At 34.8% G+C, this 496494-nt stretch overlaps 10 protein-coding genes and 1 long non-coding RNA gene across 21 annotated transcripts; 5 read left to right on the top strand and 6 right to left on the bottom strand.

The window, feature by feature from the left end:
• Positions 1-6792: 6792 nt before the first annotated feature.
• On the bottom strand, positions 6793-18340 carry LOC105195005 (relaxin receptor 1). Its single transcript, XM_011160198.3, is given in 22 exon segments — positions 6793-8195; positions 8273-8431; positions 8782-8972; positions 9578-9707; positions 9991-10141; positions 10510-10655; positions 11121-11199; positions 11202-11305; positions 11462-11532; positions 11820-11891; positions 12100-12171; positions 12456-12527; positions 12977-13048; positions 13132-13203; positions 13285-13353; positions 14051-14194; positions 14272-14343; positions 14423-14494; positions 14685-14787; positions 14865-14930; positions 15515-15634; positions 16852-18340. Coding segments are annotated over 22 exon segments (2280 nt in total). The 5' UTR covers positions 16940-18340; the 3' UTR covers positions 6793-8040.
• A 1958-nt stretch (positions 18341-20298) lies between these two features.
• LOC105195011 (poly(A) polymerase type 3) lies at positions 20299-128981 on the bottom strand. Of its 2 annotated transcripts, XM_039454592.1 has the most exons (13): positions 128362-128981; positions 127586-127629; positions 32342-32580; positions 31995-32238; positions 31235-31339; positions 31016-31166; positions 30717-30928; positions 30280-30577; positions 29375-29578; positions 29164-29285; positions 28794-28952; positions 26407-26505; positions 25836-25889 (listed from the first exon to the last, which is right to left on the bottom strand). In XM_039454592.1, exons 3-13 carry the CDS (start codon positions 32551-32553, stop codon positions 25836-25838), a joined length of 1860 nt encoding a protein of 619 aa, XP_039310526.1. In that variant the 5' UTR covers positions 32554-32580; positions 127586-127629; positions 128362-128981. The 2 variants fall into 2 exon arrangements, with proteins under 2 accessions (XP_011158513.2, XP_039310526.1); XM_011160211.3 differs by lacking the exons at positions 127586-127629; positions 128362-128981 and adding an exon at positions 32954-33515 and having other exon boundaries at positions 20299-25889.
• A 248-nt stretch (positions 128982-129229) lies between these two features.
• LOC105195019 (protein eva-1 homolog C) lies at positions 129230-340760 on the top strand. 4 transcript variants are annotated; one of them, XM_039454594.1, is made up of 11 exons: positions 129230-130407; positions 131121-131164; positions 154180-155305; positions 263967-264172; positions 271274-271412; positions 281347-281496; positions 284914-285063; positions 313526-313747; positions 329310-329555; positions 330376-330607; positions 330929-340760. In XM_039454594.1, the coding sequence occupies exons 3-11, from the start codon at positions 155206-155208 to the stop codon at positions 331155-331157; spliced, it is 1674 nt and encodes a 557-aa protein (XP_039310528.1). In that variant the 5' UTR covers positions 129230-130407; positions 131121-131164; positions 154180-155205; the 3' UTR covers positions 331158-340760. The 4 variants fall into 4 exon arrangements, with proteins under 4 accessions (XP_039310528.1, XP_025993440.1, XP_039310527.1 ...); XM_026137655.2 differs by having other exon boundaries at positions 263955-264172; positions 271289-271412; XM_039454593.1 differs by having other exon boundaries at positions 129231-130407; positions 263955-264172.
• A 10587-nt stretch (positions 340761-351347) lies between these two features.
• LOC120358815 lies at positions 351348-359869 on the bottom strand. The gene is made up of 2 exons (XR_005575694.1): positions 352383-359869; positions 351348-351722 (listed from the first exon to the last, which is right to left on the bottom strand). It is a non-coding gene; the product is annotated as an uncharacterized LOC120358815 (long non-coding RNA).
• An 8984-nt stretch (positions 359870-368853) lies between these two features.
• Positions 368854-403446, bottom strand: LOC105195029. Of its 4 annotated transcripts, none has more exons than XR_850682.3 (5): positions 402071-403446; positions 401200-401533; positions 400607-400811; positions 399700-399892; positions 368871-370500 (listed from the first exon to the last, which is right to left on the bottom strand). XR_850682.3 is itself a non-coding variant. In XM_011160233.3 (3 exons), the coding sequence occupies exons 1-3, from the start codon at positions 402600-402602 to the stop codon at positions 370419-370421; spliced, it is 948 nt and encodes a 315-aa protein (XP_011158535.1). In that variant the 5' UTR covers positions 402603-403446; the 3' UTR covers positions 368854-370418. The 4 variants fall into 4 exon arrangements, 1 of the variants encoding a protein (XP_011158535.1); XR_005575626.1 differs by having other exon boundaries at positions 399734-399892; XR_005575627.1 differs by lacking the exon at positions 399700-399892.
• A 7726-nt stretch (positions 403447-411172) lies between these two features.
• LOC105195044 (protein no-on-transient A) lies at positions 411173-425268 on the top strand. Of its 3 annotated transcripts, none has more exons than XR_005575755.1 (13): positions 411173-411421; positions 412585-412788; positions 412864-413082; positions 413292-413593; positions 413839-414134; positions 414211-414401; positions 414530-414608; positions 415462-415481; positions 422566-422608; positions 423089-423159; positions 423416-423480; positions 423764-423834; positions 424179-425268. XR_005575755.1 is itself a non-coding variant. In XM_011160252.3 (9 exons), exons 1-9 carry the CDS (start codon positions 411173-411175, stop codon positions 418730-418732), a joined length of 1773 nt encoding a protein of 590 aa, XP_011158554.1. In that variant the 3' UTR covers positions 418733-420046. The 3 variants fall into 3 exon arrangements, 1 of the variants encoding a protein (XP_011158554.1); XR_005575754.1 differs by having other exon boundaries at positions 423411-423480; XM_011160252.3 differs by lacking the exons at positions 422566-422608; positions 423089-423159; positions 423416-423480; positions 423764-423834; positions 424179-425268 and adding an exon at positions 418520-420046.
• LOC105195078 (protein tipE) lies at positions 424449-443543 on the bottom strand. Its single transcript, XM_011160305.3, has 6 exons — positions 443066-443543; positions 439046-439515; positions 436792-437061; positions 435521-435714; positions 432751-433073; positions 424449-427877 (listed from the first exon to the last, which is right to left on the bottom strand). Exons 2-6 carry the CDS (start codon positions 439248-439250, stop codon positions 427814-427816), a joined length of 1056 nt encoding a protein of 351 aa, XP_011158607.1. The 5' UTR covers positions 439251-439515; positions 443066-443543; the 3' UTR covers positions 424449-427813.
• Positions 443544-449923: 6380 nt separating this feature from the next.
• On the top strand, positions 449924-456771 carry LOC105195070. The gene is made up of 2 exons (XM_026137661.2): positions 449924-454662; positions 456027-456771. The coding sequence occupies exon 1, from the start codon at positions 453312-453314 to the stop codon at positions 454650-454652; it is 1341 nt and encodes a 446-aa protein (XP_025993446.1). The 5' UTR covers positions 449924-453311; the 3' UTR covers positions 454653-454662; positions 456027-456771.
• Positions 456772-457072: 301 nt separating this feature from the next.
• Positions 457073-462441, top strand: LOC105195061 (protein tipE). Of its 2 annotated transcripts, none has more exons than XM_011160282.3 (4): positions 457073-457392; positions 457476-457734; positions 457921-458088; positions 458443-462441. In XM_011160282.3, the coding sequence occupies exons 1-4, from the start codon at positions 457134-457136 to the stop codon at positions 458486-458488; spliced, it is 732 nt and encodes a 243-aa protein (XP_011158584.1). In that variant the 5' UTR covers positions 457073-457133; the 3' UTR covers positions 458489-462441. The 2 variants fall into 2 exon arrangements, with proteins under 2 accessions (XP_011158584.1, XP_025993450.1); XM_026137665.2 differs by having other exon boundaries at positions 457921-458094.
• A 1131-nt stretch (positions 462442-463572) lies between these two features.
• LOC105195053 lies at positions 463573-480254 on the top strand. Its single transcript, XM_011160269.3, has 5 exons — positions 463573-466492; positions 467483-467693; positions 471926-472380; positions 476204-476501; positions 477970-480254. The coding sequence occupies exons 1-5, from the start codon at positions 466350-466352 to the stop codon at positions 478246-478248; spliced, it is 1386 nt and encodes a 461-aa protein (XP_011158571.2). The 5' UTR covers positions 463573-466349; the 3' UTR covers positions 478249-480254.
• A 4930-nt stretch (positions 480255-485184) lies between these two features.
• On the bottom strand, positions 485185-490243 carry LOC120356775 (cilia- and flagella-associated protein 298). The gene is made up of 5 exons (XM_026137662.2): positions 489141-490243; positions 487687-487836; positions 486626-486711; positions 486380-486550; positions 485185-485734 (listed from the first exon to the last, which is right to left on the bottom strand). The coding sequence occupies exons 1-5, from the start codon at positions 489277-489279 to the stop codon at positions 485465-485467; spliced, it is 816 nt and encodes a 271-aa protein (XP_025993447.2). The 5' UTR covers positions 489280-490243; the 3' UTR covers positions 485185-485464.
• Between the last annotated feature and the right edge of the window lie 6251 nt (positions 490244-496494).

Raw genomic sequence — 496494 nt, 5'->3', positions numbered from 1 at the left:
TACGCCACGTCGTTTTACAGTTACTTCGCAATCGAGATAAAAATGTAGATATGGAATAATTCATTTGGATATTTAAAGCGGAATTATACCACGCAAAGTATAAAATTTTTCGCAATTATTTTAACCCTTACTTTACCGAAGATCTAAAGAACTTATATTTGCCGAAAAGATATTTGGATGCCCCTATATTTTGCACGGAATTTTTAATATGCAATTATACATCTTGTACAAACGTGTACATTTTTTTTAGATATCTTTTTCTACCAAAGGGGTTACTCGGATACCCATATGTATTTTGTATAGGAATTTAAAGATTCATTAAATTCCTACATAATTTTTTGTATACTTATTTTTATTGAAAGGGTGCCCGATAAATACAGTGCATGAATATTGCACAATGGCATCACAGATTGAGAAAAATTTTACAATATTGAATTAAGATTATATACATCATAACGCAAGAATTTTATCGAAATTTCTGAATAATATTTGTCAAAAATTAGACTAAAATCTAAGTTTGAGATATAAACATTGTATAATTATTTTAAACCGTTTGATTTTTTATTTAAAACGTTACTATACTAAATGTGTAATATTTCATGCTGCGACCATTAAAGTAAAAAAATAATTGAAATGAATATTAGGCCAAATTAACGAGCAAATTTTACTTTAATGATTCTAAGAATTTGTTTACTTCAATGAAGTTTACATATATATATATATAAATATTTATTAACGTGGCGACATGTTTCGATCTTACTTGATCCTCTTCAAAGCCGTTAAACAACTAAAAATTCACATAATATTATTTCAATTTTATACGCAGGCCTTAAAATGCGTTTTTATAATAACCAAGTTACTATTATCGTCATTGAAATTTAAATTATATCATGTGACTTTTTAGTTAATGAATAATATTTATATATGTATGTAAACTTCATTGAAGTAAACAAATTCTTAGAACCATTAAAATAAAATTTCTTGTTAATTCGACTTAATATTCATTTCAATTTGTTATTTAAACAAGCTGGTCTATTTGTTAAAAAAAATTGTTTCACAAATGAAATGGGTATCCGGTGTACCTTCGATAAAGTAAAGATTAAAATGAAATTGCGTTAAACAATAAATTTGCCGATTAAAACGCGTTTCACTGTTATTTCACTTCTTACTTTACATTTGATGCATGACAAATATTTAGGTAGTACGCGCGCGCGTTTCCGTATACCGCTGTTTGACCACGGATGTGCGTGCACACGAAGTTTTTGTAGCACGCGAGTCGATGACCGTGTCGCGACATGTTGCTCATTGCCGACCGCAGAAACGGTTTTGTAATTGACAGGTATGGCAATGTGACACCGTGACGCGATGCCACATGATACATTCGACTCGGATGCATCCCTCATGCAGAATATTCCGGTGGCTCGCGTCATCTCTTTTCGATCTCTTCACGAGAGTGCTGGACTACTCATCTTGGATTCGAACTCGACGTGGCTTAACATCATTTTGCATTTTGTTGCGGCGCGCGAAACGCAATGAGCTCTTATGATTGTTACGATAAAGATCTGTCAGAAGATCTTAATCAAAATTCAAGCTTGTATTTTGCCATATATTTATCAACGTTCGACAAACGCTATCAATTTTATTTTAATTAAGATATCTAAGCCGGATAAGACCCAGCTTAAATAAAGCCCACTTTTGAATTTATTATGTTTAAAGAGACATTTTACTCATAGAGTATATACTTAAAAGAGATGTAATAAGAAATAGGAAAAGAGGTACCCAAGAATTAGAACCCCGGCAGCAACATGTTTATTTAGCGCAACAAAAATTTTGTGACGCAGTGGGTGTATGTGGGCTGTATTTATAAAAAACTACATATATTATTTTATAATTTATTATAATATACTTTTTCTCAATTTTCTAAATATAAAAAATAATAACGTATTAATTTTTTTGAAGGAATAAATACAATTTGTTTTAAAACAACGCGTCCATTTACACGGCCATTGTTGTTTATTTGTTACAACGAGGGTTTACATTAAAGAATAAGGATTTTAAGTTACTAGCTTTTGAGAAGTTAAAATTTTATCCAAATAGCTAGAAATTATTTTGAAGGATTAAAAGATTAACTAAAAACGATATTAAAAAGATAATTGTTATATTAAACGAGTTTTTTTTTGGCTTAAATATTATATCTTATACGGAGCATTTCCATTGATATATTCAGTGTGCTGCAGTTACGCTTTCAATGCTGCAGTACTATTACGGAATTCAAAGAGAGCAAATTAAGATTTCGAAAAATACTGAAATTTCACGAACAGAAGAAGAAACACGCAGCGATCCATTGAATCTCTCGAGGAGGCTGCACGTTAATAATTTGCGTGCAATAATATGAAAGAAGTGCTAGGCGGAGCAAGGTATCGATGCCGCGTATTCCGCAGCTGTCGCGTTATTTAATATGTCGGCGAGCGTGTCAAGCAGTGCTTTTTCACTCCCCCTTTCCCTTCCTCTTCTCTTTTGTCTTCCCACTTCAAACACCTTATGCTGTTCACTCACATGCGTGCATTTCGCACGCGACGCCAAAGTAAATTTTAAACCGTCCTAGCGGACATCATTTCGCAAACACGATGTCGAGTGTCTGGAATTTCCAGCTTTCATATATTTTGCAATATATTGTATTTGTTTTGCCGCGCTAATTGCCCTTTCACCTTTTATTTGCACGATTAACAATAGCTAAAACATTAGCTCTCCAGCACGAGAGAACTGGTGCGCGTATGGAATGCAATAAGTATTAATACCGATCGATGTAAAATCATTACACTGCTGGTAAGTGATTTATGATCGTGCTCTCCCAGGGGCATTATCGCGACCTAATTATTCGAAACTTATTATTACACGTTTACTATGCAATAGTATGCATATGATTATTACATACTGGTAATAGTATCATCATCTATTTCCCGTCAATCTCGCGTACCGTCGTTCGACTATCCCTGAACGTAATGAACGTAATTCATGTAATAGAATGTAATAGATGAACGCGTTGGTCTCATCACTGCTGCTGTGATCTTGAAATTCTTTGTACGGTACCCAAGGATATGACCGTCGACAGGAGCATATCGTCGATCGACGATCACCCAGGGTTCGCTTTAGAGTGCGCTTCCGGCACGTATTTATAAATCGACAGAATATTCTTTGAGAAATCAATGAATATTGCGTATGCATATGGAGGAATGGGCTCGCAATCTATTATCTCAACGTTAATTTCTTCCTATGCAGCGTAAAATAAATCTCGCCGATAATGAATTTCGAGGTTTTTAAAATTTGTCCGTATATAATTGGAATCACCACGCGAGGGTGAAAGCTAATAATGATACACGCGGCGATTGAATTGCCGATCGAGTTATTGATAGCTCGTATCGACTTATATATTTTCCTACAATGTATTGTAATGTACGTATTGTGAAGTATTTACGATCGCGCGATATTGGGCGTGCATGTAACGTATTACGCAATGTGTAATCATGAACTGCGACGAGAGAAAAAAAGACTCTACATTCGGCTTTCACTATTGCACGGCGATAGTGCACCGATGATCGCGTTCGAACGTAAATATTACCTACCGCATTAATCGAGTATTCTCTGATATCTTACACGGAGCGCTATCTCGCATTCTCTTATCGCGGGAAACTGTATCCGAAGATCCTCCACGCTGTAAAAATTCGAACCGGCGCCAATTACCGCCTCGCACGTAAATCTTCTTCCCGTGGACCGAATGCAGCCTTTGCTCGCGTGACTGAAATCCGAAAGAATTTTTATACCCTATAATTGTGGGAAGGAAGATCCGTAGCGCGGGCGGCTCTTTCGCATCGATTTCGCGCCGGAGATCGTCTGATGGCCGTCTTTAACTCTTTGCGAATCGCGCCGGCCAATTTCGTAGATTGGCGAGCGATCTGTTCGAGAGTTTATTAACGTTTTCAAGATCTTTCCATTGTTGGAGCCCACGAACAGGCATATATGCCTTCGATCAACTTTATTTCGGTCATCCGTCGATTCGATTTAGAAATCAATGGGATTGAATAATTACTTAAAAAATATATTTAACTGATGTATCTTAAATCATAATGTTTTCAGGATTTGGAAGACCTTGTGAGGAAATAGAAAGAATAAAAAAAGTTTGTGTCTTATTACATTCGAATTTCTTAGTTTTTTTAGGTAAAAAAGATTATTAGATTGATATTTATATTGCTTATATTTGCTACAACGACATGGCATAAATCCAAATTGACATTTTTAAATTGTGTGCAAGAAAAACCATCTTTGGAGTTTTTATTATTAGTAGAATGATACACTGAGAGAAAAATTTTAATAAACATTAAATAATTTTAATGAAATATTTACTTACGGTACATTTATTGAATAAAAAAAAGGATAAATTAAATTAATGGTTCTTGTACTAAATAAATATTTATTTACATTTAGTAAATATTTCATTGCAGCTATTTAAATAAATATTTATTAAAATTTAATAATTTTTTCTCTCAGTGCATCAGAAATAGTGATGAAAGTGATCAATTAAGGAAAAGGCTGCACTGGTTGAAAACAGATCTTAGTGTTCAATAATAATTTCTTAGATGTTTATATACATAAATAAAGAGTTAATAATATTTTTATTTTTCTACAATTACCAAACTTGTATTTAAAAATATTTTCATGACTTTACGGTTCAAAGTTTTAAATAATTCAAAACATTCTCAAACTCCTTTTTTAAAAAGAGTCTTGTTTTTTGAGTTATGTCGTTTGGAAATGATATGTTGAACACATTGAGTTTATCATTTAAAAAAATAGCTGCACGATATTTTATTCTTTTTCTGCATTCTGCACTACTGACAGGTATTCACTCGGAGCGATTCGCGAGAAGGCCTTCGGAAGGTTACGATCTCGTTCGCTTTCGCTTTGTGTATAGTATGCGTGCGTGCGTGAGTGCAAAATATTCTTCTCTATAGCCAAGAGCTATAACAATCTTTACTATGCGACACTATATGTGTACATTGTACGTTCATTGGAAATTCCTTCACGTTCCCTACCTTCCGGTTGGTGCCCTGGCTCTATTATCGTATCTTAGAAAATTCTTCGTGTCTTATATATCAATTGGAGTCACACTTGTTGTAATTAAAATACGTGCAAGAACTAATTGAAAAGAATGTTAGGAATATTAATATATTGGACATTTGTTAATTATTTCTGAGAAATGTCTGGCACTTCCAATATTTATGTTATCAATAAAAATCAGGATTATTGTAAATTAAATAATTAATCATTACATATATTTAATATAAACTTTTTGATTGAAGCAAAATGTTTTACAGTCACGATATCAATTGTTCGGATACAAGATATTAGGAATAATTTATTCACAAATTCACCAAATATTATAATTTTTTAGGAAAAACCTGACTGGAAGTAAAAATACCTTACTAGTAATGCGTTTTCATTAAAAGTATGCTTTTGATTTAAAATAAACTCTCAATATCCTGTCCAAGCAATTAATTTTGTAACTGCATATAAGATTATTTTGTTTATTTAATATTATTCCGCCACCATTTTTTACAAACATTTTCAGGCTTAAGTAAGAAGATTAAGATTAAATTATAGAATTAACACTTTGTTGTAATTTTATTTATATACATTTTTTGATCTTATATTTTTAACAATAGACTAATAATTCTTTTTAATTTAAATACAAGTATGAAGCATTTTAATGGAAATATGACATTGTACAAGGGTTTTTTTGATTTGCAGTCGAATTTACAATATTTAATAAATTTGTAGCATAAAATAAATTTCCAATATTTTATGTGTCCGAATATTAGTTTCATAATTTTTAATTCACTTCGTATATTTGATGATTTTTGTAATAAACTTTTATAATAATAAAAAATTTGAAATAATTCGCAAAAAAATAACAAAATAGAACTGAGAAGAAACCTTTTTCACCTTTTTTTTTCGGATAAAAAATAAGACTCTTGAATATCACCGATAAAACGCAGCTCTTGTTTAGTCCGTGACTCAGTAATTCAACAATATTTGCACCAATGCGTCATACGGTTTACCTACCAACCTACCTACATCATGTTTGTTTTCTTTTTATTCGGAGACGATTTCGTGGACGATCGCATAACGCATATCCGCCCACGTCGTGGCGTAATTGTATTGTAGCCGAAGAAATCTTAGCGGCTTAAGGCGGAAGAAAAGTCAGTCCTAAAAGGCGGTCTGTCTCGGGCGAAGTATCGAGGCCCCTTAACGGGACCTTACCATTGGCCATCCGCCATAAATTACACATTATATCGCGTAAGAGCCAACCCACGTGCCGGTAGATCGTAGAGTGCTCGCGAGATGCATTTTTCTTGGCCGTTCGCATGATTTACGGCCGACTGTAACCCTCCGAAAGTTGGAAGTCGGATATCGTTGCATCTCTCGCTGTTTATATCTCCGCGCGTTTTAATGGATTATTGAGGAGTTCATTCGTAAGCGGATGTATGAATAAGCATGTTAATTAGTCTACTTTATTTCTTTTCACCTTTCAACCTTTTCCTCTTTACTAAAACGTTTTTTTTAAGTTATAAATATCAGGATGCTTTTTTTTTTATTTTAACGTAATGTTTCGAACTTTTGAACATATTTTTCTACATGTACTATCGTTACGTCATGTATCATATCATCGTAGGCTTTCTTTTATAAATATATAAAAAGGAAGGAAGTTGCAACTATGTCGTATATAAACATGATAAGTACATCATATTATGTATTATTCGTTTGTAAGGTAATTTTCTACAAGTACTGTTTTGCTTGTTATAAATTATTATTTGATTACAAGAGTGTTAAACACGCCAATCTGACATTCCGCACGGATCTTCTCATATGATAATTTAATACGCGATAGCAAAGGCGAAGTGAACAACATCGCGTGTCCCATCACAAAGTTGGGAATTAATTGTCAGTAATTCCTTATCCTTTCTTCGTCTTTATCATTTATTATCGCTTCATAAGTCATCTCAGGGGGATGGCCGTGCCGACCGATGATTTTACACCGACTAATCGAGTATATTTGAGTGATGTAGTGCTCGTTTTAGAGCGTACATCGGTGGAGCCGTTAAAAAGTCACGCCCGTGTGTTCCAAGATAAATTTCTCATCTCGCAATAATAATACGGAACAAGTGGCGCTGACCCGGCATAACGGTGCCACATCGGCGGAACATGATTTGCCGGTACATCAGAATCGATGTCGTAAATTTTTCAGGGCGCGTTTCGCGTTTCCGACTTCGTCGGAAAATAATTTATGTACGTTTTCGAGCACGATCTTTCTCTCTCTCTCTCTCTCTCTCTTTCTGTGCTCCATCGTGGGTGGATACCTCCGTCGGGGGCCATCGGAGTTCGTACAATTGAAATATCCGCATGCCGGGATCACCCATGCGCGAAACAATACATTCAGAAACGGAGCGTATTCTGGGTACCTTACTTACGGCTAATCTCTCGGGAGACGAGAATAAGAGCACCGTGCCTAAGCTAAGCTTCTTGCCGAGTTGCTTGTAATAAAACGGTATTAGCAGAGCCGAAGATATACGAGAGCAGAGTGCATATATTCTTAAACAACTGCAGCCTACATCTGATAAGACGGATTTTTTAAAAAAGGCAAAAATACGTGCAAACAGCAGATAATCATTCTCTGTAGCATGTTATAGAAAGTTTCTTTGGCGTGACGTAATCTAAATTAATTGAGTTCGATTCGAATTACATTAATTATAATTTTTCGATTTGTAAAGGTTTCCTTCTTCAACGGTTATTAGATAATAGAATTTCACTATTGCAAGTTCTACACTCGTCCATTCTTTAAAATGGACTATGTGTGCTACGAAGATTTATAGTTTATAACTACAATCTATCGTCTTTGTAACGTGTAATATGAATATCAGCGTCAGCAATTTACATATCATTCAATAAAAAAAGGCGATATGATTAATAGACGAAAATTACTAAATTTTAGTCCTGCCTCTCGGGTCGAGCGTTTCCATCCGAGTTGAAACCGAGCAAAGGTGTGCTCCTTCTGTCTCCTTCGTCAAATTCGTTCCACATTGGCTGCATCATGTTCCTATCGGTAATCGTAGTTTTATTGGTGGCAGCTGATGCCTGTGAATCTGTGATAAAAGAAATAAAAGAAATAGACGTTTTATGAGCGGAGAGTTCAAGTAGTTACTCGTATGGGAACACAAACCTTGTCTGGAATGATTTCTCAACATGTAGCTGCGTACTTTTCCGAGCCAACTTTCGTTGAATCTTTCCCGAAATTTTGGCGTGGTAAAAGTGTACAACAGCGGATTGATCGCGCTATTGACCGGCAGAATAAAAATCACTATCCAAGCGTGCAAGTCGGCTATACATAAATTTCATCCACTCGTTATTAACATTTAAATTTAACTGCGTTACTAAATATCTCAATGCAAAGTAATAATTAATTTTTTTCGTGGATCTTGTACATGCATTACTTTTATAACATATGAGTTCTATGTTTTAATACGAAACTTCAATTCTTCAGGTTGATTTTTTTCGCGAAATAAAACAACAGAGTAAACATTTTGTCCATAACGATAAAAGTAATATGCTAAAAGAAATAAAGTTCAAGTTGCATGTATATTTATTTTACAAAGACCGTAACAGAGACGATGCTGCAGTGGAAACGAGTCAGTGGGAACGCGAAAACTCGCATCAAGCGTTTCTGCTTACGTGGCACGGGATATTTCATCAAGGCGAGAATTTTCAACGCTATAATCGGCGCCCAGCATGCCGCGTCTGTCAACACGATTAGGAAGAATCTGAGGGCGAACTCGGAATCGCCGACCGACAACGGTGTGGCGCGGCGCGTTCTCCAGATGCTGGCGAACATGGCCACGTAAACGTAACCGATAATCATCAATCTGCAAATGAATGAAATGATAGCCTTGAAAGGCTCTCTTCCTCCGATGTGATGTTATAGCAATCACGAAATGAGGAATCGATCAAGCTTGTGAGATTGAATAAATTTTTTAACAAACATTGGCACACAACTGAACTCACTCGAAAATTCTGATACTAATGGCTAGTTGTAATCAAGCAATGCAGAACCAACTTAAAAAACTGTTACAATCTTTCTAAATAAATTTTAGAAATTTCATTACAGTACACAAAAAAGTTAAAGAAATATATTTGTTTACAATACATTTTTTTAAATGACGGTTAATTATATTCTCTAAATCGGAATCAGTGTGTTATTCACTGAAAGCCAATGAACAGTCTGGTATACTTATAACTATGTCAATTAGTGATGCATTGTCTTTCAGTGATAATATCTTGATTCCAATCAGTGAGAGTAAAGCCTCTCTCTTAAGCGGAATCACTGAAAGACAGTGAATAATCACTAATGATACAGTTACAAGTATAGTACTGCAAATTAGTAAGATTTCACTGATTCAGATTTAGCGAGTATATCGCATAATTCAATCTGTGATTCAATATACATTTCTCGTAATAATGTGCAGTTTACCCGATAAGATTAAGTCCCAGAAAGATAAAAGCCGAGTATTCCCAGCCTATCAGATACGGATCGTCTATATGTAGAGGAAAGCACATCCCATTGACACCGTAGAACCTTGTGCTGCTCCTCCAATGAATAACTTTCGAATCCAGAGAAAATAATCAATAACGATTAAACGATTATGAAAAATTTCTATTTTTACTAAAAAAATTTTTCAAGTTTGTTAAAATGATGTAATTAGTTATTTTCAAGAATATTATATATAATTAAAATATAAATTCGAAAATGTTTATATTTTATCATGTCGTATCACAAATATAATTAATATAATTATATAATAAATAATACTGAAATTAAATCAAAGAGGAATTATAACAAGAAATTAAGAAAATAAAATATGAAAAGATCCGCGTAAAACAAACCTGGCACAAAAGCGACGATGAGTCCGGTAATCCAGATGACGATCATCGATGAGGCTGCAGCTCGAGATGTCATAGCGTGGTGACACTTCAAAGGTGCTGCGATCAGAATAAATCGCTCCACGGACATAAATGACAGGATGAGCACGGAAACCTTGTCGAACAATATTTACGATCATCTATTTTAATTTCCGACATTTTTTTAAGTGTCCTCTAATCTCAATTTGTACCTAACTGTAATACTGCTATATTCAAAGAAATTAGAAGCGAAGAAGTGTGAAGCTGGGAAGCTACATTTAAATCTTTTGAACTCGTTTTAAGAATTGCGTGATTAATGCCACCGATATTTATTATAAATACATTATTACATAATATCGCTAACACATGTCGACTTTGTCACGACGGGCGCCTAGATTTCGCTGAATAGTAGCGTAAGCGGTCATTATAAATAGTACCGTTAAACAGCAATTGTACGTTGCGAATTGAAAATTGTGGGATTTAGCGAGGTGTTAATGTGCATACCTCGGATGATGTCATTGCTAACACTCCTAGAAGTGTGCAGGGCCATGAGGACATCCACGTACTTGCTTCCTCCTTGTAGTTATCGCGGAACCGAGCGTCTACTATGGCGATTATGAAGAGGTATATTCCCATCAACATGTCGGACACTATAAAAGGATTACGTGACTTTACCGCCTTGTGATTTATAGTGAGCCTAACATTAATATGCTCGATCGATCATCGCGTTGCGCTTTGTTGTGAACCGTGAACTGTGATAACTCGCGTGCACTTCGTGATTCGGTACGTACCACGATTCATTTGAATAGGGATTATTTACGCCGTCGTTATATTGTGTCTAAATACGCGATACTAAAGCACCGACGAGCAGGCTATTGAAATTTTTGAACTTTCTAAAAATTTCAAACAACTTCAAAGTCATTTGTTTATTGTCAAAAGGACGATTAAAATTTAGAATTATAAAATAAAAAAATTATCTTACTTCTATATTTTTATGTAATTATTCATGCTTAAAGTTTAAAAACTATTTCGTTGCTTTGAATTTTCCAGCCATCTAGTTTTCACTTTTGAAAAATTTTGAATATTTCTTTAAGGACACATTCGCGCGATATTACCTGCGAGATTTTTGATAATGATACTCAAAACTTGATTCTCATCTTTGGCGGTGAATCTTTCTCATCTTTGGCGGTGAATCTCCCCCACAGAACGAGGCTATTACCAAGACAAGTGACACAAGATATGCTCCAAACGGCAGCCCTTAACAAAGGTTTACCCAGCAAATGTGACATCGACGACACACCTTCAGAAAAAGAAAAAAAAAATTAGAGAAAGAGAGAAGAGAAAGAGAAAAGGGATATCTTCCTTGGCATACATCTTGTTCGATTCAATATCGAATCAATCAGTCGTTTCTGCAATTTAAGTAGTAATTTTATCTAATCACGACATATGGTCTTACCATCGCTGATAGGTCTACATTTTTGTACCTTCGGCGCGTAAGTCATGCAGTAATGAAATTTCTTGAAATATCTGAAAATGTTAGTAGTAGTTATCTTGTACTCGTATTACCAGATTGGTTTAAATTAAATTATGAAGCTGAAAACTTAAAGCGAGAGAATTAACAAGTATAAAAAATTACAAATTACGTATCTTTAATTTTATTCTCTATTTTGCAAATCTATAGCTAATTAGTAAAAATAATGTTATGTTTGAAGATATAAAGGTTATTTGATTTTTATCGATTTTTAAAAAAATTATCAATTTTTGCGTTTATTAAAGAAGCTACTGCATTAAAAATAATCACAACATCAGCGTACACAAAATCGAGTCTTGGAAACACGTCGAATGCGTTTTTATCCATATCGTCCATGTTCATGTCCTCGACATTTCTGAAATTCCATATATCATAATGAAAATTGATGTAAAATTAACTCAGTCGATTATATTAACTTCTATTGATATTAATAAAGAAGAGGATGATGTTCATAAAATTAATATGAAAATTTTATGCTACAGCCTCATGTTCATGTATTATTAAGTGGAAAAACCACTCGCGTGGTTAAACTCGCCGTTGAAACAAAAAACGATTCAACTTACAGAGAGCGAAGATTATGCAATGGGTTAAAAAGCATCATTGATAACTCGACGACAGGGTTGTAACCGATTAATCTGGAAGAACGAGATTATATCACACGAGCATTGCCAGAGTAATGGATCTTATTTTCAAATAGATTCTAGTTTACACGCGCACGAGCTTAAATTATAATTAAAACCGGTTGCGCTCGCGGATACGTGACGTTTCCGCAGTTCACTTTCGCGAACAGATCTTTAGCGCTAAGTATCAGCGAATAGACCTCAAGCACGTACGTAGCTCAAACATCTATATATGTATATATAGAAGCGAGGCTGATTATCACGCGGATTGATATTACGACACGGATATTTGTACTTACAGCTTCGACAGATTATTCACGGGCTGGAACACGTTTGACGGTATCGTGACTATCCTGTTGTATGCCAAGTTACTGAAACAAGGCTGCACTTTAATTGTCTTCGATTGTTGATATTTGATTTATAACCAATCCATTAGATGCAGTAGAGTTTACCATTAATAACGTTCAAGATAAAATGCAATTTCCAACTTGTAACTGTATCTGCGTCATCGTCTGTTGTACGGTAATAAATCTTCGCGTACTCTAACATTAAACAGATGCGGGTTATAATTGTATAGAGAAATGGACATGGCAATAAAAAGTTAAACACCGCGTTTAATTATACCTGCCTCGCGACTAGAATGAAAACCCAAAGTATCTATTTTACTTTAAGAAGGCAACCGATCGCGCGGCTTGACATAGTAATATTGAATCGATAATCGGAATGGCGTGATGTGTTTTATCCTGTGGTTTACAATAACCGAGCGCCGCGCCGGTACCGTTAACTTGAAACCGAGTCACATTAACATTTGTGCACTTACAGCTCAACAAGTTGTTGCAAATTCCGAAACGCATTCCCGTCGATGCTGCTTACGCTATTGTCCTCCATACTCCTGAATCATCGTCGAGCCGTTAGCTCACATGAATCTTATTAACAATGACAGTAATCGCTTCCGTAATCTACTTACGTACGTACAGTGATTTCAAAGCGGGGCATCCGGCGAATAGATCTTCCGTTATCGACTCGAAGTGATTTCCGTCCAATATTCTGAAACGCGACTTCAGGAAAATCGGACGTACGTGTGCGCATTTTCAATTTTCATTTAAGTACGTATTCGTATAGGCTTACATTTCCGTTAACGCCGGCAATCGTGGTAGCTTCAGAGCGGACGTCGTTAACATGTTCTTACTCAGATTTCTATTTTTTAATAAAAAAGAAGAAATATTAACATACGTCCCTTATCAATCAACAACAATAATTATGGACGAGGCAATCCTACTGATATCGCTGCCTCGATAATTGTTAACAGCGATTCTTATACATCAAATGACTGTTATAATATGTGAAAAATTAATTTTTTTATGAAGAGAAAAGACACTGATAAATTTCTACAATTAACTGTACTTTTTTTTGTTGCAATTTGTTTCAATCTGATTGCATGGGATTTGCATGTTTGCCTTCTATTCGAGCTATAGCAAAATTACCACGCGCATCAAGGAAGCAATCTGCTGCAAACGGATCTACATTTTCGATGCGCTCTAGACTGATTACACACACAGTAAATAATAAACGTGCTTATCACACGCGGATTAGATTACTCGGAAATTAGTGATTTTGAACTTTATAAATCATAACGTGTATGAATCATACATCTCTGAAATTCATGAACAATACTGGCGATATAAGTAGAGCAGGAGATTTCAAATAATAATGTTAAATAAATATATATAACATACTGAGTAAAAAGGGTGATAAATATGTAACGCGGTGATTAGAAAGCAAGTGTTTATTTCACAATAAATGATGGATAGAGATTGAGATCGTCCATAATTTGTCGCAACCTAACGTAGTAGTAGAGTAAAATAAAATAATTGTATACTGAGACATATATTACATCAGATACGCAGCAGTGCTGTCTTCCAGGTCAGAAAAATCTGCCGTCACAATTTTATTTTGATCCAGTAGCAGAGTTTCTAATTTAGTCAGTCCCGTTAGGTGTCCCGGTAGTATTTCGCTGATGCTATTGTTTGTGAGAATTCTGAAAATGAGTTTCATTACATGCAGATTACCTCTTTCGAACTGTCATTAATTTTAATTTAAGAGGCATGTACTCACAACCAAAATAACTCGGATTGATAAAGGAAGACTCCTTTTTCTAATTGGACTATATTGTTATTGTCAAGATATCTGAAAATTGTTGTTAGATTTTACGTAAGGCTTTATAAGTCTTGTGTATCTCGAAGCAAGGGCAGCAAGAACAACTTACAATAAGCGTATCTCCGGATATCTTGATAACGCATCGCGAGGCAAGTGCGTGAGCGAGTTGTCGGTTAGGAAACTGCAGAAGTCATACATCCGTGTTATTAGTAATTAACAGTGTCACTCAGAGAACACATTTAATTGATTTAAATCCATCCGCAACTCTATCAAGTAAATCAGTCGTGTCGAATCGTTAATATTAGTTACCAAACGCGATTTGCTGCATATAAAAATGATATCACGAAAGCGCATTTTTCTGCAAAGCGTACATTGCTGTGACGTTCGGTGATAAATTCTTGGGCACGTCGGTGTAATTAGTACAAGTCGCGCGACACGCATCGTAGGTGCATTTAACTGGAGCGTCGTATGTATCTGCAAGCGAAAGATATGAAAATTTTGAAATCCTCGCAACTGTTACGTATCTGTCGCGTACTTTATTATGATATTACCGCAATTTTTCGAGTTTCCCCAGTTTCTTTCTTTCATAAACCAATCCCAGTTTCCGTGCATGTCAACTGTGTAACAAATTTATTGATTAGGGAAGCTTCAGAAATTTAAAAATCAGGATCTAAAAATCTTGCTTCTTTAAATGTGATGAGTTACAATAAATAAAAATTTATGAATATTGCTAAAGTGCTAAGACATAATACACGTTTCGTTATTAAGGAAGAGTGTCTCAGAAGCTACGAAATCATTTTTTGATGATAATTTCTTTCAAATGTTTTGTGTGTGTAGTGTAAAGTTCTTCGATCAATTCGAGGAACTTACCAAACATAAATTTTATTAGCAGTTTCCAATATTGAGAAATTTGCATTTTATTACACAATTTGTCTGAATAATAATAGGGGCCTCCGAGGTTCGAAATATTGCTTGATTATGTAATTTATTTAATTAACTTCCCAGATAGCACGAAACATTGCAGCAATATTGATTAAAGCACTTTAAAATGCTTACAATGTAACGAGTGGACAAGTCTTTGTAAAATAATTGAATTTATACGACTAACTATTAGAGAATCATAAGCAAATTTGAATAGAAATGAAAATGGATCTTGCGGAAATTGTGGTAAATATTAATGTAAATGAAATTTGAAACACACAACAATTTTCTGTGGATTCATCGTCGCTATACGGACAATCCGATACACCATTGCACCAGCTACGTTGCGGCATGCACGTGGTGCTGTTAAGACACTGGAAGGTACCAATAGGACACTCATCTGAAATATGTAAAAATATGTTAGAGTTTCTCGACATTTTTATTACACTTTCTTAGTGAATTATATTATGAAGTTGAAGGAATTATTTTTTCATGAAAATGTTTAACACGTGGCAATTTATCATGTACAGACAATAGTTATTTAACATATTATCGTTTCTATTTATGGAGACAATATAATAATGGAACCGTCTACCAGTCTCGTAGCTTGAAGGACGCATTTTTATCTTGTAAAAACATAAGCACGTACGTGCTAACGAATAGAAAATAGTTTCTAGAATAGAAAATTAAGTCTCTGCATTTTCAATGATTGCCACTCATGTACTTTAGATCATTTATGATGTGCTATACTAAGAAAGATTATGTATGTAAATAATAACGTAAATAATAAGTGTCCGTAATAATAAATATATATTTTAAATGATAGAAGATATACAGCTCTTTTTTCTTTTACAATATTTATCATGCATACATTTTTTCTTCTAAATATAGGTTAAAACAAATATTATAATAATTAAAAACAAAAATTATAATAATTAAAATCTTATAATAATTACAATTACATAAATCTTGTTGGCAATTTTGATTAGAGTAGCTGAGACTGCACCAAAAACTTCTTATGTCGTAAAAATCTCGGCATTCTACTCGGAAGAAGAAGAAAAAGTTATATTGTAGTCTTGTCTTTTAAACAAGGATAAAATGATTTTTTATAATATCTGTAATATTTCTAAACGCAGGACAATTTTAAATCATGAAAATTTTAAATGATGAAAAATTAAAAATACATGACTGTGTAATAAAACATTGTTTTTTAAACTAAATCAATTTTTAAAATTTATTTTTGAGTTAGCCGTATTTCCATCACGTTTCCTCTTCTTTCGATTATGCAATGTGTCACATTTTTATAAATCATGTCTTAAGTAGTAAATATTTTTTCAATTATTTTAAGTCTAGAATCTGTTAAACAGCATTTGGACGAATATAATCATTCAAGTTTCAATAATACTGATTATTGACAAAATTACTTAATAAAAAAAATAAAAGCCATATTACTTCATCCTCAAAGTTACTGGTTTTTATTAAAATATTTTATAGAAGTAAATCGCAATCTTAGAAAATTCTACAAAAAAACAAAAATTAATAAAGATTCTTACATTTAAAGTAAACATATGTGTGTGTGTACTTATACATATAAAGTAATATAATTAATCTACTTACCTTGATTGAAATAATACATCAATCCAGAGAGTAAGCAGAGTGCCGTAATCAGTGATGCACCGACGAGAACGATATACTTGTATCTCATAACTTTTAAATATATTTGTTACCTCTATTTACGAAATTTAATTATGTTTATTACAATATTTATATTTATTTTTCTCTTATAAATATACAATTTTATATTTTTAATTATAATTATAATTTTAAAATTTAGACGATGGATAAACAATTTTTGTATTCTAGTCATTACACTAAAGTTTTTACATACATTACGTCGTATAACTGGCTAGCACTCAAGACACTAACTGCATAACACTAGTTGCATCCGTTTGCTCGTGATGTAAGCTCCAACGTATTGCACACGCGCTCTTAGTCGACCCTGAGGGAGCTTTCCTTTGCGTATACATTTCTTCCAATCCTCCAACCAGCTATCTCCCTTGCCCATAAGCATAGTAACGTGCGCAAATAAAACTTACCACAGAGGCTGCAGAATTTGTAATTTTTTTGCAGTCTTATATCGAATGCCGCATCCCATCGTATAACGATATATGTATAACATGTAAAGTTTTGCAAAGGATTATTTCTTAATATAGTGATAAGTAAATATACATTTATGTATTACTACCATAAAAAGAGAAAACATTTTTAATTATTTTAAATCAAATGGTTCTAAATAACCAAGCTTTGGAGATAAATCTAGAATTTAAATATTCCTCCTATAATTTGAGAAACAAGTTGAACGAAATGGAAAAAGATTTTAATTAATGTTAAATTACATTAGTCTAGGCAAAATCTAGTATTTAAAGTTTAAAGGAATTTAGCATTTAAATTGTTGACTAAAAGGATCGGACAGGATTGCTGTTTAAACAAATAAGGTAGTTCGCACAATTTGCTCGTTAATCCCTATTAATATCTTGATCTCGTGCATTAAAATCTTCACAGTGGAGATTACGGCTCGACATTATCCTGCGAATAACGGAAATTCTATGGCGCTTTCGACAAGTTCCGGCAACTATATTCTTCTGTACGAGCTGCCGGTTCGCATTAATCTCTTCTGACACATCGAAGACACGTTCTTATGCTCTAGTTTGCGCGATTTTAATACCATCCTACGCGTTCTTGTGCATCGGTGCGACTGTCACAGATCAGTGCCTTAGTTTGACGTGCAGTCAGCTGTCGGTTCCATATCATTGGATAAGCAACATTAAATGAAACACGAGAAAATAATTAAAACTCGCTCAAGTTAGAAAAAAAATCCATAATTATAATTTATTTTTAACGTTTGCATCGATGATTATATAAATTACTAGTAATTAGTAGTCGCAATTTTTTAATGAATTTATAATGTTTTAGATATTATCAGGGTAGTAACTAGTTTGAAAGTTAAATAAGAAAATTTAAAAAATTAATAAAATTAATAATTTTTAACTAGTTATGAGTTAATTTTGAATGATTTAATTTTTAATTCCACTAAATTATTTTTAAAACAAATAAACTTTAATTTATTACTTTGTTTCTTACATTAAATTAAAAATTTATAAAAACATTTATTTTTAAAAGAAAATGTATTTTCACATATTCCTTTGTTATTTCATATAAGCTTAATTTACAAATAAAATATTAAATTTATTTGACGATTTACATTATAATTGTTTAGAGCAATCAAATTTAAAAATTATGACTTTCTGATTTAATATATTTAATATCTTTAAAGACTTTTATTTAATATTAATGTAACTTTTAACCGAGGTTTTGCAATTTTAAGTGTAACTAAATTAATTTTACAAGCCATTAATTTTAATTTAATTAAAAAAATATATTAACTTATTCAACCCTGGATATTATAAACTTTAATTTTTTAAATGTAATTTTGATGTATTAAAAAAATAATATTTTAATTTGATTTAATACAATCTCTTCAAATTTGGTCAATTCTTAAAATGAATAATGACAAAGAAAGAAATCTAAACAACTAATAAGTATAATTTAGGAAAAAAATATTAATTTAATGTCATACTTCAGAGCGTGGCTTACGATTAAGTATATTATTTTTCAAACTGGAACGAAACACCATTTGAGCCAGTACGTCTTCTAATGCATTGCTCGATCGCAAAAGCCGTTATACTTAACGGCCGGAAAGTTTTACATCTTCTCTGGAAACGTTCGGCACGGTAATTCTGATGATCTTTGCGAATGTTTCCAATAGGACAATTATGGATATCTGAAGCGCGACCGCTTTGTGTTTCTGGTTCATTTAATTTACCTATAAATAAACTGCAAGGAGAATTAAGAAGCATGATGCAGCTGTTCCGTTGCAGATCGTAAAGGTGTCCATGACGTACCTCTTGGCCTCAAAAACCATCACGTAGTTCATCAATCTCAAATTGGGAATGGCTTATTAGTGATTCAAGATGCATAAAATTCTTGATGATTTACTTATGAACAATAAAGATGCTTATTTTTTATATTATCAACATATAGTTTTATTATACGTGTCAACTTTACATGGAAAAAATAATGTTACTGAAATATCTAAATTTAGCTAAATGTAGACTTGAAAATAATTTTATTGTATTAAAATAATTGATTAAAATCCGACATATGCTGAAGATGACTCGAAAGATAAGCTGGAACGTACAATATACTTTTATGTAATTATTCAATAAACTATATTATTTTTTTGCACATTATTTACCGTGCCTGACTCGTATTCATCGTTCTATATTCTTTAATGATATATATATATATATATATATATAATTATTTTATTAAAACAATATATAATTATTTTATTAAAACAATATAATTATTTTATATATATATATATATAAAATATATATATAAAAAATATATATATAAAAAATATATATATAAAATATATATATAAATATATATATAAATAAAATAATTATATCGTTTTATGACTAATTCAATATTAAAATAGAACTAATACAAAAACATTTTTAACAGACGTTTGTAAATTGAAAAATAAAAAAACAATGGGGTTCTGCATTTAGATGTTATTATTATTTTATATTTTTTTCGTGTACCGTTTATTTTTATTGTTAGTTTTAGTTTTATTCTTATCATATTCATTTGTTTTTTTTGCACACGGTTTTTTAATAAAAATCTTGAAAATAGCTACACGTAAATTTTACAGCACTTTTATGACAATTCGATTAACAACAATCATTAACAACTGATAAGTAAGACTGCAAGTTTATTATTTAAATGGATAATATCAATAAAACGTCAAAGTTTAACCTGTACCATAATTCGCTGTAATTCGCAACAATGTTAAGTATAGTTATAAAATCTGGGATGATGGATAGGGCATATTAATAAGATTTATCATTCGTGGTAAGATAGAATGACCAAGCGTAATTTAAAACAATTCACTGATATCGCTCAAATCGTTTCTACCTTAACACGATCGATGTTCCGTTTTTTTTTTTTTTTGGCTGAAGGAGTTGAAAGAAAAATTTATTTCCGTTTATTCAGGAGAGATACAGAGTATACAATGTGTGTTCATAGGATACAAATATGCATGTCCTTACTCGTTCTCTCATTTTTGTTTGTGCTATTGCCGATTGTGAGTGCGCAATGAATCGATGATCGTCGCACGCGTTCACGATCTATGCGCGGCTGGTAAGCGCCAACGTATTTCGCTTCGAATTTTCGTTTTGAGAGAGCGCGGAAAACAAAATAGTAAAGGGTGAGAGATGGAAAGAAAGCGTACTCTCCCTCCTCGCGGAGACGTATCGTGGAATAGGTATACGATTATTCGCGGAAGTGCATTACATCTGAGCACGTACAATTATAATTTAAGTTTATAATTACAGTAACTCATCGGACAAGATTTCTCGAGAACTGCGAGTGTTCGCAGTATGAACTCATGGTGATGTCTGCGTACAATGATTTCGCGTGATCTCGGTGATCGAACGCATCATATCCTGTATTGCATTAGACTTTTGATCGCTGTGAAATCCTAAGCGCGATTCGTGCAGCATTCGCGCGAGAAAATCATGTGCGTCAGTCCCGCATTTCCCGCGACATAAATCCTCGCGCCTGACAACGTTCTTTTTTTTTCTCCTTCAGCGTATTTCTCGTTTCTGTCTCGCGTTTCCCCTCCCTTTTTTTCTATATATAATAAAAGATAAGATTGCGGATAAGAGATGTAGCGTTTCCCTTCCTGTTACTTCCCTTTTGGCCGCATGATCGAAATTGCAAGACACTCACGTCGACCAACGATGGCGGTTTTCAGGAAAGGAAGAGGCTAATGCGAGGATTGAGAATGTGCTACAGACATGTCTAGCTATTTTCGAGAAAGAGAGAGAGAGAGAGGGAAAAGAGAGAGGAGAGAAAGAGGTACGAATCGGGCGGGTGACAGCCTCGAATCAATAAAGAAGATAAGATTTGGCATACAAGGATAACATTGATGTTCACCGTTCGCGATCCTCGGCCTCCATTCGCCGACAGGTACCTCATCTATCTTCTAGCGATCGTGATAACAACAGCCCAACTTATTACACACCTACATTCTTGTTTAAGGGAATCCTAAACTGACGGAATTACACACGACATTTACGCACGAAAAGCAGAGTGCTAAAGTATCTAAACCTTTAGCTGGATATAGATCCGATAATAATTTTAAACCATCAAAATAATTATGTAGGACGCTCAGCTAGTTGCTAAAACGCCAAACTTTTTGCAGCATTGCTCATTATGCTTGAACATCCATCATAATCATTTTAATGATCCAACAAAATTATTTTTAAATCCGTATCTAGCTAAATTTTTAGATACCTTAGCAAAAATCGTTCTTTCCGCATAGGGTACAAAATTCTCCGAATTGGCTTCTTAAAATTAAAAAAATTTTTTTACAGTATACACAGTTTAGAGTACAAACAAGATTCTATGAGGGATATGCGGCTACTCAACTTGAGCTTTTTTGTGTGTACTTTAAACACGCAAAAATGTAAAAAAAGTTTCAAATTTTTTTTTGTAAAATCAACTTGGAGAATTTTGTAATTCCGTTATTTTAACATCCTCTTAAGTTGTGTAAAGTATAATACAATCTTTGAATCTTAGAACTTAGGAGACAGCGATTATTAACATCAGAAATATACGGACGATTAGTCAGCGAGTTTAATGTATCGAGACAATGAGTGTTGTGTAATGGATGATCGAGAATTAGTGCAATAAGAGTCGATAGAACGGTACGTACTTTTAAATATGATGAAAGCGATTTTTGCGATGGGTTTCCGAATGTCATGACATTTATTATCGAGAGTCGTCTGATGATGGCGCGCGCGCGCGTGCATTTAATTGCGAAAAGTTGAAATATTGTTCTGTAATAAAAAATCTAAAAGAGATGATATGCGAGAGAATGACAGAAGCTTCAACGTTATCGCGGACGATATTAGTATTAATAGCAATAATGATCACAGTAACTCGAGTGCGACACATGGCGGCATAGAAGAAATATGAATAAATGAAGAAATTTGTTCCAAACTGTTTCCGAAATTGAGAAATTGCGTTGTCTGAGTGGAGAATTGTCGAAACTTGAACGGAGAATTTGTATAAATTTTCGTACGTTTACATGAATCATCAAGAGATTCTTAACTTTCTTCACAATTACGTGCGTAATTATGTTCAACATGAATAATAAATGTGAGCGAAAAAACAGAAAAATTTTGAGAATTATTCGGCGAAGTAGATATGACATCCGTGTGCATTATTAATGAGAGTGTTAGCATCTTTGATATAGCGTATGATGCTATTTGAGAAGTAAATTCGCGAAATTCTCGATTAATCGATATCATTTTCTAACTAAAAAAAAAGAAAGAAATGGCTCTGCATAAGAAAAGAAAGTATTGCACCGTGATTAATACGCTTTATAGGATTTAATTGTTCCATGCTAAAAATACACATTATATGTCCTCGTAAATTGAACTTTTGTTAGTTTGTAATATGCGCTTTCGCGGAAATACATCCACACACATTTACATATCGTTAAATATTAACGATTTACATGGCAAAATGAACAAATGTCCAATTTCGGAGACAATGCGACGTGTTCCTTTTGTCGCCAAATAGAGATCCTAATTGTATTAGCTGCATAAACCTAAAGAACGTGATATTTGTACAAGAAGAAAGACGTTGATAACAAAAAAAGATACGTATGCACGAACAAAACGGTTCTTTCAATAGCCAGTAAAAATTCTGTTTATTAAAATAATTGAGCTTCGCATAAAGCACATCCTGGATCTAGCAAAAAAAGATATATAGGCGAATAATTTAAAAAATACAAGAACTACAAATGTTTTTGTTTACAGAACAAAAGATGCTTGATGATATGTCGTATGGTTTCATAATATACTAAAATTTTCTTGTATAATATAAAATCACAATCAAGAATTTTTACACATATATTTATAGACAGACATAAAATAGATGAAGTATTTAATTGTTACTATGTATGAGTATCAGTAATACGTTATGCGTATACGTTAAACGTTTACGTATTCTATTTAAAAAATATTGAGTAAACTTAAGTAATTACAAGAACAGACTTGATAAGTAAAAAAGTTTGAAAATTTAGGCGATGTTTCAAAAATAAATAAAAATAAACAAAATAATCTCATTTCAACATAAATTTGCCTGATCTCATATGTGCGTTGCGAATCAAATAATTTCTAAATAATGAATGATTACTAAAAATACCTTATTTATAGGGAAATATCCTCCCCTGTTCACGTGGAATCTATACAGAAAATTATGAACGATATTGATCATTATGAAATAAACCCATGCTGGGCTATTCCACGCTATTATGTAATGATAATAATAACGAATTTGATTAGATATATTTGGATACACAAGTATATCTAAACGAATTCGCTGTAAATTGTATGCTTTACTCTTTAAAAACATAATTGCGATTTTAATCATGTCAATATGTCAATATATGTGGAAAATGAAAACGTTTATGATCAATTAAATCAACTGGCCTAGTATTCCTTGTACAATACCTTAATGTACTTCGATCTCAGATTCAAGCATGAAATTAGCGTGAATCCATGAAAGAACCAAAAGAGAAATAAGGTAGCACTATTAGTGTTCTTTTTACCACAAAATAAAAACGAGTATCCCAATCAATAAATAAAATGATTTGACAAGATAAGACAAGCTTTGAAAGAATGAAACCTATCACCTTAGGTGCATCTACGAATATGTACAAGTAACGGAATGATTCCTAATCACTGAACATTAAATCATGACACTTGCAAAGCATTATAATTAATATTTCCATGTTATACTTAAAATTTAATTAGCCAATATCATTAAATTGTGTATATTACATTAAGAAAAATTCCAACGTAAACAGTTAAGGTGTTAGTGGTGTCGATTATGAAAGAGAAGTGATCTTTTTTTCAATGCTAACATGAATTGCGTCTGAAATCTTTAACTTGCCAAATATTACTCTGCAAGTACCTGATTTCTGCGTACACTGTGGTATTTGCAAGTTTCGTTTACAAGTATCAAAGAATGAACATCAAATACCTTGTAGCATACGATTAGTGGACATGCCTTTAACACATGAATTGAGGACTGTAATAGAGGCAAGAAAGTAATACGGAATTAGGATTAAGGAGCCGTAGATTGGGAGCGAAGATAGTTGAACACTTGAAAAAACTCACTGATTAGTGGTGACAAGTGGGAACAGCTTAATCATCCAAGTGTCAACTCGTCTCTAATTCGTTAAAGCCATAACTTTGTCTCTGAGCAAAAAAACTAAAAGGCGGCTCCGTACGAAACTATTTCACGCAACATAATAGTTAATAAGATAGTCAATGGCCTATTTAGGATGTGTCATTTGCAAATCTCCATCTTCTTAAAGTGACTATGATCTATGTAGTCTGCAAATGAAACATCCTCAGATTTATGCCAGTGTCGGTGACTCTCATAATGCAGTTATTAATTGCATTATTAATTGCATTATGATTGTATAGCGAAAGCTAATGAAGCAAACCATTAGTGTTTCTTTCTTTATGTGCACAACAGTAAGCTTCAGGAGTAAATAATATTCTATTTTGCAACTTGCATGGAACACCTAATCCTTATAAATAATAACAACATTAAGTATCGCGTAAATAATAATTCATACTTAGTACAAACAGTAAAGCGTATTAAAACGCTAATGGTACAGTACTATTTGCAAGTCCATAAACAGATCACGTCAAGTGACTTGCACCTATCATGAGTAATAAAATATATCAGAGCTACTTACAACTAAATCGTATTTTTAAAGCATATTCCACAGTGCATTACAAAAATGCACTTCATATAAGAATATATTTTATATTTTGTATTTTTTTTCTAACATGTGGAAACATTCGCAAATATGGAAATTTCCATACATGTAATTTTCTCGATCAAACTATTCTTGCTCGTCATGTAAATTATGTAAAATTATGTTACATCAAGTATTATCAAATCTTAAGTTCCTTGTTCAAGTGTTTATCGATAAAAAAAGAGTAATGTAAATGATATATATATATATATATACAAAAAGGAAATATAAAAAGTATAATTGCTATTCTGTTTCCAAGCGAATTAGATTTTACCTTCATGGGTGACAAATTCCTTAATGTGTCTCAAAACTATTATTCCCCAGTGATATAAATCATCACAGACACTGGCACAATCGCCTAAGCTTCCAGCGTAATTGTTCCCATTGACTGTCGATGTTTTTTTTTTAAATAATACTATTATAGTGTCTTACATATAACACATAAATCCTTTCATTACTTAATTGATTCCACCTGGACAGAGCTTCCTCCATTGCGTGACGCTTTGTTTTTACGAAACGAAGGACTTACAGTGGGCAGTGGATGGTTGCATGAGAAATGTTACAGTCTAGATGACCCAGAGGAGCATCCGTGGATTGATGTAAGATAGTAATCCCATGATGCTCATCAAGTGCATACGAATCCCTCCTGTGCTACTGTAGTTGCACCAGTAGGTCCTTCCTAGACAACATATATACATCAAGGAAGAACAAATTATATTATTAATTGTCATCAATCATCACATCAAAGTCAAGTTTGCATAATGCATTTTTATTCGTTGAAATATGTATTCGCAATTGCAATTGAGTACCTTCATAAAATGAAGAAGCTATTTAATAATTATTTGCTGCTATGGCGCATTAAATTCTTATTTCTTAAAATCAAGATTTTCAGTATCACGAAAGTAAATTGTTATTGATAATGTTTATATCACATCTAAAATTTTGTATCAATTTTGTATAAAAAAACGTATCAGCAGATAAATTTGATTAAAAAAAACAAAAAAAAAACAAAAAAATTATGTATTAGCATATATCCGCCTTTTTTACTTCTATCTGGTAAAATAAAAAAATTAAAAAAATTTTATAATAAATTAACATTTTTTACTTATTATGTTTCGTTTTTATGTTTAATTATTTTATCTGGTTATAAAAATTACTAATCGTTACAAGTACAATGTAAGAGATTACTATCTTACGTCCTTATTAGTTGATAGATTCTGTTTGTATTCATCCATACTGAAGCCAGAATTGCTATCTTCTCCACAAGATTGAACGACTAACGTTGTATTCTCCGTCTATAAAAAGATTAAATTGATCCAACTGATGTATATAAATCTAATGTTATGTTTAATTCTATATCAATAGATGAATTTAAGGCTCCTGGTATCTTAGTCGAGAATTTTGCATTGACGCACAGTGGTTTGGTGCGTTAATACGGAATAAATTAATATGATCTGTTTTTATATTACCCGATCAACTTTAATTTTGACCCTCGAGATCTTTACATGTAATTCCGAAGATCATCGCTGCTCTCGACTTAAACCCAGAGTCATGAATCGAGGACGTGGCGCTTGTTGACTCCATTTTTTTTTTTTTGGAGTAATCGTGGGGCAGCAGTGAGAGTGCTAGCCATCGGAGCAAAGAACCTCCGAGTTCGAATCCAATTATGTCGTCGATTTTTCCATCGTTTAATTTCAGAGGTAGGATTGTTTAAACCCAGAGGACGTTGCGTTCACTTCACTCGTGGCTTCGACGGGAGTACAGAATACAATTCGGATAGCGCAAACGGTGGAATACGACTGCTCAGGCGATGGAAGCTGCTCGTTCAAGAAATTCAAGTCATTCAAAGTTGGTGTTATGCTGCGGACACCTTCAAGTTGGCGGGTGAACTTTGGGAGTAGATTCGACAATACCCACAATCATGAGTTAATTCTTCATTGGTTTTGATTTCAAGAGGACTTCATTTTTTTGTATTTTTTTTACTTTTTTATTTTTTTCACTTTTAATTTTTTTACTTTTTTATTTTTTTTACTTTAAAAAACTTGTTTACTGTTTTTTATTTTTACTTTTTTAATTTTTTCTATTTTTTTAATAAATTTTTTTACATTCTTATTTTTTATTTTTTTTGTATTTATTTTTTCTTATGTGATGTCCTCTAGAAGTTTTGTTATCTTTACTTTGACATTTCTGTGCTTCTTCCGATAATTCTCCCATTGGGGGAAATGCATGTTTAATAACTTCTGATCCATGGAGTAATATTTTGTGAATACAATTGTAGACAAGTAATATCACGGATATCTTCCTATGACGCTGTCTCCTTTCGAAGGTTGGTGATCCAATTGACTAAAGGCGTAACCACCACACTACAAGTTGCGAACTCGACTGCGGCTAAGGTTATTGTTGAATGTTGAAAATCAACCAATCAATGAGAAGCAGTTTGCAGGTTAGATTACAGGTTACAGATTATAATAGACTTGAGTCTATTTTAACCATAACCGCAATCGTAACCGAGCTCACAACCAGTATATGATAACACCTTAACAGACGACAGTGAAATTGTTAGCATTCTCTCATCATTTAAGAGGTGCCTCGGACTGAGGGTTGAATTATTGTTGTTCTCGTCAGCTATTAAGATATTTGGAAAAAGGGATAATACAGTAAGGTTTCCATTCCTTTTCTGCATCGCAGTGCGGAAGCCGTTTCACTATTATTACAGTTCCGTCTTCCGTTGCTCAGTGCTCTGCCGCTTTCGCGTCATAGCCTGATTCTGATGAAACTGCTGCCTTTCACCAGTGCTGGTTTTGGTCCGCCCTGGGAATTTTATTTCCCTGGCACCACTCATATCTGAGAGGCGTTCCCCAATGCGCCACCAGGGAAAGCGCCCGATGGAGGATCCAGCAACCCCACACGGATAGCGATAAATAATTTTGCTGTCTCAACATCATAAGCTTTAATGCATCTGTATTAATTTATTTCATGTCCACTTGCTAGTACGAATAAAATATTACCAAACTGTTGAATTAAGTCTCAACTGATTTCAGTAATTTTTGTAGATTTTATCGCATTGCTAAAAAATTTTCAGGCAGTATTTCCATTGTTCGTTGTACTATGATCAACAGCAAACAATAAGAAATGTACAATAAGCACTCGAAAAATTTTATCCAAGCATGGAGTGTAGATAAACCGAACTTTAAAATGCTCTGGATTCGTAGTCATTTTCAAAACTTTATCAATATAATTACTATTTTTGTCAAGGATAGTCAAGGTCCATTTTTACAAGTGTTTTAGGTTCAAATTCATAGACGTTTCTCTGATTTTAGATCTGTCTTTATTTTATTACGTTATTATACGTGAGATAAAGACAGATTTGAGAAACATTTATAAATTTGGACCTTATAGTAATTTCGTTATTCTGTTTTATTCCAAATTCTCGTTATTTACAAATGCCACGGTGAAAACTTTTACGTGTGATTCATCGTTTATGACATCGCGATTTCAATGGCCGCGGCGAATGAACAGGAGCCTTATAGCACATTTTTATTTTATCAATTGCACTTTTAAATATTTTAAATACATTACTCACTTGCTCCTCCGTCTCATTAATTCGTCGCTTTTTTCCACATGCGTCAAGCGTCTGATCCGATAATCTCTTCTTACTCGTATCACCTTGGTTCCGTGGAGACACACTACCACTGTTTCCATTTCCAGCAATATTGCCGTTTCGATGTACACCGCTAGAAACCTGCAAAAATTATGTACAATAAGATATCTTAAATTGTAATCACTCGATATGATTCGATTACTGTGAATATTCGTTAAATTTTGTAAATATAAAAATATTATAAAATGTTTGTTAAATTTGAGTTTGTTGTGTTTTCTTTTTTATAATATTATGCAATACAACAAAATTTAAAATTAACATATTTAAATATTTCAAAATATGTTTCCTATACCTTTCTCTCCCTTTTTAGTAAACTGGGCGATACATAAGTATTTAAGTCCTTCCTTTTTACATGTTTAGCTTCAATCCACATTCCTTCTTTAAACATATTTATTTGTTCTGCTTGCCTCTCAACTGTAACAAGTAGATATATTATAGATTTATTCTATCTAAATTTTAAATAAATTTTAATTATTAATTTGAATAATTTATATTAAATTTACCTGTATCCACAAAGGATTTGATATCGTATGTGAGGTCAACGTTGATATTTTCACCCTTTTCACTTTTTTCGCTCTTCTCGCACTTAGAAAAAGACAGGCCGATGAACCACATAGAACAGTGTTTACCAGATTCGGGGTTCAATGGTGGGAATGCCTCCGGATTAACGTGTGCCAAAGTAATATGAGGATTCCTTTCCAACATACCTGTGAGAATGGTTATGATTTTGCCAATTTGGCATCCGAGGATTATTAGTATTGTATTATATATATAAAAATAATTAATATATAAAAACAATTTCATCATTACAAGACACAAAACAATTTCATCATTAAAACAAAAACTAATGTATGTTTATTTTCCTCTCTCTCTAAAATATTAGAATTTATACTAGCTTTTAACTTTTGTTAATTTGTATTCATAACATTTTTGCAACATATTCCAATCTACAATCTTGTACATGATAAATAACAAAATAAAATGAAAAAAGGAATAAGTGTAGAATGTTAAAAAGTTACAAACTAATGATTTTTTAAGAAATTAACTCAAAAAAGTTTTAAACAACAATACGATATTAATTTATAGATAATGTACTAAATTGTATATATCTAAATTCATTTTAGTTTCTACAATATTTATTAATATGTTTATTTGTATCTGCACATTCCACGGATGTTAAGTAAAAATCATTGTACGATAAGAAATAAAGTATTTCTATGGAAAGAGGAATCAAAGATGCATACATGCACGCACGCACGCACGCATGTACGCACGCACGCACGTACGCACGCACGCACGTACGCACGCACACATATACATAAAAATTTCTTTTTCCACAAAATATTTCCAAAGAACGCATATACACATATATGCATTTTTTATAAATGTATCATATTCAATCTGTTACCTATTAAGTGTCGTATTTTTGATTCGACAAGGCCGCACCACTCAAGTTGATCTTCTGCGGTTAAACTTTTGGCTAACAATACAATGTAATGCTTGTATTTGCCAAAAAAGTTTGGCGGCTCGAACAACTTGTCCCACGTTGCTTTACCCATGATAATTTCTTCGGTTATAGCTAGCCCATTCTCAAATGCTTCTTGCATAATAGTTCTAGTTGATATAGACACATTGAAAGTAGAATTTTGTTGAGGATACGCTGGTGTAATTATTGGCATTAGATGATATCTGTCCGACACATTTACCTTAAAAAAGAAGAAAAATAGTGTTTGAGTGGACAAAATTAATTATATATTTTATATTTCTCAATTTTATTACGCATATAATATTATTTTCCTGATATCGCGCATTTGAAACATTTATAAAAATAAAGCCAGTTTTTACTCTTGGATCCCAAACTGGATAACCCAAATTGACATTGTCAGGTTGTTTTAAAAGTACTGGTTGTGGCCACTTCCATTGGGAGAATACAAGGAAAAATTTTTCTATCAGAGTTGCAGCTACGGCGTTGGGATATAGTTGACATGTTCGAGCGACTAACATTGCCCAAGATACGCCACCAAGATAACCTAAGACATTGCTATATATGCCATGCCCTAAAAATACAAAACACATCAAAATAAAGTTTTACACATAATAAGTTAATTATTGTGATAACTTATTATAGTATTACACAAACTTACGTTTTGCCCATAATTTTATAGCTCTAAGAGCCAATCTGAAATTTTCTATATTAGGTACTAAACGCAATATTTCGTCCGTCACTCTGCAACCATTCAGACTTCTAACACACTTCTGATCAAGATTTTTCAGTAGCATGTCATCCCTGAGATCCTACAAGCATTCATGAAAATTCATTATAGCAAGATTCATAGAATATTATAAATATAAAATATATTTACCATTGAATCTGGAATTTCCTTAAGAGTTAACTTCGCAAATAGCATGTCAATTTCTATACCATCAAAGTTCATTTTTATAACTGGTACAAAGGCTTCTTCTACTGCCTGTGATAAATATTGCAAATATTATTAAATATCAAAATTAAATATATATTAGAAACTACTGTATATAAACTGTGTATATACTTCTAATTTCATTTTTTTATTATATGATCATAAATAAGATCATTGCACTAATTAGTGAACAAATAAGAAATTGAACTAGTTGATGAACAAATAAAAATATAATTACATTTTCAAGTAAAAATTTTTTAATCAAACCTATATAAAAATTAAATCAACGACATCAATTAATTTGCAATTTGTTATTGTAAAGTCTCATTATTTTAATATTTTTCTTAGTTATTTATTGATGATTATTCAGCTCTTGGGTTGTAACTTTATTTTTTTCTACTAAACACATTTTGGATATGTATAAATTAAATAATACTCTACATATATATTCACATATATACATGTGCACATATGTATATACATATACACACAAAAACTTCTAAAGAGACAAATATGTTTAACAAGGCATGCAGTGATGTTACATATATGTTCTTGAATGGAGTGTTCTATTTGATCACATTGCGATTGACCACAGCAACTTGCAGTGGCCAGTGTCTGGAGTTTTCCCACAATTAAAGCACTGTGAGTGACCGATGGTCAATTGCAATTTGGCCAAAAAACTCCTATCCATTCTTAAATTACATACCCTTAAATCTGTAACTTCTTCCTGCATTCTCAATAAATCGAAAAAGGACGTAAAATAATCTGCTCTATATATATGACGAGGTACAACACACAATGCATCAATATCGGCGCCTTTGTGATGTACACCTAACCTATATGAACCGAACGTGTATATTTTACCACCCACTTGTTCGGCCACATTAGGTGGCATGTTTCTAGCTATACTCGTATCTCTTATCCATTGTTTAACCAATGCATTCAGTTTACTGCAAAGAACAAGCAAGTTTCAATAATTGATATAATAATATTTTTGTTATCAACAAAACATTAACAATATATAAACAATTATAGATAACTTCTGAGATATACCTTAAAATTTCCATCCTATGATTTAACTCTTCTTCAGATTCAAAAACGTTGTAGGGTTTCAGGGCCTCCTTCAATTCGTTGGTTCTGGCAATGTCCATAGGTTTAGGTTCAGCTACACTGATAGCTGACGTCATCCCCAGAGTGCGTAAATTGTTCTTTTCGCTTGATGCGGAGTTCGCATTAGAATTGTTACTACTTTGCGTTGGCCACATTTTGATATCTTTCAATTAAGTATGCACCTGCAAGCAGACATCACGTTGTAGATATTAGTAATAATAATAATAATAATATGATTTTTCATCATTCTCACATGCTTTTGGAACAATCAGATGCTATGTATATATAGACTAAGAAAACGGGCAAGATATAGTCGAGAATCGTTCGTAGAACGCACCAATCGATACGATCTTCAGACAAGAGCGATCTTTGTTTCAGCGTGTATAAAGCCATGTGCTTTGTTCTGAGGCAGTTGGCACCAATATAAGTTCCTCGTGGACGAAGATTCTAAACAATGGTCGGCGGCGACACAGCGCTGGACCGAAAGCGAGAAAAAAACAAGGAACCGAAACAAAGATCGTTGTCAGACAGGACGCGAGACCCAGGACTACTCACCGCTTGATAATGTTTCGTCAAAAATGCAATGGCATGATAAATAGGAGATGTACAGGACGAAGTAATTCGCTCGTGTTGTCAGGTTATATAAAACACAGCACAAGTGCACGCGCTAACGCGGCATAGCGTGGCGTGTAGAATCACGCTACGATCTCTGACGAGGAAACGACGTCGCGCTTCCCGGGGATCCGCGCGTTACGCGGACGTACGGTCTACGACGGCGCGGGCCTGTGCGTAAACAACCTCCGCGAAAACGGAGGTCGCATCTAGCCGTGCGAGTCGAGATGCGTCCGAGTCTCGCGGTCGTCCCGGTTGGCGTGCGTGGCTCTCACTCGGTAGAATTTCGCGCGGACGGTTTCGCGGCTTCGCTGCGCTACTCGTCGCGCCGATCGACGGCACGCGACTCGCCTTCTGCACTGCGTCGCGATACTACGTAAATAAACGGCCGAGCAATCCGAGCATTACTGCACGCGAAAAAAATAAGCGGAGACAACACGAATACCCGCGCACCCCGCACCACGCTACACCACCTACAACGTTGACTACTACACAAACATGGCGTACTCTGACCGCTCGTTGGCTTGTGATAGTCGGGGGTCAAACGAATTATAGAAAGTGCATCCTGCAACTGCCAAACTCGTCGACAGCGACATCTGGCCTGAACATGTTTAACTACGCGATCGCGAGTGATATAGGTCGGTATTTAGTTGATTCTTATATTTAAAATCTTAAGCATTATCTTGAGATGTCATTAGCCAATCAGAAAACCGTATTAACATCTTAGGACATTATTTAAGACTGTTTTGAAATAAAAATCAAATGAATACTGGTCATAGGTAATGCAGAATCTCTAAAATGAGAAAATATCTTATTTTTAATAATTTGTTATTGTTATTTTTCAAATGTATATTAAAGTTCTTGTACATACAATGCGAGAAAATAGTAATAAGAATAGCGATAAAAATGTTCACCCAATTGGAAGCTTCGAAAAATGTTTAAAAACTAATCAGAAGCTATGAAATCAATCAATCATTCTCTATCGCTATCACTATTTTCCCGCATTGTATAAGAAGCTTTAAAGTCTTATTGTTAAATCCTTTATACATGTGGAATATTTAAAACGTTAAGTACATTATTAATGACATGCGGTAGTGCTTAAAATGAAAACGCAAATGCGGTGCGGCATGCTGGAGCTTACCAAGGGCCCTATTCTTAAAATCATGCGATTAAATTTCGTATATGAAAATAGTAAAATAATTAATGGGAGAATATCATTAAATAATTTTATTGGCTATTCTGCCACTTTCGTATACAAAAATTATTCGCATGTTTTTAAGAACAGAGCCCCAAAAACTGACTTGCACTTGATTCTTGATTGGTTAGTATATACATATGCCGGAATTCACCGCATACATGGAATCTTAGTTTTACCGTATCAGTAGAGTAGAGTCTCATTAACTCTGACTTTTTATTTATTTAAAAAATTTATATTTTATTTATTGAATTTTTTATTTGGTAAATTTCTATAAGTGTGATATTTATTTTATAAAGATTTTTGGTAAGATTTATGTTGCACAATACACTATGCATTGCTGTTGACGCTAGAAGTTAAAGAAATTCAACTTCTTTCTTTAGACGCTAGAGTTAAAATGGCGTCCAGTGACGTCACGTGAAGACGCCTAATGCTGCTTTTCAGCGTCTCATGAATTGGCACCTTTAGGAATAGAGGGACGGTGCATGCGGAGAGGGGGGGGGGCGCCATGTTGGTTTTAAATGTCGCACACATTAAACATGTACAGTGTATGTATAAAATAAACGTACAGTACAGAATAATAAAGTTTAAAACTTTGTTAATCTTTTACATTAAAATTTTCTTTAATTATTTAATAACATGCACTATATTTAGTAATGTAATAAGCTAGAATAAGAAACATACTAAATAATATTTTACATATAAAAACAAATTAAAAAATAAACTCTAAAAAAAGAAAAAAATAATAATTTAAAATAATCTTTTTTTTGCTTTAAATAAATACAGCATTAACAAACATATACATCAATAGTATCAACAAAGAAAATATTTTTTTATACTAATAAAAATAAAATATTACGTACGTATTAATAAGATTAATATATTTTTTAATCTGTGGAAACTAATTTTTATATTTTGTTCGAATACTTTCTGAAATTTTATATATTTATATTAATTTGTTCAAAAAATTTGTAAAACATCTTGGTACTATACATTTTACCATTCTTATTTTTAAAGAGTAAAATAACGTTGATGAATAAGACGAATGAATTCAAGTATCTAAATATAACTGTTTGTCACACTAACACAGTGCAAACGGGATATCACTGACACATATCTATGTATAAGTTTTTTGAAACCAATATAGCGGAGAACGGTTCCCCCTGCATGCCTGAGAACACACCCCCTCTTATCTAAAGTAATACTTCATGCTTCGTCCCTCTATTCCTAAATCTGTGGTCGAGAATGGAGTTGCACAAAAGGTTATTGCGCAGCTTTTTGACGCTGGAATCTGGACTTGCAGATTCCAACTTTTTGACTGTACAAGGCTGCATAAGGGAAGTTATGTATAACGTATAAAAATTTTTTGACATATAATAATTGAATATTTATAAGATATATTTCAATATTCTATATATGCAACATTAACTATAAATTTTCAGTATTGGAAATGAATATCGAAAGATTGCTTTAATAAAATCGACCTTGACGCTCGACGCGTCCATGTAAAGCCACGTGGCTTTAGCGTTAAGAAGCTGCAAGAAACTATAATAATTAAATATTTATACGATATATTCCAATATTCTATATATGCAACATTAACTATAAATTTTTAGTATTGGAAATGAATATCGAAAGATTGCTTCAATAAAATCGATCTTAACGCTCGACGCGCCCATGTAAAGCCACGTGGCTTTAGCGTTAAGAAGCTGCAAGAAACTACGTCTGTTGCTCAACTCGACGCTGGACGCTCAACGCTTGCACGTAACTGCACGTGTACTGTGACCGAGCATCCAATTGAGATTATCGGATCTCAGTAACGGATCTCAATTGATATTATCATATTTAATGTTTTCAACTTTTACGGCTACGTCCATTATTTTTTCCAGAAAATGCAATAAAATCACAATTTTAGAATAGGAATGAAAAAGGCACATAACCTCAAATTTGTATTCAATCGTGACAATTATTAAACAGATAAAAAAAGATATTAAATATGTGTACAATTAAAGAGTAATAATTTAGCTCATTTACTGTGTCATGATATATAGTTTATGATAAGAAAAGGAGAATTACCTCTGATAAAAATGTAATGTACGAACATACAATACATCAGCCGGCGAGCACTTCTTGAAACCAACTTTGGCTATATTACTATGGCTGCCATTTCATGCTGTCGCCAACATCACGCGCATCTCCAATGGTTAAATGGCAGAGAATTAAAACACGAAGTCGTATTTTGTCGGTAAAACAGGAAGAAATAGAGAGATGGAATATGATGACGCATGAACTTAGCAAAGTGCAAAGTTCCAAACCACTTGTAAAACATTATGTAGATACTTAATAATTTTGAATTTTGCTAAGTTCATGCGTTATATAATACTCTATCTCTCTTTTTCTTCCTGTTTTACCGGAGAAATACGACTTCGTGTTTCAATTTTCTGTCATTTAGGAGATGTGCCTGATGTTGGAAACACAGCAAAGCACTGTGAGAATAGAAAAAAACATGGGGTAACGGTGTAGTTACCCCATGCAAGTGTCCAGCGTCGATCGTCGGGTTGCGCAAAAGATATTGCGCACCTTCTTGCAACTTCGTAATGCTAAAACTACAAGCGCCTTTACATGGGTGCGTCGAGCATCAAGCAAGGCCAATTTTAATAAGGCAATGTTCCGATATTTATTAATACTAATACTAAAAACCTATAGTTAGTGTTGCAGATAATATAGAATATTGCTAATATTGAAAATCTATAGTTAATGTTGCAGTTAATACAGAATATTAGAATATATCTTTTATAAATTTTCAATTACTATATGTTAAAACATTTTTATACATCAAATATAACCCTCCCTTATTGCCACGACGGCATTGCCATGACGACATGAGAAATGCTTAAAAAATTTTGAGAATATTTTATAATATTTTATAATTTTGTATGAAATAAATTTTTCATGAAATGATATTATGTTTGTTTCGCGTTTGCGAAACCTAGCATTAAATAGATCTGACAAAATAAGAAAATAAAGCATCATGCGTACATTTCGACAATCCATAACAATTTTGCAAAATATTCATTCTTTGAGAAACAATTTTTTGAGAAAAATAAAATTGTGCAATGTGACAAATAAAATTCTTGTATTTATTATTTCATTCTTTTTCTGAGCTATCGCGTGCAACGCATTTGGTGACGAACGCGCGTCGCGAATTGTGGCGGAAATGGCATAATTCAGCCCAAAATTTTATTATGTCGGCATGGCCAACATTTTTTTGCGCCTTCGAGGCGAGAAGGATGCTGACAGAAGGAGAGGAAGAAAACGAGGTAACTACGTCGAGCGTGAGTTTCATTTGTGGCTCTAGGCGCAGCTTACCCAGGAGGACATTTCAGCTGAAGCATTTGCTACCTACTGTTAAATTAGCGTTGAAATTAATCTCCATCCACTCTCACGCTTCGCGTGGTCTCCGGCCGACCGCACAACTTCGACGAATATCGTATCATTTTGTACGTGCTATGGCGTAGCAATAATGTATTCGGCATATCGATCATGATGGTTTCGTCGTAATAATATAATACAAATAGAAAAATTTGGTATAATTCAATAACAGTCATTCGTGAGCGTTTTTTGATTTGTAAAAGTATTTTTTATTATAAAAGTTTAAAAAAGAGAAATTATTATTCATTGAAAAACGACTATAATTATCGTTTTTTGAGTAATTAAAAATTTTTTCTATGCTATTGAGTTTTTATTCCGTATCCATAACAACCATTTCCTTTATCACAATCAATATTGTGTTACATGAAAAGAACAATTTTACTGCAGCTCTAAAAATTTATGTTGGAATATTAAAATAATTATGTACAACACTCAAGCATGATCCAGTCGACACAGTTATGTGTTCATTATATAATAGCTATAAGTATCACATTTTATATAACGTAAAAGTTACACCAATGTTGTAGTAATATTATAATTTTTCCTTTTTTTTAAAGTAATGATGATGCTACATTTATGTCGTCGTAATAATTAATTACTTTTGTGCATAACGTTTATATAGGTGCAACGTTTAAATTTTATGCTATAATGAAGCATCACATACTTGTTATATAAATAATACGTAGCATTTGCACATTTATATAATAATAATATTTATATAATATTATTTATATTATAATAAAGGAAAGCAACAAATACAGTGATTAGAGAATATTCGTTATATAAAGTATTAATTATTTCCAAATTATATAGCAGTTATAAATTGTGTCGATTAATGTTGCTGCAAACAGTTTTGACAATCTAGCAACTAATTATAAGTTAAATATTCGATACAATTTTTTAAACGGTTTAACATAATTATTTTTAGATCTGTATTTCAGCAAAATTGTTTTCGCCGTGCATGTAATTCATGATACAGTTTGAAAATTTTCCAAATAATCTTAGATACTTTGGTGATTCCTCGCGTAACTTAGCGGCCGTCACATAACTATTGAATTTAGACAAGCATTTCTCGGATGACATCATCGGCATTTTGTTATTCTATCAAAGATTCAACAAGGAACTTAAGCCTTTGATGTTGCAAGACATGGCCCGCGGCATTATTTGCTCTCCGAATCTAAATTTTATGACACAGACGTTATTTATGTTTCCTCATATCTGGTCGACTGTCACTGCTTTTCTGCGCGATTTTTCCTTTGTCTGCATCACACATGGGAAATCACGGGTATAACGAGAACCAGCAAAATTAAATGTCTTTGAGCTATACGCTTCGGGACCGTGAATCGTGATTGAACTTCGTCGTAACTGTTCATATTAAACGATTTAACGATTTTTCTACATTCTAAATTAAACACATTCTATGTTGAAATCAAATTGAAACATGTGCTGACATAATAAACGAATCGAACCTTGAATGAGAGATATTTACAGAAAATGCTTCTTAGGAATTCAAACTATTAATCGTGTGGATACGGAAAGAAAAATTTTTATCGGTGCTAATTATAATTAAAACTGTATGTACTATTGCAGCAAAAGAACTACTTTACTACTATTGTTACTACATTGATTTCTTAGCAAAATATACTTGTCTGTTACAATCATATCAAATACAAACTGAAATTTGCCATTTTACCTATCAGACGCAGCTGAGACGGTTGTCAAAATACTCATTTGTGATTAAATTACAGCATTCCCAACAGATGTAGTATTTCTCGTAAATAAAAATTGTAGATAATACAATAAAAAGTGCAGCATTATAAGCTTTTTTATTTTTATTTTCAATAAGAAAGAATGTGCTGAGGTATGAAAGAATTCCATTCTATGAAAAGAATTCTTTGAAGTCAAAACCCTAAAATTAAACCCAAGATAAAAGTAAAATAAAATGAATGTGGACAATACAATTTTGATTATTTTTATTAAAAATTAATTCAAAAATTTTGATATTCGGAATGATCTGCAATAGCACCTGCAGTATTATCAGAAGTTCTAAAATTTGTGTCCCCCATAGTAATATTACAGTTAATGGTTGCAACACGTGCTGCCATAGCCATTCATTAAAGTATTTGCCGTAGCTAAATTTTTGTAAGCCTTATCTATTATATTAACAGCTAATTAAATTTAATTATCCTACTAAAATTTTAGCTGTCCATGTGTTATAACTAAAATTTAGCTGTCACAGATTTCTGCTGCTGCAACTAATCTTTTTTTTCTATGTCCACGTCGCTTAACCATGCTGTTCGAATTTTCTCTACTATTATATCATTTGGGTTAATATGAACATAAAGCTTTAAAGGATCAAAATTTTCACAGACAACAGATCTTAACAAACAAGATTTAAAAAATGCAAAAGAAAGGTTTTCAAATAAAATAATAATAAAGAAATAAAATACATTTAGATCCGAATAGAACAGCAGAGTTAAGAAAGTTCTAATAGTCTCGCAATTCAATTTATTACAGATTAGTATTGTTCTCACGATAACAATCGCTGAATAAATTTTTTCACAGTAAAAGCAGATCAATTTACCTAGATTTAATGAAATAAAAATCGAAGTTTACACATTTAAAATTGTGGTTAAAAAATCGTTTCAACAAACATGCGGCTAACCATAAAATCATAAAAGTTATAAGTACAAAATTATATAATTATATTATATCGCAAATTATAAAATATTGCTATATTCTTGTTTTAACAAATCAAAAATTAAATTTGCTTGTATTTATGTTTTGATACATGATATAAAATGCATCATAAAAACCTGCTTGATCTCGGCGTGCGCAAAATCATGGATTTAATATTCACGACGTGATGCAGATGATTGCTTCTTGCGTCAACAAGGAATTATTGGTAAAGGCACTACGTTGGACTTTTTTCGATCTCTTTCCATGCTCGTGTGTATACAGTGCGCTTTGCGTGCTTCGTAAATAACCGGAATTTGATTGTGCGCTACTGCGTGATTCAATAGCATATCGAGCTGTGAATAAATATGCTTTTCGTGACTGCAAAAAGCGCCAATAAAATGCGACAAGATCCAATAATTTCAAAATGAGATATTACTGCAGCAAATGAGATAGACTGCATCTTGCATTTCGCTCCTGTTGCATTTTATTCGAAAAAATATCATATCCTCTCTAGATAAAAGGCCTAATTTTGAAATCAAAATTAGTTTGGTTGTTAAGTGCATCTTTCAGGCAAAAAAATATATTAGAGAAAAAGGTGGTATTGTGATCACCCATTTATATTTTATACAATAACTTTATTAATAATCAATATTTTATATTAAATCAACGATTATATTCATCAAAGTGTTGTTTAATAGACTCTAGACTTAAACATGTTTATTACCTTACAAAATATTTGTTACGCGTTAAATATTTATAAAAATGTAGCGACATTGCATAATATAGATCGAAGAGGAAGAGGGGTGATAATACAGGCAACCAAAAAAATAAATTTAACAAATTTTGTTTTGTTTAAAAAAAAACAGTATTTTGTTACAAAATTATGTATTTTTAATCGATTTTCCATTACCAATAGATAATCTACCAAGTGAGTTTTCATTTCTGGAGGCATTATATTGGTTTTTGTCCTTACCTCATATTTACTCACATTCTTCTGATGGCGAGTCTTACGCAACCAATCTCCGAAGAGTACTTCTGGGAACTTCAAACAAATTTCCTGCTCTTCTAGCTTAATTTTTTTGTTTTTGCACAGTCGCAAAAATCACGCAACGTTGCTTGCGTCCCATGTTTTCCCTTGCCATTCTTTTAAAGTATATTGCTGTCTTGGCATTTATCACACAAAATAATATATTGCAATATACAATATTACTACGTAATATATCTTGAAAAAATTTCAAAATGTTCAAAATTAAAAGTCTTATAAAAATGTCTGCTGTGTATATCAGCGTACTTACATAACTGCAAGTTAAAATAATTTTATAAATAATGATTAGAATTCATTACTTAATAATGAAGATAATATATGTATATAACCATACCTACACGGCTCATAATCCTTCTCCTGTACTGTTACACTTATTCTTACTCATTCATTTGTTTAATTTATATTAAAGAGAATGCCCTTAATTCATCGCATTATTTTTACATATTTATTTCCTAGCGATTTAAATATAAATAGACATAAGAGAAAACCTCTAAAAACGAAAACAAGGAAAACGGAGTACATAGAAGTAGAATAAAAACAGAAGTCTTATTCTTTTCTAAATTTCATCATTTTCAAACAATTTTTTTTACCTTATTTATTAACTTACATAAAAATACGATGAAATTGAGTAACATTTCTTGAGTGATATATGTCGAAACCCTTGAAACTTTCAAAGATAAGTTTCGTGCATCAAAAAGTCTTAAACGCCGCCGTTTCGACATCGTTGTAGGGGTTATTGTACTAGTAGCAACCAGCACGAGAAAAGATGGAACAGAGGTGAAATCGAATCGGAGTTTTCAACCATTCTTGTCTTCACTCTTCTCCCTCACCCCGTTCTGACCTCGCCACACAGATGGGGGTAGTCAACTTTTTTCTTAACACGGTGTATTGGGATGGGTAACAGATAGTTGGATTCACAGTTAAGACTCTATTTTTCAATTTCCTTCCTCAGCGTTTTCTGTTACTGTTCACTATCGGGATGAATCCTTCGATTACCGCAGGATTGTTGAACGATAGCGTAAACTGCCGTCTTTTATAAATGTTTTCGCGCGTATATCGCACGACAGAATGCTACGTGTGATTTTTCAAACTCGAAGACGATTTTTCACTGTGCCGATCGCCATAAGCTTCTTATCGTGGCCGCAAGGATTATCCCTTCCGGTCAACTTTCTGATAAAATATTTCTTAAATAAAATTCTGTGTAACTTTAATTGCAATTCAATCCCGTTTTAATATTGCAATTCAATATCAGAAATTATCCTATTATAATATTGAATTACAATTTGTTCTTCCCTGCCTACAGGACGAAATTTCAAGATAAACATATTGTATAATATTTATGCAATTGCAGTTATTTATAGTACGTTGTAATTATGATAATTTGTTTAAATGTTACGTATTTTATTATATGAACTTTGCTTTTTTAAATTATAATCATTTAAAGGGATAGTCTTGTTTGTGAGATTAAAAAAATTAATTATTAATCTTTTGATAATTTGACATTTTTTAATAGTTTAAATCTTGAGAAAAAAGGCAGATTAAAGGTAAGATATACAAAAGGTTTTATTAACGTATGATGGGTACAATATATGATTAACGCGTTTCTTTGAAATAATATTTTTCAAAACTGTAGTAGCATAATAATTCATCTAGTGTTAATTAGATTGATTTTAAAATTTTAAGGAGATATGCAGATGTTTCTGTCTCTATTCGATCTTTACTAAAATAAAAATTCTTACTTTCCATTTTTGCAATAAGAAAAAAGAAGAAAGAAATTGAATTTTCAAAAAATAAATTTTTTAATTTGATCGCAAGTCACATGAGAACTATATCTATACATACAGATTAAGAATTTTTTTAAAATTTTTGTTTTAGATCATTTATATATTTTGAATCATGGTAACAGTCAATCACAGAATTTTTTTAACACGCTCATACAGATTTGCAAATAATTACTAAGAATATCTTTTTTAATATTTAAAAAAATTTGTGTAAACATTCAATTAAAAAATAAATGTACAATTATTAAAAAAAAATTAAGTTTGTGAAGTTTTTAGTTTTATACTTTTATACTTTTTCCAAAAAGAATTTCTAGAAAGTGGTATCAAAAACGAGAATACTTCCTTAATTCTTAAATACGGATTTTGGCAAACGTTTCCTATCTTTTATTTTATAGAGTTGTAATGATTTTTGTAAAATTGTAATGAGTTCTTACTTTTACAAGAATATGTCTACCATTTCAAAATACTTAATTAGGGAAATTGTTTATTAAAGCTAGCAAACCAAGTGTTAAAAATATAGAGACAAAATAGAGAAATAAAGCGAGATTCGTCGCTAATGAAACAAACTGAAATGTAAAAACGATACTAACAAACTACACGATTCTGCTAGGGGATTAAAATTAAATTTGCTCACAGTTGCTCGAAATATTTTCATGATTATGTTATAAAACATTTCAACAAACTGATAACGCTCATGTTTCGAGCAAAATATTCGAAACAAATAATTGCGTCCCACGATCTGGACGCGACGCCAGCCATTTGCACCCATACAAATCTCGGTGTCGCGCGATATTTCTCGGGCTTTTATTGCGGAAAACACGTAGCAGGTCGCGTACTGCCGTGCACACTCAAATCACGTTACATCCCGTCATTTACCTCCACCGGGCTCGCAGATAAGTACGCGCAAGCGGACGCGAGTTGGAAGCACGCGCTTGCTCATCCGTTAATCATATTTCGCACTTGGAACTTTTCCGCGCCCCCGCAATTTACCCGGCGGCGAAATGAGTTTTCCTATTTTTCAGCGACCACGCAACCCGGTCAACGCACGTATCGTTTTCTCTATACCGGTCATCATTCGTCTTCATTCGTTAGCCTCTAGCAACGGTGTATTTGTCGTTTCTCTCTCGTTGGGATACCTGGGACGCCAAGAGACAATTTGCGAAAAACATTTTGAGTTGGTCGACAGTTCTTTGAAAGAATAAGAAAACACAACGTCGATCAGTGGTCTAACTTAATTCCATAAAGTGAAAAAAAATCCAAAATTCACAGTTCTTTTATTTGAATATTTTGAACATTTTTACATCGTAAATATGCTAAAATATTGCTAAATATTGAAAAATATATTATTCTATATGTCCGAGGGATCTCTGAGAGTTTTTTTGCTATCAAAAATTTGGACTCTCAGTTATTATTTTCAATTTAGAATATTCTTGAGCGTTAGAAGGCAGTACTAAGGCCCAGCCAGAAATGATAATGGAATCGACGCCGATTTAACGTCAATTTGATGATTTCGATGTTGAATCAAAGTCGGTTTCATTAACATTTCTGCCTGAGGATCATGTAAGCACCCATATTATCTCTGTTATTAGCGAATTGCTAGTAATTACTTATGAACTGTTTACTAGTCTGTTGCTAGATAGAAGCGTTAATACACATTAGATAACCATTGTTATAAGGCTTTTGAGCATTTCGAGACTTTTTCCAGGTACATTTTCCAGGAATATTTAATTACACGTACCTACATTACCATTGTTTTAAACTTGAATATATTATTAAGCAAATTTATAGGCGTTACATGTATGCACTCAAGCGTTTTTTTGTTATTTAACTTTTTATTTTGGCTGTACACGTTTCGAGTTATTATTCAAAAGCACAGTATGTTAACGTAGGTAGAAGCGTACTGGTAATACGGGCACTATCGAGATTTTCATATCAAAATAATTCTTCAATGAATCGATTGTTACAGGAGTGCGTTTAGAAACATTAGAGATATCGTCGATCCTTGTTATTTAATGTTAAACAAGGATAAAATACCTCTAATGTTCCTAATGAGAGAAAATTCTAAATCATAAAAAAATTAAAAATATATAATTATATAAAAAATACTGCATCTTTTGTTAATCAAATCAATTTTTAAATTTATTTTTGTTGTGGTCCAAACTATCACTCTTTGTTTCTCTTCGATCTATTATACAGTGTCGTCATATTTTTATAAATCACGTCCTAAATAATAAATATTTCACTTTCAGTTTAAAATCTATTAAACATTTTAATAAATATAATTATTAAAAGATTGATTATTAAGAAAGTTGTTGAATAAAATGTAAATGGCTACTACCTTCTCCTGTACATAGAAACAGAGAAAGACAACTTGGACGCCATGTTTCGACGCGATACTGTATATAAAATTACTTATTGCAATTGCAATTAATTCGTAATTATATCGTACTACAAAATGCGATCAGATTACTGTGCAAAGGAAAGAAACGGTAACGTGATCTGGTTTGTTAAGTTTTCCGCAGTGTTCCGCATAATAGAAATCGTTTTACATCTGTGGAATTACGTGGAAAAGTCGTGGAACATCCAAGAAAATAAATAATTACGAATGCACAGATGAATCTTCGATACCGCAACTCGGTGCTACTTAAGAGTGTACTTTTTAAAGTGGATTTTAGTTAAATTTGTTCAAGTTAAATTTGTCCGTGGTTAAATCAACATTGAAAAGAAAGATTGGAAGAGACTCCAATCTGTATTTAAAAGGAACACAGTTGCGATATTTTTGCATACAATTTTATTATAAAAGAATTTAATAACATACTACTTCGTTTGACCTGCAACTTTTTTCATTTTAGTAAGAAAGATTGGCAGCGTGATTGAAAATTTCAGATAAAATATTGTATATTTTGTACTTGATGGCTAAGAACGCAAGTACAATCGACAAAAAAAAAACTTTTGTTGCCAAAAAAATTCTTACTCTTACAATAAATAAATAAATTTGCGACACTAATCAAGAGTTGTGCGTTCAATCTTCGCTAGTTAAAATACTCGTGACTACGTAGCAAATTACGATAGCAACAAAACATTTCTTCAGCAGTTTTGTACGTCTCTTCTATAGAACGCGTTCACACTTTGCCCTTCCATTCTTTGCGCAATGTCTGCTCTGTACTAGCTTATCCATAACTGTATGGGGTGAATACGTTTTCGCAGTGAATGCGAAAGCTCAAGACTCGGATTTGCACTTAGGTCCTCGGCGCGTGTCGCTCGCCGACGTTATTTGCAAGTGCGATATTACGGGATTTGCGAAATCTAACTTAATACCGAGCGCAACAGATGTCGTGGTGTTATTGTGCAATATCTGCAAGGCGTTAATCACAAGATGCCTTGCATGCTCCGAGCGGATGTCCGTTTCCTAGTTTCTCAATTCGGACCAGCAGCTGGCTACACATGTACGCCAGGAGAGTCTCTCGCGGAATTACTAAATCTCTGCCGTCAACTACAAGTTTCGCATTGACGTTCGTCGAATAAATAATTAATTTTCAACGTTACCATGCGATTGCGTTATCAAACGTTTTTCGCGTTGATCGAATAAAAAAAAAAAAGAATAAAGAGCTCGAGAGGAGAATATTACTTATGGCTATGGCGGTGGCGTCGCGTGCGCATACACCTTTGTGATCTTTGTGAGATGACCAGAGCACATTAAAATTCTCTCGACAATATCCTCGTCGTGAATACTATATTCACAATCATCCTCCGACAACTCTGCAAAATTCATGCCACGCCGTTTAATTATCTCTCACGGGCGGAGCGTCAATGAATATCGCAATCTGAATTTCCTCGAGCGCTCGATCGAGTGTCACTATCGATATTCAGAAAGGCCGAGTTTACCTTCAAAGGATCATTATTGCGGGGCTCGCGAGCTTTTGGGATAAAAGGCGCTGGAATACGGAGCGGCGGATGGCCACGGTGAAGGTGCCATTCGGAAAAATTGAATATCGCCGAGCGCCATAACTTAGGAAATGACGACGAGCCGGGCAGTTCCGCGGCGTAGGATTTAAAAGTAAAATGCAATCTCAGCTATGTAAATCCCGCATAAATCGGTTGGAATATGCGAGTGGGCTGCCCACTCGTGTGCCAAGGATCAAGAAATTTCCTCGAGTTACGAGGGCTCAAAAATAAATTCGATAAATGGCATCAAGGCTCTGTGTCTCTTCGCAAATAGTAATAATACAGTCTGATTAGTTTCAAGTGCATGACATGGAATGTCTGCGAGGTTTGGCTTTGACGTCGAGCGCTTTGGAATCTTGCGAGCGAAGAAGTAAAAAGGTATCAGCATCTTTGGCTCCGAATCAAACAGAAATTTTTATAAGGCCGAGCTTAATATTTTGCAGAGCTTAATATAAATTTTTTAAAGAAGAACGCAGAGCTTCAAAGCCCCCTATAACATAATATTATTAGAAAGATAACGTTTCACGTTCTACCATCCCGGATGTGAGTTTTTCTTCGGTAATAATAATAGGCTAATAAGAGCTTAAGCGCAGTTAGTGGTGCGCAATTAATTACATTCAAAAATCAATCGGGAAGTTCTGGTTTAGTCCCTCGCACTCCGATTTTTCTCGTTTAATTGCCAATCAAAAATCTCCCCTTAGTAGGTTTGCTTAAAGAATAATTACACAGGATCTCAAAAATTTCCTCTTGGATACTTGCTTAATAGATAATTAGATAGAATCTCGCAAGTATTATGATATATATATAATTATTTTTCAATGCTTACAAAAAAGATCAGAGATCGATGATAAGTTAATATTATTAAATCAATTTCTAACAAGAAAAAAAGTATATAATTAATCATGGATCACGCAAATTTTACTTTGGTTTCTTATGATTATCAGATAATTAGATCAAAAGATATTCGTCTATTTTTTTTTCTCATAAATTTTATTATCACAGCAAAATACATTAACACAATATTGCAATTTATTTTTAGTTGAAAAATGTATCAATGATACATTTAATAATTTTTAATATTTGTTTCTTCTTCCTCTCTTCCTGATATAAAGAAATCTTTATTTCCTTCCACCTTGAAACAATGGATGACTACTACACCCCGCACAGGGAGTCAGGACTGGAGAGAGAGAAAGAAAGAAAGAGAGAGAGAGAGAGAGAGAGAGAGAGAGAAGAATGTCAATGTAAATTCGATTGGTTACATAGGATCATCCGCGCTCGATGAAACGCCTATTCCGCTCTAATTATACGGAGAGTCAATAAAAACATTTTGGACCTTCGCCAGACCGTCGCGACTGCGAGTGGCATTCGAGTGGCGGTGTGAAGGGACGGACGGGACATGTGGAGAAAAAGCGCTGACACAAAGCGTTCTACCCCTGGGATACCTGATGTATACCGGATACTCACTCCGACGCAGCGCACCGAAACGCGCGGCGTGTGCATGTTACTTCCCCATGTACGATTAAATCCATTGTCGCGGCAATCGGGGTGAAATGTTTCCGATGCATTAATAACGCATAAATGTCAATCGGCGTGGTTTCTGGAGCCTGGCCAGCGTGCCCACTCGCTCCCTCCCTCGCGCTTCAAGCTCTTCCTCTATTTAGGAAATCCATCATTCTCTCGGGTCAGCCGTCGTTCGAGGCTTCGGTTGCTGGCCGTTAAAGTACGCGCCGCAGAGATGCGCGTTAACTTCGACCACGGCTGTTCCGGCGAACGCGAGAAATCCGATTACGGGTTCGTGGACGCGAAACGAGATTGCTTTCGTCGCAGCTCGGATCACGCGCGCGCGCACGCCTCTCGTTTTCTCGGCACAATGAATCGAATTTCTTCAGTCTTCCGACGTAATAGCAACCCCGCCGTTATGACTCCGACGTTAATGGGTTGTGTGATATCCCGTTATCGGATAAATTTTTCCAACGAAAATTTTCACTGCTTTGTCATATATCGTTTTGAAAAGGATATTACAACGTCGTATGGGTAATCAATAATTTGAAAGATAATATATAAAGATATTTAGAGATAAATGATATAATATTTCGAGTTTGATCAGAAAGCTTACTTGAAGCTTATCCATGAATATGTTTTAAAACTATTAAAATAACATTAATAAAAAACTCGAGATCGTATTAGTAATATATTTTAGGTACAACGTGAATATAATAAATGAAACAGGCCGAATAACGAGCGTAATGTCCCGAATTCGAAATAAGTTCATTAAAAATTACAATAAAAACTTTGAAACAACAAACTCGAAATTAAATTACAAAAAAAGCTTTAATTTAAATTACAATAAAAACTTTGGGCGTTTCGGCTCACAGAGCTTTTCTCAACGATAGCGAAATTTAGCATAATAAATTGTTTAAATTGTTAGATAAAAACTGTTAGGTAACTAATTGGGAGCGGTCATAATTCAATCAAAAATTGAAACCCCACATCCATGTTAAGTGTCTCGTAAAAATGTGTAAACGATGAATTGAATAAATTAAATAAATAAGTTATAAAATATTTAAAAAAATTTTTATTCAACACGAAAAATTATTTAGTGGATGGATCCTAATAGAGTATTTGCATTTAAGTTAAAAATATCTTAATTAAAATATCTTAATTAAAATATTTATGTAAATAAAATGAAGAAATAATTTTTAATCAGTAATTTTTTCTTGCAGTTCTAGAAAATATTGGTTAGACTATTTTTATATTCAAGAGAATCAAATTTTTTTAATTTAATAAAACAATTTAATTAAATTTAATTAATATTTGCTTATTTATAAATTTATTATTTAAATGTAAAAATGTAAAAATACAAAATTCTGTGCTTAATATGTCTATTTCAAAATAAATATTTTTATATAAATAAAACAAACAAATACTTGCATCAAAATATATGGTTTTAAGAAAATGTACTTTTTTCATTAAACATTTTTTTTCTCTCAGTGTATATTATTAATCATTATATACATTACGTAATTATCATTTACATATAGCAAGAGTAAAACTTTGTTTCGCGCATTATTAAATAGGCCTGTGAGATTACGATTATGCGTTCCGAGATTTCCCGAGATTACGTTCCCAGCTTTTCTTGAGCGGATTTTGCTGAAATGCAAGCTTGTCTCTATATAGAGCAGTTCAAGTAAGGTACTGCACAAGCCGTTCTCTCGGAAACTATTAGGACTAATGACAACATTTTTAGGAATTTGAAGATTTATTGAAGCACTCCATTAAAAGTATTCTTACGCGAAAGATATTTTCCATCACATTTTTCTAACTGCGCCTCTCTACAGATGCGATAAAATATTTCAGATAAGAATTATCTACTTTTAAAAAGCCGTAAAAAAATGGAAAAGTTCATATATCATTCCACAAAAAAAAAAAAATGAAAGAGTTTACTGTCTTAGCTTCCTAAAGAGCCTGGCAATGATAACTTATTTGCCTTACAAAGAGCCTTATAACGGAGTTTAGTATTAAAAAAGAAAAAGAAGTTGTTAATAGTTTCTGAGAAAGTAACATTTTTTTTACACGGATCAATTTTACATTTCTCGATAGAAACTACGTTGCAAATTGTTTAATTCTTGCAAATTAATTGCTCTTCGTAACGAGTTCCGATGCCAGACCGTCGATATCATTGATGTCGTCTAAAGTACGAACTCCTGCTGCCTCCCCCTTCCCGTTCCCTCCATGGACTCCTTTGATGAATTAACGATTTCGAATTTCGATACGCCAGACAGTGCATTTGACGTCGTACTAATCGCCAATCGATCGACGGTCGATTATTATTCTCACCGTTACTGGGAAAAGTTCCACAAGCTACAATTAATGCTCCAACATTTTCAATTTCGAATCTGACATTACTCGATATTTTTATCTTCGGATTCGACACAATGAATTACGTCATCAAAGGTGAAAAATCGTAGAAAATTTTTTTCAGAGATATGTACGTTGAAATAAATGAATTTTTTCGCACGCCGCTACTCATAGTTGTGAAATGTGCTCCGAATAAAATGTAATTTTTTGTTTACGGTTACGTCTTTATTAATAAATAACATCATCAGACACGAAATAATCGCACACGTAGAAAAAACTGTCGCAGTCACGAGGAAATATATCCCTGAAGTTCAACGCGACGCACCTTGTACACCCAAGGACTTTGATTCTGTCTATGGGGAAATTTTTCAAACTGAAAAGTCGCTATCTTTCTACATACTTACAGTTCATGATTAACGTAACAACCAATAAGCTTTAGTCGTTTCATTAATCATGAACTGTGAGTATGTAGAAAGTGGTGACTTCTCAGTTTGGAAAATTTCCCCATGGACAGAATCAAAGTCCTTAGGTGTACGTACGCTTTGAAGATTTCGGAATTTTCTCTCTCAGTTATTCAGATGCCAAATACTACAGACACATACGTGCGGTTTGATGCAAGCTAAGACCTTTATCCGCCCCCAAATCTAATCGCATGCTTTGTGTTTGGTATTATACCGTAATAAGCGCGCAATTCGACGCTGCCGAGCGTCTGATTGCAACATCAACAGCCACTGCACAATTAACTATGCTCTAGCGGTTGCGCACAAAAAATTTTAATTAGACTCACCCGGGTGCGCAACACTGACACGTATACTCATGTTACAGGCGACTTCGCATCGTTTCAGTGTAGGTAACATGGCTTAACACGTAAATACGCCGCAGTAAAAGTTTTCATTATTGAATTATTAAATACGCAGCACGCACCATACTGTTTAATTATTTTTGACGGCCCGGCAGATTATTTCATTTGCAAAATCCATTTAATACTTTCATAGCAAGAACAGATTTAATAACAATTATATTAACAAAGTTTTTAATTACATAATCGTATATGTAACAGTATATGTACGAAATAATGAAAAATTGTAATAAAAGTATAATAGAATAAATTAGAATAAAAGTTCGTGATATTGAATGTAAATAGTAAAGATAAGATGATTTGTGTTACGTGAGAAATTGCCAAAATTGTGATATTGCTGTCGAGGGCATTCACGAACTGTACATACGCCGGACATCGTCTGCGCGTATTTGGATTATACGTACGCGATCATTTACGTGCGCTCTCCCTCGGGTGTAGCGATAAATAAATCTGTTTCATTCCTGGAAACTATTCTGGATAATGAAATGTCAATGCGGGGAGGCATATGCCTCCGCAACTAATTAACGACAATGTGCACAAGTGCATAATTACGAGAATTCGCATCCCTCATTGCATGACCTATTTTGATGTAACTACTAATTTATGATCAAATAATCAGCGAATTCCTCGAAACATCCGGAAATCTGGCAAAAGTGAAAGTAGAGGACAACTTTTCGAATGGAGTACAGTCCTTCGAGGAAATTGATTAATACAAAGCAAAAGATAAGCCAATGCCTCGCATTAACGTGTGACTAATAACTCGTCGTTAAACAATTTTTCTTTCATCCTTCATCGTATAAAATGTGCACGAGTCGAAAAAGTTTAATGCGTAAATATTTATCTCAAGACTTCAGAGATCGTATAATGCAAATTTAATGACAATTTAGTGTCTCCATAAAAAACACCATATAATTCGCGTGCATTTCTTTAACGGGGAGTGAACGTATATAGCAATCGGCTACTACTCTCACGCAAATCCATTCCGCTCACGTCCATCCCCTTGGCTTTGCGTGCCGTTTTATCAGAATGTCTTCAAAGCGCCGTTTTTTTTTTTTACGTCTTGTTACCGCTTAAAGAGCTACGAGGGATCTCGACGTAAAGAGTCGATCGTAAAGTTTCTTAGAAGCGAAGCACATCAGCCGCAAATGTAGAAGAACGAAATACATGGTGAGTACTTAGTTCAGTAATCCCGGCTGATAGGAGGCTTTCAAGCCAAAACGGCAACAAACGCCACACCGGATAGGTAGATAAAGGTAGATGTGTTGATGAGCAACGGCGAAGAAGCTAGAACTATTAAGAGAAGGCCTTCGTGCCGAGCGCTAAAGCCGCCATTCCAATTTACTAAAACGCGTAAAACACTATTATGAAGTTGAACATGCTCTTTTACTGAGATACATTTAATATATGTCACGCTCGAGAGAAATAATAGCTTATTTTTCACGTATAAATCCGTATGTAAGAAAAATGATGGTTTTACTTTTATATATCAATTTCAGTATTTAATTATTTTCGGTGGATAAAATTTTAAATCTTTCTCCCTAATGGAATTATATGATTATAACACTTGTAATAAAATAAATACTCCGTACTGCGTATTACTTATTTATACGCCAGCATATATGAAAATTTCTACATTTAAAAAATATATTGAGTTATAGTAATTTATATATTATAATGTAGGGGAGAAGGGGGTAATATGGTACTCATTTTCATTTGAATAACTTTGTTGATAATATTTTAAATTGCCACTTGAACGATTATATTCGTCAAAGTGTTATTTAATAGATTGTATACTCAAAGTAATAAAATATTTATTACTTAGGACGTGATTCATAAAAAATGTGACCCACTGCATAATGAGTCGAAGAAAAATTTTTCAATTGATTTTATCATTATCGATAAATATTTAGAGATTGTTACATACTCGTGTAAAATTATACGACGAAGCAACGTAACTGAAAAGTAACCGTACATTAAAAAAAAAAAAAAACGGTTTTTTTATTGATAATAATGAAGCCTCGGCAAAATAATTATAATTAAATATTAATATAATACGATAAAATATTTAATAGAATTCAGTAATTGTATTAACAGTAACCAAATAGATATATAATATTAATAATAATCAACCAACTAAGCGGTTACCACATGGTTAATAAATATTATTAAATATTTGGTTAGATTAACTGAATATATAATTGAATCAATTTCACCAAAACTTAGTGTATTAATTATCATCTAGGTGATTATTATTATCAAACTCTTCTTTCAGTGTAATCAGATGAGCGTACGCGGCGATTCAGATTAAAAAAGCATTTACAAATAGTTATTTCCCCTCGATCGATTTCAGTTACCGGCTAGGGCGGTTTCACATACCCCACTGTAAATTCATTGAAGTATAACTTTCCAGTTATTCCCCGGCTGGTAACTTTCGGAACATCTGCATTACGAGCGTATCAACTATAATAAAGCCGGCGAAACGTATAGCTTATGCAAAATTATTGGCCGATTCTAACTTTCCCCAAATACATTTATCCTCGCGCTACCGTTAATACCTATCCACTCGCGGTTGCAACCATGTTAATGGCTTTGTCGTTCCGTAATGACGACGAGCCGAACTTCTGATTAATGTTGCATTGTTAGACCGTGCAGCAGTGCAATTATAGGATAATCACTGAAACAAATGTAGACATTGAGTTGTCTGTGACTGATTGTCTTCAGTAATAAAATTTTTTATCGTAAGTCACATCACGATAAATCTCGTCATTTCAACAAAAATACATAATTTAACAAAAAAAATTCGTTTTTCTGAATAGAACAAAACTAGTTAGTTTCTATAGTTTTTTTCACGTGCTGTATATGAATCTGATTTTCATCTTATTCTATCGTGTTACAATTTTGAAAAATTTTTAATTAAATTCACAAAAAAGATTATTCACACGTGCTTTATCGTAATTATGATATATGAAATGTAGAAAAAGTTTTATCGCAATCAAAATTAAATATGTTCCTTTCAGCTCTTAAAAGGAATTTTTTACGTCAACTACGATCAATAAGCTATTCATTAAGGTTTATAAAATGATTAAATGTGAAGTAGATTTGTGAAAAATCCCTGTACGCGATTTTTTGCTAAAATATAATATTTCATTTTCATTGCCTGTACTATTCCACCACTTTAAGTTTGTCAATTTTAGCATTAAATTGATATTCAGTAGTATCATGAAAGATTTCTTACATAAGCTTTACTTATATAAATGTTTGCAGTATTCAGACATATTTTAAATTTTGACATCTGCTAAGTGTATTAAATTTATTTTGATATCGTATTCAACAGACCTAAAAAAATCCTTAAGTTTAAAGAAATATAATTTGATAAAGTCTCAATGATCTAATTCATAGCTTGTCTACAATACTCCTTCTATTTAATCATGAATATTTTGTTAACTATATCCGAAATGAAAAATTCCTTTCAAAGATAAAAGTCTTAACAACATAATACTTTTTCCTAACAATAGAACTTCTCCAGCACGTATTATAATTATAATATGACAAAGTAACTAGTAAAACTAGCCTTTTTTTGCAATTTTAACTGCAAATTTTTCAAAATTGTGACACAATGGAGCAATTTAAAAATCGGATTTGCGCATTCAACGTCCAAAAAATTATGAAAAATGACTAGTCTCATTATTTTTTTGTTGAAGTTTGTTGTTATAATTAGACAAATGATACATTATTTTCATTTGACCGAAGCTGTGTATGCAGTTTAAGCCTACGTGAACACGTTTAACACGATATATGGCGTTTGTACTGTGCGGTACGAAGTTATTGGCTGAATAATGCATATTAGTCGATTCGCCTGGAACTAGCTCCAATTTCCCTCGAGATTCAATTCCTCACGGTACCGTTCCCGCCTTTTTTAGTGCGTGGCACTATTCATAAGCGACCACTGGACGCCGTTCGTCATCGTCAAACGTAGGTCTGAATATTTTTGCACTAATGAAGCATTATATTCTGACGAATTAATTAATTTTAATCTTGTAATTTCTCGAAATGAGTATTATTTGGAATTAATGCAATGAAAGATAATGATAATTATACTTATTTAAATAATACATCACATTTTTTTAAAGAACTATAAAACACACAGTCGTTTCTAAGATGTTCAGCTTAAAGTTTTTTCTATCTCGGAGCAAATTTCCAATTTGTTTAATGGAGTCTATCACGATCGAATAAAGTCTCGGTTTCAATTCTGGCATACATTTGTTCAAACTGCATACAATAATTTTGACTGAAAACTCCTGTCACGTAGAAAACATCTGTTCCACGTAGTTAGATGTTGTTTCGAAATGTTGCGATTACGAGATAACAGCATGGCATTTAAAGCAAAACTGTACACGTCCGCATATGTTTCATGATACGTTATGCAAGGAACCTTACAAGTATCTATTAAAATAAATAAAAATAGCTTCCAAGAGTTTTCGAAAATTTGCTATTGCCCATTGTATCATATACATTAAATTATATTGTGCCGAATAAATAACAATTATAATGCTCAGTTTCAGTCTTAAATTATCATCTTAATTCGTATTACTATTTCAGACTTTTAGACTGCGTTTCAAAACCGATAAGTAATTGGTCACGCAGTTTGCAGAGGTGAACATGTATATAAACTCATGCATACATTATTAAGTACAAAGACTCAGTTCTAATCGAATAAAGCTCATTTCTAATTATTTATATGGCCATTGATTTATTTTCTCATTTTTTGTTGTGAATAATAAATGTGTTTTATGTATAATATATTATATATAATATATTATACATAATGTGTGTGTTATATTATAATATAAACTATATATATATAGTATATTATAATACGAAACACTATAACGCTCAGTATATATTTTACTTTCATTCTACTAACCGATATGTACTAAGAATCTTGTTTCCAGAGTTGTATTCTCTTACTTAAACAAAACGACACAGAAGTTGTAAAAATAATTTATTTAAAGCCACGGAGAGAGAATGAAGTTTCAACTCCAGTAGCAACGCCTAGCTCAACCGCGGAAATGTATGCGACGAATAAAATTTCGCCTCGCAATTACCATCTTCACTGCGATCACTTGGTGTTGCGAAACATCTTCTTGTTTCAATTGCGATAAATTATGCATCAGCCTTGCGGTCCCTTTTTCTCTTTCTCTTTTCTGTCTCTTTCGTTCTCTTTGTCTTCTTCACGTGAACGCGTTTTATTCTTCCTAAGCTGGGTAAAAGTTTTCCGCCGCGAACACCGAACAAGTAGATTACAAATTGTTACGAGACTTTTATAAATATTTAAGTTATATACCTAATTGTGTATGTGTAGGTGTAGGTAAATAGTAAATTAGGGTATCTGTTGATAGAAAGTGCCTGGAACCTATATAGAGTTCATTACCTTTGTATACAAATGCATAAACTATACATGTGTCCCTGTAAAGACGTGTTCTTGGATAAATTCTGAGACGATTTTTCCTGTACGAAAATTTTGTCCGACGCTTACTTTTTGAATAATAAGAGGATAAAGTTAGCAAATCACGGGCCGTGTACACATGGTAGACAAAGGCGGCGCAACTCACCGTCCGACGCGGGCGCTTACCCGTATCGGACGGTGAGTTGCGCCGCCTTTGTCTACCATGTGTACACGGCCCGTGATTTGCTAACTTTATCCTCTCATTATTCAAAAAGTAAGCGTCGGACAAAATTTTAGTACAGGAAAAATCGTCTCAGAATTTATCCAAGAACACGTCTTTACAGGGAAATAGTAAATTAGGGTATCTGTTGATAGAAAGTGCCTGGAACCTATATAGAGTTCATTACCTTTGTATACAAATGCATAAATATAATTGTGAGATGTGATTCAGATATGTGCAAATTATTACAGGCTATGAATATGAGGTAAACAGAAATATTATAAAATTATTGTAATATATTATTTGACAGCGACATATTTTTTCTTATGTATATTTATTATATTGTTATTTATATTTGTAAAATGTACGTTGAAAAGAATTTTTAAATATTGCTTTCCTATAAAAGGATATCAAAAATGCAACTGCAAATTGTATTAAGAAATATTTCAGAGTAAAAAATTAAGTAATATAATTAAATTAACAATTTTTTCTTACTCTCATAAAAATTTAATTTTATTTCACATAAATAACTTAGGGGAGCAAATAATGATATAACGTCTGAATGGATGAATGTTTCGTGGATAATTTTCATAGTGTCCATAAGACAAAGAAGAAACATATAAATTAAAGTAATAATTTTATATTTTAAAAGAATATTTTAATATTCTATCAAAACTTTGTTTTACTTTCACTCTTTCTTTCTTATGTCAATTTTTTGCTAATATCAATAATAAATTCAAAAATTAAATTATAATTTACATGTAAAAATTTATAATAAAAAAATACAAATATTATTAATAAACACTATACCTTCGTAGTGTTTTCACTTGTGTCTCAATTGCTCTTGACAATTTGTAAGTAACATGTACAAGAAATTGATATTGCTATATCAATTCCAAAATGAAATATTTTTAGTAAAAAGGAGGCAAAGAAAGAGAGCTCTTCTAATTCTTTTCAAAATAGAAAATCTCTATAAAACATTGTATTTATTTATATTTTGACATTTTTAACTTTTAATCTAACAGTGATATACATATACACACATTATAACTATTTAGGATTTTGCAATCGGCGGTTACGCGATGCAATTTCATTGCGTTCCCACAATTATCGAAACACGTAAACTTCTCGATAATTGGAATAATAATCGTAACTCTCGATAGCGAAATAAATTTGGGCACTAGACTAGATAATCGTGCCATTCAAATAAGAGAGTACTAATAAATTAGACAAAATCAAAGTTACGGCTCATGACGATTCGGAAATCCGGTAAGCTTACGGAATGTTAGACGACTTGTTAGAGACAATGGATCGTTATGTGCAAAGTGAGATTAGAGAGAGAAAAAAAGCACATAAAAAAATCAAGCCAATCTTAATAACTAAATATCATTAAATACCGAAGGCTTCGATATTACATCGATAATTACGAATATCTTGTGGTACGCAATGGTAATGACATTTCTACCTACAGCCAGCATGTACTTTGCACGAGAATTATGAGCTTATACTTTATTACCTTTCAAGACAAATGTGACTGAAGCACAATCGACGGAAATACAATACGGCAGAGACGTGAAGACACTGGATATAACCAATAGCGCGATAGATGATACGATACCTGAACGCGAGAACGTAGGAGACGAAATAAACGAAACGAGAATACGATAAACGAAACGAGAATACAATGTGAGTATGCTATGGCGTCGACGACTGCGGGCTGGGAGAGAAAACCGCATTTTAAACTTCCTGAATAGGATGGGGTTGCACGGTCGCCGATCTCATTAAAATCTACAATTTCGGTGGTACGCGTTGTGCTACGTTAATTACCGATGTCGGAAGCGGAAGCGGCTTTACATGAAATCGTTCGTTTTACCAATTTGGCGGATCCGTAACAACTCTGGTTGTCCGTTTCTGTGTCAGCGATTTCAGCAATTTTCGAGTTCGACAGTCGCGCAGCAAGTGTCGTTAGAGTCTCCTGCAGAAGTGGATTGCTTATCTCTACCTAAGTATTGTTTCTACATTGACTGTAAGGTGACGATCCTAATTATGGGTCAAATTTACAAAATTTTGTAGACATACATTTTTGAATAAAATTACAGAAAATTTTGTTACATTTTTTAATTTTTTATAATTATTGCAATATGAAATCACTTTCTTAAAATTATTACTAATATTTAGAAAAAAAATGAAAAGTTACCTTTAATAATCTCTCTAATAAGTTCTCTAAATACTTCTTTAATAATTCCTTTATTATAATTCCTTTATTTTAATAGATTATATTTTTAGCACAATAAACACACACGACGTACTTTTAATTATGCCAATCCGAATTATTAAGACATCCGAATTATATAAGCATTTTTAAATATTTTTCCAAAATTCACATTGGTTTATTAAATATATTGTATAATTATATATTTTAAAGTTATGTTCACTGCTTATATTGACATTAACAATTTTGTTAAATATTTGATCGCTAAACTTACACAAATTAATGAAGATTACTTTAACTTTAAATGATCTATAAATAAGACCATCACTTTAATGTTTTTCTTTCGGATGAAACAAAGTGCGTGATTTACACAGTAGCCGATGATTTTTTCATTTTACATAGATCATTCAAATTTCCAGAAGCGTTCTGTGACAGCTTCTGAGTTTCTTCTTTTGGATTTTTTTTTATGCCTTCAATTGTCGATTCCCTTGGCTTTTCGTTGAAAGCGGGCGGCATCTGTGCTCGGATTCAATGCCGGCTCCCGACCGAGGGTTTTCCTCGGAATCTCCTATATTATTCCGCCGTCATCCGATGCTTTCGAAATTTCCTCCTTCTCTGATTCATTCGTTGCACTCACAATACATAATCGTGAAAATAAAACGCGGTTAAAAACGCGAAAACATGATTGCGCGTGCTTAACGCCAGACTAAAATAATCGGACGGCACTTTGCACAGCACCCTTGATATTAATCGCACGGGACGCGCACTTTATTATCATGTATTACGTTGGGATTTCATTGAAACGCGATCGTAAAAATAAAAAAAAAATGCGAAGGTTTATAATGTTATGAATCTCGCAAGTTAACATAATATAAATAAAATTTCGAACAGCAAAGGGTTTTAACAAATCACAACGTATAAATATTGTGTGGAATATTATATCAGCTAATAAATATTAAATAAAGTAACAGCCTGCAATAATAAAAGAAGTTACTATATTAATGAATCTTTTATTTAATGTACTAGTTGACACAAACGTCTACTTTTGTTATTCAATCAAGAAGAATAAAATAATGCTTGTATCGACTTTCCGAACAGCACATAATTTTTTTAAAAATGTTTTTTAAACATTTATTTTTCATTGTAACGTTTTTTAAATATTTAAAACATTTAAAAGCACTGCTGATTGAGTTTTGTCATTTAATGAAAAGCAGTAATAAAGTGAATGTGCTGTTTCAACTTTTAACACGGCATGTGCAAGAAGGCGCGATTAATAAATTTACAATACATCTCAAATATGTAAATTAAATAAAAGTTATATGTTACTAATAAATAGTCAATATATTATATTGGCTTTTATTATTTAAATAACTTGATTTATGTATTATCGCGTTTTCAATTTCAAAGTGATAATCAAATTACTTATGTACGTAAACAATCAGCGAAAAATTCGAAGCACGTTGCGAGATACATTTGAATGTAATTGTTAAAGAGAAATTATTATTAACTGTGTAATCATTGTGGTAAAAATGATTTATAATTCCCATTTTCTATCACTTTGATTCCGTGAGATAAGTATTGTGTGCGAAAAGTTTGCTTCAATAAGTAATAGCACTTATGAAACTTTATTGCAAAAATTAATTATTCACATACTCTATTAATTTTTATGCGTTCCCTTCCTAATGTAGGAAAATGATTCATGAGGCAACTTGACGATTTGAGGTTTGCCACATGTGTGACATTTCGCACACAATACCGTTGGTAATCTTGTGTACCAAAACAGAAACCAAGGTTGTACCATAAGCTACAAAAGTAGTTTTCACCAATATAAATTACTTCTACGAAATAACCGTACGTGGAATAACGAGTAATCCCGCTTGACACAAAATTTTGGACGGAAAATATCGTCACTTAAATATAAATTAAAATATTAAATTAAATAAATTAAAATATAAATTGAAATATTAAATCTATTGAACTGTAAGTTATATTTTCTCTTTCTAAATTATAAAGATAAAAGTTAAATTCAAAAAATCTTAACATCTATACATGAGCTTCTCTAAAAAGTTGATTACTAAAGAAGGAAAAAATTTTAATTGTATCTTAGGACATTTTATTTGCGTTCTTTAATTAAATAACGATTGCAAATATTTAACAAACATCGAATTGATTTTTAAGATCCATTTAGTAAATCTTATTACAATATATCGCAAAAGTGATTTCAATATAAAAACGATTTTTTCTTTTATTTTAATAATCAACAAAATAAGCGGGATTACAAATATGGAACTTTAAATCTCGCTTTATCGAAATATCATTTTAATGCTACGGTCCGTTTAATAATGAATGACGAGTGGTATATTATTGAAATGGACATTTTTTGGGTAGAGTTTACGCTGTTTCTGCGTTCACTAAATTTCACTAAATGTCATAAAAGTGGAGCATCATTGTTCTCAAATATGAGTCCGGACTCCTTTATAAGAATTTATTTTACGCTTTCTTCGACCCTTTTATTAGCCGCTTTTGTTTTCACCTTGAGGCAAAAGTACATAGCGCGACTGTAAAGTACAGTTCAGTACGCTACGCTAATTATAGCATTGAAGTTGTAATTGTTCTATCACAGTTTTATACCTTTTTTTATTGATATATACTTGCTATTGTCGTACGTATTTTCTTGCTATGGTCAATATATTTTTATATGTAAATTAATATAAACAACAATATTATAGACATCGCGTAGATTTGAATTATTCATAGATAACCAATATTATACCAATGTTTTTTTTAGTTGTAATAAATAACGTAATTATGAGTCATTCAAAGAGAGACAATGTTGTCTCTCTTCTTAATTTCGTGAGAAATATTATTTATTTATATAACTTTTTCAAAAGTAAAGTTAAAATATTAGTAATATATATTCATTTAATATTAAAAGTAACACGATCTATTTCTAATTACACTCATGTTTACAATCAAAATAGAAATGTTTAATTTTAAGATATTAAAATGTTTTATTTCTAACTCCGTTTACTTAAATATTAAAAAATATTTTAGTTTTAAATAGTATTTAAATTTAAAACATTAAAACGTTTAAAATTGAAATCTTTAATAGTTTTAAACGCTTTAATATTTTAAATCTTAATATACGTAGTTTAAAACTAAAACATTTTTAAATATATAATGTTTTCGTACTTGGTGGAACATATCTGTCTCTGTCCTTCAAAAATTCATGTCGTCCACAAAAATAAAGATAGCCACTTCTTTTTAAGCTTATTTTAAAAGTGAAGGATAGGATTTTTTATAAAAAAAAATAATACTCTTGTGAGTTTCACTCTTTGATCTGCATACTTTGTCAAATACTCATAAAATAGGGTAAAAATGAGAAATATCTATATCTTTTCTAAACTTTAGACAGCAAGTTTTTTCTGAGTTTATTTTAAAGATCAACGTAAGGGCTATATAAAAAAATCTGCACTTAATTTCAAAATGGTGAATTCAATGTGGCAAATAAAAATGCTAAATTTTATTATATTTATACTATATGCAAGTTGATACATATATATTTTAGGTTTTTGAAATCGCTGATGACAAAATTGTAAAAATTTCAACATTAAAATTGATGGTTCCTATACAGTAGATTAAAATGTCAAAAAAATTTTAGTCCAGCATATTTTGTTAACCATTTTAAATGTTAAAACTTTCACTACAAATTTATGATCAGAAATTCTGAAAGTCTTCAGTAAAACATAAATTAAAAGTTAATTATTTCTACAAAAAAGTCAAGAACGTAAAGATTAAAAATCAAAAAGACACAAACATTTTAATAAAACATTTTAAAAACATTTTATCATTTTGAAATTAAACACTTCTTATTTGAATGTAATTCACAAAAATTATACAATAAATAAGATCCAAAAATTTACAAAAGAAATTTAAGACATACTAATTGTAATATAAAACATATTTTTTATAATTGTATCCTTTTTTCGTTTCATTAAGATAATTAATATTTCTGTTTTGTAATTATTTTAATTACAGAATTGCTAAAACAAAATCTATCATATACGTAATATTTTTTAAGAAATAAAATGTCCAAAAATTCTGAAACTTTCCCATTATATGAGGATAATGCTTCGATCAACATACGCGTTATGCTGACTCGTAAAGTTCCAAAATATCATGTTGCATTGAAATGTGATAGTTTTGAGCAAAGTGAGAAGTAGAAAATAAACTAGAAGCGGTATAAAATTATCTACATGAAACAGTATGCGTAAAAATTTCTTTTGCACTCTCGCAATTCCTATATTTCGATAAAAACAGAAAAATAAAATCAATTTCAATTCCTAAACGTTTCAGGATTCCATAATCATTTTTTACAGATTTAAAGAGACATATATAATTGTATTTAAATTTAACAAAATTCGATTCAAATATTATGATAATATATTCACTAATATCAGTTATAGGTATATATATATATAAAATTGTATACACACACAAAAATAAATAATTCTTTAAAAGTTTCAATCAAACATTTTTAATACAATTTTTCATTTTTAATAACAACATTTTTAATAAAATTTAGTTCCTTGAATAATTCTTCTGTAAGACTAATTGTAGATCAGCTATCTACATCTTTAAAAAATTTTAATATTTTAATTTTACTTCAATATATATGATATTTTTGTGAAATAAGGAGACACGTCAGATTTCAGGTTTCTGTATTTGACGTTCTTTTTCCGCCAACGTTTTCTCCAAGCTGGCATATCTGCTTTGAGTAACTCCCATTTCCGCCCTAGTTAGAAATGTAAAATCGTAATACAACGATTACAAAAGGAAGTAAAAGCAGAATACCGGACAATCGTGAATAATTTCAGAACCTCCACTTAAGTACTATCCTTCAGAAGCAAGAGACATATCACAGATTATATGCAATATACATATGTATATACGCCGTATTATTATGGCAAACTACAAACTTTTTCATTTTAAGATTATATCAAGGATTAAAGAAAACATTTTTGTAAAATCGGAAAATCTTTTCTTTGAAAAAGATAATGGAATTTATATTCTTTTCAAAATAAGTAAGCGATATGAATATACAATATACATACATATATATATGCAATATGTTATATATATATATATATAAATTAAGTTGTCATTTTATAGAATTTTGCGTAACCCTTTCCATTCGATTACGTAAGGCTTTCGTCGCGCTTTCAGAGGATTCGTCGGACACTTTCCAAGTTTTCATTCTCCCAACGAGAACCGGGAGAAAGAAGGATCCCTCGGAGGACATTAAGAATTAGACGCGAAGATTTTCCATTAAATGGAACATTGATTGATTGCTGTGGATAAAGTTCTACGAAGCGGCCGTGTGATAAATGGATATTTCGGAGTACTCCGGTAATTGTTTCCTTGTCGGTGTTCTATCACATTGAACGATATTTTCCTCCTGCATGAGAAGGACTGTACGAAAGTAATAATTTGTACAATATCATGAAGGAACGAAAATGGCAAGTCAATAACCGTGCCGCTTTTAAATTTTAAAACTTTTTCTTATTGTGAAATCACATAATTACTTTCTTGCTTTACAAATTCTATTGGAATAAAATAATATAGTGCCTAAGTAAAGGAAGAAAGTGCATAATAATATACTACCACGAATACATTTCCGTAAAATTGATACTTTTAATGCAATCTTGCTGGTTGGTTCCAACATGAGATTTCTGAAAATTATTCTTTGAAAAATTTCGCTATTCACAATGCGCATGCTGTTTCAATTTTTATAAGTTTGCTTCGTACGGTTACATAGTATCTCTTGGAAGAGAAAACTTTTCTCGTCTCCAACTTACCGGACCGTGATATTATTTCCCCCTAATAATGGCCTATTACTCGGCGAGTTACAAAGAGAAATGAACTACTGGAAAGAAGATAGGAAAGCGGAAACCAGTGAATACGACTCTCGTCGCGCGGAGAAGCAACAATTTAAACTACAATTTTTGAAACTTTTTTCAATTTTTTAATTTTTATAGTCACAATTTATGGCAAAAATAATGTTAGTATTGATCAAACGACCAAGTTAATTACAATAATTTACGTATAAAAAACCATTTATGAATCGAACTATAAATTGTGAGTATTTCTAGTTTTAAAGAGATGAGACAGTGTAAATGCTCTTACAATTTATAAACTATAGTTTGAAAGTTACATGTTAAATTATAATTAAACAAAATACAAGGAATGAATTTTTAATATAAAAATTATATTAGAAAAGACACATAATATGTTAAACGATTATAAAAGTAAGCCGGAGTATAAAATTGTATTGAATATTTATTTTAAAAAATATTAATATTCAAAATAAATCTAAATAAATAAAATATCATCACTCTAAAACTGTACGTGGCAAAATTATTTCAATCTTGCATTTATAACATTTGATTCAGCAGAGATTAATAGATAATGCAGTCGAAATTTTAACTACTACTGTTTAATAGATCTCTTTCAGGGTGAAAAAACTGCTGTTTGCCCCTTTCTTCCCTCTTCTCACCCCCGAATCGCTTTGGAGGATGGACAGCTCGTAATGAGATCGTAGCGTTGAGAATGTATCTTTTTGCTGCTCTTCATTACATCTCACGTGCTTGAAATACATTTGCTACTTCTATGTATCATGTAATCCGGTCACGCCAAATTTTGCATTCGTAATAAAGCGTACGGCAGATATTAACGAAGCATTTTCATGCTTCTATACTTTTATGTGACTTTTTGCTCGAATGACAAAAGTGATGCTTAATAATATTAAATGTATCCGGACACGTAATCAATCATTAAGGCCATCAAAAATGCAAACTTCTTTCTTTTTTTTTTAGGAAAATTACGCTTCAGAAATCAATTCGTATAAAATGCATTTGAATATTTTATGAGCACGATTTTAGAATTCTAACAGTTAAGTCAATAATTAACAGGCATGCGTTAGAGATTTAGCACAATTTATATATTTACATACTTTTTATCTTTTATTGGAGTAGAGAGATGGACGGATCAATATTAAACGAAACGAACACATGGAAAACAGAGCACACAAATAGAAAACGGAAAGGTGGTTTGTCTATTTACAGAACGGTACTCGTTTAGAGATTAATAAACGTTTTATTTGATACGATTTTAACGTAATTGGAAGCGTTATGTTTTATAGTTTATGTTAGAAGTTACAACTATACCGCGAGCGGAGAAATATTACGTTGGAAAAGCGGCAGGAACTGGCCGTGCGTTATCTGCGCATGAAACGACGCTTCTTTCGGCATCCCTAATAAATCAGTGAGATAAAATTTATCGGGCTGACATTCCGCAGAAATCGAGAATCGGCACATTATCCCCTTCTCGCGCTGTCGCGCGCAATCTCTAGGCGCAGAGAATATCGTCGGGGCTGCCGCGCGTCGCGTCGCTTATTCAAGCATGAAATTGAGTCTTACAATACCCGATCTGCCGTGGCGGAGCAGTTTTTCCTTTTCAACGCTTCATCCCCCCACCCCTCCAACCTCTCCATCCGCCTATCCCGATCATTTCTCAATTGCGTACCGAGCCTTGCGGAATCCCCTTCCTTGCCCCGTATTCCGCCGAATACCTCCTTTTGAAGGGTCAAAGGGTGGACGCGGAAATTCTCCCGTTAGCGCTTCTCCCGTCGCCGCATTTGATCGATCGCAAACGCGTGCAAGGTGTACACACGGTTGAATGCATCGATCATGTTTATTGCTGCTGTCTTGTCACGATCGGATGAATATCCCGTTTTTATCGATATTCCTGTCTTTGCTCGTGATTGTTTTTATAACGTGATTATATTACATTTTACTTTAACGCATCATATTCGACATATGAAATAGCTTCTTAAAACAATGATAAATTAGAAAGTTTCGGAGTACATATATCTATTTACCTTTTAACAAAATAATCAACATGTAAAACTTAATTTCTCTTGAATATTAAAGTTTGTACATTATTTTTTCTCTCAGATGTCAGGCAGCTTCTAAGAACCTATTTTTATCATGCAAAGTTGAGGAAAATTAATTTTTCCTACAGGTGCATCCTCGCAGGTGCAAAGTAGCTCAATCTGACAGTAAAGATTCACTTTAAAAGTCGCAATATACGCTAATTTTGCAAGATTAAATTTCACTAATTTCCGTTTCCATTTACGAAAGACGGGAAAATTATTTTTTTAATTTCACTTTTAATAAAATATTCCCGAAAAGAATTACGTTATAAAGCAATTTCTTATTTGAAAATTTATGGACGTCGTATGTAAATCACAAAATTACTTGAATTTAATAAACAAACGTTTCGAGTCGAGCGAATTATGATTACTTCGTGTCTCCAATAATATTATTATAATTAAACTAATGTCCGTGCAGATCGATGAAACGTCCGAAGCCGCGCAATAAATCTGTAACGATGACGGCGCTCAAAGAAAGTCGCGATGATACAGGCCGTGCCAAGCTGCCGCACCATCGTAAATCGTACTCCGTCCGTGCGCTGACCGGATTTATCGGTTCCTCCATGCGGGCAGATAAGGAGAAATTAATTTTCCGTAGACACCAATTTTTCACACAAGTTCGTGTCGACGCGGCCCTAATAGCATTTCTAAACTTTTAACTCTCCTCAACAACGTGTGCGTTATCTCCGTCGATCGCTACCAATTTGGATGATGTGGATTTATTAAATAAACTGAAATTGAATCGATTTTACCGAAGGGGAGGGGGGGATTACTTAATTGTCGAGCGTAATAAATCAACACATATATCTTCGGTATCAATTTTAGATGCTTTTAACGCTCTGTAGACACAGAGAGCCTTTTAACTTGTAATATATCAGGAAGATTTTCACAACACCTTTGTAAAAAATCTTCCTGCAAATAAATCATCCCTATTATAGACGTCTTCTCGTAATCCATTTTATTATTAACTTTATATACTAATTTTATATATTAATTTTAAGACTTCCTTTATAATCCATTTTATTAGCAATATTTGAAATCCGGTACTTTCATTCGAATCAATTCTGCAGTTGGTGGTCACAACGATTTTACAAAAGCTCGTAAAATTCAGCGACTATAACGGGGGATCTCGCTATAAACGGTATAATACTTAAAGCATGAGCATTAATACGCACGGGAGGTACGCATGGCACTTTTGATTGAATGTTCACGATGAAAGCGAAACGGCTCCATCAATTTTCTTTTTATTTATTTATGCGCTATATATATATTTGACGAACGCTGCTCGCGGTACCGAAATGAAACATCGAATTTTAATTGTGTATTTCGTCAGGCGAAAATGTCTCGGACGTTTTTCGAATATCGAAACTAATCGTAATATTTCGCATCGCATATAAATAAATGCGAAATAAAATTCCGTGCTGAATGTGTTAAGTATTAAAAACTTTGATTTTTTTCAAGCGTTATAATATAAGCAGAACGTTACAATTAGAACGTTTCATAAACGAAACGCGATAAAGGACACGCGAACGTTTGTAGCAAAATTGAAATAAGTGTTTACATGTGGCGAGAGAAGTAGTTCAACTGGAAGAGCGATATATACTTGATGTGATGATAAAACATGGTATTAAAGCGAACGTGCCATATCTTGAGAAGTCTTGATGCTAATTAGCGATATACTAGCTCCAGACTTTTACAGTCTCGGTTTAATCTGCACTGGAGTTTCACAGACGGTACAACGATAGTCCAAGTTAATTCCTACAGGCGGAAAAAGTACTTTTACTGAAATAAATAAAAATTTCGGCCGATGCAAATCTGAAAATTATTTTTTCACGTTGAACTATAAAAACAATTGCATGGAATGCTCAAGCGATAATAACATGTTGGCACACATTTTCATATTCAAATAATTAATTAAAGCGTGTAATTTTTATTTCTTATGTAATTATGCTGACTTATAAAGTGATGCGACATAATTATTTTCAATAATGCTGTGTTTGGTTGCATTTTTATATACTTCATCAAAATTGTTCTTTCCATGCATTAATCTCGAAAGATTGTTAAAAGTTATTTTAGATTAAAATAAATAGCTTTCTTTCTCTCCGTTATAAAGCGAGGCAAAATGTTAATTAAAAATATGAAATGCGTTTTTTATTTAAAGAGAAATTGACTTGAATTCTAAATACCAACTCAATTTTTTTTATGTTCTCACTGCTATTTTTTCGCAATTCATTGACTAATATTAAACAATTTCTCTCATCTACTGATCGTATTATTGAGTTATCGTAACATACAATATTTCTGACCTAAAAATACATTCATTTAGTAAATTAAATAATACGTTACTGTTAACACACAAATGTTTTCAACAAATAACAAATTTTCAGAAATTTCTCGTTTTCTCTGTTATATATTTGTTAATAATAATACTACGTAAAATGTAATACATAGAAGAAGATATTGTAATGCTGTTATTTCTTTGTTGCAATTACATCAATCTTCTTTTTTTAAAATAATAAAAATTTATTACTTTATAATCATTATTTTAATAAATTATTTACAAAAAGTATTTAAAGAAAATTGTCTACAAAATATATTTAAAGAAATTATCAGTTTGCGTAAAAACAGATTTGTGGAGAATTTCATTTACGGAATGTAAAACTGTTCCCGATAGAGTTAATAGTGAATAGGCAATGAAATTAAAAATAATACAAACTAATAATAAAAATAACTGAAATGCCTTTCTTTCAGGACGATCTTGCACCGTTGTCTGTTTCCAGGTAAGTTTCCATCGCGTGACACGAAAACTCACGAGACAAACACGTTTCTCAAATCTTCTACGGATTTTCTACCGAAAGGACTTAACAGGGATTAGCTGTTGCATCTACGTGACAAGTATTTGACGTGAATCCAGCACTTGCCACGTGTTTCGACCAAGAAAGACTTCCTTCGCGATTTCGCGTCATGTGAATGTATGAGATAAAATAACATCCGCGAGTAACTAAGTTTTAATGTAACTGCTTGTCGTATAAAGTTCCGTCGTGAATAAAGCCGGAATTTCGCAGGGTATCGGACGGTAACTAACAAAATAAATTTAGTTGCAGCGCGAAGCTTCCGAGACGTCGCGGTTGCATTGTCAAGACGCATGCACTCTGATAATTCATTCGGCGGCCGCAAATAATAACCGTTGAAGCGAGTAGCAGATGTGGCATTATTCATACGTTTTTCTTCCTCCGGACACAATTCTACCTACGGAGCTTGTTAGTCTCCCTAGATCTTCCAGCATAGACGATGGCTCTTGTGGTCGAGTGCAGTGTTGTAATGATTCCAGAACACGGGTGACGAGTGACTCCAGGCTGAATTTTCTCGTACGTTATATTTTAATGAACACACCGTATCGATTTAGCGTACGATGAGATTATGTTACATCAGTGGAGATGAGTTTGCGTTAAAATGGGATATTTTAATTTGGGATCATCCGACGTTGAGAAAATTAATTAAGAAGAGATTTTACTAACATCGAAGTAGCAATTAATATTGTAAATTGACCTTGCAAATATTAATGTATCATGATATCTTATGAATATTTGTACTATATCACAAATATTCTAGAATATTCGGATGATATTGTGTGCATTAGGGTATTGTGAGAAGTGTAAAAGACTGGGTGATTATTTTATGATGCACAAGTATGAAGGGATAGTAAAAGATGAGGTACAGCAAAATAGAAGTGCTCAGCTCTTGTGTTCTTTGTTCAGTTTGATGTCTTGTACATCTCATGTGTTGTTTGGGATAAACGACGCTTTTGGCGCACGGGATTAATACCGCAATATAGACGCTCCGTGATTGGAAAGCAACATTTGCGCCTGTGCAGAGCACACGAAGTGCACGTAACTTCTTCAATATTACATTGATAGAGTTCAGCAGAAAAAGCAGCTTTGCGGCCGTTGTAAGATTCTTTAATACGATTAGTTTTTGCCCTTGGTTCTTATTGGATCTGAATGTATATAAACCAATCATATTAAAAAATCTTACAACAGTTGCAAAGCTGCTTTTTTGGCTGAACGCGCAGCCATTATTATTATTAGTTTGTATATATATTTATCGGTCTGGTTTTGTAATAAACTTTATAAATATATTTTACAAGTTGTTGTATCATTTTACCTCTTATTCATAAATATTACTTGTAAATTGTCTACATGCCTCATTATTGAAATACATGGTAAAAATGCAACAATTAAAAAATTTTTTTTTAATATAAGAAAATAAATATTCCGTATTTCTAATTTTTTATAATAGTAGTTTAAAACATTAGTATAGTTCATTTCCTTAAAAATAATAAATAATACTTGATAAATTTAAGTCTTAGATAGAGATAGCTTAGGGAAAAGTTGCTGAATTGGTCTTCTAAAGCGTACCTCTTCAATATTATATATTTTTACTTTATATAAATATTTAGTGACAAAAATAAAAAGTAAATAGAAAATAAGCAATATAAACAAAAATTTAACAAGCTTTATCTTGTGTTGTGCATGCTATTAGCATTTTAAAAAATCAAATACATTTGATGTAAATAATTTTTCATCAACCAGTATAGCTGATAATAACGTAATTATGCAATTTTTTGAGTTGTTATATTTTTACAAGAGAAGACTTCTTGTAGAATATTTTACATTCATTATATGTACATATTTTAAATTATTGTAAAAATAACATTTTTTTATCAATATTTTTAAAACTTTATCAAATTCCTTAATTTGTATCACTAGAAATTTTACTACAATACAAATGATACTAATGTAAGATAAGTGATAATAATAAAACCAATAATTGCAATAAATAAAAATATGTTAATTACTAAAATAAATTCAAGCCAGTTTGATTTCTGTATTCTTATTTTTGTTATTTGATAATTATTCAATATTTGATCACTTTTTTCGATAAATTATTAATAAAATAAGTAAATTTTAGTTAATAATTTCTTATATTTTTAATTACTTTAATCCGATATTTATGAAGATGATACAATTTAAAAAATTATAGGTTTTTAGACAACCAGTTTTCTAAATCGCAACTTTCACAATATATTACAGAAAAGTTTATAACAAATTAAATTAATATTGAAAGATTCAACATGTAATAAACAAGAAAAGTAAACAATATAAACTGTTTCAATAGTTTGATCAATGCATACGTAAATTAATAATGAAAAAGGTCAATAAACGAATGAAAATTAAACGTTGGAATTAAACAAAACATTAATATGTACAATTCAATATTCAAAATTACATTGATATAACAATTTAGATAATTAATCTCAAATTTACTTTCGTAACAAGATGTCCTACTGAATTTAATAGAATTGTAATCTCTTAATTAGAATAAATGAAAAAAGTATCTTTCTACTATTCCTTACACTTATACTTTTTTAATTATTATTGGATTAAGAAGAAATATTTGCTGATTTTTGACAACGGTCAATTGTTGGATCGCGAATGAAACAACGAGTGTTACATATAAAAAACATGATATAATAAGGCTCCCGACTAACAATAAGAACTGAGTTTTTCTTTCATTTTGTTTTGTGGATCTTAGTTACGGTATCATGTAAAAAATTCAATAAGACTCGAGAATTGACTTGCTCACCATCACGATATCACCGGATTATGCATAATCGTTTTGCATTACAATCATAATTGCTATATGGGTATTGGTTCTGATTTTTTTATACTTAATCTTAGATATTGTATGTGTATTCAATTTGCGACATGCTGAAGAAAGACAAGTTTGGAACGTACGTGTCTAAATTATTATGTAATTTTAAATATTGATTTATATAATTTTATTAATTTCCAATGTTGAATTTTCGCTCGTTTGTTGACGTTATTTCATAATCAAGCTATAATTTTGAACTTTGATTTACATCCAAAATAGCACCAAAGGTGAAATATAATTAAATAGTAGCTTAAGTGATGCGCATTTGGCAACTCTCTCTTCTATTAAAAGTTACCTTAATCACAATCGATTACTGCTGTATGCTTTAAGATAAATATTTAGACGTCTATTTTACATGTCTCATTTAATATTTACAGCATTAAAAAAGATATAACATTTGAAAACGGTGAGTAATGGCGAAGTGGTTGGTGAAGTCAGTGGTGGGATATAATATTCAAAGCTTATCGCCGAGTGGATCGGGAATATGCAAAATGTCGCGGAAAGTGCTTGCGGCGGTGTGCCAGCGGTAAGCAAATAGACGTATATCCAGCGGAAAAACGGAGATTTCCAGGCTGGAAAGCCTCTCGCATGAAGGTATACATATGCACGGCATACGAATCCTCGAAACATTCATGATTCTTCACTGAGAAAGTGGTACTTCACCTTCCCCCTTCGCGTGAGCAGCCATAAAATGACACGAGCGTCCCTGGATCCATATTTAAAAGCTAAACGTAAATCTTCAACTGATAAAATTTTTTTTATCGTCTCCGCGTCTCCACGAGAACGATTTGTATTCTAGCAATGCTTCTTTTTTCTCTCCACAAAAGACCATCCGCTTTGACGTCGTTTGACTATTCGCTCGTCATGTCGGGCCGACGATGGCGAATTGAAAATTATCAGAAAAATTATTAGAAAAGTACTAGGTAAATGCGCAAACCATGCGGCCACTTGAATAAAAACAGATATTTTTCACGTTGATTACTCTTTTTCGAAAGAGAAATTGCAATCTTAAATCTATTTCATCCTTGAAAAAGTTTTATCTATTCTTGCAGTTCTACATTACGTTAATGCTTCAGTATACCTTTTCGATAATAATAAAGGATAATCTTTAAGGAAATGTTTTTTATTTGTACACTTAATTATTTACGCATGTAAATGTTAAAATATTTTTATATTCCTGCAAAATCTCTTTCGATCGCCATGTTTAATAAGAAACGGATAAGAATAGAAAAGATAAATAATGAATGTAATAAAATATTAAAGCTTTATTTTGCTCATTGCGTTTCCAGTATTTTTTTTCTTCTATCAAATGTTTATTCTGTTTGTGTTGTCGATTCAGCTCGGCTTCTTTCATGGATCGCTCGTAAAATCTCGCTCATGTCATAGATTCGCGCAATTACTTGGAAATGAGAAGGAGACTCCGTCGAGGAAACTATTTCGAATTATTGCGGTATCCTGTATTCCTTTCGTCGTATGCGCAATGTTTACGCCATCTCTTTTTTTACGGACATCTATACCGTACTCTCGTGATCAGCTGCAGCGCTTTAGACGTTTATCCTCCCCGTTTTTTTTCTCGGTTAACTGACAGTGATCAATAGCGATACGCGTCAATATATACAAAATGTATCACTTTAATCTACACAGCAAGATATTACAAAAAAATAATTGAACATAGATCTTTCTCTCGGAGGATTTTTCACAAAAATCTTTCACATTAATAATAAATATTATAAAAATAAATAAGATGAACATGTAACTTTATACATCTGTAAAAATGCGAAAATATAATTCTGAATCCATCACAGCCGTATTTTCCGTCACGTGCTGCTTATCATAAATGCAATGTTACAACGCATTAAAACTGTGATGCATTATCTAACACTTTAATTTCATCTTTCAAGGAGTTCCGGTATAAGATTACACTGTCGCAAATGTCGAGGACCGACGGAAGAGTGGACGTTCTCTTTTTCTCAGCTTTCCAGGATACCATCCGGGAAAGAAGATCCTCTTTGCTATAATTGATGCGAATCACGTTGAAATTTCAAACCGAGCTGCGTATTTTCAAATTATACGACCTATCCCTATGTCGTTTCTCTCTTATTTTTAGTGATGAGAGAATATTGCATTACCTTTGAAACATTTCGCATAAAACATTACTGCGGTATGATGCAGGATGCATTTTTACATTATATTTGTATTGTGGAACGATAAAAACAGATTTTAGAAAAATATAAAATATTCTTATAATTTTGGAAACCTTTGTGAAGCAGAATTGTCGAATCGCATGATTAAATTTATGTTAACGAATGATTAAATTTATTAATGAAATATCCAATGATATGAAGTATTTCTAATTTCGCAGTGAGAGATCGTTGAACCCGCCTCGCGTTTTCGCCGTATTGATTTTGTGCAAAACCTAATTTGTCGAATTCGAAATAAATTTCGCCTGCTCGATACAGTATTTTTCTCGCGGCGCCAATTCACCGGTTGTTTGTTGCATTCCAGCGCAATTCAATTTTGGGCGCGAATTCGTTCCGAGTCTGTCGGCTATTTTATGCCTCTAGCTAGAAGACGTTCGACGCAATTTTGCTTCAAAGTTGGCACACACAACATGTGACACATCTCTCTTCACTCAAATATCATATAAGATGCGGCAGAGTGTGTTCAAAAAGTATCGCGAATTTTGTGTTTTTTCAAAAATTATTTATTTATTCATGAATATCTATTTTGTCCCCTTCAAAGTAATCCCCATGAGATATTATACACTTGTGCCAACGGTTTTTCCAATCTTCGAAGCACTTCGAAAAATCATTTTTTTTTATCTTGTTCAGCTCCTCCTTCGATGCCGTCTTTATCTCGTCAAGCGTAGCGTAACGTCGTCCTTTCATGGGCCTCTTCAGTTTAGGGAACAAGAAAAAGTCACAGGGGGCCAGATCTGGGGAATACGGTGGCTGCGGCATCATTAGTGTGTTGTTTTTGGCCAAAAAGTCGCGCACAAGCAACGATGTGTGAGCAGGGGCGTTATCGTGGTGCAAAAGCCAATTTTTGTTCTTCCACAAATCCGGGCGTTTCTGGCGGATTGCTTCGCGCAAATTGCGCATAACTTGCAGGTAATATTCCTTATTGACCGTTCTACCCTGTGGCAAGAACTCATGATGCACCACGCCCCTGCAATCGAAGAAAACTGTCAGCAAAACTTTCACATTCAACCGAACTTGGCGCGCTTTTTTCGGTCTTGGTTCGTGCGGCAGCTTCCATTGAGATGATTGAGCTTTGGTTTCCACGTCATAACCATAAACCCACGATTCGTCACCAGTTATGACCCTCTGGAGCAAATTTGGGTCGTCGCGGACAGAGTCCAACATCTCATTAGCAATGTTCATGCGATGCTGTTTTTGGTCGCAATTGAGCAATTTTGGTACGAATTTCGCGGCGACCCGTCTCATGCCCAAATCATTGATAAAAATCGAATGGCACGAGCCAATCGATATGTTTAGGTCCTCAGCAACTTCTCTAACGGTGATTCGACGATTGGCCAATACCATTTTCTCCACTTCATTAATTTTTTCGTCTGTTGTTGAAGTGCTCGGGCGTCCGGCACGCTCTTCGTCGTTCACATCTTCTCGGCCTTCTGAGAACATTTTGTACCACCGATAAACGTTGCTTCGGTCCAAGGTAGCTTCTCCGTATGCCACAGTCAACATTCGGAATGCATCCGCGCACTTAATTTCGTTTTTCACACAAAATTTGATACAGGTTCTTTGATCCATTTTTTTGAATAGGTAAAAATCGAAGACGATCCAAAACACGTGCAAGCAAAGCAGCTGTCAACAATTAAGTGAACATTCAAAATGGCCGAGCTTGTCGGCATAAGTGAGAGACATGAGTACCAACATAACGCCACAAAAAGATCGAAATTCGAATATACGTAACCCGCGAAAATTCAAAATTCGCGATACTTTTTGAACACACCTCGATATCATATAAGACTGCGGCAGATTTTTATGAAATTTGATGACAAACGTTATCGGTATTTTTTTATCTCTACGTTAATCTTTTCCTATCTAGTTGTTATAACCAAAATTGAGAAAGTTACTTTGTACAAGTAAGCTGTTACAGGTACTCTTAATTTAGTTTTTTTTTTATTTTCTTGTAATATTTTAAAGCTTTGCTAATTTAAACACTGGAGTTTTATATTTCCAACATTACTCAATTATTTTATTTATATTGGAATATGTTGTCAAATTTAGAAACTCTATTGTTTGAAATTCAGTTAGAGGAACAAAGATTAAACAATGTTAATATTAATAAATACTAGAACTCAATTTCCTGCTGTACGGTATATATATTCTGTACCTGATGGGAGAAATGATACGAAGTTGCCTTTGGGTAAATAAGATTGTTTCAAGAGAGACAATTTCATCACTAGGTAACTGATATTTCGAGAAGGTTAACGCTCGTATTACAAGATAACGAGCCTAGTTCTAATGCATATAGAAACTATTGAGGCATGGTGCAACCAGCTTTTCCCAGAATCGATCGCTTCTGTGGTATTATTTGAGCTACACTGCAGATCCAATCGATCGTTGCTGGCGATTCGAGTGAATGGGTACTGGTGGCTTAGAGGAGGAAATTTATTCTCAACCTGCTTTTCCATCAGATTTTATTAAGATATAAGAATTATGGGATATTTAGACAAAACACGGAAGCATCAGTAAAGGGCAGCTAATGTTTCTTCAAGACATAAATACTTTTGCTATTTGGAATTTTAAAATGTGTTACGTATCATAGATTAAAGGCTCTTGTTCACTATAATACCATGTATTATTAAATCCAAAAAAAAAATTTTTATTCTGAAGCCAAGAGGCAATTGTGATTCAGTGGCAGAGTGGTTGTCTGATGACGGAAAGGCTTAAGGTTCGAATTCCGACAGTTCCCATGAACGTTCAAATATTTTTCTCGTGTTATCGCCTACAGTGTAATGAAAGAATATTCTCGAAGATAAACTTCATAAAGAATAAGTTCAGATTTCGATTTACAGATATCCGTGTTTACAACTTAATAAAAAGTTGTACTAAGTTCACTCCAAATTTCCAGGTGGATCGTTCAAAGTAAAAAAAATTTCTCATAATTAACATAAACATGAGAATCAAATAATTAAAAAGGATAAAAGTTACATTCTTTAATTAGCGTAGATGGATTTAATCTTAAGTCATTGTTAATTAAAATTTGTCTGACCGCGGAAATCTAACGAGTTTTTAAAACGAACTTTAAAAAATAATTAGAGATCCCATCCTAAGCAAATTTTTATTTTTTACGTTCAGATTTGAGAATATTTCTATTTATATGCGTACATTTGCATAAAATCAATTTGTATTTGACAAAAAGTTGCTCTATTTATGTCAGACTCATGACAACAATTATACTGTTATCTTGAAAGAAAATACTTATAGTAACATAAATATCACGTTTGTAGAAATTAAATGATTATTTACAAATAATTATTACAAAGAAATGTTATTCACATTGTGTTCTTTCTCTAATAAACGATGAAACAGCGGGCAATCAGGATGCTGTAGACGAGATAGCGATTAGGTCAAGGATCTAAATCCTTGTCGGTAGAGGTGAGCGGTAGGTGAATTTAATCATGGCGTCCTACGACAATACGGCATAGTTGTATGGCATGCCGACACTGTATGAAGATAATTACGTCTCGCACACTAAGCACCCATTTGTGATGCTCTTGTTATTAATCTAACATTACAGGAGAAACAGAAAAGGACCTTTAAGTAAATCGTGGAAAAAACCACGCAGTTTTTAGAAGAACGTCAATTTTCCCCTTTGTTTTTTTTCCGATACAAGCTATTGCAAAAAAAAAATAATTATTTTAATATCCAATATACATCTAAAGTTAAAAACTGACTATCTAAAAGAAACTTTTTTGTTTGCTAACACAAAGATCGCGCGTTTGATATTGCCACCGTGCGAGTGGCGGATAAACACGTATACCGCTAAATGTAGGACAAGAATGTTGGTCATAGAGCCTTAGCCAAGTTCATTATTACCAAGTTTCAACGATGGAACGTGCCATTCTGCACGCTCGTGTATCGTATCAGCACACCAGACACGCGCGCCAGTTAAAATGCGGCGCAGAGTAAATCCAATGATTTGGAAAGTTTATGGAATGCAGAATCGCGATGATAGTAAACATCCATTACATTTTGTTGTAACAAAGCGATTTATAACGACCGTGCAATTTATAACGACACGTCATACTAATCATCGATCGGCGTTTCGAGTATTTTCGCAATCTGGCTCAACAGCTTCGTACGTTGCGTGAGTCGTTACACTAACGAGTCTAGAATAAATATAAGCACTCGCTCTGTATTGACCCTATTACGCAGCGAAATCTCTTGAACCGTACGATTAATTTTGTTATATCGTTTGTATTAGTCGCAAGCTCATTTTCGACTTGTTAACTATAAAATCGCTGACACGTTGACACGCGCCGCATATTCAGTCTGCGTTAAATTCGAAATATTCCTATGTAATATCTTCCTCGTCCAATTTTTTGAACAAAGACTATTTATAATTATTTTTTTTATGGTTTAACAAGCTCTAATGTTACTAATCATTATGTTGCATCGAACGATCAAAGCGTTAGCTAAAGGTGAAAATATAGTTTTTGCTTTCTGCTTACATCAACGAGACGCGATAAAAAATTAATAATAAAAAATACGAGTATGCGATGATTCGTTGTATCGTATCTACATGTTTATATTACATGGAAGCGTCTAATTTTTAAAATGTTTGGAATTACACGTTATTTATAATTCGCGATATTTTGGTTCTGTAAATATGCGATATGCGATAAATATAAAGGACAACGATAATGGTTGAGCGAGTTTCATAAATGAATGTTTTATATGGATTCAAAAGCCAATGAATGTACTTTTATGCCTTATTATATGCCTTAATACTGTTGCTCGATTATATAATTTTCATTTTATCCGCGTCCCGGTCATTTGCATGATAAAATTTAGTATGAAACGTAGAACAGTCGCTTTTATAGCAAATCGACCACTTTTTACTATCCTCATAAATCCAGCCAGCGTCATTTCGCCGAGGGGACTTCGTCGTGTCGAATCGTAAAAAAAAGGTGCGATTTTTGAAAAATAAAAAACTTCTGCGGCCGATTGAAAATCGATATAGGCGTCATCCTTCCTCTTCACGAACATAAATCGGTTTATAGCCATTCACGCTTCGTTCCTGATTTCTCTAATTCCGCTTCTCGTTTTGGGAATTCCCTTTTCAAACCTACTGACTGTATACCGCAAAAGGCAGTAATTTAGCAGTCACTGCTCCTGATTAATTAAATGATACCGTCGTTACAAAGGTGCTCATCAGCTTCCCACATACGACAAAGCGCGGCTTCGCTGCACTATCGTATATTATTCATTACATGACACGGGAATTCTGTCAACAATTTAATGAATTCACTCGGCTGAGAAAGCCTTTCTTGAGTGGAAATGCTTACGTAGTCTCGTGTCATGTAAAATGTATCTTAAGTACAATGCACTTTTCTATCAATTTTTAATTCTATCAAAAAAATTTAAAAGCAAGAAGCAATAAATTAAGAATTTATAGTATAACACATATAACCTCGAGAAAATAATGAACAGTCATGAAAATAAAATAAAATAAAGTAATTTTTATCGGTTAATTCTTTGTCACGTTTTTGTTTTAAATTTCATTTATGTTTCATTATATTATTATTAAACATTTTTATTTTTGTCTAAAAAATTGTCGTAATTATAATAGGTACATAATATTATCGCCTAATTTTCCGTTTTACTTTCTATTTTCTCTTGTAAAAAATCTATGTTTCAAACTTGACTCCATTACCGATAAAAAATCCAAATACAGAAAATAAGAAAAAGAGAGACGGGGAAAAAAAGACAGAAAAAAATATAAAAATAATAAAGGACATGAGTATAAAATTGGCAGCTGGAAGGCCATGGGTTAGCCTTTCGTCGCTACAAATGTCTGCACTGATAGAAAGAGATCAGCCCTGTCATCCGCGACAAAAGAACAGCTTTCTCTGGTCACTCTTTCGGCACAATAGTCAGCTTGCTAGCACGCACAAAGGCTTTCTAATCTCCGATCAGGTTTGTCATTGTCAAACGTACATCTTAAGCTTCTGATCGTCCCAAATCTATCGTTTGCCATCGATGAATTCATCGATCGATTTTACTGATTGATAAATGTTCGTTCCGAGCAGATGACTACTGGAAACTATATCAATCATTGGTCAGTTCCTGATATTGACAATTTAAAAAAAAAAAAAGATTTAAAAAATAGATTAGAGATAACAATATTCAAATAAAATTATTTAATAATTATGCTACTAAAAACCAAAGTATTTTTATAAGTACGTTATGCTATTGTGTCATTATTACATTGTATTATTTTCAAACTTAATTGATGATAATTTGATGATAGAATCTATTTTTTGATTTTGGAATTGCAAAATTATTGGGCCAATGCTTGGCATTGTGAAATAAATATGTTAACATTTTTAACAATGATATAAAACTTTTTGAGAATTTTAAGTAATTTTTTCGATTATTAATCTTTATTATTGTTTTTGCAGAATTAAAAGAACGGTTGCACACTAAATAATCATGACCAACAACGTCAAAAGTAACAATATACGCTGCAAAATAAGTTTCGCGAGTAATAGACATTTCGAACAAAAATGGACGTAGTCGTTGAACGATGTATGGAATAGTCACGAGATTCACTACGACCCCCGAATTAATTAAAGTACGCGATGGAAACGCTTCGGTGTTACGAGCGTGGCGCTCCATTCATGCGTCATGATTACAGATGATAGAATTTTGCTCACTAACCTGTACCAGTTCTTGGCATATAATAAATGCGACGTCGTAAAAGCGCCTACTGGGCTAGCCATTTGCGGCATGATACATTAATTTATTTGCGTTGATACACTGATTGCTAAGAGAGTTCGCAACTCGCTCGTGCGGGATCGAGGATGCAATGCAGATATACCGAATGTCCTCAGAGAAAACGTATGTTATTAACACTTTTTTTATGCGTCTTAATAAAATTTTATGTATTTTTTTCTCCTCTACCTCAATTCTTTAATACTTGTGCGCATAGCATTTTTGGAAGATCGCGATTATTCTTATTATTTTAATAAAACGTGAAAGCTATGTATGATATAATTCTAATCTAGTCAGTTAATTAGAATATTTACAATTAACACAAGAGCAAAAAGAAAATTTCATGATACGCTAATGCACGATTTTTATAATGTACAATATAATCGTAATCGAATATCTGATCAAGGCTATCGAGAATTATATATGCTAATTATGCGAAACCTAAACTATGCTAACGAATACTAATGCGTAGTTATCGCGTTATTGTGTACCTATTTGTAATGCATTGTGATATGCCAATGTGAAGCTGTTCGATGCAAATACAATGTAAACATTTTGTTATTATGACCGTTAGCAATCAGTAATATTGCAACTTCTAATTAATATGTGTATATTTATATAAATAAAATATTTACAGATTTACCTTTGCAATATCACTTTGGAAATCGCTTGAATATGGCACGTTGATTGGAAAAAAAAATGCAGGGAAGATTCGAGCTGTTCAGTGCAGTTATTAAAACTTTAATTAAAAAGCAAATGAGCTTGTAAAAGTAGATGAAAATATTTGATTTAAACTCACGAGGGAGTCCTGTTCTGAATTTAGAAAATTTCGAGAGATTTATCGGTCGTCAGCAATACGATATTACAGCAAAGTGTTCATAATTTAGAGAAATCTGGCTAACGCCACTTCATCCGTGGATATATTCTGAATAATGGTTTTTAATAATCCAAAGTGAAATCCATAATTCATGCCGTTCTAACGCTGATTCGGTTCGCATTTTTGGCTCCCTGATACGTTCGCTACGCATCGCTGCTTTTATGTTTCTTCTCTTCAAAATGCCGGCTATCCTGTCGTCGCCTAAGAAATTGGCTCGCAGTCTACGTGGGTAGGAAATAAAGCTGCGCGAAAGATTATGGTCACATCTGATTTATAGGTCGCGGCAATATTAGATTTCACGACTGTAGGAAGAACATGGTGCAAAATGCAGAGAATAAATGCGTGGATGCATGTGTGATAATAAGTGTATTTGAATAGGGCGATTATTCTTGAAGAACAATATTTCTTGCGAGAAGTGAGATTTATCTTTTCTTTAGCAAAATTTAGATGTCTTTTCCACGAATCTCTTTAAAATGTTAATATTAAAATTTTTTACGGTTAATTTAAAACTTTGAATGCTACTTTTTGAATCTACAGATTCAAAAAATAGGATTTTATCTTAATAGAATATCGAAATTAAAAGTATAGGATTCTTTTGTAGCGTATGTAAAGATTAAGTCGCAGAACAGATTTTATTTTATTAAAATAAAAGATGCTTTAATTCTATGATTAATGTATATTTTTAGAAGTTTTAAACGTAACGTAATGACAATAAATTTACTAAACTCAGGATTAGAAAATCACGTGATCGTCAAGGCATACCTATGTATCGTTATTATTGTAACTATGTGAAGTCATGTTGTATCACTATCGATATTGTAGCACGGCACTGTTCCGGGCAGCCTTTGTGGTTTCAAACAAAGCTGTTTAGGATTCTATGAATATTGTCATATTTTCTATTTCACGGAATTAATATATTATTGTGCAGCCCATTGAAAAAAATTAAATATTCTAATGTACATTGTTCATAATTAAATTTAATTAGACGTTTAATTTGAATCGTAATTTTAAAGAAATTTTTTTTTTTATATTATTAAGTCTTTCTATATATTAATGAAAGTCATAGAAGCAATCTATAATTAAGTTTCCAAGTATGACAACAAATTTAACAAATGTACCTTCGTATATTTTCAGAAAGCGGATTAAGTTGTGAAGTTATGTTTAATGAAAAACATTATATCGGGCGATTGTGCGTGCGTAAGATAACACCCTGCTCGGACATAGGCCGTGTATTTTTAATCTGTATTCCTCTATGAAAGCACACCATATTTCGCAATATCTCTCGCTAGGGCAGGCCGGTAGAAAGTAAAGCTAGATTCGCAATATAAATCGAATATCCCAAGACCAACGAGAACGAAACGAAGCAAATCGGTTTCGGGCAATCCTGAAGAATCGAAATTGAAGTCATATATTTTCTTGAAAATATGATCATCCGGTGTTGCTGAGAGAATACCAGAATACAAGAGAGATGCGTATAAACCTGACGTCAGAAAAATTTCACTAAAACAACTTTGAGGTTTATAATAGAAATTTGCACTGTGAATAGGCAGCTTTGACATTTCTCTGTATTTTTCCAGAATTTTTGCACAACAGTGCGTCTAACTATTTTTATTCCAGCTCTTTGTTTCGCACTTAGGTACAAATTTAATCCGGAATATAATTTAACGTTAAAAATTGAAGAGTCTTAATGTATTAAATTTAAAAAACCTAAATTGTATAATTTTTTATTACTAAGGATTAGTGTCTTGAGAAAAATTTGCGAGATATTAATAATCTCTGCTTATTTAAAAAAAAATTGTGCTATAAATTTATATCATAAATAATCAATATATACAAACAATTAGAAAGATTGTCACATTATAACGGTTAATAATAACTATAATACGCAATAAGTAGCTTTCTGTTTTTCATCCCGCTATAACTTAGGAAACGAGACATAGTTTCTTATGTCCCTTCCGCATTGATACGCGACTTTCACGGCAGAATGAAAAACGCGAAACGGAAGTGTATAGCGAGCTCGACTGTTCGATGCCGAACAATGAGAAGCGCTGTACAATAATGGTCGTAGGCATGTTGAATCATATCGCTGCCTGGAAGTCTCCTTTATGCACCTCTCCTTCCGTGGAGACAGTCCTCGTCGTTTCGTGTGTACATACCTGCGCGCCGCAATAATGCAGGGTTATCAGAATGTCCGAGCCGTTTGCTCCGCGCATTACGAGCGGGCAGGTGCGCGAAGTATAAGTACGCATTTGCACTTTTCATCCCCGAACGCGTACGCCACTATGGAGAGATATCGTGTGTGCAGTGATTCTTGCTCCACGGTTGGTTTCAATCACTGCTGCCGTGGCAGTGCCACTGGTTAAAAACCCATTTTTAACGTGGGCAAGGAAATTCTATTAATTGAGTGAGACGGATTTGTTTACAAAAGTAATCCTCTTGACATTCTATCTCTGAAATTTCATTAGTGTGTCATTTAATGCTATATTCAATATGTTATACCAAAATGAAGTTTGACGGGGTTTTTTCCTTGGCAAATTTAATTATCTCTATTCTCTGTATGATTTAATTTTAATTCTGCTGTTTAATCTATCACAAAATTATTTAATTTGGAATATGAAGTTGTAGCTTCCATTTCGTTTTCATGGATCCTTGATTTAATCAATTATTTGCATATGTTTCATACGATTATACCCAGTATATAAAAAATACTGGAGTTATCGTAATGCCTTTTCGAAGATATTTTAAATTGCAAAATAAACATGCGCGATAAGTCAATTAATTTTTTTAAAAGAGGTGACTTTCTGCTAGTGAGGTTGCTCGATTCAGTGCAATCACTTCTCGCAATATACAGTCCCAGCAATATATGCTTCCGCCAAGTGATATACTTCTTTCGACGATTCGTCTTACTTAACAATTTCCTTCGCCACGACGTGCGAGCTTTATTTGAGCCGTTGAACGGAATAGTGGTATAACTCAAGTAATATTAAGTCACATGTTTTAAGATTATTATATTTAATTACAGCTTAACATAAAACTCGGATTCCTCTTTCTCTTTATTTTCCCTCTTTATTTTCTAACAGATAATGAGAATAATTTTATTTTACACGAAGTACTTTTTACAAATTCTTTTATTAAAAAAAAAAGAAAATATGAAGAGACATGGTAGAGAATATCATTTTTCTCAGCGACTCGTTCATCCATTTAATTTATCTATATTTTGACTTTTCAATTCGAAATTATACATGATGGCCATACCTTAACGCGAGAGAATCTAAGGAGATTTAGCCGATGCGCTAACCAGGAAAAGACAAATTTCACTCGTGATTGTGAGATTCCATCTTCGTATTTTCTTCTCGCTCCTATGTGTTCCATGTAGCGGATCTTAATGATGAACATTAACCCACTTCTAAAGCTCTTTTTTTTTCACCGGGTAATTCAAACTCGTGAAAACTTTAAATCGTCAGCGGTTGCTCGCTGACGGATCTAATCGTGAATGGTGCAAGATTTCATTTGACTCTTTAACGATCAGGGTCAGCTAATTACTTACCCAACGCCATTTGTCATTGGCTGGGAACGTCGTTATTAGCCGAGCTTGCTAAAATGCTTTCGCTGTACGAAATTCGTCGCAGATACGCATGTTAAATTTATAATTTAATAGATTAATAATATATCAAATTAATAATAAATCGAATAAAAAAAAATTCTTATTTTCTCTTTGGTCAAGTATCAAAAATCAAGATCGAGAAAAGATCTTTTGAGAATCACCGCTACTGTTCGGAAAAATCGAGAGAAAATGACAGAAGTAAAGACAGATATTAAATAAATATACAGGAGATATATCGAAGTCCTTTAGTTGCTACAACTTCGTTCATGAATCTTTCATAATCAAGCTGTCAATCGAGCAAATGCCGCGTAAAAGTGTTTCCCGAATATCGTACATATTTATTATGCATTCCGCAAAGTGCTTACGATTATCAAGCCCTCATACAAGTCAAAGTTTTAGATAAGTTTAGCCCTCAACAAACTAAGAAAGCTACGAAGTGCTAGATCTTTCCCTGTCTCAAGTTCGTTCGCGAGTGCTTTATATCCCGGGGGCACGCGTCTACACGATTTCTCGATGAGTTACCAAAGCTCAATCTGCACAAGTTTTTGAACTTCACGCTCGTAAACCGCTTTTCCAACAACTTCTGCAAGAGACGTTTGCAGATTGACGTATAGGCGCAGCTTTTAAACACTAGTTTATTCATTCGGTGCTACATATCGCCAATATCGATACATATTTACACATTTTTTTTCGATAATAAATAATTCGTAAGAAAAAAAACCAATATATTTCTACATAAAAATGTAAATTCCCTTATTAAACAATGGAAATTTCATGGACTATAATTTCTTTAACATTTCCGAAAATGGTATCGAGAAAGGCACCCTCGGAGCACCGGATATTCGCGTCACGCGAAAAAAGACTGCCATCTTCCAGCGGAGAATGTGCTCGTCTGATACGGAAGCGATGGGATGATGGAAAGTTTCGGCGAAACTGGAAGGGTCTTACTACGTTTCATTCAACGAGCATCGCTAGCAATATCCTGCGTATCATCGTCGACGAGCGCAAACTCGTTTCTCGCGCGGTACCCTTCCCCGTCGCGCCGACGGACTGTCAAGACTCAATCCCTGTATTCCCTGCGAACTTTCGAAGTCGCGCTCGTAAACACGTTTCTTCACGCGGTCGAAAGGAGAAGTCCGACAACGCGCGGATGAAATTATCGTCAGGCAAGAGCGCGCTCACCGAAAAAAGCTCACCGATTCGAATACGCTTTTTTCTAGAAATCCAAACGAGACGCGATGACTCGATGAGCCCGAATCTGACATGTAAAATAATTTCTATATTTCTCTGTGAAAACAAGATGTGACAATTGATTGACCTGTGCCTGGCAATTGTCCATAGTGTCAAGTCGTTTTCCTCTTATTTTTGAATCTCGATAAGACATAATTTTCGATAATTTTCCGTTCAGCCAAATCTTCTGAAGAATTCTGTTGTACAAAACTGTTGGCGATGTAATTAACATTTTTACTAGGCATGAGTGACAAGATATTTGTCGACTTATCTCGCAATTGGACAGCTTCATCCTCTTGGGCACGACTCAACTTCCACTTAGGGAAGTAGTTTTAAATTGCTTTGCCACGCCGTGAAAGTTTGCGCTAATTTCGCGGATCCTCCAAACTTCTGCTGGCTATTTCGTGAAAATTCATGTTTGCCCATGACATAATGCCATCGATATTGTCTTGAAATAATATTATTTACAGGAATATCACATTTATTTGCAAATTACTATTGTTATTTTGTAAACAACAAATAAAATTTTATATAATTTCTACGATATTCTTCATTCTGTTATATCACATTGATAACAAAATTATTTGTGTCTGTAATAGGTAACATAAGTAAATACAATTCAAATTTTTAAAACTAAATTTCCGAATTTTTGTTTTTACAATAAATTCAAGACTCTAATCGTAAAATAGTTAAAGCAAAATTTTTTGGCGCAATACAATAGCATTGTAGTCCAACAAAAGTGGGCGGATTAAAAATACAAATATTCAAAGTATAGATTTAATATGACCATGTAAGATACGGTAGATGTGTAAGAAAAAACTCGATAGATCAATCGTTGAAACGAAACTAATCCTGCATGCGAGCTTCGATAAAATGTCCCTCTATTGGGAGTTGAGAGCATTAAAGCTAATGCTTCATCAATCGTTGTATTTGTCAGGAAACGAGTATTTCGAGAAATTTTATCGCAATCATTGATACATAATTATTAATGCACAAAATGCACAGCCGTAGCATATTCAACAACCATTTATGGATGGATATTTAATAAAATAACTCTTGCACAAAATAATAAATTTGTGTTATACATATATTCAAATACTTGTATCTATCAGAAATTATCATGTTATAAGTTATATTTTGAGTATAACGTAATTATTGGATATTTTGAATATTAACATTACTAATCTGAGTAGTTTCTTAATTAAAATTATATAAATTAAAAAATTTTCCTTCTGCATTTACGCATTTTTATTAAAGACTTTCTTGAAATATATAAGTAAATTATCATTTCGTAATATATAGTTTATTTCTTAATTTTAAGTATTGCGGATTTTAATTTTGTCGGAAAAATTGTGATTTTGATCAAGAAAATCTGTGCATTTTAAACACACATATCCTCCAAAAATATAAAATTTTAAAAATTTGAGAGAGAGAAAGAGAGAAAGAGAGAGAGAGAGAGAGGGAGATTCCATAAATCTTTTGTATAGCCATATAAATTAACTTTATAAATGATAACACGATATAAATACGTATTTCGTAAATGCGGTGTCGCCCTAAACAAACGTGGAAGCGTTTAAACTTATTTTCTGCTGGTAAAGGCGTATAAGCGACCATAATAGATGGAAATTAATGCGACGAATTAGCATTTTAATTCGCTATCACCGGTGCAACGAAGGGCATCGTTTTTTTTTTCTTCTTCAATGCAAGCAGTCCGACGTGAATAGAATCACTGCGAACATTGCCCCTATATTCTTTTAGCGACGTAAATATTTTAACGGACCGAGCCAAGTGGTGAAGTGCCTTTTCGCCTCTCCAGCACTTTACCGCGATATTTCAATCCTTAATACAAGTTTTCAGAAAAGATACACTTTTAAGCAAACGCAATCGAGTGTTTGCTCATTATCCCTTTATGCCTGAACTGTAATTAGACGTTCTACATGCAAATCTTCTTTCTGATATTTAGATCATTTTGTAAAGATAATATAATGTTAAGATACATTTTTATCTGTTCAGAACAACGCTAAAATTATCAATGTTTACACAATAAAAATCTTAAAATACATTAAACAACATATTAAAATAATTATACTTTTAATCATGAAAAATTGACAGTATTTAATTAGAAAATAGTTTATCAATGTAACATAATTAATTTAATGGTCTATCAAAGTTATTTTCAGATCTGTCTAGTTAAATTTTTAAATATTTTAACAAAATGGTTCTTTTCATGTAAGTTAAGTTAAAAGTTACTAACTTTTTAATTTTATTATTTAACTTTAAACTTTTTCATAAATTATTACCCAATTCTCGTTTCTATAAATATTATTGGTAATAAATTACATTAAATTTTAATATCTTGTTCGATCAACAGAGAAATAATCTTATTTCATTTTGCCATGGAATTAACAAGTTAGGATGATATTTCAAATTCGGTGAACAATACATAATTTAATTGCTGATATATTTTTACGATTATCTACTTTCTACTTTGCAAAATTATGAAATATCGCATCCAAGGATTCAGGAGTGACAAAATAAAACCTACGAGGTAAATCGCGTCACGTCGTGCACATACGATGCCGAAGCCAGGAAATTGCAATTCACGACAAGTACGGACGCACTGCATGCACACGCAAGTATAGCCAAACTCGGAAAGGGTGCGAATTTCGTATAGTCGAGTGCTGTGAGAAGGTAAGAGAAAGAAGAAACAATAAGAATTCGATCGTGGAGATGTCGAGACTGAAATAGAGCAGATGCAAGAAGCAAGGGGCCACAGTCGCATTAATATTTATTCTACGTACGTCGTCTTTCGTACTTTCAACCCCGCAGATCTTGGTAGTGTCCCGCACGCTTTCAGCGATGAAAACTTGTGTCAGGGGAGAAGACTGTACTTCTTTTCCGTTACATACCTTGAGGTCGCGCATTTCACGGCTTTTCCATTTCACCGTTTTTTTTACAAAAATCTTCAAACAACTGAAATCTTCAAACTTTGATCTATGTAAGTTTGATGTATGTATATTAATTTAAACATGATTTTTAATAGCAGATAAAATGCAACTACGGTTTACTTGTAATGAATAAAATTACGCATAATATAATTCATTACATGATTATCGATTTGCAAAAAGAAAGTTTATATGTAAGTATATTTGTCTGAAATATGTCGTAAAAAATGTTACCCTTCATTTAAAAAAAGGAGAGGAGAAAGAAATTTTAATTCGATACAACTTTGTTAATATATTTGTACATATATATTGTAAGTAACTATGAGGAACTTCCGAGAGTACGAGAAGTACTATAAATTAATTGAGAAGTAAATTCCACCACTTTTATCTCGCAGAGAGCTTAGAACGTTAAGTATCTTAATTAATGAAGTTCCAATTCAATTTTCGTTAAGAAAACACTCGTTGTTAATTACGCTAAGCGCTGCCTTACTTTCTACTTTTGCCTTGTGAACTTCGTTGAAGGGCGTGTAAATGTCCTCTGGAACTTTGTTTGAGAGATAAAATCTGTTTTGGATCTTTCTCGTGGCAAACAGAGGCAAAGGTTGAATGAATGTTCGATGAGCCCGAAAGTTATTGCTACGCACTTCCCGTTGCTTCGAAGGACGACATATCGTACCTCTAATGTGATTAAATCCTCGTTATGGCCGCGGCTTGTTTGCTGTCGAAATTCGCCTCTAATAGCGTCACGATATGGCGTGTTTCGCGAGAGTGTTTGCTGCGCATGCAACGAAGAGCCGCTTACCTCACGAACACGAAAGCACATCAAGGAACTTCCTGGAGGGCTGCAGAAACCCATCTGTCCTGGAAACTTCGCCTCGGAGCGTTTAAATCCGTAAACTATAGGCAGGAGGATAACACCCGCGAACATAACGAGCGAAATCGTGTATTGGCGTCGCTGGTGATGACAATATTGCGTGCACTATGAAAGGTTAAACATGTTTTACTTAAGAAACTTCTCAATTTATAAGAGACAGATCGCAAACTTCTATCTCAAGTAAATTTTAAATTTATAAATTTTAAAAATTCAAAAACTTTTAATACGCAATTGTAATATGTCTTCCATATTTTTCAAACTAAAAATAGTACATTTACTTTCCAATTAATTAATAATATTTTTCGTACCTTCAAAAATTTATAAAATAACAGTTACTTGAAATATGTATGTGTAAATATATATCGAATATATAATATATAATATGTTGGATTTTTTAAAAATAATCTTTAAGTTTTTCTTTTCGGTATTCGATACATCAGACGGATCAGGATCGAAGAGCTAAGTCGCAATTTTGCTTCGTTAGCGAAGCCTAAATCTAACTACTCGACATGTACGTTATTAAGGTAACGCCGTTAATTGATTTCTCGTTTGAGATCTGCACTTGTGCATCTAACCAGCACAGATCACGTACGTTAGCTTGCAGCTACTAATAACGTATTAACAGCATTGAAACAGCTGGCTTTGTCTCCGTCATAATTAGGGTAATCGCATAAAGGAATTGTCGAGGTTCGATTTTCGAACCAATGTCGATTCCGCATTGCTACAATCCTATGGAATTAAAGCTACTGTGCAGTAATTTATTTCATCGCGTTACATACTTGAGTTAGAAATATTAAAGTGGAATACAAAATATCTCATGAATTATGCAGCCTTCATCTTGGAATTTTACTCTCCAATATTGGCATTTCCTTGAACAATTTTTCACGATTCACTTTTGGATTTTATAATGCTATATAATATTTTAAAAAATATGTTTTTTTATTCCGTCTACTAATAAAGAAAATGTGCTAATTAATAAGTTTAACTGACTCTCTAATGTGATTTTATATTTGAATTTACTTTCTACTTATTCCTGTTCTATCTTTAATGCCAATTTATGTTTAATCTCTTATTATATAATATTTTTTTAATTCTTAACATAAATGATAGAAAATAAAACAATGTAATAATAATAAGCGAATATAGAATACAGAACATAAAATATAAAAGCATTCTATTTTTAATACTGCATATATTGTACGTATATCAATATTTCTCTTTCAGTTAATTAACGTTTTGCAAAATTATTTTCGTTATATTCTTTCGCGGTTTTATTATTTTTATGTAGCACTCAACGGGTTAGCTTTCGCGGGCACACAAATGAAGGAGATTTAATTTTATAAGTTCAACGATTCATAATAAAAAGAATAATATAAAGCATGCGTGTATGTGAACGTACATGTGCTAAAGTATATTCGCCTGACGCACAGCTTTCCACGTGAAATTATTTATCTGAGAGCGTGCGCGCTCTCAAGTCCCATGAGAAATCTCCAGATTTAGCTGGCTGGACGGTAATTTCTGGACGATAATAAAAACGTCTGCCCAGACCACGCCTTATCATGGCTTAACAATTCGTGCAATTACAATGAACGCATGAAGCGTGTTTTCTTGACCGCTTATAACCACAGAGAGAAACAAACGTGTATAATACGTGCATGTAATAATTTTTATCTAATGCAATATATTTTAAATGTACAAATTAATTTGTATGTCTTTTTCTCATAAATCTCAAACTTTATTCACAAAAAAATTGTATGGAGGTTTAACGTTTGAAATAAATTCCATCATTTTTTTATGATTTTAATACATCTGTCAAGTAGTTTGTGAAAATCTTCGCGGAATTAAACCTCGACGGTTTCGAATCGATAAAGTTTTCAAGACTTTTTTTTTCAGATCTCTTCCACCCTTTTAAAACGTGTATCAGCCAGGGTCGACTGGAACAGGTGGTAATCCGACGGAGCTAGGTCGGGGAAAAAATCCGCATGAGAGAGAATTTCAATTTGAATCCAAAGCATAGATGACATCTTTCGTCTTCTTTGCGGCATGTGGTCGAATGTTGTCACGTCGCGAAATAAAATCTCCACTTCAAAACCTCTAATACCGCTTCTTGCAAGATTTATGAGTTATCACCAACACATTTATTCAGAACAAATCATTTTCATGGTTTCAGCAGCATTATTTTTTAATAAAAACGAAAAAATGCAGCACCACAAATGCTGCTTTTCAAAAAGAGCGAAAAAATATTTAATTTTAAAATGGAGTTATGAGACACCGAATGTAAAGCACCAAATTAATTTCTACATCTTTTTCTTTTTCGCATGCCGTACGTTTATCAACGCGTAGACGATCTCTTCTGCATATATCCGTAGATATATGGGACCTACAGTTTTAACGCCAGTTTCAAACTTATTAGAAGAGACATTTCTGGGCAAAGTTACTCTCGGTGGTTTGCCTTTGCCTTCCGAGAGGGGCGATCGCTTCTAAATCGATTAAAAACCAATTTAGAGTTATACTGTTCTGGAAGGATTTAAACCCAGATCTTTGGCACGGAGAGCAAACTCGCAACTCCTTATGCCATATCGTCACAATTTGTACATAATATATTTAATATATTTAATAATATATTTAATCGTGACACGCATAAAAAACAAATAATATAAAATATGAAAACAGTCATAAAGCATATTCAAAGTTTTGTAATATGCGCAATAAATTATAGTGGCATACAAAGTATATGTATATGTCTACTGACAATGAGATATTTGTTTATCAAATATTATTTCTTAATAAACAAACGGTTTCGAAATAATTTATGTCTAAGGAAGTGCAAAACATTAGTTCCTGCTATTAATTACGTAACTAATGATGAAATAATAAACGTCTAATTTTTAGTATTTAAATATCCAATATTTAATATTTTTAATATTACTGGCGCATACATACTCAAGTATTTGACAAAATTATAAGCGTGAAATTATATTACCTCGTATCGATTACCAAAGTTTTCTTGGAGTTTAATTTGAAATCACGTTGCATCCGGGAACGTCGATTTTCTTGGGGACGACCATATGCCAGGCATGTGATGGTTGATCGAGCAGATGCAAATATAATGCGGACTGCATAATGCAATTCGAGCATGCGCCCAGAGAAACATGTCCTACGTAGCACGAAATCCAATCTCCAGTTTGGACACAGCCACCCCTTGAATCGAATATTTTGTCAGGGGCGCATTATCATAGACAGACAAATACGTGAAATGCGCCAGCATTTGGAAATCGTATTTTTATCTTGAGAAAGTATTTCTGTCTTACAGCCTATTTTAAAATAAACTGTAATAAAAAGAGAATAATGCTTTGCGTTTTAGTTTTCGTTTATTTATTATTTATTAACATTAACTCCTTTCATCCTGTATTAAAGAAATTATATATATTTGCATTATATTTTATCTTTTCATTTAATAAATTCAAAAATACTAAAATTATATCTAAAAAAATTTCGAAAGAAAAAATGTCAATGTCTCGAATTACGATATTTTACAATTTCGTGACGCAAGCATGATTTAATAAAGAGAATTAATTGTTAAAAAAGTAAACGTAAAGTGTTAACAATTAAACATATATTTCTTCTCATACTTTTGCTTCTTTCATTAATTTTTATTTGCATATTAAATAATGTGGAAATTTTGAGAAAATTTTTCAAATCGTTTAACTAAAATATTACTAAACTTTTATATCTATTTTAAAAGAGAGAAATGCACGATCTTCTTATTTCTAAAATATTTCCACCGGATCTTTCTCCCTGTGGCGCGCGAGGTAGCTCCAATCCATTAGTGCATATAATTAATGGCGAGAACCAATGTTTCGCAATTTCCCAGACGCAAATTACTTCGAAACCGCATGTCTCTTAGGATAAAGTATTCGTCTGTCTTGGCAAACATTGGTGTACAACGGGCATAGTGGTTAAGCGGGTTAAATACGGCCAGTTTAATTTCTTGAACTAAGTAACCAAATCCAAGTGATGCTTAATCATTCAAACGTCTTCTTGCTATATCACGATATACAGATTAACGATCCAGGTAGTACAACAACTCGTGTACTAGCGAATCTTGAGCATCACTAAAGGAATTTCCGTTTCTGTAAACAACGAAATGTCGGTGGAGAGGATACCTATTACAGTGCCATAATGTCTTTCGGTACATCATACACAGCTGTATAATTGTATAGTTCGTTCGTCTGTTCAGTAAATCTTCATTTATATTTTATTGTTAAATAGCAAGACGGTTTCGGTATCTTCGCGCCTGAACGAACTCGAGACTTAAAGATTAAATGCCAGCCTTCCATCTCCGTATATATTTTTTTATAGAAATTACTATACAGTCGACTAACTGCTGATAAAGATGAAAGATGCACAGCGGAACTAGCTGACGAGCAATATTGACGACCTAACTGATGTATCGACAAGCTATGTCATCGTTGTTCGGTTATCGGATTGTAACTTGCACAGCAGAACAGCCCATAATATAGAATATATTATTGCAGACAGATGGAGAAGCGCGCATAGTTAGAGGTATTCCATTATTATTTTCATATCTTCGGTTTCAAATGGAGTTCTGATAAAATATACTAGCACGCTTGCATCTAAATTGATAATTAACTTTTGCAATTGGCTATTGTGCCCGTCTCTTCTTTCATTTCCTCTCCCACCCACCGTTCACTTACTATCATGATGAAACGCGCCGCGATACGTCTCAATCGGCGAGAAAATATATTCCCCGATTTTGCCTGATAAATCCGCTTGCGACCTCACCTCGCTTCATCATTCGCGGATGGGTGCGCCATAGCGATCGATTTAATCTTTATTGTTGGAGGCGAATGATTAAGGTGGTCGCCTCGAACGTAACGAAAGTCGACTCGTCATCCATTTCTACAGCTGAATCAGCTCGTTGCGCACATCAATAATTTTGGCGGTACGTGAATCGGTACCGATATCACGTTCAACTGTACGTGCCGGTACAGGTGCAATTTCTGGAATATCGAGAAAAGTAGTATCTACTATGACATTTGGTAATTTGTGAGTTTTCCGAAAGGCTTCGGATATCGAATCTCTCTAATTTATCTCGCATAACGGGAATTTCTGAGAAGAAAGAGATCCTTTAATAGTAATTTTAATAGTAAATATGAGGTGATTCGTTTGTCTTTAAATTTTATCGGAGAAAAGTTGAAATAAATATAGTTATAGACGCGCGTATAGATGCTTAATGAATGATAAAGTTAGTTTTATAATTATTATAATATGATGCGTAAAAAAGGAAACAAAAGAGCAATGTGCTACTTTTACAAACGTCATTCGTATATTAAAAACAAAAAGGAGAATACCAGATTAAAAAATTTCTCTACTAATCCGTATAAAAGTGAATGCATTATATTTAAAGACACGTGAAGCGAAATATGTTATTTCAAGAACGCCATTGTGAGTAATGAATATTCAGCAAAGAAAGGAGTAAGAAAAAAATAGAAGATTCACAAGGCTATAAAGAGTTCGTTCCCATAATAGGCGAAAGGGAAGGCGAAAGCACAAAGGCAACGGGTTGTTATAACGTGCAGTTACAGCCGACATAATAAGCTCAAGTAATTCCACTCCATAGAGTCACGATCCTTACCAGCCGCTCGATAACCGGAGCTACTGGTCGCTGGACATAAGTAATGAAAGAAGGAAACCGAGTTTTCCGAATGCTCCTCTCGTCTGGTGGATATAGAAGGCCAACGAAGGCAATGACTCTTGTGTAAAAATGGCGTGGGAGTTGAAAAGAAAGGGAGCACAAAGTGCGCAGCCTGGAAGCGATCCAGCTTTGTTCCTCGTTTGACGATGTGTTTTACGTAAGTCATAATCAGTCCTTATATGAACGGATATTTGCTCAAACCAAAGAACGATATGAAACGTTTTTACCGCGCAATCGATGTCGTAATAATGCTTTGAAAAATGTACACGAGTTAAAATAAATATGAATGTTTTACAGCGAATTAAAAGTTTGCAAAATGAGAAACGTAATCATCGAAATAAAAGATTAACTTCAAAATTTTTTATCACTCTCTTTATCTATCTCTATTTTTAATACATTAAATATAATTGAATATTGAATCTGGAATAGCAAAGAATATAATTATATTTCAATTCTGAATAAAAAATTTATCTCATTTAAAATTTTTCTCACGAGTGTTCTTGCGCGAATAAAAATGAATATTTAGAAGTAAAAAAAAAATTATGTAGGAAAATTTTCAGCGATTGTGAAATCAATTCTTCGTAAATAAAAGTTTGAAAATATTTTTTATTAAAAAATACGTGACCCTTTATAAGAGCAAATAATTTTTTCAAACCTTTTTCAATTCGTGCATTTTTTTTAAATTTATTGTATTGCATTTATAATTAAATAAAAATATTTATAAAGAACGCGAGAACTATAAAAATAATATATAATTAAAATACAAAAAATTCTGAAAATATACACAAATTAAAAAAAATTGTAAAAAATGTTTTATATATATAAAACACAATAAAGGCTGGTAAGTGTCTCATAAATCCAGCCTGATACGGAACTTTAAGGCAAGTCTCTCATCATCTTTTTTTTAACGTGCTACAACGGATATGGCTTTTGTTTCAAATTTAAAACTTCCTAGTTATGCCCATAACAATCTCTGCACTTTTTTAATTCCCTTCTAAGAAGAGACAGTTTCGTGAGAGGAAATAAAGGGAAGATTACGCTATACGGAAGCTCTTGGATATGTTGCACATATTTTAAAAAAATATTAATATTAAACCTTCGTCAGTAAACAATTTATACTATACGAAAATGCGTATGCACAAGGATTACTATTATATATTTTATCTCTTGTTGCACCCTATACGTTTATGTAATTAGATTGCGTTGCAGTAATGTTTGCGAATATAAATATTAAGATACAAATATTGTTACATGCATAATCTCGGTAATCATAATTCTTACATTTAATTATACGCGTAGAACGTGCTGTTCTCACTATCGTCGTGGTGTTAATAACAAACGCACATTTGACTCGGGAAAATTGGGACATTCATTACGAGTAAGTTACGATGATTCGTGCTGATTTCGGGGCGTCATACATGCCGAAAACCGTATGAAATCGTTAGGATGGCGTTGTGAAACAGAGGCGTACGTTCAGCGTGAATGTTTTATTCATGCCACGTGGGGGCGGACCACAGCTACGACGGGTATGGAGCACCGTGCCCTCGAAAAGGATAAGATCCCGTGAAATTGCCGCGGATGATAAATTTCAGTTTAAACGCCAGCGCGCACGGTTTAAGGCGTCGCACTACGTTGTTCCTGAGAATGAAGGCGACGCTGTCTACTCGTAAGCGGCGAACATGAAATGGGATACGTAGAGGCTCATAGTACATGAAATAATAAGTTGCTCCATTTTTTTCTTTTTTTCATGCGAAAGAATAGGCAAAATCCGGAAGAATTAACCAGAAGAATGAATCATCCCCTTTTTAGAAACAGAAATTGATTTCGTTACTGGCTATCATACAAACTGGTAATATTTAATAGCATCTTTAATATTTTTATTCTTTATTTCTGATGTCCGGATGATTTTATTATTAATTTTCCGATGTGTCAAATATGAGCAAAATTAAGCGCTACAATCAATTGTTACATAAACTTTAGCAATTCGTACATTGTGCCGCGACTTAATTGGGAAATTTTGTCACGTACAGTAAGGATCTCTTACAATGATGTCAAAGAACGGAGACTAGGAGCTGTATTGAGTTTCAACTCCTGTAATCCGTCTTTCATCGTGCCGCGGTTTCACGCCGCAATATGTTCGTATAGAATATTGAAGCTTCGCGTAACGCCCAACGATTCTCGGATAACGTGAAATCGATTATCGTCTTGTCTATTGCTTAACATGAATCGAATGTGACTTTGAGATATGACGGTACCTCGGCACTGACAGACGACAGTTCGCGAAGCAAATATATATCTAATATCACGATTAACTAGGTTCTCCGGATAGGAACAATTGTCTCAGAATCTCTCCTTCTCTCTCTCCCTTCGTCTTTCTCAGCGTTGATTGCTAGTTAATTATTAGTACATTGCAGTAGTACTTCTTCCGGAAAAAGATTTATATCGGTACGATCGCAGTTTTAATCACTTAACAATGGATTTTCGTTTTTCAGAGAAACGATACGAAAAGAGAAAAAGATTCTCACTTCACGGAAGGTATAATTGTAACGTAGCCTTGCGCAATCTATTACAGCTTATTGCATTTGCTACTGATACGTTCTTTCTGCGATAATACTGTTAAGAAATATAAATATCTATAATAGTATAATTGAGATGGCGATTGCTGCATTATAGAAATATAATATAGTAATTAAAATTAATGACGCGAATATTGTATGGGAGCGGGATGTCTTTTGTTTCAGACGTTAAAAATCGATAGTGAATTTTCCAGGAAATTCTCGAAACTTTCCAGACGCGCATATGGTTGGAAACTCAAGAGACAATAAAGCTGAGATTAACTTAATCGATGAATATGGTTGGACGAAGTATCTTTTGAATGTAGTTTCAGAGTTACTATCACAAAGTACCGATGTATTTTAAACTTAAGTGAAGCATGTAAGAGTGTGATATACAGATACGACTTCAAATATTTAAATTGCTACATCATAATGTTATTCATCGATTAACTCAAGAAAAATAATTTTTTGTACATAATTATATATAGTTATCATATAACCTTCATATTTATATATAATTACATATAATTTTATAAAAAATATGTCCACATATATTAAAATATACATAATTTTATATATAATAATATATGAAAAATTTATTTTTCGAGGATATTCAAACTTGTTTTGAAAGAAATCAAAATTATCGCGTTTGCAACGTATTGTCTGAAAAGTGTAGCCAACGTTGAAAGATTTAATTTAAAGTTTCTCAATTTTACACTATTTAAATGCATGCAGATTACCCTATATCGATCGCTATAAGTGAGACATCTGACAGACCGTGATAAGCGGAGGAATACGCGCACCTTCAAAGTGAGATCTATCGTCGCCCGGTTTATCAATTTGTGCGAACGAAAACGGAGGCCCGCTCACTCTCTCGCTCGAGAAAGAGCACCTTCATCAATCACGTTACCGAGAATCTGGAAATTCCACCCTCGGAACGCGCTAAACGCTTTCACGTGTCCCAATTTCCGATGGCAGTCGGCCGTGCACGTACATACGTCGGCGTGCCGCGAGTGTAGTCAATTTGTTGGAATATTTTCGTCGGTTTGCCGCTCTACGCGCCACGGCTCGCTCCACGGATGCTCTAATTGTCGACTTGACCCAGGACATCTATTTTCTACGCCCTGCTTGCCGTCCCTGATCTTTTCCTCCAGAAATCACAGCTTGCCCAGAAGCAGTACCTCGCGAACACATTGCCGGCTATATATAGCCGATATATGTGAGCGCCACGGTCTCTTTTTCTTCTCTACCGCGATGCAACGAGATAAAATCGTGTATCGTAAATGAATAATCGGTTTTAAAGTTACAAAAGTAAATTAGAATTAAGGAAATTTAACTGTTATTTTTATCTCATAAAAAATATTATTCCACATGAATTATTCCAAATAAATATTCCGTTAAAAAATTTTTAGTAAAAAATTAAATTTAGTAAAAACTCATTATATTATTTTAATAATTTTATTCATTATAATGAATAAAATTCGGCTATATTTCTGTAATTTTAATTTATTTTAAGAACTTCAATAAATCGTTAATAATACATCAAGTACATTTAATATCAATTAATTAATAATTATAATTAAAAAGACTATATTATTACGTATAATTAAAAAGATGCAAAAATAAAAAGGTTATTTTTTCTTATTATCGTGTAAACTGTCTTTTCAAAAATAATGCATGTTGCGTGGAAAATATTTTGCAACTTTCACTCAATAGGAACCGCCAGTACTGATAAATTATAGCATTTTTGAATCGGGCAAGAAGGTGATTTGGCTTGAAAAATTTTATCATGTAATGCAAAATGTTATGCAAATCACACTTTTACAACGACAAACCACACGGCTCACTTTGCATTTCTTGCAGTGCACAATCTCGGCGGGCTGCAGAGATTATAACTGGATCTGCGTAGAGGAATAAATTTGGTCTCAACGCGAAAAAGTTTTCTACTTTCTGACAACGTTTTTTAATGCCGCGTTACCCTTCTATCTCAAAACGCTTCTGCTCTTCTCCATTTGTAGGCTCTCGTCTTCCTCTAAATGCTACACGAGAGTGCAAAAGAACGCTTAAGGCAGAAGGCTTCACGTAAGCGCTAATTGCGGAAATATGAGATTGATGTCCTTTCATAAGGTAGAATTAGTTCCGGGCCACATGTACTACCGACATAAAAACCGCAAGAAAAATAATGATAAAATAATAATAAAAATATATACAACTTTATAAAAATGCTGAGATTATTTATAATAATGCTATTTATGATTATAACGCTACAATTATAAGAATGTCAAGCTTATAAAAGGCACAAAGATACAAACTAAAAATTTCTCTTTATAAAACGTATACACGGAAAAAACGATTTCTTTGGACTTAATAAACTTTATTATATCCAAAAAAATTTATTTGGAATGGCCCAAACGAATCAATGTTTGAATCAACAAGTACGACTAGTAATAGTGTTATTTTCATCAAACAATTGGTGTTATTTAAATAAAACAACATTTTTATTTAAACAAATAGTTTTATATAAGCCTATGTTCAATAAAACAACTTTTTATCAAATAAATAGAAATACTAATTCCAATAAAACTTTTTCTCTGTGCATGTCACAAAAAATATTCTTGCTTCGTTATAATTAGTTCATTAATTAGAGAAGCATTGAGATTAAGCTTTTCTTATTCTAAGCGTGCTATTATTACGTTTCACAAAATGGATCAACAAATTTTGTTGCAAACCAAACTGTGAGCTAACCGTAGAGAAATGATTAGATACGCGCGAAATATGCGTTGAATTATTTACTGTGACAGTGATAAAACCAACGAGGGCAATAATTACGTTTGCGCAATTTAAATTGCATTCCATACTGTAATCCGCGTATCCGTGGTCCCGGCCGCGTTATTACCTTCTCTTATACATTTCTGCCATCCTTTTCACCTTTACCCGGTACATCTTGGCGCTTTGTTCACGAGGGCGTGCATGAGAAAAAGTACCGGTAGCAGAATCTCTCGGTTTTATCAAATAGCGCACGTGCGCCATTCTTGCTTTCCGTAGAATGAATCGAAGGAATCCGCGCGTTTGTATTCGAGATCCGCTTACAGTTACAAAAGGGATGTTTGGACTGTAGCGAGAGATATAGGAAGAAATTCAAACTGCAACGAATGATAAATGCTTCGAGTTCATTTATTTATTCGTTTCGAAACGCGGTAAATATGAATTGATTTTAGTGAAAAATAAAACGAGTAAAGAGACGTTTTTTATTTTTGTTATTTTATTAAGTTAGAAATTAAAAAATAATAGTGACTGGGATATGTTTTTATAAAAATGGATTAAATATACTCGATATTAGGTACACATATTAGATAATTTTAGAAAATTACTTTACGAACTTGTTGAAAAAAAGAAATGACGTTATATGTCCTTACTACTCCAAGCAAATTAAATTATAAATCACTTTTCCGGAAAAAGTAATTTCACGCGTATTAAATTTAGGTTGATGCATTTTCGCAAAAATAAAACGTTGCTTGAATTATGTGTAATTTTTCGAGAAACTTTGGTAGAATTAATTGGCTTCAATTTTTTAAAAATGAACAAATGAATGTAACAAATTTTTGTGCGGTATATTTTTAATATTCGCAAGAAATGTTAAAAAATTGATGGATTAAAAAAAAAATTCGCGATGTGTTGAATTAGCAATTAAAAATTGTGTAAAATCTCAATGAACAACATTTCGGAAACAAATGGGAATTATAGTCGAGTGGAAGTTATGATGCTTCATTGTGCGATACAGAATTATAGTTTGCAACGAACAGTTTCATTAGGTTACTAGTTGACCATGCTAAGACCTACCGCGTTGTGGGGAAGATATATCGTCTTTTGTAAGACTAGACGCCGACTCTTGGCCTAACTGTAATTAAGAAGAGCATTCTACCTAAGTGGATTTACCTAGTTGAGGTCGGCGTTTCGACCAACCGGCGAACAAAATAAAATCTTTTTTTCTCCACTCTAATTATAATCAGCTTATCTCCTATACATATGCAAAATGCAAATTAATTTTTTCTTCCGTTTCAGAAACAGGAAGATAATGCTGAAAATTTAAAATAGACGAACAGAGTTTTCTTTAGAATCAATGTAGGTCGTCAGAAATAATGTTGACAATTACATAATACGTACAACGTATACGTATGAATCACTGGCGGATCTTACCATGGTTAACCGATAAACTAACGTACCGTTTGACGATGCACATCCACTCTCCGTTCCTGGATAACAGCGCGGAACGCATCCGCGCACGTATACACACGCGATGCACGTAACACAATACCGGCTGTGCACATACGTACGCGTTCCCGTACGTGCTATGTACAATGTGGTATGCGTACATATCCGTCTACGAGTTGGTATAACGGAAGTGTTTCGAATTCGTGGAGATAGCGATACTAACCGTTGGGTTAAGAGCGTATCAATGACATTTCCGTTTGTAGATCGATACGGCAATCTCTCTGAGTACTTGCTTGTGATTCGCAACAAATTTTAACACGGGAAACATAACACGAAAGGTGTATAACACGAAAGGTGTATGGTAAAGCGTCTACCCTTTCGTAGAAACTCAAATACAATTGATAGTAGTCACGTACAATAATACGTGAACCTTCTTACGTTTAAATTTTGTCACGGATTCGTGTATCTCGAATGAGAGTTCTACTTCGTGGAACTCAGGAAATGGATTCGCGGGATGCTTTACGAACCGTGCATCATGCCGGGTGAATTCGCTTCGATTCTCGGGTTTCAGGGTAGGCGCGAGACACATTGACGAAATTCACAGTGACCCTGACCGGAAATGGAAACGTGAGACGTAAGGGGATAAGAGTCTCGGAAGATCGATGTCATAAACGGGTAAAATGGTACCTAAATCCTTAAAGAACAGAGCCAGTATACAGCTGTATCATGCTTTTAGAGTGCTTAATAAATTTCCTCGCAGCGACGTAATGGTGTTAGAAGCTATTATTCGAGTACGAGATAAATTTTATCTGCGGTTATACTATTCATGCAATCTTTAAAGCTTCATCCAGAATGATGGAAAACATATTAAAAATGATTTTTCATCAAAACGGCTCATAATGCGATTATATTATTAGTCAGTGAATAAAAGGATACTGTACAAGCATTAAAACATAATATTACGGTAAAATTTTACTTAAATTGTTTAACAAAGTAACAAAAAAATAAAAATAATTAATAACCCATATAATTCCTTGCATTAATCTTTGGAAATAATTAATAAATAAAATATGTAATTTTTACAAGTTAAAATATTACATATTAATTTATGTTTAATACTAGCACCAATTATTAAAATTTTGATCAAATCTTCTCTCGAAATTTAATAGTTTATTTATTGTGCGCTATGAGCGTTGTCATTACTGCAAATAATAATTTTTTTACAATATTTCGGGGTAATAATAATCCTGTTATAAATAATACATATAGCTACATTTAAACAGTTTTTAATCAATATTTAAATACCTGTATTTTTCAATTAATTATATTAAATTCTTTAATACTCGTACCAAATATAAAAGATCTTTATAAATTTTCATAGTTTTTCGTAGTTATTCCAGGGAAGATTGAAGTATAAATTACTATCTAAAGAAAAGTTACTTCAAATAACTAAATATTTCATGTGAAAACGAGTACTAAAGTTAGAAGATCGTGCTTTAAATTTTTAAAGCGACAAGTCAGACAGTTAGGCAGTTAGATTAGAAGATTACAAGAGACTATAAAGTCGTGATAAGACGAAGGGATGCATTGTTATATTATTCTGTATAGCGGCCTATTCACAGTACGCTGGTACTTGCAACAGTAATAACGTCGTTCCTGAAAGGATGTGGCGACTAATAAACTCGTATGTGACTTGCGCTAACGAGATTTTGAATTTTGCACGTACAATGTGTAGAGAGGAATACTTTACGATAAATTGGAATTGGTGAGATAGCTGCTACCGTTATTTACCGATAATAAATTCATTTAATCGATGATCGTATCTAAACAACAATTTCGTTACTTATTGTTAAATACTTCGGTCTTTAGTGTAATAAGATGAGTATTAATAATTCGATTTGTGTACTACTTGCAATAATTAAATGTAAAACTTTAATCACAGAAATCATTCTTTTTCTGATTTAGATCATAAGGATTGACTAATTAATATTAAGAATCTTTAAATTTTCAACAGAGATAAAGAATGCTGCTTTCTAGTGTAGACACATACAATAAATGATATTAATGTTAGTCCTTGACAAATGCTACAACTTATAAGAATATTTGTAGCAATATTAAATGTTTGAGAAATAAAGTTTAAAACTGAAATTTTTTTATTACACATACATATATTTACAATATTGGACAAAATAAACTCACATATCTTTCAACAAATTGAATTTGTTGGTTGCTATTTTTTCAACAAGCAAACAGATTTATTAAATACAGAACCAGCAAAGCATTTTAAAGTATTTAAATAAAGAAAATATGAAATAATAAAAATTGTACTCAATATTTTTGCAGAAAATTTATTACTTAATATTGTTACATTTTGCACGAAATAAATCATACACGTTTTGAGATAATAACAGCACTATAAAAGTTTGTTACAAGAGTGTAAAAAGTCATTTCTAATGTATTTTTGCACGTTGAATACAAATTATCGTTCGATGCTGGCTATCACGTTACAATTTTGAGAAAAATAAAATCAAAAAGAACAAAAATAATAATTTCTAAGTTTACCAGGGCGTAGCACTGGCATCACATTTCTTTTCCAAATTTCTTTTAATGTCATGCGAAAGTATCAGCTTTCATATTAAACATGCATTTTGTCTCATTTCGATTTGATTTTTTGTAACTATTCTTTTAACAGGCAAATAAATTATTAGATACAGAAAAATCAAAGCAGTTTAAAAATATTTAAATAAAAAAAATACAAAATAATAAAAATTTCAAGATAGAAAAAGGGACACGAATCACACTGCAATTAATATTATATCATGTCCACTAAAATTATGATTCTTTGGAATTTTAACTGTTTCTTATTTAAAACCTCTGACATGATAGAGTAATTTATAATATTTCTTCATATTCAACAAGCACAAATACATTAGGAACGGTTCACACTGTTATAACTTATAACAAACTTTCATCTCTCTCTAGTCCTTAGCTCTTGTCAGAGAACCCTCAACGTATTTCTGTGGTGTGCGCTTCTTACACAGCTATACGGGACCCACAATTTAAATACGGCGGTTCCGAATGGCCTAATTTGGGAGGGTTCTCTTCGCAAGATATTCTCGGTGGTTTGTCATTGCCTTCCGAGAGGTAGCGATCGAATAAAATCAGATGTTTCTGATCAGTGGGATTTAAACCCGGATTTTCGGCACTGAGAACAGACGCACGGACACTGTACGCCACGGTCACTACTAACAAATTTTTATAAACCTGTTATTACTTCTGAAAGTGTATAATTTATTTTGCCCAATGCAAAATGTAACAATATCAAATAATAAACTTTTTATAAAAACAACGAGCACAATTTTTACTATTTCGTATTTTCTTTATTCAAATATTTTAAAATGCTTTGATTTTCCTGTGTTTAATAATCTGTTTGCTTGTTAAAAAAATATTCACAAAATAGTAACAAATTAAATTTGCTGAAAGGTACATGATTTATTTTGTCCAGTACTGTATAAAATATTAGAATTCATATAAATAGACTTTCGCAATAAACTTTGGTGAATCTGTTTTATCCGAGTTTTCTGACACGTAATCTGTATTTATCTACGAATCTGTACATTTCCGAATGTCGAAAATTCAATCGACCGCACTCAATAATCTAGAAGTCTCCGGAGACTTTACATCCATTCCGTATATCCCAATGGTACTGTCCGACAGTTCGTACAAACATGCGACGTGTACACAGCTAAAACTACACAGCAGTCTTCACAATCTTTTATACAAGCGCGCCTTCGTACTTTGTCGTAGTACCATGGTCACTAGGAAAGGTAATTTACTTTACGTGCAATCACGATGTACCGAATAATTCAACAAGATCTCGTTTTAAAGTGGCTCTTTCGTAGCTTCACTCGTGTACTCATTGCGTGCGAGTCTAAACGAATTACGCCTAACATGATCAGGATTTTTCTAAAATTTCTATTTGCGAGCGAACGAGCCGCGCAAAGTATAACAAAATGAAATAATAATTGCGGAGCGCGTCGTGTGTATGCGTGTAGGAAAACGAATAACATAAGTTCCAGATTGTTAAATTTGATTATTTTATAACGAGTTTGTATACGAATTGTTTAAATAATAATTAATGTCTTTTTTAACGAATAATTAATATTTTTTTTCACGTTGTGTATGCTAGGATTTCAATTTAATGTGGAAACGTTTCAAGTCGAGAAGGTAAAAATTCATTTCGGAACGATAAAACTATTTTCAAATGTTTTTTAACTTTTCAATAGCACGTTGCGATTAATTTAATATTGCGCTAATAGATGCTACTTTGTACTAATATTATTTGAGAAGAAAAATATGAATTTATCGTACTATTTATATGAAATAAAGCAGACGTCCAATATATCATATAATGTCATATCGGGGTCATTCAGAGCAGAAGCGCGAATGTGTGTGATCTGAATAATTAGACGGGTCGCTTAATTTATGGCGCGCTTAATGTCGGACTTCGAACGTCGAAGTTATCTCCTATGAGTAGTGACAGGATGGTTAATTAAAGAGAGAGGAAATGGAGAGGAGGGTTCTTTCATGTCCTCTTCAAAAGAGACGGGAACGCTCTCTCACTCGCAAGAGAAAAAAAGAAAATTCGCGGTACGCGAGTGCACGAAAATGGAAGAAAATCTCTTTATTTTTTAATCATACACCCCACTTTTGCTTTTCCATGCTTTCTTCATCAAATCGTTCTTTTTACTCAATCACCTGTAATCCATTTGCAAATAAATTTGTAAAGTGCATAGTATAATATTCTTCTAATAAACGATAATGGATTCAAGATTTTACGAGTTTTTCAACAGCAATGTTTAACAGAGAGATAATCTTTTATGCTAGTAAATGTACTTCATCGCAAATAGAAATATTTCTAATGAATAGAGAGCAGCGTACTTTGTTATATTATTGTTATTTAATTTTCGGAACATAATATTAATTTATAAAACCATTATTAATATCATAAATTCAATATGATTAAATAATATGAAAAAAACATATCATTTATTTTCTTTATTTTAACAAATAATTTACTTGATAATATCAATAATATATTAAATTCAAATGTTATGCAAAGTTCATAACTATTAACAAACTAAAATATCCTTAAAAATTATTATTGCAGAGCGTTACGTTATCATATTTAAATTATTACAATTAATTGTTGCTTTGTATGAAAATGTTAATTTTATGACTTTTAAAGTTTTAATAATATATTCGCATTTTACATTTCGTTTATTTGACAAATATCTTTCTTGCGTGACAATTGCTGTATTAGAACACATACGAACAAACACTACGTATTATAATAAATACATAATATAATAAAGATAAAATAAAATAACAATTTTAATCATTACATCCCACGCTTTTTATTATTTATTCGTAAATATATTAAAATAATTTTAAATATGAATAGAATATTTTCAAAGAATTGGAGATCAATACATTTGGATAAAAAATTAAAGAGATGGCCTGTCCACATTGTGAGATTTTCATTAATTTTCCTTGCTTTCAATTTAAAAGCTTAATAGAATTAAATGATTTTATTCTTCAAAATACATATAAATTGCTATGCGAGTGAAAAGCAGACTAATGGCACACTAGTGTTGAACGTTGAAAACGTGATCAGGTCCGATTGCGTCAGAAAAGAAGTGTGAAGAAAAGATAGCGAAGAGAGCCGCTTTGCAACAGTAAAGTGTAATCAAATTACCATTTCTCGCCCCAGCATTGCATATATATTCATTCTGTTCTGCGTGGTCTCGGTCGTTGTCGTCGTCTTCGTTGTCGTTGTCGTTCGAACATTGCTTCAGCCATCCGCCCGCCGACATGCTGTTCGTCTTACTACGTTTTGTATTGGGCTACATCAGTGCCGCACCCGTGATGTACATGCGATGCGCATACAATTCCTCGCCTTCCAGGCACGAGATTGCGAAAAATCGTAGATTTATTTCTTAGACAAAGATCTTCGTCAGATTATAGTCTTTTTTTTTATTTCAGTCAAAGAGCATATCGAGTTTACCCGATTTCCGTACAAGCGATCATTTCCAAGGAACGATAATATGAAGAACAGCATAAAATGAATTTATTCAATTATCAATAAGTTAATTTTTTTCCTGAAAAATCAATAACGATCTATTTTTTAAATATTTTTAAATCGTTCAAAAAATTTTATTATTATAGAAAGCTATGGGTAATAATAATGGACAATTTAAAATTTCAATAATCCAAAAGGTAAAAATTATATTTTTATTGAATTAATAATGATGATATCATTAGTTATAAATATTTTAATAAAAGATAATTCCGTTATACGTAATCGTATAAAAAGCTTTTATCTTTTAAATGAATTTCACAATAGACTATGTATTCTTAATTTACTGTCATAATTTAAAGATGTATTGGCTATACAATTCTAGTTTACCGAAATTTAAACTTTACTGTAGGTTTTTTTTAGGTTTATTCTTTTTTTCTTAATCAGCAACAAAGAATTTTGGTTATAAATATCCGAATTTTAGACTTTAAACCAGCTGCAAAAAACAATATAATAATTTAGCTTGTAGCAATTTGTATAACGCAAATACCTATTCATATTTTGTTGCAATTTTAGATAAATAATTTTTAAATAATTAAGTGGGTCCAAAACAACTTTTGCAGAAATATTTATCAATGTTTTTTTGATGTATGTAAAAAGATTTCATTTAATTTGTTATGCTGTTTCCTTATTAAATTTGAATATAAGTATAACACTGTAAAACGTATTTTTACATAAAAATCAAGAGTAAACAAAAAGTTAAATAGCTTTTAAACCAAGAGAATTGTGTTTAAATTTTAGAAACTCAAATGTAATAATAGAATCTACGAGACAAAGGGAGAGAAAGAAAGTTTTTAAACTTTTGGTAACGCTTTGAAATGTGACACATACATTATAAAATAATTATGAATCACAGTTAATATAAATTGTTTCATGTAGTCGACAAATGTACATGTTGTGTGCATAACGTGCTATTTAAAAGATCTAAAAGATCCAACAATAATATTTTAGCTTTTCTAGTTCTCCTTTTCATAAAACATTGCTGTTACTTTCGTCGTATAAATAAAAAGTTTTACATGAAAAAGGTGTTTTTCATGGCTATAACCGATACAAACTTTTTCAAATAAAAATATAACGTCTTCTATTTCCTACTCCTTTTTTCCTCTTTTCTTGTTTTCCATATTTCTTTCTATTCGCTCTATGTCGTTTCGTCTAAGGGTCCACGCTTCGCTGTTACATCACTGCTTATTCTATTATTCCGCAGCTCCTGCATAATATAAAATCACGGCTGCAGGAGCCAGGAGTATCTCTGCGTATCGGTGCCCTTTTTTCTCGTGGTTTTCTACTCACGCCTATGCATTTTCCAGATGCATTGTCTCGTTACATCTCTCGGAAATACCTCACCGGTGGTTAGAGATTGTGACTGAATAACTCATCGCCTGCGTATTATAGCACGTTACGATACGTCGTATTATAAAACAGTTTGAAGAAATTTTGACTGGCATGAGACTGAGATTGTATCGAGAGCACTGTCCATCTTATTATGTTAATACGTTATTTTGTTGTAATGGAATGCAATAGATTCTTATTCAATACAACGATGCGATGCTTTAATTAACGAATTCACTTCCGTTTTCCGCTCCTTCGGAGGGAAGTGGTGTCTTTTCTAATTCAAACTGCACCAGCTGGCCTAGCCCCAAGGGAGGAAGCCGAGATTCGATCTGCCCTATTTTTATCCGGCGTCACTCGGATGATTTGAGGTCCCATAGATAACTTCTGTGCCATACCAAGCGATTCACCGTTAACGAAAACTGGAACGGCGTTATATGGTGAAAATGCCTTCTTGAAGATTGAAATTAGCGTTACCGGTGTAAAGCGTTGGTCATTACTTTGCTCAAAGAAAGTTGCGCTTTGTTCATTATTGAGAATAAACTATAACCTTCGGTATTAATTACTATTTTAAATTATAAACAAAATTCTATTAGAAGAAAATATTGACTTGAATCTTATTTTTTTTATATTAAAGCATTTCGTTGCTGTATTTTATATCTTAAAATTAATGGCTAATTTAATAATTGGTGTAATCTAAATAATATGACTCCCACAAACTGCAACTGCGCATATACGCATCTAGTATTCATATCGATTGCGATACGGGTAATGTGTCCACACTCAGAAAGAGCAAAAATTGAAAGAAATGTTGCTCTGTAGGGCGCGCGGCGGTTGCGAACGCGATCACGTCTATCGTTTGTTCCGCGTCGGACAGCGTTGCGCGTTTCCGTCGAATTCAACATAGTATTTTGATTTGTCTTCTGGCACCTGTTTCAAAGCGCTTCCGATTTCGTAAGCGTCGCATGCATCTTCGAAGGTTTCATCTGTCAATGCCGTCTAGACGGAACGTTGAGAGTAAACCTGAGATACATGTGGCATTTAAAGAAATACAATACAATACAATTTTCTGTGGTTAAAAGAAATAAATTTTCTGCTGAGAGAGACAGCTCTAGTGTTATACATTCTGTTTTAAAAATATCGTGAAATATACACAGAGCGTAAACGTAATATTGAAATGTACAGCCGATGTAATAAAAATATTTCTTAATAAAATAAAAGTTTATCAAGGCAAAAATTGAGACAAGTTGTGTATATATTATATATAAACTTTTTTACGACATGTTCCAAATATAAATTATTACATTTTTAAATATACACCAATTTTTAAATATAAAAAAATATGATATAGAGGAGGTAGTACGTTATGGGTACTGTAAGCATTATATGGTCCTATTAATAGATGATGAATTCTAACGATTGTTTACAAAATCATTTATTTAGTAGTCCGCCGTTATGTAGTGACGTAATATGCCAAAACACAATAGCCGACAATTATTATAAAATATTTTTACTTTACATCATTTTGGAACTTTTCTAAGATACATTTTAACATTTAATTATACGTACTTCCTCATACTCGTTTTTAAACTTGAGTGCATTATCATACGAATGTATGTACACTCAAGTGTGTTTTTGTTATTTAACTTTTTATTCGGTTATATACATTTTGAGTTACGCAAAATTATTCAATAGCATAACATTTTATGAATATGATTACTTAAGCAAGATTTTCATATCAAAATATTTCTTCGGTAAATCAATTATCGCTTTAAAAAAATAAATTTTAAAAATTTATTTTGTTAAAAAACATAGTATTTTATTACAAAATTATATTTCCTATAGAGAGACTGCGATCAGAAATATTAGAGATATCATATTTTATTCTTACTGTTTAATGTTAAACAAAGATAAGATAATTTCTGAACGCAAGAAAATTTTAAATAAAAGAAATTGTAAACGATAAAATATTAAAAATATTAAAAATAATTTTGTAACAAAATATTGTGTTTTTTAAATAAAATGAATCTTTTAAATTTACTTTTGGGGTGACCATGTTGCCACTCTGTTTTCTATTCTATGCATTATGCATTCGTCACATTTTTATAAATCATGTTTTAAGTAATAAATATTTCATAATGTTAAGTCTAGGATCTATTAACCAACAATTTAATGAATATAACCATTCAAGTTTCAATATAAAATATTGATTATTAACAAAGTTATTCAATAAAATGTAAATGGATGCCATAGTGTTACCCTTTCCTTTAAAACCGATATGATATAGATAATATAATATAGATGGAAAAGTTTGAATAAAATAATGTCCATTTCCACGAATCCATTTTCAATAACTTTTTGTCTTTTTTCAAAGAATTAGAAAAAGATAAAGAATACGTTAAACTGAAATCAAAATTAATCTGCATTGGTGTTAATCAACATAAATCAATGTATATGAGAAAAATATGAATCTTGCGCTACATTACTTTGTATTTTGTTTTTAATGGATTTTAAATGGAATTTTAATTTAACGTTTGGTTATCAAAAAATGCAATGTTAAAACTGCATCCGCGCGTTTTACCTAAAAAATCTTATTATAAAAAATTGATTACTGAAAAAATTATTTCCAAAGCGTTATATTTTTAACGATTTATACAACAGTAAATTAATATTTTCGTAATTTTTTTATAATAACGCTTTTAGATAACACTGTTATGTACTGCTGGGTTTTTATTTTCTTTGTTTATTTTATTGCAAAAACGTGATATTAGTAGAAGATTATTCCTGAAGTACATTTGCTTGTACTTTTATGTTGCGATGTACCATTTTTATGTCAAAATGTGGAAACATATTTTATTCATTTTTCTTAAGCTTTACGTTTCACAAATACATTATTTTTATTTGTTTATTCGCTCATAAATTGTGTTACGCTTTAACGCTAAAAAATGTTAAATATTAATTTAACAAAATGTTCAAATAACATAATTACATTATATTTAATTCACACTTGAATGTGTTAAAAATTTAACACAAATTTTAACAAAAACCGGTTTTAACAGAATTACATAAAGGTTTTCTGCTGTGTACCTTTAATTCTATACAATGTATTTTTTATGTATTTTTTAGAACGTTATTCTAGTAATAGTAACACAGGAAAATTCTTTGTTCTCTAGCTGTCAATCAGTGCTGATACACATGTAAATATACGTTTCACTTTCTTTCACGGGTGTAAAAAAACAATAAAAAATATTTCCACAACAATAAAAAAATGTAAAAACATATCTGACTTTCGAAGTCATGATCATTTTCATAAAAGTCGGGATACATCTGTACCAATGAAAGTTTAACATTACCTAACTAATCCTCAGAGACTATTAAAAATAAAATCATGCAAACCGATAATCCGTATTTTTTAGCGCGAAACATTCCTCCTCACAAAATGTTAATAATCATCGATTTCGCATCGCATACTTCGTGTATTCGCGGCAGTCAGGAGCACGCTTGCTTCGAATAAATCGTGCGATATTTTACGACTTAGAGCACCCTCCGCGTAGGAGAGGACGTAAAGGATGGAAGACGATTCCATTTGGAATCGTCGAACCCTTTAATCTACTAGCTCAATGGCACCGCGAGGATGCGGCATCCTCCTCGTTTCTCTGTGTATCGGCGAATACGTCAAGCTGCGTGACGGTATGATTTACAACTCGCGTTGGTAAATGTCACCAGGTTATCCAAAACCGATAAATCGAGCTTGCCGCACGGCCGGTTGGTTATTGCCAGGTGCGTTTTCGTGATTCCACGTTCTCCGCGTTCGTACCGTGCCACCCTCGACACTGGGATTAGATCGGGAAATGGTTGCCAACTGATTTGAATATTGGCTACCATCGACTTATCTCCGGACGGCGACGAAGAGCACTTTACTCGAAAGCGTGTTTAGATTTGAAAATAGGCTTTGGCAAGGGAGAAAATGCGAATGGAAGAGTGGCATATAACAGTAATGAGTTTTTTTTCAAATGTTTTAGAAAACTTCAGGAACATCTAATTATTTCGGTCTAAATTTTCTTTCTCTTTCTCTCTCTCTCTTTCTCTCTCTGTTTGCGCAACGTTTATTTGTAAGTACAGAAACACAGAGAAAAATAATGCAGTAACTGATTTTTGTGTTAAATACATCTGCAAACCTTTGTTTCTCAAAATGGAGAAATTATGATTTATACCTTTCTTCCATTCAAATAGAACAGCACGAAACAAAATAAATTCTGTTGATGCACAGGGATAATTCATGACTTCTGCGCATTTATATTTTAGTTACAAAGAGAAACTGTGGACGATAGTAGAAAAGAGGGTAGAAATATGAGAATACTCATTGTCTTCTTGACCCATAAACTTAAACTTGCAATTTTATGAATTCTATCCATTATGCTCATCTTTTGCATTTGATGCGCGCTCCAGTCAAATAAATGTAGCGTGTGTAGATCATTTGCGTACTTAAAATCTCTGTATATTTTCATAAAAGAACAAAAAAAAAGATAAAATTTACATGCCTCAGGGTTGGAAAGTTCTATTACATCTCGTAGTCCTATCATCTCCTCTAAACTTTAATTAAAGGCAGGATACAGTATTACCCGCTGTAACAATGTTAAATGTGACGTCATTTATTTCTACGACGCACCACTCCTTATACGGCATAAAATGTGAAATACTATGCGCAATTTGTCACACCGCGGTAACACTTGTCGGCCAGCGCGGTAAAACTTGTTGCACCCCACACTTCCTCTCGAGGCACATCCCGGATAATCGACGAAATCTGCTTTAGGGCAAAATTTACAGGGTGTCCGCACCCAGCTGAACCCGCCAATCCGGTCAGCCAGGCGTGTCCACGGAAACTTTGATGTTAGCGATAGAATATACTCTTCCTCCGTGTGCGTGTGACCTCCTATCCAAGAGTTTGTAATTAACGAAGCAACATCGTCACCGCGACGAAGCCCGAGGCGTAAAACGCGCATATCCCCTCCTCATACCGATAAACTCGCGTCTAATGTCGAACTTCAGTCCACGCTCGACCGCGCATTTTGAAGCAAACACCCGTTGGACAGCATGTGCCATACACGTAAAGACTCGAATACGCGCGACTTTCTAGACGAGAAGCCATAGCGCGCAGCGGGGGACCCTCATCAATCTCACGCGCGACTTTTGACACGTCACTGCACTCCGTCGCGTCGTACGCTCGTCGTACGCTCATCGTACGCTCGTCCTACGCGTTCGCACCTTGCCCAGGGTAAAGCCCCATTCATAAGGTCATACGTCCCCACCCATCTGTCGATACTTTGGACATACTTCGTATTCTCTCGATTTTTACTAACGCCCCAAGAACGCCACGCCGCGCCGTGGCGTTTAAATTTGTCGCACGATATATCTTGCCATAATCACGCTTGATTATTAAAATGTGATTCACTCCGAAGACGATTTTAAGCTATTCTATTATTAATAATGCAAATGACGTGATTTTTCTCTAGACTACTAGGCATTGCATCGTTTTTCTCAGTTCCTTTGTTACCTCTTCCTTTCCGCGATTTCTTTCAAGTTCTTCGAGACGGATGCATTCCAAATAGATGTAAAATGCACAATTCGTGCTCTTCTCGTTCTTATTGTTGCCTTTCGAGCTCCATCTCATCCTATCTTCTCGATTCGCGAAAGCAACACGAACATACATCAACGCACAATAGCGTAGCTTCCGTGAGATAATAATGTATTATCAGGTTACAAGCTGCTACACGAATGAACGAAAATTCGTATATAGTTCCTTGTTCATAGCTTTTGAATAGAATAATAATTTTGCCAAAAGTTTAACATCTTTTTTAATTCGGTAAATTCACAAAGTAATTAAAAGCAAATAAGCTAAATGTCATGATAGAAATCGGTGAAAAAGTTTAAACAAATACGAAATAGACTGATGCAATTTAAAGTTATAGGTTTCACACCAAATAATTAATAATTCCAAATTGAGTCGATAAACTAGCAAATGTTTATTGAAACTTCTTCACAACGTTTCGACCTAAAGTTCAGGTCCTGATCAAGCGAGTCGGTAAAATAATATTACATTGAATCATTTGTATTTAAATACCTGTATCAGGATCTATTAATTTATACATATTTTTTGACAATGGAAACATGCAGATCCTGTAAATTTTATTTCACTTTTTTTCTCTTGTGTTTGGTTACTTGTTATAATTCTTTCCTTCAGTACAATAGATGAATTTTCTGGGAAGAACTCACGACGTTCTGGTTAAACGATTCAATGTAATATTATTTAACCAACTTGTTGTGAAGAAGTTTCAACAAATATTTGCCGGTTTTGTCGACTTAATTATATATTATTTCCATCACTGGCGACTTGAAGTAATAGGTACTGCGAGTTAATACTAAATAATTGTAATAAAAAATAGTTTTTTTGATCATGTTTTCTAAAAAAAACTTTAAATTCTTTCATTTATACCACAAAATTGTACTTGATTAAAATAATTGTTTATTAAATAATTTTATTAGCTATTTTATTGACAAATTTGCGCAATCCATGATAGAGAATCCTTTTTTTAACTTGACAGTAGTGACGCGAAAGCATTAAAACGTATTTCCTCCGCGTCGCGGCAATAAATTCCTTCCGTTTACTGCGCCAAATGCGGAACGTTTCTCCTTGTATCTGCGCAAAGGGAAACTGGAGATTCTATTACTTTTGAGTGCTAGAACCACAGTGTGAGCTGCAACCAGGCCGAGCGGACGGGTTGATGCCGCAAAGTGAGTACTTACGGTTTACGGAAGACAGTTTGTTCGTCGAGACACGTTTGCTTCTTCAACGTAATCTTCTGGCGTATTCTGAAACGTTTTCACTCGTCTCTAATAACGGTTCAAAGATGATTTCAGTAATACCGGATAATTAAGCTGTAAATTCCGAATAATGCGTGTTACATTGATAGAATATTAAATATTAATATAATCTAGAAATTATCAGTTATATTACAATATTTATAATACAGATTTGTTTTATATCAATTTCTTTTATCTACAGAATTCAAAGAAACACAATTTTAACACATTTTTTGGAGTAGATAAAGAGAGAGAAACGAGGAATTAACTTTTAAACACACATTTTAGGTGTAAAATAAATTTAAAGTAACTAAATCTGGTTAATCCCGTTACTTTGTGTACGTGTATATATAGTTTTTCCTAGATTCCTCTCAAGTATGTGAATGTGTGTGTGTATGTATGAGTGTATTCAACCTTTTCCTCCAAACTTTCCAACATTGGCGTCGTCGCCTGACATGAATGACGTTCGACCGCCCCGAGTCCGTGCCTGCTTCGTTCAAGAATGCAAATTTATGCTAACCGAGTAAAGTAATGCAACCGAGGAAGGAAACCCATAAGCAGCCAACGATTTAGAGAGGCCGTCGACAAAAGTTCGGCGCTCGAAAAACTCTCTGATATGTGGGCTTTTTTAATAATACGTTAAAATTACAAAAGACTTTCGCGACATAACTTTTGAAATAAGCAACTTCGACGACTTCAAATTTTTATAATTTTTTTACTTTTATACAACTTAATAAACAATAATCTCAAAATCCCGTTATTAATAAAATAATATAAACACACTGTTGTGGTGAAATTGTAATATTATATTAAATATACTACAGTACACAAAATTACAATATTGTAATATTGTATATAGTGTATATTTATATAATATTCGATAATTACAAATCAGTCAATATAATTTGTGCGTTAAATCGTACAAAATGAATAAAATCATTATTAAACGACTTAAATAACTTTCCATACAGAATATTTCAGCAATATGACAAAAACGTTGAAAAGTTAGTGCAACATTGATGAAATGTTTTATATTGTTCGAGTTATACTATAAAACTGTAAGCCATTCTGGATATGCAAATAAGCTGAGTTGCAAAAAGAAATTAGATCGACGTTGAAAGGATTAAGGCGTGAAAAGATTAACGGTAGACGGAAACTTCAAATTATGTTGAGACATGTTTAGCACTAGACGCTTATCTGCGTGTCTATCAAAGTAGATGGTCCGCTTCACAAGTTGTTACGCTTTACGATGTATTTCTGATCTTCAATTATCAGGTGGAAAATCAGTGACATTATTGGCCATTTTCTGTAATGACAATGCGCAGTGGCAAGTGCCGACCTTAGAATGCCCATATCGCAGAAATGACCAGTCGCTACATGATTAATGTTTGCACGTAATTTCATCTACATAGAAACATCCCACACCCTGTGAGATTAAGATGATACACGATAAGAGCATATTATCCACCTAATCAATTCGCATATAATACGCGAGATAACTGACAATGAATAATGGTCACGGATCATGTGCTGAAAGATCGTTATCTGTAAATAAAATTATCGTTATATAAATGATGTTATTATCAGCCTCGGCATTAATTTATAAATTAAATTTGTTAATCAATTCGCTTATTAAGCGGTAACTGATCATGTCATAAAATACAAGGACAGAATATTGAAAATAATAAATCTCAAGTTAGAGATATTTGACTGTCAGAAAATTATGGAAAATATGCAGACAAAAATAAAGAGAAATTTTTAAAGATCGAAACTTGAAAACACAGTGACACAAATATAAGAGGAACAATTATATTTTGTTTCTAGTTTACGTGAATTGTACAGATACTATTCCTCCCTTATAGTGCACTGAAGTGTGTGCACACACGCGATAAGCACGAAAAGCGCCGATTTCTTTTCTGTGACAGCATGAGGAGTCTCTACGAAAAACTGGCACTCGTAAAAGCGATAGCGTAAACGCGGTTATGTTACTGGAAGATTATTGGAAAACAGATATTTTCTCGCGACCATCGCGGATTGCTTTCGCGGAACTCTGACGTACTATAAAGATAGCGATGTATTTGGATACATAGCTCATCGCTTTTATATTTCGACAATCAATATTCAAACATATTTCAATTGCAGCTTTTTAAAATGTAATCTTAAAAAATATCATAAAATAATTACTCCCTATTTGATTCTTATTCCATTTTGGCAACTGTATAATACTTTGTAAATTATTTTAATTGGTTAATATAATTCACATATAAACTAGAAAAGCGTATATTTTATAATATTTATGCTCCAATCAAAAATCTCGATAAAAATAAATTTTTTTATTTGAAGTTATATAATAATAGTTATATTGCTTTATTATCCATAAATTTTATAATAGAAATTCTATGTCTATAAGCTTAATATCTATTTTCGGATGTAAGGATAGTTACGAACATTATCTTATTTCAAGTAAATATTCTCATAAAAAAATACTGATTGAAATACATGAAAAGAATAAAACTTTGAAACTGACTTTACCATTCGTGTCCTCATATAGTCTTTTCAGCAACGCCAAGAAGATAAGGAATCGATTTCTTTAATCGAGCAGATAGGTTGAGCGTATCGGGTTCTCGAATATCCCCCAAGGGTTGCCAGAATTCGACGTATCGAGAAGTTAGACGAGTGTATCTGACATTATTGCAAGCAATTCACCGTGCGACTGTCTCTCTTTCGTTATATGAACATTGTTGTTGCAATCTGTTCTAACAATAGATAAAAGCATATTCGAAGCTTGACGTATCTGATAAACACCAATAAAAGCAAGAATCAGTTCGCTCGTTATTGAATTTAAACGGCGTTATATCTCTGATCGTATAGCAATTTATATTTGATTCTGGTAAAAAAATTCATAATTGTTAAATAATCTTCGATTTGCGAAACAATGGATCGCATATTTCTTTAATTAATAGACTTTTCAATAATAAAATATAATAATACAATATAATAAATAACACAATGTAAGATGAGAAAATAATATGTATGTGATATTTTTAATAAAAATAATAAATATATCAATTTAACATATTAATTTAACAGTTATATAATTATATACACAAATTATAAGAAATATTTTTTCTCTTTCTCTTGTAAAAAAATAAAATAATTACGATAATGTAATTCTTCAAATATACAAGGATAAATTTTTCAAATAAAATAATAATGTCAAATAAATATGCAAATACATTATAAATGTTTTTTGTAATTTTTTCATATTTATTAATATTTTTATTATTATTTATTAATTATATTTATTATTAATTATTAATTATATTTAATATTATTTATTAATTATTACTTTATCAATTATGATTCTTATTTTATATTAATTATTATTTATTTAAAATATTAATATTTTTATATTTATTATACGTTTTACAAACACATCTCTCCTTAATGAATCTAAAGTGCAATAATTATTTACATATTTTCTATTTAATTTACATTTAATGAATAAAGCTCAGTGTAATAAATTTAAAACTGATAAATTGATTGTAGATTTATTATATACATTCATATTCTGTTTTTTTTACCACGACAGTTACATGATGGGGAGGAAGATTCGTATAAAGAGGTACACAGATCGTAACGTCCATCTATTTTGAGTCGGTCATGTGTACGGTTAAAACGCTCTCGGGCGCTGAGGCGCGGTGCACGTGCACGATTGTTCAAAGTCACAAAGTAGGTTGGATACATCGTATGTAACGTTACGTGTCAAGAGAATATGTAATAATACGTACGTATACCGTAATAATATTTAACGCAATAAAATACGCAAAATAATTTTTTAATCAAAATAATATTGAACATTAAACGAGATATACGTGATTTCATTACCTTATTTCTTTACTGCATGTTATTATAACAACACTTATTACGACAAAACATGATTTTAACAATATGCTGCTAATATTTTGAAATAGTTATTTCGAATCAAATGTTATTAATTATAACAAATTTATAAAATTTATAATAAATAACTTATTACAATAATATATTGCAAAATACGTTTTAATTACAGATAACAATAATTGTGTACACGCAGCAAACACTGTTGTTTAAATGCTCGAAGTATTTCGACACAGATACATATTGTTCAAGAATTACGAAGCATTAGTGAAAAATCATGTAGGCATTTAAATATTTTTAACTTCACACTTTTTGCTTTTAAATTACTACGTAGTTGTCTGAATATTCGTCTGTTTAGATAATAAATATAAATTTTAATTAATACACTAGTGTAATTAATTTTTACTTTATTATTTGTTTACTACAATTTAAAAAAATGGACTAGTAAGACAAGTAGTCTCTAAAAATTCAAACATGAAAATTTGGCCAATTAATCCCGGTTTTCCCTACATCATGTAAGGATAAGTTCGGAAATCTCTATTCAACAATAAATACACTCAACAGCAAAATTAAGGGATAACCTATTCTGAGTCCGAAAAATAGGCGTAATTCAAGAGTGTAACTTTGCCAAAATTTACTGAAAAAAAATTTTTTAAATGCATTTTAAAGATTGAAATTTCTAGTTTTAAGATTGATATGTCATTAAACGATTTACAGATAGTTTACGAAGTTACGCGGATTTAAATGAAGATGCATCAAATCTCAAAATTTTTTACAAAATTTGCAAAGCTCCACGACGCAAAATAAAAATTGCAAGCAAATGCGATTTACAGCATGCAAAAGGATGGATCCTTAGCTTTAATTTGAGTTTTTCTTGAGCTTTGTACGTTTTTTTTTCACTGAGTTAGGCAACATTAAAGTAAAAATGGCCTCTTTTGCTTCAATGTTGAATAATTCAATGAATAAAGATCATACAAAGCTCAACAAAAACGCAAATCGACTTTTTTGGAAGTTATTAATTTTCTGTTGACTAATTAATACCGGAATCGACCGCAACTCTTTGGAAAGCGCTTCAATATGTTGATAACTGTAGGAAAAATATTTTTTCGTACACAGAACTCTTTGAAAAATATCAGCATCGCACCTATATATGCGTAAAATCGGCTTTTTCGGAAGATATTAATTTTTTGTTGATTAAATATTATTGGAATCGACCGCAACTCTTCAGAAAACACTTTAATATGTTGAGAACTGTAGGAAAAATATTTTTTCGTACACAGAACTCTTTGAAAAATATCAGCATCTCACCCATATACGCGTAAAATCGGCTTTTTCGGAAGTTATTAATTTTTTGTTGATTAAATATTATTGGAATCGATGGCAACTCTTACAATTAGAAAGGCGCTTTATTACGTTCGACAGCAAAGTTAAGGGATCACTTATCCTGACTCCTAAAAATAGGCGTAATTCCAGAGAGTGTAATTTTGTCAAAAATGATCGTAAAAAAATTTTTTTTAATGCATTTTAAATCTTGAAATGTCTAATTTTGATATTGATGAGTCATTAAACGATTTACAGATAGTTTACGAAGTTACGCAGATTTAAATAAAGATACGTCAAATCTCAAAATTTTTGCAAACTTTACAAACTCCATGACGCAAAATAAAAATTGCACGCAAATGCAGTTTACAGCGTTCAAAATGTTGGATCCTTAGCTTTAATTTGCGTTTTTGTTGAGCTGTGTACAATTTATTTTCATTGAGTTAGGCAACACTGAAGCAAAAATGGCCTTTTTTGCTTCAATGTTGAATAATTCAGTGAATAAAAATCGTACAATGCTGAACAAAAAGGCAAATCAAAGCCAAAGATCCACCCTTTCAAATGCTGTAAACCCCATTTGCGTGCAATTTTTATTTTGCGTCGTGGAGCTTTGCAAAATTTTTAAAAAATTTTGAGATTTGACGCATCCCCATTTAAATCCGCGTAACTTTGTATATTATCTGTAAATTGTTTAATGACTTATCAATCTCAAAACTAAAGATTTCAAGCTTTAAAATGCTTTTTTTTTACGATCATTTTTGACAAAGTTACACTCTCTTGAATTACGCCTATTTTTCGGAGTCAGAATAGGTGATCCCTTAATTTTGTTGTCGAGTGTATTTTGTAAATATTCTTACAGCACGAGTAATAATTATATCGTGCTACTGTGTTGTGCACTGACACAGTCTACCAATTTATAATTTGTGCTCCAGTATTTTATAATATAAAATCGCAATGTTACTCGTCCCGTGACTGCGTGTTAATTCATCGTTATATGTAACGGTGTTACATAACAAACCATCACAATGAATTATTTTCAATCACCTAACTTCTTGTTAACGAATCAATCCGTTGCATTGTACTGAACATTTATTCGCCGAAAGAGAGAGAGAGAGAGAGAGAGAGAGAGAGAGAGAAAGAGAGAGAGAGATATGTAATATAATAAAAACTTATAATATTACTGGATATTATTATATACACATTACTGTTTTAATTTAATTTTATAATAACTTTACATCCTACTTCATATTTTAGATCTTTAATAAAGATTTATACTTTCCTATACACTTTATAATACATTTTTTGCACATTATTATACTACTGCATTTAAACGAAACATTTGTGTATATGTACATGTTATTTGTATTGTTTTATCATACACATATGTGTACACGATATTGAAATTAATCTGACATGGTAAATGATATAAACTATTGGGTAACGATTGCATTTCGTTGTCGCATGCAGGACCGTTTCAGGAATAATCGTTGACTCTAAATATTCCGACCGAATCAACAGCGAAACTTGAGCAACTATCGGCTATACCAGCTATCGACTTTGTTAACTCTATCCCTAGTTACTTCCCGGATCGTGTCCGCTTTTCGAAATCGAACGATGGCAGCTTGGCCCGGAGTCGAAATCAATTGATGAAAGGCCCGTATCGTACGTCCGAAACGGATCAGCGATCGCGAAGCAAACACGACCTCACGTTTAAACGAGCACTTCGTAAATCTAGCCGCGCGATTGACTTAGTTGTTCGGTAAGATGATTGCCGAAGTCGCCCGCGCAAGAAAGGTCTTTCTCGGGAGGAAGCTTGCAATTCCGAAACGGCGAAAATAGCCAACTCGATGAATAACGAGTCTTGAAAATGATTGCGAGGCGAAGTTTGGAGAGCTCGTTTCGAAATAGATACGAGGCAGCAATTGCGACCAAAGTTTAATTTAGAATCGTAGCACGGAGTGTCTTGCGTGATCGCAGAAAAAGTATTCTATTTGTCAAATGTTTCTGTTCTAATAAGCACTACAAATTAACTAAATTTTTCCTGTGCGTATTAAAAACCACGGAATATTTATCTTCATTTTGTCCGAACTGTAATAAAAACTAATTTTAAACGTGATTTGATAAATCTCCTTCAAACGTTTCTAAAAATAATTCTTCTCTGCTGATATTTTTTCCAATATATAATTTCGCATGATTTAATACATCATACTTAATTAAATATTAATTAAGTTTAGCAATTAAATTATACGTATACTGCATGAGATAAGAGAAACGCAAAACACTATCTCTAAAATTAGTTTATTTATACAAGAGTCTCGTAAAATTTTCTTGCATTACATGAATTTAAAACCGCAATATCTAATTTCTCTTAGTTTAATTAACTTTTAATACAGGAAAGGTTTCCTTTTTATAACTCTTTTATAATATTCGCTTTATTGTCTTTTGTACAAAATGTTATATTTATTTCACGTTAAAATTCTCGACAGAAGGAAGCACAACTGACGATACAAGTATGTGCATGCACAAACCCTGAATGTAAAGCATTTCCGAAATGAACTTTTCGGTCCAGTTGGCGGTACGGTATTAAAAAGTTGATGACGACAGAAAACCACTGTTGCAACTACATATTACTATATGTGAGATTATTTCTCTGCAGTTGTGCATGGATCACTTGAGAGAAACAAGCGGCGAAATCGACACATATTAATGATTTCCCTGCAAAAGTATTAGGTCAATCAAAAAGTCCGTGCCGTTTTTTGTCCCAAATAAGGATCCAAATATATCTGTACGTACGAATCTTTATTGAAAGATGTATATATTACCTTTCTGTTCGATTACACTTTGGCTCAATGATTGCAGATATATTTGGATTTTCATTTAGGAGAAAAAACGGCACGGACTTTCTGACCGACGTAATACTTCCGGAAAATCTCATTTGTAACTTGCCACGCTAAACAAATTTGTTTTTTTAAACTCATTTATTTTGTAATTTTCCGCGAAGTTAAAAGACCCAGTCACAGTCGCAACAAAGTCTGAAGCGAAATCGCATAAAAACATACATATGCAGAATTTATCTCTTACACGGATATGATCGGTAAAGAGATGAGAAAATCGATTGCAATAAATTTAACAATATACTTTATCGTATTTTTATAAACCTGAACTGAACCAGTACTAGTTTTGTTAACCAAATTGGATGCAACTGACCTCGAGGGTAATGTTTTTGCATATAGATCAAGAATTCCGAGAGGAGGTCTAAGGATAGGAGGTCTAAGAAATGATGCATTTGTGTTCACTGGTGTCTTCATCACAAAAGAAAGGATTAGCTCGTTAACCTGTCATCTTTATATAACGTTTACTCTTAAAACGACCGCTTTGTCGACATAAGACACCATTTGTCGGCGCAGTACTGAAATGCAAAAAGAAAGTCGACCTCTAAAATACCTCGCACGCAAAGAACCTTTATATATTCAAATCGACACAATGTTATGTTTCGACATTAGTAGAAGATTATTCCTGAAGTATATTTGCTTGGACTTTTATGTTGCACATTTCGTTTCCAAACTTTGTCGAAGTGTTTTTGTTAGGCGGAGGCTAACTTGATGTTAAGCTAGCCCAATTTTTATTTTTTGCAATTTGAAATTAAAGAAATTTTATAACTCACCGGACCGATGCGCAGCAGCGGAGTTGTAACACAGCTACATTAATCTGTAAAGTGCACATAAATCCAAATTGTAATAGCGTTCAAAATAAAATCGTAATTTTTTACAGATAAATTATACAAAACAATTGTAATATGAATTATCAGAGATTTAATATTTTACTTGTAAATTAAATTTATGATACAATAAAGAAATATTTTTTATGAAAAAAAATATATATATACTTTTTAATTGTTTTCTTTTTTGCATAGATAAATATTTGAACTTAAAAAAAAGTTAATAAATTAACTTTTTTTCCCAGACAGCACACAATTATATCTAATAAATATTTATTATTATTTACATTTCATATATTATATAAATATTTTACATACACAAAGGAAAGAAATCATAAAATCTTTATGCAAAATGGTATTAAAATATAGACTACGTATTTTACGTTTGTAGTAAGTAAAAAGATTAATTTATAACATTTTGCACATACTTTATAAATATTTTTATACGAAATTTATGATAAATCTTTATGAGCTGTTAAAACCAAGATCACAAAAATCTTTATGAAATATTTTCATATAATAAATATTTATAAAATAATCAAATAATACAAATATTATATTTCGTAAATCTTTTATATTTTATATTGTGTGTTGTATCTGGATCACTCCAATTCTGTTACGATGACGTAGAGTTTAGATATACCGTGGTGGTAAACAAAAAGTGAATAACAAACTCAGATACGTAGGAAACATCAAATGAAATGTCACCGTAAATATCTCACCGAATGGTTGCTCCGCCGTCGCCTGATGCCATCCTGACCGCTCGCTCTTCTCCTCTCGTTCCTCTACCGTTGCACCGCCTTCACACAACCATGGCACTCACCAAAACACTGATCACTCCCGAGAATAAGGTTGACACTCGCGCGTACAATAATTACCGCAACGCGATGATCACCGAGCACTCCGCACGACGCCGATATCACTGGCACGCGAGGCGACGACAAACGATAACAGTGTGGAATGTGCGAATTGTGCGTCGCCACGACTCTTTCGGCAGCCGCGAAATTGATCTGAACGATGCGACGACCGACGGACGACGAAAGCTTCGGAGCGACGAAAGCTTTTCGGAGGTCGCGCAGATAATTTATTCACGCTCCAACTATCGCGACGACTCTTACGAGCTAAGACGAGAGACATCCACCCGTCGGGACGCGATGTCGTTCTGAGGTGGCGCCATAACCTTGTCGACTGCCCGCGAGTACATACACTATTTACCGGAACGCGACGATCATCCGGCACTTCGCACTTCGCACTGATATCACTGGCACGGGACGCGACGACAGACTAACGCTGAATGTGCGTAGCCACTACTCCTTTGGCAGCCGCAAAATGCCGCGAAATCAGCTTGAACGACACGACGGCCGACGAACGCTCAGCTCCAGAGAAACGAAAACTTTTCAAAGATCGCGTAATTTCATGCGCCACCTGTCGCGTGACACCATTACGATGGGTGATCGATTATCGATTACGATTATCGATCGTCCTAAGACGCGAGCGTATGCAGTTGCCTTTATGTAGGGTATTGCGATAGGTGTCGCGATAGGTGGCGCAGTAATTATCTACGCGACTTTCGAAATTTCCGTCGCTCTGGAGCCGATCGGCCGTCCCGTCGCGTCGTCCAGGCCGATTCGATTTCGCAGTGTTTCGTGGTTGTCGAAAGAGTTGTGGCTCCGCACAATCCGTACATTCCTCGCTGTTGTTTCGTTACTGTCGCGTGCCAGTGATATCACGGTGCTGGGCGATCGTCGTGTCGCTGTAATTAGTCTACGCGCGAGCGTAGTCGGCAAGGTTATGGCGCAACCAGGATATCACGTTCCGACGGGCGGACGCCTATAGACTGCGCCCGTTCCTCACCCCCTACTTTCGCGTGTACACAAGGTCGTGTTGTCGTTCGCGCGACCGCGGCCGGCCGGTGCGTCACTTGCGCGTGTATCGTCGCCGTCTCGCTGTCTCGCGAGCGCGCCAAGAGTGGGGTGTTACGCACACAAGTCGCACGCGTACGCATCCGCATCGTAGACGGCACTTACGTTACTCCACGATTGATCAACGTGAACACGAAGCATCGAACCGACCGTTATACGTTACGGGCAGGTATTTCTCTCGTTTCGAATCGAAGCGGCAAAAATTCGCGGATCTTCGTTAAGGGTCCTCGTCGTAGCGAGACATGCCGGCTGCGCAGTTCTCGAATAGCGCGTGGCGTCTGGGTTCGAGTGTGCCGCAAGGACTCGAATGTGAACCCCTCGCGCGGGGGGAGGGCGCGGAAAACGCGCAATTCGCCCGCCAGTAATTAATGTGACGAAACGACGAGACGTGCGTCGTTTATCGTTAGCGATGCGTACGGTTGACTTGTGTCGCGGGTATATCGTGCTTCGATCGTGTGTTTCTGAATCGATTGTTGCGTCTTAATCGGCATCGGCGTTGACTCGCGTAGTGTCGCGCGATCTCCGTGAAAGTGAAGTTGCCGCTTTCTGGCCAGGCACTCGACCACTCCAGACTTTGCGAAATTACGAGTGCTACGAGAGTTGTGGTTACGCACAATGCACACATTCCGCGTTATTGTTTCGTCGCGTCGAATGCCAGTGATATCGGTGTCGTGCGGAGTACCCGGTGATCGTCGCGTTGCGGGAATTAGTGCACGCGCGAGCGTTAACCTTATTCTCGCGAGTGATCGGTGTGTTGGTAAGTGCCATGGATGTGCAACGGCGGGGGGATGAGAGGAAAGGAGAGGAAAAGACGGCCAGGATGGTATCAGGTGGAACAACCCTTGGGTGAGATATTTTTATAACTTATTTCATTCGGTGTTTTCTATGTATCTGAGTTTGTTATTCACTCTTTCTTTATCACTACGGTAAATCCGAGGGTAAATCTAAACTCTACGCCATCGTAACAGGATTGGAGTAATCCAGCACACAATATAAAATATGAAAGATTTATAAAATATATTATTTGAATATTTTAGAAATATTTATTATACGAAAATATTTCATAATCATTTTTGTGATTTTAGATTGAACAGCTCATAAAGATTTATCACAAATATCGTATAAAAATCTTTATAATGTATGTATAAAATATTATAAATATTAATCTTTTCACGTACTACAAACGTAAAATATGTATTCCATTTTGAATAAACATTTTATGATTTCTTTCCTTTCTGTATATAAAATATTTATATAATATATAAAATGTAAATAATAATAAATATTTATCAGAAATATTTTGTACTGTATGGGAAAAAAAGTTAATTTATTAATTTTTTTAAGTTAAAAAAATTATCTATGCAAGAAAGAAAACAATTAAAAGAAAAAATATATTTTCAGAAGAAATATTTCTTTGTTGTATCATAAATTTAATTTACAAGTAAAATATTAAATCTCTTTGATAATCCATATTATAATTGTTTTGTATAATTTATCTGTAAAAAATTACAATTTTATTTTGGACGCTATTATAATTTGGATTTATATGTACTTCACAGATTAATGTAGCTGTGTTACAACTCCGCTGCTGCGCATCGGTCCGGTGAGTTAAAAATTTCTTTAATTTTAAAATTTTTAAAAATTAAGTAGGACTGGTTTAAGCTAGCCCCCGTCCAACAAAAAGAAAAAATATATATTATGTAAATGAGTAAACAAATACAGTAGAATTAAGTCCTAATTAGGTGCTTCAAGAAATAATAAAAATAAATTGAAAATATATATTACAAAACTTAGAAATTGATAAGTTCTGTAATATATATTTTCGATTTATTTTCATTATTTTTTGAAGCACCTAATTAACACCTACTTCTACTGTTTATTCGTTTGCATAATAAATATTTATTTTTTGTCGGGGAGGGGTATCTTAATGTTAAGCCAGCTCTATCTATTTTTTTTGCCAACCGGTTCGAGCACGTAATTTTGGACTTTAGCACTAAATTAGCATTTAATTTTAAAATATTTTAAAATTAATTTTGCGCTAGTGAGGGGGGGGGGAGAGGCTAGTTTGGTAAGAGTGAAAAGTATAATAATAATAATGACGTTGTTATTTGTTTGTAAAAAATCTTCATATATTTACTTGCTGTTACATGGATTACGCAACACAGGCGACCGCTCGGCTACTATTCAAATCATTTTCATCTGATAAAATCAAGAGTGGTTACACTTCTGTGTGCATTAGTAACTGAAACGTCCAAGCGGTAATCTATCTCCGTGTAATCGATGTAACAGTAAGTAAATAATGTATATGAAGATTTATTTGCGCACAAATAACAGTACCGTTGCTCTCATTGTCCTTCGTATCATTTACTCTTTTGTTTTAATGTTGAAAGACCGTTAACTTTTTATTATTATTGTAAATGTAGTGAACTCTTTATCGGTGTAATTATGGCAGGGATATCTAGCCATTGAAAGAAGCAGAACAATAAAAATAAGAAGCATTTATAGGACATCATGGTGTAATAATAATAACAATAAATGTGTATCCTCTCACGTGAATGGGAAGATAACGGAACATCTGACGGGTTTTCGAGCATATAACCTGATTTTATTCTGTCGACGAGATATAGTTCGAGATGAAATGCATGGGTGCCCTTAAATACATGCAAGAACCATTGGAATCTAACTGTGCAGTTACAGCAGTTTTGTTTCTTTGTAGCTAAAAGGACTGTATTATATCAGTCCTCTTGTGCCATTGTCGACGTTTTCCAATGGACTTTTCACGTTCATGTATGTGAAAGAGAGGCTGGTTTCAGTGGTTTTTTTTAATCGCAAAATTATTTTTTAAAATTTCTATGGTTGCTTTCGCAACCTCAATAACAGTTTGACTAGTTTCGAAGCGTTCAACTACACGTTCACGATCACATAAACTTAAATGATATCGTTACAGAAATGAAAAATCTGATATTTTTAAATTCGAAATAAGAAACCGATAAACTAGTTTTTTTCCAGTAAAAAAAATTGTATTTTTGACAAAATACTAAAAAAAGAGACATAGAATTTATTTATTTTTTAATATTTTTTGTTATTATTATTAATATGTTATTTCAATAATATTTTATATTTTTATGATTAAAGACTAAATAAACACATAAGAGAGGCATTTGTTCGAATAACATGAGCTTTGAAATAATTTCCTATTTTTTATCGACGATTGTCTAAATATCAAATATATTCATTTAGTTATTGTAACACATTTTGATTATTTGCACTTATTTTTATACAAAAATATTTTAGATAAACGCAAAAATTGAATTTGAAAAAATCTAGTGATAAGAAACTAACGTTGTTATTACATTATTGAAATAACTTTACAAATGATAATTTAAAAATGTGAGGTGCAAACTTTGCATGGCACCTCAAGTTTCGAAATAATTGATTTTGACTATGGAATTCTATAATTCTCAAAGAGTTCCAGAATTCTTAAAAAGTATAAACAATAGTTCTGGTCATTAAGAATTTAAAAACGTTTTTTTAATTTTTTTGTCCACATCTCAAGTTTCGAAAAAATTGTTTTTGACTATAGTGTTTTCAAAGAGTTCTGGAGTTCTCAATAGATGATTACAATAGACATTAACAATTCCGACATACATACATATATATATATATATATATATATATAAATTAAAACAATAGTTAGAGGCGAGAACTCTTGATGAAACTTATAAAAAGCTTTAGAACTATTACGGAACTGTTGAAAAATGCCAAGAACTCGTCCAGAACTCTCAACAAGATAGTACTTTACTTTTGTAATGCGGTGCTAGCGTGCAAACTTAAAAATTATAAAACAGTAATTAGAGGCGAGAACTCTTGACGAAACTTATAAAAAGCTTTAGAACTATTACGGAACTGTCGAAAAGTGCCAAGAACTCGTTCAGAGTTCACAATAAGATGGTACTTTACTCTTGTTTGTAGTGCGATGCCAGAGTGCGGGTATAAAAATTGTATATCTCGGAACTATTAATGTAACCAATTGGGAACTCTAGAACTCTTCGAGAACTATAGAATACCATAGTCAAAAACAATTTTTTCGAAACTTGAGGTGCGGACAAAAAAATTAAAAAAATTTTTTTAAATATTTAATTACCAGAACTATTATTTATACTTATTGAGAACTCTGGAACTCTTCGAGAACTATAGAATTCCATAGTCAAAATGAATTATTTTGAGGTGCCACGCGAAGTTGGCACGTCATATTTTTAAATTATCATTTTTAATGTTATTTCGGCGGAACTATTGCTATAAACTATTAGAAACTCTATTGAGGGTGCGAATAGAACTTGCATAAAAATTTGCGGTGCAGAAAAATGAAGTGCTAACTTCACAGAAATCAAGAATTGTACGTTTTTGTTTCTCAAATCAGACTCTCACTTCGATTGGTTTATTTAAATTTCTACTAAACATTCGGTCAATGAAAATTTTGTTTCCAATGTCGCAAAGATTGCACAATGACTTGAGTGAATATATGAATACAGTCCTGGCGCCATTAAATGCAAAAAATGCATTTTTTTTCTCATTTGCCAATCAATATGTATAGAAGAAGAAAAATTTGAAAAATTAATAATAATTTTCACAATTATCAAATATAACATCGAACGCATATCATAATATTTTGATTGAACTTACATTATGTACAATTATTAAAATGTTAATTAATTTTCTATGTTTACGTATCTTCTTCTTAATACAATTCCTTTTTAATATCGATCCACTTTCTTATGGTGCTTTTTGTATTCAAACACGTGCGCCTATTTGCAACCCATCTACAAAGTTGCGAATTCTAAACCTTCTACGCTGCGCGCGGAGTTCTCGAAATAGCTGAGCTCAAATGCTTATCGATTGGTCGACGCAGGCCGAAAATGAAAACCATAACAACGCGAGGAAGCTTCAGAACAAAAATAAAACCGCACGAAGTCCAGCATTTCTAATACCAGTACAAGTCAAAATTGCAACTTGTATTTCTGCATTAGGTTTTTATTTCGATTTAATTTCGGCGAGATAAAGTAAAAGATTGTCAAATGATTTTACTCATTAATTATTTTCATATATAAAATGAATGACATATAACTACAACAATATTCAAATAATATAAAATATGAATACGTATTATCATTCATGTGCATCAATTTTATGAAATGAAAAGTTTATCCTCTAAGAAAAAATGTCGACGATAAATGCATTCGCATTATTATTTTTGCTAGTTTTTATTTCATAATTTATTTTGGTAAACAGTTAAACATCTATTTTATTCGATCGCATATGATATAGGCGTAATGTAAAATGGAAACTGAACGATTCAAAGGCGACGAATAGAATGCACAATCTTTTCTTAGGAACGCACCGAGTTCTTTCTGCGTGACAAGCATTTATGTCAGTCACCGCGGGAAAGATTTATTTTCAGCTTTCCATACAAAGCCGCTCCGCTAACTTTACCGAACAGTGGCTACGATTTTTTGAATATATTGTAAAAGTTATTTTGGAACGTATGTACACACGGTATAATTCGTCATTGCAAGTCGATCATGCGTGTTTTTGCCGTTCGTTACTTATAAATATTGCATATCAAATATGACATAGACTGGACATTTATAATATTTTTATTTATACCCTCGCGAGATAATATTGGTACTTTATGTTAAACATTTTATATTGATATTTTTGTATATGCGTATTTTAATTATAAATGTTATAAAAAGCAATATATATAAATATAAATATTTAATATATAGGAGAAGGGGGTAATATGGTCTCTCATTTTCATTTTGTTGAATAACTTTGTTAATCAATATTTTATCGGTATCGAAACTGGAACAATTATATTTGTTAAAATATTGTTTAACGTATTCTAGGCTCAAAGTAATGAAATATTTATTACTGCATAATCAAAATACTTTAATTACTGCACTCAAAAATAAAAATGTTTCATAACCATTGTCAGCTATTATGTATATTAGCGTCGCTAAAAAATAATGGGTTATTAAACAAATAATTTCATAAATGCAATTATTAGAATTTGTCACATAATAGCGGAGATTGTAGCCGCAACATCCACAGTAACCATAATACCTCTTCTCCTCTAATATAATATTATTTCATTTGGATTATAAAATATAAACAATATACATAATAAAATATATAATATAAAATACAGAATATAAACAATACAGTAAAATGATAAATTTTGATGATATATTTATATCATAATCATAATATTTATATCATTTATATTTAATGATATATTTATATCATAATCATAATATTTATATCATTTATATTTAATGATATATTTATATCTTTCTTTTTTAAATATTTGCAGTTTTATATTATGAAAAGTTAATTAACATTTACTTATGAATAAAGCATGATAAAAGCATGCACTTGATCGATTTAATGGTTTCAGTGTATTATCGAGTATGGAGTATATGCTTTGTACGATAGTGATTTTGCTGAATTTTAGTTTAGCCAAGCTGACACTGTATCTCTGGACCATGTCAAAGGGTCTTGTAACATTTTTGAACGGCGCCGCCCACGCCGCGGCTGAAAAAGTTTCCCTTGTTCGTGCGCGGTTCTGGCAAGCGAGGTCACTAACGAGAGCCGTCGCTTTTACGGAAATCTTAAGGGTTACCGATCCCGTTATTCTAAAGTCTGATATCTCGCATGACGCAGGAGCCTGTTCTCATTTTTTTTACAGCGCAAGATGATCCGCTGTTTTATAGGTTGACAAGATAAATTGATACGTCAGCCTGAATGTTTCTCTTCGACTACATGTAACGTTCGCCAGCTGTTTTAACCGGGTTGTCAAACTTCAAAGCGAGAGACGAAGCGCCGAAGCGCCGAAGATCCTCTATACCATCATAAAGTGATACTAAAGTCGTCAGAATGGCCGACAGAACGAACAGCAGACATTTCATTCGCGAGCTCCTTAGTTAAGTACACTGGCCCTAGAAGCAGTGCGACGTGGAATTATTGATCGGGGGTATTTTGATCCTCGTTACCATGCAGGAATGCTCTCGCCCTCTTGCAGTCTCCCGTCTCTCCGCGTCAGAATACTTGTGAATAATTCGCATCGCCGGGAGAGAGAGAGAGAGAGAGAGAGAGAGAGAGAGAGAGAGAAAGAGAGAGAGACCTGTAGAGAGATAGAAAGAGGGAGAAGGAGAGAGAAGCAACGTCTCCTCTGCAGTTGGTAACCGAGATTAAACCGCATCCGCGGTAACCGCGAAACGAATCCTCGCGAGAATCGCGGCCTTTCAAATTGGAATGCACGCTGTCGCGTTCGATGCAAACGTAATACTCGCTCGCATTACGCTACCGCCGGTAACTGGAATACCCGATACATCGTCGCTATACTGCTGCCACCGCCGTCGACTATCGTTAAAGTGACCTCGTTAAATCCAAATTAAATTCATTAATTTTTTATTTTTTAACACCATGAATTTCTCACCCGTGGCTACACTGCGCACCGGTTTAATTTACCGGTTAACCGTATCACGTATTCCGCAGTCCGCTTTCGTGCCACGAACTTCGACTCGGCAACATCGATGCATTTTATCCAATGTGATTTGTATAATTAAATTGATGGCTATTTGAGATCATTATTTGGGATGTATTAGTTTCATGATAAGCAATTTGAATTGAATCATATTGTGGTTTACGTTTAATGGCATGCAGCCAACTCTTGCAATCATTTTAATGTTGGATTATTTCAACAATCGATCTTGCTATTACGTTTATATATATATGAAAATAATTTGTATTATGAATAAAGGTTGATTGTACATGTATATTTGCACATAAAATTATTTAAGCATATATAAAATATTATGTTTTATAATTATAAGTACAGTTTTTATTATATATAAAAAATTAGAGAGAGAAAAGAGATTTTTTTTTATCTAAAAATTCTTAAAATATATAAATACTTGTTTTTTATTTTTTTTAAATATTTTTATTTCACGCAAATAAGGTATCATGAAAAATAAATATAAACCATAAAAATAAATCCCATGTGAAAAAAATACGTGCCAAAACTGGAAAAAAATTTTAAATAAATATAAATGGCAATATAGTTGTTATTTACGGAGAAATATTTCTGTTCAACGGGACAAAGAAAACGTATATTCTTTTTCTGTTTTTTTTTCCAGAGATAAGTAAATATTTAAAAACGTAGCTCAGCCGTGCAAAGATTTTTATTTTTGATATTTACGAGGATTTTGTGCCAATTCTTTAAATGTTTCACAAGTCCTGGACAATACGAAGCTGTTACCGCGGAATAATCTTTGTACGTCGAAGCGGCAAGATATATACGAATTTGCTACATATGTCGTGAGTAGCGCGCTTCAGTAAATACGGCTTACACTTCCCTCGAGAGACGCGAGCGTTTCCCACCGTTTCTTTTACTTTCCTTCACCGTCCCGACTCGACGCAATCTGACAAACAAATATATTTCAAACCACCGTCCGCGCGAGGAAGCGGAATGGAGAATTCGATTATACGATGTAACGGGAGAATCGACCAAAAATCGTGTATCGCAGTACGAAATATATAGGAAACTTTCTCCACGGAAAGAAAACTTTATAGAGCCGCGATATTAATTTAGTGGAAGAGAGAAAGGGATTGTGGAATACGATTTTGTTTTTTGACAATAACTCAGTAAATATTAACGCGACAGAATTCTAACCAACGCCAGTTTATTAACCATAGAGTTCTACCCTATAGATAAAGAAGATTCATTGAATATAGAATAAATGTAATTTACATTTAACTGAAGAGGGGAAAAAGGGATGCGACTGTGGAACAACAGGGGAATACTAAAAACTAATAAAAGGTATTTTTATTTATAAAAAAAATATAAAATAATTATCTTTCATAGATTTTGCACACAAATAAGTGCCACGAAACAAGATTTTACGAACATTTCCTACAATATATTTTATGTAAAAGAAATTCTTATCAAATAACTTTTTGGCTTAAAACATTTTTTAAATAAAACTTAAAATTTTTTTAAAATAATTTCTTTCCTTCTAATAAACATTATACAATGTTTACAATGAGATTGTACAGCCATAAGAGAGATGGCACATGGTGGACGATCATATTCCACAATCACAGTTCACATATATAGTAGCATAACTTTATTTGACGAATTCATACACACACACATTAAATTAAATTAAATAATAATATTTGAAATTCACATTTAAGACTAAAGTTAAAAAATCAATATGCAACATAGTTTTCAAAATTACGTAGAGAGTATATTATTTCTGCTACCTGCGTAGCTGAAGCTTTTATAAAAGCACAATGGATACTAATAACCAGTAACTATCCTACAATGCCTAAATAGACTATAACGAACTAATTTTAACGGTTTTGCGTTTAGAATTCAACGCGAATTATATGAAATATCATGATATTTCATCACCTCAGATATATTCCACGACCGCCGTCCTTCCTCTGTTAAATTTATTTATGTACAAAAAAAACCACAATTCTGTAACCGCAGTTTTGTAACCGCAGCTAATCATTTTTTCTCTTTTCTTTTGTCGACACGTTTTATACAACGTTGAAAGTAGATATTTATTGATCTCTTAACTCTTAAGTAGTACATGCTCTTATTTTCCCGCTGAACTGACGGACTATAAATTATTACGAAATCTTTCTTTCTTTTGGTTATAGAAAAAAATAAAAATAAAAAAATTATGGTAATAATTCTTGTAAAATACTACAGTAAGGAGAAATTTAATAAGAAATGTAAAAGTTTTTATCTCTTCTTTTGTATGTATAAAATAAAGGGGATAAATAACTGGTAAAACAAAATGATTAGATCGACTGGCTGCGTGTAGTTAAGCGTTAATTTAGTTTCTCGCATTTTTGTGCGCGCTGTGCATTGTGCATTCGATATAAATCTGGATTGAGAGGGTTAACAGTTTCGAAAAGGATTGTTTTATAATTCCGTGGAGGCCGCAATGGGCACATGTGTTTCCTATGGGTGTCGAACGGTTCTTATTGGTACTCCCTTTCAGAAATCGATCCACACAAGCGCACACAAACCCAACAAACGTCCCCGCGCAGCAGTAATATATCACTCTTTAAGACCTCGCTTCGGGAGGAACCGTGAAATACGACGCACCAGCAACCGCGGCGAGTGTTGCAAGAGGCATTACACGTAGCGACGTCAGGAAAATCTTGACTGGGCTCCCGAGAGAAAATATTTTACTTAGAGCATCCAAGAGGTGCGGCGAGAGCACGCTGCGCGCATGGAATTTATCGTCCATATTATTACGCATCGGCGCGCAACGCGTCGGACATTCTATTCGCGAAAAAAATTTGCGCTTGAATTTCGAAACCCGTTTGCATCGATACGAGCGTAATAATATCTACTGTTTGTTAATTGTTTTCTTACTTGATCAGGGAAGAATCCTACGCGTCCAAATAACAGCGGTAATCTCAACGATTCTTTCGTGTCATCGTGGATGACCACGAAACATGCGTGGCGCACTGTTTGCATGCAGTTTACTAGAGCCGTAAACAACTCGGTGACTATCGAAAATGATTGCCACTCTCATGGGCGATTCTCGTATTCACGATTATCGATCGGATACTCTCGCGAAAGTATTCAAGTATCAGCCACGGCTCTCGAAATTCTCGCCAGCGGTTCACCGCACTGGTCGCAATTCGCACGAGCATTCTCGTTAAACGTGTCCTCTCGACACTTTATACACGGCCGATACGCCCCTCAAAATCACCCATTTTCCTTCCGCTCTACTTTTCGCGAGAGTGCGCACGTGGGTTCGCATCCCGCGGAAAACAGGCGTCGAGGCGCCCGATGCATCGTAACTAGCAGCCGTTGCTACAGCTAGACAAGAATAATTGGCACTTTGTGTGCGCAACTGCAACTTAATCGCGCGTCTCTTGTATCGCACGAATTTAGAATGACATTGTATGAGTGTTTATATTCAATTTCGAAAAGTTTAACGACATCTGGTATTGTATTTACAACATTTATTATATTTACTTAAAAGTTCTTTGAACAATTCAAAATTTCGATAAAACTTGACTATTTAAATCATCAATTTATTTTTAAAATGTACTGGCATACGAAAAGAACGTTTCGCTAAATTATCTAAAAGTTTAGCTAGACACAGATTTGAAAATAAATTTTATTAGACCATCAAAATAATTAAGAACGTTCAAACTAGATTGCTACACTGTCAAAACTTTTGCAGTATTGTGCATCACGCTTGAACGTCCATCATAATTATTTTAATGATTTCAATAAAATTATTTTCAGATCTTTGTAAGGTACGATGCTATAGTGACTTTGTACAACATGAAAACATCAAATAAAAAAAATATTTAAATTAAATTTCTGAAGTAATCAAATGTGCAATTACTTTTTCAATTATTGGAACAATTTGATTTTCAAGCTTTTCGACTGCTAATTAATCGAGTAATATTAGTAAGCTTAATATAACTAAAGTTTTTATAGCTCAAATTAACACAATGTAATCTCTATATGTACGCCTCAATAAAAAATTATGCACATTATTTAAATATAAGGATAGAAATAGAATAGGAGAAGAATCTATAATAGAACAGTTTGCGGATGAAATGCGATAATTATTCCATTCTAGCTTTCACGTTTTGTTTGAGAGAAAAACAGAAGACGTAAATATGATTTGAAGAGCGCAAATTTTTCTACCGGAGCATCCTGTGCTTTCCGCATCTCTCTTTTTCTTTCAATTCTGCAATTTTCCCCATCTTTTGACTTTGCAGTCTATTCTCTTCGATGTCGCGCCGTGTAAACTAACCGAGGCACTGAAAGAACAGACGACGTGGAAGCGAGCGTTTTCCTTATTTATGGGCTTCTTGGAATTTTCTCGCGGACTTTAACGCCACCGTCACCTGTCTAATTTATGAAAAATTCCCAGGGCCGAATTTACGGAGCGTGAAGACGTAGATCTCCGTACGCGCGGTAAAGAGAACGACAAAGATGGACGCTTGGTCTCCTTTATTATGATTTAATTCCACTGTCGGTTTGCCTATCGGCGGGAGTAAAATTTTATCTACGCCAATAAAATCACTAATATACTTGTAAGATCGATATTGCGCTATTCCAGACCATCCTAAATCGCGCGATTAAGAATTCAACAGGTCTGTGTGTATCAATGTAAGCAATAGTAATTTAAAATTTTACGCCATTAAAAAAAAACTTTTAAAAGATCTACAAGTCTGTTATAGTAATGGTAAATGTTTAGCGAATGCAATAATATCGCTTCGTAGCTTTTACGATATTTTGAAATATTAATACACCAAGTTGCTCTAAGGAAATTAAATGTTTGTAATAGGATATAGAATAGTAGATATTAATCACGAACTTCATGTAGTTTATAAACGCAATATTTTCCCGGATTGTATATATATTTATGCGTAAACATAATATAAGAAATTAAAAAAAAAAGATCGATGGATGTAAAACCATATTTATTTAATTTTGTAGTTTATAAAAATACTTGGAGCGTGCTCATAATCGGAGCACATAAATAATAAAAGCCAGAAAGCCACCGGAAAGTCACAAAGATGCAAGTTTCTCAAGAGAAATTTTTCGTCCAATTTTATTTTACTACATTTATTTTCAATGTTTTTTTTACAATGTTTACCATAGTTGTTTTTGTGTGCGAACCGTTGTAATTATTTCTATTCATCTGACTTTATAATTCGCGGTTTGAAAAGATACATACAAAGATATTTTATAGCAATATTTATGTATAATAAAGCAAATATGATTGCGTAGTAATTGAATAATGTTTTGAAAACATTTCCTGAGATATTTTTGCGATGTAACAATCAATGAATTTTACAAATATGCTTTTTCACATAAATTGAACGTAAAGTGTTTCATCTTCAAAGCTCATCGATCGTCAGTTCACGAAGTTTTGTACATGGTGCACCGCGCATCTTCTTGATGTGCAGCTTTGACATACCATGTCGTCTTTGATCGAACGACTTATTCAGAGAAAGACAAGAAAAAGAGAAAGAAAAAGGAGAAAAGCCTTTTCTTAGGTAATAAGAAAATAAAAAAAAAGATAACTTCTCTATACGAAGAGATGTTTTTTCCATTGATATTTTACTAACAATAAGTGAAACTGAATATGGTCATTAAATCTACACGAATATGTAATACGTAATTATGTAATACGCAATATGTAATACGAGTATTAAATAAAGAATGTACATGAAAATTTAATTATATGTAAGATGATTTATTATTTTAATATTTTAGATTAGAGATTAGATTAAAAAGAATAATGGTTATTTTAAGGTATCAATCATATTTCGATTTAAGAGATAAAAGATTCGATTAAAAATTAAATATTAAAAATTAAAAATCTGTCAAATCTTAATAAATAATTTGATATAGGTTGACAGTTTGCGTGAGACAATAAAGATTTTACAAAGAAATTGAATCAATTGATACGTAATTAAATAAAACAAAACATTTCTCTTAGATTTAACAAGTAAGAATAAATAATATTCCAGTAAATCGATAAAATATACGAAACAAGATAAAAGACAAAAGATTATTTACAATTATAAAATTTCCGGAGACAAAGAATAATAAAAAATGCAAAATTCAATATTCTGCTATGCAAGAAGAAAATTTTAGTGGCAGAAACGAGAACAATGAAATTGTTCGCGAGTTTTCGCCGCGAGTTATTTTGGGAAGAGAATCCATCAGCCTTACGTTTACTGCAATTCTACGGCTGCTGCATATTCTCGGGATCATAAAAAGCTTTCTTTCGAGCCTTTGGTGTATTTGAAAACGGTAGCCAATCATCGATGTGTGTCGGATTAAAGTGTAATGCCAAAACGAATGGAGAACATTTTTTTCTCGCGTTTTTTATTCGCGAATGCGGCAGCTCCCGGCATCGCGAGAGAGTTTAGTCGTAACGATGATTTACGTGTCTCGTTTGCTTTTTGTAATTGACATATCGAGTCAAATGGTTGCGCTGTCGACGGTTTTGCAAACGAGGAGATTTTACGAATAATCAACGCGAATTTTGTGAAATGCATTTTGCAAAAATAACGTGTTGGAATTATAACAAGCAAAACATGATGAGAGAAAAGACATTTATAACATTTTCTATCGATTTAACGCATTCGCATTGCATTTAAATATAAATTAATGTAATTGCACAAACGGTGTGGTCTAAAGATAATATTTAGTGAATAAGTTTTATGTCATGCATAAAAGACACTTTATTGTTTTTTTTAAATATTAAAACGTAAAAAAAATTAATTAAAAAAAATAATGCAATGCATTATTTTGTATATGAAGTAAATAAATAATAAATAAATTTAAAACCAGTAAAAGGCGTACAACGTGTATGCACTATATATGATTACAGCACATCAAATGGCTGTAAATAATTATTCATAACATCATTGATTTTAATTGAAAGAATGATAAAGTTTATATCCAACTTAATTATTTCTTGTTTATTTACATGTACGTTAAATTCAACCTTTTTACCTTAAAAAATATTTTTAAACGTGTTTTTAAATGTTAAGCTTGAGAAACTTAAATGTTAAGCTTCTCAAAGTTAATCTGTGCGCAATTAAGTTATATTATTCTTTCATACTGTATTTTCTATTTTGAGACACTGTTGGAGTACTTAACAATTTATTCATTTGCAAGAGTAAACTCGCAAAAATATTGGATCGTGATTCATGAGTTTCAATTCAAATTCATTGGTAGTCTGTAGTTCAACAGGAGAGCATGATACGTTAAACAAGTGGCTGAACATTGATTCTCATAAGCCTTTGAGAGAAGCAAACTCAATCAATGAACACGTTGTCTGCCAGAGAGATACGTTTGTCATCATTCTCTTGTCCTGGTAACAAGCTAAGACTAAGTGGAACGAGACTAAGAGGAATAATATCGTGCGTTTTGGTAGCGCGGCAAATATTTTACGAGTTTGCTTCCTTGTTATTTAGAAGAAAAAAACTTTGATATGCATGCTGAGATTGTACCCGTTATTCAACTCACAGTATTCTTCAAAGCTTCGATAAATGTTTGCAAACTCGTGCGATATCATTATTTAGAAAGCAAGGAAACACCGAGGAAAATTATGCGTCACGTCTTGTTTTAAAGCTTTAAATTTCAACCAGGAAAGCGAAATCGATAGAGAACGATGTTTACTTTCACGATGCGTGGATGTATGTTTGTGAATATTTTGAATATTGTATCATGTGTATATATTTTGATACTGTACGATTGTCAGAGAGAGAGAAAGAGAGAGGGAGAGAGAGAAAGTATATAATATAATGTATAATGTAATGTATATAATGTAATATAATAATTTGGTATAATCTTTCCAAACTGTTGAACGATTATCATATAATTTAAATAATGTCTATACATTAATCCTTGAATCACTGATCCAAATAAATATCTGTATTATTACAGTTACGCAAAAGTTATAACAGTTTCCATTCTCGAATTCAGTTTCAATTATTAAATAATATAATTAACTTTAGCAAATAAATAATTGAACACGTATAAAAATATAGACCTTTGCGTTGTATATTAATTATTATAGTAATTTAAAGAACGTTCTATTTTTGAAAGAATGAAGAAGTAATAAGCTAGAATGTCGAACCAAGCTTGGTAAAATAATATAGGAAGCGCTCAGAGCGTTCAGAATGCGCTTTATGAGGTTGCTGTAGTAACGTCTTTAGTGAAACTAACATAATAACATGAAGAACATCTTTAAGTTTTACGAATTAATAATGTTATCTTCGTCGTTTCGCTTTGTAAGGTATCGCTTTAAATGTAATCGCTGTGTATGCTATGTGTGTATTTCATCTTGTTGCGCTTTCTTTTCGTATTATTCTGAATCCGTACAATTCTAGAAACAACATTTAATTTTAGAAAGCTTACGTAGGGATTTTTCATTCTAGAGAATAACATATGTACTGTACGTACATACGCATACATATGTGCAAGATTTTTAAATTTTACCGCGAGTGCAAAGTTCATAATTGTTTAACCATATGTGTAAATAATCGTTATAATGATATGTTTGTCGTTCATTAGTATTCTGTTCTGTGCGCATTTATTAGTGTTTTGTTTCGCAATGTAGTTATATTGATTACGTAATAAAAGAAAGAAACGAAAAAAAACCTTTAAACTGGCGCTCGAAAGGTTAATAGGTAGCGCTACCTAAATTTTGTCAGCGAAAAGAGTTACAATCGAAGCGTGTTCGATAAAATTTCTTAAAAAAATTGGAACGATAAACTCATAAGACGCATCTTTTACGTTCAAAGCTCGCCCATGTTGTTCCATATTATCTACTTCGTTTCTGTACTTTATTACGTCTGCATCCTTCGAACATTGCCAAACAATTTTCTCAAGAATGCTTGCTTATCTCTCGACTTCTTATTCCCTGATTTTTAATACTGGCAATTTCTTTTCCATGTTATTTACGGAATTGCACGGCTAATATTATGACGGCGATATTAGTTACTAATATCGCTATAAGAAATAGTATTTGATTCATTGCGAGAGTAAAAAATATTGAATGGAATTTTTATTGCACTATCATTATTTCATAAATTGTAAATTGGCAATTTATACAAGATCTAACTAGTTACAAATATTATTTTGAAAAAGAAATACTATTATTTGGTGTTTATTACGTTTTCTGACTTCGACGTGCACGGATCGATTACTTGAAGTTTCTGGTAACAAGAACCGACCAGCAACATCGGTTGAAGTAATTCACGTAATTACCTAGGCATTCGTAGACAAGTTTATAACTAAAATTAAGGATTTATTAATAATATTTAGAAATATGTAAAACTTATATCCATGCAAAATCGCGTTCTTTATTCGGCCGCGGAGCTCGTGGATTTCTCTGCAATATCTGTTCTTTCGATGCTGCGTATTTAGATAGTCGGGCGAATAAAACTAGAATAAAACGTGCGCATCGACCAGACGTATTTTCTCGTGTATACTTAGGTTTTCTTGCGCGTTGTACTTCGATGCACATGGCCCCTACACTCGATGCTGCTAAAGTTGTTCGTTATCTTTATTACGCTGCGATGCATTCCGAATAAAGTCTGTTCTTACAGCTTTCATTGCGTGTAATTAATCTCTATGATGCAAACATATAATTCGTAAAAACATGATTCTAATTAAATCTGAAGTTTTAGAACTTTGTTTGATAAAATATGTTGAGAGATAGTTTTAATTATAATTAATAATAACGAATAATGTAATTAGTGATAATAGTGTAATACCGTGGTGAACAATTATGGTATTACTTTCCATTGTTACTTTATTACTAAAGCTCCAGTTATTTTTATGTTATTACACGAAAAGATTTTTTTTATCACTTCTTATATCAAGAAAGGTAATGAAATTATTCCAGAGCAGTGTTTTGCGCAGTTTTAATCTCAAACGCAAATGGTATCCATTTCGTTATTCATCTCGTGTATTACAACGTGAAAGTAATACAGAAGTTGATAAAGAGAATTATACGTTTAGATTAAAATCTACAACAGAGGAACACGTTAAATAAACTAAAGAAAAAAAAGGGGAGCTTTTAGAGAGCAGCGATGGAAAAAGCTAATTTGTGTAGCTTATCTCTCGGCAGAACGACTGTTTGCGCGTTTCCATCGCGCATCGTCCGGAAGAAAGAGTATTAATGAAAGGTAGATTGCGAATCTATCTGCACCCGCTATGCTATTTGGGAGTTACGTATCGATAAAATTCGCCACGCGATCATTTAGGTGTATGTATGCACATAGTAATGGAGCTGTGCGTCGGAGTGTCATTTATCTAGCGCACGATCGCGTCAGTTGCAAATCGCCTCTCGCTACTTAACGTGCCTGCATGTGACCGCAGCGCTGAGATTCAGAATGCGGAGTGCGAGTCACATCCCGTGGCACGCATGCCTAGTAACGGAAGTGAAGTTTAGGCAGGTAGGCTTTGGTCCATGACCTTTAGGTCATGGTTTCGGGGGAGTACGTCACGTATTCTCCCCTCGGCTCTTGCGTGTCGACACGGTATATATTAGTATAATACTCCAAACTCTGTCCTCGTATCGCATGCGTGTGCTTTAATTCTTAAAACTTATTAAGTTATTAAAATTTCACGAGCTAGAGAAAACCGGATGATGTTTTATTTAAAGATGCTTGGAACTTGTAAATCTACTTTCCTTTTGGAAATAAAAAATATTAATGAAATGGTTTTTAAATTGCAAACATTGAAAAACAAGGAAGCTTTCTCGTGATTATAAACTTTAGGGATCAATAGTACTTGTCGGTTAATTTATCTTATTGGTTATCCAAATAATCTTGTTGGTTAATTTTAAATGATCTTTACTTTAACAGAATCTCAATTTAGAGTTTGCGAAAGTATCAGATACGAAAAATTGAAAAGTAACGGCTAACAAAGTTTCCTTTTGCTAAGGAAAAACTCATTTCAAATTGATCAAAGAATTTTAAAGTATCGTTTAGTACTTTCGGGATAAACGATCTATTTCTTAATAAGCGCAATGTGTGTTATATTTGTCATAGTTTTGAAACTTCGTTTAATAATATCGTATTTAATTTTGGATTGTTATTTTGCGTATGTAAAATATTATAAATATTAATATGTGTAATATGAATAATAATTACTGTACATTATATTAATATCCAATTATTTATATTGCAATTATAAAATATATTAATTATGTAATTTCAAACTCTGTTTTAAAAATAGGTATGACTTTTAGTGAGTTGCATATCGGAAAAATGTATCAGATTTCTCTGTTATATGCGTGTTAAGCGACTCTGGTTTCTCTCTGTAGAACACATTCGTTTCAAATGTCGATCTTGCAATCGAAATCGTAAAAGTTTAATGTTATCGTTTAGATTAGTATATTTTCTTCTTACATCTGTGCGTCTACATTTTTAACTCTTATTAACTTTAGATACAAATTTAAGTCATAAAGGGAACATTTAAATAAATAACATCGAAAATTATGACTTGAAAATGCAATCATTCAGGATGGGATAATAACAAATTAAAAAGTTAAAAGTTAAATAATAAAGTTGGAAAGTTGATAACTCAGTTAATTTTAAATTAACTTTTAATTTTAACTAGTTATTTGTTAAACACATAAATTTCAATTTATTAACTTTTTTCTAAGTTTATCTACGTAAAAGAAAAAAAGTTATAAAAGAAAAAATACGTTCCGATAATATTTCTTTGTTACTTCATATAAACTAAATTTACAAATAAAATATTAAATTTATTTGATGATTCATTCATATTGTAATTATTTTGAATAATGTAATTTTAAAAACTTTTAATATGAATAATTCTTTGCAAAATTATCTTTTAATTTAACATAAGTTAAACTTAATTTAATGTTAATATAATTTTTATTTAGTTAATTTTTTGTCCTTAATGTAATTTTTAACGTAACTAAACTAATTTTATAATATTAATTTTAACTTTAATTTAATCTAATTAAAAAAATATTTTTAAATATATTTTAACTTACACAATCTTGGTAACAATTTATTAATATATATTTCTTTAATTTACGTGTAAAATAATATTTGAGAAACGATATTTTTTATGTCTCTTCTTGAAGGAAATATATGATTGTAATCATATTATTTTTAATATTTTTATTACTTTTCTGCTATATTTTTTCTTTTCTTTCTTTTTCGCTCTATTCGTACCACTAATAAGTGGAAATATTGAAATCTAATAAGTATCTCTGCACGACGCCATGCGTCAAATGTGATCACTATGGCGCAGCATCGAGTTATCGTTAACAAAATAAACGAATTAATACAGTAAATGGAATTACTTACCAAGCGATGTGATGTGCCGGCATTGCCTCGTTCCTAACCGTTTTAGACACTCACTCGCGCTGCTGCGGATCGATCGAACAGGCGGCTAATCGCAATTCCGCGGTTTTAATTAACGCGTCACGATAAGCGTTCGTCGCGCGCGTCGTACGACACACTCCCAACAATCGCGCGACGTACATGTTGAAACGGCGACGGTAAACAACGCGATCTTAGGGTGCACCCTCTTGTCTCATTAAGGCCGTTCTATATAAAACGCAAAACACAGGCCGTAAATGCGGACAGCCTATTAGAAGCGCCAGTGGTATTAATAACTTCTGTTCGGTTGTCGCATCTGCGTCTGCCATCTGCGATTCGCGTTCTGCGCGTTCTTAAGCTGGCCACACACGTTCAAGTAAACGTGTCGAGTATTGCGTGAGCAAGCATGCTTCTCAAATTTATCGGAACGTGTAGATGACAAAATCGCACAGTTATCTTGGTTTTAACAAATGACTTGAGGAAATATAAAAAAGCGTTCGATTGACTTGAACCAAAGCGATTTACGTGTTTAAGGAACGTATGTAGCAAGTTTAATTTACACCAATCGGAAGTTGATGCTACAAATAAAAGTAATTCAAACGTACACAAAAGAATTGCTCTTTAATTGCTCCTTTTATATCATATTGTTCAACTTAATTAATAATGCTACACAAAATAGTTACAAACTTTTATTTAACAGATAACTCTATCCACATTAACTTATTTTAATCTGTTCTTATGAAATGATTGCTTCCCAATCGTTTTTATTACCATTATTAAATTTTTAAGATAAATATTTAAAGAGCAATTCTTTGGTGTGTGTTTCGCATTATTACTTTCAAGCCGCATATACATGTTTACGCAGGAACGCTTATCAAATCTATCAGAATATAGGTAACAAAATCACACAGAGTTACTTTGCTTTGAGCAAGCGGCTTGAGAAAATATGAAAAAGCGTTTGATTTATTTGAGTCAAAGTGACTTGCTCAAGTAAATCAGAGCGTGTGTAGTAGCGTGACAAGCTTAATTCAGACCATTCGGAAGTTGACGCTGCAAATAAAAGTAATTATATTGGGTGCATTCAGATGCGCGGCTGCTCACTGAACGACTAACATAAGCAGCAATTGAAGATGATTGGCTAGATCCAAAAGTAAGAATCAATCGACTTTAATTGCTACTTAGCCACTTAGTGAGCAGTCGCGCATCTGAATGCACCTACTGAAACATATCCAGAATTGCTGCTCTTTTATTGTCGCTTTGTCATATCATAATCGCTTAAGTTAGTCAATTAATATTAATAGTGTCATTATACCGATAGTCACAAAATTTTATTTCTTTATTTTTTTTAAAATCTGTTTTTACACTGAAAAAGAAAAAAAATTTGTTAAAAAATTAAAATATTTAGCTCGATACGTTCAATTAAACATTGAGTTGATTCGACAATTATTTAGTTGCATAAAAAGGGTATAGTTCACTCATGTCAATTGAAATTTTTTAATCAAGAATTAATTAACTATACCAACTCGATATTTAGTTGAACGTATCGGATTAAATATTAGTTAGTTTTCCGACAAAATTTTTTTTTTTTTTTTTTTTTTAGTATATGAAACGATTGCTTCTTAATCATTTTTTTATTACTATTTTAATTGTTATTATTGGATTTTAAATTTCAGTATTAAAGAGCAATTTTTTGATGTGAGCTTTGCATGATTACTTTCAAGCTGCACATACAGTTTGTCTAGGAAACTGCACAATTATCGCAAATACGGTACACATGTTCCGATTGATTTGATAAGTATACTTGACTGATAAGTGTACTTGAACGTGTGTAGTCGGCTTTATGTAGAATGGCCTTTTCCCCTAAAGCCTATTCTACAAAGATTATACTACTTCAATAACATAACATAAGACCGTCAGATTGTAATGCGCTTTAAAGCTAAAAGCTAATTGAGAGAAATAGACGTACAAACGTGGCTTACAACCTTATGTCTATTCTATGTTATTGTAGAATAAGCTTAAGGGCTGCCACACATTTTGCAAAACCATAACTGTAACATACCGCAAGAATTTGCCAATCACAGTCGAGAATTGTCAAAGGTGTAAGATCATTCTCGACTGTGATTGGCAAGTTTTTACGGTACGTGTTACGATTACGGTTATGCAAAGGCCGTGTGCGGTCGGCCTAATTGTGTATTCTCAACGGAAAAAATCGAGATGCGCCGGTAACTTCATGCCGAGCAGCGCGACGCTACACGAGACCGCATCGGTCGCGAATCAAGGGATGTCTAATTGCCGTGGCGTATTCGAGTTTAATCCGAATGCGACGAGTCACCCGTTGCGCCGCGGCTCGCCACGGGTGGGATTCGCTGCCAACGAACGTAAAATGCAACGACGGCTAGAAGCCGTGGGCTGCGACCTGAACGCGTAGCGTATGGTGCAACGAGGCGCCGTGAAATTGGCGCAAGGTAACCGCCACTAGTCAAATCAAAACAAGCGAGTGCCCGCCGCCCGTCATACGACCGAAACCGATATCATAACAGACCGGTGCCGGTGGCGTTGTTGCGTATCGGGAATTACGAGAGCACGTACGTTCAGTACGAGGTAATTTGCTCCGTCGTTTCACATTCACGTGTCGTTGACTATTTTACGCATCAATCAGAATGCTACATATCCGAAATGTTCTTGATTTTGACCAAGATAAACAGCTTTTAAATCACGATTACAGACGATTGAAAAATCAGACGAGTAAAGGATCCGTAATTTTAGAAAAGTGATTGGTAAGATATTTATATGAACCGAAAGAAGAGGTAGTTGTTGGGTAGAGTGATTGTCCCTGAGACCGTATTCCAATATTTATTGTCAATGCTACATTGAGAGAAAAAATGTTTTTGAAAAAAAATCTTTCTATTAAAACTATAGTTTTAAAGGTTCGGAAAGAAATCATTTTTGAACCAGAACTGAAAAAATATTTGATTAAAAATTATTTCATTTATTTACGTAAATATTTCAATCAAGAAATTTTTAAGTTGGCCGCAGATGAATCAGCTATGAGGAGTAAATAATAATTTTACTCATAAAATAATCTTTTTATGAGTAAAATTTTTAAATATTTTTTTTTTTATGTAAAAATCTATAATATACCGTTAAATATAGCTTTGAGTATTGGCAGTGAGTATTGGAACACGGTCTGAGAAGGGAAAGACCTACGTCAATTTCAGTGGCAGTGCCCAGAAGCGTGAACGATACTTTTCACGTGTTGTGTTGCCTGCAAATTTAATTGCACTCGTGACCAATAAACCGAGTTCGTTCATCTTTGCTCGGCGACGATTTCGTACTACTGTAATTGCATTTTTTGGCAAGCACAGCCCCGCCGATTTGCTTTTGCGAATATTGAATAATGTACAATTGATTCCGGCTATATATCGTTCGGCTTGGCAACGCGATTTATGAGTTCGCATTTCATGTATTTTAGTCGTAAACAGTGATGCTTAAGATACTTTTAAATTGTTCTACAGATGCTTAAAAAAATGTATCTACATATCGAGACAAGTACATAAGCCTCCCTTCTCCTACTAGCGCTAAATTAATTTTAAAATATTTAAAAATTAAGTGGTAACTAGATGTTAATTTAGTGCTAAAGTCCGAAATTAAGTGCTTGAACCGCTTAGCAGAAAATTTAAAAAATGATGGCGGGGTAGAGTTGGCTTAATATTAAGCTAGCCCCCCAACAAAAAGAAATATATTATGTAAACGAATAAGCAAGTACAGTAGAATTAAGTGTTAATTAGATTCTTGAAGAAATAATGAAAATAAATCGAAAATATATATTACAGAACTTGATTCACCATTTTAAATTTTGAAATTTTGACTACAGATTCATAATTGACGACCTTAAAAACTTTAATAAGACATGAATTATTAGACGCTAATTATCTAATTAATTTCTAGAAAATAGTCAAGCATGAAAGGGTTAATAGGCGAAACAATTAATCGTAAGAATTTTAGGTAATATATTTAAATATTATCTGAATATTATCTAAATTTTAGATAATTATTACAAAAATAATGTGCTAAATAAAAATGTATAATAAATACTAAACAGTAAGGGTATTATACTGATAAATGAGCTTCAAATATATGTATGTATAAATTACATTGAGAGAACAAACTTTGTTACTTTAACAAATATCAGTATCTATAACAAATATTTGTTAAATTAACAAAACCTTTTGTCGATGCATTGTTACTGTCGATCAAAATGTGTGTGTGATAGTACTTTAGTGCACTTCATTAAAAAAATACAGTGAAACAATTTTTATAATAATTTTGTTTTGAATTCTATACAATTTTGATACAATCTATGAAATGCTGAAACCAATTTACAAAAACTATCGTGTACACAAATTTTTGAATAGTTTATAAGGTTTAGAAACGATAAAAAAAAAGTTTCGGAAATCAAACGAACAATCCGACGCGAGAATTGGTACGCGCTGGTGCAAGATTGATCGCGCAGGAGATATAAATGAAACAATCAAGGTAGGCGATTGATTCGAAATCGGATCATCGATGATTAAAAATTCTCGAACTATTCGAACCTTTCAGATTCGGAAACGAATCGAGTCGGAACTATTCGCTCGCCCTCACAATGTCTTGTGTTTTTTTTTTCAGGATACAACGACGTCGTACGCGCGATATGTTACACTCGTCCTCAGGCGTGTCGAAAATTTTGCCGGATACGACGCACGCGGACCGCGGGGGAAGAGGTGCGTGAACCGGAGCCTAGAGGGGGCGAGTTCATTACCGCGCAGGCGCACGGGTCGCCTGTGTCGCGCTACCCCACTTTCAAAAGTCCCCGCTCAGTCGCGCGCCGACCACCGAGTGTTGTGTATGCTGTCCGTCAAGCGTTCTCGCGCGTGACCGTGTCACACTCTCCGGTTCCGGTATTCCTTCGGGAGTGTCTCGACGATCCTTCTTCAGAGTGAAGTCTCCATTTCCGATTCGGGAGATTTGGTGGCGACTCGCCGCGAGCGCGGAACGATGTAGAACAGTGTGGAACAGTGTGGAAGTTCGCCGATAGTCTGCCCCCCCCTTCCCACCCCGTGAGACAAACGCGTCGCGAACGTCGACGAACGCCGGCGCGGAGGCGTTCGGCGTACCGGTTTCGTACCGAAATAATCGCATCGCGTCGCGTCCCGCGTGTATGTGTGTGTGTGTCGTGTCCTGCGGTTTCCGTAACCTCGCGGCATGGATGACATCTTCGCCCGGACTGCTCCGCCCCCCCGCGAGGCGGATCGACGCGTAACCGCGGAGTGTCGCGCGGTTTGACGATCTCGAGCGGCGGCCGATCATCCCACAGACGGGTTACACGGACACACACGGTGCGCGTGGTGCGGCAGTGAGCGCAATCGATCGACCAGATCAATTGAACGTCGGCGGACTTTTCGTGAGTCATGGCGCGTCGGTGCAGTCGCCAAGCTTGATCCGCGAAAGTCGCCGGGCCATCGGCCGGAAATGATCGATCCGAGTTGGATGACTTCGCGGCGGGTGACTCCTCGTCGTTGAAACGCTCGCGGAGATACATCGGCGATCGCGGTGTCGATGACCAACGTGCGGGTGATGTGACATGATCGCTGCTGGTGGCGTACGACGACGGTGTGGTGTAGATGTAAAGACTTGACTGATCGGTGTGCTACGATGATGTTGACCAGTGCTGCGACCGGGAGAGTCATGATTGCGCTGGCGGTGTGGCTGCTGCTGCTTCGGGCTCATCTGGTGGCGGGCTCCGATCACTTGGGTGAGTCACTTTTTTTTTTATATTTGACTCTGAGACGAGAACCATTACACCTTCGATAAATATTCAGCGTTTCGATGTGCGTGAAAACCAAGAGGGAAACATTGTTAGCGCTATTTGCATCGTCCTACCCTTGTTTACATCTAATGAATGATAAAAATAGAAAGAACAAACAGCGCTAATAGCGGTCTCTCCGAACGCACCCGAGATGCACGACTTGTGACCGCAACTTGCGAATATTTTGTCAACAATAATTTTAATTAATAATTGTGAATCACGATGTGTGAGACGATGACACACGCCGTAAAATTAGGATTTTATTTTCGCAAATGTGACCTATTTGGAGTTCTGATATTTTTTTAAATTTACAGTTTGATTCGTATTAAAAAGACACGAGTTTTGATTAATTACAAAAACCAAAGATTTTTGAAAATATAGAAAATGCCATATTCACGTTTTTGCGATACAAAAATTAGAAGAAGAAGATTCTTAATTTTCTCTATTTCAAACAAGAGCGAAATAAATTCTTGTATTAATTATGTTTATATTTTCAAAATTAATGGAATTCGGACTCTTATTCAAAGAGTTTTAGAATTCCTGACATTTATCAAAAAGAGTTTTGATGATTAAAATAAGGATTTTTAGAGATGTGGGATTCCAAATTCATGTTTTTATGATAGGAAAATTAGAAGAAACATCTTAATTTTTTTTTATTTTAACACATAAAAAGCAAAATAAGTTTTAATATTAATCATATCAAAATTTTTAAAATTAATGGAATTCTTCCTCAGAGTTCTCAGGTTTCTGACACATGTCAAAAATGAGTTCTGACAATTAAATGCAAAAATAAGGATTTGAAATACGTGAAGTGTCAATTTTACGTTTTTATGATACGAAAATTGGAATAAATGTCTAAAGCCAGTATTCATAGTTGTAAATAATTTCCAATCTTTGATTAAAAGCGTAATTAATTATAGGTTCATTAACACATTCATTTATCTTTTTTCCTTTTAATCAAAGATTGACAATGATTTATGATTATGAATACCGGCCTTTTAATTTCTTTTATTTCAAACAAGAGCGAAATAAGTTTTAATATTAATCATAGGTTTGTTCGCGTTGCTTGAAATCCCCAAAAATTTTTTCACTTGAAACGAGATAAATATACATTCAAGCCTGTGAAAGAGGGGGGAGGAAAGAGAGAGAAAGAGAACGAAGAAATTGAGTTTAAAAAGTGCAAGCAACTCAAACAGACTCTATTAACATTTTGAAAAAAATATGGAGTAAACTCCACAGTAGTGAAACATACACATTTTTGTAAATTTCTCGTCTTTGGAATTTTAATTAATTTGATTTAGATTATTATTTCGCATAAGTTATAAGCAAGCATATGAGCAAATATAATTTATTTGCATTTTTATATAATATTTATCTAAAAAAAAAAATATACATTTGTTGTTATACTTTATATGTTATAATCGTATATATTTGAAACTAACATATAATATTTAAAAATATTTTCAATATACAAAAATTTATGTCTCTATTTTTGTTTTACAAATTATTAAACTATTCATAATGTATTAAATTTTGTATTGAATTTTAAAAGATTTTATAACAGTATTAATGTGTGTAATTCTAAGTGCTGAAACATTTTCTAAGTGCAATTTGATTCTTTTAATTTCTATACATATTTTGAAATAAAATAATAAATTATTATAATTAATTTAAAGTTTTAAAATAACGAAATTTTTTCATGTTAATGAAGATTATTTTGGAGACTTATATTGAGTTCTTTACTTAACAGTTTGTTTTTCAACTCAGCAACGATAACACCCGTGGCGGAGAAGTGTTTAACGTTAAATTTTCTAATGATTAATATTATCTTCTCGTTGCATATTGAATGTGAAAAGTTAAAATTGGCCATATAGGATCATGTCGTTGTCTATTTTGGATGGAGGCAACTGCCACGCGGAGTCGCAACTCCATGTGCATGTAATTAAGAGATTACTGAGCAAATTGAGGGAATTGCCGCTCGGGAGATGTTGCATGTCGCTCGCGTTTAGCCTGCTCTTTCGCGATGCCTAAGGCGTTCCGCGTAGTCCTGCAATAATTAGTATAATCAAACTTAACCATGTTAAAGTCGATATCCCATCCCGTGGCAGCGGGCCGGTATTCGGTGTCTGCGATCGTTTTGATTCATGAGGCAAATTCCGCGACCCCGTTGCGCCATAAATCAAGGATCATTGTGACGCGTGAATTAGTTGCAACCCAGCCGCTCGTATAATTAATCTAGCACGTAAAATCGTTTACATATAGATAACAGTTGTCAAGCGCATTTTATGCCCGACGTGCGCGTGCGCCCCTGGTCCGCGATTGAACGAATATATCGTGGGATTTGTAAGAACCGTCCGGTTATATCCGGCTACCGTTGCGATAATTTACGATGGCACGTATATCGCGACTGCCGATTTGTTGGGGGATTAGCGCACTCGTTAATAATTAATGGGACGGCGAAAGAAGTGGATCTATTCCCGCAAACGTGTTACGTCTTCGAACATTTTTTTTTTTTTGAAAACGATTTTCCGGGGCGATGTGAAGTGGAACAGGACTCGATGAGGGATGTGAAGTGGAACAGGACTCGATGAGGCCGGTCGAATTTTTTGTTGGAATGGTAGCATTTAATCCTAAATCCACCGTGGAATTTTATTATACGAAGTCGAGAGATTACGGGTAGAGAATTACGTGTTAAAACTGTTAGCAGAAATTTTAGAACGCGGATGTGTTAATGGGCTGCAGCGTTACTTAGACCAACGTAATTCTGCAATGGATATTTTAATAATCAAAAGCCGATTAATCTAATTTTAATTTTCCGTGAGGAGAAAGTTATTTGTAACTAATTATACACGTGAATATGTTTCACACATGGAAAGAACGGTTTCGCTTAAGTATGTGAAGATTTAGTTAAATGCAGATGTGAAAATAATTTTATTAGAACATCAAAATAATTATGTGGTATCATCTTAACATTGTTAAAAAACAAGCAGTAGAATTTAATATAGTTTAACGGAATCAAATTTCAATCAGGTACATTAAAAACATTTGTGAATTTTTTTTAAACTGAACATTTGTGAATTGAAAGTTTTTGACATAATTCTTAATTTTTATTAACATTTTAAAATTTAGCTTTTTGTTTTATTACATATTCTATATTTTTATTGGATATTTCTGCAGTGTAGTTCAATTACAGAAAGTTTCTTTCATTTTCCATTTGCAATTGTAAATTTTAGTGTTTTTGTTTTTTATTGTTCTATATATTATTTTTAAATACACACACAATTATCGCTAAACATTAAGGTAATAAATAAAAATGCTGTAAACCTGTAAAATATAATGTGGAAAACATAAATTAAAAGACTGTACTGCACCTTCATACCATTTATTTTGAAAATTCTAATAAAAAATTTTTATTTGAAGTTTTACTAGTTATTATGGAATTAGTTTTTTAATTACATAGTAACGAATAAAAAATTTTAAAGTAATTAGTTTTCTAATTACTACATATATGTTAGAAGAGAAAATAGTATTATGATTATTTCTATTATTTCCGTTATGATGAATTTTAACGATTATTTATGGAATCGTTTGTTTAGTAGCCCGCCGTTATGTAATAGCGCTACTAAACAAATGATTCCGTCAACAATTGTATGTAATGGCGCTAATATGTCAAATACAGAGACGACAATTGTTACAAAAGGCAATTTTACTTGCAGCATTTTGAAACTTGTTTAAGGCACACTTTAACACTCAATTACACATACTCATTGCTTTTAAACTTGAACAACGTATCATCATACGAATGCATGTACATACACTCGAGTGGGTTTTTTTTATTTAACTTTTATTTAGTTGTACATATTTCGAGTTATGTAAAATATTCAATTACATAGAATTTTATTAATATAGTCTTTTATGCGAAATTTTCATATCGGAAAAGTATGATTTCGTTGATAAATTGATTGTCACTCTAGAAGGCTACGTTCAAATATTATAAATATCATTTCATCGTTATTGTTTAATATGTAAATCGGAAAAATTCTAAACGATAGAAAATCAAAAATATATAAATATATATAATTTAAAAAAATTAAAAGTATATAAAAATATATAATTTTGTAATAAAATAATGTTTTTTTTTTTTAAACAAAATCAATATTTTGAATTTACTTTTGGGTGATTAGTAGTACTTTGTTTTCTATTCAGTCTATTGCGCAGTGTCGTCACATTTTTATCACGTCTGAAGTAATAAATAACTAGTTCATAATTTTGAGTCTATATATAAAACAATATTTTGACGAATATAATCGTTCAAGTTTCAATATAAAATACTGATTATTAACGAAATTTGAATAAAATGTAAATGGGTGCCGCAGATCACTACTTTTTCCTCTACATGTAACGTATGAATGCACAGCATTAAAATGTTTTATGGAGAATATGAGTTAAATAAAATGTTTTACGCGTATTACAAACTAAATCGATGGTACATTTGCAAAACGTCATATGACTAAAATAACTTTACAGGAAGAACAAAAAAAACTGTTTCGAAATCGCATTACAATACATTACATTTATTACAATCGTCGCTGGAGCGTTCTACGATCGTTTTATAATCATTAACGAGTTCAGGGAGTCTATTGAATACAACAATATCAAAAACTCGATTTCGAAAATTTTAGATTTACGATGTTTTATAAAGTATATTATCGAAATAATTCTTGTTTTAATTCATATCAAAATGTTTTATTTTTAAAATTTAAAAATTTTTAACTTACCACTTGGCCAGCTTTTTGGAATTATCGGATAATTCATCGTAATTTACCGAATAAATTATCGGCAGATTGGGTTATTTTCATCTCTATGTGTAATTGTTTTGGTTCAACAAAATTATGATGATTTCCATATCTAAATTTTTAAATACTAAATTTTGAGCAAAACTGTTCTTTCCCTGCAGAGATAGCATGAAATTTTTAGAAGCATTACCGGTTATTTAACAATCTCTGTAATATGCTACCATGCATTATTATCCGATACTCGAATACTGTTAAAGTTAGTATACAAATTTTTAATCCGTGGTTCACCTCTCCGTTAGAACACTTCGTGCTCCGCTAATGCACTTGGGTCGCGTTTCGATCGAAACGCTGAAGCTCTCGGGAGTGCTCGGCGGGTTATGTATGTCCAAATACTAGATGATGCCGATAGATCAGTGGCGCGATCGTAAAAGTCGCTCAGACTTTCGTCATGTAGGTGCTAACGCGGGCGAAAAAGAAGGGGGAGGGAAAAGAACAAGACGGATAAGAATGGACGGTGGAAGAAGAATGGACAGTGCATTTGCGCGAAGTGTCGAATAGCCGCGGGCAGAAAGCGCGTAATTACCCTCGTAAATCTATCGGATGTTTTCGAGGGAAGGAGGGAGATCGGACGTCTCCGGCGATGGCACTTTGTCGATAGTCCGCGCGGTCGTTTAGTCTCGCCCTCGTAAATTCTTATTATAATTGGTGCGATTGCAGTAATGCGCGGAAATCGCGATCGGCGACGATCCGCCATTGCGGGGTAGCCTTGGTAGTTTGAAAAGTCGCCACCATCTCCATAAATCGTGTAAAACGATGGACGCCCGCGGGCTTACGTACGGTTGAAGTTTTACAGATTCACGTGAGACTACCGCACAGAAAAAAGCTAGTAGGAACCTGGTAGGAAGTAGAACTTTGCCATGTAACGCGAGAACATTTGGCTTAAAGGGTTCGACGTTACAGGCTGTTGAAAAAGTTGCCCGAGCAGATCAGTAGACAGACATTCGGAAATGGTAGGGAAAAGTTACTGAATGCGTCTTCTAAAGCCTATTTATTTAATACTTTACATTTTTACTTTATGTGAACAACATTTAGCGACAAAAAAGTAAAAAAAATGTAAATAAGGAATAAGTAATACAGACAAAAATTTATCAAATTTCATGATGTTTTGTGCATGCTATCTGCATTTTAAAAAATCAGGTACATCTGATGTAAAATTTTCATTAACTTATATAGCCGATAATAATGTAATTATGTAATTTTATTTTGAATTGTTATATTTTCTCAAAGAAGGCGTGTTGTAGAATATTTTACATTGATTCACTTATTTATTTTAAAAATTAAATCGATATTTTTATAAACCGGTTAAGTTTCCTAATCGTACCATCATAAATTTTACTATAAAAAAATAATATTAATGTAAGATTGTTAAGTAATAATTAATAAAATTAATAATTGTTATGAATAAAAATACATCAGTTACAAAAATAAATTCAAGCCGATTTTATCTCAGCAGTATTTTTACCTTTTCATTAATTGTTATTGAATATTTTATTATTGAATATTTTACTGTTTTTTGAAAAGTTATGAATAAAATAAATATTAATTAATGATTTGTTATATTTTTAAATATTTTTATTTATAAATTCGATGTTTTCGAAGATAAGATACTTAAATAGACACAGGTACGCTTTAGGCGATCGATTTTCTAAATTTACACCTTTCGCAGCATGTCACAAAAAAGCTTAGAACAAATTAATATGTTATTGTTTAAAGATTTAGTATTATAATAATAGACGACTGAAAAATCAAGCTACAATTTCGAACTTTTATTTACATCCAAAACTGTATCAAGCATAAAACGTAATAAAAAAAGCGCATTTGGCAACTCTTCCCTATATAGGTTTCTCTTTTTTTTTTGAGGATTATTCCGATTAACTGCGCATCGCGTCGAAAAGCGATGCCCGCGGATCGAGGATAGATTCGCAGGGAACGGATCGTCGTGTACGATTTGCGCACGGGAGAAATGTCTTATACAACTTAATCTTGATTATCTTACTTGGATATCTTTGCCGTCTTCCACTATAAATTGTACAAAATCTGTGCGAAATGAGGTCACGAACTGTAGAAGGAATGCACACCTATCTGCATTTTGCTCGGCACAATTCTTCCGTGGTCATAATTCAGTGCCGCCAGCGAAAAAAAGAACGGACAAGTCGTAATTTTTACTCTTTCGCGAAATAGATTCGAATATTCGAAAATTAATGCAAGATATTTTATACTAGCAACGGTCGCCGTCATGAAATACGCGGGTCGACCGGCTTGTGCGCTTCGTATCGAAAGCGGTGCGCATACACGAATTTGCAAAATTTTTGCACTCTTTTTTCCATCTCGTTTCGATATCGCTACGATGAGTTGCGTCGGTTGTATGTACATTGTGGTACAAATATTGCAGGGATTATGGATAATTGATATTATAAATAATATTCACGGGATGCAAATAAGTTTCTTGCTATTTAAACAGTGCAGCAGCAAATTGTTCTGAAATTGCATATACCGATTATATTAATTTACGTAGTATTGTAGTGCTTATATACGAAAACAATGGCTCTACCGCATGCATAATTAACCGTTTCGTAGAGCAACTTCGGAAATCGAATACGATTAAAGGCTTCTCTGTTTTGGCTTCTATTTTCGTCGTTATCGACAATCCGATTGTCTTCTGTCGTTCGTATTAACCCAACAATTATCGCCTTTTTAAAATAGTTTTGCTAAAACATTAACGTTTCGTTACATTATTTTATAAAATGCTTAAAATCATACCTGTATCGTTTGAGAAATTTGAGGTAATTTTTCTTTAGACGTATTTGTTAAATTACACCGTACAACATAAAATTTGCTGTGAGGTTTTATCTTGAGGTTAATTTATGTTATTTCTTGTATATTTTTGGCTGCTAAATACGAATCTGGGCGTGAATGTCTCTATCACATCAGAATTTTAAGAAATCTGCTATTAAAGTTGCTGAAAATTGAAATTTTGGTATTTTTTAGTGGTTAATAACTTTGAATTGGGCTGTAAACTTTCGCAAAGTTTGAAACAAAAAATCCAAACTACTATTATAGTATAAAAATAAATTAAACAAGGGTAGTTTTAAAATGGTATCTAATCTCAATGAAACTGATTTTATCTAATCTATGAATTCTCGTTTAATTATAAAATACAAATTTCCACAAAACATGATATTTTTATATTTCTGTGGTCGCTGAACACGAATCTAAAATATGAATGTGATCGTTTTATATTTTTGAGGATATTGAACACGAATCCAAAACTTAAATTCTAAAAATTTTAAATAGTGAATTTAATATGGCTGACAAAATTTGAAAAATTTTTTATATTGGAGAATGTTTCTTTTGAATGTTTACAATTTAGTTTTGGATTCGTGTTCAATAACCTCAAAAATATAAAGTGGTCATATTTTATGAAAGTATGTCTCTTGGACTATGTCCATGTACAGGTTCATAAATTAGATAAAATCAGTTTCAGTGAAATTAAGTACAACCCCTTAAAACTACTTTTGTTTGGTTTTTTATCTCTTTTATCTTACGGTAGTTTAGCTTTTTCGTTTCAAACTTTACGGAAGTTTGTAACACATCCAAAAGAGTTCTAGAGTTATTAATCATCGAAAAAGTCCAAAATTATGATTTTTAGCAACCTAAATAGCAGATTTCTCAAAATCTTGACATTTCATGCGCAGATTCGTGTTTAGCAATCAAAAGTATATAAAAAATTATTAAACTTTAAGGCAAAAAAATTTATTCTTTTGTTCAATGTTATTAGCCATATGTTACTTGAAATTTTTTTAGATTTGTTTATCTATGAAGCTTTACTTATCCATCAGGCTTTTTGTTTAACTTATGATAATAATATTTTGTCAGTATATATATCGCGGGATGGTTTCATGATTGATACGATAAGCTGGTTCTTGTGTTACGAACACCTATCGATATATTACCTACTACACATATATGTATCTTTCTCTCTCTCTTGCTCTTTCTCACCCTCTCACATTCAATCTTACACATTCTTTTCGGGATAAAAGTTTCGACGGAAGAGCACTTCGTTTTCAAGCTTTCCCATTTCCGTTTCCACCCTGGCAGTCTTACGGTCGCCGCAACAGAACGCCTATTTCTCGACTCCCGATTCAGCAAGTCGCGTAGAGTAGGTAGCAGCTCAGCTACGGTTTAGCAGCGGTCTACACTTCGCGAAAGTGCATTTATCTATTGTTCGACTGGCTCGTTTTTCTTTTTCCGAGTTGAAAGCGTGCCCAATCTACATATCTGGCCCGCGTGTAAATTTCCGGTTGCACGCACGCTGTCGCTTTTGCTCCGTGTGTTTAACGCCGGGGCGCTGCTTCCGTAATATCGACAGTCGCGATTCCGACGCGCGTGGAGTCGCCGACGACGAGATTGTATTCGTACTTTTTATTTAGAGACGAGTCTCTCGCGAGTAACAGCGCGCGTTACTTTTGAAACGAACTTCGCGCAGAGTACCGACATGTGTCGTTCAACCTGGTCGTTTTTCTTTTAGATGAGAGTGCACTCGATTTATACACGTGCATCTACATGAATATAACATTTTTGACGTTCTTCCTCACTGATTTATGCATGATCAGTTGCGTTGCACTGTAGTAGTTTTGCCTTTGTTAAGTCTTTCCTTCTTTCTACCAAAATCCTTGGGAACAAATAGGCAGAACATCGAAAGTTGGTTGCTTTGAAATTGTGATCTTGGCGAACGGGATAAGCCGTATGTTTTAAACATTAGAATGCGAAAGGTCAGAGTTTGGCCGATGCGACGAATGTATTACGACAAAGTCTCGGTAACTAGATTCGCGATTTCGCGACGATTGAAATCCGCCTTGTACAAAAACACGGCGCGCGAGAAGAGCAGCAGCGCATTCGCTCTCGTATTTCTCGCAAATTACCATTGGTTGGGAGGATTGCGAGCTTTTCGGTGCATTGCGGGATCTTGTCGGATCGACCTGTCACGCTTGTAAGTCACATAGGCAAATTAGCGCAATTTCGGCTCCAATCGGAATTTATGCCAAACTAACCATATATAAACGTTATTTGTTTACGTATTTAGCGGCATGCGTATCGCCCACAATAGATAGATATAATCCGCGGCGTATGTAATTAATGTGAAATTATTCGGGCCACGGCGATCCGATTTACGTGGCGTTTCTCGTCGCGTTTATCCCTTACGATTGATGAGGTGGCATTCGTAACATGCGGATAACTTTGTGAATGGAGTGTGTGTACCTGCGAGATAATTATTAGCCGCTAATTTGCAATCGTCGCCATCTGCTTAATGGATATCGCATGCGGCATACTTGATAATTTATTAACAATGCATGCATAAGCACGCGTGATACGTTTGTCAACAGGAATTCGACAAATAAATTCTGTAAATCTCGTCTCGCAATTACGTGATTATTGGAAAATCGTGATTTTTGCGAAATGTTCTCGGGATCCTTTCATTAATATTTGTTTCGTGTTACTTTACTTAATCGGCCATAGTTATGCAAGAAACGTTCAACCCACAAAATTATAATTTTTGAATTGTTGTAATTAATGTGCACATACATTTTTCTACATTAAACAAAAAAGATTCAAGTCTAATGTGTGCCTAAAATTAATAAAAAGAAACAGTTTTTATCTACATTTTTAAATTGCATCAAATATTGTTTACATTTTTCTCGAAACGGATTTCACGTTGGTTGGACGTTTCTTGCATATGGCTAAGGGTAATTATTTTTATACAATAATAGAAATTGCGATTTAACAGTTTTGGTGCGTTGTGGAAAGAAATGAGAAAAATTACAGAAGAGAATTACATTTTATTTTTGTTTTAAATTTTATTTGTATTTGAATTTCGTCTATAGTGCCTAGTAGTTAAACTTGTTAAATTAGACACAGTGTTGCAAATATAGATAATGTTACGATGAAGATTAATCTATGCATTTTAGCATAATCTCTAGCTTACAACTTAGATCGCTGTTAATTGAAGAAGTTGACACGGACATGCGGCTTTTAGGGATCCAAATTCCGTAACTTTTGTTAAATAGCTGAGCTCAGTGACGCTGCAGCGAATTCCTCAATTAGTACTTCCAACTTAGAGATAACTAAAAAGATTACGCGGTTTCCGGTGTTTTAGCTGAAACTGTTTAGCACTTACGGTTGAAGAATTTGGTATGATGCCGGACTGCTTTATTTTAACATGCTCTGGACGCTGTTACGTCTGTGCAATCATTTCAGCGAAAGCAAAAGTGTAATGGCGAATTTAGGTGTTTTTTTTTTAAAATGAAACAATTTTATTATTATAACACTATTTTATAGTGTTATAACATTTTCTGTTGTTTGCGTATATTTCACTGCATTATTTCGTAATTTCCAATAATGCGATTGTAACACCCTATGGAGCTTATTGTATTAAATCCACGTGATGCAGTTTTAAAAGCAGTATTATCGCGCTTAATGCACATTTGTTTCACGGTATTGGTAGGAATTGAAATCTGAAGCTGCTGGAGTATCCTTTTGCAGGACAAATTAACCAACCCCAACCGTTTTATAAATCGAAGCGCACTAGATAACCGCGTATCGCCATTTCGTGTCCATTCTACTGTAAGCTATATGCGAATTTATTGCCGCTATAGATCTCGACAAGCTTTTCACGTAGGCATACCGCAGGTTCACTCCACTGCTATTTATTGCCGTATCCGTTTAATCAGATTCATCCTAATAATTAAAAATATCCGATAACAGAAATTACGTTAAAAAAAGAAAAATGCAGCTTACAGAGCGAAAAAGTATCGCGCGTAACGTGGTTTTTTTTTATATGGATCATACAGATCAGCTTTTATCGGCTTTTTGTCAACTGTCAATATGTTATATTGTAAAAATTTTTACGCCACGATTTTATAAAAACACATGGTATTTTATACATTGCGTTTTAACCCAAAATTTTCAAACGTTTCTCATTGTAATAATTTGACGATGCACTGATTTTGCGACGGCATTTAAAATTTTCAAGAATAAGTTCTGTTTCTGCATGTACTGCAGAGCATCAATATAAATCAATGTGATACTCTGTTCAATTTTATTTAAAGGTTTGACAATCAGATTGTATATGAGCTAGTTAGACATTGTCATTTTCATGGAAACACGGGGAAGAGTTTGTACAAAGAATTAGGTGCACCATGCGGGCAGGAATCAGGGCAGCAACTTTCGGAAACCGGGAAGAGCAGGCTGGCGCGCAACGTTGCCGCCGGTGCAGCGCTGAATCACGGCGCTGAATCACGGCTGCATCTGTCGTATATTAGTTTCCATTTCAGTTTCCAGCTATACGAAACTCTCGAATTTTCCTCTTTCGTCTCTCGTGCACGCGCCCGACGCTTTACTTCATCGCGAAAGCGGCAATGAGAACGTTTCGTGGCGTCATTACGTAGGTACTTAAAAAAAAAGAAAAAGAAAGAAAAATCCGCAACTGCTTAATTAGAGATGCTAGTGGTCTAATTATGTTCAGGGAAGGTCTGTGGAGAGTAGGTATTTCGTACGCGTACGGAAAGAGAGAAAGGGAGTCCGTGCAAAATTTTATCCGGTAGTTTTCTCTACCGCGTACCAATAGTGACTAATTTTTGCGCGTTATGGTGAAACGTAAATTGTCACGAATGCGACAATTTTGCATATAGTGTACGAATAAAATCGACACGTGCGTTTAGCATGGACAGCAAAATTTCCAACTGCAAAAAATGCATGGCTACATGTAAATTTTAAATAGGGCAAAATTAATATATTTTTTGAATCGTTTTCAATTTTTCGTCTATTTGCAATAGTACATATAAAAGATAATTTACATTAGTACATACAAAGAAGGACATTGATATAAAATTATTTATCAGATCAACTGTCTGTTTTATACATTTTCGACGAATTGTTGCAAAATTAAAGCCGCGTTTCTTGATCGATTCAATTCCCAAAACTCTTACGGAAAGTTATTTTCCTTGTCTGAAATTTTCACGTTAACAGTTTCGTGATATTTCTTACACTTACACGCCTTATACATACACATAAGCAGCGATGTACCATCTGTCACCTATAGCAATCCCATGGAAACTTTAGATATCGTCGGGGATAAGTCCCTAAGGGCTAATATCGTTGTTTCTGAATGCCTTTAATAGTTAATGTTGCGACCACTTCGCCGCGAATGGTCCATATGATGACACCTCCCGTGAAAGTCAGAGTAAAAAGCATTATCAAGAATCGTCTTGCAAGATTGTAGCGCGTGAGAAGAAACAGAGATGAGTTTTTATTGCGTGGGGTAGATGTGAAATGCATTTAAGCCGAAAATATCTATGATAGTAATTTTTATAATTCAAGAGATTAAAAGCAAAATTATTTTACAAAAATCGCAAGATTTTAAGGAGTTTTTCGCGAATGACATAATAGCCGATATATATTTCGTTCTCGAAAGGTTTTATACAGTTTCACTATCGAGCACGTTTTAGATTTTCTATCGAAAGACTTTTGAAATAAAATTACGTGCTCCACCTTTGACTTCTCCACGTTCTTGGCAAAGAATAACGCGCGTATTTTATCTCGCAGCATCAGGTACATTCAATGACGTCATACATGTAAATTCAATGATAACGTGCATTGCATGAATCTGAATGAGAAAAAGGTAGCAGAGGCACGGAATTTCTTTGCAGAGTACTTGCAAGATGTCCGATGAAAATGGAATTAAGAAACTAGGAGATTGGACTATCATATTACATTTTCTCATGAGAAAATGTAGATTGTCCCGGTATCTCAGTTTGCGCCAGCGAAATATATTTTAATAACGAAAGAATGTTCCTATCGTTCGCGGATTTACATTAGTACATGTCGCGAGTATTCAAGGAATTTAAAAATTTTATTTTTTACACGATGGTCAGTAACTTTTATATTATTAATTTTTCTTTTTTTATCTCGTCGGTAACTCGTTTTTTTTTTTCAAACTCATCGATAACTCGGTTTTTTTCAAAAACTCAATAAGTTTCGAGAATTCGCACACAATTTTAAGTGCTGTTGTACAAATGGACAAACTGCAAGATAGTTTGCACAATACGTTTTGCCAAAAAAACGACAATTTATTCTCAATATTTTCGTATTGATTGGAAATCTATTTTGGTTTTTAGAATATACATTACAAATTATTTCTATTGAGTTGTATCACTTTTGTATACGCACGAGAATGTAAAAGAATACAGATAATAAAAATCAATAATTGTATGGAAATTGATACCGATTAAATTATGAATAAAATAGAAAAAGTTAGTGAAACCTCTGCAGATTCCGTGGTTAGTGTGATTAATTAGTTCATATTTTTCATGCTGCTGTTTTTATCGAATAAAATTTTTGGAGCAAAAATATGATATTGCTTTTCGATATATAGATGCCATCCAGCTCATTTGCCAATATTTCGATTTCACGCTTGACGAGAAAGAATATACAGCATTGTATATGCGACGGTGCTTATGACCTAATTTTTCTATTTTTATTTTTATTCATAAATAATATTTCACTCTTGTAACAAGCTGTAACACTATTTTCCAATGTGTTACTCTTAAGACAATAATAAGGCAATTCTGAATAGATCTTATATTTTAGTAATAAAGATGGAAATGATTATAAAGAAATAGAGTCTTGTTTTTTTTTTTTTTAATCATTTTTTATAGAACCTGCGTAAATGTGTTGTGATATTTTACATGTTTGCAATTAAAAAAAAAACAAGAGAAATGCTTTTTGATAATGTAACATTTGAGGAGTTGTTGAATAATTAATATTGAAGTAATTTAATAATATAGTGTAAAATATATATATATATATATATATATATATATATATATATATATATTATACTAATGTTTTTTTATTTGGTTTAATGATACATAATCACTGCTAATTATGCAAATGTTTGTAAACGCGACGCGAAGCATTCAGGAATTATAGTAATTATGAATAAATGATACATGTCGATATATTCTTCGTGAATACCACGCAAATTATTTTGATGAAAAGCATTAGTGGAAATGTGAATGTTTTTGCTCTCATTAGGCATCATTTAATATTGCTTTTATATAAATAATGCTTGTATGAGCATAGATGTTTCAAATTTTAGAAAATGTAAAAACATGAAACACATTCATCACATTAATACAATGTAAAATTTCACAACGACAAAGAGAACTAATTAATGCTGACATACATACATATTTTTGTGTCGAAAGAAAAGGTTTTATTTTATTTAAATAAATTTACAATTATTTTGAATCCAATTAGAAGTAAAATTAATCATAAAAAATAATAATAAAATTAATACATAAAAGTTTAAATTTTATTGATAGGTGTTAAAGTAATATAAATTTCAGTCCTAATATATATTTCTGCATAAATTAATATTTCATTGAATATAAGTCAGCGATTTGTCTGGATTTTTTGCACACAAAAGTTTGTCTTATATTTATTTTCCAAAGTTCCTTGAAATAGTATTTGGGATGATTGATTCCCGCTTTTTGGCTATATGCCATGCAAGGACAAACAGCATGGAAAAGTCACTGAACTGAAGGCAACCCCGGTTTTAAGTATTTCTATACCTCTAAATTCTGAATTAGTGGAAATTCTTGACTGTAGAGAACACATATTGAAACTCGCCTCTGAATCCACAGAATCATTTCATTCTTCTTGTTATCTCTCAATAGATTTTACTTCTATCTTTTTGCAGTTCTTTTACGTTGAGATTAAGTTGTTTTTCTTTTCTAAAGGTTTCTCTTATTCCTTAAACGTTTATCAGTTGTGTACAAATCGATTTTCAAATTGCAATGCTATTTTTAAAGATGTAATGGTAAAGATATAATTTGGTAAAAAAGTCTTATTTTATTGTAAAAAACGTCTTATTTTAGTGTAAAAAATATTTTAATGTTAATGATCATTACGAAATTTAAAAAATACAATATTATTTGAGCAGACTAACGAGAGCCAAGTGCGGCTATTAATGCACAGTTCCAATTATTTAACATTTATTGAATAAAATTAGTCAAATTAAAATTACAAAATTACAAAATTATTTGCCATTAAAATATCCGAATAACACGTTAATTATTTTATAATAATAAGTTAAATTATAAATATTATATTTTTTATATTTCTCTCGGCGATTGTAATTGGAAACTTTTCTGATCGATCCAATTGAGTCGTTATATTTTTTACGTGAAAATTCGGATGTGTGGGTTACTTCATGTGAGCGGAAATTGGTCTGAATTGCGGGTGGAAGAAGAGTGCTTGCCTTATAAATTAATCTTTTTTTTCAATGGAGGGTGTACTCAACTAAAATTTGCCATCTGGATGCCCTTTGCCCTTTCGATGCAAGATACTTTATTATTACTATCTCGCTTTCATTTATGGTGGGAAATGAGATCTGTGTTGCTCAGTCTCTCGAAAACAACGCCGTAAATATATAAAGCCTTTCCTAGGCATTTCACATTTCTTCTCCAGCAGAAATTATTTGCCATAAGTATAACGGAAAATTTATTAATTCTCTTTTTAAATGTAATTGTTATTGGAATAAATCATACGATAGAAAATAATTCTGATAATAAATAAGCTATCGAATTTGTTGAGAACTTTAGGCCAATAATTAATAAAAAACTGAAATGCAATTTACATGTGCAATAAAACTATGTATATAAAAATTGTTTGTTTTATATATTCGTTTATCATTTTTTTTTATTTTAATATAAATTCATTAAAATGAAAATTCGATCTTGGTCTCTTATGTTTGGAATATATAATATGATAAAATAAATTTAGTCAAAATTTAAACTTTTATTGATTATTTGTTGTTTGCAGTGGCTTTATTTTCATAGAAACTGCTACTGTACTTTTAGTATTCTTTATGATGTTTGATGTTTGTATAAATCGAAGAAGATTTGCAAAAATTCAGGGTATTTCAATTCCCTGAATTCATTCGTCTAAATTTCCTCTTTTCTTCGTCCTCCGCGTTTCCTCCTTGATAGTTTCCTGTCTTTCTTTAAACGCGAAATGAAGTACCTCTAGGACAATGAGGCCTGAGATCATGAAATAGCGTTCCAGCAGTTATCCACTGGATAAGGATTTCTACGAGAGTAAATCGCTAGTGGCTCTAGCTTATTCGTAATCCGTGAATAATGAGCTCCGCACTCGAGATTCTTAATCCCATATTGTGCGTCTCTGTGGATCGCGAAAGATCATCTCATTTGAGTACCATGCTGGATTACACTAGGTATACGTACACATGATGATCCGCGTAAAAATACGGAAATACAGATGGTTTACTCGATATGAACGTATACGACGCGAAAATGCTTGCATATTTATATTTCTGCAAATTACTTCGTATAAAGGTAAAAGCTTTTAGGAAATAAATAAACTCGATCTTTCATCTTTCTGCGATTTCTATACGGATATTCTTTTCCTGAATTTAAAATTGCTTTTGGGTAACTCTCTTTACATTTGATCTCAGATCGCATTACGCTGTAAATTATATCTGTGGATTTTGATGGTGTATCCGAAGAGGATATAAACTTTCGCCTTTGAAACACATCGGAAGAACGTTTTTGCTCGCAAATCGGATTCGAGAAGCGCTTTAATATCCCGTCCATACTTAATCCAGAAGTAGCAAACTCCATCTCGACGGCGACGCTTCTTAATCCTCGCATTATCCTGCGTGTCTACGGGTCAGGCAGGCACGTCCTTTCAAGCTCTTATCCCGGTACTCGCGAGGGGGAGGGGGCGGAGCATTTCATAAATCCTGGCGCGAAAGATAAGTGGGCCCTGAATGTCTCTCGTCCCGTTTTCTTGGCAGTGGTTCATGACCCACCAGAATCTTCCTGACATTTGGTGCGATAAACGGAGTGAGAGCTACGATCCCAAGTCGGCCCAGTTTAAAATTAAAATCTCGATTAGCATCGAAGTCTCGGTATGTGAAACCCTGCCGGGGTATCGATATTGTCGATCTTGTTTGCTGAAAAACCTCCATGGCATCAGTAACTTTGATAAAAGAGGCATGTTTTCTTGATAGCTGCATCTTCTGACATTTAGTTTATTTAAATTTTAAAACGTAACAGATGAATAGTTTTACTTGAATTCGATAAAAATGACATTAGTTTATATTTTTGTTCATAAATACTAAACATTAAATTTGTGTGTGTGTGTGTGTGTGTGTATGTGTGTATGTAATTCCGTTTTAAATAAAACAAATAATAATTGTTTTCTGTTACAATTTTATTTTACAATATGCAATTTTATTTTAATGTCGAGTGAATGGTGAAATCAATTTCTTTGAAATGGAATGAGTACTTAATCCAATAACTTTCGAAATAGAGCGTAAAAGCAGCGAAAAATTATAAAGAAAGCGTAAATAACATGGCTAAAAAGATTAGTTTACAGATTATCGTGATAAATATTAGACGGAGGATCTAGGATAAGGCAGAAATTACGCTCGGTTCTTCTGATTCTCTTAAAAAGAATCGAATTACGTAAAATCCACTGATCCGTAGAATGCTGGTTCGTAATTGCCTGCACGATATGAAGCCATAAACGCGATAAAGAGCTGGACTGCCCACCATACGTTTGTAGGTGAAACACGAAGCGTCGACGTAATCATAGGCATCGATCCGGTTTCTCGAGTACCGTAAAGTTACCGAGTATCTCTGGTGCCCTAACACTCGCCACCCTCGAGGCTCCGTAAACGTTCAGCCTGCAATTTGCGAGACATTCGTCGTTATCTCGTTGGACGCTTTACATACAAACGATCGTACCCGCATTGCCCGCCGGATTGACCGATCGACTATTTGTTTTGGAAATTTCAACACCGTCCTGGGAGATTTACGAGGCTCTCCTGAAACACGTAGCGTTCTGCTTCTGAACATATTATGACGGATCGGTCTTGTTCGGAAACTTAAATGTATCTAAGTTATTTGTCTTCCGCGCTGCTTTAAGAATCATTCTGGTGTAGACCGAGCAATTAATATGTCATCTTTTAAATAATTGGACAATATATGTTAAAAATTCGATATTTAGTATTTTTGATTAGTAATATTCTTGGTAATGCCTACGACGATATCTGAATAATTCTTTCGTGATGGCTGTTAATTCCGACTAATCTCTTGTGTAAACTTTAAACGGCTCTTATTAATCCTAATGTTTCAATCGCGAAATTTATCAAGAGCTTACTCTTTAATATGCTGTGGCTAAAGATCGCTAAAACTTCTTAAATAGGCGCGAGGATTAAATAAACGCTTTTAATTGGCGTAAAAAATTTATTTGCATTTCAAAAAGATGTTGACTTATGAAATTTTTAATTTTTCAATATTTTGTACTACCGGTTTTTTTTGTTTACTTTCGGTATAAGTATGTGTTTACCTTTTGTTTTGAATTACATAATTTCTATTACAAGTTTTAAAATTATATTTCTATTATTATATGAACAAATTAATAGAAAATTTAAAATGTTTTAAATGTTTTTTTCAAAACAAATATTTGTTTAAATTTATTAATTTATTATAGATATACATTAAGTAAAAATATATTGATTTATTGTTATATTAATGAATTGATTTATTTATATTTATTAGAGACTTTCATTATTGATAAAAGTGCATCAAATTATATTGATAGGTATAAAAATAAAATATGAAAAGTATTGTACATGGTGTCATTCTGTCTTAAGATAAAAAAAAAAGAACAGAACAGAGAAACGAAATCTTCTTGTATGTAGGTAATAAAATGTTACGGCTATATTTCTCCATTTCTAAAGTACGCAGTATCTACATGTTATTAAATGGGAACGAACCTGATGGAAGAAAACGCGAGGGATTTGCAAGTACTCAGGATAGGATGGCGTAGAAAACTTTGAGAATACCTAATACAGTTGATGCGAGCACAACACAAATGAGAAGGATAAAGTTAGTGCGAAAGTTACAATCACGCTAAGACTTCGTTCCAAAAGTAATAGTTATATCGTCTTGCTCGTTGTTAAACAAATTCCGAGGACCGACGGCGTTCCATACGCCGACAACGGTTACAATGACGCGCCGAGGCGCAACTTTAATTCCACTTACATAGCTTTGCCACGCAACGATAGACACGAAGTGCAGTCGGTGCAACGCGAGAATTATACGTAGCTTGGGCTCTAATTATGTTATACGTGGCGTGTAATAGCGAGGCCACGTGACACGAGTGCATTTTATCTTGCTGAAATTCTACAACGTCAATGCGCACAGCCGAATGTAGTGTGAAATTTTCACTACGTAACACGATCGTAAATCCGTTTGTTAATGTTTTTCGTGTACGTTATTTTTCCAACATTAAAACTCGCAAAATTATTTACCTCACTTTTTTTAGTTCACTTTTAAAAAAATGATTTTTCCACATGGCTTTACTCCATACAATACCTAGTTGCAGTACTGTCGCTTCTATAACTCCGCAGTTAATCCTCAACTTGTCCAGCACATACAAATACTATTTCTATCTAGTTTTTAATTAACTTTTTTTCCATGTTTTATATAGCAGTTGTTAATACTTGCATAATTTGTCGTGTTAAAAATGTTTATTTAAAAATACATTATTTATTCTTAACAATATCATGAAAGTTGCCAACGTAATTAAATTATTAGTTAACTTGACAAATGAAGAGGGGAAAAAAAATTGCATAAAGTCGCAAAACACAAATTACACGAGGGATATGAGCAATTAATAAAAATTGCTGTCCTTTGAAATTCATGTATGAATCTTGAGCCATTAACGCACATACGCGATTACTTTCTCACGCGTAGCTCTTGCTCCATCTACGTTATCAGATCTTTTGGACTAAGCGTACGTCGTGGTTTCGCCAATGAAATCAACCAAGTGCAAGTTCGCTAATCTCGTTGTAAGCCGGAAAATCGCCTCGAGGCCCACAAACCTCCAAGGATTAACACGCGTGGGGCAAGGAAATCCGGACAGCTTCAGCAAGAGCTTCGTGAGTTCACGTCAGCAAAAAATCGAGCGAACCCGGATCTAGAGTTGGATAGCAGAAAAAGGAGTTCTGCATAAGAAAATGTAGATAATTATACATATAGAATTAAGATGAAGTGTGTAAAATCCTTTAGTGATCGAACATCCAAAAAAATTTTTAATTTTCCAACATTGCAGCACGTACCGAGATGTTAATTTATTCATGAAATAGATTTTTCAAACTAACAAATTACTTTAACTATTTATGTGTACGAGGATGGTCGGTGGTGTCGCAAGCATCCCTGCGGCTTGGCCATCCTTGATGCGGTATGGGGTCGACGGCAATATCCGTTCAACGTTGTTAAGTTGGGTCGGAGACTGCCCCGATTGCAGGCATTAAAGTGCAGAGCGGCGAAGCGGTTTACGGCTTTACTAAATCAAATTTAAACTCATGATAAAGTATGAGACACGCGTTTAATATATAAATCCTGCGCTCAATTTTGCTTATTCCAATTTTCAATTCCTCCATTATTGGCAATTGATTTATAGTCAAGTAATAATTGACGGTACTTTAAGTTTTTTTTTATAAGATACAGAAAGATATTGAAGAAACGATTAAAAATCGCTCGTTTGTCTAAAAATAGAATAATCATGAAGAAAGGTCATAGACGTATTTTTTGAGGATGTAACGCATATTTTGATCAACGATGCTTAAATTGGGAATGTTTCGGTTTAACTTGGTCTTCATCAGCTTAATTACAAAAATACCTAATTATTAAGAATCGAAACACTATCGAAGCGATGAAATTTAAGAAGAAAAATTCATAGAACGCATTGCGAGACCAGCGTGCAATTCAAGAAACAATTAAAAAAAAAAACGCTTGTTTGTCTAAGAAAGATTGATTTCTTTGACGTAATCGTTTTTTCATGACACAGTTTCAACCGTTCATTTATTATCTCGACGTAAATTTAATTAAAGCTTTAGAAACGTTTATATTTGTTCAACTGGTAGCGCAACATCTCTCAATTTTTTGCCACTCCCATACATAAATGAAACTTTAAGTACACTGCGACAATGTTAAAATACTCACGAGTTCTAAAGTATAACAAATTAACGAACAGACAAAAACGGAAGGAACAAGCATTTATTGCAGGATTTAGGAGTGCGCTCCTCATTTGTAGTATACACGTTCACGCAATTAAACTACTTCTCCACTTCGCCGGGCTGCCGCGCTTTGGAACAATATCAATCGTACTGCAGTAAAAAAGATCCCGGTGGCCGCGAGGCGAATGGAAAAGTTTATCGGTCGGCTGGATAGAGCCATCCGAGGGCAGATGGTGTGGGAAAGAAGTCTACCATTAGTCTTCTCGACGTTTCCATCGCGAGCGACCAATCGTTTTCTCTTCCGAGAGACGCTTCGACTCGTTTAAAACGATCGATTCGTGTACGATGATTATTATCGCCTATGTCGTTATTATCGCGACCATTATCGTCATAATAATTTTTTTCCTCGCCTTTCTCAGCGGAGATAATGATTGCCGCCAGCGCAGCGCGACACACTCGCGCGAGCTGCTCGCTTCGTGAGACTTAGAGCGATGCTCAGCCTGAATCGAATGTTACTCGGACGTAAACTTGCCGAGGAAACTTTCGTAAGTGGGTAGTTTTCCTGAGAAATTACTTGCATCAGTCAGTCGTAATCACTATACTGTACGGCTCGCTAGAAATGTAAACGCATCTACTAACTCACCACCTGCAATATTTCCTGTAACACAATAGCTTGCTGTTGTCCGACAATGTTTTGCCGTTACGGAGTTTTATATTTCTGAGGATCCGCAACAATTTTGCGGGAAGAATTTATGGTTTTTGGCTTCAATATTCACGTTTAAAAGTTATAAAATAATATCGCGAAGGTAAAACCTGCAGTTTTGTTTATATTGCACCTCATATTTGTATTCGTTTTACATTTATATGTGCTAAAAACGTATTGACTGTATTGATGTTATTTCATATACAGAGTGTTTATAAAGTCTGTTATGTGTATATATTTCAGAAACGGTTAAAAATGATGAGAAAAACGCGAAATTCTCAAACATTTCAACAGACTACTCTTCTAAGAGGCATGGGGGAGACTGTCTCCCTTTCCTTCCCTCCAAGGAGCGTGCTCTAAGGAATCCAAACTCAAAAATTTTAAATAGATATATTGTAATTTATCGTTTGAAGGAACATTTAAAAAAGAAATTTTTTGGCTCAAAGTGGAAGTTGATACGTTGACTCATTCCGGAGTTAAAGTTATTTAGAGTCATAGTTCAAAAAAGGCTAGTTTTTTTTTTTTTTTTTTTTTTAATTGTTACCCTCATTAGAAAAATCAAAAAAAATTTGAGGTGTGAAAGTGTTCATCTTTTTAAATTTTTTTTGTAGGCGTAAAAAAATGCGCAGCAGTGCGCTGTATAATGCAAAAGGCGTGAAAAAATTTTTTGGAGCGTCGAACGTAATAAGATAAACAAGAAATAAGAATTTAAAATACATTGATAAAGATTAACGAGTTCAACGAGCAGGTGAAAAAAAACCGCAAATTGTAAGACAAACTGTCACACCGTTACATCACCAAAGTGTTACTTTTTTCACAAATAGGAGGCAGGAAAAGGTTGAGGAAAGGGCAATCTCTCCAATCCCCTTTAAAGAGTAGCCTTTTGAAATGATCGAACACGTATTTTGCAATTTTTCATAATTTAAAAATATAGAGGGTAGTAACAGGTTTTATAAACACCTTGTGCATTTTGATTACAGCTGTATTTCACAATTTTGCCTGTTCCATTTACTATGTAGATAGCAAGGGGATAAAAAAAAATTCGAGAGCGAATATAAGAATACAAGCTTGTGATAAAGAGACAAAAAGGATTAAAGCAGAGACGCGAGAAAAGACGGATAGGAGATAAAGCAAGAAGAGAATTAAAAAAATTGTGGGATGGAGGAAGGGAAATGAGGGACGATGACGAAAAAAGATATTATGCATAATACATGCGCGTGTATGCCGCTCACATAAGTAATACGTTATCTGGCATTAGCGAGGTCATAATCGTAAGCCGCGATTACATTGGCGGGCATAGCATAACTCATACCATGCCGCAGCGTGCCAAAGATTCGATCCTGTGCGATCATTCCTGATCGGTATTCCTATTACGTGAAGCAAATATCCGACGAGGAGCGCAATTTGCTTATGAAATATCCTATGCAAAGTACGACGCGATTGCCTCGGGGTAGATTATTATATTTTCAATATTAATAAACCACCACTTGTACGATGTTTTATTAACCGTAGTGACTTTTTTTGCTACGTGATATGCATTCATGATCGGAATATCTACATCTTGCATGCAACGTATATTAAATGGCGATACATTTAATATAAACTATTTAATTTTGATTATAAATTAAATTTCAAATTATATTAAAAATATAATGTGATTGGTTTAATCATATAGTTCCGCTTCTTGCTAAATATTTAGCTGAAAACATTAAATTGTATAAATAAAATAATTTTAGTATGTGATACATTTGTCTTTATAAAATAATTTAACAATTAATGCTAATTTATTTTCTGTGCTATATATATTAATGATTACAAGTATTTATATGTATAGAGGAAAGGAGAAGGTTGTGAAATACCATTTTTTTTTTTTTATCATAAATCAGTAAATATTAACATGACACAATTCTAATCAACGCTAGTTTATTCGCCATAGAGTTCTATCAATCATCCTATAGATAGAAGTTTATCGGGTATATAGAATTTAATTTACTGAAGATGCGTTTGTGAAATAGCAAGGGGATGATCGTGGATACTGACAACTATAATGCCATGCATAGCACTTTTATTTATATAAAAAAAAAACAAAAAATGATTTTTTGATCTTACACACAATAAGTGCTACAAAACAAGGTTTTACAAACATTTTATAAAATTATATTTTATTAAAAAAATTTTTTTTCTTAATAATTTTTTGGCTTAAAAATTTATTTCTTAATAATTTTTTGGCTTAAAAAATTTTTTTAAATAATTTTGTTGCTTCTAATAAACATTATACAACGTTTACAATGAGATTATAAAATCGCAAGAGAGATGCTGATAGCGAACAACCATATTCTACATCCACACATTATTTTATTTGCCGAATTTATACATACATTACGACACACATTAAAATCAATAATATTATTTGCAATTTACATTCAAGGCCTTCAAGTTAGGAGATATTATGATATTCCACCACCTCAGATATAGGTGATGGAATATCACAATATATCTTCCTTTCTGTATTAAGAAGCTTTAATATTTACTGATGATTCATCACGATAAAAATTAATTTTTAATCAAACAAGTGACCAATAAAAATGTCACTTGTATTTTTAACGGATTAATTATTCGAGTAGAAAGTGTAACTCTTCGATATTATTGAGAAGCCCTTTGTACTCTCGTGATACGAGGTGTTAAACTGTTTTCAGTTGTGGGCTCGCTGGTTGGAAGCTATGCACACGAGTCTCATTTAGTTGTTCATTCATTCGAGCAGCCAAGAGCGAAAGGTTACACTGCACGGAATGAGTTCAATGTAGCAGATCGGTGGTAGGATAAAGGGATTCGATCAGTTACCCCTGACACATCCGCCCATTTTCCATTTACCGTCGTGCGACGGGAAACGTCATTACTTTCGGCAAACAAGTGGCCGAACTCGCGGTGGGAAAGCCTCGCGTCACTCTGAAATATTTATGGCTCAGTCTTTTACGTCGAGCGCATAAAAGAGCCTCGCTACAAAAATTACTCTCGTCAATGTTGTCTGCCTTTATGGTTACTGTTACCGTTACTATCCTGCTCCGATTGGTTCTTAGGTCTTTTGCGAGCGTGGAATATATTCCAATGTCACAATTATCTTGATTGACTCTGGGTAAACGGCGCGAACTCGATCGCGTAAAATGATCTAGATATTAGTTTAGCGAGTGCTCACGTTTCTACGCAGTGGATAATGTATGGGATCAATATGACATATATTCGCGACGTCGACAATATATCGTCAACATATACATGTATCGACAATGTAAATTGGCGGCAATCGGGTATTTCTCTTGCTGTTATAATTATGCAATTATTACGCATGAAATTATTTTGACGTAGATGATTGATTGGTGATAATAGCGAAAATACGATTCGTCGATCTGCCAATGAGAAACGTATCGTAACACGTTCGGCGTAATAGGACCATAAATCGCACTGGATTAACCGGGATGCCAGAATTTAAATGTCGGTGCATGGTATCCCGGAGGGCTCAGGGAACATACGCGACAACTAACTGTGTATACACGTGGATGTTAGCCTTCTTTGATCGATGAGGCTGCGAGATAACACTGTTAGGATAATTCCGAATGCTTTTACTATATCATGGCTTTCATCACGTATTAAAAGTAGATCAGTTTATCTTCTACGTCGAAGTAATAGAAGATGAGCTTATTTGTAGATCGAGAATGATAGAGAGAGAAAAGGAGAATTAAAAAAAAGTATATATAATATATAATAAAAAAAATGTATGCAAAAATAAAGAAAAGTCTCTTTGAATCTCAGTGAAATCTTATTGATTTGCAGTGCTACGCTTATAACTGTGATTATCAGTAATTATTCACAATCTTTCACAGTAATTTAGATTAAGAGGGGAATCTCACTGCTAGAGATCAGTATATTATTATTGCAAGACGGTGCACAACACTGATCGATAGTTTTAAGTATAGCATTGAAATTAGGCTATTTACAAAGTATTAATTTTTGTTTGCTATATGTATAATTACTTGTTTGCACGCGCATTGCTATATAAATACACGTCTCTTGTGTAACATGACATTATGACTTGTATATAAATGTAGAATTGAATTGAACTCTTGATTGTAATTAACGTTATTATTAACTTTGTTACATTTATGAGTATTTTAAAAGTTGAAGATCTAATTATAGATCTCTTGAAACGTATTAAACTTTGGAAGAGAAAAAATTGATAACTCTCACGGAACAAATTGAAGTTAAAAACATTAAGATAGTTTGATTTCTGTAAAAAAAAAGAGCATTTATTTGCTAGAATTCGCAGACTAACGGAAATCGTAACTTTTTATGGTATATGGAAGCATCCGCACTAAAAATAGTGTATAAGAATCCCGCGGCTCTTCTCTCTTGTGGCGTGGAAAATGAGTTCGAAAATAAAAAGAAATTAAATTCCTTAATTACGTCTGGCTACATAAAAATAACATTCTTTCGTGTCAGATAATGCGAATTACAATATCCTTCACAACTGCAGACTATCTCACTTTTATGACCAATTCAGGCTAATAATATAAATTTTTTTATTCACGTACTTTGAGTCGTATGTGTCCTTGCGAAAATAATTTCCTGTAATCTTCTCTCGTTGAATTTTTTTTCCCTACCGGAGTAAATCGTTTAGAACGAACAGGTTTTTTTTTGAAGAAAGTAATGTTGTCATAATAAGCGACTGAACGTATTTTAATTACAAAAGTGTTATGATGTAAATCGACTCACAAACGATTGTTGTAAGACGGCAATGTAACGTTGGCTCATTTATGGGTGATAAAGGAGTCTTATAATTCATTATTTATCTGCGGCACAGTAAAAGAGAATAGTATTGTAAATTCTTTACGATATTCGAAGCATTTTAATGTTAATTAAAGTATGAAGTTAATGGGAATGGTTTCTCTTTCAATTGACTTAAAAATTTTTTATTACTATTATCTGTACTAATAAAGTACGTTACCCCTTAATGTTTTTTTTATCTAAATTTTAATTATACTTAGCTCCTCTCTTCGGAGAGAAAACGAAAGTTATCTTCATTACAAAAGGTCATGCGGCTTCTCTACCGTTATATAACTATGATTAATAGGCACTCCGATACACGTATACATGAGTATGCGTGAAATGGGGAAATCTCAGGGTCGACTCGAAATGCGTGTTTATAGGTCATACGAAAAATGATGCTTTTGCTTTCTCTGAAACATATTAGTACAATAATAGAATATTAAGAAGTTTCTATGAAGTTTTGATTTAGTTTAGATACACAGTAACATCATGTTCCAACTCAAATAACAGTAGCTTTAATTGTTCTTAAAAAAGTAATATCACAAAATTTGGTGCTATCTAAATTCAAGCGAAGTAATAAATATTAAAAGGAAATGTATGAAATCTTTAAATTGCGCCAATTATAAAGAGAAAACATATCTATGAAGTCTTGATTAGTTTAGATGCGGTGTATAAGTAATTATAGCGTTAATCAGATAAAAAGATTTTCAGACTTGTGGGATTATAGCGCAACATACAGCGCAAAGCAATATCATCTGCCAGTTATATACCTTAGATTTCCTTATACTTCCTTTCTCTCGCATGAGCGGTATTAAATCATATCGTCGGCGGGCAGCATTGTGCTCCGGCATACGCATGCCGGTACACGTGGCCTAATGCTCGCATACGGCACAATAGCGGTCTATACACTATTTAACGGATGACTTTGCCATAGGAAACGGAACGAACGTTACGAAAGTTCGGCGGATGGGTATTCAACGGACCCGGGGGCGGACTTTTGTTTTAAGACTTTTGTCACGCCGCGGACGAGGTCGACAGGGGGTGCCCCGACGGCGAACTTCTCGGCTTCCAGACGCTATTGTCTCTGTGAGAGCACGTATGGCGCGCATGCATGGTGCATTTTCACACTCCCCGCGAGTTCACATGTCCGCCGTGAGCCCTTGCGGAATTTACTTGCCGTGTTTCTGTCTAAAACTTTATGTCACAATACTTTCAGTTAAATTTATTTCATAACGGTAAACGTGTACTGAAAAGAAAGAACTGTAATATAAATTAAAAGTAGTTTGATTCAGTTATACATTGAATGACGGGCTGACATAAATGTAGTAGTTGATTTATCTAAATTTTATTCATTTATCTATATTTGTGTTTCTGTTTTTATTTTCAATTTTTTGTTTTATTAATATTATTATTGAATTGACAAGATATTTGCAATTAGACTGATGCTGTTGTCAACAGCATTTTTCTCTAGTGTGGATACAAGAGATAGAGAGGAAAAAGTTTTTGCAAAATAATTTTAGCTTTTTATAAAGATACAAAAATTTTGAAAATGTGATCTGTTATTGTATTTAAACTACATTTACATTATTGATAAATATACATAAATATTAACAATGTACGTAAATTATGAGTTACGTTAAAAAAAAAAAAACAAATTTTACGTGTTTATACACGTGGAAGTAAGTTGTTGCAAATATCACATATATATTTATTTCCCGTAAAATGATTTTTCGTATGTCGAAACAAAGCTTTTTTAAAACAACGTGATGAAAGCCTGAGGGTATAACTCATGATGCTCACGTTTGTGCTACATGCGACGCTCTATCCAAACAAGAATGTCTTTTATTTTGTACTCACGAAATACGCGTTATGAAATAGAACATCAACTAGAAAATAGAATGTGAAGAGGGTATGATTGGAAAGCAGTACTTTTTGTAAATCGATAATTTTTATATTCGTATAATAGTTTGGGTAACAAAATAATATCACTTTTCAGACTTTAATATCTTTTCCTAATTTGGTGCTGAATAGAAATCTTGTAATAAGTCTACTTTGAAAACTTTATTTATTTGGAATATGTTTTAGGCACTGAGAAAGAAAGGTTAATTGTTAACTCGACTAAATTTTTTAATTGATTAAATTTCTTCAGTTCAAATTTTTATGTATTTAAGTTAAATATATAAATACGTAAAATAACGCATTTTATGTATTTAAATTAAATTTCCTCTCAGTGTAACTTGATTATTTTTTGTTTGTCTTTTATTATCGTAAATATGGAAAATCGTGCACGTTCACAAGAGATGTGTCTAAGGAAAGCTTACACGTCTTATAAGCGATTTATGTATACGTGAGGAATAATATAAAATCACCATTAAGTAGGAGGAATTTCCAAACGAACGTCTTACCCGGAAAAATCCTTATGTCTACACTCCATTAGGTCGTTCTATCGATTCGGTGTTTGTCCCGAGGATATAAGCACGGTTACTAATCGTGAACGCGCACGTAATCGTCGTGTCATTGAGCACGTAAGGAATTACAAATTAATCGCTATAATTCCGTCATCATTATCTGCCAGGGATCTTTCTCAATCTCTTCAATCTTCTCGTCTCAAGCTTGAGTATTCTCGTAAAACCCATCTATAAGTATCTGCAGTGTTCAACGCCATTTAAATAATTTGCTGATTTGCAATTTGTTTTTACTTACAATTGTATCTATAATTTTTAAAAAATAACATTAATATTATTATACTAATTTTAATATTATTTCAGATAATTAATATAAAAATGTATAGTTATTATAAGATTTTTTTTTAACCCTTTTAGGGATGCTTTAAAATTATGTAGTAAAAGTTTTTTATTATAAAATTAAAGTATTATTTATATTATATTAGACTTATTATTTTATTTCTTTTTAATAATTATAAATTGATTAATAAGAGAATTTATTACTAATATTTATTTTATAAACTATTTCTAATTAATTATAATTTTAACAATTACGAAATATATTTTTGTTAATAATGTGATACTCTAATTTAATATATTCTTTAATTGAATGTATATATATTATTTCTCAAATACTTCTTACATGAAATTAGATCTTTTTTTTAAGATAGACTTTTATTAACTTGAATGTTAATTTACTTTTTTTTTATACTCTTTACTCGTTCTTACACTTACGGGATTTTAAGACCAGTAAGTTGATAGCCGTGAGCCTCTTCGGTCAAAAAACTGAAAGCAATGACTGTTTCGGCTACGATTTCCCGGAAGGGATTCAACGTAAGAAGGAACAGTCTGGTGTGCTAAGACAAACAACGCTGCAGTTGTAACACGTTAAAGGGATCCGGAATCTCATTGCTCCCTTCACAGTTTTTTTTTCCTTTCAGCTTCTTCTGCAAATAGTTTATCTTAATGCTTTTCTACTTAACGCTAAGAATGAAGGAAAATATCTTTTTAACTTTAATCCTACCACATTTGCACAGTAATTTCATTTTAATTCTAACAATAAAGTACGTAGAAAGAATCTTGAAGATAACCTATATTTTTTTTATATAATATGTTCGATACGCGTAACGTAAATATATTTTCAATCAAAATCTGTTCTTTTATCGTAATTTTAAACCGGACATTTTTAATTAATTTTTAATCTATCTTATGTGATTCATATTGTCTCCGCGAGATAAGTTTGAATTTCAGCAGAAATAGAATAGCAAAATTATAATAATGTTTAACAAAAATATCTCTTATTTTTACATATTTTGCATTCTACATTGCGTTGCACAATGCAAACTTAAGGTAAGTCTTAATCTTAATTATACAGCTAACGAAATTAACTTCTAGCTTTTTCATTATTTTTCTACAAAACGTTTGAATTAAATTTCTCAAAATCGTCTTTTCTACCGTAGCTTTTGTAAATTTGTTTCGTGAGATTGAATATATAATACATATATATATATTTTAAAGATTAGTAGAAGAATCGTTTAGTGAAATGAGAAGAATATGGAAGAGGAAAAAGGTTTAAAGTTGGATGATTTTTCGTATTCCGAAAACATGTCCGTGAAAAAAAAAACGCGCTTTTGTCGACTGTAAAGTATGCGTGTCCCGCATACATAAGTGTCTGGGGACCATATTCTTTGTCATCGTTGCCGGCGGTCTTCGCAGTTAACACGTCGTTATCTTTGCGACAGTCTGTCGGCTCGTTATCGTCAAAGATCCCGCGTAGACACAAATGGTAAATCGTTTACTCGCCCTCTTTGCAGCTGGAGAAGCTCTTTCATAATCCTGCCGATATTCTCATCGGGAACCGATTTATTCTTCCATGTTTCCGCCTTTTGACTTTATGTAAATGTCACACCACATGCTGCTATACGCATATGTACGATCTACTTTTAATCCTGTTGAGTATTAAATATCTACTGGAAATTAAAATTAAATGTGAAGGAAAAAAAAATTAAGAAGAGCAAATTGAGATTCTGTATCAAATATTTTAAATAATATATTCATAGCTCGAGCTTTTATTTTGAATTGTAAAGATAGTTAATTTACAAAAATAAATGATAAGAGTTAATGAGAGTATACGTGCGGCTCTCGTATTTTTCTTATGAAAATAATTTGCCAATTTCATTCAGTAATCAGTGGACGCTTTGGCTTCTTTTTTGGACTATCTTCAACATTCATTAAAATAAAATTCTTGTAATTTAATAACAGTTAAATAATAGTTACAGTTAATAATTTTACTTGTAATGATTAATTTATATAATTACATATTATTAATAATTTAATAATAATTAATTTAAATAGAGATAAAGGAATATTACGAGTATCACGCGTCGTGTATATTGAGAAAATAATTAATTGATGAAGATTAAAGTTGCGTATCGGTGACCTCGTGAATCGCGTTACGAAAACGATCGCGCAACCTAGTCTCTTCTAGTTTAATTTTTATCGTTCGCGGAATCACAGAATTCCGAGAATAAACTGTGTCTGTCCTGAAGAAAGCGACGGGGGGGCCCCGCAGTTCCGTGTGCGCTCTCACAATTCCGGGATACGCGCGCGGGATCGTGGGTCCGTTCTTCCCAGCGGTTAAGGCGAAGAGGTATAAACCTGTCTTCGCTTACCATCGCAGGGCATAACGGCCGAGCAAGATTCCTACTGCAGCAGTAGTTGCGTTCCCTGGGGTCTTCTTGCGCTTCACCACAGAACGAAGGGGGGTTGTGAAAGGCGAGAGAGGCCACGGCCGAAAGGGACCGACAAATATAGAGAGCTCCGTAGCTGACTGCATTCGCTTGCGGCTGCATAATTCAGAGCTATACCACACAGGCGAAGTTCACGATAATGCACTGGTGCAACCAGCATCTGTACATACGTTCGAGACCGCTGCCATCGATCGAATAGACCGAAATCGCGCACGAGGTTGCCTATTGGTTAGATTACTGGAAGTAAACCTGGAAGTAAACCTTCGATCTTCAGCTCTTCACCCTGTGATGTGTACAAGTCCATTTTCCATTATACGAGGATGTATAGGTCACATTTTAAAACATTATCAAAAATATACAAATTTTATACAATATTTTAATATTATGTTTGAATATCTGTGTAAAATTTGAGCACAATTTACTTATTGGTTTAAAAGTTATTTAATTTTTTGTTTACGCTTGATTTTTATGGAAAATCGCGTTTTGCAGTACTTATTTGCAAATTTGATGGGAACGTATCATTACCAATTAAAAACCAAATTTTCTACATATATTAATAAAACTAATAAATATTCATGCAAAAATTTATTTAGATTCACGTGTCCACTTAAAAGTCATTTATTTAAATCTGCAGCAGAACGTAATTTTTGCTGTAAAAAATCATTATAAATCAAATTTTTCATTGTTTTCTTTGCAGCTGATTTTAGGGCCAAAATTTGAGCATTTCCGATTAAAATTTTTTGTTGTTAATTGAGAAAAAATAAATAAATCTAGAGAAGCCTTCAGTTATTAAATTTTGATAACTTTTAGCCGTATTATATAGCCAAAATATTCTTAAATAGTATAACATAATTATTGGGTAAAATAACGCAAATTAAAATCTTTTTATTTGTATATGCGAAAAAAAGAACAATTTTATGAAACCGCGAGTTACATATTTTATATTTTAAAATTTATATTTTGAATTTTATATTTTAAATTTGATATTTTGAAATGCATGATATAGAGTTGATAAAATTGATGTTTGTGAAAAAGTGCACAGAGAATCACTGTTTAAAATTATTTTATAATAATAGATATATTCGATCACGTATCTCGAGTATTTGTGAACAGCAAGATCCGTCTAGGAAGATCAGCGTTTTCGACCTTCATTAAGAAACGAACCAGCTTGGGAGGAAAATTTATGCTGACCGCCTTTTCGGTACCGGGGATCCGGCTTGACCACGTAGAAACGACATTACCAAATATGCGCGGGCTGCTTCATATCGGACGACAGCAGCGCAGGCAAGAACGTAGAAAATTAAGAAATAAGTTTACGAGTTTCCGCGATCAGAAGTTGTGGTGTACTTTAATAAAATAGCTTGCAACTGGAAATCGAAAATCTATGCGGTCGGGCACTAACATCGTGATATATAAATCTTTTTAAACCCAGTACGGGAAAAAATTGTATAAATTTAAAAATGTCGGAATATGACGGAAGATCTGTTAGATACATTTATTAGAAATTCATCGATTTAAATACGTGAATCTTGCAGCTTGTGATATATAAATTGTTATCAAGCATAAAAAATTGAAATTACATCCATCTCTGATTTACGAACACTTTACTTTTATAACAGATATTATTTTTATGACTGAATTTTTCATGAAATAAAATATTCATCTATTTTATTATAAATTGCACAGAGAGAAAGGGGGAGGGGGGGGAGGAGAGGAGAAGCGCATTATGATTTTGTCTATTGCAAAGGAATTAATGGTTTAATTCTAATCACTTCGCTTCGTTCTGTCACTATTCATTCTACAGAGCTATTGAGAACACGTAATTACCACGTAGAGACCGCGGCAATTATTTCTCCGAGCGAAAGCAGCGCGTCGATGGTTTTCACCATCGGCTCCAAGAAAACCGATTGCGCGGCTAAGTCACGTGCCAAGGGAACAATTACGATGCGCCGGGCGCGCCTTTTATTCGCCTCGTGCTAGCTATACTACGCCTTAATCTCGTCGCGGCGTCGCTCGTCGACTCACTCTTTATCCCTCAATGTCCACGAAACGAGACTGAGCGTCGGACAAAAGGATGCGCCGACATTTTAAGTTTCCGTACGGGAAGGACCGCTTTTAATTATCCGTTGGAGAATGGCCGTCGTGCCAAAGGAGACGCATCTTTCATCTTAGTTTTCTCTTCTTCAGAATTTTGTCCCTAAATGAATTTGTCTCAGTGATTCTTACTTCAGTCAGTTGTAACGCCGCAATGTAGTTTTAATCATTAGCCATTCGAACTGGATTAATTTATGGGATTTTGTTAGCATAATAGGGGCAATGAAGACGGATCAAATTCCATTTAAAAGAGTACAGAATATTTTTCCATTGTGGATATAATTTTCCACACGAAAATTATATTATTAGTATTTGTATGAACCTTTGCCAACCGTTAGAATCATATCTAAATTAAATGCCTGAACGCATTTTTTGTACGTCTTGCGTATTTATATCAAGTGCGTAATATGATGTGACCCAAAAAGGTAGATCTACTTGTTTGGTTGTTCTGTGATGCGTCACGAAACGAATAGATTTATTTGTTGGAAAAATAATAAGTGATACACAAAATACATACGATAACATAATAACATAACATTTATTTATAATTTTTATACACAAAGAAGAACGTTTTTTTACATTCAGTATTTTTATTTGGCTTACATTCACTTCACACAAAACAATATATCTTTAGATAAAATATTATTTCATTTAATGCAAATTTTTTTATTTTGTTGCATTAAATCATATTGTTTGGCAAAAAGAATACGATTGTTTGAAATAATATTCTCGATGGGCTAACTTTTTTCGTTTATGTTATTCAATTTAAAAAAAACATGTTTTTTTTACGTAAAAATGATATTGAATTGAAATAAGAATATTACTTTTTACAATTAATTTCTTGCTTGGAATAATCATTGTAATCATATCTCGGTTTTTTTTAATTACAGTAAGCTTTATTCAGCTGTTAGCAAGTGTAGGTATGTACATCGAATTTAAATTATCTTTTATCTTTTCGCGTTAATATCGGAGAAGTAGTTTGATTTGTTTCCAAAAAAAGATTTCTCTAAAGTTGTTTTATTAAAAATGAGTGCTTCAGTCGAACGATATTGTTTCATTTTTAGCAGTATGTTATGGCTTGCTATATTTGATGTTAACGTTTGCCGGTAAATATTTTACATTGTATATAATATTTTTTCTATGTTCAACGGTTTTTTCGCAAGCAAGGTTAAGAGTAAAGTAAATTAACAGTTTTTTATAAGCAAGTTTAATAAAGCATTGAAAAGTAAATATATTTTATTCCAACAAATAAATGTAACTAAATTACTTAATGGAAACAATTAATTTCTTTATTTAAATAATACAATACGTTTATCGAAATTATTTGAATCTTATGATAAAGTTATTTAAGTGAAAAAGAAATTAAATTGTTTTCAAGTGTTTATTTTAAAATATAGATGTATATATTATTTGAAAAGTCAAGCAATTGCAGTTTTTAATTCGAATAATGGTTTGGTTGGACTATTCTACAGAATTATTTTGATGGTCAAGTAAAAAATTAATTTCTGCATCTATCTGAATTTTTAGATATTTCAACCGTTCTTTATGCATATATTGATAAATATGCAGGAGAATTGAAAATGTCACGTTCGCAGCAACCTGACTTCCATACATTAGGGAATATTCTCTTGATCACGTACTTGTTATTGTAACAAAAAACTTTTCATCGAACTCAGCAGAAGATGCAAGTATTGCATCGTTTTCTTCTTCGAAATAACGATGTCGCAAATTACGAAAAGTTCCGCGATAAAAGTTACACGGAGTCGTTACGCAACCCCAGTCCTTATTAGATGATTGTGATAATCAAATTATGGTGCAGTTTGATGTAATGATGCGAAGAAAGTATAGTCTTTTACTATTTGATGATCTAAATAATAATAGTATAATTTAATAATTAAATCCTATTTATATTGATTGCAAGTCTACTGAGTATTCTATAAATCATGTTTTTTTTTAATATTTATACTCCATGTGATATTACAATTTGGATAATGTTAATCCATAATCCATCGTAATTACATTTAAAATATCTTCGGTAATGATTAGTCGATTAGTAATCAATTTCGTTGATTATTCGATTCAGATGATATCGGATAAGGATGATTTAAAGCTGCCAAAAATAATTTTAAAATAATGAATATAGTAATTTTGTGTTATCCGCACGAAAGCAATAAAGTTGTCAAACGCCTCCAAAACCGTGAAAAACCGGATATTGCAAAGAAGTGTAAAAATTTCTGTTACCATTTACAGGTATAAATAAAACAAAGTTTAGTTTAATTAACATCATTTGTCATAATTAGCTTCAGCATTAACGATATTAATAAACTATTATTAATCGTTATATATTCGGAATAAAATGCGATAATAAATATTAAATATGACAAATAACATATAATACATAATAGATATATACGAATAATCTCATCAATCTTTACATCGATTTACGCATTTTCGTTATTTACTCAGTTTTCGCCGAGCTATTGTCCCCTTGATATTGATATATAGATATTGATTATACACGGAGTGACATTTATAATTTATAAAAGCATGCTATCAATACGCCGAAACGGAATATAATGCCGTGTGACATTAAACGCGAATCTCGGTTAATTATGTTTACCGGCGATATGTATATCGCTTATTGTTGTACATTGCTTATTTGTGAAAATTAATAACGTATGCTCCATTCACATTATGCAATATTGTGTAATTCTCGTGATACGATAGTTTACGAAAACGATTAAATTTTTATGTCGTTCAGAACGTAACGTGCGCGCGTGATCTTTATCTTATAAAACAACGCGCGTCACTTTTTCAGAAACGTATTTCTTACGAGACAGGGATCTAAACTCGCGGATTTATATTTCATTATTTGAGTGTCAACGATCGTAAATCCAAGCGCGTCGTATATAAATTGTCAGCCGCAGTTGTGCTGCTATCTTCATTCGACGTTACAGCAGAATGTCAAAGAGGATTTTATATGTCAATCGTTTTCTTTCGAGGGTTTTTCCTTCGATCCGCATGATTCTCTTTAACTATGTCAACGTTCCGATGAGAATAATAATCACCCATACAATTCGCAATTTTATTTTTAATTTGTCACTGTAAACAATTTTTATGTTTATATTATCGTATGCTCAAACCAAAAAATCGTAAGCGTTTTATTTCAGAGATAACTGCGAAATAAATTAATTTCTTTTCATTCGTAATAATATTTTATACATTAATAAGATCTCGTTTAATAATGTAAATGACATTACGATATATGTACATGAAATATTTATCAACAAGGACCAACGCGAGAGCATTAAAAGCTCATATCTTGTACTGCTTACAGACAGGAGAGTGATTATCCTTATTACCGCTGAAAGTTCGGGGAGTTAGTACTGTGGGGTACCGAAAGAAAGAAACAACTAAACTTCAATCGGAGGAAGGTGGAAGAATTTTACGAGCTGGCGAATAACGGCCGCAATAAAGCATGCAAAGGGGGCATGACCGCGGTCGGTGCACTCTTTCACACCGACGCAACACTAACGACCGCCGTAACGAGCCTCAAGGGAATGAAAATCACGATATATCGATGCGGCACGCGAACTTGCACGTTGCTGTGATACCTTCCGCCATTAAGCAAATGACGGCCGAGCCTTTTTATGGCGTTTTGTCATAGATCACATTGTGTATGTAAGAAGAGCGCGATGGCACCGTGGAATAAATTCGCATATTATATGATCGAAAATTTCATTCCCCCTTTCCGTGAACGTCGATAGAATTTTTCCTAGGTGAAATGTATAGGCATCGCGAGAAAAATTCTCTCAAGAACGTACTCGAATCCCGAGAGGAGAATTCGCTTGCTTCAAAACGATCTTTTTGTCTAAATTTTATTTGCGAAACGGCAAATTTAAACTTATTGTTAGCCTTCTAATTCAGTTTGCTGCTCTAGTCTCTCTTAAAGATCTCGAGGATGCAATTTGTTTCTCCCGTGACAACCGTAGTAACGTCTCGTTTCTGACAGATTCATGGTTTGCGTTGTGCAGTTTCCCGTCTCTTTGTTTATCTCGCGGCACGAGCTTTTAATTCGTTCTCGATCTTTTCTACCGCCGGAAAGTTCTGTTATTCCACGGGAGTAACACGCGTCTCATATATTTTGGTCAGAGCTAATATATTTCGGGTGTGCCTGTGCAGGTGCATATGTACACGAACCTTCGAATTTATGCACGCTTATGAATACGAGGGCAATGTATAACGGACGCAGATGGGGGCGGGGGAATGGGTGGATGTATAGCCACGGTGCCGTCAAGAATGAATCATCCGCCATCAACATTTTCTTTCAAGGATTTATGCAAAGTACCGTTCCTTACATATCTAAGAGCTGTAGGATTTTTTAAGTTAAATTATCTCGGGAAAATGTTTCACGGCACAATAGTTTTCGTTTTGCAAAAATCGCTCGTTTTTCTTTTTTCAATCGATAAATTGTTCAATTCGAAGATACAATATCACATCTTTTGTTGTAATGCTAGAGGTAATTACTTGTTTAGTAGCCTTTTTTTATATAGCGGCGCTATGTCGATACATAATAGCTGACAATTGTTATAAGGCATTTTTGTTTTTGAGCGCATTTCCAAACTTTTTCAAGGTACATTTTAATGTTTAATTACACACATTTGTTTATATAAACATGAGCCTATTATCACACGAATACATGTACACTCGGGTGTTTTTATTTTGTTATTTAAATTTTTATTTGCGGTTATACAGGTTTTTAGTTACACAAAGTTATTCAATAGCATAGCATTTTGTTAATACAGGCAAAGAAGTGCGCTGGTAGTATTTGCATTATCGAGATTTTCATATCGAGATAATTTTTCAATAAATCGCTTGTCTCTACAGTTCTGCGTTCAGAAACATTAGAAATATCATTTTATGTTAAACAAGGATAAAATGATATCTCTAGTGTTTCTGAACGTAAGAAAATTCCAATCCATGGGAAATTAAAAATATATTATTTTGTAAACAATAATACTATATAATAATAAATATACTAATAATAGGAATAATAATAATACGTCTTTTTTAAACAAAATTTATTTTTGTATTGGCCCATATTATCACCATTGATCCTGTTTGATCCATTATGCAGTGTTATATTTTAATGAAAACGTAAAAACTATTTCATAATTTTGAAATTAAAATCTATTAAACGGTATATTGATAAATATAATTATTTATTTCCAATATAAAATATTGATTATTTACAAAGTTATTGAATAATATGTACATGAATCCCCATAACGCAACCTTTTATTATATTTATTATTTGTTGTAGCTAAAAACATATTTGCAGAATGAATCTATAATTGCTAAAGTAAATATTAATATTTCTCTACCACACAACCATAATTATTCTAACGAACTGATGAGATTTGTCGTACACATTTATGTGCACAATACACGGTTAATTGCGGCCGACATAATTTGGTTTTTGAAGGGACAAACAGATTTGCGTAAGTCAGCATTGTACCGCGCAAATTACCGTAAATAGCATGATTACCCGTCAAACAAGCAGATGCACATCTTAACGTTTCTCGCATTGTATTAGAATTATCGTTGAATACTGGAACGCTCGCACTTGTTTCCGCGGAAATAATTCGTAAGCGAGAGATATCGACATTTCTCTCAGTCAGCGATATAGTTCTCTCTGTTCGTCTAGTGTTTAGCCGACTAGTCCTCTCGGAATCTGAAAGTGCTGCGCATGAATCGCGAAGCGTCATTCTCTGAAACAAAAGAGAAAATCATAGTTACTACGCATTTCTCGCCACATAGTGGTCGTTAAATTTCTACAAACGATTTCGCGTCAATAGACCAACGATCCGCACGGACACTGGATTCGAAAAAGGCGTGGAGATGCTCGAAACGGGGTGAATGATGGAATTATTCCGGTCAACGAATCTCATGTAGTGAGCAACGGCCAGCCTTTCGAAATTTTTTACTCCTCTATACGCGTAATTTAATGGCGAAAGAATGTGAGCGTGTGCTCAAGTGCTTTGTCGATCGTTTTTCTTTGTTCGCGAAAATGCTGAATGGGGGTTAAAATGCATCGCTTGCCGTTTTCTAGTAGCTCGTTAGTTCTATCGTTTATTCAGATTTCTATCGTCAAATTATGCAGCCAGTTTCGTGTAGACTTTGAGTCTAAAATCATGCCATTGAAGTTGTTATTACTTAAGTTTAGTCACGCCGAATGGACAGTTAATTACTTTAATTATCTGATGTAAAGAAAAAAATTGCATATTAAAAAAAAATTGGCATACGATTAATGGAAAGATAAAAAGAATTTTTTTGAATTTTATTATTTTAGAGATTAAATAAACTTTTCTTGTTTCAGGTATGTGCTACAACATTTTCCACATTATTTACATTTATTGGCGCTCTGTATCTTTTCCCCGGCTTCTTCATTATACAAAGATGTGAGGTACGTTAAAATAATTTTCAATATTTATGAGCCACATACACACCACAAATTATTGCTTAAAGTTTAAATTATGGAACAACTTTTGTTTCACGATTAATCTTGCATTGTATTTTTTACACATTTCTTGAAAACATTTATGGAGTGTCCGAATAGCGTTCACTTCTTCTATTTTACAAACTTCGTTCAAGGCTCAATACAAAGTGAATTTACCTTATGAAAAATAATTCAGTTATTGTCAATATAATTCTGTTATTGGCATCAAGCAAGCATACATTACAAAAACTGAAAGAACTGCCGTCCCATTTACGGTACTTTTTAAACGTGGCTGAGAATTAGATTATACATTTATCATTAACTAAAAGTAATATTTTTCACTGTTCTTGTAACTGTATCTCAGTGAAAATGAAACCCGCGAGCAATTCAAAGTTCTCCGGCTAAATTGTACACGAATAAAAACGCATGGTTAAACGACGAGATGAGGAAAGAGCGAAAAAGTTATATTACAAAGCGCGAATTGATATTCGCTCTCGAATTACTTGACTGCGGCTGCAATACGTTTGGAACGGATGTTTTCATTAATCATTCCTCGATGCCGTTCAAGTTTCATTCTGGATAGATTGATTTTTGACGCGAATGCAATTTACACGATAGTTAGCGATTTTAATCAACTATTTGCTCTTCTCTAAGAGCTTTATTAAAGTACGTGTTAAAAACTTATAGCATCCAATTTTCGAAGTTGCGAAAGAAAACTTACAATGATTAGCTAACATCTGGGCATGGATTAATCATAAAGTTATGCAGACAGCGCATTAGTTAGTAAATTAACTTCTTGATTACACTTTTCAGGAATCACTTTAAATGTTAAAGCTTATAAAACAACTGCTTCTTATCTATTCTATTGGTTTTGTTATTTAGGTATTAATTTATATATTATGCTTTGTGCTTTACGCGGAGAGAGTATCTTTATCGACGTTTTCTTGTTTCAAGAAATAGCTATCTAGTTAAAGTTCGGGCATTTGAGATGCTTACTTAAAATTAAAGCAGTCGTTACATTGTGAAAGTCCACCGTGCCACTGGAAAACGCAGATTGTCGCTATTTAATTTTCATTTATTTAACATTTTCATCTCGGATCTAACTTTAATTTGTCGAGGTAACCATTTCATATTCAGACTTCAGACGAGTCGAGTCGAGTCGTCATCGTGGCCGACAAATTGACTTTGCAGTTTCCTCACTGGATAGCAACAGAAAAATATAAAGTTGAAAAAAAAAGTTTATAAATGCCGCAAAGCTCACCTGCTCGATGTGCAGAAAATTTTATTTTCTGTCGTCGTATCACCTGAAGCAGCTGGGACTTTCCAATTTACGTTTCAAATGCTACCATTTCACGTGAGAAATTACTTTCCGGAGTAATTAATGTCACGGAGTGAAAATTATGTTATTTCTGGCCATGTGTCGTTGACGATTGGATCGATCATATTAAATAACAAGTAAGAAATGGAACGAGTTATTTGTTTTTTAGAAAAATATTTTATATTCGAGGCTAAATAATGTCAAAGAAATTCTCCCTTTTTCGGGAAATTTTTCCCTTTATCGCACTCTTTATGCATTTTATGCAATTTGACATGATGATCACGTTTAATTTCTTGGAACTGGTCGAATTATCGAAGCTCATCAAATCTCATTCAATGCAAGAGTAACTCTGAAAGCCGTGATAATCATCCGCGGTTTAGAATAGAAGCTCTACTGCTTTTCAAAACGTGGAAATGAGGCTGATGTTTTGCGCGGACGTGGTTGAAGCTGTCGGTCGTGTAATCGCATACTTATTTCTCTGAGAATGTGGCCGGCGCTTAATTATTCGCTACGCAGAATACACGTGGATACGTTTTCCGATTGCATGTGCGTTTAATTCTGAGTCAATTCCATGGCGTTTCGATTGCTGCGCATTACAGGCGGAGAAACGTGCAGAATCCGTTGATAACGTTCTTTCCTTTCCAGGAAAATATTGGAACTAGACAGCTTCGATTCTGTTTTTTTTTGTCAAACAGTTAGGAAATAAAAATTGACCGTTTCCAATTTGCTCGTTCTTCCTTTTGCAGAAAAGTGACGGTGCCCACAAATACCCACGGAAACCGATCACTCTGGTTTGTGCAAACAATGAAATTTGGCGGAGATATCGAATACGCTGTTTCGCTGTATAAATTTTTTCGCAACACATCGCAACAATCGTGATATAGTAAAAAAATGTACTTTAGCGCATAAGCACGCGCTTGATTTTGCTCGCGGTACTCGACTATTGCCAACGACTTTGGAATACCGTGTGACACTTTCTCGTTGTTATACGTGTACGTTAATATTAATATAACAAGGTCTGCATTAATTTCTTATAATAATTTAAATTTTTTAGTATTTTATTATAAATTTTTTATAAATTTTATTATAATTAGCAAATGCGGCAGATTGCGTGGTCATCTGATCCGGTAACGTAAAACAGCAGTAAATTCGTGGTGCAGAATTCATGTGGTCGTTTATTCATCGATATCAATTTATGACATCATTGTTGCGCTGATCGACATTGCGAAATTGACACTAGACATTTGATCTGCCAACCAATTTGGCTGTTTGCGTTGAAAATTGTCGAAAATTGTTTAATCCATTTTCAAACACAATATGAACACGTGATATCGCGCAATTGTCTTCCTGGAAAACGATTCATTAAGTACCTTTTGCAAATTTAATGATAATTGTAGGCGCCTTTTTCAACAGTAATTTTAAATTAATTAATACAGAGTTCCTCAAAACTTATGTGGATCACGATTCAGTTTTAAAAACGGCAAACATCTGCGACTCATCTGGTTATAGGGATTATAAAAGAACAGGAGAGGGAGGAAAAAAAAGAAAGTAAATTATAAATATTATTCATTTATACTCCATCACTGTTTCTACTTTTTAATGTTTATTGAATATAATTTTATAAATTTATTTCTTAAATATATAAGAGATACAAAGGTTTGAAGAATACATTTATTTTTTATTTCTTTTGATAACATTTTGGAAGCAAATTATTTTTATGTACAAGGAGATTAGTAATTGTAATTTATTTTTAAATTTTGTTTTGATTCCTATCAAAAATTTTGCGAAAAAGTTTTTAATTATTCCCTTAAAGGACAATTTTGCTAAAACACAGATCTGAAAATAATTATTGAACCATTAAAAAATTTATATTGGACGTTTAAGCTTCTTTTCCTAGAAGGTCAAAATTTTTTGCAACAACATCATCATGCTTGAATGTCTTACATAATTATTTTGATAATCCAACGTTAAATAATTTTCTGATTTGTGTTTAGCTAAATTTTTACATATATTGTAGTAAAAGTATTCTTTCTGTGTAGGAATTCCTATTTTAGGAATCTAATGGTATCTTTTAATTTATGCCATAAAAGATTTGATTTCAAGTCTCTCGAAACAATCGTAAATGAAAAGACCAACGATAGAGTTTTTGAGCAGCCTATATAAAGTTCTAATTAGCAAAGGATTAGCATCCTTACGGATTTCGAACGCTAACGGGGCAATTAACTTCGTCGAACGTTTACGAACTCAAGACAAGAGGGCACGTAGCGACACACGTGTGACTGAATCGATATCTTGAAACTCGGTCGAGTGCGCACTTCCGTCTCGAGAGAATGGGACAAAGTCGTCGGATATATATCGACTGCAGTTCGCTCATAAAGTATAGTGGGGAGTTGCAGGGGTTGAAGGTGTGTATATATGTAAACTTAATGTGTAAACTTTTGAAAATGTAAAATTATTTGGTCCGAAGTTATTTATTTTGTTAACACAAAGTTGGATGATTGATATTTTGTTTAACAAGACAACAGACCGCTCTGAGAAAGAATAAATCCATGGCAGCGTGATCATTCTCTTTTACTATTCCATTAATATTTTTTTATTGTTTTCTTTTTATGCGCGAGCATTATTATTTTTTTAAAGATTTGTGCACAAGAATATTGTTAATTATCGACGTTCAATCTCGCTGGTCTGATATATCGCGTATACTGTTGTGTACTCACATACGTGCTCAAGTGAGAGCCAAGCATCAGCAGCACGTTTGTGTACAGACCGAAACGAAGCCTGCACGCTCTAATCAAACTTTTGCCGCAGTCTCTCTTTCATGCGATAACGATTCAGTAAACAGTTACGATGCAGGTAGTCGCTATCTCAGCTCTTCCTTTTATTAGTTCTTTCTTCAATTTCTTACGAGATTGAACATTTAGTTGCGATAAAGAAGTTGCAACGCACTTTGACAATTTCTTATAATACGCAAAATGACATTTTATAATGTGTTTGATAATTAAAAGCGGTACATTTAAATTGCACAGAACTAACTTAACTAGCTAATAATTTAAACTATTTAAATTTGTACTCTTTTCTTCGAAATAAGAAAAATTTGGAATTAAAACATTTAGATATAAATTTTGGTAAATAAATGTGCCAATTTCGGTTTTGGTTACAGATGTAACGAATTGAAATCAAATGAAATCAAACCTAACAAAAAATTATTTTCTGTATCTAGCTAAACTTTTACATGCAGTAAAATTACGTTTTCTGTGTATGTATTCTAAAATTATCTCCAAGAATTTTACGATTAATTATTTGCTAAAAACTGTTTGATATACATGTTTTTTATGTTAGCTGATTCTTTTTCTTTATATCGATATTCGTTATTTCTGGTTTTGGATAAAAATCAGAATAAATGAAAATCGTGATAAAAGAAAGAAAGAAAATACATTCCAATTTTATCTTCTAAAGTTGACTTTAGTTATCCACTCTGTTTGAATTCCTATACGAATTTTTACGAGCTTCATTTCGAACTTTTTACGAGCTTTTACGACTTGCGCGCGAATTACTTGTAGGAGCTTTGATAGTGAAGTTTTTCTTGTTTGCTATCATGCGCGCATAATAAAATGAAAGTAATGAAAAAAAAAGAAACAAGACATTAAAAGACGTGGATAATAGACTATGAGATAAATCCTGCGTCGAGCGTTGTAGTTATACCATTATTTTTATAAACATTGTAGGTTTTATTATAAATTACAAAGTGTTATTTACCCTAAACAGATCAAGTCAATTTTAACCATTTATCATATAAATTTATGCACGCACAAAATAATAATAAATTATAACTAATTATCTTGTTGGCAGAGAACACCTATTAAGAGTCATGTTCTCTACGATATAATTATAAATTATCAAGATAAATTTTATCTTGATATTATAATAATATCTAATATTAATAATTCTCAATTTTCCCGTAAATAAAGTCTCTTATCTATATAGAAAATAGAGAACTATTTATATCAAACTGTTATAATAATTCAAGTGAAAATTATTATAATTTTTTTAAATATAATTAAATAGTTTTGTCTTACATAGAACTTTTTTTAATCTATGTAATAATATTATATTTTGTTACAAGTAAGCAATGATACTTTTGAATAACTACATGATTCTTGCATTACTCGATGCATTTTATATGTTTCTCACAAAGAGTTCTTTCATGTATTTTACTTATGAATATGCAAACAGCATATATGATATGTGACATATATGATACATATCAATCTTAATAAATATTATCAATATTCTGTTGACGATTTTAATATTTTATTATCACGTTGCAAACAAATATTACAAATGCCAAAATTATTTATTATCATGCTTGTATTTTTTTGTATATAAAACATATATATTTTTCCTCATATATGCGTTTTCGTTTCCTAATATTATTTATGAAACATTGTCTACCGCAGTGCGTTTTGTACTAATGTAACTTTTGTTAACTTTAATACATTTTAGTATTATTGATTGCGTGAGTGCATTATTCAATTTTACCACCGTCTGACGGGAATGCTGTTTTTCTGCGTAATAACGTTTTTGCAGTTGAATCGCATGTAGAACATGCGATTACAAGGTCTTGCAATTGTTTAATGAGATCGCCGTGAGTCATGGGGTAGGCGAGCAGCACGAATGAGGGAGTGCCGCGAATTTACGGCAATTAGTTGATGGATTGGGTGTGGTGAGGTAGATAGAATTTTTCGAATGAAAGTGTCGAACATGGCAGTAGCGCACTAATGGCTCGACAAGAAACGAAAAGAGATAGGGTAAGACAATGAAGTCCCGCTTTGTGTGCATTGTACAGTTAGTACACAGAGATAAGATTGCCACAAACAGATTTGGCGGATGTATACGCGATGATTACCAATCGTTTGCCGATTGACGTGACTTCCGCTGGATGTTGTAGGGAGAGCCATTTCTTTCTTTACCAACGCATTAGTATTTTACTCTGACAGTAATATTTAATGCAATGAATGAGAGGCAGTATCCATGTACACATATATCAATTCAGAGAAGTATATAATAAATCGATGAGATGAGATAATTTCGGAAACGTTATTAAAACAATTTTAGGATATACAGATATAATAAGTAGGACATATATATTTTCAATTTATAGTTTTATTGTAGAGAGAAAAATAAGAGTGTTAATTATAGGTATTATGTTGCAAGATTAATTTTTATATGTGTAGGATACACATTGCGTCGCTTCTTATTGATCGTGAATACTGGAGGTCAAACTAAAATTTGGAGAGATAAACATTTTTTATAATTATGTAATTAATATTTCATATAATATTATAATTAATCACAAGTGATGAATCTGAGTGAGTTATCCGCGAATTAAACTTTAGGGATGTAAATTATATGTATAAATTATACACATTAAGGCTTTAATCTTGATTTAACTTCTCTATTTAATCTCAGAGATTTCGTAATTTTAATATAATATATATTTCTGGATTAACTGTAAAAACATGTAAAGTTGTATGTAAAATATAATAAAATAGGAATTTAATTAAATCTTCGTTATAAATAATAATACAATAAACAAATGTATTTATACGTATATATCCAGATTTTTTTTTAAACATAAAAATATCGGGACTCTGTTAGAAGAATAATTTTTCAGAGAAGCGGGATTTGTAAATTGAGAGTGAGTGATTTTATATTCAGTACTGTCAGTATTATTAACGAGAGGCATCACCGGGACATATATTTGATAAGAAAGTTTATTTAATCGGTCGCATGTTCCTGACGTCAATTAGTTGCTTTTCCGGATCGGAAAGTCGCGTATTTGAGCGTCGGATAATTATTAGATGAATAATTAATCTCCAGCTGCAATGAATCCGTGAAACGTTCAAATATATTCTATATTTAAGACAAAAATTCGCTAAACTGATTCGCGTGTTAAGCTTCTATGACATTAATGAGATTTCCATTCCTATTTCAAGTGTGAAGATATCAAGATGACGAATACAATCGCATTCCAAGGTCTTTCACCTTTTAACCGAGGGGTGAATATTCTCTGAAAAATATTCTTTTCGGGATTAACGGAGTGAAATGCTTGTTCATGGTTTTATATTTAAAGTTATATTGCTACAAAACGTGTGGGACAGTAATATTCGAAATTTATAACTTTGGAAAAATAATACAAATGAATTATACAATTCTATATTAAATGTGTTTAAATTATAACGCGCAATAATTGCAAATATTATAAAATGATGTTCAATAAATTACGAATGCAATGCAAATGTCGGGGACCTAATAATTTAAATATACATTTTGGTTGAATGAACGAAATTTTGAGTATGTGGCTTGGAAATGTTTTTAAACGACCGCATGAATCGGAAATACGAAATTGATAGAAGGAAATCGATTTTCATACTCCCTTGCGTCGTCATTCAAATGCTGATATTTGCATGCTGAATTGAACGTGGCAGACTTGTTTTGGATATTCCTCATATGAAAATCTACTTCGCGTACACAATGTCGTCGCGTTCTTCCATTACATTTCTTCCCAGTTGTATATACATACGTGCTCGCGCGCATTTCCGTAATACACGATCATAAATGGCGTTCGTACGATTCGACAAGGGGAGAAAAATATTTCTAACGTCAGTTTTCCGAATCTCGCGGGAGTGGTCTATAAAGTAAGACAAAAAGATAAGAAAAATTGATAATTTTCCATACGGTCTTTTTTTTTTTTGAAGTAACGTTGGATTACGTAGTTGCAATAAATGTATTGCGTCAATTTGGCACTAGGCATTTATTCATACTTATAGTACGACACCCAAGTGTTTAATTAAGAAAAATTAAAAGAAAAACTATTATAAATGAGTCTATTTTCCAGAACATTAAGATATATTTTCGAGGATTGCATCTCATGTATAAATAACTCGATGTTTTCTTCTTTACAACTTTCTTTTTTTAATATTTCCTTTCTTCAAGATCGCATCCCTCGTTCGCAAGCTGCCTAACAAAAAATACGATGGTCTGATTGCCCTGGTGGGATTGAAAGCGAAATAACATGACAAATTTCTCACACATTCAATTTACGTGACCGCCTTTATGACCGGAACCCGTGGGAAATATACGTTTAGAATTTCTTTTAGGACGGGTAGATTTTTATGCTAGTTTTACGGCCGTTTATTCGTATCGTCTCGAATACGGCTGTTCATCGTTGTAATGATAAAAAGCGTCCGAGAAAAGAGCAATTGTACGATGGCACGTTTGGGAAACCGCGGTATGGAATTTGTCCCTCGCGTCACGTTTGGAGTCGTATTTTACCGTAAGATTGTTATCTTCGTAATTTTAATACATGTGAGATTACTTTTGCAATTGTGAGCATTAGTGATAAAGTAAGAATATGAAACAACGTTGAGATATCAGTTTTATTTAATATTTTGAGTCTCTCAAAATAATAAAGAATTTGGGATATAAAGGTGAAAACGTACTGGTCACCTAAAGCATACCTTTTCAATATTTTCATGTAAGTAATGATTAGTGACAAAAATAAAGAGTAAATAAGAAATAAGTAATATAAACGAAAATTTAACAAGTTTTTTTTTTGTTTTGTTCATACTATCAGCATTAGAAAAAATCAAGTATATTTGATGTAAATTTTTTATTAACTTATATAGCTTATAATAACATAATTATGTAATTTTATTTTAAATTGTTGTATTTTTGTAAAATAAGGTTTGTTGTATAAAATTTTACATTGTATGCATATAATTACAATTGTTATAAAAATTAAATCAGTATTTTTATAAATTCTATCGAGTTTCCTAATTTGCACTACTATTTTAATATAAAGAATTAATGTAAAATTAATATTAATGTAAGATGGATAAGTGATCATAGTAAAATTAGTAATTGCTATGAATAAAAGTTTTTCAATTACAAAGCAACTTTTAAAAATTTAAGCTAGTTATTCAAGCCATTTCTTATTTTTTTATTTGTTATTTATTATTAAATACTTTATCATTTTTTCGATAAGTTAATAATAAAATAAATATTAGTGAATGGTTTTTTATATTTTTAGTTACTTTAATTAATTAATTTGGTATTTTCGAAGATGATACAATTTATGAGATCGTAGGTGTATGTTTTAAGTGATTTTCTAAATCACTTTTCGTAACATGTTGCAGAAAAGCTTATAATAAACTTATTTAATTACTGAAAGGTTTAACATAATAATAGATGTAATATCGAGCTACAACTTCGAACTTTGATTTGCATCCAAAACACCAGCAAACGCGAAATATAACAAAAAATAGTTTAAGTGATACACATTTGGCAATTCTCTCTTATAATATCATCGGCCTGCGATAATTTTTGTTTATTTAAAAACGATAAATGAATTTTATCTTATTCAACGCGAAATTGCGAAATCTGTTATCAATATAAGGCATTTTCTTTTTTAAATCTTCATTGAGCTCGTACATAATTTGCAAAATTTACATTTATTGCGACTCCCATCGGAGCAACTTTTACCTGAAAAGCCGATGCAGTCTTTTTTTCTCCGAGAAACTAAACGAGCATCTCGACTTACAATGCACAGAAGTAATTGCGCTGAATTCGACGTCGGGACGATTCAGGAATTTCCATGAATTTTGCTTTCTCTCACCTCTGGGCGGGATGTACTTAAATTTTCCTAAATTCGAGCGAATTTTCGTCGCCTCCCTCTCTTCTTATTAAAGCGTGGATTTTGTGCCTTATTTTGCAATCGTGCAACAAGGGCGTTCCGCGGAGCATATTTCGCGGTAACGATGCCAAAGTTTTGCAGCTGCTCGCGATTATGTGGAGCAATTTGGAAAAATACATACTTGTTCGTATTGCGCGAATTAATTATTTTAGACTTGTGCTGTATTGCTCGGAACGTGCTTGTGTTGTATTGCTCGGAACGTGTCCGCGTTACAGAGAAGGTAACGCTCGGATCTAACGGGTGTGTCTAGGTGAGAAATGACTTTTCTAGAACGTTTGTTCGCCGACTGAAAGAGGATAAAGGGAAAAAATGGTTGTTCGAGTTTCATATAGTCCAATATCGCGCACGTTTCAAGCGCTTTTCTCCATGATGAAGATATCCATGCCCGGCAGTTCTTGGCAAATGGAACAGAAGTTGCCCGAATTTCGTTGCAGCTGCAAGTACCGAAATGTCGCATTAAACTCCCATTCCGCCATGAAGTTTCCGTCTTCTCGCGGTAGTTCGGCATCCCGTGAACGTCGATTTTCCTAGATTCGATTAAATTTCTCCAGCTTTCTCCGCAACTTATAAAGAACAAATTTTGCATCGAGTATTACTTCGACAACTCCGTGCATATTTTAAACCGTCCTTGGTAAATACATGTTTCGTCAGCCACCGGAGCCAAAATCATCCGTCGCTTCTTAATAATATTTAAGATATTGATGAATTTATGCAGTTATAACGAAAAAAAAATATCTCAAGTTTACGAGAGAAATGTCTCTATCTCGTCTTAATTGAAAATCGACATGAGAGTAGTTTAGAATTCAATACTTGCATGTAAGAGTGATAGCCAATTGGCCACAGACCATGTGCTCCATTTTGGCTCGCAATTAGTGAAATCGAGGGTTAAGATGGGTATCAAATTAAAGGTTTCAACGAGCAGGTTACAAATGTGTAGTTTTTATGCTGATCTGATTTCTAGTTTCAGAAAAAAAATGGATCAGAAAGATTCCAAATTTTAATTAATTTCAAAGCGGATTTTAATATATAAAAACCTGCTAACAATTGCTAAGCAGTGCAGCGGGAAAAAAGTGACCGTCGTCCTGCGACTCGACTGACGTAATCATGTATAAAAAATATTGGATAGCTCAGAAATGATTTTCTAGGCTTTTGTATTTAAAAATTTGTTTTGAGTTAAATTAAAATTGAAACGGTTTTGGACCATTTTCTCTGGAACCAGAACTAAAATCCCCTCAAAAGCATAACAATGGTTTCTAATATTCGCCTGGGTCTGCGTTAATTCGATGTCGATGCTGTATCAATTTCTAATATGGCGCAGTACGAGTTTCGTATCCCCAGTATTTGCGTACTGAATACTGTAGAACTTTAGCACTGCAATAATATAGCGAAACAGTTCGACGCTGTGTAACAAATTATTGTTATTATTTCAGTTAGCAATGATTAGTGCTGTATGTGTCGGTATTAGTGGAAATATTTGAATATTGACGCAATATTACGCTCATTTCGCCATATAATTACTGTGTTAATGGCTAATTTTCACACGAAAATATCATTTGTTATTTAAGAAAAAAGCAAATCACACTTTTATATTCTTAAAAAAAGATCCTATTATTAAAATGCAAAAGTTCAAAAGAATTTTTTTTTTTATATCCGGAGTTGCAAAGTAGTTTAATCCGAGCAGTTAAATTGGCGGAATATCAGCGAAATATAATAGCGTCGTTTCGCATTTTTCTTCGCGACAAAGTACATTTGGTTGCATCCCGGAGAAAAACTGTCCCTTCCTAGAAACTCACGAAGAAAACGGAATCTGCAACGTAGGGAAAATATTTAATTCTGTCGCAAGTTCTAGTGTAAAGTAATTTTAACGAGGTAAGAAGATAAAGAGCGATTTTTACGACAGACTTAAAAAACCAATCTAATACTTTCTTCTCCCTATGCTTGTTATACTTTAATCCGCCTTGAAAATGGGATATTAACTTTAACAGAGTCTGTACATTTTTTACTTTGAAAATAATTTTATTATCTTCCTCTCTTCTCTATCATATTTGGTAGAAAAGTAAAAAATAGCTAACGAATGATATGCGAAAGATATCCTATTGCTATCAGGTTCTCATCTATTATCTTGAATATCATCAATATCCGTCAGCTCTAAAGAAAGCGTCATATATAAAAAAATTCGAGAGCGATCGATAATAGCTGGTGAAGGAAGGTCTGATAATGCACGACAATTCGGTATGCATGCGTCGGGGGATAGTGGAAGATGACCGAATTACTATTCGACAGCCAGAAGTGCTGTTGACTCGAAAATCATTAAAATCACTCGAGTATCACGCTAAATTATCCCACTTGATCGTCGATGGGCTGTCATCATTTGCTGACGTGAAAATGAAGTGTCTTTTGATGATATATTTATCGTGATTTAAGTGCATATTATATATTTTTACGGAATTCGAGAGTACTTTATTTATTTATTTTTTATTTATTTTTATGTACTTTGAAGAACGTTTTTTATTTGTCTGTAATGGACATTTGTCTACTATTGTTGTAATATATAAGGTGATTTTTGGCGTAAATTAGGTGTAGCACTAAACGTATGTCAATATGTTTTTGCGTGTTTAGGCTTTGGTAGAGAGGCGTGGCTAGCCATTTAATAAAAGAAAAGATACAGAATAGAAGATACAGAAATATTCTTCTCTTCCACCAATAACAACCTTAGTATGTGTACCTAACGATCGTTAAAAATCGCTTACAAGCATATCAATTTATGCCAACATCTTATACAGTAAGCTGTTGTAAATCACAATTTTAATTAGTCTATAATTCCGCAAAACGTAATGTTTATTCGATTTGTCACGGACTGTTTTACGTGCAAAATACATATATTTAATAGGACCGCGCATAATTATTTTTTTATTATAATCTTTCGTATCCTTCTGCAATAATGAGAAATTACATGATATTTATTTGATGGTAAAATTAATTTCATGTGAATTTGAATGATGTAATAAAATTCTTATAATTTTTTACAGTTTGAAAAAATAAAAAAAAAAGAAGTTTTATCTTTTAACATTTAAACTTTCATAGTTATATTAAATTTATCAAAATTCGGATTCTAAAATAACAAGATTAGAATAATCGAATATCTTACATCCTTTTTATCTTCCTGGCTTTTTAATAAATGTAGATCTGCAACACACACTTTAAGGATCTTATAATTACTTGAAAAAACTTAATTAAGGGTGAAACTTTTTTAATGGCTTATTACGAAATCTTTCCAAGAATTAAAAATTCGTTTCTTAATCTATTAAAATCCACTTACATTGTAATGGCCATCACGCACATTTGTACTGCCTCACTTGAGTATTCTCATGTGGTTTCATTGGTCATATATTTCCTGTAGCAAAACTGTTTATTGGATTTTGTCCCATTGGGGTTGCTCCGAAATTTTATGCAGCGGCCATAAAATTTCGTGTACAATGTCGGTAATTTGCGATCGCGTATACGGGCGCGGAGAATCGTTCGATTTGTTGCATGGGAGAAGCCTCGTGCAGAGGGGAGAGAAACCTCCAGTTCCTTCCTGCTCGTTAAAGGAAGTTTCCGGCCAAGTCGAAGGAAAACTCGGCCTCGGAATGCAACTAACACATTTGCATGGCCGCTTCTGAAACTCCTAACCACTCTGCCCGCAACTTGGGCAAGATTCTGGCCGGGACATCGCAGGGGCTCCAACTTGGTCTTGGAAGGATTAAGTCACTACCAGATATCCTAGTGCGATATATATACCCGTGGATATTATCTAAATGCTAATTTCGTCGTATTCAATATATAACGCTGTTCATTGAAAGCTTTTGTATTTGGAAGCGCACCTGGTAACGATACAAACTTTAGAAATTCAAAAGTTTTACAGGCACGAAAATACTAATGAAAATACTCTATCTGCATTCATCATCATTACAACACGAAAAACTTCTACTTGACTTTCTCAAATAGCTTTTTACCACGTTTTGTTTTTATAGTTTAATTGCTGAGAACGCGAGCGAATTCTTTTATAAATTGGTTCTAATAAGTACAGCGTCATTACAGTTCTGACATGCAAAAGAAGTGATAAACGTACACGTTTCTTTTTAGAAATACTTTATTGGAAAACACACACACACAACGAAATACAGCTTTAATATTTATGTAAGCTAAAGATAAAACCGTGAGATTTAATCAATATCATAAATTTAAGACCACACGCTAATCTTTAATGTGCTGCTTAGAGTTAAAAAACTCAACCGTAATAATTTAATACGCAATAATCACTTTAATATGGCAGTAGGGCTTGGCACATTATAATCAATAACTTCGCAAATATCCGTAATTATAATAGTGCTTTCGTGATTACACTTGAGCTGATAAAAAATATAAAACTAACGGGTGCCCGCCCGCTTTCTATCATGCGATGCATTACGTGCCGAATAATGTATTCGCTCATGGTAGTCGCAGTAATGGCGCTAATGGTTAATGACATCGTTGATAAGTACCTCGTATACCCGTTTAAATATTCGCGTTAATTTGCAGGATGAAATTCTCCAAGTTGGTGAAATATTCGTCGCATGTAGGGATTTAAAATCGTATGTTTCAAAGGTGCATCATTTTTCCACATTTTCGCTCATTAACGACTATACGCGTTGTTCCGCGTACGTACGAATGGCTGCAGTTCTCAAATCAGAAGCATACGCGTGAAACACGAATGAAGCACAACGATGGCGCGGGACTCAGCCTCACATTAAAATAAAAAAAAAAATAAAAAAATGTTGCGAGGGAAACGCTGACAATTTCACCGAGTAAATAATCGTTCGATTTATATTCATTCTGCTGGTTACGTCGTACGCTCGGCTACTCATAATTACACGACGAGGGAGTATTCTTGTTACGGTTGGGATAACATTCGTTGGGAATTGGAACCTGCAATATCAGTCCGCCGATGAATGCGAATAATGAGATTTACAATTGAAAAGAGTCCGCTTGCACGAGACTGCAATTCAGCGTGCGCGTACGTGTGGAGCGTAAACGGGAGATACGTTGAATAGTTACATCCTGTTATATGTATCGCAATTTGGTATGACGAGCCTTCGTTGTAAGTTCCATTTGCACCGCAAACATTTGGCAAGCGTTGCATTTATTTCGGAATACCTGTCTGCGCGCTCTGTCTCTCTCTCTCTCTCTCTCTCTCTCTCCTTCTCTTCTTCTCTCTCTTTCTGTTCCGAGCCCCAAGCGAGATGCATTGACATGCACATCGACAAAGCCTTGACAATATAGATAGTCTTGTTGTGACATGCAAGAAAAATGAATGAAGATTTCGTTGATGTATTGCGCGATAAAGCCGCGCGTAAATCATCTCAACGATGTGGTGAATCTCACGTCGGTGTTTCCGCCTCGTCACTTCGGATTTATGTAAATTACATTGATTGACTCCCGTCGTCCACCACAAAATCCTTGCGATTCGTCGTCGTAGTCGTAGCTGCGACAGCTTAGCTTAAACTTTTCTAGGTGTTTGAACTGTTTTTCGATGAAGACAACGTCGCCGACATCAAGGGGGAGGATCTTTCTTATCGTTTCCGAAAAAGGGATTGTTTGATAGAGACTTTGAGAAAACGGCGGTCTGAGTAAAGACTAGGTGGATCCTGGAGTTTCACGTTCGGCTTTTCTTCTTGGAATACGTTACAACGATCACGTCGAGCAGCCTATAAATAAATTTTCGGGCGACTCCTTTTTTTTAGCTTCTTGCGAGAGCGAGCTGGAAAAAAATGTATAAATAAATCTGCTGCTTCTTTTTTCTCTTCTTAAAATAATTTGCTGATCGCACTTCTTATTTTTGTATCTGAAAATGTTATGAAATGCAAAAAATAGACGGCTATTTAATCTTTTTGTTGAAATTATACTACGAATGCTCGATTGTTTCTGAATAGATAGAATTTTTAGAATAATAGGAACACGTATATTTGAAAAGCAAAAGTTTTTAAATAGACGAGGCGAACTCTGTGCGCAAAAATTCTTTCTTTCACAAATTAAAAATAGCAGCAGCTTAGAAGAATCTCGATTTCTCGTTTACGTAACCTGACGTTTTTTGTTCCTTCATTGTAGTCGACTCACACTGTTAAAAATGTTGTGAAATTTAATGTATTTCTAAGTTACACAAGTACATTAAATTTAATATATCTACTACTGAAAAGTAATGAATGTAATAAAAGTAATAAGAGTACATGAAATTTAGTATATTTTTTTTTAGTATATTTTTGACAACACTAAATTGTTTTAATGTACCTGTTTGAAATTGGCTTCCATTACATTACATTAAATTTTACTGCATATTTTTAATAGTCCAGTTAAAGTTTAATTAAAATTCTTGGAAAAATATCCGTTTATGTTGTGTTATGATTTCTCATTATTGTTAAATCGGATATTTATAAAGCATACGGTTTGCATGATTCATGGTAATATGAGCTATTACATTTCGTTTCTCCGTGTCAATTGACTCGTTAATTGAATTTCGCTTAAGTACCTTTTAGCAAATGATATCGTTCGTTTCAGATGTGCTTCATTATTGTTCATCATTAATCAGCAGTAAAAAGGACTCCAACTGTGTGTCCATTAGCTATTATGAGGATCTTGTTCATTAATACAATTGACTAATACGCTGAAGTGAACGCCGAAATAATATATAGTATCTTATACAGCGTTGCTCCATAGTAGCGCGATCGATCATAGAACGTCGATGAATTGAGCCATTAATTAATAATTTGGACATAAGCATTAGCTTGAGCAGCTTGACGTGTTTGATTAAATAGTTTCTCTTATGGATGCTCTGATGAGTACTCCTACTATTAAATCGTGCTTTTTTAACTCTCAATTTAATTATTTGATTCAGCTAGAGAGATGTAATAATTATACTTAATTCGAATAAACAGCGTAAGAAAAGAGTTTCGAGAACAATCTGCTTAAAATTTTATCTTTCTGAATATTCTAGATAATTTTGTCACTGAATTCGATTTTTTATAAATTAAATTTTACAAAAATAATTTTTTCAATATATATTTTTACAAATTGAGTAGATTAATCTTTATGTTATACACTGTTAAAAATTGGCAGCAGAATTTAATGAAATGTAACGGAAGCAAATTTCAAACAGGTACGTTAAAAAAACATTTAATGTACATTTAATATAAATTTAATGTTGGCAAAAGTGCACTAAAAGTGCACTAATTTCATATACAAGATTTTCACTTATTGATACATTAAATTCAATGTACATTAAATTTAATATGGAACTTAAAAATAAATTAAATTTTATAACATTTTTAATAGTGTAGCCAACGTTAAAAACAAACTATAAATAAAATGAATGGTTTCTATTCGTGCAGAATAAACATTTTTTTGATACATTTATGTTCATTTATTAAATCGATGGCTAGATTTTGTACTATTCATCATAACTCGCGTGTATGATTCATCTCGACCTCTCATTCAGTTTCGCTTTTCACCCAGTCAGAGTACTAGAGATTTGATTACACGGTGGCATAGATCGAGCGTACTGGTTACAAGCTTGTCTCAGCGATCTGTAAGCTCATTCAATGCGATGACAAGTTCGACCGTTCTCTTAATGACAATTTCAATCGCTTAATGAATGGTTCGCTTGATCTTCCGAATCACAAAGACGCTGGCAAGTCGAATACACATGTCTACTCAAGGATGGAGAAGCTCGAGAAGCTTGCATTTGTCGTCCATGTCTGTTCCAAGTAGTTGTCAAGGAATAGCGGAGAGTGAAATGGGGAAAAGGAGATTCGGTGGAAGGATATATGCGGCCAGAAGGACGAGAGACTCCGAGAGAAGGGGAGGGAAGAAAGAGAGGAACTGAGACAGCGACAGGGCAGTTGTCGCCTCGTGATTAGAGCTTCAATAGTCCAACGTCGTAATTACAGCGGGATGTAGATGCGCATGGATGAATGTGGCAATCTGCATGAGAGTGAGTGAGAAAGACGGAGAGTAGGCGAAACTGGAGACGGGTAGAAGTTTGATGCAATTCTGGTGCAACCGCAGGGTCACTAGCGCGTGTTGGACGATAGAAGTGGCTTCGATACTTGAGACGGCCGAACAGCGCTTAACGTCGATCTTGGATAACTCCTTCTGACGAGGTCGACTATTATTCTCGAAGGAAACCTATCCATCTCGATACGGGGCTCGTTCCTTCTAGCTTCGATCTCGTTGTTCGCACTAGTAGACAACGACCGCGTGGAGAACATACAAAAACGAAGTGCTGGATGGAAGTAGGACACTTAAGTCACTCGAATTGAATAAATAGATCGTCTGAACGAAGTACCATTAAGTGAACATTTTAACGTAATATATTATTTTTTCTTGTTAGAATTTTAATTTAAAACTTAAAAAAAAGTATGTTAATATATATTTAAATATGTATATTTAAATTAAAAATATAAAAGAAAAATATAGATATTAACAATCATGTCAAAATAATCAAAATTTATCAAAGAACTGGGATTAATATTTTAATGGTGATAAAATGTTTTGCAAATGTTATATTTATTAATTATTAATTATGTTTTGTGAATAAATTATACTTGTTTTCATCTGTTTCAGTTTCTCTGTGATTTATATCAATTAAGCTTATTTTCATATTCTCTCAATTTACATTTGATTTCAATTTGTTTTGTTTTTATTGCAGTTGAAGCAAAATAAGTAGAAGATTATCTTAAGTTGATGGGTTTTTAAATTGACGGAAACACGAATAATTCATCGTAAAAAGTCCGTGCGAACTTCTTTCTATTTAAAAATTCTTTTCTGCTCCGGAAAAGATATTATTCCTTAAAAATCTTTTCGCGTTTATGAACATATTTAATTGAACAATTATAATCTGAAAATTAATTAAAACAATTAATAAAATATCTTATAAAATAATAATAGTTTAAATTATTTTTAACTCTTTTAAAATAGATATCAAAGTGATTTATTTCAATCCAACAGTTTTTTTATAATTTGTAATCGATAAATTATTATAGCAATAAATTATTTTATTATTTATTATAGAAGTTTTTTATTATAGAAGATATTGCTTGTTAATAATAAAACAATACATATAAATTTATTTATATTTACATATTAATTTCTTTACTTATGTACGTACACTTGATGTTACAAGCTTATTTACTATGTAACAGTAAAATATTATTTCTAGTAGTAGATATTAGAAAATGTTTCCATCTCAGTTTCTGTTTATATCCTTTATGGTTGCTTTAAGTATCCGTGTTTCTAAATTTTTGAGACACGATCTCTTTTTCTCTCTTTCTTTCTCCTTCCCTGGAGGGCTCTTAAATTCTTTGAACCACGAACGGAAGGGACTGGGTTTCTCGCACCCTTCAAAGTTCACTGTAACTTAACGCCCGAGTCACGAAACCATCTGTTACCGTTGGCCTTTCACTGAAAGATTGTATCTTATTTGTTGAAATAAGCAAATCTTTCAGGTTTTCACGAGATAGTTAAAAAGTTTACACTGTATTAGACACTTCCGTGATACTTCCGTTTTTTAATCATTTATATAACTTTTGATAAATAAACTCGCTCTTTTATCATTAGTATATTCAAAAAAATTATATTTTGCGTTGTGTTTCGTCTATAGATTTTATACTAAATTTTTATTTTTGTAGATTTTATACTAAAATATACTTTCTAGTTTTTTATTATTTAATTTTTATTATAATAATTTTATAAAACTAATTCTTAAATTGAAATGTTTAAAATAAAATTTTGTTTATAATAAAATAAAAATAAATTTTACTGTATATTTTTATATTCTATCAAAATTTATTTTGTGAAAATTTTTAAGTATTTATTACTTAAAGTTATATTAAGTTAATATTCCTAAATTTTTATTAAAGATTATTTTATTTCAAGTTGCTTTAGTAATGCATAAAAAAATAATGCATGAAATAAAGTGTAAAGAACTTGCTGGTGCATATACGAGTAGATAGTGAGTCGATTTGAATATTTCTTTATAAACGATGAAAGTTAATAATCTCGCGATACGGCAGTGAACGATATCTAACTGAACTATACCTTCTATGTGTACAATGCTAATGAAATATATGCATATTGCATGTAAAAATGCTATTACTTTATATAAGTCGTAAATGTTTGTAATCTCTGGCATTTGATCTCCACAGGTGACGCAGCATAAACTTTTCAGTAATAAAAAAGCGATGAAGCAGATACGTGACGTTTTGCAATTTAATTTTGCTTTTATGTTAATTTAATTTAAATTTACTTAACATAGACAAAATTGCAATTGTTTATGTTGTTATTTTATTATTTTTTTAATTTTGTGGCTGTATACACATCCACACACACACACACACACACACACACACACACACACACACACACACACACACACACACACACACACACACACACACACACACACACACACACACACACACACACACACACACACACACACACACACACACATATATATACTACGAGTGTGTATATATAAAAATTATATATAATATGCGCATTAACTAAAGAGTTTATATAACTCTTATACTTTAGATTTATACTTTATTTAATCTTTAAATATTTAATCTTTTCTATGTATAATATTGTACATAGTTATATGTTGTAACTTACACATTAGTCATACTCTTGCAAGACAAAGGAATGTAAAAGTAATGAACTTAAGACTTCAACAATCAGGAAAGATATAAATCAATGAATTCTGTTGTCAACCCAAGTGTCAACCTAAAAGTATGAAATATTTAAGAAAACTGCGCCTGGGGTGGCCACTTTACCTAATCCATTTAAAGATTAAAGTAAGATTAAATCTTTCGTGTTTTTGGGTTGTTAAATGTTTTGTTGCTAACTTTGATAATTTCATACCAATGTCGGGGTTGAATAAGAGTTAGCGTAAATCGAAGCTAATATAAATAAATAATTTATTAGATTAAATTGAGTGCGCAAAGAATCTCTTAAAGCGTTCTGACGAAAACGCCAATCTATTTCTACGGAATAGTAAGACGGTATCGCTTCGACCGAATATCTTTCGTAGCCGCAAAGGAACAATCGGACGTGATCCGTCCGATTCGCCGTCTTCGTCGAATGCTCACTCGTGCTCGCAATCGTACGTGGATGGACTATATTATAGTTACAGTGTCGAAAACTAACCATGCGTAAAACGGCGCGATTTGCAACTACAGATACGTTAACTCGTGCTTTTGATCATCAAAAAGTGTAAAAAGCAATTCTTTTTGCATATCGTTATATAATGTTGCACATAATTTTATTAAAAAAAGAATTTCATCATCACTTTACAATAAAAAAAAAAAAAGAGAACCATTCCATAGCTATCGAGCTTTTTGTGGGCTTAAAATTAAAAATCATACCGTCTCTTTTTTAGATATTAAATATTAATTTCAAAGCTTTTTTTTTTATCTACAGCACGATGATACTTTTGAATAGAAGTCCATGTCAACATGATTATACAATGGAGCTTCGAGAATGTTGCGCGTGTTATTGATTATATTATCCGATAGAGTTGCAAACTACTCTTTTGTCAGTTGAGCAGGGCGCGTACAAATATTCTCTGCATGCCTGGGGAGCAGAGAGTACACAAAAATTAACGTGGAAAGGGAGGCTCTTTAGATAGGCGATGGCTTCGAGACCTTCGACTCTGAAGCGCGGAATTCGATTAGAACTCGGGATTCGATTATACAGCGAGATCTTTGCCTCCACCTTCCGCCTCCTTCTCATATTCGCGCGCTGATCGATTCCACTTGCGTATCACAGAGGTGTTAGAAACCATTCCGTGTCCCGTCGCATTTCACATGTAAGATACGTAGTCTTGCGTAGAGATACGCGCGCACATGGCATGACACGCTAATGCGATTCCCGCTTGTTCCTGTCAGGTCACGTCACGTCACGGCTTTCGCGATCTTCGAATCGAGTGGTCCGCGAATGACGTATGTCCTATGAGCGACACACATCGCGCCGAGTGTAAAGGACGTGTCAGGCGCGCGTTCGTTTTCATCGATGGCGTGATTGTCCTTTTGACAAGATTCCAATTTTTTTTTTTTTTTTTTTGCGCGGCAGCTATCAACGATCCGAGTGAGTCGAACCGACATCCCGAGTAAAGAGAGAAAAAAAAAGAAACAATAGAAACAATCTTTTACCCCTCTGGTGAAATAAATTCAACTGAGGGATAAGCCCGAACGCTCGAACTCCCGAGTGGTTTATATCGGTGTAGCACTGTCGCACTTGATTGATAAAAATTTTATTTACATGTTTATCTCGCATTACCTCGATTTCTGTAGTTCGTATCGCATTTTCTTTATCTACCGTAAATTGTTTCGTTTTCGTAAATTCAACTGCGTAAGTGATTTGTACTCTGTGATTTAATTTTGTCGTGTGCTTGGTGAAACATATAATATGTTTCAATTTTTCAAAAATGTGCATCCTCCACAAAAATAAAGATAGCATCTTCTTTTTGAGCTTATTTTAAAGATAAAGGATAAAGCTCTTCACAAAAAATCAACACCCTTGCGAATTTCACTTTTCTCCATACCTCAAATATTTGTAAAATGAAGAGTGAAAAATGCATCTATCTATCTTCCATAAAAATTAAGATAGTGAGTGATTATTTCCGGGCTTATTTTGAAAATCAACGTAGGAGCTATATAAAAAAAATCACTACTTAATTTTAAAATGGCGCATTCAATGTTGTCCAAAATGCTAAATTTTGTTGTATTTAATATTATATAAGTTGGTATATAGAGATTTTCGAGATCGCTAGTGAGAGACGAATTTGCAGTAAAAACTCCAAAATAAAAAATTCAATAAAACTTTAATATGCCATGTTAAGTTTTTATAATTTATAAAACAACTAAAAACTTATAGTAAGACGTGAATTAGATACAAATTCGCAGAAAAAAGTAAAGTGCGAAAGGATTGAGATTAAAAGCACAATTACTTGGGTCAAATCCCGTGAAGTGACTGTGATTCGCACATAACCGAATCATCACTTGCATATTCAACAATGGACGTTAATCTTCTATTTAAATAAGGTTATCAAACCAATCAATAAGAGTTAAGCAACTTTGCTGTTATAGATCGCCACATGCAATTAACATAGCGCCATTTGCATTCAGAAAAAGGTGTCGAAACAAAATAAACTAACTGTTTCTACTTTATACTGTGACGAAAGCCCGGGGATCGGTCGTTTCTCTTTCCCTCGACGGAGCATAACCTATTTGTCGACCAGCGCAAATATTTATGCGATTAGTCGGGGGATATGCTCTGTTGGGAATCTTTATTATTTCAGAGGGTATCAAACTCTCTGGGTATCCACGCGGAATGGCCTCGCCACCGTATCCCTTTTCTCTACTTTCCTGTCTCATTTTCTCTGCCTTTGATATCCCATCTTTCGGATCCTATAACGGGGCCATGTCGACTAGCCAAACAGAGAATGCTGCTGGTAACTTAGGATCGATACTGATGGAGTTTCGATTGAACTTCCGGACGCGTAGGACGTTCACACGCCGCTAGAGCAAACTGAAGACGCGACTAGCGATTCTCGACAGGGCTGATTGACAGGGCTATCTAACATTATTGTTTTCTTTGATCGGATCTCTCGCGGGTCTTTCGCAATCTAGATACATCCTTACAAATTTATGACACGATAGAAGATTTGGTAGTGACCGGACCATATATGTCTGGATCCAACATTCATGTGACATTAATAATAAAATAAATTCTATTACAGATACGGAAGATTCGCACACAATTGTAAAAGTAGTATATATGAGAATGGGGAACTAGGGTGTACAATAACTCATGCGCGATATAAACATTTGAATCGATTGCAATTATTGGTCTCTCTCATATCTGACTTCTACCAATTGTTACCATCAAAATTTAAAAGCAGGAAATTTGATATTATATTATTAAAGACTTTTCACGTTTGATTGGAGATTGGGACGACGTTAAGTTTTATACTTTTATTATACATAATGTTAGACTAATTACACGGATGACCGTCTTCATTCCAATTTGCTGTATGAAATCTGCGCTGTACCAATTAACGAAAATTATTAATAAAACGGAATGAAATGAAATGGAGACAAAGGGGCGCAATAATTTCGTGACGAGATTTTGTCAGACGAGCAAAAACAAGTCACAACGCGATATCCGAAAATGATCTGTCGTCGACGTTGATTTGTCGAGGAGGGAGGGAGGGAGGGAGGGGAGACGATTCGCGTTATCGATTATGTTCCACGAATATCTGACACGTCCATCTTCATCGCGCAATGCGATGAATATCTAGGATTTCAAACGAAATAATAGGAACGTCGATACAAGGATCGCGTTTCATTTAATGTCAATTCGTAATGTTCCACTCGTATCGCGAATGGAACTTTCTGTTAATGCTTACGCTAGAATAACTTTTTATCTAGACGAAATATCAGTTCCTTGTAATGTTGCAAAGTCTCTATTAATGAACTTTGTGGATTTTTCTGAATATAGTTTTAATCTTTTTCTTGATATAACTCTATTACTAGAAAATGTATATAAAATCATCTGGGAAATTATTATTTGAGCACTAAGAGACGCTTTGACCGATCATTTCTTGATTTGAATGTGACATTTCGCGCTCATATGAATATATTGATTCTATTGTAAAATAATTTAATTACCCTAAATTGTAATACATTATGCCGTTTTAATGAGTATAAATATAGAGCATGTCATTTTTATTTATTGGATATTATTAACTATTTGTTTAATAATTGTATTAGTTCTATCATTTGTTAATTAACATTTTGAAAATATACGAAACAAATATTTTTAATATTTTGTTTTCGTAACATCAGAAGTCATAGTTGAAATTCAAGAGACAAAATACATTGGTCGTACTTGACTGCGTGAACGTCACAATCAAATCTCTCCGAAACGTAATTAAATTATGAAAGCGTTGTGGGACGTAGAAATTCGCAAGGTAGCAGCAACATGTGACATTTAATTAATCATTGTTACATACATTGGCAGTGCGTACGTTTATGCCGTAGTTGCGTAGCAAAGACGAACGAAGTTACGAACAAATATCGCGCGTGTTTCTCTAAATTGTAATTCGCGTGCGTAAGGCAGAAAAAAAGAGGATAAACGAAAACAAAAATAAAAGACAAAAAACAACCGAAATTGGTCAATCAATTGGTACACTCGTAGAAATGAAACTTTTGATCGGTGTTGCGAGAAAGAGGACCAGTTCTGCGCTCTCGCGCAGAAGAAAAGCGAGTTGTACGATAAATTGCTTTTTTCGTACGATGCACAGCGGAGCGTTGACCTCGTGCCGCTATTCCCCTTCGCATCACAATATTTTTTCAAGGTGCATCGACGAATTACTTATTCGTAATTGCGGATCGCGCTATACGCGAGACGCGCGCGCAGCCTGACGGTAAAAACATTCCCGGCATCTGCTTCGCATTAATGAGATGCTGCGCGCTTAAACTTTCCCTCTCGCGTCGCATCTCGATCCTCTTTTTGGCGGGACATTAATATCGCGCGGTTGATCGTCCGCGCGTCCGCGCCTCCCCGAGAGCTGAAGCTTTGTCAGTGTTCTGGACTGCAGCTATTCCTCGCCTTTCGGCATTTCAGCGCGCGTCGTCTATTTTCGCCCGATGCTATTCTCGCAACACGTATCCCTTTCTCCCGTCGCGCGCGTACACACCGCGCCGCTGCAGCGTGCGCATTTCTCGCTGTTACCATGCACCTGTACCCTCGGGCCGCATCAAAATTCTGTATGACTCACATCTCCCGTGAAAAAATAGCTTCTCTGATGTTTGGCCGTGTTTGTCGAAATGGGCAAGCACGCTCGCGATCAATAAACTATTTTCATGCGTATCGAATGCAGATAGTGCAGTCGGATTTTATTTATCGGTGTTGAGCGGGCTTGATGGATTCCTACTATTTATATGCACCGCAGAGCCGTCCGCGCGTTTGAATAATTCTTGTTAGAAATTTAATTGATTAATTATTCGTGTAGTTCCTCCCCATTAATTCTCTGTTATTGTTTGAAATTAATATTTCAGAGTTCACTATCATTTGTTCATCGGATCGTTAATTAGCAATTAACTTAAACATCAACATTGAAATTATACAGATATTGAATGATACATTTAACTACCGTATCATAACTATAGTTACGCTTATATTCATCTGCGCGCATTGTATCATTTTGAACGTCGCTGATCTCTAAATGTCGAAGCTGATAAGAGTTATTAGATTTCTTCAAGTAATTCCCTTTCGAGTCTTTCGAAAATCCCGGAAATAAAGTTTGGTTCGCGGTCGTTGCATTACAGTGACATCGTATACGCTCGGCGTAGTTGGGAGGTAACGTCAAGGTTGGAGTGAAGACAGGCAGGAAGAAAACCAAATCGAGAAATATGGTTGTGGAAAGATGCAGGCTGTGTGCCCTGGCTGTGGCAATCGCTTGAAATGAAAAGGAGTCCGGGCATCGTCGCGATTGGTCTCTGATGTTTTATCCTTGCCAGTTGTGAATTCGATATTCCGTAGCTTTCCGAATAACATTCTGTCTGGTTTATTGAAGCGAGCATGTATATTTCGAAGACAGAAAGAGGAATCATAAGGTGTGCAATTGTGTAAGTGATATTTGAAATTTTGCAGCATTCTTTTCGAGCACGGTGCCCCGGCAATCGCTAAATTTATTAATGACAGCGCCTCGCGAGCCAGTCCTCGATCCAAAGTCGAAGACGCGTGCAGCAGATCACTCGTCGAGTATTTCTCACGTGCGAGCTATCCCTTTGTTGCGCACGATTGCCTGTTTCCGATCGTTAATAATTCCGGCCGAGTCAACGAAATAACGCCATCGTGTACGTGTCATGTTGACGTACACGTTTGACGTACTGGTCGAATAAGTCCTTGAATGATAGATTGCTGTTCCCTGTCATGCGGTTATTATTTAATATAGTATCAGAATTAAATGTGGTCGCTGCGTGCTTTATTAACGAAGTATAATTAGATTATAAATAATCGAAATGTATAATAATCCGATTGTTAGGCATTTTGATTGTTTATATTGTGTTTTGCACATATCGGTCCAAGTTCTCTATTATCTATTTCATACAATAATTAAGTTAATTCGAGTAGGCAGCGCTTTTCGAAATTTCGTACAGGACGTCGTGAATTTATCGCATTTTATCTTTACTTCTGTTCTATGTTAATGAATTTTATGTTAATTTAAAAAATTTTATCAGGATCTTTTATTGTACGCATCCTGTATATTTTTTAATCTATAATATTTTTTAATCTATAATATTTTAATATCATAGGATATTAATAATATTAAACATTTTTTTAATAGCTTAAACTAAAATTCCGTTAAATTCCGCGTGAAGTTAAATGTGGAATAGATAATTTGGTTTATCGATTTAATAAATCGTTTTTTAATCACCTCTAGTTTAAAGAGCGCTTCGACAGAAAGTTCAATAACAGATTGGTAAAAGAATTTGTGCTTGAAAGAACGTAATATATAGGGTGCTCTATAAATTTTTTACACGTATTCGAATAACCAATAAATGAAAAGACATATTGGCTGAAATGTAGGTCGCGTGCAAATATGCAAAAATATTTAGCTAACTTGAAATATCTGTGTACCGTTGACACTTCGAAAAAAAAAAGGGAAAAAAGTATATAAATCGGGTATACAATAATATATCTTCACTTCTCAAATTACTCTTGCGGATGGTATAAATAATTTATCGCCGTCAGAATACCATTATGAAAGGTCGAAGCGTTAGAGAGTTAATAAATGGGACGGATCATCCATTTCTTCATATCCGCAGCGCTCGCAGCTTTATCCGGAAACAAGAAACATCCCCGCCATACCAAGTTCCCGGAAGAAGCATTGCAAAATCTTCCTAAAAGCTAGATCGCTTCATAAGTTTCAGGAGTGAGACAAATCGTCGCATTTACGCTCGCGTCTATCTCCCCGCCCGCCGTACACGTCGGAGACCGAAATGGCCCCCTTTGGCGTTCTCCTGCTGGCTGGAGAGCACAAAGAGAAAGGAGCGCGGAGCCGGCAGGAATCAAATGAGAACGCCAGATAATTAAGCGGATTTAGGCACTCAGACATGGCCACTCCTACCTACCTCGCACATCTCTCTTTCTACGTCAGTTAAACCGCAAGGCGCGAGAGCGCATGGCGATTAATTACGAAAGATTACATCTCGTGATGAGCCAGTCCGTTTTGCTTTTATCTCTACTCCGTCCCTAGCGTGTCTTCGTCCTTTTTTTTTTGGCGCGGAAGATATTGTCCTCGGCGAATAATCGATTTTCAAGTACGGTCTGTTGACCGAACAGGCGCTTTCGAATGCACAATGAGAAAATCCAGTTTTATTGTTTGAACTGTCCACTTTGAATAAAATGTATCGCACTTCCGTAACTTGGGATACATTTGTCTACGTCGCACGGATAAAGTGATATACGGAGTATTATGGACGAATAATATTTTAGAGCCGATCCAAATTTACGTTCGACAAGATATCGTTTGTTATAACTTTCTAAACTTCGATTTTATTATGTATCTTATGTTAAATCTCAAATGAAAATTATGCTAAAATTTAATTCGTTTAATTTTGTATTACATGACGAATTCTCTGTAACTCATCTGCACCTGTGAAACTGGATTCGCGAAAGTTTTTTTAGGTTTAAACGATAAAATGTTACCTAATAAATTTGAAAAAATTTATAAATTGAACGTGTTTAGGATTTTTTCTTTTTTTTTATGTAGGTATTGCATGTAATGAATCTGTTGACTCAAATCTGAATCGAAAGATGAAATTTTAAGGTATCATATGAGCTTATAAAAAATCTAGTATTCTTGTTACATACCTAATATCTCGCGAAAAGTTCAAGAAGCCCAAGCAGCCATTTTGGAATACGGTCGTTCGAAACTGATCCGCCGACTATGCGCGGAATTCGATGGAAATGAAATTTACGCGTCGATACGAGATTCGAATCGACGGGAGTTCCATCGCGACGGACTTATGGCAGCGTAAAATTTCATTTCCGCGTAAGATTTCGACAGAGCAGATCTCGTTGGTAGGCACCCTGGAGAATTATAGAATTAAGTAATGACCATAAGCGATGGAAATATTTTTAGGAGAAAATCGTTTATTATTTCTTCAACAACGCGGCAGAATTAATTCGCACATAAAGATATAATGTATAAAATTGATGAGATTTACTCAATTGATTGTTATCGTTTGAAACTACGTGTACCTTTATTTCCTTCCGTAAGGGAAAAAGAAGAGAGCACAATATGAAATCTTATTAGGCCCCGCGCACAATAGAGGTATATTAGATATTAGAAATAGGAATTAAAATTTTAGAATCAGTTTCTTAATGAATATTAAACTTAACGCACAAATGGATATGAATAAAATGGTAAGACGTAAATGTGCCGTATAAGATTCAACATATTGAGGAAATTGATTCTAAAATTTTAATTAAGGAATAGCTAATATTCCCCTATTACGTGCAGAACTGTGTATTTTTGAATCATAAAATGTTGTACTAAGTTTTGTACGTGTATGTTACGTAATGATATTTTTATACAAATTTCACTAATATATAATATGCAAATATAAATAGTCCGATTTTATTGGATATTAATACAATATGTAACATCTAATATTGTATTAATATCCAATAATAAATCGGACTATTTATATTTTTATGTTATATATTACTGAAAGATTCAAGGTGTATTTAAAGTATAATTAAACTTTTGTTTCCGCTCATCATGGTACAAGATCGCATAAATAATTAATGATGAGTTTCCGAAGTTCGATCGAACGAAATTCTTAGCAACGGTAGATCTTGTGACAATGAATAATGCGTAATATCCTGCTTCCTGAACAGCACGTGCGACATGTACACATTGTTGCATTGCACCGTTACTGTTCCATTAACATGTTCTTGGAGGGCGTTGATAAGGCGCGTGACAACGTATTGATTTGCTACGCATTAATTATCACTGGAAGGAGTCCACCGGATTGAATGTCGCACTAATATCCGTAGTCTTCGCTAAGGATCACTAATGTCGTGACATACAATACGTAGCTGGAATCGTGACCAGCGAATTATTTACAGTGTTGTCGAGCTGCTACGCGCAGCAGCCGTCTCTGATAAAGGCATTTGTCATCACATGGCTTTCATGTTCGATTATCGATACGTCCGGGCCCAGTCGATAGACGGCACGCTGCTGATGGTCAATGGGTATTTATGGTCGATCGTTTCCTACTTCCGGTGGAACGAATCGCGCGCACGCACGTCGTTATTTGGTACAATCCGGAATTTAAATACCGAGCTTTGAAAATTGAGCTTTGCGCGGGGATAAAACCAAAAAGATTATGGAATTACTTTGTGCGAGCACAATGGCAATAAATTTTTCGCGTTATCTATCATTGTTAACGAATCCATCATTTTATTAATTTATCCGCATGAAGATGCGAGAAAATTCAGCGAGAAATTTCAGAGAAAAATCCAATTTCTATCGAAGTAGAAAAGAATTATCTTACACGTAAATATTTAATCAATGTAGTTGTTTAATTTATAAGTTGAACAATATTTGACTTTAAAAAATGGGAATTTAATGTTATAGTATAAAATTTAAACGAACAGAGCAGATGTTGCATGATCAAGATGTTAAAGTATCAGGTCATTTACAAAATAAAGTAGCATGAGCAACTTACAGCCTTGAATAAAAATGGAATTCTTAATGATATTAGTGAATTATTAACAATCTGAAATTGCGTTACCGATAAAACGGAGACTACTAAATAATACTTTAAAGTATCACATTATCTTTTGTTATACTAGAAGTACCGAAAATAAAAAGTCCCATCTTATTTAGTAAACGAGACCTAATGTAACATTAAGATATTCCGAGTAGAGTTTCGCGAAAATATTGCGCGTCCAAAACGAGAAATGTTTCAACAAGCGTTCCAACAAGCGTTTCGAAAGGTTTGCAATGATGCCAGCAGCGTCTCCCCGGATTTGGCTTTTCCCATTATCCGTTGGTCAGGAGGGAAACATTCGTTTCTGGCCGCCATTGTTTCAACGCGTCGCATCATTTCTGCAAGCATCTTTTCCGTGTGTTACATACATACGTTTCTAGCTTTCCCCGATGTATCGTACCGCGTTTTTTTCCGCAAACCCGTGACTGGCTTTTTTCTTTGTGGCGCCAATTAAATTTGTATTGGTATCACGTGTCACGCGGATGACAATTCACAAATGAAACAAAAAAGGTAGAATTGTACGCCGTTTTTATTCACGTGTCTATTCGCGGGCGCAAGCACATGTGAGGGCAAATAAAAAAGTTTTGTCTCGGGATAATTTTTTTGTTCCGCGGGCAAACGCGATTAAAAATGCATCGTTAAATTTGCGAACAGGCAATTTTTTAACAATCACGAACACTGCGGAGAGATTAATGAGGTACCTTGTCGACAATCTATAATCTCGTTCTATATGTCCGCTTTCATTTTTTACATTTTATCTCATCGGTTTTAATTTCAATTTAACGATGTAACATATACATACGCTGAAAAGTTTTCAGGGTGAAAATTGAGAAAAATTTACACGTGCTCGCTCATGTTTCGACGCAGAATTTTTCCAAAGTTTTAGAAATATTTTAATATCCAAACTACAAACGCGCTCTACTTAGTTACAAAGATGCCAGTGTTCAGAATATTTATTACTCGAAGTATGAATAGGGCTGTTCCTCCTTTTTACATTCCTTCTTGTTATTCGCAAGTCACGAAGACCGGCAAGTTATCGTTGATGAATTCATTGTGTTGTAGCTCTCGGAAGTAACTCTCACGGATGTACTTCGTCCACGGTATACACGGGATTATGTTTTCCATTTATCAAATTTCGTTCTTACTGGCTTTGCTAAGTTACATGCTCACCGCGATGTTTTTATTCCGACCATTGGAATCCTACGTAATGCCGGCGTCGGCGAATGGAAAAATAATATTTGCTTACTGACGCGCGAGATTTCGGTCTGCGTGTCGCGAATATTAAATTAAATCGATTCTACTTGTCACGATACGACGCGTTTTAATATTGTAATACTTAAGAGTTCTGATCGCTGTATCGAAAGTATAATTTTCAAATAATATGTATAAAACAAAAAGTTAGAGGTTCTTTCCAAAGTAGAACTTTGAGCATCCTTTGCATCGTTAATATTGATTAAAAGTTTAAAACAGATTTTTTTATTGATTATGAAGTATTTAGAAGATTGCTTTTGTCGTTGTAGCGTTAAGTCTGTTCAACAAGGGGTTCAAAATATAATTAAAGCATTAGTAAAACTCACGTAAAGCAAAAACAAATTAATATGTATCAATAATTTAATACTGACAATGAGTGATGTGCTAATTAAAATATTTTATATCGTTACTGATCTACCCAGATTAGCACGTTTGATTATTTATTAGAGAATGTACAAGTTGTTGAATGCAAAATTTTTGTGATAAGCAATGGCGCTTGTGTGTAAATATAACTGTGATAAGATACATGTAACAATGATGTAACATCTTTACCGGCACGCCACAATTCATGTAAACGTCATCTCACGCGTTGACCAATATTATCACACTCGCGATACGCGTCTCTATATGTCATTAATGAATAATGGAACGTGAAAAATAAGTTTGCGGATGCAACGGTCGTTTAGAAAACTCCGCTTGACGTAGGCTAATAGATCGTGAAATTGTTGACAACCGAGATTAATGAAGCATGGATCGGTGCGGCGGCGCGCGGCATCCATAATTCGTAAATACGTGTCGCTACAGTTTATTTGTTTCCTACCGATATCATCCGCGAAGCGGCATTATTCGCTGTGTAACCTATTTCGGTTGCGCTGCCGAAAAACTACATTCTGCAGTTGGTATAAATCAACGGATATCACCGTTGATGCACATCGATGACTTTCGTGGTGCAATAACTTTTGCGCCAGTTCGATCACCGTACTTCCCATCCGCGAGCGACGATAAATTCTGCAATAAATATACGACTCGTTTTTCGCACTCAATATGTTGAACATCAGGCCGTAGATTTCCTTTGTGTTAGCTATATGCAAAATTTATTCTATATGCCATTAATTATACATTAACATGGCCAAAATGAATGAAGAGCCGATAATAGAACGTTTCATTGATTTTTGCATGCAAAATTTATGTAGACTGAAAATATTTTAATACAAAATATCCGAAAATTTGTTATGTTGTCTTTAGAATCTAAAAGCTAATTTGAATAACTTTAAGATATTTTTTAAAACTCGATAATTTTACTGAAGGTGATAATGATTTATTTAATTGATATGCAATTATTAAGAAATGACGGCTGTGTTGTAAATTGAACGATAATGTACCGTTGAATTCGTGCGGTCGCAATTATTTCGATTGTTCCCGCATTTCGCTTCAATTGTCCATAGAATTTCTGCGCAATGCATATTGAGAACCTTTACATTCGGTCATTGTTCGAAAACACTCATCCCCTCCGATCTCTCACTGGACCCGTCTGGCGATTTACTTTATCGAATTTGATCAAAAGAAACTTTCCTCGCGAAAGCCAAAGAAAAGGAAGCGAAAGATCTGGAGCGAATCGGGACGTTCAGAATATCCTGCGCCGTAAGTCGCTAGTCGAAAAACTTCCGGCGGGATCGTATTAATCTTATCCTGCGGCTTTCTGTCGCGACTGGTTCACGTGAGTTCATAGGTCATGCTACTGCCAATCGATCTTCTAATACAAGTTACGATATCAGAAGCATCTTTTTTAAGATTCTGTTTTTTTCAGAATAAATCTAAAATCGATTATACGAGACGGTATTAATATTGCCCATTGGCATCAGCCGTAGAATTTTATCCATTTCATTTTTCGATATTACTTATTTCAATTTTTTATGTATCGCGTCGCGTATCCCATTTATTCTTTACGTCTTTGAAATGTAGATTTTATTGAGTTTGACTTGAGCCAAGCACATCATTCCATACAAATCGTATTTGCTGCGAGTAAAGGCGAAACCAAATCCAATTAAATCAAATAAGGGGAGCCAAACAAGTCTAGTTAGTCGCAAAATCAGTTTTCTGATATCGACGAAAAATGATGGAAAATTAATAAACTGCTTGTGTAATGAGAAACGTTCGAAAAGAACTTCTGAAAAATAAAGTAATTAAATGTAAATTATTACTTGAAATGCTTATTGTGGAAGAAAATAATTTTATATATTAAAAATTAAGAGATTTATAATAATTGATACATTTTGTATTTTTCTTTGCATAATTTTAAGAATTATTGGAATAAGATAGTTGAATGTGGAACTTGTACAAAATTTTTTTCTTAGATTGAAAAGTCCGTAGCATTTCGCGTTTTTTAATTGACATAAAAAAATGTATAATACAAAAGACAATGTAAAAAAATTTGAAATCACTTAATTTTCATTATGTGTTTGCATGATCGTGTGAAAAGGCTCGCACTCTTAAGAAAAGTACTATCTCACGTATTATCATCTGGAAAGTTACATTACGGTGTCGCTGTAACTCTTTATTATTCTGAAAATTATTTGCCGCACGGCCGGCATCCCGAAAGCACTCCAGCAGTTTCATACAGTGTTCTCGCACGACCCGACATGATTAAGTTCCTTCTTTCAAGGAAGAAAAATACTTTCGCGCTGTGATCAGAAAACCCATATCATCGGACGGCGTCGGAAGTTATTATTAGAAGAAAGATTATTCGACGTACGCTCCTATGTTGAATACGAATTTATTTTTCAAAATTGTTCTCGCGAAAGTTTACTCAATAAATCTCTGAATTTCGTTCCAATATTTGTGATAGAGAGCAACTAGAATATTTCATCGGCGTTTTGGATATATCCGTAACTGGACGTATCAGACTTTCACAGAAAAGTTTTGTATGTTTTTATTAATTTTGAGGCACGCAAATTATATAAATACTTAAATATTACTATCTTGCATATATATATTTTTTTTTAAACTTTTGTCTTACGTATAATTTCAATAAATAAAGTAACGCATAAAGTTTTTGCGAAAAATTTGTCCGAAAAAACGTAAAACTTTTAAATTATGTAATGAATACATATTGCTATTTGGTATTTTCGCTAAATATGTAGGTTATAAAAATTATTGAAATATTGAAATATTGTGATGACATAAATAAAGACTGACTTTTAAATACGTCATTCGAAAAAAGGCAAAAAAAGTCTCTCTCTTTCATTCGTACTATATTCCATTTTATAATATTAAAAATGTTTTAAGCCTTTCTATATTGCAATGTTTTTTTTTTTTTTTTTGTTTTAACCGGTTTACACGCACGATAACATACGAACACGCTACATTGCCTTCCTCTAATCAGGTCGTACCCTACTTTTGACACATATACAGTATTTATGAACACAAGATTGACGCAAACTATATTAATAAAATATGTATCGTAAAAATGTGCTTATTGGAACCTTTAAATGATAATTCAATCACGCAAAATTTATGTTACACGTACATTTTGATATTATACAATACAATTGTTGTTGAAAGATAATAAAATTATGAATTTTTATTAAGTCGTATACGATCTTGTGAAAGCCATTGAAATTACTTGCACTGTAAAGAAAATTAAAATTTGTATTATTTACAACAATCATAATTGGATTACTAATGCTTTGATTGTTGTATTTTTGAAATACAGAGCTTTCTTGAAATTGTTATACTAATGAAATATCACGTGGATTTATAAAATGTAAAATGCACATTATGCTTCGTGAAACGTAAATACTTAACAAACAATCCACGCAACACTTTTGTAAAATTAAAATAGTACTTGCAGTGTAAGCTACAATACTCACATGACATTAAACGTACCGTAAAGTTGAAGTATTTTAATAAAGCTAAAATATTTACCAGCTAAATATATGTAATGTGTCGCGTGTGTTGTACTATGCAATGAGAGCAAAGTTCTTATTTGAAGCTCTCTTTTGTGCTTTTTACTGTTGAAATAATTTTTAATCAATTATTTTGCTTAACAGAAATAGGTCAGTTATTATTGTTCCGTAACACGAAAAATATTTTAATAAATTAAAGTCTTTAAATAAAATTTTATAATGGATAATTAAAGAAATCATACAAATATACTTTATAAAATGTAAATTGATTACAAATGATGAATTTTTAATACATGTACTATGCAGATTAACCTTAGCTCGCCATACTGGAATACCCAGTGCGATTTTGCTTTATCTTTGTTTATCTAGCCTTTATTTATCTGTCTTTGTCTTCTGAGGTATCTGTGTTTATCTGCTCCTTGTTTATCCGTCTTTGTCTTACTCTGAGATATTGATTTTGCACATGTTAAGCTAAAAAAAATATGCTTTTAGTTCAGAGACATGGCGTAATAAAATTACAGAGCTCGGTGTGACGGAGAAGTTAATTAAAAATAGTGATGAGCTAGGTTGATTTACATACATTATTACTTTGCAATCGTTTTCTCATGTAACTTAAAATTTACAATATTTATGTAAAAGCGTGGCGCAGAGTCCAAAGATTTGTCGGCAACGTTAACACGTGAATCGTTTTAATTCGATAAAATTTATTTAGTTTTTTAATTTCAATCGTGTTATCGTATCATCATGTGCTAAGCTGAGCTGTATTACGAGGAAAAGCTTAAAGAGTCAAAGGTGGAATTGAGCGTCGAGCACGGGAAAATCCTCCCTGCCTGCCTCTTTTCGTTTCACTCTAACTGGGAACGAGTAAAAATCAAAGAGCAGAAGGAAAAGGAGCAACGTACCACCTGGTACTTCGCATCTTCGACGTTCCAGCATGGCGTTTCACAGTGTTCTTCTCTGCATTCCCCCGTGCCATCTCTCCAGTCTGCTCTTTTACTACCTATCCTCTCTCTGTTACACTCTTCGAAGTCGTTTTTAGTCGCACAGAAATAATCTTCGGCGTACTGCACTCAGTATCGTATTATGGGGACAGTAAGCTGACTATCTAAAGTCTTTGTACTGTGAATTAAACTTGAAAGTAATTCCCGTCGTCTTTAATAATGTAAGTACATTTATCATACTATTTACGCGCGTATACTTGTATGTTGCTGATTTTCTCCGAAACATTTCTACAGCTTTTATTATATCTATTTAATTATTAACTTTGCTTGTGGGATAATGATAATAATTGTGTATATATTGAATTAAAATTATTTTATTATTAAATTATTCCCAATATTTTGGTTAAAGTATGATTTAATATTATATTTTATTTATTTTATATTGGACTAGTGTGTGCGATTATGAATATCTCATGGTTTTTTAATAATTTGATTAAAATATTTTTCGTTTTACTCTTATTACTTATTTCTCAAAACTGAAAAGAAACTCCATTTAATTAATTACAGTAATTACTACGTACTTGAGATTTAATGGAATTTTTTTTTTTTTTAAGTTTTGAGTTTGTATTTTTACTGAAATGGAATGAATGAAAATTTATTCAAATATTACTTGGAAATAATTTTTAAACTATTTTTATATAATTTTATTTTTATATGATTTGTTCTGATATTAATACTAAGGAAATAGAACCAGAAAGACAGAGCAGAACTTCAAGAATCTTAATCCACTACTGTCTGCACGTGGTCGTGCGAAAACATTCTCGCTTTTCTGCCTCATTCGATAGCCGTGCGCGTCTTATTGTTTTCATGCTATTTTGGAATAGCTTCGCATGCCTGCGAGATCAAAATTCTGTGTGTCTTGAATATTGTTGCCTTATCACGCACAATTATTGTGAAATAGTCTTTATAGCTTCAGGTCATTTCCTTTTTTATTTCTTCTCATCAGGTTTCCATTGTATAGAAATACGATGCGCATTGATGTATGAAAAATAATTACTTTACTGACAAGAATAAACTCTCTCTCGAGAGAGATTTTCTTGTGTCGTCCTTTTTTCCGAAATAATTTAATTTACATTCTAGTGTTACACCATTTTGATTCAGAGGTTATATTGAAATTTTTTTAAGCTCACTTAAAATTTTCAGTAAATTTCTTTGGGTTACCGATCGATACGGGCGAAAAGTGTATTTCGCTGAAAAACAATCTTTGACACAACATAATTTGTTTAACTTTGCTTGTATAATTTGTTTATTTTTTAATGGCTATTTTATAACACAGTTAATATTAATATTATTGCATTTTTATATTCGAATATGAGAACTCGTAATGCTTGAAATTGCAAAATAATTTTAAAATAAATAAATAAGTAATGACAATAATTGAAATAAGAAAATTGACGTTTTAAAAACAAAGTTCTATACGCCACTTGAAATGCAATAGTAATTTTTTTTTTTGCGGATTGGAAGTTAGGGCAAGTTTTTTAATTCATTGATTGATCAATCGCATTATGCGCAAATGCAACTTTGTTCTGTAGAAGTTGCATTTGCGCGTAACGCGATTGATTGATGAATAAGAAAGCTTGTTCTTATATAATTTACGTTGCGTAGCGTATATACTGTGCAATCATTTATAGCTAGAGATGAAAAAAACTAGAAACTGAAAAAATTGGAAACTGTAGAAAAACTCAATAAAAAAAACTATTTTTTTACTTTGACCATGAAAAGTGTTTTTGCTCGGATACATATATTCTCTGACATTTAACGTCCTATTGTTCTCGAATTCAATTTGTGCATTCATTCATAAGATTCTTATACAAAGATAAGTCTAAATAATCAAAATGCACAGTGCAATGACTAAATGACAGTAACTGTGGATACCTAGAGATTACTGGTAGGAAGCATCGATCGATAGCAGGAAATGAATTTAAAGCTCACGTTATTTGATTCGCATAACAGAAGGATATTTTCGTTTCGATTTAAGATTACAGAAGTATTATTAATTAATATTGAAATAACGTATTAAACGTATATCAAATGTTTTAACGATGAATATCAAGAAAAATAAATTCTATCTCTTTTAGGATTTTGGACAAAATTTTTTATCGTAAAAAAAACTAGTTTTTTTACTCCAAATAAAAATATACGTTTCTATCTCTATTCATGGTAGATAGCAATACTGTTTGTGAAAAAATAATAAAGTCGCAAGCAAGTGTTTACATGTTAACGTTATCACGATATTGCTCACTTCTTTATTATAAGAAATCCTGGGAAGCATGTTGCAACTTATAGCTCGTTTTGAAGCTGACGATAGTGCACGCTGTTTATTCTTTTTCCGGTATAGTGCGCGCGCAAAAAAGAAAGTCGAAAGAACCCGCCGTCTACTACATTTTTTAGCGAAGCGAACGAGCGTAATCCGCTGCAATTTCCATTACGCGATACGCTTTATAGAATTTTCCGATCATGAATGTAAATGTTATCTATAACGAGAGTTTTATGGGCACGCGCGAAGTCAGCCGGCTGCAATCGACGCAAATTTTTATCGAGCGTCGTTTCGATAACGGTACATCCATTGAGTAAACTGGCACGTGAAACTGTATTCCTGCACTATCTCGGACAGCATTCGGATTTCCGTTTCAATTTTTGGAACTCGCGCAATGAAGTGTCACTAACTTCTCAATTGTGTGTCAAATGGAAAAAGACGACGCTTCTGCTCGCAGTATTAACACCAGTCGCTGCCGCACCTGCGGGATGAAAAATTTTCATTCCGCGAGAATATAATACATCGTGATTAAAGCACTTCTTGTTAATTTTAACGAATTAATTTAGAGATGATGTACACGAGTAAAGAAGATGGAAGTTTTTTCGAAAAGAATTCATTCCGACCCGTAGAGGGTATTAAATTATTCAATCTTTTTGGAGACGTATCATATCCTTACTTTTGAAAGGAAGGCGAGAACAGGGGAAGATAAATTCAAACTCAAATAAATATTTTTCATAAAAAGGACAGATTTTGTTCTTGAGAATGCAAAAATAATTTTCGGGCACGATGATGTTTCGCGGAGTTATGCTTACCTAAAGTTACGAAATTTTCGTATAAATTTACCTTTGCGATAATTTCGTTGAATGTACATTACATAAAAGTCTTCAATTTATAAATTTTACAGAAATTTTTTTAAATCATACGTACATATGTATGAACATTTTTTGTTTGTTTTATTGGATTTTATAATAGCATATAAATACTTTCTTTGTATTCTTGACTTTAGTATTCTCTGATAACAAAGATCGTTAGTTTTGGACAGGTGAAACTGTGAGAAGTATCTTATACCTTGTTACAGCAACTATGAATTTCACATTTGCATTATGACGACACGACTGATCGATAATGAAATTTCTTTGAGCTTTAAACTGCATGTGAAATAAATTTGGCCACAAAAATGTAACACTTTACATAAAGGAATAAACCCAACGTTTTTTCGCGAGAAATATAGATTTTCTAACAATATTTTATTTCAAAGTCTCTGAAGGGTTTTTATAAAAGAAAGAATTACAAATGATTAATTACGTAGAAATGCGTTCGAGAATACAATGTCTATATCGCCTCGATAAAAATGACGTGATCGTGCCGAGCCTAAAATAAACCTTCATTCTATTAGCACGCGCATTCTCTACAAGCGGAAACTTTCACTGAACCGGTCGAACATCGCTTCGGATATTAATAAAATTGCTATCTCTTTCCACGTAGCTATTTATGTATACGAAAAATTTTACATAACACTTTCGTATGAGATGGTACACCATTTATAGATACGAATTGCAAGATAACGTTGCTTGCGCTAAAAAATATATCTACGACTATAAATTACAGTCATAAGAGATTTTAAAGTTCGTTAATAAATATACATTAATATAAGCAGCAACTTTATCCTAAGTTGTTCCCATCTCGAAGGAAATGGAAGCAACTTTTTGAGCATCTTCAGTGAGTATCTGTCTTGGGAGTGTACGTGAGTGCTACTTCCTTCTCTAAAGTAGGGACAAAATTGTGTTTTCGGGACAATGCTCTCTAGAGAATTTTCATCCCTCGCAGGAAAATTACTCTCATATGTTATGTCCTTACCATACATCAGTATTACGTCAGAAATTTATGCTATCACCTCTTGATGCCTTCGGCTTTAAGCTCAAAGATGGCGAACCCAATGCCATAAGTATCTCGAGTTTTTCGCCTCGCAAAGTAATTTAATACTGTTTAAAAATGTGTTAATGTTTCTACGGCGGATATACAGGTACGTGTCGCAATCCGTGGCATATTTTGCGAAGAAATAATCTCTTATACATGTGTGTGTGTGTATAAAATATATATCTATATATCCGTAGGTTCATTTGATAAAGCCGGCACGACAAATTTGCTAGCAATTCCTTGCCGACGGCGAGGCGGTAATTCGCGCCCGAGAGGGATCAAACGTGCGCCGTATGACACGGTGCCATGCATACAGCTGCATATTATACATAGTGCGGCATGATACGAGAAATGTCCTGGTGGAGCCAGTCTCGTGGCGTTATAGAGAGGATGGCGCGGCGGGTTAGGGTGAAACGACGCGGGGGACGAGTGCGCGTGACTAGCGCATGTCTTTGAGGGTAGGAGCAATGGCACACATAGATCTCGCATGAACTTACACGTCGCGTGTTCCCAGAGTTTCGGGATAAGCCATGTGTCCTGGAACTGATAATAATTAGACAAGCACAGTCTTGAACGAACAATATGACGACGTAGACCGCGATTATGGTTTCCTTTGAGAGTGATGAGCCTGGGCTGCCGAGGATCTCTCGATGTCAGTCAGCGGGGAACATTTAGCGTTAAGAAGTTCAATATTGTACCGGGTGTTCCGATCGATTTCACGAGATCACTTTCAACAAACGATATTATATTAAAGCGTAAAGTTCTCATCATCGTTTTAAAGTGGATATAAAAGACCTATTCGTACACATTCGCACGTTTGTTAGTGTATTTTTCTATCATCAGAGCATATCATATTTTTAGATAAAGTGAAAACGTGTGACAGAATGATAATTATTAACAATTGGTTTCGTAAAACAATTTTACTTAAATTTTCAATTACACTGTTGTTTTTTTTTAAATAAAACAAGATAGATAGATAAATAGAGAGAGAGAGGATTTACAATATTTATAAGCTCTTGATACTTTATACAAGTTTCACGTATCTCGAGGAGATATGTAGCTGTAGAAAAAATTTTTTTCTTTTATTTTTTTTGTCAGGGCAGCGATTTTCCCGGGTTTGCAAAATCGTGGAACGAAATTAATTCAGTTTTTCTCCAGATAAACTCCAAAGATAGGCGCTGATCTCGGCGCCAGATATATTGGCTTCCATTGTCGTAGACTAAGCATCCCGACGTTCTGTAATGGGAACGCTGAGCAAGGGGTGCACTGACTGACAGCGGCGTGGCGGCGCAACTACATCGGCGATCGCCAGCCATCGCGATCGCCGGGGCACATAAATTCCCCGAGACGTGTGACACCGAGACACCTAATCTATTTAATCTCACGATGAAAAATCGTCCCTCCGCGACGCTCGTTTCGCTTATCGTATTATTATTCTCCTTACCGCCGGGTGTATGTGTCTCCCCACCCACCTGGAAAAGATCCAAGGCCTCATCGGTACGATGACTTACGACCAAATTTTTTTTATCTTTTTGCTTTTATTCGTTCTTCCTTTTCCCGTGTTCGTTTGCGGATCGGCAGCGCGCGGAAAAGAGGGGGAGGAGAAAAATAGCGGAATTTTTAACTAGTAGAGTTATTTCTGTTCCATGAACTCTCGCTTCACGAAAGTAGCCGCGATTTGTTCCGGAGTAATGTCGCGCGGTAACATGGGAAAACGATTAAGGCTGGGGAGACTAGAATTTACTCTTTAGCATCCGATATAATGGATTGTTACACAAGAAATCTCTTATCTACAGGTAATTTAAACACTCAGTAAAATAACGTAAGGAATGTGCGAGCAATATCGTCAGATGCATTGGTCCATCAGTAAGTTTCTTTCATTTATTGTCTTCGAGCAATATAAACTCATTGTGTAATTTAACTAGCAAGTAATTTTTTATTATATTCCATGTACTGTATCATTGTTCCCTTTGACAAAAGGACAAACTACTATTTTAAAACAATATTATTTTAATAAATTATTTATCGATTAATATTAGCTAATAGAAGTAAATTATTTACGTAGCTATGAATATGATTATGTAGGAGGAGTATACGTGGTACGTGGAGTACCATAAAATTGTAAATGTATAAACGTCAAAGGAGCGAAATTTATCGAAGCGATTCACGACACGCGAAAATCTTGAGCCATATTGTACAAGACGCGTCTCTTGTGACTCTTGACCTAGGCACGCAGCATTCACGAGAATGAGATTATCTTGCAAGAGTCGTTTAATCTCGTAAATGCGATCGTAGGTAGGTTAAGCACGCTTCTACCACAGAAGACTTGGAAACACGCGTAAAACACGGAATTTCGCATTTTGAGATAGGGTGTAAAAATCACGGGTTAAATGAGTAATTCCAATTATTCCAGAATGTTTAATGGCGAGTTCTAACGCGCGCTTAATCAATCATATTACCATTACATTTTTTGACGAATAATTTGTATTAATTAATCGCTGTTATTTCACGTCAGCATTGTGCGGCGAAGTATATATAGAAGCGTTTGATGCTAAATGAACCTTGAATGAAATAATAATATAATAGCTGTATTCTTCCCTTTCAAAAATGGTTTATGGAAGCACTTAACGTAAAAACTATTTATTGTTATTTAAATTATTAATTATAAAACCATTATGATATATTTTACGTATGTAGAAATGAAGAAAAAATAAAAAAAGCTCATATAATGTAAAGATAATTAGTCAATTTTTAAGTTACGAGAATTTGTGATCGCTAATACATTTCGTCCAGTAAATATTAAATATTAAGTGATTTTTGAATACGACACGAGGATTTCAATTTATAGAGGGATCGTGGTAAGCAATATCTTATTAACGATTACTTATGTTAAGTGAAATTAAATTTTAATTGAAAGTTCGATGAAGAATTACACAATCTAGTTTAAATTGCATTTGGATTGGTAGCCACTTAGTAAGCGAGTCACGTAAAGTTCTCGGATGGGCACGTAATTAAGTGTCCCGGAAGGGTGCTGCGGCTTATCATTTACGATCGCATAAGAGCCAGCAGAGAGGATCATGAATCATTATATCCTTTCATGTTCTTAATAGCAGAGATCAGAGAACCGCGAGCTCCGTTGATCCTGGAGGTTAATTAATCAGTTCGAAAGATCGTACGAAAGGTACGCTTAAACACGCCACCTTTGAAACAATTTAATTAAATCTCCGTAACGAGTGCGCCTTTCGTTGGGTTTTCCTTTCTGCTACTTCTGCATGCTTTTTCAGGGGATTTTTTTTTTTTTGAGGTCCTTTCCGAGAACCGGAATCCTAAAACAGATGTAATTCATGTCCACCCTTCACTGTAGCGACGCGGACGACTGCCTCGAAATTTATTTAACGTCCACTAACGTCACCGAGATAAACGAGCGTCATCATTCTTCCTGTAAATATGTAACTTTCTTTACGCGCAAGTAGCTAAATAACTTTGCGTAATGTTTTACAAACAAAACGGGAAAATTAACTCTTCAAAACTTGTGAACTCCGCACATGTAATAAAGCTCATATCCTGAAACTTCCAACTTCGTTTTTGAACTTTAAAAATGAAAAATTAAAGCGATAATATTGCAGACGTTGCACCAAGTTTTCGAGTAATAAATTTTACTTCTCTAATGGCTCTATATGGTTTACAAATGCCATTACGGAAGTAATTATTATTATTATTATTATATATATATATTTATATATCGTAATGCAAAATGCAACTTTAGACAATGTCAAAGCGATTTGTTAAATATTATTTTGTTAAACTGACTTGTTAAAATAACTTTCTTTTTTCTCTCTCATTCTCTCATATCAAACACCTTGAACAGGTGCGGTAGAAATTAATTTCCTTCGTCTCGTGGCAGTAGCAGCGCGAGCGTTGGAATCTGTTTAATCAGTACCAGTAACCCTGCTTGATAAGGCATTAAGGGCTGTAGACCAAATTAAGCTATTATGTTTGTTAATTAAGGGTACCGCTGTCTTAGGAGACTTCGGAAAACGGCGAGACTCCCAGATACCATCGGCTTCCATTACAGTCGGGAATTACCTTTATTTCATCAAAATGTCAAACGGTCTCGATAAATTTTTATTTCATTTCTCTATGCTTTAAGCACGATTTTTGTAACGCTACCTTTGACCTATATAATCGATATAAATTCGTGTAATCAATGCCTATCCCGTTCAGATAAAAGAAAAGAATCGTTGATATGCAGGTACAATAGGTTTTATTAAAAAAAATATATATACAATATTTATCGATGGAATCTCAAATCAGTTCATGCAATGCGAAGCGACACCGAATTTGTTATTCATGTATTTTTTTTCTATTCGATAGACCATCGTTGAACCGTATGGATATATTAAAATCGAGCACTTTTCTGCCATCGAGATTAAATAACTTCGCATGAGATTTGTGCGTATGTACGTCACGTAACGCGGGATGTCTTTTGTATTATAACATGCCTTTCCTTCCGCCATTTATCCAAAAGAATCTTTGGAATGAAACACGATGCAAGGAATATTCCTCATATAAAAATTCATTGCCCTGTAGAAACGGCTAAGTAACGAGGTCGGATCCCGAACAACGGCCGTACAGGCGGTGATAGAAGTCGAAGGCTGTAATTTCTTACCTCCGAAATTACCGTCAAAAAAAAAGAGAAAAAGCAGAACATGAATTTATGTATATACTCGGCTCGCGGCATAAGAAGGAGTTTTCTCCATTCAGACACTACTTTTTGTTTGTTCTCGAACTTCTTCATTCACTTTATTATACTTAGTAAATACTTGTTAAATATACGAGTTCAATCTTTGCCCGCGTAGTAATTCCTTCTTGTGAAGCAGAGGAATAATAATTGCATTAATAACTTAGCATGATAACGTAATATCGTGTATCGGAAATATAAAATCGCCGGCGTACAGTTGAAAAAGATGTTTAAATTAGCGAATAAAGACGATTATTATCGAAATAAAATTTTGCGTCAATATTAACGTAGGAAATCACAATGTATACTTAACTCTACTGTTCTGTTCGGGTCTATTTGATCCACAAAACGTATTTTATTTTCTTACTAACATGTCGTTTAAAAATTTTTTTTTCTGACATTTTTTTGTTTAATTATACTCTCTTTTCTGTGAAGTTTTTATATTTTAGAGCTCTTTGATCACACACATACATATTGATGTCCAAACAATAGTACAGGGAATTCAAATAGAGGATTTAACAAAGAATTTATTTGAATCGTCATGATTTGATATTACACGTGCTATACGCGTTTGATGATAAAATAAAAAAAAATTGTATTTTAACTTTAAATACAACAAAATAAATTTATAATGTAAACACGCAAGGATTACATAATATTTTTTATATATGTGAAAAAAATTACGATAAAATGGACGAAGTCTATTAAAGAGAGTTTAAGTTCAAATTTTTTTATTCATAAATCAAATTTTTAATTTAATGTTTGAAGCGATCTCTTTTTCCGTTATTTTTCGACGATTCATAGTGATATAGACTTTTCATGTTCGCACGTTCATCATTCCGCATTTCTCTTTCAATCGTTCGACGTTTCAGCGTTTTCGAAAAATGCAACAGCCCTTTGTCGTTGCATTCACATCCAACTTAAATTTATCCGCAAAGACAAGCACCGAGACGTGCTATCGACTATTCCGTCGGCCGTGTACGTTAACGTCACCACGATGCAATCCCTCATATACCGCTTTGGTATAACCCCGTCTTAGTATAACCCCGCATGCTAGCACGCCTTACATCCGCTTTACCGTAAAATACAACGAGGTATAGACAATCTCGTTACTTAATGCCGCACGGAGAGTTATTCTTCGTTGACGACCGCATCAAACGTTTGGGGTATATGAACCCTATGCATATTTAATCGAATATATAATAATCGGCATAATTCGGTGGCATTAATTTATATTCGAGAGCTCTTGAGAAAGTTTGTATATTACGCCCGCATATTAAATATTAACGATTCTGGTCGCAACTACGCAAGGTGTTTAGTTTTATCGCATGCATGGTACTCTCTTCTCAGAGAATGTAAAAATGAACGACGCTCCTAAAACACTAACAAGGAAACATTCCCTGGTGTAAATTTCTCATTTTAATGAAACTTTATACAATATAAGTTACATAAATAGATGAATTTAGAAAATGTCAGTTGCTGATCAAAATCGGATTTTAAGGGGTAAAAGTATCCCTCTTATATAAAGCAATTTTCAGCCTTTTTTGTTATATTTATTATATCTCAAAAACTATTCAAGATATTAAAAAATGTTTTATGCAAAAGTTTTACAATAAAATTACCTTTATTTATTCCCGTCAATTATATATTTTTTTAATAATTTTTGAAAAAAATTTTTCAAAATAATTATTTGTAAAACATATTGACGGGAATGAATAGAGGTCACTTTATTGCAAAACTTATAAAAATTTTTTTATATCTTGAATAGTTTTTAAGATATAACAAAAAAGCTGAAAATTGTTTTACAAAAGAGGAGTATTTTTAGCCCTTTAAACCGTTTTTGGACAGCAATTGATATTTTCTAAATTCATCTATTTATGTAACCTACATGTATACAAAGTTACATTGAAATCAGAAATTTATACTTGAGAATGTTTTCCTGTAAGTGTAGAATTGTATACATTACGTCTCTTATTAAAACAAGACAATTACGTTTGTACAATGCGTTGCATTAATGCTTGGGGTACCGATTTTAAGGACCACGTTTCTTTCTTATTTATTTTTGCGCTCATGACCAAATGCTGCTGTCAACGATCACCGCAGCATTCAGTCATAAACATAAAAATAATCAAGAAAGAAACGTGGTCCCTAAAATCGGTACTCCAGGCATCAATGCAACGCACTGTACACGCAAATTTGATTGTTTATAGTTCGCGACTCGGAGTGAATCATGTACAGATAGTGCAGTGTTAACGTCAACACAACTTTACATGAAATGCAATAACTCTATAATTGTTGACGTTATCATGCCATTATTACGAAATGTGTTTAATTGTTTATATTATTTTGACCAATGGAGGTAATACGTCATAATACTAATCGCATTATTGATATTTACATTGTATGAAAAATCACCGGCGCATCTCGCTCACACATTCGAATCCGAGCGTTTCACAAGCTCGCGGTGAAACGCTCGGCATTGTCGGCCTCTTCGTTCACGAGTCGTTCCACGTTTCTATGCGCGATTACACGACGGGGGAGAATCGTAAATTGTTCGTGCGCAGTACAAAAAGATCGATTCTTCCGCGCGATCGATCCGGATTCAAGAGCGCGCGGATAATTCAGTTTCTACCAGCTGGAGATCGAGCACTTTGCCGATCTGTTTCTACGTGTAAAAATGGGGAAGGTAAAAAGATCCAGCCGAACGTAACCAGCCGGGACGACCGCGTCGAAAATTCCGTGGCGTAATAATCGAACGCCGATAGCGATCTGCGGATCGTTTCCGAGGTTCCGAGGAAAATTTTCCGCGCAACGTTCCGGATGCGAGCGCTTCTGGGTTGGTTTGCTGCCATTAAGTCGAGCGCATACCGCTCCAGGCCGGAAACCGAACCAGGCGACGCGACGCGCCAGAGAACAGACGACTAAGCAAATATTATATGTTGTTCGTTCACGATTCCTGTATCACATATTACCATCAAATCACGACGGCCCATGACATTTCTGACATATCGTTACTATTTGTAACAGTAACTTTTTCTTCCTTCCTTATCTGCCGATAAGACGCACAAGTAATGAGATACAAATATACTCTTTGTTTTATAATGTTAAGACTTTTATTTTGTAAATAATTTTTATTCTATGTCATTTATAGAATAACTGTCTCAATTACTGCCGGCCGCTTTTTTCAATTGTAGTATTAAAGTGAAAGGTATGAGAACGTTACGTATTAAAAATGTTTTAAATTAAGATTATCATATGTTATAAACATAAGCACAAGGAGATAAAATATTCGATAAGTTTTATATTTATAAAATATCAGTCTCTAAATAGAAGTAAAGCAGAACTGCATGTTTTCAAAGTACAAAAAAGAAACATGGTATTTTTATTTTGTTTACATCTACTCGAGCAATTGTATAACTATGTTTTAACGATAATACTTAAATAAAATAAGTGTAAATACGTGGTTGGTTAGTTTATAATTTAATTTATTGGAATGGCAGCAATCATTTATGGCTTGCCTGCATTACTGCCGGCAGTAAATGAATCCCATTATGTGCATGAATATACGTGCTTCGGGGGATTTTAGGGGAAATATTCAGGGCATTGACTAGTAATAGCTTCAATAAGATATATACTTTCATTTCTTTCGTTATATTTAAATAATCAATCAATTTTCAAGCTGGTTGCTTTCATTTTGCATACATTAAGATTGTCACTTGAATAACGATAAAAAAATAATGTTCATTACATACTCGAAATGTTACGAAATAAGCAACTGCCGCTATGTGCTTGAAGCGGTAGTAATTGGGACAGTTAGTCTGTATCTCTATGTTGCTCAATATCGTGTGTAAGTGAATGTGTGCCGAGAAGCATAATTATCGATTAAGATTTGTTATTTGAATTTGAAGCAAAACCTGCTTTCGGCGTTTTAGTAATTTTCGTAGCGCGTTTTAACAGTCTTTTGTGAACTCTTCTCAAAGATAAAGCTTCAAAAGGGATTTGCTAATTTCTAAAAGCTTTCTACGGTGCACGACGTAAGCCTGATCAAAGCTTTTACCATTTTGAGTTCTCTCGACATTTTAGTGTCGTGGTTGCTCGATGCGCCGTCGCATGAATATTTTAGGGCCCCCTTCGATCTACGGTAAACTAAAGTAAACTAAGTATAGTAAACGTTTCACGTTTCCGTGTTGGAAGTTTGATTAACGTGATCGTATAATATTGCTTAAGCCAGATTAATACTAAAATCACGGTTTGAGTGTACGAAACACTTATCGATTTATCTCAAAAATAAAAATGTTAATATATTAATTATCACGTATTATGTAGTGTTTGATTTTGATTTAAACTTAAATTAACATGCTCATTATCTTCTAAAATACGGAAATAATTTAATTATAATGAAAAATTAGTTGATTATGTAATGAAATAATTAGAAGTTATTGTACTAGTTATATTCTATGTAATAAACTTTATTACAATAAAAATTTATATAACTATATTAAATTCGTAATAAAGTAGTTAATTAACGAGACATGCACGTACAACATTCTATTTTTGTATAATAATGAAATAATTATTCTGTTAATTAATTAGTTTAGTACGTATTTACTTAAGTGGTGATCGTGTCGTAGAAAATTACGCGTTTGCTTTCCGTGCCGAAGATCCATAAGCTCAAATCCACCCAAAACATACCAGGGTTTTTAATTAATTGCCACTTCTCACCCCACGCCGGAAGGCAATGGCAAACCATCGAGAGTACTTTTGCCAAAGTATCTTTGCCAAAGTATCTACTCTATATCTATTTTCTGAAGATTTCACCAAGGAAACCTGAGGCTGTATGAGCCCCAAAGAACTAGGGTTGTATTAAGGTTTATGAAACTACGGTTGCCCAAGTCTAAAAATATTGAACTTAAAAGAAAGCTGAGGGCTGTGTTAAGCCTAAGGGACTAAGCTCTTCGTATTATACACCTAAAGGGAAAGAGATCTTAACGGGAATCAAAAAGAAATTCTTTAAGTCTAGGTGACATGTAGGGACTGATATATATCGAGAGAAAAAAATTGATTAAATATTGACACAGTTGACAACTACCGTAACCATTGCAATCACCGCAACCATTGCAATTGCAACTATCTCTACCACAACCACCACCATCACCACAGTAGAAAATAAAAAAAATTGGTTAAAATAAAAAAAAATTAATGAGAAGACTTTAGCGCTGCTAAAGCGAGTAAGAAATGCAACTTAATAATGAATTTAATCTATGTGTGTGTGAACATTATTGCTTTATTATACTTGGAGGTTTAGCAGCGCCAAGTTTTTCTATATTAAATTGTTTTATTTTAATTATATTTTTTTATTTATACCTCTTTAATTTTTTTATGAAATGTCTCTTCATTAAATTTTATATTCTATTAAAACTTTATTTGCACTCCTTGGTTTGGAATAGAAAGACTTTTTACTTGGAATACAAACGTACAAAGATACTTGGATTTTATTTTATTTTTTTTTAAGTGGATAGTAATATAAAATAATTATATTTCGAGAAAACAGACATATTCTATTTCTAGTTGGCGTAAATTAATGATTTTAAACGTTTCTTGAAAAATGTTACTTGAGTTGTATTAGATTACATAATTTCGCGACATCATTATTCATTTCTTTCATATCCTTAAAATTTAATATTAATGCGGAAAGAAGTAATAGATCAATGCGTGAAAATGCGATGGTCGTATTTTCACGAAAGTAATCGCGCGTGCTGGAGAAAAATAACCTTTTCCGTTTACCCTCCACGATCTGAGTTTGCAGTTTTTCAACATCCCCATTTCCGTTTTCCAGGCTTGGTTACGTTCTCTACCGACCATGCAAACTATTACAGTTAGTTGGTCTGACAAAGAACCTGATGGATCGTGCGTAATTAGAATTACTGCAACTGTTCAGAAAAGAGAGAATGGCGTGATTAGCTCTTTTTATTAAACTCTTACTATTACTTTGAAAAATTATGTGCTTAAAATTACATAGTGCGAAATTTCAAATTCTCACATTTTGCTCTGCCGATTTTATTCTCTCTTTTTACATTTTTTCCTCTTTCATTTTTTGTCAAATTTTGTTTTGAATTTCAACGTTTAATGGTTTGAGCAGATCAGGAAAAGGATATAAAAAAGAGGAAAAAATTATTTGGAAAGGGAATTTAATGTTTAATGTAAATAATAGAGTGCTTGTAAGACAAGTATTCATACATAGTATATACCGCGAATAAAAGTGTGAAAAACGTATGGGTATGATCGAGAATACAATTGGTTCTTGCATTTCTGCGTAACGCAAATTTTTCCACCCTATCCGTTATGTAAATTTCCGCGAGTTTGTTATCGCGAGACGTCCGACTTTGCGTCTATTCCCTCGTTGGTTTTTCCCTACTTCCCGTCACTTTGACTTCGCTTTTCTTTTCATTCCACAGAGTTTGAGCTTTTAATGTACCAAGCGACCCGAATAGACGGCATACGAAGCCACTTCGTCGTAAATACGGCGAGCGTTGTAGTTTCCATGAGAACGACTGGTAGTGCCTCTCGCTTTAACAATCGGGGTGGCACTTTGTCTCGAGTGCCGCAGGAAAACTAACTACGTACGCGCGCACGCGATTCGAAACAATTCGGCTTTGACCTCCGACGAACTGCAAGCTCATCCGAAAGCATGAACCATTGAAGATGTGTTGAAGAATAGTCGCGATTAACGCTGAAGCTGAATCAAAAGACTAAGTAGAAAAAGTTCCACCTTTTTAAGTGCTTTATTTTTTTGCGCTGACTTGGGAACAGTAAACTACTGAAAAATTTCAATGTACGAAGTCAATGTAATTAACAATGGAAATTAACGGGTGTTACTGGAACGGGATATAGTTTGTGTAGTAATTTTCGTTTAAATGATGTTTCTTAATCTTTTGCTTAATAGTCACCCATAAAACTTTACAAACGCTTAGATTTTGGGGGAAAATTCTTTGGAATAATTTATCCACGAATCATATAACGCGTTACTCAATGTAATTTATTATAATAAATATTAATAATTTAACGATGCATTAATTTGTATTATGCAAGGTTACGCGGAACACATACATATTACATCCGAGTAACAATAGTTCATTATAATAAATAAATGCATAATAAACGTAAGTACTATGTTATGTGTACGCGATGTGCGTTTGATAGATCGAGTATCCATTATCGAGTATATAAATATCACGGAATTGGTACGGAAACTTTTAATGAGTGATTTACATGCGTCTTTTGCATTTCTATCTAGTCCGGTTAAGAATTTATGACCTCTTAGAGTATTTATTGCAGAAAAAATTTCACTTTGCTCCCATGAATAATTTATCTTGGATCGAGCATCTTACACTTGTGATAATATTATCTCAGGTTCTCGTACCTTGGAATCATTATTAATGACTTTGCGGGCTTCGTTAGACGTTTTTTTTTTTTACATGCTACGAGGAGCGAAAATAGCGCAGCCGAGCAATATGGTGTTACTTGCGTGAGCCATGCCCGCGCACATTTTAATGAGCTTATATGATAAAAAAAAACGCTCAACTACATCGAGTCATTGACATGCTGAAGGTTCATTTTATATTTGACTCTCACACACACGCACATACTTTCTCTCTCTCTCAGCTTAAAAGCTTTTTTATTCCCGGCGAATAATTGATCGTGTATTGATCGCCGCTAAGAGGAGTATTAGAAAAACGTATGCAAAGTGAATGAAAGACGCGGAGCAGCTTACATGAGTCCATTCAGAGCGCGTCAAAAAGTACGAACCTTTTTACAGTCTTGTACCGACCAGTAAAGCGGCGCTCTTACGTCGAGGCGTATTTCTCTTTGTAAGTGGACGGGAAGTGCCTTCTGCAGCGGACTCTCTTCGCACGAATCGTTTCTTCTTGTCGCTGAGAAATACTGTGCATCGTAATACTCAGAAAACCGCGCTCCATCGTGAGAATGTTATTTCAAATCGAAAATGTCAACGCCACATCGGTCGCGCTGATTCCTTACGCTCCTTGTACTAGATAGAGTACGAAGATTTTTACTAAGGCTGCCAGAGTTCTCCCCTTAGTGTCTACGACTGTGCATTTTTCCGCGCAAAGAGATATACTTTTATCTACGGGAGGAAGAATATATGTAAATAAGTCCACGTGTCTTATTTTATTCTTTCTATTTTTCTCTCTTATATCTTTGAATCATAAAACAGGACATTTTAGCAGTAAATGCCCATCCTTACACATGATGAATTTATGTTACGTATATATTTCTTTGATATATGCAACGTAATATATCTCTATACTTTATGTTTAATTAAAAATAGAAATCTCAACTTTCTATTATGTATTTTTTTTTCTTTCTCTTGTACATTTGCAATAATTGTTGAACACGTGTCTTCAAGCCATATAATTTTTTCAAAATTTATATTGTTTGAACCAGTGATTTGAAAAGATCGAAATCTTTAGTTATAAAGCACATTTTTAAGCACGATTTAAAATATCGGGTGCGGTCACTCGCAATATTTCCCGTTTATCATTCCGTACAGATGTCCGTGTGTTATATGAAACTCAGTCCAAAAATTACTATATTTTTTTGTATCTTCTTCAATTCCCGTATCTTCTTAACATTCTAATGTGTTACAAGAGCTACAAGTGTTCTTTGATATTTCCTTCTCTAAAAAAAGCGAAAGGATTTTGACAGAACTGTAAGCATCTTTTCCGTGTACGTCTACATAAAACATGTTTACCTTTTCCGATATGCTTTCAGCGAAATGCGTCTAATGTCAGTCGCAGACGCGTATTACTTTAGTAATGTGTTGCTGAGTTGAATAAGACAGCGTACGATTTTCAAATAAACCAAATGAAAAGAAAATGAAATTAAATGAAAACTTACACCGTAGGATTTTGCATATTACAACAACTTATTTTTTTTATCGTTGATTTATGATGAAAAGTTAATTAAATATAAAATTAATTATTTTTATTACAGTACGATTTATACAATATTTATTATTTATTTATTTACAGCCATTCTATAAATTTTCAGACTTTATTATAAATAAGAATGAAATATTAATGAGATAATAGTTATTAAATATTATATTAATTATAATTATATGTTTCATGAATTTATTATTTTATTCGTTTAATGTACTAATGGTTGTTTTTGCATAATTTATGATATTACAACAAAATAGAATTTAAAAATTTAGCACCAACATAATAGAAATGGTTTCAATAAAGTTTTAGAACATTTATTTACTGCTGTATTGTCGAAAAGCCCCCGTGTAATGGATATTTAACTGTACTAAATATTAAACTAACTTTTACAACAGTTTCGCTGTGTGCATTTGTTTTCTTCTCTGTGGGGGCTCTTTTCTTCTTTAATCAATAAGTCTATCCCATTCACTTAGTACTTTGTACATTTTTTACAAGCATTTTCTTTTTCCTAAAAGTTTAATTGTATTTGTTATACTTGTAACACCGAAAATGCACGTAAAAAGAATTGATCGATAACTGGACAAACTCGAGTTGAGCTCGCTTTTTAAGTTAATCGATAAAAAAAAAGAAGAAAGTATTATTCGAAAGATTCGGCAAGGCATTTTCGTATACGATAGCGTTCCGCATTGTGTTGCGCATTGCGTTTTTTGACATGCTTCGCATTCTGGACTCGATGAAACGTGGTGCAATGCTCGTTCCTCTGTTTAATCCATCCGGACGGCATGCTTTCTCTCGCGCGCAGGAAAATTGAGCCACGCGCGAGGGGAAATCATTGACGCGAACGTCGAGAGAAATTACTTCCGTGCCGCCAACGCGTGAAATGACGAAGGAAACGAGTTTGCTGATCGACGCTTCGCGTCGCGGTTGCCAATAAAAATAGAATACTGCTTTTTGCTGCGTCCAGGTGCGATTAATAACGGTCACACACGCAGCCGACGTGGTGTAGACCTGATTAAACCCGTTGGGAAAAATATCGTTATCCAACAGATAATAAGCGATAACAATTTGCGCGCCGACAGGTCGAGTCTATCAATTTTAAATGCGGTCTGCTACTGACGAGAGAATGGCTGTGCCGGCAATTGCACAGCAATTAATTAATCCTCAGACAGATATGTGAATAATGGGTCATATCGAATGTATAATCCACGATTAGAATCTGGTAAAATATATCAATAACTGATTCTACAGCGGCTCAATTCAATAACTATAAATGCGCGATAGTTGAATTTACATATGTTAGTACGTATGATCACGTTTCTATTAACATTTGAGTACTAGATATTTGGGTATTGATAGGTATGTAATAATGTATAATTATGAGCGTTCAAAACAATTATTTTTAAACATACAAATAAGACGAAGAGAAAATTACTTGAGATATTTTTGTGCTTTTTGGATTTTATCTTGTTGCCATGACTTAATTATACTTAATGTCAGATTTCAAATTTTTTTTTATTTGTTTATAATATCAAAATTTTTTAAAAATTCTTTGATTATGTATGCCGTTTTCGTAGCATCGAGTTCTATTCAATTTGAGCTATTTTCATTTTTATAGGTTGTCATTGCTCCTACTTAATACGTCAATTTAAACTAAAACTAAAGTTAAACTTAATAAAAATGTTAATTAAATTTGATTCAAATTTAATTTATTAGGTGCAAGTAATTTAGTCACAGAATTGGGTTGAGGTTCTTTTAACTACATATTTTATAAAATAATAAATTTCGACACACGTAGAAGTTAAAAATAACAAAAGGTTATTTAACTAAAGTACTATATAGTAGCGACATAATTAGTTTAATTATGTATTATTTATTATATTATGAAATGGATAATATGATAAAATTAATAATTCAGAGATTTATTATTTCCTATAAATGAAATGAATGCTTGAATAATTAAATAAATGCATGATGTTTAAAAAGGTTTTCTAATATTGTAAAATTCTAATATTATAGCATATCTGGGAGATTACTTTCACGTACTTAATATTTTATAAATATGATAGATTTCTCGATGAAAAAAACATACGATTAATTTTTTATTCATACAATCAATTAATATTTAAAACTCTTGCATGCGAGTTTCCCGGAATAATATTATATATAATAAGGAAAATTAAATTAACGACACGATATCCGAGCGCAGCGCAACTCATATTCCTCGATGCGTTATTATGCTCGGCTGGAAAATATCCATTAACCCCGGCTATATAGATAATGATCAATAACAATTTATACGCGCGTTGTCCCGACGTATCAGCTTAAAACTCATGCTGTCGATAAAGTGCTTTTATATATAGCTGTCTATTTTCAATTAGTGCGTAAATTTGCGCGTGCGCGCGCTTGCGCGCAGTCAGTTTACTATTTTTCTGTTAGCAACGCGGCCGTAACAACGTATCGCGTTGCGGATATGCGTTGCGCAACGCGTAAACGCAGCTGTTCTGTTGAAAACAGAAGTACAGATTGATTGGAATACATGAGCACGCATCGCGAATTCCGTAAGCGCAAGATCGATTGTCCATTACGTTTTCATCGAGAATATTCATTAATTCCTGACAATGTGCAAGCGATGATCAGTAATCATATGCGCGCGTATTCTCTTTAGCATTTCAAATCTGCCAATGCGTCTTGTATTTTAAACACCTTCCAGATGTGTGTGAAATGCGTCGGCAAAATTCGTATTAAGAATTTTTTTTTTTTTGCTTTGCTGCTACATGAGCAAAACGAAACGTTGGTTGCTGAAAAATTTCAGTTATTTATTCCTAATAATCTCAGACGCTTATGCAAAATTTCGTAGAGCTTATTATTAATTAAATTATTAATTAAAAAAAATTTACGATACGAAAGCATCTTAAAATGCACTTGAATATATTATATGAAATTGCATATTCAAGCGTGTTATAGCACATATTCAGTATTTTTATTCTGGACGCGTAGAAAAAATTACATTTTTTGCGAAGTCAAAGGATTATATTACATTTATTTTAAAATTTACTACGGTTACACAGAGAGAAAAGTTTAGGTTTATTCGGTTGTGCATTGTATGGGTTTTGATCCAACGCTCACGGAGTTCAAGACGATTTTCACTGTTTAAATATTTTACTTCTTAAATAATTCATTGGGTAGAACGATAGAAAAAAATCAATCAAATAAGTCACATGTAATTTTAAACGGATTCAGCGTAATGCATAATTTATCATGATATACAATCAATAGTCTTTTTCTCTTTGGAGAACTATGCAATAAATCACCACGAACTGAATTTTGAGTTAAGTAAAATTCTTAAAATTATTTTCTTTGTATTTTTTGTTTTCTCGGATATAGTTGAAATTACTTAATTACTTACGCATGAAAAAATGTTACAATCGCGCATGTGTGAAATCTAACAGCGAATTCAATCGGACTGCACTAATTCGCACTGGTGGACATAAAAGCCATTATACTGATTTTCAAAAAATGATATGTAAATGTGTCGAATGATAAAATACATATTTTACGAAACAGCTCAATAAAATATATTGCAGATTTTGTGATTTAATCCGTTGATGCAATATTAATTTTAAACATATACTTTTATCTTGATTTGTAAGTCTTCTAGTGCTTCTAATCGAATTCGCTATAAGCGTTAATAGTAGTTTGACCTCTTCAGATTTGATCACTTTTGATTCCAAAATTTCAAATTCGATTCGTTTACCGCTCTCGTCGGAGTTTTTCGTAAAGTCACTTGTGACCATCGTTTAATGTGAAAAGCACAAAAAGTTAAGTCTGAGTGGCCGCACTCGTACAATGACAAGAAAAGAGGGAAAGAAAAAAAGGGGGTGAGGGAAATGGCTACAATGCTCTAGCTGGTTGAGTTCTGAAAAGTTGGCATCGTTTCCAGATTTTAGTTGTTCCACAGAACGAACAGTACGGGGTGAGTTTTGTACAAGCTGCCTCGTAAGCAATTCGGACGGCACGTCTTCCGACGGTTTTCGTAACGAGAGATGGAACCATCGGGACGGACATTGATAGAATCTGGCTGCAAATCTCAACTCGCAATTGGCCCTCTTATATTCTTTACTTATCGATACGGTTATGGCTAATAGTTCAAATTTATTTATACGCAAATAATTCTGTTAAATGAATGAGGTTCTTTACGATTGTATACGTTAAGATTAATTTTACATTAAACATCGAAATATTTGAACAATTTTATTTTATTTATTTATTTTTTTGGTAATTTGTGTGAAGAATGAATAAATATGATGGAAATTATATTCTTTGAATTATTAAATGTTAAAAATCCATTATTTCGTGTTAATATTAAAAGTAGAATATTTAATACTAATTCTTTTTGAGGAAACTATTGATTTTATTTCAATCATAAATTTGAATCGCATTTTACTTATTTATGCAAATGATTATTTCACAATTAATATACAGGTTGTACACATTGAATGCTACTTAATAATGTTTAATTAACTTTTGCAAATGAGCAAGATCTGAGAAACAACCTGTTTATCAAGTGTGCGACGGTCCTTTGTTAATTAAATGTGAAATTAATCTTGAATGTCATAAATGTTATATTTCATGTGGTTTCGTAAACGCACATTAATGTACAATTTGATTCAAGAGAAGTTCTGAGTGAGTAGTAGCTGCAAAACGTAACCGTTGGCGTATGTCGTGAAAGTTAGGAGAATTTAATTAGTACAGCAATCAAAATCAAATGGACGTTATTGTAATGGTTGTTACAACGGAACAGTAAAACTGGTATTCCTGCGTAATGGAATTATCATTTACTATTAATAACGGTAAAGACGTTTCGTGTTTACCATTATTAATTGTAAATGATAATTTTATGACCCATTACCTACACTGTTTTCTTAAAACATATTTGAATGATCTTTCTCATGATAGTGCTTATAGATATTTTATTATAAAGCATAAATTAATATTATAAAACCATAATGCAATGTAAAATATATTATTGTATTATTAATTTGGTATTAAAATATTTTATTGTATTAATATTTATACATATCTGATTATTTAGATTATTTGCATTATTTTATAAGCTATGGATATATATCTGTAAGAAGAAAGTATAAAAGAATTGTCCGTTTTTCCTAGTGAAAGTAAATTAGTTTTTAATACACTTTATTATCCTGTATTTTAGCGAGATTTTTTACCGCAGTTACTGTAATTCTACACGATAGCTACGAAACTAGTACGGTCATTATTCTCGAACTTCCTTGCTAGACTCCGGCATGTTTACATTGTTCCGTGGTATCCCTTTGGATCAACGATACTTTAATCCTCTGGTAAGCTTCGTTTCGAGGAACCTTAAACCTTGGATTAGCCGGACGAATTAAGTCGAAATATCTCTACGCGCACATTCGATTTGGGTTAATCTTTCATCGCAAAATATTGTGTTACTCGCAATTACAGTTGTAGTTTAGAAGAACTTAGCGGGGATCACGACCTTTTCATTTATAATAACGAAAGTGGATGGCACTGCATGCGAAACGCATTGAGGGAAACGAATTTAGTTCAGTAACTCTGTTAAGTTGAAATTAATTTGAAATTGTTTAGAGAATATACAGTAATTATGTTGTTATTTGTAACGTAACTACTGATTATCTTTAAACAAAATACATTGTCATGAAATAATAATACTTAATCGGAAAGGGAATGAGAACGATATGGTAAAACGACGCGCCAAAACTCACAACGGACGTGCCATTCGTGTCAAGCTGCAAATTTACAAGCTGTTTTCCAGCCTTTGTCCTCTCGCCTTTTCGATTCGATGTACGATATACGATCTACCCGATAAATGGACCTTTTAAATAATGTGCTCCCCGCGGAAGTCGCGCTCGTAAGGTTGCAACTGAATAAACATTCGAATTCACAGTCCTACTTCCGCTTTCATGTTCATCCGTTACCAGAACAACAATTTACTTCCGTAGCCGTGAGTTATTTTACAGCTTGTCGCCATAAAAGTGCGCGATGTTCGTGTAAGTGGGAGACGGGATAAGAGCGAAATCGAACGCTCTGGGAAAGAACATTCGATAAAAAGAATCATCTTAAGTACAGCTGCTGCTCTTTATATTAAAGTCTTACAAGAGGAGAGGTATCTTTATAAACAGTTTTCGATATAAACGTAGCACAGAATAATTATTATATTATTTCTTTTTCGATATAATGTATATAAATCTTTATTCATGAAATCTTTTTTTTTTTTAGTAATACTTAAATAATTTTGATAATTTAAGCAATGAGTGAGAGAAATTAAAGTTAATTATAATTATAGTTTTTTATCAAATAATTGTTTATTAAGACTTTATGTATAATTTTTTGAAATTGAAAGAAATTATAGAGCCCTTATATCGCGTATTATTAATATATTGTATTGATCATCTTTTTCCAGCGGGATACAATGAACTTGCATTATAATACAACACAATATATTTCTCTTTTTAAATAACAGTTCTATCCTTTGCAGTACTTAAGCTTGCTTTCTTGCCAATGGCTCTTATCCTTTTAATTGCAAAATATGTATTAATTTACAATTTTTTAATGACGTTAATTCTGCGTGCGTATTTATCATTCATATCCAAAGCGCAGTAGTTATACGCAAATGTCATTAAGCTGGATTAATCCGCGATATCCCGCGTTTAATTTCCGTACGAGCTCTCATAATAATTATAGAAGATAAATCAGAATACGGTGTTGTTCGAGACTGTCGTTAACCTAGTTTTGGTAATAAGAGCACATATTTTGCGGTAAATTTTCATAAATCTTTTTTTAGTCGTCCATCGGTATATATACATACGCAGCAATGAATAGACGTTGATTGAGGGCATTAGGATAACGAGTAATTGTGAAAATAGGATTTGGATGTAGTATGACATTCTCGATTAGGAAGAATACATGACAGAAATGGAACGCGAAATCTTTCGTTTTATTATAATTATAGAACATCACTATCTATGTATTGAAATCAAAATAGAAAGTAAATTAAAATAATATTAGAAGTAATAATAATGAGATAATTCTGAGGGTAATTTTAGACTTACACTGTTAAACTAATAGAATAACATATATTCAAATTCACGTAACGTACAAAATCGATAACCATATAAATTCAAGTAAAATGTATTATAGATATTTGCGTTCAAAGTTTATAAAATGTTTGTTTAAGCGTTGATAGATGTTTAATTGGAATTTATTAAAGGGTTTATGGACGATAGAAATTTAAATAAAATTGTTTATGAAGGTGATCACTATGTTTGGTAAGCGTTCGAGAAGTGTTGTGTTTTCAGAATGTTGCGAATGTTTGGGAGATGTTTTATTATTAATAATTCTTTGAACAACCGTGTAACATTCCGAAAACATCACAGAACACTTCGAAATATACTTAACTTTCAATATAAGACTATTTCTAACATAAGACTATTTTTTATCAAGATTTTAAATTTTAATTTGAGTAAATTAATTTTGTGAATTAATTTTTCTATGAAACTAAAAATTATATTGTAACAATACAAATTTTTATTTTTTTGTTTTTAACTCTAATTTGGAACTTGCATTAGTGAACCATTTTATTAAGATATCAATGAAAACTTTTATAATGCTGCGTCTTATACTTTATTGTCTACTGATTTTTATTATATTAACGACAAAATTACGTCGTGTCCATTTAACAGCGATATCGCAGACTACTTGTTGGAAATCTCCATGTTGTAGAGATGTTTATTAATTATTTATAAACAAAACGTTTGGGAGATTGTTTTGTGTGCTGAAATCAGTGAGTGTTCAAAGCGTTTCTTATAAAGTGTTTTAGTAACGTTTAACACGTAGTATCAAATATTTCCATTTTCTAAATGTTTGTAAAATTGTTATTCCACAGAGAATTTATGAGGTGTTTGCAGCATGCTTCCAAATCATCGATAAAATTTTTCACAAACAGTTATAAAATCTCACGAACAATTTACGCCAGGGAATGTTTTTTTTACGATTAACAAACTAAAAAGGATGCTGTAAATATTACAAATGTTGTAAAGAATTATTAAAAAGAATTATTTAAATATTTTTACATATTACTCGATTTTTTTCAAAGTTTTGTTCTTTTTGCGAAATTGCGATGTGCATATGTGGCGACAAAGTAATTATTTTAATAGACAAGAACACAAAAGTTTGCATTCAGCGAACATAAGAACGAGAAGAAGGGCAGGAACATGGAGAGAGAGAGAGAGAGTGGGGGGGGGAGGGAGGGAGAAGAGGAGAGAGAGTGATCACGGAGAAGTTACTCGATTAAATCTAATCGAATTGCGATAGGCGAAACTTCACACATTCTTTGCCTGCGAATTGTGTACGCGCATTCTTCACCTTTGGAGATCAAGGGGCATATCGAATTGCTTGGTCATTCCAATCACGTAGTCGAGTTACAGCGGTCCCTCCGAAGATTCCAAGTAGCTGCTAGTGCAGTTCAGCACTTTACAGTTTGCATGCTCGCAGTCGTTGATTTACGAACGTGCGCAGAGAGGACCACGGAATGTAATAGCGGACCTAGGTTTGTTATTGCCGGTGCAACAATCGTTTGTATGCATTACTCTTTGTGCTCGGCTTTATGCATATAATCTGGACGTTGGGACGAAGACGGTCGTTACCAAGACAATGTACCGACCATGTCGAGAAGCACTCTGCTTCTCAATGTTATGTCATGACATTATTGCGAATCTTGTCGATGGAAAAAGACAACGAATTATATACATTGAAAAAAATATTTTGGTAATAATAATCAAATTTTGGTAAAATTTTAATTAATTAATATATACAAATATTTGATAATTATATTAATAGTAACCTTCTCAAACAATAATAGCAATCAATCAGTCATTACACAATTATTACTATTCTTTTTTTTAGGTGCAGATAATGCTTTAATACACAATTCAAATGTAATTTATGTTACAATTACAACAAATGTCTCTTTTAAAAATAATTTATACACATAATTTATTTTTTTATAACTTATGGATTATAATATAATGCTCAATCAAGAGAGAAATGTATAATATTTCTTGTACAAGATAATCGTTTTAATATTTTAGAGAATTTAATAATTTTACTTTTTGGTACTTTTATATTTAATCTTTATAGAGTTTATTAAAAATGTTTTTGAATAATTAATTCGCATAGTTTGTAATAGTAAAACAAGTCTGATGTATGCAAAATTTTTTTTTTGCTGTTTGGTAAAGATAAGTACTTTCCCATACTTATATAGTATATACTGATACGCTGAATCCAAATAAATGAAAATGTGGTATCACATGGAGTTTTTGAGAAAAATGAGGTTGAAATGAGATTACTTTAAAAACGTTTTTTTAACTATTTTTGAAAATTTACAACTGACGAGCTTAATGTGAGTGATTTCGAAAAGAGTTCAAATTAATGCTTGTATTTTAATATGAACATATCGAATCTTTTATCACTGGTATGATTGAATCTCTGGCGCGTTCTAATTTTAGGAGTGGGTTTCAAATAGAACAATTTTCCCGTATAGTCTCAGTGCGAAATACCATTGCAAATAGTAAAAATGTCAGTAGTGGATTTAATCTATAGATTTAATATGGGGCTAAAGGTGCTATTTGTAACAAAAATATTTTATTTGTTACAATTTTTAAAAAATAATTTTCCAAAAAACTAACTTCTTAATTCTGTTGTACGAAAAAAGTCACATAAATTGTATGTATTGTAAAATTTTTTAAGAAATATGAAATATTAATCACGGGGATTCTTCAGGTTTTTTAATTTCCTTACAATCGTGCAATGCCCATGCCGTTGTCTATACGCAAGATCTTATTTTATAATTTTCAAAAGATATATTTAAATGTTATAAATCTTAATATTTTTTGCATAAATAAAATAGTGCAAAAATATTTAACAATATATGGATTTTACATAATTTTCCGTACAATAGAATATTGCAATCGGTTTTTTTGGAAAAGAACTTTATTTTGTTTAAATTGTTTTGTACAATGTAAATAATTGTTTACACTAACGAAATACATATTTTTTTGTGAAATATGATCTTTATATACGTACATGTTACTGGCGGTGAAAGGTTTGATATTTTTACATTAAAGTACAATGTTCAAGTATTGATTTGAGCTCTTTTTGAAATCTCTCGTACATCGGATTCGTCAATTATGAATTTTTAAAAAGAGCGGAAAACGAGTTTTTTAGGCGTTTCAACCTTATTTTTTTTTTTTTTTAATCTGACGTATACTATGATTTCACTTAACGGATTCAGATTCAGCACATCAAAAAATTACTCTTTTTTTTCAAACATCAAAAACCATTTAGATTTGTGTAATCAATACTTTATTTCGTGCTGGGCAATTTAATTTTAAGCACTAAAGAAACGGAATCTTATTTATATTTGCCGCAGAGATAATAAAAATAATAAATAATTAGAATTTAATCGATAAACTGGCAAATTGTGTTTAATAATTAACTTTATTCGCAAAATGTTTTGGCTTTAGGTTTAGGTCCTTTTCAACTGAGTCAATTAAAACATTAATATTAATATAAATCATTTATTGTTGTAAACACAATCACCCGTGAGTTCTCTCTTTCTAGAGAATTCATCAATTCAGTAATATTTTTATTGTCAGTAGTATGCAGAATATAAACCAATAAATCTTGACATGTAAAGGTATTCAAAATTATTAAATACAATTTGCAAATTTGTCGACTAAATTCTAATTATTTATTAAGATTTAAAGATATAATCTTGGTAAAACAACAAATACAATTTAATGATATAAAACAATACAGAGTAAAATATTATACACTCGAAAGATGATGTCGTAGAAATATTACGTCTTATGCGAAATCTTCGAAAGTATTTAATATTTAATATTATAAGATAGCACGAAGTTGCTTGTAATATAATTGCGAGCATATCCGAATAATCAAAAGGGCTTCAATTTCCTTTGGTTCTGCAAATTCACTCAATAAAATTGGGAGGCGTATCGTACGCTTTACCGCCGCGTTACCACAAACGCCCCGTCGCAGGAGAAACGGCCAATATCGGGTCAGACAGATGTTCCTTCGTCGCCGCGTGAATTATCGACTTCGCTCCTCCGTGCGCAATTCCTCCTGCCGGGGCGTTAGGAAATATTGAAGAATTTGCATATTCCGCATCTCGTACGTGACTGCTCACGACATAACTAACAAGCTTTTCTATCTGTTTTATTTTCCATGTTTCTCATCCGGACGACGACGGACCGTACTACTCATCCACTAATGCTGGTATCTCGGTGGTGGTGACGACGACTCTCCAACTACGGTGATGGTGATTGCGGTGGAACATTAACGCATTGGTGACGGACACACACACACAAACACACATACACACACACACATACGTTGGCGTATTTACTTAATTTATTTTGCTTGCTAAAATCTTGCATTTATTTCATTGGAAACGTTATATCGATCTCGTTTGTTACATACATTATTATTTTATTAACTTATCAACTTCATGGATTATTATTCTTATGCTAATGCTTGTTTTAATATTAACAACGAAATGGGTATTCTCATGTTTTATCACGCCTTATCTCACGCGCGGGCTATTAACGTGTACTGTTACAATCACTTCGCTATTTCCTCGAAAACTTGTGCGACCGTGCCGGCCCTTTATTGGACGCCACTCGCGAAATTATCGCGCGAATCTGCATTTACACGCCGGTACCGTCTGCGGTTCCGTCCGCAAACTCCATCGTCACGAACGATCTCCGCGTTAAATTCCGCAAATGTCGACTCCTTCCCCCGGCTTCTCTATGTTAAACCGCGTATCGTGTGTAAACGAAACGACGTTGCTTTCGCGGACGAATTTGTGCCACTGATACATCCGTTCCCGTTCCAATGAACCAATCCCGGCTGATCCACTCGTTAATTACTTTCAATCCCCTTAAATTGATCACTGTTGCGGTGGCGACGCCATTACGACTCATCGATCGATTTTCGATACGCGACCGCTTGCACTTTTCTTTTGTGCCCCCTCTATAATTTATGTGTGGTTTGGACGTCTTTCATCCATTTCCCATGTCGTACCTCTCTGCGGCGTCTATTTATTTAATATTCCGCTCTTTTGCTCGCCCGTATCGATTATTGTCAATTAAAACACTAATGTAATTTTACTCGATTTATATATCACTGCGATATCGATTCGTTTAATTTTCTATTTTTTGCGTCGCTCACGTCGCGTGGTTTTTCTATTTTAACTGGACAGTCCTGTTGTCAGGCACCCTGAAGACCTATCAACGCGCGGCTTGCGACGAGGAAACGATGACGTTAAAATGTCCGCCTGGCACAAAAATCCTCGTCGAACACGCTCAATATGGCAGAACGGGAATGTATGGCATCAGTAAATGCAACTCGTCCGTTCCTCCGATGATCGCGGAGGACAAACCGACGAATCACACATGTATTTGGCCGCAATCAGTGCAGGTATGTGCCAACGAAATTCTCTCATTCCGCACAGGTAAATACCGATCGAGCGGCACAATATGTGGTTTTTAAGTTTATTGAAAATTACTGCTACATGAACGTATTGATATAATTGAATTTAATTGATTTAGCGAGACCCTAGGAGGTTAAATAAAATTTTATAACAAAGTTTTTTTAAAATTTTGATTTTTTATTACCGTTTTTATTACAAAACCAAGTGAACTTTACTTTCGTACTTTTTTAAATTTCTTTTTGCTTCTTCAAGGTAATTAAAAATCTTTTCAAGTTGTAATTGATTATGGTATACGCCCCGTGCTAATAAGATATTATAACTTTTCTCTATGATAATAACGTTAAAAAAATTCTATATATTTTCATCCTAATATTGAGTTTCACGATATAAAAGTTGATATTAAACTATGTCAATGTTGAAGTATGACGTGACACATTCTCTTTGTCGCAAGTTAAAAGACTGATCACATAAGTATTTTTCGTGTAATGACATAGCGGACGAACTTCGCAAATTTGCTAAACTTGCAAAGACACGATTCCATTCTTCTGCGGAAAGTTTAATATTTGGACGTACTTAAAATTCCGATTATCTTCTGATTCTGCCACTTCAGCTCCCGAAAGGCAGTTTCGCGCAGTCCAAACTCCGTTCAATCCGTGAACCGCCTAAATTCGGAAGTTCCGAAGAATTCTCTAACGCCGATCAAATATAGGATGCGTCATCTCCGTTTCGTAACAGCGCGGCATCACGATTGCTCGTTTACTCTGATACAGCTGAAAGAGATTTTACGCCGTCGTTCACGCCTGCTCCATTTCCAACGGCTACACTTTCGTTTCTCCGTCTCTTCATTCCGAAACTTTATTCAATGTTTTACATTTATTAGCTCTTCGCAAACTCCTCAATTCTAATCCAGGAGGAGGGCGTAGATGATATATTCATCCCACTTTCGTCTTTCTCTTTCGTTCTATCCCGCGTGAGTACCGAACTGGAAAGAATCGTAAACTGAATCCCACCCTTTCTGGGTTAACCTTCGTACGCTTCAAGCATCGTAAAACCCCGTTTGAACGCATGAACTTGTGCATGAATCAGAGCACACAATCATTCTTATCTTACGGATGATTTTACGTGAGATCGTGATTGTCGCATCTCTTTCAATCGCAATTATTTATATTAATGTTTCCGTTTACGCGCGTGCGCTAGATAGACAGACTTGGTAAACAATTTATTTATATTAACACACAAATCTAAATTTTAAAATTGAAAAAGCCGTGATTGAAAAGCCAATTCTATAGCTAAGATATTTTCGCCTCTACCGTCGTACTTCTTCTCCTTTCGTTTGTGCGATTTTTCAAAATTGTCGGTGAGTTCGATTTAAGCGAGCTGAAGGAAGAAGCTACGTCAAAGACGACGCAAACACGCAACTCGGATGTAACTGTAAACATCGTCAAAGGAGAGCTCTCGCAAAATTTTCGCGAGAGCGGTAATCGAGCAAGCCGGGGAAGTCGAGGGAAAAGCATTGGTGTGTACGATTTATTCTCTCAGTAGGAATGCAACGGCGGGAAGAAACTCTCTCTCTCTCCGCGAGAAAAGTCCGCGGAGAATGCGCCCGTACGAAAACTTGTTTTCTTTGAGCTTAATTCACTGGCAATTATGGATCTCGCGCGAGAGCGGAAAAAGGGATACGTCCCGCATTGGTCTAAAATCTTGGTTCGCGAAATAATGGCAACTGACCTGAAAACGGCACCCCTGTGTTTCGCGAAGCGTGCAACTGACAAATTCGTTTGAGGTCGCGCGGGCTAAAGAGAAGAGGGTTGAAGCGAGACCCGGCGGTGTAACGAGATTGTTAGCGAGGTGTTCTTGGAATACACGTTTTATTACTCTCCCTTCTTCCGATATTAAATTACTCATTTATGTTACTCACAATTTGTATCAAGCGAAAATTGAGTACGAGTAATAATCTTTTACGATTGTTTTTCTTAATTGAAAACTTGTTCTTTGTCATGAAACCTGGGTATTTTATATATATACGTGTAGTAAAGAAAGTTTACGTCATTGCGCAAGGATCTTCGGAAGGATCAGACGTCCCTTGGTAATTCAGAATGCAGTCTCCGCTTCTGTACTCTCGGGGAGAAAAAAAAAGTGGCGTTATTCGCGCGGCATTGCGATATAATAACTTGCCTTCGGTGTACAATAAAAATCTTCGCCGGTATCCATCGGGTTTGCGGTTTTCGCGAGTCCGCGTATCGATTTCATATTTCATATTCCACCGGCCGTGAGAGGAACCATTGTACGTATGATCCCACTAGAATGCGAAAATGGAGTAACACTTTTATTTCGTCGACTATCTTATCCTCTTCCGCAGATCTTGCTTTTCACGAGATTTACGCTTTCTCCTGCACATTGCGCGATATTTTTTAGTCACTGGATACGCGATTCGTTCCACGACGCTCTGCTCCTTGAGGTATAAATTTTATAAAATGCTAAAATTTGCCCCTTTCCATTTTTACGCGTATATGTGTATGTACGCGTGATATATTATTATCCGGAATTGTACTAAGAAATAGAATCTTCGTTTAGCTTTTTTAAAAAAGATCAAACCGTGTAGAGCAGTGACTGTGGGTACGGTGCACTCGATAACCCGCTTTACGCCAATGATCCGTAATGTTTTCAGCGGGATTTATAGCGCTTCCGGCTCTTTTCTACAGGCAGATTGCAACGTATACGACAGAGAAAAATCAATGACGGTCGATAGTCCAGCGGGTCAAAATGGTGCAAGTATCCACGGTCCACCGTAGAAGAATCTTCTTCCTGAATGATTTATTTAGTCTCTGAACAAAAAGCCGGCTCATAAAACAAGTTCATATAATGAAGCGCGCCTAGTCTATTTACCATGTTCTCATATAATGGATCATGCCTGCGACGATCTCTCACGGTTAACTGTGTGGGCAATTTATCGAGTCCCAAAGTATTTTCATTCACCATTTATCATCTTTGATTTAAAAAATGTTTACGTAAAATTTAAATTTATTCAATTATTAAACGCAAAATTCAAACAAATAAAAATTCAAATGATTGCAAATTGTATTGGCGCGAGGATTTAAAAATCATGAAAAATATTTTTTTTTAACCGAATAACACAGTTGTACAAAATGCATTTATATTATTGCGCTAATAGGACTTATTATTTTCTTTAGCGCAGCGCGGTAAAGTTCCAACAGAAGAAGCGTAATTTAATCTGACATAATTCTATAAACAACTTTCTCTTTTTGCGCGTCGACTTTTTAAATTTTGATTCAAACCAACAATAAGATGTTTATCGAAACGTGAGATGAAGAGTGTCCCGCAAAAACACTTCTGGTTAATAGTTTATATTAATATACATATATTGACGATGAAAGAATTGACGGTATGATTCGCTGGAGAGCACGTCGTGATTACGCGATCGCACGCGTCATTGCTTCCAATGCGCACGAGAAATTCCTGGTCGCCCGATGACGCTCCTGTTTTCACGATGGAAGCGTTTCCGGCACGAGTGCACGTGAACGAATCAGCGCGGCGGTACTTTTCCCCGGTGCAGGTTGCATGGGAATTTTCGATGCTGGGAAGGCGTATCCCTGAATGAAGGCGTATTCCCTACAGAACCATAAGGAGAGTTCGACTCGAAAGTGGCTCCGTGCCTCGCCGAGCGATTCGAATCTCGCGAAAGGGCTTTTCCGCGCGAGTGCTTACCCTCTGCGCAACTTCTCGGCGACATACGTCGCTGCTTCCATAAGGAGGTAGGAATTTAAAGTCGCGGCTTGCCGGAATAAAGGCGACGGGTGCGCTCGCGTGCATCCGTAGACGCGTTCTTCCGTGAGGAACGTATGTAAATCGCGAACTGGAGGGAAGATCGAAGACTGAAGTGGATGTGCAAATATCGATAACGAGGATTCGCGCGGAGAGGTATTTACGTATAAACGGGCGAATATTACGAAACGCGAGCAGACTTTGACGGAATTATAAACTGAATAAAGGGAGATGGATCGAGATCGAGGACGCGGCAGGAACTACGGGAGCTAGAGGATTCAATGCTAGAGGATTCAATCGTTATACGACCCTCGGCTTTGTGTAGCGAGGTCAGACGTCTGTGTACCGCTCTAAAGATCTCGATTCGATATGCTGATCTTTCAGTTTATAGTTTGATTTTATCGCCCGAGGACTTACGTTGGTCTCGTGGCGCATTGTGCACTTAGCTCGCGACGCTATAAGCCGAAAGTTCTTATTCCTATCGCGCGCGTCACATGCAAATAATATCCTAGATACGGGATTGCGCCCGCGTCCCGCGCTGCACATCTCCCGAAATATATTGAGGGCTCCGCGTATCGCTAATCACGTTTCCTTATATGGCAGGTAGTAGTCGAAGTAGCTCGATAATATCAAAGCGATAGTCCCCTCCTTGCGCCGAGATTGGTTTGTTAGTTTACGGTATCGGGGTCCCCGTGCAACAGCGAGAGAAACGTAGCGGTTTAAGGGAATTACGCGTCCTGACTTTGGCCCCTGGGGCAAAGTTGCTCGACGGAACGGTAAACGTTTACTTATAGTGACGGACGACATGGAAACGGTCAGAATGTATCGACGCACGCGGAAAATCGATTTCTCCCGCGGGAGCCCTCGCCGCATGCACGTGAAATGCACGAGAATGGCCCAAGACGGAAACTCCGAAAGCCGATAATTAGATGGATATCGTATATACGCGGGAACACATACGCGATCGAGTCGCACGCGGGAATCCCAATACGAATGTGTGCCGGTGGCAGCTTGAAGCCTGGAAACGTAATTTCCACATTTCCCACGGTTGAGTCTTTTGTCTTCCTTCACCTCTCGCGGGATATTACAGTTATTAAAACGAACGTTTTTGTATGCTCATCGATTTTTAATTATCATGGACGCGGGTGGATTTAATCGTAAATAAAAAAGGAAGGAATTAATGTGCGGTGAAAATATCTTTTGTTAACATAAATTTGAAATTAAAATTCAAAAAAAAAAGTCTTTAGTATCGCTGAGGTTTTTTAAAACTGAAATATTCTCAAAACCCCCCGAAAGTCTTGAAAAGTTGCATTCTCATTTTATATGACACGGGGTTACCGTCATAGAGACACGCGTTATCCTAATTAAAATTACTACTCGTTTCATTAAGATGCTGCTCGTGTAACGCAATTAAATTAGCGTTTAACGTAATCAAGCTTGAGCGAGGTATTGTAATTCGAGCCTTCGCACGCAATTAGCTGATTGAAAATGGAATCCGAGATATTCTCGGCGATATGTGCGGATATCACCAAACAGTGTCGAATAACCAATGACTTCTCAGGAGCGCGAAACTCGGGAGGATGATTTTCGAAGAGCGACGACGTCGCTCGCTCTCGACGGCTGACGCTTCGCGCCCAGCGTGACATTTTCGAGCGGACGTTTTCTTAATTAAAAAAAAGAAAAAAAAGAATCGATATTCCTATTTTTCCTTTTGCGAAGCTTGCGTTCGCGATTTTATCTCTTCCGTTTTATCTTCCGCAGGATTCCATCGTCGTATTTCCGAGTAACGCGCTCCCGGTATTTCGTTTCCGGCAAAAGTTGCAACACGATTTTCATTTTTTGTTACTGTTTATTAATTGACCGTGTACGTTCTGATATTTTTCTTTTTTTGTATTCATCTACCGATGTTTGCAATTTATCCTCTGTAATAGGATGTGTTTACGGAAAGAGCAAATTAAAAATTTAAACTTAAAAATTCAAAAATTTTTTATTTACAACTCTACGGACAGCTCATCGCTCATGTTGTCGATTTGTTCTCGCACTCCACGCAAATATCGGCATGTGACATACGATTTCGTTATGCAGATTGACCCGAACGATATTAGTTTTACTTTGTACGGTAGCTTTTTATTAAAATAAAAAAAAAAAGAATCCATTTCAAACCCAAGCTCATCGGCGGAAAGGCTCGGCCGCAAAATTAAGGCTTTATTCCATGTAAAAGCTAATTGATTCAGTTGAAGTTGTCACAGTTGGTCCACCGCTCTGCTAATATAATACACTCTTTTTATCCAGATGAAGTTTTTATTCATCTACGGATATTTGCAATTTGTCCTTTGTAATGTGATTACGGAGCAAATTAATAATTGAAAATTGAAGATTCAAACATTTTTATTTATAACTCTATAACTAAAAAGCTCATCTCATCTTATCGATTTATTCTTGCATTCCACGCAAATATTGGCATGTGACATACGATTTCGTTATACAGATTGACCGGAACGATTAATTTTACTTTGTCCGCGGCAGCGTTTTATAAAAACAAAAATAATCTCATTTCAAACTCACCGGTGGAAAGGCTTGGCCGCAAAATTAAGGCTTTGTTCCGTATAAAAGTTAACTGATTCAGTTGAAGTTGTCAGTTTGTCCACCACTGCTGACATATACTTTTTTTTTATCCAGACGAGTACTCTTTACAGCAGTTGCAATAACCGTGGCAAAGGGTGCAACCACTGTAATTTCAAGCTTCGACTTCAAAGTACCATCGAAATAGATTAGTTCACACATCTGTTTGTGTTCACGTTATCACATTAATTTTTCTTATATTTTTTTCTTTTTCCTCAATGTGTGATCTGTGTTTAATAAATTAATACAAATTTTGGAATATATTTTTATCTTAAACATTTTTTTAAATTTTAACTTTTGTGTCTTCTTATACATTTTAATTATAATTTGAACAATTTTATGCGGCATTCGATTTAAAACGATACGTATATTTGAGATCAATTTATTAATATCGTCTCCGTGATTCATCGTTAAAAAATAATTTTCTTTTGATTTATTGTAAATGTTCTGTTTAACAATTTGGTTTAACAATTGCCATTTAATTAAAAGATGTATTTGGAATGTTGTGCCTTCATTATTATAGAGTATTCCAACATGATTTAACGCTCGATCAGAAAAAAAAACCGATATTTTCTCTTATCTAATTTTATATATACATTTGATATAAAACTTATATTTTATCTATATCTAATTCTTATCGATCCCGATCATAAAATGAGCGGATTTTCTCATTGACGCGTTAGCACTCACTGTTGCAGATGGTGGTTGGAGTCTGTCAGAAAAAGCGGCAGTGCAAGTTCAACACTAACCCGACGACTTTTCAAGGTGATCCTTGTCCCGGATTACGGAAGTATATCGAGGTCGCGTACAAATGCCGTCCCTGTAAGTACTTCTCATCCGTATACATGCAAATGCGTCTACATATACGTCCGCACGAATGCATGCGCGAACGTGCGCGAGCAGACGCGAGATCGAGCTGCACCTTCGGGAGAGAGAGAAGGGATCGTTTTTCTCCGAGACATCCGATTCCTTTTTACGCGAGCATCGAGCGTTAGGTCGGTTCGCCGCTTGCATAAGAACCGGCGATATCGATGAAATTCCTCGCGCGACACGCACGACGGATCGACGGGAAGACTTGCGGGGAAATTCTCAGGCGCGACGTGATCCGGCAAACTCCGACCGATTCCGCTGGCTGCGGGAATATTTACTGCGGGTAAAAACGTAATTTTGCAATCATTCCGAGACCTAGTAAGAATTCAAGTGAAATCGAAGCTTCGCCACAAGTGAAATAACTCGCTAGAACTTTATTTCGTTTAGCGACTCTCTTTACGATTATATTTTATCGCGAATTCATTCACTACTCTTTATTCAGTTAGGTACACTGATTGACGAAGGGTACGGTAAAATTTAATCCTAAAAAGAAAATAATTTATTCCTTTTTGACGAATTTTTTCTTTTTCCATTTCTAGTGTTCTTGCTTTGGACGTCAAAGTTTATAAAGTTTTGCCTCGTATGTGTTTTGTATGAAATTTCACTGCATTTGCTATGCTGAGCTTAGCGCGAGTGACAAAACCACGCGTTTGAACTCTAACAGTGATATCAGGGATCTATACGTACGCATCTACGTAAGAGCAAAGCAATGGGGACAACCTGTTGCAGTAACAAGCTTCAAGTAATTTTTGCTACGAAGTATAGCAAATACTCCATCGCGGTACGTTTTACATTCCGTAGGTCCGCACTGGTTCCCTGCATTCGCGCTCGCGAGCCGCAGTCGTCTCATTGTTTACTGCGCACACGGTAAATCCAAGTGCTTTTTCGGGGCACTGCTGGCAGCGTTAAATCACTCTCCAGAACAAAGGTCTGTCAGTTTCGCGCGCTGAAAAAGACCGGCAGAACGTAAGTGCAAGAAACACGGCTACGTAACCGGTTTGTTTTAGTTCGATACGACACGGGATTGTTAATAACAAACTTGCGTAATGCTTATTATCTCTTTGATTTCCCTCACAAATTTCAAATGCAAGACGCTTGACTGGGATCTACGGAAAATATTAAACTTATTGTACGCGGTAGGTTTTATTGAACTTTATGCTTTGAATTGAATGGACATTTGTCCGTGGCAACGTACAATTTGTTTTTGACATAGTTCGATTATTTACAGTGTACGTGTTTGTGTCTTAATTTGTGGCTTTACTACGTTATATGTTGCACTTTTAAAAATATTGCCTATTCTTTTTTTTTATGTCATTTGCACCGAAACAAATTTGATAACTTTGACATACTAAATGCATTATTTTCTATATTCTCTCTTCATGTAACCGTATCTACTGTTAACAATACATGATATAAAAGTTATTTCAATTTGTCAAAAAATGTTATATTTTGCGCGCACTTTGAAACGAATATTTTTTTTTTTTTTTATTTACAAATATCGCTAAAAATCGTAAAATGGCAATAGTCGAATTCTAAAACTCGGTAAACCAATTTTTTAAGTGATTTACGTAGCATTCTTCATAACTATCAATTATTGTAGTTTTAACAAATGTACAAATAAATCCGTTTTTTATACATGCAAAAATTAAATTATTTAAATTTAATCTATTATCGCGCAAATTTGTAGTAAAGCAATATTGTCACGGTTTTATTAAAAACTACGTATGACATGCCGAGATATGAATACTTATAGCTTCAGAAATGTTATCCTACTGCTTAAAACGGTTACAAGTAGGAAGTATATTCGTCATAACTGTTATACGAATTCCAGCAGGGAAAAAATGTTACAGAAACGTACGAATCAATTTGTGCTATTCTCGGCGAGTAATATTGTGTCATATATGTAAATATTGGTTTACGCGGTTTGAAAAAGGTGATTTTTTTATTTGAATGATCGACAGCGTTCAAGTTGCCCTAAAAAATGTGAAGACACTGATGATATCTAAGAGTTACTGGCTGGAAAAACTCAAGTATTATTCAAAAAGAACTTTCATTGCACTTAGGAATAACTCAACAAGTTTCAAATCGGTTGAATAAAGTGGAAAAAATTCTAAAAGAAGAAAAAGTGGATTCTCCACATATACTGAAAAAAAAAAAATGACAAGATCTAAGCGAGTTTTTTATTGCTTACTGAGCAAGAAAATAAATCTTCTATGAAAAACCGATGATAAAAAAGTACATTTATTAAGATAATTCAAAATCATGGGTATTCAATAAAGACGCTTAAACGAAACGTACATGAAAAAAAAAGAGTTATTCTGTGTATTTGATGTGATTTCAAAGGTGTGATTTATTATGAACTGGACCCGATGAAACAGTAACGTTAGATCGCTTTTGCTAGTTATGTCATTCGAATGAGGAGTTGAAGAAAAATCGACTTTTTGGAAAATGCCATCGCGCAGTCAACTTGATGTATTATGCTCGGCCTCGCGTGACAAGATTCGTCAAAGATAAATTGCAACCCTGCTAGGATATTTTATCGCACCCGGCATATTCACCGGATATAACGCCTTCATCTGTTTCGTTTGAAGCTACACGCTTTGTCTGATATAGATTTAGAAGTGTCAAAGAGAAAATGGTTTGATGCTTTTATCGCGAGTAAAGACCAATCTTTCTGTTAAGTCAGAATCTATAACTTGTCAGAAAGAGAAATATTGCAAAATAATGGGAATTACTTTTATGATTGAATTACAATTACGCTTTGACAATGAATACTGAGTTTCATAAAAAATAGTGGATTATTCATCTACATACTGCAATGAAAAATAATTTTCAAAGAGTGAACAATAGGAGAAAAACAATATATTTGTATGAAATAATAAGTAACTGAATACAACAAATTCTTTTTAATTAAAAAGTTTTGAATAATTTTAATTTTCATAGATTTCTGCTTTTTTCAATTTATATGTTTATAACGAGATTTTTTTTTAATTGTAATGTACATTTAAGAAAAGGGAAATAGAGTAATATAGTTAAGTGCATGATAAAAGTAACATTGAATATAATAAATGAAACAAAAAATACTACGCTGATATTCAATTTTTATTGGATCTTGATCATAGAGTAACTTACAAGACAATTTTTGTTAACAAGCTTTGCAATCAGCCTGCGAGATTATTTTTAGCAGAATAGTGAGCACAAGAATGTAGAACACTTGAACAGATACGAAGGAAAGTTCAGGAAACGAGAGTACATATTATGGCAAGTGAGGTTGAGAAGTTTTCCTGGCGTATTTGCGCCGTGTAATATAGAAGACAATGGTTCTGAATATCGTCTCGGGAGTCTCCAGTCTTAAGATCTTCCGGGGAATAATCTTTAATGTCTTATAAAAAGATTGTAATCCAACGCAAAGAGCACTACAAAATTAATTTTACTATAAATGTGATCAAAAGAGAATTATTGATTAAAATTAAGAGAAAATGATTTTAGTTGAGAGCCTTTTCTTAACTTAAAATTAATGAAGAATATTAATTACAAATACTTTAGTTATTTACTATATATTATTAAATTAATATAAAATCAATACTGCATTTTATTAGTTATATATTAAATATTATAACGCACCCGTACATAACATAATTGTATTTTAAATAGTGTTGCAGTAGCAAAATCATTTGCGAGCGGACAAGTAGTAAAGATCAACGGTTTGTGTGGCGGAGTATTCAGATACGTATTTATAGATACATATGCAGGTAGCGAATCAGTAAATTAGTTTCAAAAAGTACATTTTAAACAAGTCGAAGCAACAAATGTACTTTATTTATTAAAAAAGCATCGTGTTATTTATTAGAAGATGAGAATTTACATTTAATGATCGTGCAAATTCTCATATTAATTCATAAGTTTTGCAGCGCAGTAATATGAATATTTAATAAATGTCTACATTACGTGAAAAATATGAAAAGGAATGAATTTATACATTCAGTTTTAATATAGCGAAGACAGATTATGTAACGCAAATATTTCGCACACTGTTTTTTTTTTGCATTGATAATTCTGGCGAGTACGGCTTAAGTGTAACGCATAATTTTCTGGCTGCGAAATGATGAGTGCAGGAAACTATAAGCGAGAAGCCGCCCATGTGTTTTGTAAAGCGTTCATTTTACGAAACTTTTCCTTTAATTTTTTTTCTTTCTTCTTTTTAGAATATAGTGTCGCATACAACAACGAAATAAAAACTACAAGCAGTCATTTAGAAAGCATGCGGTTGCACTTCGCAGTTCACTAAAGGACACGTAGGAAATATGACGATAATGGCGCGCTTTAGACAAAAGTTTATTCTTGTTGCAGTTTTTATTATCTAGAGTAACATATGCGTGTCCACTGCAATTTCGCACGCAACTTTGTTACAACAACGCTATAATATTTTTGTTATTTCATATATATGTCCGTTGTCTAACACATTGAATATGCAAATTGTAGAATTTCACATTTCTATAACTTTGTTTTAATTACAATGACATTTTCAGGCAAGCGAATGTTTTCTCATTACTCCCTAATAATACGGCGCATCTATAAATTAATTAACGTTGTGTCAAAATAAATTCTTGAAATTCAGTTTGTACACATAGTGAAATGCTGATACGTGTATATCCCATGATTTTACGGTGCATTTTTATTGAAACAGAGAGAGAGAGAGAGAGAGAGAGAGAGAGAAAGAGATGGGGAGGGGAAGAATCCATTATCATCTCCGAATAAAGTCCGATTCGCGAATCCATTAAAATGTATATTCACGTTTCGCGTATTTACATCCACACATCACAACTTGGTCCAAAAACAAAACGCTCGAGCGCTGGGATGACGCTTGTACGTGGCTAACGCGGTTGTCCTCTGTAATACATCAACGGGACGATTACATATTACAGGTGTCGCGTTACGTGCCAAAGCCAGCCGACACCTCACGCGCCGCCCGCAAATCTATCCGACGACAACACGTGCCACTTATTGCACCGATGTACACGCACAATAAGCCGGGTATACGAACGTGCTTAATCTGTCTAATCAATTTTTGCTTCGTTCATCCGCTCGATGATCAATGTAATGAGGAGTAAACGAGGTTGCTTCATGTTTCGCATCGCGATGGGATTTGCAGCGCGTGTAATGAGCACTCAAATTGCAATCGGATAGTATTCATGCACCTGAATACGATTAATGAATAGAACGTTTTTAAAGATCTGATTTCTCGATCTCCATTTATATGCGCAACCCAATAATAAATTTTATTTCGAAAGATCGAAACTTTGAACGTTACTATGACTGATTTTTTTTTTTACACATTGTTTATAGAATAATGCAATTGTTCGTCGCACGCTTGGCTTAATAGTTCACACCGATGTAATTGTGGATGCTTTCCGTTTAGTGCAGACGCGCGAGTCGCGCGCCAAACAAGCGTCGTTCTGTCTTTATTACTCATTGAATACCAAGAAAGACGGGGTGACGATTGTGTTGACTTGCATCACTAAACGGAAAGCGCCCTTTGTTCGTCCGTTTGTTCCTCTTCTCTTTATTACTTCTTTTATGTTCCTTTTAATTCATGCCACTTCTGCAGTAATCATCATTACACGCTACGTGTGATTCATTCAGCTCGGGATCTAATAGACCATCCTTATCAGCTCCTTGGCTTTGTCGGTCACCCTCGACACGTATTCCTTCTCCGCGTTATTCGCGTCCACACCGCACCGAAGTGGAGTGTTCGAAAAAGGGCCGGACGTACGTTGAAAAGAATTCCATTCGTCGGCGTACACGGGCCGCTACGGGTACCGACGTGCCCTGTCGGGAAGAGAAGGGCACGTACTCGCTCGCGTTTACCTTCTTCCTCGCCTCCGCCCCATGCACACGAGCATACGTGGAAACTGGAGATTCCATCGATGTCAGGAAAAGTAGGTCGATCGAAGTCCCGGCCTTTTGCTGAAAAAGCGAGGAGCCGGCTCCATTGTCGCTACGAGTAGTCCGCCGTCGAGGGAATTACCTCTCTCCCCTTTCAACCCTCTTTCCACCACTCTTCCGCACCATGGCGGCGCTTCCTCTTTTTTGCCAATTAAAGCCCCAGACTGGACATTTCTCTCTCTCTCTCTCTCTCTCTCTCTCTCTCTCGCCTACCTTTCCCCTCTCTTTCTCTCTATTCTCCTCTTCCTCTCTTTCACTTGCATGAGCTTCGCGAAGCTCCCACGGCAATAAGGAAGTTCCGCGAGCTCTCTCGCGTATACCATGGATTCGCTCTTCCGGGCGAAATTTCACGGGCCATTGACGCCCCGGTCTTTGATATGTCCATTGGATAGTGCCGGCCACTTTTACGTGGATACGAGCCTCGAGAGAGCTCCGGCTAGTATGGCGTGGCGGCGATTTTTGCTTTGCATGTAACGTGGCAGTAATAGCGCGATACGGGCAGTATCCCACGTAGAAAAATCTTGGAGAACCGACGTAATCTTATGCGCCATGGATAACGTGGAAGAGTGTATTAAAAGGAGGAGCAGACCATCCCCACGTTTTAAAGTCATCCTTTACGATACTACGGTATCCGCGACGGCATTATCTTTTATTACAGCCAAGAATGGTTAATTCAGGTTAGCTTAACTTTTGGATGCTACGGCTATAATCTGAAGAATTAGGTGCTTTAAGCTAATTTTGGAGTTTTCGAGCGCCATGACTAAAATATACAAATGAGGGCGATGCGAACTTTAATCATTATTATTTTAGAACAAGGGATCTTTTGTTATAATAAAATAACAATAACGTATCAGCTCGTTAGAGTTTAGATGAGGTGTACGCTCTGGCCGTATGTGGGACAGTTGTAAAATGGAAAATATATGAACGTGGAAAAACACGATTTATCAGGATTGGAATTAAAAAGCATTACGGTATAATGTTGAAAATATAAGTGATATTAAATACACAGTATCAAAATGTGATATTGAAAATGGGCCATTTTATATTGATAAAATTATATTTGAAAAATATGTATTTGTATAAAAGGAAGTAAAGCGGAGACTCATATTTATTTTATTATGTTAAAGTTGAATTTACGGAATTTTAAAACTGAAACTTAGATTTTTAACTCCTCCATATTTTAATATGGCTCTGGCCATAGCGAGACTGTATCAGTGCAACTGTTCTTGTTAGTTAAAGCTTGGCGCAGGTTGTATACGCCCATAGAGGGAAAACGAAAAATATATATGAATCCAGAAAAACGCGATATTTTTGTCAGAGGAGCAAAAATATGGGTTAGAAAAAAATAAAAGCCAGATGTAGGTCAGCCAGTGTTTATGGCGGCACGAAGTAAAGACAAAACTGCAGCTGATACAGCGGATTGATAAGATTAGCTGATGCCGTTGGTTTTTGGCACGCTGTTTGGCGATCTTGGTGAAGCCATCGTGTCAAACAATGTGTGCGCACGGTCTCGCACCTCACGTAATTTCGCACTATATCACGGTGGTGTGGCCGTTGCGCCTTCGGCTCGCCGCCGCGCCGGTGGAAGAAGTTCGAAAGCCGGCGCGCGATGGCAACCACCGTAAATCGCCAACTCAATAAAGCAGGGCATAACACTTTATCTCGAGCATAAGTGCGCCCGCCGACTTCCGTGCGTGGGTAAGAAACATGGTCGCGGTATGAAAAGACGTTGGCCCGCGCGTGGGATCGCTGGGTTATGGTCGAACTTGTTCTTCCGCAACAAAATCGTGATACATCAACGAGTTACCACGGTGTTTCGCTGCACTCGAACGCGGGTGGATTTACCGGACGTACATCCGGAATTTTTATCGCCAATTCTGCCACCGGCGAGACCGCGTTTTATAACACGTTTAATTGCAAGTTTACGAGGGCGAGGGAGATAAGAAAATAAAGCTTTTTAAGTTTTTAAGAAGCGCGGGAAGGGGTTTCTTCGTTGCCATTCGTTTTGACGAATGGGGTCAGCAACATTACGATTTTTGTTGGCGGAAATAATGTCCGTGGAAATTCGTAAGCAATTTTCGCAATAACTTTAATTGGCTAATATCGTAGTTTATTTCTCGTAATTCTTGGTTGATGTTAATTAATGTACAGCCTTGGTTAAAACTGTTAGACACCTATGTTTTTCTCATTTATCTGGAATTCTTTCATTTGTACTATTTTATGTATTGATTACCGAGATTGTACGTAAAAAAAGGTTCTTCAAAGGATAATTCATATTTTAATTTCTTTTAAATCTTTTCAGTTAAAAATATATTAAAAAATATGAAATACCTAACATTTTTTGCTGAAGCTGTATACATCGCTTATTTTCTACAACATCGATATAACTCAAAAAATAAAAATTTTTAGTTTGAATGTTTTAAAAGTAAATGTCAAAACAATTTTATAACATCATTTTGAAATGCAACTTTGTAACAATTGTAACAATTTGGTATATTTGTTGGTCTGTTATAGAAGAATATTGTTAGCTCTTTATTCGGTATATCAAATTCTCATCAGAATAATAATCTCATTATTTCTAAACAATAGAATGGTATAGAAAAATAGGTCGGCACAACGAGCGATTTAAAAGATATAACGAATAGATTATAATTTTATAACGCAGAATTTAAATATAATAAATAGAACGTTTTGACTTGTCTTAGTCATCTTCAGTCTAATAACGATAATTTACGCACTATAAAAACTTTGCATGAAATATAAACATATAAAAATAATGGATATTGAGGTCGTTGATGTATAATCGCAATATTAGAGAAGTATTGTCCTTAATAATGTCGTCTCATGTATCAATTCCATAATATCATAGTCCATAAATTAAGATTAAATCCTATCATTTTCCATTTTCAAACCAGGAGCTTGTGTGTCAAAATGTGTCAAGTAAATAAAAATATGGCATCATGAAATATGATTGCGATTATATATAAGAGCACTGACATGCGTGCAACAATCTCGATATTGATTACTTTCATATGTTTATGAAGAATATGTTACGTTCAAAGTTTTTATATAATAGTATGTAAATCAATATTATTAGGCTGAAAATGACCAAGTTAAGTCGAAATGTTCCATTTATTATATTTAAATACTGCATTATGATATGTTACAATTATTTGTTACACCTTCTTAATTGCTCTCTTGTTGACCTGTCTCTCTATACCATTCTCATCAGAATTTTTTTTTTCCACAGACGACTCAGAAAAGACAATTTCTGACCATGTCGTCGTTGCAACAAACGAGCGATACGTATGCGACACGATATGCTGAAGCTTTTGTTTCGTAGATGATAATGAAATTAAGAGAATATTCAAGAATCGGCGAGATTCCCTTTTGATTCGTCTTTCTTTATCGAGTATTCGCGATTAGACGTCAGCGCAAGACCGTCCGCCGGCAATCCGTGAGCTCGCAAACTGCGTCCGCGTCGCAAGAAACTTTCCAGTGCGACGTGATTTCTGCACCCCGCAGGGTGAGAAACACAAAAACGTACTATCGGCAGCTGCAAGCCATTCCGGTTCATTGAAATTCGCGAATGCAACGGTACGTCACGTAACGAGACGGAGTAGACAACGTCTGTTTCACCTCGAGGGAACGCCTGTTCGTAAGAAAAGCGATCGCGACTCTCTCTCTCTCTCCTACGGAGTCCCAATTGCGGAATTCACGATTCATCGCAATTTCCGACATGTGCTTTTTCCCCATTCCTCTTTTTTTTCGCCTCTCGCTGCGATAACGATGAGAAACAAGCACGGCCGCTAATAAGGTACATTTCATAAACCGGCGCGGCGTCGCGCGAACATAATTGCGTTTTGCGCGGCGGCGGCGGAGGCGGTGGCGACGGCGCGGCGCGACGGCGGTTTATTAAAAGCCGGTTTTGTGGTTTCAGATGAGTTCAGGAGTAAGGTGGCCTGCGAGAACGAAGTCATCAATCTCGTTTGCTATCCCGGCCAGAGGGTGGCGATCTTCAGTGCGTCCTTCGGTAGAACGCAATACGAGTCCCTGCAGTGTCCGCAGCCGCTGGGCGTGCAAGAGGAAAGTAAGTGCTCGTCATCAATTAACGACACTTTGTGCGGTCTCTCGGTTAATTATAATTTACAACTTACAAGTTCTTTCTTTTTTAACGTCTGCTCTCTTTTTTATCGCGATTGCGTGACATTTACGGTACGCGGCACTCGACACCGTATTACTTGTTATTAAGGCAGTAAATAATCGAACATAAACTTGGGAGCTTCAATGCGTTTACGAACTCCCGCGAACACCCTTTGCCGATACCGTTTCGATGTCGGTTTGGTTTTATATCGCATCGTTTCGAGTTACGTCACATCCACTTCGTAAGAAATATTAACGCGACGGCACTTTCCGGGATCATAGCTGACGTAACGTGTACACGCAGGCGTCAATCCGGCCTGTCGTTAACGTAATGCCACTTAATAAATAAAGTCAAAGGGCAATCCTGTAAATAGCCGAATTTTAGGATTTTTTTCGGTTTTTAGTAACTTAATGAAGATCGATCGATCCTCGGATCGATCCTGCGTTTCTTCTGCGGTGGCCGATGAGTAGTTTTGCAGAGAAGCCTTCGAGTCGATGTTTGTCCCAGTTTATTGTCATACTTGGCGACGAGATTGCAACTCTTTCTTCGGTGGCTGCCGAAGTTTCGGATAAGGTTCGGTCGATGTGGGAAAGAGTAAATTAAAGTGAGTTTCTCCTGCAAGAGTATTCCTAAAAAAAGGAAGTCGAGTGTTTCCGTTTTTCCAAGTGGAGTGAGATAATTTAATGACCGACAGATGCATTTGAGCGCCAAATGTGACGTTTGATATTGGGGAAAGCTTGTTATTCGCATTCGCGCATTGAAAGAGGCGCACGTCGCTTACTTTTAATTCAGGAAGAACGAGAGGCACGCTGCCATCCTCTCTCGTTCCTAAGACGTGGGTTTTATTTAACTTTTCAAAGTAAATTCTTTTAACTCGCGAATGAATGCGTCGGTCGACCGATCGCGTTGCTACGACGACAACTTTTTGTCCCGTCCAATCAATCGATTCCTGTGAAAGTGCTCGAAGAGTACGCTGAACGTAAACGAGAATGGTTCACCGCGAATATACCACGCCATTGATACTTTAACGATGGATTTAATTCTGAAACATTGACCTGTTATTGTTCACGTGTACATTTAAGGATGTTGTTTTATCTAATTGGTCTTTGCTCTCTCTTCTTTTTTTTTTAATATCAGGGGAGAGTTGTATATCGGTTTTTAAATTGTACGTCTCATGAATATTTTATATTTTTATTAAATATAAATAACATATATTAATGACAAAAATATGAAGTACAATATGAAATATGATAATATAGTATTTTAACAGATATTCTGTTAAATTTTTTTTTGTTATATTTTGTTCTGTGCGTGCTAACGATACGTTAAAAAATTACAATTGATATTAATTTTTTACCAATTTATGTAGTTAATTAATAATTATATATTTATGCAATTTTATATTTTTATAAAGAATATTTTAAAATATTTTACACATTTTATTATGTACACATATTTACAATTATTATAATTATTTAAAATTATTATAAATTAAATATTTTCATAAAATCTATCAAGTTTTCTAAATCGTACCATGAATTTTATTACGATAAATATCTACCGTAAGATTGATAAATAATAATAATAAAATTAATAATTGATATGAATTGATATTGTTGGTTGCAAAAATAAATTCGAGCTAGTTTTATTTCGATATTTTTACCTTTTCATTATTTTTTTAATCATTAAAACTTTAATACTTTTTTAATAAATTATTAATAAAATAAGTATTGTTTAATAAAGTTTTACATTTAATTATTTTAATTTATAAATTCGATGTTTTTGAAAACGATACAATTTAAAATATTTATATAAGTACGATTTAAATAATCAATTGCCTAATTCGTACTTTTTGCAGAAAGGCTTATAATAAATTAATTTGTCCCTTATGAAAGATGAAACATTGTTATAGGTAATATCGAATTACAATTTCCAATTGCATACAATTCAATTAGATACAAATTAGTATCACAAATGAAAAATATAATAAAAAGGAGAAAATATAATGCTTGAAACGTACATATTGTTTAATTATTTGATGGTCCTTGGTTGCCCATCAAATTAACAAATACATTTTTTTTTTATTTGCTCGTATTTGAATTGTTTACTTTTAATTGTATATCATTTAATTGCACATGTATATTTCCAACTTTCCTTTGATTGATAATAATAAAAAATAACTTTCTTTTGTATTCACGTTTCGAATCTCAATAACGATCCCAAATTGCTTGAATCTTTGAGATAAGAATTCGCATGGATAGTTCTTATTGTTAGTTACGGTCAACTAATTTTAGACAAAATTAGAGAAAGAGAAGTAAAAAGAAATCAGTTAACTTTATATAAAGAGACTTTATCTATTTGCCTTTTACTCTCCTTAAGAGAAAATATCATTTCCGTTCCTTTTAAACGCAAAGGAAATTCTGGTTTTACAGTTGTATGAATAGCTCGGCTCTGTTCACGATGATCCAATAAATCTTTCCATCCCGCACAATTCCTTGGTCCACTTGTCCGGTCATCATCCGCTAACTCGTAGAGCTACCCTTTAACGCGGAGGGTCGAAAGGTTGCTTGCCGCTTGAGTGCGACAATAAGGAACAAAATCTACGGAATGGTGCCGCGTTATAATAGTGCTTTTTCGTGCTTCTTTGCCATGAATGGCTTGCGGTCGCCTTGATATCCCTTCACGAGACGCGCTGCGTCGTCACGTCTCAGGTCGACGTGAGCGATACGTACATTTTCTCGCACAAAAGAGTATCGGAAACTCCGAAGACTTCCTGCTCTTCCTCGGATTCCATCTTTCCTATCATTCTGCGTGCAGCCGGATCAATAAATTCTCATTCTTTCGCCAACGCGGCTGTCTTTGTATTGTCAACCAGCTTTTTTTAGATCGTATTCAATAACGAAAACAACGCGACGCAATGTCTTCCGTAAATCATAAGCGACGTGGAGCAGAATTTTACAAATGTTTTATACCTGTTTCAAAACCGAACTCGTGGAGAATAACAGATCCCTCTATTTGATTCAGATTGAAGAGTTAATTGCACGTATGAATTGCAAAATGTTTACGTTGTGTAAACTTCACGTGACTTTTACAAAGCAAAATCAAGCAATGGTGGATTTGCATGCATGCGGCTTTTAGAAGCTCCATCTTTAATTTATGTACATTTTTGTTTATACAATGAGCCGATTATCTCTTTCGTTTTACCTTTGTGAAGTTGTTATTGCGAAATATTTCATTATTTCTTCCGTAATTTCCCGCAAACTTTATGGAAAACGAATAGGAAGGGACATGAAATTTTGTCAGTTTTCCACTACTCACTCGTACGACGCGCGTTTTGTTACTGTTACCGCTATACTGTTACAGATTGTATGATGGACTTTGCAACGGAAACCGTAATGCAATTATGCCACGGTAAACGACGGTGCTCGGTGGTGGCTAACAGCACAACGTTCGGCAAACCAGATCCTTGCAGCCCAGACAGCAAAACGTATCTCAAAGTCGTGTACACCTGCGGTGAGTGAAAGAAGTTCTCCTATCTTCAATTTTGCTGTCACGAAATGACCAAGTGTACAGCGTGTCTCGCAAATGCTAACAATTTATTCTCAAAGCTGAATGTCATTTAAACGTAAAGACTAAACTTCATTTAAATTGCATATTTATCTTTTACGGATGACACAATCGCTGTAGATGTATTAGAAATTTTTGTAAGGAGCAATTTTAAACACACGTAGCTTGATCGAGTGCTAAGAGACACATTGTATATCCTGGCGTTTGTAACTTCACAAATAGAACCGACAAGTTCATGATTGAGTTGCAATAACATTATGAAAAAAACAGCGGTAAGAGGTACAGAGTGCCCAGTCGTGTGCAGAGAGAAAAGTAATTACTTATTTAAACGGAGAAAATTGTATGAGCGTTTTGTTTTTTTTTTTTTCGAAAAAAAGTAGTATAGCCGGCGGCGATTCGCCGATGCAATCTTTGAAAAGTAGTGAGAAAAAACTGGTATTACGGGGTCGTGCAATAACGTATTCGGTCCGGGGGATCTATCCCGGAGCTTGGTGCACAATAGCGTATAATGAGCGCAGGAACGTTCTTCTCTGAGGAGAAGTTATTTTATTGCGATGTTCGAAGTGACTCGGCGCGGCAGCAGCGAGTCAGCGACAGCTTTAAACAAAATGACGCCGTCGTAAGGTCTTTTCCCTCAGCCCCGGGATTCGTACTGAATTTCGACCTCGACATTTTTAATGGGCACTCTCGCCGGGAACGGGTGCGTCACGAAGAATAGCGAAAGAAACTGTTGTGAAAACTGTCGACGGAAACTAACGAGCGGCATCACCGGAGCGTATTCCGGGCATGACGTCGCGCGACGTTATCCTCTTGAGACCGGGGAAGTAAAATTTCCGGCTATCGCCGCGATGCAATTTTATCCCGCGTGTGTTTAATCGTTTGTTTACAATCGACGGTACCGTATCCGTAATAATAATTTTACGCGAGTGTCAATTACATCGTGCTGGCGCGCCACATTTTTGTAAAACTAATCAAGAATTCGCCGCAGTCAAAAAAAAAAAAAACCCGAGAAACGTAGAGTGAAACGAATCGTGCGGAGCGCAAATGCGTTTAGCCGCAATATTTGCATCATGGTTGAATTTTCGAGCGTGAATGCACACGCTCGCATGTACAAACTCTTTCCGCGGGAAATCTTCGAATCCTTTCAGTGAAGCCGCAACACTGCAATAACATTCTTCGCGAAAAGTTGCACGCGAATTGGGAGACGTTAACAGGGCAAGTTTTATACTACTTGCTAGATGCTCGTGCCGCCCCCGTGGGTGGTGCAACGAAAAAGCGAAACGCACGGTCGTCGTCATAGTGTTGCTCCACGCTCGAATCTTTTTTTTACCCTCGCGAGCGAAATTACACATGCCCCGCGTGCACGTGCATTTCGTCAGCGAATAGCGCTGCGCGCTCTTATAACCGGGTATTACTTTGTTGCGGAATACCTCGTTTACATTAATCGTAACCATCTCTTACCTCCTTAACAAAGGAAGGAAAGTGTAGAAAAGAAGGTGCTGTGTTATAAAAATACGCTGTAATTTTTCCTGAAACGCGTAAGATTTATTCCTGCCGTAGAAACTGGCTCGCGAATTCTTCGCTATAAAACTTGCTTTAAGAATCGGCGAAAAAAAAAAGGGAGGAAACCGGTGGAGGAGGAGGACTGAGAAATAGTTCGAGTATTTAGATAGCGTTACGCATAATGAAAATGATATTATGTGCTAACTCAATATTCTTATTTAAAGTATCCGTACTTAAGATATTCCCTTTTGATCTCTCGCTTCGACGGCACTGCAGGCTTCGCGCGACAATCGTTCTGAATTTCAGATACGGCGCGCCTGTGAAATGCATCTCTGTCGTATTTTCTTAATACGATGTGGATTTCTTTTTTTTTCCTTTTTTTCCTTTCTTTTTTTTGTTATTGAAGAGACCCGAAGATGAAATTCCGTCGCGATTAAACTGGTAAGTGCCTCCTGGCAGTGGAAGGGCAGGGAATCACGCTGGCCCTTTCGTGGCTCGTCGCACGTCAAATTACCGCCCGTAAACGACCGTGCACGGATTATGATTCGCGCGACGTAGACGAGCACGCATTTGCATGTGGCTGTGAATGCCCGATGCGAGCTCATTAGTCAATGTCACTTCGGTTCCTGTTACTGGCCAGCAACGTTTGAGAAAGGGGAAAAAAAAACGGAGAATCGTCGCTCGGTATTCTAATTTGGCGGCGAGTCATGCATAGTTCTTCGTAACACGCGGCACTCCCGGTGGCCGTGAGCAAAATATGCGCATTCGTTCGTACGTGAAAAAATTCGTGAAATAATAAAACGTCTGTCGTTCCGAGCCGGTCACGTCTCTTTGCGATCGAGCGTTTATGAAACATCGAAACACAAAACCACATTTTTTTTTTTCGACAATTTTTACAACAGCGTTGTTATAAAAATACATGGCTGCGCAAATGTAGAAATCTGTGAATAGAATGTTGACATGTAAATGTTGTATGATTGATTTTTGTCTCTCTTTTTCCTTTAAGAGAGCAATGCAGTTTTTTTCTCCTTCCTTCAAATTGGGAATGCTTTTGCTCGTAGCAACAAAAAATTTATATGCGATTCCGAGACAAAATTCCTTACACATTTTTATATTGAATAACACGAAGATGAGATTTTCTATTAAATATACTCGTTGAGGTATTAAAGTAATTCGTATTAAAGTAATTCGAGGTTCATTCTAAAGCAATATCACAAATCTTCCTTCTTACTCATGCATGTATGCGCACACGTTGCCAAGAGAACATGCTCGAGGAATAATAAATCGGTATGATAAGAAAGTACGGCTTGTTGTGAATCGATTTTTTTTCACGACGAATGTAAATTGCTAATTCAGAGAATTGAATTGCAGAAAAATTACGTCAAAATTAGTTTATTTATTGCAACGCTTTTATTAAAATTGTCACTAAATACGTATAAATGAAAGCAATGTTATGAGAAATACTGAATTATATTCTACAATTCATATATCCATTATGTTTGAATCTCTTGTATGCATTTTGAATTTTAATAAAATATAGATTTACGTACAGACTATTGTGTATCGAAAATATTTTTATTTAAATTAAACTCACATTATAATATTTTTGATATGTTACATAAATTTAAAATATTGCTATGTGATTTTAATTTTTAAATTCAAATAAAACTGTTTTTGATGCCTAATATTTTTGATATTATACACTGAGGAAAAGTTCTTGACTTGACTACATTTTTCAACTTGAATTTTAATTGAATTTCTTCAGTTCAAGCATTTGTACAATTTAAGTCAAATACAAAATACTTGAACTGAAAAAATTTAATTGAGTTGAAAATTTAGTCAAGTTAATGACTTTTTATTTTCAGTATATATATGTATGTACTATATATGTGTATACGTATACATGCGTAAATAGGTAAATTTTTACTTATATTTTTGATTATTAACAATATAATAAACTATGTACACAGTAAAAAATAAAATGTCCCAGAAAGTCCACTCTAAATTTTAAGTTAAAATAACTCAAAAGTTAAGATAAAATAACTCTTATTTTAAGTTATTCAGTTAAAACAAGAGTTATTTTAACTTAAAATTTAGAGTGGACTTTCTGGAACATACAAAAGGGACATATAAATTAGCATTTTATTTTTTACAGTGTAAGTGTGATCATTTTATATGCTGTTGAAAAGTGATGGACAAAGAACGGTAAATATCCTTCTATCGATTAGAATTATCATGTAGCGAATGGTAACGCCGGAAACGTTCTTTCTGTTGAACTTGCATCGGATGACGATATTCCGAACGAAATCAAACGCATGTCTCATACTATTTCTGTAAAGCGTGCTTCCCATCCTTTGGATGCTATTTCTGTAGAGCTCCGTTGTCTTCTTTGCTGAATTCTCCTAGAATATTTACTGAGCACAATTATCAGGCGATTTCAAAGTGTAATTGGATCCGCATGAATTATCAATGTACATCAAAGTCCCACCTCCTCCTCTTTGATTCTACGCGAGCGTAGATTGTCAATCGCGTTGGAATTGAAAGTAAAGCTCTGCAAATCCGCGTTCCGCGAGATGGAATCAAATCCCAATCGATTATTAACAAAATACACAAAATCGTTTCGATATATTCATTATCATTATTATATGGCAAAGGGCAATGAGTAAAACGGGCGAATTTTTGTCCCGGAGTAAAAACGGTTTGCTTTTTTTTTAAATTTTTGTAATTTTTGAGCTGCTGAATCTCATTCTGACTAAAATCTGATTTAAAAAATTTTAGTTTGTTCAAAAAATAATAAGTCACGTAAAGCTATTAAACTGGTATCGCACGTGAATAATTATTGGTAAACTTACGAACACAGTAATTCATTTTCTTGCTAATTAAACAACAAGGCTTTCATTCTTAATAGTTCATGTTTTACTTGATAAAAGAACAAATATAGAGTTATTAATAGCTAAAAGCGAAGGCAATGTTGAGTCTGCAACGCAGATTCTAAATATCAGGTTGCAAAGAAAACATCGATTGTCGACTATACAATATTGACTTAAGTAAAGAAGCAAGTTTCTTGCTCAAAACATTGATTCTCGATATTCAAAGTCTACAAAAACGTACCGTATTTGTACATCTTAATAAAAAAAGTTTCAAAAGTAACATCCACGATTCTCTTATGGATGCAAGATTGTTGAATACTCTTACGTTGCCATAATTTGGTATTTTATTTGTGTAATTTTTTTTTAGATTTATTTGAACATTCAACATTTATCAGACATTTTCCAGAAGAATGTTACCGATAGTGAGAATGATTCCAAGCAAGAATTAATTTCATTAATATTTTTTACAATGTTTTATTTTTTTATGCTTATACTCTTCTATATATAATATATAGATTTTAGTTTATTAAAAGTATTTTACTGTTATAGTACTTTATTACTTGGAATTGTAGGAAATTCGCGCAAAAAATAGTTTTAAGCGTCGAGATTTGCTTTGTAATAAAATCTTTACTTATTAATTTGTATTTTTCGCATATCGGTCGATTTTTATTGAATATTTATTTGATTAAAGTTTCACTCTTATATTTTTAATATGCTTTATGTGCTGATTTTAATACCTTCTGGACAAGTTAAAATTTTGTAAAGGTCAGAATCAGATTCAGCGGTTTAAAAACTACAAAGAAAACATCGTTTTTAGTTGCCACTCTAGCAAAAATTGGCTCATTCTACCCATCGTCCTTTGCAGAGTAGACAAGAATACGAAATATCTATTATGATCCTAACTTGTCGGGTTCTTTGACCTGAAATTTACATGCAAATGTTTAAGTAACACGAATACAAATGATTATCGTAAAGTCTTCCAAATATTTTATTTTTGGAAAAGAAAACTTAATTTTGAAATATATTTCAACTTTTCTTTTTATTCTATGTGCTCTCTCATTCTTTTTTCTTATACTGAAGCATATATTAAAAATAATGAACGGACGCCCCTCAAAAATTACTTAGACATTATGGGGATATAAAGTCACGGATAAAAAGTGATCTACGTATAAAATTTTTAATCGTCACAAATTAATCCCCTCTTGCGTTAAACATATATTTTTTCCGCGAGGTAATATCCGTGAAGTAAAAAATCCCTCTTTCAGGCGGAACTTATTTACAGCAGAAGCTATTAAAGAACTGTGCTGGTAGGGATGAGAGAAGGGTAAACTTTAGGAAGGGAAATATTCGAAGAATGTTGTTTTTTTACCGGTGGAGCATGCAAAACTTTTATAAATCATAAAAGGCAGAACACGGTACCATCTATGAAACCGTATAAAGCAATTCCTAATTCCATTCATTAACTTTATTTAAGCGTTACTTCATTAACCGCAAATTTATTCCATCATTGCTTTCTGTACTTAACTCGCACTTGCAACTGTTTCGACTTGTGTAATTAGATTCCCATGGTTAAAACTTTTAAACTTTTCTTTGATAGATACTAGTGACAAATCTACTTTTTTTTTTTAGCTAATATGTAGAAAACAATGTGTCTGTAATCAACCAAAAATTTCCATCAAATTATTTCTGGTTTTTACATTTACATTACAAATATTGCATTGCTTACTCTAAAGCTAAAAAATTATTTTATATATTAAATCTTTCTTTTTTTTTTACTTGATTCGGCGATAGCTACGTTTAATGTGACTCAAACAAAGTTCACATATGAATCGTAAAATATTACATGGCTAAACTTTCTCAGATAACGTTGCTTGATTAATCATAAATCATGGTAATGGTCATTAACTGGCGTTACGTACGACTAGAATGAGCAACTTGAGAATTCTCCTCTGTTATATATTATGTCTCTATTACGTTATATTATTATTCACGTCTCACCAACGATAGAAACTAAATTCGTCGGATTTCACCATCCATTTCCCCCTGGTCCAAACTGAATCACCCGTTGATTTCACACATGGGATCTCGTTGACAAAGTGTATGTACACACACAGCCTATGTCCAAAGTCAAATCAGTCGACGCTTAACGACGTATGAATGCGTTGCTTAATTTCACGATACGAATACATCGGTTGATATCAGTCAATTGAAAAAATCGATTAGGCTCATGGTTTATTTTCCTCTCGTCGCGCCACGCGGTCGTGGTTAATTATTTCTTGTTTTTCGCAAGAGAATTGCCAATTCTCGCCGATAGTACCCGGCTGATTTTGCCGTTTTATATACATGTCTCGTCCGTCGATATAAAATCATTTATGGAAATATCCTTTAACTACGTTCGCAAGAGCATTCAGTTCAGTTTAATGCGTTTAAATAATTTCCTCGGAGACGTTAATTGAGCAATTTTGAAAGTCATCTTCGAAACTTTGATTGAATTCATTTAGCATTTTGCAAAACTTTCAAACTTAATTTTTTTTTTCTTTTAGTTTTTAAGTTGCCAAACTTTTCTTATTACAATCTTCTTTCTCTCTTTTTTTTTGCCTTTCGTAGAGATATTTTCGTGACCTAAGATTTTTTTCAAAATACTTCAGTAGAACAGTTAAAACTGGCGCTCGGTCGCTTTTACATAATAGCCGTTCGATTTACAATAATAGGGGCCATTGATACGCTCCGCGCTGCTTAACGAAGCGCCGATGCATCACGGCAATTCGTCTCAATTGAATTTTGACACGTGGCTGAAGAGCCATGTCAATCAACGATAGAAAATCAAGCGCTCGCGTAGCCACGAAGCTAATTAGGGATCGAAGTGCCAACTCGATGGCGCGTACGGCTATATAGCTACTTTACAGCGCAGCGTTCATCGTGAGGTAATGACCCCTCGAATTTCAGCCGTTAATCCGAGCTGCGCTGTTAATGAAAAATAACCTTCATGCGGCGTATAATCAATTCCATCCGTGCGGAACGGAGTTGTTATTCGATATTGTCTGATAATTTACGTTTAAACGGTGTATACGTTTCATATGCAACGTTGTTACAGTTTACTAATTTTTTTCTTAATCCTTGAGTCGCGCTATCTTCATTATCAACGAGAATGCGTTTGGTATTTATCTCATTGTGTAGCTGCAATATATTTTCATTAGAAATGCGGCAAGCTAATATATCACAATCTATTTCGGTTACGGAGACGTATTTTAATTAATAAATAGCAAATGCGCGAGATTGCGTGTATTAACGATGGATAATATTTGAGAAATATAGTATACGTGGTATATTTTTGAAACGGTATTGTCGCAAAATATTTGCTAGAGAAAAGAGATCTGTGTAATTGATTATATTTGTCCAAAGAAAAAGCAAATGTTGACGCACACATGCGCAGCTGCAGTTGGTTTATCATACGTGCGCCGGGAAATCGATGAGACAGAGGGGAGAGAGAAAAAAAAACGCTAATCTTTTAACGTTTATTCTCTAATGTCGGACAACGATACATTTTATTATATGACATGAAATACAGAAAATGTCTCTCGCAGATAATCAAATACTTTTTGCGCATGTGATTATGAAATTGCAATGTAAAGGGGCAACAAAATGCGTTTGACGTTAAACGAAACCTTTCTCTGGTCTTTTTTGCTCTTTTAAACATTTGACCGAATAAACTTATATGAATTATGATACTAATAATTAAATAATCCTCTTGACATATTTCATTATTAATATATGCTCGTCCTGCATATGTTACATATGTGACATTAATGCCAATTTTGCATGCATTTTGATGTTTGTAATTATTCAGTAATGTTCGCCAAAAATTTTAAATATAATTAATTATCGCTGATATTAATTAACTGGCTGCATTTACATAATTTACATACAGAAGCGGAAGCATAAGCTAAAAGTCGTGAAAATTTCATTTCCTTTCAAACTTGGTGCACAAAAGTGAGAGGATCGGGTCGTTAGCGAAACTACTTTTTCGGTATGCTAACGTGCGTGATACTTTCAAGGTCCTTTGCCGAGAATTTCTCTCGATTTCCATTTTAAAGAGTGAATTACCACGTGGCGGTGTCTCTCTCATGGAAGATTAATGAACTAATCCTTCAGAGCCGACTCCCTCCCATTCGGATTTCCAACCTTGTTGATGTTTTCGAAAAAAACCATTTGCCTAGACGCACACGCGGTCATCGTTACGGTTAATTGACGAGTTGCAAAATAAAAGCGTTACGAATTGCGTACGAATGCGAGTGAATTTTATTAACTCCGCTCGAGCTCGGCTTTCTTCGTTAGCCTGTTTCGCTGCAATTTACTTCGTACCGCTGCAATTTTCGTACGACGCCGTCGGATAGACGTTAATTCTCAAATTTGAGTAGCAGTTGCTGGATTCCCTTTGGTTTCCCTCGACAGTTGTGTTCATAACAATTCTCGATCCGTCTGCGCAGGATGGTGCGTAGCCAGAAGCGCTTTTAATCATTGTACGCATTATGCGCGAGTATTGTGCGCCGTTCCTAGGGTCCAGACGAGTATAATTCGTCTTTTCACGTCGACGGCGACGTGCGCTAATTTGGGCACGGTGTACACCGTCGACACTTGAATTATTCGATTTACGTTTAACAATTCAGGCCGACGCCGATCAATCGCTATCGTTTTCGACGCTCGGTGACAGTGTCACGCGTGATACCGGACATCCATATTAATAAATGCCTTAATTTGTATGCATTCCGTTATTTGCGAGTAGCATGTGTAAATGACGATGTAGGATATTCAGAGATATTTGAATTAAAGATATTCGTATTTTATATACATAGGACGTGTGAGAAATAAATTTCTCAAGGACTTGGAGATATGAAATAAAATCTCGATTCCATCGAGATTGGATACGATCTACGTTTGCTTCATGCTTAACAAGAACTCATAAATTATAATAAAAGTTAGAATTAATAACTCAAACAGATAAACATATTTCCATATTCCTTAAATATTGATGAAACTAATCGGATTTGAGGCTTATAATAATATATCAGCATGCTGTTATAATTATGATGAATAATCCAAATGAAATAGAGATCAATTTTAAAGTTTATGTACAATATTTATAAAAATTGAACGTGAAAATTAACAAGTGAGATGAATAAACGTATTATAAATGCGATAGACTATTAGCTTATATTCTCAACTCTCTTTTATGTGCATATGGTATAAATGCGTTCATTTATATTTCCGAGATTCTATAGTATATGCAACTATGCGTTTAAAGATGCATTTATCGATTAAAGTGAACTGAAAATATGGGTCATTGATTTTAAAGTTTAACGTTTCTTTATTTAGGACGTCCTATATTCCTGTTGACAAGATCTCAATTTTCTTTTTTCGATATTAATTTGTCGTTCAATTCTTCGTCCTCTTTGTTGCGTCGGCGAAATCGTGCAAAATTTATTCCGCCATTGAGGCAGAGAGAAAACTGACCGTTGAATATTTCAGTATTGGAAAACGCGTGGTGAAGCCGTGCAGGCAGCCTCGTTGATTATGATTGCATATTTTAGATCGTAAACTCGTTAAAGCTCGCCACTCCTCTGGTGCCGGACAACATTTGCCGATGTCTTTCAGAATTGAAGACATCGGGAATTGCCCGAGATCCAGGCGCTTTATTCCCATCGTTTCTTATCCAGCGTCCCCGGATTTGTCCGAGATCGTACGCTATTCTATTGCAATTTCTCTCGTGTCTGCAACTTGTCGCCTTCGCAATCTTCAACAAGTGTCCGCGCTATCAGTTTTCGTCTCATAGTGGCTACGTGAATTCTTACAGAACTTTTATTACGCTATAATAGAAGTTCTCTAAGATCGTATCGATGCAGCGCGATGTAGATTTTTTTTTTTTTTTTTTAAGCAATTTTAATGAACCGCAGAAAGAATCTAGAGATAAGAGAATTTTTTGTGAAAAACGAAGGTTTTGAAAATATTCGTATACAACGTGCTCTCTATTTCTAGCAAATGCTTCTTGAAGACACGTAATGAAATAATCATCGCTGTTTGCACCTGAGACAAACTTCTAAGCGAATTGTTATGACATTATGAAGTTTCATCCTCGATGCACTACTATTCAGTCGCCTCTCTGCCAATTCTCTTGATTTCACTAAATATTGTTAGGCACAATTGTGCAGTTTGCAGCAGTGTTTACAGATCATTGCGAAATCGTCAAGTTCTCAACAAGTGGTCGAGTCTTGGCGAGGTGTCTATCAACTTCAGGTGCCAGATATTACGCGTAATACCAAGCTGCGGACGTTTAACAACCAGCTGCCGGTTGCAGTCCTCGAGTAGGTGTATACGTTCGTGTACAACTTGAATAATTGAATTCACGAACTATGAACACGATATACTAGTCATTAACCATTTCTGTCGTAGAATAGTACAATCGATACTTTTTTGACAAGTATTTGTTTTTGAGCTTGAAAATCATAGCATTTTAAAAGCACATATTGTTGAACACGAATTTGAACAATGCACACGATTTTTATGCATCGCTCGTACCATTTTTTTAAATCAATTTTTACATCGCGATATTAAAAAAAAGAGATAGATATATTTATAAATATTGAGACTTATTCAAATTTTAATGTACAAAATGTCCCACTTACGACCGAAATTTTATTGGCATATTTCTAATTCGAGAATAAAACGAAAACCTTTATACGATAAAGAGTCATGAGTATAATACTTTTTAAATGAGAAGTATTTACAGTAAAAGAATCAATAAATCTAATGTTTACTCAAGAACGGTACGTTACACAATAATGGATGTTTTTGCGCTTTTATTAATTTCTTATGAGGTTGAAGTAATTACAATGACGTTGAAATGCTTTATTAATTAAGTCATATTTAAAAAATATGTAGAAGAAAATTGTTAATAGCCACATAAGTAAAGCAACCCGTTATTTTTGAAAACATTGCATTTTATTAATTAATAAAAATATGATCTGCTTAGATTATTAGAAAATCCATAATTCACATTCACTTTTTTCTATATAAATTTTACTTAGCAAGAATGAAATTTATACGATTTTCTTTTGCAACTTGCATATTTTAAATAAAGTGATAGAAATATATTGATAACATTAGATTATTTTACATGTTTATAATGCTGTAAAATTGTTGTATTTTTATTTTTCTCTTTATTTTTGTTATAATGCTTTTTTAAACATAAAATTGGGATGTTACATAAACCAACACATCTGTCAATAAGATAATAAAAATCATATAGAGTAATGAACGTACAAAAGAGCGCTTGTCCTTCTCCTAAATTTTAAAGAAGAAATTAAATTGTAAGAATCATTTTTATGAGGGAAAATTAAACGCTCATTGGCTAATACGTGTTTATACATTATTTCCCAGGCATTAAAGAATTGAAAAGGCAATTTCAAGAATTAGAACTAACAAAGATTATTAAAAGACTGTTAAAAGAAACTTTCTTCTCAGCAACGAAACATGCCTTGCATATTTCCTTGGTCCGACCATGCACAACGAATTGCATTAAAAGGTCTTTCAACGCTGCAAAGAGTAAAAACTAACCTGATTGGTTAACAATATCAGAAAATTGTTTCAGTGGATTATATATCACACAAAGTATAAACAGAAAAATTGTGGTCACGATAAAAAGAAGTTTGAAGAAGTATTATAAAGAGTATTCTTACTTTTGGTTTTAAGAAAAAATTGATTATTAATTTTTAAGTACTTTTTAATAAATAGAGAGAGAGAGAAAGTAGATTAAAAGTAAGAGACTTATAAAAGTTTTTTGTTAACTGTTTTCTGTATAGAGTATTTGCAAAATTAAAAAAATTTTCTTTCGAAACATTTTTTAAAAATTGTTCATGCGATAACTCATCTTGTTTTAATTGATTCAGAATTATTAGAAAATATTTATAATAAAATGTGCAATGTAGTTTGTTTAAGGACGAAATGTGTGGTTTACAATAGGTCGAATTAAAATATTTATATTCCCTTCTTATTCGGATTAAAATTACAATCAAAATTATAATTTTTAAGTTTTCTAGTAAGAAAAAGTCTTGAAAAAAAAAAATGAAAAAAAATTTTTTTTTATTTTGCTGCTTTCACAATATCAATTTTTAACTTGATTGTAGTTTGGACAAGAACCATACTTAAAAAAAATTTATAAAGAACGTTTAAATATCAAAGAATAAATTTACCACGTTTTACGATATTATGCTTTTATATTTTTCCCAAAAAATTCTAAAAAGCATACAGAAAATGGTACTGAAAGTAAGAATGTTCCTTTGAAAATGTATTCATAGAAAATCCTCGAAAACTGGTTTTAATTTAAGTGTTTTAATATACTTTGAATAAAGATAAATTTTGCCCTCTTTTTCTGTTCTTTACTAAATTCTAAGTACGTCCATGTGTAAGATAAAATAAAAGTAATTATGAAATTTATCTTAACCTAATTTAATTTTCATACATTATTGCGCTATGTTGTTGAACAGCGTAAGGTATTTGTATAAATCGACAAGAAAACGTTTTACATCAAAGTGAAACTAGGAATCTTTGTATACATTAACTTATAAGTATTTTATATAGATGATCCATGTTAAAGGAAAAGTAAAGGAAAATGTAATATTACTGTGTTTTTAGAACTTATTTTCTCAGATATTCGTTTTTGTTTATCTTACGAAAAACCTAATTATTACAACATTTGGAATTATATTTTACAAACTTTTATACCATTTATTAGAAGATATTTTTTATTGTGTATTTTGTTTTCAAAGTTTTATTTTTTATTTTTATTTACAAAATATAATCTAAAAACGTAATAGTATTGACGACTTTCTTCTACATTGTGCTACATATACATGTTAACTGAATAAAAATGTTACAGGATATTAAAAATAATTATTATTATAGAATATTAAAAATATTTATTTAAAATTTTTTATATCTTTTAAAAATGTTTTTCTTCTAATTTTGTATAAAGTCATACTCGTCCAATTTTTGTTCCCGTATTTCAAATCATTTCGTAAGTAATAGTAGCAATTGCTTTTATAATCCTTCCTTTAACCCCTGATTATTTATCGCATTACGATAAACGTATTATTAAAAACAAACTTTTGCGGGAACGAATTTAATTTACATACACGCACGCATACACATAACCTATCTTGAATTTGTGTTTTTTCTCTTGATATTAGTATTTTTAATATTTTTTTTGTCACGTTTTATCCATATAAAATACAGAAATCTCTATTCTTTTTATTTTAACGACAGTAATTTAAACCGTACATATATGTAAATTTATTTTGAGCGGGCTATATTACACTGGGTGCTGCGAGAGAATTTACTAAAGGAACTCATTTTCTTACTTACTCATTGTTCAACTGTAATTAACATACAATGATCAAATATGCGGTTTTTCTTCACAAAGATATTTGTTATTTCGGAAAAAAAAGAGAAATAAGATTTGCTCTCACCAGAGAGGAACAAGAGAAAAGCATTTCGTTTATTCCGGTCTACGGAAAAAGCGATACTTAATTATCGAGAGTACGCCATTTATTAGAGAATAACTATTTATTTTTTCTTTCGTTGTGAAGTCTGAAGTAAGTGAGAAAGGAGATATACTACGCTAATTTGTTGTTCACGCACGAAACAACTCGTTTAATAAATTAAGAGCGATTCTTTTTCAGCTGAAAATATTTTTACAGATGAATGTGGCTTCTACATGTACATAAACGTATTTTTTTTTTATATAACACCTATATTTTATCAAGCTAATATTGTAGCATCAATTTTCACTGGGAAGTATTGGCTGTCGCTTAATATAATTGAATTTTGAGAATTAAATAAGGGGATTAAACAAGTATTTTTCTGCAAAACTCTGCAATTTCGATAATATTGCTTTCTCAGATGAACAGTGCAGATAAACGGCTATTTTTAAAGGAGCGCCATATATTTTTCAACCAGCTATTATCTTTTCCTAAAGTTTCCATTCTTCGTCGTTATACGCCGCCGGACTTGTGAGCAGCGATAAAGTAAAGCTTAGCAAACTTGCTATTTGAAACAAGGTGATTCTCTTATCATTAAAATTCTTACCGAGGTTCGTTTATTTTCTAACTTATTCTCTTTAGGTATCGAAATATACACGTGGACTCGACTCTAATGGAACTGGCGCAAACTCGCGTTTTCTCGACGCTCTTCGCGTGACTCTTAAGTTGGTATTCGCTAGGAAATGACTTTTTCGCGTCAAACTAGCGGAAACAGGGAAAAAACGTGTATATGCGAATAGATGCAACAAGGTGTAGTCTCGCAGCAACAAATTCACTAGTAACTCGAGGGGAAAGTTTTGTATTCGTACATTTCCTCTAAACCTCTCGCAGGTCCTCCCTTTATCCAGGCCACGATAAATTCGCTTCTGTTGACGCGGGAATTGAATTTCCTGCAGCATAGCCGAGGGCTGCGAGCACAGAGCCATCGAACTTTTTCGCTCGATGCAACAACCTTCGCGAACCAACCATCAAGAGCTTATGATCGAATAAGATGGGAAACTGTCGTGATTGTCGCATTTGCCGGACGCTCGGTCCAAATTTGTGAAATTCGTTTGTCGTTTGTCGTCGTCCGTTTAAATTTTCTACAATAAGACCGTCCGTTACAATTGCATTATAATTGCATTGCCAGGCTTGTGATGCTACCGCATTTGCGCCGATGCATCCCATTACCAATGCTACTTTGACCCGAGATAACGAGATACTCTAGCCGAGATAGATCGTCTCGTTTTAATATCGGATTTCGGGATTATGTACGAATTGTGGCGGCGAGGATGTACAATAGATTTGAATTTGATACAAATGTTACTCGTGTTTCTAGAAATTATATACATATATTACTTTTTAAGCTTTCGGCAGCTTCTAAAGTGATAAAATTTAATTTTATTTCAACTTTAGCGCGAATTTTTTCTCTTGAGACGTAGGATATTTCGCGAAAATGTAAAAAGTAAATTGCTAAAACGTATAATTGAGTAAGGGATGTTGCGTTAATATCTTCTTCTTTCTCTTCCCAAACCGTTTATATATATATAAAAAATGAAATATTCTAATAATTATTTAACATATATAACAATTAATACGTCAAATTATTAATATTCGAATATTTCACATACGCAAATTCGTTAATGTAGCTTTGTAATTCGAGGCGATCGATGCGCCGGCGCAATCAGCTGTTACACTTTTCAGGACAGTCGTGTGCTTATACGCTTAATGAAAATTACATCGGATACAGCGTCGAATAAGTCGACGTCTGTGTGGCGACGTGCCGGTAGCTGAACCATGCGGGCACGCAACCTAGGCAGCACTTTGATCAAGGGACGTGGATGTCTCGTACCGCGCCGCTGCATTGCTCAACCGTGCGCGTACAATGCACGCAGACACATCCCACGCGCGAATATTGAGACATATGCACGCTCGATTTACGCACTCCTCTCCGTGCACTCAATCACAGGCGACCGCCGATTGGGAAGTGCACCCGGGCGAAATTAACGAAGCCCCTTCGCAAATGAATTCATGGGCGGCTCCCCTGTTCGCTCGACTATGGCTGTGGCTTCCAACGCACACATACTGAGAGAAAGAGAGAGAAAGAGGTGAAGTGAGAGAGGAAGACGGTGGACGAGTGGGAGAGAAGCAGAGGAAGGAAGAGAACGAAAAAAAGAAATTTATCTTCACTTTTCGACACGAATTAGTACGAATTTAGAATGGAGAATGGCTATTTTATCATTAAAAAGCGGATATGATAGAACAATAGATTCCGATTGTCCGAATTAATTAATAACATTCTTATTTTTTTATCTTTACGTATATCTAGCACGTTCTTTCAAGTTTTCATAGATTCCTCAGACAAGGCAGAGAAAAAGCTTTATATTGATTTAAAAACACAATTGTAGAAATAAAAAAGCTTATATCGATCTGCAGCGAATCTCTTGATGCCTAATAATATTTTTTGTGTAAATTTTTATAATCTTCGAAATACATAATATCACAAATTAAATCGATGAGTGTTTCAATAACATTGATATAGTATTTGAGGCATCTATAAGACTCTCCATCTTTGAAAAACATGTAAAGAACAAATAATATTACAACTTACAAATAATATTACAATTAACGAACAATACTTAAAAGTATTAATACTAATAAGTTGAGAAGAAACCTTGCTGAAATGTTATTTTTTGCAATAAATTCTTTACAGTTTGATTTTTTTTTGAAAGAAGGTGGATCTTATAGATGCTTTTTAGCATCCATACCTACTATTAAATTGCTCGTTAATTTGATTTGTGATATTACGTATTCGAGTTTCATGTAATGAAGCTGTGTTTCAAGTCTGAGGCGGCACGTTCACATACGTGGAGGAAAATTTGCAAAAAAATAATTCTTATTAAGATCCGCAGACCGATGTAAACTTTCTCATCTTTAATGTTCGACATTTTCATCGATAATTTTACTCAATGTTAAAAACAATTAATTAATTTTTGATAAAATTAATTTTATCAATAGCATTTTTTGAAATTTGAACTACGAAGAAAGATATTCAATAAGTGTAGACAAAAATTTGTTTAATGTACAATGTTTTTTTCTTAATTTGCTTTATTAACTAAGACTTGCGTGCCAATTAAACAGAAATTAATGAAGATACTAATGAACAGATAATGGTGTCTGAATTCATTTCGCGTTTTCATCTCGTACAATTTATCGCTCAAAGTACCTTTCACACAGAAAGATACATTCAGAATGTAATCGATATGTAATGAATACTACCTATGTATTATGTGCCGTTATTTACGGGAAGGCCGACCATATGTGTTGGGTTCATGTGCACACTTTCAGCCGAGGTGGAAATCCCGCGGCTTATTAAAAATTCGAGTTTTTCCTCCCTTTGAGCACTAAATGAACGCATCTAGCGCAACGATGGCGACCGACGTGTGTGTATCGCTTGCCACCCTCACCATCTACGTGAAGCGGGATGGAAAGGCTCACTGGTTCGGACTTTACTGCGTGGAGCCGTTAAGTGGTTCAAGTGAAGCGAAAAATTGTTCGCTCGTGTTCTCTGTCAGTTGCAACATCTTTAATGTACTTTTGCATACAGATATTACCGTACTACGTGATCCAGACGAAAATTTGCATGATTCCTAATTTACACGTTGCTGAATTGCATATAAGCTCTATAATATTAGTTCGCAACGGAAACGTACGAATTTTAAATAATTTGCGATCAGAGAATTAATGAAAACTCGATTTCATTTATTTAACCCTCGAGAAAGTACTCGTGTAAATAATTGTTCTACATTTCCCATACTTTTTATATTTCTAAAAAAAGTATTGAATTCGTTATGCATGCGGTAATTGTATAATGTAACTATCACTTTTCGACTAATTTAAATGCATCTATAACAATATCGCTTTGTGCATACAAATATCGTGGAGCATTTTGAGTTCATGGAATATTTTCAATTTAGTCACTATTATACGTGCTCATGTATACAGATATCCATTGATATCTGATTTAAATTACCGATTTGAAATACTATATGAGACTTCATATTTATCCGAGGACATTGGATACGTTCACGCATCGTTGTTTTCATTTAATATATTTTTTATGCACTTTTTCTTATATTTTAGTTAGAATTCTACGTTTTTATCATTCATATTCGTTTACAGATTGTCATTTATATTGTAACACCAACAGTTATATGTGAATTTTATTTTTACTAATAAATTGTTTTTAGAAAATTATAAAATACTTTGTAAAGCGCCAATGTAAAGCTTTATAAAGCTGAAAATTAAAAATACAGGAAGCAGCTGATGTCGTAAACAAGCGCAAAAAAGTGCCGTGTGCCGTGCCATGAAAGAGTTATATGCATTCGCGATGGAATTCACGTGGGTAACGCGAGTAACCAACGATAGCAGTAGGTTTGAGCAAGTAATCCTGGTGCACTTTGTGTCTTCGCGACGACAATTACAAAGTTATTGCACATAACGCATCCCGTGCAATAGCTGCCTTCGACCAAGCAATTGCATTCTACTTTCTCGTATATTCTCTCTATTGAATTCCGAGTGGATCGCGATAGGACGGGGAGGGAACGTAGCAGTATATACGTGTGGTAGTAATTGTACGACAAAGTGAACTCGGAATGAATATGCAAACAACAATATGCAAACATCAACAAATCGGATGCGAGGAGAAAACGAGAGATATTTTGGGAAAGGGAACAGAAAGAAGAAAAAGGAGATATAGATTCCAGCTAAAACAGTCGATAACACCTGCTAGTGCAGGAATAATTTTCATTTGTCTATAAATGCAATTTTTTTCAACATAATATTTACTATCGAGGGGAAAATATGTTGTAAGCAGTAAGAAAATGCAAGATCGCGTGCTTTTCGTCATAATTCGTCGCTTATATATTTATTCGGAAATAGAAACTGATATAATATTGATTAACGTATAAAAAGTAAATAAATTAACGTATTAAAAGCTCTAATTGACATTTAAATCTTTTAAAAGTGTACCTGACATAAATGTTCATATTACCACAATTTAACTCAATTCTATTTTCAAGATATTATCGGCACAATAGAAAGAGTTAATGCCCGAGTAGTATGTTCCTGTGCCTGCTCGGACAACTGGCCCCGACCTATGTAGAGCCAGCCGCGAACGTATTTGCATACTCGTTCAAACTACATATGTAATACATTCTGCGACCGGATTCAACCTGCAGTCTGGTTTTTACTCAATATTGTCGCTCGCACGTGGCCTTTGTGTAAAAATTGCAATTCAAGCTTTCGGTTATTTTACACTCTTTTTCACTCCCCCTCAGGGTATCTCTAAATCAATGCGCGCAGCACAGAATGTTTGTATTGCTACGTCGAAAAACTAACAAATAAATACCGGAGCCCGTTTCGAGCCATTTTTAATCCTTGCAAATCCGTTTCTAATCCACTTTTATAAATCCAAGAAACAACATGTCTAATCTCTCTTGAATATTTTTTCTTTTTCAAATAAAACAAATGCACGCGGTTTACGAAAACATTTGTACGACGTATGATCAATGTGATTATCATATTTCTGTTGTTTCTGGAAATGGAAAAAGTGTCCGATGGAGAGAGAATTCTATTTTTCTATTGCACGGAATAGCTGAAGCTACACGTGATCGAAAACGGATGATCTAAGATTGATTTTATTTATTTTTTGTTTACGTAAAATAATCTTTTTCGAAGTTTGTTGAATACAGACAGCGATCGCATTTTCTAAAGAACTTTAATTATGAAAAGAAAGCATCGAGCGTCAAACATTTAATACAAGTTCGGTAAAATTCAAGCCGGTAAAATCTCTATAGAAGTAAATGAGAAGGACTCGAGCGTATTTTTAAGATCCCCGAGCTTATGTGTCGAGGAACAAAAACGCATTTACCTTACCGCGAAGGGTTTATTCCGTGCACCGAAAAGAAAAAAAAAAGAACGAGAGGAAACTGATATAATGCTGAGGAAGAAAATGTAAATGAAATGACAAATTATGCGCCGGTACTGATATGTGAAAAGTATTCTCGCACGGAAAGAACAATTTTGCTGAAATACAGATCTGAAAATAATTGTGTTGAGCCGTTAAAAATTTATATTGGTTTAAGCTGACTGGAATGCCAACATTTTCTGCAGCAGTGTCATCACGCTTGAACGTCTCGGATAATTATTCTTATAATCAAACATGAAATTATTTTCTAATTTGTCTCTAGCCAAACGTTTTAGATATTACAGAAAAACTGTTTTTCTCGTGCGTTCCTACATCTTTCTGCGCGATCGAAATATATTTTGCGTTCAGGCGATACACTTGTTTCATATAATTACACTGTACGTGGTACTTATGCTAAAACGATGAATGAAGATGAATGATTGACTCGATTAATAAGATAAGGACGGTCATTAGGGATTCTTTAGAATTCCGCTGGAATTTAATACCTTACAAGTTAGATATGTGAAGAATTTGAAAATGAATTATGATATAGATTTTTGCAAAGAAAGAGAGAGAGAGAGAGAGAGAGAGAGAGAGAGCGTTCTATTTGGGCGTTCTGAATTCACTGGAAACTTTTATGATGAGCCCGCGGGAAAGCTTCGAAAGAAAAGGTGAATGTCGTGCTTTTTAATCTCCGGCCGTAATTTACATTAACTTTTCATTCTTTTTTCTCCGTTCACAGTCAATCGATGCTTTATTCTTATCGCTTCACGCAAAGCGTGTAATTAATAACCGCGACTGGTACGCGTTCGTTCTTCGGCGAGCCGGGCGAACGAGATCCATCGCTCTTCATTAATCATCCTCACGTTTACACGCCTGGCAGCCGCATCCGCGCTCTATCCTTCCCCCTTTTCTGTCCCTTTTTCTCTTTCTCTTTTATATTTCCGTGTAAATATCATTTGCGAGGGCGGATGGCAGCGTGCGAAAGGTCGCTCGATAAAACGAGGGTCACCATTGTCGACTGGTTAGCACTTTTTCGCGTGACAAAACGATTTTGCATTTCCTGCGGTCAACGCTCCTGTTCCGGCAGGAACGACCGGCCTGACAGGGGCAGAGCGAGGGCGCGCGAAAGCGAGGGGTTGTTTGTGTAAAAAAAAAGAAAAAAAAGAAAAAAACGAGCGTGAAATTTTCGATAGCGACGGATAAACGACCGGGGCGCGCGTGTCCCCCGCGCAGCGCCCCGGGATTTACATACTACATTTTCGATTACGGCGTTTAACTTTTTCGTTTGTCAGTCCTTGGGGGAGATTTATCGCGCGCGCGCGCGGGCGAGCGTGATCGCTTCCGAAGGCGCGATTCCATTTTATCGGATATGTCATTCAGACGCTTCTCTCACATCACGAAGCGACGCACCCTCGCGCCAGTCGTGAATTTCTATTCACGTTTTATTCGGTGCAATTAAAAAACACGACGCAGTCGGGGGGGGGGGGTATTGTGCAAGTCTGATGGATTTTTAGCTGACAGTCTAGGCCAACTGTGCGTTTAAATGTGCCGCGAATAGACGAAAAATACACTTGCGACGAAAAACGTAACTTGATAAATCCATTATAAAGGTACGCTCAAGTGTCATTGATATTTCCTCGATAGCTATACATTTTTTCGCCAGCGTGATGTAAGTTATTATTTAAATCCACTATGGAATATTATTCCTCTTCGTTTTCACAAATAGCACGTTTTGTAGAGAAATACTCTCAATAATATTTCCGCCGGATTACGTACAAATTGAGCGTTGCTACGTGTTCCCAGCGAAGTTTCATACATTTATTAAGGCGGTCGTTTTGTACCAGCATCTGCGCTGACGGCGAAACGGATGATAAAGGCACGAAGTACGGGCGAAGCGACGTGCCTATACAATATGCGACTGCAGACTGTAACATCGATGCAAGCGAAGCATCCTTTCGTCCATGCATACGTTCCTAATTTCAGAGGCATAGTGAGCAGAGAGTTCAGCCTGCCACCCGTTCGAGATCATCCGCGTGCCTGCCGTTAGCAGGCGTCGTCCCGTACCGATCCGATTTCGCTGAATATGTCGGTGTCCGTAACAGATACGCGGAACAATGGAGAATACCTCGAGGGGCTCGTTGCAATAATGAGTGTGTTGCATTTTCCTCTCGCGGGAAAAAAAACCCCGCGGAATACATGGTGCAAAGCGATCATTAGTCGAGTACTTACTCTGCGCAGTCTATAGTTATCTATTTTATTTAGAAAATGCGAACACTTTGTAAAGTGAGAAGAGAAAAAAAGCAGCAAAAATATCTTTAGGGAAAATTGGCATTTGTTTTTATCGCGTTATTCGCACAGTTATACCTTTGCATTTTATTGCGTGCCTCGCTTCTACGTTTGTATAGCAATAGCAGATTCCTTTAAAATGCGTTGTTTCGTTTTTCTCTTAAAGAAAATCTTGTCAATGTCTTAATTAGCGAGTTATTTAAGTCTCAGTGGAAAGAAATCTTACAATTATCTTACAATTAACTGTAGTATAGTATATTTCACTTGGGAAAAATTTTGTTGAAGCCATAATTACCAAGATATTTAATTTGAAAATTTTTAACGTTGCAAGTACGTTAATTTTCAAGCTTGAAATTTAAGTTCTGCGAAGAAAACTGTTCGACATTTGGCTTAATACATTGTATTATGTAATATAAATATATTTGAATATATATAAATGTATATTTATATCAATAATTCGATAATGTACACATATAAACGTGCATCGAAACATATCACTTTCAGTTTGCCATACAATTTTTTTTTTCAATAGCCCTGCCATTGTGCTTTGTTCTAATGCATTTATACGAAACGCATTGACTTTCATGTGTGAAAATAGACTCAGCGGAAAATAGATATTCTAACAAAAATATTCGCTCGATGTTTTTTTTTATATATTTTTTTTTAAATAAATGTGTATAATTTCTTGCTATATTTTTATATTTCTGAAAACACGTTTCTCCGTTAAATTTTACTTGTTTAGGATTATTTTGCGCAATCAAACGTCTTTGATATAACGTGAATGTACTTGATTTGTTAGACGCGCAAGTTTGCCCGATGATTGAATTAACTAAAGTTTCAGCAAAGTTTTCAACACCTTATACGAAAAGAGGAATAGTTGGAATGGCGATCCCTTGTACAGTATCCAACCATTGAAAATGAAAAGTCGTTCAGGTGGAAGACATTTCCATGTAAATCCGCGTCTCGCTACCACTTGTACCATTTCTGGCTTCTCAGTCGACGAGCTGCTCGTAACCGGGCTTAAACTGATCTCAAAATTCCTTTCATCATTCCGCCGACTTACATGGGCTCCACTGTCAAGCAAGATTAAGAGATCCCCTCGCGTGTTACAGAGGTCTTATTAGCGCGTCGCGACGTAGAGACTTGCAAAATTTAAGACGTCTCTAGCCCGTCTGCCGTCTAGCCAAGGTCCGTACGGTATATCTCACTGATGGGACTTCGGGGAACAATTATTGCTATCCTGGCCCCTTCTGCCCTTATTCCAGCCACCTTCACGATGAACTCATTGAAGGCTTTATCGCTGCGCCATCCACTGCAAACTTCCGATTTGACGAGACGAACGCTGTGATTCACGGTTCTTAGCGAGACGAAACGATACTTGAGGCCAATGTTTGTGTCAATACATAAATAATCTTTTGCGGATCTTGTTCTTCAATTGAACATGGAATAAAATTTTGATAATAGCCTTGCAAGTATAGCTAGACCTCTACTAGTCGAAGTTTATTTCTATAAGTCAAACTTCTATTGTTGCTGCCTCTACAACTCAAAGTTGTGTTACAATGTCGTTGGAAAACATAAGACATTTGTCGCAGCTTCCTATTCTTTAACCGTGCACGTCGTTAAACGAAAGCACAATTTCCATTTTCATGTCTTTAATTACCTTCGCGTTCACGTGAAATGAATAGACGTTTTACGAAATTTTATAGAAGAATGTAATAATATTGAGGTCAACGCATTTTCTGCTTTGATTTCAAAATTCCATTAATTAGCAATGTATTGATTTATTAACGGAAAGTAAAATTACAGATTTTTTTTTAATAGCCATGAGTAATAATCTGATGTTTGCTTCATCGTTACATTTATTATATGAATGCTATAAATGATTCACTGCCCAAAATTGAAATTTTTTCCTTTTAAAGCCATTATAATCGAAAAATTACTATTAATTCTCGTACAAAGCTTCCGTAAATCGAATTTTCATAGCTAACCCTCTTTTACTCGAAAATTTCGATAAGATCAACCTCTACAACTCGAAGATTTTAGCTTCTCTGTTGAGATTCGAGGTTGGTCTGTTATCGAGGTTGGTCTGTATATATGTACACACGCACACACACACACACACAACACGTGTGTGTTTAAAGTTCCATAGTTTATTCAGATGTTATTAAATTACTTGATTAAGATTGAAATACAAGAAGCAGAATTAAGGGACGATGCAGAGTTTCATAAACGTAATATTAAATACTCGCGGTTAATTTATATTTGCTCTATGTACACGTTGACGTTTCACTATGAATGCGAGCCGTATGATCTACACACACAGATATGACAATTTCAGGATAATAAATTAATGCTTCCTCAAGAGAGCAGCGAAGTGGTAAAAGCCTCGCGCGTCGCAAATTGCTGGTTCTCATTATTATTGCTGCTGACCGTAGCTAACATCCTTTATCCTGTATCCCGATGAACGCGGTAGCGCAGCACTATTATGACGACCTGCGTTAAGCTAATGATAACTACGGTATGCGCTAACGAGCTTTGGTGTTTCTGATGCTGATCTAACGTACCCGTGGCTATCAAGACGACTGATATCTGTTAGTCTAATAAAAGTCAACTAATTTCCATAAGTTACAGATAGAATGGGTTTCACGTAAGCCTGTGAAACAACGTCAATAACTGTCGGCGCATACAATAATTAGATGATCACGCGATGAGTAATTATTGCATCGGTTTACGTATGCCTGCGTTAGCGTGTCTTATCGAAATATTTCCTTTGTTATATTATTCTCGCTTGTTGCAGGGTTCTAATATATCCACGCAGATTAAAGCTTTGGTGTACCAACTCAAAGTAAATTTAACCCGCATTTACGGCACGCGAAATTGGTGTTAAATTACTGTAATTAATTGCCACGAGTAAGCTACACCTCAGCCGTATGCCATTACTGTATTTCTATACTCGGCGTACACAAAATTCTATTATTTCTTTATAACTTAACGCAAGTAAAAAATAAACGTGTCAAACTCGAATCGAGTTGGAGTTGCACGATGTAATTAATAAGATATTAGCTTTTGACTTTTTTCTCGCCAAGTTCCGAGAAGATTGATTTAGCTTAAAAAGTTTTAAATCGTTCGGAAGCAATTCAAAATGAGACACGGTTTACACAAGTGTGCATTGTCAATCTTTAATTTGTTGAAATTTTTCCAGTAATGAAATATTTGTATAGAAGCAATATATATATGTAAGCTAAAATATATAGAATTAATCCCACAACCGATAATTTATTAAAAAATCTACTCGATTGTGTTGCGTTAATTTTGAAATTGTTTCTTGTCCGAATGTTACTACGTGATAGCATTGAATAAAATAACACTTTAATACCTTTTTACGATGGGATGATACGGAAAATGATATTTTTCCACAATACTTCGCGCATAATGTTGCACCAGCGGCAATAGCGGTAGTACCTCAACCGCATCTTCCCCGACCCTCCCTACATTTTCTCCGTTCCATTATACGTGGACGCAGGTCATAATGTATTCGCTCGGTTTAAAGCGTCATGAGTGTTCTGGCGCGCACGAACGCGCCGGGCGTCGAGCGCCGGGGCGCCAAGACCAGGTATAACCCGTTGCGGCATGTACTGCCGCAGAATTGGTGTTAAATTACAATTATTAATTGCAGTAAACAAGCTACATCGCCGCCCGCCGGTTTGCCCGCTTATGTAGTCGCGTCATTTGCCTTTAATTCGGTGAACGGGGATGGGATTATGCGCGCTTCAGAATTACCATGCGGAAATTTTCCGGCGAAATGACGGAAATTATTTTAAAGCGGGCCGAGCAAGATTTCACGATGAGAGTCCGCCGTGTTCTCCTGGTGCGAGAGAGCCTCGGTAAAATGTCTTGCAACTTAATTTACTAACTGACGTCCCAAGAACAGTGCTGATCAATCTGAAGAAATTTTCTCGGGCCATCTTAGATATCTAGGACTCTCTTAGAGGCTTCAGACAGAGAAAGTAAAGATATGAGACTTACAATTGGTAGAAATTTAAAATACTCGATGCTTTTGAAAAATGAAAAAAGAATTTAAAATAAGTTAGATGCGGTAGATCGTAATTCATGCCTATGTATTTGAGATGCTTATAAAATCACGTATTTATAGAAGTTTATTTGCATTAATCTGTTAAAAAAGTTATTAAATCGAAAGTATAATAAAAATATTTTTTATTTGTTACATTTTAGTTTTAAAATTTATGAAAATGATATTCCACTCGTGAGAATCAGAAACCGGTACAATAACTGATATGACTTATTTAAAATAAAAAATATATAATAGATTCTAGAAACTCATTTAAAATATAAAATGAGAAATATGTGTGTGTGTTTAATAAAAATTGAAAATGCAAAATAGTTCTTTATGATTTTCTTGATTTGAATATACATTTAGTTTCACATATTTAGCTCTAACTATGTTATGTATGAAGCTCTTCAATAGAATCTTTCATTGACTCTAATTAAAACCAGCATTTCAAAATTTGTCTTTCATGCTTCTTCGGTTTGATCTCATGATAAGGCCGTCATAGGAAAAGAATTCTCCCGTGCAGACGATGAGTAAAGGCGTGTTGAACTTAATATGATAATCACCCGTCTTATAGTTGACTAATGTGCATACAAACATTGCACAGTTATATTTTCATCTTGAACATACCGCGTACATTCCAATTGCGCAGCGTGTATATTAAATTCGTTAGAACTCTTATGATCTTTGGCTTCAAACGAAAAAAAAAATTTTTCAACAAAATTATCCCAAGAAGTGAAGAGAGACTTTATAAAATTGATTTTTGTTTCTGTTTTTTTTTTATTTTAATAAAAAAAGCCAAATTCAATCGAAGTTAACCAACAAAAAAACTATTTAAAATACTTATTTAGATTTAAATAATTTTTTTTTCTATTTAAAACAGAAAATAAGAAGTAAGTTATAACTAGTTATTTAAAATGATAAATACTAAATAACTGTTTTATTTTTTTTTTAATATACATTTTTAATAATATTATTTCAACGACCGACGCTTGGTGGGAATTCAATATACAATACGTTTAGTTTTCGATTGGGGAAAAAAAACAAAGCGTAACTGAAAACTGTTACGTCGATCGTGACGCGCTGTTTTTGGCCGTATAAACTGATTTTGTGATTTCGCGATCGTGACGATTTCCTCCCATAAAATTCTCGATCGATCGACGTCGTTCCTCAAAATATCACGTATGTATATCTCCACATTTTACCTCGAAATGTTATTTCGCGATCGCCTCGCGCAACGAAACTATTTCACGTCGCGAATTCACGAGCATACTACTCTTAACGGGGGCGCGAGGTTTATTGCAAACGCGGCGACGCACGTGCAATGAAAAATGGGCAGTACCGTGGTGTAAGCACGATAACGATTGCGTATCACTTACAACGATCGGTAGCATTTCATTCCGATATTCGATACACAGCGTGCGGGTGCGCGCGCACACAAATGCAACGTTATTACTGGCAGGTATTAGCCACCGTGCCCACACATCTCGAAGCGGATTTATTTGCCATCGCGCGTAAGGTTAACGTTCACATTTTGATCGGATCGACGTTTATCCGCGCTCTTACGTGTATTTAGAACGAGCGCTCGGGGAGCCATCGCATAAATTCGCGCAAACTTAGCTCTCGACGCGAATGCTGCGCGCGTAGAATACGCGCGGGATAGAATGCCACGAGAATTCTTGAAGGGCAGGATGCGATCGTACAATCGGATGATTTCGCATTTTCCGCATTTGCACCCGTAAATGAATCGTTGAATATGTAATAAAATTTAACTCGCCGCTTCTCGCGGCGTCACATAAAAACTCGGAATTCAGTATACTCTTGATGTCATTAAATAATCACGAGCGAAAAGTTACATCTAGATTTCTTTCTCTTTTTTTTTGTCGCGCGCTTCTCTTTCTGCTCGCGCAAACGTGCGTCACTCTCCGTCTCAAATTTCAGTCAATCGCAGGCTTTTAACGGAAACCAATACCGACGCGGAAATGATTTTATCGTGATTCCCCGTCGTCGACGAATTCTTTCCTTGTATCGGCAATCTTGTACAAAATGGCGTTTTCTCCATGTATATTTGATGCGCCGCTGATGGAGTCCATTACACATCGTGCAGACTTCGAATTCTCTTCTTTTGCTGTTCCAGTTCCGAGGTCGGTGTTACGGGAGCAATTCGAAGGTGAGATCGAGGCGGACGAGTTGGCGTTGATGCACGAGTTCGAGGAAGGATTCGACAGGGCGGACTTCAGGGCCGAGTTCAGTCCGAGTCCAAATCTCGAAGGACCGCAGCCGCCACCGCGGGACAACGTCTCTAGAAATTTCCCGACCGTTAGCTCATCTCCACCCCGGGCACGGACCAATAATGATGGTAAGTTCCGCCTAGCGGTTTGCTTCTTCGTCTTACCTTAAGAAAAGTGCATGCTGCATCGTGCCACTTCGACTGCAACCGTAGGACATCGTTTTTTAACGTTTTACTTCGTAGAGCGAAACAGTGAAGAGCCCGCGAATCGCACATTTTAATGCTTAAGCGGGTGATTCGAATGGCTTTAGATGTTGTTCGATGTTGTCGTGTGATTTTTTATACGCGGAGAAAAATTATTTTTACAAAAATCCATTTCATTTCTTTTCAAAATGGAAGAAATCTGATCTGTATTTTAATATGTTATATATTGTAGATGATAATGCACGTATGTATATTTATGTGCTTATATAATATTATTTTATTTCTAAAAATGCAGCAGAATTATATTTGCGCGCGCTAGATTTTTTTAACAAGCAAACTTGCGAATAATATTTATTTCTCATTTATTCCGATGTATATTTATATTCCCTTTGTTTCAAGATATTTTAATCTGTGAATGGCATGCTAAGTTTTTTGCACGCTCCCTCGCATAATTGCATTGCATGCCTGCTTTCGCTCGTGATCGATTTGTATTTGACACACCGACCGACGTGCGTATATATATTAGACATTATCGGGCGGAAGTTGCATCCAGGTAATACGCGTGAGTGCTAAAGGCGATTAGCCGGCTTCCGTGTTGGGATTATGAAAATTTATTTCGGCAAGTTCTCCGCTCCAAAGGCATTATCCGAACAGTTGATTAATTCTGCTCGTTTATAAATAACCGTGTAATTGTATAATTACATGCGGGTGACGAGGTAAATTATTATTTCCATGACTAATTAATCCCGGCGCGAGCAACCGGGACATCAACGTGGGGATCCATTTATACTGTACATTTCACGACGTCTACAACTGCGTTATCACGATGCATAACGCATTTTTACATTATAAAATTATCTTCTCATGAATTCGCATGGAAAAAAAGAGGAAGGACAACAATGGAAAGGTGAATCCGAAAGTAAATGCTTATAACGCGCGATATTCCGGAACACAATAGTGTGAACAATAATATAATATTTAATATGTAATACACATTTCACGTTCAAATGGTGACATTTTGATAATTGAAGATGCAAATGGAAATTTCAGCTCGGATTTTTTTTTGTTTCTCTGAGCTGCGTGAATGTTTCTTTTTTTTATCGCGACGCTGACAGCGGCGCGACGAAAGGGCATATTAAAGTCCATTTTTACGCTTCCGTTTTTTTCGCAGCAGTCAAGGGACATTTCGACGCATTGAAACGTTTTTCCGTTTCTTTTTCTTTTTCGTCTACACTCTCTTATCACATTGCGTGCTGCATAAAACGCAAGGGGGAAGCAAAGCGCTCGTCTTAGAGTCGCTCTCATTGCCGGAAGTATCCGGATGTACGTAACTTTATATCCTGTATAGTAATGTCCGCAATGAAATTACTTACCAGCCTTGAAAAGCACGCCCGGGGAGAGCGGCAGCATCCAGCCGCTTTATATTCACTTCGCCTGCGAGCGTTTTCTCTTTCGCTTCTTATATATATATATTTTTTTTTTTACACGAATTCTTGCCAGAGGCGTTATACGGAACTAGCGTTATTAGTATCGCGTGTAACGAGTGCATTTTGCGATCCCTTGTTATCATCTCCTATTAACATTTTTAGTTAATAGGAGTACTCGCGTAATTTTTCCGTTCGATATTTAAGCCGTGTCCCGTCAGTGATGCAGCTCGATGCTCGAACCGCCACGCATCAGTGACACGGCTGACTATTTAGGCCAATGCACTCGAATGATTCATCTCGATATTTATAGTCGGACGCATCTCGAGACGCATTTAAAAGTGCATTTTCAAGCGTTTTCAACCTGCCACGGCAGAGTTTCGCGCTTTTATCGTTGCACCTTTGTGAAATGCCATTATCTATTAGATATAGAATTTCACCGGTGAGGCCAACTAATGGAATAAACCGGTCGTTTGGAAGGGTGAAACCAACTCATTAAAGCTGAGCGAAATTAGGTAAGTCGATCGGTCGAGAAGTTCGGCTTCAAAGATCGCCTGACCGGGCACAGACCTGTAATTGGATATACATTCACTCGAACACTCCTTGCTGACACCTTTGCCTCGTGGCCCGTTGAATCATTCGCTATTGCCCATGGTTATTCACTTCACTGGCTTCGGCAAAGTGAAAATCAACATAGAAAGATATGCATTAGAATAGTATAAAGGGGACGAAATACAAAGATAAATAGGAAAGTAGGGTATAAGAGAATTCATTAAGCATTCGTTATTATATCGAGCGGAGCATTCACAGAATATGATATTTGATTTTAATGGATTGTACTTACCGATATGAATTATGCGTAATGTTGCAGATTGAAATTGGAAGAAAATAACAAAATGTCATTTACGTAATCTTAAATCACTGCCCCCACACGTGATATTCTTATCTAGGTATTTATAGGCCAGCTAAAACGGGAATTCAGAAGCACATGTCCGGAGATAAAAATACCGATAAAACCAAATAGGTTCGAAAGCAGATTAAATGTAATATATTGGTAATCCATTCTATTTAATTCGCGTGTAACGTAGATATGTGATACATGGTAATAATATGTATCTTAGTATATAATGTATTCACATGTATGTATATGTAGTATATTAGTTGTTATCTCATTGCGGAAAGTATGTGTGCGCGGGGAAATGAGAAATTCAATCTCGGGAGGCAATATCGCGCTACGGGTATTTATATCCTCGAACCACAATTTGAGATGCTAGAATATTAATTAAAGGCGATGAAGCTGGCCGAAGGGAGCTGGTGAATGGAAGAATGCGATAGGATAAAAATAAAAGAACTTTTATAGATTACGTTTTAAACATATGACGGGGAAACGATAAGGCGAGTCACTGTGCGCTGATAAAAAAGAAAAATTATTTCTCAGCTCCTCGAAAAAGAGTTCCTGCCTCAGAATCCACGCCGCTCTTTTCCGTTTAATGTCCGTAGCTGTCAATAACTTTATAAATATCCTCCTTTTTCTAACGTGTTGTTGCTAACCCTTGAGAATATTTTTTTTTTAATTTTAGAAAATGCCGTAACGCACGCGCGCGCAACTCAGCTACATACACATAGTTAATTGCTCGGAGGAGAAAAAAAAAATAAATTGATATAGATCTCTGGCAGCATACCTGTTAAATGTTGATTATCATCCTAATGTGGGATTATATTAAAATGGCACAATCTCAATGCTGGCAAAAAGTTTGGCGTGAGAAAGAGAAGGATCATTAGCAAATTATTTATTAGTAAAATATTCTTATAATCGATGCCATTGTGTAAACTATTGCAAAATTGCACGATTCGAACTATTGTTGGGGTACTAATTAACTGACTGACTGCAATTCTAAACGATTTTCTCCCGTGCGAGAATGATAAGGCTCGCCGTGCTTTCCCCCCTCGAGTTTTCGAAGGGTTATTCCGGGTTCCAGTTACGTGGCGCGGTCGATGGCTTTAATGAGTTCGTCGACGAGGCGTGCATAATGCGATGCGCTAAGAGACCCTCATCTCCGTCATTGTCTTCGCGCTGGAGACGCCAACGCGTAATGACTGCATGCGTCGCTTTGATGCTCGCCACAGATTATCGAAATTGCGTTACCGTCGCGAGCGAAACGAACTTGTGCGAACGAAATAATTGACTTAATATGGGGAAAATGTAATAATTTATGTCATTTGGCCATAATGTTAATTACGTTCGGGCGCGATAGATACCGCGCTCCGCGTTGCTATTTCCTATATTTCTAAAACAAGATAAACGTTATCATAGTACAGGTCATCTATTAAAATCTTTTTAAATATCTTAAATGTCTAAATATACCTTCAAATACCTAAAGATTTTTTAATTAAATCCTTGAATATCCTTAAAAGTGATGGAATATACATTTACATAAAAAAAATGCTGTCAGTTTAACGTAAAGTTGTTGAAATGCTATGAAAAATATGGAAATCACGTGTCTCGTAACAAAGTGCGTGAGTGAACTATTAGATTGCAGGATTAATTTCTTATTAGCATCGATCGACAAAACAAGAATGCAAAAGTTCGGATAAAAGAAAATTTTGATAAAGTTAATTTGGTCACTGACGAAGGAAGGCTTAGAGGGTTATCTCGTGGATTATCTTAAGAAGAAGACAAATTTGCTCGAAATATATTACAAAAGACGAAGAGTCCTTACCGACCTCGTCGTTCTCGATCAAGGGCCACGCGTTCTTCGGTCTTCATCTCCTTCGTTCTCAAGGGAATCCTGGTCATGTGTAAACGCAATCAGACAGCGAGGAGACGATGTTTTATATATATATATATATATATATATATGTATATATATATGACATATATAAAAAGTAAACTTTGTTCGTTTATCGTTCGCAGTCCATATAAATTGACGAAGAGACAGCAAAGATGTCCTAAAGCAAAGAATGAGAAATGAGATCGTAGCAGAGATAAATATATTGTATCAAAGTTCACCATATGTGAAATCTGTTACACGTCACGTGAACGATTCGTATAAATCTGTTTCTTAAGCGAATATACACAAGTATATCGAAAGCAGTCAACCTGAATATAACAGAGACAAAAATAATAGCTAGTAATATTAGTCTAAACATTCGTAATGGTTTGTGAAGTTGGATGATGGGTTTCATGCGAATTCTTGCATTTTGTAGGTCGAGTAACGTACAATATGGGAACGTACGTTTGCAAATGTATTTATAACGTACGAATAACGAATCATTCCTAGTTATCTCTTTCATCAATCCTTGCATTGTGCAAATTCCAGCTCAGAAATTTTGCAGCAGTGTGATTTACTTATTGCTAAATATTCTGAAACTGGGTTACCTAATTTTACAACGGAATAATTAAAGCGCATCGATATTTTTCTCTTGTTAATATATTTTACTTTTATCCGAGAAACGGAACGGGTCAGCTAGAACTGCTGCGCACAATAGAAGTGTTAATTTGCAACCTTTACTTTCTCGAGGTACGAACGCGTATCAAATTTTAGCATTGCGATGTTCCACTGGTACCAGTCGATTACGCACGATCTCGGTGCCGCAAGATCTCTGAATGGAGTACGTGTCGCCATCGGAACATATAATTCAGGCTTCTAATTAAAAGCGCTCGCACCTGCTCTTTACTGGCTCCGGTCCGAAATCGTATAATTTCTCGACCTACACACGAATACGCGGCGTTCGTTATATTTGGCTTCTGAATTGCGACTCGGTTTGAGCACAAAAGAAATTTCGTTTTTATGACGGTGACTTTGTGTACGTTCCTGAAAACTATCACCGGTGCAGACAGCGACGTCGACATAGCTTGCCACCGAGAAGCAATATCCCACGCATTCCCGGACCTTATCCAATCGTGTAAGGTCGACAGTCTCCCTCGGTTCTCTTCTCGATTTTTCTTATATACTTTGTCTCCTACCCGAGAGAAAGTTTTGTCTCGTACTTTCGAAATCAATGAATAACTAAACTTGATATCAGTCTCGTGTAAAAATTTTCCTCTGATATGTTCTACGCGTAATATAACAAGTTGCAGCCCATTTTAACACAGTGTCCTTAACTTCGTGCATTTTTAACTTAATTTCGAAATACCGTAACTTGACCTACGTTCCTTCCAAAGGTCGCCGGTTCATTCGCGTGTAAATTTTTATCAACGCTAATTGCAAATTTTTTAATTAAAGAAGTTTATTTGTGAATAAAAAGAGTAGCGTATTATATATTTGGAATGTCAGTTAACATTTATAAAAGTTGAACTTTATATTTAAAAATCAAATGTTGAGATAAAACTTCAAAATAAAAGGTTCCCTATGTTCTTTCTACATTCATCGATACGATATGTTAAAAACGTGTCGCGCGTCACCTGCATTTTGTGATACTCCGTATTGGCGTTTAAAACTTCCGTCAGGATCAGTTTTTCCTTTGATCAAGATTTCGCCGGGGTCTTTCTACCCGTCGTCTACGCAAAAAGGGTTGAAATGGTGATCGTCCATGGGGAAAAGGTTGCGCATCGTGTCGGCGGTGCGGAATATCGGACGCGCCGGATGTGCACCGACCGAGATTAAAGGTGAAAGGGGATGTCGAACTATCGGGGGAAAAAATCTCAGATAAAGTTAATGCCACCTGATGGGTTACGATATGTGAGCGATGAAAAACCTGTGAACCTGACTTTGCGTCTGGCGAAGTAATCTCTATCTCCCTCTCTCTCTCTCTCTTTTTCCTCTCTCGTTTCGTTCTCCTCTCTTTCTCTCGTTAGGTCAATTTCACCATGGATCGTCGCCGACGACACGTTTTCCTTCGCCAGCTTTGCAAACTTTGTCGAAGGCGCCGTGGATTCTATCGCGCCGTTAATTAAGGATAATGACCGAGTACTCCCCCCTTCCCCCTTCAAGACATGACTGTGTCTTTTTACTTGTTTGTATCTTCGCCAAGTCAGAACGAAATTAAAGTCTGCAATAATAAATCGTTACATGAACTTGCATCACGCAAAGAAGATTAAGAAAGAATCGATTTGGCTGCGAGACGAATGTGCTGAATGATGAAATACCTCAATATCCTGTTCATTATCGTTGCAAAAATAACTGTAATTGAGATTTGAATGTTGCAAACGCTCTTCTACATTACAAAAAAAAAAAAGAAAAAACGAAAACGTTACGAAGAATATCAGACAGATGTACAGAATGCAGTAAGTTTTTGCGAAGAAAAATGCATTGGATGAACTATCGGCGAGAAGATTATATGAATCGTGGTCTGACATCGAAGAGGAAAATCTGCTCGAACTTTTCTGCGTCTTGCTTTCTTTAGAGCGTCGACTAAATTTGACACATTCGATTCCAACTTATCGGTGGCTCAGGTGGAACAAAATATTTGCGAAGTTCTTAGGCGCGGACAAGCGGCGCGTCTCGTAATCTCTCACGGTCGATTAGATCGGCGGATTTAATAATTGAGCTTCCCGGCCCGGGCAGATAGTGATTAGCGATATCGCGCGAGAAACTGTTTGATATTAAAAATGGAGTTAAATTGACCCGCCGGTAATCGGTGTAAGCGGATCGGATTCTTTGATGCACTTTCGCAACTAGAATCGGAAAATGCAAATTGCATCTCAAATCCTATTAGATGGTAGGAAAGTCAATGCTTACGGGACCGTGGAAGCATTTTAATACTCTCAAAGAAGATTTATATTTGAGTTTTTTAATTTTAATATATTTACCCCAAATGAGCGACAATTTAATTGCGAGCGAGGTAACGAATCATACATTGTAAATGCCGGAATTTATTTGGTTTCATCGGCAAGATAAAAGCAAAATCGAAAAATTCGATGTTTTTAATACAAGCATCCTGGATTACGTAGAGTAGTTTAATAGAATGCGTAATCGCGACGGATTTAAAATTCTCACCGAGAGTTTTTATTTAACAAGTTGAATTAAATGGATTGGATAGCTTTTTCGATTTTTTTTTTTTTTTTTTTTTTTTTGAGAAAATTAAATTTCACCGAGAGATTGTTTTTGCGCGTGAATTTTAATACACTGGCCTCTGGACGCGCCTAATTGTGCGTCTATTGTATTTGCGCTAATCCAGTAATGCGACAATACGGCAATCCGATAATCAGGCGGCTGTTAATTGTTAATTGTTTGAGAATACTCACTTACAGTAACATTAACTTTGCTAATGATCGTTTGGAATTCACTGCTACAATACAATGCATAGTGTGATAAGCGGATATCCTGTAAATGCGATGTCGCGTTTTAGACAGCAACGAAGAAACCGTCAGAATTGTCCTGCCGACACAGACAAATGAGGATTGGCGCATATTTCGTCGTTAGTAAAGATAAGAAACGGCACGTTTCGCGCGTTAGGGCCCCGCGTACAGCCGTTCCCGTACATTAGCCAGCAAACAATGATAGAACTTAGCGTTGAAATTGGATGGCTTTAATCGAGTGGAATGTCTGGGGACAATCTTAAGTTATCGTGTTTCGCCGTTGCCTTGACGTAACTAATTAAGTGAATCGTGTTAGCTCACCGTAGAATGGGTGTACCCTTGTTTCTCGAGCGCGTAATCTACAACTCTTTACTCAATTCTTCATATTTCAACTGTAACACGGAGAATACGAGACCGAATGAAACAGAAATAACGAGCCGTGTCTTAAATTATAAATTACAAGTGTAAAGTTACATTGCAATTTTTATGCACGTCATTTAAGGGAAACGTATTAAGTAGATTTATAGATATATGTTAGAGGGAGAGAGGGGGGGGGGATGAAAGGGGGAAGAAAAGGGGTAAGGAGAGAAAAAGAGAAATATGAAACGGGTAAAACGATAATTCTTGCTAAAATCAATGAAACTGAGAAAAGTAGGTTACTGTGGCTCATTAAATGCCGTTTGTAAGCCCGCATTGGCAAGCTGTACGGCGTGAGTATAATACGGCCAGGTAGAACAAAATCGCTTAAGTAAAAGTTACACAGCTTGATGAGAGCTTTCAGGGCACGTAGAACTTTACTTTCCCTTCTATTTACATTTTTAACTTGCTAGCCGACCCAGCGGACTATGCCGTGGCCTTTTAACTCCGACTCTCTAAGATAAAGATCCCGCGGTACCGTCAAAATGGAATAAAATTTGGTTTTATCCTCGGTTCTTTTCTCTTCGTTTGCCGTAGTGAAATTTTTTCCCTAATTTTTGCCATTGTGAAATTTAGTCTATGGGAAACTTCATTCCGAATATCATTTTTACAAGGTAAGAGAGAAGATGTCGCGTAATACGACTTAACATTTTAATTGTTGATTATTTATATTCTATTTAGGTTGTACAACAGTTGATAGTTTTAATTGTGGTTAATAATAAGATATTTAATTACAATAAAAACAGCACTCAAAAGATTATTGATAATTATTTTTAAAGAATGGAAGTATGATATTAATTTTTTTTTTTTCCCAAGAAAACTTGAACCTTAATGTTTCACGTGAGTAAACGTACAGTGAGGAAACGTTTTCACCGTCTTTTCTACGTATTAATTTGATTTAAACTATTCTTTTCGAGAGAATATTGTTTCATGCGCGTAAACATCTTGTACCTGATAATAACTAATCAATTTCTAGCCAAGTTTAACGGAGCAATCGTCAACAGCGAAGTCAATGCCAATCAGTTAATAAAGTCGTACATAGTATTTAGTAAGTTTGGTGACTGTTCTCTCTCGCCTCCAAACTAGGTGGAAAGCTGTCGATGCAAAAGCAATTATCGAACAGCTGTCACGACATCAATACCTACCGCGTGAACTATTTTGAAGTGAAACTTTTAAGTTCGTAAAGGGAAATTGTTGATCCTCGTATCGAATTCTTATCACTGGCAAAACTTGGCAAACTAACTTTTAAGCGATGAAATTTGCTTGAACAGTTAAACAATAATTTCTTTTATTGTAACGTTGTCGCATTTAACTGTAATATTGTATCGCGCCTTTAACGAGAAGAAGGTACACAACTGTTGCCTGTCCAGCAATTAAAAAGAAATTAACAAGCGATTCAATTAAAAATCAGAGTCAAAATGGCGGAAGGTTCAATTATTGTATTAATTGAAAAATTAACCAAGAGGAAATGACACTTATGATAATTCCAAGTGACGAATGGGCCGGGTTTGCAGCGAAAATCCTCTTCATTTTACTGTAGTAGCGTAAGATATCGAGCACGGATATATATATACGAATATCTTGTTTCTCGAGTAAACAAGCGTGATAAGAACATTTGCAGACTTAGCCAATTTGAAGAGCTGAATATCTTTCAGCTGATCTCTCACGAACGCAAAGTGTCCTTCGCCGGTCTCTACGCAAACTTTGAGGCACGATTAATAGCCGCTGTTAGTGATTGATGTTGACATTAGTACCCAGGGCTGGGAGCGATATGACTATTTCGTTAGGGGTCGCTCCGCCAATGATCGATCCACCGTCAATATACTAACACCAGGGCGAGCCATCGAATGTCGATTAGGTAGCAACCGTTTCCCTCGAATTTTAGTTGACTCGCACGGCGACAGAGATCGGACTCCCGCTTTACGAGCTTAATGCCCTGCGATGCTTTATTGCCCCTAAGCGTCGTTGTCGCGTTTTAGTAGTGGATTTACACCCAGGTTTTCTATCACCCGCAGATTTATGGGGGGGTCTCTCGTTTGATTACTTACTAATGAAGTGCTGTCCTTTCCTGTAGTCACGATTAATCAATGACTTAAGTATTCACGTGCGTGTGTTTAAATAATCATCTCGTTAAGTAGAATCTTGTAAAAGAGGAAAACATTAATTCGAGAGTAATTTAACGATTTTTTATTGCTGGATCGATAAAGCGATTTGCTATACAGTTGAGAAATCAACATTTTGTTAATCTTCTCTTTAGCGTTAAATTAATGACGGCTGAATATTTAATATTAACTTCTTAATTTAAAAAAAAAAAAATTATATACAAACTGTTGGCATTAAGACATTATATATAATATTATATTTAGTACGCATTAGAAAACACGTTAATTTATTCATTAATTATTCGGCAAACTTTTGCACACGGAAGGAAAAATAAAATAAAAATTAAAAATGTATTAGTCTTTTCCTAACTTTTCGGTTTATTATCATTTTTAATTATGAAAGATTATCGTGAAAAATGTTTTTTTTATGTATTATATCTTTTTCATTTTCTTTAATATATTCCTTCAAAAAAGTTATCCGGCACCACTGTTGCATCGTAAATCGTAACCTCGAAATTGTCTATATAATACACTATATTAACATATATGTATTACAGCTGTCGTAAAACGCTTTATTTCTCGCAACGTGTGAACAGGTGGCAGCGCAGACTAGTCGCGTAATTCTTTCGATCACAGTGCACGTAGCACACTCGCGCGACTCGCGGATGTGCTCAATGCGAATGATAATTTCGCCGCGCGCAGCGCAGAGACGTAGTTCGTGTGTAACATTAGCGGGCAGTGCATAACGTTTTTACGGCGAGACTGACGAGAAATTATTTCGCCGCGGAATAAAAATGTTTACGCAGTAAAAGCAACGGCATTCGTTCCTATTTTATCCGTGATAACTTTTCGGTTTTGTCACGTCTCGTTCGCCGGTGCGACGCGCAAACACGCTCAGCCGTTCCGGAGTTTTGCATGAAACGCTTTTTCCTTCTCTCTTTTTTTTTTTTTAATGATAGACGCGCGTTTATCGTTTGGCGCTGCAAATGTGTGGGATATCTAATTTTGCGTTACGAAGCGAAATTGCGTTTTTGCGAATTCAAGGGATTATTTACAGCGGGGATAATTGAATATTGCTTTTATGTCTTTCGGCGAACATGCGATTTGCGCTCGCGAGTTCATTCTAATTTACTTCCATAATTTGAGACGTGCTGTTACAATAATTTTCAACGCTGTTACAATAAACAAATTAATTCTCGTCGATAGTACATGCTCTTTTTCCACCCATGTGTATAGATTACGTTTAACATCACAACGCTGCGCTCCGCAATACCGATTGGTATTACCGTGCCGTTGAAAATATCAAACTTTTAATCGCCATATTGCGCGACGAAGATTATTTTTGGGCGATAAATCGTAAGTAGTTTACGCATCCGTTTAATTAAAAAGGATGACTCTATTTTTAATGTAATACGGTGTTACGTTCAAAACAGCCGAGAAAAACGTCAAGCTGCGAGTGGTACGTGCAGTTTCGCACACCTTGCATACTTCATGAAGAGTAAAATATAAAATACACGGTACGGCGATTAAACTTTCATGGACGATCGATTGCCATCTCGAGCGTGGAGCACGGATTTTACGCCGATTCTCTATAATTCTCAACGAAACGTTTAAAATTAGTCGGCTGCTATATTCTCCTTTAGTCGCGCAGTATTTTTGATCTCTTTTACATTCATTGTCGATATTTTCATTGTTTGTGTTCTCCGAATTCACGTGAAATTCGTTCAATCTCCCCGTCTCACTGCGCATTGTGATTTAACGTGCAGAAAAATATTACTTTAATATCAATTGTATGAAGCTATAGCCGATCGTGCAGTCATATTAGGACATTCAATGCGTAAAAGCCGTCACGACGTTACTTTTGTAAAACTTAAAATTACATAACGAGGAAACAGCTTCATTAAATTCAGCACGAATTATGATTCAAAGAGCTGAATCCACGGCCCTTTGGCTTAAGTATATTTGTAACGATTAATATACTAAACTCGTAGTTTAGTTTCCTTTGGTGACATAATTAGCCTGCTTAGATAGAATCGTATGTCCGCGTTACCTGCCATAAGGCACAAATATAATTACATAACTCTGTATATGTTTGAAGACTCACGTCAGACACAGCTATCTAGCCGGTTAAGTAAATTCGTCTAAAGACTCACGGCGAACAGTTTTCAATGTAATAGATAGATTATTATAAACTCGCATGTAGGTAATACGTGTCAATCAAGGTTGTGTCATACGAAACGGAGATGTACTTGTAACAATAATTATAATTTTTTTCATGAAATTATATAAGAAAGAGAGAAAGTACAAGAAAAATAAATTATATTCTCGCTTTTGTACTTATCATCGGTATATTTTAAGTGAATTGGAATTCTACTATACACTTTGCCTTTTTGTATTTCTTATCTTTGCTTATCACCTTCGGAACACTCATAAAAGTACTACCAACACTGTTTTGATTGGATCTCATTAAACAATTAAGAGACACGGTACGAGCAATTAATTGAAGATACACTGCAGTATCAAGTGTGAAAAGTACTTCGTTCCGTGTAAAAATAATAGCGAAAGGTTTCAAACTATACATTTTAAATGTGTAAATTTATCCTTGTATACAGCACAGTGGGTTATTTGTACACGGAAAATTAAATTAAACGTACGAATGAAGCACTTTTTACAAACATAGGTTGCAGTACGTGCCTGTGAAAACAGCTTCTATACACAAATCTTTATGTTTCTCAAAATGGAATTTGTAAGTAATAATATACGTCACAGTTGTGCTATGCCCACAAGTGGCAACAGTTAATGCGCGTTCCACTTTATTTTTTTTCCAATCTTATTCTATTTTCAGTTGTAAAAAAATATCCTTCAATTGAACAAGAATGTTAATTTTTTAAAATCAGAATAAAAAATTTTATAACTTGATGCGATTTGACCGTAAATAGTGAAAACTCGCGCGATGGGACAGCAACGGAATTCCGCGACGTCGTCAGCTAATTGTAAGCATTCCCAAGTCGCTAATTAGAAAACTAGAAACTGCGAACGTTATCTCGCTCGGGAGAGATAGCAAGCTTGGCGGAACAACGCGGCCGGAAGAACTAGAACCATATTGTTTGAATTATGATGTAAATAACTCAAAGCGAAGACATTAGTAAGTCCCCCGCGGAAACTTCCCAATGAATGCACTGATTCTGAACGATTCTATACGCGATACAGTATCAACGCGGATACGCTGCATACTATACATCCCATTGCGCAGCGTAAAATAAAATGAAATTCTATCGAATCCGTATTTTTTTCTTATTTCGCAAAACTTGAATTCTAGAAGGAAAAGAAATTGATTGTACAATCTCTCAAAATTTAATTAATGACGTAGAGTGTATAAGTAACACTTTGATAAGTGTGTCTCAGCATTGCGACATGCTGATTCTTTCCTCGGTTTTATCGTGTCAGCGAAACTGCTTCGCGAAACTCTCCGAGTAACTCGTCACCTTCAAGTCTGCTTGGATCAGTCATTCTATAACGAAGTGTATCGTGCGTGCTGTGCACAGAACAAAATGGTACAGTAAATTAAACTAAAGATTTTTTTAAATCTTAAATATTATATTTTATCATTATTCATAGACAGAATTGGCATTTAGCAGCTGTATGCTTTTGGAACATTCGCTGTCTTTGTAAATTTGTTTTAGGACTTGAGTGCCGCTGCAAATCCCACATATTAAAACTCACAAATATTTAAAATACAGTAATAAGTTTCGTGTATTTTTGCACAGCTAACTACGATTCCTTACATAACATTCCATCAGTATCCGACAACAAAGATATTGAACTATTTCGTCTCTGCACGTTTGATTCCGTTTCTCCATTTCTATTGACATTTCGGAGGCGCGGTGTGGTTATTTCCTGAAAAATAACCCGGGCGAAAAGTAAGTCAGGATCCGGAAAACCGTGAAGCGTTCCAAGAGTACAATGTGCCATTTAAGTTCCACGATCCGTGGAGAGACACAGCGTGGAACGACTTGTCGCGGAGAATTCTTCGTTTCGTGGCTCGAATTTTGTTCAATGAACTCGAAAAAAAAGTCATAAATTTTAACGACGATTGAGTGACGAATGATTGAGTAAGCCTGTTCTTTAAATTGCAATTTTTGCGAAAATAATGATATTCAGGGTGACGAGAGCTGCGTCGAACAGCTTCCATGATTCATTCGGTAGGGACTATTAGGGGTGTTATGATATAATCAATCATTCACGCTGTGGAAGTTTGCTGGAAAAACATATTTGCATTATGCACATACACACGCAGATACACATATATCAAATCGCGCAATGTATATTTACTAAAACTTAATCAAGTACTTCGAAAAGGACATTACATTTTTATTAGTCTAAATTGTGAACGGATATTTGCATCGAGTACGTACAGTTATTCTCCGAATTTAATTAGCGACGCGTGATTCTTATTTAAAGCATGATTTGATTATGTAAAATTAGCAATTTAAAATAGCTGCAAAATGGTATAATTTAGTCATTATTAAATTTGTAGAAAATTGTAATTTAAATTTTGCTTTGAAGTTATAAACGATAAATTTCCATGCATCAGATCTGTTTTAATTATAACCGCAAAATACAATCACTTTACGCAATGTTTGCTTGATATATTATTTATAGTATTTTTAATGTACGTAGTAACAGCTGTATCTGGCCTTAACAGTTGTATCTGGCACTAATAAACGCCATGGAAAAACATCGTATTTGGTGCAAAATATCGAGCATACTTTTTGCTGTACGTAACACAGTGACTAATTGGTATAAATTTCACTATTTATTGTCTTGCGTATTGTAATTATGTAATTAACATATCGTATTTTACAATGTGCAGAATTGTATATGCATTACAATAATCTATCTTGTACAAAACTTCCAAAGACGAAAACGCATTTGAAACGTAACTAATAACACGCAACGTTTTAGCCCTCACGAAGCGCTTTCCTACGTCTATTGCCGCTGTAAAACTGCTGCATAATTTACAACAGAATTTCTGACGCTTTCATTCCGCGCTCGAATGCAGATCTTGAAATCGATATAATTTCGGTGAGTCTAAATTTTGACGCTACGGAAACGTTAAAAAAAAAAACGATCTCGGTCTCTTCATTGATCATGTGTAAGAGCAGAAACATTCAGACTTCTCTCCGCAGCGTCGAAAGTTGGGCGTCGCCAAAATTATGACGATCTCGAATACTCGGAACTCGGGCTCTAACGCAATTGCTGCAAAGTGCCACGCCGCTCACGTTTGTTTCTCGCGTGCACAGTGGACGCGCGGTTGAACATGTTAAAGTCGCTCGGTATCGGAGCGAAAGATTTACCATTGCCGCCTTTACCGTCCACGGTTATCCAGGCGAGCGCAATGGCGAGCGACAGCGGGGTTGGTAATGCCGCATCCACGAGCACCAGCGCATCCGGGAATTGCACTACCGTCGTCTACGCGTTTCCGAAGGATGATCACTTAGTGGTGGGATACCTAAATGAGTGGATCAGTGCCTACTCCTTCATAACGAGTGAGTACACCAACGGTCGATCGTTACTTTCAGCTGGTAAACCACTCGGTAAAGCGCAGCTGCTATCGATCCTGACGACTCTTGCCAGGGTTGGATACGATAGGGTGGTTCGTCCCACCGGGGGCGAAAGGTTGGCGAAAGATATTTCTCCTCGTAGCTGCCTGAGCAACTTACGATACATGCACGTAAAGAAAGCTACCTTGATTCTCGACGAGGCCTCCGGTTGATATTGAACAGTTCAATTATGGATGTTGAAATATATACTTGGCTTTTTTAATTCTTATCATCTTAACTCTATTGTTCGTCGTACTGCCTATAGCATCCGAAATTGACCTAGTTGAAATTGACCGGTTTGTATTACGGCCACTTGACCCTTGAAACGATAGATCCGAAATGTTAGACGTAACCGCTAATTGATTCTTGATTGGCAAATGCGAGCATTGTGTGTTTGGCATTGCGTTGCATTGTTTCTAGTAGTAATTATTATAGTACGGCATGTTAACTAGTCTTTCCCTTTGTTTTATAGTTCTATAGTTTGAATTTTATTCGAGTGTCACGCTGAATATACACTTGTCTGTACGTTCATAGACAATTTATGTACACAATGTAGATTTTCTTTTTTTTTACAAATTGAACAAAAGCAGATTATTAAACGAGTAAAAGGGAGAATGGGAAAAAGAAGTTGTGTACTTTCTTTTTACGTATTGTTGATAATGTTTGAATCTGCTATTGTCGATATTTCACGGAAAAAGGAAAAAAAGGGGAGAAGAGGAAGAAATACGAGGGGGTTTAACGTGTTCGTTTAACGTGATTTCTGCAGACAACCAAGAAAAGTTCTACCTCTACATTATTGTATCGGTCTGCGCCGGTATCCTGCTCTTTCTGGGGTTGGTTATCGGCCGTCTATTAATCAGCCGGCATCGCGCCAAGCGAGATGCAAAGTTCCAGACGAACAACGAGACCCTCCCGAATGGATTCACCGACGATATTTCCGAGATCGACGCCGACATCGATCTCACCACGCCGGTCGCGGTGCCAATGCAGGACGCAAGGTAAATTTCTCTCTTCGGCAAGGAAAAAAATCGACACTCCCTTTTATCACGTGAATTAATGAAATTACTTCGCAGCCCAAGTCGTTTCTTTATTCAGATCTAAACCAGCTTATCGTTTCATATGTGCGCGAGATAAAAAGTATCTATATGAAATTTAACTGCACGTGGAACAATTTTAATTTTAAAAGTCGTTTTTGTTCTTTTTTTTAATTCTCGATAATAAAAGGGAAACAGATTTCTGAAAATTTCACCGCAACTTTAACTTTTGGCGTGACGGAGAGCTTTTAATTATACATTCTAATCACGTTCCTTATATTGTAGGTTGCCCGAAACTCACTTGGCAGAGAGGCTTCACGGCGAGCGTTACTACGCCGACACGAGGATACCGTTGTCGCCGACAAGCATCCACGCCACGTCGGTACCTCACGCAACCAACACGGGGATGCGCGTTGACCTTGGAAACCATATGGTTGGCACGGATAATCTTCACACGATCCTCCGCACGGAGAATCCCCGGAACCTCAACAGCAAAAGCTATTACTACGGCTGACAAGAGGAAGGGGTTGTCCCGCGCGAGGGACGACCCCCGTCCTTGAGCCCGGTTCCGGAAGTTAGCACGCGAAAATATTGCTTTTAATTGACAAAAAAAGAAAAAAGAAAACGGGAAACGCCCATACGGCAGAGGCGGGCACGCCGCACCAAGCCGCTGTAAATTACGTTGAAGACGTTGAATAAATTATCATTTGCTGCGCCGAATTATGGTACACATTGTGACAGTGCGAGCTCAGATTTTTGTCGTCGGACGCCGATGGTAAGCGACTGTCGATCGTTTGTTAAAACAGATTGGACTTGTATATCTGTAAACGTCTCGTCCATTGCGAGGATTTGCGAAAATTCTCGAGTAGAAATGTATTATCTCTGTCATCAGAAAGGATGGTGTGCAAAGAGGAGTGAATGAAATATATATAGTTAGCAATGCTTGTTGCAATATTGCTACGAGAGCAATGTCGCGATCGATTTGTAAATGTGTACGAGAGGGCTCGTGTGGTTTCTTCGACCAGGACTGGAATAGCTTTAAGGAGACCACCGCAAGTATTTACGTTACGAACTGTGCGCACATGACAGTTAACAGGAGGAGAACAAAAATGCATCATGCAATCAGACAGAACGCGTGACAACGTTCATCGAATATTGTCATTTCTGAATAACGAAAATGGTATCGAAAGTGGACATGTATCGCGTACAATGTTTATTTCTTGGATTACAAAACTGTAAAATCGGTGGATTGAGTTTTCGTCGTTTACTAGATAGACATATCTTGTGGGAACTGTGTTATCGACCTCCACGTCGACACTCGCAATCTACTCGTCGTATACCTTGTACTCACTGTATACTCAACTGTATACCCACGGAAGAAACTCACGAAGCGCGAGTTCCATAGAGCATATCGATAATCTGCCGATAATATGCATTCGCCGGTAACAGACTTTTTATTCACAACTGGTTCGTAGCGTAGTCTGTGCTCTATATCGGTGAAAGAGATCGACAGATCCAACATTCGTTCCGAGAGAACGTTGACGATGCATGTAAAGCAACTTGGAACATTGAGTTGTTTGTGTGAGGAACGTCTTGTGTATATAATTTTCTCGGTATCGAAATCTAAGCTGACCAATTTCTGCGAAATCTGTTAGAAGACAACCGTTAGAAAAGTCAGTATCGCCCGATCACGTTTCTCAAAACCGATCGTCGTCGCTCTGTGCGGCACAGTTGAAAATTATTGACCACCACTGATGGAGCAGCGGTCGTACGCGTGATCACGCCCACTCACTCAAGAAAAATCTCTTAACGAACTTACAGCGGTTTTGTGTAACAAAGCTGCCCATAGTCGCTGCCATAGCCGAGACGATTTTTTATAGAAATTGATATGTATGTACATCACACTGTAAATAGGGGCATGTAATGTACAGATAAGTGAGCGAGAAAGATGGGAACGCGCGTAACGAGACTTAAATCGGAAACAGTCGGAGAGATTGTAACTGGAGGGCTGTCCTTCGTGCCATAGAATCGATTTTGCAATTGTGCGGGAAAGCGGGAGAGCGCGCGTCTGTCGAGCCAGCGAAAACTCTCCCTTGCGGGCGATCACAAGGATTAGTATGTAATAAGAGCTCGGATTTTCCTTCCTCCAAAGGCGTGTGGAAACGAGTGCACCTTCTCGCCCGTGATGCGCAATCTTGTTTGTCACATGTGCTTTCTCTCAGTCGGATATATTGATCGCGAAGATTGTACTGGAGCAATGACAGAGTCGCACCGCTGTTCAGCGAAATCGGAACGTCACAAGAAAGTCGGCGTCTATCTAGAAGTAATCTGACGAAGTAGAACTGATCGAAACGTCCGATACCGAATTTAATTACATTTAGAGTATCACATTGACTTAAATGGAGCTTAAAAGTATGGGTCTATTTCTCTTTTCGGAGAAAATTCTAAAGATTTTTTTTTCTTTTTTTTTTTAGGAAATTTAATTTAATTTTTTTTTTCTAAAAATATAAAACTTTAATTTTTACATTGTTTACGTTATCTTTTGTTGTTATATATAGATAACATTTTTTTATAATTTTCTATTTTGTATTGTTACATACTTTTAATAATTATATAATGTGTTTTATAATTTTACGGTTTCTCGAAGCATTTTTCTGATTTTAGCTGAACAGAATAGTATAACACCTACTTAGTAGTAGGAATTAAATTAGGATTCCATTTCCAATTAGATTGCTTATCACACATGACCAGACTGTTATTATTTGTATCGCTCACCGCAATTTAATGCAATTTCGCTCAACTGCCTCCCGTAGTGTATGTAACGACAAATCCGAGCTCCAACAAGCCCGTTCTCGTTGTTTGTTTGTACGTCGTTCGGTAAGTCGTAATCCCCCTGAACTTACACACGCATACACGTACAGTGTCGTTATGACAAATCGATCTCGCGAGCATCCGGCGACGCGGAGTCGCATTTTCGACACATCAGCGAGGTCGTTAACGCAATAACGCCCACACTGATCGTTATCTTTAAGAGACTAGGCCAAGACTAGACCTAACTAAAGGTTAGGTAATACGTCGAAGTCGTTTGAGAACATCTCCAGTGATTCGCCACAATTTGACACTATCTCATGTAGGAACGCGATCACCGGCGGACATATATCATTCTCGCGGATTGATTTTTCATCGCTGTCCACCAAGACGAAAAATAATATGCGAATCTGAATAACCCGTGCGAAAAGATACGCGCTCACTCGCATATACTAGACAAGCACACGTACACGTATGCACATCAAACATGTTTTTTTCTTTTTTTTACATAAATATTTATCTTTAGATAAATATTAACATTTCTCTTTTTATATATTTTATGTACACCTATATTTTTCCGTAAGATCTAACGCTACAGTTGTCGTGTTTTATTTTTGCATCTTTGAAAGAAAAATTGATATTTTTTGCGAGGAAATTCGTTAGATCAATTGACGCATGTGTCTTTTTTTTTTCTTTTAACATAAATATGTTTCTCGTCAACAATTTTTCGAGATCTCTTTTTCATCCATCCATCCATTTCTTTTTAATCTCCTCGTTCTCTTGTATGAATGAATGTGACAAACGGATCACTCTAGCGAAAGAGAGAGATTATCGGTCATTGAAAAGAATTATTTCCAGGAATTTATTTCATGTAATCGATATGTTACTCTTCAAAATTCAACCTCTCTCATAATGACTTGTTTTCGTTATTAAAAAAAAAATTTTTTTGTCATTAAACTGTTGATCTAAGTCACACGAAAGATTGATCTATTTATTTCAATAGATTTAATAACTAATGATTAATTATTTTCTAATTTGTCGTCTCTAGCATATTTCGCGTGGAGAAGTACCGAATTTAAAAGCTCTCGCTACCAGCAATACTATCACGCGCAACGTCGATAGAAACACAACTCGATTTCCGCGAATCGGCGATTCGAATCGTGGCGTTGTAACCGAACGTGTAATCGAGTGCCAACAGAAAATATAATTCCCGAGGGTTGTCGTCGCGCGACTACGCTCAGCGAAAGCCAAAAGCTCACGGAAAGTGAGTTTCTTCGTGGTCGGGATGCAATTATGTAGCCTCGTGGGCGCACGCGCGTGTTTTCTGTTTTTTTTTTCCCTTAATTGGTCCGCGTTAATTAAGGTTTACCGCAAAGCTGTGGCGGGGCCGGAAGAAGATTCTCTCATCAGGGAGAATGGCTCTTCTTCGTTATTATTGTTCCACTTTCCACAACGAGGCTGGCGCTTGCCACGCGAGTCCCACGCGGTTTTCTTTTGTGCGGAAATCCCCTCCCCGCGGAATTCAGCGGTGGCGCCTTGCATTTATGCAAATAGCGTCGTATAACGTTTACGCGTCTCGAAACGTTGGAAACTCGGGAACATTTGCGCGCTCTACTCTCGCTTTTATTTCGAACATCTACTTTATTTCTACTCCACGCGTTATTTTCGTCCTTCTATTCTCGTCGAGACACGCCGATAATATCGTTCTTAATTCGTCGTCCTCCCCGAATGGGTTCCTCGTACGTTCCTCCAGGGACAATACCGTTTCCGGAAAATGCACACACGCTCCATTAATAATATATAGCGTATTGCGCATGAAGTCACCGCCGATATACGAGTATTTCAACGGCGGAGCGATCGATGTCGCTTTAAAGTTCGTCCCGCGCTCGAGGGACGCGTTTACAGTTGTGTGCCGCGCGTGTCGCATTAATATTTCGTTGAATTAGAAAAAATAATTTCGCTTGGGAAATCGTTTCGCGTTTCTGCTTAGCGGCGAGATGGCGACGGTCTGATAACGTCCCTGGCTTATCCAGTCCGTATTTACATGACAAGATGCAAATCGCACGCGCCGCAAGCATCCCCGTCTCTAAAATGCAAATTAAACCCCGTGTAAATACGTTATAAGAAGTGCCGCTTATACAGTTTTTTTCACGCTTGCCTCGCCGTTTCTCCATTGCTCCGAGCTGCCGTCGGCACGACCGATTCTCTCCTTCGCCCGCTGAATTCACCGCCGATCTGTCTTTTCGCGTCGAGCCCTTCCGCAAACACCACCCTCATTATCATATGGCCGTAGGCGCGAGCTCGCCCTTTAATTTATTCTCGCACTTCGTTTCTAGCGGGATGAATGAATTATACCAAAGACGCTTCATTGAGCGGCGATCGATCGATCGATCGGTGGTTGAAAAGCCGAGCACGCGGGTAAAGCGGCGGATTACACGCGTTCCTCTCTTCCGCCGCGAATTGACTGGCATCCGTTAAAAGCAGGCAAGCAATATTTCGTCAGGAGGCAGGGGATTTATTCGTGTATAAATGTGCGTTATGTAAAATGTGCATAATACTGTGATGGTACATTAATGAAATGTTGAAGCGATGCGGCGCGGACGCGTGGAACAAATGTTTATCGCAATTGCTCGTAACAAACGCTTGTTCCAGGCGCTGCCGCGCTACTCTCTATTATCTTGCGCGTTCCATCTATTAATGTCATTATGCGTTTATGCATCAAAGAATTTTGCATGTACCGACGATGCGCCCGAAGCTTGCCACGTAACGCGAAATCGCGTTTTAATTTTTGAATGAAATTTCCACGTACTTGGATTTTTCCGCTTGTCTGGTTTTCGCCGGTATCGCTCTCAATTAAGGAGCTACGTACCTTAATTCTCGATGCTGAAAAGATTACTTTTTGAGAATTTTTTTTTTTAAACGGATAATAATTTGATAACTAAATATTTACAAAAAAGACATGTTTTATTGATTAATGCATTAAAAAAGAATTTTTTTTAACTATGTTTTGACTTATTTAAATTTACTTCTATTAGGGCTGCTGTCAAGCCCACATTTCAGAGTCTTAACTCAATAATTTTAACGATTTTCAATCATTTTTAATGAAACAAGTTTTCACTTTATAAAATGCATTTCTCTAAGACTTGACGAAACATTTTCTTAAATTTTATAATTACGATTTTTATAAACATTTAACGTTTGCATTTAATGTTTAATATAAACATTTAAAGTTTGCATAATTTGTCAAAAATATCGAATATTTTTATTATCTCGAATTTTTTTATTTTTGTTTGTCAGAATGCAAACACTGGAGGAGGAGTGTTTCGCCGGACGGCCCAACAAGTTTATTTTAAAACATTAAAATCATTAAAATAAATATTTTTTTGTACAATAACCATCGATTAAACATGTTCTTCTTGTAGACATCAAATTTATTTATCATTCTTTTCGAAAAGCTCCCAAAGCCGGGAGTTTTTCAGCGTCGAGAGAAAGTATGCAATCTCTTAATGGACGAAGTCGGAGAAAACTATCGGAGAATCCGCGAACTTCGCTGAATGGTCTTGCAAAATTTTATGCGTGCGTTTCATCACGCCTCTTTACCTCTCGTTCGGTATTAATTAGTCTATTCTCGTTGAAGCAACTTGTTCGGAGTGCCTGATATTACCTAACGAGAAGCATTCACAAATACCGTACGTACTCGCAACCCCGGCGTCGTGCAAACCCACGTATTTTGTACGCAATTCTCCGCGACGGATGCGCGCGTGGAATTGCTGGCTTAATAACGCGCCCGAGCTCACGAAATGAGCGGTTTTGCTAAAGTACTTTAAAAATTTAATTAGATGCGAACCTAAAAGTAATTTTGTTGATTCATCAAAATAATTAGGAAAAATGCTCGAGCATGATGAGCAATGTTGCAAAGTGTTGACGTTCTGGCAATCGCTTTAAACGGTTTATATAATTATTTTGATAGTCTAACAAAATTGTTTTTGGATTTGGCTGAATTTTTAGGTATTACTTTAGCAATACTGTACCGTTCTGTCCGGGTTTTAAGTTGACTCTCGCGTGTGAATCTTTATATTTGTATTCCTTTGAAAAAGCGAAAGAATCCGTGATACGGAAAATCGGGCGACATGCACAATTTCTCTTTTGAATCGATCGTTCGTTACAAAGAAGGGAATAGCGACGCGGGATATCCCGTTTTCAAAGATCTTCCGATTTGCCGATCGAAACGTTTTTGCATTTTAAATCGCTGCTCAATACGCATTTATACGCCAGTGTTCCACACGCTCTTATTTCAGGCGGCAAAAGTGGCTCGTGTACGTACTGTAACATTGTGCTTCGCGTTAAACACCGTAATGTTTTGTATGCAAACGGATGGGAGCGGATATGGAAGACGGAGTGAGTGCATCTAAAACAGAAAAAAAAAAGAAGATAGGAAGGGAAAATGTGAAAATGAAAGAATGTTGTCATATTAAGACGTTTTTATTGTAAGTATAATTTGTAAGCACAACACCTGTAAATATCGCTGTACTATAAATAATCGTGTAACCCGTCGATTCGATTCATTTCCGACTGCGAATCGCACGTTTTTACATTAATCGAGGAACACACGTGTTGATTTGACGAACGGCGACTTAAATAAATTGTTAATATAAAAAGTAATAGTTACGGCGTATGTGCACACACGTGTAAGTGTGAGTTAATATTTTGTTATAAAGTGCAAGCGAGCCAGACCCTTCCCGCTCGCGTATATAGATATATTGTCGTCACGGAGAAAGTTTGGGCCACGCGTCATCTGTTAACGTCTGGAACGACTCCGGTTCTTGAAGGTACGATTAATGTTTTCCATTTGTGTAACTGTCCCTGTTGGATATGATTTACAATTATAATAAATAATTTATGGAAAACGCAGCCCGTTAAGCATTCATTCTTGTTTCGGTTAGTCTATCTCCGGGAAGAATGTTCATATTCATATTTTCGAGATAATGAAAGTCGTGTGGGAAAGCGCGACACGCAAGTGATAACGATAAATGCGGCTGAGAAATAAGTTTTATCTTGGTCTTTATTATGTATTTGCTTCATTATTTTGCGCATTATCGTACATAATAGAATCTCATTATGTTAAGTTGCAGGAGAGAAGTTTCTTTAGTTCTATTTCGAGCGAGAAGATGCCATTTGTCAAATAAAAATTGTACTGCTATTTCTTTCAAGTTTTATAATGCTTGCAAAAGAAATTGTAATACTTATCAATAATTTACAAATACATGCATAGTTGGGATTAAATAATATTTCTTTTTTTAATACATATTACGATAATTTCTGGCAAAATATACATCTATAATTACGTGTAGAACTTTAATTTACATTAATTTAATTTTCTATAAATTTGCCCGAGCGTTAATATAATTATTGATCAATAATTTGCAAATACTTTGGATATTAAACAATTTCTGGCGAAGCAATTCACACGTTTAGAAGAGTCATTTTTTTTTTTTATTCACAAAATTTATCTGTGTCTTCTGTGAATGTCCCAAATGCTCTTGGCTGATGCGCGTGTGTAAAGTGATACAGTGCACATAGCCAACGATAACAAACCGTAGCGGCTTAATGCAGTTACGAGTAATCCTCGGTTACAATTAAATTAGCATCTAAACAACCGCGTGCGCGCTTATATTATTGATTAAGGATTTAGTACATTTAATTACGAGCGATACGTCGTGGCGAACTGTGCTCTTTAATCGCTTTCGCGAAACATGGATTAGCAACTATAATCGTAATAACGCGCGAGGCGGGATGATAACGGGTGAATGCGTTGCACGTGGAGTTAGATTGCCCTCGCGGGAATACCTCGCAGCTCGATAGTAAACTAGTAGTCGGGGCTTTGAACTTGTTCCGATATTACGCTTTAATTGCTTGCGAATCGCCAGATAATTATGTGCGCGAAAGTTGCCGCGCGTTTCCCTGAAACATCTCCCGTCGGAAACTTCCGCTGGTTTGCGCGCGAGGTTCTTTTTTTTTTCCTTTTCTCGCACCGCACTGCACGAGATTCGCCGGGGTGGATTTAATTGCGCCGGAAATTTTGATTAATCGAGATCGGCTTTTGTACGCTCCGTTTAATTCTTTGTTCCTTCAAAGTTTCCCCGAACGAACCGACGCGAATTTTTGTTGCGCGCACCCGTGCAATTTAAAGAACGTTTTATTTCAATTGTTCTATTTGATTTTTCTTCTAACGACTCGTGGTCGGAGTTTGCCTTTGTTATTGTTGCTCGTTACCTCGAACAACCAGATATATATCTCATCGTTGCTATTGCCAGCAATTGGATCACCGAACTATGGCATGAATAATATTTTTATCGATTAACGTAATAGCCTATGCGAAAAGCACTTATTTATCCAATTTGCGATAATTAGCCAATTATATAATTAGCAATGGCATTTGTTGCGGATTGATCGAGTCAAGCGTGCTTCCTATGACACTGGCGATGAAGCCAAAATTATATAATGAAGCATATTTGTACGAATTAATTACCAACATGGTAAGTTGGCCTGCCGTCGCCCATTTCCATGCAGCTGAAAAGTTAATTAAACGTTAATTCGCACGCATTTCTCTTTGATCCGAACATACAATATTGACCATGTGCTTGATGAGCGATTCAATATTCGAAAATAATAAATTGGAGAGTAGAAGGCCACTTTTAACGCAAAAATAGAAATCTTAATCCATGCCGCAGTAAATATTAATTAAAATATGCATGGATGTTCATGTACATACATTCTTCGTTTTTCTCAATTTTCTGAAATTTATGGATATTGCGGTTAAGGCTTTAAGCGCCTTCCATATATATTGTGGCGTATAAGTATTGATAAAAATTTCGGACATAAACCGGCAAGTTCCAAAGAGGAAAAATTCTTAACTGCAGCGATCGTTATCATTTTTTTTTTTTTTCTTAGAACGTGACACGAAACGTGATGCGCGATTGATGCCGCTACGCGTGACAATACTTTCTCCCACGCGAGGCCATAAAACGTGGGATATAACACAATTATGCTAGCAGGTTGCGGATATAAAAAATGCACGTCGTTGCTATACGTTTACAGACATAAATGCATATCTACGCTATGTAACAATTGCGAATTCAAAGTACACAGTTCCAGTGATTCCGCATTATTTTTTATGGAAGGAAATAAATAACGCGTACGACGGTTACCGCATACTGAACGAATAGCTTGAATTGAAAATTTGTTTGATCCGATTATATTTGTATGACGTATCAAATATAATGCCGAAAAATATATTCGTTTTATTCTACATGAATAGTTCGTGATGGGGAGATTGATTTAAGCTTTATATTGCAATTTGTTGATAATCAAATATGATAGACGCGATGTTTTTATAAAAAAAATAAACACGCCAAAAGAGAATGCGATCTGACGTAATCAGTTTGTAGTAATTGTTTTGTTCTGTTGCGTAAATGCAAATGGAACGATCATCATTATCTTGAAATATAAAACGATTTTGTCGGTGCGCACAGTCAATATTAATTTATTATCACAACGGTGAAGAAAAGTTGTAAATTTTCCTGTGTTTTTATTTTGAATTGAATTATGTCTACCATTGATAGCTCCATATTTCTGTAAATATACAGAGTAAATTTGTGATAATTACACACATTTCCGATAAAATTAAAGAGCATATATTTGTTTAGAATATATTTTTAAAATTATTTTCGGAAAAGTTATAAAATTTTAATACACGCAGGCAAATAATAAAGTTGCAGAATACCTGATTAAGTCGATTAAAATAATACATAACAAATAATTATGTGGCCTCGAAGAGGATGGAGAACTTCTCAATTGATCCTTTCTCGTGATTCTTTCTCGTGATCCTTTCTCGATGAGCGAATGATGGAAGCACGCTATATTCGATGAATTAATTTGAGAGACGTTATCAACGCGCGTCCATTCTGAATCAATTAAAAAGACTAGACTGGGACCGTGGCCCCGTTTCGAAGATGTAATTTCGATGGAAGCGATACGAAATCGGCGAGCGAGAGCGTACCATGATGAATGATTCAGGAGCGCCGGGGTGCGGCGCACAGCAGCTGCAGACTCTCAATGCGCGACGATTTTTCTCCCTCCGTTTCCCGTTGATTGCTTTTCCGTTTTATATAGGTAGCGACTGCCCCGTTTCAGCTCCTCGTGTCACTTGTAAGAAACGGCGAAACGTCGCCGGAGTTCCTCTCCTCACAATGATGGAGTCCGTCGTCGTTCGACCGCGATCTACGTGACGACGACGACGACGACGACGACAGTTCTTCCTTACGGTTGCAACAGACACATCACCAGCGGCGATGCAATAACGCGCGAGTCGCGTAAGTATATATTTACCGACGCGGGCACAATAAATGATTTAAGATCGTTGAAATCAGTGACCTACATTTTTCATGTGTTCCGCGGCGCGACGTATACGACCCGCATGCCGCATAAAATGGTATCGCGCCCGTCCTAACAATTGCACGTGTCGATAACTGCGTGCGTTTATTCCCGCATAAATGATGAAGCTGAAAGGGACGATGTAACGATCCATCATGCAACACAATTCGCTGAATACGGTAAACAGAATAAATCGGAGAATAAGTCGAAAACTCTACGCTGCATTTCATACGATTTATAAAGCGTATATTTTCCGTAATTCCGTGAGCATTTGCACGCTCGTGCTTAGTGAGGAAATAATTACGGAAGTTCTTGCAAGAAGAGGGCACAAATTGACCTGTGAGAACATCTTAAATATTATTTGTATCGCGCACTCTTCCTCTCTCTCTCTCTCTCTCTCTCTCTCTCTCTCTCTCTCTCTCTCTCTTTCGCTTGCTCGCTTGCTCGCTCGCTCTCGCTCTCGGGCAAGGGTGCAGAGTAAGCGTGTTATTTTATGAAACACTTGACCTCTCATTCCGTGCTCCATCCCGCTGAATCAGCCGCATTCCACTTAATTCCACTTAAATTTCAGCTATTATGTTTAATAATCCTTTATTAAATATTCGTGCCGATATAGCTTTGAAAATTTTACTTACAATTTTCAGATTTGTATTTAAAAGCTTCTTATTGCAAATGTGTAAGAGTAAAAAAAAGATCTTATATGACAAAATACGCAATTTATCGTGCGTTTTAATAAATTTCTTATGACCGATAGTTTACTATAGGAGAAATTATTTTTTAGTAATCGGTGATTTAAACCGTTGTTCTAATTTTAAACGGAATTTCCGGTAACCAAAGCTACGATGTAGTAAAACTTCCGATGGATCTCGAATAAAATTTATTCGTTGCGTTAGGTTGGTTAAACATTCAAAGATTTTATTTTATCTGTTGACTGGAGAGGATCAAGCAGGACGAAGTTCTTGAGTTAAACCGAAAGCCATGGTGCGCACCTGGCATGTCCCACTTTACTTGCAAAGTTTACATGAACTGAAAAGCAGGCGTTTTCATAATTTAGTAGCAAAAAGGCGGTACAGCAATGAATAATGAAAACGGTATATAACGATAAAACAAATTTAAAGAGTATAGAGGGGACGATCGCCAATTTCAACATACCATTTTGTTTTTGGATTGAATATTTCTAAGCAAAAATTAATAATAATCTATGGTACCTTCTATGGTAAAGTTTTTATTATATTGTTTTAAATTTTGCAATAATTACATTTTTTATAAGATAAGCAAAAATTAATCTCAAGACCGACATAGTACGCTGTTAAAAATCGGTAACAAAATTTAATGTAATATAACGGAAGCAAATTTCAAGCAGGTATATTAAAAACATTTAATGCACACATTTAATATAAATTTAATGTTGTCAAAAGTGCACTAACATGTTTTTCAGTTATAGATACATTAAATTTAATGTGTAACTTAAAAATATTGTACATTTAATTTTATGACATTTTTAATGGTGTGGACATAATAATACCTTTTTTTTCCCTTCAACATGAATCACCTATAAGAGAATTATAATAAGTTAATGAACATGAGGATTCTTAGAAGCGTTTCACTTTAATGTAAAACGTTTTTATCGATTTATGCAAATCTGTTGTTCCACGAGACGCCCCATGTGGCGCGACATGTATTAAGATTAGTTAAAGGTTACCAACTTAATAGATCTAATATTCTATCTTATATAATTTTTACTTTCCCAATTTTTCTTATCAACAAGTATGCTGATTTACGCTACATCTCGATGAGAAAAAATATAAATGAAATAATTTCAGGACGCTGCAAACATGTAAAATGATCTAATATTATATTAATGTTATACTATCATTTTAACTATGAAATTTGCAAAGGCAAATTGTGTAAATTTTCTTCTTTTTTTTGAAGGATTTGTTTTTAATAGATTTTATATAGAAAAGGGTCACAAATGTATGAACTTTGGGTTTTCACTTATTAAATTAACTTCTAAGAAAATCATATCTTTATCAGTATTAATAAAATACGATGTTTAGTTTACGAGAAATAAGGAGCTGTAAGGAACTCGTTTTAAGAGATTATTTGAGAGAAACTTCTCTAGAAAAGTTTTATTAAAATTAAATTTTAATATATGATAGACGCAGAATTCACAGAAATTTACGCAATATGAGAAATCGTACGCCTTGATCCAAGAAATAAGATACGGTATACGGATAAATCCGCAGAATCGTAGAGTTACGCTCGCTATATTTGCAAAAGGGTGGATAAAGGCGACAAAGCAGATGAGATATCGAGAGGGAGGCTGAAAACACCATTTGCATGGAATTACATTCGACTTGAAATACGTCAAAAGTGTAAGTGGACCGCTACCAGTAGCACTCTCGGAAGTTCGCAATAGAAGAGGGACGTATAAGAAAGAGCGTCTGTATTTGTGCGCTTGCACACGTACATACACAGACTATATCGGATTACGTACGCTATATCCCCAGTGATGGGAATGATACGCCCACAGCAATCGATAAAGGATTTAAGAATAAGACCATTAGTATGACATACAGATATGAAAAGAAGAAGAATATATATCGATAGCTCGGCATACACGTGTTAAGCATTATCTAACATATATCTTTCAGAAAAAGGAATTTAAACATTTCGGTGTTGCCTTAAATTCGTGTTGCCACGCTTTTTTCCCCCTTGCCAGACGTATTTTAATGTAATCTCGCCGGAGCGGAGTGCCGTACACGCTGCATGCAAATTTACGCGCGGATGCGCGCGCGAGCTCTATGATAATTAATTTTGCAATTAATTATCTTTCCGTGGTTGCGCGCAGCAGAGCGTGCTTCGCTTAAAAATATACCCCGGTGATGTTACGTTTGTTGACCGTTGAGCGAACGTTCGACAACGTTTGTCAGCAGGAAGATTACAACTATCGACTCCTCGCAACTCCGTTACTGCGCGCAGGTCGATACACCACCCAAGGTCCACCACGATGCTCCTGTCGCAGCCCCGTCACCTATTCATTCTCGATCACTCCCGCATCTCACGTTCACGTGTTCCGGAGTGAGTCATGCGTAAATGATAATAAACAGCGTGTGCGTGGGCGATTCGTGCTTGACGCGCCGGCGACGTGTGTCGAGACGTGTAAATGCGCGGCCGCGTCGCGGTGCGAGGAGGCAGATGTAATCAGATTTTCTCTCGGGCTCTTCGCTTTTTTTTTCTTACTCCTGTATTTCTCGCTGCGCTGCACCGTACCTACGGGATTACAATGTAAGAGCGTCACGTCTCACGGTCCTACGGTGTGCCATGAATATACAATTGTACGGAGCGTACGGAGTAATCCTCACGCCGTAAGCGACTCTCCTCTCTGACACGTAACGTACATTAGCGACGCGCAATATTACGTGAGAAAGTGTATCACCGAGCGATTTAAAAGTCGCGTCTAGCGACGCGGCTCCAGCTCGCATCTCGCGATACCGATGTAGGGGAAGGTTGCTGATATCGCCACCGGCTTCTAAATCGCACCATCTCGCATATAAATTCAACCACAGTACTTGTACGTTCTTTGTGGCATTATTTAGGAACTATGAGACATTATCATCACGCTTCATTGTACTCAACATGTTAAGAACAACAGAAATTTTGTTATTAAATATTTATAGAAAAATTGTAACTTTGCTGCTTTGCTTTTCGCCACGTTTCTGACATTTCGTAGCTTGTTTGCAAAAAAAGCTAAAATAAATAACCTAGATTTTGATAATTTGTAATGATCACAATATTATTAAAATTAGATTAATAAAGCTTAAATTTTTTTCTTATTTGTAAATTAAATAAATGAAGTTTTACAAAATGCTTTGTTAAATCGCACCGTTGCCTCTATCGCGATTATATATAGCATAAAGCATATAGTATATAGTATATAATATATACAGTATATAGTATATAGTATATATAATATATAATATATATATAAAACCAAATATAATAATCATACAGAGCATATAGAGCGTACATTGTATTAACATTGCCATAATGTAGCAATGTTATTGCAATATTATTGAAAACTTAATGACACTGGCTTATATTTAGTTTACGATATTCCAATCCAATCTTAATAAAATTATGCCTATCTAACATGTATTTGCTCTAGAAGAAAGAATGTAGCAGAAAACGTGTCGCATTGCTCCAGGAGGCGGAATATTAACTTGTGGTGCAATTTAGGAGACCAGTTGTCTGAATTGCATTATTAAAAATTGTCATTAAAAAAGTTACGACATAAAATTCTAAAAAAAAAGAACAAATATGAAAGGAGAAACGTTATACTTTATTGTGACGTATGAAAACTGAAAGTGTTTCTCATAATTTCTTAGTTTTAGCCTTTATGTCCAAAGTGGTGTGATTTCAGCAACTTTACCGTATTTCTCGCGCCGAGGTATGCCACCAGAATTGAGAACTGTTGCGAAATTCTTGTTTTTACCCCTGTATTCAAAAGCAACCTGCGGACTACCGGGAAATACTAACAACGGGACATACTTCCGGTTTCTGTTGTGAGCTTTCGGAAGTTTTGCCCGCGCTTTGTCCGCGAGGGCTGGAAAGGGCGTTTCGACCATTAACGATCGTGGAAAGCGCAAATACAACGACAGCGATTTTACAGTTATATATACGGGCACATACATACGTGTGTTTCTATGTTACGGCTGGGACCGCGGACAAACGAAGCGCCGTCGTTACGGACAGTTTAAAATGTCTCTCATTTTTATATAAAATGTGGTCATAAAGAGAAAGACAGAGAGGGAAAGAAACATAGACAAAAAACGTGGTGAGAAAGCGAAAAAGATAATCGCGCTGAACGTTGCGCGGCGTTGTTTCATTAAATACGGTGATTCTGTTGATTTGCCAGGTTAGTTGTACGTGACGTTTCACCCAGGCCGTTACAATTGTTGCAAAACATCAACGAGCAGTGAATTTGAATTTCAAACACACAAGGCGATCGTTAATTGCGTAGAATAAATGGCAGCACGATATTCTTCACTTAGGAAATGCTCACAAAAGGTGTTATAGGCATTATAGTTGCGGCAGACAGTCATATAAATCATATCTTTCTACTGTTCCACAGAAAAATAAAACGCTTTTTGTGAAAGTGCTCAATGTAAATCTTACTGCATTATTGCGGTACGTTTTGTCACGCTACGGAGACTAAAACGTGAAACTTTTTATGTTCCGAGAAGATAACACAAAAGTTTTATATCTCATCATCTTTCTTCATGAGTTACAGCACACTGTTTTATTGCCCGCGGCTTAAATATATTTTTAATTTTAATATTATATATATATATATATATATATATATATATATATATATATATATGTATGTATGTATGTATGTATGTATATATAAAACTTTTATTTATTTATTTATTTATTTATTTGTAACCGCAATATAACGGTTATACACGTTGCACGCTTTTTGTGAAAATAACGGTTGACCACGAGTTTCGTATTTATGCCAAATAAATATTTTGTCTACAACTATATCGCAATTTTCTGTTTGCGATATACTCCGCGTTATTAAATTTAGCTGCAGTAATATTTGTATTCATGTGGCTTCTTCTTGTTCTCCCTTGTTTTCAACACAGAGGAAAGTCGTCACTGCCGATATAAGTCTTCTAAAGCGGCACCTCTTTGTCTCTCGGAAATTAAACATTGTATTTTATAAATACTAATAAAAAAAAACTTGATTTGCTTAGACAATTAAAGAATATAATGGATTTTTCTTATAAAAAAGAATTCTGCAAAAGCGAGAATAAAATTTACACGATTTTCTTTTGCATAGTTTAAATGATAGTTAGTATTATTTTGATAATATTAGATCACACACATTTTACATTTGTAGCGCCCTAAAACTGTTTTAATTATATTCTTATTTTTATCATAATTATTTTTCTCATAATACGAGTTTAAATGTAAAATAGTTATAGCGTAAATCAGCACACTTTTTGATAAGACAGACATGCTCGGTCGATTTTCAGCTTGGTTCTGCCTAGCGCTATTCTCTTACCTCACCGCCTCACCGTGCGCAGGCTGATCGACACTTGTACTGTTCGCGGGTTGGTGAGGTAAGGGGGAAATAGCGCTAGGTGGAACAAAGCTGAAAATTGGCCGAAATGTGCAATGCGTGCCGAGAGCTCTGAAGATCGATCATGTAATTTCACGTGGAACTTTTCACGTTTCATACGTATATAACCATTCTTCTATCAATGCAACGCTAACAAGTATTGCATTGACAGAAGAAAGATTATACATGTATTGAACGTGAAAAGTTTCACGTGAAATTACATGATCGATCTTCATGAACTATAAGATTGTAAAAAAATATAAGCTAGAACAAAAGGTGCAGCATTATGAGGTCTATTTATTGAATTAGTAATCTAACTTAATCTTTACATATTATCGTGTTACATGTTACGTTCTGTGGAGCAACATATTTGCATAAATTAATAAAAAAAACGTTTGTACGAAGTAAAAAAGCTTCTAGAAACTTTCTCATATACTTTAACATGTAAGCAAGGTTAGAAACATTACTTTAATTCATAAAAGTAACGCGTTATTGTTACTGCATATGAAAAATAACTCGTTATCGTTGCTAATCGCAAAAAGTAATGCGTTACTATTGTTACTTAAAAACTAACGATTCGTTACTTTTTCACGAAATATTAGAGTGACATCCAATTGTTTATATTATTATTTGATCATTTCCATATGAAATTTATAATGATTTTGATTCATCACAACGTATTATAGTCTATGCGCATGTATTACACTGATCGTGAGAAAGAAAGTCGAGATATTCAGAAGCAAATGTTACTTTTGACATTTTCTACATTTATTAGTTGCAAACAGTTTATGATGACAAAATAAACATTTCTGTGAAATACATTTCATTTTTTCTCTTATTAATTGATTTATTTGTTAGAAATAAAATTTTATTTTGCCGTATTCAAACAAATATTTATTTCAATGAATTTGAAACAAATATTTATATTATACAAATAAATTTTTAAGTATCTTTCCGTCGGTTTCTATATTTATAAAATAACGTTAAAATTCGTGTTATTGTCATTGTAAAAATGTAACGACGTTACATTTATAAACAAAAAAATGTAAAGGCGTTACACGTGTTACTTTCTACACGATATTCTACAGATAACTTATGTAAAAAAAAAAAGAAAAGGAAAATGCTACATTAGTGCCTATCGCCAATTTCTTATTTTGTCAGACACTCAATTTTGTTTATCTCACGAAAAAAATTATTGCAAAATTCGAAACGACGTTATAAAAACTGTTAGATCACATATGATAGGGGACATCTTTTAGTTAGTTTGTATTTCCGTTTTTTAAATTTTATTTTTAATTTTTGTCCCAAAAACGAAGCGATACGTTGATATAAGTTGTCTTTCTGCATTCTTATTTGTTCCGTACAATCGTCTATCATTCAATATTACAAAATATTGCCGACAGTCATGCGACAGCGCTTAGAACGGATATGCATTTTCCGCTCTCAGCCGCGGTGTTCCTGGCTTGCCTCGTCAGCACGAATGCAGACTTCCGTCAACGTCGCATAAAGGAGAGCGGTCGAGTATCCTCCGGCTACCGGGATGGCGAGGAGTTGTTCGATATGCGTCTTTGTCTCGCGCCCTCACTCGTGACAAATTGTCTCGTCCGAGGACTTTTCCGTGCCAGTTACGCTCGTAATGTGCATGGCGCTGCAGTTTCCGAGTCGCGAGCGGATTCGAAACGAGATCCACCAAGGCTCCCGGAGTGCTCCGGTGCCTTCTGTGAATGCGTCGTTAAATTTTTGCAAGTCCAAATACGCTTATACTCGTTCCGTGGGGAAACTTCGCGGAATAAATGTGGAAGAGAGCCCGTTCCTCTTAGTTTACTGGATTACAAAGCCGTTATGCTAAACCAACCAAGGAATCTAATATACATTCGCACGCTTTTCACGATATTCCACTTCAAAATATATTAAGTGCTAAGATGGAAAGAAATACGAGTACGAGCGTAGTACGTTATATGTCTAAACGATAACTTTACGACATTTCGTACATTCCGCAGTTCGCATATTAAATATTTCAATCTCTACAATTTCATCTCTACAAAACAAATCAAGTTTTTCCAGTTCGTTAATAGACAATGAGAACATTTGAGTTTCACATCGAAAATACTTTCGCGCTTTCCATAATACTTTTCCGATAACGCGGATGGTAATCGCGTTCATACCGATCTGAAAAATCTCATGTTTCAATTTGCTTCATGGCGCAGCAAAGCAATGCACAGAACGAGTTCTCTTCGTGTAATTTCCCACTTTATGAGGTATCCGATAAAAATCTCATCGTGTGATTCCGCGCGACTCCTTCGTAAGCTCGCTGCGAGAATCGATTTCTCATTTGCCGCCCTTTACACAGGTATTCCATAAAACTGTTTTTTATTAGCTACGAAAAGTGCGCTGTCATAATCAAATTTTACAACTAGGAGCTTCCTTACTGACGAATACCGATCTTATGCAAGATATGACCTCCGTCCTTCCAAGCTTGAAATCGATAAGAAGGAAATTTCAGAGACAATGTTGAAATTTATTTTAATAATAAAATAAAGTATTAAGAGTATTGGAGAGATAAACGGCCAAATAGCGAAAAGAAGATGATGTTTAATCTTCAAGTATTATTTGATCTCAAATAAATTGCGTACAAGTACGAGCGTATTTCGACTACGCTTTGCCTTCATCAGCGTTGAGAATCGATAAGATTACATTGTATGAATATTTAACGACAGGCGCGAAAATATTAATGATTTTTATAGATTGATTCTATAAATTATTTATATTTTTGCGCTCGTTGCGAAATGTTCGTACAATGTAATTTTATTGATTGATTCTCAACGCTGATGAAGTACAGCCGAAATATGTTTGTAATGGTACTTAATTTATTTTAGATTAAATTATAATTTATAGAGATTAAACATCTTCGCTTGCTATTTGGCCATTTATCTCTCCTTTATTGCATAGCAAATAATGAGCTTGTCCTCTTTGTTATTAAGCAATATTATTATGTTGCCTTGTGTTGTTATTAAGGGAAACATTCTATATCAATGTTTTTAATTTAACAATATATCGCTCATTTGCTACAAGTCATTTTTGAGTGACAATTTCTGAGTTGTGTCGTTATTGTAGCAAATGAGATGTTTGAAAAGTATAAAGGATTTTTATAAGAATTGAATGCATTAAGTTATGAATACTTCTGTAATCAATAAATTAAATCGTTATATCAAAATTGTATTTAACAATAATATTACAAAATTTTTATTCAAAATATTCAAGCTGTAAAGTTTTCGAAGTTAATTGTACCAAATGAGCGATAATATTATTACGTAACATCTAAAGCGTCTGTTAGTATATATTATTCATATTTTTAAAGTATAAATTATTACAATTATTACAATAAATAAATAGCATTGATTCGTTTTTTTTTTATCGTAATATAAGAAAACCGTGATATATAAACGTCGCACTTGAATCAGTTTATTGTTTTCCATGAAAAATTTGGTGATATAGAACCAACATTCTTCTTGAACTCTTCAATTTCGGCCAACTCACGTCTATACGGTCGTAGAGTGTTTTGCCGTTGTCTTCTATCCTCTCTGGCCTAAAAAGCCCTGGAGAACTCCTTTCCGTTATCCGTTACGGGCGATCACGAAGAATACGCCCGATTGAATGACACTCTGGGTGGGAATTGCAGCAAGAACAACAGCGTTGTTTACGGTGCTGAAACAATACAGAAGTCGCTGTCAGCGAGACCGGTGCAAAACAAAAGTTATAAATAAGATCTGTATTCTTTAATTTAGTTTATCTTAGAGTTTTGAATGGGGAATGACAAAATTGGTTTATAATAATTGTTTCGAAACAAAGGTCCTTTTTTTATAAACGTAACGTAGTACACTGAGAGAGATGTTTGGTAAAATCAACCAACGTTTGGTTGAATAGCGATCAAATGAGTTTTATAATTATAATTGCTAAATATATAGTTGCTTTGACGGAACAATTTGTAGCCTTAACCAAATAATTATTTTCATATAACAAATTACAAAAAAATTTGTTAAATGTAATTGAGTTCTTAGTACCAGTAACTACAAAATTCACTTGATCACTGTTCAACCGAACGTTAGTTGACCTTACCAAACGATTTCTCTCAATGTATGTAAGAAAATTATGCGATCATTTAAATCTTATGCACATTTACGTTGCTAACCGCGCATAAAAAATTTACAGGAGCGCAATAAGAGTTATTCTACAAATGGCAGCGGTATAATGTGTAGAGCATACGTTCGCCGCCTACGGGCAAATAAAATTTATCGAAGCGGATAGTACGGAATGCTATAAACGGCTCGATTTCCTGCAAATCGATTCACTTATCGCACGGCGTACCTGAACCAAGCGGCACTGCATGCTTCAAAGGCCGCTTCTTCCGTAGTCGTTATTATGGGGCGAGAGAGACCGTTGCCGCCGCGTGTCGCTGCGTGATTTATGCATCAGACACGACGAATCCAGTTTATGCAAATATTATTGCAGCTGAATTGGTTTGGCAGCAAGCCCGATCGCGCGCGCTGCTGAATCTTCCAGCGTCCGCTGGGGATGCCGTCGAACGTCGCCAGCGTCGTTTTTCCCCTCGGGAAGATCCATCCACGATTCCGAATTTCGACCTGTGTGGCCGCTAGGAAAATAATTAGGCCGAACACATTTGGCGTGCGTCCATCGAAACAGTTTTGCTAATTGTGAAAAATTAAATATGGATTTAAGGCACGCTCGTAATTGGGCAAATGGCCACTGGTGATTTACGGAGCTTTTACTCTCCCTGTGAAAACAGCGTCGCACATGCATTAATTGTTTATGTGCGCTGCAATCGTTAATTTCGTATAAAAAAGTAATACGCCATCACTTTAAGACGAAATGATGACGCGGAAAATTACTCTAAGGATGGATTCACACTATACGTTACGCGTACACTATACGGTGGTAGGTAGACTTAAAGCTTCAGCTGCTGCTAAAACATTATGCAATTTACAATTTACATTAGAATATCCATATTGCACGTCACCGTCACTTCTAGCCGCCATCAGATGACGGCCGGTAATCTCGGAGAGAATATTTTGATGGTCGATGCTGGTCTGACGACGCGACGGAAGCTTACAATGTGAACACATGACTCTTACTAGCATCCGTCAAACATATCCAAAGTGGATAAAAAATTAAATTTTTTTATTAATTTAAAATGAAGAATATTTTTATTTAATTGATTGGACGTAAAAATTATGGTGATAACAGTTTGACATTACCACTTTATCATCTATTAATTACACGATGTGTAAAATTTTCATTCTGGTTTTCTCTTTTATCAAAAACTTTTAGGTATCCACATTATTATATAATTTATTTTTTTTACGAATTTTTCCGCTTCTTCAAATAAAATAGCAACAGCAACCTAGCATTAAGAACATAATTTTTAAACATTTTGCTTTTTTTTTAATAAGTTGATTAATACGATATTAAGAAATCTGTCTGAAACTACTTAGCAAGATTGTCTGATAATACAGGGTTGTTAGTGAAATAGGAAAAATATTCCTTGATTTTTTCCCGACACACTTTTTAGAAAAATTCTCTACTGAAAGCTAAAAAGTAGCACTTAATAAAAATGAAGAAAAATATTAGAATTTTTTTTTATTAATTACAAATTTTTTTAATATATGAAAAATGATAATATGAAATGAAATTTTAATTTCTTTTGCAACGTATTTTTAAAATATTTATAAGATAAAAACTTCAATGCACATTTCAGAGAAGCATTTATCTTTTCAATTTCAATGCACTTTTAAGAGAAGAACCTTTTAAGAGAGAACCTTTATCTTTTCATCTATTTCCTAAATATCTCAACGCTACAAATGCTTTGAAGCATTTGACTGATTCGAACAAAGAATTTTATGAATCAAAGAATGCTTCGAAGCGTTTGTAGTGTCGATTGGATTGTAGTTTTGATCTTGCACATTATTTATTGAGATTTAATTGTTTTACTGAAACATTATGTTCTACTTTTGCCGTTTTAATTAAAATTTGTTTACCTTGACACTGTATATAATTTTTAACAATATTTGTATACGATACAAAGATAAATAAAACGTCTCTTGCAATAAATCCGTTCGCGTTAAAAAAATACATGATTATTAAAGCATTTTCTAAATATTTTATATAACTTTTCATAATCTTGCTGTGATTTGTAAAACATCGTTAACGTATATAGAATTATATCTTGACTTGTAAACATTAATATATTAATTTTTCTTTTTTGCAAATCTTTTTGCACTATAAAATTAAAAAATATTTACAATGTTTTTTAAATAATTTTATAAATTATATTTATGAATTAAGAAAAAGTTAAAAATAAAAAGTTAAAAAATTTACAATTGATCTACAGTAATGTAATTTTATCTTGGATTAATAAATTTTTGAATTTCCCGACTTTTTCCAGTTTCACCTGGTGATTTTTAAATTCTCTGACTCTTCCGTGATTTCCCGGTTTTTCCTGACCGTTAATATACTATATACAACGATATTAAATTGCCTGCCTGTCACCGTATAGATATACAGTATGAACCAACCCTAATTTGACTTAGATTACTGTTACCAGGCGCGTGTGAATTAACCGAGATACTTCGAAAGGAGACGAGCTCATCTGAAAAAGTTTCAGAGAGTACAATCATTTGCAGTGATACAATCGCCGTCACGTAACTTGATCAAAGCGTACCGCGACATGGAAAAAGAATAGCGAAAAGCGCCGGGACGTGGAAAATCACTTTGCCGAGAGAGATTATCGGCCGGCGCGGCGCGGCGGCGGTGGTGCCGGGATAAAACGTTGAAGGTTCGCGGGATGTGAAGCAACCGTTCCGTTTTGTAAAAATTTGTGACGTCGTTCTCGATTCGTGACGAATATTAAATTACAAAATTCCATCCGATGTTCCCAACGATAGTCCGTTTTAGCGTGTAATTAAAAAAATTTTTTTTTAATTACACGCATTCGAGTGAGAGAAAGGAGAGTCGTGGTTGTGTTTGCACAGTATTTCTGAATGTCGTATAACATTCCGAAACTTTAATTATGATTTTGAGCACGGAATTTTTTTTATCATTATGAAATGTCAGCTGAAGCTCCATGAATACATTATACTGACGTAGTAATGAAGTATTCAAACATACGCTGAGAGGCCGCCAGTAAAAAATCATGATTACGAGGTAGTATTAATTTAATTAATTCCTGGAGTGCTTGAAATATACGTATTATGGAATAATTTGGCGAAACGGAGTTTGAGAGATACCCGGGCTAGCGGGTCTTGTACGCGAAGAAATTGCTAATTATGATCTACTGCAGTGCTTCGAACCCCTAATTTTAGTTCATATACACAGCAATATCGTGCTTCCAGGTCAGCAAAGCACTAATTCAAAATTTAGACTAAATAATCCGCGGGTAATATTACATTTCGTTCTACACGGTCGTATATTATTTCAGAATTTCTAATTTCTGTCTTTGAATACCGAAATAACTGGTGTAATGTGGTGATGCAACATGATGAAATAAGAATATTGACTGTGGTTTTCGAATTGGAAAACGTATACGGTAACGATCCGTAAGCATAACGTTAGACAGTGTAAAATATCGAATAAAAGAATACGTAACGATTATAATAAAATTTCAAGTTTGTTTTACGTTCGCGCTGCGTTGTATATAGTTTTTTTTTTTTTCAATTTTTGTAGTCGGCGATCGATAATTCATGTACAATCGATTGATGGTTCTGGATAGCCCTCTAAAAAAGTAGGGCACGCGACATCGAAGTTACGCGACAGTATGGAATCTGAAATCGATATTTGGCGCCCCGTGCTCGCGAATGACAATCTTGGGCGTCGATCTCGCGCAAGCACCACTTCAGCGTGGCAAACAAAGAGCCCCCGATACCGACGAAGCGCGGGAGTTTACATGATTTTCGCGACCGCGGGTTCCTTCCGTCGTGAATAATTTCACTTTTGTTCCAATGCATACGGAATATTATTACCATTGTTAAACGTGAAAATGAATGCCGTATACAAATAAAGTCTCGAATATTTTATCGATAACTGCGGACGATAAAGAGATGGAAATAAAATTTTACATATCGTGATATATAATTTTTTATTCGTTCAGGATATAAAATTATGAATTGTAGCGTTTGCATAATTTGTATTTACATCGCTGTAATTTTAATTTGAAGCCGTTTCGAAGGCAGAAAGAAATATAAAAATTTATAAAATTAAGTTTCTACCTCTTTTTTTTCGATTCAAAGATAATGAAAATATTCCATTATCTGTACAGAAAATGTCGGCGCGAACCATTTTTCTAATAAACGAAAGATAAATCATACTTTTATGCGCGTGCGTCCTTGAAGCTAAACAAACTCCCGCGTTTTCACGCGAACGCATCGGAACGGAATTGGCATGTTATACCTGGCGATATGTAGGTCAACGGCTGTATAATTTGCAGTGCAGGTTGCATGATTAAGTGAATAGTAGATGTACACTAGCCTCGAGAAGAGAGAGAAGCACGGGGTCGGTCCGACGAAAAGGGACAGCTGGATGATATATACATCACCTTGACTGCTTTAAAAACATGACCGACTTGTAGCATTACGTGATCGATTTATTTATACCGGGGACCAGCGTTCCGCCCCTCCCCCCCCCCACCCCCATCCGGGAGGGAGATTAATCCCCGCGCAATCTATGGATCTATGCGGATTTATTGGCGACGACGTCGACGACGGGGAGGAGATCGTCGACGTGCATACCGTGCGCACGGTTCTATCGCGGATTACGCGACACGTTGGTGCATATGCAGGGGCCGCGTTAGTGGTCGCGGGGATGCACGACACGCGGCGCAGACACAGTGCAAACTGACGGTGTGCAAACTTACGATACGAAGGGAGTTGAAAGGGAAGGAGGGATGAGAGAGGAGAGCGGTCAGTAGTAGTTATGCATGGTGAATGCCGGCGATCCAGGTCAAAGTTGTTCTCATCATGCCTGTAAACTATAATGCTGATCGGCTAATGCGACTCCGTCTCTCCTTTCGTCACCCTTTTTATGCCGCGAGTGACCCGCTTAAAAATCCCACTGGTGAAACGCTAGCCTTCACGCGCGCTTGAATTTTTTATTGTCCCTGATTTGGAGCAGAAAGATATGAATCGTTGGGTGGGACAGTGACAGAAGGCATTTTTCTTTTTGCCATTAAAGAAAATGAGTTTGCGAAAGTACCCGTTGTCATAAACGTTATTTAAAATTAACTGAGGAGAGTTCAGGTGACTCTCTTGAATTAAACATCGCTTGACTTTAACAGGCTTTAGAGGATCATATAATGCAATTCAACTTTTTTCCTCTAATATATCTTTCAGTAATGCCTTTTTAATAGTTTTGTAAAGTACAAGTTTTCAAGTTATATTTAGCGGTGTGAATTTCAAGTTATATTTAACTGCTATTGCACATAATGAAAATACACACTTGAAAATTATATTCGTTTTTATTAATTGACATTTAACCGAACGGTTTACACATTTGATTTTAGAAAATAATTATGTACAATAACTATTTTCTAAGATTGACCGTTTGCCGCACGCGGCAATTGTATAATGAAACTGTTCTGCAATTTTTTTTTTTTCCGTAGGGAAACTATTTTCATAATACGCGAATTTAATGTACATATATAAACCTGCCGGTGTGATCCAAATTGCAGCGCGCGTATATTGAGGTAGAGGCTTCCGGTACTTCCGAACTATCGATTACTGAAAAGTATACGTACCGAGTAGCCGAGCCGCAATACGCCGCGAAGTTCGGGATATAATGAACTTGGCGAACTTTCGATATTCCGCAGCCTCGAAAGGTCGCAGCTACTTATAGCTGTCGAACAGCCAGCTTCGAGAATCCATCGAATTCTCGAATATTTGGAGACGAGACCCCACAATCGGCAAATATGCATAATCGTTAAACGGGATCTGCGTGTTTGCGAAAAGTATTAGCGTGGTGGGGTAGATCCGATCTTTTGCCCGAAGAAAGATGGAGAACGCGTTCGCCCTTTGTCCTTAGCTTGCGAACCTGTCCCTCGGCTCGTGGCAAGAAAAAAAAAGAAAGAAAAAAAAATCGTGGTCTGCGTGGGAGATAAAAGTAGGTCGTCGTTCCTTTTCCACGTTCTTTTCAAGCCTCTCCGATGAATCGTCCCTCCGAGTACCTGCGAGCAGCATTCGGTCTCTTTTCCCTCCGAAGCTTTGAAGTTCTTGTGTATTGAGGGATCCTATGAGGATCCTATCCTCTCCGTCCTCCAGCGAGCGCGAGATCCGCTTCGTGAATTATGGTTTTCCTCTCTCGATATAGCTTTTCTTGGATATTAGAGATTTTTTGCGCGAACTTATTAACCGTACGCCTGAAATTTAAGCCAGAGCTAATGATGCAAATATTCTCGACTCGCTCGAAGTTCCGAGAAAACCGTTTCAGCTCGTCATTGTTAGATGGAAAAGTGTGCGCGCGTGTTTATGTGAATCGAAGAGGTGTGTAAAAATTCCGTCGGAGGATCAAGGATTTGTCAGAAATAAAATATGTCGCTGCTGAGTAAAATCTTGGAATACGCTTGGAAATCGCGCATACGCGTAACATACGGCGATATCGTGGGCATTTAAGAAACGCTAATTTACACAGGGATCGTTACGTGGGACGACGAAGTTAAGGGCGTTCATTCAAGTCTTTACCGCGCCCAGAAACTCAATGGAGGAACGGTGGTACGTACACCGGGGTGTGCGCCACACCCTTGCAAATAAGCAATCGTCGTTCGTGGAGAATGACGCAGACCTCCGATGATTAGGTAGGATCAGGAATGGAAAAAGGGTCGCGTGATAGGTGTCGATCGACGGAATGGATGGAAGAAAGGGGGCCGCGCACACGATCAATGGCTGGGACGGAATAAAAACAGCCCGATTATGGGAGATCGACCGGGTGCCGTCACTACGCCACTAACATCCGGGATTTAAACTGGCGACGTGTATGCAATTTCAAGTGCGGTCGCTATTAACGGGACGTGAATGGAGGGGCGGAGCTTTCGCGGTCGGGCCGGATCGAAGAATTCCATTTTTAAGCGAGTCACCACGCCAAATTTGCGTGTTACGATATAATTAAGGGATAATATTGCGGATTTATAGCGATCTCCGTCATTAATCCGGGGTAGAACGGCAAGAAATGTGTAGGTAAAATTTCTAATTTCGTGATTGACCCTAAAAGCACCAAGAGTTTACGGAACTTGCCTGTAGTATTAATTAGCATTGATCGCAAGAAGACGAGTGGCGGCGCGAAAAGACGCTCGTAAACGGTAAATGTTGCTCAAGAAGTAACAGTCGGTAGAAAACTCGAGTACTCGTTCTACACGTTTTATAGAACTCCTGGGATTCGCCCTGGAAATGGAGAACATTATAGGATCTACAATAGCGCTTTCGCAAAACCAACAGTCTTTCTCCGGAAAATTCGTGTGATACGTGCAGATTTAGCGCTCGTAACACACACGATACTGGCCGTGAAGGCTGGCGAGAAACACGGAAAAGATAAAGGAGACTGCGTGCCCGGCTGTCATGAGCAGTGGTTAGAATTTTTAGTAATCGTAAACAGGACAGTTTCGTACATTAAATAAAATATTGGTACGCAATCTTCGGTATTATCAGCGTGTCTAACTAAACACGAAGTAAAATGAATATGTATTTATTAATGTTATCTGTATAACAATCAAATATAAAGAATTTAAAATTTTAAATAGAATTTAAATGTTAAATGTTTAAAATTTAAACATGTCTAAATAAACATTTTTGTTTTACTGTTTACGTAAAATATAATATAAAAATCATTTTATTTTAATTATTTTTTTTTTACTTAGAAAGACTTTCTTTTTAATTTAGAAAGAAAATTCACAATGTAAAGTTGCAATGAAATATTGAAATGTTGAACGAGCGCTTCCTATTTTATATAACATATCGCTTAAAAGCTTGATTAAATATTTCTTACGACGTTACTTATACGAGCCTTTTGACAGTTGAAGGCTCGCGGCTTATCCTCTCCCTTTACCAGAGAAACTTTTTACAACGTTCTAAAGCGGCTTTTTCTTATCATACTTGAGAGTCTCGATTTAACAATTTTTTACTCTTCCGTACGTTAAAGTATACTTGAAAGAACGTAAGAGTCTGAATGAAAAATTATTTACTCGGGGTTGTTAAAGCTGCAATCAAATATGCAATTATTCCGTTATAATGAATTGCTCCTTGGGGAGGAAATTAAATTCCGCTTCCACGTAGATTTCGCATCTGTATGCAATGAAAGAACAATTTGAAATCAAAACAAAATGAAATTCGAGCGAAAGGTCAGTTGGAGTACTGCATCTTGGTGCTTGGTGCTGCCAAAGAATCCCCAAGACGTTTTACTGCTTTTCCCAAGAAACTTCTACAGTTTGTAGTTACGAACCTGCTGTGCGCGTCAGAAAATTTTCCAGTGGCTATGACGTAAAGAAGATGAAAGACGTGTGGAATGTCGGGCAAGAAACAGTTGCTCTCCAGAAACAGGATAGCTTTTATAAAACCTCATATATATCACTTTTATTATTCTAGATATAACATGTTTTGCTGCTTTTACAAAATCAGGACTTGTACATCGTACGTGTATAACATTCTCGTTACGGCGAGTAGCAACCCGTCGACGGGTTCTTTCGAAGCTTCTGCGGGGAATTCGCGATTGACTATGCGGCAGTTTATACGCGCCAACGACGAACTATCGCGTAACTGTGCTCGATTTTCGATAGGAAGAAAAAAAAGTCCAAGGGAGCGCTCCTTTAACGACTCTCATATTCATCAACGACAGAAATTTTGTGCAATTTAAAGCACCATGTCTAGCAACTCGGCGACCAGTTTAAGATTCAACTTAAGTGATAAGTGCAAAAGTCAACTGAATTAAATTAATGATTACAATTAAATGAATTTAAAAATTGTAGTAAATGCTTAAAAGAAATTGTCAAACGTTTTTATCCAAATTACAAAATATATTTACGTTTTCTACGAACGTTCATGTATAAGAGACTGATGTAAGTGACTTGACATATCATTTAGCAAGCAACTTTTCCCGAGACAACTGAGAAATATATGCGTATATCATTATAAAATTAAGTTATGGTAAAAATATAAGTAAAAACTTGACAGATTGACAGGCTCTGTCGATGAAAACGTACATTTCTGATGTAATCGAAGAGCAGGTGTCCCGGCGATACGAGAAGATTTTTCGATGGCGCGAAATGTGTCGGTGACACCTGTCCAATCGCTATCTGCGGGCGAGATTTTCAGGAAAGTTTCAGTGAGAGAGGAAATGATATCTCGTCGAATGCGGATGATCGATGCGAGGCGGGTCACCAGAAGCATACATCGCTGGTTATTGAGCCATCTAACCGCGTTATGCGCTATCGCTCCGGCAAACACATCGACACGCGCGCCGACAGGAAACAATATCGCGCTCTGAAAACATTAATACCGAATATTACGTTTCGTTCGATTGCGAGCGAGCGTGAAGAATTTTTATGAGCAGCTTTGCAAATTATTTTGAACGTTTTAATCGAGCGTACGCAACGGCGCCAATTTGCGAATTATCGTGCGAGGAATTCTGGATTTACGTCGGTTTGCGTAATATTTCACCCCTTGCGCATTCAATTTGCCATCTGTCGATTCTCCTTTTACGAGATCTTTTGTGATTTTTTTTTTCAAGACAGAAGTTCATTTTTAACACACGCGAATTGGTAAAAGAAAAAGCACAATTGATTATACTTTCATTAATTAATAATTTGTTTACTAAAAGAGGAAGGAGAGTAGTATTATTGATTCTGAGATAATTCCATTACTTTCATAGGCTTAATTACTTAAGCTATTAAGCCGATGACATAATTGCTGACAGTTTCCAAAATTAGGGATTCCAATTATCTGTACGTAGGTGACTCCGTGTAAAAGGAGATAACGGTGGAATATTGAAAACTCGCAACGAGACAAGAAGGGGTGATTCGCGAGGCTTAATGACAAAGCACGAGAGCCTTATCGTTTCTGAGATTGTTCATTCGTCGGAATTGCCTCCGACTTCTATAATCTAGGTTAGTCTACAATTAAGGTCAGACCGACAAGGAGAGATCCGCGACGAGAAAGGACGGTAGAGCAGATTGCATTCGCGAAGGGCGTCATGCATTCAACCCCGATGGGGCGATTTGCACCCCGAGTCGATCTCGAAACTCGGACGCGGAACTTGCCAGACATCTGCTATTAATATGCATGTGTTTCATTAAGGATAAGTAATTGCGTCTTAATTCATTTCCATCGCGGAGTTTGGACGGTAAATCGGGAAAGAATTTTCCTTCACAATTCAGATCAATTATAACCCGCGAATTTTGCGCCGCGCCCTACTCCTCCTTGAGACTTTTTAATTAAGGGAATGAAAGTTCTCCGCGCGCCCTGCTCCCGTTATGCACGTGTTAGCACGTGAATCTGGAAGGCACATTACGCGCGCCTGTGTGTACTATATGTGTGTGTGTTTCGTCGTTCGCCACGTGATAACTGCCAAGTGGGTACCGATCGGATTGCTACCGCGCACATACATGAACACACACCTTACAAACGTCTCGGTAGAAATGTCGATTTTCAAATACGATTTCCCGACAAATAGCCTACGCATATGTATAATAATAAAGTATCTCACAATCGATTAAACTCAACAGTACTATGATTAGTAGAAACGAACCCTTTGTGATTTAGACCAGCTAAATGCCAACATCGGGCGGCTATTTAACGTCCTTAATTAAGTCACGAGCGATACCATACCGCATCGTCTTTATCTCCGCCCTTTATCTCCCATTCAACGAATTCGAGCCCTTTGAGTAGCCTAAAGCTCGTCTAGTTACATTGCGCACACTTATTCGTAGGTATACGACACACGCGCTTGTTTACGTGTGTGGTACGTGTGTATGTTTGCGAGTACGAATACGAATCTGTGTGTGTGTGTGTGTGTGTATCTGCGAATGTGTGTGTATGTGTGTGTCAGCCATTTGTGTTGATTCAAAACGCTACTAATTACAAGTATAATTTATTAGCTCTGTAAGTTTTTCCTACCACGTGACACATCCCATCTCTCGGACTGCGGAGGTCCATCGATCGTGCCAGACGAAACGATCCGTTGACCGCCGATGATTACCTCGATCACGCGATATAACAGCATTGGCATTCGCTCGTTCTTCTAATCTCGTGCGGTGTCAAGACGCAAGCATCGCGTGTCGTGTACGAGGAAAGGAGTAATTCTCTGCGATACTCCACCAGCGACCTTGACGACCGTCCGGGTCGCTCGCGAAGTCAACGTACAAAATCCTTAACGAAGTTTCGGCTCGTTTATTTCTTTAGACATATCTAGGACAACGATCATTAATTCCTATGAGATGCGTTTCCCCTCCCCTCCCTCCGCGCAACCCTTCTGGCTCCTTTCTTTTTTCGCTAGTCTCTTTATTATTATTAGCATTTCATTTTCTTTTGGTTCGTTAAGCTCGTGACCTTATTAATGCCATCTTTCTCTCGCGGTTTGGTCAGAGCTCTCTCTCTCTCTCTCTCTCTCTCCTCGCAGCATCAATATGCAGGTTGCCTCCGAAAAGTGCCGATCGAACATGCATAAACGATAAATGTGCTCTTGCAATCTGCGTAGGTCAGCTTGATTAAGGTGCAAGGCGCAGGCTTGTCCTTGATCCGCACAAATTTGCAGAATGCCGCTGGGCGTTTTTCCGAGACAACCGCTATAATGTAGGGAAACATCACCACGATGAATGATTTAAGGTTCCGCTTATAACGTATACATTTATACCTTATCGACGAAATCGCGGTTTGATTTGATTAAGGGTCTTTGATTAGCCGTGCCGATGTAACTTTTGATTAAAGTTTTGCAAGTCTGGCAGTGCCCATATAATTAATTAAACGCACCATCTCGGGGAGGGACACGCGCCAGCGCTCGATTTCCCCCGAATGTTCATTCTATCAATTTCCGATCGGAAATCAATTAATTAAGTAGACGCGTGCCCCTGTCGTCACTTTACCGAGTGACGGGAACCTATCTATATTTTAAACTAGTTTTTTTTTTGCCTATGGAACGCGTGTGCTGAGAGAAAAAAGAAACCAGCAAGTAACGACAGCCGCTTTATACTTTAGATCCGTTATTCACGTCGCGTCATTGTTCACGAGGCTTTTAAATCTTCACGAATTGTTTCGCTCCCGAGTGCAAAGCGACAGCAAAATTTTATAATTTTGGGAGCACGAAAAATTTCGATTAAAACAAGCGCAATCGTGCAAAACGCAAAAAAAAACCGAACACAGAGCGCAACATAATTGCATTGTTAAAGCCCGTTTTGTAATTGGAAGTTAAATGAACTGGTATGTACATATTTTAGTATAATACTTCTGTGCATAATAGCAATGTGTTGTTATTGATATAATGTCGGTAACATAATTTTATTGGGACGAAATGTAGGTCGTCAGCCATTTAATTGCACCCCGCGCTCGCACTAATCATATCACGATTAGCGTAATATGTCCGTAACACAAAAATACATATATAATTCCACGGTAGAGATTCAATCGAAATCCGCGCGAACGCCCAGCTGGAGATTACCACGTGCGTGCGCGTTCGCGGCGTGTACGGTTTTTTTATTTTTATTTTTATCGTTTGCACCGTATCATGACTTGTTTATACTGTTCCAACGGCTGTATTGCGTTTTAAAAAGGTACACGGGTGTACAACGACGAGTGGTGATGGTGGTGGTAGTGAGCGAGATGCATTTGCATTAATGTATTGCCGCGCGTCGACGAGTGCAACAGATGGCACCGATTAAAAAACGAGTTATCGATTACCGGTCTCCTTTTTTTTCTTCCTCCCTCTGTCACGCGGGCGTCCGTTTTGCCGTGACGATTATTTTCGCATTGCTTTCTGCAACGTGGCCCGTAAGGGCCATCTTCGCGTGCCATTATGCCGCCTTCGCGATTATCAAACGTCGTGACACAATGCCACGTGAAATGGTCTCGCAACGAAAACGAATGCACCTTGCGGTGTGTGCACGCGTATGTGCACACGTTCCGCCGCTGTCGTTAATTGATTTTTCTCTCTCTCTCTCTCTCTCTCTCTCTCTTCCTCACGTGACACAAACATCCGATTGCCCCAGATTCTCGCTCAAGATACGTGATTCGTGAAAACGAGCCATCTGGAGCGCTTGCTGCGCCGCCGGTGTCTGCGATCAGATACCTCCGGAAGGGTCGCGACTGCGAAATAACGTTACCGAAGCGCGCTAACGTTACCGAAGCGCGCTGTGTGTCGGTGGGTCGAGGCGATACGAATCAAAGCGCAGCGTCGCTTCGCAATTAATAAATAACTAATGCGATTAATAATTGAGTCGCTGAGCGGAATGGAACGAGTCACGGGAAAAAAAGTGGAAATAAAGCGCGCGCATTTCCGCGCGGAATTATTTTAATATATGCACTTTGCTGTTTTCGAAATCGCAAGGAACGTATATCGCGGATTAAAAGGTGCTCCGATATTATATTTTGTAGTAAAACTAACAACGTGAGTGGTAATGAAATTCTTTCTCAACGGTGCAAATATTGTGTACACGTGTTGCCTTGACGGTTTGACCGATTAGAAGAAGAAAACTAGTGTTGGCCCTCGCGATCCTTGAAAGTTTCACACGATAGAGTCTACCTGGCTTGTTTCTACACTTCCAAATCCGTATACAGTAAATAGTAGAAGATTCATATCAGTCGCGTGGAACATTTTGCAGCGGTTAGATTTGAGCTCCGCCGATGTAAAAGATTTTCCGATGTAAAAGTTATAATTCTCGCGCGGACTCGATAAGATCTCTTCCGATTGCGCGATTTGTTCAGAATTGCCAATTCGTTGTTTAGACGTGTGCTCGACGACAACAATTTTTGTATCTCGAAGGTTCAATTTTCGATCGAGAATTTCGTCATTTTACGTTGATCGCTGCGGCATTTATGCTATCTAGTGTGCGACAGTGTATTGCAGCGTTCGATCTTCCGGTTCCGCATAATTTCGCCGTGCACGGTGCATGCCTGCCGACAACTTGTGTCATAAATTTTACATTCCGCCGATAATTAAGCACAGACACTGCATGACTCAGCCAGAAATCTATAATTCGCGAGCCTGGCAACTGATATTTACAGCGCGGCACGCGTCGAAAGGAAGTTAATAATATTCTCGGTTCTACGCAAATTTTTTTTTTAATTGCTGAACTGCATAAAAATAAAATTGAATAATACCGCATTGTAGTGCCGATCGACTTTTTTTTTTACAAAGCAACGCGTTGCAATTCGTATCGCGATTGAAAAGTCCGGTGTAAGCTTACACAAATTATTTTTTGACTCGAGAGATCATATCGCACACGTTGCCGTGTATATCCGTGCAAATTCCAAGTGAACTCGCGAACGCAAATCGCGTTGCATGCCGCGGCGAATTTCAGCGACTCCAAAAACCGCTTGCCCCGTAAGCAGAAAGAAGCACGCGAGCGTACAACAAAACTTCTCGTATATAAATATCAGCTGGGGTGGAGGAAAGAATGAAAGCCACAGTAGGGCAGCACGAGCGCTCCGAAACGCTTCCGCTTGTCATAATGCGAATAATGTTGTCATTTGAGCTTAAATTGTCTCGTTGCTTGGATTTTCAACGATCGGAATAATCTTCAAGATAAAAAAAAATAGAATCTTTCGACACATAAGAATGATACACCCATATCAATCTATCCCATATCAATCTATTGACAGATTCATCAATCATCCTATAAATTACTGAACAAATCGAATCATATATAAGCAGTGAATAAATTACCGAATGTTATCAGCGTTGAACAAGGAGATTTAAAAGTGGAAAAAGCTGCACGAAGTTGAACTGCGTCGTTGCAAGTGGAACCGTGTTAATAAATTCGGTTTCCCAGGAGTCGCGAGGCCGAGAATCAATATTAATCGCGCAGACATTCGCGAAATAATTAAATTTGTTAATGGCAATTGTAGTCGCGCGTTCCCCGCGGACACTTGGTAATTTATTACGAAATCGTTGCACTTGATTTCGCTTGTTAATATTTCGCGCGAGCCGACGGGCGTGCAGATAATCACCGTCGAAAAGCGGAAACGAGTGTGACGGTAATAAATGCGGCCCGACGGATCTTGGTTCTCGCCTCAAGCCTCGGACTTCTGGTATGGATATTTTACCGAGATGAATGCGTTTTCCGTGAGGGCGTACAATGTAATACTTAACTCGGCGCGCGAGAGATGCATCTGCTACTCTTCGTACATTAATCACCGTCGACCCGGGGCGGCGCGCCGCGCCGCGCCGCGTTGCTTCCATTAGGCGACCCCATGTACAAATGAACTGCCTCCGAGTGTATAGTAGACGTTAGCTACCCGAGAAATTGATATCATTTATCGAGGGCCAATTCGGCCCGGGGGAAACGGATGGCATACAAAGCCCAATATTCGCGCGAAAGTTGCATCGGGCGCTTTCTTTTTCGGAAGAGAGAGGGGAAGGGGGCGGAGGGACAGTCATAAATACGAGAACGCGATTTGCATCGAAATCTGGCAATGGCCTCGACAAATTCGTCGCCTGTTAATATTCACAGACCCGCGCGTAACATCCACGCGCGCGTGTCCTTCGTGAATTGTCGCTCCCGCCGCACTTGTTTCATTAACTGTACCTCGCGCATGAATTTACATGTAAATTAAGACACGGAAACCCGGGAAGTTTCCGATTTCTCTCGTGAAAAGTGCAGCTGTCGTGCAGTTTCTTTGCGTGAGTATCAGTGGAACGCTTCTCTCTCTCTCTCTCTCTCTGTTTCTCTCTCCGCGCGGTGCGAGATCAGAATCTCTACGCGCGGTATGCAACCCCTGTACACCGCTGCAAAACGCCTTTATCGATCTTTCCTGCAGGTTCCCACAACGTTCGACCGATCGATTTAATTTTCTCAGCACAAAGCGAAACGCACGTTGAAAAGTATATCTGCGAATTGCGGGACGGATTACGGAAAATTTTATATCGCGCGATAATGAAACGAGATAAGACGTCTTTGATAGCTTCAGTAGATACTTTTTTCTCTCTCTCTTCTGCCAATGTGTGTCTCTTCAATTCGATACATCGGAAAAACGAGGATGCCTATCTCGCCCTCGTGAACTCGATTTCCTCCCTCTTTTCTCGCTTGCCCTATCCTCTCTCTCTCTCTCTCTCTCTCTCTCTCTCTCTCTGCTTTCTCATTTCGACGTTTTCTCAAGAATAACGACTTTCTAGTGGCAGTAAAATAAATTGGCTGTCGCAAGGCCTACAATCGCTACTGTCGATTTCGCAGATAGATTTCAGATAAGTTCATTTATTTTCTTGCCGTCAAACAAAGATTTTTCGCGAAACTGGTTTCTCGTGCGTGAGGAAAAAGAAAAAAAAAGGAAATTGGCGTGCACGATAGAACTGCAAAAGTTAACGAGAAGAAAGAAATATTTTTCGTCAAATAAAGAGCCTATGTGCATTCTATATCTAAAAAAAAACATTAATTATATATAATGGAACGTTATTATATGGAACGTTATTATAATAAAAAGGTATAATTTAATAATCTTGGAGATTCCTTATCTACGCGAGGACTGTACATTATATTATACATTATGTACGACACTACATAAAGTAACGAAAATCAATAAAGTTAAAATGTAGGAAAAAAATGTAAAGAGTGCAGAAGCAAGTGGAAATAAAGAGAAAATAATACTGTTCACGCGAACAGAACGTTTATCATTTATTCTGTAAAATGAAAACATAAGCACTTTAGTACGCCCGACATTCTCGTGGCCTAATCATGACTGCAGCACTGAAATTCGGAAGGGCTCGCACGTGATCCTCGGATCCTAATTTTGCGGACGTAGACTTTTCCAACCACGTGCGGAACCAATTGGGACGCATTCACCTCGCCATTCGTGGCAGGAAACTTGGAATAAACGTGTGTGAGTACGGGCTGGTTATACAATCAGTACGTTGCGTTTACGCTCATTCGGCATTTCCAAAATTTCACGTGCAACAGCAGCAGCAGCAGCACAATTTTGCTCGCGGCATGAATTTTTATTTGTCGAAAATATTTGAGGAGCATTATACGTTTTGTCGTTTCATAAATTTCGATGATGTGTGCGCTCTGCTATACCCCGGGCTGATCGGCAAATATTGATTGCCGAATTGAAATTCTGCATATAACGCCGGGGAGAATTCAAAGCGCTCAGTATCGTCAAACGGAAACTAATTAGTGCGCACGTAGGCGAACGGTGATTGTTTTACGGTACGGAAGATTAAAAGTCACGGAATACTTGACAATTTTAAGGGACCGCGGTTCCTTCCTCCTTTTCAATTAAATGGGCAGTTGTGATTATCATGTCTTATCTCATAGCACTGTTCGAGTTCCAATTGTTAAGAGTACCTTACTCTCTTGTCACATTTATTATATATATATAAAAAAAAACAATAATTTTTGAGAGAGAGAGAAAGACTCGTGCTCCTCTCTCTCCTGCTTAAGAAGGCATCTTCCATGATGTCACTCACGAAGAAACATTTCCAGTACGTTATTTAATAGTTTACAAAACGTCATTCAACACGTAATACCGTAATACATAACATCGTACATTTTAGCGCCAAATTATTCTCGTCCTGTACACGATGACCAATTTGTACGTACCTGCCTTTAGATCGCGCGATACGCACACCACGCGCGAGCGCGCGACGTCTTTTTCGATGCCGTGCGTGCTTTTCATAATCACATCAATCGTCGCACCGCTCAATTACCACCGGGTGCTCGTGCAGTCGCCGGTAATTACTACCTGCGAATCGCCCTTGTACCAATTAACCACGCGGTAACCATGTGGTAACATCGCAGTAACCGTGCAGCAATTACTGCCTCTACTCTTTATAGTCGGCGGACGAGTTCTCGGGAGGATCGAAGGATCATTTCCTTGTTCCTGCACCTCGTGTTCGGTGTGTTCGTGTGCGCTTGCGTGTTTACATATGCGTGTAAACGCTAATGTTCGTTTGTACACGTGTGTGTGTGTGTGTGTGTGTTTGTGTGTGTGTGTGTGTGTGTGTTTGTGTGTGTGTTTGTGTGTGTGTGTGTCTGTATGTTGGTGCCGAGTGGGGACGGTCGGAATGAAGTGCTGCCGGAAAACATGCGGAATTCGAGCGAGGGATTGCGGCCGGAAGGTCGGAAGGACGGTCGAGGGCGGGAAGAGTGATCAAGGCCTAGAAGTCAGACTGCGACGTGGCCAGGGCACTCTCGGCCGTCTCCTCGCGTCGTCATAAGGGCCTGGTCACCTCGCCACACTCGCAGTACGTCGGGTGTCCACGACGGTCCACGCGGTTGCTGATCGAGTGATCGCTGCAACAGAAAGAATGAGTGAAATTATTAACGCGAGGCTCATCGAAGAAGGATCAGCACAGATTTATCGATCAAGAGGCTTCTTACATTGCCTTCGAAAGTACGAAAGATTAAAGGCAAGAATCCTTATTTAGATTATAATGATTCGCGTTGCAATATAGTATGAAACTTTCTATAATATTAATATTGGTGTTAGTAATTAGCTGTGCACAAGAGAAGAGAAAAGTGAAGAGAGAATAAAGTCTCGTCGAGAGGCAAAGCGTCGAAGAAAACACAAGTATAGATATATAAGTTATATAGATACAGGGACGTTGTTTCTCATGGAAACCTTTCCTGTTTTACTCTCATAATAAAACAGTAGATATCGGAGGGAATTTTCCGTTAAATTATGGAAAAAGTGTGTAGTCGTTTGTTCGCCTCCAACAAAAAGCGGCGAGTTTAATAAGCTCTATTAAAACAGTTTAATGTTCGCGGATTGCAAGTTGATGAAATTGCAAAACCCCATTTAAGTTATATTGAATTTATGCCAAGTGCATATAATTTATTTCGATGTTAATCCTTTAGGTTGGCGAACTTCTATTGCGTTAGATACGGCTTCATTATATATATATATATAAGGCACTTTGTTAAATCAGACGAGATGAGATTTTTAGAAATGCAATTTGTTGTAATGTATGACGTCGCCGGTGCGCTTCCTATTTTCTGCCCACCGTAATAAATTTATGTGGCGAAATAGCGACAGCTCAAAAGCAAAGAGTATAGTAAAAGATTCGTTCCTCTCTTTTATATTTTAATATATTTTTTTCTCTATATTCTTTATGAATAACAAATGTTTATGAATAACAAATATTAATTTAAAGCGTAAGGTGGGGGTCGAGGAAGGGCCTCTTTAATTTGAAGTTTTGCTCTCCGCAGTTTTCTACTTTCTCGCTTTAATAGAATTTCAAAAATCGACGAAAGAAACCGCGCGCGTAATGAAACGATTGAAAACAATAAAATACAACAACGTGGAATTCTCGATTGCGCGACGACGAGCTCGTTTTGTTATAACGAGTGAATAATCGAGTCGTTTCACCCCGCCGTTTGCGCATGTATATACGTAACAGCGTTGGAATGATGATTCGCAATACGAAAGATTCTTTCATTTGTCAAAGTGAAAATGCATTTCAGTGATTTCACAAATATATACAAGTTGTCGAGATGAAAGCCGGATAATTGGAATGAAATAAAGGTGCAATCACGAGAGCATTTTCAAGTCCAACGTTGAAATCTGCAAGCCGCTTCCGTTCATCCCTCACGTCTGCTGTACGATTAAACGCAACTCATATGAATGTGTATAAAATCAGATGTGACGTCAATGAAGCGATATATACCGGCGATATTTGCGTACGCCGGCTTTTGCAGTGTTGTGCAACAATTACGCCACGCATTCGTTCCGTTAGAGACACGTTGACATTGCCATTACACATCCCTTCCAGTGTTTTCTCAATCTAGCGGTAATTATTGCTATAAAAAAAGGAACTTTGCCATTTTTATTCTTGCTTTAGAAATCGTGAGATAAAATGACATGGCTTGTTATATGTAAACGTATATTGTGAAACGTCGAAATATCACTATTATGAAATTTCTAGACGGAATTGCTTTTTGGCATTATTGTAAAATATTCCCGCTGAGCATTATATCCTTTCTTTACATGAATATGCCATCATAAAGCGCAATAACTCTTTTACGATGACCGTATACCGCTGGCACGTTCCTAGCGAAATGATTAAAATGCTACAACGAAAGGCCGAGGAACGAAAGCTATGTGTATCGCGATGCCCTCTCTTATTCTTTTACGACTTCATTGAATTTTTGCCACAATGTGGCTCGCAACCTATATGAGAATTGTTACATTTTGATTCACTTTGACGTTTTCTCTTTTTGAGGACGCCCTACTGCTTTGTCGTTAGTTTCCACAGAAACCACTTCAACCCGAATTCCGCGGATTGCCTCTTCTGATTACGTGCCGCAAAGAATAGAATAGAGGATGACCAAACCTTGGTTACAAAAGGTTCCATTGTTAAATTGAGGGCCGCCGACATTCGCCCGTGCTCTAACAGTCAAGCTGAAGCTTAAGAATATTGCATATTCATGTGGGATTTCCCCCGCACAATGGAATGACACTGTCATCGTAAAAAATATATGCCGGACATCTTAGAATTAAGTGGACGGCTTACGATAAGGCGTTTCTCAATTAGTTTGGAGTCTCGACGTTTCTTTAAAAGGACTATTTCAGCATTAATGATCTTTACGTAGTGAATATGTTAAAATGAGAAATTAAACACACAATATTATTAGATTTTTAGTACTAAAGGTTAAGAAAAACTGTAAGAAGGACCGTAACTGTTATTCGATCAGTTCTCATATAGCACACCTTATCTTTAGAATGTCTTTAGGAAGTCTGTGCTGTACGAAATTTATAGCTAAGAGAAAGGATTTAAAACTAAAAAAAGAATACGTTCTTACAATTGGATCAACTCGACTTCAAATATCTCGCAGCGCAAAAAAAACAGTGTTAATAAAAAGTAATAAAACGCGCGGAAAAGCGTAAAATAATTTCTTGCGAAAGATTAAAACTATCTACGGCAATGTAGAACTGACATAAAGGGTTTATAAGAGAAATAACGAAGATTAGCACGTCGAGTTGGCGGAAGAGCGAACCGGGACGACGGGGATGGGGAGGCGGGATAGCAAATCGCCGTGGGTGATGAGAAAAAAAGAATTCTGAATGCGATATCACCATGACCTACATCGTCCCGCTGAAAAAAAGAGCGGTGAATACCGAGTACACTATTGTCAGGCGCAGTAGTCGTAGACCGATGGTATCGGACAACGTCGCTCACGCAGTGGTTACTACTCAATAATGGTCCGACGTTTAAGTCAGATCGCGTGCTGATCACGATCCGGCGAGTAGTGAGCAAGACTTTTTTAATTATTTGCTATATACCGTCACTTTTTCATATCCAAACACACAGTTTACGTCCCTTGCCCGATTCGCATTACGACATTGTTCGCTTGAACGTAGTTCTTTTTACGCGGCGTATTACGGTAATACAACTCAAGTGAAGCGTGCACAAATAAAGAAAAATGAACGAAAAAGAACGAGAGATCGATAAATAGAACTAAAAAACTAAAAAACTTATAACGATTTATTTGACACTTATGTAACGAACAGAAGTACGTGCTGATTCTCCACAGACCTTTGAATTAAACATTAAAAATGGGGAAAATAAGAAAGCCGGATAGAAGTGATATCCAGCTGCGATAGTCTAAATCGTTCTATGACGTGACTGTCATACCAGTAGGAAATCGATAGCAGGTGAAGTACTTGTTACGTTTACGAGCGTGCAACAACGGGACTTCGATAAGATCATCATAAAGTTCATCGCAGGCTTTAGCACCTTATTAATTCAAACTTTCATTGTAACCAATAAAGTTACAAGTCCCTGTGCGGCCAAAAGTGATTTCTACCGTCATGCTCAAACGTGACGCGGTTTAAAGTTTGAAGCTGTACAAATTGAGCGAGACAATTCAATAACTGTGTGGTTATGAATTAATTTCCTGTTCTATTTTCTTCATGTCCCATTTAATTTTTTTTTTACGAAGAGCAGAATTTCCAGAGAAATAATAACATCGAGAGATAGAGCGACCACAATAAAATAAATCGATAAAAATTATTTGACTCTAAACTGTATTATATTAAATATATCTTATATCGGTTATTATTCCACACTGTATAAAATATATCGTACATCAGTTGCATCTAAAAATTTTTATACGATAATTTATCTAAATCCCTTTTTGTACATTAAATATATTTAAATCTCATATTTTTAAGTTCGTTCTCCTTTATAAAAAAAAGTTGGCTTGAAATTAACGTTTAATTTGAAAGAAAAATTTTTTGCCTTCAACGGATCATGATATTTGATGTAAAGCGAACTTTAAAATACATAAAAGCTGTAGGTATGCTCGAGATAAGCGTCGCCCACTTTTCACTTTGATGTTAAAAATTTCTTCGAAAGGTAATGCGCTTGGCCCACAGGGCTGCATTTTAGATGCAGTTAACTCGATTCTCTCTCTCTCTCTCTCTCTCTCTCTCTCTCTCTACCTCTCTTTCTCACGTTCGTCCATCAGCATATGTTGCACCTGACCATGCGACCAACGGGTATGACCTTTTCAGAATGTCAACGAATGTTACAAGCAGTTGCGTGACAGAAGAGGCGACGTGGATACGCGCCCTTATCCACGCGCGCACAGCTCTCACGAGGCGCAAAGTTATGATTACGAGCGGCCGCGATATGCCCAAGGGACATAAATTTTAGGGCCGCTTCGGCTGACATGCACGATTGAAGTTCGAAATTGGAATCGCCGACTGCACGACGTTTAATAAGGATTCACCGTCGTCAGCGATCACCAAGGGACCTCCTACGTAGGTACCTGAGGCTGACAAGGTCGAGGACGGTGTCGCCTTTGGGACGTGTCGGACGACACTATACGTGCTCGCTTTTAGGCGAACTAATTCTTAACCGGGGGAATGGGAGTTGAGATAATTGCGCCGTTGGGTGGCGCAGTGATATTACTCAGCGGCTGGTCATACATATTACAGAGAGCGCATTATTGTTCCAATCATTTACCTTGATCTTACATTTATAAATACATTTATAAAGGAATACCGCAATGTAATGAAGTAATTGAATTTTAATGAGCTCTTTACAAGTTTTCCTCGGTTTCTTAAATATAATATGTAGATATGCGTCAACTGATCGTTGTTCTTAATCGATCGAGATTAAAGATTCCGTTTGTATTTCTTCCGATTAAATCCTTTGAAAAATTGCAATCTAAAAAAAGATAAATGATGAATATTAAATGGAAATCTAAGTAGGTACGTACTTATATCGCTACGTTGTTATCGTTACTAATCCCCAACCTGCAAGCTCGTACGAACGCCGCTTTAAGCTATAAATATGGATTCCATTAGATTAAGCGACCGCCTTTTCAGAGGCTTTGCCAAAAATCCGATAGATTAAGATAAGCTGGGTATATATAGTTTTGATCGCCATACCTGCAGCATAGTTTATAATTTTATCCGATATATACAGTTTAATCAATGAGTTAAATCATAATGTTCATGGCAACGTTAAATTTATAATCAATGTAGTAACAATGCAGTTACGGTTTGACACACGCATATGATTTAAATCATGTATCATTTATTATAACTTAATAATCTATACGTATTATTTATTACAATTTGGCAAACAATCGCAATTGTATCAAATGGGAATTTACCAGCGACCTTCGCAAATGTAATCATAGCAACCGAAGCACGCATGTGATAATCAGGAGAGTTCGATGTAAAGCTTTCAGTCCCGACGTAAATTTGTTAGTGTCACGCTAACTGGAGTACGCACGAACGCGTGCATATATGGTGTTCACACACGAAATTCGTGAGAACAGAAGCATTATGCCTCGTTATTCTCACAGCTTTATTTGCCGATAACAAAGATGACTGTATGTAAAGGAAACTTTTATAAAGATTTACAGTAATGAATATCTAATTGCTGTTTGATGGTCAAATTTTTCAAATATTTTTATTCCCTTACAAATGTTTCGCAATCTTCTTTATAATTAAGTTATTCTATTTTAATTTCTACTCATATCTTGAATTTCTTTTTTTATATTAAAGCGGATATTTTTATTTCTTTTAAAATCTGAAGGTTTTATGTTTGTTTATTTTATGCAGAAATAAAAGTTTTTTTTCTACAAAATCCAAAAAAGTCTATTTAAAAAAAAAAATCTGGGTTACGGCATCAAATCTCCATGAAATAGTGTAACATGGTGAACAATTTTGTTTCGACAAGAATCAATCAGACGAAAATTATAAATATAAACCAATAGTAAATATAAATCTTTTTCAGCAAGAACCAAACAAGTCCAGAGAAATTTTTATTTTTATTTTTAATGGATTCTTCAATATATTAATTTTAAAGTTTAAATCTTTTGTTCGTGTACCCATTATTTGTCCGGTGAAAAATTACCATATGTATACGAAGAGAAAAATAATAGAAAAAGATATATAAGAGTAACTTGTAAAATTTTGTAAATAAAAAGAATTATTGCTTCATATTTTAAATATTTCTTTCTTTATCTTTTATCATTACAAATTCTTGCAAGAACTAATAAATAAGTCCAGGTTTTCTCTTTTTTTTTCTCTTTTTAATAGGTCTTCAAAACATTAATTAAAATTAATAGCTTTTGGTTCTTATACTTATATTATACTTCTATTGTTTGTCCACAGAGAAAAATTACCACATTTGTACAGTGAACGGTTTGAAGATGAGAAGTCTTTTTTCTGAAAATTTAACTTTTCGGATTTGTTTGATTTTTGTAGGAAATTCTTCTATTATTTTTTGGCAAGCAATAAAATACGTGATTGTCCATATATTTGGATTAAGTTTGATTACATAAATCGGTAAGAGAGGCTCGAGATTTATTACACATAATCAGAGCTAAAAATAGTCCTAGCGGCGTCGTGTGCCTTACTCGTGTCTCATTTCGATCTATCTTCGCACGTGACACCACCCGCTGGAGTCAACTCCTTACTCAGAGAATTATGAGACGGGGACTCGGGATCGCGTTGCAATATAGCTGGCTATTTTATTCCGCGTGCGTGGGACGCTGCTGATGGCGATCTTTAAGATGTGCTCCCCCTGTTTTTTACACGGACCACTCGTAAATATTCAACGGGGCGCAAGTACGTATCGCTGCCTACGCAAAGCTTTAACCGCCTACTACCGCCATAACGCGATCTTTTTTACTACATGCAAAATTACGCTAATGCAATATCATAAAAGGCGCTCCCGGACGATCTTCCTTCCCGTCGAGAAAGTAAAATTACGAGGAAAGCCAGCGCTCGAAATTCAATGCAACTAACTCTTAACTTCTTCGCAGAAATACCATTTCTAACCATTACCAGCAGTTACTTCTTTTATTGTTCTATTTTGAAAATGTACTTAGAGTATTAAATCAAGGCCGAGACGACAAACCATCGCTACGTTCTTTACCGAAATAATAAGAATGCAATTTGAAACGCAAAAATACGATGAGTCTCGCGCAAAAAAGTAGAGGGACAATGTAAGCGAATTTCTATTGTCAACTCAACCATGATATCACCATGTAGTAAGGCAACAAATGTTTCAGTGAATGCCGACGTGACTTTTGACACACTGGGTGCAGAAGAGCGATAACAAATGTGCGAAGGAGCGAATTCTTTGCGCGCATTCGCCAAAATCACGTACAAAGTCCTCATATCTATTCGCCACCGTTCGAAGGCGTGGCTTCAAATTTTCAAAGGGAGTAATCTCGAGTAAACTTGAACAGAATTTTTATGTTTGCCTGTCAGGAATAGATGGTGAGTCTTTTGACCTAAAAATAATCATTTTAACAACTTGGAATCTTGAGTTATCCTAGCGTATAACCGAATGAAAAAAAGCAATATTATAAAACTCATTATTGTACAACTTTAAAAGGAAAAAAATGTTATTTAATTTTAAGATTGATGCAGCATGTAATAACAATAATAATAATATAATTATATTTTCTTTTTTTTCTTTTTTTTTCTCTTAAGATTAATTGGAGAAGAAATACTTCTATTTGACGAACACATTAATTACTACGAGGTCCATTAACTCATTCGCAGTGTGATGGAAATGAAATTTTCGTGCCACCGCTGTGTGGAAAGAGATTTCTTAGATTTTCATTACGATTTTGATATTAAGGTTTTTGAGGTCGCTGAATTCGAATATAAAATCAGAATTGCAAAATAACGTATCTAAAATAGCGACCGAAATTGAAAATAAGATCGAAATTGGCATTTTAGGGATTTCAAGCCCGTTGAATCAAAATTTTATGTCAGAATAGCAAAAGTTAAATTTATACGTACAAAGGTCCAAGGTGAAATAACAATCTAGAGTAATTTAAGGTAAAGTACAGTATACAGGGTGTTTAACGTAAGTCGTGACAAGCCAAAAATATGTGTGAAATTCGAATTCGTTTTTCAAACTACCACATAACATTTCAAATAATGGACAAAATTCTAATATATTTTGATTCAGCGACTTCAACAATTTTGAAATACTCGATTTTATAAGAATTAAATTATTTTTCCAATTTTTGATTCGCTATTTTAAATTGTGAAATTCTGATATTATATTTGGATTCAGTGACCTCAAAAATCATTCATATAAATTGTAAAAAAGTAAATCGGTTTTTTGTAGATGTGCTTATATGTATGCTTACATTATATATTGGTAGCGTCTTTTTTCCGTGCAAATAAGCTATATACATTATGAAGAGGGTAAGGGGACACTATCATTTTGAGGGTTTGGAAAAAGATGTTGGTTTTATGTGAATTTTTTTGAAAATTATACGAATGATTTATTTAAAATTTTTTTATACATATAATAATAATAATAATTTTTATTGAGTGAAAATGGTTTATAAATTTGACAGTGAAATATATGCAATAAATAATAAAAAGGTATAAATATAGGTAGCCAATGCACACAATAGGTAAGGCAGCAGCGAAGACGCTGATTAAAGCCTTATCTGAGTGTAATTGATAGGAACAAGATTATACGAGTACATTCTTATCAGATTTATGACAAATATAAAAAATAATAAGTTACAATAATAAGATTAATGAAGATATTGATACGAACAAAGTACAGAAAAGAAGAAAAGGAAATTAATAGTAAGATAAATAAAATAAAATTCAAGAACGAGACACAAGCAAGAAGTTTAATTGTAATGAGATGCAACACGTTGGGTGAGCTCCAGATGAAATGGAAAAAATTGAAATACCAGGCGTATATCGGATGGGAAAGTATTGAAAAATTTTACCGCGGTGTAAGAGAAGAGCACCCTAAAATTTCAATGTTTTATGCATTGGAAATGCAAATAAATATTGATGACGAGTATCTGAAGATAAATGAGTACCACATTAAGATGTATTAAATTTCGAAGATATGCAGGCGTATTGAAGCGAAGAGCATTGAAAATGTATACAGCATAAGTGAATAATATTGAAATAATAGTGAAACGTTGATAACAATACATATTTTATCTAAAATTGTAAATTTTTGCAATTAAAAATGAAAAGCAGTTATAAAAATTCAAGCGCGCATTGTCTTAAGACTCCCACAAAATGTAGACACTTGGTGCTTTGAAACAAAAAAGTAAATAAGATTATTAATCTACAGATATTCGGTTATCATTGACTAAACGAAATTAAAACGTATCTATTAACTTTTTTATTTTATTTTTAATGTAAAACTGTTTGACTTTTGTAGCGATTTATACATGTAATTTTTACATATCTTAACCACATCTTCAAATTATTAAAAAAATAATTCAGTTTATGTTCTAGTTCCAATGTTAGTCGAACATCTATAATAATAATAATAATAATAATAATAATAATAATAATCTTATTTATTTTTTTGTCTCTGATCACTGAGTGGCTACATTTTATAGGAGTTGTAAGATTATGCTCGAATACATATTTTTCATAATTACTATAATTTTCATTATTTTTATTTGTAAAAATCTTTAATTATTGATAAATATGGATATGCATTATTATGTGTACAATATTTATAGTGTATCGTCCGTACGCTTTCTGAAAAAAGTTTACATCAAAATAATCTTTTCTCTAGCCTTCGCAACAATAATGCTCCTTTAATTAACTGCATATTTTGCATGTGTATCAATTATTAAACTTCAGAAGTTGATTCTACACAAATTATGCACTTGTTGTTCTCTGTTATTATAGACAACAAGTGTCGAGAAGAGGCTGAATTATTCACGAACCTTCTTGTGACCAACGGGGGGAAGCTTTAAGCTTCATTAGTCTCCGTATAGATTTGTCGCTGCCGCAGCGTAAATAGGATCGACTCCAAATCCGTTTAGGAAAGGTTTCCGAGCTTAATGTAATGTGGTGGAAAGATTGCGCGTGGTCAATGCTAGCCATCGTATATGGCTGGAAAAATGGCAGGAAGCGCACGGCGGTCGATGTTGCCGTGCTTACACCCTCAAAAGAAGTTGGAGGTGAAAGTTCTTCTTTTCTCCCTTTTTCCCCCCTCTCTCTCTCTCTCTCTCTCTCTCTCGATATATTAATACTCTTCGGAGAAAAATTGGAGCATTCCCAACATCCCACCAGATATTTCTTTGACAGACTGTTCACGGAGATTTTTCAAAATTGATAACGGGTCCTCCGAAATATCCCCCAGTAGCAGATTCAATTTAGATTTATGTGTTGCTCGCGGTGTATACAGTCATATGTTATTCTGCTTTTACTTTACTTTTAAAAGCACTTTGTCATGCGAGATTATCTATTTTATTCTAAGCACGTATGTCGCTCTCTGTAAGCTCACTTTTTTTCGGAATTTACTTTTATTCACTGCGTATACGTTCACCGCTCGCTGAAGTCGACAATACCGATTATTTCATCGTTACGGATGTGAGAATTCTGTGGAAGGTAGTGACTTCGAAGAAGGCTATCGATCGCTAATTGTTTTCGCGAGAGCAAGGTCAAAAAATTAGCCGTTTGCTGAAAGATTCATAAATTAATCGAGTGCCACGGGCGTCAGTCGCCGGGTTATCAGTTTAACGCGCGATTAAAAAATTCCGAGCGACGTTGCGCTAGTCGGTGAAGTATTTTGCATAAAGCGCCGTTCCAACGGCGTTCTCTTCTAGAATAAATTTTGTAAAGCAACATGAAATTATGCAAATGTTAAACCTCGCTCGTGGACGAAGTTAAACGTCTATTTCGCCGTGCGATCTTCGGAAAGACATCAAGTAACGTAATAACAAGCAGCAGTTAACAGAATTCAAATAAGAATTAGTAAAATCACGGATTTTGTGATAGGAATGAAAAGGACTCTTAATTATTTTAATAGCGTCCTTTAAACAGCGATGGAGTGGGCGTTTGCATTTGTGCGCGTTGTAAAATGCATTTACAAAATTACGCTCGAGTGCAATTATCATTTTCGAATCTCAAGTATAATTTCTGGCACGCATGCGAAAAATGCGCGGTACTTTTCTCATATTTTTGCGTACACACGTTCGCAGTAAAGAAGAAAAAAGGAAAACAAAAAGAACAGAGACCTACGCGGCGCTACGTTGACATTTTAATGCCGTGTGTAAATTTGAAGATTTGTACGTTAATTAACTTTAGCGCATCGCCACGAGGTTTTCGCAGCGGCCGCCGAGCTAATCACATTTCCAATTATTCGCGGTGGAAAAATTGCGCCGGTCCGTTCTTCAGGCATTCGCGAACGAATCGCCGCCGCCACGCTTCGTTCTGAACGGATGTTGGCCGTTACGAAATTCAGGTTAACCGCTGATATAGAACAACATCGCCGAAGCATTCACGTGCAGGATTCCCGCGAATCCCTGACCTATATCCCTTAAAACATCGTATCGCCATTACGTGTGCCGCCTCTCGCTCGCACGTCCTCCGCCACACGACTATACATTTATATAAATATATATAGACAATATATATACATATATGGGATCGCATGTGTATGTAATGTCGTTGCACGGCGTTTCCTTCGAGATAGAAGAGTGACCGTGGAAATCGCAGCATGCGGCTCTTATTCGTAAAGGGACCCTGTTTCCTTTACGGATAAGCTACTTCCGCGGCGGAAGCCCGTTTCTCCGGACGGCGTTGGAACCCGATAAAATTTCGGTCTCCGGGAAAACTCGCTCTCCATCAGCATGTGAAAAAGATTGTGTAAAGAAACGTAAGCTCATTTTACGAGTTATTGTCCAGAGGTGCGCCTCATTAAGAGATTCTATCGGGTAAGTACACTCGAGAAAAGGGAAAAAATTCCGCGCGTGTTCTGTATAAATATTGTAATTACCGACTTCCCTACATTTTCTGATAACATTGTTTTCTTAGAAGATTATTTCGCGAATGTTACGACGGATTTAATACTTGGTATTTAACGCAAATTATAACAGAACTGAGAGAAAGAGAGAGAGGGGGGTGCGTTTTTATTATCGTCAAATAATGTAGAATAAATTCTACATTATTGATATTTAATATGACATTTTTCTCGCACTTTTTTTAATATCAGGTTTGAAACTTGTTTAAATTTATATGCAAATTTTTGAATGTAATCAGTACAATGATTGCATTAATATTCTTTGTGATACATATATATATATATATATATATATATATATATATACGAGTATATATATATTCCTCATTTGATGATCTTTTTTATTTCAGTACATGCACCGAGAAAAAAGAAATTATTACAATTATTATAATTTAATTTATAGTCATTTTTGTGTTAACTATATATTTATAATTGTTTTAGCTATACAAATTATAGCTATTACATATTGTTATTACAACCTAAATCCTAAATAGTAAGCGAATGTTAAAAAATAGTTTTATTTATTATAATTGTGACTGCATATTTTATTATATAAAAATGTTTATTTCATTTTTACCATCCATATTTTGATATTTTATTACATTACTATTTAAAATTATCATAATTTATAGTCAAATTTTACAATTAGTAAAATACAAGGTTATTATTATTAATTAATATTATAACACTGGTAATTATACTGTAAAAAATTTTAGAAAATTTACATAAATATTAGATAAAAAAATTACATGATTAGATCTGTAAATATAAAACATTACGTATGTAATTTTACAAAAAATATATAGATTTATTTTTATTGTGTAAATATATTTTATTTTACTTGAAAAATTACATATGTAACTGAATATTTTAAATATTTTATGTAATTTTTTCTAAATTTTTGGAACATTACGTAATACAATAGTAGCATTCCATGTATCGCTGTGAAAAATAGTACGATCTGCGTTTAGCATGCATTCACAAAAAATCTATTCCGTCTAGCATCACTGTGTGCGGACACAGTCATTCTATCGTTTACAACATAGTAATGTAATAAAATATCAAAATATTGGCGCTACAAATAAAATGAACATTTTTATATAACAAATGCAATCACAATTATAAGAGAGGCAATATTTGAATGTAAAAAGTTTTGTTATATTATTATTTCTATAATTTTCTATACATATCGTAAATTTACTTCTGCAATCTACAATTCTTAATTAGAAATTAAAAATTAATTTTTATTCTTCTATATTGCAAATTTATAAACATATGAAATTTTATAACTGGGTCTCAAAATTATCTACTGTAATAGATGTAATTTTACATAAATGTTTTTACACAGTGTATAAAGAATCATTTCTTACTATGCACTTATAGTCACAAGTATCAAATACTTTTCTCTCAATGTAACTTCTTTAATAACTTCTTCAAGGCTTCTTCAAAGGTTATCGTATGAAGTTAGAAATGAACTCGTTACGCGAATTTAACTATCTTTCCTGGAAATGAACTTCCTTGCTTTCGACAAAATTTTCCGCGAGAATTCCGTGTCACAATTCTACTGAGAATCGCATGTGCCCTATATGGACCATGTTCAAGAATGACAGCGAGAACGTACATTGGTAGCGTCTATATCGTGATTACGTAATGGAATAGAAGTTTCTCAAGTAAGTTCTAAGTCGCTTAGTTTCCGACTCAGTTTAGTTTACCACGAATGCAAAGAGAAGTGGTTACGAGACGAGCCTGTGCTAGGAACGCCACGGACGAAACTTTGAATCCGATTATAGAGTTTTGAAGCCCGATTTCCGTATCAGTTGTATTGCGTGCATTCAGGGGTTGTCCTGCGCAATTAATTACTTTATTACGTAGTTTCAGACACGAACGCCGATGCGCAGCACGGTGTCCGCGGACGCACTTGATTGAAGCAAGTGCCATGCAAAGGTCGCCACTCTTGCATACACTTTATATCGGTGTCATCACCTCAAAGAGGCGATTTACAGCGTGCTCCGCTTTACAACATATTTATAAAATAATTGCACGCGCACAACCGATCAATTTGTTGTTGACCAATCTCTTCAATCCACAGAATATAACATTAATTGTGCTATCGAGAGAAACAATTATATATTTTTTTCTTCTAAGTAATGGTTATTTTTTAAAGAATATTTTATTGGTAATTGTTTTAAAATATACTCGTCACAAATAGGAAAAAAACTTATTATCTTATATTAAAGAAAAGAACTTATATTCTTTTAAAGAATATTATTACATAAAATTGTATCAAATAAAACTTTGAATTTAAGCAGATCTCGAATTTTGGCTTTTATTTACTATTCTTGATTAAAGTATTTAAATTACTAGGGTGCAAATCGTATTTTGAATAAATTTGATATGATTAATTATAATATGTTTACGGATACATGAACTCTTGAAATATTTTGAATAAATAATGTTTACTTAATTCAAATATATTTTTTTATGTGTGTACAGAAATTCATTTTAAATAAATATTATTTATTTCAACTAAATGCATATTTTAAAACTGTTATCAAAAAATATCATTTTTACAAAGATAATCGTTGGTTAGCTAGAAAAATAAAATTAGAAATGAATTGAGTAATCGCTTTTATGAGCACGAGAATAATATTTTTCTGTGTGAGATAAAACAATCTGAAACAGTTGCGCACACTAATAATAAAACTGCACTTTGGATAAAATTTGAAGTTGTTTTTTCAATTATTAAAACATCTTAATAACTCATGCTAATTGTCTTGGGAAAGTTTAATCTGTTGCAGTAAAAATTTAATTAGCTGAAACTCTGTAATCTTCCGTGTCAAATAATAAAATATCCGTTAAAGCTCGTTTTATAATGTAACTTGAAGTGCAAAATTGCAATTAGAAGTATAAAAATTTCACTATGTGAGATATTAAATATGATAAAAAGAGGCATATTTTATACGATGCTTTGTTAAACAGAGAGCTTAGAAAAAATTATAAAGTAAGATTTATTTTGACAAGGTGTAATTTCCAATTTAACTAACTTTTATTATAATATTTAAATTATTTTAAAATAAAAACCCTGTTGTAATCCTCATTTTATGAGTACTAGAGGCAGTCTATATTGACTAGACTAAAAGGCGAAAATGGTGAAGGCAATTATTTATTACATCTTCGTGAGAGTGGCCTCACGAGCGATCTCGGAAGTATAGCAAGAAGTTGGCGATCAAATGAAGCTGATTTCGAGTTGGAACGTGTCCAGAAACTTTCAGCTAATAACAACCGATAAAGAAGGGAGTCTGGTTGCTGATTCAAGTTTATTTCGTCGACGAGATCAATCTCCATCTCAGGATACACTCGACCTCCATTAAATTCTCCGCCTTTTGTCGGACGTCACCGCTACGCGACGTGAAACAGTTGTTATCTCACGTTCGACGAGACAGAATAATCGTTGGCCATTCCCGGCTGGAGACCGTGAGTAATCTTACAACTCCGATTACAGCTGGCGGCGGAACATATTATAAGTTGAAAATGATCTATTAGCGAAGAAGTTCCTTCATGAAATTTCGTAGAATTAATTAATGTCGGGCAAGACCACTGACGCGTTACATCTACGTGCGCAGGAAGAAGTTTTTCCTCGGCGAACTTTATCGATTTCGTCATAACTTTATTTACCTTATCAAACACTCGTTCAGCTTTCATCGCCATGGCGATACATCACTGCGCGGAAATCGATTCGCATGCTCGCACGCGGCGATACACCGCCAATGCTATTTGCGGTAAATTTTAAAGTGTACTGGCTCGGATTCGATAGAAATAATTAAACGCATCGGAAAACTCGCGATAGGGAGAATTAATTATAATTTAAAGCCGAGCGCGCGTACGTTTATATGATGGGAATTTAATATCACTTATAAAAGCATCATATAAAAATTAATTACCGCGCCGCGCAATATCGCGCGCGCTCAAGCGGCTTCGGTAATTGAATTACGAAAAAAAAACAGAACTTTATTAGTTCACAATAATGCAAAAGCTTGCCTTAATTCAACAAATTACACTGAATATTTAATCAAAGTCCATCAGCCGGTCGCTAATGGAAGCACTGCAGTCGAGCAATTTTCATGATATACATACGTGCGTACATATATATACATATACATATATTTCGCAATATATTCTTCCCAGATAAGGCTGTCGTAATAGCAATATTTGCGCTTCACGTATCGAACAACTTGTGCTTGCTTAGTCTTCGCGATGGGACTATACACAGCGAGCTACATCGTGTGATATTGCCTCGCGTTGCCACTTATTATCGCACCGCAAATATAAGGGAATGCCGTGCAAGTTCTTGCATTAACCAACAACCGGCGAAAAAATCGAAGATGCGTACTTTTTCCTATGTCATTGGAAAGAACCGGTTGGAAAGTATTTCCGGAAGGCGACCTCCGCGTGAGTCACTTTTGATCGAAGTTTACGCGGATATAAATACACATGTGCAGTCTATATCGAACGAGTCGCTAACTTTTGCTTGCGCAAACGTTTTTCCGGGTCGGGAACAATACGCTCGATCGAAGTCGAATCGTTTAGCACAAAGAGTCCGTCCGAACGAAAAAGTCGTAATAGAGAAAGTAGGAAAATACGAATTTTGCACCCTTTATTCTTCGCTCTTCGAACGGAAATTGGATCTAGAAGAGACGATGTTTAATCGATCTCGTTGTTTTAAATCGATTATCGAGCAATTAGATTAACGGGCATGTCAAGGATCGCGATGCGGCTCGCAGTATCACGGGATTAATTCACGAATGGACGTTAATAAACGAGCCTTTAGATCGGGGCCAAATACCTGTCCCGCCAAATCAGCGTCCTGTCAATGTCGCGCGTTCGATCGGTTCGGCGGTATTCGGAAGATGATGTGAGCTCGAGCTTCCAGTTAGTCGCTTTTATGCATCAATTTGCCGCGTATGTCGGCCCGTATACTTGCCTCTCACATAATTTCGCAGTTAGCGCGAAGTTGAGAGACGGTGCACGATAATATATTGGGGAATTCAATATAAACGTGTGCGTGCAATTCGACAGAGCGGTACGTGAGCTTCGAGAGGCAACGCAATTCGTAAAATGACACCAGCGTGTATATCGGATATCTAGTTATGAAACGGTACGAAGCAATGAAACGAAATACAAAAATAGGTGTTTGCACCTTATAACTTTCTAAATAAATATTTACTTGTTTATCGAGTAAAATGATACAAAAATGGCACAATGAAGAAGTCTGTATATGAAACAAATTAATATCGATGCTGTCTGTGCAATATTTTTTCTTTTCCATTATGCAATACTTTTAATAAAATCTCGCGTGACAAATTGCGATTACGTAACGTCAATATAATGTCGCTCGCAGATTTCCGACAATTATTTTCAATTATCTGCGAGTGAAACGTCCGAGTGAAAAGCGGCATGATGTTCCACGCTGGCGAATGCGGCCGTATAGTGTCGGAAACGCGATCAAAAATTGATAGCGCGTGATGCAGTGCCAACGATGCCGAAATCATTGATGATCCGACGGAAACTAGTTTCCAGTTTAGCCTGAGGCAGTTGCCGAATTTCCTAAAGTTTTGAACTGTTCTTCGCTTTTCTTACACGTACCTTTACTTCAGATTAGAGAAATTTCGGTAATTAAGAACAATCAAATTAGCATATTAAATATTGCGAGGTACTATGTCCTTCTACATTTAAAATTAATTCGTTTTTTTTTTATATTCGGCGAAGAGCAGAAAATGGATAAAGAAAAATCTTGAGACACCGAGACGTATGCCTTTAAAAAAAAAATAAAAAAAAATAAAAAAAAAATAAAAAAAATGGAAAAGTTTTTAAAACTTTTATACATGGTCTACATTCAGAGAAAAGTTTATAATAGTGGCAACTATAAAAGTGACAACTATACAAATTTTATACGTAGAATGAATGTACACATTTCAATAAATCTTATAATTATTTTATAATTATTTCAACTAAAGTTTGAGTTGCAAGAACTATAAAATACACAGAAAAAAAATTAATATCAAATCAAACAATTCATTGTTTCATATATAAGCAAGAATATAAAATCTTCTTGGAAGAATTTATAATCTTAAACAGACATAATTTGCTTACACAAAGAGAAAAATTTTCTTTATGTAAGCAAATTATATCTGCTTAAGATTATAAATTTTTCCAAGAAACTTTTATACTCTTGCTTATATATGAAACAGTACATTGTTAATTTGATACAAAATTTTTTTCTGTGTAATTTGTATTACCACGTCAATATTTTTGCAGCTATTAGTTTTTATAGCAAAGTATCACTTTAAAGGTCAAACGGCTGTACATAAATTGGAAGTGACATAATTTATTGGTTTTAAAGACTATATAATTACATAATTATAGTTAAAAATAACTATAATTACATAGTTATATAGTCTTGAAAACTAATAAATTATGACGCTTCTAATTGTGTATAATAAATGTACAGCCGATTGACCTTTACAGAACGGGAAGCCACTACAGTGGCTCCGAAGCAGTGACAGGTTAAGTATACGACCGGAATAGCCATGACAGCAATGAAGCGGTGATGCAAGACTCTGAGAATACTAGGAATGAGAACGAAGAATCCCGAATCTTGATTGGATCAATTTTTCCGCCACCTACATTTGTATTACTATCCCAATGAAACAAAAAACGTAAAGTTACAGTTACATAAATGTCAGTTGTATTTTCTCTCTCAACAATGTAATCTGTTGTATAACACACTCGTTACATAACAGTTATTATACTTTGCTGGGATTTTTTTATAACTTATTCAACAACTTTGCTACAACTGGTTAATATTACTATATTTTCTTGCTTCAAATTTATTGTTTTTATTTTTATTACAACTTTGTAATAACAAAGTTGAAGTGCTATTTACAAATTTATAGTTGCTGATATAATTTTTTCTCTCTGAATGTAACACGTAATTACATTATTGGAATGCATATGAAATTGAAACTGTAGAAAGATGGATAAGATATTTGATTCGAATGTAGTATCTCATGATAAAACTCCCTTTCTATTTCATCATTTAAAAAAATTGTTTAGTTTATATAGACGTTCGCGTTTCTGTTACAATCATATATTTTTATAGACGTCCAATGTTTGAAAATGCATTTGTATGATTTTTTCAGTATTTTTGCTAGGAAAGGGTCAAATACGTTTTCCCAAAAGTACTCTATGAGTACGTGTGTTTGTAGTTTTTCCTCTCCTTCTCATCAATTTAATATCATAAGCTGTTTTGTCGCGGCTGAAGAATACACTGGTCGAAGAACAAAATTGTAATAAAGAGATAGAGAGATAGAAAAAGAAGATATTCTACACAGAGCTTCCAATTTTTTTTATTGAATAAAAGTCGTACTCTTCTTTAAATCCCGCAGCGTCAAATCGACGTAAAGCCGTCCCGCCTGGCACACACGACTCATACTATTCCTGCCGTAAAAACAAACCAAGAAATTTAATTTCACCGTGGCTTAAGCGGCGATTCGCTTGGAAAACGTGGCGAGTTTTGCCAGACCGCAGCATCGGTTTGCGTTTCCGTAGAGCCGCGAGCAAAGAAATAATTACAGGATTTTAGTTTAATTAACCGAATTCAAATATTCGTCGTGCGATGCTAAATCCTCTTCATTAGCCGGCAACGGGAATTCCACTTTCCTCATATCGCGGAGGAGGAATCTTCGAATTAAAGTACTGGCACGCCACGCTGCCCACGTTTTTTGTTGCACGCCCGAGGGAACTTTTCCGAGGAGCACAACAAGTCGCTTGTGTCCAGTAATCTGGCTGCCGCGCAAATTCCCCAGCAGCAACTTGTAGCTGTCAAGCAAGTATATTTCTGACGCTCCACTACGGACGAGAGGGAAAAAAAAATAAGCAGCCGCGACAATGATGCGACTCGTTACAAGAAACTGTTCCTCGTTGTGAAAAAAAAAAAAACAAAAGTGTGAAAATGCTTGCGGTGAAGTGTGTCACTGCGGAAAACAGATTTCGCGAAATTTTGCGAACGACTAAATGAATATTCACTAGTTTATGCAAACTTTATTGCAAAGATATCTCTCTCCCTGTTACGTAATAAATTGTTTATTTTCGAACGCGACAAATATGTATATGTTCACGGGAGGAGAATATTTCTTCGGAGATATTTATTTCGTCCCCCTATCATCCATCTTTGTATGGATCGCGAAGTCACGAAGAATTATTCAAGTCAATAAAATAAAATAAAACGAACAATTGATTGATAATCCGTTGCGGGTTATATAACGAAAATGAACGCGATAAGATGGCAAAACAGTGAGTATCGGCCAACACCGGGGGCGAATAGAGCGGAGTGCATTTTCGACGCCCACGCCGGCCGTCCTTCGATCCGGAGAATGGCGACGAAAGAAATGCCGCAAGAAACTTACGATCTTTCTTTTTATTATATCACCACCAATGTCCTTGCCGGGGCTGCATTCCTCCCGATCGACCACCTTGCATCGGTCACGGATTTTTCTCTCGCCCCGTTTCGCAAGCCCTCGCGGCGTTTAGCCGTTTTTTTTTCCTCCCTTCCTCTCCTACGGCGCGAAACGCAGCGGATCGATATAATTTTCCTAAGTGACCCGTTACGGCATGTACCACATCGTACATGTGTACATCTATATTCGCTCGATGCAATCCGTGAGAATTAAGCGTGATAAACTCACTTGCTGAAAATGTTGGCAGATTTTGCGAGCGGCGACATAAATAAATGAGATAAACAATGTGAAACAAAATAAATAAATGAGCCGAACGCGTTACGCTTTTACCAATAACGTAGGAAAAAGAAAGGAGAAACGACATGCGAATTGTATCTTCAAATTTATATCGTCTGTAGTGTCTACAATTTCTAGCGAAGAATGTTCCATACGTTCTTTCGTTGATCCATATCGGCATTTCCAGACACATAATTTCGACGATCCAACAGAAATTCGCTTGCACACCGGAGCCGAGCTTAGTGGTTCACTGAAACGATTTCGCTGAAATTGCTTCATTCGATTTTCAGGGAAACCCTCGACTTCGCCTCACATACTTCATTCAAGTACATACTTGCAACCAACTTCTTACTTGGGAAAATCTAATTTACCACGCTTACGTGCCGCAAAATTTAAGATGTAAGAAGCCATATTTCCGTAATTGCGCATTGCATCATTTTTATTATTAAAAAATAGCTTTGAGGCAAAGCTGATGATTCTCGCCACAAAGTTCTGAGAAGTGATCAAAATAGATAAATATAAAAATAAATGAGGTCCACTTCTCGAAAGACTTTTTTTTTAACAGTCTTGCCCTTATTTTTCTTCTGAGCCGCTTGAATTTAATTCAAGTAATCTAGAATTATTTTCTTGAATTAAAAAGAATGTTATATTATATTAACGGTTATTTCTTATAATATTTGTGTGTCCTTTTATAACTAGTTCTCGTATAATACACATAATATTAAAATTCATTATTCATCCTGATTGCATATATTTCATATAATTCATCATCGTATATGTGACGGAATCGTTATTTCATCCAGAACATATACGGCAGAAATTACAAGGCAAATTCTGGCGAGTGCATAAAGAAAATAAATTGCCAAATCAGAATAGTTCGTTGACGGTGTTGGCGAAACGACGAAAGTACTGATTCGGGTGAATGCATGAATCTCATATTTGAAATACTTTTCGCCGTATCGTGACTACCCTTCACTGGGAACTGGCAGCAAGACGACAAGGGACACGATCGATGAGCGGTGTTTCGCCATCTGTTCCCCGGATCGCTTGGGAACTCGACTCAATGCTCTACACTTCGTGCATAACTTATCCGAGGGGACGTGCTAAACGTATTAGAATCGTTTCTACGCTCGGCCAATGGGCAAAGATTTACCAACTCGAGCAGGCGAGCTCGATATACCCGTCTAACGTGGCTGAATAAATACTGAACGCGTCAATCATCGCGTCCGTTTGCAGAAAAGCGGATCGATCAATTTAGGATAGTTTCGCCGCGGCTCGACAGAGTTGTTAACGGCTGACATTAAATGGAATATTTATCGCAGCTGCACGAACGTTGCGTAATAATGCTACTAGAATTTATAGGAGCGCGTGGGGCCCGAAGCGAGAGAGTCTCGACGGTACTCGAATTCTCGGTTCTCTAAAATTCCGTTTCCGGATTTTCGAACACGTTCCAAATGTTATCGCAGTGAGGTATACAGTGCACACTACCGCAGCATATATTTACAAAATGTATAGGGTAAAAGTAGGCGAAAGGAATGTAAATGGAATTAAAATAACACGCGGTTGAAATCAAAGCTCTTTAGTGTGATAGCTCTTCATGGAAGAAATGCTGTTAATCGGTGGTGATTGATGTCAACAGCGTCGATAAATAGCAGCAGTTTAAATGGCGATAGTGGTATTTACAACATACGCCGTCAATTATTATACGCGTTGTATGTGTGTTATCTCGTTGCCTAGTTAAATTACTATCGATTTTAGTTGTATTGCCAGAATTCGCGGTGTCAATTGCATTGCTGTCGCGTCCTGTGCGCCCTGTTGTAAACGCACCTCACGCATTTTTTAATTTTTTAATTGACTTTTTTGGGGGGTAAAAACTGTGTACTCTGGCAAAAATAGTATTTATTGAAAATTTATTGAAGTATTTATGAGATGGAAATTTAAACATGGAATTGTTTATGAGATATTTACGACTGTTTGATAGACGTTGGGAAAGTGTTGTGCAATGTATTTTCGGAATGTTGCGAATGTTCGAAGAGTGTTTCAGTAAAATTTATAACATTTCGAAAATATACAACATTTTTCGAACGTCTATCAAACAGTCGTGAACGTCTCACAGACGATTCCATGTTTAAATTTCCATCTCATAAATACTCCGATAAATGTTTCAGAGCTCCAATTAAACGTCTACTCAGCACTGGAGCAAACGTCTTCCAAATTTTCAACAAATATATACTATTTTCGCCCAGGGTACGGCTGTGTAAATAATCAAAGTGCCTATGATTGAGCCGAATTCTTCGCGCCTAAAAAGGCAAACTTGTTCAACGAAGGCATACATGAAAGGAACTCCAAAGAGGCGTGCCATGACCTGCATTCCACTCTTCATATTGTTTCTAGCATAGCGACTTTTCCTCATCGTACAGCAGACGGCAGCAAACTTTCAGCGCGACATCGCGAAACGGTAAACAACAACAACGTTGGCACCGTTTCGAATAATCTGCGGAAGGGGAGGAAATTTCAATGGATAATTTTTCAGATCTGTGTGCGCTAAGTTATGAATTTTCAAAAATTCCTTAAGTGATATTACCAAGGAGTAGCCGCGATTTCAATTTTGCTTCTCAACTTTCGCTCTTCGCGGTTACAACGGAGTGCGCGATACGAAATTCTCGCAGAACTTTTTTGCAATTCTGCTCGAGTAACTTTTGTTGAAATAATAATTCTGTTCAAATAATAAATGTTGCGATAAAATGCGATTTGTCTTTACTTGAATTATCGAAGTAAAAATATTTTCGCTCTCCAGTTTAAAATGTCCTTAATCTTACTTTGGCTTTTATTTTCGTCACTCTTTTAATCATAATTAAAAGCGCAAAATCCTATAAAAGTCTTCAATACACATCTCTCGTGATTTCCCCCGTTTGCGTTGCGACATGAAGATTCCACGAGATTCGATTTTGCTTTTTAAAGGACTGAAGTGGCTCCGCAGCCGGAACGTACGTCAAAAGCAATTAAACTACAATCGTGCCTAATGGCGAACTAGATAACCACTTCTCACCGATCGTACCGTGCAGTGGCGCCTGCTATTACGTGGTAGATGTGTGCGATACCATAAGATCGTGTGGCGTACGCGCGTTAAAGATGCGCTAGTGTGTACGTGTAAATGCGCGACCTCGGCGCATCGTGAACTGATTTAGCTCGATCGAAGCCGTAATTCCACGAGATGGGAAATAAATGGTCGGCAGGATTGAATAAATAGTCAATAACGCGGAGATGCCGAATAGGTCTATTGTGCGAGAGCGGGCGGATGGGAAGTACAAGGGACTGTGTTGCAGATCGGAGGTACAATTCCTCAGGAAGTTCTGCCTGACGAGAAGGCTCTTGCACGTAACTCGGTGTGTTGAGGAACAAAATATTGGTTCAGACAACAATGCGAAGGAGAGTAGAAATACGGAATATTTCATTACTTCGATCCTAACGAAATAGAATTAGTTCGTTAAATAAATACCCGACGAAGTTTATATTTACACGTCAAGATATCGTGCACGTGTATTTTCTTCTTATATAGTTTAAGAGTTTCTTATATCGCATCGTATCTTTAAGGATACATGAGTCATATCTCAAAATATTACTAAAAATATAAAAAATAAAAATCTCATAGAATATTCTAATATTACGTCTGAGCATCTGTGTAAAATTTTGCACCGTTTACTTATTGGTTAAAAAGTTATTTAATTTTTTTATTTTCTCTTGATTCTTATGTAGAATCGCATTTTGCAGTACTTATTTGCAAATTTGATTGTAAAAGTATTATTATCAATTGAATCAATTTTTGTATATACTAAAAAACTCTAATAAACATGCGTGCAAAAATTTACTTAGATTTACTTACTCGTTTTTAAAAGGTTATTTGTTTAAAACTGCAACTAGATATAGTAATTTTTGCTAAAAAAATTATTTAAATCAAATTTTTTATTGTTTACTTTTTTGTAGCTAATTTGAGAACGAAAATTCGGGCATTTGTGATCAAAAATTTTTGTTATTGATTAGAAGAAAAAGAATGAATCTTCAGTTTTTAAATTTCAATAATTTTCAGTTTACATCGCATAGCCAAGACATCTTTAATTTCTATTTCATTTAACGATTCTGTTTTTTTTTTCTCTAATACTCGAGAGAATTTGATCATTTGAATCACTCTCGTCATATTTGTTTTGTAATTGAAACTCTTTAATTTTAATCCTAAATAATCGGATTTATATTTAAAGCGCTAACTGTTAAAGAATATTATTCTGAAGGAACAGTAAATTTCGGAGAATTCTAATGGCATCGGAAATGTCGGTTCTCTCACAATTAATATCCCTTTTAGTTTACGTTATCCTTCTCCGTCAGGTTAAACCCGTTGCACGTTAAGCTCCGTAGAGTTAATCTTCCTTCGATGTATCGCCGTTACCGCAAACGCCTCCGCGTTGGAGGCTGAGGCAGTTATACGCTATGTGCAACACGAAGCAATTAAGCACCAGTATTGCAACTGTATTTTGCGTACGCTTCGGTAAAGTCAGGCACCCTTAAGCCTCCGGTCTGATCGTACACGGCCTGTAAAATCGTGCGTACTCATGTGCGGTTTAACATGTGAATCACGAGTTACACACGCGTTTATAACCGATCGCGGTAACTGATTAACCAACAAATTACGCAACGCACGGATAATTATTTGACAATTTAAGGCAGCAGAATGAACGTTTCTATAAAGAAAAAAAAAAAATAAATAAATAAAACTTTTGCGTGAGTTCCGTCAAAAGATAGATGAACACGATAATTGTGATATATCGCGAACGAAATATCAACGAAATACGGTTTGCAAAAAAAAAAGAAATCGCTTTATGCTCCAGATGAATGCGCAAGATAAAAGTGCATTCTCTCTTTCTTAACGACTTAAATTATTATTACCAGATTAAATTGCGTGGTCGATTTTATAAAAGAGAGATTACACTTTCTCGCGTTCTTGCGCACAATAAAAATACATTTTTCAGTGCTACCATCGACCATTATGAGTCATCCCCGTTAGACACGCCAGCGCCCGTGATAATGTAGATGCGATACGAAGTAACGATGCGTACACGAGAATCGTAAACAATCGTGCCAGCGTTTGAAATTAAATAAATATTTAATGGGATTGTAAAGCTATAGCTGCACGCGCTTCTCGCCGGAATGCAGGGCAAATGCAATTGCACGGGACTGCATTGCGTGTGATGCGCGAGACAGAATGAACGATCTACCCTATTTACTTATCCCTCTTTCGATCACTGCCATTCTCTTTTTTTTTTCTTTCGCGACAGGTCGCTCCGTCGCTAGCGATTTGCGAAATGAAGCAGCCGTAACTTGGTGCGTCTGGAGCATACGGGGCGGCATTGCTCAAATGTCAAATTAACCACGCGCCGGTAGGAGCCATGCAGTTCGCGCATAATTGGAAATTCCGACGTTTATTCTTTCCATATCCTGAGCGCGCCGTTATAAGATAATCAGAATAAGAATAAAGCTATAACTTTTCAGACTAATTGGCGCAAATGTCAGTCCAATTATAAGTTTCACGGAACAAAGGAAATGTAAAACAATTAACGTACTTTGATACATCACTTCGTATTATTTACATTTTACGTACGCGAAACGTACAAATATCATATTAGGAGTTTAGCGTTACACGTGGAATATAATTTGTAAAAGTAATTTAGTTTCTATTTTCTTCAGGGTGACTCTCTCGGAAATTTTTGTTGAATGAAACACTGCTATTAAGATCTCTATTATAGCAGTTATATTTATAGCAGTTTTAAAAACATGTTCAGCTATAATCATCTAAGAAACATTAGATGAATGGAGATTACTTATAAATTAACTCGCGAGAGAGCAAAAGTATATCCTTTCGTAAGTTTTTGGCCGGGAGCCAGCTATGGGGAGGAGATGTGACCATGAATGTCATTGGGCAACGGAAAGATACAAATGACGGTAACTTTTGCGCGCGGCATTCTTCTCGACTTAACTGTCCTCAGTATGTTTAAAAGGGGGCTACCTCCGATGTGCCAGTTTAAAATCTCATTCATTCTCGCGCTAATAGTCGCGGAGACTTCCAGCCAGCGTCGTAAAACGAGTTTCCGAGACCATTCTCTTATTCACGTGTTGACACGAAGCTCTTTCGGCGGACGCTGTTTCAATTAAAAGTTCGAGAGGTTTCTTTCTTGCTCCTCTCATCCGCTTACGCTACAGCGACGTCGTCTCACCGTGGTCGCAAGTTAAGGAGTACGCCTAAGTACACTATTGCTTCTCATTCTTACTGAGTGCTCGACTCGCTCCGATTTCTCAGGAAAACAGATTGTCAAATATATCTATTATTTCGCAAAACGTACTTTGCGCGATACAAATTCAAGAGAGATATAGACGCGCCTTCAACTCCCTTCTTTCATTATTTTTCTCTCTCTCTCTCTCTCTCTTTCTTTTTGTGAGAGCTTCTTTTTCGTGGCAAATAGAAGTATTCCTTATCGCGATTACAAGTCCATTTATCTGGTATAATTTATACGCCGTATAAAGCTCGAGCGAGAAGTTTGCCGTAATCGTTAGTACGATGATAGCACACGGATGTATCAGGGGTGAACTTTTCGCGTTTGAGAAGAATTTCTCGTATTTCATGGCATGGCCGTCCGTCCCGTGGAAACGATCCGGAGGAAGAAGGATACGATAACGGAATTTGTACTACATCTTTACTCTCCTTTGATACGAAACATGATCTTCGGTAACAGTGACGCGACAGCAGTATCGTGTATCGCGTCTTTCCTCTGTCGAGGACGACAAATTTCGAGAGTATCGAGATCAAACGGCGTGACATGCGGAATCGTCGATTTAATGCATCGCTTCAAATTGATTCCATAAAAATCCCATGAAATGCAGGAACACCATACGACTTCACTGTTTCTCATAACATCTTTATTTCACACTCTCCTTTCGCTACGCTTATAATCTTTATATAAATCTCCTACGATGATCTTATCTTTAATCGCACTACTTAAAATGAGAATCGACGGCGACAGTTTCGCTGAAAGTCGTTGTTAGAGTACGTATAAGCATGAACTGCGAGAAATGACGTATGCCAGTTTCATTCAGATAGAACGCGATTACCGGGATAATCCCGGAAGTTGGGGGCAAACGTAATTACATTAGTGCGGATAACAACGATTTGTGCGACAACTCTCGTGGCCTGGCGAGATAAAAGCGAAAAATCCTGACAACGGAAATACCATTTGCGGTAGAAGCACACGCGATACGTTCAGTAGCAAACAACTTTGCAAAGAAAAGTGAAAAAGAAGAGGAGATACGAAGAGAGAAGAAGAAGAGGAAGAAGAAGAGAGAGAAGAAAGATAGAAAAAGACAACACAGCCAGGGGCCGCCGGTTAATCCAAATCTGATGTATGACAGCCGAGGCTGCCATTTGCCAGCTGTCACCCTCGCCAGCCCCGATCTTCCGTCTTCTAATACCATCGTCGTAGAAATGACAAACGGTCGAAAGTAGAAAGATAACAAGGTGGCTTTTGGAGAGGGAATGAGCCCTCGAGGCACGTCACGTTGAATCGCGATGCTTAAAAACAGCAGATATGTACGCAGCATGGGTTTTTGACTTGAATTGCACGTCTAGGTACTTCTTGCATTTGCCGTCACTTGAATGTGAATTAATATCTCGTTCACGTAGAGCCGTAGCACAAAACTCGACAAGTCCAGCGATTCTTCGGCGTGTGCGACGAGGTATTAGAGAGAGACGAGAAGCATAGAAACAATACATGTAAGTCTTTTTATTCTTGCTGCCTCGCAGGCTTTTATTACACTAGGCTCCTTGACATGTGATTTCTTGATTCAACAATCTGGTCCCTTTTTTAATTTTCTTAATACAGCGTTGGTCTGTGCGGAGGGCATGCGAGATAGAGAAAAAATTCAGCGGTTGAGCGAAATAGTACACGATAAGTCAACAGTTGTAAGTCGTATATTTTAAGCGGTATGACAGTTGATAACTCTGACGCGACTTCAAATTTCCGGTATTTTTATTTCAAGTGGTTTTGTCGGGATATTCTGTTCAAAGTACTTCAGACAGCCCTGCTGATCTAGAAAAATTGATAGATGTAATACATTAACAGGATTTTATACGAGGCACTTTTATAAAACCTCTTACCTTAATGAGAAAAATGTGACTTACGTGATATATATATTACTCGGTTCGCTCAACGACTCAATTAAGAAGAAAAATTAAGGGAGAGGAAAAAAGACATTCGGAAGAATGATAGATTACGCGAGTTACGCGAGTTACGCGCTGCTCTATGCTTGTTCACGCAGCGTATCAACGTTCGTGAGAGAGCTGTCAATTACTCCGAATGCACGGAATTACTTACGGCATCCGATCGATAACTAGAGATCTCTTTTTACATGTTCATTGCGTTGCACGGAGAGCGCAGTCACGGCTTTCGGCAGCGCACTCGTTTCGTTAATGAGATGAATGCGCCTTTTGGAGCTAATTAGCGGAGATTACAAGAGAGAGATGTGATGAATCGATATCCGATTTCCGTTTCTGCGATTCACTCTTTTCTGTAATAATATGATAAATGTGTATTTCTATTCCTAAGGCAGCGCTCCGTGTTCCGTCGTGTATCAAAAAGCATTAGTATTTTGCGGCAAAGCGTTTTACATATAAATTATAAACGAGTCAGAAGAAACATTGGTCTGTATCACTTCACAGCGAAGTATTATGAATTGCATGCAGTAATAAGCTTTCTCGGAAAAAAGCAACATAAGTCAGTATAAATATCTAAATTGAACGATGATGCTGCGAAAGCGGAGAAGCGTCAAAGCGGATTTAAGAAATCACTCGATAAATGATTCTTCTTATTGTTAGATAAAAAAATCATTGACGGTAGTCTATTTTTATTTTGTTTGCTTTCGCGCTTCAACAATAACCGAGCTAATTAATTTTCGCAAAACTTTGGAAGAAAGACATGTTTCTGTGTGTTAACGAATCTAATTTTGTATACTATAAATGAATCTAATCGAAACAACCGATAGTAAAGATGAGTACGATTGCATTTTCGTAAAATTTTTGATAATTCTTGATATGTAACGCGAATAAAAATAAGTTATTTGCCAATTTCTCGAATATGAATAAATAGAATGAAAAAAAAAAAAACTTTGAGAAGATTGTTTAGTTTGACAACACGATCACACGAATAAATATTTATGCACAACGGAACACGAAGATCGATAAGATTACACCAATCAATCCTTGAAAAATGATCTTTGAGATACCTTCTAAGGCAGTATTTGCAGCCGAAAGAGTTTAGCATCGTTTCACGACGACAGTAAGTACGGTGGTAGTAACATCATTGTTAAGTCGTCTTTGTCTTACGTATAGTTTTAGAAAGTTTATTTGCCTCGTCAAATACACCTTCTAAATCGGACGACTTCTGGCACGCTTCTAACCAGTTATCGATTTTTTATACTCATGCAGCAGCTGTAATATTACAATAATTGCTATATTAACACCAATTTACCAGCTTTGTGTGTGACTTGTCGTTATCATGGGTCCGTATAGTTAACTCGAATAATATCAATTTGCGGATATTTTCAACACGTTTGTTAGCGTTTGTTGAACAATTCTTTACAATAACAAAGCATTTTTATTTTATGTGACAACTCTACTCTACTCTACTCTACTCTAGATATACGTTCCATTCAACTAACAAAGGCAAAACTTTAACTCATTCTGCACAAAACCGTGTGTATTATGGACATATGGTTACTAGGCTAATGACAATCCGTACGTCCGTCGAAAGAAAATTGTTCAGGTATACGAACGTGTGTGTGTGTGTGTTTTTGGCTTTGTACTTTGGCTTAATTACCTGAGGTCGTTGCCCCTGGATCTTCTCATGCCGCGCGGCGGGTGTCGCGGTGGCGGCGTGCACCTGCAGTCACAGTGCATCACACACAGCGCGACGCTGGTCGCGAGAGTCACTACGAAAGGCGCCGCGAAGAAGTGCATGATGGTAGCGACCTGTGCCTCGCGATTATAGTTCGCCAGCACTATGCTACCGTTCACCCGGCTATAATGACAGGGAAACTTGGCGCCCTCGTAACCCAACTCGCGGGTGAAGTTCTTGCAATCGACTGTCGGTGGATATCCACAGCCCTTGATGTTCACCAGCAGCACCGCCTCGACGTCCCCCGGGGAGGACACTGCTCGACAAAGAGATATTTTACAGCAGAGATTAGCATCGGGGTGATTCAAATTTTTATGCTTGCCGAGCACGCATGCAATCCGCAACGTTGATCTACCAAATCGGAATGTACTCCAATTTCTCTTCGATTTCCCAGGCGATACATTCTATTTTATAGTCAAATGGTAGTAGAGAAAGAGGTAGATTACGTTTTTGAGCTTTACAGATTCCGTCTGTTATGTCTCGAATTTTATGTCCAGTTCAGCGATGCGAATCTGCGACTATCTCGCGTTTGATAATGTTACGTTTCTAAACATACAAATGATATTATGATAACTCGGATTTTTTCTACTTTGTGCTTCAAATTTCCTCCCTTTTTCTCTACAACACACATACACACATATTATTTCAGCCACATTCTTTGTCAATCCAATTTAAACTCGGTTAGTCCAATTTATTTGATTATCAACTATCGTTCTCAATTAAATTAGCCATACGGAAGAGATACGAGAAAGGAAAAAAAAAATTGAGAAAGGCTGCGACTTAGTGATCCTACCGGCAGTGACGGTACCCGGATCAGCCGTGGTGTTTGCAGCGGTGTTTCTGCCGCCAGTGTCGTTCTTCATACTGTTGTTACTCCACGGCGTATAAGTGACGTATATGTGGGTACAGCTGTACACGTCACTGGTGCATCCCTCGCGGCACGAGCTCCATGTGCAGTTGAAGAGACCGGCTAGGTTCTCGCGCCGCGAGGTCGTGCAGATGACCGGCTCCGGCGAGAAGTCCGCGGCTAGGGTGCTGATGGCCGGATCGACGTAGAGCGGTACCAGGAAGAGGAGCGCCGCGCCGCCTGAGGTAGCGACGAAGGCCAACGCCGATGTCGCGTAGAAATTAAACCGCTGACGGCAGGTACGCCGTGGCGGTCGGCGCCGCGACGCGCCGAACCCGAGCTCCAACAGCTTGCGACGACGTAGCTCCCGCTCGTGGAATTCGGGCTCGCCGCTGTCCCGACCCTGCTGCCGATCGTACTCGCTCTGGCACTGGCTGCAGCTCGCCTCCAGCAGGAGTTCGGAGCTGCTTCCGCGCATTACCCAGGACGGCTCTCTCTCGTGATCGAAACGATGCTACGCGACTAAGCTTCTTCTACGGCTTCTTCTTCTTCGGGTGGTGCTGGCTGCTGCTCGACGCTCGATTCTGCGACGATTCATCGAGCGCGCCGATTTACAAGTCGTTGATCATCGCTTCGTTCGTTTAGACGCGGGGGGGAGGGGTCCTTGATCCTCCAGGATCAACTGTCGAGCAGACACACATCGATTATCGATTTCCTCGTGGACGACTTGTCTGGCAGGGTAGCGGGGATCAAGTGAACTCGATCGCGATTCCGTCTTTTGCTAGGAAGCATTGAGCGTGGCCGTTTACTAACTCGCTTTCGTCTCGAAATTCGATGTACGATCGTCAGAGAGCTTCGTCGTGTAGACCGATAGGGATTTCATCGAACAGTTTGAGTTCTTCGATACAAAAAATTAGGATATAATTTGTGCCGAAGGTATAGGCTGCGTATATACGATTAATCGAGATTCTCAATTGACGACCCGGCGTTATTGTTTCATCAGCGATGAACACTCTATCGTCGCGGATCTCCTCCCGAGATCTCGAGGAGCACCATGAAGCAAGATCTTATAATCGATGCTGTGCGTTTCGCAAAGCTCCAAGCACGCCTTCTCGCGATGGCCTTGGCTCGACATCACGCGAACAGGATTCGATGAATTCGATTATCGTCGCGTTTGCATCCTCTCAGGTTCGACGCTTGCTCGAGTTGATACTTGTAAATCTCGGCATCGTGTGTAAATAGGCCACGTACTGCAACTCCACCGTACACCTTTCTCGACTCTCCTCCTCGATTTTTCAGCCGTGGAAAGCCCCTACCTTATCGCTATACATAACGACCTTGCACGCTTTAAGGTGCTCCTTTGGGTTATCAAATTGAGTCGATCGATCACGACCTTTCAGCCGCTGCCGTTTTACAGAAAATCGTGCATTTCGATAATGCGCGCGCGTAACAGCCCCGCGCACGTATATGAAAAATTTTCGAGAAGGCTGGTGATCTCCTCGCGCGTTAGAAAAGTCGCGTGCTTTTTTTTCGAAATTGTTAATCTGTTGATCCCAAGTTAGGCCTATCGTTCGGTTTCTTTTTTTTTTTATTTATTTTTTATTTTGGTATCGGTAAGGCGCACGTTGTGATATTTGAACGATAAATATCGAGTCAAAGGAGTTCGATATTGCGTATGTTAAACTTATATGACGAGCAGGTCGACTTGACGCGATTGTTTCTATCCCCTTACGTACCGGTTGTTCGTCAGCTTTAGGACCGATCGTAAATTATGCTAGAGGAAGCCACAATTGTCAACCTTTTCTTCGTTAATGAAGGCGCTTTTCATCCATCATGAAGCCATTAAAAGATATTAAGCCATTGTGCTATTATACTCTCGCCAGGCATTCGCAGTCAACAACGGTCGCGATACTTGACGATCTGTGCCACGCGCTCCAGATCGATCCACCGAGGCGTCTGTCTCTACCGGAAGAATATGGTACTCGGCGCACTCTTGGTAATTTAAAACCTGTGCGGGTGAATCCCGATGGTGTGCCTCGCAGACGCGATCTATCCGTCGTCCCGCCTGGTTCCCGATGCGCCGTAGGACCATTCGGCGGTAACACTTAACGGGTCCCGCTCAACACCAGCTCACATCCGCAACTAGTTGCCACGCAGCAAATACTTGACATCGACATCGGTCACGCCGCGATCCCGAAATTCTTGTCGCACGCGCGACCCCCGGTCGCGTATACCCGATAATCGATCCGCCGCCGTCGATCCTTCCTGGGTACACACACACACATGTACACACACATACACACCGGCCGCCACGATTAGATCACGATGATCTCGTTGATCCTGCAATTTCGGGAGGGAGAACCGTGTCGCGATGAAGGCGCGACGGACCGGGGGACCAGGACAGATGTTCGCGGGATCTCCTCCTCCTCCCTCTCGCATACGAGCACCAGCGGCGTTCCTGGCGAGTACCGTCCGCCTCGCGGATCGCGGGTCAAAGCGTGACTATTCGACCACCTCGGCGAGGAGTCCTCGACAGGACAGGCCGTGGTCCGAAGCGACAGGGCGGGGTTCCAGGCGCGCATGAGCGACGGGTACAACCCCTCACCCTCGTACCCCGTCATGCCACCCCCGCGATGCATTCCCCTTGTTTACGCTCCTGCCTGTCCCGCCTTGCTTCCACCGCTCTTCTCTACAGGATGTGTCCCGTAGCCACTGTGTGATGTTTTAGCAGCGATCGAAACTCATTGACACACTGTGATGCCAATTTCTCCAATTCTATGGCACGAAATATAATTTGACGAGAACGATTCCTATGTTTCCATTAGAAAATGCATTTTGTTGCGTTTAGAGAGCAACCACTTGCTTGTACGTTATTGTTGTATACCAGGGATTGAAACATCACGTTTTAGGGGCAAATTTGATCGAAACCATCAAAATTTTACATAGAAATTTTTATTTATATACTTAAATATTTTAACGTTTGCATAATTTCAGAGAGAAAGAGAGAATGTAATAGAATTTCCATTAAAATACTAAAAATCAATAATTTGAAGCTGAAAACTTTAAATTTTAAAATATTTCAAACTAATGGCGGATTAAAGATCCCATTTACAACGTCCAATTTGCCAAGTTTATTCTCCATCGCTTTTAGCTCATTTTCAGAAGATATCGGTATTTCGCTGATTATTTCAGAAAGAAAGGTCTCTTTGAAATCGAATACGGAAGTCTCCCAAATATTATTCGATAGAGTTCTAGGGCACTACATATATGTCGCGCGCAACCGTGTTGTCACCTCAATCCTTTCTACCGCTCGCTCTCGCTCTTTTATTATCATTTTTTTAATTACGTTCCATAATGAAGCCAATTTTTTTAATCGCAGAGTCTTAGCTTTTTTTCATCACGATGTGTGGCTAGATGATGTTTCAAGGCTCTTTAAAAATCGTTTGATTGACAGAAGTTCGATACGGTTAACGATCGAGTTTGTATAAATTAAGAGGGAACCTACGACATAAGAATTATGGAGCTCATATTAATGATGATTTTTTAATGCTTTGAGTTGATAAAGAAAACTAAAGGGACGATTCTTGAAGTATTTTGTGTGAATCGTTGAGATCGATTGAAATATTCGCTCCCCTTGGCTATAACTCGAAATTAAGGGAAGAAGATGCTATTATACAGTCGCATTGTTGGTGATATCGATCTCATCTTTCTCCACTTTTATTTACGGGTCTCCTGTAAAAAGTAGATTCTACGTGCGGAGTGTACTTTTGCTGCAAAGTAGATTTTATTGCGCGCTATATGACGTTATATACTGACAGTTCCCGAGATCATGGGCGGGAGATGGGTCTAGGGACGCGATCTACTTCTCTCCAGAGAGTCGTCCTGATTGTTACATGTATGTCATGGCAAAGCCATACACGATCCTCGCGAGGGCCTAACGACCGATTGACGAGCGCGGCTCGTCATTACCGATCGTCCTAGATCGCCGGCTACGACCTACGACCCTAATTCGCCACTGAATATCGCGATACGAATGTCCGATACGCGGACGACCATCCGGGAATTTATCGTAACGCTAAGCTCCCCTGCGTGCTTTTCTGTACGGGTTGCGATGGGATCGCGCTACCGGTTCACGGCCGAACCTGCGACCCGAGCTTAGGAGTGATTTAGGTGACGGGTCGGAAACATTAGGTCACACCTATCGTCGACTGACGATAGCGACGGTTCCGAGGAACGCGTGTGTCAGCATACTTATCAAGGTTCAACACGCTGAACTCCCGTGCGATGTTCCACGTTCCACGTTGATTGATACGTGTGCCGCAAGTTTCCAAAGTACGCGGTAACTTAGTCTCCAATTTCTCAAGTTGCCAAAGTTCACGACAAATTACTTTTTACATATATCTTCCGCAGTGTTACGAACAGCAAGTTTTTATTATTTTCTATTACATGGAATTAGTTTTGATTTTTAATAATTAGCAATAATTTTCACAACGGTGTCATATAATATCGTAATGAATTTCAGGAACGATCGACGATAACGCTAATGTAAGTTAAAGAAATGTCTTGTTTAATAGGATAAATGCCGAAAAAATATCTTTTAGCTTTCATAAAACATGTAAATTGTATCTGGAAAAATATGTTTTATTAACTAAATTTTATTTTTATAATTTAACTATATTTGATTATCTTGATATTACACACCCATAAGCGCGCGCAAAGAATATAGAATATAGAATACTATGAATAATATACGTGAAGGGAATATTTTTAATTTAACACTCATATTTTTTAATTAACGTTACTGCCATATAAAAGTATATTAAGACTTCTAAGTTATACAAAACTCTTAAGAATATATTACCTATAACGTGCAATTAATAAAAGTTTTCAAAATTTAAACTTTACATTCATTCAAAAAAATAAAAAGGGTGAAAATGAAGAGATATAAAAACATGGATTATAATATGGAATATGTGGGTCAAATTTTAAGAACAGTAATTAATAACATAATAAAGTACAAGTTTATTTATTTGTATAAACTAATTAAAATATAGTTAAACATACGTCATGTCTTTACTGTATAATATCTAACAGTATCTAAAAATTAAAATATTATTATTACGTATACGGACAATAAAAAAACAAAATTAAATTTTAAATTATTAAATTGTTATGTAAAGCAAACATTTAGCAGTCTTGAATATAGTGTTTTCTTTAAAAAAATAACCTTACACATTACCAACTTTTAGCTTAATATATACAGAATTGCATACGATAATTAGTCAAAAAGTTAAAAATTAAATAATAAAATATCACAAAGTGAAACAGAGCCATTTATTAGTATGGCTTTACACTGAAGATGGACCAAACATATAATATATATCGAAAGATCTATACTTACGTAATTTATTTTTAATGATAATATACTATTGTACACTCAAACTGTCCAGTGTTGACTTCTTATTGGCATTATTTTATTTTGTTGTGATTTATTCACTTGAGCTAATTCTCTTTAATTTTTAAATATATAATAAAGTTCAAAAATTAGTAACTTTCAACTTAGTTAATTTCAAACGAGTTAATTTTTATTTCAATTAATTATTTTTAAAATACATAAATATTAACTTATTTAATTTTCTTTTTCAAAGGTTTATTTGTGTTAAAGAAAAAATTGTAAAAGAAAAAATACGTTCCTATATAAAAACCATTGTTTCTTGTTTATTTTATACACAGTTGGAAAATTTATCAAATTTATCAAATTATCAAATTTAACATATATATATTGCATGTCCTAAACCGTTCATTCAAATTTTTGTGTTAATTTAACACAAAATGAATATATTAGAAAGCAACATGAGTATTATGAAAAATTTAACATAAAAAATGTAAAACTTCAACACAATTTAAAAGTAGAATGTAAAAATATATTTTTTTAGTAAAATTAACATTTATCATTTGTTACACGTTATATTCATATTACACATTACATTTTATATTTATTTATATTAGAATTTATGTTTTAAAATTACATTATTTTTATGTTATTTGTTTATTTACCCATAAATTGTGTTATTTTAAAATAAAAAAATGTGGAATGTCAATTTAATGCAAAATATTTAACTAACATAATTACATTTTGTTAAATTAACTTGGATATGTTAAACATTTATCACAAAATTTTAACAAAGGTTTAATTTTAACATAAATACAACATATTTTTTATTGTGTATAAACGTAATGAGAGTATTCAAGTTTTAAAAAATTACATGGTAATTTAATATAAATAATGCTATTTAAAATTAAACTTTAATTCGATTTAATTTAATCTTAACATAATCTTAACTTTTAACTGAATTAGTTTTTGTTCATGCAATTTTTAACATAACTAAATTATTTTTATAAGCCATTTATTTTAATAATTAACTTTGTAATTTAAAAAATACCAATTTTTCATGGTTGTTAAAGAGATGTTAAAGAAAACCATCCAGTATTTATGGTAAATAATACACATCATACTGACAATGAATAAAAAAAATCTTAATGAACATATAGGTAAAAAAACTCAACGTTTCTGAGATATGAACATTTTTGTACGTTAGTCAGAGCTGGTTATAGAGGTAAAACGTTGGGATAGCGGTGCTCTCAATCTTCTATCTGGTATCAATCATGATTTTTATCATCATAACTGTTTTCGTCTGTGTTTTCCGTGGTCTTTTTGGCCTTTGGCCAAAAGAAAAATTTTGACTCCTACAGAGCCACAGTACCAATGAGGTCAGTAGTGCGCCAGGAATTTCGAACAATTTGAACGTAATAGAAAAAAGCCCGCGTGGCGACTCTCAGGTTTCTCTTTAAATACCAGAAACTGATCACTTTGTTGCTAAACCAGATCAAGCACGTTGATGATTACGAATTTATGGTTTGGAGAAACATATAAACAATTATGAGATTATCACGATCTCACTACAACTTGCTTGGCGAAATTGTTTATTTTTAAAGATACGAATTAAAAATTCGTACATGCGGACTGCCTGGGATTGAACTCACGACCTGATACTTGTGAGTCCAATGCTCTACTCATAGAGCCACTCTACAATCCACTGGTTTCTATAGTATCGTATGGGATGTTTTCCTCATTGTCAGTGACCATTCACTTGGTACGAGACACTACCGTATCTCTTGATAAACCGCGTTCTGTATGTCCTTATTTCAATTGTTGGGCTATTGTGGTTGCTTGTGAGAAAAAGAACAGTACAGTCACTAAAAGTGTCACTTATTGTTAGTGTTTGTTCTGCAGTAGCGTATAATTGTGTAGCTTTATACAAAACGAGAAGAAAGTAATGACAATATAATACTACAAAACTGAACCGAACAATGTCTAATTCTCCTTATCTCTATGCGCGTTGTGTCCTCTATCAGCGCTGCCTATAGATGAGAGTTTATTTTACTATCGATAGCGCTAGTATCAATATAATCGATTATCGACAGTAGAAATTATCTTTAACATCAATTTCTAAAGCTATATTTTATAATAAAAGATTCCATCAATAATCAGTCAGTTGTCATCAACGTGATTACGGATTTACATATTATTTGATTACACACCCAGATAGCACATTGTCGTCTTTGTTGTCGTTTTGACACCAAAATCAATTTGATGTCAAATTAATGTCAAGTGACAATTTTAGTGTCATGTTGGTGTCAAAACGACAACAAAGATGGCAATGTGTTATCTAGACATTTATAAGGTATCTTGTTAAAAATGCTAGCATATTACTCTATTTGAGAAGTGATAGATATGTATACAAAAAATGTCATACTAACAGAAATGTTGCACGATTTTTATGCTCGGTTTTATTATTTCTATTAACGTGAATAACCGATTAAATTTTACACTCAAGTAGCCAACAGTACTTTCAAAAATATTTTTAAAACATTTGAAAAACATTTTAAAAACGTTAAAAATAATGATTAAGTTTCTGTTATTTTTAATTTAAAAAATGTTTATTTTAATGAAAAGATAATTTTTAACATTTAAAAAACATGTATTTCCATATTTAAAAAATATATCTTTTAATATTATAAATGTAAAAAATTATCCTTTCATTAAAAAAAAAGTTTATTTTTATGAAAGGATAATTTTTAATTTTAGAAAATTATTTAAAGGGGAGGGTTCCGATAGCGCACATCCCGATAGCCCACCAACCAATCATCTTGAGTTATCTAACCCAACCTACGGAACATATCTAGGCATCTGCCATTGTGAGTGGTTTGTGTGCTATCGGCATGTGCGCTATCGGGACCCGCCGAAACACATTTATTTGATATTAAAAGACACATTTCTTTCAAATGTTGAAATAAACGTTTTCTAAATATAAAAAAATTATTCTTTTATTAAAATAAACATTTTTTAAATAAAACAAAGAAGATTTAATCTATTTTTAACATTTTAATAAATATTTTTAAAAATATTTAATGTCTTGTAATTGGTTATTAAAAATTGATTAATCTAATAGGAAATGATAAAAGGGATTGATTCTTTTACATTTTTTTTGTTCCAAATTTTCGCTCGTGATCATGTATAAGAAATACAAATAAGAGTCTTTTTTACCTATCTTTGTTTAAGCAAATTGATCTGTTATTCCATCGGACCAATCGCATTTGTCATTTTACATAACAGGCAATGCGATTGGTCAATTCCAATGAACTAACCTGTTGATTAGCTTGTTAAAAAAGACCCTAAGAGAGAGACGCATAAAGCCCCTAGTCAGAATGTATTTCTCTCAACAAAGTTGGCAGACTTGCTTGTCCAATCGTTTCGTCAATCACCGCGCGTCGTTGTCGACCTTCAACCAATCGCGTCGTAGCTTGTCCCACAATGCATTGCACTACGACCGGTGAAGGGGAGAGTGCCATATTTAATTGCCGCGGCCCCCCTTCGGCAGTCTCTCTTCGTTCTCAGGCTCCGTAGTGAGCAGGTCTTCCAAGTGGACGTGTGGTGTGGGGAGCTTCATTGAAGAAAGGGACCTAGGTTCCACTCGTGGAGCAACGATGGCCGGTACAGAGACTCCGAACGTGAAATCAGAGGCGCCCAATGCACCAGTGGAAAACAGTAACGAGAATATGCGGGATCGAAACCCGCCCGGCGGCGGCGGTGGAGGCGGTGGCGGCGGCGGCGGAGGAGGCGGCGGCGGCGGTGGCGGTGGCCGGGGACCTCGAGGCCGAAAAGGCGGTACACGTTTCTCAGGCGGCGGCCGCGGAGGCGGCGGCGGCGGTATTGGCGGCAGAAATAATGAAGCGGTAATTTCTCTTTTTTCCTGTCAACTTTTCTATCTCTCGCGAACTGAGCGATCGCCTCATGCCGGGTAACGCCGCGTCGTGCCGGCGCCATTACATTGAGACGAGGCGTAATTTACTTTCGAGCCAACCGCGCGCTCAAGCGTGGCATCGTAAAGTCGTAAAGTGCTATTTCCGGCGCGTCGTCGCGTATAGATAGGAGCCTCGTTTCGGCTCGTTTTCTGGCACGCGATGAAGGCCACGCGTCAACGTTTCCGCACATTCGCTTTTCAATGTGGAATTAAGATAGCGCCCGGAAAAATTGCTGCGTTTTCATGGGATGATAATCGCAGTTGCACACCGCGTGGTCGTGATCAGCGTATTTCTTCATGTCTGATACTGCGTTGGAGTAGAATCTGGAAACGGTCGGAGATGAATCACATCTTCTCAATTCTACGCCGAAGTAAATGCAAAATGGCGCCCTTACATAAAATGGCGGCGGGCATTCTTAAAATTCTCACATTGCACGTGCCGTATGGAGTCGTTGAAGAATAAAGCTGTTTCTGTTATTATATAATGCCTATTTCCATTATTGTAGATTAATTTGATTTCAGTTTAACTTATTTCTTATTTTTTTTCAATTCTTAGAACTAAAGAAAGTTAAAGAATAAATTAAACTGAGATCAAAATCTGCGTTGGATAGAAATAGGCATAACTCCGATTACTTTAATCGATGATTAATTTGATCGGTAGTGTTACCAACAGCAGTATTATAATAAAAAAATTAATAATTCTATTTATGTATTAAAACTATAAAATATATCAGATGTTATGATTAATCAAATATATTGTAAAAAGAAAAGAATTTCACATCTTGATTTAGCAATAAAATGTTTTTCTTTCATATTGACAAAATTACTAATCAAGTTAAATGGAGTTGGTTGAAGTGAAGAGTCGATTCTAAATGAAGAGTCGATATATTTATAAAAATATTTTGTATATTCATAATACATGTTAATATTCTTATTTTATTAGATGATGAATTAAATGTATAAATCATGAAAAACTCAAATTTAAAAAGTCACTACAAAGAACGAAATGTATAAAGTTAAAAAGAGATTATGTTCAATGAATTACACATTTTATAATCCCAAGGTTACTGAGAAACAGATATAATCTTTTTGTAGATGAAAATGAATGACTCCATGGATGGAGGAATGGATAACCCTATGCCCGAAGGCATGAGTGGTGGTTTAGGAGGTGGAATGGGTGGTGGCATGGGTGGCGGTATGGGTGGCGGCATGGGAATGGGTCGCGGTGGACCAATGCGAGGAGGTGGAAGAGGAGGCCGTGGTGGTGGTGACAGAAACATGGCTACTAGATCACAAGATGTAAGTTTACATTTTACATTCCTTGTGTCTTTTTTCCAGTGGTGACCATTACTGAACTTATAATGTTATTTTCAGGATCGACTGATGGAACGCGTCATGGCTATCAGTGGACCTACTCATGAACTTCCACCACAAGATATAACTGAAAAGAAATTCAGTGGACGGAATCGTTTGTATGTTGGAAACTTAACAAACGACGTGTCCGAGGAAGAGATTCAGACTTTGTTCCAAAAATTTGGAGAAATATCCGAATTATTTGTGAACAAAGAGAAAAGTTTTGCTTTTCTCAGAATGGTAATTATGAACCATAAGTAATTATTTGATAATCAAATTATTACATCACTTTTTTGTGTGACAATTGAAATGATTATAATAATTACCGTTTGATATGAAATGATAAGAATTTCTGGCTGTATAATTTTAAAATGATCTTGTTGTTACTAAGACCTTTTTTGTTTTATAATTGCAAGTTAGAAAATAATTATTTTTGTTTCCTGTTTTAGGATTATAAAGCAAATGCTGATATGGCTAAACGCGAACTAGATGGTTCAATGCGCAAAGGTCGTGCGTTAAAAGTACGCTTTGCCCCTCATTCATCGACAATCAAAGTGAAGAATTTGACATCGTGGACATCTAACGAACTTCTCGAGAGAGCCTTCAGTGTGTTTGGTGAAATTGAACGTGCAATCGTCAAGGTTGACGACAGAGGTAAAAGCACTGGCGAAGGAATTGTCGAGTTTTGCCGGAAACCGTCTGCTCAATTAGCTCTGAGAAAGTGCACAGAAGGTTGCTACTTCATTACGGCGTAAGTTATTATAATTTTCGATAATCTTTAACAAATCCCCGACGCCACGCTTGTTTGATGTGTTTTAATCTACAAGTGCCTAGTAATAATTATAGGGGTATAAAAAATATAGTTTCACCTAGGAAACATGGTTGATTACTTCCATTAATGGCTGTGTGCTGACGTGTGAAACACAAGTTTATTACAAGACATGTTAATATAAAAAGTGTATGAAAACGTATATAAGTTGTAAAAATTTGTTTTAGTTCCCTTCGCCCAGTAGTCGTTGAGCCATTTGAACAACAAGATGATGTGGATGGTTATCCTGACAAAAATTTGCCACGCAAGAATCCAGAATTCTTTAAAGCGCGTGAAATTGGACCACGCTTTGCGCAGTTAGGTAGCTTTGAGCATGAATACGGCACAAGATGGAAACAATTACATGAATTATACAAGCAGAAGGAGGAAGCACTTAAACGAGAAATGGCAATGGAGGAAGAAAAATTAGAAGCCCAAATGGAATTCGCTCGATATGAACATGAAACGGAGCTCTTAAGAGAACGTATGTATTTTAATATTAATATGAGAAATACTGCTTTTTTTCTTTATAAATCATATAAATTTGTCTTATATTACAGAACTGCGTATGCGCGAGGCGGATCGTGAAAGGCAGAAGAGAGAATGGGAAATGAAGGAGCGACAAGCAGAAGAGCAGAGAACTCGTGAAGAAGAATTAAGACGACGTCAACAAGAAGAAATGGCGATACGTATCAGGAGACAGGAAGAGGAATTGCATAGACGTCAACAGGAGAATAATTTATTTATGCAGGTTTGTTGAATACTAAAATTGTTTAAATTTAAAATATACTGTCATATTTTCCTTGCGACTTTAGATTTAATACTTTGATTTTATTTATATATATATTGTGTACTTATAGTTACATTTTTATATTTTAGGAACAAGCAATTCGTAGTAGCGGCAAAAATTACGATTCTGTTAGTAGCAATGATCGTGATGGATATGGTCAACCTGACGGTAAGTAATGAGTTTCGAAAAGAAGAAAAAATTAAGATTAAGGCTCCTGACTCTGTCGAGAACTTCGCGTTGACAGTGGTGACGTAATATCGCGGAAAAAATTTAGAACTAATAGACGTAAGATGTGACGTGTTGACGATGAAATTTTGTTTTGCATATGATTTCGTTTTATGTGTTTTATTGTGAAAATGTGACTTGTTTCATATTTACCAAATTTGTAAATAATGGGCCGCAAGTAAAGTTTCTTTGAATTTTATATGCAAGAAGAACATTTTTTACTCCTTTCAGCAGCTGTCCGTGTATTTTCCTGTCTGAATAGGAATCACTTTTTACGATTATTTACTGATTATTAGGCAGAAAAGGATAATCGAGACCCATTTTTACAAATGTTTCGAAACGATCCCATTATGCTGTTGTATCCAAATTCTCTTTATTTACAAATTTCACAAATGAAATGTGTTATTTCTTGCTTATGACGTCACGAAACCGCGCGAGGAGTTAGGAGCTTAAATGTTACCACTATATAATCAATCTGTGTATTGTATATAGTTTATATGTATAAGCATAAAATTTTTTTGATGAAACTGTATAACAGTTTATAGCTTAATTGTTTTAGCATTGTCAACATTTTATTTTATACTTAGACAATCATTACATATTTTTTATTTAATACTTAGACAATCACATCCAACTTCATTTGTGACAATGCAAGATGATTATAATAATTACCGTTTGATTTGAAATGATGAAAATTTCTAGCTGCATAATTTTAAAATGATCTTATTATTACAAAAATATTTTTTGTTTGCAACTTTAAATTAGACAATAATATTTTTTTGTTATTTTCTTACAGGTGGAAGCGGCATGCCAGTGGTAATGTATCCCTTTCATTTACTTTTTTTTTCTATAATTTTACATTACAGCATTGAGTTTTTTTTCGCAACATTTGACTTTCTTTTCTCTATGAATATTTTTTTTCTTCTTGGGCGGTACAATTTCGAAATATATTCTCTGCGCTCTGCGCAAATCTCATTTATTACAATGAGTGGAATACTGTATTGTGCATGACGAAATGCAATTATTTCATGGTGTTATACAACACCATACTATTAAATTAGGAGGGTTGATAAATCCTGATATTATATCTGAATTGTGAGCATGCTCTTCAATATACACCGAGTTCTAATGTCTGCAAAATCAATAGTTAATATTCATTACTTTGTTTTCAAGTTCATGAAACTATTTATTAAAGTCTACTTTGAATTTGTAACATGTGGAGGAATCGATAATGCGCATAATATTTAGACAACAAAGGGTGACACTTCAATACTGTATGGAGTGTCAATAATTAACACTGATTTTAGTCATAAATTCTAAATAGTCTCTATCAACCGGCATTGCCGTTTGCAAAGATCTGTAAACGATTATATAGCTATTTCTGCTATTTAACTTATGAGCATATTTTTTTACTGACGAGCTTTTGTTTTGCATCTAATCTTGATGCATGAATATTCGATTTTATATGATCTACTTTCCTCTTTATGATGCGAATCTTTTCATCGAATATACCGATGCCAATGACTACTATATACTGAAAGTTTTACTCAAAACCTCTGACTTCTATGTTATACAGGGTGATTATTAATGAATGTTCCCACTTTTTACCATCGGAACATGATTTACCGACGGATATGTATTTCTAACATATATTAGAAATTACAAATGTGTGCTCCGATGGTAAAAACATGGGAACATTCATTAATAATTACCCTGTATGTATGAACCAGCATGCGAACAGTGCAATCTAAATTTTATCACAGCGTTGAAGCAAATTAATGAACTATGACTCATAACAAGCATTCTACTACTTTCTCTACTGCAAACATTGCAGTTGGAAGTAACCCCAATAATCATCACCGTTAATCGACTTCAACAAATAAACAAATTTTACTTAATAAGTTTTGCTATATATAGACAATTATACATATGTATGTATGTATATATACATAAACTATTAAATATATATGTATGTATGTATATATGCAGGACATTAAACAGATAACCTGTAATATTCTTATATTTTTCGAAATTGACTTCTATGTTTGTGCCACACTTGGCCTATAATTGTTATATATATATATATATATATATATATATATATATATATATATTACAATTTAAACTTTTTATATCTTCGAAAATGATTAGATCTATGAATATAATTGCCATATTGGTTTCTCCCCATGATTGCAGACAGGAGACTCTGGCCTATTATTCTGTAGCCTTAAGAGCAATTTTATTTACTATGGAACATTGATAAATTTATAATTTAATTATTATAGCTTTATATTATGATTATAATATTTTAATTATTATACCTTTATACTTCCTATAATACATAAAAATAAATTAAAAAAAGTTTTAGCAAAAAATTTATAGAAATGGTTCCATAGTAATTCTACTGACCAAGAAGTGCCCAACTAGACTTTTCTTCTAAGTAACTAGATTAAGTTATTATAAAAATATACAAGGAAATTTTAATCGTGCATGCACACATTTTTGCAGAATCTCCATCTGATTAAAGTTGGATTTGTTCATCCTAAACTTCATGTAATTATAAATACTTGGGACTATGTTGTTTATAAAATGCTAATAACTATTGCATATTATGATATATGCTCAGGAATATTTTATGCATAATACTGATTCTCTCAGTATAATACATCTCAGTATAATACATCTTTGAAGCATTACGAGCACAACGAAAATAGAGTTTGCATCGAGACCTTGATCACGTCTCTTTGCTGCTCGCGTTTGTGCTCAGAGCTTTAAAGTTATATGGAAGCATAATGTCAATACTTTACTATTAAACAATGAAAATTACCTTCGGCGTTTTCTCTTTAATATATGAAATTGATTTGCCACACGATAAATTAACCACTTTTATTCGGAAATATTTAATGTATATTAGGTTATTATTACTTATATTACTAGGAACTGATTACTCACGAGACAAACTCGTTCTTAATTTCTACCGAATATATAATTATATGACTACTGTTATGTTGTTACTACTCTGTTGGGGTTGGGAAATTAAAAAAATTCTATATTTAAGTCCACATATTATATAGAATATTTAGGCGTACAAACTTGCGTTTGTACTATATTACATCTATGTTATGCATAAACTGGAACATCGACAATTTCTGCTTATTCATTGTGTGATATTCAAAATGAAATGAATCTTTCCATCTTACTCTCTTATATTGTAGGGTCTCCAATATATATTGGTTATATTCTTATCAAAGTAGCAACATTTCTCATATAAATTTATCTTAATTGTGCTTCAACTCTCACTTGGAAATTCCATGATACAGAGTGTAAACTTTGTAATTATATTTAGAGTGTTGTGCTTGAAATGCAACTTCTGAGTTTTTATTTTTGAGTTGAAGTCATGATTAAGAAAACTAATTGTACGTGTGCGATAAAATTTATAAAATTTCGCGTAAACAGCCACTCTGATATTTGTCTACTCACATATAACAAAAGTATTGTCTGTCTGTTGGGCATTCTCTTGGTCTGATTAATATCACAAAACATCCGCCAAAAGAGATGTATTAATAAGAGCTGTATTTAATGCAGTTTACTGCCATTTAACACACAAACAGCAATCTAACACTGTGTTTTCCCCTTTCTTTTCTATGTGATTTGACGAAAATTGACGATGACCTGTGCTGCTGTCAAACATGGATGGTCGCCCTGAATCGTACGGAATGTACTTATGGTACATCCGCAATTCATGCGCACACGCGTATCGTGCGTTCCTCTGATGTGAACGACATTCTCATCAATAATTTACAACAAACTCTCGACTTCCCTATACGATTCGTATTTTCCGCGCGTTTCTATAGGACCCAAAGTCATTTATGGACGCGTACAATATGGATCGCGGTAGTCGAGGGGGTTATAACGATGATCGTGGGCAAATAATGGATTTAATGGACATGAGGGTTGATATGGGTAATATGGGTGGTGGCCGTGGAGGCAGCGGGGGTAGTGGACGTTGGCAAGGAAATGAACGTAATCGCCCGGATGATTATCCTGCTAAACGCCGACGATATTAAATATGTGTAGGATAAAATCTTACTGATTTCTTAATACTCTGCTAATCGTACTATGTCCTTCGTTCATTCCTCACTTTTGTAACCAATAGCTTGATAATCAATGAGGAAATGGGGAAGGAATAGTGTTGAAAAAATTAAACATGATGTATGAGAATAACATGTTGAACATCCTTGGCATCAAATTTAAGAAATTCGGTTTGTGAATGGACGAGAGATTTGTGTGAGAGTTTTGGGTTTGAACATATTAATGTTTTGATACTTTGTCGGATTCTGTGTCCTCCTCAGATGACATTTCTTCTTGAGCATGTATTTCGATTAAATTCAATTCTTGTCAATACTGATGTTATTCAAATAATTGACGTCATCAATTTACTGAACGATTTGAAAATTTGCTTGGAATTGCTGTTTTATTGAAATTCAAGCAAAAATATCATCAATTGAAGAGCAATACTTAATATGCTCGATATTATATTGGACACAATTTATTCCACAGTTTTAGATTTGAATCATGATTTAAACATAAATCAATCTTACTTCATAATTAACATGTTTGCAATATATAATTATAATCTGAACAAAATATAGTTTATTTGTTTGTACATATAAATCGTCAATAGTTTGAATTTTTATATTGCATTTACATAATAAATATGAGTGAATTTCCATTATAAATGAGAGATGCATGCATTTATTATGAAGTAAGATTTAAAGTTACAATTTACTTGAAAATTTTGACAAATGTATATAACATTAAGATAACAGTATAATTTTTTGTTCTGACAATATGTTTTCGACTCGAATATCATTGCTTATTAAATTGTTCATTCTAAATTTGTAATGTATTTAAACGTTTAAACATTTTTTTTTTTTATAAAAACTATCCTTCATTATTTATCATTAAAGCATTAATTTAATTATTTTGTCAACTCTAGATCGCACTTTCATTTATTTTATACTCTTTACTTGAATTATATATGGAATTAATATCAATGTATAAGCGACGACGTAAAAAGACGTCCTAACTAGAATTTAATTTTTCAATTAAGATTTGCAGTACGCTTGACTTGAAAATTAGTATTATGTTGTCGTATTAGGCATGCTGAATATGGTGATTGCATCATGATATGCAAATTGATCAGTTCTTAAATATTCATCAGTATAATTATCTTTTAGTGCGTAAGTTAACATATATTATATATAAATATATACCCATGCATATGCAGTGCTATCTGCAAATATAATATTCAGTACTTTGTGAAGAATCTTAATCTATAGAAGTGATTTAAAAAAATAAAGGTATATAATACAAACTTATATATCTTAGTTTCTAATATCAATCGATATTACTTTGTCTTCTACGAAAATTACACACACACGCACACACTGATCTATGAATTATAGATTGACATTTCTTACTACATAAATATTACATAAAATATTTGATGTCCTTAATTTTGCTTTCAGTTCAACGATTTTCTATATCTTCTACATAGAAAAGGTTTGATGTGTTGAAATTCTCAGAAAAGTTTTCTTACAAACATCTTCGGATGTTATATAATTTATTCCTCTTTGAAAAGTCTGTGATAATTGTTTGTTATTGTATTTTATGTACAATTTGGAAAACTAATACTAACTTGGAAAATTTACGATTTATGTACAATAGTTAGGTCAATAGGCAAGACAATGCGACATGAAAGTATATACAGCGTTTTGAAGAAAATATCGGTAAAAGATTTCGTATTGGTGGAAAATTTTTTTAATGTCCTAATAGATTATTGATATATCTCTAAAACAGAAGTTGCAAATTTTTTTTATTTGATAAGTATCTGAATTTAATTTTTTAATTATAATTTTATATTATATTCAAAGTTATTTTATTTATAGATGTGAAAAAAGAGACTTTCATATAATCTTTATATATAAAGGCTTTAATTTTCGTGATTCAAAGATTCGATGTTTATTCCTGTATCAATATATTTTCGTAATTATTTGTAATATTGATAATTACAAATAATTATCTATTATTTTGATTTGTACTATTGGCAATTTTATCTATTATTTGGATTTTTTTTATTAACAATTATCGATAATAAGAAAAAAGTATTTTCCATCTTCCACGTTTCAGTGTTTAATAATATTTATTTAGAACTGAAATATAATTAATCAAGAATCTTTTAACGGAGAGGAGACTACAATCACAAGATAGGCTTACTTACTCGAAACTGCTAGTCAATGAACTACCTGTTAACGAGGTGAGTAGATTTTGTAAAACTATTATGCGTAATCTTACTTTAATCTTCGGGTGGGACGTTAAACGTTAAGCAAAAATTACAAAGTGATCATTTATTAAACGAAAGCTTTATTAATTATTTTTTAAATTATTTTTGTAATATGACTAGATTGTTATATACATATTAGATAGGGTGAGAATCGCAGATTGAAAATTGCTTTGTAATGTTTGCTGACAAACATTACTGTTGATTGGAATTTATTATTGTGCAACTAATATTTAAATAGACGACTTTACATTTTGTAATACTTTCATCTCCGACTCGCTTAAGAAGGAAACATTAAATCTTGTTCTAAATAATTATGTGATGAATTAAGCGCTTATCAGCCTAGACAGCACTTCTTTTCACCTATGACAACCACAATATCTGGACCCGTATTTTGATGAAAAGGTTGTCTTGGTCTAGCTATTGAAATCTAGGCTGTGGTGACAGATAATTCTATTAAGTAATAAGTATAACAAATTCTTACTTTGTGCCACATTGAGTGGCAAGGAATACTCGCGATGAATCTTTTATTAATTCTGACGAATCGAAGAACACTTTCGTGAAATGGAAAATGGGTATTGTGACTATATAAATGATTTCATAGGAAGGAAATATTTTTAGCACATAAGGATATTATATCTCTGATAAAAAAAAACTAAATAAAAAACGCAGAAGTGTGTGTAATTATTAATTCTTGAGATACCATACAGCTTCAAAAAATATTACGATAAAATATATATAAAAACCTGACAAGGAGATTCAAAGATTTAAAAAAAATATTTACCGAGTACTTTTAATGCATCAAAATTATATCTTTGACTTGAATGTAAAATTACGAATTGATTGACTTGATTTCTCTCACATTAAAAAAATTACTAGAAAGTATTAAATTTTTGTTATATTTTGAATCTTTTTGAGGTTTTTATGTATTTTCATAATTATTACTACATTATATGACAGAATGTTAAAATACACTAAAAAATTGCTTCGGCTAACAGAATCTCTGCAATTATTTCGGAATGAAAATTAATTTTTTCTCAAATGTATCTTATTTATTTTAAACATAATGAATTTAAAAATTGATTTATTAGTTTATACTAAAAATTTTAATTGTCTGATAATACAATTTATGATAAATGCATAATATATTTATGAATGCTTATAACTTCAGTTAGTCAATATTTCAGTGTTACTATATTGTACATATATTGTAATCTATCATTTTTATTTATTTTATTACGTTTTTCATTACTATTTCTTAATTTTCTAGATCAATATGAGATTTTGGAAATTATACATATGTTTATAATTTAATTAAAATATATATAATTTGCATATTTTAATTACATATTACTATTTTATGATGTAAAGTTAAATTAATGTATTTAATTATATTTTTGACTCAAAACGCAACTATCTGTTAACTGCTGTACTTATTAAACAATGCATATTTTATAGATTGAACTTCATTGTGATTATTAAATTTCTTAAAATTGGAATTGACTAAAGAAAATATCTTCAATAAACACGTATTTATAATATGTTCTATATTTTCAGATTGCAGCACCAGGTTGATCAAAAAAGCGCTCACAAAATATAGGTAATACTTTTAATAAAATAATCTTCATATTTATATAACTTTAAATATCGAAGTTGTTTGCAATTGGATTTTTGTTGTATACTTTCAAAATTCTTACTTTTTATTAAAACTCTTGCTTTTTATTATGTATTGTTAGTAAAATTTTTTCTTAATATGGTTGTATTCTATGATATGAATCTTTATCATTTTGAAACTCCGGAATATAGGAAAACCTACTGACCATACGGAAAATTCTATTAATGTTGATAAATATTTTTTGCATTTTATAATATAAATTTATATCATTTTTTTTCTATATCAATGTTGTTAAAATGTTGTTATCAAGACTGCAATGATGATATTCTTTCGGGGCTGAAGCCTGATGTCAAAAATTTAATTCCAACGTGTACATTTTTGTTTACTGAAGCAAGTCTTGAACTATATTTTATTCAATTAGTTAATTAATTATTTGTATGTTTTTCATAAAAATGTTTTGTATAGGGGATTACAAAACCTTAATTTGATGTCTTGAGACAACACTTAGGCTTGGCGTCGATATATGAAGTAATAAGGTGTGTATAATCTTTTATTTTTCAATTCTTATAAAATGTATATAATCTTTCATTTTCTACATATTTATTGCTTACGATTAATCTTTATTAATTCTTATTAATTTTATTGTGATATAATTTATGAGTGACCCTAATAATTTTTAATTGTATTAAATGTATACTGAATAAATTAATCAAGATGTATGATAATTTACATAACAATATTTCCTCTATATCACTAACTGTTATTTTGTATTTTTTATTTCTGTAAGGAAAGGCCATAATATGAAGAAGTAATGCAAATTGATCTGACATTATGACACATCATATAATGTTTTAAAGGTGAGATAATTAAAAAATTTTTGTAAAACATATGTTTATTAATGTGTTAAATTCATATTACGTAGATTAAAAAGAATAATTTTTTAATATTCTAAACTTGTGAATGTTGATATAAAATATCAAGACTTGCAATGATGATATTCTTTCGGGCCTGAAACCTGATGACCAAAAGCTAATTCCAACGTGTACATTTTTTTGACTGAAGCAAGTCTTGAATTATATATCTATCAGTTAGTTAATTAATTGTCTACACTTGTGTTTTTCATAAAAATATTTTGCACAGGGAATTACAAGGCGCAATCTCAAGAGTATTTTCCAGCAACTGAGATTATTTTAGCTTTTTAATAGAAAAAGGTACATTTTTTACTTATACTTAATAATTAACCTATATTAAACTTTATTTAAAAAATCATAATTTAAAGTAACAAAAATAAAAAAAGATTGTTTTTTTTTATTAACAACATGAGTATATATAATTTTTCTAATAAAAACATTTTTATTACTGTTATACTTGTGAAAAGAATAAACATAAGTTACATCAACAAAATTTTTGGACTGAAAATAAACTGATGAGTAACTGGCTAGAGTCCTGAATAAAAGATGAGAAAGCACTCGTTCATATGCTGATTTATGCAACGTCTTTGATTTTTATTGTGAATATCCATTTTACGAAAATAATAATTTTTTATTTGTTACAGCATTCTGTTCAGGGTGATACAGCGAAATTGGAATTTAATTATTCAAATATTTATACTAATTTTTTTATATTAAAATAAATATATTTTTTTATTAAAAATAATGTGTTAATCGATTTATTTGATTGAATTATCTTCTAACTTAGATATCAAAGCATTTATATTATTTAGTGGATATGAATTGGAATCAGCAAGCGAGGACATCAAGATAAATGGGTATTGATATTTTAATACATTTTAGAAAAATATAATAATTATATATATCTCGTGAAAAAAGCTTTGACAAAACATTTTATTGTTAACCGCAGAAAAAGCCATATACACTTTCACACGAAATCGATCATAGTTTGATAATAATATTGAAAAATTTATAATAATTGAAATGTACATAAATATAAAGACGACGATGATGTTGCGCATTCCTCTCGTGTGTGCCAGAACTGTAGAAAAATTATCTCGAATATTTTTCGCAACACTCATTGAATAACTTATTATTCGGTGATGATACAGGCGTATATACATATATGTAAATATATATATAGTGCCTTACCTTCATCTCATAATCATAAGATGACGATGCTAATTGCAGTCTGAGGTGCGCTTTTATAAATTCACAGAGCTTTGACTTTACATATGAGATGCAATATATTTAAAATCGAATACACGGCCGGAGCGGGTGGAAGGAACGATTTTTGGTGTTTTGCGCTTCTATAAATCTATCTAATCCTATATACTTTTAGCCGCGACGGTCAAGTGCCATATAATATAACTTATATATATTTTTTTATTGGTACTATCCGAACGCAGCACGCACCTTTGTTTTTTTTATATCGCAAGTTAGTACAGATTAACAGTAGCGATTTAAATGTTCACACGTTGCGTGCTCTATCGTATAAGTCTCTATTTGTTGTAATTTATATAATATATTTCTCTGTTTCTTCTAAAATTTCTTTGCGGTGATCTTAAATTTTTTTTTATGCGATATTTTATTTCTTTTTTTACTATTGTATTGCTCAACCAATGCCTCGAGAAACCTGCGCTCAACTTGTACCAATAAAATCCGATCGTCCTTTGTTTAATTCTTTCCCCCCATCTTTCAACATTATCGATATTATCTCAATTATACTTTTATCTGTTAATACTTATTAATATTCTTTTAATTATTGTAGATCACAGACAACTTGTTCTTAATCCATAAAAACAATTCAATTATCTTTTTTTCTTCATAGATTATCCGATGTGTGTAGAATGTGCCTTTTACCGTGTATCGTGTACGTGTGTGGATATTGCTCGGTGTGTGTATGATCGCAGAAATAAACCGATGTCGAGCGATAATTACATATGGTCTTTTTCGCATCTCGCCCGCATTTATTGCCGCATGAAAGTGTATAAATTTATTAGTAAACTTTGCATCCTTGAACACCAATATGTTTAAGCATGCAAAGTTTACAAATAAATTTATACATTTTTAGTAAAATATTCAAAGTTTCGATATAAACGCTATAACTAAATGCTCACTAACATTTCGAAGTATTACTGGGTACTTCCAGGCTCCCAGTTTCCATGCGGCAAGCGTTTGGTCGATATCACGGGCGATGTTAACGCTAAAATCATAACGTAGCATACAGCTAATTACGTTCACGGCCGACATTGAGACGATAATAAGACAAAGTTCTTTTTAAAGCCGTCCCGAGGAGTAGCACGAAGCTCATTACGACTGATATTATCGAGATAATGATTTTTATTTTAAACCATTGGGCTCCAAGTATGTTTCACCCTTTAAGGGTACGGAATGCCCATTAAAACTTATATGCAGAGTAGCTCAATCTTGTCAAATACAATGTCAAAATTATACAAATGATACATGTTGAAAAAAAATTATATTAGCCATTTAGTAGCGACAGATCTGCTCATTTTAATTATGCTCTCAACACCTATTTTTTCTTTTTGTTTCTTTCCGAAGGAATAGCGCATCTAAAAACGAGCCGTATCTCAGTTTTATCTCTTTCTTTTCTTTTAAACCTTTTTCGCATTGTACACCAAACGTTTCTTCGTCTTGTGCACTCCTATCGATTTAAATGCGCATATGTAGTAGTCGTAAGACTCGCGAAGGTACCGTACGTTTCTTCGTGCGTGTCGGTCAGGTACCTGAAAAACGTTAGAATTTGTGCGTGTGGAGATCATAGAACATGGACGAGGCCGCAACGGGGTGCGGGAGTGGACACTTTGCGAATCGCGCGTTTTTACTTGCAAAAGCGTGTCGCCAGATAAAAGTGGTACGGACGTAGTGTCGTCGGTGTGTCTGATAAAAGTGTCTAACGATGCACACGAGTGGACGCATCATGATCACACAGCAAGCGAATTACCTGATAATACTTGTAACGTGTAATGGTATTTAGCTCATAGTTTTTACTGATTATTAAGGTCTTTAAGTCCATAGCTAACTCGAGACTTTAATATACAAGACAGCGCGTGATGCCGCGAGTAGAACCTCGCCACGTGCTTTTTCTCCCTCCTCTGCGTTCTTCGGATGGACGTCCGTTCAAGTATTGTTGAGTGAACCAGAGGGAGCGTGTACTCGGTATGCGCTTCGTTGCAAGTTTACATCAGTCGTTTTGAGAATGACACGAGTCCAATAACTTCGAAATTCAATCAGTTGACGAATGTAGAGAGTGGTAGAAAAAATTGGTTGTCTTTTTTTTTTAATGTCTGCATCGTGAAGCCACGTGAGAGTAAAGACGTTTCGTTTCAGAATGGATATCTTGCAGAGGCAGTATAATTTGTTGTAAATAAATTTTTAACTTTTGATTATTTATACATTTACACTAATAAGATTCACGATTTTAGTTTTTTAGGACTTGTGCCAAAGTAACCGATTTATTTCCTCTTTTACACAGAACGATCGCCTACCGTCGCGGATACATCGTGGAAAATCGTTTAAAAATATACGGTGTACCCGAACGCTAAATATACGACAGTAAGGACAGATTCTTCGTGTTTACGATAATGCGATATACAGGCACGAGATTCGCGAATTGGATTTCGGATCGTGAATCGCACTTAGACAAGCTACGAAGAAGGCATCGTGCGAGGTAAATCAATCTGGCGCGCGAAATAACGGCGGCCGCGTGCCAACGTTTAAACGTTGCAGCAAACGAAGAACTTTTCTGGCGCGTACGAGCATTGCGTTTGAGAGGGACTGCTGGCATCTCTGGCACGAACTGCGGCAGAGTTATCAATGCGCGCGACTTCGCAATTATTGAGCTATTATCGAGTAGGAAAAAGTACGTCACGAAATACCGTCGTGACACTCGCAAGTACAGTCGGCGCTTGTAACGGGGACAGATTTACGATAGAGAAATGGCAGATTCGTCAAAGAGGTTCCCTCGAATCGCCGTGTATTCGCGTACGATTTGAGTTGCTCGAGAGAGTTGTACCGAGTGTTGTGACCTCTGGTTCACTCTGCGAATCGCGAGGGTGGATTTTAGTCGATCCTGAGACAGAAAGATAACTCCTTGGCTCCATCATTCGGTCAAGAAAGCTTCGGCCACTGTGACGGCCTTGCTTCTTCACGGGTGGCGATGATATCGCCTAATGTGGTCTCCACGAGATATTATTCAGACCTTGAAAATGTCGCTTCAAACTGCTGCCGTCGGCCCAGGGGGAGTTGAGATACTCGTCGTCATCGTCTTGCTCAAGTTTCTATCAAGCAAAAATAAACGTATTAATATGGAGGAATGTGGTCTGCATTAATTTATCTCGATGTAATTTGTCGCTATTAATTAAGATACGTGACATGAACGTAATCATCTTTCAGCTTTAAAAAAATGGATTATTTCCTGATTCATTTGGAATATATTTTATGTAATAATTTGGAATTTTATGTAATTTACACATGTAATTGAAACATCCGATGGAATTGGATAACAAAAAAGTCTATATAAATCTATCTTGTTTTTGTAAGTATCCGATTTGCTATCGTTCTTTTTTCATGTTATTTAGCATATAATTTAGTAATGGTCTTTAATCAATGTTTACTTGACAATGTGTTTTGCCAAAATTTATCCTATTATGTTTTCAGTATTTATGCATGATATACTAAGCAATATTTTATAATTTTAGATATTTTGTTTACATATTAATTATTTTACATAACTAAGTTGGAAATTCTAAAAATTATATAAAAATTATTATTCAGCACTAAAATCGCTGCGACTGACATAGATCTGCTAACCTTATGATTGATTATTTTTATTATTTCTTACAGTAAATATGTAAATATAGCAAATCGTAATTTTTAGATTAGTATTTAATTATTTAAATAAGATATTCTTAGGAAACGATAAAAATAGCTTCTCTATCGTAGCTCAAATGTTCCATTAAAACGCTAACTTTATAAAAAAATAAAATTATAAAATTAGATAAAACTTCAATGAAGTTTAAATTTTTTATTATTTTCTATCGATTTTTTTTTTAACAAAACATCACACTATCTCAAATAGAACAGAAAAATCAAAATAATGTCAATTTGACGTTATATTGATTAAATTTACGTCATTTTTTTTTAATTGATCAATATGACATTAAATTGAAATATTTTCTATTTCTCTATTTTTACATTTTCTATTTGCTTTTTAGGATGCTGTCTTTTGAAAATCGGGTTATTTTATTTTTATTACATACATCTCTTATTTCAGTTCATGTTTCGCATATTCAATTCGGGAATTCGAAGCCTCGTTGATATCCCAAACTTGCTCGTCTACGTACATACAACGACCTAATACCTCGGTTTGTGCAACCTCGCGCAGTATTCGCGAGCGAACGACCGCGAGAATTCGGCAAGGTAGGAGGACCCCTCCTTCTCCAACCTCCGCCAAAGGCTGTCGTTTGGAAGCTATGGGGAGGGCTGAGAAAGCAAGGGTGAGTTAGGCGGGGCTTGCGTGGTTGTTGGGTCAGAATCGATGCTCGCGTCCTTGCTTGGTCTCAACTCTGGCCTCTCTCACGCATTCCGTATAAACGTCAAAACCGCAGCTCTTCCGTTTGCGTGAGGTACTAACTTGCGATTGATCATAAGTACACGTGCAAACTCGTGCCGCACGGAAACGTGCATGCGTTGAGCATACACTCGGATAAAAAAAAATATAGGTAAATTGAACGAAGTAACGTTGGGAATTCCTTCTATAGGATAACACACTTCTAATCACTGAAACCTCTCTGTAGTTTAGATATATTTAAAAATTTCTCTTTTTATTCACAAGTTTAGTATTTTCTCTCTAGCAAACTCAAATGATTAAATTTTTTAATAACGTGGAGATATATGTTGACACAAAGATTTCTATAATTACTGCAAAATCTCCATAAAAGGAATGAAAATTATTTATTTAATCTCGATTGTGAATAATATATAGTCATTTTGGTATAATGAGAGCAGAAAGGGTTACAAATTTAATGTATTTCCATAGAATAAAGTTTGTGTTGAATAAGTCCTTCGGAAAATGAAAGGATGGATAGTATCAAACGTCAAATTGCTTTCCCCAAAATTTTGTTTTCCATTTCTCGATTCACAGAATAATTGCGAATCTTTCTTGCTCCCTCACTAACAGACGACAGAATAAACTGGGACAAAGTAGTATAAGTAGCTTTGCGTGAAGACTACTTGCTGCTACGTCTCCTCGACAAATATAACGCGACAAACATTGTCGTACGTAGTTCTTTTCGAGAGTGGAACGGATTTATTTGCGGATGTAGAACACTCGTTTGTCCAGTATTTACTTAAAAATGTTTGTCGACACTTTCACACATATACCGCGTTTCACACAGATCGTTTATTTCAAAAAAATCGTTAGAAAAGTACACTAGCGTGGAAAGATTACGAAAACAAATTCGTTACGCTGTCGTCGCGCAACGTTGTACTTGGCGAAAGTTTTCGCGTGAAAGATCGAGCACGAGGAAATGGGGGGACGTTTGATCGTTGCTTCTGTCGCGGCCTTTTGAATGGTGGATATGAATCGCGGGATACTTCAGATAGATTACTCCGTGTGTGCGGTTGAATGATGGTGGGAGAAGTAGCGGCGACTCGCAGTCTATCGCGCAGCCGTTCGACCTATATCGCCCTGTATCCCGCAAGTTGCTATTTATAGATAGATGCACCGGTAGTGTGGTCGAGAGCACTTAACTGCGCCATCATTTTTACTACGTCGATTGTCTTACTTTTTTTTTTACAAACACTTGAATCATTCTTACACGAAGTTAATTCCGAATTAAAAGGAAAAAAAAAAGTATTGTGAGAAGTCGAGAGGATTACGATTTTCATCCGGTCCGTATCATGTATTTCTGTAGCTGCTCGCTGAATAATCTGCAGAGAATTCGTGGATCAATTTATCTTCCGCGAATTCCTATCTCTATTCTACACCCACGATACCCTATCACGCACGTTCGACCGAAGGCACTCGAGCATGTCGTATTCTCGTCGAAGATTACTATACAATTCTCTTATTAAATATTATTGTACGATGTATCTCATAGGATTTCTATAATCGATTCCTCCGTAGATTGATTACGTATCTTTTAGAATACGCGGTACGCGATTAATTCCAAATCGAATTGTGCCGGTTTAATGTAGTCTGACGACAAGAGACCGAGCTGCCATTAAGGATGTACGTGATCTGACATATTTTTACGTACAATATATTTGCCATCTTTTCGAACCACTATTCTATTGATATGAAACGATGTGTGCACACATAGGAGTTGAAGTATTCTACTCTTATCGTTAATGTGTCCTATAAAATACCCGTAATATAGAGGAAGGAGCGCGATCGTGGAATATATCTGGTGGTGGAATATCATGATATCTCGCATTGAATTCTATGAGCAATTATTAAAATTACTTCATTACACTCTGTTGTACCATTGTGGGATGGTTACTGGTCATTAGTGTCTGGTGTGTTTTTATAAAAGCTGAACTTCAATTTTGTAATTAACAGACATTTTTACAGGTATATACTTTCTACGTAATTTTGAGAAGTACATTACGTATTAATTTTTTAACTTTAGTCTAACTTGAAGGCCTTGAATGTAAATTTCAAATAATATTATTGAATTTAATGTGTGCATAAATTCGGTAAATAAAGTTATGTTATATAGGCTGTAGCTGTGGAATATGGTCGTCCGCCATCTCTCTTGTGACTTTACACTTGATCCCATTGAAGATGTAAAATATTTATTAGAGAGAGAAACAGAGAAATTATTTTAAAAAGTTTCAAGTTTTATTTAAAAAAGTTTTCAAGCTAAAAAATTATTTTCAAAAATGTATTTTTTGAAATGTTTATGAAACCTTATTTTGCGACACTTATTTGTGTGTGAAATCTATTAAAGGTCATTAATTTATTTTTTTTTTTTATGAATAAAAGTGTCTTTCATGACATTAATTACTAGTATTCCATGATTGCCCTGCTATTCTACAAACGCATCCTTTTTTTTCCTCTTCAATAAATTGTAATTTACGTTCATTCTATATATTCGATAAACTTGTACCCATAGAGTGATTGATATAAGAATTCTACGGCTAACAACTAATTGGCGTTAATTAAAATTATATCGCGTTAATATTTACTGACAATATGAGTTATAGTCAAAGAACAAAATAGTATTTCACAACCCCCTTCTTTCCTTTATTGATTGCTTGTTTTATCACTAAAGAGGTGTACGTTCCAGAAAACGTCTTTACGTACAACGTCTTCAGAACGTCGATACTCCAGTAAAATTTACCGTCCTGTTGTTGCTAAACTTTACGTCCCGTAATTGACGGCTGCAGATACATGAATATTTCGAGCTGTTTATGAACAACTTGACACGCTAATCCGATTGCTTGCACCCGATCAATTTTATACCGAATAGAGGGATGCCTGTTCACATGGATTATTGAACACCTTCGGTTCGCCGCAAACCACGAAGGAAATTGGCTAAATACTCCTACGGCGACGTCATACTTGAACGTGGAAACCGTGCAGACTGCGGGATGACATTTACGCACTCAGCGCGCTATCTGTATAACGAGACATTCATTCAGGCGACTTTATGTCTGGCGTAAAATTATTGCATCTGAGTGAAGCACTTAACGGCCAAGCTCTTACGACTACATAAATATCTTTCTGTGTGATTATGAAAAGTAGAGATGTGTAAGCGGGGACGAGAGAGAAAAGAGACTTTTATTCTAAACCGTGCCTCTGAAAATTTTGCTATTCACTTTGCATGTTACTCATATTTTATATATTTTCCTTGTATTTACGCGGAAGTTCGCGCCGCACTAGTTTTTCTAGGGCTCAGACAGGATTATCATTCTCAGGAAATAACTTTGAATCGTCGACGATTGCGGTTAAAGTGATTATGCCTATTTACAGTTAACTGTTGGAAAGTCTTTTCGAAGACCTACAGAAGATCGTAAAGACGCTTAAAAGTGATCGAGCTGTTAACGAGGCGAGACAGTGAATCGGCACAATCTCTTTAATTGTGCCTTGACACGTACCCACGACAAATTCAATCGATAGCACGAGATTTCGGAAGCGGTGCTTACCCCTGAATGGAGAGCGAGTTAGGAATCCCGTCAAGACTTTCCCTGCTGATGTCGTCGGCCATTGCGACCTTGAGTTGGTGCCCGAAGCTCGCCAAATCCTCCCTGAAGGCTTCACTTCCGGGCGTCAATGCACCGCTAGTGGGTGGCAAGGGTGTACCGTCATCTTCCCCTTCTATCCCTTCCTCATCTCTACCCTCTTCGCCACCTACGAGGGCTACCTCGTCTTCGTTGTAGATCTTGAAGTAGGCGATGGTGAGGTATATCACCGAGATTATGAAAGACGGTATCGGAATCGCCATCGCGTACACAAGGTTCATATACACCTGAAGAATATGTTTCAAACATGTAACCAGAGCTTCGCAGAAATTGATACGCATCCTGAATTCTCTTTTACCTAAACATCAACGTTTTGTGGAAAAAAAAAAATCCCGCGAACGAATTTCGACTGGAAGATTAACTTAATTGCGAATAATTTTTAATCATTTACTCAAATTACTGATCTCCAAATATACGAATAACAGAAACTAATTAATACAAGAAAAATGTAGACGCATATTATCTACCGGATAACACGAATAAACGGTAGCACGTACAGTGAAACTGTAACTGTATAACTCGACAAGTGGTAGCAGTCGATGTATGATCAATCATTTGTAGAGACTTTTATATTGTGAAATAACTAAGCGTTACATTTCAATTAATTTGGAAGAATAAATCCATGAAAAACAAAAGCGTTACTCGATATCGCAGTAGCAATTTCATTGCTGAGGCACGGCCGAGTTGATCCTGCAAAGTGACTTTTCTATAAATTCGGAAGAATATCCGAGAGAGAGAGAGAGAGAGAGAGAGAGAGAGAGAGAGAGAGCCGTGTTATTCGCACCACGTGATCCTATTTCTTCCTGTCGTCCATTCGTTCGAAGGATTAGTACTCGTGCAGCATCGAAAGCACGGGCGGCGGGCTTTTCCGGGATCGCCGATGTTATCGGCGGTTTATAATAGCACGCCGGCCCGCACACTTGTGGAAATTGGATTTCTGCGCGCCGGGAGAAATTTTCTTTTCTTCCGGGCGGCGCATCGCATGCCGCGATGGCTTCCGTCTTTGTCATCGGCCGCCCATTCAACCGCTTGAAATGCATTGTCCGTTCCTCGTGCAGACGAGTCGCATTTCCGTTAACGCTACTTCGCCGTGCCCCACGCTCGGAAAATCCCTCTTCCGCTTTACTATCGCTTTACTATCCTGTACGTGTGATCTTTTGCATGTAAATCTAGAATTAAAACTTCAGTGCGCGGATAAAAATCTATTTTACGCTGACTGTTTCAAATAAATGTTTATTTTTGAACTCTAAACTTGACGAAAGTTATATCGCTCGTAAGGGGATTCTGAAATCTATCTTTAGCGATTAAATGCAAGAATTTTGTGGCTTTGAACTTTTTGTATGTATCACTTTTATAGATTTGGAAATCCTATTCCAGAATTAAAGTGTATATATTAATACATGTCATCAGTATGGATTTTATGCAGAGAACGAAAAAAAGTTTTTTAATTCAGATTTTTTTTAATGAATCCGTATAAGCGCATAATATTATTTAAATATTAAATAATATTCCTGATATATTATTTAATATTAATAAAAAATGGTTATACATTCTCCTCGTAATATTATATGAATATTACATTAGAAGTAAATAATATTATTTATTTCTATATTTTAAATTATTGGGAATATTATAGTTTTTAAATGTAATAATTACAAAGTTTATGAAAATTTTATGCATAATAATTCACATTAGTTTTTTAACAAAAATAATATTCGTAAGAACATTTTCATAATATTCATAATATATAATATTTCCATAATATTAAAAAATATATTCTTGGAATATTATTTTAATATTTTAATTTTTAATTATATTCTAGGAATATAGGTGCCTATAAGGATCCAGAGTTGACAAATCGTGATAATATTTGCTTGATATGAAAGCTCTGCAATCTGTACTTACGAAATTAAAGTCTCCAGACGTACAGATTACACGAAGAAACGTCGTGTTTTCAGAATTAGACTGAGACACCTAATTCAACACAAGTTTATATGAAAGTTTATTCGTATGTGTGCGTGCGATATTAATGTAGTAATACGTAATGACGTATTGCCATTTTGTAAATCGTACGTATGTATTGTAAATTGTATGTGTGTAAGTCGTTTAGTCGGTAAAACTCACGACTTCAGCATCCCCTTAACACACAGTTGAATTTATGAGAGATCAGTGAACTCTGGACATTCTATAGAAATAAACGCGAGACTCATTTGCAGCACAGAGTCACGAACAATGTACGTGGCAGCCGGAAGAATGACTGTCAGGAGAATAGCTTCGTGCTCCAATTAAAGCCGATTTCACACAAATTCATTGCCGTGATCCATTTAATCGTTTCATACGAAACAGTTTTGGCCGTACATTACGCTCTGCACTCGATAGGCAGCCGCAGTATTGATTCTCAAGTGCGCGGCTCGTCCCGGCGTAAACTCGGGCAAAAGTCACACAGCACTTTTGCGTGACTCGCGCATACCAATGTGCGGGGCAAATCGCCGACTATATAATCCGGTCACCGGGTTATAATGACGAGAGCTAAAACCACGTCAGTCCGACGGATGCCATCGTGTTGCGAAGGAATTTGTGCATCCCGGATTTAGGGTTGGAAAATAGAGATAGAGACGTAGACGCGATAAGAAGGTCTGACGCGTTATAGGTGTGTAACAATAACGCTAGAGACCTGCCACATGTCGAGGTCGCTGATGACTATCCCGGGATCCACTTTCGAGTAGTAACAGCTAAAGTTCTGCCCTATGTTGGCGTACTGCCGGTAGAAAATACTGCAATTCAGCATTGGAGGGTATCCACAGCCTTTTACGTTGGGGAACAGCTTGGCCCCGGTGAAGTACCACACGGAGTCGTTGCCCATGAGACCTGCGAACTTCCCCTCGTTATTGTTCGGCGACGGGAACGCTTTCCAGCGGGAGAACCGGAAGAACAAACCGGACAAAGAAAAGCACGTAAAATGACTTCTGTACATAGTAACGCTCTCGCATTCAGCGATGAATCACTTTGAAGCTTTACCGGAGAAAAGTTATTTCTCCCGCGGATGCCACAACAGTTTTACTTCTCTGTTTATTGGCTTCGTTAGGTGCGCACCTGTTCCTAACGATTTTTGCACGTAGAATCGCTTGAAATATTTCATCGCAATGAAAATTCCTCGACTCGGATAATGGTAAAGTCATAAAATCCCTGGCGAAAAAAAATTCTACACATATTTGAGAAATGTTGTAAAAATCTTCAAAAGTAGTTTGAATTAGAACACTTTTGTTAATTTTAGTAATTAAATACTTATTTCTGAGAAAAGATATTTTTACGATGAAACAAATGTTTCTATGAAAAAAATAATTTTTATTGTTAGTAGAATTTTGTACTTATTCATAGAAATTTTTTCGCCAGAGTGAGCTACTTAGAAATGTGTAGAATGTTGTAGTTTGCTGTAGTTTGACATAGTTTCATCGAGAAATTCATAGAAATCACATAGAAACAACGCACTGTAGAAATACAAAAATTTAGAAAAGTGTTCCAATTCTAGCATTTTCACATAGATTTTTGTAGCATTTTTTTTCTTCAATTTGGGTAGAATTTAGTAAAATTGTTTTCGCCAGGAATGTGATAAAATGCATATTTAATAGATACAATGTAATTATGAAAAATTAGCGATTGTCAATTCTTGTGAGAAATATTGTAATATTGCTTTTATTTCGAACGTCATTTCTGCTGGCCCTTCGATTGAGACAGCAGAAAACAGGATTTTATAATTTCATGATATTTACTATGTCAAATTAGAAACGTCTCTGGTGCACATGTAAAATATCAATTACACGAATAATCACAAGCTTCTCCTTTCGTTTATATAACCATGCTCTTTCGAAATATAGTTGGAATTCAGATGATTGAGGTAGGATTGAGTGTAATCAATCTCCAATCCTCAGTGATATCACTTTGTACCTGTAGGGAAAGATTTCGGCAGTCCGTTCTCATCATCCATGGCAAAATTCTCGTTGACGTCCTCGATGTTGTACTCGCCTAAGGAACGCTCGTAACGAGGCATCCGCTTGTTCTCTTCGTCGTCCTCGACACCTCCTACCGCTCCGCCTTCCCCGTCCGTCCCCTCGGACTTGTTTTCCGGTAGCTTATAGTTGACGCGTATTTGCGTGCAATCGTACAGTTCCTTAGTGCAACCCTCTCTACAGGATGTCCATGAGCAATTGCTCGTACCTGGACTCAACGATCATTCATGGAAATTCGCGCGGCCGCGGAATATAATCCAAGCACAACACACAGAACATTCGCGCGTGAGCAAATAACTGGAGAATGATGAACATTTGAATACATGTACACACGTACAGCCGTACATACATAATCACACCAAATCGTATGAATGGGTAAAAGCGTGAGACAGAGCAGATTAAAACACATTGATGATTCCGTAGAGGCAGCGCGCAGGAATAATTCTTTATAAAAATTTATGAGACTAAAGCTTGAAGCTCGCAACAATAGTATACATAATTCATTGTAGAATTTATGAATCGTTAATTTATTAAATTTATTAGTTCCTGAAAAATCGTCATTTACCGCCGTTATGACGTTTGAATGAAAAAAAAAGCTCATAGTCGTCGATTTACTCCTAAATCAATGCGACACAAATAGACACAATACGAGGATAGACGACCATGAAACAAATACGTGCATGCAGCAGAGGCAAAGACGATGGAAGCGGAGAGTGTTCGGAGATTGAGTCGTCAGAAAGTGTTTTGCATCGTGACGTAAGTTGCACGGGTGTTGACACGAGGCTGGTGCTCAATCGTGAAGAACACCTGCACCCTATTGACGTTCGCGAAGGGAAGAAAATTCAAGTGACGAAGAAGAAACGAGGAGACTCGAATGAGTGTGAGTCGCGGGAGTACCAAGAGTACAAAGACACCAGTTGCGTCGATCTTATCGCGACTCGCCGCGGCCTCTCTCCTGACTAGCGATTGGTCTCGATCGGTTCTTTCAATCCTTTCCATATCTATAATTTTCATTCGACAGATAAGATCGATCCCCCAAATATTATTTAACGGTAACAGAAGTTTCGCTGATTTTCCCTTTTTGGTTCTAGTTTTAAAAGAAAACGGAGAATTTGTTAAATTCCAATTAGCACTGATACCAACGATACGTATTTTCTTACGATTCAAAAGATATCTTCTGTGCCCGGTAGAGAAACTTTGTTTTTTGAATGTACGTATACATACGTACATGAATTTTATGTCGCGGCATTCGTCTAATGTCAAATTAAAATGTATAGGGTAGTATTAAACTTTTATATTATGTATTCATGTATGTGTGTGACGGACGACCCGGCATGAAAGTCAGATGCCAATGGAGAATAAATTCACAGACTTTTTTTTACAACCTCTATGGAATTTACCGTGATAAAGAACGAGTTAGGAAATCATTTCCCAAGCGGCAAAGAAGGAAGTAATCGCGTTTTGATTATAGCGTTGAATAACGTTGAGGAAGGTGGTTCCTCAACGTTATTCAACGCTGTAATCAAAACGCGATTACTTTTGTAATTGTTTTCCAGGTGTTGAGCTTCCTACGATCGTCAATAAGAGATAGATGCAATTGCTATTTTATGCCAACTAAATGAATTATGATACGATAAATATTAAATTAAACCCGCGGAAATGTCAGCTGTCTCGTATACGGACGTTTCTTCGTCACTTTTGTTCGATCTGGAAATAGCCTTTCCAATCATTCATGAAACTTGCATATTTTGATGCTGACCTAATTCTGTAAATAGGAATTTACGTCAGTTCCTGATGTTTGCCTGTCATCGTCTGTCATTTTCGGTCAACGCAAAATATTTTTAGAGTCCAACAATATGCGACTTTTGCTTTTCTCTCTAAAATTTCGTATTGTAAAATGTTTTTGTTTTAAATCGTGTATCTCTTTTACAATGAAACTAGATATGATTCGTGGACGCAATTCTTTCTGCAACTTTAAGAGACATCTTTCATCACATACATACGAGCACAAAATGGAAATGCACGTTCATACCAACAGGCACACATGCTTGGACATAGAAACAGAGAAACAGGGCTTGATCGCACGAAGGAAGAACTCCGGAAGAGCGAAGAATAGAGAATTAAGTACACAGCATGCAACGAGGAGCGACAACGAGAGCGAACAGGTGAAGATAAAGGTGCCGATTGTTCACCTCTTCTGGACTCAACGTCGATGGTAACACACTCGGCGGGTCGAGTGTCGAACTGCATGAAGATAGTGGTGAAGGCGGGGTCGATAACGAAGGGGACCAAGAAGAGGAAGGCGAAGAGGCTGAAGGTGCTGAGGAGGATGAAGAACGCGGTCGTGTAGAACAGCAGCTTCTGCAAGAACGTCTGCTTCTCCTTTTCGTCCGCCATCTCGGAGAACAAACGGCAGTGCTGGTTTTGTGCTGGAGGCTCCTAAGCGACGTCTTCGCCACCGTCGTCGTCGTCGTTGTCGTCGTCGTCGTCGTCGTCGTCGTCGTCGTCGTCGTCGTCGTCGTCGTCGTCGTCGTCGCCGTCGTCGTCGTCGTCGTCGTCGTCGTCGTCGTCGTCGTCGCCGCCGTCGTCGTCGTCGCCGCCGTCGTCCTCGGCGTGCCTGCTGCTCGTCGTCAGACGTCGGACGTCGAAGAGACGGAACGATCTACAGGCAATTCGCGAGTATTTGTCCTCTGTTCCGTCTGGAGTCGCGAGTCGAGTTTTCTTTGTGCGCGCGCCCCGAAAGATCTCGCGAAGAGTCACGGAGTCACCCCCGAGAGATGATTTCTGTCACGGAGATTCCCGGGGGTTAGTATGTGCTGGAACTCTTCCGCTAAAGGCGAGCTTTTCTTTTGTACGCATTGTACGACGAGCGCCATTTATCTTGATCACCCTGAAGCGACGTATCGATTAAACGACTTTTTTTTCCTTCTTTTGCGACGTACATTCGGTCGAACGATGAAAGAGTATAATTTTTTTGTATTATCTAGAGGTTGTGTGATGTTGTTTCACAGTTTATTTTATACTTTGGCAAACTAGGGGTACACGTATACGGCCCGTAAATGGCAGTGGAGATAGGTGAAATCAATATTATCAGCAATGAATCTAATACTTTTTTTATCGTATTCATGGATTGTAGTAATCTTTTTTCTTTTTTCATGGAGAGAATAACTATAATGATATTTTATCTGATTCTTAAATGGTTTAATAAGTTTCTTGTTGAAAACACCAGTGGTATTGAAACTAAGCATTTATACTCTGGTGGAGAAAATTCTATAAAATTCTATACCAATTTAAGAAACAAAACAAAATTAACAAAAATCAACAAAAAAAATGCTAGAATTGAAACACTCTTGTAAATTTTAATAATTAAATACACATTTGTACGAAAAATAAATAATAATTTTTACAAATTTCTATTTTTAGTAAAACTTTGTATTTATTTATAAAATTTTTTTGCGTCAGAGTAAGCTACTTCTAAATGTATAAAATGTTGTAATTGGTTGTAATGTGACGTAGTTTCACCGAGAAATTCGTAGAAATCGTAGAAACAACGCACTACAAAAATACAAAAATTTATAATAATTTAGAAAAGTGTTTCAATTTTAACATTTTAATACAGATTTTTGTAGCATTTCCTAAAGTTATGTAGAATTTTGTAGAATTTTTTCTGCCAGGGTAAAATTCACAAATTCGAATTTCTTACGGTATAATGACCCCGTAGAACCTTTAATTTCAATGTATATTATTGCAGGAAGTAAACTGTCGCACAATTACGTGTTTCCAACTTCTGTATAGTCTACGACACTATCGACTTTCGGCACAATGACGCGATCGTTCGATTCTCGTTATAGATAAATGAGACGGACAATACCTATTAACGTCATACAACTTAGTTTTCTTACAGACAGAAAATTTCTTGATTTCATCGCGTATATTTCATCGGTTATATTTTATTATTAAATTTCATCCGATTTTTATATTTATAAAATTTATAACGAGGACCAGAAAATCTACGCTTATTAAAATGCCTGAAGCCTTCAGTATCAAGATAAGTTTGCTTCTCAAGTTTCTTGATCATCAAAGACAATGGAATTTTCCGCTGAAAATTTCTGATGTCCTAAAGAAAAACAAAACGACCGTTCTTACACTGAGAGAAAAAAATAATTGCTATGAATATAATTTAACTATAATTTATAGTCATTCTCAGTGCCAACTATATATTTTTATTATTGTTTTAACCATAGAAATTATAGCTGTTAGTTATTATTACTACCTAAATCGGCTGCATTCGGAGAGATGCTATTAACGCCACTTGCGTTATTCTATCTTTATCACTCATTAGATGTGAAACAAGAAATGAATGACGCAAATGGCGTTAATAGAGTCTTCCTGAACGCACCCATAATAAGCGAATGTTTAAAAAAATAATAGATTTACTATAAATGTGATTGCATTTACTATATAAAAATGTTTATCTTACTGTTAACATCTTTGATGTTTTATTATGTTAATATTTAAAATTGTCATGTATAGTACAATTTTTTTAGATTAGTAGAATTATAAATATGGAGTTATCATTACTAATATTAGAGCAATAACTATAAAAATGAAGTTTCTAACTATAATTATTTTACCATGCAATTATAGTCACAAACACTTTCCTCTCAGTGTAGAATTGATCCCGACTCTGAGATCCGAAATACACCCTTCCACGTTATTAGACCACATTTTATTTATATGGATTACCGTCACGCATACACATTGCACGGGAGTCGATAAGGATAAAACTTATGCCCAGTTTTAAGAAGGTTTATGTGAGTTCACGTGTGAAGACGTTTAATGGAAGAGATTAAAGAGTTTATATCGTTTCCTCCATGGTTAAAAAATAATCATTTTTTATTCTGTAAGTTTATTCTGTAAAAAAATGAATTAATGTAATACAAATAAAAAATAAGTTATGTAACATAAAATTTATGGCCCTGAAAGAAGGCACAAGTGAAAGAAAACTATATATTTATACGTTACAATAAATTGGTTGAAAAAGAATAAAATTATTACTGAAAGTAATGCTATTTATATCTAAAAGAATGCTTTATTTATGTTGTTTACGACATAAAATTTACGACCATAAAATCTAATAATTGTTTTACTTATATTAATAAATTTACGTGTTAAATATATATATATATATATATATTACTTATATTAATAAATTTACGTGTTAAATATATATATATATATATATATTATAACGTACACAAAAAGCGCCTGTACAACTTTTCTTAAGTTCGCTGCGCTTCTAATGCATGATTTACTTCGTGGGTTATACCCTGTTGTACAGCGTGTCTCTATTGCACAAGACTAACCTTCCTTTGTTCAATGTAATTTTTATAGTATCCGGGGTAGATAACAAAAGTCAGATTATTTTGAAGTTGTTAATAATCCCTAAAAAGAAAGTTATAAAAGTCTTATACTCTTCAATTTTATTGCAATCAAATATAAAATAATTCTAATCGTGAACATAAAAAATTAATGTAGCCTAACTTTTATGAAGAGAGAGAGAGAGAGAGAGAGAGAGAGAGAGAGAGAGTGAAATTATTTTAATTACATTAAATTTTAAAAATCTATTATCAGTTTAATGATGAAATCTATTTAATTCTTAGTTACTTTCTTTACGCACATGTGTTTCTCCAGATTTACATTGAAGGACACATTTATTCACGCGATCATTATTTACTGTCATAAAATAAGGTAGAAGAAAAGTGATAATTTTACCACGTTAAATAATAATTTTAGATTGATATTTTAGTTTAATATCCAAGAAAGTAGTAAATGAAAGGCTTTTCCTTGAAAATTCCAAGTATAAGACTTATGGATTAATTTCTTAGACGTTAACGTGATTTTAAAAGCTCTCCTCCATCGTGATGCAAACTTATCCCCATAGAGACAATGTGTTATCCTATATAATGGTCCTCTCGAACGTTTACTCGTGAATGAATTTTGCTCGGCTGTAGAAAATTAAAAAATTCCCCTTTACGCGGCGCGGGATTCACGATAATTTGCAACATTTTCGGCGTCTTATTTCAAAACGCCTCGAGCGATGCTGGAGCTCAAAGTCGAGCGATCTGAGCCCGAAGAATCTTAATCGGAGCGAGTCACGCAAAGAAAACTCGATCAGTCCCCTTCCGTAATCGGGGTCGACGTAACGGTACCCCCTATGTAGAAGATGCGAATGCATCAGGGCTCGGCGCCCTCTTCCTGTGCCCCCTCATCATCATCATCCACCTTCTGCTCCTCCTCTTCCCGCGTTCCTCGCTCCTCTGCCCTCCTGCCGATCTCTTCGTCTCCTACTTCCGCGCACTATGTCACACTGCTGTTCACCGTGCACATTTGTCTCCGCGATACGCGAATCACTGCGACGCTTTCGTCACGACGCCCTGGCCCGCTGCTGAAGGATGATTAAATTGGGGCGCGAAAGAGAAGAAGGATGAAAAGCGCGAAGGGTGAGGCGAAGAAATAAAGAAACGGTGTACCGTCCCGCGATTCCTAGATCACGACGGGGTCCGCATAGCGTGCGCTTTCAGCGACGAGCTTCCATCGGCAGACCTCCTACAGCGGAGCGAAGTCTGCGTGTGTACGAAGCTTTCGTCCTGGCCGCGGCGCCGACGGATGCCGGGCTACTGCAGTCGGTGGAGCTTTCGGGCGAGCTTATTTTCCAGCGATGCCAGCGCCAACGACGGTATCTCGTAGCATCGACCGCCGCCACCACCGTCGACGACGACGACGACGACGCGAAGCATCGCCGTCGTCCGGAGCGGACCCCGTAGGCTATTGCGTTCCCTCTTCTTCGAAGCCGCTCCTCGCATCTTTTTTTCTCGCGATTACCTCGACGTGCAATTTATTGCTCCTACCGTCTTGTCGGACGGCGCACTGTCCGCCGATTTATATCGTTATAACTGTTCCACGAACTTTGCACGAATACACATATCTTTGTCTCGTGTTTTTTCTTTCTTTCCCCTAACTCAATTTAACTTTCTTTCTTTAAATTTTTTTTTCATATTTTTAAATCGTGAAAGAAAGGAAAACGTAAAAATTGATAACCTGACACGTCGTAATATGATTTCGTTTTGATTACAAATTTCAAATGTATAATAAACTATATATAATTCTCATTTATATCATAAAGAATGCACATTTAAATCAAGATACTCAATATAACGGAACTTTGAAAGTCGTACTAGTTTCTAAAAATTTTTAATGGAGGAGAAATACAAATTGATTTTTTTTATTTTTGCATCTTTTCTCTTTTACGATACAATTATTGACTGTTCTTGTATTAAAATTATCTTAACGATTTCTATTTCTGACATTGCTATCTGTCTTCCCTGTGTATCCTCTCTCTTTTACCCTGTTTCTTATTATATATTTAATGCACCACCCTCGAGAAACGGTTCTGTCATCGATCCGAGAATTTCGAAGAATCGGTCGAGAAATAAGGATAACATGTTGCCATTAAGTCTGGAAGGAACTGAACGTGAATCGAATCATGGATTTCTTCTTGCACATTGTGGAAAATAACAGAAACTTTGTTATCACTTCCAACATTACGATCAACGTGTGTGTGTGTGCTTTCTTTTCGAATTCCTAGATCCATACTTACAGTGTATTTATATCGTTACTTGAAATTCTGTCTTTAAGAGAATGGGATGCTCGAAACGGAGATTCTTATTTTGAGATGCGAATTGTTCAATATAAAGATTTTTTTTATTAGAGAACAACTACGGTTACTCGGCTGAGAAGCTTATTCAATTATTCATGTAAAATTTAACATGGACATTCGATATATTGATCAAAGCACATTTTTTATAAAATTGACATCAAGATTTGTTTCTAAAATAATATTTGCATATATTTTTCTACAGTAAAACAAATTTATATATCTCAGAAAAGCGTCACATTGAAAGAAGATATACGACAAAGAGAGCGTTACATCTTCTTTACACGCCAACTGCATTTTCCTTTCTACCTGTCGGCCAAGTACTGATATCCTTAGGGTTTAAGAAGGAAGACCAATAAGCGCTGTGGTCTAGTTGGAGTTCGGAACAGTGACGAAGTCACCGAAACGAAGTTAAGTCCCTCACTGAAGTTCGCTTCATCTAGAAGGCGCATAAATTTTGCAAGAGATGGCTGATTCTATCTATCGCCGATGGTTTCTTGAAATAAGTGACACAAACTTATTTCAAGTACACGTTCGTTAATAAGTACTCTGACATCTCCTAGATGCTATTTTTCCAGATGGTTCGGAGAGATATTATTATCGCGATTCATTATTACGTGACGTAAAGAACGACACCAGACGATCGGCGAACGGGTCTCAATATTCATTTCCGTCTGGCGACGACGAAAGCATCAGTTACCGCATAATGCAGCTTCTGTCACGTCGCTGAAATTGTGTAAACGCTTTTAAGAAGGATGTCAACCGACATCCTTCGCAACAGCTTCCATTAACACGGCGAGTTTATTGTACGTTCTTCGACACTTTGCGTCGCAATGGCTGCAAAATGTAAAGCACGATTTTCATTTCGCGATTATCAAGATTAGCAATTACATTTTAAATTTAGAAATCGGAATTTGCTTTTGATTGGAAAGGAAAAACGAGTTGACTGTATAAAGGAAGAAAGATGCGATTATCGGCGATGTTTCATAAAATAAATTAATAAAAATCAATATTTATTTACTTTTGGTAAGTGTCTGTTTTTCAAAAATATTAATAACAGTTTCATAATTTTCTACATTGAAGTATGGAGTTGAGTAGGTCTAGAGATTTTTATAAAAATCTTATATCGCTCTTAGTCCATTCTTCCCTCATACAATCGAGGACATCGTCGACTCTCTTTATTAAGATGGAGAACTGAATGCTCCTGAGCGCAAAGTGCTCTCGACTTGAATGCAATATCTAAAGCTCAACCTGCTTATAGTTCGTTATACATTACGATCCATCATTCTACTAATTTATATTTATTGTTAAAAATTAATAGGCTAAACTTTTGGGTTAAATTTTTTAATCAAGGTACACGTTTTACCTTTTTCAAGATTAGTCTCATATGTTAATGGGAATGATTACAGAGATCCTGTAATTTAATATAATTGAAAAATGATAATTCCCAAACGAGCGTAGAAGTCATTTCAATAGAAACTAATTATTAAAGAGAGCGTTATATTTCCACGAACGTGTTGTAATATGAAATTATAGAATACTTAATTGTGACTAATGAAAAACGCAACACATTATCTTTCTCTCTAGAGATTTAAAACCCTTTGCTCGTGTGATATTTTCCGAATGAAAACGTTCACTTAAATAATCGTGCAGGCCATAGCAGGGTTGGGCATTTATGCGTAAAATATAAAGAATCTATGCTAAATGTATATAATAAACTATGTTTTATATGTATACATCTATGTAAACAATAATCTCATTGTCGAGGATTTAGATTCCATCAAAAATAGAAAATTATATTCCGTTATATTTTTTGATTTTTAATATTATTAGTGTTTATGATTGTATAAATTTATCTAGACGAAGAAATTACTTTATCTTATTTTTAGATTATTAGAATTTATATTAACTCTATTTTAAATAAAAGAAGTGATAGCTTTTCAAATTATGTTGTACATTAATGTAAACAATAACGAGCATGAAGTATATATTGTCTTTAGCTTTAAACTCCTGTTACCATTAATCTCAACAAGAGAATTTTTGGAAGTGACAATAACAGAACGCACAGATAAGAAAATAATAGTGCAATGTAAAATTTACATTGCATGTAATAATTTATTTTGCTTATATTGTCTACGTGAAAAAGATTTGTGTAAATAATTTATGTAATCTTTGTACGACACCTTAGGTGATACTAAAGCTATTGTACTATCCCTCTTTATCGGCGGCATGGCACGACTGCCACACTAGCATAGTGAAACGGATTGACTTTAACGATGTTACCAGGGATAGTTCTAGACTGATTCGACCTTCTCGTTAGCGGTCCCACTGAAAATTGGCCGATGGCCAATGAATATAGGCCAATTTTCTCTATCGTCTGTTTTTGTGCCATATCGAATGTAAATGACGCTGCCAAGTTTTTGTTAATTATTAGATTTGTACGAATCGATACCAGTTGAACTTTTTGTTTTGGCAAAAATGAATTAAAAAGCCTCAGTATCAATAAAGGTATATATTGAACGACGACACAGAATAAACAAGGTCAGGATCATAGAAATAGTTACAGAACTTTCGAATGATTTAATGAAATTATGATATAAAAATAATGTGAAATTTTATGGGTGCAATCAATTTTGTCCGTATTGTATTATTTATACTTTCAAGATTGTAGTTCAACGTTCATAATATTTTATCGATGTGTAACATTTTCAAGTTTATATGTGTGTAATTCAATTAAATTATACTTTACACTATCTTAACGCAGAAAAAGGCTATGTATAGCCGAAACATGTACGTTACTCATTTTATAATAGATTAAATTACATTTTATATATAAAACGTCTTTTCGTTCACTATTTGGCTGTTTTTTTTTAACTTAGCATAATAGCTTAGCATATAATTTACCCTCTATTTATTATTTATGGGTATAGTATAGTTATAAAAAGATGTGGGTATATCCCCTATATGTATATGGGTATAAATTATAAAGATATATATATATATATATATATATATATATATATATATATATATATACAAAATACACTTATGATTAATTTTTTTAAACTAATAAAGGTAAAGTAATCAGTGCTATTACAATTTTATTATTATAAAATCGATTTATGTAGAGAGAAATTACATTGGAATAATATCTGATTATATAACCATGTATTTTACGGTAATCCGATTTTGTGACAATAAGATTGTAATAAATCTCTTGTACTTTATTTGTTGATTCTCACGTATTTAACTGATAAAAGCAATCAACATAATTCTTTTTTACAACAGAGAATCTAATTTTAAAACATTTTTATATTAAATTTAATTTTAAATAGTCGCCTTATACATACACACACACACACACACACACACACACACACATATATATATATATATATATGTATGTATAAGGCGACTATTTAAAATTAAATTTAATATTAAAATGTTTTAAAATTAGATTCTCTCTTGTAAAAAAAAATTATGTTGATTGCTTTTATCAGTTGAATACGTGAGAATCAACAAATAAAGTACAAGCGATTTATATATATATATATATATATATATATATATATATATATATATATATATATATGTATGTATGTATGTATGTATGTATGTATGTAAATCTATGTTTTAATTTACAATACAACATGATATAAAATGATATAACATCTTATATCTTGACGTTGTTATAAATAGAATGTTATTGCAAACCGAAAGAATAAAGGCAATTTCTCAAGTTAATAATAAAGAGTCAAAAATATACATTTGCATTAATATCTGAGCTTCTCGGCGCTACATTTTTGTACAGAGAGCTCGAAATACGGAAGAGCCGAAGGGATGGATTATTGGAGATATCGGACGCCGTTTCTATTTATGGCCATGAATGCGCACACGAGAGGATGCAAATATATCTCTTGGACGAGCCGGCGCTGCGTCTGTACGATGCAATCTTAACATCCCCTTTTCACAATTCCGACTAAATTAACGACACGCTCGAAATTAGCTACACGTGTTTAACCCACGTGCAACCCGCCGTCGATTCCTATCCTGAATATGTTCTCAGTAATAGACACTCAAGAGAACATTGAGGCAATCTAATTGTAAGAAGACAGTCGACAATCCGGGATTGGGGTGGGTAATTAGGACATTCCTAGAATTCTTGCGTGTAACGAGTTTCTGCGAGCCCCATAATTGAATCAGTGAGCCAGCGGAGCCAAGCTTTAAGAAACAAGGAGATCGATCGATCTTCTACGACTCTTTATTTCCCAGACCGTTCTTCGTGACGTCAAAGCAGAGAGGATCGTCGTTTTTTATTCTTCTTTTTTTTACGGAGAGAGATTCGCCATCGATCCGAACCGATGAAAAGCAAAGTCGAGACAAAGTCAGAACGCGGGCGGGAAGGGAATTCGGTGTCCGGCGTGGGTTGGTGAGCGGGGTGTATCAGATGATCTGCCGATTCCCATTCAGGTCAATCCTTTTACTCCCACAATCGTCGTGATGAGGCGCCCGCCGATCGACGCGTGGGCGGTTCGCCGGCACGAGAGCGTGGATGTGCGTGCCGCCGCGCCGCGGCTTGCTCGCGATGACAAAACGATGGTGTTGGTAGCAACGCGATGTATTGATTTTGTGGTACAATACGGTAACTGCGAGGTGGAGCCGTTGCAGCTCCAGTACGACTGCCGCACCGCCATATTTGTTTCCCTCGGCAGACCAGACGAGACTGCGGAAAGTGGATTTTCTACGGTTTATACCGGAACGGCGAGTCGTCCCACCATTGCGTAAGTACAGATTGAAGATCCGGACGCAACCCCGCGCAGTTCCGCGCGCGAACTCCGACCGTTCTCACCCCGCGAGGGAGCGCGGACTCTGAGCGCGTAGCATCCCCTCGGCGAGCAGGTGGCGGATCCGCGCCACGACGAGGCCCGCCACCCGTAAACAACGCATGACAAGTGTCTGACAGGTGATTGTCTCTTGGCGAAACTACCCCCACGACTCTCTTCAACGCGCGCCCGAGCATCGTACGTATCTCACGCATCTTGCCGTTCGTTCGGCTTGCACCGCGTGTCGCGCGAATCCGCGACGACACTACTGCCGGCTGCTGATCAGTGAGCAGGAAAGCAATGAGTTCTCGCATGTTCTGTATCCTCCGAGAATGTGCTCTGTTAGTGGTGATCGGTTAGTGGATTCGTGGATTCGCGAGTCGTTACAAATTCGGCGAGAAAGTTTGAGATACGACACGGATAATTTCAATGACGTGTGTCTTCAGTGAACATGATTCACGCGCTTTCTCTTTCTCTCTTTCTTTCTGTCGCAAGAAAGAAACGACGCAACGCGTGAGAAGAAGGTAATAAGTTTTTTTATAAATGTTTCGGTGACTGTATCTTCCTCTGAAGAGGAAGAAGATTAAAATAGTGCCAGCGCAAAGTAAAAATTGCAATCGCGGAGTAGACCGTGCCATTTAATCTGCTTTGCGTAATTACGTTTCTACTGCGAGGTAACAGTACGGAATTTTTTTTCTCTTCCACCGGAAAGAATCTTCCTCCCCCTTTTTTTGCGTCACGAGAAATTAAATTATAATGGAATGAAATTAACCGAGTTATAGTCGAGTTTGGCAAATCCAGAGTATATTGTCAATCATAGCGCGATCGATCGTTCATTCTTGGTTACAACACGTGTCAATCATGCGTTCGTTTGTTTGATTGAATGAAAAATCAAATACGTGCCTTTCTCCTCGATATAAAATATTTATTGAACGTTTATGATATTTACAGAGCTCGTAAAATTTATTTAAAAGAAAGAAAGAGACTTAAACGCATAGATCAGCATTCGATATTGTCCTCGCTATTAAACGATATTATCGTAACGTTCCTGATATTACGTAATTCTTTTATTGCTACTTTATTTCCCGTCGCATGACAAAACGCGCAGCGATTCATATATCATACATGGTTGTGGCAATAGATGTGGGAATATTATAGATAAGTATCTACAGCCCTCGTAACTAGATGTAAAACATGTTCTGTAATATCGCTGTAAGTGGAATATTACCGAGTGATAGAGGTGACGTTTACGCTGGTCCACAGGTAGATTGAGAATACATACGGAAATATGCCCGTGTCGCGAAAGGTCTTTGCGCTGAATAATTTAAAACCAGGTGATCGATTCTCAGGTGAGCCGCAGAGACGCGACAAACGCTATTCCAGTCGACCTCATTTAAGATTCGATCGAATCGCACAATTATACTGCATGATATTGATGCGCATTTTCTACCGTTACAATGTATATCTGGACTTATCTATGTATATTTATAAACTCCAACTGTAAGCTTCCATTAAAAACGTGTTACAACGGAGACCTTTATTTTACAAAAGTCCACCATGTTTCCACTTGAACGCTCACGGAAATTGGCAGTTTCAATCCCCGAAGAATTCTCGGTCGTCTCTATTCTTGTTTATCGAGGCATACATCTCTAGTTTGAATACTTCTATGTACGAATTATTTTACAGATTTTCAATTTCGCCTCATGAAAAATGCACAAACATACAAGACAATTATCGCCGAGATCGCTCGTGTTTTTCCGTGCCGATCGATACGAAAAAATTGATGTTGACACGATTCAAGTTGCGTGATTCCGTGCAAATGGATAGACGGACGCGTGTGTATTATGTATCGGTGGAAAACCGCATAAAACGGAGGCGCCACACCGTCTAAGCCGCTCCGGCGCTCGATAAAATTACACTGCGAACACTGTAAGCCTCATACTCCTTACACACCCTCGCTCGCATTTTGTCAGCGTTTCTGTGTTCTCTCATTCTCGCTTCCTTCCATTCTGGTTAAGCTGCCACATGTTGCGAAGGTCGTTAGCGAAACTGTGTCACGATATCACGGCGGTTCCATTTTTTTTTTTTTTTCGTTACGAATCGAAAAAAACACCGACTCCCAATGAGGACTCTCAAAAACATTTTTTTGTGACCGTCAGAAGAGTGTTTTGTTTACGACGTGTAATGTCAATAACGTAGAAAATTCAGAAAGGAAATTACACTGCATATTTGCGAGAGATAAAGTATTTTATGTGGATCTTGGGGAAAACGATGTGCCTCGATATTAGAGAGGACACGTATAAAAGTTTACGACTGATATACCAGTTTTCCTTTTAGAACGGAAATTGTTTCCAGCATTGATCCACGAGATCACAAGACATCAATGTAAAATAAAAGTCACGTTGCAGTTTCCCTGTCGTTTTTTTTTTTTTAGATTACAATTGGAGAAACACGGAAGATAAAGGCAAAGTTACACCGCGCACGGTATTGCCGATCATTTTAATGGAGTGCATATTGGAAACGGATGGTTGTCGACCTAGTTTTGTCGTTACACCTAGACCTCTTATTGTTAGAAACACTTTGCATAGGCCATCACACTCGCAATGCATAAACGTATAGGCCACAGTAGACGAATGCAGCTGGGAATTATTATGAACTTTGCTTTAACCCACTTTATTCTCAACGACAATTTTATTGTGATCCCTCGCACGTGGCTACCTTTAGAGTTTTCCTATGAAAACGATTGATATCTTCAACCCCTTGCCGGCCCAGTCTTCAATTTAGAACAAAAGTTTTTCAAAAAACGTAATTGAATTCAGTTTAAGTACTTTTACATGAATCCTGTCTCAAAATCAAGAAAAGAACGTGATCAAACGTCTTATTCAAAAGTTAGCATTCTATATGTTCTCCAAGTTGCATCATTGTCTGGTGATTCGCGAAAAAAATTTTAGAAAAATTGAGACCAGCTGGTCCGAATCGGTCGGAACCCGCCATCTCTGGAGATCACCCTGCATCTTCATCCCTTCGACGTCTTCGTGGTACGTGACGTCAATTGCGGTAACGCTCACGACACCGTTGCAGTCCGGCGACGCGCAGTCGCGCGACGCCGCGATCAATGCGCGTCTTCGCGCGAGGGTTCCGTCGGCTGCACGAGGATCGGAACAGAACATGCGCGCGGGTGGACTCGTCCTGCGGCAAAAAGGAGAGACTCACGCGCGTGGAAACCTCTGACGTGGAATACCGATGATGCAAACGCGCGCTCGCACTCTCGCGTGGGACAGGATTCGATGAATTCTGCGATTCTGCGATACCGTAAACGTAAAAGTCGAGGTAGAAGGCTGGGCCGTTTCTGCTCGTGTTTGTGGTGTGTCGACGGAATGTTTGCAACGAACGGTTCTCACGACGCGCTAACTCTGCAAGATGTAGAAAGCTAGTGCCGTCAAAGAGAGTATCAACCGCTTGAATTTTGGTGGTTGAAACGCTCGGGAGTCCACTCTGATTGATAAAACTCGCCGTTGTTAAAGTAATTTACCGTTTCCCATTTCGATACGAGTGTTGCGGGATTTATCGGTAGGAGTGCAGTTTTGGTTTACATAACAGCCGTAACAATAATGATATGCACGTTTTGAACACTTTTATTCGGCGTATCTTATCGGGATGTTAGAGAGAACTCAGGAGTGATCCGTCGCCTCTACAAATGCCGACAATATTGTTGAAGAGAAACACTAAGAATCTCTGACGACTGATTTGTAGACTCTACAACAGTTGGTAAATCATCGTCGAGTCTACTCCAATCTATTCGAGCGAGTATAAACAACGTGTTTATTTTACGAACACCAGTTACGCTACTGCCTGTGTAGAATGAACAAGTGCACGTAGACAATCGATCGGTGAAGCGAGCAGTCCAATCGGAGCAGGATGCCGAAGCCAGTTCCGGTGGAGAATCTGGTGATACCGCCGCAGGATGGCCGTATCTGCGGCACGATCTGCATCTGCCAGATGACGATGGTGCTATCCTCGGTCGCGTTGGTGTATCTAACGGTCGCGATTTACATGCCCAGCGGACGGGCGTTTCAATCGGGCATCACCGAGGTGCCCGTGATGTGCACGACGATTCGAGCGGTGAACGCCGACAATTGCGATTGGGGTAGCTGCGGCGAGTGGTGTCTATCCAAGACCTCCGGGCCTTGCGTGCAGATCCACGTGAACCTACGCAGAAACGGATCCACGATCCTACTAGCGAACTGTACGAACACGACGAACAAGACGTGCTACGGTATTGATCAGGAGAACGCGAAGAAGTCAAAGTGCATCGCGGACGAGTGCCGCAATCTGACCGGCACGTTCAATTGCTCCGCGGGCACCTGCATCAACATCACCGACGCGTTCGAGTGCATGTTCCACGACACGGATCCGCCCCTCAAGTGTTCCGGTCGTCGCGGCAAGATCACCTGCATAGACATAGACGGCTTGTTCAATTGTAATCGTGGCACCTGCGAGCGCATACGCACCCCCTACAACTGCGATCGCAGGTGCGTCGATATCCCGACCAGGAACAAGAACATGATTCTCCTTAGCGGCGACAAGGTATATCTGAGTCAGTGCGAACGAGCTATAGACGTGATGACCAATCGCGAGATCTGGCACGAGGATCGTGGCGACGTCATGATGGCCTCCTGCTACGGGATATTCAATTCCACGTTGGGCGTGGAGGCGGTGGACTGCATCAACGGTTCCGTATTGGAGAAAGATCTGCTGACCGATCTGACGAATTTCACGTACCTGTCCTACCTAAATATATTCGCCACGAAGCCACTGGACAAAGAACAGTTAGTCGCGCCACCGGAGCACACCCTGATCATCGCCAACGAGAGTAAATTGTTGATCAACCTCGAGGGATGCGTGAACACGCTTCGGGACGAGTGCAAAGATTTCCTACACGAGTACGGGAAGGACGGGTCCGATCATAACGCACGTGCTAGATTTCCGTGTTACTACGCCGAGGGTAACACGGAGATTGTCGTGTCGCGGTTCAATCTAGAAACGACCTATAAAGAATTCTTGATCGCGTTAATTCTACCGAGTATTCTGTTTGTCGTCAGCTGTCTGACTCTGATCTTCTGTCAGAGAACAGTCGTCGTCGGGGACGACGCTAAAATGAGGTTCAAGGGCACGCCCGGCACGCTGGTCTCGATAGAGAGAAGCGCGTCGGGCAATTTAGGGGATGCTGGCGGAGGAGACTCCGTTATGGCGCTCTGAGATCCGTCACGTAAGACATGTTTTCGGCAGAAAATAGTTGCTGACGCATGGTGTTAATTAGTTACATCGCCCTAATCAGTTTTTCACGTCACAAAAGGTGTTTAATTCGATTCTTGTAGTTTAACATACTTTTTTTTATAAATTAATTTTATGTAATTTTCAGTTTTTCTCTCATCCGACTTCGATGTAATTATCAACATATACGAATACCTAGTTTACACCGAGCATCTTAATACGCGTACTATATCCGTACCAAATCGCTTAATATGCTTACTTATACCAAACGTATCAAGCGATGGATTTGCTCGAAATGTAGTACTTGATATGCGTAACGAAAGTGTAAACTAAGTAAAAATCATACTTTCTTCTTTCTGTTTTCTTTCTCTCTCTCTCTTTCTCTGTTATTCAATCGAAATTTCAATAATCTTGCGTGATCATTGTAATAATAATAATTTTTATAATTAATGATTCTTATCATTGTGTAAATTTCTTAGCTTAAACCATAATTAAAATGGCATGGCATGATATAAATAAACTGTAATTTTAGTAAAATTTTTAATAAAATTAGACTTAAAGTAACATAATATGTGAATTGAATTATTTTTCCAACGCTGCACTATTCTCTAAAATATTTTCTTTTTATCTTTCTATCGAGAAAAGATAACACGAGCTTTGGAGTAGAGTATGTCAAGATAAGAGACATGTTTTTCTGAAAACAAAGAGCAAAACGCATTTAACATTTATGTACTTAAAAACGTATTTAATTCTTGGTAAAATGTCGCTGTCATAATCATAAAAAAAATTGTGGATGTGATAAAAAATCTAAAATAAATATTTCATTAAGAACAATTAAAAAACATGCATTTTCATAAATTTTGATTAAATTTTTGTCTGTAAATAAATTAGGGAAAGTACCTTCAAAAAGAAGCACACATTCGAGATGTGCTTTGTGTATATTTGTACATATAATATACTTAGAGAAATAAAATTTAATCTTTTTAGAAACACTATTGCATTAAAGATGTAAAAGATGCACTTGTTTTCGTGTTGCTAGAGGCACAGAGTGATGTAGCTTTGTTTTGTATTTTTCAAATTACAAATTCAATCGACGTTATTAAAGTCAATTAAGAATGAACCAATTATTTTGTTTACCGTTTAGAAAGATATTTAAATGATTTTTGAACAGACGTATTATTCGAGAAATCTGTATTAAAGCACGCTTCTTATGTAAGAAGCTATTATTTATTTTGAGCTATTCTACAAAGTCCAAAGCTTATTAAAATTGAAAAGAGAAACTTGCGAGTTATTCACTGATAGACAACTGCAAGCACTTCTATTAATGTTGCAATACAAAATTTAATGTTGTGTTAACAGGCATTCCCCTCCTGGAGGAGAGTCCGGCTCGTCAGTCGATATTCTCCCTGCGCGGGCATTACTGAGGTGTGGGGAGGGGGGGAACGCGTGATAAAAAATTCTCATCTTGCAATTTAATAAAACCAAAAAGCAACACGTACACATTCCTGCAAAAGTATCAAGAGAACGAGGCAAGAGGGAGCGGTCAGACAACAAAGAGATCAAGAAGAATTTATCTACTCGCACTGCCTGCACTAAATATTTGAAAGACCGCACACGCATGCTTATGTGACGCGAGCAGGTGTTGTTACGATATCAAATTGCGCACGATTCTCTCGTTCTGAAGAAAATAACGACTCAAGAGAAAAGATTTACTCGATCTTGGCGTTTTTTCCACACGTGACATTTGTAGCTTTTAAAAGTTCCCCTTTTCTGATTGATTTGCCGTGACCAATAAAGTTTAACAATCAAGAGGCGCGCCTTGCTGATGGATGATCGACTCCAGACGAGCTCTCGATAGCCTGCTTACATAACGATCCAACAACTCATCGTAACCGGAAGTACGAACGTTGACGCGAGCAACCTAGCGATATTGACGAAAGTCGGCCTACTCGAAGACCTTCATCTCAAGAAGCTTCACGTTTAAAGCTTAGAATTTTCTAAATTAATACAATCTTATAACCAATTCAAATCTAAATTCGATTTGAATAGTCGATTCTCGAATTATCGTTACTCGATTATCCTCGTTGCATTATATCCTGTTCAATTTTGCAAGTTCCTAGATTAATTGTTTGATTATTTTATATTACATCTTGTCAAGTTTCGCAAGTTTTTAATTCTTAAATAAATCAAGTCGTTTTCATCAAAATTGTAGATCACTTAGTATTTCCTTCTCGTTCGAGGAAAATTATTTCTTCTCTTGCTGTGCAGCCATCGGGGAAGAAAGAACCACAGTATGAATCGACGTGTCGTAAGTGGACCGTAATCACGTCTCTTCAAACGAGCCCCGAACGGCCACGTGAATCGTGGCCGTCCGCATCTTCCGAGGAACTTCTATATAGATCGCGAGTAGGGTCTCACGACCCTCAAAAAGCCGCAATCATTGATTCCGACGAATCGACGGTGATAATGGGGGTTCAGGAGGGGGTGGAAGAGCCCAACAAGATCGGCGCTCTGATAGAGAAGGCCAAGTTTTACACTTCCCTCTGCATGGGCACGACGGCGATCCTCGCGGTCTTCGCTTTCCTGTTCCTGATTCCGTTCGTCGTCGAGCCGGCGATAACTACCATCCTGGCGGACTTCTCACCGCATCCGGTCGCCTGCGTCACGACGGGCCACGTATACGCGGAAGGGTTGAAGAACTGTTCGTGGGCGAGCTGCAGGGAAGGTGAATCCTCAATCCCTTTTATGTTTGCGTTTAGTACACACACCGTTCGAATGTAATCATTGATATCGTTGTTATCGTCGTAGGTTGTACCAGCGCTGCGCTTCGTTGTCACCAAATCAAAGTCAACTACACCAAACTCCTGTACGAGGAGTACATGGCGAAGCCGTTGGGCTCATTGCCGTGGGACGTCACCGACACCAAGTTCTTCGTGAACACGGAAGGCTGCGGCTACCCGCCCACGGTCAACTGTTCCAATTTCGCGAAGAAGTACGCCTACGAAAATATGGGGAAGATATTTCCCTGTTATTACAGCAGAACGAATCCGGAGACAGTTGTCGCAAGGTATGATCGGTGAGGTGATGTACGGTCCCATCAACACGTCATCAACGATCAGTACAAAATACAGTGCGTTATCCTGCTTTTCGCATAAAACATAGACGTCATTTTTTGCATTTAGGGAATCATATCTATTTGCACGACCGCCTATCTCTTTAGCAGAGAGCATAGCCCGTTATCTTGTGTCCGCAGGTATTCGTGGGATGAGAATCTGAGGCATTTGGTGCTGGCCTTGATCGTGCCCATAGTAGTGTTCATCGTGACGGTCGGCGTACTGTGCTACTGGTACTGTCCGCCGATAAATAAGACTTGCGGCGGATCGAGTCGCAATCTCATGGACAAGTATGCTAGAAAGGAAGAGTAAGTGTATGTATGCAGTACCCGATATGGGTTAGCAGAACTTTTGTGTTTTATTTACGGAATTACTTTGAAGACTGTTATATAATCGCTATGATTGTCAAGAAAAGCAATCAAATACCGTAAATCAAACATTGAAAAATTAAGGGTTGAATGAGACGAATTAAACTCATTATTTTTTTAAATCATATCACATATATATATATATCTTTCTTTGATTTCTGACTTTTGAATATTATTGAGTATAATATGACTTCAATTCTCAAAGTAATTCTTTCGTTCATGCTGTGACTGTCACATCGTTCACTCTCGTCTCCATTTTTGTAACTCTTTGTTGATTTCTTTTTGTTCTTGCAGCATTTTGGCAGAGGATGAATTCGAGGAAGACGAAGAGGAGTACTGACTGCTACCAAGGGCTCACCCCCCGGCGCGGGAGTGATCCCAGCGAAATAATTTCCGAATGGCTCCAGCGTACTTCACTTTCTAAATTTAAGCGAGCAATAGCAGCGCTCAGGAAAAAAATTTGCGACGAGCAGAAAAAAAAATGGATCCCGTTGTTGTCGCCTTCTATCGAGTTCACTTACTAAAACTTAACAATGCATCCGACTTTTCGCCCTTTAAATCTGACTTGTGCTTTTAACAAATGTTCGCTCGGGTTATATACCAGCGACATAACAATATTTCTCTTTTTCCATCTCTTTTTCTCAATTGCACCGAGATTAATTATATGCACTTGCTCTAAAGAAATGTGACGTCAGTTCCATCCGACTAATCAGCAAACGAAAAAAGATCGCTTGCGCAAAGAATATACTTTAAATTTATGATGTAAAGTGGGCCATGAATATATACGAGAACTCGGATTTTTCAATTATCTATCAGTATTCGGTACGAGAGAATGTGGCTCGAAACACGCGGAAAATAATATTGTGGTATGCAATATGATACGTTACTAATACAAATTAATTTTATTTATAATACATTGGATGCTAACGCGATGCGTTGACGCTCGCTAAATTATTCGGCAATGTATAAGATCTTGTAGATTAATTGCGGAAGTGGTTTCAAATGAAGCAATTAAGAAACGGTGACTATGTACTTCCGTGTGTTTCGAGCTCAATCGTGATAAAGGCGCGCCTTCCTACTTACGTGATAAAAGTTTAAGCAGTACAATAGTTTTTAAACGGCACAGATTAGGTTTTGCAAGCAGCATCGGGTTTAGATTAAGCTACGTAGCCGCGAAATTACGACTGAGGTCACATAAGCTGCCCGTGTGACGATAAGTCGAAGTCATGAAGTATTGATGAAAGAAGTACGAGCCGCAGGCTCGAGCGCAATATCTTCGCTCACCGTCGAGTTGAAGAAACAGACTCCAATGCGGACTCCTATTAGGCCAATCGCGTTACTCGCTACACTAAATCACGTGGTTTTCCAAAACCGCTAATATTTTAATGTTCCATTCATGCCTCTCATTGTGGTTACTTTTCTAAGTAGATCGAGCAGTGGCTTCTTTATATATACTTTTTAATGCTCTAAGGTAGGGCCATATAAGAGTCATACTCTGGAAGCTCTGGAAAGCTTTTCATCTCGTATAAAAATAAAATAAAATCACAATTACATTTTGTAGAAATTCTATTAGAGGAAAAGAGCTATCCGTAATTATTGCTGATATTGAGAAGAGTACAAAGGCAATGTAATGAATGGAGTTTACGAAAGTGCTTTATAAAGAAAGAAGTGAAGCAAGTGACGCGGTTTGCTTTCAAAATCCGCTTCCGCACCAAGTAACGTAGGTTAAGACTAGGCTGTAAGTTAAGCCTGTGAATACTACCGATCGTAATTCTATCGAAATCGATATAAGAGTTGTTACGAATTTTGTACGCGGACGCAAGTCACGTCGTGGATTCTATAGTCAAAGAGAGAAGATATATTATATAAATATACAAAAAAAATAATAATAATGATAAGCGTGTATTAAACGCATAAAACGCACGTGAACGCTGGTACGCATTGTGCGCATAGTTTATAGGCTAAATATAACAATAAATACTTTTAAGTTAAATTTTTTGCAGGGACGTGCGAACTATATTCCGTAAGCTACGAAACGACATCGTTTATCCTGAATTGAATGCTTGCAAATCGCTCAATAGCATTTATTCCATTAAACATAATTGCTAAGTTCTTCAAATAAATTAATGCAGATAATAATTAGTAACTTTAGTCTAGGATGCCATTAAAATAAAACGTAGAAGCGCATGAAACGATTTTTGGACATGTATTAAATTATTTCAATGTATAAATTCATTATAACGTATGAAGAGAAATTGCTATGGTTACAATGTTAATTGCTTGATATCTCTCAAAATCATTTTTTTCGATTGATAATTTTGCTGTAATTACTTGAAGAGTAAAAAAACGGAAAAATGCCTAAAATAATTATCGAATATGCATTAAATAATTTGAATATTTGAAATAAATTAAAAAATTGCTATGGCTAGAATATTAATTAGTTTATATCTCTCAAAATAATTTTTGTCGGCCGTTGACTGAGTTCTGCGCTTTGTAATTACTTGAAGAGCACCGCGCCCTGATAAAACATTGATTTTAATAACGTTTGTTTCGAAGCATATGGAAATCATGTCGTAACCCTCTACATCTAGTATGGTTGTGAATCCTTACTCGGCCTTGCTCTAGGTGTCCAGAGTGAAAGAGCTCCCACGCGGTAGCAATTTCCCATGGACCCTACGTTTTGGCACTCATTCCCCACTTGAAGCTTGCTAGTCTAGTTTCCGTTACGATCGATTGCGCGATCGTCTTCGAAATCGCGGACGTCCGTCGATTTCATCTCGTGTTAACTACGCGATTTCGTCCGACTCGATTCTCCCTCGCTGCTACCTTCGTCATACAAGTTGAATGAATTTTAAACGGCAATGCTAAATTTTAATTGCATTGTATTTTACATACGATGTTTAAGAATAATCAAAATTAGAAATCGGATAAGTATTAATTTGAAACACTAGTAGAGCATCGAATTATATTATAAATCGAAATTCCTAATTCTCTTCTCACGCACTCCTTTTTGCGAGAACATTTGCTCAAGACGCTTACGAATCGACGAAATGACGGCGCAAATTAAATTCGCGTACGCTTCCCAAATCGCAAGAGTAGCATGTAGTTCGCTACCGAGCCATCGAGAAATTTTTCATCTTTAGTTAGAATTAAAACTCTTATGTGATACAAAGCTTTCAAGCGCAACACCAAGAAAGCTCTACGCGGACAATCGAGGAGCAGTAACTCGCGTATAAGCACAACTTTCGCATCACGTATCGGTTCTAGTGCCAATTAAATTCGCTAGCTCGACTAGCCGATCGCAAATCGTTGTAGGCAGCATTCTTAGAGCATCGATCGCGAGAGAAGATATTTATATGTTAGAGACCAGGGATCTCAAGTGGATTACTTTTCTCACCGCATTGTAGGAGATTTCGTTTTGCAAAGAGAACTATGAAAATTTTGGAATTGTCTTAATCTTCTAGTTCTTGAATGTTTTTTCGATTCAATTTTGAGACAAATAATAAGAATTAAAATTGATATTAGTGTAATATTTAATGCAATAAGAAAGGAAAACTTATAAAACGTACATAATTAGCGAGTAAAAGAATATTTAGTCTCAAAGCAGCTTTGGGTCTTGGAAGATTGTTAGGGAGATTAAATAGGAAGTACATATGATCGAGAAAAAAAATTTTCAAGAAGCCAATATTTGCTTGAGATCCCTTTTTAGATAGGTAAACAAATTCTATTGTAAATTCAAATAATTTATACGCAAGGATGATTGTAGAGTAAATAATTCAAGCGGTTTTAACTGAGTAATCTAACGGAGCACGAATTGATAATAAACGAGGTATTGCGAATTCTATTTCCATACACGATTTAACTGTCATGTGAAAATCAACAATGCTGTTTGTCTTCGATCGACAAACGAGCATTGTTCAATAATTATCTTTACATATTGTATGGCCCCTATACAATGCTACTATAATAGTGTTCGCACTTATTGTAACCGGATATTTATCATGCTGACATCATTTCCCTCTCTTCTTTCCTCGCCTCTTTTATTACATATTAAAAAAAAGTCTATAATATAAATTAGGAAATACTCTTCGAGACGCTTCCTTTCTCTCTACTCGAAAAAATTCTAAAGTTCGTTCACCGCTTCTTACTGAATCATAAATATTGTATATAATATATATACGGTGTGTATATACATATAAATCACATACTCGCTCTGCGATACAAACGGACTATTGTATATAAGAGATTGTACGAGTTCGTCTAAAATATATAAAAGGAACGTTTTCTGTTAAATCGCTGATAAATTATTTTCCCCAGTTCCATATTCCGTCGGTACACGTTTCTCGATATAACTTGAACAAATTTTAATTTTAGAGATGAACAAATTAATTTAGTTAAAAGAGCACACAAAAATAAATTTTACATCAATAAGCTCATGTCAACAGCTTCGCCTTTCTGAATACTTTTAAAGACTAACATTCCCAAAGAGCGAAAATTTGTGATCTGTAATATTTTTCAGTCTGTCAATAAGGTATCGTGAGAATGGAACTTAGACGCGTTGCATCTATCGTACTCCAACTGTGGTATTACATGAAAAATCTATCTTCACATGCATTATTCGAAGATTACATAGCATTAAACGAAGACATTTGACCTTTTGCTCTGAAGGACGTAGAAATGTTAATCCAGCGGAACTAACACTCCACCCTACTGGACTGATATCGAGGGGATGAATCTAAATCGATAAAACAGATATCAAGTGACTATGTGTTTCACAAGACACTTTTGCTTACAATTTATAATATATGATGAGAGAACAATTTTACATTTTCATAATGAAAATGGCTTGCATGTTTTATTTATTGATCCCTCATTTTCATAATCGGGATTATAAAACGGAGATGACTAGCAAAGATAGAGAATTTAATTAGCACTGGAGTCGACATTGCTCGTCTACATAAAAATCGTTATAAAATTATGCTATGAATATTAATTCATAGCAGTTAATAAAAAATGTATCACTTTCCTTTGAAATACTACTAGAGTTATACAATTTAAGAGAAGTGCAAGTAAATGCTAAACGTTGCTCGCAAATCTTTTTTATGTAAAATTATATTAAATTATTTTAAAAATAAGTTTCAAAAAAATTACTTATTCCTCAATATTCCATAGAAAAAAATAAACAGCAATAAACCAGAAAGTTAAAAAAGAGATTATCAATTTCTATTTTCTACTGTCTGGCTATTATATATCTCGACATTCTGGAAATTGCGCGATTCCTCTTTACAATCACAAGATAAGTCCATGAACTGCGGGTCGTTTCACTCAGGCATTCCACCATAAAAGAGAATCCCACCCCCATGAAGAGCGCGATATACCACAGCGCAAGCTCCGTGCGAGAGAACTTGCGAGCCGCAAGGCCGACTGGCAGACTTGTTTTCAAACAGTCGTCAGAGCTGGTCGGTCGCATGGCTATCTCGCGCGTGATTGCGAATCTCTTCTTCGGGGATGAAAAGATCGCGACGAAATGACGACTGATTTTGTAAATCGCGAACGGAAATGATCGCGGAGTCATTGATCGGCATTGATGATCCAACGAGAGACGCTACGCACCGATCGCTTAAATGTGTAAAATTAATTTTCCTGACTAAATGACTCGACTAAATTTCTTCGTAAACAAATGTCGCGTGTGTGCGGTTATAATTAGCAACAAAGTGTAAATTTAAAATATGAAACGAGAATAATGAAAGAGTGGTGAAAGTTTTTACTGCCGACAGTGAATCGCGAGAATAGTGTAAAGATTCTGTTCCTTTTCAATTATGATTGAAAAAAATTATCCGAAATTTTGAAATACAAGAAATTTTTACAAAATTTTATGAAGATTTGCTGTACCGACATGTACAGTCATTGCATCACATGGATTTTTTACCATTCGTAAAGCACAAGTCGTTGAAAACTTCTGTAAAGAAGAATTATTATTATTATTATCATCTTCGTTTTGAAGAAAGCGCGGTTGGTTACCGCTTAAAATCGATGAACGAGTGAAAAAAAGATTAATCTAAAAGTGCACTTGGCAACGATGAAAGGTTGAGACGCGCAATCAGCTTAAAAGTAAAGCGGATTTTATTGGACCTTGCTTCGAACGAGCAGTAAATACTCGCTTTAGTCGGACAACGAATATCGAGAATGCAAAAAAAAATATTCTGCACATGTGGCTCTTTTTTGGAAGGATTCGGAAAGATAGTATGTACATAAACCTACGAGAGTCGACTCATTTTTCTCGATGTGTCAATAGCTTCAGTCTCGACACGAAAGGGGCAAAAACTTATTGATTTTATAAAAAAGGAAAACGAGATATAATAAAGTTTGTGTACGTTTAAGAACAATAAACGGAATCAGATAGCACGTCTATGGTAATAACGTTCCAAGAATGAGCATCCCAAAGGTATTATGGACAAGATAATCGCTTATTCCAAGGTTACTTGCAAGTGGAACAACCATTAGAGACATCGTCACGTGTCCCTCAGAGAAGCGTCTCTCTAACATCAAGATCGATTTTCCTTCTATAAAAAAAAAGAACGCAAAGGCATACTACTTCCCGTTTCCTGTTTGAATAATAAATGTTAAAATGCTCTGAATATCCAATGGAAGAAAAGCTCCCAATGGAAGAGAACTTTGCGTGACAAAAGGGTATCGATTTAAAGATTTATCGGTGCGTTAAAGCGTCATTTTTTGAAAAATTGTAAACCGGCCTTTTAATTGTAAGTCATACGGCAGCGAAGTCTCGGCAACAACGGTGGAACGACAGGAACAAATTTTAACGTAATTTCCGACGGTAATGGTGGCACAGAAAATCTGGATCAATAGCGCATTTTTTAAAGAGTTGTTTAAGCGCCCACTCGATAGTGTCGCGATAATGCGATCACGAGCATCTAATTCTGGGCTATGCGAAGCATACGCTCGCAACTACATGGCTAATGAAGTTAACACGTGCTAATTGCTCTAAGTGCATCGGACAGATCGGACGTGTCTAGCGAAAGAACGGCAGGGGAGGATCCGCGGCGTGCAAATACAAGCGAAGACTTGTTCGCTATTATTTATTGTAGGCCCTATTGACGAGCGGTTGATCACATCTGCTTAAATTCTGATCGAAAAATGTGGGGCAATCCTTCGCGATTCAGCAGAACTGTGAATCATGTGCCTAAATGAGTCACTCGCGTGACACACACTTGGATCTAGCTACGAATCTTCGGTATATTGTTGAATTGTTAACGTTAATCAATTAATTTCCCAGAAGAAGGGGAAGGAAGAAGTTATATACAAGCCCTTCGTTGAATTCGAAACGGGCCGATCAGTAATTTTTAATGAACGCTTCTTTCGTTCTGGTCAATCTTTATCGCTGAAAACGGAAATAAAAGATTTGAGGCCCGCATATCATCTCCTGCTTTTCGACGAAATGGCATGACGATCGTGCGTCACGACGCGTTCGTGCCCATAAGAGGATGGTAGCTATAGCGAAATCATCTAATCGATGGAAGTCGTGGCACATACACACGCACTTGTCGACCGACTTCGCGAACTTCTACTTTCCAAACGGAAATAGTATGCGGAAAACAAGCCGAGATTCGCAACGAAATATTTCGCCTGCGCACGTGCACGTTCCAGCGGGTAATATTACGAAAGTGAAAATGGAGCTGTTGCGAGCAATCGATTCTTAGCGCGAAACGAGTGCGGTCTGTTGATCTCTTGGTTTATTGTTTTTCTTTTTTTTTTCTTCTCTTTTTCGCATGAGAAACGACAATTAAACTTTAACGAGGCTGCTATAGTCGCTCGCTCTGCGAGTTAATGAAATGTCGACTTAAAGTTGCCTCTTTTTTTATATATCACATGTCCCGAGAGAGGAAACAAATATAATATACACCAGTTTATTTGACGTGAGAATGAGTGATCAAGCTCGGACAGAATTAATTTTCGGATGGTAACGTCGATAAGAGAATAAAGGTCGAAACTCCAACGAGCGTAATAATTTTTCGGCGAGGTTGTGCTGGAAATATCCGTCTTCTGGATCACGTTTGTCCATAAATAAATAAATAAATATCTACGACGTGGAATTAAGTCTATGAGATTTAAACGGGAGAAATTCAATAGAAGATTTTGAAAGTATTAAGGAAGCATTAGGAAGAATTGCAGAACGTCACGCAATGGGCCGAAAACAGAAGCGCCGTATGATACCGGAACAAGACCGTAGAATTTGTGGCAGTATATGCTTCTTCCAGTTCACCTTTGTCATCAGTTGCGTGGCTTTGGTTTACCTCGGCGTGGCGGTCTACGCGCCGTCGTATAGGTAAAAAACGATATAATTATAATATAAAATTATAAATTAGTGTATAATTTTTTTTTAGATTTATTTAATTAATAAATTATTCGTTTTTATAATATATTGAGAGAAAAGTGTTTAATATTTCTGACTAATAATTGCATGATAAAATATTTATGGTTAAAAACTCTATATTTTATAGATATTACTGCTACGTTAATAATAATGTAATAATAATATTATATGTTATCATTAACATTATTAGTAATAATAATTATGTTTATAATTCTATCAGTTACAAAGAAATTTTATTATAAATTATGATAATAATTTTAAATATTAATACATTAAAGAAGAAAGTTGTTGATTTGATAAAATGTTTCAATTTGATTGAATTTCTTTAGTTTAAGTATTTATGTATTTAAGTCACATATATAAATATTTGAACTGAAAGAATTTAATCAAATTAAAAAATTTAGTTAACGACTTTTTTCTTTTCGGTATATAGTAAAATATCAAAATTGAAGAGTAAAAGTAAAATAAACATTTTTAATAAATACAATTATAATTAAATCAAATATATTTATTTTTTAAATATTTGTTTACCATTTACGTACATTGAGGAAAAAGTTGTTAAATAGACTAAATTTTTCAGCTTGATTAAATTTCTTCAGTTAAAGTATCTGTGTATTTAACTCAAATACATAAATAATTTAAACAAGTATAAATTAAAACAACTATAAATTTATAGTTGTCACTAAAAATGACTACTGAATTACAGTTAAATTATGGTAATTAAAATAATTTTTTTCCTCTCAGTACATCTATCCAAAGAATTTGTTCCACCTCGCAATTTTCTTACAGAAGATTGTGTTTGATTGACGTGTAGCATAATTAAAAAGAAATTGATACGTTATTCAAATCAGGAATATTATTTGAGGCAAAACCGCGGAGAAATATTTGCCGCAGAAGCGGGTTAATCAGAAAGGCGCGTTAACGATGTCGGCGTAATTTCAGAGCTTTCCACATTGGCATCGAGCCGGAACCGGTGATGTGCCAAACCGTTAACGCTTCGATGGTGAATAATTGCGGCTGGGCGAGTTGCGGCGAGTGGTGTTTGACGAAGACGAGCGGCTTTTGTCCCCAGTATCACGCGACCGTGAGACGTAACGGCACCGACGTGATTTTCGAAAATTGCACCAAGTTCAGCACTATCGCGTGCCCTAAGGTGCGTAGAGCGATGCAACTTCGCCGCAGTTTTCCTTACTTTGTACTTGAAAACCTAATTTTCTTATAGTTTGAATGTTGTTAGAACTATTTGGAAAGTTCTTTGAAACTTACGTTATGAGCAAATATGGAGCAAGCATATCATAAATTACAAATATGGAATTAATAAACTATTGAAGATGAAGGTTTAAATATAGATAATAATTTGCGTTCTTAGAATATTTATATAAATTGCATTTAAAGTACTGCAAGATATAGAATTCTATGGATTTTGATTTCTTTATGGAAAAAAAAATGGAAAACAATTGAGAAAAAAAGTTTCTTAATTTGTTTCTTTAAATATTAAATTAATCGTGATTAATTTTTTAATATAAATTAGTAATTTGATTGTTTTTAAAAAAAGATATTTGAAATTAACGAAGAAATCAGAGAGACTGCCAATAACGAGTTTGACACGATCTCCGCAGGCATAGAACATTTACAGTGGAAAATTTAATATTAAAATTTTACGATCTCCTTGTTCTCTCGTTAGACACGAACAGTTTCAATCTCGGACAATTACCCAATCAACTCGGGAATCTTTAACAAAGCTTTCTTGGGTTAAGACAATAATGAGCTTCTCGTTCGTATACCTCACTGACATGATCTTTCCCTAAAACTTCTTCCACTTGATGTAATATGAAGGTTCTTCTCGGACGGCCAAAACGTACGTTTACCTTTCGGATTCCGATCACTTTATTTCACAGTACATTTCCAACCAAGCACGATCGTAACTGCTCCCACACGAACGGATGCCTTCCAGTGGGCGTAGGTTTCCATCTCTTGGGGATATTACACTTTTAGTGAAGCAGACCGTAGGCTCCAATTTCTTCGCTGTGCCGCGAAACGCCAATGCAGAAATGAGAAAAACTCAAATTGCATTCGGAATAAAATGCAGCGAGACATCGCGTTATTTGGAACTGTTTTCATTATTAGTAATGGTTCCTTGAATTCGTAGCTTAGATATTTAAGCTCGAGCAACAGTTCGCTTTATATATTAAAAGCTACCACTTACTTAAAGATCAAGTCTTCATTCTGCTCCTTTGACTTTATCCTTGACAACGTTGATTGTAATTTATGTTAAAATATAATGTCGACGTTATACCAGTCACCTCGATAAGATTATCGGAGAAGAAATGCGCAATACTATCCATCAATACCTGTCAGCTTTGCAATCTTCGTAGGATTTTATTTATAATTTATATACGAAAGACTTTTTAATATAGATTTTTTTTTTAGAAAATATGAAAATTACATTTCGTTTTTTGCCTTGCCTTGCTTCAATTTCTATCTCATCTCAAGTTATCATCTCCTCTACATAACGATCCATCAACCATCGAGGTATTCGATTACAGTTGCGATGTTTTCAGTCTGTTGAAAGGGCAAACCACTTGCAATATTCACGAAGAAAAAATGCCATTATAAAATCCATTGCGTGCGATACGCGCAGCATTATAGCGTCATCGATCAGAGAGAACTTTTTAAAGAAAAGCTTCCTTCTGTCCCGACGACTAATATTGACCGCTTTTTCATTGTCAAATGCGATTATGCAGCAAACGTTATGAAAGTGTGCTCATAAAAACAGATACGGTAGAGCGGAGTGACGATAAGCTGTTACAAACAACTCACCCATTTTGTAAACAACGTTCGCAAATCAAAAAGTTTGCGTACGACTATTATATTCTGCAGAACGTGAAAAATTTTGTGATAAAAAAAGTTGATATTTACACTATTTAATTACTTTTCATAAAATTTTTTTACGAATTACGATTGTTTTAATTTAAAAAACGTAAATTATTTATAAAATAAAATTATTCAATATATTTTTGTCCAAAAGATGCATGTCATATCTCGAAACATTATCTACTAAAAATATAAAAATTTCACAAATTGTTTTATTATTACGTTGGAGTATTTGTGTAAAAGAGAACTATTCGTTTATTGATTTAAAAGTTATTTAATTTTTTCTTCACACTCTTGAGTCTTATATAAAATCTCATTTTATAGTTTTTATTTGCAAACTTAATGGGAAAGTAATATTACAAATTAAATCAAAATTTTTACATATACTAATAAAACTCTAATAAATATTTATGCCAAAATTCAAATGAGATCTACTTACTCGTTTAAAAGTGATTTATTTAAAAATGCAGCAAAATATAGTCGTTTTCGCGGCAAAATCATTATAAATTAGATTTTTCGTTATTTTCGGCTTTGCAGTTTTAAGATCAAACTTCAGATGTTCGCGATAACTTTTTATCGTTGATTAGGAAAAAAAACCAATAAACGTAAGACACCTTCAGTTTTTAAATTTAGATAGCTTCAGCTCGTAATAATCATTATATAATCAATTATTATATAATCAAAATTTAATCAAATTATATAATCAAAACTTTCATTTAAATGCAATTGAAATGCATATCACAATTTTTGCACAACATTTGAATAATCAGGGAAAAGTTGGCGTTCGCGACAATCAAAAAATTTTAAGTTACAGTTCCACGTAGAACACATAAAAACTAAAAATAACCAGTATTCATCATCCCAATCTAAAGCAGGCGTAACGAGTTGGGAGGATCGAGTTATCCCCAAGGGAGTGCCCTATGAATATGAATATTTAGGCACACGGTATTACAGTGTACGTCGACCGCTAATGCTTTGCCAACAGGCCTGAAACTTTCTGAAAGTAATGCGATTTAATTAATGGTGTTGATGAGAAAGGGTAATATACCGTACAAGCAAAGTATACACGACGGAGCCTTTATAGTCGCCTAGATGACGACGCCAGACAAGCGTCCATAAATCGTACAGTAATTTTCCTAATTGGTTACTTGTCCTAATTAAACAATGGTATTCTTACATTTTTTAAATATTTTATATTAATTTTACATAATAGAATTACAAACGCATCGGAAGAAAAAGTTTTATTTATTTCTCACACAGCGATTATGCAATAGGAGAATGAAATTAATGAGTAAGATAGAAAAGATAAAAAAAACTCGTTTATTAAATATTAGCATTATAAGTGATTGAAAACTTTATGTTTAGATAATCCCATGTAAATTTTATCTTATAAATAAAATTAATTTGAGAATTGTTAAATTATCCGAGGTTTCAGAAATTACATTTGATGAGAATAATTTTAATTGCAAATAAAAAAGTTGTAACCGATTAGAATCACAATTTTATTGAGAGTAACTGTAGCATATCGATATATATGTTTAATACAAGGTAACTGTACCATATGTGGCCTACCTAAGCTTTTCTATTTTTTCTAATTTTTTGATGTAAAAGTAAAAACTGTCGATCGGATTCAAAGTGGGAAACATTTCTAAACATTATATTAAAATATAGAACAATTTCAAATGTTTACGTCGGTGCAGTAAAGATTAAAAAATATGTGCTATTTAGAGTCGTATTGAATGCATATATACGCAATGTGGCCTTGTTACATGTTTTCCTCTTTTTTTATAAAAAGTATTAAAAAAATAGATAATAAAGTGATTCAATGTTACATTTATAAGTTTATTAACATATTGACATGCTTATTTATATTGATATGTTAATAAGTGTACACAAAAAATTATTTTCCTTAACAATCTTTTAACTAAACAATTGACTTATCTTAACTTTATCCTCTTAAAAACATGGCTTATGAATTGGAATTTAGTAGATGAATTAAAATTTATAATCTAAAGTATTGAAGAAACAATTAATGTGTGTGTACTCATTATTGATCTAAGCCATACTAGTTCTATCTTACAAAGAGGTTTCTTTCTTTGGTTATAAATAGAATGTTATGAAGAAAATATAAATGAAATACAATGAATTACTTGTAAAGTATAAATACAGAACTACAATAAGACATGAACTGAGGAAATTAATAATCAATATTTGATAATTATAGAAAGCAGTAACTTTTCCACGAAATATTAGAGCATGTGAAACATAATCAAAAAGATTCTACTTTTGATCTCACTATCAACAACAGAATATACCATCTAAGTAGTAATTATTGCAAACAAGTTACATTGACAGTTTGTACGATATACTAGCGTTATTTGTTTAATTCATCACGTAATTGCTTCAAAATAGCAAGTAGGCCATATTGGATACCAGGCCACATAGAGTACACTTACCTTATATAATTAATAACGAGATTACGTATGAGTTTAAAACGAGGTTTATCTATAGGTGAACATGGGAAGCATGAAAAGATACAATTGTAACAACGGCAGCGAGTGCAACATGTTGACGGGGGTGTTCAACTGTAGCCTCGGACATTGCTCAAACATGAGCGAACTGATGCTCTGTCATCACAAGGCTGACGGCATCGTCGTTGATAGCGACAAAGATAACATGAAACTGAACGGCTACTTCAGCTGTCAACACTCCAGATGCACGAAAATTAAGAACCACTTTAGTTGCGACCGATACTGCCCAAACATTTCCACTAGCGATGTCAACGTGTATCTAATGCAAGACGACAATGTTATATCAGCCAGGTGCTCCCGTGGTATGGCCTTAAATAGAGCGAACGGTAGTCTGCCTGGTATCAGATTGAACAAGCCTGTTAAAATCTGGGACGAGAAGAACGGTAGTATCGTCACGAGCTGTTTTGCCGTAACGAAGGATAGCAATGTCATCAGGTAATGAATATTAATATATGAAAGTCTTATTGCGTCAAATTTTCCATTTTATTCAAACTTATTCTATTAAGATTGGAGTTAACGAAGGACTCTCAAAATTTCAAATAATTAAATCTCGTCAAAAAGGCTAATGAGAGTCAGCGCGGGTATAAGTGCGCAAATATTTATTCTATTAAAATCTCACTTCATTGAAACAACAGTTACGAAACAAAGGATAGATAATCAAAATATTGTTAAAAACTTTTTTCTTCCTTTTTCTTTCATTTTTCATTAGTTTATTACTTTTCTTTTTTATATCTAACCTCATTTTTTTTCTTTGTTTTTCCCTTTTAAAAAAATTTTTTTTTATAACCTTTTTTATACAAATAAATTTTTAACTTTGGCAAAAAGCTAATGAATTAAAGTTTATGTGTTTCAAAAATAACTAGTTAAAGTTAAAAATTAAATCATAAAAAATTAACTAAGTTAAGTTAAAAGTTATTAACTTTATTATTTAACTTTTAATTTTTTAATTACTCAACTGCGAATAAGTTACGAGAATTTGTAATGCAGCGCGATGTAAGATCTCCCTAAAAGTCGTTGATCAAGAGACGGTAGTCGCGCGCAGCGAGAGAAACTGCACGCCGTCTCTATTAAATGCCCCACTCGGGTTATTGACCGCGCACGGCCCCGAGAGATAGACGGAATGCCGCGTGCCGTCTGGGCCGGCCTCCCCACTCTCCTCGGCCGCTCGGTCATTCAACTTGCTCGAGGCGCACGTGCACCTCGTCGGTCAGGTGCGCCTCCGGCAAGTTAAATGACCAAGCGACCGAGAAGAGTGGGGAGGCCGGCCCAGACAGCGCGTGGCGTGTTGCCTATCTTACGGGACCGTGCGCGGTCAACAACCGAGTAGGGCATTTAACAGAGACAGTATGCACGTAACGCAGAATCTCGAAGAAACAAAACGCAATGCCAGTAATTTTCATTTTTACTATCTACATTATTTTTATTAGTAATCAAATCTATTTTCAAACAGAAATAATGAAAATGAAATAATGAAATTTGTAAAAATTTTAACAAAATCGATTAAATAGTTTTTAAGATATCGTAATTTCGAAAATCTGTTTTGAAGGAAAAAACGTGTTCAAAGAATATTCGCAAAGAGCGAATGTTTCTGACGATTGGAATAAAGCTTACTTGTCTCTTCTCTAGCAGTTAACCGTTAAAAATAAATGATAAATAATAGCGTCTTATTATGATAATAATATATTTCAAACAATGTTAGTTTGGCTTACTTTTTTTATTTAGATATTGATCATTTTTTAACTAAACCAAAGTATTTTAAATTCATGTCATATGTAATAACTTAAAGTAAATAACTTAATTATTCTCTAATAAAAATTTTTTTCTGAATTTTTGTATAAATTGAAACACTTTTTAAAAATATAGAGAAATTCTACATTTTTTTCTCAGAATTATTCATATATGAGGTCTGTAAAGTAGTGAAATTGACTGCGTACCGCACGATTTAGCAATATTAATTTTGGTGTAGGCTTTGCAAAACACTTTTTTTGTATGTGCTACAAAAATAGAGACTCAAAATTTTGAGCAAAGATGTGCAATCAAGTTTTGTGTGAAACTTAGGATAAACGGTACTAAACATTAAAAAAAAATGAAAAAAAAAAAACATTGCTAAGGATTAAATGCTTCATTGCGATAATGCTCCCTGCTACACAATATTGTCTGTAAGAGAATTTTTAACAAAAAAATATATTCCTGTGGTCCCACGGCTTCCCTACTTCCCTGATCTAAGTCCGTGTGACCTTTTTCTATTCCTGAAATTAAAGAAGCCTCAAAGGACGTCATTGAGAAACGTTGGTAGAAAATATTGAAAAGGCCATAACCGACAAACTGAAAACCATTTCATTCAACGAGTTCAGACACTATTATAAAAAGTAAGAATGACGTCTACAGCGGTGTACGGCCTCCCAAGAGTACTATTTGGAAGGAAATAAACAAGACTTTTAAATAAATACATTGTTAGAAAAAAATTAGTCTTATTACTTTATTTACAGACTTCGAATCATATATAAATTTTGAAATATTTTAAGATAAAAAAATTTAAGAAATTTTCTAAAAAGTTATACAATTGTATGGAAAAAATGATGCAAAATTATTTTATAATCCAGGTAAAAACTTTTTTTTAGAATTTTCTATATAATTTTTCAAAAAATTTTCGGAATTTGTGTATAATTTTATAACTTTTTAAAAAAATTATTTAGATATTTTATTTTAGAATATTTTGAAATTCATATATATATGCAAAATTCTGAGAAAAGATGTAGATATTTCTAAAAAAATGTTTCAATTTGTATAAAAGTTTAGAGAAAAATTTTCATCGGGAAATGGTTAAGTTATTATTTACAGATTATTACTGATGATGACATTACAAGTTCGGTACACTTCTTGGTTCAATTAAGAATCTAGAAAAAATAATAAGACAAGCCAATATCATTTGGAATATACCATGAAAAAAATGAAAAACAATTTTATTTTAAAGCATTATCCAAGGGTATAAATCATTTATTAATGTGTAGGAAATTTCGCAACACACACTTAAAAATCTGTAATTTCGTTAATTTTTACCGTATTTAATAAAAATTTAATTTACATATTCTACATATTTTAGAAAACTTGATATTTAAAAAAAATGTAAAAAATTAAAAAACTAATTTATTTCAAAATTTTTAACCCACTATTTGCCCTTAAGATGATATAACGAAATATTGCAACACAAAGAAATGTTAATATTTTATACAAATTGCAAATAAATTTTATTTACATAAATTTAAATTAAATTAAATTAAATTTTTGTATTCATTTTTAAAGTGTTTAAAATTTTGTAAAATGTTTAAATTTTATGTTATTAAATTTTTATACAAATTTTTCAATAAGATCTTTTTTTGCTGTTAACAGATTAACTAGATTAAATTCGTTAGCTTTACCGCGTCTTTGAACGTCTTTGTATATAGAAAATGAGAACAGATTCAACAGACATGAGACACTCAAAAATCGAATTGCTGTTGCTGAATAAACAACATTGGAATTTTGTTAAATGATAGAATAAAGAAAATATTTTTGCCCGATTTTTTTATCACAAAAAATGTATTTGATATTTGTTTATAGAATGTTATCAAGTACAAATCTATTTCTCACTATTTTTATTAAATCAAAAGATTGAAACTTTATTAAATTGACAGGAACTAGAAAAGGATAAGCATGCCAATGACAGTGAAAGAAAAACTAAAATATTGGGGTGAACCAAACTCCCCGAATTGCGGGATCAATGGTTGCTATGGAAATACCCTATACTAGCCTGTAAGAAAGCGCGTATAGAAACGACATAGGTCTTTGCGTGAAGTAATTGACCCCAATAGAGCTGCCTAGAAAACATTTAACTTTAATTCGTATTCTTGTTTACGAATATTAATTCATTAAAATTTTAAACGTGTACATGTAGTAACGCTTTTTTATATAAAAAGTGTACAAAATTGCAGTGCTTCATTCATAATGTACGTGAAAAACATTTATTTTTTTAAACTTTATCTATACAGAATTTTTGGCATTATTAGATTTTAATTTCATTAAAAGGTGTATTTAAATCATAAAAGATAATATCACAAATATACAGAATATTTTGGTATTATTAGATATCAATTTTGCTTATAATTTTATTTCTATCATCTCCCTCGTCTTTATCATTTTCTTTTTTATGTTTTATCCAATGAGATTGTTAAGGTACCAATATGCGTTATACCGTTGTCATCCCTATTGACATTCACAGTACGGAGGACTGCGTGAACGGCACGTTGTTGGGCGGGATTCCAGTCCTAGAACCATCCATTAACTTTACGAGCTTCCTGACAATTTACGAGAAAAGCCTACAGAATCCTGTGGACCCCACAAACGCCTATGTTCCGGCACAGCAATCTCTGACAATCTACAATAGTTCGCGATTGTACATCAATATCGACCGTTGTGTCAACACTTTGAGGGGTGAGTGCAGACAATTCCAACTCACCCATGGTCGCGACGGTGACAATCAGACCGCGCAGAGTAGATACCCCTGCTTTTACAACAAGGTAAGATCTTTTCTATCAAAAGATGTTTGGCGAATGAGGATTGAGAGGATTTTAGCTCAAGATTTCTTTTTTCAATGGCAATCATGATATTTAAGTAAAAAAAAATATATTACGTATTAGTAAGATCAAATAAATTACTATTTTTTAGTAACTAAATTAAGTTAAAGTTTCATAAAATTAGTTTAGTTACATTTAATTAAAATTGCACGAAAAATTAATTCAGTTAGAAGTTGCATTAAAGTTAAGTTAAATAAAAAATTAATTTTATAAAGCATTATATTATAATTATATTTAATTAAAACATTGTAATTTTTTAAAAATTAGATTACTATAAATAACAAAATAATATGGATTTCTAGGCAAATTTGTAATATTTTATTTGTAAATTAATTAAATTTAATTTGTTGTATATAATATTTGTAAATTAAGTTTATATAAAATAATAATAGAAAGAAAGATCACAACAACTCATAGATGGTTCCGCCGAAACATTTCAACGAAAAAATAAAATTTGAAATAATATTCAAAACTTTCAATACACTAATTCCAAATATGTAGGTATCAAAATAGATTCAGGTTAGGATCCATTTTTTTTAAACCAATGATACTAAAGAACAACAGCTGACCTTACCGTTATTTGTCGATTTTAATCCCTAAAAGGGCATTGTGCGCTATCTGCGAGTTTATCTCGCTTCTGATAACTAATCTAAACTTGGATTCATGTCCCATAGTGCCCTTTTGAGGATTAAAATCGGTAAAATAACGCTAAGATCAGCTGTGATCAGCAGCTCCACCTTTGACACCTATATACTTGAAACTAGTGTGTCAAGAGCTTTATTTTAAATATTTTTTTCAAATTTTATTTTTTGGTTAAAAAATTTGGGCAAAACTTGATGTTTTTCTTTATATAAAAAATATTATTTATATTTTATTATTATATAATAAAATTTTTATATTTTATTTATAATTATTGTTTTTTATATGGAAACAAGTATATATATTTTTTTTATTTTGTTTTAAGTAATAAGTACATTTTAAATTTGAGAAAGAATTAATAAATTAAAATTTGTGTTTTAAAAATAACTAAAGTTAAAAAGTAACTCATAAGAAAGTAAAATAAAGTTATCAACTTTTTTATTTCATTATTAACTTTTAATTCTTTAACTAGTTATTATTCAATTGTGCGTATTAATAACAAGTACATTCAATACGCAAAACCATATTTTTCACGGAAAATTGATTTTTTTAAAGACAATATTACGTCATCTCGATTTTGTGTTTTAAACAATTATAAAAAATGGTTTTGATTCGAACACTAAGATAAAGATAGCATGCAATTAAATTAATAGAAAAAAATTAGAATTTTTTCAAAGTAACTACCGTTGATTTTGTTTCTACCTATATATTCGTAAAGCACTAATAATTGGTAATGTGTGCAATTTTTATTTGTGTGGTACATATTACGCAGAATGACTCGTTCTTCGTGGTTGCACGTTTCGATCTGAAGAAGACGCGAATCCAGTTGTTGATCGCTGTTATCGTGCCGGCTGGACTTTTCATCATCAGCGTGATCACCCTGATTATCATTTCGCGATCGGTGCAGGTGGGAGACGACGCAAAAATGCGATGCAGATATTGCGTTGATCAGCAAGAGATCGAGGACGAGGACGAAGGACTCGTTGAGGCGACGTCCTCCGCGACTCAGAGTCAGGCTAATGAAAACGAAATCAGAAGTATGACCCTTTAGCAGTACAAGCCGCTTGGTATGGGCAATACGCTGGGGTATGAAAGGCTGCCATTGATCGACATGGACGAGGCTGAGGATTCTCTCTAGAAAAAAACGCGATATCTTTTGAAGGATCGTCATATCGAATAGATCCATCCAATGAGAAAGGAAGAAAACCAATGATGAAACCCGAAATGTCCAAATAACAAAGTTAAAGTTCTCGAACGAACATTAACGTCGTCTTCCGGAATGAGGTATACCATAATCAATTTTTCTACAGTTACAATAACTTAACTCGCAATGGACGTTGCAATGACGTGATTGATCACTGTGCTTAAAATGGAATTAAATTCAAGTGATCTCTGCCAATGAAACTCAACGAAAGTAACCCGTTTCCAAGGGGGGTCCAAGTTAATATTATTATTGACTCTCTAATTATACTACATCGGACATTACGTCACATTTATACGCTCACTGTTGCCTTCGATGTATCGCCATTACTTTGTTTGCGCGCAAGACAAACGGATTGACACTGGCATCATGCAATCGTCGGTACATTAGTATTAAGATTTTGCCTCCAAATAAATTAAAAAAATTTTCATTGCCGTACATATACGATTGTTTTAATACCGCCGTGTTTTAACAAATGGTACCTGACAACGGTGGTATTAAACAACTGTCTTTGCGCAACTTGTACGACTAAAGAAAAAGCAAACAGCTCATTAATCAACAAAGACAAAACGAAATAAACGATGGAACGAATGGATAAAACGAATGGAGATATTCACTGCAGCACTTCACGAATGACATCCCTTTTTTTTTATGCGATAATCGCAATTTTCGCGCGAACGCGACGTGAGCAAGCTTATTTCGATGTACAACAGCATGTAGGATGATACGGCGACCTAGCGCTCATTTAATATTCGGTTATCAACGAACGCAGCATTTGTATTTTTTCTACGTCCACTTACTGTGCTACACTGTAATTAACTCCGTATTATTGTGATTAGATACATCTAATACCGCTGGTGAAAACACATAATGCGATTTCCAATGTCTGATACGCGAACCCGAGTACTACGACTGCCTATGAGTAAATTATAGTTGTATAGGACATTGTATATTACATATACCTGCGATGCGTAAATATATGTGTATACAGTGCCTTGCTGATGTAAATACAAAAATATGTTTACAACATGCTTTCAACGAGACATTTAAATATTCGTGGTAATTGATATTGCCTCAATTTTCGTGCCAGTTTCGTGTCAGCGTGTGTTTCAAGTCAATCAAAAATATGATCCGTCGTATAATAACTATTCAGAATATTTAACACAATTGACGAGTATGTGTTAATTAGAAATTTATAATACAAAACTTTATAATAAGAAATTAAAATAACGCCATGAGATTAACCTTTATTTTAATTATTAAGTTCATTTTGTATTTTTAATGAAAAAATGCATCTTTTTTACTTTTGCTGAAAGAAAATAATATATAACCTTTTCGAGATAAATAACTAGACCAGAAAGTTTTAATTTGGTTTCGTGCAATTTGATTTTTATTTTTAATAATGTTTGTCAGATATTTTATTTATTGAAAGAAAGAGAGTATATTTTTTAAACCGAAACTCATAAGAGAATTGATAGAAATACACTCGCATATTCGACAACGTAAAATATAGGCTTTAAATAACTAATAAGTTAATCTCACGCAATTAAATACACATGTGCACGCAAGAAGAGTAGCTAGAAATAATCGGACAGCAAGAAGAGACTTTTCTGTTGTCACTATACTCTATGTGCCTTCTTCCGCTTTCGATGGAGCCAATAACGTGTACCTATTAATATTTGCGAATACTATACACAAAAGAATAAAAACTTTTTTGCTCTTGGAAATGAACGTAGTTATTCTATACTTCTGTTATTTTTCTGCTCTAAAAATAGACGAGTCCGATTTGTAAATAAAAGTTTAATCTCGCGTGTACCTCTCTTTTTATCTAAAAATTATTAGATTGTATCATGTAGTCATGATAGCAATGTGATCGACGTACAATATTTTGATGTTAAAACGGACGAAGGGATATCGATGACTAATTAGCGAAAAAACAATTCACGAAACGATATTTAAAGAACATCGATTATAAGGGAACAAGATCGATTATAAGGGAACTGCAAGATAACTAGTCATTGTCAAATGGATACAATTATGCGAATGGCGAATGATTGTATACGTGATTAATTATGTGACTAGAGAAAGGGCTAATCCTCTTTGTATGTATAATTAATGCTGTTAGCTTAGTATACATATGTATATAAAGAATACAATTCTGTGGTATGCCTTTATGTAAAATACGTTTGTGACATATATGTGAATGTGCCGATTATAAAAGATCATTTCCCTTTTTTTTTTTTTTTTAAATAAAGTTCTTCATGTGCAAATTACCCGTATTTTCCCTCGCATATTTATCCACATCCTGTTTTAACTTCCGTTAAAATTAATCCGCCCAGAATTGCTTCTATAAACAGTCCGCAATAAATGTTGAGTGCCCGTGAGATTACAAAATACGATACAGAAAAGGGAGACAATCGAAGAAAAAGCTTCATGGAATATACTCCGTACACTTTTCTTATTAATAAAACAATTGACGTTGAGTTAAAATTTCACTTGCCCTTTAAGAATTCTCCCCGTGATTGAAATGCGATGCGCACGTCATCGAACCGTAATAAAATAATATCACCGCACATTGCGTGATATGAAGCACTTCGTGTCGAGGGCATCGCTCGAAGGTCCTATAAGAATGAAACGTTTCTCATATCTGCCGTTCGTTTGTAATACGCCCATGCAAATTAATCTACCGCGGGGAACGTTTCCTGGCCTTGGAGAGAAACGAGTACACTTTTACCCCTCTAATGTACTACAATTTTGTACAAGATTGCAAAGCGCTTGAAAAATGTTCTTTAAAAAGAAATTGGTTGTTTCTCTCTTTATGATTCACATTTTTGCAGAAATAGGAATTATTCTCTTCGTGCATTACGGTAATATTATAATTATTAGGTATATTACAGAAATGCAAGGAATACAATTTATATTTCTGCAAAAATGTATGTGCGCAATAGACATATTGATGTAAAATATAATTTTAATAATAGAAAATAGTTTATAGTACAATATGAGTAATTCATATTAAAATCGTGACATTTGGACGTCTGATGTAGACAAGAACGATCCATCATCATCATCACGACTAGTTTTTGTCTTTTTAAATTTGTCTTCTTATAATTTCTATTGTCCCCTCGAAATGTACGCGAAATGTGATCGTATCGTTTCAATAAAAACAAACATAAAACCGAATTGTCATTGACCTACATTCGCAGCAACTGCAGATGAAAATCAAGTGCGTCCTGTCAATCACGCAGCTCGTCGCTCGATATTAGAAGAGCTCTTCATAATTACCACGCATCACAATGTATGTACAAAGAAAGAGAGAGATAAGAGAAAGCTAGTACTTCGCATTTATGCATCGACGTGTCATAAAAAGTTTGTGAACTCGATGTTTAATGGAAGTCTTATTGTTGGACGAACATAAAAATGTGACCAAATAATGGAAGCTTTCAGACGTCGGACCGCATTATGTGGCAAGACCACCTTCCCAGGGAAAATCAAGATACGACCGCAAGGGAATTGTGTCATAAAAAAAACAAAGGGGAGTTATTTAGAATAGTAAGCTTTGGTAAACATGGAGCAACGAATAGAAATTTTGCCCTTTACGCATTGCTAAATATAGTTGTTTGAAAATAATTTCTTAATACTGACATACCGTGTTCAACAACGAATTTTTGAAGAATACTAATCAACCTAAAGTTTTCTTCTTTTACATAACTCCGTGAGGTATAACGTTCTGTAAAAATAATGAACGCGCGCGCGTAACGAGTGGATATATTTATCCAGTTTACACAATAATAGATTTATTCTTTTGTACATATGTAGACAAAAAGAAAACCAACAATTTCGAATAGAACGATAGTTACAATCTATAGAAAAATATGTTATAGAATTACGGTAAAAGTTCTATTGTGAATTCTAGAGGCGGAATAAAAATTCCGCCTTCGTTCTCCAGACAGGAAAAATATTGGAACTTAGGGACGGCTCATTGGACAAACTGAACAAATTACGTGATAACAAACATTGCGGCTTCGTTCTATCGATTTCTCTAAGAAGAGTAAATGAAACATCATGAAAATTCACAGACACAATTTCTTGTACGTGCCGCGTAAACCAACACAATGATTCTTAATGAGATTTTTTATGAGTGCATCTTTTCATTTAAGTCTTTTTTAAGACGAGATAAAGGCATTATTGCCAAGCAATTTTATGGATTAAAAAAACAAAAATTTTCACTGTGTTGATTAACTGATACAATTAAAACCGATAATTTTGACGAAATAATTCGCAAAGTTCTTTGAAATTAGTTTTAATAAAAGAATATGATTGGATCAATATGTTTATATTTACATGGATGTTCCTAGTATTTTGTGTTACGTAATAATAATAATTGTATATTAATATTGTGAGTCATTAAATTGAAATCGGTGACATAATATTGAATATATTAATATTGTAAGTCATTAAAGTGAAACCAACGACATAATAATAATTAATATTATTATTATGTCATTGGTTTCACTTTAATGACTTACAATATTAATGTATTTAATATTGTCGGATATTTGAAACAGTAATCTTGCTAAATCATTAATACTGTATAACACAATATAAGAGATTTTATATTTTAGTATCGATTATATATAAGTAATCGATTATATATACATATGTGTATGTGTGTTTCGCAAATTTATTGAAGACATATATGTGTGTGTGTGTGTGTGTGTGTGTGTGTGTGTGTCTTATAAAATGTAGAGGAAAATCGTCAATACAGGCTTATCCCTCCTAAAGCAGCATCCTCATATCTCTTTAAATAAACATTGCAGTCAATTTATATTGATAAAAACATCTGCTCAGATATGATTAAAAAAACAAAAACCCACAATTCATATATTCATGGCTTTTTTATAAATAAAAACTACTAAATAAATTCTTGAAGAATGAAAATGGAATTTACACGATTGTCTCTTGCAAATTGTATATTTAAAACAATAGTGCATATTACTATTGGTAATATTACAGTATTTCATGTTTGTAGCTTCTTAAAATTGTTCTGTTTATAGTTTTCTCTTTCATATTTTTCTCGTAATGCAATTTGAAACATCGCTATATAGCATAAAACGGACTATCTCCTTCTCCAAAAGAACAGACAATAACTATGAAATCTTAACTACAATGTTGAGAATATTTCATGTGAATTTTTTCACATTTTCTTTAATACTATAAGATATGAAAAATAACGTTGGAAATGACAGATCCGCATATACACATAACGTCCCATAAAAATGTATAAAGCGAAAAGTTTAATTCTAGTCTTTTCATTTTTATTTTAACTTTGTTTAATTTAACAATATGAGAACATATTTTATTATTTTATGTATTTTATAATTACCTTCTCCACTACGGAGCCGTGTCAGAATTCTATCATTATTACCTAAGGTGCCAGTTTTGGTGCCCAATTTCTCAGAGGCCCTTTTTGGATTATGTTGTAAAAACATATGTATATTATTATAGAATACAAAATAGTAGTATAAAAATTGCTATACCATTTGATAGAAGGCACTTTTTAGTTTGCGTTTATGTTTTTAAAATTTTATTTTTAGCTTTTGTTTAAGAAATATTATCCAAAAATAAAATGGGGTTAATAAACTTAATTTTTGATCAAATACGTAGAGGAAAAAGAATGCAACTATATATTTTTTTTAGCTATGTATTCAATAAAAAATTAAGCTTATACTTCGTTCAAAGAAATTATACAAAAGAATCGAGTAAGATAAATCTTTGAGAAGCAATAGAGTCAGTTATCCTTTGATAAAACACTGTATGGCTTATGATTTTAGTCAAGCAAACAATAATTTGGGAAGATTAGCATACCTGTTGCTATCTAAAGAGAGATATTCGTGCAATCCACGTACTTGAAGATAATAAAATAGATTAAATAGTAGGTAGGATGTATAAAATAGATTCTCTGGAAACATTAGCTTCTCTTAATCAATTATTGATTTTTGTTCGTTCATTATACCTGAAAGTCATACTAGAGGCTATTTGTTGCGACCTCAGATCGATAACGGAAACAATGGAAATGGAGCATTTGCTTCTATGAGTTCATTACACCTACCTATTAGTCTCTGTAATTATTCCCGTGACGACTAATTTTAATTAATTTTCATTTATGTGACTTATTTTAAAATAAACTTACTAATAAAAAGCACAAAAATATATCTACGCAAATAAATAAAAAATAATTTATATGAAGATATTTCTGATATATATTAAATAATTAGATTATAATTATTGAACAATTCTATAAAGAAGTACATAATTTAAAGAACGATATCGCATTTCAGTATAAATGAAATAATCAATACATAAAGAAATTTTATACTGCAATTTTATATCGTAAATTAAACTATCTTGTTTCATATTAAAATAATATATTATTTAAATTAAATCAAGTTTATGGACTGTGTAATTTTAAATTAATTTTCATTCAATGTTCCAGAAGTTAGATTATTCGTTTGCAAGAAAAAATTTGCAATTAAAGAAGGCTCGTGTCAACATAAGAATGGTTCAAAAGATCAGTATCAGTTTAAACAGCCCGCAAGCTGTTTCTGAAATAAGCTACCCTACTTCGAATAGGACGTGCAGAGGACACGCGTGTGATCGATAGGCATGTACTATCTTTTCCCAAGTACGTAGATCAATGGAAGCGAGTTCTCGTTCTGGCATACCTCATAACTAGTAATCAAATCGATTTTCTCTTATAATTCTTTCAGAACATGTATTGCAAATTGCAAAATTATCAGTAATTTCACTGATAGATAATTACAAAATTTAGAAAATTCTGCTATTATTTCTATTTGTAAGTTGTATGTTCTATTGATTTTTAGACGAGCAGTTGGGGATAAAACAGAACGCGTCAAGCTCAACTACAGCTTGATCACCATTTGTTGTTAACGTCGATGTTATTCAAAAGTTTATCCAAACTTTTTGAGATTTAATTAAAACACCTATACGCTCCTATTGCACTCAATTGCTAGATTTTATTTGCACAGTAATAAAAAAATACACCTTACCTTCGACGAATCATCCGAGACATTATCGAGGTATAAAGAACGACACTTACCTTCAGCTGTTCTTGACGACGATACGCGTCCAACATCAATTGTTTCCGCTCGTCTTCCGACATTAACGGTTCCCTCGCCGGTTTTCCAGAGCCTCTTTTCTGTAGCTTCACGATTATCTTGGTCTTCTCGTTATTTCCCACGAAGTCCTTCATCTTTTTCCCAGGTAATAATTCCTTTCCGGAGAACCATAGTTGAGCCAGTTGCATATCGATTACCTGGAACAAGTATGTATCTTTCTAAATGCCAATGAAGATGTCGCCAATCTTCAGTGTGCTTAATTTTCTTGCAGGCAACACAAAAGTTTAAATGTTTGTTTATACTGAGATTTCTTTTAAACGTCTGTAAAATATTTTTTAAACAAAAAATTAAATTTTCTTGTACATTTGAATATTTTTGTAACATCTAAAGAACCTAAACAATACAAATTCAAGACACTTTAATAAGTGTTAAAAATCAATTTTAAATATTTAACCTGAAACGTTTACAATTTGATAGTATTTTTTTTAACTATTTAGTAAATGTTAAAATGTTTTATAAAAATGTTTTACAAGTGTTTTATAAGTTTACGTTTTAATATCTTATCATGTCTAATATCTTTCAACACTTTTTCTATTAATTTAAAATATTGTCCTTACATAAGACATTTCAACTGTTTGATGAATGATAAATAGATTTTAAAAATGTTAAACTATTCTTACGTTATAAGAACGTAAATTAATTGAATTAAATGTTTCTTAATGTTCATTGAACATAAATGGTTTGCTCAAAAATTTGAGTGTCTTTAAAACGATATCTTTTCAAGCGTTTGTGCTGTCTTATATTGTTATATCAATTATTAATTTTCAAAATACAATACGTACCTCGAGAGATGCTTGAGTACCGGTGAGGTCTTCGGTATTCTCAAACTCTTGACGTATCACGTCGTGTGGCGGCAGTCCCATCGGATAAACGATCGTCACGGCGCCTCTTAACAAATCCAAAGCTTCTTGGACCGTCTTTTGGGTAACCAATTTCTCTTGTTGCACTAATTTCTACAGTTATAATTGAAGAATTTGTTAATAGGGAGTTTAAAGAAAATAAAATGTAACGCATTAAATTGCATTTACTTTCGATGTCATGGTACGTGCGTCCTCGATAGTTTTCTTCAGTACCTCTTGCATCTTTTCATTTGGTTGTCGACCGTTTCTACGACCTGTATGTATCTAAACTCAGTCTTAATTTATCATGTGAGATGTATATCAATATCAAATAAAATCTCCAATTTATTTTCGCATTTTTAGCAAAACTTTATATTGCTTTGTGAACATTTTTAAAACTAAAGAAATAGCAAAAACTTTTTATGCATCTTTGTGTAATGATAAGATTTTTCTAAGATATAAAGATTATGTTAAAATAGTTTTAAAACAGTTAGTTTAAAGTTTTATCAAAATTTAGAAGTAAAAAAGCAGATAAATAGAAAATAATATAATAGAAATTAAGAGTATCGAGGATAATAAAAAGAAAATGCATGTAAGGGATAATCTTAATAATATAGTTGGCACTTATGTCATTGAGATACAAATAAAATAAATAATATTACCCAGGGAGAAATGATTAGTCGGATCAACATCAAATCGATATCATTTTAACGATTGAAATGAAATCAAATTTGACGTCTGCATCGATATTAAAATGTTCAAATTTTGATGCTATTTGGATATTGTTAATATCGACATCGAATTGATATCGATTCGACATCAATTCCATTATTTCTCGAGAGTCGTTTAACATGGACTGAAAGGACGGAAAAGTCACACCAGAAACATTTGATTAAAAATACATGTATTTTTAAAAGTATTATTTATAAATACGTGTGCTATGTGTACTGCCGACGTCTGATCGATGTCGATCTGATTAATATTTTTCGACATGGAAAAGTTATCGACGCCATCGACGTCGAATCAATATCGATCCGACTTATCATTATTCCTGGGTATAAACTGTAAATTGATATAATAATAGAACACAAGTACATTATATTTTGCTTTATTTACTAGCTTCGCAGGCTTATTTATTTTTTAAATGCTTTCAAAAGAGCCATGCCTCATTATCGATTATACTAAAAGGTGTTCGCTTTTTTTGTAACGAAACCTATTATTATCCCGTGCCGATGAACAATGTTACGTACCCATCTTGTCTCTGTTGAAAGTCCAACCGCTCGAGGGCACGCACTTGTCGGCCCATTCGTCCTTGAGCTTGAGCTCCTCGACCTGCTCGTCCGTAAGGCCCATTATGTCAGGTGGTAACATCACGCCGTGCTTAGCCAGCTCCTCGATCTCTATTTTTCACGAATGAGATATCCGTGAGAGAGCGAACGAGAGGGAGAGTGAGAGCGACCGGTCAAGTATAAGTCCGTATAATTATCCTGCGTGACTAATATCACACGATACTCAGGATAGATGGGTTCATAAACTCGGGCCTCGACTTCTTACTATATGCTGTTATTACTAGCCGCGGGTGTGCCTCGAAGAGATAATCACTAATGGATTTTTCGCGTTAATATTCCGACTGCGAGGCCAGGGCCTGATGAGTTGTTCACCTCGTGCCACAAAAGCTCATAAGAAGCAAACGGTACTATCTTTGTTGCTGATTATTCATAACTTAGGGATTCTGTTCAATATTCTCTGTAGCTTCGCTCTGAACGACTACTAAATGTTTCTTTTATGCCATAAGAAAGGATAACGATATCAATTAAGATATTGTATATTAAAAGAATTTGACGTTTACTCCGCACATTCAATCTCATATAAAAAAAATGAAAAAAAATCATTTTTCTTGTATTTGTAAACTATTAAAATAGTTATTGTAAAATATATTTATTCAAAATAAATCAGAATTCTCCAAACATAGAGAAAAGACGGCGGTCACATGGGTAGAATATCATGATATTTCATATAATTCGTGTTAAATTCAAAGAGCGCCCGTTAAAATTACTTATTGTCTATTTAGACATTGTACGATGGTTTATATTGATCTTTAGTGTTCATCATTAATGTTTTTATAAAAGCTAAATTTTAGTTTTGCAGGTAGCAAAAATGTTTACAGATGTATATTCGCTATGTAATTTTGAAAAGTATGTTACATATTCATTTTTTTACTTCAACCCAACTTGAAGGCTTTGAATGTAAATTTCAAATAATATTATTGAATTTATTGTGTGTCGTAATGTGTGTACAAATTCGGCAAATAAAGTCATGTTACATGTAGGCTTATAATGTTTATTAGAAGCAAAGAAATTATTTTAAAAAGTTTTAAATTTTGTTTAAAAATTTTTAAGCCAAAAAAATTGAAAAATATTTTTTTAATACAATACATATTTTTTATGAAATGTTCGCAAAACTTTGTTTTGTGGCACTTATTTGTGTGTAAAATCTACGAAAGATCATTGATTTATATTTTTCTATAAATAAAAATGCCTTTCATGACATTGATTATTGTTTCACGATTCTCCTGCTATTCCACAAACCTTTTTCTCCTCTTTAGTAAATTATAAATCACGTTCGTTCTATATATCCTATGAACTTCTATAATATTTATACTTTTGTTAACCTACTTTTGTTAAGAATACATAACCGAATTTACCATAACAAATTCTTGAAATCTTCAAACGACCGTTGTAAATCACTACGATGTCACGTACGACATCGTCCACATTCGCCTCTACATTGGTATCATACAAAAATTGGCTCTCGTCACCTTTCTTCACATGCAATCTCACCATATTTACCGATAGTTAAAACTTTTAACCAAAATTGAAATTTCTGCGCTAAAGATTAATATAATAGGTCGCGATTCAATATCTTCGTTAACACGAGGCTTTTGATTGAGACGATGAATATATTATAGTCATTAATTTGATTTGAGTGTCGAAATAAATTCTGCTAAGTGCGAATTGTCACGAATTGTCGCGAGAAACCATGAAGAACTAAACATCCGATCAAACATATATTCATCCAAAAGCAGGCCTGAACATCAGGAAGCATCGCCCATGGTAACACAGGTTATCGATTAAACAATGCGAATATAACTGGCTATCAATGTGAGTAAAATTGGAATGAAAAGTTTGCGTGTTTGATAAACGGCTGACAAGAAAAATCCAACGAGACACTTTACTACTACCGCTGCCGCCATGAATCTTGAAGCGCCAAACTATTTCACGGCCTCGCTTTACATGGACAATCTGCACACCATCACCGAGGTGACGCTGTTCGAAAAGTTTTCAACGGCTGGGTCTGTGCTGTTGATACGCGTGTGCCGCGACATGATCACCCGCCGCTCGCTGGGCCACGCATATGTCAACTTTCGGCAACCGGCTGACGCGCCTTTTTGATACTATGAACTTCGAAATTATAAAAGGGCGGCCTATTCGGATGATGTTCCGGAACGATCCCTTCCTACGCAAGTCGGATGCCGGAAGTGTATTTATCAAGAACTTAGATAAAAACATAAATAATAAAGCGATGTATCATATGTTTTCTGCATTCGGTGATATACTCGATTGCAAGATTACGCGAGACAAGATAAGGCATCAAAGGGTTTTGTTTATTTCGAAACAGAAGAAGCGGCTAATAAATCTATCAAAATCAACAAAATGTTGATACGTGTTGGCAAGTGTATCCCACGTATGGAACGCCAGCAGGAGTTGGATGAGAAGGCTAAACCAGAGAGGAACCTGAGAGCGGCCACGGCGGCCTTTTTCCTATAACGCTTCGAAACTCCCGTACACTAGTGACGCACATCTATTCTGGTCAGAATGGGAACTACGTGTCACATCCATTTTGCAACCCGTCGTTAAAAACAGTGTGGATGTTAGCACGGACAACAACCCACATCCATCTCTCGAGAAATGGATGTAGGTTGTTGTCCGTGCTAACATCCATTTTGCTGCAAATAAAATCTGACGCGTATCGCGTGTGTTGCATCCAGAACAGGGGTCGAGAATGTGCACAAATGATTAATTACGTCTACTTTCGCGTAATTTTTTATTTATTATAGTCTGAATTATTTACATTAACATTGATATTAATACATATCAATACGTTTATGCCCATATTTTGCACAATCATATTTTTACTTAAAAAAGATGTTTAATAGTAACAGAGAGAATTTGGTTCTTTAATAAAGAAACATTTATTTTACGCAGTACTTAAAAAATAATTGTAATTAACATCGCATCATATGATGAAGAAGAAATAAATGTCTTTCCACGAATAAATATACCATCTTTTTATTTTTACATAATTCTTTATTATTTAAATGTCTTCAAATTATGCTTTTGAAAAAATTAGCTTTTTTAATTTTTTTAAATCTTGACGCAACTCTCTCTCTCTCACTCTTTCTCTCTTTCTCTTTTAACGTGATTGTCCTTTAATTGTTTAGGCCTTCAGTTAGAGAGAGAAAGCATCGCGGTGATAGACATGGAGCAAGCGGCGATGTTATCTCTATGGATACCCTCCTCTTCACTCCCCTCTCGACCCTTCACGTTTTCCGTGCTACGTTTAGGCCGTAAAATTCAGAAAGAGGATTTCGGACGATTTCAGCGCAGGGACGTAGAGAGACTAGAAAGCGCCCACTCTTTTTTTATTATGTTACAATGGCATATACATGCATACGCATGATTTACAAATGATAATACGCGCGATTAATATGGCACAATAAATAATAATAATAATAATAATAATAATAATAATAATAATAATAATGTAATAAAAATCAATGAAATATATGGATACTTGAGTATTATTTTTATTCTCTAATTTACAAACGTGAAGATTATTGATCTGATTTTAATACAACCTTTCAACAGTTTTTTACGAAATATCACGTAAAGATTAATCAAAACTTTACAAAAAAAATTAATAAAGAATTATATAATAATATACGATATAAGGTATTAAAGTGTTAATCAGTAAAGTAACGGATTTTAATCAAATTCTTCTCGATATTAATCGATGGCAATTGTGGAAATGATGGAAATGGGATGGCAATGGGATGGAAATATTGGAATGAATGCAATGATGTTAATGGAATGGCAATAATGGAAATGATGACAATGACAATATATATAGCCTGACGGCAATGATGGCAATGGTGGAAATGATGGCAATTATGACAATGTTCTCGATGTTAATGATGGCAATGGAATGGCAATATGGAAATTGAATCACATAATGGAATGAATGCAATGATGGAAATGTTATCAAAAAGATGGCAATGGCGAGTAAACAAGATTGCAATTTATTAATTTTTTGAATCAAATCTTTACGATACATGACAAATAATGTAGTTTGATCGAAGATTGTTGATGATATCGACAACAATGATTGTATTTCTCTGGACGATGATGATGCAGTAGGAGTAGTTCTTTGAATACTGAAAAAATATATTAACGACACTTGGCGGCAGGGCTAAATAGATGGATAAAGTTATATTAACTCTTATGCTGACACGTCAATTATTAAATTTATCAAATTAAATCCGGTAAATTTAACCATTAAAACGATAAATTTAATAATTATAATTTATATGTATTATGAATATATCTAAAGCGATTAAATTTGTTAAGGAGTCGATTTATGTACAATTAGAATTGCTTGGAAAATTGGAGTATAACTTTATTACGACACAACAGATACTAAGTTGCAAGAAGGAGCATTGTAAAACTTTACTTTTTTCAATTTTCAACATTTTTCTTCAAGAATTTATTATCTTTTTTAGGTGCCTTTAACTTCTCGACAGTCAGATTCTAGACTTCTTGCCGCAAAGATCTTAGCTAAAGACCTAGAGACAAAATGTTTGTAGCACTCATGTGTGTCTTCTTTCAAAACCTCAATCATATGTATTTACTTAATTCTAAGAGGGACGAATTGTCGCATCGCCCAATCACTTTAGGGATCTATCAATTCTCATTTTAAGGAGATTTACAATTCTGATTTCTTATATCTTTCGTTTGCTTAGGATTCACTTTCTATATTTATTAACGTTAGTCACTTTTCCGGTTCGTCATTCGAGACGTCATTCAGGCAGACAAAGCCAGGTCCATAAATTTTAATTTATAGTTTTGATAATTCCTGTTAGACGTCTCGACTCAATTTTATCTCTCGTCGTCGACGGACTTGAATAAAACTGAAGTATTTTTTTTTCAAATCTTGACTTGTCTGTCCTTACGGATCATTTTGTATCGGGGTTACTTCGAACGATCGCTCGAGTAATTCCAACACCTACGCATAGCTTACGTCATCTGTTAAAATTTTTAACTTATTGACAACTTTGTCCGTTAATGTCAATTTTAAATAATGCAGTTTATCTATGCAATACTCAAATTTCCTTGTACAATTTGAGTGAACGTGTGAAGACACGTTTTAATCTCTTTTCGGAAGTCGTGTCGATACCTCGTGTCTATTTGTAGTTATTATTTTTGTGATGGAATGTGATCTCGATGATCTACAATACAAATTGAATTATTATATAATATATTATTATTTGTATACACGGTTGCCGCACCGTGTATTCTAAATTAAATTATAAGTTGATCTCAATTATATCCCAATAAAGATTGTATTATTTTTCAATAACTATATTATTTAAATTTAATTAAAAAAGTAAACTTACTAAAGTATAAATAAACTTACCGTTCATTTAAACGTGTAGCCGCCCTGACTCGGTTGCGATGCGCTGTTCAAAGGTGTTCATATAGTTCTTCTGGCCTATGTGTTTTGTTGGACATTAGTAACGTACAAATCCATTCCATTTGTATTTTTTGTGTACAACGTATTGTTCGTGTATCCAGGAGATTATTAATTTTTTCGTTTTAGGGATCTATCAATTTTCATTTTAAGGAAATTTACAATTCTGATTTTTTATATCTTTTGTTTGCTTAGGATTTGTTTTCTATATTTATTAAGGTTAGTCACTCTTCCGGTTCGTGTCAAAACGTCATTTAGGCAGACAAAGCCAGGTCTATAAATTTTAATTTATAGTTTTGCTAATTTCTGTTAGACTCAATTTTATCTCCCGTCGTCGACGGACTGAAATAAAACTCAAGTATTTTTTTTTAAATCCTGACTTTGTCTTACGGATCATTTTGTATCGGGATTACTTTTAACGATTGCTCGAGTAATTCGAACACTTACGCATAGCTTACGTCATCCGTTAAAATCTTTATCTTATTGGCAACTTCATCAGTTAATGTCAATTTCAAATAATGCAATTTATCTATGTCCGACAATTCTGCCTGCGATCAGATTATATTACGAAATGTATTCTTGAACGATAGCCAGTTCTTGTATTTGCCATCGAATATCGAAAGCAATGCTTTGGGTAATTTGAGCAAATATTGCTCTTGATTTTGTCAACGCACAATTTCTTTTTTTTTGTTTCTATCTTAACAATCTTATCGCTCCGGTTGTAACATTCGAGAGTTATATTTCTCAGAAACAATTTCTATGCTTTGTCGCATTTTTTCTCATAATAAAATGAGGAATATTCGTTATTTGCGAAAAAGGAAATCGTGGATCCTCTGATCGTCCCTAATTCATAATAGTTCGTTAAACAGCTATTATTATAAATATATTTACTTATTCGTGGACGAACTCGGCAAAAAACTCTCATATTTCCTTTTAAATCTTGTATTATGTTATGGAGTATTTTATTTTTATTGTATAATTTTACATTTAATTCTTCTGATTTTTTAAATTTTAATTTTAATACCTCTAGTTCTTTATTTTGTTTTGTTTGCGTTTCCAATTCTCGAGTGAGTTGCTGATGTTTTTGCGTTAATGTGTTTGCAGGTGGCTCTTTACTCTGTTTTTGAGCCAAACGAGATTCCATCTGTTAAATAAGTAGAAGTAAATTTATAAATTACATATATTAATAAAGACTTTATATATGTTCTTGTGGTAATTTACCGTGGCTGAGCCCTTATTTTTGCACTCAAAAGTGCATTTGCACCTTTAAGTGCAAAATTCTTGCTTCGTATAACACGAACACCTGTGCTAACGCTGCACCTGCAGTAATCCCTCAAGGGGGACTTTTTATTTAAATTTTGCTCTATGTTGAGCCTTCTGAAACATAAAAACGTATAACAGTAAATAACAAATAAATATTTAATATACCATTTCTACTTACCCTTTTGATTGAGCCATGGATGAACTCGGCAAAAAACTCATATTTTCTTTCAGATCTTGTATTATATTACGCAGTATCCCAGCCAGAAATGATTAGTCGAATTGACGTCGATTCGACGTCGATAACACTGGTCGATCGATGGTCGAAATGTGTAGTCGATTCGACTTAAAAATGGGCTTAAATTTCGACCAGTCATCGACAAGTCGATTTGATGTCGATTTGATGTCGAATTAATACTAATTTCTAGCGAGAAATGACCTATCAAATCGACATCGAAATAATATCATTTTGATGATTTTGATGTCGAATCGATGTTGAATTGACGTCGATTTTGTCATCATTTCTCACTGGGAATATCTAGAAATGAGATTATAACAGGTAATATTAACGTGAGTAATATCGAAATGCTATTTATTACTGTAATATATTACTTTAATATGTGAATAAAATGTTGAGTAAAAATATAAATGCATATGTGTATTTGCCAAACAAAATATAATTAGAAATGCTTATCTGTTTCTTTAAACTTTTTATCACGTCTTCCAAAACTTGCATCATCTTGTTTTTGATATAGAGCATTCTTTAACCATTGTCCTATGTATAATGATAAATCCGTAACAAATACATTAGGTCTCTTGTTATGAATTGCGCCTAGAAATAAAATGTTTTGTGTAAAATTACTAGACACAAATAAGAAATATTTGAAGGCAAAGTATTTTCCTACTATTATAAAAAATACAAATAAAATTTATAAAGTAATACGTATTCACCAATAATCACTTCCCACAATAGTAATTTGCAAAAAGGTCTCTTTTGATTGCCATCGCTTCGAAAATTATATTTACATGCAAGAGAATTACTAATAGCTGCAGCCATAACTGAATACAATACTTCACTATCATTCATTTTAAATTCTTCTTTGGCTTTTACTTTCATTTGTGAAAAATAATATACCTAATATAATAATGTAAATAAAAAAAAAAACATTATTTAACTAGAACAAACTATTTCACAATTAAAACATAAAATCAAATCAACATAGTAAAATATTCAAACAGACCTTTAGCTCTTGAAGAATACACCAATAACAGTAAGCGCTCAACTGTAAGACGCAACCATTCAAGAGACACAATTGCAATTCGCGCCAAGTCTAAAAGCGTAGCGTAAGTGATGCATACTTATATTACCGTACACTGCCGTTCGATAATGGTAATAGTCGTAATTTATCAATCTTGTTTGCACGATAATGATCAATGTGGGCGAATTTCGGGAGTATATTTAATAATAATATAATAATATAATAATATAATAATATAATAATAAAAAAATCTTTTTTCTACATTTCTCATTTTACATAGAAAGCTTATAAAATTTGACAATATTTAAGGTTTTTAAAAATTCCTTTAGAAGAATTTCAAATATGATGAATTCTTATAATAATTATAAATGTTATAAAATATGAAAATTATTATAAATATACATGTGTATGAAAAATTTTAGTGCAGCTTAGTGATATATTTATTTTAAATGCCCGGGGAAAAATATTTTATATATAAAATATGTCCAAACATAAATATATACGATTATATATACTTACATGTAATTTATATTAGTATTATGTATCTTTATATGTAAATAAATATACATATAATTATATAAAATTGTATATAATTACATATAATATAATTATATATACGGACATATTTTACATATAAGTGTACATAATTATATAATAATAATATATAAAAAAAATTTTTTCCGAGTGTCATTCTTTTATAACAAATGTAACAATTTTTAAGATCCATTTATT

Source organism: Solenopsis invicta, chromosome 10 (genome assembly GCF_016802725.1).
Source record: "Solenopsis invicta isolate M01_SB chromosome 10, UNIL_Sinv_3.0, whole genome shotgun sequence".
NCBI lineage: Eukaryota > Metazoa > Arthropoda > Insecta > Hymenoptera > Formicidae > Solenopsis > Solenopsis invicta.
This window is presented reverse-complemented; position numbering and strand designations above follow the sequence as displayed.

What these genes read in the sequence shown, in the direction of transcription:
- LOC120356775 (XM_026137662.2), bottom strand. Translation starts at nt 489,279, where the DNA reads ATGGTGAGATTGCATGTGAAGAAAGGTGACGAGAGCCAATTTTTGTAT. An exon ending in TTTCAACAGAGACAAGATGG is followed by an intron (nt 486,712 to 487,686) that starts GTACGTAACATT and finishes AGATACATACAG; the next exon opens with GTCGTAGAAACGGTCGACAA. An exon ending in CACGTACCATGACATCGAAA is followed by an intron (nt 486,551 to 486,625) that starts GTAAATGCAATT and finishes TTATAACTGTAG; the next exon opens with AAATTAGTGCAACAAGAGAA.
- LOC105195070 (XM_026137661.2), top strand. Translation starts at nt 453,312, where the DNA reads ATGCCGAAGCCAGTTCCGGTGGAGAATCTGGTGATACCGCCGCAGGAT.
- LOC105195078 (XM_011160305.3), bottom strand. Translation starts at nt 439,250, where the DNA reads ATGGCGGACGAAAAGGAGAAGCAGACGTTCTTGCAGAAGCTGCTGTTC. An exon ending in CGACGTTGAGTCCAGAAGAG is followed by an intron (nt 437,062 to 439,045) that starts GTGAACAATCGG and finishes CGTTGAGTCCAG; the next exon opens with GTACGAGCAATTGCTCATGG. An exon ending in GCGACCTCGACATGTGGCAG is followed by an intron (nt 433,074 to 435,520) that starts GTCTCTAGCGTT and finishes CATATTCTTCAG; the next exon opens with GTGTATATGAACCTTGTGTA.
- LOC105195011 (XM_039454592.1), bottom strand. Translation starts at nt 32,553, where the DNA reads ATGTGGCCAACGCAAAGTAGTAACAATTCTAATGCGAACTCCGCATCA. An exon ending in CATAGGATGGAAATTTTAAG is followed by an intron (nt 32,239 to 32,341) that starts GTATATCTCAGA and finishes TGTTCTTTGCAG; the next exon opens with TAAACTGAATGCATTGGTTA. An exon ending in TACTAAAAAGGGAGAGAAAG is followed by an intron (nt 28,953 to 29,163) that starts GTATAGGAAACA and finishes TAATTTTTGCAG; the next exon opens with GTTTCTAGCGGTGTACATCG.
- LOC105195053 (XM_011160269.3), top strand. Translation starts at nt 466,350, where the DNA reads ATGGGCCGAAAACAGAAGCGCCGTATGATACCGGAACAAGACCGTAGA. An exon ending in AAGGATAGCAATGTCATCAG is followed by an intron (nt 472,381 to 476,203) that starts GTAATGAATATT and finishes TGACATTCACAG; the next exon opens with TACGGAGGACTGCGTGAACG. An exon ending in ACCCCTGCTTTTACAACAAG is followed by an intron (nt 476,502 to 477,969) that starts GTAAGATCTTTT and finishes CATATTACGCAG; the next exon opens with AATGACTCGTTCTTCGTGGT.
- LOC105195019 (XM_039454593.1), top strand. Translation starts at nt 155,206, where the DNA reads ATGATGTTGACCAGTGCTGCGACCGGGAGAGTCATGATTGCGCTGGCG. An exon ending in GGCGGGCTCCGATCACTTGG is followed by an intron (nt 155,306 to 263,954) that starts GTGAGTCACTTT and finishes TTAACTGGACAG; the next exon opens with TCCTGTTGTCAGGCACCCTG. An exon ending in GTGCCAATGCAGGACGCAAG is followed by an intron (nt 330,608 to 330,928) that starts GTAAATTTCTCT and finishes CTTATATTGTAG; the next exon opens with GTTGCCCGAAACTCACTTGG.
- LOC105195061 (XM_011160282.3), top strand. Translation starts at nt 457,134, where the DNA reads ATGGGGGTTCAGGAGGGGGTGGAAGAGCCCAACAAGATCGGCGCTCTG. An exon ending in GTGGGCGAGCTGCAGGGAAG is followed by an intron (nt 457,393 to 457,475) that starts GTGAATCCTCAA and finishes TTATCGTCGTAG; the next exon opens with GTTGTACCAGCGCTGCGCTT. An exon ending in AAGTATGCTAGAAAGGAAGA is followed by an intron (nt 458,089 to 458,442) that starts GTAAGTGTATGT and finishes TTGTTCTTGCAG; the next exon opens with CATTTTGGCAGAGGATGAAT.
- LOC105195044 (XM_011160252.3), top strand. Translation starts at nt 411,173, where the DNA reads ATGGCCGGTACAGAGACTCCGAACGTGAAATCAGAGGCGCCCAATGCA. An exon ending in TGGCTACTAGATCACAAGAT is followed by an intron (nt 412,789 to 412,863) that starts GTAAGTTTACAT and finishes TGTTATTTTCAG; the next exon opens with GATCGACTGATGGAACGCGT. An exon ending in AGAATAATTTATTTATGCAG is followed by an intron (nt 414,402 to 414,529) that starts GTTTGTTGAATA and finishes TTTATATTTTAG; the next exon opens with GAACAAGCAATTCGTAGTAG.
- LOC105195029 (XM_011160233.3), bottom strand. Translation starts at nt 402,602, where the DNA reads ATGCGCGGAAGCAGCTCCGAACTCCTGCTGGAGGCGAGCTGCAGCCAG. An exon ending in TCCGGGTACCGTCACTGCCG is followed by an intron (nt 401,534 to 402,070) that starts GTAGGATCACTA and finishes TTTGTCGAGCAG; the next exon opens with TGTCCTCCCCGGGGGACGTC. An exon ending in TCCAGGGGCAACGACCTCAG is followed by an intron (nt 370,501 to 401,199) that starts GTAATTAAGCCA and finishes TTTCTGTTGCAG; the next exon opens with CGATCACTCGATCAGCAACC.